Here is a 492,996-nt window from a genome sequence, read left to right on the forward strand (position 1 = left end):
ACTGCTGTATATCGCCTGTATTTTGAATATCTGTGCGGTTACTTATGTACTTCGAACTATACTGGACTGAGTCCAATACCGACAGATCTACGAATGTTTGTATTCTGATACTACTGTACTGCGATGTTATTTGTAATACTTGTTAAACTCTAATAAAAATTATATTGAAAAAAAAAGAATATTTCACTATCAACGCCACCCCAGACATGTCCCCTAGCGCTCTTTGGTTTTCCCACAAGGCAGTGTTAGGAGGCCGGCTCATTAGCATAGCATCAGGGAAAAACAAAAAACGTTGCCAACAAATCTACACGTTAACTACTGAACTAGACAAACTACACACAATTCAAATAGGGAACCCATCAAGATCTAATGAACACATGGTAGCTCAGAAAAGACTTGAGTTGGATACCCTGTTATCCGCCAAGACTGAAAAATCTCTTTGTTGGTCCAGGCCCAACTTTCTCCTACACAGCAACACTGCATCCTCTATATTTGCTTGTAAGTTGAATCAAACCCTGCACCCTCCACATATCTATAAACTCTGTAATTAATCAGGTAATGTAGTCTCCCACCCCAAGGAGGTCCTGCATATTTTTGAAGATTTTTACTCTAACTAAACTCCTTTCTCGCCCACCTCCATTTCCTTCCCAAACCTCTCAGGACTTGCTGTCCTCCCTTCCTCTACCCACTTTATCAACATCACACACAGACACTCTTAATGCACTCTTCACAGAGGAAGAACTGCTAGAAGAAATCGAATCTCTGAAACACTCTGTGGCCCCTGGCCCAGACGGTTTCACAGCTAGTTATTACAAACATTATGACCCCATTTTAATTCCACGTCTTACCACCATGTTTAACAAAATTCTTAAAGGAGACCAGTTCCCTACTGAAATGACCTTAGCCAACATGTCCCTTCTCCCCAAACCCCTTAAGGAGCAAAATCATAGATCGATATTGGTCATCAATAATGACCTCAAAATCTTTAGTCGAGCCCTGGCAGACAAATCTACGCAAGCAACAGGTCCTTTTTCTGAGCCTAGATATTAATAGGGCATTTGATAGTGTACTATGGCCTTATTTATTTGCTGTCATATAACGTATTGGTTTCAGGGATGAATTTTGAATGGGTGAGCAAGCCTTGTACCACTATCCAAAAATGAGACTTAGAATACCGGGTTGTAACTCTGGATTTTTCACACTGGGTAGGGGCACCCGTCAGGGATGCCCCCTATCACCCCTGTTATTTGCCCTAGCTTTAGAACCCCTTGCAATCGCTATCAGACAACACCCAGACATATCTGGTTACCCATTGGCATCCATCCCCTCTAAACTCTGCATGTATGCCGATGACGTCATGCTCTTTTTAACCCAACCCCAAATCTCCCTGCCCAATCTATTCACCTTGCTATGTAAATTTGCTTGTATTTCTGGACTTACAGTTAATATGACCAAATCCACTGCACTCCCCGTGAACATACCCCCTGCTCAGTGTGGGACCCTCCAGAGTTCCTTCCCTTTGCATTGGTCTACTGATAAAATACTCTATTTGGGCGTTTATATCACACCACATTGGTCCTCAGCGAACTACCCAGCATGCGTGTCCTGTCTGCGGAATATGCTTAAACTTTGGAGCACCTACCGCATTTCGTTCCTCGGGAGAGCCATGGCAATCAAAATGACTCTCCTACTTAAACTCCTGTATCTATTCAGAGCCCTACCCATCTTTGTTCCCAAAACCTTTATAGATAAGCTGCAACCAGATGTCAATGGGTTTATCTGGCAGAACAAACAGCCTAGATTTTCCAAACAGGTTCTGTATAATCCCCAAACAACTGGTGGTCTGGGCCTACCAAATCTCTGGCTTTATTTCCTGGCCGCTCGTTTCTCCCAGATAGCCCAATGGAATATTCCCGATTCCAAAGTACCCTGGGTCAAATTTGAATCGATATCTATCAAACCTTATTGGCTCTCTTCTATACTTTGATACCCCCCTAAATCTATATAAAAAATGACGTCCCTAAACACCTTAGTAGCGCACTCACTTATACTATGGAACCGTTATAAGGGTAAAGCCTTAAAGGTCAGCCTGGTATCGCCTGAACCCCCAGGCTCTTCCTTTCTAGGCAACCCCTCATTCACCATAGCTTTTAAACACCCAGGGGAACCACCATATAAAAGTAAGTGGGACTCAGATCTTAATGAACACTTTGACCTGAAGGACTGGGACAAAATGCTGGATAACTTATGCAAAGCCATAAAATCCTTAGCTGTTAGGGAAATGGCCTATAAAGTATTGACTAGATGGTATTGCACCCCATCCAGACTTCACTCCATCTTTCCTGGTACATCCAAATTATGTTTAGGGGTTGTCAGCTCCCTGGTAGCTTTAGGCACATATTTTGGGACTGTGGTCAGCTCATTCCGATTTGGAACGGAGTGATGGCCATAGCGACAGCAATATCTGGTATGCCTTTACAGCTCACATTCTCCATGTGCCTACTTGGAGCTTCGATTCCAGGTGTCTTCCGTAATGAAGAATGCCTTATTCACACTATTTGCTTAGCTACTCTGTGGGCCATATCTCTACACTGTTAATCCCCTACAGTTCCCCTATCCTCTGTTCTTAGCAGAATAGATTCCATTATGCTGATGGAAAGGCTTTTATATATGCTAGGTGATAAAAGGCACCTGTTCGATCGTAGATGGAATGCCTGGAAAACTCATAGGAATATCTTACTTTCTCAAGATTAAGCACCAGTATGGGTAACCAGACCTCACCAAATTTTTATACTCAGGTATACCCTCCCCCTAAGTCTAGCAGGATATGCTATGTCGGATATTAATGATCTGTATGTCAGTTTGCTTTTTCTTTGATGACTTCTTGTATGCTTCGAAAAATCTTGACTTCTATGAATGTACCTATAACATTCACTATATGCTGAATTCTGTCAAGTGACTATATTATTTGATTTACCTCAATAAAAAATGTTTGTAATAAAAAGAAAATTACCAAAAACGCACTTCCGGCCCTAGGAGGCCAAAAATGTGCCTCATGGACCAAAAACGCACTCCCGGCCCCCGGAAGTTGAAAATGGTAAAAAATTACCAAAAAACACACTCACGGCCCTGGGAAGCTGAAAATAGTCCAAAATCATCAAAAACGCACCCCTGGCCCTGAAAGGCTGAAAGTGGGCCTCGGGGATAAAAAAAAATATTCCAGGACCTGGGAGGCCAAAAATGGGCCTTGGGGACCAAAAATGCACTCCTGGCCCTAGGAGGCATAAAATGGGCCTTGGAGATCAAAAACGTACTTCTGGCCCTGGGAAGCAGAAAATGGTCCAAAATTACCAAAAAAGCACTCCTGGCCCTGGGAAACTGAAAGTGGTCAAAAATTACCAAAAAACGCATTCCCGACCCTGGGAAGCAGAAAATGGTCAAAAATGAACAAAAAACACACTCCCGGGCCTGGGAAGCTGAAAATGGGCCAAGGGAACCAAAAACGCACTCCCGGCCCTGGGGAGCCGAAAATGGTCCCAAATGACCATAAACGCACTCCCAGCCCTGGGGAGCCGAAAATGGTCCCAAATGACCATGAATGCACTCCAAGTCCTAGGAAGCCAAAAATGGGCCTCAGGGACCAAAAATGCACTTCCGTCCCTGGGAGGCTAAAAATGGTCAAACTGATCAAAAACTTACTCCTGGCCCTGGGAAGCCAAAAATCGAACTCGAAGCTCATTCCTAGTCCCAAGGCCCAACTCGGCTGTTCGATTGTTCGCCGAAGATCGAACATTATGGGCTGTTCGCGCTAAATTTGAGCCAACCTCCTCTCTGCCCTCCGACAGGGACACTTCACCCATGTTCCCTGTTTAGCTCACATCCTTAATTTGGTGGTGCAGCAGTTCTTGTGCAGGTACCCGGGCTTACAGAATCTCCTGAGGCAGGCCAGGAAAGTCTGTGTGCATTTCCACCGGTCATATAATGCCAGTGCTCAGCTAGCTGACCTCCAAAAGGAATGCAACCTGCCCAAGAACCGCCTGATCTGTGACATGCCCACCAGATGGAACTCAACGTTGACCATGCTGCATTGGCTGCACACGCAGCAGAGGGCAATCAATGAGTACCTGTGGGACAATGGCACCAGGACAGGGTCAGAGGAGCTTAGATTTTTTATGCCACGCCAGTGGCTCATGATCAAGGATGCATGCACTATCCTGTCACCATTGGAGGAAGCCACAAGGATGGTGAGCAGGTACAGTGCTTGCATTAGTGATAATGACCCTCTTGTCTACTTGTTGGAGCACACGCTGTGTGGAATAATGGACAGGGCACTTGAGGCAGAACAGAGGGAGGACTTCCTTACCTCTCAAGACCCCCTTTATCCAGACAGTGTTTCTGCGGGCCCGCCGATCACACAGGAAGAGGACAAGGAGGAGGATTGTATCAGCATGGAGGTGGAGCCTAGCACTCAACATCAGCAGCAGTCTTCAAGGGATCATTTACAGTCCAGAAACACTTGAACTTGTACGTGGCTGGGAGGAGGTGTCTGCGGATCAGGTCGTCCTTAGTGACCTAGAGGACTCCAGACCAAATGCCTCAGCAAACCTACGCTGCATGGCCTCCCTGATCCTGCAAAGCCTGCAAAAGGACCCAGGGAATCGAGGTATCAAGGAGAGGGATCATTACTGCCTGGCAACCCTCCTTGATCCATGTTACAACAGTATGGTTGCAAAACTTATCCAGTCATCGCAGAGAATGAAACATCTTCGGGAGGCCTTACAGAAAGGTTTTTTCAACACATTTCCAGAGCCTGGGAGGTTACAAATGCCTGGTCCTGGACAACTTGTCGCTGAGGCTTCGGTCAGTCACAGAAGGAACGGTGGTGAAGGTGGCCATCTGACAGATGCATTCAGACAATTTTTTAGTCCACAGCCCCAAGGTCTGATCGGTTCCAGCAACCATTGCCAGCGTCTGATTTACATGGTGCAGGAATACCTAGGGGCATGATCAGACTTGGAGACCTTTCCAACCAAAAATACTCTGGGTTACTGGGTCTTGAAGATGGATCATCAGAGTTTGCCTGTCTGTGACTCGGTTAATTCGCTCACCTTCATAAAAATGAATCAGTCTTGGATTACCAACTACCAAGCACCCGATGCTGATGTAACCAAATAATTTTTTTATGAATTTGAGATCCCTTCAAGACTGCCTATGCTGATTCTGAGTGACTATCCTGTTATGCTGACTGACTATCCTATTCCTCCTCAATGTTCATGTTGATAGCTTATAAAAACATTTTTGGTTCAGGGCACCACCATTAGTGGCTAATGTCCAATTTGTCTGTCCCTGTTTAACAGGGGCGTGTAATTACAATTTTTGATCTAATATTTCACAGCAGGGCCTGTTCCTGCTCCCACCAAGAGTAACTGTGAGGGCTAACAGTGTTCTGGTACCACCAACTCCTAAGGCACAAATTTCTGCAGAGTATATAGGGCAGGCCCCTACTTTCAAACATCCAAATTACAAACGACTCCTACTTACAAACAGAGGGAGACAACAGGAAGTGAGAGGAAATCTATCCCAAGGAATGGAAATTCTCTCCTGTAAGAGTTAATAAGGGGAAAAGATGTCTCTTCAACTGATGCTTTATCACCAATCCTTGTTTCTCTAAAAACCCCAAATTTTCAAAATCCAATTGTCATTGGGACAATTGAGGTGAAATCTTCTGAACAGGGGAACAGACAGAAAAACAAATGTTACAGGGGTGATAACTCTTCCCTATGTTTTCCAAAAAGCTTAAAAATAGATTTTTTGGCTGGAACTACATAAATTACGTGTTCCAATATTACAAACAGATTCAACTTAAGAACAAACCTACAGTCCCTGTCTTACTTGGGACCGCCTGCATACTGCTGTTCAGAGTATATAGGGCCTGGGGGCCCCACGCCTTTTATTTTTTTAATCTGGGTGTGGGGTTCCCCTTAATATCCATACAAAACCCAAAGGGCCTGGTAATGGGCTGGGGCGTCCCCGTGCCGTTTTTCTCAATTTTCATCAATATTGCCGGGACCCGACATTACATTACAGCCGCAAGCAGTTTTAAATTACTTTTATTCCTTTAGAATTTTGTGCAGGGACTGTTCTAAATACAGGAAACACGTGCCACTTTACAGGCATACTGAAAGAATATTATTAATATCTAAAATTCTTGTATCTCAGAGGCGTTTACGGATGAATAACATTGATTTAAGTCAGTTTGACTATCAAAGTGTGAGTTTATTTGTCACACAGTTGGCATCATAAATACAATGTAAAAAGTATAATAGTTCAATTCAGTGTAGGTAAAAATATATGAAATAGAATAGTTATAAAGCTGTAATAAGCTTATGAAAACATGAGTGTTTCAATGGCTGCTGCCTTATGTCCATGCTGTCTTGTGTGTCCTCCAAGTAGAAACAGGAAATTACGTTCTTAGACTTCTGGCAGAATTCAGCTGTCCCAAGTGATCAGTCTCTGTGTTAATATGTCAGTATCATCTTTCCAGTGGGTGTGTCTGTGTGTGTGCGTGAGTGGGAGTGTCCCTCTTCAATCTGGAAACATTGGCTTATATGTTACATGTGAACGTCATAACCTCACAAACTTAGAACCTTGTATGGCATACATTCATTTCTGCTAACTTCAGCAATATGCCATACAAAAATAGATACTAACTCAGAGAGTCATATGGAGCTTAATTCACAAGCCCACATGTAAAACTCCATACAAGTAATTTGCTGACCATGTAATGTCATATAACCATACATTTACATAATATGAACACATATTAGCAACTTTACATTAAGTAACTATATACTAATATGTATTAATATGACTGAGACTACTCTAAACTTATTTTAACAAGATATAATCCACAATGTATCATTGCTTTAGCTACGTAGATACATGTCTATTTTTGTCTTCTCATAACATTCTGTACCAAGATACCATATATGTCATACTCAAATTTCCTACATCAGAAACTTACTACTAACTCAGCTTTAGATGAGGATATGTTTCACTGAACACTTAATCAAGGTCATTCACACATACTATTTATTATGATTAATCATAAAACCAAATATGTTTTGCAAGCTTGCCATAAATATATTATAATACCTATAAGTGCCGAATTATAAATTTGGAATAATATTCTAACACATACTATAGTCAACCCCCAGGTACGATATTTAACCGCATCCTGACCAGCGCACAACGATGTACGTCGGCAGAAGGGCACGGACATGCGAATGGGCGTACAGGTACGTCCCTTTAAATTTGCCGCCGTGCCATTGCATGCACTCCGCCAGTGGCGCACAAGCGTGCCAGTCGGAACTCCCGTGAGTCCGATTGCGGATCCCACGATCGTCTCACAGGCGGAAGAATGGGGAGATGCCGATGAAAAAAGCATCTCCCCGTTCTGCCTAGCAACAAGTGACACTGATCTCTGCTCCCTGTGATTGAAGCAGAGATCAGTGATCTGTAAAACACAGTCACGCCCCCCACAGTTATAAACACGCCCTAGGTGTAAAAATATAGCTTGTAATGAATAAATATTTCAAAGTCTTAAGTATATATGGTGAGATCGATTGATCTTGTGAGACGAATTTCCTTAATTAGTTCTGAGTCAGCGTAATTCAAAAATGTGTATTTATTTGTACACATTTAAATAGAAAAGAATACTTACAAAAAATAGTACAATAATATCTTTCTTTCTTATTCAATATATCAAGTCATGTGTCATTTAAAATGGCCGAATAGCCCTTTGTCTGCTGGAAAGCTCTGTGTGCTGAAATGTGTCTTTCTTCTATGCTGCTGAATGTTCAAGAGCAACTAACTCCCAGTCTTACCATTATATTAACCAGGCTCTAATCTCCCGCCCGAAAGATAACTCCTCCTTTACAAAAGTGTGGGCTAATGAGTGGTTACTTATAATCAATGTAACATATGTTAACACTTAAAACACAATTCTACCTTCTGATGAAATGGCAGGAAATGAGGGGGGAAGGTAGAAGGTAGAATTTCAGCTCACTTACATAGGACTTCTTAATTACATACATGATATGGCAGGAAATGGGGAGGAGGGAGAATTTCAGACTCTTAAGCATAATATCTTAAGTGACTTTCTAAAAACATATATATAATGAACTGGAGGATTTAACATAAACAACATTTATCAAAATCCTGACAGGTTTTAAATGTTTACTTCTTCAATTATCGCAAGTCATAACATAGAATTTATTGTCTCAAAGTTTCTTTCACACAATATGGAGAATTATATTCTGAATAAAGTATAATAAAGCCAATTAAAATTTAGATATTAAGAATATAACACTAGGACACACTTAACCCCTACACTGCCACCTCCTGGTTAACCCCTTCCCTGCCAGTGTCATTTACACAGGAATCAGTAAGTATATAGAGCAAGAGAAAGCGCACGCCTACCCTAGTGTATTATTGTTTATTAAAAGATGAAAATGGTAACATATGAAGTTTGCACTCACTGACATCCAGTGTTTCATAGGCTGTATAGTGATAGGGAAATCCGAGAACTTAGGGGATTCCAATAACATGTTGACTGCTGAACCACATTCAAAAAGATGTATTTCATATTCAAGCCTATAGTTTTAGCCATAGGCAGGGGAGCAAGCGTATACAGTACACATGGTAAAGTAATTGCTCTCTGAGGCTGGGAGCCTAAAAACATGTATACAATTCTAAAGGGGGTGTGGGGGTACCTTGTGAGCCTCTTTGAAGGCATAATCAAGTTGTAATTGTATTTACATTCAAAAACAGATGGTCACTTGGCACCTAGACGTCACTTCCAGGTTCTCTGGGAAAATGCCTTTTCACAGCTAGAGGTGTGAATGGCACTTGGACACAATGAAGACAGTTGTTACATACATCCTGAACATTTGCAACAAATACATCTGCTTAATCAGAATACATGTTTTTGATAATCATGACAAAATTGTTTATAAATAAATGGCGATTTCATTTGCCCGCTCAATCTTTTGGTCAAATTAAAAATTGACCACATAACTAACAAAACATAAGATAACAGCACTATAACAAACAATTTATAGCCCTTGTACACACGGTCGGAGAATCTGTCGGGATGAGTCTTATCGGACCGTGTCGTCAGATAATCCGACTGTGTGTGGTAAGCATCAGACTGATTCCGTCCGAATCTCCGTCCGACCCAATTTTCCAACATGTTGGAAAGATTTCCAGAGCAACTGGGCCAGACGGACCTAATCCGATCATGTGTAGAGCATTTTCATCGGACCAAGTGCCACGCATGCTCACATTCAAATTCCGACACGGAAGCGCTCGTTCAGGTAAAACTACTGCTCGTAAGCGATATAGCACATTCGTCACGCTGCAATGTTAAAAAATCATTCATCAAGCGCATTCTCTTGTTCTTTACAATGCTGCAAGAACCAACTTCTTTTGATGCTCATAGTCACACACACTTCTCCCAAACGGATTTCATTACTCTTTTTTAACCATTTCAGCAATACAATTTTAGTTTAAGTCACATCTACACAATGTTTTTTTTATTTTTTTATTTTTTGGATGTTTTTTTGGGGGGGTATTCCCTAAAAATCTCCTTTAAAGACACTGCTCATTTCTCCTTTTTTTTACTTTTTATTTTTGTGTGTAAACTTACAACAACATTATTGTATTTTTTAGATTTTCTTTAGCTTTTTTAATCTACAAGAGGTTGTTTAGTGTTGGTACCCCTTGTTATTTATTTCACTTTGTATTTTGGAAATGTACCTGCCTGCTCACAAATAAACTCTACTTTTGAAGAAAAACACATTACACAAGTATTTCATCAAACAAAAATAAAATTTTAATTTTTTTGCTCGAAAATAAAACTAGGAACGCAGCACTGGAGAAACTTCTTAACTTTGGTGCAGCCTTTGGCCCCCAGGGCAGACATGACTAAATGAGATATAAAAAAATTGGTGGCCTGAGGAGTAGATATCTCAGGGAGAGAAGTCTGCTCCTGAAGTCCTAGAGAGCAGAAAATTCAGATGCCATTTCTGTCCCCAGGATGGTGATCTTCAAGAGGCTGCATCTTCTGGCACACCAGACTCATCCCAGGCCATCACTCTCTGGTCTTCCTTTGTGACTTCCCATCAGGCATCCTTCCAGGCTGTGGCTGGGCTCCTGTAGTTGGGACAGGAGGAGGAGGGCGTTGTTGGACCTCCTGGCTGCCACTTGCCACAGCCTCCCCACGACTGAGGTCTTCCTGTGTATGAAAAGGGGACATAGTTTTAGTTTTTTGATCATCAATCACAACATTTTGTGCTCCTGGCTTTTGCTATTTGACTGTTACCAAATAGAACAGACTATCATTCTGACACCAGCATTTTTATTTCCCGTCCTAATCATTTTTGGTCACTACTGTCTATTAAGATGTAAACCACTTTGAGAAATCTCAACTTACTGATCAATAAGAACATCTAGTTAACATCATTAAATGTAACACAAGAAATATGTTCAACAATGCCATACCTGTCTCAAGCTGGGCCCCACCACATGGTGCTGCCTGGAAGGCCCAGGTTGTACATCAGAAGCCTCAGCTGGGGGTGAAGGATGCCTTGGAGGAAGCCTGGCGAGTGGTGGCCTGGGTACCCCTTGGTCTACCAGAAAATGCAGCCTGTCAAAGTGCACCATCCTGGGGTAGTAAACAGCATCTGGATCTCCTGCTCTCAAGGACTCCAGGTGCTTATTTCTCTCCCTGAAATATGTAAGCTTCATGGCCACAATTTTGCGATTCAGATATGTCATGTCTGCCGTGGGGACCCTGATCTGCACCAAAGCAAGCAGTTTCTCCAGTGCTGCGTTCCTCTTTGATCTGTCATAATAAAACTTGTTGTGGAACTGCCACAGGCAGGGCATCTCCATGTAGAGCTCGAGGAAGAGCCCCATAAAGTTGGGATTGTTGAATGGGTCCATTTTGTCTGCAAGACACAACACAAGACAAACCCTCAAATATTAATAATGCAATTAAAATCCCTCCTAATCTTGCCCCAACAGCGGCCTGGATACAAGCAGTCTAGGCTAGTGAAGCACAAATTTAAAAATGTTACCTTCGTTTCGACGTTCGTCGCGTTCGAGACTCACACTCTCCTCCCAGAACGCACGGACGATACACGGACGATACACGGACGCTTCCCGCGCAGTGGGGAGAGCACATGGCGGAGAGAACGCAGGTGCGCAATAATAGTTCCACTAACGAGGAGGAGGGTGAGGAAAGCCCGGAGCCTGAAACGTCCCGATCCAGGAAGACAAGATTTAAGGCCTCAAATATGTCTTTTGGAGAGATGTTGGAGATGGTCGACACATTGAACAGGACCGACTATGATGGGAAGTATGGACCTTACCCAAACCCAAATATCAGAAAGGCCAAGATCATGAATAAAGTTGTGAAGAGTCTTCTGAAGAATTTTGGGGTACGCCGATCCAAGGATCAACTGAGAAAACGCTGGTCAGACCTGAAACTGAGGGAGCACGAGCAGTACCTAAGGATCAAGCGTGTTCTTAAAAAAAGTAAGTAGTTGTCGTGTGTTCATATCATTATTCTTGCTTGCATACATGCTCCATGTGCTTTGATTTCATGTTGTGCATTTTAAAATGGCCACTTTCAAGGTCATGGTTTCGTTCGTTCGTATGAAACATCGTTCTGCAGGGAAGTATTCCAGCTTAACAAAGTGGACCCAATAATGATCTCACCTTGTAACTCGGCCCAAAAAAACAATTGTACAACACTTCCAAGCAATGTTTCATATTCCTTTTTATGCCCTCTGTGTGCTAATTAATCTTTATTTACATTCTCATAGGGGAGAGAAGACTCGGCAAGTATGAGGACACCAGGGACCATGAGGACACCAGGGACCACACCCCTCCCAAAGAAGGGCAACTTCCAAAAGAAGAAACAGAGGAGCAGGAGGAGGAGGAAGAAGGAGAGATCGTGGAGGTTGGCCAAATTGTCACCACAACAGGTGAGTGTCGGAGAACACAGCTTCCGGTAAGCTCATCAATGTATATCACCATATTTGGATTACATGGTGTGTTTGTTTTTTTTTTTTCTAGGTGATGTGGAGGAAGATTCCCGTTTACCAGTGAAAGTGCCCAGATCTTGATCGGGGAGATAATGGGGTGCAATAGGGATTTGGAAACTGTACAACAAAACATCAATGATGTTAAAAATAAAATGAAGAACATCATTGATGTTTTGGGGAGAGTGTGAAAACGAAAAAACTAGATAGGGTTTTATTTTTATTTTTATTTTTTTTAAAAAGGTGTATTTTGCATAATTCCAAATTTGGAAGATGTACAGAGTGTGTAAACATGCGCTATCTCACATCATGGGTGATCAATGTACATGTTTTGTGGAAAGTGTCTGAGATAAAGGGGTTGCAGCCCCAAAGCATGTGCATTGATCCCCCATGATGGGAGATAGCACATGTTGACACACTGTGTGCATCTTCCAAATTTGTATTTTTCAGGGGTGACACCCCATGTGATGAAGGCAATATTAGCCCAGTTTGTACATACTCATGTCTGATATTGTCTTCACTTTTCCAAGTTGAACTTTGTAAGTTCCTGTGTTCTGTATTTTACGGTTTGATACAAGCCTGTTTACACAAAAAAACAAGTAAAAAATAAATATGATTAAACTTGGTTTTGGATACCCAAAATATCTTGGCTTGTTGTAAAAACCTTTACTAAACGCACATATGAATGTGCTTGTATTAAAAAGTTGAATTCTCAACAATGTGTGGCTTCCTTTTTCATTGGGCTTAAAATGTATTTGTAGTGAAATTTTAGTTTGTGCTGAGAAGGAGTGTGATTTACTAAAGGCAACTCCACTTTGCACTCCAAGTGCAGTTTCAGGTGTAATTTTGCAGTGCACTTGTAGTGCATAGTGGATGTGCCTTTAGTAAAAAGCACCCAGAGTGAGGTGTAAATTTGGACAATCATGCCATTTTCCTGCCATGGTGCTGAAAATGAGCATGATTTAGATCAGTAATGCACTACACATTAGTTAACAAAAAGAAGGTGTGTGTGTAGCAGACCCACAACATAATACGATTATCTGAAGAAGAGACTGTCCCCTCATCACACTCTGAACTTGGGTTTGCACTGTTGCTGAAAAAGGCACAACTTGACGAAAAATGGCAAAGTGGGAGGCCACAGTCTGCCATTCCTGTGGCGTTGAAGGACACTGTGTAGTGACACAAGAAAAAAAACTAGTAATTTTACAAATCGACATTGCATGCAGATTAGACACACACATTTTTAGACAAAATTAGTATAACATTTTTGAAAATTAGTATTTAAAGCCTAAAGTATAAGGTCCCCTTATGAGAGTCCTAACCCCCCCACCCCCCCATCTGACGGGCCCTTGATAAAAAATGAGGGGGATGTTTAGGAGAGGTAACCCTCTCCACTTGATTGAGAGCTGAATGCCTAAATAATGTGTGATACTTTGTGAAGCCCCTCCTTAGTTACACTATTGGCAGCCCACCGGACAGGTAAGAAGTGTCATAATAACAAAATGGAAGGACATTTTGACATTCTGCTATTACATAGCAAGAAAATTAAGGTGTTAAAAAAATAAAATTAGCATTTGAAAGTATTGAGGCCCTTACACTACATGCTTTGGTGAATTGTTCCATAAATGTGATCATGAAAAAGGTATTTAGAGTGTGTATTGGGTTGGGTCAAGTCATCAGATAGAAGATTGCTATCAGCTGAGGTAACAGTTGAGGTCACTTTGCATGAATTGAAGCACACACATCACATTTGTAGAGATTTTAGGGGGTGTTTAGGGGAAAACAATACTATGGTGCTGCCAAAAGACATTGTCAAGTGACTAGACTATAGTTTTAGGGGCCAAGAAGAGCATGGTGGGGAAGTTAGTGAGGCAAATATGCATGAGGACAAAGGGGCAGAGCATATGAATTAGAGCATATTGCAATGATGGTAATTAGGGAATGAGGAAAGAAATGCAAGACATTAGCAATCATGAAATACATAGAATGTGATGTTTAAGGTTAAAAATTAGCATAATATAGTCCTTCAGCAGGAGCTGAATGATGGCAGAACAGGTCTCTGGAATAATGATCCCCAGAGCCTGGGGGGAGATGCCTGTAGAGAATTTGAGGTCCTGAAGGTTCGTCTACGTACTCATTGTACAGTTTGTGCTGTGCAGGGGTTCTTACTTTGACTTTGACACAAGCCCTTTGGCTTGTGTCAAAGTCAAAGTAAGAACCCCTGCACAGCACAAACTGTACAATGAGTACGTAGATGAAACATGTTTGGAAAAAGGTCGGGTGGTCAGAAGGGACACCAGAAAGCAACGCTAAACAGCAAGGCCTGAAAGGACGACCTGAATAGCAGAAGCAAGCAGACAATAAAAAATGCCTTTCAAAGCGTACTATAACAAGATAGAGTCCACAATGAGAAGCAAATACTTAATGACTGCACGCACTGATTATCAGATACACAAAGACAAGCCGAAACTGAAGAGCAGTAGCGATCTGAATCACTAATCTGAAAAGCGTGAATCGTCTTTCACCAAACTTCTACTAAAACACGAGATCAGCAGAAGGAGCCCAAAGGGTATCGGACGTTGTGTGAACTTCCTTTTTCTAGTCCCGCCGTACACGGCTCACATCACCGCGTTCTTGGAAACCGCGAAATCAGAGAACTTGGCCCGACCGTGTGTATGCAACAGTTTCGGACACAATCCGTCGGACTAAATCCGACGGATTTGGTTGCCAAAATCTCCGACCGTGTGTACGTGGGCATACACTGGTTGTGGACAGTTGGGTTCTTGACTATTCAGTGTAGAGATTCTTTTGGTGACAGTTAAAGCTGTGTAGGGCCTAACTAGATGTGAATATTAATTGTCAAGATAATGGGGAAGATGGAAAAAATGAAGTCTCATAACACATACAAAACCTAACACAAATGGCATTTTAAAGAAAAGCAGATACAATTACAATTCCTATCAATCGCTCCAACATCTCTCTAACTGCCTAATCTTAGTTGAAATATCTATTTTTCTAGTTCATATTCCTCCTAATTTATGTACGCAATTTACTTCGCCAGAAAGACCTCATTTTGCTTTTTGAAGGCTAAACAAAAATGTAAAAGTACAAAAATGACTAAAATAAAAATTACACGTTGATCTAACAATGTATGAAGAACGCCAAGTCTTTCTTTGATTCCTCCACTGTAACTTTGACAGCTAGTCTATAAGACTCCACTGCAAAACCTTAAGAACGCATACAATGTTCATACATAATCTTGTTTTCTTCAGGACTATCGCAGTCCACATGACAAGAAACTTCCGGTAGGTGTGCAGATCTTTTTGAGTTTTGATTTTCTTTTTAGACAGCTGACATGATAAGCACCAAAGTTCTTCAGACATCTACAAAGCTTTTGAAAGCACTCTTTTCCATCAGTGCTGTTTGTGGCTGATGTCATAAAGCCACGAAATCAGGGAGGAAATTTTTGAAGATGGCTTCACTCAGATTGTTAGTCCAACATTTGATCATTAACAAAAATACCCATAAAGCCGTTGAGTTTTTACTGCTGAAGTAAATCTATGTTCTAGAGGCAATACGATCTATAAGAAAAGAAAAACGTCTTAATACAAGGAGAAACCATTCTCATTCAGTATAAAATACTATTCAACTGTCATTTATACTAAATGATCTAGACTATCCTGAATTCAATGAAACATTTATCATGAACAATAGACTTCTCAGAAGGGGGGTGGGGGGGGTTTATCATATATATCTTGGATCAGTGATTCTACAGGAACATATACAAGAGAGCACAGAATACAGGATTTACAAGAATGACAGGAGTATAGTGCAGTACTGGGGTTCAGGTACGCAAGATACAGTTGATGTGTACAAGGGAAAGGCAGCATGTCCGCACATGCAACAATGGTGAGGGCCCTTGAAAGGGCCGAGGCGCAGAGTCTAAGGAACTGCCTTGTCTTCTCCAGAGCTCTTGATGGTAGAGATGGGTTGTGCTGCAAACAGTTCCCCGGTTGCGGCCCTCTCACTCACCCAGGCAGGCAGATACCTAGAACTAAGGGCCAATGGACAAATGAGAATCCCTTGCAGAGGTGCTGGGATCACTAAACAGTAAGGAGTAATTACCTAAACTCCTCCCCGTCCATCTTGCAACCCTGAATTCAGCCATATCACCTGACGAACTTGAAGCAGTAATCACACAACTCCCCAGCCAAAAAGCCCCGGGCCCCGACGGGTTACCCTATTCCTATTACAAAACGTTCCTACCTGTCCTGAGTCCCCACATGATCTCGCTCTATACTTCCCTACTTAAAGGCTCCACTCCACACGCCCAATTCCTACACGCTCATGTTTCGGTCATACCAAAACCTGGTAAAGATCCCTCCTTACCTGACAATTATAGGCCTATAGCGCTATTAAACTCAGACTATAAAATTTTTACAAAGATCCTGGCTAATAGGCTGACCCATATAATCCCTACACTCATCCATAGAGATCAAGTTGGCTTTGTACGCACTCGTCACGCAGGTGATAATACCAGACGCACAATAGACCTGATTGATTTATTGAACAAAACCTCCCGTCCAGCCCTTATACTTAGTCTAGATGCTCAGAAGGCCTTCGACAGGCTTAGCTGGCCGTATATGTTTGCTACTCTTACAAGATATGGTTTCACAGGCCCTTTTGTTTCAGCTCTTGAAGCCCTTTACTCCTGCCCCTCTTCCCAGGTCAAATTGGCATCCTACCTATCGTCCTCCTTCCCTTTGAGCAACGGCACGAGACAGGGTTGCCCCCTGTCGCCTCTTCTTTTTATCCTCTGCCTCGAACCCTTGGCGGAGGCCATCCGCGTTCACCCAGACATTAGAGGGATATGCCTATGCCACAGGGAATATAAAATGTCCCTATTTGCAGACGACATCCTCCTGACATTGACCAATCCCCATATCTCACTTCCGAACCTGTTGTCCTTGCTGAAAGATTTTAGCTCGATATCAGGGTACAAGATTAACACCAGTAAAACTGAAGCTTTACCTATACACATTCACTCTTCTGCTCTCACAATACTGCAAGACAACTATTCCTTTCACTGGTGCACAGACTCCATTAAATACCTGGGGATTAACATTACTCCCTCCTATTCGACCTTATACTTGGCTAACTACCCCCCACTTTTTCGTGACATTGCTAGGCTTTTGAAGCAATGGGATTCGCTTCCCCTCTCACTTTTGGGTCGTATCAATGTCCTAAAAATGTCAGTGATGCCTAGACTCCTCTATCTTTTTGATACTCTTCCAATCCCAATCCCTATGTCCCAACTTAAGGCTGTCCAAAGAGCTTTTCTTAACTTCATTTGGCATTATCGAGCGCATAGGGTTGCAGGTCCGGTGATGTTGGCTCCTAAATGGCGTGGAGGTCTGGGAGCCCCAGATCTGATCAAATATTACTATGCTACACACCTTAAACCAGTTATTACCTGGTCATCCCGGAAAGCCCCTACAGTGTGGGCAGAAATTGAGATGAGCATCACCGGGCCTGCACACATCTGTGCCATGCTTTGGGTAGACCTTAAAACCTCCATGGGTCCACTTCGTAGCATTTGTCTGGCCCCGATGCTGTTTTCCTTGGAAATCTGGAGGAAATGCCTAAAGTTGTTTCCTCTGGCCTCCCAATGCCCTCCTTTGCTAAACATACTGTTTAATCCAGATATCCCAGACAGCCTAGCATATGATAGAGTGATTCCTTGGTCCGAAGCTGGTTTGTTTCAACTCCGCAATATAGTGCATCCGCTCACCAGGAGGCTTCTATCATTCGCGGAATTGCAGAAACAGCACCAAATTCCCAAACAACTCTTCCACTTTTATCTGCAAATCAGACACTACTTTGCTTCTAAATCCCCCACTCTCTGTCTTGATAAGCCAACTCCATTTGAATTTTTATGTGCTCAGGGCCCATACCAGGCCCATTTAATCTCTGACATTTATAGAATACTCCATGAATCGGTGCCCATTACGGAATCTTCTCATTCATGTATGCGTAAGTGGTCGCAAGTGTTAGAACATCCCATCCTACTCCCACAATGGCAGAGAATCTGGGAGGCCGTCTCTAAGACATCCCGCTGTGTGGAACAGAAGGAAACGGCTTACAAGATTCTGTTCTTTTGGTATAGAACGCCTGAAATTTTAAATAAATATGATCCCAAGACCCCTGCGATGTGCTGGAGATGTTGGGGAGATATAGGTTCCCATTTCCATATCTTCTGGGCATGCCCATTGATCCGCCCATTTTGGATTACAATACAATCCTTCGTCCAAGACTTGTTGGAGATTTCCCTCCCATTAGACCCTCTGTATTTCTTACTAGGGTTACCGATTCCTGGACTCTCTAGACATGCTCAGAAGCTCGCCACCTTTATTTTGTTAGCAGCTAAGAGAGCTATCCCTATACGGTGGCTATCACGTACCCCGCCCACTTTCCCCCAAGTCTTGCAGAACCTAGAACATATCGGCCGTATGGAAAAGCTTACAGCCATAGTCCATGACACTATGCCTCAGTTCTCTATGATTTGGGATCTGTGGTATCGCTCTAAACTATATACTGCTACTTAATATAGTCTTCTGATTTTGGACCTCCTACGCTGAGTTTAAGGCTCAAATTGAACGTTCACACTGTTCCATGCCCTTCTAAAGGAATGAAGTTTCCACATTTCCTGCTCACTGTCCTATGCCTATTTGATTGTGACGATTGCTGTTTTGTACCACAAATAATTGTTAATTTATGTGAGGATATACTGAATGTGCTGAAATATCCTGCCTTCCCCCCCCCCTCCCCTTTCTTCCCTCCCCTCTCCTCCCTCCCCCCCTCTCTGTTTCTGATTTGTCTTATATGATGGACTTACTGTTTACCTGTGCATTTATGCAAACACTTTGTCATTGTTATCTTTATATTTTCAATAAAAATACAATTTAAAAAAAAAAAACAGTAAGGAGTAAAATTCAAGCTGACAGGTTTGTGCCTGGACACACACACAGACATTGGGGACAGATACAGGGGCGGACTGACCAGTCGGTCACTCGGACGCCCCCCGAGGGCCCGCGGCCATTAGGGGCCCGGCCTCGGCATATGAGAGGCCACTTGCAGCGGTTGAATTACATGCCATGATGCAGATGCTAACTGTGCGCTGATCCCCGCCGGCCCCTCCTTCCCCCCGTCCATCCCAGGTGCTTGTACTGTATGCGTCGTGACATCACCTGGGACGGACGAGAAGAGTGGAGGGGCCGGCGGGGAGCAGCGCGCTGTTAGAAGTGTCTCAGGACTCAGGCTCAGTATCCGGTGACTCGTGAGTGAAGCCGAGACACCAGGGCCGCCACACGTGATGTGGGGGGGGGGGGTACAGACAGATGCATGGGCCCCGGGTCCCCCATCCCACAGTGTCCTCCTGGCTGTGTGCATGTCCCCCTGTGCTGTGTAAGTGTCCTGTGTGCATGTTCCCCTGTGTGCATGTTCCCCTGTGCTGTGTGCAAGTCCCCCTGTGCTGGGTGCATGTCCCCCTGTGCGCATGTCCCCCTGTGCTGTGTGCATGTCCCCCTATGTGCACGTCCCCCTGTGCTGTGTGCATGTCCCCCTGTGCTGTGTGCATGTCCCCCTGTGTGTATGTCCCCCTGTGTGCACGTCCCCCTGTGCTGTGTGCATGTCCCCCTATGTGCATGTCCCCCTATGTGCATGTCCCCCTGTGCGCATGTCCCCCTGTGCGCATATCCCCCTGTGCTGTGTGCATGTCCCCCTATGTGCACGTCCCCCTGTGCTGTGTGCATGTCCCCCTATGTGCACGTCCCCCTGTGCTGTGTGCATGTCCCCCTGTGCTGTGTGCATGTCCCCCTGTGTGCATGTCCTCCTGTGTGCATGTCCCCCTGTGCTGTGTGCATGTCCCCCTGTGCGCATGTCCCCCTGTCCCCCTGTGCTGTGTGCATGTCTCCCTATGCTGTGTGCATGTCCCCCTGTGCTGTGTGCATGTCCCCCTGTGTGCATGTCCTCCTGTGTGCATGTCCCCCTGTGCTGTGTGCATGTCCCCCTGTGTGCATGTCCCCCTGTGCTGTGTGCATGTCTCGGCATATGAGAGGCCACTTGCAGCGGCTGAATTACATGCCGTGATGCAGATGCTAACTGTGCGCTGATCCCCGCCGGCCCCTCCTTCCCCCCGTCCATCCCAGGTGCTTGTACTGTATGTGTCGTGACATCACCTGGGACGAGCGAGAAGAGTGGAGGGGCCGGCGGGGAGCAGCGCGCTGTTAGAAGTGTTTCAGGACTCAGGCTCAGTATCCGGTGACTCGGTGAGTGAAGCCGAGACACAAGGGCTGCCACACGTGATGTGGGGGGGGGGGGGGGGTACAGACAGATGCATGGGCCCCGGGTCCCCCCATCCCACAGTGTCCTCCTGGCTGTGTGCATGTCCCCCTGTGCTGTGTAAGTGTCCTGTGTGCATGTTCCCCTGTGTGCATGTTCCCCTGTGCTGTGTGCATGTCCCCCTGTGCTGTGTGCATGTCCCCCTATGTGCACGTCCCCCTGTGCTGTGTGCATGTCCCCCTGTGCGCATGTCCCCCTGTCCTGTGTGCATGTCCCCCTATGTGCACGTCCCCCTATGCTGTGTGCATGTCCCCCTGTGCTGCTGTGTGCATGTCCCCCTGTGTGCATGTCCCCCTGTGCTGTGTGCATGTCCCCCTATGTGCACGTCCCCCTGTGCTGTGTGCATGTCCCCCTATGTGCATGTCCCCCTGTGCGCATGTCCTTCTGTGCGCATGTCCCCCTGTGCGCATGTCCCCCTGTGCGCATGTCCCCCTGTGCTGTGTGCATGTCCCCCTGTGCTGTGTGCATGTCCCCCTGTGTGCATGTCCTCCTGTGTGCATGTCCCCCTGTGCTGTGTGCATGTCCTCCTGTGTGCATGTCCCCCTGTGCTGTGTGCATGCCCCCCTGTGCTGTGTGCATGTCCCCCTATATGCACGTCCCCCTGTGCTGTGTGCATGTCCCCCTATGTGCATGTCCCTCTGTGTGCATGTCCTTCTGTGCGCATGTCCCCCTGTGCGCATGTCCCCCTGTGCTGTGTGCATGTCCCCCTATGTGCACGTCCCCCTGTGCTGTGTGCATGTCCCCCCGTGCTGTGTGCATGTCCCCCTTTGCTGTGTGCATGTCCCCCTGTGTGCATGTCCCCCTGTGCTGTGTGCATGCCCCCCTGTGCTGTGTGCATGTCCCCCTGTGTGCATGTCCTCCTGTGCTGTGTGCATGTCCTCCTGTGCTGTGTGCATGTCCTCCTGTGCTGTGTGCCTGTCCCCCTGTGCTGTGTGCATGTCCTCCTGTGTGCATGTCCTCCTGTGTGCATGTCCTGCTGTGTGCATGTCCCCCTGTGTGTGTGTCCCCCTGTGTGCGTGTCCCCATGTGTGCGTGTCCCCCTGTGCTGTGTAAGTGTCCTGTGTGTATGTCCTCCTGTGCTGTGTGCATGTCCCCCTGTGTGCGTGTCCCTCCAGTGTGCGTGTCTCCCTGTGTGCATGTCCTCCTTTGCTGTGTGAGTGTCTCCCTGTGTGTGTGTGCCCCCGTGTGCATGTCCTCCTGTGCTGTGTTCATGTGTTCCCCTGTGTGAGTGTCCCCCGTGTGCATGTCCCCCTGTGCTGTGTGCGTTCCCCCTGTGCTGTGTGCGTGTCCCCTGTGCTGTGTGCGTGTCCCCTGTGCTGTGTGCATGTCCCCCTGTGTGCATGTGTCCCTCCTCTGTGCGTGTCTCCGTGTGCATGTCCTCCTGTGCTGTGTGAGTGTCCCCCTGTGTGCGTGCCCCCCGTGTGCATGTCCTCCTGTGCTGTGTGCATGTGTCCCCCTGTGTGCGTGTCCCCCTGTGTGCATGTCCTGTGTGTGCATTCTCCCTCCAGTGTCCAACTGTTTGTGTGTGTGTGTGTGTGTGTGTGTGTGTGTGCATTCTCCCTCCAGTGTCCCCCCATGTGTGCGTTCTCTCTCCAGTGTCCCCCTGTGTGTGTGTATGTGCTCTCTAGGGATGAGCTTCGTGTTCGAGTCGAACATACGTTCGACTCGAACATCGGCTGTTCGCCCGTTCGGCGAATTCGGAACGTTATGGATCGTTCGCGCCAAATTTGTGTGGCGCTCACGGCCCACAATGCACTGCGTCATCGCAGTGCATTGCTGGCTCATGATTGGCCAAGCATGCACTGTGACCCTGCATGCTTGGCCAATGACAGCGCCAGCAGTGAGGAGAGCCATGATTGGCCACAGGCAGGATGCCTGAGGCCAATCATAGCTCAGGCTGTGTAGTACACGCCCAACACTATATAAGGCCACCAGCGTGGCGGCCTAGTGTAGTGTGTTGGCGTCTGAAGCAGTTAGTGGGTGTTCTGTGTACCTTCAACACAGTACACACCGATCGTTATCGGCCGATTTTCGATCTTGCTCTTCTGTAGTGGTTGTTGTCTGTGTGCCCTGACCGCAGTATACACCGCTATATTCACCTCACCTATATAGCTAGTGATCTATCTTTTATAATAGAGTTTGCAGTCAGTAGTGTTAGGAGCTTGTGCGTGCTGTCTGCGTGCTCTGTACCCAATACACACCGCTATATCCACCTACATAGCTCTTCTCTATTTGAGCCCACTTGCCATCTGCAGGAGTTATTGGAAGTTGTGTGTGCCTCCAGCACAGCACAGTATACATCTGTATCTGTATACATCTCTGGTGTTCTATAATAAAGGCATCTGCAGGAGTTAGTGTTTTTTTGTGTCTCCAGCACAATATACACCTGTATCTACCCTTTATTGCTGTTCTCTAATAGAGGCATCTGCAGGGCTTAGTGGGTGTTGTGTGACTCAATTACAGTATACCCCTTTATCTCTGGTGTTCTATAATAAAGGCATCTGCAGGAGTTAGTGGGTGTTGTGTGACTCCAGCACAATATACACCTGTATCTACCGTTTATTGCTGTTCTCTAATAGAGCCATCTGCAGGGCTTAGTGGGTGTTGTGTGACTCCATTACACTGCTGTTTTACCCAACTCCCTTCAGGCCATTACCATGTCTGGAAGGCCAGCAAGGAGAGGCAGACAGGCGCGAGCTGATAAAAGAGGGCAAGCAGGCTCTGTGTCTAGAGACAACAGTGCTGGTCGTGGACGCGGTGCATGATCAACAGCACATGGCCATGGGACACGCTTGTCCTTCTTTTCGGCAGCTGGACATGTTGAACCGCAACATGCCAACAACTTGGTAGAGTGGATGACCAAGCCCTCTTCATCCTCCTCATCCTCTCTCACCCAGTCTCAGGGTACTAGCAAAGCAGCTGCCAACGCATCGTCTTCCCTCCTCTCAATGTCATCATCAGTGACTCCTTCCCTAGACCCAGGGCCGGTGCTACCACTAGGCGGACTAGGCAGCCGCCTAGGGCGCACTGCCGCCTAGGGCGCCCGGCCACTGGTGACCCTCTTCCCTCTCTCTGCAGCCAGTAACTAAGTCAGTCTCAACACAACAGGCAGCCGCTCCCGAGTCCCTCTGTACAGTGTCAGAGGCGCAGCGGCGGCGGAGAACTGTGTCATCCCCTGCGCCTCTGATCATCACAGTGCCAGACTGCTAGTAACCTGTCTGTCTGTGTTTCACTACAGCCAGCTCTGCCTCTCTCTCTGCCCAGTTCCCATATGCTGCATGGTCCGTTCTCCCCCCATAACTCCGCCTCTTCCCCTCTCCTCAGCCTCTCCAGCAATGTCTATTGTCCAGGGCTCCATGCTTTTAGCCTCTACTGTGCGGGCACTCTGCAGGATCAGAGCGCTCTCCCACCGACACAACACTGCCAACATCCCCTCTCCTGGTAAGAGACTTCATGATCTCTGCTGCTGTTTCTTCTCAGCTCTGTTTTCCTCCCAGTGAGGCTGTGGTCACATGTAGTGGAGCCTGGAGAACAGGCACATGTCTCGCATGATGCTGCAGCCCAGTTAGAAGAAGGTAGCTGAAAAATATGTCATCAGGCAAACCATGTGTACTGTACAGGGTCTGAGCCAGAAAACAGGACACCAGGGTGGCTGGGGAACTGCACATACAGAATCCTCACAGTGTGTAGTGGGATTGAGCAGAGCAGCAGACTATAGCTTTGGGAAGGATGTCCTGTCACTGCTTCAGCGCCCCAACAGGTATGCAGATGCACACAGGTTGGGTGAGACACAACCAGAGTGATGGTAATATTGCTCATAACATCATGTAATACTGACTGAACTGCACTCTACACATGTGTCAAATATAGTATTATGCCCTACACTGGTTGACAGACCTATGCTGCTTGCTGCCTCTTGTATTTATGTGTGCTTTAGGCTGGGTTCACACAGCTGCGGGTGGGAGACCCGGATGTGATTCGCACCGCACTGCAGTGCAAATCACATCCGATCTCTGTGCGATGCGAGTTCAGCCATACAGATAGTATACAGATAGTATGACTGAATTCGCATCGCACCTGCCCCAAACTCGCACAGGACCCTTTTTTTGGTCCGCAGCAGAATCGGATCGCATGGGTGTTCACACCATGCGATCCGATTCCTGTCCGAGTTTGCAGATCGCACTGCGATATGCGGACTGATCTGGGGGTGTCATTAAGATTTCACTGACACTCCCAGCAGTCCGCATAGGGCAGTGTGAACTGCCGGCGGGAGGCATGCGATGCGGGAAAACGCTGCGGATTCACGGCGTTCCCGCATCGCTCCAGTGTGAACCCAGCCTTACACTGCTTTCAACTTTGCTTTGTCCGTTTTGCTACCAAACACAGACAGATCATGGATCCACTGCATCCACTTAAAATTCCTTCCAGAAAGTATAAATAAAATTGGACATCCCAGTGATTGTAAGGTTAGGCTCGGTTCACACAGGGGGCGACACGAGGCGACACGACTTGCCGTGCCACGACCTGACAAGTCGCCCCCGTTCTGTACTACGGAACCGTTCTAAGAGGAGAGACTCGAGTCGTTCCGACTTAGAAAAAAGGTTCCTGTACTACTTTTGGGCAACCTCGGGCGACTTGCATTGACTTCTATACAGAAGTAATTTGCAAGTCGCCGCTGAGGTCGCGGCAGGTCGCGGCGCGGCAAGTCGTGTCGCCTCGTGTCGCCCCCTGTGTGAACCGAGCCTTAGGTGGGCAGTCTATACAGATGTGACTCCCCCAGCCTACATACAATAAGTGTGTTTTTTAGTGGCTGAGTGTGTGTTAAAACAACATTGTCTTGAGTGGCGGTGTAGAATATTTGATATTTAATATTTATTCTTTTTAGTCATTGTGCCACATTGCTTTTTAGATGGATTTTATTTAATGCTACATCTCACAAGGTAACTTATTTTATTAGCAGCAGCTATTCTTTATTGCTGCTAAATTTTTTGTATTTTGGAGGGGGAAATCCTCCATAAATGTACAAATCACTGTTCAGCCATCTCTGATCTGATCTATCATCCCTGATCACTGCCCAGGCCTGGAGTACACAAAGATGAGGTGTCCAGGGATCTGTCCTGTCAATACCACCTGGTGATTGCTGGCATATACAGAGCTGGCCCTCACACACCAGACTTTTAGCCCCAGTTCACGCTAGAACGCAGTGCAGGAAAACCACCATCCATGTGCATTTTCCACACCACATTCGGGGGGGGGGGGGGGGGGGGGGGGCGGCAAAATTAGGTTTCGCCTAGGGTGTCAAATATCCTTGCACCAGCCCTGCCTAGACCCACCACGTCCTCCTGAGGAGTCTCCTGAACTCTTTGAGCACAGTGTTGGGTACATGCTCCAGGAGGATGCCCAGTGTTTTGTGGGCTCTGATGATGACACTCAGCTAGAGGAAGGCAGTAGCGTGAGCGCAGAGAGAGGGGATGCTCAAGAAGGACCGCAATCTGGCAGTCGTGTTCCACAAGCTGCAGCATACTGCCAGGTTTGCTACAGCGATGAAGAGGGAGGGGATGATGAGGGCACTGACTCCACGTGGGTGCCTGGTAGGAGAGAGGAGGAGGAGGAGGAGGAGGAGGAGGCACATGTCCAACGAGGCAGGATGCCCTCCGGGGGCCAGCTTAGGGGCAGCACACCGACTGAAACACACCGCAGAGCTCCGCCTGTGCAGGGCGCTGCCTCTGCGCGTTATTCTAAAAGTTCTTTGGTGTGGGCCTTTTTTGAGACGAGTGCATCAGATCACACCGCTGCTATTTGCAACATATGTCTCAAGCGTATCTCGCGTGGCCAAAACATCAGCCGCTTGGGCACCACATGCTTGACCAGACATATGTTGACCTGCCATGCAACTCGTTGGCAAGCGTACCTCAAAGACCCACACCAAAGAACAAAGCGGACCTCTCCTTGCTCCTCATCAGCTGGCATCTCCAACCCCACTAGACCTTGAAGGTGTAGAATTAGGTGTGTCACAGCCAAGTGCTTCCGGGAACTCTGCTAGTGGTACACCCACGTCCGATTATAGCAGGCAAAGTCCCTGCCCCAGCTGCTGGACCGGCGAAAGAAGTTCACTCCCAGCCATCCACATGCCCAGCGATTGAATGCTAGCTTGGCTAAATTGCTAGCACTTCAACTGCTGCCTTTTCAGTTGGTAGACTGGGCCGCCTTCCGTGAGTTTGTACAATGTGCGGTTCCTCAGTGGCAGGTCCCCAAACGCCACTTTTTCTCACGGAAGGCGATTCCGGCTCTCTACTGGCATGTGGAAGGCAATGTCCTTGCCTCGCTGGACAGGGCGGTCAGCGGTAAGGTGCATATTACCGCTGACTCATGGTCCAGCAGGCATGGACAGGGACGTTACCTGTCTTTCACGGCCCATTGGGTCACTCTTCTGGCAGCTGGGAAGGATGCAGGACAAGGTGCAGTAGTGTTGGAGGTTGTTCCGCCACCACGCCTCCAAAATGCTACTATTGGTTGTGACACACCTCTCTCCTCCACCTCTTCTTCTTCCTCCATGGCCTCTTCCAGTGCTCTGTCCTCAGAACCAGCGGTGCTCCGTAGGCGTTCCAGGGGCTACGCAAGTAGCAGGCAAAACGATGCCATGCCGTGCTTGCACTGGTTTGTTTGGGGGACAGGAGCCACATTGGGGCGGATGTTTTGTCAGCTCTGCAGGGGCAGGCCGAGAGGTGGTTGACGCCACGTCAGCTTAAGCCAGGAATGGTGGTTTGTGACAATGGCACCAACCTCCTCTCCGCCCTCTGACAGGGACAACTGACCCATGTGCCCTGTGTAGTTCACGTCCTTAACCTGGTGGTGCAGCGGTTCTTGGGCAGGTACCCCGGCTTACAGGATGTACTGAAGCAGGCCAGGAAAGTCTGTGTGCATTTCCGCCGATCATTTAATGCCTGTGCTCGGCTGGCTGAGCTCCAAAAGGAGTTGAACCTGCCCAAGAACCGTATTATATGTGACATGCCCACCAGGTGGAACTCAACGTTGGCCATGCTGCAGCGGCTGCACACGCAGCAGAGGGCCATCAATGAGTACCTGTACGACTACGGCACCAGGACAGGGTCAGGGGAGCTCGGTTTCTTCTCACCACACCAGTGGGGCATGATCAGGGATGCATGCACTGTCCTGTCACCGTTTGAGGAGGCCACAAGGATGGTGAGCAGTGACAGTGAATGCATCAGTGACACTGTACCTCTTGTCCACCTCTTGGAGCATACGCTGCGTGGAATAATGGACAGGGCACTTGAGGCAGAACAGAGGCAGGAAGAGGAGGACTTCCTTGCCTCTCAAGGCCCCCTTTATCCAGACAGTGTTCCTGCTGTGCCACCCATCACACAGGAAGAGGATGAGGAAGAGGAAGAGGAGGAGGAGGATGATTGTGTCAGCATGGAGGTGGAGGCTGGCACTCAGCATCAGCAGCAGCAGCAGCAGCAGCAGTCTTGTATGGATGATTTACAGTCCCAAGAAACACGTGGACTTGTACGTGGCTGGGATGAGGTAGCTGCGGATCATGTTGCCCTTAGTGACCCAGAGGACTCCGGACCGAATGCCTCAGCTAACCTACGCTGCATGGCTTCCCTGATCCTGCAAAGCCTGTGGAAGGATCCTCGTATTCTTCGGATCAAGGAGAGAGACCATTACTGGCTGGCCACTCTCCTTGATCCACGGTACAAGGGTAAGGTTGCCGACCTTATCTTGCCACCGCAGAGGGAGCAGAGGATGAGACATCTCCGGGAGGCCTTGCAGAAAGGTCTGTGCAACACGTTCCCAGAGACGGGGAGGTTACAAACTCCTGGTCCTGGACAACGTGTTGCTGAGGCATCGGTCAGAAGGAGCGGTGGAGAAGGTGGCCGTCTGACTGATGGTTTCAGACAATTTTTTAGTCCGCAGCCCCAAGGTATGATCGGTTCCAGCAACCATCGCCAGCGTCTGATTTACATGGTGCAGGAATACCTAGGGGCAAGGTCAGACTTGGACACCTTTCCCACCGAAAATCCTCTGGCTTACTGGGTCTTGAGGATGGATCACTGGCCAGAGCTTGCACAGTATGCAATTGAGCTACTGGCTTGTCCTGCATCCAGCGTTCTTTCGGAACGCACCTTCAGTGCTGCTGGTGGCTTTGTTACCGATCACAGGGTGCGCCTGTCCAGCAAATCAGTTGATCGACTGACCTTCATCAAGATGAATCAGTCTTGGATCACCCACAGCTACCAAGCACCTGAAGCTGATGTAACCGAATAATTTTTTTTGAAATATCACATCCCTTCAAGACTGCCTATGCTGATGCTGAGTGACTGTCCTGTTATGTTGATTGTCTATCCTCTTCCTCCTCCACTGATATGTTGGAAGAACATTTCTGGTTCTGGGTGATGCCATCAGCCCAATTTTTCTGCCCCTGTTTAACAGGGGCGTTTAAGTACAATTTTTGATGCAATGCTTTGCAGCAGGGCCAATTCCTGCAATAAAACTAGAGTATATGGGAGAGGTTGCAGTGTCGTGGCACCAGCACCAGTGCCTAAGGCCCAATTTTTCTGCCCCTGTTTAACAGGGGCGTTTAAGTACAATTTTTGATGCAATGCTTTGCAGCAGGGCTAATTCCTGCAATAAAACTAGAGTATATGGGAGAGGTTGCAGTGTCGCGGCACCAGCACCAGTGCCTAAGGCCCAATTTTTCTGCCTCTGTTTAACAGGGACATGTAATTACAATTCTTGATATAATATTTCACAGGAGGGCCCATTCCTGTGCCCACCCAGAGTAACTGTGAGGACTTATAGTGTTGTGGCACCAGCACCACAACCATCAAAGGTCAATTTTTCTACCACTGTTCAACAATGGCATGTAATTACAATTCTTGATATAATCGTTCACAGCAGGGCGCTCCAGCGCCCAGCAAGAGTCACTTTGAGGGCTTACAATGTTGTGGCAAAACCAACACCTTGTTCCGCCATTTCTGCAGAGCATATAGGGCAGGCCCCTACTTTCAAACATCCAACTTACAAACATCTCCTACTTGCAAACGGAAGGAGACAACAGCAAGTGAGATGAAAAAAGATGGACGACAAAACAAATTATACAGGGGTGATAACCCTTCCCTATGTTTTCCAAAAAGCTTAACCACTTCAATACCAGGCACTTAAACACCTTCCTGCCCAGACCAATTTTGAGCTTTCAGCGCTGTCGCATTTTGAATGACAATTACGCGGTCATGCTACACTGTACCCAAATGAAATTTTTATCATTTTTTTCCCACAAATAGAGCTTTCTTTTGGTGGTATTTGATCACCTCTACGGTTTTTATTTTTTGCGCTACAAATAAAAAAATACCGAAAATTTTGAAAAAATATTTTTTTTTTTTGTTTCAGTTTCAAAACTTTGTAAATAAGTATGTTTTCTCCTTCACTGATGGGCACTGTTGGGGCTACACTGATGGGCACTGATAAGGCGGCACTGATGGGCACCAATGATGTGGCACCAATGAAGTGGCACTGATGAGGTGGCATTGATGGACACTGATAGGTGGCACTGATAGGCGGCACTGATAGGCGACACGGATGGGCGACACGGATGGGCGACACGGATGGACACTGATAGGTGGCACAAACTGGCACTGATAGCTGGCACTGATTGGCATGGATGGGCGGCACAGATGGGCATGGATAGGCGGCACAGATGGGCATGGATAGGCGGCACAGTTGGGCATGGGTGGGCACTGATAGGCGGCACAGGTGGGCACTCATAGGCGGCACAGGTGGGCACTCATAGACGGCACAGGTGGGCACTCATAGGCAGCATTGGTGTTATACTGTACTAATGGATGCCAATCAGTGCCAAACAATAATGCATGCCAATCAGTGATGCCCATTGTGGGCACTGATTGGCATCCATTATGGGCACTGATTGGCATCCATTGTGCTGACTGGCATCCCTGGTGGTCTAGGGAGGATTACCTTTTCCCTGGTGGTCTGGTGGTGTCCCTGGTGGTCCAGTGTGGGCATCCTCGGGGGGGGCTGTGCTGATAATCGATCAGCACAGACCCCCCCTGTCAGAGGAGCAGCCGATCGGCTCTCCTCTACTCGCGTCTGACAGACGCGAGTGAGGAAAAGCCGATCACCGGCTCTTCCCATTTACACTGTGATCAGCCGTGATTGGACACGGCTGATCACGTGGTAAAGAGTCTCCGTCGGAGACTCTTTACCGAGATCGTAGTTGCCGGGTGTCAGACTGACACCCCGCAACAACGATCGCCGCAATGCGCGCCCCCGGGGGTGCGCAGCGGCTCATAATCCTGATCACGTCATATGACGTCCGATCAGGATTATGAAACCACTTTGCCACCGTCAATTGCCTATAGGGCGGGGGCGGCAAGTGGTTAAAAATAGTTTTGTTGACTGGAGCTGCACTTTAAAAATGTACCAGTTGAAAATTACAAACAGATTCAACTTAACACAACAAACCTACACAGTCCCTGTCTTGTTTGTACCGCCTGTATACTGCTGTTCTGAGTATATAGGGCCTGGGGGCCACACGCATTTCCTTTTTTTAATATGGGCACAGGGTTCCCCTTGATATGCGTACAAGACCCAAAGGGGCTGGTAATGGGCAGGGAGGGCTACCCATGCCATTTTTCTTAATTTTTTTTTTACCATATTGCAGGAACCAGATATAACATTAAAACCGCAAGCAGTTTTGAATGATGTTATTTCTGTTTAATGTCATTTTGTGCAGGGACTGTTCTAAACACGGGAAACACGTGGCACTTCACAGGCATAGTACAGACACCCCCCAGGCACCATATTTAAAGGAATATTTCACTTTTTTTTTCACTTTAATCATCATTAAAATCAGTGCTCCCGCCAAAACGGCCATTTTTAAAAACATTTTAGGCATTGACCCATGTCCCCTGGGGCAGGAGCCAGGTCCCCAAACCCTTTTTAGGACAGTATCTTGCATATTAGCCATTAAAATGAGCACTTTTAATTTCGAACGTTTGAGTCCCATAGACTTCAATGGGGTTCTAAAGTTCGTTCGAATTTGGGGTCCGTTCGAAAGTTCTGGTGCGAACCGAACCGGGGGGTGTTCGGCTCATCCCTAGTGCTCTCCCTCCAGTGTACCCCTATGTGTGCTCTCCCTCTAGTGTCCCCCTGTGTGCATGTCCCCCTGTGCTGTGTGCGTGTCCCCCTGTGTGTGTGTCCCACATGTGTCCCCCTGTGTGCGTGTCCCCCTGTGTGCGTGTCCCCCTGTGTGCGTGTCCTCCTGTGTGCGCATTCTCCCTTCAGTGTCCCACTGTGTGTGTGCATTCTCCCTCCAGTGTCCCCCTGTGTGTGTGTGTGCGCTCTCCCTCCAGTGTCCCCCTCTGTGTGTGCCTCCAGTGTCCCCCTGTGTGTGTGCGCGTTCTCCCTCCAGTGTCCCCCTGTGTGTGTGCGTTCTCCCTCCAGTGTCCCCCTCTGTGTGTGCCTCCAGTGTCCCCCTGTGTGTGTGCGTTGTGCCTCCAGTGTCCCCCTGTGTGTGTGCGTTCTCCTTCCAGTGTCCCCCTGTGTGTGTGCGTTCTCCCTCCAGTGTCTCCCTGTGTGTGTGCGTTCTCCTGCCAGTGTCCCCCTGTGTGTGTGTGTGCGTTCTCCCTCCAGTGTCCCCCTGTGTGTGTGTTCTCCCTCCAGTGTCCCCCTCTGTGTGTGCCTCCAGTGTCCCCTTGTGTGTGTGCGTTCTCCCTCCAGTGTCCCCCTGTGTGTGTGTGCGTTCTCCCTCCAGTGTCCCCCTGTGTGTGCGTTCTCCCTCCAGTGTCCCCCCCTGTGGTGTGTATGTGTGCATTCTCCCTTCAGTGTCCCCTTGTATGTGTGCGCCTTCTCCCTCCAGTGTCCCCCTGTGTGTGTGCCTTCTCCCTCTAGTGTCCCCCTGTGTGTGTGCCTTCTCCCTCCAGTGTCCCCCTGTGTGTGTGCCTTCTTTCTCCAGTGTCCCCCTGTGTGTGTGCCTTCTCCCTCCAGTGTCCCCATGTGTGTGTGTGCATTCTCCCTCCAGTGTCCCCATGTGTGTGTGTGTGTTCTCCCTCCAGTGCCCCCCCTGTGTGTGTGTGTGTGTGTGTGTGTGTGTGTGTGTGTGTGTGTGTGTGTGTGTGTGTGTGCGTTCTCCCTCCAGTGCCCCCCCCTGTGTGTGTGTGTGTGGGCGTTCTCCCTCCAGTGTCCTCCAGTGTGTGTGTGTGTGTGTGTGTGTGTGCGTTCTCCCTCTGGTGTCCCCCTGTGTGTATGTTCTCTCTCCAGTGTCTCCCTGTGCAGGTTTGGCTTGAGTGTGGAGACCAAGGGGGCCCCATGATCTTCTATTGCCCGGGGGCCCCATGAGTTGTCAGTCCGCCCCTGGACAGATACACAAAGACACATAAGATGGCTAGAAATTAGTAGCCATGCAAACAGTCACACAGGAATCTATAATGGAAGTTGCATGGTGTCACCGTACAGGAAACTAGCTTAAAATAGACTTGGAGACACAAAGGCAGACTTGCTTGGGACATTATTATTCAAAGCCTAAGGCAATCTGTTTCAGCTTGAAAAGGCAGTACTGGCTGGGCAAGTAGCTAATTCAATTAGCAGGAGGTCTAATCTCAACCGCAGACCTTATAAGTTAAAGCATTGGAACTAAATGGCAATAGTAATACATCACACACATAGGTTGGACTTGATGGACTTTTTTTTCTCAACCTACTCTACTATGTAATACCAGCATACCTACTGATCTTTGGGAATATAGGGGAGAGATCTATAGAAAAGTAGAAGATCTGTGACAGGTCTGATTAAAAATCTTAATAATACCCAAGTAATGTTAACACTCAATGTAGTAATACTGACATGCATGTAGTAATAATACATTCATTACTTTTTTTTTTTTTTCATCATAGGTGTTTAAACTAGAGCAGCAATTGTTCAATTAAATTTTAATAAAGCTTTTCATCATAAAATAATATACAAAAACTATATAAGGCTCAGTTCCCACTATTGCGACTTAAAATCGCAGCAACTTTGAAAAGGTTCTTGCGCTACCTTGATGCGACCTTCAATGCAACTCTGATTTAGAGACTGTGAGGATGGACCAGAGTCACACTCCAGAGTCTCACAATCACGTAACCTTGGGGGTCATTATAGTAGAAATGTAGTCTAAAACTAGAGACGCTTACTTCTCTAGGGCAGGGGTGTCAAACTACTTTTCATCATGGGTTGCATCAGCATTATGATTGTCCTCAAAAGGGCCGGTTGTATCTGTACAATTAGATGTCCAACACATCCCTTCCCCTTACATTAGATGTCAAGAGCCACCCCACCATAAGAAGTTGAGTCCCCTATGGTCCCTAACATCACAGTGCACGCCCTTTCCTTATGCTGCTGCTGCTGGGAAGAAGCTGGATGCATTGCTTGAAAGCAGAAAGTACAGGGTCTGGAGGAGGACTAGAGTAGGGCTGGAGCTTTCCTGCAGCTGCAGGAGAGGTGCGAGGGCCACATGAAATGGCCTGGCGGGCCTTGTGTTTGACACCTATGATCTAGGGCATTGAAACTCATTAAATTTCAAAACTTATACATGTCAGATCATAACACAGCAAAAAAGATTTATCACTTCATACTGTAAATAGGAACCCAAAATCGCAGTACAGACTAATGCTTCATGCACACGAGACGCAGATGCAAACGCTGCTGGACACATGTTGAAACCGGCGTTTAGCCGCGATTTTTACCGCGATTTAGCGGCGTTTTACCGCGTTTGCCTCTAGAAGCGTTTAGTTAAGCTAACATCATAGACCCTCCCCAGCTCAAAAATTAACTATTTCAGCAATTTTGTGAGACCAGAGTGAGTAGCAGCAGCTGTGAGAGCTGCAGTGTACTTGTATTTAGCGTGTCACTTGCCACGGCACCTGCCACAAGTTGTGGATTGTCCACTTGCCACGTGACTTGCCACATCACCTGCCACGTCACCTGCCATGTCATCTGCCACAAGTTGTGGATTGTCCAACTGCCACGTCACCTGCCACAAGTTGTGGATTGTCCACTTGCCACGTGACTTGCCACATCACCTGCCACGTCACTTGCCACGTCACCTGCCACAAGTTTTGGATTGTCCACTTGCCACGTCACTTGCCACAAGTTGGGGATTGTCCACTTGCCACATCACCTGCCACGTCACCTGTCACAAGTTGTGGATTGTCCACTTGCCACATCACTTGCCACCTGCCATGTCACTTGCCACAAGCTGTGGATTGTCCACTTGCCACGTCACTTGCCACGTCACCTGCCACAAGTTTTGGATTGTCCACTTGCCACGTCACTTGCCACGTCAGCTGCCACGTCACTTGCCACAAGATGTGGATTGTCCACTTGTCACATCACCTGCCACATCACTTGCCACATCACCTGCCACGTCACCTGCCACAAGTTGTGGATTGTCCACTTGCCACGTCACTTGCCACATCACCTGCCACGTCACTTGCCACGAGATGTGGATTGTCCACTTGCCACGTCACTTGCCATGTCACCTGCCACGTCACTTGCCACGTCACCTGCCACAAGTTTTGGATTGTCCACTTGCCACGTCACTTGCCACGTCAGCTGCCACGTCACTTGCCACAAGATATGGATTGTCCACTTGTAACATCACCTGCCACATCACTTGCCACATCACCTGCCACGTCACCTGCCACAAGTTGTGGATTGTCCACTTGCCACGTCACTTGCCACATCACCTGCCACGTCACTTGTCACGAGATGTGGATTGTCCACTTGCCACGTCACTTGCCACGTCACCTGCCACGTCACTTGCCACGTCACCTGCCACAAGTTTTGGATTGTCCACTTGCCACGTCACTTGCCACGTCAGCTGCCACGTCACTTGCCACAAGATGTGGATTGTCCACTTGTCACATCACCTGCCACATCACTTGCCACATCACCTGCCACGTCACCTGCCACAAGTTGTGGATTGTCCACTTGCCACGTCACTTGCCACATCACCTGCCACGTCACTTGCCACAAGATGTGGATTGTCCACTTTCCACGTCACCTGCCATGCCACCTGCCACAAGTTGTGGATTGTCCACTTGCCACGTCACCAGCCACATCACCTGCCACAAGTTGTGGATTGTCCACTTGCCACACCACTTTCCACGTCACCTGCCACGTCACCTGCCACAAGATGTGGATTGTCCACTTGCCACGTCACCAGCCACATCACCTGCCACAAGTTGTGGATTGTCCACTTGCCACATCACTTTCCACGTCACCTGCCACGTCACCTGCCACAAGTTGTGGATTGTCCACTTGCCACGTCCCTTGCCACGTCCCCTGCCACGTCCCCTGCCACAAGTGGATTGTCCACTTGCCACATCACTTGCCACATAACCTGCCACAAGTTGTGGATTGTCCACTTGCCACGTCACCTGACACAAGTTGTGGATTGTCCACTCGCCACGTCACTTGCCACATCCCCTGCCACAAGTGGATTGTCCACTTGCCACGTCACTTGCCACGTCCCCTGCCACAAGTGGATTGTCCACTTGCCACGTCACCTGCCACAAGTTATGGATTGTCCACTTGCCACGTCACATGCCAGTCACCTGCCACAAGTTGTTGATTTTCCACTTGCCACGTCACCTGCCAGGTCACTTGCCGCGTCACCTGCCAGGTCACTTGCCACGTCACCTGCCACAAGTTGTGGATTGTCCACTTTCCACGTCACTTGCCACTTCACCTGCCACGTCACTTGCCACAAGTTGTGGATTGTCCACTTGCCACATCACTTGCCACTTCACCTGCCATGTCACTTGCCACAAGTTGTGGATTGTCCACTTTGCCACGTCACTTGCCACCTGCCATGTCACTTGCCACAAGTTGTGGATTGTCCACTTGCAATTGCAATTGTTTAAAATATTTTTCTAATGGTTTTTCCTTATTTTGCAATCATTTTTGAGATTTTTAAATGTAAAAAAAAAGGTCACCTTTAAAAACGCATATAAACGCAAACGCGGCTAAACGCGGTAGCAGTGTTTTGCCGCGTTTTGCGTCTGAAACGTGGAAATTTTTGCTTCTGAACGCATTTTTTTGCTTCTGTAAAAATGAGATTAAACGCAACTGCATAAAAACGGAAAAAAACGAGACTGTGTGCATGGATAACATTGAATGAGTTCAGGGGCAGTTGAAAAAACTGTCCAACTGCATCTGAACGCGCGTTTAACTGCGTCTCGTGTGCATGAGGCCTAAAATGGCTGCACCAATATTTAGCTAGTGGGGGGAGTGAAACCCATAAATGTTTACATATGAAAATGGAAACACTTTAGAACAATACTTCCCTTGGGGAATTGTCTTTGAAGGCTGTGGTCTCCCTCTGTTCTGAAGACCTTAAATAAATCAACTCAGGGCATAGAACTAATCTGAGGAATAAGCATCACAATTTTAGTAACAAAACACATTATATTTTCCTCCTAAAAATGAACCAAACATTAGCGATATTTAACATTTTCTTTCTTAGATGTTTTACCAGTGCACTTTTTCTAATACCAAAAATTGTTTGACGTCAAACTAAAATTACCACTTGGGTTTTATGTATGGTATACCATTACTATAAAAAAAAAAAACTATTATTCACCATGGTTGAAAATGAGCAGCTCAAAAAAAAAACGATTTTTTTTATAAGTTCCCCTTTGTCTTGCAAGACAGTTATACTTCACCATACTGAGCATATTGGAAAACCTCTTCAAAAACTGTTTCTTCTATGGAAACAAAGATTACCGTTAATACACACAAACATGTAAATATACATTATTAGGAGGTATTTTACTTTTTCTCTTTTTTTTTTATTTTTTTTTTACAGCTCACTCAGCTCACTCAAGTTGCATGACAATACAGCACACACACACACACACACACACACACACACACACACACACACACACACACACACACACACACACACACGCCATGCAATTTAACCTGTGTCAAAGAAAGGGGGGGGGGGTCTTATTTTTAAACTTTAATCATCAGTAAAAGGCTTTCTTTACATCACTAATCTTTTAACATTTCACTTTAATTATTTTTATCAATTTTATTAAGTGTATTGGGTGTGGCTCTCCAATGACCACATAATTAGCCACCCCAGCAAGTATTTTAATTAACAATGTTTAGCTCACAGTTTTTAGATTTACTTTTCTTTTAGAATAAGCAAATATAATATTTTTACATTTTCTTTTTCATATTAAATTTACCACAGTGCAAAATGACTACATAGTGCACATGATTTTACAATTTTAAGTCAATATTTACCCAAATTATATAGATCAAATTGTTAATGGTTTTAAGTCAGAAATTACATTTTTTTGTCTTTTTTTTTTTTTAAAGGTCACACTTTACAGACAAAATATTTTTCCTGACAGACTCCATGGCAGCAACGTGTGGGTTAAGTCCCGCCTCCACTACCCATAGGACACTACTCCCATAAATCTTTGCTCCCTGCCCCTGGCCGTGTTCTTTTTTTGTCCTCCTCCGAAGGACCCAGAAGTGGTCTTCCTACCTGAAGATTTATCATCCCCACGATCGAGGTCGGCCGGTCTGCGACTCTGGGTCTGGAAAGTCGCATTACTCCGCTAAGCCCTAGCTATTAGCAGGGTATGGAGTGGGCAGTGGAAGAGGCGCTGTGAAGAAGCCACATGTCCTGGCCACTGGCAGGCAGGCTGCGCATTGGTCGGATAGCCAGCTATTAGCAGGTGACCTGTTTTGCCCCCTGGAAAGTCCGGTGTCATCTTACCTTATCTTCGGCCGAGTGATCGATCGTGGTGGGAGTGGTGAGAGGTTCTAAAAGTTCTTTATGGCAGCAGTTTTTGTATCTTATTATTTGTCTTCGTTTGTTTCTGTTTGTTTGTATGTGCAGGCATGGCGGCTGGTTCTTCCGCGTTCCAGCCGCCGTTCTACTTCCGGGTTTGCGTTTTCGGCCGTACTGCGCATGCGCGAACGCGGTTGAGATCGAGGCTTGGTTTCGCGCATGCGCGATAGCGGCAAAATGCCGCTGTTTCGCGCATGCGCACAGGCACGGCGGTGACATCACAGGGGCGGGCTATTTAAATGTGGAATTTGTCTGCAAGCTTTGGGAATGCTTGCGGGCTGTTGCGGTGACTTCCCCCTGCCTCTGTGTTGCATCCACTGGTAAGTGGCATTCTGGGATAGGGAGGCTATCCCTTCCCTGTCCCTTGCACTGATCCCTTGTCATCTTTTCAGCGCGTATGGATATCGCTGAGGACATGGATTCCTTACCGCCTGCTTGTGGCCAGCCCTCTCATAAAAGGTATTTCTAATGATCACCTGAAGGTCTGGTGGGGGAGGGGTATGTATCTGTTAGCTCTGTCCTGATGTCTTGTATCTTGTGGTTTCTTGTCTTGTGTCTTTTTCAGCCCTTCCAGGTCAGAACAGCATCGCAACTCTCATAGAGGGAGCGACTCCTCCAAGTCGCATCACCGGCACTCCTCTTCCAAATCTAAACATTATGGTTCCTCCTCAAAATCAGGACACCGTAGTGAAGAAAGATCGCACTCCTCGAGGACTCAATCTAGTCACTCAGCTAGTGCTTGTTGGGGGTGCAGAGCTCTTGTACCGGCAGGAAAATCTTTATGCGATCCTTGCTATGCCAAGGCTTCTAATGAAAGGGGTGACGCGGATCAACAACTTAAAACCCTGGTGGAGAAAGTTGTTAAGGAGTCCCTCAGAAATATTGAGGGCCAGTCCTATGTTCCCCCGGCAGAGCTGCCACTTTCTCCAGGAAGGGAGACTCAGCTGCAGGATACTTGGGAATCCTCTGCGCATAGCCACCCCTCAGCTGCCATATCTGACAGTGACTCTGATAAAAGTGATCCCTGTGTGGGCTTTGATTTCGCTCTACTGCCTCCTCTGGTCAGAGCTGTTAAAGAGACACTGAACTGGGAAGATTCTGTGGCTGCTCCTTCCAAACAAAGAAAATTCTTTAAGCAATTAAAGAAGGAACGGATTAATTTTCCTTTTATTTCTGAGCTAGGTGAGATTATCACAGATGAATGGGGCAAGGTGGAGAAGAAAAATTCCATGCTATCAAAGGTTTCGAAACTCTATCCTTTCAATGAAGAAGAGGTGAAGCATTTGGAGTCAGCACCGTTGGTAGACGCAGCAGTCATGCGGCTGGTGAAACATGTCACACTTCCCTTAGAGGATACCGTGTCTTTTAAGGACATTCTGGACAGACGAATTGATGCTGATTTGAAGAGAGTGTATCTCACAGCAGGAATGGCCTGTAAGCCAGCGTTGGCTCTGGCCGCTATGTCCAAAGCAATGGAGATATGGACAGATAGTGTAGATGAGACACTTAGAAATATCTCTGAAGATACAGCTAAGAGCTCGCCTATCCAAGAGCTTAGGCTGGCCTCCGCCTTTCTTGGGGAGGCCTCTATCGACATTATACGCCTGGTGGCTCGGGTGATGCTTTCTTCTGTTACGGCTAAACGGGCTCTTTGGCTCCGCCCCTGGCTGGCAGACCCAGCCTCAAAACAAGTATGGTGCCGCATCCCCTTTGAAGGGTCCTCCCTTTTCGGCAATAAGTTGGATGAGGCTATTACCCGAGCCACTGGTGGAAAGTCGGGGTTCCTCCCCCAGGACCGGCGTTTGCAAGCCCAGAGAAGGTCTTTTCCAAAGAGACAGTACCAGGAACGAGCCAGGGAAGCTCGCAGTTACAGACCAGGCCGTGAATTTTCCAGGTCCTGGAAATCAAGACAATCCTCTTTTAAAAAATCTACAAAAAGTGATTTGAAGGGAGAGAGGGAACCAACTAAATCCTTTTGAGGTTGGGCCCGCTCAGACAGGGCAGGTGGGGGCTCGTCTTTTCCACTTTCGCCATGTCTGGGCGGCCTCGATCCAAGACTTCTGGACCATCAAGACAGTCTCCTCAGGTCATGTTTGGACCTTCAAGGAATCTCCCAGACTCAGATGGGTCCCCACCTCTCTCCCAGCCTCAGACGAAAAAAGGCTAATTCTTCTAGCCTACGTGGAATCTTTGTTGGCTCAAGGCGCCATTATCCATGTTCCAGTCATTCAGCGAGGCATGGGAATCTACTCTCCTTTGTTTATGGTCCGGAAAAAGAGCGGGGCCTGGAGGCCGGTCATAGATCTAACCCACTTGAACAGTTTTATCAAAAAAGAAAAATTCAAGATGGAGTCTTTATCCACAATTCAACAATCGGTCCAAGCAGGGGACTGGATGGTCTCCATAGACCTCAAGGACGCCTATTTTCATGTCCCAGTTGCAGAAAATTACCAGCAGTATCTCCGCTTCTCCGTGGGCGAAAGCCATTTTCAGTTTACTTGCCTTCCCTTCGGGCTATCAACTTCTCCTCGTGTATTTTCAAAAGTATTGTTGGCAGTGGTAGCTCTCCTGAGAACCAAAGGGATTCGTCTACATCACTACCTAGACGACCTTCTGTTGTTGGCTCAAGACAAGGATCAACTTCTGGTACACAGGAAGCAGGTCATCTCCACCCTACAGGAATTCGGGTGGATCTTGAACTTGGAGAAGAGCCAGCTGGTCCCATCTCAGCGGCTGGTGTTCTTAGGGGCCCTATTCAACACTGTCAGAGGCACCATCTCATTGCCAGAAGAGAAGTTGTCAGTGGTCAGGGACAGAATCCGTCCAGCCCTCTCTGCCTCTCATCTCCAGGCTCTCCAGTGCCTGAAAATTATAGGCACTATGGTAGCGACAATTCCGATGGTGAGGTGGTCACAGTGGAGGATGAGGCCCTTTCAGAGGGGTTTCCTTCTTCAATGGTCAGGCAGCAAAACCCAGCTGATTCGGATCACCTTATCCATGAGGAATTCCATTCTGTGGTGGCTCCAACGGGAAAATCTCTGCAACTGCCATTCCATTCTCTCCATCTCATGGGTCACCATAACAACAGATGCCAGCAACAGGGGTTGGGGCGCCCACTGTCTGGCGGAAATGGCTCAGGGCACCTGGATTCTCCCCTCCAGAGGGACGGTGTCGAACATCCTGGAGTTAAGGGCAGCCTTTCAAGCTCTGCTAGCCTTTCGGCATCTGATTTCAGGAGCCTCGGTCTCTCTCAGGCTAGACAATACCACAGCAGTGGCGTACATAAGAAGGCAAGGGGGTACCCGAAGTCTATCCCTTCTCCAGGAGGTGGAACCGATCATGACCTGGGCTCAGAGGAACTTGAAGGATCTGACAGCATCTTATGTCCCAGGGATTCAGAACGTTCAGGCAGACTTTCTTTCCCGGATACTTCTGGACAACAACGAGTGGTCTCTCCACGAGGAAGTGTTCAGCTGGATCCTGACAATGGGGTTCTCCCCAGAAGTCGACCTGTTTGCCTCCCCTTGCAACAAAAAACTAGAGAAGTATTATTCAAGGTACAGGGATCCTCAAGCCTACGGGGTGGATGCCTTGACGGAGAAATGGTGGTTCCACAAGGCCTATGCCTTTCCCCCAACTCCTATTATTCATCAGTCCCTGAGGAGACTCAGGTCAGAGACAGCAGAAGTGATAGCCATAATCCCTTATTGGCCCAACAGACTCTGGTTTCCGCTTCTGATGCTCCTCAGTGTCAGGGATCCAATTCCTTTACCATCCAGGCCAGACCTTCTGTCTCAAGGGTCGAGATTACATCCTTGCCCGGATCACCTGCGCCTAAAGGCTTGGTTTTTGAAAGGGGACGGTTGAAGGCTTTAGGCTGTCCTGAAGAAGTCATTCCCACTCTTCTTAGTGCTCGAAGAAGCAGTACTAACCGGGTATATGAGAGAATTTGGGCGAAGTTTGCAGATCACTTGTCTTCAAGATCCAGTTCCTGTAATACCCTGACAGTCCGGGACGTCTTAAGCTTCTTGCAATCGGGATTGGATATCTCCCTTTCGGTTAGTTCTCTCCGGGTCCAGGTTTCAGCAATTTCAGCCTTTTCCGGAGTCGCATGGGCCAATCATCCCTTGGTCCAACAATTCTTCAAAGGAGCAGTCAGGCTTAGGCCACAAAGGAAGCCTAGATTCCCCAAATGGGATCTTCCATTGGTTCTAGATTTCTTCTCTCAACTTGACAGAACGCTCTCAATCAGAGAATTAACCCTTAAAACCTATTTTCTGGTAGCCATAACCTCGGCGAAGAGAATCTCCGAAATTCAGTCTCTAGGTGCAAAGGAACCTTTTCTCACCTTCTTTCCAGATAGGGTGGTCCTAATTCCGATGTTGGGGACAAATCCCAAGGTGACCTCTGTTTTCCATGAAAACCAGGAAATCACTCTTCCTACCTTCAATTCTGCTGGAAGTCAAGATCCACATCCACTCGATTTGGGAGTTACTCTAAAACAATATCTGGATATTACAGCTTCTTTTCGTCAATCTGACTTCCTCTTCGTGCTATTTAACGGGAAAAGTAGAGGCGCCAAGGCCTCCGTTAGATCCATCGCTGCTTGGGTGGTTCAAGCAATTCAATGGGCTTATTTAGAGAAGGGCTTGGCTCCTCCTGAGGCGGTTACAGCTCACTCTACCAGAAGTCTCTCAACCTCATGGGCGGCTTCACGCCACGTTGCACCTGATGTAATCTGCAGAGCGGCCTCCTGGTCTTCTATTCATACTTTCATGTCTCACTATTGTGTTGAGCCAGCTTCTTTATCCTCTGTTGATTTTGGTTTGAAAGTCCTGTCGGCCGACAGTGTTAAATAAATCTTTTGTTCAGCATTTTTTGCCCACCCGGGTGTGTTTGGCGAGTTATTTCCCACACGTTGCTGCCATGGAGTCTGTCAGGAAAATGGAAAATTCCTATCAAAATACTTACCGTAATTTTCCTTTCCTGATGGACTCCATGGCAGCAGGAGTTCCCTCCCAAAATGGCTGGAGTAGGCTAGTTACCGAACACGGCCAGGGGCAGGGAGCAAAGATTTATGGGAGTAGTGTCCTATGGGTAGTGGAGGCGGGACTTAACCCACACGTTGCTGCCATGGAGTCCATCAGGAAAGGAAAATTACGGTAAGTATTTTGATAGGAATTTTCCATTTTCTTGCTTCTAAATGTTGCAGTGACCAACATGCCACTGACTTGTTACCTGGAATTGCCCCTGTGGCAATGTCCCATCACTTTAAAACATACATCACAAACATCAAAACAAATCATCATGCCACCCATATTCATACTGTGTTACTATTATTTCACATTTCATATTTTCATCAGTCCCTAACCTCAAGGAGTTTACAATCCTAAGGTCCTCAACTCACATTCATACATACACTAGGGACCATTTAGACAGGATCCAATTAACCTACCAGCATTTCCCTGGAGTATTGGAAGAGACTGGAATACCCGGAGGAAACCCATGCAGGCACAGGGAGAACACGCAAACTCCATGTAGGTAAAGTTGTGGTTTGGATCAACTGTTTTGCTGATAGAGCACTTTGGGCATGTTAATACAACTAACATGACATAACAATCCATAGATCTCACACACATATATACAACAAACATAACTCTCACATTTAGCCAACTACACCCTATAGACAAAAATATTATACACGACAATACGTTTCTTTCATTTCTTCTTTTTTTTTTTTTTTTCAACGCTTTTTTAGCCTTCTAGTGGTACAAAACCCCTGTGTGCTTTTGTTACATTCCTTGAGGGACTCGGCCACTCCTGTTCCCAAGGTGAATCTTTGGCAATCCAGGAGAAGCTCCCGGTGGGATCACACAGACCCAATCTGGGGTGTACTCGGTGGTACAATTCCCCATCTCATACGGTGGTGAGACTTCCTCAAGAATGAATCTATCATTAAACCCAATGGTCACACAGACACAATTTTACTTAATAATAGCAGGAACTGTATATCTGGCCCCCAATCCTGGCCAAGGATCTGTACCAGACTATACAATGTACTAATCAGCCACACTGACTGACAGGCACACAGAACAGTCACAGAAGCTGCTAAAAAAAAAGAAAAAAAAGAAAAGGAAACTCTGGATTTAAAATGTAAAAACACACTCCTTTCTAACTTTCTAAATAGAAACAGTCCGCTTATATGCAAAATACATGGCATCACATATGACAGGCACACAACTGAATGGGGTCACACAGACAGATTAAAACAGTTCAAGAATGTAAAAAGCACTTCTTTAGACAAGCCACTCATGCAGGACACACAGCATCACATATTCCAACAAATTGTGCAGTACAGTAAGGGCCGGTTCACACTGCGACGCGAGGCGAGGCGACACGGCTCGCCTCGCCTCGCTCCCGCAAGTCGCCCCCATTCAATGCTATGGAACCGTTCTGAGAGGAGCGACTCGAGTCGCTCCGACTCAGAAAAAAGGTTCCTGTACTACTTCGGGGCGACTTCGGGGGCGACTTGCATTGACTTCTATGCAGAAGTCCTCTGCAAGTCGCCGCTGAGGTCCGTGCAGGTCGCGGCGAGGCAAGTCGGAGACGCCTCGCCGCGCATCGCTGTGTGAACCGGCCCTAAACAAAACAATCTCAATAGGAGGAAGTTCTGGAGTATAGAATCTGACAGTTCTGTTTCCCTAAAGTCTTCCACATCAGCTTATAGGCACTGTGCAGAATAGGAGAGATAGTACTTCTGCTTATGGGGTAGTTTTATGGAGAACTACGCAGAAGAGAACCGGAAAATAGAATTTCACTCAAAACTGGTACTACGGTTTCAAGCGGTGCTGTTTTTTTAAGCAGGCCATCACTCTCAGCAATAAACCAGAGCCTCACCACACATAGTCTATAGTTTTAGCCATAGGCAGGGGAGCAAGCGTATACAGTACACATGGTGAAGTAATTGTTCTCTGAGGCTGGGAGCCTAAAAACATTTATACAATTCTAAAGGGGGTGGGGGTGCCTTGTGAGCCTCTTTGAAGGCCTAATCAAGTTGTAATTGTATTTACATTCAAAAACAGATGGTCACTTCGCACCTAGATGTCACTTCCAGGTTCTCTGGGAAAATGCCTTTTCACAGCTGGAGGTGTGAATGGCACTTGGACACAATGAAGACAGTTGTTACATACATCCTGAACATTTGCAACAAATACATCTGCTTAATCAGAATATATGTTTTTGATAATTATGACAAAATTGTGTATAAATGAATGGCAATTCCATTTACCCGCTCAATAGTTCACAACAGCCTCCTCTCCTGCTCCGTACCGAATGGTTGGCTCACTTGGGCTTGCAGCATAAGATCACATACAGCATGTCTAAGCCTCCTATTTGCCCACACCGCTCTCCGTTCTACAAACTCGCACGGATCCGCTGGCGCTTATGTGACGTCACCCAGTGGATATGTGGGAGAGCTGCAACACCCATAGTTGATTATATGCATCTGTTACTGATTACTGATGGAAGGAGAACAGTGGGGACAGCGCTAAAACTTGGTTTGTTTTATATAGTTACACAGGAATCAGTGCGGTCCCAAAAATGTGTCAAAAATGTCCGATGTGTCCGCCATAATGTCGCAGTCATAATAAAAATCGCTGATCGCCACCATTACTAGTAAAACATTTTTTTTTATAAAGATGCCATAAAACTATCCCCTATTTTGTAAACGCTATAACTTTTTTGCCAACCAATCAATAATCGCTTATTGCGATTTTTTTTACCAAAAATATGAAGAAGAATATGTCTCGGCCTAAACTGAGGAAAACAAAATTTTTTTATATATATTTTTTTGGGATATTTTTTATAGCAAAATGTAAAAAATAATGGGTTTTTTCAAAATTGACTGTCTTTTTTTGTTTATAGCGCAAAAAATAAGAACCGCAGAGGTGATCAAATACCACCAAAAGAAAGCTCTATCTGTGGGAAAAAAAGGACATCAATTTTGTTTGGGAGCCATGTTGCACGACTGAGCAATTGTCAGTTAAAGCGACGCAGTGCCGCATCGCAAAAAGTGCTCTGTTCTTAAGCCAGAAAATGGTCAGGGGCTTAAGTGGTTAAAGGAATATTTCACTTTTATTTTTTCACTTTAAGCATCATTAAAATCACTGCTCCTGAAAAAATTTCTGTTTTTCAAACTTTCTTTTGCATTGATACATGTCCCCTGGGGCAGGACCCGTGTCCCCAAACCCTTTTTAGGACAATAACTTGCATATTATCCTTGAACATGAGAAATCAAAATTTTATAGTCCCATCAGTCCATTCTCATATTCTGGGTGCAAACCAAACCGAGGTGTGTTTAGCTCATCCCTACTCGGGACCAAAAATACACTCCTGACTCTGGGAGGCTGAAAATGGTCCAAAATGACCAAAAACGCACTCTTGGCCCTGGGAGGCTCAAAATGGGCCTCGTGGACTAAAATCGCATTCCCGGCCCTGGGAAGCTGAAAATGGTCCAAAATGACCAAAAAACATGCCCGACCCTGGGAAGCCAAAAATGGTAAAAATAAGCAAAAAGGCACTCTTGGCCCTGGGAAGTCAAAAATGGTCCAAATTGACAAGAAACACACTCCCGTCCCTGGGAAGCTGAAAATGGTCTCAAATTACCAAAAACGCACTCCCAGTCCTAGGAGGCCAAAAATGGGCCTCGGGGACCAAAAATGCACTCCCGACCCTGGGAAGCCAAAAATGGTTCAAAATTAGGGATGGCTGAACTGTTCGCCTAGCGTTCGGTTCGTGGAGAATTTTGCGTGTTCGCGATTCGCCCGATCGGCGGACTACATATGTGTTTACAGTGTGAAAGAACTTTGACCCATGATGACACATCCATCATTGGGTACAGGACAGCCAATTGAGACATTTCAGCACATGGACAATTGGACATACACCCTACCTTATAAATAGACCTGATCTGGCGGCCATTTTACATTCTGTCTTATGTCAGTGTAGGGAGAGGTTGCTGTTGGAGCAGGTACAGACTGTGGTGACACAAATCGCTAGCTATTAGGTCCACAAAAGTCCTTTTAAGGACTGGTATAGGTGTAGTACAGTATATAGGGTTCAGTGCACTGCTGTGCTGGTGATTGCAGCAGCCTGTCTTTTGTCAGTGTAGGGACAGGACGCTGTGTGCAGCAGGAACAGTCAGTTTAATCACTAGCTAGCTATTACTATTAGGTCCACAAAGGTCCTTTTAAGGACTGGTATAGGTGTACAATATATAGGATGCTGGTACATTGCTGTGCTGCAGATTACTGCTCGTTTCTGCAGCTGTCTTTTATCAGTGTAGGGACTGAGGGACAGTTTGCAAATCACTAGCTACTAGGTCCACAAAGGTCCTTGTAAGGACTGGTATAGGTGTACAATATATAGGGTTGTGATTCACTGCTGCTGACTGCTGCCCTATTCTGCAGCAGTCTTTTATCAGTGTAGGGACTGAGGGACAGTCTGCAAATCACTAGCTACTAGGTCCACAAAGGTCCTTTTAAGGACTGGTATAGGTGTACAATATATAGGGTTGTGATTCACTGCTGCTGACTGCTGCCCTATTCTGCAGCAGTCTTTTATCAGTGTAGGGACTGAGGGACAGTCTGCAAATCACTAGCTACTAGGTCCACAAAGGTCCTTTTAAGGACTGGTATAGGTGTACAATATATAGGGTGCTGGTGTCAGTGCTCTATATCACAGTGCTGGTGTCAGTGCTCTCTATCTCGGTGCTGGTGTCAGTGCTCTCTATCTCGGTGCTGGTGTCAGTGCTCTCTATCTCGGTGCTGGTGTCAGTGCTCTCTATCTCGGTGCTGGTGTCAGTGCTCTATATCACGGTGCTGGTGTCAGTGCTCTATATCACGGTGCTGGTGTCAGTGCTCTATATCTCGGTGCTGGTGTCAGTGCTCTATATCTCGGTGCTGGTGTCAGTGCTCTATATCACGGTGCTGGTGTCAGTGCTCTATATCATGGTGCTGGTGATCATCTCCTGCACCCTCTTCATAGCCTACCCTGACCTTTCCTCTCCTCCATTGCCTTCATGCGCTCCTGAGTCCTGTATTGTCAAAATTTCACAGATAAAAAAAGAATGCTTGTAGTTGTCGATCCCAGATTTACTTCATACATGTGTTATGTCAGTGGCCATGTGGTGGGACTATGTGTGCACAGCTAGTAAGTATTTTGTGGCTGAAAATATGACCTGTAGGTTGTTAAGGTTTGCCTGCCATTGAAGTCAATGGGGCCCGCCGCAAACTTTGCGGTTCACAAAATTTTGGCCGTGTTCGCGAAACATCCCATCAGAAGTTCGTCCATCTCTATTCAAAATGACCAAAAAATGCATTCCTGGACCTGGGAAACGAAAAATGGTCCAAAATGACCAGAAATGCACTCCCGACCCTGGAGACCGAAAATAGTCCAAAATGACCAAAAATGCACTCCAGTCCCTAGGAGGCCAAAAATGGGCCACAGGGACCAAAAACACACTCCTGGCCCAGGGAAGCCAAAAATGGCCCTCTGGGACCAAAAACACACTCCCGGCCCTAGGAGGCCAAAAATGACCAAAAACGCATTCCCGAATCTGGGAAGCTGAAAATGGTCCAAAAGGACCAAAAATGCACTCCCGGCAAACAAATAGGGACCTCATGAATTAAGGATTGGCTATTAAGAGTTACTTTTCATGATATTGATTTACCTTGGAGATCATCAGGCCAGAAGGGCAAACAGGTTATCTAACTATGTGTCAGCTTCCCTGCTCCGGGGGGTCCTGGGGAAGGGGACCCCAAACGTCCCCAGTCTCTCCTGTACCTTTACATCCCACTGATGCTGCTTCCCTTCCCCATCATTCCCCCTCCCCCCCCTCCCTCTCTTTTTCTCTTTCTCCCCTCTTTTCTACTCCCACTCCCCTCTGCCCCTTCTCCTCCAACCCAGGCACACAGACATACCACTGTACTTCATGTCACAGACCCCCAACATGACGTCATTCCAGCCTTGATCCACAGCGTTTTCCAGGAACCTACAAGAAGCGACTTGGAAACCTATTACCTACCCTGCCCTACCATTTACCCATGGACACCTCTGAAACAGACCCAACCCCTCTTGCTTAGAGCTCCGACCCCATCCCCCAGATGGGCCCGCACACCTCACGGGACATATATCTCCTTAGCTCCCTGCTGCAGATCAAACCAAATTCCCCTTATACTCCTCCCCATCTCAACTCCCCCTTTTTTTCCCACTCTTAGTAGTTGCCTTATGCCTAGCAGTCTATACCCTCACATCCCACACCTTTTTGGTCCCTTTAATCCAAGAATGTTCTTGTATACAATCTTACTGAACTTGTTGTACGTTTAATTTGCAATTTTGTTAACATCTTACTCCCCCCGATTGTTGGGGATCTCACTGTATATCTGAACCTTTGTGCCTATTATCTCTTTTCAATAAAATCTATTTAAAAAAAAAAAAAAAAAAAAAAAAATGCACTCCCGACCATGGAAGACCAAAAATAGTCCAAAATCACCAAAAATGCACTTTTGGCCCTAAGAGGCTAAAAATGGGCCTCGGGGTCCAAGAACGCACTCCCAACCAAGGGAAGCCAAAAATGGTCCAAAATGACCAAAAATGCACTCCCGACCCGGGAGGCTGAAAATGGTCCAAAACTACCAAAAAACGCACTCCCGGCCCTGGGAGGCTGAAAATGGGCCTCGGGGACCTAAAATGCATGCCCAACCCTGGGAAGCCAAAAATGGTCCAAAATTACCAAAAACGCACTCCCAACCCTGGGAGGCTGAAAATGGTACAAAATGACCAAAAAACGCACTCCCTGCCCTGGGAGACTGAAAATGGGCCTCGGGGACCAAAAACACACTCCCGCCCCTGGGAAGCCAAAAATGGTCCCAAATGACCAAAAACGCACTCCCAGTCCTAGGAGGGATAAAATTGGCCTTGAGGACCAAAAATGCACTCCATACCCTGGGAAGTCGAAAATGGTCCAAATTGACCAAAAACGCACTCCCGCTCTGGGAAGCCAAAAATGGTCCAAAATGACCAAAAATGCACTCACGACCCTGGGAGGCTGAAAATGGTCTAAAAATCACCAAAAATGCACTCCCGCCCTGGGAAGCCGAAAATGGTCCAAAATCAGACCAGTGTAACACTATGTTGTGCCCTGGGCAAGTCCAACTACTTGAACCCACCCACCCCCCAAAAAACTCAACTTCAAAAAATTTGATACCATTATAATAACCACTTCCCACCTGCCATATAGCAATATGACGTACGCAAAGTGGTTCTGTTATCCTGACCGGACGTCATATGATATGATCAGGATAACCCGCGATTGCTCGCCCACAATCGTGGTCTGACACACCGCATCTCTGATCTGGGTAAAGAGCCTCTGACAGAGATTCTTTACCATGTGATCAGCCGTGTCCAATCACAGTGTAAACAGGAAGAGATGTTTATTGGCTTTTCCTCCACCTGTGTCTGACAGACGCGAGTAGAGGAGACCCGATTGGCTGCTCTCCTGACAGGGGGGTCTGTGCTGATTGATTATCAGTGCAGCCTACTGAGGATGCCCACCCAGGACAACTAGGGATGCCACCCAGGGCCACCAGGGATGCTGATAATGAATGCTCACCCAGGGCCACTAGGGATGCCACCCAGGACCACCAGGTATAAACTTTAAAGGTGCCAGTCAGTGCCCATTCTTGATGCCAATCAGTGTCCAGCAGTAAAGCCTGCCAGTGCCTTCTCATCAGTGCTGCCTATCAGAGCCATCTATCAATGCCCATCAGTGCCACCTATGAGTGCCCATCATGTGTCCTATGCCTGGACACTTTTAACCCTTCCCTCCCATCCTGGGCCCCAACCCTGGCCACTGGCAGGTTTACCACATACCAACTGGGGGGATAAAGAAGAACTGTGACTTGTACCCCCCCCCCCAGATTGTATATATGTGTATGTGTAGATATATATACATAGAGAGATATATAGAGATAAATATATATTTACTCTGCTGAACATGCCACCCAAATAAAAAAAATTTCCTCCAGCCTTGGTCTGTTTTGTCTGAAGGGTTATTGTCACTATAAAAATAGGGAACCCAATTATCCAGCATCTCCTTTGGGGGTAGAACTATCAAGATTTTCCATACATTTTTCACACATTAGGTTAGTAAGATTATTTGTGCTAGGCTCGTCACTATCAAATGTTTATCCAAAAGACAACAAGATAATGCAGTGCCTTGAAAAATTATTCGTACCCCTTGACATTTTTCAGATGTTTTCATGTTGCAACCAGAGATGTAAATGTATTTTATTTTGATTTTATGTGATAGTCCAACACAAAGTGGCACATAATTGTGAAGTGAAAGGAAAACGATAAATGGTTTTCACAATTTTTTACAAATAAACATGTGAAAAGTTTGGCATGCATTTGTATTCAGCCCCCTTTACTCCGATACCCGTAACTAAAATCTAGTGGAACTAATTGCCTTCAGAAGTCACCTAATTAGTAAATAGAGTCCACCTGTGTGTAATTTAATCTCAGTATAAATACAGCTGTTCTGCAATGCCCTCAGAGGTTTGTTAGAGAAACATAGTAAACAAACAGCATCATGAATGGCCAAGGAACACACCAGACAGGTCAGGGATAAAGTACTTTAAGAAGTTTAAAGCAGGGTTAGGTTATAAAAAAAAATATCCCAAGCTTCGAACATCTCACAGAGAACTGTTCAAACTGACAGGCTGGGCAAGGAGAGCATTAATCAGAGAAGCAGCCAACAGGCCCTTTGCAGCTCCTCCAGAGTTACCGAGATCTCTAGACAGAAGGTCCATAAAGACATGGATGAGTGGGTTTTGGGGTGGAGGAACTTGACTAGCCTGCACAGAGTCCTGACCTAAACCCGACAGAACATCTTTGGGATGAATTAGAGCTCAGACTACGAGCCAGGCCTTCTCTTCAACATCAGTGCCTAACCCCACAAATGCTCTTTTGGAAGAATGTTCATTCATTCCCATAGACACACTCCTAAACCTTGTGGACAGCCTTCCCAGAAGGGTTGAAGCTGTTATAGCTGCAAAGAGTGGGCTAACTCAATATTGAACCTTTCGGACTAAGACTGGGATGTCATTAATGTTCATGTACGTGTTAGACCCCTTTCACACCACACCGCACCTTGCATCGGCGGTAAAAAATTTTGCGGCGTTTTACCGCCGGATTTGCAGCGCATTTCGGCCGCTAGCGGGGCGCTTTTACCCCCGCTAGTGGCCGCAAAAGGGTTAAAACCGCCAGCAATACGCCGCAATAGCGGCGTTTTGCCGGCGGCATTACAGCGCTGCCCCATTGATTTCAATGGGCAGCAGCGGTGGAGGAGCGGTAAACACACTGCTCCTTCACCGCTCCAAAGAAGCTGCTGGCAGGACTTTTTTCTGACGTCCTGCCAGCGCACCGCTGTAGTGTGAAAGCCCTCGGGGCTTTCACACTACACACAATGGTGCAGCTTCTTTAGGGCGTTTTGCAGGCGCTATTTCTAACGCTATAGCGCCTGCAAAATGCCCTGGTGTGAAAGGGGTCTTAAGGTAGGCATCCCAATACTTTTGGTAATATAGTGTACATAAACAAACTTGCAGCTGTAATTCTAGAGAAAGGTGGTTCTACAAAGTATTGGCTCAGGGGGGCTGAATACAAATGCACTCCACGCTTTTCAGATATTTGTAAAAACTTTTGAAAACCATTTATCATTTTTCCCTCCACTTCACAATTATGTGCCACTTTGTGTTGGTCTATCACATAAAATCCCAATAAAATACATTTAAGTTTGTGGTTGTAACATGACAAAATGCAGAAAATTTCAAGGGGTGTGAGTACTTTTTTAAAACACTGTCATTTCAAGCAAAGAGCAAAAGGCAGCATGCCAACACAGGTAAGATTTGTATTAATGTTAAATGACGTGTTAAGATTTTTGGTAGTTTCAATTGCACATGGCATACTTTACAAACTCTATACAAAGTTGTTATGAGTACTTCCTGAAATCATTGTCACTAGGAGACCTAAAGATAATATGAGAAGCTGGTATAGCTGCATGCTCGGGACTCTGAAGAAAAAACACTTCCTGATACTTACATTTGGATCTAGACTTAGAACACACCAAGCAGCAAAAGCGTGAGTATAAATGTAATGTGTTTGTTTATATGGCACTGTTGTCTATATCCAGCAATTGGCAACGTTTTTATACTTCCTCCAATGTACATGGACACTTTGAATCAAGCATATAACTAGAGTGGGTCAGTAGTATTCATCAATTCTAAGACGGGCACTATATGACTATCGCTCCTGACCTTAAAGGAAATCATAAGAGAATCAGGGAGGCTATTATTGCTATTATATAGGCTATTATTGCTGATCATTCCTTCTGAAAATGCCAGTTCTCTGGCTGTCATACTGGCACATTGTTTGTGTGAACCTGTAGATTGGAGATGTTGGATTCAAGCACTACGTTGTTTTTTTCTTAGATGAAGAGAACATGGGGTATGCTATACCCAAATTAATGAAGCACCACACTATGTGTTATGAATCCAATATAATTTGTTTCCTCATATCACATATCACTACACATTTAATAGTAATAAAGACACACAAGGACCTGTAACTCAAAATAACTTATAGAGAGTGCTCAGTAAAATACCTTCTATTAATACTGGATTAATATAAGAATAAAAAAGCAGCGTGTGTCAATATTGGTGAGGGAAAAATTGTACATTGTAGCATTCTTGGTCAGTGTTCATGGTTGCATTGTGTGCAGTGTAAGGAAGCCGGTGACCATTGTCAATGTAAAATGGTTTGTCTCAATCTACTAATTGCCATAGAAAATAAAGGAAAAATGTTTAAGAGAAAACAAATGCAGCCATCACATCTAGGATTTTGTAAAAGCAATACAATACATTTTTGTTTTTTGGATTTAATACCACTTTAACAGATACTGGGTAATAATCTACTGGGCTATGTAAAAACAACTACCGGGCACTGCGATCTTACAACTGGACACACAGCTGGGCAATGTGAAATCCCTGTTAGGCACTATAATGCCATTTCTGGCACTGGAATAATGACTACTCGGTACAGAGCTACTGGGCACTGTTATAAGAATACTGGACATTGTAATATCAAATGCTGGGCACTTTGAGAAGACTTGTGGGCAAGCAATAACACTGCTGGACACTGGGATAACGATCTACTGGGCACTGCAAAAACTGCTTGGTTCATCTTGTAACTGCTGGGTACTGTTGTAGCTGCTGGGCACTGAGAGAAGCCCTGTTTACTGTGAGAATAGCAGGGCATGGCCAGAACTGTTAGGCTCTGTAAAAAGGATGGTCTAGGGTCTCATGTTTAGATCAGCAAAAAAAAAGAAAGGTTTGCAATATGACAGTATACCAACATTTTGAGTATCCTCATCAGGTTAGTGGTGAACATGCCACACATTGAACATCCCGCTCCATGTATATGTTCCTTGAGCAGCTATTCAAGGGTGAGCAAGTTGTTCATTTAGAAGCCCATATTCTAGATCTAAATAAACAACTTGCAACATTGTGGAGCATTAACAACTTGGAGAGGAGTCTGAGCCTTACCCATCAGTTGCAGTTTGAGGACAGTATAGAGGAGGGTATAAATATGAAGGTACAGGAGCCAAGGGTAAGTAGCTGGGTTATGGTCAGAAGGCAGGGTAGATCAGGGTGGAGGATAAAGTGTTAGGGAGGCTAGTCCTGATTTGGTAAGTATACCCCAATAAATATGCCCGGTTGTATGATGTTGAGGATATCAGCTCAGAGGTACCTTTACTGCAGCAGAATAAGTCCACTAGCTGCCAGGGGAGTTACTTTTCTATGGACAGGAGTTGATAGACAAAGATAAAGAAGTACTGGTGGTAGGGGATTCCAGAGTAATCTGTCAAAAAGACTTTGATTGCCAAACAGTATGTTGTTTACCAAGCAATCAAGTTCAACACATCGCAAGACAGTAGAACAGTTTTTGGGTGGGGTTGAGAGGACCAAGCTATTATGGCACAGTGTGGTACTAATGACAAAGTCTGAAGATGAAAATGAAAACAAGGTACTAAGCTAAAATGACCTCAAGGTAGTGTTTTTAGAAATACTCCCTGTGCCATGACCTACACCAGAGAGGTCTGCTGGAGCTAAGAGAATTGAAAAAATGGCTGAGGAACTGGTGTAAGAAGGAAAGTTTGGAGTTCATTAAGAGCTGGGCTCACTTTTACTGGCTCTACAGTAGGGATAAACAGCACATAAATGAGAAGGGTGTAGCTCTATTGGGATAATAAATAGTTAAAAGTTTGGAGGTTTTTTTTTAAACTTGGCCCTGGGGTAAGAGAAAATAATCTGCCATTCTCAATGCAGGAAGTTTGGCTGATGCCAACTGTAATCCAAGAGTAAGCAGCAATAAATTACTAAAGTAAAAAAGTAAAAGGTATACGCAAATGCAAGTCTGGCTAACAAGATGGAAAAAGTTAGAACTGCTATTTGAGAAGAATTCTGACATCATGGGAGTATCAGAAACCTGGTTAGACAACACAAATGACTGGGCTGTAAATATCCAACAGTACACACTGTTTCAGAAGGACCGGGTAGATAGGAAAGAGGAGGGACATGCCTGTATATCAAGAAAAATCTAAAAGTGTGAGAGATGATATTATTAATTAGACCTGTGAGGATGCGGAATTGTTATGTCTGGAGCATCACATGAATGAAAAATGTGTTAAATTACTGATGGATGTTTGATATAAGCCCCTTAATATAAAGGGAAATGTGATTGCTCTCAGAGATTGAAATGTCAGAAAGTTATTATAGGATAATTTACATATCCTGATATTGATTGTACAAACAGAACTTCACACTAATGCCTGGTACACACGATGAGAGTATCGGACAAACAATCATCCATTTCTTTTCGCATTTTAATATCAAATGGAATCTAAACTAAAGTCACAAAATTTGAGTACGACAGAATAAAAATTCGTAAATGATGTAATGCCCATACAGGGCTCAGGCCGATGGATTACATAATGATGCAATACTGTGTGACTTTTATGAATGAACAATCAGCGATATTGGGCCATTGTCATGTAAGACACAGCTCGGCTGTATTGCTTGGACCCAGGGCCGTCGTTAATATAGATTGGACCCTGTGCAACATTTTTCTTGGGGCCCCCCCATGCAATTTCACTCTCCACCTGCTCTGAGAAATACAATAAATAGCAGCTAGACTTAAAATCAGTTTACTGTATCAGATCAGGCAGCAATTGTGATTGGTTGCCAGCAGTTACAGCATATCATTACTGCTTACTGACTGGTTGCTAGAGGTTACAGCACACATTACGGCTCACTGATTAGTTGCTAGAGGTTACAGCACATCATCTCCTCACAGCAGGGGATCATGATATACATATGAATGTCGCCTTTATTTACATATCAATGGCGTCGGCCGCAGCTATTTACTTACTTAGTACATATGAATGTCGGTAATTTACATGTAAACACAGGGTCTGCAGGTGAGTCATCTGCACACAACAATAGGGCAGAGCTGGGCAGCATTAGAGCCAGCACTTTACACTGAGATATTGGGACACAGCACAGGACTAAAACTTCAAGGGACAAGGGAATTTAAACCTGGATAGTTGGCAAGTATGAGAAAGCTGTTTTGGGCCCCACAACAATGACAGGGCCCAGAGCAGCTGCCCCCTTTTGCCCTGACTTAAAAACGGCCCTGCTTGGACCAAGAAGGAGGGAGCACCCTGAAAGAAAATGAAGTAGTTCACATCATTGTGGTATTGGTGAGTGCAAAAGTGCAAATTGTTGCAATGTTTATGAGTGCAGAAAAGTATATAATTGCAGTGTTAGCAAATTTAGGTGTGGAGTAGGATTGTATACAAAGTTGTGGATTTGGCTATTGCAGAAATGAAGGTGCGTTGTCAGTGAATGCAAAAGTATTTGGAGGAACACTGTCAGTTAATTCAAGTACCTATTTTCTGTGAGTTCAATCTATCATTTACACATTCTCTAGGGGTCATGTCATCACACAATCTGGGCTCATAGTACTCCAGGACTGGGTGGTGCTCACATGTCATTATGTGAGTGCTGCTCAGTTCTAGAAGAATGATTATCCCCCTGATGTTGTCAGAGGAAGGATAAGACAAAGGACATAAGCATGCTTAAAGAAAGAGGTGTATACTATATATGAGTTAAAAAATACTGGGGGGTGTGTTTTAATGGTTGGGGAAATGGAGAATCCTGGAGTTCCACGTTAAGCAAAGTAGTTCAGTTTCCATTTGGCTAGAAGCACACTGTAAAAACCCCTAAAGCCAACCCTACATTGAGGAGAATGTTCTCTGGCAGGAAAATAATGAGAGGTGAAGAAGGACATGCTGTGGGTGGAACATGCAAAGGAGGCCTGGTGGTGGGCTGTGAATGTACAGTATCTCCAGTTCACTACAGTGTACATCAAGTGTTAATATATTACTCTTCTGCATGCTTCTTGTGGACAAGTACAGGTGAAAATGTGCCACCATTGTTGAACCCTATGGAACCCATACAGTACATCTGCTCAAGCCTGGGCTAAACACTTGTGACTTTGACTGTTATAGGATAGCTGAAAGTCACAAAGCCCCACTGTGCAATCTGCTAATGCCTAAGACAAGGTTTCTCAACTAGAATTCCTCCAAAGATTACTAGGGGTTTCTTTAGCAATAAGCAATTTCTGACCCTCAGATAAATTCCCACTGACACCATTGAACTTTTTAGCTATCTATTATCGGGTCATTTTTCCCAATGACCACACCTCTAATGTAAGGAGCATTCTTCCCATTGACCATCACTCTAATGTATCATAAGTTGTAGATATAGTAATTTTTTTAGCAGAGGTTCCCTGAGACCGCAAATCTATTTTAAGGGTTCCTCTGTGTTAAAAAGGTTGAAAAAGGCTGGCCTAGGAGGTGAAAGGTAAAGCAGAACTTGCTGTCCTTTTCACTTTCTGGGTTTTTATTTTAAAACATAGAATTACAATAGCTGTTGGAGTATTATTTCATAGAAAACAGAAATGCTGTTTCCAGTTATTAAGTTATCATGAGCCCTCACTTGCCTATTTCCCTTCAACAACTATTAAAGCCCTGATGAAAGCCCCTGAAATGCTTCTAGTTTGTTCTCCTTCATTGCTGGCAGGTCCATGCTTGCTCTCATCCCTGTTAACTACAATGTATCTTCTCCAGTAAATCCAAAGTCATCTGCACAAAGGGCTGCCTGTATTGGGTTTATAACATAGACTTACAAACTCAGACTCATACTTACAAACTGAGGGAAACAACAGGAAGTAAGAGGAAATCCACCCCTAGGAAGGGAAATTCACTCATGTAAGGAGTGAAGCCAAAAACAGCAGCTGTAAAAACGTCCAGATGTTTTTTTCAGCAGCCAATAAACTCTTCAGCATGTTATCCAGGCTGTCCATGCACACATAGGCTGTTACCAGCAGTTTTTGGAAGGGGCGTTTTCAGGCTGGAAAAACCCCCCAGAAACGAGTGGGTTTTCAGAGGAGTTTTTCAGCCTTAAAAATGCTCTAGCTCTAAAAAAAAAAAAGCTGAAAACAGGTACAAATGCCAAAAAATGCTGCTGTTCGGCGTTTATCATCATTTTTGAGCCATGAGCTTTAATGGGAGTATAGTTTTGCTAAAAAAAAAAAAAAAAAACTAAGAAACGCCAAACCACTCCAAAAAACTCACTCTACAGCTTTCTACAGCTAACATTACTGGCTTTTTTATAACGTCCAGTGTGCATGAGGTCTAGTGCCGCGTACACATGATCGGAAATTCGGCCAGCAAAAGACCAATGAGAGCTTTTGGTCGGAAAATGTGACCATGTGTATGCTCCATCGGACTTTTGCTGTCCGAATTCCAGCCAGCAAAAGATTGAGATCAGGTTCTCAATTTTTCAGTCAGAAAGAGTTCTGATCGGAAATTCCATTCATCTGTAGTAACTTCGAGTGTACATGGCATAAGAGTTACAATGGGAAAAAGCTTTATCACCAATCCTTGTTTCCACACCCCAATTTTTTCAAAATCCAATTGTCACAGGGACAGAAAGTGAGATGAAATCTTCTGAACAGGGGGACAGACAGCAAAACAAACATTACAGGGGTGTTAAAGTGGAAGTAAACTCCCCTATCGTTTTTTATCCACGAAAGCTGCCATCTTTGCCTCTGTTTAATCTTCAGCTGCCACGGTGCTGCACATGTGATCCGTTATGACACCAGCCATTGGGTAGTTTGACAGTTTGGTTGAGAGCACAGCCAATGTGCAGTTCGCATTCCTGGCATGCCGTTTTTTAAACTGTTTAAATCGATGGGTTTACTTCCACTTTAACCCTTACCTGTGCTATCTAAAAAAATAAAAAAACATTTTTGGCTGGAGTTACTCTTAAAAAAAATTACCTGTGCCAACTTACATACAAAATCAACTTAAGAACAAACCTACAGAACCTTGGTTTATAACCTGGGGACTACCTGTAGTTCGACCTATAAAACTTTTTATTAAATTAAAGGAAGCAGCAGTGACTTAAAGCATAAAATCCTCCTAAAAAACAATTCAAGCTATAAAACAGGCTCTTTTTTTGAAGCCTATAGTACTTCAGTTGCAAATATGGCTGCCACCATGTACCTATACATGTACCTATACAATTATGATACTATCAAGGTTTTTAAAACATTTTTGTGCATTGGTAAGTTTATCTGTGTAATGCTGGTTCTTTAAAATATATATCTTAAAAAAAAAGGCAAAAGCTTCCCTTTAAGGGTCATGACTCATAAAGGTTAAATCGAGATACATGTAAAATAATGCATGAAATGCCAAGCTTCTGCTAACAAAGCAAACAGAATATTGGCATGCATTAAAAAAACAGATTAACTCCAGGGATAAAGAGATAATTCTCCCGCTCTACAAGATTCTGGTCTGGCCGCACCCAGAGTATGCTGTCCAGTTCTGGGCACCAGTCTTCAGGAAGGATTAATGGAAATGGAGCGAGTACAAACAAGGGCAACAAAGCTAATAAAAGGGACTGGAGGATATTAGTTATGAGGAAAGGTTACAAGCACTGAACGTATTCTCTCTGGAGAAGAGACACTTGAGGGGGGATGTGACTTCAATTTACAAATACCGTACTGGTGACTAGGGATGAGCTCGATGTTCCAGTCAAACATAAGTTCGACTTGAACATAGGGTGTTCGCTTGTTTGCCGAAGAAGGAACATTATGGGGCATGCGTGGGAAATTTGAGCGCCCGCAGAACGCTGTTGTGCAGCCGTATTGCAGTTGCTACTACTTTTCTAGTGGTGTACACAGTACAATGCATCCGTAGTGCAGTTGCTACTGCTGGTCTGGTGGTGTACACAGTACACAATACAGTGCAGCCATAGTACAGTTGCTACTACTTTTCTAGTGGTGTACACAGTACACAATACAGCACAGCCGTAATACAGTTGCTACTACCTCTCTGGTGGTATACACAATATAGTGCAGCCTTAGTACAGTTGCTACTACGCTTCTGGTGGTGTACACAGTACACAATACAGGGCAACCATAGTGCAGTTGCTACTATTGTTCTGGTGGTGTACACAGTACACAATACAGTGCAGCCATATTGCAGTTGCTACTACTTTTCTGGTAGTGTACACAGTACACAATACAGTGCAACCGTAGTGAAGTTGCTACTACTTTTATGGTGGTGTAAGCAATACAGTGCAGCCGTAGTGCAGTTGCTACTACTTTTCTGGTGCAGTACACAATACAGTGCAGTTGCTACTCCTTTTCTGGTGTTGTACACAATACAGTGCAACTGTAATGCAATTGCTACTACTTTTCTGGTGGTGTACACAATACAGTGCAACCATATTGCAATTTCTACTATTTTTCTGGTAGTGTACACAACACAGTGCAGCTATAGTGCAGTTGCTACTACTTTCCTGGTGCATGACACAGTACACAATACAGTGAAGCTGTAGTGCAATTGCTACTTCCTTTCTGGTGGTGTACACAGCACACAATATAGTGCGGCCGTAGTATAGTTGCTACTACTGTTCTGGTGGTGTACATAGTAGCAACTGCACTATGGCTACAGTGTAATATGTACACCACCAGAACAGTAGTAGCAACTGTAATATGGCTGCACTATATTGTGTACTGTGTACATCACCAGAAAGTATTGTATTACTTTTCCGGTGGTGTACACAGTGCAGCCTTAGTGCAGTTGTGTCAGAAACCATGAACCAGACCTAGACAGAAGTACATTAATAGTTTATTAATAAAAATAAAAAGGTAAATAAATAGAGTAAGCATAGTCAAAGCATAGCCAGAGTCCAGTAACTGAATGGGGTAGTCAGCCAAGCCAGAGTTCAGTAACCAGATCGGGTAATCAGCCAAGCCAGAGTCTAGTAAACAGATTGGGTAATCAGCCAGGCCAGAAGTCTGGGATCCAAATAGAGGAACAGCAAGCAGGATAAGGAGCCAGAAGGGATGTCAGCAAACCCAGTCTTTAAACAGGAACGCAGGAGATGGTTTCTTGTGATGTGATGAAGGCAAAGGCAGGAATGAAGTCAGTTGCAGATCTTTAAGTAGGTGGGACTGACGAGCAGATCCACAACAGCTGCTAAACTGTGGAGAGAGATGAAAGCTGGAAATTAGCTGACATCTGAGCGGCCAGCTCAGAGAAGGAAGGACTGACCAGCCCTGAAAAGTTGCTACTAATTTTCTGGTGGTGTACATAAAACAGTGCAGCCGTAGTGCAGTTGCTACTACTTGACTAAGGAATGTGCATATACGTGAGGCTCCCTAACTGACAACCTGTTCCCTACTATATGTTATTTAGCAATTGATCAGACGACACATTCTTTTTGGATTCGAATGGCCATAGCAGCCTTTTTTTATTACAAACATATGAAATACAAGAAATTCTCTGAAACATAACTTAATGCAAAAATTTTTTTTTTTTTTACAAAAAACATTATCAACCAAAATACACATCAGCATTAAACCTTCCTGATCTAGGGGTCTTTGAAGGTAAATTATAATTTCCAACCAACTAGTTGTATTGGTACACCCATAAAAAGCCCCCCGCCGTGTATTACGCAAGCTCAGGGACAACCCAGCAACTTCCTTCCAGATACAACCTTTTCCACACCATTGTCACCATTTAAGGACACCCATACCTCCATATGTGCCCAACCCCCCTAAACCTCCATTATTTCTCATCACCACCTGTAAAAGACCCCATAGACCTAGCGCCACAGCACACACGTGATACCTTCCACATCCTAAATGCCTGTTGCACGCCATCCTGCAAACCTAGCTGCCACAGGTCAATCCCAATAGCATTCAGGTGCATGCCATCCGAACGCAAAAAACGTTTCCTCCTCCAAATCCTGGTGATGAACCACCAAACCCCCATTTCTCACAAAAAACGTTGCCACCGCTTTGTTAACTTTTACCCTGGCTCTGTTCAGACCTGCGACAGAGAGAGCTAAACGCCAAGCCGTCCTGGCCACAATATAGGACCAGATAAAAATTATATCAGGGAAAAAGGATTGCAACTGTAACAGGGTCAAATTTGATGTCCCTGGTCAATTCCCTTGTACACCGCAAACCCAGGTCATTAACCCCCACATGTAATAGAACCATATCAGGGGGGTCTAATCGAGCATACCTGTGCATTTCAGGTACTAACCTAGACCATAACATTCCCGGGACTCCAAGCCAACGTACTATGTCCTCAGGAACACCCCAAAATCCCCCCCTGCACCAACACATCAGAAACATCCAAACCGCCACCCCCTTTTTGATCTTACTCACCATCTTTCCCACCCAGAAAACTCCAAAAAAGGCCAGCACAAAAACGGCCGAAACAAGATCCTCTCAAACTGGGAAATGCAAACATTTTCCAACTGTTCCACCACTTCCCCCAAAACGTGAAAAGCAACTGGGCATCTTGTGTCAGCTGCCGCATGACCAGCGCGATATCCACGCATAGCACACCGAACCATGAAAGCCTTAGTAGCCTCCTGTTGACCAGCCAACTGGAACATAAAGGCCAGCCCCACCAACTTTCAGGATATATATGAAGCAGACACCCCACCCTCAAAGTTCCTACCAATAAAGTAAAGCAGCAAATTAACTCTACCCTCATCGTGAGTGCATTCCCCTACTTCCCGCACCAAGGCACCCAATTCCAACCAAACCTTGCTGTATGTTTTCCAAATAGCTGCAGAAACTGATCTACGGATCAACAGCTGGGCAGTGGCAATGCAATGCTCTATAACCGCTTGGGGAAAGGAATCCCATGCACCTCTGCGCCAGTTGACAAAATCTGTCCCACTGGAAACGAGACAATGCATCAGGCACAGAATTATCAATCCCCGGAACATGCACAGCAGTCACAAAATAGTTAATACATAAACACTTCAGAACCAGATGCCACAATAAGTGCACAACTGGGGAGAAGACGCAGTGTTATTATTCATGACCTGTACAACCCCCAGATTATCACAAGGAAAACGCATGCGGTGGTTCCTAAATTCCTCATCCCATAGCTCAACTGCCAGCACTATGGGGAACAATTCCAACGCCACTAAATTGCGAGTTAAACCAGCCTTCCTCCAGGCCACCTGCCACACCCCGACACTCCACTTTCCCTGGTAAAAAGCCTCAAAACTGCCGGAGAGAGAGCGGCCATTATAGGTGGACAAAAAAAAAAAGAGTCCTGCACCTTCAGATCTGCTTTGTGATCCAGCCCCAGATGAATAAGATGATGCGGAGCTCGAATGTCTGCTGTGGCCGCTGCCAGTCATCTACAAAAAACATGCCCCATCGGCTTGATGCGGCAAGCAACATTTAATTTGCCCAGAAGGGATTGCAGGGCTCAAAGCTGAATCTTCTTCATCTGTAAAGCCCCAGCCACCTCCTGCTTCAAACCCTCCAATTTGTCTAAAGGCAGACAGCACTCCATCGCCACGGTATCAATAACTAAAAAAAAAAAAACTGTGTTTTTTGGGGATTGTAGTTGCTACCACTTTTCTGGTGGTGTACACAATACAGTGCAGTCGTAGTACAGTTGCTACTACTGTTCTGGTGGTATACACAATAGACAATACAGTGCAGTCATAGTGCAGTTGCTACTACTTTTTTGGTGCAGTGCACAGTATACAATACAGTACAGCCATAGAGCAGTTGTTACTACTTTCACTGCTAAGAAAAATAGGCTCATTTATGACCTACTAATAAACCAATACCTTGCCCCCCAAAAAGACACAGAAGCTGATTAAGTTTAAATAGGGCAAGGCCACAGTTTTATTGAACGTTTCAAAAGTACAACTTTCCAAATGTACCAAACAATGGCAGTCACATTATACCATGAGCACCCATAAATATAAACTCACATAGTTTAAGAGGCATGCCCTTACTATCAGTGCCAGACAGACATTAGACTGATCACAGAATTTAACTTGAGGGCATAGCCCATAAAGCAACATCAATTGCTGGCAAGGTCAAAACCACCACACGCAAGTAAGTGGTACACTGACGAGCACCCTACCGCAGCCAGCACCTGCTCGACACCAAATTGTAGGCAGAGGTGAACATATTTAGGCAAATCATTTAAATTAATCCCATCAGGTCTTATTAAATACTGTTATCTCCCTAATGACCCCAGCTGCAGACAACAATTCCACCAATCCTGTGGACAAAAACTAGGCATTCACCTTGCGACGAAACAAATCCAAACAAGAACTAGAAACAAGAACAAAGTATGTGATGTCCCAAAACCAGAAAAGGGGGACTAATGTTGGACCAAACGATAGATAGGTAAAACTGGCACAACACAGAGCAATACCATGCCTAATAGAGGAGGTGGAATCTACAGGCCGGTAATGCCTTACATTGTTACCCCGTACATGAATGATAAGAAAGAAGGGGCCTAAAACGAATTGTTTCTGGTAATACCAGCAGCCAGTGTAGGCCATGAAAACTGCGACAACAAATTCTGCCAACTGCAAAGGAAAATTCTCCCCACAGTATCAAAATGCAACTGTCAGGGCTGGCTTAGCCCTTCCTCCTCTGGGCTGACCGCTCAGCTGTCGGCTAATTGCCAGCTCTCTTCTCTTTCCACAGTTACCAGCTGTTCCCGATGATGCTCGTCTAACCTGCCTATTTAAAGCCTTCCTGCTCACTTTTTCATTTTCCTTCGCGTTGGTCAGATCACAGGGAACCATCTCCTGCTGTTTGTTTCAAGACTGGCTTGCTGACATCCCACCTGGCTTCTTATCCTGCTTGCGGTTGCTCTCCTTGGATCCCTGACTTATGGCCTGGCTGATTAACCGATCTGGTTAATGAACTTTGGACTGTACTTTGGATTGTACTTCTGTCTCAGTCTGTTTCATGGTTTCTGACAACGACATGGCAAGAGGCCCAATAAACAAAGGAGTCAACAATGATCCAAAGTACATCTGGGGAGAGACATGAAATCAGAACAAAAGGTGCACCAATGGAAAAAGAGTATGTGGGAAAAATCATGAGGAGGCAAGACAAGCTGGGAGAAGGAAAAGGTGCAAGACCCGAAAAAATTCTAATTCATTGAGGTTGGAAGAATAAGTGAGAGATAAAAACAAAGGATTCTGTGATCAGCACATCCTCTGAGTTCCCATAAACTGGGAGTTTGGCACCTTTTAGGATTAGTGAACTTACTGCCGAGGACAAAGTATACCCAAGAAAGGGCAACTTGAAACAAGAGAGCCCTAAATGTAAAAACAGACAGAGGGCAAAATGGAGAGGATGTCGGCTAAGTTGTGCACAGAAAACAGGTGCCGAGAATAAGGGAAGCAAGTCAGATGTTTCCAACCATTTTCCTTCAAAATCCTTTAAATAAGAAAACTTTGGAGATTTCCTCCCAGCTAAATAGACTGAACCAAACAATACAGCAGAGGGAGCAGTACACACTGTCAAACCAGCCACAGCTATATCCTGCAGGTAGAGGAGGTAGGAGAAAAGAACCAGGTGCCCGACTCCCAGAGGTAAAGGTAGATATCATCACAGGTGGAGGCATCAATTCATCTGAAATTTGCCAACAGGTTACCTGGGATGTCTGGGAGGGGAGGCATGGAGGGGAAGCAACAGGAGTCAGAAACGAGACTACTTGACCATAATAGGTAAGGGCTCTAAAAGCATGATGTTACACAAAAAATAGTTGGGCCAATGAGGCTGACAAGGTTGAGCAGACCAGTCATCCTGGAATAAAATGCCAAAGCTACAGGAGCTGAATGCAGACCTGTAAAAAACTCCAGCTGTGTGTTCGACAATTCTTTCATTCATCAAAGAAAGACCATCAGAGGAGTGCAAGAAGGACAACCGCGCTTCCAAGTCATCACGCATAGGAGCTGATAATTGGTACACAGTGACGTGTATCTGATATACATATCATAGATGCCCACAGAAGGCACTGCCCATCAGAGGTATTTGGATTATGAAAACAAGATGGCCCAAAAAAGTTGAAGCTGCTACAGCCATAGCTTCCTAGAGTCCCTTGGGAATTTAACCAAGGAAAGAGGCTAACCCCAGGAAGTCAGCAGACCATCCCCACAATGTCAATCTCAGTGCCCAAAAGGACAGTAGATGGGCAGAACCTTCCATGTTGTTGGGATGAAACAGTCGCAGTATACAGGAAGGAAGCGAAAGGCAGATTCGATGTCAGCCTTCAATAGAAGGGTAGAAGCACCAGAGAACTTAGCAAAGAAAGTACTGTATCAAAAGTGGAGTATTGGTCCCAAGAATTCTCCTGATCAATACCACCATTAACTGATGAGCCTGCAGGGAAAGAAAGTTGTATAAGCTGATATTGATATATATATATATATATATATATATATATATATATATATATATATATATAGTAAAGTTTGGGGATACTACCTCCACGGGACCAAGTGCATAAACCGGTAAAAGGTGAAACCAAAATACTTTTATTTATAATTAAATCAAAAATAAGGCTTTCTTCAGCACACAAATAAAACGTAAATTGGGGGCGTGTCCAGACCAGAAGCAGGGAAGACGTGCGGTGGCTGAGCTCCGTGTGGGCCAGGAGTAATCCACCGCCATCCACCCCTTAAAACCTGGGATAACAGGATACCTGGCCTGTGCTGAGCCCGGGGACCGCGGATCTGTCCCCGGGAGACCGTCGGACGGGGCACATATAACCCTAGCGGCATACCCATACCGGCTGCATCGCGGAGCACCCGGCGCCATATTGCGGCCTACAGGTTCGCCGGCCCACGCCAGCCTCTGCCGCTGCGCCACTGGAGTAAGGAGGCAGCGCGCTCGGCGGACGAACACCGCCGCTCACCCGGAGACATCGCGGGGCACAACGGGACACAACGTCCGGCGGACTCCCGGAGCGACCATCCAGGCCCTGGAACCAGCCTACACCATCCCCAGGCCGCAGTGAGTACAAACGCGGCACACCCCCCTCACGGCGGACTTGTTTTAATATATTTAGTGGGCGCAAACACTCAATACTGATCTGGGGAGCAGACACTGGGGGCATAGGACTCAAACAAAGTGGAGCACAGCTACACGGCCACCAGAATAAGGAAAGCCTGAGGCTCCAGCCTATTCACTAGAGACGGCGGCCATCTTGCTACTCCAAGTACACCCTGCATCTCTCCAATTAGCTCTGCTTGGTCTATATTCATTTAATTCTACCCCAGTACAACCCCAGCACTGGTGCATACCCCACTAGTAATACAGTTCTCCTACCCGAGAACTGGCAAACTCTATCACAGGGGCAGTGGCCTGGTGAACAACACACATGACTGTAATGTAGAAAAAACCTGGTGACCAGGGGGGCCTGTGCACTGAAAACAGACCTGATAGACGAATATGTCCACGCAATCAAGGAGAAGCACGCACAGCCATATTCTCCGCTCTTTGGGAACACCCCAGAAGAAAAAAAGAACTCGCCAGCAAACCTTAGCAAGTTCAAATATTGTGGAGGGAGTAAAAGCTCCAAAATGGCACTGACACAGAGAAACAGTGTTGTTGAGGATACGGAAGACGACGAAGTCTCCCTACCAGCATCTGAAGATTCAGCCGCAGGCAAAGGTAAAAACGACCAACTTCTTACCTACGCAGATATGACAGACATTGCCGCTGATATTAAAAGCTCTTTTGCTGCAGCAATCACAGATATTAAAATCGAGCTAATGAGACTAACTGAGCAAATGGCAATCTCAGACAGAGCTGGGAAAAGGAGGGACAGAGCACTGGTCAGGCTGGACGATATTACGAATTCGCACTCCCAACATTTGATCGATATGAATAGGCAGATTGAAGACCTGGACAACCGTGGTAGACGGAACAATATCAGGATCAGAGGAGTGCCTGAAACAGTATCCCCAGACCAAATTAGACCAGCCCTAACCGCTATCTTCAATACTCTAATCGAACGGCCGGAACAATCCCCCATCGAATTTGACAGGGCACACAGGGCTCTCAGACCCAGAGCGCAGGACGGTATCCCCCCAAGAGACATCATCTGCTGCCTATCTAACTTCAGCTTGAAGGAAGACATTCTCCAAAAAGCACGGATGAAGGAAAGGATAGTGCATGAAGAGGCCACGATTCAACTTTTTCAAGACCTTTCACCCATCACACTTAAAAATAGAAGAGCACTACGTCCACTTCTAGAAGTACTGAAGCAAAGAGGAATTAACTACAGATGGAAATTCCCATTCGCGCTACAAGCAAACTTCCTGGGGAAACAACATATGCTAAAAGTCCCTGAAGACCTCTAAAAATTCTGTGAGGAGCTACAAATTCCACCACTGGAACTTCCGGACTGGTATGCTGAATTCCTCACACCACCGGCAATTAACAACCCACAATTCTCAGTGGGACCTCCTCACGCACAATCGCCCTATCAGCTAGGCAAGCACCGCAGAAGCACTGACAGACACAACTTCGAGTCCCCAGCATCCTCTAAAAGTGCCAGGAGCCCGAGAGCAAGAGAGCCAAGGGGCTACTGAAGTGGCCACAATTCCTACAATACATATCTCGGCTTGAAGCGAGCTATTACCCGGTTTCCTGGTATAACACTTTGATATGGCGCAACCCACCTTGTTTTGTTCTATTTTTTGAGCGTCTCGCCCGTTCTCCCACCTGGCGACTGTGACTATTTTTCTGCAACAGGGGAGCCCACAACCCTAAGAGCTAAAAGTTCACAATCCAAGGCTGCTCTCTGAGATCCACATTTGCAAATGTTACGAACTGTCTATCTGTAGCCCTCCCCCTCCCCCCCCTTTTTTTTTTTCCTTTCCCTAAATACGGTTTAATCTACATACTCTGCGGAGAGACTATAATATCCTGCAGCAACGACATCCACTTCTATTTTTATTATGCTTTAACTTTTATCTTTTATTTAGGTTCTGAAATTGGCAAAAGCGTCAAGCGTCTTGCATGTCGCCACTTGCATGCGTGGTTTTCCCCCACATCCCCCGAGATGGTGCCTCTCTTATGACTGCAGAACCGTGAGTAACATTGCACGAGTCGCCGCTTCACATTCCCCTCCCCCAACATAACAAGGGGGAAAGTATACCTTAGCGACTCATGGCAGGCAGCAGCAATCGGTTGACTCTAAGGACACTATTTACTATATATTGTCTGCACCTTCTTTATGCATAACCCAGGCAACCATCAGCGAAGTTCCTCCTCCCTAACCCGCTTAGACTTATCTTGCTTTGGGACTGTAAGAATGGATTGGACCTATATGGGGCGGAAACCAAGCTGTGCCTTACTGTAGAAATGGACACACCTGTTATGGATCTTGTGGCTCCCCTACTTGATGTGGGAAACCCACCGTCCTTGCACGGGGATTACGGTGCCCCCGGGGTACACGGGGGCATCTGGTCCTCAATATGCAATTAGGAGAGGTGTAAGTCAAATGCTCAGGATTTGGGTTAAAAGTTTGAAGTTTTTTAAGCCAGTAATTGTTATACAGCCTGGCGCCTAGGTCGTCATTTTTCTTTTAAATGGTTTATACTGTGTTTATAATGTTAATCTCTTCTGCACACTGGTTAATGGCAACCCGTACATCCCCCTTCCCCTCTCTCCCCCCATTACTCAAGTCTACTGTAGCTTATATTAGTTGCTAATAAATGGTCTCAGATACCTTACCTACGGATAACCTCTGGATGAGGCTTAGAACTGGAAGCTGTGACGGGCCCCTCCACTGGTCACCTTCATCACTACTACAGAGCAGTCCAAAGAAACAGTCGTTGTTAGACTGCCTACTGATCACCTCCCACTCTCCCCCAAAGGGAAAGTACTACCACATACGCACGTTAGTTAAATCCCAAACTGACCCACCACCAACTGGTGGCTGGTGGGCACTCCTCATTTTATACCCTAACCACCTACGTCTTTTATCCTCCCCCCCTCACCTTACTCCCCTTCCTCCCTACTCCCACCCCCCCTTCTTACCCCCACGCACGTTCGCAATCTCCTTCTCAGACCCAAAGCATCGTATCCTAACACTCTCTGTGTCACTAACCTCTTCTGTGAAAACCACTCACAGACGCAGCTTCTCCAGAACCCACCCATCCTAGATTAAAGGCCAGGATGGCATATGCTTTTGTAGGGAAAACACCAACTCTTATCTCACATAATGTAAATGGTCTGAATACTCCTGAAAAACGATCTAAATTGTCTAGAGAACTTAAAAAAGTACGCCCCTTAGTGGTATTCCTACAAGAAACCCACTTCAAAGATAAGAGTATTCCTAAACTCACTGACAACGTATACACAAAAGTTTACCACTCTACCAACCCCCATGCTAAAACAAAAGGAGTGTCCATCCTTGTGAACAAAGATGCGCCCTTTGACCTGAAACAACAACTTATTGATCCTGAGGGAAGATATCTGTTTCTGAAGGGCACTTGGGAGGGATCCCCTATAACACTTGCTAATGTTTACTTCCCGAATACTTCCCATGTGCCATTCTGTAGCAAAATAATTGAAGAACTTAAATGGTTTGCGGAGGGGTGTGTTCTTCTGGGCGGGGACTTCAACATTCCTCTTTCCCCCCTCAGGGACACCTCCTCTGGACACACCCACGTCAGTTACAGACTTCTCAAACGAATGAAATCACTACTGCAGTCTCTGACTCTGGTTGATGCATGGAGATCCGTCCATCTATCAGAGAAGGACTTTACCTTTTTTTCCGCACCTCACAAACGATATTCAAGAATTGACATGATCTTCATCTCACAAAGAGACCTGGGCAGTTTACATGCAGCCGAGATAGGCATTATTGCCCTTTCTGACCATGCACCCACGGCTATCTCCATAGAACTGGGTGCACACCACAAACCTGCATTTAATTGGAGACTCAACCCTACACTCCTCACTGACCAAATAGTGAAATATTGACAATATTGACAATGATACAAACCCGCTAAACAACTGGGAAGCCCACAAATCAGTGGTGAGGGGTGAACTGATAAAATGGGGCGCCAGGAAGAAAAGGGAAAGAGAGGGAGAAATTACAAAACTATCCCAGCAAATCGCTAACTTGGAATTACAACATAAGCAATCTCACTCTCTCCGGGTAGAAGAGCAACTGACCGAATGCAGAAAGGCACTACGCCTTTTACTAGATCTCAAAATTAAAAGATCCCTGTTTTTCAAAAAAAATATTTTCTACGAACAAGGGGACAAAAGTGGGAAACAACTAGCCAAGGCCCTGAAAGAAGCAACATTATCAAGTCATATACATGCCATTAGGGACAAAGAGGGGACTCTAAAGAAATGCCAGACCTGTTTCACAATTATTATGCCAAATTATACGACCTGCCGGCCCAACACAAACCACCCCACATAACTCAGACAAAACAAGAAGCAATCAAAGACTTTTTGGGACAAAGTAATTTACCTTCCCAGGCAAGCGAGGACGCACACAGACTGGATGACCCTATAACTATATCAGAAATCTCTGACGCAATATTAGATTTAAAAGCAGGAAAGAGCCCTGGCCCTGATGGTTTTACATCACAATACTATAAGACATACACAATCTCCCTCTTGAAACCTCTCCAATCTGCTTTTAACTTTCTAGCAAAATACAGAAACAACTCCAATTCATTCCTAATGGCACACATAGCTGTGATCCCCAAACCTAACAAGGACCACTCCGAATGCGCAAACTTCAGACCCATCTCACTCCTAAATGTCAATCTCAAGATCCTGGCCAAAATACTTGCTAATAGATTAAAACCCCTTCTGGCGAAGATCATTGGCCCGGAACAAGTGGGATTCATGCCAGGTAGGGAAGCTCATGACAACACCAGGAAGGCACTGAATCTAATCCACTTTGCTCAAACCTCTAAAACAGCTGGAATATTGCTTTCCACTGACGCAGAAAAGGCTTTCGATAGAGTCTCCTGGGATTACATGATGGACACCTGTGCCCATATTGGACTAAAGGAATCATGGATCTCGGCCCTCTATCGAAATCCCCAGGCTCAAATTAAAGTAAATAATATACTCTCTGACCCCATATCGATCCACAATGGAACACGCCAAGGATGTCCTCTATCACCACTCCTCTTCATCATCACCTTAGAACCCCTAATAAGAACAATCAATTTACATAGAGATATTCAGGGCTTCATAGTAAACGAAAGAGAATACAAAATAGCCGCATACGCGGATGACCTTTTACTCTTCATCATCAACCCACATATATCCTTGCCAAACCTTCAAAAAGTGTTTCAAACCTTCGGGTTTATTTCTAATTTTAAAGTGAATCAATTGAAATCTGAAGCACTCAACCTTACCCTCCCACCTGATCAACTTAAGAGACTGAAAGACAACTACCCTTATAAATGGGAACAGTCTGCACTCAAATACTTAGAAATAAACTTAACTAGCAACCTCGATGCTTTATACAACTCCAACTTTAAGCCTCTATTGTCCACAATAACGAAAGACCTGCGGAGGTGGCAACCGAAAAAATTCTCATGGTTTGGTAGGGCGACTATTTTGAAGATGACGATACTGCCTAGACTATTGTACCTATTTAATGCTCTACCCATAAAAATTCCGGAAACCTTTTTTAGCACTCTTCTTAAAGCACAGAGAAGCTTCCTCTGGGCAGACAGAAAACCCAGAATCAACTTCACTTTACTAACGCTTCCCAAAAGTAGGGGGGGTATGGGCCTTCCTGATTTTAAGAAATACTTTCAGGCTGCACACATCACCAGACTCATAGACTGGCACTGCCACGGCACAAATAAAGATTGGGTCCAATTAGAAAGCAACCTAACCTTACATAAAACGCTATACTATCCATGGTCCATACACTCCAAAAAGGATAAGCAGATAGGACACCCACTGATCGAAAACACAATCAATGTCTGGCACAAAATAGCGAGTCTATACAAAATCGCATCCATCCCGGGCCCACTGACACCGCTTGCCAATAACCCTGATTTCCCGCCGGGTATACACCACAAACTGCCACGTGACCTTCTCATTCACCACTGCATGACAAACTCGAAAATTAAAACATTTGACGCACTTAGCTCCGAGGTGGGTGGGACATTTCCTGGCATTTGGTTTTACATGCAATTACGGGACTTTGTGGTAAACAGTAAGCACAAATCTAAATTTAAACTCCCGTTGACGCAACTGGAATCTATATGCCTAAAAAGATCACCAGTAGCTCACACCACGTCCCTTGCCTACTCATGGCTGAATTGTACGCCACACACGGATAACAATAGGCACAAACAGAAGTGGGAACGTGACCTTAAAATGAAAATCTCAGAAAAACAATGGGAAAAGGTGTGTATTTTGACACACAAATGCTCGTTAAGCTCCAAATACCAAGAGATTTCCTATAAGGTCCTCACTCGGTGGTATATGTCACCACAAAATGCTGGGAGATGGTCTCATCCCACCTCGGATAAATGTTGGAGATGTAAAACTTGTATAGGCTCATTTATACATATTTGGTGGGAATGTCCTCTCATCAGCACCTACTGGGATGAAATTAAGACATATAACGGAAACTAATCTCGAACTAAATGCAGCCGCATGCCTGATCAATTTAGTCCCAACTACCTTAAGTAGGTACAAAAAAATCGCTCTCTAGACACCTACTTGTTGCTGCGAAAACACTCATACCTATCTACTGGAAATCCCCCACAGTCCCAGGAGTTAAGGACTGGTTACACAGAGTGCAATACATTTTCAAGATGGAGGAAATAGTGGCAATGAAAAAAGAGAACAGCACATCCTTTAACAAAACCTGGCAGCCCTGGCTGGCTTTTACCCTCTCTTCCGATTACCAATTACTTATGGGTTGAATTTCCCTTCCCCATTACTCTATGGAGGAAAAGGAGACAGAAAGGAGAAAACACACTGAATGAGTTATATATACCCCTATTAGACACACACCTCACCTAAAGAAATGAACCCTAGTGCGATGGTATCCCCCCTTGGTTTCTAACCCCCTTTACCCTATACCCTCTTTCACCCTTCCCCAAATACATAACCTATCCTGTGGTTTCACTAGTTTCTATCTTATCTATTTGATTTGGTTTTATCTTCTGTTCTAATTGAGATAAATGGTTACAACATACATGCTACCTAATTATATCAATGCTTGTATACATACCATTGTTGACAACATTTATAATTTCATGCTAATTGTAAACCTGAATATATTTTCAATAAAATCTTTTTATTTGATTGTGAAAAAAATAAATAAAAAAAAACGTAAATTAAAGTCCGCTTATCTTCAGCATACAAAAATAAGAAAAGAAAGCACCTACAGTTCTGTAGTCGGGTCTTCACCCCAAAAGTTTTCAGAGTCCTTACATAGCTCTTTTGCAGCCTCCAAAACAGCAAAAACAGCAAGACAGGTCCTCAGACAGGTGCTAATCTCCTACTTCTCCTCACCACCACCTCTCTACTACTTCCTGTCTTATGAGCTGTCTTCTTGGAGGCATTTAACCCCCTGTGTGCCGAATCCCTGTGGTCAGGGAGGGAGGCTCTTTCCCACCCAAATGTCACTTCAGAGCCCCACAAATTCCGGGTCCCAACTATCTCTCTTAATATAGAGAGGACCGCGAGTCAGTCCTCTCCTAAAAACTATCCCAGGAATTTCTCACCCATTTTTGGGTGACCCCCTGAAGCCTACCGGGATTCCCTTAAAGGGACCACAACCCGAATATAGGTGCTACATAGCACCCGTCCAGGACCCAACCTTGGCGTCCTGTACAATATATATATATATATATATATATATATATATATATATATATATATATATATATATATATATACACACAGTATATATATAGTGGCCACAACCTTTGCTGCACGGCCTGTTACCTTCTCCTGGCCTGCTTTTCCACGTCTAGGGGTTCCCAGGGTTGATACCCAACGACTTGTACACTGACACAGATAAAGTCCTTTCAAAGGATTTTATTTTGCAGTAGAACTTCCGCAACCCAGTCTCTTTGGGAACAGAGGGCACGGGTGAAGAACTCAGGTACCTTGAACTACAGGCTTGGCAAAGTCTCTATTTCCACCCAGAGAGTAGCCACTCGCAGCTGGGTACTTCAAAGCTGAACAGACCTCTAGCCAGAGGTCATGGCAGTCAGCGCATTGGCTCAACTTGAACAAATAACTGAAGATGAACAGGAACCTTTTTTCCAACTGTACCTGGAACGTTTCCCGCTTCCTTTGAGGTACTGGAAAAATGTGGACTCATCAATGTCCTTCCCAACTCAGGAACCAGGCACTTCTCAGGATGCCTCTTGCTGGCCCTCCTCCGAAGAGTCCTCCCCCGGATTACTCGCACGAGCTGTGGTGCCCCTCCAAGCCGAGAGCACACCGGACACTCTGAATCCTCCCTCAGTTACTGCGCCTTGGACCAGCCTGTTCCGAGTCTTGGGAACAGACGGACCCCTAACCCAGGCCAGCCCAGTCTATCAGGGGCCACTGACAGGAACATGTTTATTTATTTAACCCCCGAAAACCCGACTGTAAGATCCAAGTCTCCCTACTGAGAGGGTACTGGTCTAGCCAGTGCAACATTCTTGAGACTTTCACTGGCACCCTTCATCTTAGGAGGGTTGAACTTGGAACCTGGTTTAGTAGGTAGTGTATTCTCCATTCAGAAAGTCGACTGCTGTGTGGGCACTACTGCCAAGGGAAAAGTTGTGCGCACACAGTGGCTCTCATTGAACAGTCAGCAGTTGCCTATTTGTATACCACTGACGATCTGTGCATGTGACTGTGAAAGAAGTTGGCCTGTTCTGGCACATGAGTAATAACCATAAAACCATAAAAGTCAGTGCTAGAGTGAATAAAGTTGTCAGAATAAAGTTGGCAGCTACCAACGCAGGTCAATAAAGTTGGCAGCTACCAACGCAGGTCAATATACATATACCATAGACTAACATTTTGGCAAAACTTAGTTATTTCTAGGCAAATTTTTAGGCAAAATTAAACAGCACAGCCCTCCATATATTTTGTAGACCTCCCAATTGAGATATAAAAAACTGAATATGGAAGAAGGGACTAATTCTGTATTATTTTTTTAGAGCAACACATAGGCACAAAAACCCTGCAGCCAGTTCCCAAGAATACCAGGAAGCTGCTTAGATTTTCACCCTCAGTATTAACAACAATATCTTTCTATATGTCAACTGTCTGTGTATCAAAAAGTACCAGCGTGAGCACATCAATGAACTCACAGTGCCATTTTTAAAATGCATTTATTCGATCCCCTGTAGTAAGTGCCAATCGACAGGGGAAAATCGATTATAGAGGGCCACCCAAGTGAGAACCAGACCCTGGAGATTGGATGGGAGCCACAGCTGGCATGACAGCCAATAAGGTAAACATAAGATTTGATTGGACTGCTGCACAAATGCATCAGTGACCCTAAAACAGCTACACTTGACTTATTTCAGACCACCCCATAATTTTAGAGTAAGAAGACTGATGATTACTAGAAAGAGCTGGAAGGAGACTCTGGATTCCAGGAGTTGACCCTATGCATCAGAGGTTGTGCTGGGACATGCAGGGTTAATAAGAAGGAGCCTCCTGCCTCAAGTGACACAGAAGCCCTGTTAGAGAATCTGAGACATGGCATGTCACTGAAGAGGACAGCTGGCTGGCATGCAGGCTGAGGCAGGGATGCAAAGAGTTAACAGGTGTCTCCTACATTATGAAACCTGATCTCTCACACAGACAATGAGAGGAGCTGAGCATATTGGAGGGGATGAGAGCTGACAGTATACATCAATTCCTGTCCTATAGAGCACAGGGAATTTAGGAGGTTATTTACTAAAGGAAAATCTACTTTACACTGAAAGTGCACTTGGAAGAAAAATCGCTGTATATTAAGGTGACCAGATTTTTAAAATGAAATCCGGGGACATATTCTTTTTTTACTAGTAATAGCAGAAATCAGTGACATAGCGGGACTGCGATATAACGGTGGACAAATTGGACACTAATGCTGCGTACACATGACCGGTATTCCCGTCTGAAATGAACTCTTTTCCGACGGAGTTCCTCTGAAACTGTCTTGCCTACACACGATCACACCAAAGTCCGACTGTCTAGAACGCAGTGACGTACAACACGTATGACGGGACTAGAAAAAGGAAGTTCAATACCCAGTAGCCAATAGCTGCTGTCTCGTACTCTATTCAGAGCATGCGTTGTTTTTGGTCCATCTGAACAGCATACGCAAGCAGTTTTCCCGATAGGAATTGGTTCCGTTGGAGATATTTAAAACATGTTCTATTTCTAGGTCCATCAGAATTTTAGAAAAAAAAAAGTCAGATGAGGCACACACACAATAGGAATATCCAATGAAAATACTTTTTCTGTCGGACATTCCGCTCATGTTTACGTAGGATTAGTGAAACTTTGTGGGAACCAGTGACACTAATACAGTGATCAGTGCTAAAAATATGCACTGTCACTGTACTAATGACACTGGCTGGGAAGGGGATAACATCTAGATCAATCATTGGGTTGAATGTGTGCCTAACAAGTGTTTTATCACTGTGGGGGAGGTACTTTTACTAAGGGAAGACATGGATCCCTGTACCTGCTTTGCTCTGATACCCAGAAATGCAGAATCATGTATAAGTGATCCTGCGCAGCACGACTGCCCTGTAGCAGTAAATCTGCTATCAGGCGATCGTAAACTGGTTAAGATCATCAGCATTATGATAACTCACAGGCAGCAGGCACTCTATCATGGATCTGGCTGGCTCTGTCATAGTGCGTCACATAACATGGCTGCTGGGTGCTGATTTTGTTAACTTATGACCAATAAGTGCCCCCCGCTGCCTGTGAGTTCTGATACCATCCATTATGTCAAAGAGACAGACACAGTGCAATGTAGTCTATTCACAGACACCCCCAAAGCACCCCTGTGTTGAAGCCTTGAAGGCACTGGCAGTGGCAGCCCCACGATTGGTTCTCTTCCCTTCTGTTTCTGCTGCTGGACAACGTCAGCTGAGCTCAGCTGCATCTCTCTGCCCATCGCCGCTGCCGCCCCCTGCCTCACAGCCTCATAGGTCTCTCTCTCCCAGCCCCTGGAGAAAAATGACTCTGCCAGGGAAGGCAAGGAGAAAGCAGGCAGGTGGCTGGCAGGGATTTGAGCCAAGGCAGAAGAACATGTGAGCGGAGCTGAATGGGTATGTGCTGAAAACTGAAAAATAGTCCATCTGCTCTGACCAGCACATCATCATCAGAAAGGGACACAGATAATGGAAAATATATACCCCCCTAAGCTAGTAGGAGCGGGAGGGTGTAATTCTGATTTTTATTTTTTTTTTATTCTGCACTGATTGTCTTTGAAAATTGCCCCAGCACCTGTTGATGTCAAAACTGGGGATTTGGTCTGGGGACAGTGTCCTCAATCCGGGGACTGTCCCCTGAAACCGGGGACATCTGGTCACCCTACTGTATATCGGAGGGGGACATGCAAGGAAAATAAAAAACAGCATTTTAGCTTGCACATGATTGGATGATAGAAATCAGCAGAGCTTCCACTCATTTCAGATCTACTCCTTAGATTTAGAGCTGCACTTCCAAATGCACTTGCAGTGCAAGGTGGATTTGCCTTTCTTAAATAACCCCCTTAGTTTCTCTGACAGAATCCAGAGAGGGAGATGCTGCAGCTCGCCAAGGTCTGAGGTCCATTCACATGAGATGGCAGTGCTCTTGGAATCCTATTATAGGGAAGGTGGTGTCCATTAATAGAGGCAGATGCTGTATTAAAAGTCTTCACAGGTTGTGGGCAGAGGAGTGAGTGGTGAAAGTAGGAGAGGAGCCAGCACCATCAGTGCCAGTAGCTGTGGTGAAGGGCCCCATCCCATGCAGAAATGAGCATAGGGGAAGGCTGCTGGGTGTAGAGGAGAGACACCTTCTGGTCAGAGCAGCAGTTTTCAAGGGATGTGAGGGACACACCCTGGTATGGGTAGCAACAGGGGCCCATTAATTATAGGAGAGGTCAGGGCACATAAATGATCCTGTAGAGCTGTGGGCAGAGTAGGGATTGTAGGAGTGGAACCAGCAAATTCATTGCCAGTGGCTCCAGTACTAATCCAATGCCTGACTGAATTACTGAGGACCCTCCAGGGGCTGGGGATCAGTCAGTATGGTGGACCAGAGCACCTGTGAGATTTTTTTAGTGATGGGCCTGGGAACAGAGGTGGGATACTCACCTAATAACTCTTGTGACAGCTGAATCTCCTCAGAGCAGTTGGATGTGCCTCAGCATAGCCTTTTCTTAGAGTTCAGGCTTCACCCAGTCACCTCAGGTCTTGTAGCCAATCCTAATAGAGCTTCTTTTTTTTTTAGTTCAATAGTTTTTATTCAATAAATTTTCATAGTTTAACAACAACATAGGGTTACAGATTGGTTGTTACATATTACATAGAAAAAGATAAAAAAAAAAGAAAACAAAAGCGCAATTGACAATCTTGATGACAAAAGAGGACAATGCCAATTGTAGAGACAATGCATATCCAGACCATATACAGTGTTAGTTCCTGCCGTTGCTGAGTGAATGACCTTATTTGCTAACACTCTTAGCTCTCCCGCCCCATGGGCGCCCCAACTGGGAACTAGCTGCACCCAAGAGGCAAGAAGGCCCGGTCTCCGGTCAACCATAAGTCAGAAGGCCAAAGTGGGCAACATCTAGATATAGACTGCCTAGTAGTACCAGAAACGAGAGTCATTCAATAATGCAGTAACCCAAAGTAAAAACAAATATAAGTAACGGGGGAGGGGAAAGGAATAGGGGTTTGGAGCTGTGAAAGGGCTCGGGGAGAAGGGGAGTCTGTCCTATGAGAGAGACTTTTTAGAAAATGCATGCATAGACTGTTCTTACAACAACTTGTGAGATTTGTACCAATCTACCCAAGGTTGCCAATCTTTCAAGAATGCTGCCCTTTTCCCCGAGTTAGTTGCCAATGCTAGCTCATATGTGTAGTGAATAGACAGGGTTCGCAGAGCCTCCCGCAGATCCGGTGGCTCTGGCGATTTCAAAACTCTAAGAATAGTTAGTTTGGCTGCTAAAAACAAATGGGTTGCGAATTGCCTAAACGGTGGTGGAATGTCCTCAATGCCTACATTCAATAACACAAGGGAGGGGGGGGGGGGGTGTGGTAATGACATGCCAGTTACCTGATGGAATATCTTAAGAGCCTCTGTCCAAAACCCAGCCAACTTACTACATTCCCATAAAACATGGATCAAAGTACCACTTTGGGAGCACTGTCTCCAACAGAGGGGAGAAACAGAGGGGCTAAACTTAGCAATACGATGTGGGGTTAGGTACCATCTATGTATGATTTTGTGCGAAAGGTCCCATAGGGAGGTGCATTTTGTAGCTGAGTGTGTATATTGGATAGCTTTGCTCCATTGTGGATTGGAAATGGGGATACTTAAGTCTCTTTCCCATGCTAGCATAGATTTGTTTTTTTGGAATACTGTTTTATCCTGTAAGCTATTGTAAAATAAAGAGATGCCGCCTCTACACCTTTCATTAGTAGTTAGATATTTCTTGACTTTCCAATGTAATTCATAAGGTGAAATGGTGGTACTATTGAGGAGCGATTTGACTCGTGCATATGAGAGGAATTCCATGTGTGGTAATCCGTACTCCTCTTGCATAGCTACAAAAGACTTAATCGTACTGCTGCTGTATAAGTCACGTATCCACAGGATTCCTGATTTGAACCATCTATCCAAGGACAAATCTGGAATTAAAAGTGTTAGAACCCGGAGAGGGACATGCATAACCGAGGTTGGACCTTCTATTGGTTTGTGCAACGTTAAATATTTCCAAGCCTGTAGGGAGGCAACCACAGGGAATGGGACATCCCTTGGGGCCTGTGACATATATGGGTAAGCCATAACGTAGTTTGAAAGATTTCCACCCGATACAATTGTCTGCTCTACTTCACCCCACAGCGAGGAGTGATGGACAACCATCCACTCCTTGATCTGTGCTAGGACAGCCGACCTGTAATAGTCTGCTATCACTCGCAGTCTCATACCTCCCGCTTTTCTAGACCTAGTCAAGTTACCGAATGCGCACCTTGCCCTTCTACCTTCCCAAAGAAATTTCAATAATAGTGATTGTAGTCTCGCAAAGAAGGATTTGTTGGCTGGGATTGGGACAGTGCGAAATATGTAAAGCAATTGCGGTAGGATTTGCATTTTAAACGCCGCCAGGCGACCCGACCATGAGAGAAAGTGCTTTTTTAAGGTTTGAAATCCTAACAGCAGTTTATTTTCAAGTGGTAGATAATTGGCTTTGAAGAGATGGTCAGGACAGGAGGTAAGTGTAATCCCTAGATAAGAGATCCCAGAGTCCTGCCATATAAAAGGATAAGTATTTTGTATATGGTGTTTCTCTTGTGGAGATGTGCCTAAGGCCGCGTACACACGCGGGGACTGTTCGCCCAACTTTGTCCGTCAAACAGTTTCGGCAAACAGTCCGCTCAAAATTAGCATGGACGGACATGGCCACACACGACGAACGAACAGTTTGCTGAAACCGTGCGCGATGACGTGAACGGCACGTACGACGGGACGAAAAATACGACGTCCTATACACTGCATTATAACTTTCGGCGTGTAAATCCTTTCTGAGCATGCGCGGAACTTAGTTTGACGAACAAGCCTACACACGAGGGGACTATTCGCTGAAACAAAGTTTCAGCGGACAGTTTTTCGTAAATTCCGAAAACCTTGTTCAGCGGACTGTTCGCTGAAACTGTCCGCTGAAAGCCCACACACGAGCGGACTGTCCGCCGAAACACTGTTCAGCGGACAAAGTTGGGCGAACAGTCCCGGCGTGTGTACGCGGCCTTAGTCTAGGATATAGGATTTAGTGTTATTGACTTTGTAGTATGAGATCTTGCTATATTGAGTCAGAAGAGCCGTTGCATGGAGTAGGGAGTTCTTTGGGTGTGTAAGCATAAGTATCACGTCATCAGCGAACAAACTGATAACGTGCTTACGGCCTCTTACATTAAATCCCTGTATATTGGGGTCTTGCCTGAATTTCGCTACCAGGGGTTCCATAAGCATATTAAAAATTAAAGGGGACATTGGACATCCTTGTCGGGTGCCGTTCGTAATGTTAAAGGGCTTTGATAATATTCCTGAGGTATATACTCTAGCTGAAGGTGAAGTGTAGAGTGCAAGTATAGATGTGAGGATGTGGCCTCTAAAGCCAAACTTCTCCAATACCTTGGCCAAGTAGACCCAGTGGACCCTATCAAACACCTTCTCTGCATCCAGCGCCAGGAGCAGAGAAGGCGTTCGCTGTCTTTTTGCTAGACTAATGATGTCAATGACTCGCCTGGTGGCATCTGAGGTCTGTCTGCCCTTTGTAAACCCTGACTGATCTGGATCTATTAAGGTAGGCAAAATTGACATCAGTCGTAAAGCTAACATTTTGGCATACAATTTCAAATCATTATTCAATAACAATATAGGCCTAAAGTTCTGAGGCACGTCAGGAGCTTTACCAGGCTTAGGCAGAGTTACTATAATTGCCTCCAGCATTTCTGAAGGGAAGAGAGACGAGGCAGCGGCACCTTGGAAGACCTCAAGCAAATGGGGTCCCAGGATAGGCATAAATGCTTTGTAGTATTCCCCAGTTAGCCCGTCGGGACCAGGGGATTTGTTATTCGGTAAAGATGTGATAGCTTTAAATATTTCGTCTACTGTAAAGGGCAGGTTTAGCTCATCCAACTGAGAAGGACTTAGTTTAGGTATGTTCGCTGTCGCCAAAAAATTATCAATATCAAACCCAGAAGGCTGCGGGGTAGACCCGTCATTGGCCAGGTTATATAAGGACGCATAATAATCGCTAAAGGAGTCTGCAATTTTCTGGGGATCCTGCTCTTTAGCGTTAGATGTTGGATCAATCAAATAGGGAATTTTGAATATGAAGCGCTGTCCCCGCAGTCTACGGGCCAAGGCTTTACCTGCCCTGTTACCAGTAGAGTAGAAGGACAACTTCAGTCTTTTTTCCTTTTGTTCAAATTTTTGTAATAAGAAAAGTCTAAGATCATGACATAAGTTAGTAAGGTTAAAATGAAGATCAGGGGAAGGATGTGTTTTGTGTAAGCCCTCTAGGGCTTCGATATTTTTCAAAAGCTCGTCTAATTTCCGCTGCCTCTGCCTCTTCGCTCTAGCCTCTAATTGAATAAAAATGCCACGAATATATGCCTTGTGAGTGTTCCACACCGTGGACGGTGTGACGTCAGGAGTGGCGTTGAGGCGAAAAAATTCGGAGAGGTGGCTTTCCAGTACGGACTTAGTGTGAGGATCTTGAATTATGTGAGAATTCGCTCTCCACAAATAAGTGGTGGATGCGAGGTTGTTATCTGTGACCTGGACCAGAACTGAAGCGTGATCTGACCATGATATCGCATTAATTTTGGTCTTGGAGATTTTTTGCAGAAGCCACCTGTCCGACAAAAACAAGTCAATTCTACTGTAGGAACGATGCCTGTGAGAGTAGAAGGAGTAGTCCCTCTCACAGGCATGTCTACAACGCCAAACATCATACAGTTCATTAGATCTCAAGAAATTAGCTAAAGATAACATTCTTTTGGAGGAAGTGGCAGTAGAATCCACCTTTGGGTCCGGGGTAATATTAAAGTCCCCACATAAGAGCAATGCTCCTTCCTTCACTTTACGTATTTTCTTCATAAGATTATTTAGAAAATGTATCTTGCGAGCATTGGGAACATATACATTAACGAATGTGTAGCGATGATTATTAATGTCACAAATCAATATGAGAAACCGACCATTAGGGTCCATGATTTGCTGATACAACTGGAAGGAAATCGAGTCCCTGATTGCAATCATGACCCCTCTCTTCTTCTCCTGTGCATTTGCATAATAATAGTGTTGAAATCCTTTGGACGTACATTTGGGAGGTGCGTCTTTGGGAAAGTGCGTCTCTTGAACACATAGAATGTCGCAGTGTGACGACTGGGCTTCAGACCAAAGAGAGAACCTCTTAGCTGGATGATTGAGCCTGTAGGCGTTAACCGATAAAATGGTGACTGGCATGATCTTCAGAAATGTTAAAGCTCAGAAGTAAGACTCGTGTGTACTCACTTATATCGGCGGCCTGAAGCCTTCTCAATGATGGATAGAGACATGGAATATCCCAGTAGCAACGTTCTTCCGGTGATTCCTTAGCCAGGGAGAGGACAGGATATAGGACAATGAGGTCTCTGGAAGGTAATAAGTGCATTGACAGCTCCTGAAACAAGAAAGGGAAGGGAAGGGAAAACAAAACCAACAGTGTTGAACAAACAGTTAAAAGGAGGGTCATCATAACCCGTGTGCAGAATGTATCCGCTGAAGATAACGGGGTAATTGGACCAGCAAGAGGCTCCTGTGTGCGGGGCCCACTAGGTAGGCTGCGCCTTGCAGTGTCCAGGTCGCTGGGAAAGAAATAGGTAGCTGCTGCCAGGTGTGCATCATTCATGAGGTAAATTCTTTGGCATGTCAGGCATAGGTGAGTTTAACGAATCTTCCATAAGTATCTTCCATGACTTGAGGAGTTGAAGGCCTTTGGTAGGCGAGGAAATTATATAGTTAGTCCCCTACTTGTGCACAATCAGTTTGGTAGGGAACCCCCATTTGTAGCTAATGCGGTGGTTTCGCAATACTTTAGTGATGTTGTTTACATTTTTGCGAAGTTGCACGGTATGCTGCGAAAGATCAGCATAAAACTAGAGACCTGAAAAGTCTGTATTATGGTGTTCCCCCTTTCTCGTCATCTGCATTAAACGATCCTTCGTTTGATAAAAATGCATGCAAAGCAAAACGTCTCTGGGCACATGAGCTGGTATAAATGTAGGCTTTGGGATGCGGTGTATACGATCAATAGATATCTCAATGGGTGTGAGATCTGGCATGAGAGTGGATAGCAGTTTTGTGACATAGGGACGCAGATCAGCTTCAGCTATTGACTCGGGGATACCCCTCAGTTTAACATTGTTCCTTCTGGCCCTGTCTTCTAAGTCTGCTAATTTTGCTTTTACCAAGCTTTGCTCTTCTTCCACTGTATCATGTGCATCGATCAAATCATTGATCGTGGAGGCATATTCCCCCATTTTAGTCTCTATATGGTCCACCCTTTGTCCCATATCTTTTAGATCAGTGCCAAAACTTCTCATGCAGGCCATCATATCAGTATGTAAAGAGCTGCGCAGAGAAATGAGCATGTCTTTGAGAGTTGTATCAAGGACAGGTTGATTAGTGGTTGGAAAAGTCATAATGGAGTCAGGGAGTTCCCTGGTATCTTCCTGTGAATCAATGGGAGAGCTCACCTCGGCATGTTGCGCTGTCTCCACGCCTTCCCTTCTGCTCCTTGCCTTGGCCGGGCTTCCACTCGATGTGGTGGATGCCTGAGAGTCTGGGTACCGCCGTTCAGGGCCTAGTATCAGCCTGCCACTGCGCTCTGGAGATGCGGAGAGATGGCGCGGAGTGGAGGACGCACCGGCGCCATCTTGGGCCTGCCGGCCTGGCGGCTGTGAAAAGTAAGCCGTCAGTTTTCTGGGCTTTTTGTCCGCTCGTTTTCACCTGGACATAGTTGGTGGGTGTCCCCGACCTAGAACGCCGCTCAGGGGATAGGTAATACCGCCTCTGAGCTCCGTGAGCCGCTCCGTTGTCCTGCTGTGTGCCGGAGCTCCCGAGCTACACGTCCATCTTGGCTGAGATCAAGCCACGCCCCCCTAAGAGAGCTTCTTAACTTCCCTCTTAGGTTCACACTCATAGTGATGATCAGAGATGTAAGTAACGGAGTTAAAGTAAATGGCTTTACTTAACGCCGTTACTTTAGAGGGTAATGAGTAACCAATTACTCTTCCCCTCATGGTAACGCCGTTCCCCTTACTTGGGCGGTGTTACCGCAATTACATCTATCGGGGGGGGGGGGGGGGGTAGATGTAATTTCCGTAACGCCGCAATTACATCTACCACCACTAGGGGGCGCAACGGATTGTCACGCGCCGCGCTCTGGAGCGCTCCGCGGCCTCGGCCTTAGGAAAGGCCGCGGCTTCAGCCTAGCTCCGGAGCGGTGGCCATCTTGGTGTACCCGTCGGCCGTTTACAATGTGATTGTCAAATGACGGAGGGATCACTCCCCTCTGTGTACAGATCTGTACAGTGGAGGGGAGAAATCAGATGGCAGCAGTGCTGTGGGCGGGATCTGTAGTGCCCACAGCGTTGCTCTGTGACAGCCATCCCTCCATACCCTGCCAATACTCTGCCATTCCCTGCCAATGCTCTGCAATACCCTGCAATACTCTGCAGTACCCTGCCAATACTCTGCAGTACCCTGCCAATACTCTGCAGTACCCCGCCAATACTCTGCAATTACCAGCCAATACTCTGCAATTCACTGCCAATACTGTGCAATTCACTCCCAATACTCTGCAATTCACTGCCAATACCCTGCAATACCCTGCCACTACTCTGCAATACCCTGACAATACTCTGCAATACCCTGCCAATACTCTGCCATACCCAGCCAATACTCTGCCATACCCAGTCAATACTCTGCCATACCCAGCCATACTCTGCCATACTGTAATCTAGGATGCAAAAGAACCTGGGGGTCCTAGTAGATGATAGGCTTAGCAATGGCATGCAATGCCAAGCTGCTTCTAACAAAGCAAACAGAATATTGGCATGCATTAAAAAACAGATTAACTCCAAGGATAAAGCAATAATTCTCCTGCTTTACAAGATTCTGGTCTGGCCGCACCCAGAGGATGCTGTCCAGTTCTGGGCACCGGTCCTCAGGAAGCATGTAATTGAAATGGGGAGAATACAAAGAAGGGCAACAAATCTAATAAAAGGGACTGGTGGATATTAGTTATGAGGAAAGGTTACAAGCACTGAACTTATTCTCTCTGGAGAAGAGACGCTTGAGAGGGGATGTGATTTCAATTTAAAAATACTGTACTGGTGACTAGGGATGTGCTTGATGTTCGGGTCGAACATAAGTTTGAACATCAGGGGTTCACACGTTCACTGAAGAACAAACATTATGGAGCATTCACGGGAAATTTGAGTGCCCGCGGAATGCCGTTGTGCAGTTGCTGCTACTTTTCTGGTGGTGTACACAGTACACAATACAGTGTAGTGTAGTGTTGCAAAACAAAATATACATCATGTCTGGAAGGCCACCAAGGAGAGGCTGATGCTCACAGGCCACTAAAAGAGGGCAAGCAGCCTCTGTGTCTACAGTAAACAGTGTTGGTCATTGAGATGCAGGTGGCCGTGGGGCAAGCATGTCCTTTTTTTTCAACTGCTGGCCATGTTATTGAGCCAGAACATGCAGAAGAGTTGGTGGAGTGGATAACAAAGCCATTCCCATCCTCCTCATTCTCTGTCACCCAGGCTCAGAGTAGTTTGCCTTCCAATGCAGCTGCCAAACAACCTATTCCACTGCCTCCTTGCCCACAGTCACTCCTTCCGTAGCCCCACCATTATGCACGGAGGAGTCCCTCAAACTATTCGACCAGTGTCGGGTACATTCTGCTGGAGGATGCGCAGCGATTGGAAGGCTCTGATGTTGGTTCCCAGGTTGAGGAAAGGAATAACGTGAGCCTAGAGAGCGGGGGTGCCCAAGAAGGGCAAGAAACTTGCAGTCATGTTTGCCCAGCTGCCAAGTTTGCTCCAGTGACAAGGATGGAGGGAATGATGAGGTCACTGACTCTACTTGGGTGCCTGATAGAAGAGAGGAGGAGGAGCAGGAGGCAGCGCAACTCCAACAAGGCAGGATTTCCCCTAGGGGGCAGCTTAAGGGCAGCCACCCTACTGTATCACACCGCTCAGCTCCGCAGGTGCAGGGCGCTGCTGACTCCTTGCTGATTTTGAAAAGTTCCTTGGTGTGGACCTTTTTTGACATGTGTACTGCAGATTGAACCATTGCTCTTGGCAACTTGTGTCTGAAGCGGATCAAGCGTGACCAGGACAGCAGCCCCTTGGTCAAGCAAGTGGTGCCAAGACATATGACGAGCTCCCATGCAGTCCATTGGAAACAGCACTTGAAAGACCCACATCAAAGAAAAAGGCAGACTTCTCCTTGCTCCACATCAGGGATCTCCAACCCCACTATACCTCCAGTCCTATCCAAAATCTGCACTGAGAGGAATGAAGGTATAGCAATAGGTGTCCCAAGTACTTGCAGCCATTCTGCTATCAGTACACCTCCATCTGATTTTAGCAGGCAAATTTCCCTACCCCAGTTGCTAAACCGTAAAAAGAAATTCAGTCCCAGCCACCCACATGCTCAGCATCTGAATTCTAGTGAAATGGATATTTTGTAGATAGGCAACTCCTATCCTCATATTGATTAGTGGTTCCAAATTAATAACTACTGCAGTAGGGAACTAACACAAAAGATACGCTCAGCATCTTTCCAAATAACCATTCTCCTTTATTATGACGCATTTGAAGGTTTTTATACACATGATTACATAGGTATCACATTAATATTACAATTGTATGTTTATGGTAACAAGGGGCGTTACATAGGCAGGCTAATTCTAATCAGGACTCGAAAGAATGCAAAACATGTACTGAAAACATTATTAGTGCCGTGTGCACAGTGAGGGCATTGTGCAATACATATAAAATAGAATACAATTATATACAGAACCTACACATTTCCGTTACAGTCTCCTCTCTTTTGATCACTAACCATACCTGCTATCACCTTTAACCTAGAACCTCTACATGCTTAGGTGGAGGTAGTCCCAGCCAAAGAGGCAAAAACTCCATTGTGGAGAAAATAATAGCTGAGCAGCTTTTTTCATTACAAAATGACTTTTCATTGTGAAAAACAAATGATTGATAAGACATATTTACAGAATACTGGCTGTACACTCCTGTGGCCAGAATGGCCTTCTAGCTTAATTGTTGGTATGCTGACTTATCAGCATATGTAAACACAGACAATTCTACATACAATGGAAGAGATACAAAAGACAAAAATATGACTTCAACATGGCTAAACTACTTTTCAAATATATATATCCCTTACAATTAAAGTAATTTAATCAAAAATTACCCTAGACTATGCTTGCAAGAGGGAAACAAATCAAACACGAAGATTTCTTTAATTTAGTCATTTTTTGCAGTGTCTGGTGTGGATCCAGGTGACTTTTCCTTCAAGATTTGCAAAACTGTACATGAAATAGATGCTGTATTGAGTCTCCAAACATTTCCTTATATATAAATGTCTCTTAACAATCCACAAGTCACCTGGCCTTAGTTTTAGATCCTTCCAAACTTTTAGGATCTGGTATTGAGGAGAAAACACATAAATGAGTTTGTCAAAAACCTTAAAAGATCAGCAACATTCTCTGTGAGATCCGAATGGAGGACTTCAGCTTCTGAGACAAAATATAAGCAAGTGAGTAACACACTCCCAAACCAATTTCCATAGGGAAAGAGTCCAACATCCCCTTAGGGGCTTGATAAAATATAATAAAACATTCAGGCAAAAGTTTTCTAGTTTCTTACTCTACTTTGTCCGGTACATTGTAGACAGTAGGGGGTGTAAAAATAAAACTTCTAGTAAGGACTCCTATAAAAATTATTTCCTCTGTTACTCTCTGTAGATTCTACACTCTGTACTTACAAACTACTTCTGATACCACTTTTTTTACTGTGGCCTTTGCAGTAGCATTTGCCACTGGACATCCAGAAAACATGTCCATACAAACAAAATACATACTCGTAAGATCCTGACTTTGGCATCTGTTTATATCTTTTTGTTATCTCTGGAAGGGATGTTCAGCTTTTGGTAACACCTTTGGTAACAGGTAAAACAAGAAGTGGTATGTTATAAAAACAAACTGTGGTGAACCCCGGCTCTATCCCATGCTCATTTACTAAGGCAGCCATAACTGCTTGTGACTGATGACACGGTCCATGTGTCAAGCTGGAGAGAAAAGAGTGTCTGGCAGACATAAATGATCACCTTTTCCAAAGTCTTGTTTTGTAAGAAGTTGCCCTCTGTGGACCACTTGTTCTCGTTCTGGGGTCCTTAAAGTTGAGTTATTAATCCCAGCTATACTGGGCCAGAACTAGGGTGGAATCTGTGAGTTACACAGACCCATCAAGTGTCTGGGGCTGTAAATGCAGCATCCTTAGTCACCTGGTCTGTTTCCATGTGTGAGTTTTACTGTTAGTATGGCTACCTCAGCAAGAACCTGGAAGGCTGAAAACAGACGATCAAATTAACTTAGCATGCTTGATTGGTTTACCTGCCGAAGTAAAAGCAAACTTCTAGCCCTTCAAATGGAACCAAAAGCTCTCTATATCTCGACTATCTATATAAATATATACTATTTTTATAGCTCACAGGCTTTGCTAAAACATGGAGCTTTGCTTCTGGAGCTGGGGGAAAGGATCCAATGACTCTGAATACAGAGAATCCTTCTGGGTGATAAACTGCATACTCAGTATGGGTATTGCCATCCTCAGTATAAAACCAGGAAATAACACTACAAAAAAGTAAATACTCGGGTCTTCAGGGAGTGTGTCCTGCATTAGGCTCACAGCAGCTGATTCCTACGTCATCAATTTAACACATTTGTTTTTTTCTTTATCTCCAGCCTCCTCCAATAGAGGCAATAAGGTGGCTGGATTCAAATGTACGCATTTTCATTGTTAGATTTGTACATAAACAAACAAAACAAACTCATATTTTGAACCTTTCATTAGACAAGTATTTAGTTAGCTGTATATTTGCTGTGCAGAATGTCGGACCATTAAAAATTAAATATTCAACCAAAATAATGTCTGTAACTTTGTCTAATAGCAACTTTGCATAAAGGTACAGCTCTGATATATCGGGGTGAACCCTTCATTACTGGGTCCAGCTTGCATAAATATAACAATGGCTTGTTTTCTATCATGCTGTTTGTGTAAGAACTCCAATTTCATGTTTTCAAAAAGACAACTTTTTCCTGACAATATTATAATAAATGATAAGAATACCCTGCAGTCATGCAGAGATGTCCATAAATCCTAAGTATTCTTCTACTTATACCCACTGCACTTACAAGGAAAAGGGGCACATCGTTTCACAATCCACACATTCTGCTTTGGATTTCAAAAATAAAAATACATAAAAACAAAGTGCTCAGCCACATCAAAAACTATAAACCAACTGGCTGCAGGCAGCATCTATCCTAACAGGGTGGGTGGACTTGATGTGATGGGTCTGTTATATTTACATTTTATTAATTATTACTCTCACATCATGGACCGCACATCAAGTTATTATCAGACTTTAACCACTTCCCACCCGGCCAATGCACATATACGGCCGGGTGGGAGCCGTCTACTTCTGATAGGACGTTCAGGAATGTCCTTCAGAAGGAGCGGGATCACGCGTGCGCGTGCCCGCGCTGCAGCGCAATCCCGATGTGCTCGTGTTACTCGGACATGGCGCATCTCAGATCGGCAGGAGGGCTCTGTGATTGGCCCTCCTGATCACATGATGGCCATGTCCAATCACGGCCGTCATGTGATGTAAACATACAGCCGGTTGCTAGGCAATCGGCTCCTCCTCTCCTCACACAGAAGTCATCGCTGAGGAGAGGAGAGCAGATCGCTGCAGCCGGCTGATGATCAATGAGTATGAGCTGTTTTTTACTCACTGATCGTCAGTCTAGTGTAAACACACAACACACCACACACAACACAGTATAAACACAATGTCCCCACATATGTCCCCAAAACACACATGTCCCCAAAACATACATGTCCCCAAATAATAAAAACACATGTCCCTAATAATAAAAACATTTCCCCCACATATGTCCCACTAAAATCACATGTCCCAATGATTATCTGCACATATATGTACGTGATGACCTGCACACATATGTACATGATCATTTGCGTACATATGTCCGTGATCACAGAAAACCAATTATTATACACTTAACAGATTTTTTTTTTACCAAAAACATGTAGCAGAATACATTTTGGCTTAAATTTATGCCAAATTTTGATTTTATTGGATTTCTTTTAAAATAGAAAAAAGAAAATATTGTTTTTTTTTTCAAATTTCCGCTTTTTTTGCGCTTATATCGCAAAAAATAAAAAACAGAGCCATGAATAAATAACACCAAAATAAAGCTCTATTTGTGCAAGCAAAATGATAAAAATTTATTTTGGGTACAGCGTAGCACGACCGCACAATTGTCACTGAAAGCGTTAGAGCGATGAAAGCTGAAAATTGGGCTGGGAAGGAAGGGGGCGAAAGTGCCCTGTATTGAAATGGTTAAGATTTCATTTCTGTAGAAAAACTTTTTATGTATCCCATCCATCTTGGCTTTGTTTAACATTATTGCAGCTGTATTCAAATTAACAACCTCAACTTAATCTTTTTTTCTTTCCACTCAATAAATGTAAAATTACAAAATTGTTATCTTAATCTAAACTAATCCAATTTTTACCAATTTCCCCATTAACCTGGATTTCATTTCCAACCAAAGGTTGTCTAAACTAGTTTCAATATATCTATATTTATTAATACAATTGTTAAACTCATATTAGAAATGAATACTCATATGATAATTTCAATATCACACACTAATATATATGCACAGATAAATGTCCTTAAAGGGGGACATATTACTTAATTTTACTCAATGTCTCTCTTTTTTTTTTTAATGCACTGTTTCCACTATCAAAGGATATTCAATTTGTGTAAGACACAGTTAAATGTAACCTTCATTTTACCATGTTTGGAAAACAGATTCAAAAATAATTGTGATCACATTGTTAATCATTAGATTCGTTAACCCGGCACATTTTGTTATAAATGTTTTGTCTAAAAAACTGAAATTGGCATGGTGTCCTTCCAGCTTATCACCAACCTCTCATTCCAGCTACATTTTTTCAGGTGAACACAAAGGAGGGGGCCACATCTGCGTACATGACACATACAAGCGATAGAACTAAAGGTTCCAGAATTCACACACATACACCAATATCTCTGTCACTTTCTTTTAACCTTTTTAATACTTCCTTGCTTAAACTTCTGCTTTCTTTATTTTGCTCTGATATCCTTTGCATCCAATGTATTGTAATACCATACTTCACATACTGTACCTTCTATGATCAGACGGGCAGCCATAGTGCGTGCTCATCCCATCTTCCCTCTCTGACAACATAAAAAGCATTCTGCTTTAACTCTCATTTCTCTGTTTCTTGACTTTACTAGTTGTAGTGCCTGACCCCAAATTCATCCCACAACTTACATGAAAATGTCCCTTTCTGTCTCGTGTTAATGTCACTCTTGATCCATCCTGCTCACATAGATAACTGTTTCTCTAGCTGTATACTCTGCATGATTCTTTGTCCCTGTGGACTTTGGTGGTAACCCAGTTACCCATTGTGGATCCCTGTCCACTTTAACCATTAATCTAGGGGTTCAGTATAGGCGGAACCGCACCTTTGGTTCATATATAGCGCTCCTGTTGCGCTGGGCATTTTTTAGGGTCTCTTACCCTTCATTCCCTTACTTAATTGAATGCCCATAATGACTGGCCAGTCTTTTCTACGTGTGCCTATACCCTCTTGCCTCTAAACTACTTTATCTAGCAGATGTACTACATATACCTGTGAACAGCACTATTCTTCCCTTTCTTATCTCTAACACTCTGATGGACAGTAGACAGTGACAACATAACATATAACCACCAATCAATACAGTTCGATTAAGGGGAGTAAAATAGGTAGCCTTTGTCCTGAAAATGCCTTACTGATCAAGGAAGTCTGATAACTCAAATGTGAGCAAAAGGCTTACCTCAGCCGGCTGATTATCAGAAATTCCCGGATCGTCTGCAGCTCCTCCTTTCAGATACTCAGGGTCACCTGGTAACCCCTCCTGGCTGGCTCGCCACCTGAAATGGATATTTTGTAGATAGGCAACTCCTATCCTCATATTGATTAGTGGTTCCAAATTAATAACTACTGCAGTAGGGAACAGACACAAAAGATACGCTCAGCATCTTTCCAAATAACCATTCTCCTTTATTATGACGCATTTGAAGGTTTTTATACACGTGATTACGTAGGTATCACATTAATATTACAATTGTATGTTTATGGTAACAAGGGGCGTTACATAGGCAGGCTAATTCTAATCAGGACTCGAAAGAATGAAAAACATGTACTGAAAACATTATTAGTGCTGTGTGCACAGTGAGGGCATTGTGCAATACATATAAAATAGAATACACTTATATACAGAACCTACAAATTTCCATTACACTAGCTTGGCCAAATTACCTCAGTGTTAGATTCCAAAACACCATTTCTTTTCACGGATGGCCATTCTGGCTCTCTACCACCATGTGGAAGGCAATGTTTTGGCCTCGTTGGACAGGGCAGTAAGCAGTAAGGTGCATACTACTGCTGACTCATGGTCCAGCAGGCATGGGCAGGGACATTACCTTTCCTTCACGACGCACTGAGTAACTCTGTTGGCAGCTGGGAAGGATGCAGGACAGGGTTCAGTATTATTGGAGCCTGTTCTGCCACCAGGCTTCCAAAATGCTTGTGGCGATTCTGCCACAGCTCTCTCCTCCACCCCCCTCTTTTTCTTCCTCTATGGCCTCTTCTGCAGATTTGTCCTCTGAACCAGTGGTGCTCCATAAGCATTCAAGGGCCTATGCAAGCACTCAGAATCTCTGCCCCAGTGTGGCTACTGTCCCCTAAGCAGACCAACTCAAGCACCGCATGGCATCTTTTTGCCTGTCAGCTCTGCCGGGGCAGGGGCAGAGGTGGATGATGCCACCATTTGAGGAGGCCAAGAGGATGGTGAGCAGCGACAATGCATGCATCATTGATACTGTCCCTCTTGTCTTCCTGTTTGAGCACACACTTTGTGGAATAATAGACAGGGCACTTGAGGCAGAACAGTGGGAGGAGGAGGAGGTCTTCCTTCCCTTTCAAGGCCCCCTTTATCCAGATAGTATTCCTGTGGGCCCACCAAACACACAGGAAGAAGAGGAGGATTGTGTCAGCATTGACCTGGAGGATAACACTAAGCAATAGTCTTCAAGGGATGGTTTTTAGTCCCCAGAAACCCAAATAGTTGTACGTGGCTAGGAGGAGGTTGTTACGGATCATGTGAGCCTTAGTGACCCTGAGGACTCAGAATTGAATGCCTCTGAAAACTTAAGCTGCATGGCCTCCCTGATTCTGCAAAGCCTGCGAAAGGACCCTAGGATTCGTGGTATCAAAGAGAGGGATCATTACTGGCTGGCAACCCTTCTTGAACCATGTTACAAGGGTAAGGTTGCAGAACTCATCCTGCCTTTGCAGAGGGAGCAGAGGATGAAACATCTTCAGGAGGCCTTGAAGAAAGGTTTGTGCAATGCATTTCCAGACCCTGGGAGGTTACAATTTTTCTGGTGCTGGACAACGTGTTGCTGAGGCTTCGTTCAGTCAGAGGAAGCGCGTGGAGAAGGTGGCCGGCTGACCGATGCCTTTGGACAATTTTTCAGTCCTCAGCGACAAGGTCTGCTCAGTTCAAGCAACCATCACCAGCGTCTGTATTACATTGTGTAGGAATATCTAGGGGCAAGAGCAGACTTGGAGACCTTTCTAACAGAGCATCTACTGGGTTACTGGGTCTTGAGGATGGACCACTGGCCAGAACTTTCTCAATATGCAATTGCGCTACTAGCCAGTCCTGCACCCACCGTTATTTCTGAATGCACATTCAGTGCTGCTGGAGGGTTTGTAATGGATCATAGAGTATGCCTGTCCACAGACTTTGTTGATAGGTGTTTGATAGCTGCTGCTTATCCAAGACTGATTCATTTTTATGAATGTGAGCCTGATGCTGATGTAACTGATTGTTTTTTTTATGGATGTGGGATCCCTTGAAGACTGCCTATGCTGAGTGACTATCCTATTCCTCAATCATGATGCTAGCTTCCAACAATATTTTTGGTTTAGGGCACCAACACCACTGCCTAAGGCCCAATTTTTCTGCCTCTGTTTAGCATGGGGCATATAGTTACAATGTTTGATATAATATTTCACAGCAGGGCCTGTTCCTGCGCCCACCAAGAGTAACTGTAAGGGGTTACAGTGTTGTGGCACCACCACCACTCAAGGCACAATTTTTCTGCCCCTGTGTAACAGGGGCATGTAATTAACATTTTTGATATGATATTTCAAAGCAGGGCTCATTCCTGTGCCCACCAAGAGTAACTGGTGTTGCCACACCACTGTAAGCCCTCACAGTTACTCTTGGTGGGCATAGGAACAAGCCCTGCTGTGACATAATATATAAAAAATTGTAATTACATAGAGCATATAGTGCCTGGGGGCCCCCCACACCATTTTTTTATTTGAGTTCGGGGTTCCCCTTAATATCCATACCAAACCCAAAGAGACTGGTAACGGGCTGGGGGGGAACAATGCAATTTTTCTCAACGATTTTCATTTATATTGCCGGGACCCGACAATACATTACAGCCGCAAGCAGTTTTAAATTACTTTTTTCCTTTAGAAATGTCATGTTGCTGTGGTATTGTTCTAAACATGGGAAAATTACGCCACTTTACAGGGATACAATAGACACTCCCCAGACACGATATTTAAAGGAATATTTCATTTTTATTGTTTCACTATAAGAATTCTTAAAATCCCTGCTCCTGAAAACATGGCCTTTTTTTTAAACTTTTTTTTTTTGCATTGATACATGTCCCTTGGGGCAGGATCTGTGTCCCCAAACACTTTTTATGGCAATAACTTGCTTTAAATTGAGCACTTTTGATTGTGTGTGCTCGTGTCCAATAGACTTTAACGGTGTTCGCACGTTCTGCTGTGAACCGAACCGGGGGTGTGTTCGGCTCATCCCTACTGGTGACCCCACAAATGACACGTGGCCACTCATTAAAGTTAGAAAAAAAGAGGTTTAACCTTAAACTGCGTAGAGAGTTCTTTACTGTAAGAGTTGCCAGGGTGTGGAATTCCCTTCCAGAGGCTGTGGTCTCAGCGGGGGGCATCGATAGTTTAAAAAAACTATTAGATAAGCACCTGAACAACCACAACATATGGGGATATATAATGTAATACTGACATAAAATCACACACATAGGTTGAACTTGATGGACTTATGTCTTTTTTCAGCCTCACCAACTTGTAACTATGTATAACCAAAGCACAAAAAGTAGCCGGTTTAACCTGCCAGAGCATGTAAGAATTATAATTAGTGTTAAACGATGTTTACTATAGGCTTTAGCTGCTTTGCATACTTTCCCCACCTTGGCTCGGTCTACATCCTGGAACCATTGACACTAAAGGTATTATGAGAAGATGCTATACAGTATCTCACAAAAGTGAGTACACCTCTTACATTTTTGTAAATATTTTAATAGAACTTTTTATGCAACAACACTGAAGAAATTGCACTTTGCTACAAGTAAAGTAGTGCTACAAGTAAAGTAGTGAGTGTACAGCTTGTATAACAGTGTAAATTTGCTGTCCCCTCAAAATAACTCATCACACAGCCATTAATGTCTAAACCACTGGCAACAAAAGTGAGTACACCCCTAAGTGAAAATGTCCAAATTGGGCCCGATTAGCTATTTTCCCTCACCGGTGTCATGTGACTCATTAGTGTTACAAGGTTTCAGCAGTGAATGGGGCGCAGGTGTGTTAAATTTGGTGTTATCGCTCTTACTCTCTCATACTGGTCACTGGAAGTTCTATATGGCATTTCATGGCAAAGAACTCTCTGAGGATCTGAAAAAAAGAATTGTTGCTCTACATAAAGATGGCCTAGGCTATAAGAAGATTGCCAAGACCCTGAAACTTTGCTGCAGCACGACGGCTAGGACCATAAAGCAGTTTAACAGGACAGGTTCCACTCAGAACAGGCCTCACCATGATCAAACAAAGAAGTTGAGTGCGTGTGTTCAGCATCATATTGAGAGGTTGTCTTTGGGAAATAGAGGTATGAATGCTGCCAGCATTGCTGCAGAGGTTGAAGGGGTGGGGGGGTCAGCCTGTCAGTGCTCAGACCATGCGCCACACACTGTTGGTCACATCAGTCCACATCAGATTGGTCTGCATGGCTGTCGTCCCAGTAGGAAGTCTCTTCTAAAAAGGATGCATAAGAAAGCCTGCAAACAGTTTGCTGAAGACAAGCAGACATAAGGACATGGATTACTGGAACCATGTTCTGTTATCTGATGAGACCAAGATAAACGCATTTGGTTTGGATGGTGTCAAGCGTGTGTTATGGCAACCAAGTGAGGAGTACAAAGACAAGTGTGTCTTGCCTGCAGTCAAGCATAGTGGTGGGAGTGTCATGGTCTGTGGCTGCATGAGTGCGGTAGGCACTGGGGATTGAGCATATGTGGGGCATCCTCAAACAGAAGGTCTTTAACATCCACCAGCTTTGTGATGTTGTTACAGAGGAGTGGAAGAGAACTCCCGTGGCAACATGTGAAGCTCTAATGAACTCCATGCCCAAGAGGGTTAAGGCAGTGCTGGAAAATAATGGGGGCCACACAAAATATTGACACTTTTATCCCAATTTGGACATTTTCACTTTTTGAGGGGACAGCAAATATACACTGTTACACAAGCTGTACACTCACTACTTTGTACATTGTAGCAAAGTGTAATTTCTTCAGTGTTGTCACATAAAAAAAAATATAATGAAATGCTACTTTATTTTTGTAAATATTTTAATTTATGTATAGGCTGTCTTGATTATTCCGGTCAGAGTTGACTTTAATGAGAATTAAGATGGCCATAGATTTTTCAAACCTCGGCCAGTTCAGCAGGAAGTGGCTGTATTTGTGATCAGTGTGTGGCCCTCCCTTCTCAAAGTAAGTCAATTGTTTGATAGACTTATGTTAAAGGGATATGTCAGGGCATTGGACATATGAGCACATTGGATTGCTGGCATCTATTGCAGTTCTTCTGAGTCTGGTGTCATGACATACGTATTGACTGACACTTCCTGATATCCAACCTTACCCCAAACCCCCCTCCAAACCCACCCCCCCATTAACAAATGACCAGACTATGTTTGGAGTAAATGACCAACAGGCCTTGATTTATTAACCAAAATATATATATATATCAATATAAACTTTCCATAAATAACTTTTATTAAAACGTAAACAACTTTCCATTTGTACTGTATCATGGGTCATTAGCATACCCATGAACCTACTGGTCACTGCACACTACATCAGTCATTTCTTTAACCTCTTGACCTCCAGACGGTATCCCCTGTCTCGGAGGCTATACCCAAACCAGTGCAGTGACCTACCCCTTTTACCCTTCCCGGTTAACCCCATGTAACCGGGAAGCACAGATCCAACCACCCCATCACCATGGATGGTTACAACATATTCTCCACCTGCACCACTTAACCTTTTCAACTGACCCCAAAAAACTGCCACAGCTTGAAAGGTGGTAAAGCCTTACCCTTTCGAGCATCGCCACACACACAGCCCATGCTGAATCCCCTCCTGGAGGCCCAACGCCCACAGGTCCGTCCCAACATCATTTAAATGGACCCCATCACTCCTCAAATACCTCCAAGTCTCAATCTCCAACTCCCGATGCCGAATAGCCAAGCCCCCATTTCTGATAAAAAATCTACTCACCTCCTTATTAACCTTTACCCTGGCCCTGTCCACCTTTTTTCCGACAGCTCCACGACGTCCTGCTGACCATATCCGACCACACCAATACCATCCCCGGGTAGGAAGCTTTTAACTGAAGATAATCGTAGTTTATGTCCCTGATGAGGTCCCTCATGGACCTCACCCCCATGTCATTGCCCCCCACATGTAGAACCAAGACGTCTGGCGGCCGGTCCAGGCGAGCAAATCTATGCACCTCGCCCAAAACCCTGTTCCACCGCATACCAGGGACCCCAATCCACCAAATCTGCGCCTCATGCCTGGGTATCCGAAGTTGTGTGCCGTTCGGCCGAATGTCAGCTCTCTTAGAACCCCAAAAGATGTGTGAATGGCCCAGAATCCATACCAAGCCAGCTTCATAACCTGCAAACAAGATAAATTAAATACACGGAAACAACCTGACGTCCGCACGAACAATAGACTCCAACCATTTAAAACCACCAACCCTCATGCCAACAGTTGCGGACGAACATACAGCCTAAATCTCTCGGAATCCCACCTCCCAATTCTCCTAACCACCTCTGCACTCAGCCTAGACGCCTCAGTAGCCGCACCAATGCGGAAAGAGTGGGATAAAAAATTCGCCGGTCGATCCCCACCCCTAACACCACATGCTTCTTAAGGACTGCACTGAACTGGAATTTGGACAGAAAAGAACCACCCGCGTGCATGAAAAAGGGGCCCATGACCCGCGGCCTCAGGTGCGAAAAAAGCCTCCACCACCCTTACCGGGCAGATACCTCTCTCGGCAATTCTTCCCACCTCCACAAGCACCCCTTTTGCCTCCTGTTCTGTTTTGAACTGTCGTAACCAAATCCTAACCATGTCTTGGCCCGGCTCGACATCGCCCACCTCCAGACCCCCATGCTTATACCTGGCTGGGCAAAACAGCTCGTTAATCCTGAAAGCCCCAAAAAAGTTAAGGAAAAAGCCATCCGAAAAAGGACCTGCTCGTAAATAGAACTACAGACTGTCCCTACCACTCGACACAGGCCGCAGAGCACATTAAAGGAAACCGGTCGACTCCCATCCCCCTGCCTATGTGCCTACTGGTAGCCTTTTGCCGCCTGCCTCAACCAGAACTCTTTTTTATAGTCCCGTCCTTAAACAGAAAGGCCAACCCCGTAAGCTTTCTGTCAATAGAGGCTGCCGAAATCCCCCATTCCATAGCCTTGCTAAGGAAGTAGAACACAGCTTGAGCCATGCCCGCATCACCCGGGGCCATGTCGATCGCCACTAGGCATTCGACCATTCCTGCCATACCCTCGAATAGGCCTTCCAGGTAGCCCTACTCACGGACAATTCGATGAACCTTGTTGCGACTTCAATGCTATGCTCCAAATCCACGCCGGGCAGCTGATCCCGTGACGCTCTGCCTCTGGTGCCAGTCCCCGGAATCTGTCCCACTGCAAACGAGACAGAGTGTCAGCCAACATGTTGTCAAACCCTGGCAGGTGCACAGCATAGATAAAAGCATTCACCTGTAAGCAACGCAAAACCAAATGGCGTAAAAGCCAGACCACTTGCACCACCCTTAAGTTGTCACAATTGAAGTGCACCTTCAGGTTCCGAAAGGACTCTCTCCAGATTTCCATGGCCACCACAATGGGAAATAGTTCCAAAAGAACCAAGTTCTTCAAGAACCCGGCCTCAGCCCACTCTGAGGGCCAATGTTCCGCGCACCATTGTCCTTTAAAGTAGGCCCCGAAGCCCGTGGACCCTGCGGCATCTGTAAACAATTCCAGGTCCCAATTACTGATTGGACCAGACATCCATATGGCCCGCCCATTAAACAATGCCAGGAACTCCTGCCACACCCTCAGGTCATCCCTATGGTCCTGCTTCAGGGTCCCATAATGGGTAGGGGCCCGGACATCCGCGGTAGCCAAGGCCAGCCGGCGGCAGAAAATTCACCCCATCGGAATAATCCGACACGCGAAAGTGAGCTTACCTAACAAAGATTGAAACGGACGTAGTTGCAACTTACGAACCCCGACGGTCCCCCGGATTTCCTCTTGCAGCATTTCCAATTTGTCCAAGGGCAGCCTGCATTCCATTTTCTCTGAATCAATCACAATCCCCAAGAAAGTGATGCAGGTCGTGGGCCCTTCCGTCTTACCCGGTGCCAGCGGGACACCAAAGCACTCCACCAGGTGTTGCAGCGATCCCAATAGGACTGCGCAAACATTCGTGCCCACCGGGCCAACACATAAAAAGTCATCCACGTAGTGAATGACCGAGTTGATGCCCAACACATCCCTAACTGCCCACTCCAAAAAGGAACTGAATTGTTCAAAGAGAGCACATGAAATCGAACAACCCATGGGCAGGCAGCGGTCCACATAAAACCCCCCTTCCCAGGTGCACCCGAAGAGCCGAAAGCTATCCGGGTGCACTGGTAAGAGTTGGAAAGCCAATTCGATGTCCAACTTTGCCATCAGCGTCCCCTGGCCATAACGCCGGACCCACGACATCGCTGCGGTGAAAGAAGTGTATGTAACTGCACACTCCTCCAGCACAATGGCATCGTTAACAGAGCCCCCTTTTGGGAAAGACAGGTGATGGATCAACCTGAACTTGTTGGGCTCTTTTTTCGGGACAATGCCGTGCGGAGAGACCACCAAGTTAGGGAGGGGGTCCTCCCGAAAAAGGTCAGCCATGCGTCCCAACGCGACCTCCTTGCCCAACTTCTCAGTCACCACCGCCGAATACTGCAGTGCCGACTTCACATTTTTGGCCAAGGGTCATCAACTTCATCCACAAGCTAATGTCCTTGTGGTCCCAGCGAAGCGAAGGTCAGACCGCCATCCGCTGACAAAATTGCTCATTGTATCTCAGCCACGCCGTACCGCCGCATGTCCTGTGCGCCTCACTAATGGCCTCTAGATACACGAACAATGCCGAGCAATGTTCCGGCGTCTTTTCTCCCACGACGCTTGCCAAAATGGCAAACGCCTGCAGCCAATTGAAGAAGGTACGAGGGATTAACCTGTACCTCCGCTTCTCCTCATCTTCCTTTTCCTCTAATCTGGCTTCACCCTATCCAGGTTGAATCTCTCCAGCGGTAGCAGGGTGAAAATCTCGATATACTCACCCTTCCAAATCTCCTCCTTCACCTCCGACTTCAAGTGGGCTCCCAGTGGGCCCTCGAAGCATATGTATACCTTGCTTCTCGCCAAATCCGCTAACCACACCAGGTCCGCTCCCTGCTCGCCAGCCTTCTCCGAAGTCCCCGCAGCCGCGGGCAGCCGATTTCATCGGCGTCTCCCCCCTGCTACCTACACACCAGGAGCCACTGAGGGCGATGGTACCCCACTTGTTGCTCCTGCTGTGGCAGTAGCCGAGGCAGTCGCCTGTGTCCATGCCGGGGCTGGCCCACTCGCCGCCCCCACCTCAAACCTCTGCACCAGCTCCTTGAGGCCCAGTAACAGCCCCACTAGGCCCTCCTGCCCCCTCCTCACCTCTGTTGCCCCCGAAGGCGGGGGTTGGCCTGCCAACCCTGCAGTTACGACCCCCCCACCCACAGCCGGCATCCCCTGCGAACTACTCCAACCCAACAGATCATGCAACAAGGAAGAAATGGTAAGAGAAGAGTTACACTCATCAGGCTGCCCTGGCCCGGACCTTGTAGCCGCCTCCCATTGACCCACCGCCGCCTCCAATCATCTCCTCCGTCCGACTCAGACAATTCACCCTCCGATTGTACGCTGTCACCAGCCAGCTGAGTTCCAGAAGAGGAATGCCCGGATGGGCCAGCTGCAACGCCCAAGGGCCTGTGGTGCTGAGCTTTAGAGTCCCAGCCCACCCTTGCTTCTGGGAGAAGGGCTCCTGCGCCTCCTGTCTCGCCGACTCCTCACCTCCCTTGCCCCCACAGTGACCAATCCAGGGTCCTGGCCGTCTGCCTGACCACCGCTAGAGCTTCTGGGACTGGCGGCCACCACCTGGTCAAGGTACTGATGCCGTGCAGGGGGCGCCGACCCCTGAGATGTTCCTGCCCCCCCCCGCAACTGTCCTCTGCCGTCTTCTCCTGGCCCCACTCCTGGCAGCATACCTGCTTCTCCATTCCCCCAATGTGGCGGAGGCTGGGGTCTTCATCAGATGCATCATCTGTGCTGTACTGGCTTTCTGTTGGGGCCTGGTGTGCGCCGTCCGTGGGGGCCCCCTGCAGCCTGCATCAGGGCTGAACCGCTCGGGCGGCCTGGATCGCCGTGCCGGAGGTGTCACTGCCGCCCCCCCTCTCGCCGCCGACTCACGCTCAGCCTCAATGGCTGCTTTCTGGGCCTGGAGCCATGTAGCACCTTCCTGCTCCAATGCTGCCCTGAGCTGGGCCATCAAACCGGCGGATGTCATGAGATGCAAGGCGAGGGATCCGTCCAATCTCATCCTCCTCCGCTCTCTGACTGCCCTGGCTTTCACTCGGCTTCCCGTTGAAACTACAGGCTCCGCCCACAGCCCCGCCTGCCGGTCCTCTCTTAAAGTGGCCTATTATTCTAATTAAAACGGCGACAGTGCAGTTATAGCAACTGTCATGCCGTCCCTCCGCCCACAGCCTGCGGCTGTAGCTCCGTGGACTTTCTTTTCTCTTCGCTCATTGGGGGCACTGAAGATATAACTCCTGATCATGCACACATGAGTTACATTATCCAGGCACCCAGCTCCATTGTTGCCATCTTACAGATGCCAGGAATTGTCTGGGAGTGTACCCTGTACTCCACATGTACCTCAAGAGGTCTACACAATATGAAAAATTCATAGGAGCAAGAAGAGAGATTTTTTATTTTTTTTTTGGCAGAAGGGACACTTAAAGTTCTACTGTAGTATCTACAGTATTTTTTTTACTGACTTTAATTTCATATTAAAGTGGTTCTAAAGCCTAAACATTTTTTACCTTTATGCATTCTTTGCATTAAGGTAAAAAAAAAGTTTGGACATTGGTTTAACTCCCTCAACCCCCTTTTACTTACCTGAACCCTTATTTGATCAAGCTCTGTGCACATCTGCAGCTCTTCTCTCCCCTCATTTCCGGGTCTCACTGACTTTGCTGGGGCGCTACCAGCATGTGGAAGGCAATGTTTTGGCCTTGTTGGACAGGGCAGTAAGCAGTAAGGTGCATACTACTGCTGACTCATGGTCCAGCAGGCATGGGCAGGGACATTACCTTTCCTTCACGACGCACTGTGTAACTGTTGGCAGCTGGGAAGGATGCAGGACAGGGTTCAGTATTATTGGAGCCTGTTCTGCCACCAGGCTTCCAAAATGCTTGTGGTGATTCTGCTACAGCTCTCTCCTCCACCCCCCCTCTTTTTCTTCCTCTTTGGCCTCTTCTGCAGATTTGTCCTCTGAACCAGTGGTGCTCCATAAGCAGTCAAGGGCCTATGCAAGCACTCAGAATCTCTGCCCCAGTGTGGCTCCTGTCCCCTAAGCAGACCAACTCAAGCACCGCATGGCATCTTTTTGTCTGTCAGCTCTGCCGGGGCAGGGGCAGAGGTGGATGATGCCACCATTTGAGGAGGCCAAGAGGATAGTGAACAATGACAATGCATGCATCATTGATACTGTCCCTCTTGTCTTCCTGTTTGAGCACACACTTTGTGGAATAATAGACAGAGCACTTGAGGCAGAACAGTGGGAGGAGGAGGAGGTCTTCCTTCCCTTTCAAGGCCCCCTTTATCCAGATAGTATTCCTGTGGGCCCACCAAACACACAGGAAGAAGAGGAGGATTATGTCAGCATTGACCTGGAGGATAACACTAAGCAATAGTCTTCAAGGGATGGTTTTCAGTCCCCAGAAACCCAAATAGTTGTACGTGGCTAGGAGGTGGTTGTTACGGATCATGTGAGCCTTAGTGACCCTGAGGACTCAGAATTGAATGCCTCTGAAAACTTACGCTGCATGGCCTCCCTGATTCTGCAAAGCCTGCGAAAGGACCCTAGGATTCGTGGTATCAAAGAGAGGGATCATTACTGGCTGGCAACCCTTCTTGAACCATGTTACAAGGGTAAGGTTGCAGAACTCATCCTGCCTTTGCAGAGGGAGCAGAGAATGAAACATCTTCAGGAGGCCTTGAAGAAAGGTTTGTGCAATGCATTTCCAGACCCTGGGAGGTTACAATTTTTCTGGTGCTGGACAACGTGTTGCTGAGGCTTCGTTCAGTCAGAAGAAGCGCGGTGGAGAAGGTGGCCGGCTAACCGATGCCTTTAGACAATTTTTCAGTCCTCAGCGACAAGGTCTGCTCAGTTCAAGCAACCATCACCAGCGTCTGTATTACATTGTGTAGGAATATCTAGGGGCAAGAGCAGACTTGGAGACCTTTCCAACAGAGCATCTACTGGGTTACTGGGTCTTGAGGATGGACCACTGGCTAGAACTTTCTTAATATGCAATTGAGCTACTGGCCTGTCCTGCACCCACCATTATTTCTGAATGCACATTCGGTGCTGCTGGAGGGTTTGTAATGGATCATAGAGTATGCCTGTCCACAGACTTTGTTGATAGGTGTTTGATAGCTGCTGCTGATCCAAGACTGATTCATTTTTATGAATGTGAGCCTGATGCTGATGTAACTGATTGATTTTTGTATGGATGTGGGATCCCTTGAAGACTGCCTATGCTGAGTGACTATCCTATTCCTCAATCATTATGCTAGCTTCCAACAATATTTTTGGTTTAGGGCACCAACACCACTGCCTAAGGCCCAATTTTTCTGCCTCTGTTTAGCATGGGGCATATAGTTACAATATTTGATATAATATGTTCCTGCGCCCACCAAGAGTAACTGTAAGGGGTTACAGTGTTGTGGCACCACCACCCAACAGGGGCATGTAATTAACATTTTTGATATGATATTTCACAGCAGGGCTCATTCCTGTGCCCACCAAGAGTAACTGGTGTTGCCACACCACTGTAAGCCCTCACAGTTACTCTTGGTGGGCATAGGAGCAAGCCCTGCTGTGACATACTATATCAAAAATTTTAATTACATGCCCCTGTTACAGTGTTGTGGCACCACCACCACCCAAGGCCCAATATTTCTGCCTCTGTTTAATAGGGGCATGTAATTACAATTTTTGAAATAGTATTTCACAGAAGGCCCGTTCCTGCACTCACTGTAACAGGGAGGGCTTACAGTACCACTAACACCTAAAGCCCAATTTTCTGCAGAGTATATAGGGCAGGCCATAAAGTATATATATATATAAAAATATATAAAGGTGCATACAAAACTAGTGCTAAAAATATAATTAACTAATTAGTTGCACGTGGCGCTGTTACCTGTGTGCCTTTCAGTCAACACTCCCTAATCTTCTAGAAAATCATATCCCACATCATACAAAATGTGATAAATAATAAACACTTAGGTAAATACCCAAATTTACATTTAGATTAAGTGTACAGTGACATAAATGAACAAACGTGAATATAGTCCATCCGCCAAATACCAAAAAAAAATCTAAAATGTATAGAAAAATATATTATCTATAAAAATAAACCAAAAAAAAATTATATATAATATCCAAATAATAGAGAGTCTTTTTATAAAAGCGTGAGCAAATCTCCAGTGTTTAAGTCTCCTTATACACGTGACTCCTTCACCACACCATCCGTGCTTAATGACCCCCCTTCGTGAAAAAACTCACCAAATGCTAAGCCTTACACTCTCGTGTGAGGCAAAAGGGCTTGCAACAGATCTCTCAAGATGTAATTTGGATATCAGCACATCCGATTTTATCTTCTCCAATTGCGTACTTCAATGTGTATATATGAATACCTCAAAGAAAAATCACAGAGGGAGACCCCAATAGTGTAATACTGCAATCACTCTTTAATGTAAAAAATCGCACTCTTTATGCACTCACATGAACTTAAAAGGGTAAAATCACTTCAAAAGGATAAAGAAACTTGCTTCACAAATCCACTCCACAACAGCATTCTGAATACGTCGGGGCATTGGTGGTCACAGCGGACTTATTAGATACGGTACTGGATCACTTAATCTCACCCCTCCTCGTGCGTCCCGCCTGGTCCCACACAGCAGGTCCGTTCGAAAAAGGCGCCTTCAGATCAGATGATTCAGTTCACTTAGTCCTGTACCTCCTTCCCAGCTCCGTATATGTCAGCTCAATGTTCACCAGATAGCCACGCCACTGATCTATTTACTTGAATAGTGTATGGTCCAAATGTTTGAGATGCTCCTCCACCTGTTTGGCAGTTCCCCACGTCCACTCCTATCAACCTGTGATAGGAGTGGACGTGGGGAACTGCCAAACAGGTGGAGGAGCATCTCAAACATTTGGACCATACACTATTCAAGTAAATAGATCAGTGGCGTGGCTATCTGGTGAACATTGAGCTGACATACACGGAGCTGGGAAGGAGGTACAGGACTAAGTGAACTGAATCATCTGATCTGAAGGCGCCTTTTTCGAACGGACCTGCTGTGTGGGACCAGGCGGGACGCACGAGGAGGGGTGAGATTAAGTGATCCAGTACCGTATCTAATAAGTCCGCTGTGACCACCAATGCCCCGACGTATTCAGAATGCTGTTGTGGAGTGGATTTGTGAAGCAAGTTTCTTTATCCTTTTGAAGTGATTTTACCCTTTTAAGTTCATGTGAGTGCATAAAGAGTGCGATTTTTTACATTAAAGAGTGATTGCAGTATTACACTATTGGGGTCTCCCTCTGTGATTTTTCTTTGAGGTATTCATATATACACATTGAAGTACGCAATTGGAGAAGATAAAATCGGATGTGCTGATATCCAAATTACATCTTGAGAGATCTGTTGCAAGCCCTTTTGCCTCACACGAGAGTGTAAGGCTTAGCATTTGGTGAGTTTTTTCACGAAGGGGGGTCATTAAGCACGGATGGTGTGGTGAAGGAGTCACGTGTATAAGGAGACTTAAACACTGGAGATTTGCTCACGCTTTTATAAAAAGACTCTCTATTATTTGGATATTATATATAATTTTTTTTTGGTTTATTTTTATAGATAATATATTTTTCTATACATTTTAGATTTTTTTTTGGTATTTGGCGGATGGACTATATTCACGTTTGTTCATTTATGTCACTGTACACTTAATCTAAATGTAAATTTGGGTATTTACCTAAGTGTTTATTATTTATCACATTTTGTATGATGTGGGATATGATTTTCTAGAAGATTAGGGAGTGTTGACTGAAAGGCACACAGGTAACAGCGCCACGTGCAACTAATTAGTTAATTATATTTTTAGCACTAGTTTTGTATGCACCTTTATATATTTTGACAGTTTGTAACAAGTGGCAGCTAAGGTGTAGAATTTGTGTCATTTAAGCGCTGTGGTGATACACTAGGTAAAGGGTTCGGTGTGTGTGTATCTTTAATAATTTATATATATATATATATATATATATATATATATATATATATATATATATATATATATATATATATATATATATATATATATATATATATATATATATACCACATATATATATATATATATATATATAGCATATAGTGCCTGGGGGCCCCCACACCATTTTTTTATTTGAGTTCGGGGTTCCCCTTAATATCCATACCAAACCCAAAGAGCCTGGTAATGGGCTGGGGGGGGGGGGAACAATGCTGTTTTTCTCAACGATTTTCATTTATATTGCCGGGACCTGACAATACATTACAGCCGCAAGCAGTTTTAAATTACTCTTTTTCCTTTAGAAATGTCATTTTGCTGTGGTATTGTTCTAAACATGGGAAAACTGCGCCACTTTACAGGGATACTATAGACACTCCCCAGACACGATATTTAAAGGAATATTTCATTTTTATTGTTTCACTATAAGCATTCTTAAAATCCCTGCTCCTGAAAACATGGCCTTTTTTAAAACTTTTTTTTTTGCATTGATACATGTCCCCTGGGGCAGGACCTGTGTCCCCAAACACTTTTTATGGCAATAACTTGCTTTAAATTGAGCACTTTTAATTGTGTGTACTCGTGTCCAATAGACTTTACCAGTGTTCACATGTTCTGCTGTGAACCGAACCGGGGGTGTGTTCGGCTCATCCCTACTGGTGACCCCACAAATGACACGTGGCCACTCATTAAAGTTAGAAAAAAAGAGGTTTAACCTTAAACTGCATAGAGAGTTCTTTACTGTAAGAGTTGCCAGGGTGTGGAATTCCCTTCCAGAGGCTGTGGTCTCAGCGGGGGGCATCGATAGTTTAAAAAAACTATTAGATAAGCACCTGAACAACCACAACATATGGGGATATATAATGTAATACTGACATAAAATCACACACATAGGTTGAACTTGATGGACTTATGTCTTTTTTCAGCCTCACCAACTTGTAACTATGTATAACCAAAGCACAAAAAGTAGCCGGTTTAACCTGCCAGAGCATGTAAGAATTATAATTAGTGTTAAACGATGTTTACTATAGGCTTTAGCTGCTTTGCATACTTTCCCCACCTTGGCTCGGTCTACATCCTGGAACCATTGACACTAAAGGTATTATGAGAAGATGCTATACAGTATCTCACAAAAGTGAGTACACCTCTTACATTTTTGTAAATATTTTAATAGAACTTTTTATGCAACAACACTGAAGAAATTGCACTTTGCTACAAGTAAAGTAGTGAGTGTACAGCTTGTATAACAGTGTAAATTTGCTGTCCCCTCAAAATAACTCATCACACAGCCATTAATGTCTAAACCACTGGCAACAAAAGTGAGTACACCCCTAAGTGAAAATGTCCAAATTGGGCCCGATTAGCTATTTTCCCTCACCGGTGTCATGTGACTCATTAGTGTTACAAGGTCTCAGCAGTGAATGGGGCGCAGGTGTGTTAAATTTGGTGTTATCGCTCTTACTCTCTCATACTGGTCACTGGAAGTTCTATATGGCATTTCATGGCAAAGAACTCTCTGAGGATCTGAAAAAAAGAATTGTTGCTCTACATAAAGATGGCCTAGGCTATAAGAAGATTGCCAAGACCCTGAAACTTTGCTGCAGCATGGTTGCTAGGACCATAAAGCAGTTTAACAGGACAGGTTCCACTCAGAACAGGCCTCACCATGATCAAACAAAGAAGTTGAGTGCGTGTGTTCAGCATCATATTGAGAGGTTGTCTTTGGGAAATAGAGGTATGAATGCTGCCAGCATTGCTGCAGAGGTTGAAGGGGTGGGGGGGTCAGCCTGTCAGTGCTCAGACCATGCGCCACACACTGTTGGTCACATCAGTCCACATCAGATTGGTCTGCATGGCTGTCGTCCCAGTAGGAAGTCTCTTCTAAAAAGGATGCATAAGAAAGCCTGCAAACAGTTTGCTGAAGACAAGCAGACATAAGGACATGGATTACTGGAACCATGTTCTGTTATCTGATGAGACCAAGATAAACGCATTTGGTTTGGATGGTGTCAAGCGTGTGTTGTGGCAACCAAGTGAGGAGTACAAAGACAAGTGTGTCTTGCCTGCAGTCAAGCATGGTGGTGGGAGTGTCATGGTCTGTGGCTGCATGAGTGCTGTAGGCACTGGGGATTGAGCATATGTGGGGCATCCTCAAACAGAAGGTCTTTAACATCCACCAGCTTTGTGATGTTGTCACGGAGGAGTGGAAGAGAACTCCCGTGGCAACTTGTGAAGCTCTGATGAACTCCATGCCCAAGAGGGTTAAGGCAGTGCTGGAAAATAATGGGGGCCACACAAAATATTGACACTTTTATCCCAATTTGGACATTTTCACTTTTTGAGGGGACAGCAAATATACACTGTTACACAAGCTGTACACTCACTACTTTGTACATTGTAGCAAAGTGTAATTTCTTCAGTGTTGTCACATGAAAAAATATAATGAAATGCTACTTTATTTTTGTAAATATTTTAATTTATGTATAGGCTGTCTTGATTATTCCGGTCAGAGTTGACTTTAATGAGAATTAAGATGGCCATAGATTTTTCAAACCTCGGCCAGTTCAGCAGGAAGTGGCTGAATTTTTGATCAGTGTGTGGCCCTCCCTTCTCAAAGTAAGTCAATTGTTTGATAGACTTATGTTAAAGGGATATGTCAGGGCATTGGACATATGAGCACATTGGAGTGTGCTTCATTGCAAAATATGGTTGCTGGCATCTATTGCAGTTCTTCTGAGTCTGGTGTCATGACATATGTATTGACTGACACTTCCTGATATCCAACCTTACCCCAAACCCCCCTCCAAACCCATCCCCCCATTAACAAATGACCAGACTATCTTTGGAGTAAATGACCAACAGGCCTTGATTTATTAACCAAAATCTTTATATATATCAAATATAAACTTTCCATAAATAACTTTTATTAAAACGTAAACAACTTTCCATTTGTACTGTATCATGGGTCATTAGCATACGCAAGAACCTACTGGTCACTGCACACTACATCAGTCATTTCTTTAACCTCTTGACCTCCAGACGGAATCCCCTGTCTCGGAGGCTATACCCAAACCAGTGCAGTGACCTACCCCTTTTACCCTTCCCGGTTAACCCCATGTAACCGGGAAGCACAGATCCAACCACCCCATCACCATGGATGGGTACAACATATTCTCGACCTGCACCACTTAACCTTTTCAACTGACCCCAAAAAACTGCCACAGCTGGAAAGGTGGTAAAGCCTTACCCTTTCGAACATCGCCACACACACAGCCCATGCTGAATCCCCTCCTAGAGGCCCAACGCTCCCACAGGTCTGTCCCAACATCATTTAAATGGACCCCATCACTCCTCAAATACCTCCAAGTCTCAATCTCCAACTCCCGATGCCGAATAGCCAAGCCCCCATTTCTGATAAAAAAATCTACTCACCTCCTTATTAACCTTTACCCTGGCCATGTCCACCTTTTTTCCGACAGCACCCACCTCCTGCTGACCATATCCGACCACACCAATACCATCCCCGGGTAGGAAGCTTTTAACCGAAGATAATCGCACTTTATGTCCCTGATGAGGTCCCTCATGGACCTCACCCCCATGTCATTGCCCCCCACATGTAAGACTTCTGGCGGCCGGTCCAGGCGAGCAAATCTATGCACCTTGCCCAAAACCCTGTTCCACTGCATACCAGAGACCCCAATCCACCAAATCTGCGCCTCATGCCTGGGTATCCGAAGTTGTCTGCCGTTCGGCCGAATGTCAGCTCTCTTCGAACCCCAAAAGATGTGTGAATGGCCCAGAATCCATACCAAGCCAGCTTCATAACCTGCAAACAAGAAAAATTAAATACACGGAAACAACCTGATGTCCGCATGAACAATAGACTCCAACCATTTCAAACCACCAACCCTCATGCCAACAGTCGAACATACAGCCTAAATCTCTCGGAATCCCACCTTCCAATTCTCCTAAGCACATCTGCACTCAGCCTAGATGCCTCAGTAGCCGCACCAATGCGGAAAGAGTGGGATAAAAAATTCCGCGGGTCGAACCCCGCTGCCACCACACGCTTCTTAAGGACTGCACTGAACTGGAATTTGGACAGAAAAGAACCATCCGCGTGCACGAAAAAGGGGCCCATGACCCGCGGCCTCAGGTGCGAAAAAAGCCTCCACCACCCTTTACCGGGAAGATACCTCTCTCGGCAATTCTTCCCACCTCCACAAGCACCCCTTTTGCCTTCTGTTCCGTTTTGAACTGTCGTAACCAAATCCTAACCATGTCTTGGCCCGGCTCGACATCGCCCACCTCCAGACCCCCATGCTTATACCTGGCTGGGCAAAACAGCTCGTTAATCCTGAAAGCCCCAAAAAAGTTAAGGAAAAAGCCACCCGAAAAATGACCAGAACTCTTTTGTATAGTCCCGTCCTTAAACAGAAAGGCCAACCCCGTAAGCTTTCTGTCAATAGAGGCTGCCGAAACCCCCCCCCATTCCATAGCCTTGCTAAGGAAGTAGAACACAGCTTGAGCCATGCCCGCATCACCCAGGGCCATGCCGATTGCCACTAGGCATTCGACCATTCCTGCCATACCCTCGAATAGGCCTTCCAGGTAGCCCTACTCACGGACAATTCGATGAACCTTGTTGCGACTTCAATGCTATGCTCCAAATCCACGCCGGGCAGCTGATCCCGTGAAGCTCTGCCTCCGGTGCCAGTCCCCGGAATCTGTCCCACTGCAAACGAGACAGAGCGTCAGCCAACATGTTGTCAACCCCTGGCAGGTGCACAGCATAGATAAAAGCATTCACCTGTAAGCAACGCAAAACCAAATGGCGTAAAAGCCAGACTACTTGCACCACCCTTAAGTTGTCACAATTGAAGCGCACCTTCAGGTTCCGAAAGGACTCTCCCCAGATTTCCATGGCCACCACAATGGGAAATAGTTCCAAAAGAACCAAGTTCTGCAAGAACCTGGCCTCAGCCCACTCTGAGGGCCAATGTTCCGCGCACCATTGTCCTTTAAAGTAGGACCGAAGCCCGTGGACCCTGCGGCATCTGTAAACAATTCCAGGTCCCAATTACTGATTGGACCAGACATCCATATGGCCTGCCCATTAAACAATGCCAGGAACTCCTGCCACACCGTCAGGTCGTCCCTATGGTCCTGCTTCAGGGTCACATAATGGGTAGGGGCCCGGACATCCGCAGTAGCCGAGGCCAGCCGGCGGCAGAAAATTCATCCCATCGGAATAATCCGACATGCAAAAGTGAGCTTACCTAACAAAGATTGAAACGGACGTAGTTGCAACTTACGAACCCCGATGGTCTCCCGGATTTCCTCTTGCAGCATTTCCAATTTGTCCAAGGGCAGCCTGCATACCATTTTCTCCGAATCAATCACAATCCCCAAGAAAGTGATGCAGGTCGTGGGCCCTTCCATCTTACCCGGTGCCAACGGGACACCAAAGTGATCCACCAGGTGTTGCAGCGCTCCCAATAGGACTGCGCAAACATTCATGCCCGCCGGGCCAACACATAAAAGTCATCCAGGTAGTGAATGACCGAGTTGATGCCCAACACATCCCTAACTGCCCACTCCAAAAAGGAACTGAATTGTTCAAAGAGAGCACATGAAATCGAACAACCCATGGGCAGGCAGCGGTCCACATAAAACCCCCCTTCCCAGGTGCACCCGAAGAGCCGAAAGCTATCCGGGTGCACTGGTAAGAGTTGGAAAGCCAATTCGATGTCCAACTTTGCCATCAGCGTCCCCTGGCCATAACGCCGGACCCACGACATCGCTGCGGTGAAAGAAGTGTATGTAACTGCACACTCCTCTAGCGCAATGACATCGTTAACAGAGCCCCCTTTTGGGAAAGACAGGTGATGGATCAACCTGAACTTGTTGGGCTCTTTTTTCGGGACAACGCCCAGCGGAGAGACCACCAAGTTAGGGAGGGGGGCCTCCCGAAAAAGGCCAGCCATGCGTCCCAACGCAACCTCCTTGCCCAACTTCTCAGTCACCACCGCCGAATACTGCAGTGCCGACTTCACATTTTTGGCCAAGGGTCATCAACTTCATCCACAAGCTAATGTCCTTGTGGTCCCAGCGAAGCAAGGGTCAGACCGCCATCCGCTGACAAAATTGCTCATTGTATCTCAGCCACGCCGTACCGCCGTATGTCCTGTGCGCCTCACTAATGGCCTCTAGATACATGAACAACACCAAGCAATGTTCCGGCGTCTTTTCTCCCATGACGCTTGCCAAAATGGCAAACGCCTGCAGCCAATTGAAGAAGGTACGAGGGATTAACCTGTACCTCCGCTTCTCCTCATCTTCCTTTTCCTCTAATCTGGCTTCACCCTATCCAGGTTGAATCTTTCCAGCGGTAGCAGGGTGAAAATTTCGATATACTCACCCTTCCAAATCTTCTCCTTCACCTCCGACTTCAAGTGGGCTCCCAGTGGGCCCTCGAAGCATATGTATACCTTGCTCCTTGCCGAATCCGCTAACCACACCAGGCCCGCGCCCTGCTCGCCAGCCTTCTCCGCAGTCCCCGGAGCCGCGGACAGCCGATTTCATCGGCGTCTCCCCCCTGCTACCTGCACACCAGGAGCCACCGAGGGCGATGATACCCCACTAGTCGCTCCTGCTGTGGCAGTAGCCGAGACAGTCGCCTGTGTCCATGCCTGGGCTGGCCCACTCGCCGCCCCCACCTCAAACCTCTGCACCAGCTCCTTGAGGCCCAGTAACAGCCCCCCTAGGCCCTCCTGCCCCCTCCTCACCTCTGTGGCCCCCGAAGGTGGGGGTTGGCCTGCCAACCCTGCAGTTCCGACCCCCCCACCCACAGCCGGCATCCCCTGCAAACTACTCCGACCCAACAGATCATGCAACAAGGAAGAAATGGTAAGAGAAGAGTTACACTCATCGGGCTGCCCTGGACCGGACCTCGTAGCCGCCTCCCATGGACCCACCACCACCTCCAATCATCTCCTCCGTCGGACTCCGACAATTCACCCTCCGATCGTACGCTGTCACCAGCCAGCTGAGTTCCAGAAGTGGGATGCCGGGATGGGCCAGCTGGAACGCCCAAGGGCCTGTGGTGCTGAGCTCTAGAGTCCCAGCCCGCCCTCGCTTCTAGGAGAGGGGCTCCTGCGCCTCCTGTCTCGCCGACTCCTCACCTCCCATGCCCCCACAGCGACCCCTCCAGGGTCCTGGCCGTCTGCCTGACCACCTGGGACTGGCGGCCACCCCGATGGGCTTGACCCCCACCTGCGGGATCACCAACCCCTGCTGTTCGTCATCCACCGCTCCCTCTGCTGCCACCACCTGGTCAAGGCACTGACGCCGTGTAGGGGGCGCCGACCCCTGAGATGTTCCTGGCCCCCCGCAACTGCCCCCTGACCTCTTCTCCTGGCCCCACTCCTGGCAGCGTACCTGCTTCTCCCTTCCCCCGATGTGGCGGAGGCTGGGGTCTTCATCAGATGCATCATCTGTGCTGTACTGGCTTTCTGTTGGGGACTGGTGTGCGCCGTCCGTGGGGGCCCCCTGCAGCCTGCATCAGGGCTGAACCGCTCGGGCGGCCTGGATCGCCGTGCCCGAGGTGTCACTACCGCCCCCCCTCTCGCTGCCGACTCTCGCTCAGCCTCAATGGCTGCTTTCTGGGCCTGGAGCCATGTGGCACCTTCCTGCTCCAATGCTGCCCTGAGCTGGGCCATCAAACCGGCGGATGTCATGAGATGCAAGGCGAGGGATCCGTCCAATCTCATCCTCCTCCGCTCTCTGACTGCCCTGGCTTCCACTCGGCTTCCCGTCGAAACTACAGGCTCTGCCCACAGCCCCGCCTACCGGTCCTCTCTTAAAGTGGCCTATTATTCTAATTAAAACGGCGACAGTGCAGTCATAGCAACTGTCATGCCGTCCCTCCACCCACAGCCTGCGGCTGTAGCTCCGTGGACTTTCTTTTCTCTTCGCTCATTTGGGGCACTGAAGATATAACTCCTGATCATGCACACATGAGTTACATTATCCAGACACCCAGCTCCATTTTTGCCATCTTACAAATGCCAGGAATTATCTGGGAGTGTACCCTGTACTCCACATGTACCTCAAGAGGTCTACACAATATGAAAAATTCATAGGAGCAAGAAGAGAGATTTTTTTTTTTTTGGCAGAAGGGACACTTAAAGTTCTACTGTAGTATCTACAGTATTTTTTTTACTGACTTTAATTTCATATTAAAGTGGTTCTAAAGCCTAAACATTTTTTACCTTTATGCATTCTTTGCATTAAGGTAAAAAAAAAGTTTGGGCATTGGTTTAACTCCCTCAACCCCCTTTTACTTACCTGATCCCTTATTTGATCAAGCTCTGTGCACATCTGCAGCTCTTCTCTCCCCTCATTTCCGGTCTTACTGACTTTGCTGGGGCGATGGGAGCCTTTGACACTGGAAGAGGGGGATGGGGTTTAGTCCCGCTGTCTGTGTTAATGGATGCAGCAGTGGGGTTTGGGAGTGAGAATGCACAAATGCCCTCATGGAATGCAATTTCCCATGGGGCACTGGACAGGTAGGAGAGGCCTGGAGCATCGGCGGGGGACCCGAAAAGAGGAGGTTCCTGGCTGCTAAGAAGGTAAGTAAAGACATGTGTTATTATTTTTTAAATAAAAAATGTCCCTTTATAATCACTTTAAGACCTTGTTCAGATGTGCACAATGTGGTATTTTTTGGCATGACACCATAGGACAGTCTATTCACTTGATTGAGCTGCCCTACATGTGACAAATGAACCATATAAGCTCCTGCACCTTCTTCAGGTGCAGAGCTTGGTTTATTTTTCTACTGCATGTTTTGGCATATTTTTCACAGCTTGTGTTGAGTGCCAAAAATGCGTGTCACATTTTAGATGCCATCAAGAATTAATGGCACTGCAAGCGTGATGCGTATTTTGGCATGTTTTTTGCATGTTCCAATACGTACATGTTTAAACATTCCGGAATGCTCAGGTGTGAATGGAACCTTAGCACAGATTCGTTTTGAGTCAATTTTCTTTCTTTTAATGTTTCCTCTTTTTTTTCTATTAAACTTAAACTTGAACTCTGGCCCACAGTGCAAGGTATAAATGCTCATGACCAGTGTAGTTCAGAGGTACCCAACCTGCCTCATACTGCTATACCACTTGTACTCCAACACTCCCATTTTCTTACCCTTCTAAAATGATGAGACCACACCTTATATTTGGAGTATAAATGGTCATAGCAGCCTATTTATTATTCACACCATATAAATAACTCCAATATCAAATATATACCAAAATATTACCTCCGTAACAACTTTTTTAACTCCAGTCTGTTGGTCTTTGACGGCACCCCCGAACTCCAACACATATTCCACCAATACACTGCGGGACCTTTTTCCACACAATAGGCCTCCAGCGGATAATCTGCTCGGAGACAACCCCCTTCCCGCAGTGCAACCATTACAGTATTCCAGCTAACCTTTTGCTGGAATACATCGGAGGGGCACATACTACCGATGAGCCCCCCACCTCTTTCCTGCCACCGTCAAAGACCAACAAAACACTGCCAATCCACAGCTGCCATGACGACCATCTGCCATGCACCTGAAAGAAAGAAAACACATAAACCAACAAACACAGACAACATATAGGGAGGGCGGGTGGGAAAAACTGCCTCCTCCTTTCTTTCTCCACAACTTTCTGTTCCCCTGCCCTGTCCCACCTCCTCCTTATATATTACCACTCCCCCTTGGACTTTACTCACTGTCTCCTCCCCTCTTATCTCTTCATATTAACCCATGCATTGTCTCCCCTAAACACACTGTCATGCCCGGCCCTGCACTACTTTCCTTTTCTGTCTTTTCCACTCCGGGCCTCACTTGACCAGTGTAGTTCAGAGGTACGCAACCTGCCTCTTACTGCTATACCACTTGTACTCCAACATCCCCATTTCTTACCCTTATAAAATGATGAGACCATACCTTTATTTTGGAGTATAAATGGCCATAGCAGCCTATTTATTATTCACACCATATAAATAACTCCAATATCAAATATATACCAAAATATCACCTCCGTAACAACTTGTTTAACTCCAGTCTGTTGGTCTTTGACGGCACCCCCAAACTCCAACACATATTCCACCAATACACTGCAGGACCTTTTTCCACACGATAGGCCTCCAGCGGATAATCAGCTCGGAGACAACCCCCTTCCCGCAGTGCAACCATTACAGTATTCCAGCTAACCTTTCGCTGGAATACACCGGAGGGGCACATACTACCGATGAGCTTCCCACCCCTGTCCATCACATATGTTTACTGCCACCGTCAAAGACCAACAAAACACCACCACCAGCCTGCAAGGATGACGCCTTACCCCTAAGGGCTCCCCCACACCCCCGGGGCCCGCTGGATCCCATCTTGCAGCCCCAGAGCCCAGAAAACAATCCCCACTACCTAGAGGTGTATTCCAACACCCTCAATTACACGCCCCCCATTCTGAGCCACAACCTCCCCACCACCTGAGTGTTAGACAACCGTACAACCGTCGTAAAATATCTGACTTAATGTCCGAGATCAGCTCCCTGATCATTCGAACCCAAAAGCATTACCTCTTGCATGCATAACCCAAACGACCTGTGGTTTATCCCACCCCGCCTAACGTTCCACTTCCCATATCACCTTGCTCCACCTCAACCCCCCATACCCCTAGCCAGTGAACATATGTCTCCCTCCTCTAACTACCCAACTGTCTGCCAACCGATCTCGCATCTGCTCTCCTGGCCCCCCAAGAAACATACAGATAACAAAGAAAATCCAGACAAGGCGTATAAGTCCTCCATCTGGTTGAAAAAAACGCTAAACAAAGGCAGCACCAACTTTAAAGTAAACCAATGTACCCCACACCACAAACAACACAGCTTGTATGTACAGCCTACTCCCCCACTATTTTTTTTATTTTTTATTATTTATTCTTCCACCACATGAAGGCATAGGTAAGTGCATAATCTCTTTGCTTCCCAGCTACCATTCCTCCTTACCGCCGCCTCATCCAACCCACATCTGGCAGCTTCTACAGCTGCCCCGATGCGGAAGGAGTATGAAGCGTATTCTGCACCATCCAACCTTGCGTCCCAGTGGCATTTTCAGAACACCCACCAGAACTGGAAGCTCGACCAAGCCTTGTGCCACATGAACTTCCCCCCATGCCATCTGTTCCAAACCCTAGAAACTCCCTAACCGTTTTGTCCTTTTTTTTTTATTATTGCCCTGAAGCCTGGTAACACAAACAGCAGCACCTCCACCCCTCTAACCCTTTGATCATTTTTTTTTTAATTGTCCAACCCAAACTCCTTTTTTCAATCCGGCCGCAAACTCTGCATGCACAGCAACCATTACCTCCCAGCCTCGATCCGCTCACCTGGTTATCCATAAAGAACCTCATCCGAGTGACATCTCAGCCATGTTGGAGGAGAAGAGAAAAAAACTGCCTCCTCCTTTCTCCACAACTTTCTTTTCCCCAGCCCAGTCCTGCCTCCTTCTTATATATTACCACTCCCCCTAAACTTTACTCACTGTCCCCTCCCCTCTTATCGCTTCATATTAACCCATGAATTGTCTCCCCTAAACACACTGTCATGCCCAGCCCTGCACTGCTTTTCTTATCTGTCTTTTCCGTTCCGGGCCTCACTGGAGATCCCACTGCAAGGGTGTATGGTTTCTGGTGCTGGTGCCCAGAATTGGAGTTTGCCTTAGAAATACACACTTCATATACAACACACTATAGAAAACCCGTAATGTTCTGAGGATCTTGAGTACACAGAATAAGCAGTTTATTTTCAAATGGTCTGATAGGACCTTTGCATATAGCCATCTTAACAGAGCAGGAATCATTCTTCTGACACATTTAGCTTTGTGTTAGATTGTCAGTTTTCTAGAGAAGAATATCAGCCTTACAATTTTGACTAGGTTGCCGCCTAGCTGGCAATAATGGGGGTTGTCCCAATGCTATTAACAAGCATAAGATTGTAAGTAATTTGGAGCTTAAGCTATTGAAGTCTGTAAACAACACATTTTTGGCATAGTAGGTAAGAATCTAGTCTGGCAAACCTGAGAGAGTTTTCAGCGCACCACCTGCTGACTGAAAATGAGAATACAAAATGTTTATTTGACATTTCAGTGTAAATGAAGAAAATGTTTCCTGGTGCCTCCATGGCAGCATACCTGTGATAGAGCTCCGCCTCCACTCCGCCTTCAGGACTAGTGAACAGCATAAATTAAAGGGCATTGTCCCTCCCCCAACATTCTACTTTTTTTCCTCATACCTCTGGAACTGGTGAAAAGTAGCAGTGTGTCCATACCTCTGCAGTCGGCAACGTCCATCGGGTTAAGCCTCTCCCATGCGCAGTCCCTGTTCTTGGGCCACTATTAGCACTGATAAATGGGAACCCCTTCTGTGGATCTTTTGGGTTTTGCAGAGTTTCTTCATAGCAAAGCAGTCTGCTGAATTTCCAAAAAAACAAATGCTGGTGATGACGGCAAGAGGATCAGCTTCTCTTCCTTCTTGGTCAGGTCAGGTTTTCCTTTTTTGCTTCCATGACTGTATTATATTTGACCCCTGGTGATTAAATTTTACAAGTTACAAAAAAAAAATTTTTTGGCCCCTTTAAGACATTTATTCCCGGTCCGCGTATGCGCGGAATGAATGTTTTATTTGCCTTTTGTTTGCCTTTTCTCATGCATTTTCTAACATCATGTATTTCTCTATCCTTGTGTCCTTTCTTACCATGGCCTCAGTTCCCAGTTTTCTCCCTCTCCAGTTCGACGTTCTGGCGGGGGAGAGAGAGAGACTGGCAGAGCTGAACAGCGGAGGGGAGGCGGTGTCTTCCTCCTTGTACGCAGCGGCTCAGTGCGCCTGCGCGGCTGCTATGGATGTAGCTGGAGACTGTATCTGCAATTGCCTCCTCCAACCACTAGTGCGCATGCATGGGTGCACGTTCATTGGGCGGTGAGGCTACGGTGGCCATCTTGGTATAAGAAAAACAGCTTAGATTATGTATTTTTGCCAGTAATAGGGAAAGTCCATTCAATTTACTTCCCCTCCCTTTTTACATTAAACATTGGCTCCAAATTGGGCTCAGGGCTGCTCTGCATAGCAAGTGTGTGCACTGCAGTCCAAATTAATTCAGTTTTACAGGTATGTCTATACTTTATTCACACTCCTATTGCAGTGACTTCAGTTATAATGTTTTACAAATAGACTCTATTTCTTTTTGTTTTCTTACTTCGCCTTTCTACAGCTGATCCTCCTGCCCATAAATTCACCATGAGCTATGACGATAGTCCTGAGCAGAGGTCACGCTCTTCTCACTGTAAATCTTTTAGAAGATAAGGATCTCATGGACATCGTCATTCGCCTTCGCCTCCACTGCGGGTGTCAAGGAAAAAATGCTGGGCCTGTGGCGCGGTTCCACTCCCTGAGAAACTTGTCTGCAGAGACTGTCTCAGGGACTATGCAGCTAACCAGGAATTAGAAGGCCAACAGGTGGTTGACCAATTTAAACAAACCATGAAAGACTCTCTTTCTGAATTGATGGTCATGATTCCCGCTCACCGGGTTTCACAAGCTGCACAAGTATTGGATTTGGACCCTGACATTCCGGGTCCATCAGCTGTTAGTACTCCTTTGCCTCCATCAGGAAAAACAGCTAAACAAACTCCACCGGTAGACTAATCCAAGGAGTCCTCAGATGATACTGAACCATCTTGTCTCAATTTCTCCCTGGTTCAACCCTTTGTACAAGCAGTAAGGAGAGCCATTGCCTGGCACCATGTAAATCAGACGCTGGCGATGGTTGCTGGAACTGATCATACCTTGGGGCTGCGGACTAAAAAATTGTCTGAATGCATCGGTCAGACGGCCACCTTCTCCACCGCTTCTTCTGACCGATGCCCCAGCAACACGTTGTCGAGGACCAGGAGTTTGTAACCTCCCAGTCTCTTTCTGCGAGGCCTCCCGGAGATGTCTCATCCTCTGCTCCCTCTGCGATGGCAAGATAAGGTCGGCAACCTTACCCTTTTACCGTGGATCAAGGAGAGTGGCCAGCCAGTACCTCTCCTTGATCTGAAGAATACGAGGATCCTTCCGCAGGCTTTGCAGGATCAGGGAGGCCATGTAGCATAGGTTAGCTGAGGCATTCGGTCCAGAGTCCTCTGGGTCACAAAGGACAATATGATCCGCAGCCACCTCCTCCCAGCCACGTACAAGTCCACGGGTTTCTTGGGACTGTAAATCATCCCTAAAAGACTGTTGCTGCTGATGCAGAGTGCCAGGCTCCACCTCCATGCTAACACAATCCTCCTCCTCCTCTTCCTGTGTGATGGGTGGGACAGCAGGAACACTGTCTGGATAAGGGGGGCCTTAAAAGGCAAGGAAATCCTCCTCTTCCTGCCTCTGTTCTGTCTCAAGTGTCCTGTCCATTATTCCACGCAGCATATGCTCCAACAGATGGACTAGAGGTACAGTATCACTGATGCATGCACTGTCACTGTTCACCATCCTCGTAGCCTCCTGAAATGGTGCCAGGACAGTGCATGCATCCCTGATCATGCCACACTGGTGTGGTGAAAAAAAACCGAGCTCCCCTGACCTTGTCCTGGTGCCGTAGTCGCACAGGTACTCATTGATCGACCTCTGCTGCGTGTGCAGCTGCTGCAGCATGGCCAACGTTGAGTTCCACCTGGTGGGCATGTCACATATAAGGTGGTTCTTGGGCAGCTTCAACTTCTTTTGGAGCTCAGCCAGCCGAGCACTGGCATTAAATGATCGGCGGAAATGCACAAAGACATTCCTGGCCTGCCTCAGGACATCCTGTAAGCCTGGGTACCTGCCCAAGAACCGCTGCACCGCCAGGTTAAGGATGTGAGCCACGCAGGGCACATGGGCATCATTTTGCCTGCGCACTTGCGTTGCCACTTGAACGCCTATGGAGCACCACTGGTTCCGAAGACAAAGCACAGTAAGAGGCCATGGAGGAAGAAGAACAGGAGGGGGTGGAGGAGAGAGGTGTGTAGCAACCAGTAGTAGCATTTTGGAGGCGTGGTGGTGGAATAACCTCCAACACTACTACACCTTGTCCTTCCCAGATGCCAGAAGAGAGACCCAATGGGCCATGAAAGATAGGTAACATCCCTGTCCATGCCTACTGAACCATGAGTCAGCGGTAATATGCACCTTACCGCTGACCGCCCTGTCCAGAGAGGCATGGACTTTGCCTTCCACATGCCGGTAGAGAGCCAGACTCACCTTCCGTGAGAAAAAGTGACGTTTGGGAACCTGCCACTGAGGAACCGCACATTGCACAAACTCGGGGGCCAAGTCTACCGACTGAAAAGGCAGGAGTTGAAGTGTTAGCAATTTAGCCAAGCTAGCATTCAACCACTGGGCATGTGGATGGCTTGGAGTGAACTTCTTTCCATGGTCTAGCAGCTGGGGCAGGGAAATTTGCCTGCTACAATTGGACGTTGGTGTACTGCTAGCAGAGTGCCCGCAAGCACTTGGCTGTGACACACCTTCATTCTACACCTTCATTCCTCTCAGTGCAGGTTTCAGAAAGGACTGAAGGTATAGTGGGGTTGGAGATCCCAGCTGATGAGGAGCAAGGAAAGGTCCGCTTTGTTCTTTGGTGTGGGTCTTTAAGGAAAGCTTGCCAACGAGCAGCATGGCAGGTCAACATATGTCTGGCCAAGCATGTGGTGCCTAAGTGGCTGATGTTTTGGCCATGTGAGATACGCTTGAGACATATGTTGCAAATAGCAGCTGTGCGATCTGATGCACTGGTCTCAAAAAAGGCCCACACCAAAGAACTTTTTTTAATAACGTACAGAGGCAATGCCCTGCACATGCAGAGCTCTGTGGTGTGATGCAGTCAGTGTTCTGCCCTTAAGCTGGCCCCTGGAGGGCATCCTGCCTCGTTGGAGATGTGCCTCCTCCTCCTATCAGGCACCCACATGAAGTCACTAACCTCATCATCCCCTCCCTCCTCATCACTGGAGCAAACCTGGCAGTATGCTGCATCAGGGGGAACATGACTGCAAGATTGCTGTCCTTCTTGGACACCCCTCTCTCTAGGCTCATGTAACTGCCTTCCTCTAGCTGGATACCCTCATCAGAGCCTTCAAAATGCTGGGCACCCTCCTGGAGCACGTACCATGGTGGGGTTGGGAAGGAATGACTGATGCCATTGAGCCGAGGGAAGAGGCCCCGTTGGCAGCTGATTTGCCAACGTACCCTGAACCTGGGTGAGAGAGGATGAGGAGGATGAGGATGGCTTGGTCATCCACTCTACCAAGTCTTTGGCATGTTGCGGCTGAACACGGCCAGCTGCCGAAAAAAGGACAATCGTGTCCCGTGGCCATGTGCTGATGATGATGCACCATGTCCACGACCAGCACTGTTGCCAGCACTAGACACAGAGCCTGCTTGCCCTCTTTTATTGGCTCGTGACTGCCTGTCTCTCCTTGTTGGCCTTCCAGACATACTAATGGCCTGCAGGGAGATGTAGCTGCACAAAGCTGGGATGTATATACTGATTATACTGCAGATAGCAGAATCAACTGCCTGCCTGTAGTATTATTAGTATGAGAACACCAGCAATTGGGGTAGCTTTATGTGCACACTGTGCAGAGTACACAGTACACCAACTGTAATTACTGCAGCTGCCTGCTTGTGGTATAGGATCAGAAGAACACCAGCAATTGGGGTAGTTTTAAGTGCACACTGTGCCGAGTACACAGTACACCAACTTCAATTACTGCAGCAGCCTGTGGTATAGGATCAGAAGAACATTAGCAATTGGGGTAGCTTTAAGTGCACACTGTGCAGAGTACACAGTACACCAACTGTAATTACTGCAGCTGCCTGGGGTATAGGATAAGAACAACACCAGCAATTGGGGTAGCTTTAGATGCACACTGTGCAGAGGACACAGTACACAGGAATTAATCTAGCTAAACTGAATACAGTGTATATACACATATATACACACACACACACACACACAACACCTTGGATGCATATATATATACAAAATACACTCACTGCAGCTAACTGACTCGCCTCCTGCCTGCTCTATCTAACTCAAATGAAATGAAATGACACTGCCTATCTCTCTCTCTATCAGCACGCCAGAACACACTGGACAAGGCCGACTTCCAGGCGGCCTTATATAGTGTGGGGCATGTAACGCAGTGAATTATGGGCCATGTCACGCCACTCGAATTTGGCGCGAGCGGCCCATAGCGGTTGGAATTAGACTCGGACATCGCCTGTTTGCCCGTTCAGTGAACACGAAGCTGATCCCTAGACTTTACCTTACACATTAGCCATGTGTGGGGAACTGTATTGAAAGCATTTGCAAAATCCAAATATACCACGTCAACAGTCACCCCTCTGTCCAAGGTTTTACTTACTTACCCCTCATAAAAAGAAATCAGATTTGTCTGACAACTTCCGTCTTTCAGGGAATCTATACTGTCTGTTGCTTAAAATATTTTTTTTCGAGCAAGAACTTATCTATGTGGTCTTTTATTAAACTTTTCAGTATTTTCCTAACTAAGAGGTCTATAGTTACTTCCCCTTTTAAATATAGACACCACATTGGCCCTACACAAACCCAATGGTTCTATTCCTGTCATTAATGATAAAATTAGATACAATGGATTTGCAATAAATGATTTTGAAACCTTGTGTTGTGTTTTATTTACATTTTTTTTCATGAGGTGAATTGGTAGGGGTACATTTTACCCCATACTCATTCACATAGGATAAGGGGCCTGTATCTGGGGCCCCCTTATTAAAGGGGGCTCCCGGATTCCGATAAGTCCCCCGCCCGCAGACCCCGGCAACCAACAGCCAGGTGCTTTGGGGTGGGGGGGCCCCTTCCACAAAGCACCCCCCATGTTGAGGGCATGCGGCCTAGTACGGCTCAGGAGGGGGGCCGCTCGCTCGTCCCCACCCCCTTACCTAACGGGCCGGGTTGCGTGCTCAGATAAGGGTCTTATATGGACCTTGGGGGGGACCCTATGTTGTTTTTGTGGTGTAGGGCTTCCCCTTTAAGTCCATACCAGGTGATGGGACCAGCGATGTGTCAATCTCGCCGAAGGCTGTGACATTGACCTCCTGCGCTAGTCCTGGGTACCTGGAGCCGCGTTCAAAATAAACTGACTTTCCTCCGTGTGGGGGCAAGTCCGTTCATTTTCAAAAGTACATCTGTTTGTGTGTGGGCAGGTCCGCTTGTTCAGAAAGTCCGGCGGACTTTCCGGCGGTTTGTCCGCCAGACTAAGTCCCCCGGATAGTCTGATTGTGTGTACGCGGCATTATTGTTTATAGCTTTTTTAACTTTGGCTGTGAGCCACATAGGTTTTATTTTTAGCCTTTTAAATGTATTGCCCATGGGAATATACTTTGCAGTGAGTTCACAAACAGAACAGAAATGGGAATTCTTCAGAAAGACTGTGTCTAGAAGGGGCGGGGTGACCAAGCTCTAAGATGGAGACCTGAGTAAGGAGCTCCGCTCATCCACCGGAGAGATCTGAGAACATCCAAGCTCACCGACAGCACCCGTGCACACAAACATCCCAGGCGGCTTGTTACACACCGCATGGATGTCACGGCACAGAAAGAACACGCCACAGCTGCAGAAAATGCCCAATTTCTTCATGCTGAAGTCCCGCAGGCTTCCACAAGATGACGGCACAAGCACACATCGGTCGAAAGACAAGGCCGCATGTGATAGCTCAGTGACTCAGTGACGGCCGTGGAGAACACAGCACGCCATCTGGACAGAACCACACGCTCATCATCTAGCGCATCTAGCCCCTCCACACGGACAAATCCAAACCAAGGATGAACTCCCCGGTCAGAAGGCAGGACTCCCAAGATATGGAGGTAAGCGGACAGCAGGTGAACAACACCGCACAGGCCTCGCATATACCTACATATACGTAGGAATGGTAAATATAGGGAGAGGATATCGCATGGCTGAAGTACAAGGTCGCAGACCATGGGGACAGGTCCAGATGTAATAATATAAAGCTGAGGGGTATCCCAGAATCTGTCTCCACACTGGTCCTTGCATTAACCGCACAGAACCTAATAGTGGACAGGATCTACAAAATTCCTAAGCCATCCTTCCTTCCAGAAGGGACCCTGAGAGACATACTACTAAGAATCCACATCTTCCACGTGAAAGAACAAATAATCCAAGCAGCATGCAGACCCGACAACATAACTCCACAGTATGCTGACATACAACTTCTGCAAGACCTCTCTAGGCATACACTGCAGAGAAGACGCAACCTGGCGACCGTCACAAAAGCCTTAAGAAACCACAGAATTCCTCACAAGTGGAAGTACCCTGCCATGCTTGTCATCACGTATAATGGAACTACAAAAGCCATTACAACATTGGAGGAAGGCATTGCAGTCCTACAGTACATCACTGGGGGATCCTTCAGGACCAAGCAGCACAACCCAACCAAACGCCACAACTACAACCGCTCCACAAAGAATGGCAGGTGGTATCACATAAGCGTACCAACAAAAAACAAGCTGATGACAGCTCATAATAATACCACAACTCTTCCCACATATCTCTCTGGCAGCAGGAGTCTACAGTTAGTTTCATACTACCCCGTTAACAAGTTTAGCAGCCATGTCTGCAGACAGATCAGTTGTAAGATCCCTTTTTACAAACTAATAGTTAACTCATTATGTTATTTGTCTCCTTTGTTCTGCTACTTGTTTGTTACAAACAGTGACTATTTTCTGGAATGGCCGCCCAATGAGGAAGAGACCCCAGCAACCACTGATCTACTAGTGGAGATATCCAAAATGACCAAACATGGACACAGTGAGTACTTAACCCATAATACCAGCCAATATACCCCTAAACACTACAGATGACCATTAAGTGCTTGTCATTAAACGGTAGGGGTTTAAACCACCCAGGTTAAAGGTTTTCGGCATGGAAGGAGGCCCGTAAACATGAGGCGGATATACTCTGCATAAAGGAAACCCACTTCCAGAAACAAAAAGTGTATGAATAAAGAATACCCACACATATTCTTGGCATGCACACCAAATAGCAAAAAAGGCGGAGTGATGCTAGCCTTAAGGAATACCCTTTCCTTCCAACTCAAAGAGGCATTTATAGATGAGGGAGGCAGATAAACCATAATAACAGGGGACATCCACTCCAAACCATATACACTTGTCATATTGTACGCACCAAATACTCACCAAATACGCTTCATAATGAAGGAGCTCAAAAAGGTTAACTCCGTGTTGTATGGGCACATCATCATCAGAGGTGACTTTAACCTAATTGCAGATCCCAAATTGGATACCAAAATGGACAAACCACAGAGGACGGCACTCCTACATGCTCTTTTACATACACAATAGCTGTTCGATGCGTGGAGCTGCCTCCCCGCCAGCAAGAGGAACTATACTTTTTTCTCCACCAGTCATTGCTCGTATTCATGAATAGATAAGTTTTTGAATAAGTGGCTTCTGCAGCGTGTTCACACCACACAGATTCATGATATCACGTGGTCTGATCACGCTGCGATAATAATGCCTATTGCTGAACAGGGTGTTCCCCTCCTCATCCCCCATCTGGCGCTGTAATGTTAGGATTCTACAAGAACCCAAAATACTCCCAGTGGTCTCTCAGCATCTTAGGGATTTCTTCCACAACAACTGCACACCTACAGTGGACACATTCAATCTTTGGAATTCTCACAAAGCATTCATGAGTGACATTCTGATACAAAAAACTCTGTCATACTGTTGTGTGAGAAGTTCTCTCAAACATCTAATGCCGTGTACACACGATCGGACTGTCCGGCGGACCAGAGTCCGCCAGACAATCCGACTGTGTGTGGGCCTGTGTGTGGTCCCGTCTGTGTGCTAGTACGCCGGACTTTTGAAATGAACGGACTTGCCCACACAAGGAGAAAAGTCCGTTCATTTTGAAGATGGCTCCAGATAGACGGGACTATCGTGGGAAGTGAATGTCGCCGCCTCCATCGGCGAGATTGACACCTCGCGAGCCCCGTCACCTGGAATGGATTTAAAGGGGAACCCCGACACCGAAAAAACGGCGTGAAGATCCCCCCAAAGTCCATAGCAGGCCCCCCTTCCCCAAAGCACCCCCCCATGTTGAGGGCATGTGGTCTGGCTCACTCGTCCCCACCCCCTTTCCTGACCGGCCGGGCTGCGTGCTCTGATGAATGATTATTGATCAGTGTCATTTGCAGCTTGCCCATCGCCATTTGCAGCCTTGCCTACATTTAAATTTCCCGCCACCAAGACAGACCGAGCAAGCACCGGCGAAAAATACAGAGCGCCACCGAAAAAGACCGCCCCCCTGCTCCCGCCCCCCTGCTGTTTCTGGAGCTCGGTCTTTTTCGGCAGCGCTCGCTCCAGAAACAGTAGGGAGGTGGGACTGTGAGCGGAGCCGAGCAGTCGACTATGTCTTTTTTTCGTCGGCACTCTGTATTTTTTGGCGGCGCTCTGTATTTTTCGGGGCGCTCAATATTTTTTGGCGCTGCTCACTATTTTCGGCTCACAGACAGTGGGAATCGGCGTATAACAGGCACCCGCGACTTTCACCCTATTTTAAGGGGGAAAAAGTGCGTGTTATACGCCGATAAGTATGAAGTGATCACACTAGTCAATAAAACCCATAACTTCGAGCGTCTATTGGCTATCAACTTTTTAAATTGATGACAATTCGATAGTGCCTGGAAAGTGTGTCATGACAAATACAAAAATCCCTAATATCCGTCATACTAAACAGTGTCTTTCTTGTCATGACCTTGAATTTATGATGTGAATATAGCAAACTATTGGGAAACTAGAACATGATTCTACGCACTGTGTGTAACTGTTTATCTGTTTTATTAAACATGTGAAAACTCAATAAAAAAAATATTGATATAAAAAAAAAGACTGTCACTGTCTATTGATGGCAATATTCCCTCCTAGTCTAAGCCCTTGTACACACGGTCGGACATTCCGACAACAAAATCCGTCTGATTTTGTCCGAAACTTGTGTTGCATACACACTTTTGGACAAAGTTGTTGGAAAATCCAATCATTCAGAACGTGATGATGTTATTTCGTTACGACGGGACTACGTTCAGGCTAGTAGCCAATAGTTTTGGTCTAGGAATTTGATCTGAGCATGCGTGGCACTTTGATCGGAATTCTCTACACACAATCGGACAAAGTCCAATCGGATCATATTGTCGGAAAGTTTTATAGCCCATCTCTAAAACTTTGTCCTTCGGATATTCCGACAGAAACAGTCCGATGGAGCCCACACACAGTCGGATTATCTGACAACACGGTCCGATTGGACATTTTCCGTCGGAATGTCCGACCGTGTGTACAAGGGCTAAGATCTGGATAGCAGCCCTCATTCTTGGAAAATTTGCTCTCATAAAGTTAAGTGTTTTTATCTTTCCCGTATGGCGTATGTGTTTTTTTGCTTACAGCTAACATCAAATGAAATCATGTTATGTCCACTGCTACCCAGATATTCCATTATATGAAGATTAGTAATAAGCTCAGCATGGTTTGAGATTACCAGGTCCAACAAAGCATCATCCCTAGTTGGAGCCTCAATAAACTGGACCATAAAATTTTCCTGCAATAGGTTTCTAAATTTTTGCTCTTTAACTGTTTCAGCAGTGCCATTACATCAGTGTCCCAGCCCTTGCAGCCATTTCCATCTGTGCAAGGAGCTTAGTCTCCATCTCCTCATTAACATTGGGTGGTCTATAACAAACTCCAATGATTAACTTTGAACTACACACATCTATATGCAGCTCCACCCATAATGCTTCAGCCACATCACACTCAACCATCAATTAGGTCCTCATTCACACTTGCTACTGGTAACCTGAAGACAGCCTTTGTTCAACCAGCCTGAAACATAGCTTCTCACATGCAGAAATGGTTGTGTGGCACTGGGAATCAGAATCAGCCTATCAACTATATACTTTTGTCCCTAGTAGTTTCAAATCTGTAATGCAACCCAAGTTGCCTTCAGATGCCCAACCTGGCTCTAGCCTATACTAGTTATTGAGCCCTGAAAAAAATAGCTAAAGAATCTAAGGAGAAAGGGGACAGGGTTAACTAGACTAACAGGAGCCGTTTATAAACTCTAACTCTAACGGTATAATAAACAGGTTCACCCTATAATACATTAGAAAGTGACCACTACACACATACAGTAGCATAGACCTAACTATATGGCACTGTGCATGTGCGATAATAACAATAAGGCACCCAAAAAGCTATGGGCAGCTTTGGTTAAACTATTAGAACATAGCAATACCTGCCTAATAGTCTCTACTTACGGTCTAAGTAAAAATACAGCAGCAGCCCATCGTGACTCAATTCTCGCTTTGTTTCTCTCCCCACTTTCTCCATATGAGGTTTCTAAAGTTAGCCCCCAGAGACAGGAATTGTACATGAATAATCTCTGTGAAAATTAGGCAGTAGAGCCACTTACAGTCTGTACAAGGCAGCAGATCCTTACAAAATGTTAACAGAACTGCATTAATTTGTGTATTTCATATCAGCTTGGAGTTCAACTTTAAAACATATATAAACTAGTAAACTGCAATATATAAGTTTTTATTTTTAAGTCCTTATATGTAGTGGGTGCATTAAGTTCCTTTTTAAAGGCTCTTTCTTAACCTTTTGTTTAGCTGGTGATCCCAAATCTGATAACATTGTTTGAGATTTAACTTAGAGGTTCTAAACATTCTTAAACATGTATTTTTATATTAGGATTCACAGTGGTAAAGTAAAATATTGTCTCACTGTTTTCTTTTTTTTTTTTGCAAAAGCATACAAAATCCTAGTTTTAATTTTTTTTACATTTTTTCTATTTTAGATTTCATGATGTCAGATCCTGCGAGTAAATATGTATCTCCTCACTATGAGACTACATTGAGCAGCACTCCATCTGCAGTCCCATCTGCGGTCCCAGCATCAAATGTGCCTGTGACATCTTTTTTTCAGAATGTCAGTCCTCTGCCCCCCACATTCTACATCCCTCCTTCAAACCAAGCCCTGAGTGTCCCTACTATGGCACCACAATGGCAGCTGTCTGCTATCATACCCCAAAATATGGACCCATCTTTACCATTTTTCCAAACATTTCTAAAGGGTAAACCAAAGGCACTGGGAGTAAGTATTAAAGCTGACCATACACCACACAGTTTATACAGGAAGCAAAGGAAATGATAAAAGTGTACTTGTCTTTTTTCAATAGACAATATGATGCATGGGGGGAGTAGAGATGGAGATACAGGTATGTAGCGTAGACCCCTAATGGATTCTGCAGATTTGTCTCAGGATCTATGCTCAATGGGGTGCTACACAGCAGGTCCCACAGTCTCACAATGCATTGACCAGGCAGTGTGTATTTTTTTAGGGTTTTAAGCTGGTTGAACTTGGTTCAACCAGACAGACTGGCTGAAGCACTGTATGGCATCTTTTAGTCTGACTCGTTGGATGGCCCCTTGAGTGCGTAGGGGATACTAGTGGTTCATAGGACAATCCAGCAAAGGAGGGCAAGGAGGAGGAGGAGGGGTGGAGCTGACAGATCTCACATCATTACCACCAGCTGTGTGGAGATGTGGTGGCAAAACAAGCTCCAGCACTGAGCCCTGTTCTGCATCCTTTTCTATTTGCAAGCAGAGTTACCCAGTGTGCTGTGAACAAAATATATTGTCCCTGACCATACTTGCTGGACCATGTGTCAGCAGTAATGTGGACCTTGTAGCTGACAGTCTTGCCCAACGATGCCTTCTACATGATGGTACAGAGCTAGAATGGCCTTACGTGCAAATAAATATCAACTGGGAACCCACCATTGTGGTACAGCACATTCTGCAAATCCACAGAAGGGGGCAGAATCCACCAGACAGAAAGGCAGGAGTTGTAAAGCCAGCAATTTGGACAAGCTGGAATTTAGATGCTGGGCATGTGGATGGCAGGGAATGTATTTTTTTTTCTTCCGATGCAGCAGCTGGGGCAGAGAAATTTGCCTGCTATACTCTACAACTGGTGGTGTACTACTGGCAGACGTGTTGCAAGGACGTGTGACACCCTTTGCTATACCATCATCCCTGTCAGTGGAGGCTGCTGAGAAGTCATGAGATATAGCCGGTGTTGCAGAGGTAGGCATGAAAGGAGAGGAGGAGAAGAATTGTGTCCCTTTTGTGTGGCTTACAGGTGCTCTTGCCAATGGGCTGAGTGGTGGGGGTTAATTAACTTGTGAAGCATGTGGTACCCAAATGGATGGTGTTTTTGCCATGCTTGATCTGCTTGTGGCAGAGATTGCAAAATTGCAAAAGTGCAATCGGCTGCATATGTGTTAAAAAAGGGCCACACAGCTGAGCTGCGGGAAGTGGCATCATGCTTCATTGGGTGTTGTTTCTCCCCCTCACTTTCCTCCTCTGCTCTATCCGGCATTTAAGTCATGTCGGTGACCTCATCATCATCACCCCCTCTATCCTCATCATCAATAGAGCCAACTTGACTGCATGAAGGTAAAAAAGCTTTATGCCATTAAAACTACTTTAACTGGAGTTATGTTCAAGAGAAGTACTTCCCTTTTGTTCTGTCTTTTAAAGGAGAAGTCATATCTGGCACCAGTGGATTGTGGGTGCCATCCTGGGGGAGCCTGTGTCTGATTGGACACAGAGTTCTGTTGAGATTGGGGTGGATTTTGGCATCTTTCACTGTCCTCCCCTCCTGTTAAGTACTGGTTGGTTTAGTTCTACCTAGAGCCTCCCCACTTTTTCTATGTTCTTCTATCTTCTATATTGCAATTAGAATTCTGTACTGCAAAAGAATGAGAAAATGTTCTTTGGGGAACTTGAATTTGCCTTCAAAGAATCCCCATCTGGGTTCAATCTTCAGTTGGGCAAATATATTCATTTACCTCTAGCAGGCCATTAGGTATCAATAGCACTTAGAGCATTGTTCAAAGCTGCATAAAACTAATTAAACCTTGTCCTTTCTCTCTTCAGATCCTGGTCATTGTGGCAGCCATATTGGAGATTGGCCTTGGCATTGCAATGTGCTTCATCAGGCTTAGAATCGTGTTACTAAGTGGTATTTTTTTTGGGGCCCAGTGTTTGTAAGTACCTTTAAAATTTGCTGTTTGTGATTGTAATAACTGGTTGCAGAAAAGCATCGGCCTGCAGTACCACCTATTGGCTAATCATAGATTAACTTTCACCAATGTAAAAGGGGAGGTTTTGAAACAATGTGAGATGTTATTGCCTGTGTCCCCATTGGAGAGTTTCCTCACATTTCCTGTCCTGGTGACCACTTTCATTTGATCACTGGGACAAGAAATGGGGTTTAACCTTCCCCAAAAAGAAGAAAGACAAAAAGAGTAACCTGAAAAAGTTATATCTCTTCCTTATGCTATCCAAAGAGAAATATGATTGGATGGTCATAAGTGAGGGGGTCAGTGCAAATACCCCTTACATTGGTGGCCAATGGGAAGAATACCTCCCTTACAGATAGCTAAAAAATTACCACTGACCAGCACACATCATTAAATGGGAGGTCAATCGGCTAAAGGGACATCAATCAATCTCTGGAGGAACCCTAGGCTTCCAAGGAACCCTGGTTGAGAATGGCTGGTCTAGCGAGTTTATTTCAAGGGTTAGTTTAGGTTAGTTTCCATTTAAATGGGTTTAAATTCAGTTACAGGGTTACAGTAAGTCTACAATTTCACTAATTGAGGGAAAAGTGGCAAATCCTTTTTAAAGCCCATCTCTTCTAATACCACTATTTACCTTTCCTGCTAAATCCCTAGGTACAGTTGTACTCAAAAGTTTGCATACCCCTGGAGAATTGGTAATATACAGAGTGTAACATTTTTAAAGTAAACATGAGGGAGCAGGCAAACATTTCTTTTATTCCCCATGGGATTCATATTCTGGTACAATCATTTTTATTGAAAAAATATAACATCTTGACAAATTTTTACCCACACAGGGACGTAGTTCAATGAACATAATCTTATAACATGAATAGGAAATAACTATTAACTGAGGACCTTATGGGGAACCCCATAGGTCCAAATAAATCACCAGGGCATAAGGAACAACTAATTAGGGTCCAAGATGCAGGTGCACTAGATCACAGAAGAGGAAAATGCCTATATTGGTCCAATGAAAATCCCACAGTGCTCTTCACCATAGCAAATGGAACAGAGCGCCTCTTCTAAGCTCTGGCTATAACCAGTTTGGCTGCAATAAACAAATAAGTTGCCGGTTTCTGTTGGTAAGAAAACAAGTTCTGGATTGGGCATGTGCAACAAAGATAATTTTGCATCTCTGTGAATGGGTATATGAAATAAGGAATGCAGGTGGCCAAACACTCTGCACCAAAACCCTATGAGGCGAGGACAGGACCACCGAGTGTGTGTTACATCGCCCCACTGACCACACCCTCTAAAGCACCAGTCTTTATAGGATGAGTTTGCGCTTGCTATCCAGGCCGGGGCAAGTGCATAGCGTTTAGAGAAGAGTAGATTTTGGAGATAGCTCCTGGGGCCCAATGGAAATGAAAGCAAAGGAGTTAAAAAAAGTTTTTTGGAAAGGATAAAATGGAATTGCGTCTTAACGAAGAGACCCAGTGGCTTAGTTGAGTATGGTGATAGAATTGCGATGAGGGCGCTTCATGGGTGTTCTGGAAGGAAGACCAGGAGGGAAGGAAGGAGACGCGTTGAGAGAAAATGTCCGACCCCAATGAAGCCATGGAAGGACCCTCCAAGAGAAAAAGCTTGTTTGAGCAAGACCCAGCGGGAGCAGGGGGTTATTAAAGAGGGAGAGGAGTGGTAGAAAGGGGATATGAGGTTAGCCTAGAAGCAAACAGAGTCCCAGAGTTTAAGGCTATGATGCATAAGTGGGCTGAGCGGGGGAGGGGGGGGGGGTTAAGCTTGTAAGGAAGCCAAAGTAGGGCCGAAAGCCATGGGATTCAGTCAATTGTAGGCTATAACAAAATGGTACAATGATAAAACAAATTATGGCAACAAGTAAACAAAGTAAATGACCCCTTTTTTTATAGTGTGCATCTATGAGGCCCTGAATTCTTAAAGGCCGTTCCCATTCATCTTGGCAAAATACCTCCAGGTCATGCTTCATGTTTGAGATCTTCAGAGTGGCTCAGTGACAATAAGGTTATGAGACTGTGATGGCCACTCCAGAACCTTCATCTTTTTCTGCTGTAACCACTGGAGGGTCAACTTGGAATATCCAGCACGACAATGACCCCAAGCACAAGGCCAAGAGTGTCCCATGCTCAGCTTTCATGCAGGAGAATTGTCTGCCAGCAATTTCTGATAACATGCTGCATTCATCTTGCCAATTTTCACAAAAATCCCTATGCCATTAGAGCTCACACACCCCAGTGAGCCACCCCAGTGCTTCACAGTTTGGATTGTATACTTGTTGCTATAGGCCTTGTTGACCCCTTTCCACACATAAAGCTCTATTTTGGTCTTGTCACTCCAGATTACAATGTGCCAGAAGCTGTGAGGCGTGTCAAGGTGTTGTCAGGCATATTGTACCCATGTTTTTCTGTTGCATTGGTACAGTAAAGGCTTTTTCATGTCAACTCGGCCATGCAGCTCATTTTTCTTAAAGTATCACATATTGTGCACCTTGAAACAAACACACTATCTTTTCCAGTGCAGCCTGTATTTCTCCTAAGGTTACCTGTGGAATTTTCTTTGTATCCCGAACAATTCTACTGGTAATTGTGGCTGCAATCTTTCTTGGTCTGCCTGATCTTGGCTTGGTATCAAGAGATCCCCAAGTTTTCCACCTCTTAATAAGTGATTGAACAGCAGTGACTGGCATATTCAAATCTTTTGATATCTTTTTATATATTTTACCATCTTTATAAAGTTATATTACCTTGTTACGCAGGTCTATTGACAGTTTTGTTTCTGCTCCCCATGGCTCAGTGCATCAATGTGAGCGATAACAAACTGATTGACATACACTATTTGCAATTTAAAAAGCCACAAGATGTGAGAAATTCACCTTCAATGCCTCATACACACGATCACACATTCCGACAACAAAATCCATGTTTTTTTTCCCCAACGGATGTTGGCTCAAACTTGTCTTGCATACATGTGGTCACACAAATTTGGTTGTAATATGCAAATGTCAAGAACGCAGTGACGTACGACACCACTAAGAAAGGGAAAGTTCAATACCAAGTGCAACACCCTTTGGGCTCCTTCCACTAATCTCCTGTTAGTAGAAGTTTGGTGACAGAAGATTTGCGCTTTTCAGCTTCCTGCTTTTCCGTTCATTACTGCTCTTCAGTTTGTGCTTGTGGGTTTGTATTTCTATTACGTATTTGATTTTCAGTGTGTTCTTTTTGTCGCTCGTATCAGATTTTCAGCTCCAGCCTTTGTTCATCAGTGCTTTCTGTTAGTTTGTTCTGAAGCCATGAGGACCCTCAACCCGGACCAGAGGGTTTATAACTACTGTCTGGCCAGGATGCTTTTGGGATAATGGCCAGCTGGTTCCACCTATTCCTTACCTCAATCAACATGGGGGAATATAAACGTAACCATATAATCCTTGCATGCTGCATTCTACACAACTATTTAAGGAGAAATTTCATGAACTATGTGTCCTCATTTGGGCCTGAGGCCGAACTTCAATAAGAAACTCTGACGGTGCTTGAAGCTGGCCGTCCTGGCTTGCCCCCTCAAAGCACCTGCAAAGTAAGACAGAAGTATGTTGAGTACTTTACGGGTGTGGGGGGGGGGGGCATTGATATGCCAGAAACTAAGTTAAAAAATTTAGGATAAAATGTTTTTTAAACAAACTGAAAGAAGATTTTCTTTGATTTACTGCCTGGGTTTCTTTTAGCTGTCTCCTAGGTTCTTCAATGGTCTTTTCTTTTTGGACATTTTCTTCAGTAGTGCAAATGTAAATTAATTTGATATATGAGGTGACAATCTCTTCTTCAGCGAACTATTATTATGTTGTGGGTCTGCTACACACACCTTGTTTTTGTTGTTAATGTATGTATGGCATTACTGACAAAAATATTCATAATTTTCAGCACTATAAATGAATTTTATGGAGTCATGAAAATGGAGTGATTGTGGCAAATTAGAAAGCATTGTGGGATTTATTTACTAAAGGAAAATCCACTTTGCACTCCAAGTGCACTTAAAAGTGCGCATAAAACTGCACTTGTAGTGAAAAGTGGATGTGCCTTTAGTAATTAACCCCCATTCTCACTGTAAACACCAACTTACTACAAAAATTGCTATTGAGCATTGAAAGAAGAAGAAGCCACACATTGTTGAGTAGAAAACATTTTACTCAAAGCACATTCACATGTGCATTAGAAAAAGGTTTGACACACTATGTGCATCTTCAAAATTTGGCTATTAAAATACTTTTAAAAAATTGTTTTAATTCAAAAATACCCAAGAAAACTCTCCAATTTTTGTGTGTTTTAGATTCTGCCTAAAACATCAATGGATTTTTTTTTTTTTTTTTTTTAACATAATTGATGTTCTTCTTTATATTTTCATTTTCTAAATCATGATTGCACTCCATTCTCTCCCCGATGAGGATCTGGGCACTTTCACTGGGGAAATTAGATTCTTCTTCCACAACATCCACATCACCTAAAATAAAAATAAAAACACACCATGTATTATAAATATGCAGGAATAGATCTCTTACCTGAAGCTGTGGTCTCAGACACTCACCTGTTGTGGTGACAATTTTTCCCACTTCATCAACCTCTCCCTCCTCATCCTCTGCTTGTGATGTGGGGATTTCCCCATGTTTTGGAGGTGGGGGGGTCCCTGGTGTCCTCAGATCTCCAGAGTCTTTCTCCCCTTTGTGAATAAAAAAAAAATAGGTATACTTAGCACACAGACATTGGAGGGCAGAAATAGGAATATGAAACATTGCTTGGAAGTGTCGTACAATTGTCTGTTTTGGCAGAGTTCCAAGCTGAAGAACATTTTATTTCCTTTCTAAAGCTAGAATACTTCCCTTTTTTGTTAAAGTATCACACAAATAGACACCCCTATAGTATCCACTGGAGCACCTGTGTGGGACACCCTAAAAAGTTTGATTCTGGTGGCCCACACTAGTGCTCCTACATCCAGATGTAGAAACAGCTGCTGAGTGTCCGCTCATTACACTGAATCAAGTCTGCATTTCCTTCTAGTTACAAACCCATCTAGACAACAAACTTATTTGAATACAAATAGGCATAAACAAATGTAGTTAACCTGTGTCTGCCAAAAGCATCTTATAAGTGGGTGAATAAACAATGTTTCCTATGACCGATTACTGTGCCCATGAACATGAAAGTTGCCATTTTAAAATGTACAACAGTAAAGAAAAGCACATGGAGCAGCACAAACTTTAAGAAGAAGAATAGGAACACAGGACAAAATACTTACTTTTTTGCAGCACTCTCTTGATTCTTCTGTACTGATCGTGCTCCCTCAATTTGAGGTCTGAGCATAGTTTCCTCAGTTGATCCTTCCATCGCTGTGCCCCAAAATTCCTGTGCAGACTCTTCACAACTTTAGGCATGATCTTGGCCTCTCACATTTGGCTTTGGGTATGGTCCATACTTCCCATCATAGTCGGCCCTCTTGAACATGTCCACCGTCTCCACCATCTCTATAAAAAGGACATAATTGAGGCCTTCAATCTCCTCCGGGATTGGGAGGTTCGGGGCTCCAGCCTTTTGTTTTTGCACCTGTTGTCTCTCCATGTGCTCTACCACTGCGCTGAAAGACAAGGGGCAGGGAATAGATGAGAAAGAATGTCAGGGGCGGGCAGAGTTTCACGCATGCGCAGTGTATATAAAACGACACATGCGTGTTCTGTATGTATGATCTGTGAGCGGAGGATGAAGTAACGGAATCGATGATCATTATAACGAAGGTACAATTTTAACTTGGGGCATCAACGGCCTATACTGCTTATAGATTGAGGCCTATATTGGGTCAAGATTAGGAGAGTTTCGCCTGACATTAGGGTTTGTCTTTTGTTGTGTTTTGCAGAGAAAAATGGATCTATTCAATGATGACTTTATCCCCATATTCATTGATATGTACAAGGAGCTGCCCTGTCTGTGGCAAGTAAACCATCCCTTTTATAACAATAAACCAAAGAGGAAGGCACTGCTGGATCAATTGCTGAAATTTGTGAAGATGGTGATCCCCACGGCAGACATCTCCTATTTTAAGACCCTAATTGGTGGCATGAGGAGCACTTATAATTGGTAGCGCAACAAGGTATAGGATTCCCAGAGATCAGGAGCAGCAGCAGATGACATTTATGTCCCCAGGCTGTGGTACTATGGAGAGTACTGGCCTGGGTTCAGTCTGGCCTGCCAGAGAATACAGTCTGTCAGTCTTCCTTCAAGGCTCCCCCCCCCCCCCCAGCCGAGGCTTCGATAACCAACCTGGGCCTTCCAGGCAGCAACATGTGGAGGAGCCCAGCTTGAGTCAGGTATAGCATTCTGCAAAATATTTCTGTTTGTCAAATAATGATGTTAAATATATGTTAGTTTGGATAACTAATTTCTGATTTCACAAAGTGTTTTAGATATCAATAGACAGTAGTGGTCACAAATGATTGTGACAGGAATGAAAAATGCTGGGATCAGAATGATAGTCTTTTCTATTTATTAACATTTAATTTGCAACAGTCATGAGCTGAAAATTATGTGCGATTTATGAACCAAAAACTAAAACTATGTCCCTTTTTCAGATGCAGGAAAGCCTCAGGCAAGCCGTGGAAAGTAGCAGCCAGGACGTGGCCAGGCCTAGTAGCCTGCCCGAATCCCAGGTCCCTCCCCTCGGCCTTCCACAAAAAAGTGCCAGGAAGAGGAGTAACCTGAAGAAGACAGGAATTGGCATATTTCTGAAGGCTACTGCAGCCCTCAGAACCCCCCCCCCCCCAGTCTTCAAGAAGACTATGCCTACATGACAGCCTGCAAAATGCTGGAAATGGAGGAGGGCCAATGCCTCTTATGTGAGGAAGATATATGTTACAAGCCCTAAATAGGGGGTTGAGTGGCTAAAGCCATGTTTATGAGTTGAACCATGGTCGTCCTCCTCCTCCAGGTACTCCTCCACCTCCTGCCACAACTACAACACCAGAGCCACAGCCTGGAAGGAAATGTGTAAGGAAGACAAGAGAGTGATGGCCTGGGTTCAGTCTGGTCTGGCAAAAGATGCAGACTGTGGTATGACAACAGCCTGGGGACATACATGTCATCTGCTTCTGTTCCTGATCTCTTCTAGTCCTGGACCGGATTGTGCTCACTATTATATGTACTCCGCAGGCCTACAATTTTGACTGTAAAATAATGGAGGTGTGCCCTGGGGTACAAAGGCTTCGCAAATTTCACCAGTTGCTCCAGCATTGTCTTCCTCTTTATTTTGTTACGACCCAGAATAAATGGCTATTTCTTTTTCACAAATACTTGTTTTAGTTCAAAAAGGACAGGTTGTGAGTAGACACTAACCTACCTCCTTGAAGTTAAAAAATAGATAATAATGGTGTTGTGGTAACGTGACACACAAAAACGAGAAAAAAATATTATGGAGGAGAGCACTAGAAAAAAAAAGCAGATCTTAAAAAAAAAAAAAAAAAAAAAAACCCAAACACATTATAGAGATCTGATGAAAAACCAAAATTAATATTATTCATGAGATCACGAGAAATAAATAAATCAGTTTGCGAGAACTCTGTGTGAATATGAGCAGTAAAACAACTTCATTCTTCCAGCATTCTAAAGAAGAGATTGCGCTGCATTAAACTATTTAAAAAGTTGCAGCGTGATGAAGTGCCATCTCCATTATGAACCCTAGTTTTACCTAGAGGTCGACCGATATATCGGCTGATATTTGGCGTTTTTAATTAATCGGCATTGGCCGATTGTGCTGATAAAAAAGGCTGATTATATCTTCAGCGTGACTTTCAAAAGACTTCTGTAATAGATGTCAATGCAAGTTGCCTGAAGTGTTCTGTGGAGCGACTTGTCTCCTCTCTGGGCAGTCTGCCAAGAAAAGATCAAAGAGATACAATTTTTCTTCTTCAATGAACTGAGCTCTGTGTGTAGGAGTTCTCAGTTTAACCATTTAACCACTTAAGGACCGCCACTTAAATACCAATAGACGGGAAATTATGGGATATCGCAATAGCACTTTGTGGTAAAAGTGGATATCCCAATGTAATTACTTAAAAAAAAGGGGGTGCCATCGTCCGTAATGGATACAAAGAACGAAGACTAAAGGGACTTATGGACTTTATAGGCACCAGTATAAACAAAAAAATTGTTTTACGTTAAATAATTTTTATTATTTTATTCAAAAGATATACAAAAAAAATATATAATAATTAAAAACCACAAATAGAGGGTACATTCATACGCCAAGACCTTAATCAGAAAGTAACATCATATTGCAACACATATGATACTTGAATATAAGATAGCTAACAATAAGCCGTTGAGGATAAACATTTAGATATATATTCACTAAGATGATGTGCTGATATAGGGTCCCATGCATGCTCTAAGAGATTGTAATTCATTCACATCCTCCCTCTGGTCTGTTCGACACCGGCGTTTTGTACCTCGTTCGAATAGACATTAGCCCCCCCTTTGTGGTCTGCTTTATCGGATGTACCTGCGGGCTGGCTTACATTTGATGACTAGAGATGTGTTACCATTACCATCCATATTTGATTACTTTGAAATCAATGCAGTGATTACTAGATATTGAGCTTTACTGCGCCCCAGAAGAAGCGTCTTTGGGACGCGAAACATGTCGGGCATAAGCACGGGACCCTATATCAGCACATCATCTTAGTGAATATATATCTAAATGTTTATCCTCAACGGCTTATTGTTAGCTATCATATATTCAAGTATCATATGTGTTGCAATATGATGTTACTTGCTGATTAAGGTCTTGGCGAATCAATGCACCCTCTATGTGTGGTTTTTAATGATTAATTATTATTTTTTTTGTATATCTTTTGAATAAAATAATAAAAATTATTTAACATAAAAAAATTTTTGTTTATACTGGTGCCTATAAAGTCTATAAGTCCCTTTAGTCTTCGTTCTTTGCATGTAAAAATATACGTCGACAGAATGGCACGGACAGGCACAAGCACGTACCCGATCGGACCCCTCCCGCTGGCTGCGGCGGCCCGTTTTGCTTCAGGAGAAATCCGGGATGAGGGGATGGCCATTGGTTCCTGGCGAATGAGAAGCTTCCCCTGCCTGTGTAGTGTAAACACAGGCAGGAGGAAGTGATGTCACTCTCCTCTGGGCCGTCTTTTTGACCGGACGGCGAGGAGAGAAGACATTGTAAGTGTGCACCAACACTACACTGACATGTAGGTACACATAGGCACACTGTCACCCCCGATCACCCCCCCTCCCAGTCACAGTGTCACTGATTGCAGTGATCATTTATTTACTGATCACTGCATTTCGTGTCAGTTGTAACTGTAAAAACTGTCAGGGCAGTTAGTGTTAGGTCCAGGGTAGCCCCCTACCCCCCCTAATAAAGGTTTAACCCCCTGATTGCCCCTAGAGTTAACCCTTTCACCAGCGATGACTGTATAAGTGTCACTGGTGACGCTTGTTAGCCAGTTAGTTATTTCGTTATTTAGGTTCCCCGTCAGGTTTTTATATAGCGTCAGGGACTAGACATTTGCATTCGTTTTTGTCCAAATGCATTTTCGGCCAAATTTCAGGTATTTTCATTTTGACAAACGATAACGAAAGCACAGAATCCTAAAAACAAAAGATCCGATTTTCGTTGTTACAACAGTTCGATATAGAATAGGAGATTCGACGTGACTCTGACAATAACTGTGTCTATAGAACCTGTGGTCAAATGTGCCTAACCTTACCTCTATTAGACCAAGATTATATAGAGAAAATATTCGACAGAGAAAAAAGATTTGACAGAGAGAAACGATTCTGCAAGTTACTGTCCTAAAAAGTGTTTGGGGACCTGGGTCCTGCCCCAGGGGACATGTATCAATGCAAAAAAAGTTTTAAAAATTGATGTTTTTTCGGGAGCAGTGATTTTAATAATGATTAAACTGAAACAATAAAACTGTAATATTCCTTTAAATTTCGTACCTGGGGGGTGTCTATAGTATGCCTGTGAAGGGGCGCATGTTTCTGGTGCTTAGAACTGTCCCTGCACAAAGTGTCATTTATGCAAGAAAAAAAGTCCTTTAAAATCACTCGCAGCTATTATGAATTGTTGGCTCCCGTAATACAAAGAAAGAGGTCTGGGTACTGCCTCTTGATATAACACAACTCCATCCCTGTAATTCATATATAGAAACAGATTCACCCATGGGACTTTAAATGAGTTGGTCATATAGGTCATCTCAAATAGGTATAAAAATATTTTTATTCAGATTCCAAGAAAGATATGGTTAAATGAACATAAACATAATAATGTCATCAGGCATGGTTTAACCATTGACATGTTATTTACAGTAGTGGAATAAATCATATACAACTTAATACTCGACGCGTTTTGTGAGCTCGGCTCTGCGTCACCCCAGGCACCGCTAGGTTAGTGCCAGTACCGCTAACACCCACGCGCAAAGCATACACCTCCCGTAGTGGTATAGTATCTGAACAGATCAATATCTGATCTGATCAAATCTATACTAGCGTCCCCAGCAGTTTAGGGTTCCAAAAAAATGCATTATTAGCGGGATCAGCCCAGATACCTGCTAGCACCTGCGTTTTGCCCTTCTGCCCAGTCCACCCAAGTGCAGTATCAATCGATCACGGTCACTTACAGAACACTAAACACATAACTGCAGCGATCGCAGAGTCAGGCCTGATCCCTGCGATCGCTAACAGTTTTTTTGGTAGCATTTTATATTTAAATCCGGAAGGCAGTGCTTGGTTTTCGGGGTCCCGTACGTGGCTAGGCTCCCAAAAAGTCCCCTACATGTGGTACCCCCGTACTCGGGAGAAGCAGCAGAATTTATTTTGGGGTGTAATTTGACTTATGTCCATAGCATGTGTAAGGAATATATCATTTAGTGACAACTTTGTGCAAAAAAAAAGTTTGTAATATTCCCGCAACTTGTGGCAAAACATAAAATATTCCATGGACTCAACATGCCTCTCAGTAAATAGCTTGGGGTGTCTACTTTCCAAAATGGGGTCATTTGGTGGGGTTTTATGCTATTTTGGCATTTTATGGCCTTCAAAACTGTGATAGGTAGTGAGGAGTGAAATCAAAAAATTTGCACCCTTAGAAATCCTGAAGGCGGTGATTGGTTTTCGGGGTGCCGTACATGGCTAGACTCCCAAAAAGTCCCACACATGTTGTATCCGTGTACTCAGGAGAAGCAGCAGAATACATTTTGGGGTGCAATTCCACATATAACTATGGCATGTGTGAGCAATACATCATTTAGTGACAACTTTTTGTAAACTTTTTTTTGTCATTATTCAATCACTTGGGACAAAAAAAAATATTCAATGGGTTCAACATGCCACTCAGCAATTTCCTTGGGGTGTCTACTTTGCAAAATGGGGTCATTTGGGGGGGGGGGGGTTGTACTGCTCAGCCCTTTTAGCACCTCAAGAAATGAGATAGGCAGTCATAAATTAAGAGCTGTGTAAATTCAAGAAAATTTACTCTAGTTGGTAGACACTATAACCAATAAATAATAATAAATAAATAAACGCAAACCAATAAATATACGCTTGACATATTTTTTTACTAAAGACATGTGGCTGAATACATTTTGGCCTAAATGTATGACTAAAATTGAGTTTATTCAATTTTTCTTATAACAAAAATTAGAAAATATCTTTTATTTTTTTCAAAATTTTCAGTCTTTCCTTTTATATCGTAAAAAATAAAAAATCGCAGAGGCAATCAAATACCATCAAAAGAAAGCTCTATTTGTGGGAAGAAAAGGACGCAAATTTCGTTTGGGTACAACATTGCATGACCGCGCAATTACCAGTTAAAACAGTGCAGTGCGAAATTGTAAAAAGACCTCTGGTCCTTAGGCTGACAATTGATCCGGGGCTTAAGTGGTTAAAGACTAAATCTTTTGTGACACTTGTTGCTTACAAGTAAAAATCCTATATTTTCTGCTAGAAAATCCCTTAGAACCCCCAAAAATTATATATATTTTTTTTAGCAGAGACCCTAGGTAATAAAATAGTGGTTGTTGCAATATTTTATATCACACAGCGGTCTTTCAAACGCAATTTATTTTTTTTAAATACACTGATTTAAAAAAAAAAAAAAAAAAACAGGAAAAAACTGTAAAGTTAGCCCTTTTTTTCATCCAAAAGTTTTTGTGTATTTAATATATAGCTTTTTTTTTTTTTTTATTATACATACAAGTGAACTGATTGGAGGCTTGTTTTGTTTAATAAATGTTTAAATGCAAGACATGTTCTGTATCACTTAATACTTAAGGCTGCTTTCACATTGGAGCAGTCAGGCTTTGACCGTAAAATGCTGCTAGTTTTAGCATCGCTTTACCGTCATTTTAGCGGCGATATTCAGCTGCTAGCGGGGCACTTATAACCCAGCTAGTGGCCGAGGAAGGGGTTAAATGCGCCCGTGAAGCACCGCTGCCAAATTACATTACAGGCGCTTCGTCAGCGGTGCCAATTCATTTCAATGGGCAGGAGTGGTGGAGGAGCGGTGTTCACCGCTCCAAAGATGCTGCTTGCAGGACTTTTTTTTTTTAACGTTCTGCCAGCGCATCGCCTCAGCATGAAAGCACTCGGGCTTTCACACAGACTGCAGGGGAGCCGTTTTGCAGGCACTTTACAGGCACTATTTTTAGCCCAAAAGCGTCTGAAAAATGCCCGAGTGTCAAAGGTGTCTAACTGTTAGATTTTATGAGATGAAGAAAAAAAAAAAAAAACAACCCGGCAACATAGATCTTCCATTGGCCGCCGCGATTTCTAAATAAATATCGGCAACGGAATCAGCCAGAGAAAAACCCATATTGGTCGACCTCTAGTTTTACCAGACCGAGCACTTCTGTCTCGTAAATTTATTCTGAGCATGCATGGCACTGTGTGTCAGAATTTACGTGAACAGATTTGTTGTCGGAAAATTTGAGAGCCAGATCTCAAATTTTGTGCGACGGAAATTCCGATGGAAACTGTCCGATGGAGACTACACACGGTCAGAATTTTGCAACAAAAGGCTCCCATCAAACATTTTCTGTTGGAAAATCCAACCATGTGTACGAGGCATTGTCATTTTAACCCGTGTGTCACCTTGTTTCTGTACCAAGGTCAAACATTCCAGGGTATGGAAACATTTGATCAGGAACATTTGAGGAATTTCTGTTATTATGATTTAAAAAGGAGCTCAACTATGAGATTATAAATGACTTCATATGATCACCATCCTTAAATAAAATATTTTTTTTTGGCATGATCAGTCATACTGTCAATATCAAATAACATTTTTATTTTATTTTACAGTACATCATTGCCGCATCTCTGACACTTGCCGCTCAGAAAAAACCCAATATCTGCTTGGTGAGTTTTTTTTTTCCTTTTCATTTTCTAAGCAGTCAGAAAGTAACATTGGAGAAAGATTAAACTCACCTTGTTCTGCCCTCACAATGTGTTCAAAGTACAAGGCTTGGCAGGCAGCTAACAGTTTCCCAATAAACACTCAGGAGGAAGGGCTGATAGTTATCTTTACTGAGAATAATTTTTTTGTAAAACTGCAAAACACAAATTATAAAAATATGCATTAGCATTTAACATTACATTACAAATGCAAATAGTAACAGGCATGCTATGTTACTGTTAAGGCACTAGCTTGCAAAAATGTGGCCTAGCTGAGTGAACTTCCTGACAGAAACATCCCAAACATATAAGATGTAGTTGCATTAGTAGAACATATACTAATTGAAAACTAATGACTGCTTACTTACAGACTTATGCTTCAAGGCCAGTATTAAGAAATAGTGGAGGTCTTTAGCATGCTTCCTTCACTGTAGAAAGATTATCTATGTAGCACTAATCCCCGATGGAGCAGCGGGTTATTTTCGGGCTTACCATTACCTTCCACTTCTCCTTGTTGCACGTCTAGGGGATGTCCCGTGGTAGATGGCCCAGTATCTTGAGACTGACCACAGATCCAGTTGAATGGATTTTATTTTCAAACTTCACCCCCTGAACAGTCTTTTAACTTGGAATCATAGGGTTGGAAAGGAGGAGTTAAGGTACTCTCAATGTCAAAGTCTATAAACTTTAAGGAACTTGCTTACTTTGACTGCATCCAGAGAATAGCCATTCGCAGCTGGATGAGCACGCAGGTTGGACAGTCCCTCTCTCACACAAGGCTTAGCAGCCAACAAGGTGCTTACTCAGGAACAAAGTCTGTATCACCGACGTTGTTGCAGAACATGTAGGGAAACTAAGCTGTAAAACACTTGTAGGATAACGGGATCTTTCAGCCCACTTGGCGATATCCACAAGTCCGGATTCTCTCGGTTACTTCAGCCCTTCAAGGCTCTTGTTAAGAAGACAAACCCGTATGTGGTATTCTTCTAAAGAGTCCTCCCCTGGAATGCTCGAAGTTCAATGGGTCTCTCCCGAACCCAGAGACAGCGCCCATCCACCTTGGAATCCTCCTTTAGTTCCCTTAACTTGGGCTAGCCAGCCACGAGGCATTAAAGTCAGCTGGATCCGCACCCCAGGACATAACCTTCCCGGAGGCTGGTCAGGAGGACCAGGACCACGTAATCAACACTTCATACTGGACTGAAACCCCAAACTACGTGACGTCCCCATCTTAAATACTATCTCCCAGAGGGCACAGCGAGATGGCCACTCCCACTGACCCGACTCCGCGAGAGAGCAAATTAAGCGCCTAACCAGACCATAGTTCCCCGTCTACCACCAGAGGCAGTGCCCCCCTGTGGCCAGGCTGAACATCTCACAGCCCAGTCAGACTGACACAGAAGTCAAATTTAAGTAAATAGACCCAAACCAAACTGTAGTTTGGGTAAAGTTAAATTTTGAAAATGCATAGCGCGTGCTCTTCAGTAGCCCACTGCTACATCTAATAGGACTGCTGGGCAGGAAGTGGGCAAAATATACTACAGTTCCTGTTAGTAATGGATGCCAATTTAAAGCAACAGTACAATCAGTAAATATATATCTTATAGCTAACGTTGAAAAAAAAAATCTATTTATAGCTGGGAGTGTTGGGCCGAACTCCCCATGGTTCAGTTCGCACCAGAACTCCTGAGAATGGAAAAAAAGTTCAGACCTGAAGGGCAAACCCTATTAAAGACTATGAGACCCGAACTTAAAAAATCAAAAGTCCCCATTTTGAAGGCTTATATGAAGGTTATTGATACCCAACAAAGTGTGTGGGGGCTGGGGTACTGCCCTGCGGGACATGTATCAATGCAAATGTTTTTTTTTTAAATATAATTTTTAAATGAAACGCGATTTTAATGATGCTTAAAAGTGAAGTAAAAATGAAAAAATCCTTTAAATATAGTTCTGGGTGGACCTTCTTAGCCCTTGTACACACTGTCGGACATTGCAACAATCAAATCCGTCGGATTTTGTCCGAAACGGTTGTATACACACGGTCAAACGAAGTTGTCGGAAAATCCGATCGTTTAGAACGTGATGACGTTATTTTGTTACGACGGGACTAGTAGCCAATAGCTTTGATGTAGGAATTTGATCTGAGCATGCGTGGCACTTTGTCCGATCGGAATTCTCTACACATGATCGGAGTATGTCCGATCGGAGCATTTTGTCAAAAAATTTTTACCAACAAGTTGGAAAACTTGGTCCGTCGCAGGGCTCAAGTCCTGCGGGAACGCATGGGAACAGAGTTCCTGTACTTTTTCCACAACAGGAACTCAGTTCCCATTAGCAGCCGTGTCCTGCAAGACTTTGAAGTATGTGAGCTGTGTGTCAGGTGCTACACCAGAAGGTGCCAACACAGCTCGCAATAGTAAGTGCCGCACACCTGACCATTAAGGCATTGCCAGTATGACAGGTAGATCAGGTCCCTGCTGCTAAGAGATTGTATTTAGTCAGACCTCTTGTGATGCGCTCCTCCCCGCCGGCCCCTCCTGATTTTCTGTCTCCTCATCTCCCCCCCCCCAGTCTCCTGCATACTTGCTCTGTGTGTCCCGCTGAATCCCCCCCTCCTCTATCTTCAGTGCCATATGATGAGAGAACCCAGAGGAGGAGCACAGCTATTCTGCTCACAGGACATGCAGGGAGAGAGGTGAGCTGAGGGAGGAACATCAGTTTGGGGTGGTAAGCTGAGCACAATGCCTGACAAAGTTTAATGCCAGGAGGGAAGTTTATGTGGAAATATGTGAAGGGTTAGAATATCAGCGAGTGTGTGTTGGAGCCCTGCAGAGTTTGCAGCCCCACAAGCTAACATACATCTCCTAAGCAGGAACACATCACTATCTCCCCAAGCATTCTGTCCAGATAATGTGCAGTTCATGTATGACCTTTCCATTTAACCCTGTGTTATCCAAACTCTGTTCAATGAAAAGTGTAAACTCACCACATAAACACGCTATATACAAAATAAAATTCCCCAATAAAGATCAGAACATGGGGAAAAAGGCATAAGCACAAAAAAACTCCCAAAAGTTTAAATGTGCCGTGCCGATATATGGAAGGACTATCTCGATACCATGAGTAAAATTTAAGTTTTATTACATAGCATTTGCTATGTAATAAAACTTAAATTTTACTCATGGTATCGAGACAGTCCTTCCATATAGCAGCACGGCACATTTAAACTTTTGGGAGTTTTTTGTGCTTATGCCCTTTTCCCCAAATTTTGCGCATAATAAGGATGAGGATACCTACCCCTAATATTCGATACAGATCTTACTAATATAAGCACCTCAACATAATTTACTAAAGATCAGAACATGATGTTCACATTTGCATGGAAGCACAATTGAATGAATGCTGATTCATCCGAGAATTACCGTATTTATGTTTATTGAGGATAGTTTTTTTAATGTACTAACAGTTAAGCTTCATACACACAATATAAAAATTGGATGAAAAATACCACTTTTGAAGCGTTCGTGCATATGAGCGTATCATTTATTTTAATTTTTTTGGGTGGGGAAGTGGATCTTGGGTTGGAGTTCCCACACTTTTTTCCCCAGGACTTGACCCCTGGTCCGTCGGATACTCCGACGTAAACAATCCGATGGAGACCACACACAGTCGGAATATCCGACAAAACGGTCTGATTGGACACATCCAGTCGGAATCTCCAACCATGTGTACAAGTCTGCCTGTAAAGTGACACATCTGTACCATGTATAGAACCTGCCTTAGCAAAACTGACATATATAAAAGAAAAAGAAAAAAAAAACACTTAAATTGATTTTCCCAGCTGTAAGCTTTTTTGGGAAAAGGAAAAAAAATAAAATCATATGTTTGGTATCTATTTAATCAGCGTAACATCATCTTTCGCAGTATACCATTTTTTTTTTTTTGGAGGTTCCAAGTAATTTTCTAGCAAAAAAATACAGATTTTAACTTGTAAGCAACAAATGTCAGAAATAGGTATGAAATGGATAAGCATCAAATAGACAGTCAAAGCACAAATGTCAAAAAATATCATAAAATTGAAAATAAGGAAGGAAGATTGTTGACTGCCTGTTTAAAAACAAGGTAATTAACAAATCTGTAAAGCAAAAGTACATTTCAATGGGTCTGGAGAACAACCCTGTGAGTGCCACATAAAACTGATAAAAAGGGAAAGGATCATGAAAAAGGAGTAAGAGAATAGAAGTAAAGAAAAGGGAAGAAATACAGCGGGAGTAAAGGGTAAGTTTGATAGAGGTAGTGAAGCTTCAACCGAATAAAGGGTGATGAAAGGGTAAATGAAGTATTATTACCATGACAATAGTAAAGTGGCATCAAAGTTTGGAGGTAAACAATGTTTAACCCAAGGTAACCAACGTTTTTGAGATTTGCAGATCTGATTATTGGTTCTGTGAATGGTTTTGGTTACAATCTGATTTTGAGTTTTCCATTAGCTATGGTTTGTTTTTGTGATTCCGTGCAATTCCATCTGGTTTTAGATTCAAAAGAGCTAAAGCAGTATTAGGTTGTATGCAGGGGCGTACTAAGTGGGGGGGCGGGGGGGCGTGCCGCCCCGTGTGCCACACACTGGGGGGGGGTGTCAGGCCAGCGCCCCCCCGCAACTGAAGTGTCAGACAGCGCCGTGCCTCGGGTTCGCAGCCCACACAGAGAGATCCCGAGGCACTGGCAGTGGGCGGCATTGCAGGGGGGGGGGGGGTGACATCAGCTGGCTCAGTGACCCGGCACAATAATCCCCTTCTCTCTGTGGTCGCGTCGCGCGGCCGTTCTGATCAGTCTCGGGCAGCGGCTGTCACTCACAGCCGAGCAGAGTAAAGCCGCCTCCCCCTCCTCTATGCACAGCACTGTGTAGACAAGGAGGGGGAGGCGGCTTCACTCTGCTCAGCTGTGAGTGACAGCCGCTGCCCGAGACTGATCAGAACGGCGCGACGTGAGTCACGCGACCACAGAGAGAAGGGGATTATTGCGCCGGGTCCCGGATCACTGAGCCGACAGGTGACAATTCACTTGGGTGCTGCCCACACCTCCCCCCTGCAATGCCGCTGCCTTGGGCTCGAGGTACACTATGGGTCCTTAGGGGAGGCTGTGCACTGTAGGGGGGTTCTTTACTGTGGTGGGTCCTGCACTGTAGGGGGGTCTGCACTGTAGGGGGTCCTGCACTGTAGGGGGGGTCCTGCACTGTAGGGGGGGTCCTGCACTGTAGAAGGGGTCCTGCACTGTAGAAGGGGTCCTGCACTGTAGGGGAAGATTCGGCACTGTAGGGGGGTCTGTAGGGGAGTCTGTGCTGTGGGGGAGGGGTCTGTACTGTAGGAGGGTCTGCACTGTAGGGGAGGGGTCTGCGCTATAGGGTGGAGGGGTCTGTACTGTAGGAGGGTCTGCACTGTAGGGGAGGATTCTGCACTGTAGGGGATCTGTGTAACATGCAGAGGGTCCAGAGCTGTGAGGGGCTGTGTAATGTAAAGGGGTGCAGAGGTGCAGGGTGCTGTGTAATGTAAAGGGGTCCAGAGGTACAAGGGCTGTGTAATGTAAAGGGGTCCAGAGGTTCAGGGTGCTGTGTAATGTAAAGAGATCCATAGGTACAAGGGCTGTGTAATGTAAAGGGGTCAGGAGGTTCAGGGTGCTATGTTATGTAAAGGGGTTCAGAGGTACAAGAGCTGTGTAATGTAAAGGGGTCCAGAGGTGCAGGCTTTTGTGTAATGTAAAGAGGTCCTTAGGTGCAAGGTCCTGTGTAATGTAAAGGGGTCCAGAGGTACAGGGGGCTGTGTAATGTAAAGGGGTCCAGAGGTGCAGGGCGCTGTGTAATGTAAAGGGGTCCAGAGGTGTAGGGCGCTGTGTAATGTAAAGGGGTCCAGAGGTGTAGGCTGCTGTGTAATGTAAAGGGGTCAGGAGGTTCAGGGTGCTATGTTATGTAAAGGGGTCCTGAGGTACAAGAGCTGTGTAATGTAAAGGGGTCCAGAGGTGCAGGCTGCTGTGTAATGTAAAGGGGTCCAGAGGTGCAGGCTGCTGTGTAATGTAAAGGGGTCCAGAGGTGCAGGCTGCTGTGTAATGTAAAGGGGTCCAGAGGTGTAGGCTGCTGTGTAATGTAAAGGGGTCCAGAGGTGTAGGCTGCTGTGCAATGTAAAGAGGTCCTTAGGTGCAAGGTCCTGTGTAATGTAAAGGGGTCCAGAGGTGCAGGGTGCTGTGTAATTTAAAGGGGTCCAGAGGTGTAGTTGTGGAGACACAGTAGTGACAAAAAGATATTGAAGGATGCAGAGGTATGCAGGGGACACGGTGGGTGTTTTTACTTTTTTATGGTGGGGGGGGGGGGTTGCCAGATATAGGATCCGCCCCGGGTGCCAAATGCTCTAGGTACGCCCCTGGTTGTATGAAAGTTTTGAACACTTTAGAAGCTAAATCAAAAACTGCCTTCCAAAGTGTTTGGACTATTGGACAATCCCACCATATACTGAGTTGGGTGCTAGGATCTGAACAAAAAAAAGCCACAGGGTAATCAGGAGCATATTTCACTATCCTAGCAGGAACTAAATATCAATGAGAAAGCACCTTTAATGTTGTTGCTGTGGAAACAAATTATGAGCAAACAGATTTAGAGGCTTACCATATACTGGACAATTCAATATCATCGGATGAGCGGTTTAGCTCTTGTTCCCATTTAGAAACATAGGGAGGGGGCTAGTATCAAAACTAGCTAGAATGTGTTTATAAAGAACTGAAACAAGCCCTCTGATATGTAGAACAAAATTACATACAGTATCTCACAAAAGTGAGTACACCCCTCATTTTTGTAAATATTTTATTATATCTTTATATGTGACAACACTGAAGAAATTACACCTTGTTATACAAGCTGTACACTCACTATTTTACATGGTAGCATTGTAAATTTGCTGTCCCCTCAAAATAACTCAACACTCAGCCATTAATGTCTAAATCGCTGGCAACAAAAGTGAGCACACCCCTAAGTGAAAATGTCCAAATTGGGCCAAATTTGCTATTTTCCTTTCCCTGTGTCATGTGATGCATTAGTGTTACAAGGTCTCAGGTGTGAATGGGGAGCAGGTGTGCTAAATTTGTTGTCATCACTCTCACTCTCTCATACTGGTCACTGGAAGTTCAACATGGCACCTCATGGCAAAGAACATGGCAAAATAATTGTTGCTCTACATGAAGATGGCCTAGGCCAGTGATGGCGCACCTTTTTGAGCCACAGTGCCCAAAAAGCGACACAAAACCAACGTATTTATTTCAAAATGCCAACATGGAATTAAACCTACCAGTGGCTCTGTACAGAGGATGGGACTCATCATCCCTCTGAATGAGCCCTAATGGACTAAAACGTACGATTCTGCCCAGAAAAAAACGTTTGTGCTTTTTCAAAGGAGTTTGTTACGCTCAGAATACTGGGATCAGAGATGGTTGCATGCAGTGCCGGGACAAGGTCATCCAGAGCCCAGGGCAAACATGCCAAACTGCACCTTACGCCCCCAAGGTGTGTGAACATTATGCGTCATCAAAAATCCCCCCCCCCCAAAAAAAAACTGAGCACTAATATTTTTCACCCTCCTAAGCATAAATTCCCTCTCCTCCCAGTGCAAATCTGTTCCCCTGCTGCGATCCCCCTTCCCAGCACAAATCTTACCTCCCAATTCAAGTGCCCACCCAAAAGAAGAAAAAAAAATAAATCACTCCTCCTAGCCCAAATTATCTACCCCTAAGATTACTCCTCCCAATAACCCCACTGCAAATCCCCACTTCCAGCACAAATCTTCTTCCCCCATTCCTTATCCCCCTAAATTTTAGCATACCCCCAAATTCCCCCCCCCCCCCCCCAGAACAATACTTACGCCCTGCTGCCCCCCAAATCCCCCTTTCCAACACAAATCCCCTCCCGCCTAATTCCTTGTGGTGCCCCCCCCCCACTGCCCATGATACCACAGTGCCCAGGGCAGCCACCCCTCCTGCCCACCCCTTGTCCTGGCCCTGGTTGCATGTGCTCAGAATACAAGGATCAGAGATGGATGCATGTGCACAGAAAACAGGGATCAGAGATGGATGCATGTGCACAGAAAACAGGGATCAGAGAAATGGATGCATGTGCTCAGAATACAAGGATCAGAGAGATGGATGTGCATGCTCAGAATACAGGAATCAGAGATATGGATGCACATGCTCAGAATACAGGGATTAGAGATATGGATGCACATGCTCAAAATACAGGGATCAGAGATGCATGTGTAGCGCAGATATATTTGCCTACTAATATAACGCAATGTTAGTTTATGAGCAGTACTTTAATTTGGTATATAGCACCATCTAGTGGTTTATAAGGGAAATGGACTTCAGTTATTTTTTATTACAAGGACATTGGAGATGTTACAGGAAATTACTGTTTGTTTACATTCACAAGTGACCTACCTACCCACAATGCCAAGTGACCTACCCATGGACACTCAGGAGTGGAACTGCATTCTGGGTAGGTATAAAAAGCACACACACAGCCATTTTCATTCTCTTCGGGATGCGTGGCCTGCCAGTAAGGACCTGTGAGGAGGCCTTCCGGAGAGCACAGCCTCCGGCCTTTGAGGAGAAAAACAACCAGTGACTCTGCTTTAGATCTGGGTGTGGAAGCTGTGGTGAGACGGGATTGAGAGGGATCTAGAGATGCCTGACGGAGCCATCTGAGAGTCCGGGTCTTCTTGTGGAAGAGAAACAGTGTGATGACGCTTGCTTAAAGCAGGATCTATACGGCCAGAGTGAAGGGTTCCTATTCTTCCAGGCCTGGAGCTGGTGAGAGGGCTGCTGCCCACAATCTAAAACGCATGTTACACACATATGCCTCGTACACACGATCGGACTATCCGGCGGACAACCCCCCGGACTTTGAAGCAGAGGTCTGCCGGACTTTTCCGAGAAAAAAAAGAAGAAAAAGGAAGAAGACCGGGCCAACGCTAATAAAAGAGCTATAAGAAGATAGCGGAGGCCTGGCAGAAGAACCAAAGAGGGGGACAAGACCCCCGAAGTCAAAAGAAGACCCACGGATGGTGGCGAAGAAGAAAGCCGGGCTCCTCCGCTAGTGAGCAGAAGATAGCGGGGGAGTCTGGCGAGAAGTCCCCCCCGAAGACGGAAGACCACGCGAGCGGTCTAATAAAATTATTTTAAAAACTTGTGTTGTGTTTTTTTAATTTACACTTTTTTTCACCAGGTGAATGGGTAGGGGTACATCGTAACCCATACTCATTCACATAGGGTGGGGGTCCGGTATCTGGGGGCCCCCTTATTAAAAGGAGGCTGCTGGATTCCGATCAGCCCCCCGCCCGCAGACCCCGACAACCAACGACCAGGGTTGTCGGGAAGAGGCCCTTATCCTGATCAACATGGGGACAAGGTGCTTTGGGGTGTGGGGGCCACAGGGCCCCCCTTCCCAAAAGCATCCCCCCCATGTTGAGGGCACATGGCCTGGTACGGCTCAGGAGGGGGGCGCTCGCTCATCCCCACCCCCTTTCCTGACCGGCCAGGCTACGTGCTCGGATAGGGGTCTGATATGGACTTTGGGGGGGACCCCCCACGCCGTTTTTTCAGAGTAGGGCTTCCCCTTTAAGTCCATACCAGGTGACGGGGCCAGTAAGATATCATCAGCAAAAAAGGCAGACATTGTGATGATGTTACGTACCTGCTGGATGAGCCTGACGTGCAGTGAGAAGGCTCATAGAACCCCGGCTCAAGGGCCACCGATGTTGTAACAGTGGCCGCAAGAGCCTGGTTCGTCTTTGGTCTTGTCAGTTCAGCTGGTGCAACAGGAAACAGGAAGCAGGTCAGTAAGACACTGAAGACGTAGTCAGACAAGCCGGGTTTGGTAACAGATTATCAAATGTAGATATAGACGACAGGCAGAGAATGGTCAGGATACAGGCAAAGTTCGGCAACAGGCTATCAAGCAGTGTAGAGTAGAGCATGATTACAAGGCAGGCCAGGGTCAGGATAGCAGAGATCAAATCGTAGTCAAACAAGCCGGGTCAAACACAGGAAACACATCAGATCACAGGAACAGGACGTCACGGGAACAGGTATGAGCTGCAGGCCAGACAGCAAAGACACAGTGCTGCTGAGGTGTTTAAATAAGGCAGCCTGTTACCAGTCACTGAAATTAGTCTGCACTATTTTAACCCCTAGGTGGCAGATCCATGACAGATGATATCTGCCTAATCCAATACCTTCAGCCCCCGTTCACACCTATGCAAATTAGTTGTGTGTTTCCCCACATCTAATTCACATACTAGGAGAATGTGACTGGCTCCCTATGGAGCCGGTTCACTTATCTCCGGGGAGGCTGCGGAGCATACTGCAGAAAAAGCACGTACATCTTTGGCTCAGTTTCAGGGCCAAACTCAGTCATAGAATCGGCCCTGATTTGTCCCTGAAATGGTGAACAAGGACGCACAGCGCTCCTGTGCGTTCCGCGGCGGGTTATAGTGTGAACCCGGGCTTAATGTTTGGATTTGATCGAATCGATTTGCCAATCTGCTCGATGATGAGAGCAAAAAGAAGTGGGGAAGTAGACATGTGCACACTGAAATATTTTGCTTTGGAATTTCTTTAGTTACTACCGAAATTCATTTTTATTTATTTTGTTTCGTTAAAAAAATGCATTCCTCCAAAAATCCAAAATAATTAAGGTCGAATCTGTCATTGAAGGCTTATGGTCTCTGTCAAATGTTCTAAGAAGATTCGACGGAGCAGCTAAACTGTACGACGCCGCAATCGTACATTTCTGGTCGAATGTTCCGCCTACAAGCTATTAGTAGAATTCTAATGTATGACACTAGTAATAATTATATTTATTAATTATTATTACTAGTCAACCAACATTAGAATTTTTCTATAGCCTATGGGCAGAGCATTTGACCAGAAGTGACCACTCGATGTGACCGCTTCGTCGAATCTTCATGTCGAATCATCTGATTAATAGAGCTAAGGTTAGGCACATTCGACCATAGGTTCAATGGATACAGATTGCCATTGTCAGCATCATGTCGAATTTCCTATCTATATCGAACTGTTGTCACAACGAAAATAAAGCATTTGTTTATGTCAGATCTTTCGGTTTTCGGATTCTGCACGGTCGTTATCATTTGTTAAAACAATTACGAAAATAAATGCACATCTACTTGACAGGGTCCACTTCCAATAGGGAATAGGTCAGATTTAAAACCGGCATATTTGATATGCTTTTGGTTTATTGTATAGGGATGAAATCCACTTTTCAAAAATGGGGATTTGGACCCCATTTCTTAGGCCGCGTACACACGGGCGGATTGTCTGGCCAACTAAGTTCGTCAGACAATCCGACAGACAGTCTGTCCTACTTTTGAATGAACGGACTTGACCACACACGATGAACAGACAGTCCACTGAAAGCTTGCGCGATGACGTGTACAGCACGTACGACGGGACTAGAAATACGATGTCCAATACACTGCAATGCAACCTTCGGCCGTGTAAATCCTTTCTGAGCATGCGCCATACTTAGTCCGTCCAACTTGCCTACTCACAAGCGGACTGTCCGCTGAAACCAAGTTTGGACGGACTGTATTACGGAAATTCCGAAAGACTTAGTCCGCCAGACTGTCCGCTGAAAAAGTCAGCTGAAGCCCACACACGAGCGGATTGTCCGCTGAAACACGTTTCAGCGGACTAAGTTGGACAGACAGTCCGCCCGTGTGTACGCGGCCTTAGAGTGTACTGAAAATAGAAAAGCTTTTGACACAGTCTCATGGTCCTAATATTGAGAAAAAGAAAACATTCTGGTAAACATCTAGATTTGGTTGCATGAGCAAGTAGCGATGATCTGTGAACATTGTCACCTGCTTGGCGTAGGGGGATAAATCCAACTTGACCACTGTGAATAAGTTCACCTATCACCTAATTTAAATGAGTTGCTAGTATTTGGGCTAAACGTTTTATGTCAAGATTAAGGAGTGAAATAGGATAATTTGTCTAGGAGGTTGTATCAGATTTAGGTTTAGATAACAGAGATTATAGCCATTAAAGATTCTGAATGAAAAGAGCATCCCTTCAGCAATTAAGACTAAAGACTTCAGTCAGAATAGGAGTTAAAATATCAGAAAATTTCTCGTAATAAGAAACTGAAAACCCATCTGGGCCAGGACACTTTTTAGGTTTTGATGCTTTGATAGCCATACTAAACTTTCACTACAGAAATTGGGCACTCAAGTCGTTTACAATGAGTATGGGAAAGTGTTAGAAGTGTGATATGGGAAGAAAGGGCATCAGCAACTGTGTGATCAAATATATAGTTTGAAGAGTATAATTTGAGCGAAAGGTGTGTAAAATTTTAACAGAATTACTTAATCACTTTGCGCCGGTAGGACGTCCAGGGACGACCTCGGCTTTCGGGTGGTTATATCTGAATGATGCCTGAGGCCACAGACATCATTCAGATATCGGCATTTTCAGCCCGCGATTCCCTGCACCATAAGAATGATCATAGCAGCTGTTCCCCCCTCCCGCCGCCCTCCGGTGCTTCTACCGACTCTGTGGTGAGTCGGTCACAGGATCCGCCAGCCCCCGGATGATACCATAGAGATTTTCAGTGAACCAGATGGTCCTCGGAGTCTCTTTGATCGTTCGGAGGCCGGGCACGATGTTATGACGTCACGCCCTGCCTCTGCATTCAAAATAACGGCGCCGATTTGGCAAGGAAGCCGTGATCGTTTTTTTAAAAAATTATTTTAGGCTTCCCAGCCTAGAGGTGAGATATGGGGTCTTATAGACCCCATATCTCACTGTAAATAGGTCCGATTGTGCCATATTCCTATTACAAAGGATGTTTACATTCCTTGTAATAGGCATAAAAGTAATAAAAAAATAAATAAATTAAGTGTCAAACAAAAAAAATAAAAGTAAAATTAACAATAAAAAATAAAAATAAAAATTAAAGCTCCCCTGTCCCCATGAGCTCGTATGCAGAAGCGAACGCATACGTAAGTCCCGCCCACATATGAAAACGGTGTGCAAACCACACATGTGAGGTATCGCCACGAACGTTAGAGCTAGAGCAATAATTCTAGCACTAGACCTCCTCTGTAACGCAAAACATGTAACCAGTAAAAAAATTTAAAGTGTCGCCTATGGGGATTTTTAAATGACAGCCAGCCGTTGGCAAGCAGTTAAGTTACTGTTGCCTTTCTACCATCTGGAACCAGTCTGCTCATTCTCCTCTGATATCAAAAAGGCATTTTCGTCCACACAACCGTCACACACTGGATATTTTCTCTTTTTCAGACCATTCTCTGTAAACCCTAGAGATGGTTGTGTGTGAAAATCCTAGTAGCAGTTTTTGAAATACTAAGACCAGCCCGTCTGGCACCAACAACCATGCTATGTTCAAAGTCACTTAAACCCCCTTTCTTCCCCATTCTGATCCTCAGTTTGAACTTCACCATGTCTAGATACCAAAATGCATTGAGTTGCTTCCATGTGATTGGCTGATTAGCAATTTGCATTACCAAGCAATTGAACAGGTGTACCTAATAAAGTGGTCCGGGATTGTAAATGCAAACATAACTAAATATCATTTATAAATAAGTCCACTATGATGCATATGGATGGAACAATTGTTTATTTCCATCACTATTCATGTGAACTTCCTTCACCAAAGATCCCCAACCAGACCGGTGTGATGTCTCGTTCTTGCATCGAGGTCCAGGTACCATCCTATGGCCTCAGTGGCGAGGATGGATCCAATTGTGGAGGTTTCTTTAAATCCAGCATGGATACCTCCTGGAGCTCCTTAGAGCACATCTTCACTCGTGACCAACACCTTAGACACTGGTGAAAAAACTGAGTGCTCCTGGAAGGAGGAGGGGTTATATGGGGGAGCCAACTTCCTGTATTGGTTATATCAGTGTCAACACCTGAAGGTAGGCCTATAACCCACCAAGTAATTACTTGAGACTCTGTGTCCTATGATGTACGATAAAGAAAATGCATTGATTACTGTATAAATGTGACTGACAGGGAAGGGGTTAACACCAGGGGGGGATCAAGGGGTTAATTATGCTTCCTAAGGAGTAATTCTAACTGTGGGGGGGGCCTCACAAGGGGAGGAGACCCATCAGCGTTGCTCTGTAACAGGAACACACCATCGGTCTCCTCTCCTCTGACAGGACATGGATCTGTGTGTGTACGGTCCTACTGTGTTACTGGGCAATCTCGTGTGCCCGGCAGACATCGTGGCTGCCAGGCACACGCATCAGGTCCTCAGTGACACAGCGGGCTCGCGCATGCGCCCCCTGGTGTGATGGGAAGGCCAGGGCGTGATAGGACAGCCAGCGGTTGGCAAGCGGTTAAGTTACTGTTGCCTTTCTACCATCTGGAACCAGTCTGCTCATTCTCCTCTGACATCAAAAGGGCATTTTCGTCCACACAACCGTCACACACTGGATATTTTCTCTTTTTCAGACAATTCTCTGTAAACCCTAGAGATGGTTGTGTGTGAAAATCCCAGTAGCAGTTTTTGAAATACTAAGACCAGCCCGTCTGGCACCAACAACCATGCTATGTTCAAAGTCACTTAAACCCCCTTTCTTCCCCATTCTGATCCTCAGTTTGAACTTCACCATGTCTAGATGCCAAAATGCATTGAGTTGCTTCCATGTGATTGGCTGATTAGCAATTTGCATTACCAAGCAATTGAGCAGGTGTACCCAATAAAGTGGTCCCCAACCCGACTGGTGTGATGTCACGCTATATGCTCTGCTCAACGCCTTTCCAACACCTGCTCATCCTCAGGGACCTCCCAGACGGGCAATGCTGCTGTCCAAATGTGTCTGTTCCTTCATCCAGAGTTTAGAAACTCTAAAATAGAAAGCATGCTTCTGGCTAGATCAACAGGTGAAAAATGACAAAAAAGAAAAAAGAAAGAAAAACAAATGCAGCCACCACATCTAATGATTTGTAAACTGCAATATATTACATATTTGGTTTTGGGTTTAATACCGCTTTAACACTTTGCAAATGTTATAAATAAGACTGTTTATGGTAATGTTGTATCATTGATTTATTCTTCCTGACTTTACTTTACAGATCAAAGGTTCTCTGTCTCTGAACATCATTAGCTCAATTTTCAGCATGGTAGCTGTAATCTTAAATATTATTCATTTGGCAACCCTGCAGTGCTACAGATACAATTACTATTACTCTAATGGGTACTATTATAATGATAACTATGAAGCTCAGAGGCAATGCCAACAGGAACTTGTAAGTCTTATTCTGGTCATTATATAAATAGAATGTCAAGTGATATTATTTTATTTTTATATATATATATATATATATATATATATTATTTTTTTTTTTTATTTCTTTAATACATCACTAAAAATATGTATACCGATTCAAATACTAGACATGTGCACTGACAAAAAATTTGCTCATTCTCGTTTAATTTTTTTTTTCTGCTTCTTTCGGAAAATGTGAAAATCCGATTTTTGGAATTCAAAGATTTGAAAGTCCAAAAATTAAAAAAAAAAAAAAGGAAGGAAAATCTGTTTAACCGGTTCCCGCCCAGCTCACGCCGATGTACGTCAGCAGAATGGCACGGGCAGGCATATTGGCGTACAGGTACGTCCAATCTTCAATGCCGCCCTGCATCGCGAGCGCGCCGCCCGCAGCGCACTCGCGCGATGGTCGGGACCCCCGTGAGTCCGGTCGCGGGTCCCGCAGACTCAATCGTCACGGGCATACCCGTGATCGTCTCACGGGACGGCTGAATAGAGAAATGCCGTTGTAAACAGCATTTGTCCATTCTGCCTAGCAACTAGTGACATTGATCTCTGTTCCATGTGATTGGAGCAGAGATCAGTGTTCACTAAATGAAAGCCCAACCCCCCACAGTTAGTAACACACCCCTAGGAACACTTAACCTCTACACTGCCACCCACTGGTTAACCCCTTCACTGCCAGTGTCATTTACACAGGAATCACTGCATTTATAAATCAGTGATTGCTGTATAATTGACAATGGTCCCAAAAAAAGTCAAAAATGTCCGATGTGTCCGCCATAATGTCGCAGTCACAATAAAAAATAAATAAATAAATAAAAAAAAAAAAAAAAATCGCTGATCGCCACCATTACTAGTAAAATAAATAAATAAATAAATAAAAATTATTAATAAAAATGCCATAAAACTATCCCTATTTTTTAAACGCTATAACTTTTGCGCAAACCAATCAATAATCGCTTATTGCGATTTTTTTTACCAAAAATATGTAGAAGAACACATATCAGCCTAAACTGAGGGAAAAAAACTGTGTTTCTGGGAAGTCTTCCAGGACGGCCCCTGAGAGATGACTGGTCCACCTGACAGGAAACACAATCAAAGAGGTTAAAAGCCCCCGCCCCTTCCCGTGCTCCTCAGTTGTGACAAAGTATTGACCTACACCAGTGCACGAAAGTGAAGAAAACCACACCACCACACTCTATACCTTAAATTATACCTAAAGAGAATGGGTGGGAAGTAGGCCTGCCGTCCTGGAAAACTTCCCAGAAACACAGTTACTGGTAAGTGTAACTGGTCATTTTCTCAAGTCGTCTTCCAGGACGGCCCCTGAGAGAGGAGCAAGTAGCTCAGGCCTACCTTAGGGCGGGACAACCGCTTGCAGGACCTTCCTGCCAAACGCCAGATCCTGAGGGGACAGTAACTCCACCCTGTAATGCCTCAGGAAGGTGTTCTGGCTTGTCCATGTAGCGGCTCTACATATCTGCTCCACCGAAGCTCCGGCCCTTTCTGCCCAAGAGGTTGCCAGAGATTGTGTGGAATGAGCTTTCAGGTCCCTAGGAACTGCATTACCTGACTGCTCATAGGCTAAAGCAATGGCATGCTTAATCCATCTAGCTATGGATGCTTTGTAGGCTTGTTGGCACTTCTTTTGGCCAGAAAAATTAACTAAAAGATGGCTGGACCTTCGAAACTCCTTAATTTTTTCTAAGTAGGATAATAAACAACGTCTGAAGTCTAGACAATGAAAAGAAACTTCCCTCTCATTTTAGGGATTATTACAAAAGGAAGGTAGCACTACTTCTTGAGTCCTATGGAACCTAGATGCTACCTTGTGGAGGTACAGGGGGTCCTGCCTAAGTATAACCCTGTCCTGGAATAAACGGAAGTATGGTTCCTTGACTGAAAAAGCCTGAATATCGCCTACTCTCCTGGCTGATGTAATACCAAGCAGAAAGGCCAACTTAAAGGTGAGGATCCTGAGGGGGATCTGGTCTATTGGTTCAAAGGGGGACCTTGTTAACCCCTCTAACACCAAGGTAAGATCCCATGGTGGGAACCTAGACACCTGGACAGGGGACAACCTCTCTCTGACCAAAAGGAACCTCTTGATCAGAGGGTCTAGTGCCAAGCGTCTCTCCAAAAAACAGGATAAGGCTGTGACCTGTGCCTTAAGTGTCTTGGTTGCCAACCCCTGCTCTGCTCCATCCTGGAGAAACTCCAGAATGGCCAGGATCTCTTGCTGTGAAGTCCCTCTCGCCTGACACCAGCGAGAAAAAATCCCCCAGGTCTTAGCGTAAATACGCCTTGTGACCGGCTTTCTACTAAGGAGGAGAGTATCCACTATTCTGTCCGACAGGCCCTTCTCCCGCAGGTTCTGTCTTTCAAGAGCCAGGCCATCAGCCTGAAGAAGCTGGGGTCTGGATGGCAAACTGGACCCTGAAGGAGAAGGTCGCGCCGAACAGGAAGGTGTAGAGGCGGGGCTATGGACCAACCCTGCAGGGTTGGAAACAAAGCTCTCTTGGGCCACCAAGGGGCTATTAGAATCAGGGCGCCTTCCGAGAGAAACAGCTTTTGAAGAACCCTCAGAATTAGCCCGGGGGGGGGGGGCATAGGCCAACCGGAAGTCCCAAACCTGGGCCAAGGCATCTGTCCCCTCTGAGCCCCCCTCTCGGGCAAGGGAAAATAATCCCTTTACCCTTCTGTTCTTTCTGCGGCGAACAGATCTATCTCTGGATTGCCGAACTGCAGACATACCAGGGAGAATACCTCTGGATTCAACTCCCATTCTCCCTGAAGAATCGGCTGACGACTGAGATAGTCCACCTCTACATTCAGGGATCCCTTTATGTGAACTGTGGAAATGGAGATAATCCGATGCTCCACCTAGCCCATGATCTCTAAGGATAGGGCCAGTAGAATTGGAGATCTGGTGCCCGCCTGATGATTGACAAATGCCACTGCCGTGGCGTTGTCTGATAGGACCTGAACTTCCTGGTCCTTGATCCTCCTTTCGAAAGCCTTTAATGCCTCCCCGATGGACAAAAGTTCTCGAAAATTGGAGGATGCCTTTCTCTGACTCATGTCCCAGGATCCCTGGGCTGTTAGATCCTCCAGGTTGGCCCCCCACCCCCAGGAACTTGCGTCTGTTGTTATCCAGAGCAGCTGAAGCTGACTCCAAAGGAGACCCCCCTGAAGCCTCTGAAGGAGAAGCCACCAGCGAAGAGAATCCTTTACCTCGATCGGAATGGCCACTTCTACATCTAGAGAAACTCTTTTCCTGTCCCGAGAGGAAAGGAGGAAGTGCTGGAGGGTCCTGGAGTGCAGCTGTGCCCAAGGAACTGCTGGGATAGCTTCCGTCATCAGGCCCAGCACCCTCATAATCCGTCTGTATGGAGATGTCTTTGCCTCCAACAGAGAAAGGACCGCTGAAGTTATATCCTCTACCTTGCTCTGGGGTAGAACTAACTTCTGTTGCGCGGAATCCACCAGGAATCCCAGATACATTTTCGTCTGGGTCGGAATCAGTGAGGATTTTTTCTTGCTGATGATCCATCCCAGGGATTCTAAGGTCTCCACTACCCTGGCTAGATCCAAAAGGAGCGGATCCCAAATCTGATTGTAAATCAGAATGTCGTCTAAATAGGGAATCAGCGCTACTTCCTGGAGATGCAGGAAGGCCACTACTTCTGCCAGGATCTTCGTAAAAACCCTTGGACTGGATGCCAGCCCGAAGGGGAGGGCCGCAAACTGCCAATGCTGAACTCCTTCTGGAGAGGCAATTGCAAATCTTAGGAATACCTGATGGTTCTGAAATATAGGGACGTGAAGGTAGGCGTCCTTTAAATCCAAGGTTACCATAAACACGTCCCTGAGGAGGTGTCTCCTGAGAGAATAAACACTCTCCATGCGGAACTTCTTGTACCGCAGGAAGACATTGAGGTGCCTTAGATTTATGCTGAGGCGATATCTTCCTGAGGGCTTTGATACCACAAATATGTGGGAGTAGAACCCCTGACCCTGCTGGCCCCCTGGAACAGGCACTATGACCTCCTGCCCAGCCAGTTCTTCTATATTCTGTAGGATTCCTGCTGCCTTGCCGGGATCCCTGGGAAGGTGGGTCAAGAAGAGAAATTTGGTGGGAGGTGGGGAAAGAAATTCTAATCTGTAACCCTCTTTTATGATCTGTAGAATATGGGGGCTCTGAGTGACCCTTTCCCACTGAGGGACAAAGTGGGAAAGTCTTCCCCCCAATGGAATGTAATTTGGGGGTCTTGTCGCCCGACTTCTGGCTGGAAAAGAGAATGCCCAACTTCTGCTTGTCCTTCCCAGCCCCCCAACGTCTATTAGGGGAGACCTTTTTCTCCGAGAAGCGGTTCTTTGCCTGGGGGCCACGAAAAAACCTCTTCATATCCCTCCTCGGTTTAGTAGGGAATTTTTTCCCCTTTTCGGTCGACCTAGCAAGGGCTTGGTCTAGGCCAGCTCCAAAAAGGAGGGACACCTCAAAAGGGAGGCCACATAGACGGGTCTTAGATGAGCCATCCCTGTCCCAAGTTTTAACCCATAGGGCTCGCAGAGCCGAGTTTAGTAAGGCACCGGACTTGCCGGTTGTGCGCACCGTCTCCACGGCTGCATCCGCTAGGTATGCAACAGCGCTGCCTATGACCTCCAATGAATCAAAGACCTCCTTAGACTTGGAAGTCTGGGAGATGTGGTCTATCAGCTTAGAGATCCACATGTCCGCATTTCTAGCGATGCAGGCTGAGGCCAACGCGGGGCTCATAGCAGCCACGTTAGCCTCCCAGGCCCTGCGTAAAATAGTTTCTGCCCTCCGATCCATTTGATCCTTGATGTTCCCAGTGTCTTCAAAGGAAAGATTGGATTGTTTAGAAACTTGTGCCAGGGTGGCGTCTAGCCTAGGAGTCTTGAAAAACTTCTCCTCATCCTCCTCAGTAAAAGGACATCTACGCTTCCATGTTTTGTACTTTAGGAGCCTCTTCTCCGGATCCTTCCACTCCCTTAAGATAATATCTTTGAGTGCAGGATGTACCGGAAGAACCCTGGTCTTCGGTTTAATTTAGCCCCTATACATTTTGTCTTGGGCAGAGACCTGTGCCGTGGGCTCCTGAATCTCTTCGGAAGCGTAAACCGCCCTCAGTAGTCCCTCCATGTCATCGGCTGAAAAGATATGCCTGCTAGACCTGGAGTCCTCCCCCTCATCCTCCTCCTGGCTGTCCAACACACCCTCGTCCGAGAATCCCTGCCCATGGGATTCGGACTCATCCTCCTCCTCTGAATCCTGAGACCGGAGATACCTTGGGTTGTCTGCCCACCGTCTAGACCCCCTAGAGGGAGCGGAGCCCTCCTGGGAGGAGGCGTCCTTGCTGGTGTGAGCCTCTGAATCTCTAGACTTAAGGGAGGACTGAAAGGCTTTCAGACTGGACAGCATCTCAGTTTGTACTGTGAGAAACTTCTCCATTATCTGAGATGTTTCCTTCCCTGTCAGCTTCTGTATACATTTAAAGCAGAAGGGTTTAGGATGATCTGGGGGTAATCTAGCATTACAGTTTCCACAACGCTTGGAGCGGGGGGAAGATTTCACGGGACGGCTGGCAACCCCAAGGGCAGTGGCATCGTCCCCTGAAACAAAAACATACAGGCATTACAATACAGCACTGTACCACCCAGAGGAGAAGAGTTGGGGTACCCTCCCCCATCTAAAGCTCCGGCGGCCGGTCAGACTCACCCCCTGTGGTCTCCTCCATGGCCATGGACCCTGCTGGTCTCTCCTCACGTTCCATGTCGCTGGCGCCAGTGAGCTTCTACGGACAGCTAACACAGGCGAAGGCAGCCGGTCTGTGGGAGAAGTGGGCGCCTGCTCCTCCTGGATTTATGTCCCCGATTTAGCAAATCAGCTGTGAGGCTGAGGCTGTGGTTACCTCCATGCTGATACTGCCACCATTTTGCTGTAGACAGGAAATGACCCGAACTCTAAGCTCACTTCCTGTTCTGTGGAGGAAGTGATGTCATTCCTCCACCAAGCTCCAGGAAGATGGTGCCAAACCTCCCCAGAAAGCTGAGCACCTCTGCTGCAAAGGGGAGATACTGCCTCCAGGTGCACCAAGGACCCTCTGGATTACTAGATCTGGAGTCTTCAGAGAGATACCCTGAGCCAAAAGGGACACCAGGCTCCTTTTCTGCACGGCCACCGCACAGGTAAGGAGAGGAGAGGAAAATTGGCCCCTGAAGTTCTGGGTACACCACTGTACCCAGGGTCCTTCAGCACTCAGGGGGGCTCTTCCAGTTTCTGCTGCCCCCCCTGAGGAAAATATAGGGGAACCCCCCAGGAAGGATGAGAACATCCTGCCGGACCCAGAGGCTTCCCAGGCATTTGGTCTGGCTCCCAGGGGGAGACCACCAGCCCCAGGCTTCGGGTCTAGGAAAAAATAACAAACGGTTTTGCTGTGGGGAAACACAATCAAAACTGAGGAGCACGGGGAGGGGCGGGGGCTTTTAACCTCTTTGATTGATTGTGTTTCTTGTCAGGTGGACCAGTCATCTCTCAGGGGCCGTCCTGGAAGACGACTTGAGAAAAAATGTTTTTTTATATATTTTTGGGGGATATTATAACAAAAAGTAAAAAATAATGCGTTTTTTTCAAAATTGTCGCTCTATTTTTGTTTATAGCGCAAAAAAAAAAAACGCAGGGGTGATTAAATACCACCAAAAGAAAGCTCTATTTGTGGGGGAAAAAAAAAGGACGTCAATTTGGTTTGGGAGCCACGTCGCATGACCCCGCAATTGTCAGTTATAGCGACGCAGTGCCGAATCGCAAAAAGTGGTCTGGTCTTTGACCAGCAAAATGGTCCGGTCTGTAAGTGGTTAATAACTATTAAATTAACGAGTACGAATTTATCCGAAGTTACTTATTATCTGAAATAAGGAATGCCGCATCTAAACAAAATAGAAAGAGAACAAATCAATAATTAATAATAAAAAAAGGTTGTTATTAGATTGTTGCGTTCCATTTGGTTAGATGTGGCATTCGTTATTTCAGATAATAAGTAACTTCGGATAAATTTGTACTAGTTACGTTCACTAACAGACAAATTTGAAAGGGAATTCCAATACCTATAATTTAATAGTTGGTTATTATTTAGAATTAAACAGATTCTTTTTTTTTTCTGTTTTTAGAATTTCAGAATTTCCGAAAATTCAGAAAGCCGAAATTCGGAATTTCGCTAATTTTGAAATTCGCAAACTGAAAAATTTGGAATTAACGAATTTGTTAAAATTCGTTAAAAAAACAAATTCAGAACTAAACAAATTGCACATGTCTATACTATAAAAAGAGGCAAGGTTGGATATCATACGGATAATATAAAACCTTAATGCAGTTTATTCGTTTCTGTTATGACATTTTGCCAAGCTATATTCGGCTACATTTCTTTGGTGAAAATAACCCAAATCAGTGTCTATTATTTAGCCTGTAGGAAAGTTATAGAGACTATAAGCTGTGGTATAAACTGTATTTCTGAAAATCGATCAATCCTGATGCACTGACTCATTTCTTGAGGCCCGAAAATGCCAGGAAAGTACAAATATCGCCAAAATGACCCATTTTTGCAAATTAGACAGCCCAGGGTATTTAATAAGATGCATGGGGAGTTTTTTTGAAGTTATTTTTTGTCACAATTTTTTGGATAATGAAGATTTTTTTTTTTTTTTTTTTTTACTGTCAGCAGTGCAGTACAGCATCATCATAAAACTGGTGTGGCTGTGATCATGGACACTGACTGGGGACAGTATAATAATAAAAAAAAAATCTTCTTTTAAAAGAATACAGTGACCAGAGCAATAGAGTGTTACCATAGTAACACGGTACTACTACTCTGGGGAGGTGATCAGGATTTTTTTTTTTTTTTTTTACACACACACACACACAATCCTGTCATTATGTACAATGTGATCTGATGTGATTGGCCACAGTGATCCCATGGTACCGGCAGCAGGCCAAAACACTGATCTGTCACTGGACACAGCGGGTGACAGATCATGCCAGAGCATGGCCTGTGGGGCTCACATGAGGTGCGATAATGGGAGGACATCATACAATAGTAGGCCAGATGAGAAGAGATTAAATGTTAGGCATCATCTCCATACAGCATATAAAGGAAAGAACACAACAAAATACCAGCAATAAAACCGTGGAAACAGTCTAAATATGGGGAAAAAAAAAAATTAATTGATGAGGGTCTATACCCCATGGAGCTGGAGAAAAACTATAACTGGTAGAAATGGATCAGACAGTAGAAAACAGAAAAAACAGTGCTTAAAAAAAAGTTTATTCTAAATAATGGATAATAAGAAAAATCAGTCTTATTCACTTGCAGTAAGATAAGAAAAGAGGGGTGGCTTACATCTCCCGTAGTCCACTGAGCAACGAGGAGTTGTAATGAGAAGCTCTCAATCTGTTAACCCACAACAGAGGGGTAGAGAGGGATCAGTAGCTGGAAGATGAATCAGCCTTTTGTATTGCTACTGGGTTCGGGGGTAATCCCAGGAGAGCCTGCTCACCCATGTGATGCCGACGATCCAGCGACGGAATGATACAGAGGAGCTCCGTCTCATGAGTGTTAGGCCGCGTACACACGGGCGGACTGTTGGCTCAACTTTGTCCGCTGAACAGTGTTTCAGCGGACAGTCCGCTCGTGTGTGGGGCTTCAGCGGACAGTTTCAGCGGACAGTTTGACGAACAAAGTTTTTCGGAAATTCCGAAAAACTGTCCGCTGAAACTTGGTTTGAGCGAACAGTCCGCCCGTGTGTAGGCCACTTTCGAAATGAGCAAACTGTTCCCGCTCGGAGGGAAGTCTGCTCATTTCGAGCGCGTGTGCAGGTAGGCGGGGCCGCCTGGAATGGACTTAAAGGGGAACCCCAACGCCGAAAAAAATCGGCGTGGGGTCCCGTGCCCTCAACATGGGGGGTGCCTTGGGGAAGGGGGGGCCACGCGGCCCCCCCACCCCAAAGCACCTTGTCCCCATGTTGATGAGGACAAGGGCCTCTTCCCGACAACCCTGGCCGTTGGTTGTCGGGGTCTGCGGGCGGGGGGCTTATCGGAATCGGGGAGCCCCCTTTAATAAGGGGGCCCCCGGATACCGGCCCCCCACCCTATGTGAATGAGTATGGGGTACAATGTACCCCTACCCATTCACCTGTAAAATAAAAGTACCCAAAAAAAAACACAACACACGAGATAAAATATTTTATTGCACAGCTCCGGGGGTCTTCCGTCTTCGGGGGTCTTCTCGCCGGACTCCTCCGCTATCTTCTTGTAGCTCTTTTGCTAGCGGAGGAGTCCGGCTTTCTTCCTCCCCGCCGCCGGCCTCTTCTCCCGACTTCGGGGGTCTTGTCCCCCTCTTCGGTTCTTCTGCCGGGCCACCGCGCCTTCTTATAGCTCTTTTGCAGGCGGTGGCCCGGTCTTCTGTCGCCGCTGTCGCCGCCGCCTTCCGTTCTTCTTCTTCTTGTTCTTCTTGTTCTTCTCCAGGAGATGTTGACACGTCGCTCTCTCCGGCCGGAATGCCAGAGCCGCGCTGTGCGGCCACTTATATAGTGACAATGGGGCGGTGTCACATGGTATATGTCACATGGGTTGGTCACATGGGTTGATGTCACATGGGGACTATGACATCGTAAGGGGGCGGGGTCACCATGTGACCAACCCATGTGACATATACCATGTGACACCGCCCCATTGTCACTATATAAGTGGCCGCTCAGCGCGGCTCTGGCATTCCGGCCGGAGAGAGCGACGTGTCAACATCTCCTGGAGAAGAACAAGAAGAACAAGAAGAAGAAGAAGAACGGAAGGCGGCGGCGACAGCGGCGACAGCGGCGACAGAAGACCGGGCCACCGCCTGCAAAAGAGCTATAAGAAGGCGCGGTGGCCCGGCAGAAGAACCGAAGAGGGGGACAAGACCCCCGAAGTCGGGAGAAGAGGCCGGCGGCGGGGAGGAAGAAAGCCGGACTCCTCCGCTAGCAAAAGAGCTACAAGAAGATAGCGGAGGAGTCCGGCGAGAAGACCCCCGAAGACGGAAGACCCCCGGAGCTGTGCAATAAAATATTTTATCTCGTGTGTTGTGTTTTTTTTTGGGTACTTTTATTTTACAGGTGAATGGGTAGGGGTACATTGTACCCCATACTCATTCACATAGGGTGGGGGGCCGGTATCCGGGGGCCCCCCTTATTAAAGGGGGCTCCCGGATTCCGATAAGCCCCCCCGCCCGCAGACCCCGACAACCAACGGCCAGGGTTGTCGGGAAGAGGCCCTTGTCCTCATCAACATGGGGACAAGGTGCTTTGGGGTGGGGGGGTGCGGCCCCCCCTTCCCCAAGGCACCCCCCATGTTGAGGGCACGCGGCCTGGTACGGCTCAGGAGGGGGGGCGCGCTCGCTCACCCCCCTTTCCTGGCCGGCCGGGTAGCGTGCTCGGACAAGGGTCTGTTGTGGACTTTGGGGGGACCCCCACGCCAATTTTTTTTCGGCGTTGGGGTTCCCCTTTAAGTCCATTCCAGGCGGCGGAGCCCGTGACGTCTCCGTCGCGGGCCCCGCCTACCTGCACACGCGCTCGAAATGAGCGGACTGTTGCCTCGTGTGTGGGCGAGTCCGCTCATTTCAAAAGTTGCGCGGACTTAGTACGACGAACAAAGTTTGCCGTATTTGTCCGCTCAAAAAGTGCCGTGTGTCGGCGTGTTCGTTCATTCAAAAGTTTGAGCGGACTGTTTGACGAACTTAGTTTCGGCAGACAGTCCCCGCGTGTGTACGCCGTCTTAGTGATGTCAGCCCAGCTGATTTTGAGATCCCAACTTTGGATACCATCAGTGCTTTTTTCAGAGTTTGTTAGGTCCTGAGGAGGGACCACACACACAGGCGAGCGACTATGCTCCACAGAACTATCACCAAGCTCCACCTCACCCGTTGTCCAATGCTCCATGGGCGCCTGTCCTAACAAATGCCACTGACCCAAGCACAACTCATTCCTTACTGTGATAATACCAACTAGTGCACACATTACAGTGCTACTGCAAGCAATACCTTCAGCACTTTCTCCCACAGCGTCTACGGGTACTTTAACCTGTATCTCTTGGCCAGTGACAGAAAGCATCTCCACTACTGCCACATCCAGTCTGGGCCCTTCCTTTTCATAAAGTCTAGCAGGTGAGACAGTATCTGTGCCCTCTACTGACCACTGCTCAGCGGCACCTTGGACCGCACCAGAAGATGTCTTCAGTCACCGCACCAGGTAGAGAGACCTCTGATATCTCCAAAGCCGCGTACACACGTAGCCGTCTGTCCGACGTACTTAGTCTGGCGGACTTCCCGCCAGACTGTCTGTCGGACTTTCCGAACAGGCTACTTGCCCACACACGGCACTTTTTCAGCGGACTAATACGGCGTACTAAGTCCGCCGTACTATCCGCCCTACTTTTGAAATGAACGGACTCGCCCACACACACGGAGGAAAGTCCGCTCATTTCGAGCGCATCTCCAGGTAGGCGGGGCCCGCGAAGGAGACGTCGCTGGCCCCGCCGCCTGGTATGGACTTAAAGGGGAACCTCAACACCGAAAAAAATCGGCGTGGGGGTACCCCCAAAGTCCACAACAGACCCTTGTCCGAGTACGCTACCCCGGCCGGCCAGGAAAGGAGGGGCGAACGAGCGCCCCCCCCCTCCTGAGCCGTACCAGGCCGCGTGCCCTCAACATGGGGGGTGCCTTGGGGAAGGGGGGGTGCACGCCCCCCCCCCCCCCAAGGCACCTTGTCCCCATGTTGATGAGGACAAGGGCCTCTTCCCGACAACCCTGGCCATTGGTTGTCGGGGTCTGCGGGCGGGGGGCTTATCGGAATCCGGAAACCCCCTTTAATAAGGGGGCCCCCGGATACCGGCCCCCCACCCTATGTGAATGAGTATGGGGTACAATGTACCCCTACCCATTCACCTGTAAAATAAAGTACAAAAAAAACACAACACACAAGATAAAATAATTTATTGCACAGCTCCGAGGGTCTTCCATCTTTGGGGGTCTTCTCGCCGGACTCCTCCGCTATCTTCTTGTAGCTCTTTTACTAGCGGAGGAGCCCGGCATTCTTCTTCGTCGCCGCGGCCTCTTCTTCCGACTTCGGGGGTCTTGTCCCCCTCTTCAGTTCTTCTGCTGGGCCACCGCGCCTTCTTATAGCTCTTTTACAGGCGGTGGCCTGGTCTTCTGTCGCCGCCGCCGCCTTCCGTTCTTCTTCTTCTTCTTCTCCTGGAGATGTTGACTTGACGTTCTCTCCGGCCGCAATGCCAGGGACGCGCTGCGACTTATATAGGGACAAGGGGCGGTGTCACATGGGTTGATGTCACATGGGTTGATGTCACATGGCGACAGTCCCAGCATCCTCCGGGACTGTGACATCGTAAGGGGGTGGGGTCACCATGTGACACCAACCCATGTGACACCGCCCCTTGTCCCTATACAAGTCACAGCGCGTCCCTGGCAAAGAGGAAGAAGAGGAAGAAGAGGAAGAAAAGGAAGAAGAAGAAGAAGGCGACAGAAGACCGGGCCACCGCCTGTAAAAGAGCTATAAGAAGACGCGGTGGCCCGGTAGAAGAACCGAAGTGGGGGACAAGACCCCCGAAGTCGGAAGAAGAGGCCCTGGCGACGAAGAAGAATGTCGGGCTCCTCCGCTAGTAAAAGAGCTACAAGAAGATAGCGGAGGAGTCCGGCGAGAAGACCCCCGAAGACGGAAGACCCCCGGACCTGTGCAATAAATTATTTTATCTTGTGTGTTGTGTTTTTTTTTGTACTTTATTTTACAGGTGAATGGGTAGGGGTACATTGTACCCCATACTCATTCACATAGGGTGGGGGGCCGGTATCCGGGGGCCCCCTTATTAAAGGTGGAGACATCTTCTCCGGCCAAGCTGAGCTCACTTCCTCTTTAACATGAACTTCTTGTGTTTTGACTGCCTCATCCTTGCAATCACATGCACAGCAGATTGTTACACAGTTCACAGCAGAAAAAATAAATAAAAATTCTCATAGGTGCACTACCTGTACACAATGCAACACAGTCCGTCAATTGAACTCATGCGCAATGCAGTTTGCCTGGCTGCCACACACAGCTAGCAGCAGTTCCTGAAATGACTCACTACTGGTGCAGAGACCCAGATTTCACTGTCTGTATGCCCGCATTCAAACACCACTTGTAACATCGGGGGTTGCCTTAGCTTAAGAGTCCACACCAGAAATGCCATTAAGGGCTTGTAGGCCCACTTTTATTAAAGAAAGAAAATGTCCGATAACAGAAGAGTTGCTCACACAGGGGTTTAAGCTTTCCACAGCAACAATGTAAGTAAAACCAAAAATACCAAGCCACCTGGCTTTCTTTAGCAGCACTTTGGCTCAGACTTATACTTCAGCCATCTCAGCTCTTTAACAGAGTTCCTGTACACCCAGGACCTCAGCACTCTTTTCCAGCCCACAGGCTTGGACCCTCTGTCTGCTCTGACAGACCACCATGCAGCCATGCACACTTCTCCCTTGCTTGCCTGGACTCCTCGTGAGGGTGGAGCCCAGAACCATGGTCAGGTGTCTACAAATAGCCCAGCACACACCTGACCAGTCAGTATGCTGGTGGATCTCAAAACCTGGACCCAGGACTTTCATCCCACCCGGATCCCTATGAAATCCCCAGGCTCCAGATCCCAAAACAGATTTTAGTAAACAATGAGGAAACTGAAAAGCCAGTTTCCTTCCAAATAAGCAAATAAACTGGAGCCACTCAACCTACCTGGTTGAGAATCCTCTGTGCAAACACTGGTGGGGTACCTCACTACCACAACATGTAAACAAAAAACATAAAAACAGCTGTGGCTGTGAAAGGACTAAAAGGACCAAAACCCAAATAACAGGGAAAGTGAACCTAACATCCAAGACACATCCCGCCATCCTGTATAATATACAAATACTGCATATATTAAACTAAAATAATTCCCTATAAGGCCGCGTACACACGGGCGGACTGTTCGCCCAACTTTGTCCGCTGAACAGTGTTTGGGCGGACAGTCCGCTCGTGTGTGGGCTTTCAGCGGACAGTTTCAGCGGACAGTTTGACGAACAAGGTTTTTCGGAAATTCCGTAAAACTGTCCGCTGAAACCTTGTTTCAGCGAACAGTCCGCTCGTGTGTAGGCTTGTTCGTCAAACAAAGTTGCGCGCATGCTCAGAAAGGATTTTCACGCCGAAAGTTATAATGCAGTGTATAGGACGTCGTATTTTTCGTCCCGTCGTACGTGCCGTTCACGTCATCGCGCACGGTTTCAGCAAACTGTTCGTTCGTCGTGTGTGGCCATGTCCGTCCATGCTAATTTTGAGCGGACTGTTTGCCGAAACTGTTTGACGAACAAGGTTGGGCGAACAGTCCGCGCGTGTGTACGCGGCCTAAGAATCAACTGCTGACTTTTTTTTTTTTTTTTTTTTTACAGAATGCTGGTTATACTGTTATTTGTCTACTACTTGTGATAAATTTGCTGCTCTTCTGTGTCACCGTTTCCACCTCTGCTTTTGAATGCCGGTCTCTCTCAAAAGTACAAAGTGTCACCCAGGTAAGAGACGTATGGGCTTACTGTAAAAAAATATCAAGTCAAGGAACCAGCAAAGTCTATCACCTATTAGCTTTGGAAAACCCCTTTACTTTGAGATCCTTGTCCCAGCTCTCCCTTGTGGCTTTAACTAAGATTGTGTTTAACCATCACCATACTTGAGGCAGAGGTCTGTTTGCAGTGTGGCAAAAAGGATCCTCCATCACAGTACTGCTAACAAAAATGACATATTTACCTGAATGGGGCCATACCATAACCACAAGCCAAGCACTAGCCATTCAGGTCTCAGGAAAAGAAACCGGAAATTCAGGAGGTGACAGTGTTCCCTCCTGAATGCCTTTCAGTTGCAACTGCATCACTTTGAAAGGGACCCATCATGGGTCTCTCTTTAAAGACTGACACAGGTGTAAACGAGCTCTGAGAATGGTTTTCTTCTCACTTTGGAAAGATTTCCTCCTACTTCCTATCAGTGGCGGCCCGTAATGCAGGGGTGCAGCCCCCCCATCCATGTGTCCGGCCCCCTAATCTACATGCAGGGTGCTGGATGCATGGATTCCAATTTTTTTTTTTTGAAGCACATGATTAGAGCCAGAGCGGCTCTAATAGGCTTAAAAAACGAGGGGGCTCTGAGCCCACCCAGTTGTGACCATAGGGAATGAATATTCGCTACTGTCATACTGATTCTCCTCCCGGCCAATCAGAAAGCGGGTCTTGAGGACTGTGACCCGAACTGAGAGGTGATCTGATCATCTACCTAGGAGGAGGAGGGAGCAGACACACGGCACAGGGAGGAGATGCATAGCATGATGCAGGGAAGGAGGAGATGCAGAAGAAGCTGTCACCTGGAGCAGCGCTGTCTGTGACCTAAATGGGGTAAGTGCTAGGCATTTGACTGGGGGGGTGGGGCCCCCTAAAAAAATATACCACCAGCCGCCACTGCTTCCTATTGCATCTGCAGGAAGTGAAGTAAAATCTCCCCACTAGGCCACGCAATAAGTGAAAAATAACCTGACAAGGGTTTAAGGCTTCTCTACTCTATTCAAAACATTAAAAAGTTTGGGCTATACTTACACTGTAAGGGTGGACCTGTATTTAAAGTGTAACCAGAGATTACTTTTTCTTTTTTGTTTTTTTTTTAAATCTGTATAGAGTGCTGAGGGATTTCATCCAATATCAGATTTTTATTGCAAAATTTTTAGTTGCTACCAGAACAGGAATATAGGAGAAATCTTCCAATGATGCCACTTGCTCCCATGACAGCTGTCTAAGAGAGGATTTCCCTCACATTGGAATGATATCCTTTCACTTTCTACTGAGTCTACAGGAAGTGAAGGAAAATCTCCTGAGACACAGATGATTAAAAAAAAACTGGCAGTGGTTTTAACCCTTACTCTACATACTTTTTCGAATATGATTTTTTTTAAACTTTAAATACTCTATACATCAATCGTACACACCGCTAAACAAGAAACGGGATGGTTTTGTGCCGCTTGACTCCACCTCGATCTCCTCTATAGTTTTAAGAATGAGTTTGCTAACCTGCCCCCAAAACTGTCATATCAGCCAGGACCGGCCGAGATTTGATTTATTAATGGGCAGGCTGACGGTACCCAAGTCTGTCCTTCAACTGACCAGGGTACAAGCAGCCTGTTGGATTTTTTTATGCAGCACTCTCTAGTGCAAGAATAGGTGTAGGAAAATGTACTTGACTCATAGTAGTTGCATGAGTCTGTTAATTGGGTCAGGGTTTAAATTCAGGTCAGGCTGGAAGACTCTACAGACCAGGCCTCTATCACCTCCCCCTGGTTCTGGAGGTTTTAAGGAAGCTATGCATACCTCCCAAGTTTCCCTGATTTTTAGAGATTGTCCTTTATTTAAAACAAAGTTTATCTGTCCCTCTTTCCTCCTCTATTGTCCCTCATTTTGGTCTGATCTATATAACTGTATATAAAAGGCACTACTTATCTATTGAAAAGTGTTTCCCAGTGCTAAACCTTTCATCTAATTTCTAAATCACTGCATTTGTAAATTCTAAAAGCCAATATAAAGGAATAGTTTGGTTAAACCCATAAGTGCTTTTTCTTAACACATCATTTTTTTGTATAATGCTCCTTTAAGAGGGGGCGTGACACAGGGTGTGTCCTATACCTACATACTTTTGCTAATAGGTGTCCTTCATTCCCAGGCAGAGATCTGAATATTTATGGGAGTCGGAATCCACAGGCTGGAGGCTTGGCGGGGAGGTCACACAAGCTCATAAATGTTGAGGCCAAACAAATGGCCACTGCCCCCACCTATAACTGGCCTTCACAGCAAGGAGCACATGGAAAGCCCAAAAAAATTCCCAGCTTTCCAACCAGTCTACAACCAAATGAATTATTCTGTCTACCAGTTTGCATTAAAAACAGGGATTTAGTTTGCAAACATTTGCAAATACATACGTAAACTGCAGAGAAACATCACGGTACTCCAATATTATCTGCAATCTTAATTCTATAAATTTGTAAGAGCCTCCATAGTAGAAGCATGTGTACTATGGCTGCAGAAACCGGATTCTCAGACCTTAGCCATACAGAAACTTGAGGACTTGTCCAGCGAGCTAAAACATAATTCAGGGCTCACCAATCCCTGGGATCAGTATTTCACCTTTTTTTAACTCTTGCAGTTTCGTTTCACATGAAGGGAGAAGCTGGCAGACATCTTAATTATGATTAAATGAGTATGATTAAGGTTGATAACTGATAATGAAAGATAAGCACTTATATCTATAAGAGTACCAGAAATAGGCATTTCACTTATAACACTCATGATCACATCCATTACATGTGTAATAATGGATAGATAGAGGGCAGGTAAGCCCCTCCTTAACCACTTCAATGCACTTTTACCCCCTTCCTGTCCAGGCCAATCTTCAACCTTCAGCGCTGTTACACTTTGATTGGCAATTGTGTGGCCATACAACACTGTACCCATAAGGAATTTTTATAATTTTTATCACACAGAGCTTTCTTAAATATTTACTCAGATATTTAATCATCACTGGATTTTTATTTTTTGCTAAATAAACAAAAAAAGACCAGACACTTAGAAACAAAGAAAACACTTTTTTTTTTTCAGTTATAACATTTTGCAAATAAATAAAGTTTCTTCATAAATTTAGGCCAAAAAATGTATTCTGCTACATTTCCTTGGTGAAAATAACCCAAATCGTTGTTTATTATTTTAGGAAAGTCCATAAACGATGGTATATATGTGAAAATCATTCAATCCTGATGTATTGATGGCCTATCTCATTCCTTGAGGCCTGAAAATGCCAGAAAAGTACAATTGTCCTCTCAAATGCCCCCTTTTTGGAAAATAGACAGTCCAAGGGCTTTTACTTTATTTTTACATACTATTACCAGCGCCATTTGAGAGGACATCATATGATGTCCACTCAGAAGGATGAAAGGCTTGGGCAGCCATCAATCTGCTATAGGCCGGATGGGAACGTTATAAAGGCACAGAAGCATACTGGACAAACAGCATATAGCACAATGGCAGCAATGGTGTCCAGTGCATCACCTCACCTGTATTTTAACAGTACAACCAGCCTGTGCTATATGCTGGCTGTCCAGTGTGCCCCTCTGCCTTTAAGTAGGGGCGAGTCCCTCCAGGTTTACCTGCCCTTTATCTATCTATTATTATACATGTGCTTCTACTATGGAGGTTCTCTCAAATTGGGACTGCAGATAATACTGAGGTGCCATGAAGTGGCAAATGTGTGCAAACTAAACTCCCGTTTTAAACACAAACTGTTAGACAGGATAATTTGGTTGTTTTCAGGCTGGTTGGTAAATTGAGCTGGGAATTCTTTTGATTTTATTTGTCATAAGTATTGAGGAGCCTGCCCAGTAAGGGGAGTCAGGTGGAAAATGGAGTGAGGAAGCTGTGCCATTTAGCCTGGGAGGGGACCCCAGGGCGGAGGGGCTCTGCCTCTAGGCTGGGAGCTGAGAAGGACAGAGGGAACAGCAATACCCTGCTCACTTTGTTGTTCTTCGAGTCAAGTTGGGCATCCCATAATCCCTTATCCCTATCCAAGTTTACCATCCCTAATAAATACTACAAACCATGTCAATGGACTGTTTCTTGTCTCTGCCTGAAAGTAAGAAAATACATGTCACCTGGCTGTGCAGGCTATAGGGGGACCCAATACATAGTGGCTCCTAAGGGGGTAGCGCTACATCTACATGCAATTACTGCTGGCGACTATAGGCTTCTTTTGTTTGTAACGCATGCTGTAAAACCAGTCAAACTTGAGCTCCAAAAGCTGTAATGGGCAAATACAGCCCCAGCTGTTTAAATTGTATATGCACCAATGTCCATGCTGTGCTACACCGCATAATGATGAAGAGGTTGAAGAACTGTGGAAGATGCTGTGGACCGTGTATATTGTGAATTCATCAATTCAACCAAAAATCTCATTAATACAATCTTTCCATAGCCCATAAAACATGGATTATGTGAATAAACTTGTTTCTGTGCATAAATCTTGTGCATAAATGTCACCAAGTAATCCACTACAAATATGTGACAGATTGAAAACATTCAGAAAATGTATGCCATGATGATATTCATACTTCAGCCCAACAAAAAGTCTCCTTTGAGTTGATTCACTCTCTGCAAAAAATAGTCTTCCATATCTCTTGTCCCATAGAGGACAACGGTGAAATATAAGCTTTGCCTACACAAGGAGATGTGGCAGAGAAAAATACTGCTAGCTGATGGCTGGTATGGCTTCAATGCTTGTATGGCAACTTTCTCAAGCTGATTCGAATGTGTACATGTGGATTAAAATGGAGCCATACAAGGGGTGTTGTCATGAGCCACATGTGAAGGCACAATGCACATAACACTGCAACGCACAATGACGTCAAGACATATGCACTACATGTAGCCACATAATACATACAAGACAAAAGGAAGAAGGCCAAACAAAAGCCAACTAAGTTGTCATGGTACAGTCATTGGAATTGTACTAATAAACAAAAAACAATATAGAAATGACTGAAAACAAATTGGCACTTTTTCCACTAAAAAAGGAAAACCACAAATAAGCCCTCTCCCTCCTTATTCCAAAATTTCAGGGGCAAATCTAATGCCCCGTACACACGAGCGGACTTAAATCCGAAGGAGTTTCCGCCGGAGTTCCGCCGGAGTTCCGCCGGAGTTCCGACAGAGTTCCGACGCAACGGACTTGCCTACACACGATCCCACTAAAGTCCGCCCGTCTGGTCCGCTGTGACGTACACCAGGTCCGACGAGACTATAAAACGGAAGTTCAATACCAAGTGCGCCACCCTTTGGGCTCCTTCTGCTAATTTCGTGTTTATCTCGTGTTAGTAGAAGTTTGGTGAGAGACGATTCGCGTTTTTCAGACTCGTATTTTTCAGAAGGTTTTTCACTGCTTTTCAGTTTGTGCTTGTGAGGTTTGTATCTGTTTTTTAGTGCGTGTAGTCAGTTCGTGTCTGTATTTTGCAGTGCGATCTAACTGCGCTCGCTGACTTTCAGCTCGCTCTTCACAGGCCTTGCTGTTCTTCAGTGACGTCTGTTAAGTCCGCTCTGACAATCCGACCGTTTTGAAGCCATGTTGCGTGTACGTACTCGTCGTCGAGTTCGTGCTTTGCTTGCGCTTGGTGTTGTAGTTCATTCTGCAACCCAAGAACAGTCCTTGGACGGGGTGTTGAGGAGTTCATGGACGAAGAATTGGTTGCTCCAGCGTGACCAGTTCTCGCACATGCCTTTGCTTCGTGAGATCCGGGAGAATAATCCTGATGATTTCAGGAATTATCTCCGGATGACGGACCCCGTTTTTCACCGTCTGCTGGCTTTGCTGACCCCTTATATCAGCAGGCAGGATACCTGCATGCGGCAAGCCATCACTCCGGAGCAGAGGCTCGTCGCCACGTTGCGCTACTTGGCGACAGGGAGAAGCCTTCAGGACTTGAAGTTCTCGACAGGCATCTCCCCCCAGGCTCTGGGGATCATTATCCCAGAGACCTGTTCTGCCATTATACAGGTCCTGCAGGAGGACTATATTAAGGTAAGATTTAGCATTTAACATCACATTTTATTGTCTTTAATGTTTGCTAATGCCTTGTATTTCTTTCCTCAATCTCTAATTACCATGATTGCAATATGCTGTGAATGTCCCCTTTGTCCTCATGCATGCTGCAATCTTTTAATGCTCCTTTTTTGTTTTTCATGCATATTTGCCTTCATTAAACCTCACCAACATGCTATGGTAGGCCCATATCCACCTAGTCTAGTCACTTAAAATGTCTTTTGTCAGCTCCATTCTATTGCTTTATCCTAAAACCAAACATTTTAAAGCTTATTCCAAATGGTCTGTGTCCCCTTAACTGAATCCCCCCCCCCCCCTTAATAGTATCCCAAATGGTCTGTGTGTCCTTTAACTGGATCCCCCCCCCCCCCCCCACACACACACACTTAATATAATTCCAACGAGTCTGTGTGTCCTTAAATTAATGTTGAATTATATATTGTATTTTTAACACACTTCAACCCTGGAATGATTTTCCCCCCTTCCTGACCTTCATCACTTTTTTGGGTGATTTGGCAGTGCGTTGTTTGAATTGACAATTGTGTGTCCTTGTAACATGGCTCCTCCTAGTAAATTATCTTCATTTTATTAGCACAAAGCGATTTTGTATTTGGTTGTCTTTGATCACCTCTGCTTTTTTAGTTTTGGTGATTAACCACCAACAAACCCAAAATGCATTTTTCTAAATATGCATTTTTTTCTCTCTTTTCGCTCTAAAGAAAGATAGGCACAAAAATATATCACCATGATTTTTTGGGACATCATTTGATGCTGATGCGTAGTCTTTTAGTAAACAAAAATGTGTTAAAATGAATCACAATTTAAGCGTTTCTTGATTGTTTTGGTTAAAAGTTCAATCGTTTCGTAAATATGGTCTATTTTGCTGGCATTTGTAAAATCTTGCCATTTTTGAAAATAGTAATGGCGTTGCTAACCGTTTTTTTTTTTTTTTTTGTTTTTTGTTTTTCTGGTGACTGCCACATTATGGCGGACACATTGGCCAATTTCCAAACATTTTTGTGACCATTGTCATTAATACAGTGATCAATGCTGTCAAAAATTGTCTTGATTACTGTAAAAATGTCACATGCAGTGAAGGTGTTTTATTAAGCACAAGGGGGCCAAGGAATGGTTTAAAGTGTGTTCTGGGTGAGTGTTTTTCTTAACTGTCTGGGGGATGGGCTAGCAGTGACATGACCCTGATCACTGCTCCCAATGACAGGGAGCAGACGATCGGTGTCATGTGACTAGGCAGAAGCGTGAAATAAAGTTTGTGTTGTAATGTACAATGTTTAATGTGCAAAAGTACTTATTTTGTTTTTTTTCTTCTTTTTGCCTCCCCAGTTTCCTTCATCGCCACAGGAATGGCAGACTGTGGCATCCCATTTTGCCACCCGGTGGGACTTTCCTAACTGCGGTGGTGCCATAGATGGGAAGCACGTCCACATTGTGCCACCACCCCATTCGGGGTCATACTTTTTTAATTACAAGGGGTTTCACAGTATTGTGTTAATGGCGGTGGTGTCGGCACAGTATGAATTTCTCTATGTGGACGTGGGGAAGAATGGCCGCATGTCGGATGGAGGAGTCTTCGCCCAGACCGAGTTCTACCGCCGTCTACAGACAGGTGGCCTGGGCTTGCCACCTGATTCGGAGAATGTGGAGGAACTACCCTTCGTATTCATCGCAGATGAGGCTTTTGCTCTTGACAACCACATAATGCGGCCATTCCCCCAAAGAGCCCTCACCCCGGAGAGGAGGGTTTTCAACTACCGGCTGGCCAGAGCGAGAAGAGTGGTGGAAAATGCTTTTGGAATAATGGCCAGCCAGTTCCGTGTATTTCTGACGGCTCTAAACCTAGCGGAATACAAACTGAACTATGTCATCCTTACGTGCTGCATTTTGCACAACTTTTTGCACAAATACTCCAATACTTACTTATCAGGAATAATGCCGGAGGCTGGAGTTGGTCCAGAATCCATGACAGGCCTGGATACTGGCCGTACTGGCTTGGCCCCCCAAAGTGCACGTGAAGTGCGCGAAAGATATGTGACTTATTTTAACGGTAGGGGGGCCATTGCAATGCCACCCAATCTTTAATTTTTAAAAAGAGGAAAATAATAAAATAACCTCAAATCTGAAATGTGTTGTCTTGCTTGCTTTTGGTTTGTGCTGTCTCCTATGTTATCCTAGTGCACCTGTAGTGCCAAGTGTATTTTCATTAAATTCAATAAGGCCCATTGTCACTGGATACACAAAATCCCTTTTCCCAAACTGGTATTAAGCATTGAAAGAATACGCCACACATTGTTGATTATTCAAAATTTTAATTTGGCCACATTCACATGTGCCATTGAATATTTAGTGATCTAAATTTTTTTTTTGGGTTTATTTAACTTTCTTTGCCAAACATTTTTTGGTTTGCTTTTTTTTCAATTTTTTAAAAACTTTTTTTTTTTTTTTTTTTTTGTGCTTTTTATTTTTCTATAAAAAATATGAAAAATGTATAAAACAACAATCAGCCACAATCGTAAAAATTGGTGAAGTAACAATCTTTGAACTAAAACAAGGGAAATGAAGAACATGATCGATATTATGGAGAAACGGATTATATTCTCCCCAAAATATCGATCATGTTCTTCATTTCCAGCTGCATATTGTCAATCTGAGTCTTCATGAGATCCAGGCTAGTTCGCATGTCATCTAGTTCCCCATTCCAGCCCATTATCTGGCCAATCAGCCTTTGTGCGCTGTCACTGGAAAATGGGGCCCTTTCCACAAACAGAACATCACCTACAATAGATGGGAAAAATTGGGTCAAAAATTATGCAGTCATACATGGATTTCAACAAGCTGGGGTGTCAGACACTCACCTGGTGGGGTGCCCAGCTCCCCTACTTCCTCCACCTCTCCTTCCTCAACCTCTCCTTCCTCGACATCCTCGGGGGGGGCACTGGTGCTTGGAAATGTGTCGCTTTCCACAACCACAACATCACCTAAAATAGATGTAAAAAAATGTGTTTGGAAATATGCAGGTATACATCGATTACCTGAAGCTGTGGTGTCAGACACTCACCTGGTGGGGTGCCCATCTCCTCTCCTTCTTCCACCTCTCCTTCCTCCACATGCACATCCACGGGGGGGATGGGGCTAACCTCACATTCCTGCTGGCAAGGGTGGCGGTCCCTGGGATCCTGCTTTGTGAGGCTTTTCTCCCCTATGAGAAATTAACAAACAAAAAGGTATACTTTAGCACACAGATATTTAAGGCCAGAACTAGGAAGATGAAACCTTGATTAGAAGTGTTGTACAATTGTCGGTTTATGAAGAGATGCAAAATGTGAAGACATGAGAAATCAATTCACTTTGACAAAAAAGCAAATAATTTGCTTTTTGTGCGAAGGTTCACACATGCCCAACCCCCCCCCCCCCCAAGTATACCAGGGAACCCCGTGTGGCGTGTGGTTTACCCTAATAAATGTTCTCTGGTGTCCCACACCTTTGCTCATGAGTGCAGATGTGTTTTTACCCAGCTGCCAAGTGTCCTCTCCTTCAATTACACTGAATGTTCTTTTCTAGTCATTGTATTTTGAAACACATCTAAACCACAATGTCCTAATCATTTGTTGTGTCCTAAAAATTACACACCCAAAAAATGCTGTTCAAACCCTGTATCATAAACGAGGTTTGCCACGAACAATTTACGAGGGTTTGTTAAAACGATACGATTCTTTTACTGTATACAACATGAAAGCAGCAATTTTTTACATTGTACAAAGGTAAAGCATATGGATCTGTATGCAATAATCATAAAATAGGAACACACGACAAGTACTTACTTTTTTTCAGAACTTTCTTGATCCTTCTGTATTGATCCGGCTCCCTCAATTTCAGGTCGGACCACCGTTTCCTCAATTGGTCTTTTGACCGTCGTACCCCAAAACGATTATGCAGGGTCTTAACTACTTTGGCCATGATTCTGGCCTTGCGCAAGTTCGGATGGGTGTATGGTCCATGCTTGCCATCGTAATCCTTACTTCGCAAGATTCCCACCATCTCCACCATCTCTTGAAATGCCATATTTGAGGCCTTAAATCTCCTCTTTCCGGATCGGGACGTTTGTGGCTCCGGGGATTCCTGACTACTGGAGTCGTTCATATCAAGCACCTGTTGTGTTTCCGCCATGTTTCTCCTACTGCGCACCGTAGAGAAAAGGGGGCGGGAAATATTCTTGTAAAAGAACGTCATGGGCGGGCAAAGCAGGCGTAGTTCTACGTGTACGCACTGGATCTTACGACAAAATCACACGTCGTACGTACGTTAAGTGCGCAGAAAGGGCGGGAAACCATGAACTTGACTAAAAGAACGTCAGGGGCGGGCAACGCAGGCGTAGTTCTACGCGTACGCACTGGATCGTACGACAAAATCACACGTCGTACGTACGTTAAGTGCGCAGAAAGGGCGGGAAACCATGAACTTGACTAAAAGAACGTCAGGGGCGGGCAACGCAGGCGTAGTTCTACGCGTACGCACTGGATCTTACGACAAAATCACACGTCGTACGTACGTTAAGTGCGCAGAAAGGGCGGGAAACCATGAACTTGACTAAAAGAACGTCAGGGGCGGGCAACGCAGGCGTAGTTCTACGCGTACGCACTGGATCTTACGCCAAAATCACACGTCGTACGTACGTTAAGTGCGCAGAAAGGGCGGGAAACCATGAACTTGACTAAAAGAACGTCAGGGGCGGGCAACGCAGGCGTAGTTCTACGCGTACGCACTGGATCTTACGCCAAAATCACACGTCGTACGTACGTTAAGTGCGCAGAAAGGGCGGGAAACCATGAACTTGACTAAAAGAACGTCAGGGGCGGGCAACGCAGGCGTAGTTCTACGCGTACGCACTGGATCTTACGACAAAATCACACGTCGTACGTACGTTAAGTGCGCAGAAAGGGCGGGAAACCATGAACTTGACTAAAAGAACGTCAGGGGCGGGCAACGCAGGCGTAGTTCTACGCGTACGCACTGGATCTTAAGCCAAAATGCACATGTCGTACGTACGTTAAGTGCGCAGAAAGGGGCGGGAAAACATGAACTTGACTAAAAGAACGTCAGGGGCGGGCAACGCAGGCGTAGTTCTACGCGTATGCACTGGATCTTAAGCCAAAATGCACATGTCGTACGTACGTTAAGTGCGCAGAAAGGGGCGGGAAAACATGAACTTGACTAAAAGAACGTCAGGGGCGGGCAACGCAGGCGTAGTTCTACGCGTACGCACTGTATATAACGACAAAAATCACATGTCGTATGTTCGTTTGCGAAAATAGGAACAGAAGTTGGGAGCAAGAAAAACGAAGGTAAGTTTAAACCATTTCCCCAAATAAGTGGCAGATCCTGGAGTCTATCTTGGGCTAAGATTAGGAGAGTCTGAGCTAACATTATGTTTTTTGGCTTGTGTATTGTCTTGCAGAAAAATGAATAAAAAATTCAGGGATCCAGAATTTTTAAGTCTGTTTATCGACAAGTATAAAGAGATGTCAAATCTGTGGCATACCAAGCACAAGGATTATTTTAATAAACAAGTAAGGAGGGCAACACTGGAGAGATTTGTGACATTTGTGCAGACTTGGATCCCAGAGGCAGACGTGGACTTTGTGGATAAGAAAATTCAAATATTGCAAAATATGTTCCGAAAGGAAAAGAGGAAAATCGCTCAATCCCAAACATCAGGAGCAGCACCAGGTGATGTGTATGTACCCAGGCTGTGGTACTTTGAAAAGCTACGGTTCCTGGACGACCGGTGTAGACCCAGGGAGTCGCTTTCTACTCTTCCCTCCACCCTTCCCTCCACCCTTCCCTGCAGCATTCCCTCCACCTCAGCAGAGGCTGATGAGCCTTCCATCCTGGAAGAAGCGGATGCACCCAGCTGGAGCCAGGTATTTTTTTACCAAAAATAGTGATATTCATAATATTAATGATGTTAACTAGATGTTATTCGAATTTGTACGCTATTATTGATGTTAAAAAATAGTTAAAATTTAGACATATCAATTTACAGTAGTGGCCACAAATGTTTGTCACCAGCAGAAACAAGAAATAGTGGTGTCATAATGATACTCTTTTATATGTATTAACAGAATTTTGAAGTCAGGAGCTGAAAAATGTTTAGGATTGATGAACAAAAAACTAAAACAATGTCCCTTTTTTATACACAGGAGGAGCTCAGCCAGGAGGAAGGTGGGGAAAGTGGCAGGCAGGAGGAGGCTATGCCCACTCTCAGCCAGGAGGAGTCCATGCCCTCTGTCAGGCAGGAGGTGGCCGGGCCTAGTAGAAGCATGACAACATCTCAAGTGCCTCCCCTCCGTCTTCCATCCAAAAGGGCCAAAAAAAATACGCAGGCACAAGAGGAATCCCTGCGACTAATTAGAGAGGCTACTAATGTTTTAAACAGCCCCCCTGACGCAGAAGAGGCCTATGGCTGCTACATCGCCAGCCGGCTCCAGCAACTAGAGATGGGCCAACGTCTCCACTGTGAAAGGCTCATTTTCCTGGCGTTACAGAAGGGGTTCAGTGGAGAATTATCTGCCAACAGTAATATTGTGGAGCAAGTTCCCCCTGTTCCTCCTCCTCCTCCTCCTCCTCCTCCTCCTGCCACGAGTCCACCACCGGAGACACAGCCTCCCAGGAAGGCTACAGGGAAGTCTGCAGGGAAGGGTGCAGTGAAGGGTGGAGCGAAGAGAAGAAGGTGATGACCTGGCTTCACTCTGGTCCGACCAACCACAGCCTGGGGACATATATACCATCTGATGCTGCTCTTGATGTCTGGGATTCTGGGACCATATTGGATTTTGTAATATTTGAATTTTCTTGTCCACATAGTTTCACGTTTGCCCTGGGGCCAAAAGGCTACACAAATGTCACAATTTTCTCCAGTGTTGCCTTCATTTTTTTGTTTGTAGAACCAGAATAAATGGATATTTTTGTTTGAAAATATAATTGCCTATGTGTTTTTTGGTCAAATACCTTTCTATAAAAGACAATGTGAAATTAACAAGGGACACTAACCTCCTTGAGGTTATAAACAAAATAAAAATGTTATTGTGGTAACTTGTCACCAGAATAAAAATAAAAAGGTTATTGTGGTAATGAAAAAAAAATAAAATAAAATAAAGTTTTTGGTTTTAACTTGACGGAACAATTAAATATGGAGATCACAATAAAAAAAAAATGGTAAAGAATTGTACCAAAAATATGTAGGCCAAAAATTAGTCACCAACATTTTTTCTTGTTTTTTTTTATTTTTTTGGAGTAATTTTTTCATCAATATTTTTGGGTGAAATCATGAACATTTTTATTCTTGTGATCTCCATATTTAATTATTCGGTCAAGTTAACAACTTTTTTTTTTTTTTTTGGTTTTAATTGACAGAATAATTAAATATGGAGATCACAAGAAAAACATGGTAAAGAATTGTACCAAAAATATGGAGTAAAAAAAATTATTAAAAAAAAAATAAAAATAAAAAATATTGAGATGGGGCTTTAAAATAAAAACAAGATCATTCATGAGATGAGGAGAAATAAAACAGAAATGTGTTTGGTGAGAACTCTGTGAGTGAATATGAGCAGCAAAGCAACTTCGTTCTTCTAGCATTATAAATAAAAAGGCTTCGTTCTTCTAGCATTATAAAGAAGATGCGCTATACATTTAAACGAGCACAGAATTTGCAGCATGACGAATGTGCTACTTCCAATACGAACTGGAGTTTTACAAGACCGAGCACTTCCGTCTCGTACTTGCTTCAGAGCATGCGTCGTTTTAGGACTGTCGGAACAGCATACAGACGAGCGGACTTCTACATCGGACCTGGGTCCGGCGGAGTTCCGTCGGGAAAATTTGAAGCATGCTTCATTTCTAAAGTCCGTCAGACTTTTGCGAAGCTAAAGTCCGTTGCAGCCCACACACGAGCGGATAGTCCGCCGGACTCAGTCCGTCGGAGTTTGGATGTCGAAAAGTCCGCTCGTGTGTACGGGGCATTAGAATGCAAAATACAGGAAAAATTATTAGAATTATTTAGGCCCAGAAAAAAATTAGGCCCCTAATTTATAGATCTACCTGCTCTTCAATCTCAAAAGATATTCAAAAAGTTCACACCTTTCACTCCTATGGTTCCACACAGAAAAGGGGGATTCCATGTTATCATTATGATTGTATAAAGCATGGTGGGCTATAGGTGATTGGATAGTTTCTTAACATATGGCTGGGATATGGATTGAAATGGACATTTTGATAAATAACTCCCTCTGCACAATCAGCAAAATATTTAGCAGTCAAAGTTTTTCCATTAAATACATCAATTCATTTGTCAGTGTATACACATTTTCAAGTTGAACAAGCCCCATCCCTATAGGTACCCTTAGTTCGGCAGCATAATTGGTGATTGATACAAAAGTGACTCTAGACTAATTGATCCCCTATTAAGTGTGGGTATATATGTAATAGGTGGTAAGATAAAGGTGTCGCAAGGTCAGATATGTACTAAATGGATCAGAAGATTGGTGCACCACAATAAAACGTTGAAGTCCAAAAAAGAAATTTCATTCCAAGCATGTAGTAAACTTAATAGCCAATACATTTTAGGGCCTCGTTGTGCTCCTGTCAGAAATCATGAATCAGACCGAGACAGAAGTACAGTTAATCACACTTGTTTAATAATAATAAAAAGGTAAACATAGTCAATACATATGCAGAGTTCAGTAACCAGATTTGGTAGTCAGCCAAGCAAATGTCAGAGAGCCAAAGATCAACGTAGTAGTACAGCAAGCAGGATCAGGAGCCAGTAAGGATGTCAGCCGAGCAAGTCTTCAACAGGAACGCAGGAGAAAAGTCTCTGAGATGTGACCAAAGGCAAAGGCAGAGATTAAGTGAGCTGGACAGCTTTAAGTAGGCAGGACTAACGAGCAGATCAATAAAAGCTGAGTCACTGTGGAGAGAAAGGAGCTGGCAATCAGCTGAGCAGTCAGCTCAGAGAAGGAAGGGCTGAGCCCAGCCCTGACAGCTCCCTTCATCAGGACTTTAAAGAAAGACTGCAGATAAAATCTAAAAATGTTGTATATTAAAGAGTCTCGGTCCCCTTCAGCAGCTGGTACATGGTGCAGCCCATGATTCAACTATTACTTTACATCCCAGAGTGGAACGGGTCTTCAGTGTACAAAAGCAGCCCACATATCTCCTAGATGCCCCATTAAGACGGTAACAATATAGTTTTGATAAAACCAATCATAGGTACCAACTATCGTCCACCTAAAGTTCCAGCAACAAGAAATTGTTTAGATAAACAGTAACTGGAACTTCAGTTGCATAGCTACAGGGGTTTCAGTGGCAACCCCACTCCGGCTTTGGAAGCCTGTGTGGCTCATACAAAGAGGATCTCAGATCTCCTCACCAATTCACCGACCAAGGGCATTAGCTTCTTCTCATCGGTCGACTTGTGGTCTCCTCTGGTCACCTTGCGGTCCAGCCCCCGCCTGCATGCTGGGGCTGCAGTCCACTGCCCATCCAGTGTAGTAGGGTCGCTCTTCTTTAAGACTACATATGCCATGGTGATCCTCTCCAGCTCCTCTCTAATTGGTTTATTCTCCCTGCCAATGGGAAAACAGGGGAAAGGAGCAGAACAGTTGGCTGCCCTTGCTGCGCCACCCACACCGGCATGGCAGCACAGAGAAGAGAGGGGGAAATGCCCAGCAGCTGCTGCAGTTCTGTGTGTGTCAGTGCTGCTGCCTGTGTGTCCAGTGGCAGCAGTGGCTGGCTGGATGAGCAGGGGAATCTGCATGTGCTTGTGTGATTGTGTTTGAGTGTGATTGTGTGAGATTGTGATTGTTCCTAACAATCACAAAAATAAATATCACTCACACAAAGAACATGAAGGAAAAATGGGTATGCTTTAAGAGCATATTAAATAAGGTCAATAGCCAGTGCATCCCAATGAGAAATACATTTAAAAGAGCTAATAAAAGTCCTGGGTGGCTTAGCAAAGGAGAAGGCCTTAAAAAAATACAAGCCTGAGAGATCATCATCAGCATTGCACCATTACCCTGATTGTACCCTTACATTTCTTGTTGTATTCTTTGTGAGATAGAACACGAAAGGCATATAGTCTAGGAGGGTAAAAAAAAGAAAATAAATTACATGAATACATAAATAGTAAGAAAGGGAGGTCAGATCATATTGGTCCCATAAAGAATGATGAACGGAATCTGATTACTAAGGATAGAGAGATGGCAAAGGTATTGAATTTATTCTCCTCAGTCTTCACGAGGGAATCGGTAACCAAAACTGCAATGTTTATTCTCATGACATGTCACAGAAAGCACCCTCATGGCTAATAGAGCACAGAATTAGAAATAGAATTGAAAAACCTAACATTAATAGTCACCGGACCCAGATTGCATGGGTCCTTAAGGATCTTAGTCAAGTAATTGCAAGACCATTGTTCCTAATTTTTACAAACAGTCTACTGACTGGAATGGTACCAGATTATTGGAGAAAAGCCAATGCAGCACCAATATTTAAAAAAGGGCCAAGATACAGCCCTGGGAATTACAGACCAGTTAGCCCAACATTGATTGTATGCAAGCTCATGGAGGGGATGATAAGGAACTATATACAAGATTATAGTAATGACAATGGTTTCATTAGCAGTAAACAGCATGGATTCAAAATGAATCATTTTGCAAAACCAATCTATTAACCTTCTTTGAGGAGATGAGCTGCCATCTAGATAAAGGAAGGCCCGAAGACATGGTGTATTTTGATTTTGCAAAGAACTTTGACACAGTTCCCCATAAATATTTACTGTACAAAGTAAGGTCCGTTGGCATGGACCATAGGGCGAGTGCATGGATTGAAAAGTGGCTACAGGGGCGAGTTCAGAGAGTAGTGATAAAAGAGTACTCCAGGTCCGGGTGGAAAGTGGAGTCCCCCAGGGTTCTGTCCTGGAACCAATCCTATTTAATTTATTTATGAATGACCTGGAGGAAGGGATAAACAGCTCAATCTATGTATTTGCGGATGATACTAAGCAGGGCAATAACTTCTCCACAGGATGTAGAAACCTTGCAAGAATATTTGAACAAATGAATGGGGTGGGCAACTACATCGAAAATGAGGTTTAATGTAGAAAAATGTAAAATAATGCATTTGGGTGGCAAAAATATGAATGCAATCTACTCACTAGGGGAGAAACTCTGGGGGAAACTAGGATGGAAAATGACCTGGGGGTCCTAGTAGATGAAAGGCTCAGCAATGGCATGTAATGCCAAGCTGCTGCAAGCAAAGCAAACTGAATATTGGCATGCATTAAAAAGGGGATCAAGAAAGAGGGGGAATGGACGTGTAGGGAGAGAGCTCCTTCCGAGCCAGGTGATGAACCGCAACTGCTTCTAATATTACATTCCTCGTGTGCTTCTCCTGAGAGACACTGAGACTGTGTGAGTGAGGGTTCGGTCTCGTCTCGTCTCACCGTGCCTGTGAATGAATGGGACATACTTGGCGGTGGACTAAAGAGTAGTCTCTGGCCTCTGTCTATGGCCACCTGAGAGACTAGCTGGAACTAACCAATGGGAAGAGAGACGTGGCAAATGGTCCGGTCCGATCGGCGATGGGAGCTCCGTGGCTGAGAGCACAGGGAGAGAACTGTCAAAGCGGAGTGCTGAACCTTCCCGTCGGAACTGCGGAGAGCTTCCGAGCTCTGCCGGACACCTCCGAGGACTTGCTGCATTGTGCAGCCGGGGATTTGCAGAGGACTGGCAGGACATAGCGGGAATAGCTGGAGGTAGCTGAGCTCTACCAAGTCCTGCGGAACACGCAGGGGAGAGGAGGCGGCCGAGACAACCTGCACTGCTTCTGACACACTGTTCTCTATAAATTAGTGCTGGGTTGGTAAGAAATATAAAAAAAGACGGTGAGTGTCAGTCTGTGCCTGATGTAAAAGCAGAAAGACACTATATAGGAAAAGCTAAGGAGGAATACTGCTTGCATAGACTGTGTGGATTATTGATAAATTTGATAAATTCCGACAATATATATTAAATGGCGGCAATACTAATACCCGAAGGAAAGACGAGCCAGACTGTGATACACAAAATAGTGTTGATATTGATAAGCATAATCACAAATAAGCAGAAAATATAATGCCACTAAAAAGCACCCATAGTCAGAAAACAAAAAGGGGTTCTACGAGGGGAGTAGGGAAAATTCCCCCCAAACCCCAATCGGCACAGAAATCAGATATTAAAGGGTTCTTTAAAAATTTAAAAATCCGCAATCACCATTACAACAAGAAGTCAGGATACTGACAGAGCTAAGCTTTGCATCTCCTAATAAAGATCTAGAGCCTAAAGCCGCGTACACACGGGCGGACTGTATGGCCAACTTAGTCCGTCAGACAATCCGACGGACAGTCCGTCCTACTTTCGAATGAACGGACTTGACCACACACGATGAACAAACAGTCCGTTGAAAGCTTGCGCGATGACGTGTACAGCACGTACGACGGGACTAGAAATAGGATGTCCAATACACAGCAATGCAACCTTCCGCCGTGTAAATCCTTTCTGAGCATGCGCCATACTTAGTCCGTCCAACTAGCCTACTCACGAGCGGACTGTCCACTGAAACCAAAGTTGGACGGACAATATTACGGAAATTTCGAAATACTTAGTCCGCCAGACTGCACGCTGAAAAAGTCCGCTGAAGCCCACACACGAGCGGACTGTCCGCTGAAATGTGTTTTTCGGCGGACTAAGTTGGACAGACAGTCCGCCCGTGTGTACGCGGCTTTAGATAAAGAGTAGTCCCTCAAGAAATATACAGAACCCCGCAGAAGACATGGCAAAGGGAGAAATTAGCCCTAGCTGGGATATGCAGGCATATATAAAATCACTGCCGACTAGAGAAGACATGGATAAATATGTATACAGATTGGAAACTACGTATAAAGGTGAAATAAAGGCTTTGAAAACATCACTAATAGAAACCCAAAATAAAGTGGATCTTATAGATGCAAAAATGATGGCTCTGGAAGAGAAAACTCAGGAACAAGAGTGCTATTTGAAGTATATATTTGGTGCAACAGATGAACTCGAAAATAGAAGTAGACGTAATAATATAAAAATAAGAGGATTGCCAAAAACAAGAGGCGCAGAGAATCTGAAACAGACACTTCAGGATATATTTAACACCCTGCTAAAGCAACCAGAACTGACAGAGATAGAAATTAGATCGGGCACACAGAATACAAAGATATAGCGATCGAGATCAGACAAAGCCAAGAGATATAATTTTCAGAATACATTTTTTTCATATTAAAGAAAAGATTAGGGCAGCAGCCCGGATGCAAAAGGATTTTGAGTTTAAGGGATCCCAGATTATATTCTTACAGGATTTGTCACGATACACATTAAATCGTAGGAGAGCTGTGAAACCCCTATTGGAAGTATTGAGAGACAAGGGGATTTTTTATAAATGGGGGTTTCCTTTTCAGATAATGGTATATCAGAATGGACACAAAATAGTGTTTTGTGACATTAAAGATTTGCCGGATTTTTTAGGTCATCTTGGATTACCCTTGATAGAGCTGCCAATGTGGACACTAACACATCAGTTTCCTGGGGGGCAGTATAGGAGGGGATAGTTGAGAGGGAGGTGAGGGACGGAGAGGGGAGGGCAACAAAAGAGTGAGGTCTATATTTTTATTTTTTTCTTCACTTAAATGGATAATTTGTAACAAGTAGTGGAACATGAATATTAGTTACAGAAGAGATTCACAGGATTAGAGGGTTAAACACATGGATGAGTATCAATAGGGAAGTGGAAGGGGAAGTGGAAGGGGAGAGAAGGAAAAGGGAAGGAAGGAAAGAGAAAAGATTTTTTTTTTCCTTTTTGTGATAAAATGTTTAAATGTATAGATTGATGGAGGTTATTGTACTTAAGGGGAAAAGAAGTAACATACTACAGAAAATATAGGGATAAGGAATGATTTGAGAGATGTTAAATGAGTATTATATGATGTTATATGTTCTTACAGATCGTTATATTTTACGGTATCTTTAAAAAAGATAGGGGTTTTTTTTTTTTTTTTTTGTTTTTTTGTCGTGTGATAAAATGTTTAAGGTGTGTGAAATATACGTTTTATAGAATGGTCATATTTGTGAATATGGGTCTACATGTTATGGTACCTTGGGAAGGAAGGGGATGAGAAAGGTAATTTTTTTGTATTTTCCTCTTGCTTACTCTCTCCTTTACTCCCCTATATGTGGTTAAGCAAAATAGAAGAGAAAACGATGATGGTATTAGAATCAAGTACCGTATATACTCGAGTATAAGCCGAGATTTTCAGCCTCTTTTTTGAGACTGAAAGTGCCCCCCTCGGCTTATACTCGAGTCATCGCTGTCTGCCCGCTCGATCAGCGTGTCGAGCAGACAGACAGCGGCCATTCTATAATTCAAAAGCCGCGCCTCCGGCTCCGCCTTCGCCTGTGATAGGCGGAACACTGAATTTCCCAGCAGCCTGTGTTCCGCCTATCACGGACATCGTATCATCCTCGTACTACGACGAGGATGATACGATGTCCGTGATAGGCGGAACACAGGCTGCTGGGAAATTCAGTGTTCCGCCTATCACAGGCGAAGGCGGAGGCTTTTGAATTTTACAATGGCCGCCGAGGCGCCGACGAAGAGGGCACGGGACGGAGGCAAGGCAAGGCAAGGCACGGCACGGGACGGGACGGAGGCAAGGCAAGGCACGACACGGGACGGAGGCAAGGCACGGCGGCAAGGCACGGCACGGGACGGAGGCAAGGAGGCAAGGCACGGGACGGAGGCTCGGGACAAAGGCTCGGGACACAGGTAGGCTGGACACACACACACACACACACACACACACACACACACACACACACACACACACACACACACACACACACACACACACACGGATGGATGGATACACACACACACAGGGATGGATGGATGGATGGAGACCCACACACACAGGGATGGATGGATGGAGACACACACACACAGGGATGGATGGATGGATGGATGGAGACACACACACACAGGGATGGATGGATGGATGGACACACACACACACACAGGGATGGATGGACGGACACACAGGGATGGACGGACACACAGGGATGGACGGACACACAGGGATGGATGGACACACACACAGGGATGGACAGGCATGTCTCACCCTCGGCTTATACACGAGTCAATAAGTTTGCCAGTTTTTTTGGGGGTAAATTGGGGGCCTCGGCTTATATTCGGGTCGGCCTATACTCGAGTATATACGGTACATAAAGGGTGTTTTAGGAGGGAAATCACTGATTTTATAAGATAAATGTATAGATTGATGGTGGTTGTTATATTTAAAGGAAAATAAAGTAACACATCACGGAAAATATGGGGATAAGGAATGATTTGAGTGAGGTCAAATTAGTATTACATGATGGTTATATGTTCTTATAGACGGCTATATCTCACGGTATCGTTAAAAAAAAAAAAGATAGTAGGATTTTTTGGAGAAGCTTTATCCATGAAAAATTAACAAACTTGCAATGGAAGCATGTCCTGCCCTTGCATAGTCCCTATATTCCCCTTATATAGGGAAGTTACTAAGTAAGGGTAGACTCTAGTAGTTAGTCAAGTAAAAGAGTGATTGTGATAGAGTGTGGGTGAATGAGGGGAGGGTGGGGATATTAAGGTGATGTGTAATAGGATTTAATTCAAAGGAGGGGTTTTTTTTCTCCTCTTCTTCTCTCTCTTTCTCATTTTTGCTCCTTATATATGCTTAGTATCAAGATATGCTCTTTCAATGTTAGAGGTTTAAACAATGCTACAAAAAGATCACAAATCTTGTATTCATTACATAGACAGGAAGTGGGAATAATGTTTCTCCAGGAGACGCATTATCGGTCCGATCATATACCAAGAATCCAAAAAAGGAATTACCCAATATGGTTTCATGATACTTACCCCTACTCAAAATCTAGAGGGGTTTCCATAGTAATTCACAAATCAATACCTCATCAAGTAATAGAAAGATGGACGAATCAGGATGGTAGAGCAATATTACTGAAGATAATAATATATGGTAAGAAATATACATTTATTAATATATATTTACCCAATGTAGACCAGATCAAGGTGGGTACTCGATTGGTGAAGGAATTAATGGAGAAAGCAGAGGGGATGACAGTAACCGGGGGGGACTTTAATTTTTTCTTCGATAGAGAAGTAGACACAACAGCAATACCAAGAACCCAGAGGAATACGGAAAAAAAAAAGATTTAAGGAAGTTTTAGATAAATACCAATTAGTGGACATATGGAGAACACTGCACCCGGGGAGAAAGATTATACATTTCATTCAAAAGTCCATGATACATATCACAGGTTAGATTACTTTTTGATAAACTCAGGGCAGATAGCTACAATTTCCTCCTCAAAGATAGGTAGTTTTCTCTGGTCAGATCATGCCCCCATTTTTTTGGAGATCGATATAATGAAACGTAATGCACCTAGAGGTGTATGGAAACTAAATGATAATTTGTTACAGGATGAGCTATGTGTAGCGGAGACACGGTCAGCTATTTTGAATTTTACACAGGATCATCTGAATGATAATACATCACTTCCCATTTAATGGGAAACTATAAAATATGTAGTGAGGGGCCTACTAATAAAACATGGAGCCAGGTTAAAGAAAGCTAAATAAAATAAAATAATGTTACTTCAACAAGAAATTACACAATTAGAAAAGCAACACAAACAAAAGGCAGAACAGGAAATATTAATGATATTAACAAAGAATCGATTAGAATTACGTAAATTATGGAATGAGCAAACATTAAAGATAAGGGATAGAAATAGTATATTATATCACCAGCAAGGAAACAAACCTGGTAAATTATTAGCTAACAGCAAATAAATACTACAGATATAGTTAAGATTAAAAAAACAACAGGGAGATGATATATGATCCAAAAGATATTTTGAAAGAGTTTCAAGGTTTTTTTTTCAGAGCTATATAACATTCCAAATCTAATAGAAATACAGGACTCCGAAGAATACCGACAGAGAATAAAGAAATATATAAATGATACCGCTATACCATCTTTGACCTTAAGAGAAACAGAACAACTGGAAAACAAATTTTCTGAGTTAAAGATACTGAAAGTAATTGATACAATTAAAATAGGTAAAAGTCGGGGGCGTGGCCTGCAGCGGAAGCCGAATGGAAGCTTGATTCCAGAGCTCCTGCTTCCCCGCGGATAAAATGGTGACAAGCGGCTATCTAGACCCTGTTTTTTTACACCTGCACCTGGCGTCTCGAGTGGGGCACACTTACAGAGCATGATGGGCAAACGAAAGGGATCGTCGAAGCCAAAACGGCTAATGGATTACTTCCTACAGCCGCGACATGGAGGTAGGCAAGATGGCACTGAACCTCCACCCTCACTGATCCCTAAGAGCCAGCTGAAACAGCTTACCAGTGCCTCATTCCCTAGAAATAATGACTCTTACAGTGACCAGACCTCCCCCAGCATCCGGGAGCCCAGCTAAAGCAAAACTAAAGCTGGATGGCATCGGATGCAGCCCTGCGCTGAGCCCAGTGGTAGACTCTGAGGATGACACCAGGGAACTCCATGACTCTATAACTAACTATCCCACTACGAATCAGCCTGTGCTGGACACAGTTCTCAAAGATATGTTAGTATCACTGAGAAGCACGCTTCAAGCGGATATGATGAGCTGTATGAATAGACTTAGCGGGGAAGTCAAAGTAGTGGAAGATAGAGTGGATCACATAGAAGGCAAGATGGGGGAATTTGCATCCACCATAAATGACCTAGTGGACGCCCACGAGGAACAGGAGGGAGAATCAACCTGGGTGAGAGATAAACTGGCAGACATTGAAGACAGGTCCAGGAGGAACAACCTCAAGATTAGAGGAATTCCTGAGTCAGTTCAAGCTTCAGACCTACGCTCCTTTGCTACTGACCTCTTTACCTCCCTACTGCCTGATCTCTCCGCCATTGAATTAACCATAGATAGGATACACCGTCTGCCAAAACCGACGCACCTCCCAGAAAAAATCCCTAGAGATGTGATTCTCCGCATGCACTTTTACCATGCGAAAGAGCAGCTGATGCAATGCGTCTGCAAACAAGAACAACTCCCACCTCAACACCAACATTTGCAGTTCTATGCTGACTTGTCGCAGCATATGTTGCAAAAACTGAGAAACTTGAATACGATAACAAAAGTTTTAAGAAATCATCAAATCCCCTACCGTTGGGGATACCCCACCAAAATTACAATTGCCTACAAGGAATGACCATTTGTAGTGGATTCCTTGGAAAAAGGCATCGCCCTGCTGAAAGAATGGGGGATTCTTCCTGACGCTAGAGATAACAATGCGGACTCCTCCAACCTTCGACCACCCAGCCCGGACTGGAAGAGAGTGACACCAAAAAACGCCAGTTCACACACTTAATTGTAGCACAGACGGAGTCATCATATATCCTTAACTGGGAAGCGGGACACTCGCTAGGCCTGAACTCTTACCCCGAATTACTTGAGCAGCACTTAGTTGCATACAGGCCACCCCTAATCCTTTACGGGGTGACTTAGCCCTATATTGGGCTTTCCCATGTTCACTTGTTCTCTTTTTCTAAGTTATGTTTGTAATACCTGGACTTTCTTTTTTTTTCTCTTTCCTCGATTTTTGTTTTTCTTTTCGGAGCCGTACCAGCATTCTCCTGCTCTGCAGCTTACATCAGTTGTGCACAATCATCGCACGGATAGAAGTTGCCACGAGCAACCTGAAGAGCGATACCTTCAACAAATTCTACCCCGGCCTAAATGTGAGTACCTTTATTATGGTTTAGCCACTTCACTTCCCTTGGGATTTTCAGGGGGGTGTTCTGGCTCTTTCTCCATGTACAAAGTAACCAAAACCATCTTCACCACCAACCCTCTTCATGGCAATACATTTTTTGTCTATTAATACTAAAGGGCTTAACCATCCCATGAAGAGGAAATCTATGTGGAAGGAATTTTTGCGAATGCTAACTCTAAAACAAAAGGCGTAATGACAGCGGTCAAGGACTCTGTAGCATTCACTCTACATAGGGAGATTGCAGACTCTCAGGGTCGCTATCTGATCCTGATTTGTGATATCAATCAAGTGACATACACCATTGTGAATGTTTATGCCCCTAACTCCCAGCAACTCTGCTTCTTTCACAAAATTCTGAAAAAGGTTGGAAAATGCAAAAGAGGCTCTCTAGTGTTATATGGCGACTTCAACGTAACACCCGATCCGTCCATCGACACCACGTCCAAACCAAAACATCTGACTACTTCTCTGTGTAGAACATTGCATAAAGAAGGTATATTTGATGTATGGAGATGTCTACATGCGGCGGAGAGGGACTATACGTTTTTTTCTGCCCCCCACCGCACGTATACGAGGATAGACTTATTTTTGGTCGATCAACAAACCCTATCTAAAGCAGTGTCTGCTTCTATGAACACTATTACATGGTCAGACCACGCGTCAATCACGCTATCTTTGAGAGACTCATCCATGTTTGACTCTATCCCCCTTTGGAGGGCGAACTCCTAACTTATGCAACTACCAGAAAACAAGACACTGCTCGAGGATCACTTGAAGGATTTTTTTTCCATTAATGAGCCCTCGATGCATAATAGATTTGTACTTTGTAATGCCCACAAGGCATACATTAGAGGTATTTTCGTCAAAATAGAGGCCAGGGCGAGGAGGCAGCGGCAACAGAAAATACGCAAAATTACAGACGAAATATGTGACTTAGAAGCTAAAAATAAACAACACACTTCCCAACCTCTAACTGACAAACTGTATAGACTGAGACATTATCTGAGACTCCTCTTAATGGAATCATTTGAGAAACAGACAAGAAGACTTAATATATCATATTACACGCAGGGTAACAGGGCTGGGAAACTACTCGCACACCAAATATAAGGTCATAGACAAAAATCCAAAATACAGTACATCCTTCATCCCGTAGACAAAAGAAAATTGCAACACCCTCAGGACATTGCCAACACATTTAGTGCTTACTATAGCCTCCTCCTCCTTCCCACCTGAAATGCTGAGCGCTGTCATAGTGACTTTGCCGAAGCCAGGGAAAACACCGGATACCCCAGCTAATTTTCGTCCCATATCTTTATTAAACACAGATGTGAAGTTTTATGCTAAGTTGATAGCAAACCGGCTAATAGACATTCTTCCTTGCTTGATACATCCCGACCAAACTGGCTTTACGAAGGGACGTCAAACCTCGGATGCTACGAGGAGACTGACGAACATCATCCATTTGGCTGGAGCCGGACAAAGGCCTTCTCTGCTCCTAGCTCTGGATGCAGAGAAGGCCTTTGACAGAGTTCACTGGGGATATTTAAGTAAAGTTCTGAACAAATTTGGTTTCTCCGGTACGATTCTAACGGCCATAATGGCTTTATATTCAAACCCCTCAGCCAGGGTATACACCTCGGGTGTGCTCTCCAACCTCTTCCAAATAACTAATGGGACACGTCAGGGGTGTCCTCTATCCCCACTAATTTTTAACTTAATATTAGAACCCCTGGCAGCATGTATCAGGTCCCACCCACATATTGCTGGGTTTAAGGCCCAAAACTCTAAACATGTGATTAGTTTGTTCGCAGATGACATTATTTTAATGCTCACAAACCCGGAAATATCCCTGGCTTCGGTACATGAAACTCTAAGAATGTTTAATTGCTTATTATAAAGTTAATGAGAGTAAATCTTATATACTGGGGATGGGAGTGGATAGAGGTATGCAGACGAGAATCAGTACACGGTTTCCATATAAATGGAGTAAGGACGGCATAAGTTACCTGGGGATCACCCTGACCTCCACAACTAAAGGTTTATACGCTGGCAATTATATTCCTTTTTTAAAATCTTTACCGTCGAACTACAAGATCTAGGTAAAACGGAACTTCAGGTCGATTAGCAGCAATAAAAATGATGATACTGCCACAATTTCTCTACCTATTTAGGTCTCTGCCCATCCCTGCCCCCAAACACTATTTCAACAAGGTGCAAGCTATCATTAACAACTTCCTATGGAAAGGGAAAAAAGCTAGGTGGGCCTTTAAAAATTCAATAGCATCAAGAACAGCAGGGGGGGGTGGGAAATGTTCAGATTTATGATTACTATATAGCCTCAATCCTAGCACAATTAAGGGCATGGTTCCCTGAATCACCTATAACGAGATGGCGGGAACTTGAATAAAGCCAAATCCTCAACAACAATCTATATGACCATGGATGAGGATGCCCCGAATGGTGGAGTATACTCCTCGGGTATGAATCACTGATAGAACGTACTTGATACCTCGGAGATCTTGGAGTCAGGCATTTGATGTTTGATATAAAAGGACAGGTCTGCCTCCAGGGACCCCTTGGACCCCATTCCTTATTTTGTTTCCCCTCCCTCCCCCCCTTATATACCTTATACCCCATCTATCCTTGTGTTTAATTTTCTAGCTATTTCTTGTTTCTCTCTTTAACACTTTTTGGTTTCTTTTTTTTGTTTAAGGGTTTGGGCCTGGAGGGAACGTTTCCTCCACGTCCAAAACATCTTCTTTATATATAATTTTGAAAACTGGGTGGGATTTATGGTGCTGATTAGTGCTTTTGGATCAATCTTGGTAAGGGTATTTGGTCTTTACAATATGAACTGGGGTTGCCATGTTGGGATAGGCTCTTTACGGTGGAGTTATGGAAGGAGTGGCTAAGAAAGGCCCGAGAGGTTAGATGCTTTTGTTTTTCTGTTCCGTAGATTGAAGTCCCATATGCGCATGTTGTAGGGACCATTTGTTATTGCATTGATTTATTTTGTACGCCTATTGGTTCATCGTATTACCTACATGTTCTGTTTTGCTCCATATTTTCCTACCCTTCGAATAAAACATAAAATTTGTATATGACCATGGGCGTCCGCAGAACTTTTTCCAAGGGGGGGCATCATTTCAAGGCCACTCATGCTCCGCCCCTTTTCGACAATCTCATGAAAATCTTTACACTGGTAATACATATGTGTTATATAACAGATAATTCATCTTCACTTTGTATTGGAAGTTACTCTGACTGTGTTCCATGCCCATATAGCCTAGAGAATGTACATCTTTTTACATTGCAATACATCTGTTGTGGCCATATTTTGATCTCATACTGTCACTGTATAGACTGTTTTCATCAAGATAAAAATATGGCAACAACAGATGTATTGCAATGTAAAAAGATGTACATTCTCTAGGCTATATGGGCATGGTACGCAGCCACCTGAGTAACCTTGCGGACGCCCATGCTTTCAAAAACCAGCCCTGGAAAAAATGTCATACCAGCCTCACAGCATTATTATACCAGCCCAACAGCATTATTATACCAGCCCAACAGCATAACGTCATTATTTTCTGGTTCATGAAAGGGAAAAACCATACATTTTAAAGCACCTTTGATGAAGAGAGTATTAGATATAGATATGAAATCACATAGGGCTATATATATATATATATATATATATATATATATTCAAATTCCAGTTAATAGTGGTAAGTGATCAATCATCAAGGGGGACCCCAGAAACTCAGAACGTGGGGGGAACCACCTTCTTCAGAAAGAATACTCTAAGGTAAGGGGGGTGGGTTACTAATATAAGGAGGAAACCCTTTATATCAGTGCCCCTTACATTATCGTATTCACTCCCCCCTTACATCAGTGACCCCCGACTGGCCTGGCGGTGCTTTCACTGACCTCCTCTCAGGTGCACTGTGCAGGGCTCAGTCAGTCGGCTCCAGCTTGGAGGTTTTATCCTATAGTCTCCTATCCACAGTCCACACAAGTCTGACTTCTCCCATGACCCCCATCCCGGCGGTGCTCCCACTTTTGACTACTCTCCAGACTCCCTCAGAGACTTCAGACATGCTACAGGAGATGGACAGAGACTGCAGACTTGATGCAAGAGCTCAATGCAGCCTCACCAGTGCCCATCAAATTCAGCCTCACTGTACCCACCAATGCAGCCTCACTGTGCCAACCAAATGCAGCCTCACTGTGCCCATCAAATGCAGCCTCACTGTGCCCACCAAATGCAGCCTCACTGTGCCCTTCAAATGCAGTCTCACTGTGCCCTTCAAATGCAGCCTCACTGTGTCCATCAAATTCAGCCTCACTGTGTCCATCAAATGCAGCTTTACTGTGCCGTGAATGCAGTCTCACTGTGCACATCATTGCAGCCCCTCCTGTGCCCCATGTCCCAGTCTGCAGTCCCTGTCTGTGGGAAGGTGTGTTGTTTATGCTCGGTACAGTACCTTGCATGCCAGCAGGATATCCATGACGGCCAGCAGCAGGCAGGGTCTGTTCTCGTTTTGGATGGGGACGGTGCTCCTTCCAGAGGATTTGTCTGCTGTGAGATGGAGTGGTCCCTGGCCACCTGCACCTTCAGCCGTCCTCATTTTCTGGCCCCAGTCAGCCTGCCCTCTGGTCCTGGGGAAGTGGAGAGCACTGAGTGGGAGTTGGAGAGAAGGGGGAGTAAAGAGTACTAGCGGGGTTGGAGAACACATGGGTGGGGGCAAAGAGTGAGGGGGAGTGGAGATCACAGGGGTGGGGAGCGGAGAGCACTTGGGGGGAACTTGAGAGCACTGGGGGGGGCCAACAAGAACAGGGGTAGAGAGCACGGTAGGCTGAGAGCACTGGGGGGGCTAAGAGTGTGGGGTGGTGAAGAGCACTGGGGGGGGCAGAAAAACAGGGGTGGAGAGCACGGGGGCTGGAGAGTACTGGGGGGGGGTACAAAGAGCAGGGGGGAGTGGAGAGCAATGGGGGGAGCTTGAGAGCACCAGTAGGGGCCAGAAAGAACAGGGGTGGAAAGCATGGGGGACTGGAGAGCACTATGGGGGGTGGAGAGCACTGGTAGGGTTGGAGAGCACATGGGTGGGGGCAAAATGCAGGGGGAGTGGAGAGTACAGGGGGTGGGGAGTGGAGAGTGCTGGGGGGAGCCAAAAAGAACAGGGGTGGAGACCACGAAGGGTAGAGAGCACTGGGGGGCTGGAGAACAGGGGTGGGGAGATTGGGGGGGCTGGAGAGCACTGGAATTGGGGCTGGCGAGTGATAGGGAGAGCTGAAGAGCACTGGGGGGAGAAAGAACAGGGGGGAGAGCACTGAGTGGGAGTTGGAGAGAAGGGGGAGTAAAGAGTACTAGCGGGGTTGGAGAACACATGGGTGGGGGCAAAGAGTGAGGGGGAGTGGAGATCACAGGGGTGGGGAGCGGAGAGCACTTGGGGGGAACTTGAGAGCACTGGGGGGGCCAACAAGAACAGGGGTAGAGAGCACGGTAGGCTGAGAGCACTGGGGGGGCTAAGAGTGTGGGGTGGTGAAGAGCACTGGGGGGGGCACAAAGAGCAGGGGTGAGTGGAGAGCAATGGGGGGGGAGTTTGAGAGCACCAGTGGGGGCCAGAAAGAACAGGGGTGGAAAGCACGGGGGACTGGAGAGCACTATGGGGGGTGGAGAGCACATGGGTGGGCGCAAAATGCAGGGGGAGAGGAGAGTACAGGGGTGGGGAGTGGAGGGTGCTAAGGGGGAGCCAAAAAGAACAGGGGTGGAGAGCACGGAGGGTAGAGAGCACTGGGGGGGGCTGGAGAGCACCAGGGGGGCAGATAGAACAGGGGTGGGTAGTAAGGAGGGCTGGAGAGCACTGGGGTGGGGGCTAGAGAGTGATGGGGAGAGCTGAAGAGCACTGGGGGGGGGAAGAACAGGGGGGAGCATTGGGGGGAGGGGAGAGCACTGAGGGGAGAGCACTGGAGGGGAAAGAACAGGGGGAGAGAGCAGAGCACTGGGGGAGAGCACTGGGGGGAGTGGAGGGCACGGGGGGGGGGGGAGAGCACTGGGGGGAACAGGGGCGGAGAGCACTGGGGGGGAAAGCACTGGGATGGTGGCTAGAGAAGGATGGGGAGAGCTGGAGAGCAGCAAGAACAGGGGAGGAGAAAACTGGGGGGGGGGCAGGAGAGTGTGGTGGTGGTGGTGGAGGAGAGCACTGTGGGGGGGGGGCAGGAGAGTGTGGTGGCGGAGGAGAGCACTGGAGGGGGTGGCAGGAGAGTGTGGTGGTGATGGAGACCACTGGGGGGCAGGAGAGTGTGGCGGTGGAGAAGAGCCCTGGAGGGGGTGGCAGGAGAGTGTGGTGGTGGAGGAGAGCACTGGAGGGGGTGGCAGGAGAGTGTGGTGGTGGAGGAGAGCACTAGAGGGGGTGGCAGGAGAGTGTGGTGGTAGAGGAGACCACTGGGGGGGCAGGAGAGTGTGGTGGTGGAGGAGAGCACAGTGCTGGAAGAGAGCATGGGGGGCAGGAGAGTGCGGTGGTGGAGGAGAGCACTGGGGGGGGGGGGGGGGCAGGAGAGTGCGGTGGTGGATGAGAGCATTGGGGGGGCAGGAGAGTGCGGTGGTGGAAGAGAAGAGCACTGGGGGGGGCAGGAGAGTGCGGTGGTGGAGGAGAGCATGGGGGGGCAGGAGAGTGCAGTGGTGGAGGAGAGCACTGGGGGGGCAGGAGAGTGTGGTGGTGGAGGAGATCACTGGGGGGGGGGGCAGGAGAGTGCAGTGGTGGAAGAGAGCACTTGGGGGGGCAGGAGAGTGCAGTGGTGGAAGAGAGCACTGGGGGGGGGGGGGGGTCAGGAGAGTGTGGTGGTGGAGGAGAGCACTGGGGGGGGCAGGAGATTGCAGTGGTGGAAGAGAGCACTGGGGGGGCAGGAAAGTGCAGTGGTGGAAGAGAGCACTGGGGGGGTCAGGAGAGTGCGGTGGTGGAGGAGAGCACTGGGGGGGGCAGGAGAGTGCAGTGGTGGAAGAGAGCACTGGGGGGGGTCAGGAGAGTGCAGTGGTGGAAGAGAGCACTGGGGGGGGCAGGAGAGTGCGGTGGTGGAAGAGAGCACGGGGGGGGGCAGGAAAGTGCAGTGGTGGAAGAGAGCACTGGGGGGGTCAGGAGAGAGCGGTGGTGGAGGAGAGCACTGGGGGGGGGCAGGAGAGTGCAGTGGTGGAAGAGAGCACTGGGGGGGTCAGGAGAGTGCAGTGGTGGAAGAGAGCACTGGGGGGGGGGGGGCAGGAGAGTGCGGTGGTGGAAGAGAGCACGGGGGGGGGCAGGAGAGTGTGGTGGTGGAGGAGAGCACTGGGGGGGGGGGCAGGAGAGTGCGGTGGTGGAAGAGAGCACGGGGGGGGGGGGGGGCAGGAGAGTGTGGTGGTGGAGGAGAGCACGGGGGGCAGGAGAGTGCGGTGGTGGAGGAGAGCACGGGGGCAGGAGAGTGCGGTGGTGGAGGAGAGCACGGGGGCAGGAGAGTGCGGTGGTGGAGGAGAGGAGCACTGGGGGGGGGGGGGCAGGAGAGTGCGGTGGTGGAGGAGAGCACTGGGGGGGGCAGGAGAGTGCGGTGGTGGAGGAGAGCACTGGGGGGGCAGGAGAGTGCGGTGGTGGAGGAGAGCACTGGGGGGGGGGCAGGAGAGTGCAGTGGTGGAGGAGAGCACTGGGGGGGCAGGAGAGTGCAGTGGTGGAAGAGAGCACTGGGGGGGGGTCAGGAGAGTGCGGTGGTGGAGGAGAGCACTGGGGGGGGCAGGAGAGTGCAGTGGTGGAAGAGAGCACTGGGGGGGGCAGGAGAGTGCGTGGTGGAGGAGAGCACTGGGGGGGCAGGAGAGTGCAGTGGTGGAAGAGAGCACGGGGGGGCAGGAGAGTGCGGTGGTGGAAGAGAGCACGGGGGGGCAGGAGAGTGCGGTGGTGGAGGAGAGCACTGGGGGGGCAGGAGAGTGTGGTGGTGGAGGAGAGCACTGGGGGGGCAGGAGAGTGCAGTGGTGGAAGAGAGCACGGGGGGGCAGGAGAGTGCGGTGGTGGAAGAGAGCACGGGGGGGCAGGAGAGTGCGGTGGTGGAGGAGAGCACTGGGGGGGGGCAGGAGAGTGCGGTGGTGGAGGAGAGCACTGGGGGGGCAGGAGAGTGCGTGGTGGAGGAGAGCACTGGGGGGGGCAGGAGAGTGCGGTGGTGGAGGAGAGCACTGGGGGGGGGGTCAGGAGAGTGTGGTGGTGGAGGAGAGCACGGGGGTCAGGAGAGTGCGGTGGTGGAAGAGAAGAGCAGGGGGGGGGGGGGCAGGAGAGTGCGGTGGTGGAGGAGAGCACTGCAGCCTCCCTCCCCCCTCGATCCTCCTATCCAGGCACTGTAGCATGGATGGGCATCTACTCCTGTGTATCACAGCGCTGGATGGCTGTGTTCGGCGGCCGCTCTGTAACACAGTCCCGCCCCCCCCAGACCGGCTCATGTGATAGGCGGAGCGTTGATTCTCTCTACTATCACACGAGATGGTCTGGGGGGGGCGGGACTGTGTTACAGAGCGGCCGCCGAACACAGCCATCCAGCGCTGTGATAGACAGGAGAGAGCGGACTCAGAAATAAAAATAGTGTAGCATGGCGGCGGCGGCGGCAGTGGCAACACCTTGGGGATTCCAGGGGGGGGCACTTGACCCCCCTTGCCCCCTGCTGCGGACGCCCATGTATATGGCACCAAATCCCTAGGTCCTTCTATAATAGCATCTCTACGGGCTTGGAAGATACTTCTTAATCAACCCTTCACAACTCCTACCTCTCAAATAAAAATTCCTATTACCAGTCTTGTTGGGCTCATCCCCAACTTGCACACGTCTCATTGGCTAGAGAAGGGCATAACTTACATAGATGATATTAGGATAGGACCGGCAATAAAGACATTCTGAACATTACAAATTGAATATGGCATAGAGGAGTCTGATAAGTATAGATATATTCAAATTAAGCATCTTCACCATTCTAATAACCTTTCAGATATACAGCTCCCCTGGAGGATTGTTTTATATCTTACTAAACCCTCTACCACCATAAAGGGGATCTCCTTATTCGATAATACCCTTGAAGATAAATTAACATTCCACAAGACCCCTACTATTAATGCATGGGAAAAGGACTTAGGCAACACTTTCACGGTAGATCAATGGCAAACGGCACTGCAAACTACCTACACCTCCACCAAATGTATTAATTTATGGGAATTGACACAGAAAATACTAAGGCGTTGGTACCTTACCCCGTACAGGGTATGCAAATTTGCTCCCAATACCTCCCCACTCTGCTGGAGACAATGTGACCATACTGGCACCTTGTACCATATTTTCTGGGAATGTCCGAAAATACGAACACTATGGGACAAAGTATTTCATATATGCTCACAAATAACAAAGACCTACAACCCGGAACTGGCCATTTTATCCTTAAACATAAATTTGATTCCATAACCTACTAGAACGATTGTATCCCACCTACTTCTAAGCACCAGACTGGCTATCACACAACACTGGAAGGATCATAATACACCAACGTTAAAGGAAGTCAGTCATTATAACTACTGATACCCATGCCATGTATGAAACCATGTTTACTTCAACCCAGGGTAAATTTCTTATAGCTCAAACAAACTGGAAACCGTGGACTGACTGGTTTAATCACAAAACTGATATGATTCTACACTGATAATGACCTAGACTTGCATGACAGTTTAGGCGATGCTGGGATATGGCTCCCTTTTTTTCTTTTTTCTTTTTTTCTTTTTTCTTTTTCTCTCTTTTTCTCTTTTTAATTTATTACATATTATTTCATTTCACTTTGGGTTATAATTTTTATTTATTAACCTTCTTTTATGTTAAACATCCATTATTCTCCTTCATTTATTGTATATATTTTTTTTCTTGCTTATATTGCGTCTTCCACGCTGACTGTTATAGTTTACATGAATGAGCAATAATACGTTGACATAGCTTTGCTGATTTGAGATACAACACCTGCATTGTAGATGTACATAAAATATGCATCAATAACCTGACATCCGCTTTAGAGTCTCATAGATAGGATGCTGATGCTTAGCATTGTGAGATAGAAATTACCGAACTAGCGGAGGTAGGGGGTATTCCCTCACCAGGCACAGCGAGTACCCTCTAGGGGTGCCGGAGGGGAGGCCTCCTCTTCCTAATGGTGAGCTTGTTAAGTTAACGGACTGTCTCCATAAATCCTTGAACAACCAAGCCTATTGGGTGTTGTACTGAGGAATAATCTTTTCTGTTTATTTTTTATTTTTTCTATAATACATATAGGTTGACCCATGTTATTATACACCACAAACAGAAACGATGTATATGTGTATGTATATGAATATCTTCATATAAAACTTCAATAAAAATCTATTGCAATTAAAATAGGTAAAAGTCCAGGCCCAGATGGTTTTACTCTACGATTCTATAAAATATTTAAAGATCAATTAGTTCCAATTATGAAAAGGACTTTTAACTCAGTATCTCTAACTCAACCATTCGCCCCACAGAGTATGCAGGCATATATCTCACTTATTCCTAAGGCAGAGAAAGATAATACACTCTGCGGGAATTATCGACTAATTTCACTAACAAATGTTGATCTCAGAATATACTCAAAAATTATAGCCAATAGACTCTCACCAAAATTACCGAAAGCTATTCATTCAGATCAGGTGGGTTTTATAGCGGGTCGAGAAGTGAGAGATAATACCTTGAAGACTCTGACCCTGATTGAACACGCCCAGAGACACGCCATCCCATCCTGCCTTTTGGCAATTGATGCCGAGAAGGTGTTCGACAGGGTGGGATGGCGATTCTTTGAGGAGGCACTGAGACAATGGGGAGTGGGACCAGTACTTTTGGAAAAAATCCTATATCAAAAACCCACCGCCAGGATAAGAGCAAATGGGGAAATATCTGAAACAGTGATTATAACAAATGGTACGCGGCAGGGATGCCCTATGTCCCCATTGTTATATGTTTTGGCAGTGGAGCATCTGATGGTAGCAATTAGGAATAATATGGATATACAGGGGATTAAGGTAAAAATTAAAGAATATAAAATATCTGCATATGTAGATGATCTGTTAATTTATATCACATACCCAATAATGACAATACCAAATTTAATTAGGGAATTTAAAAGTTTTGCGGAATTAAATAATTTTAAGGTCAATTATAATAAAACCGAAGCCCTGAATATAACACTCCTCGTGAAAAAATGTGGAGCACCCGAAGAAGAATTTATTTTTTAAATGGCAACATGAGGTAATTAAGTACATGGTTGTATATATACCCAGAGAACCGGAGAAACTCCGGGAATATAATTTTCTCCCAATAACCCATAAAATTACTAAGCTGCTACAACAGTATGATAGGAGATGCGTTTCATGGACAGGACGTATAAATATCATAAAAATGGATATACTTCCGAAAATATTATAGATTTTTCAGACAATCCCGATTTTCCCTTTAAAAAATGTTTTGAATTCTCTAAAGAAAGTAATCAGAAGCTTTATATGGGCAACTAAGCCAGCTAGGATAAGTAGGGAGACCTTAGTTAGGTCAAAAGGCGATGGGGCCTTGGCCCTTCCAAACTTATCAATATATTTAAAAGCAGTATTAGTAGCTAGGATAGTGGACTGGTTTCACAACATGGAAGGTAAACAATAGGTGAAGCTGGAGGAGGAAATTTTAGGCATTAAACTGAAGGCATTGCCATGGATAAAGAAAGAGAATAGACCCCCAAAAGAAGAGATGCCATCATTGGTCTGGTCAACATTGCAAGTATGGGATGTTTTGATGAGAGGTGGAGTGGGACCCACTTACGTGGGTCGCATGACACCCCTGTTTGGCAACCCGGAATTTCCACCAGCCAGAAAAGCCATGAATTTTTTGAAATGGCAAAGAGGGGAAGATATCAGGATTATTCAGACAATGGAAGGGGGGATACTCCCCCAGCTGGAAGCCATGGGAAGTGAATATAAAAAGAAATGGATGCAGTATAGGCAACTTCAAGAATATATTATTGCCCTTAGGAAGAGGGGGATATTAGATAGAGCACCTACCCCACTGGAAAATCTTTTTCTCCAGGAACAAAAGCCAACACATAATTTATCCAATGTATATAAATATCTGATATCAAATAATAGGGAGATAGCACCGAATTTTGTTAAAAAATGGGAAAGAGAATAAGGGAAGGAAATTACTAAAGAAAAATGGGAAAAGGCATTTATACTAACACATAAGATGTCAATATCCAGCAAGCATCATGAGAGAAATTATAAACTTTTAATGAGATGGTACAGATGTCCAGTAGTGCATGTAATAAATCCAAGGAATGACGACACATGTTGGAGGTGTCATTGAGAGGTTGGCACAATGTCACATATTTGGTACTTTTGTCCAGAGATTCAGAAATTATGGGAAAAAAATCTATAAAATATATAATGAGGTGACCGGAATCAAAATACAGTTAGATATATTTGTTTCTATATTATCGATGATTCCGGGATCGGTGAAAAAAATAAAGAAAGGAATATTGAAATACTTCCTAACAGCAGCAAGAACGGTTATAGCAAGAAAGTGGAAAAAGGAGATAGCGCCTTCGATAGAGGATTGGATAGTAGAGATGAACGAGATGCGTTTCCTGGAGGAAGGAATAGTAAATGAAAAAGGAACGGGAGAACAAATTAAGATCATATGGCAAAAATGGGAAGAATACAAAAATACACCAGCACTATTAATGGCAATTTAAAAAGAAAGTTTCAATAGTAATGGATCATGGGGGGCGAGGGGAGGAGGAAGGGGAGGAGGAAGCGGAGGAGGAAGGGGAGGAGGGTGGGGCATTCTTTACTTTTTTTTTTTTCCATGTGTATATGGGGGATGGAAGGGTGTGTGAGTAAAAAGGGTTACTGATGTTGAAATGGAATATTAAATAAGATGAAAATAAGGCTATTGTATGTGTAAAATAAAGTTAAGTTAAAGTATGTAACCCAAATATAAGAATATAGAGTATGGAACGGTAAATGTTGGTTATGTAAGATGTAAAAAATGGTTTGATAAATAAAGATTATATTAAAAATAAATAAAAGGGGGATCAACTCCAGAGATAAAACGATTATTCTCCCACTTTACAAGACTCTGGTCTGGCCGCACCTGGATTATGCTGTCCAGTTCTGGGCACCAGTCCAGAGGAAGGATGTGCTGGAACTGGAGAGAGTCCAGAGAAGGGCAACAAAACTATTAAAGGGACTGGAGGATATTAGTTATGAGTAAAGGTTACTAGCACTGAACTTATCCTCTCTGATATCATATCCTCTCTCGAGCGTCTCCCCTCCAATGTACAAATGCCATACTGGTGACCCCACAATAGGGATAAAACTTTTCTGTGAAAGGGAATTTAATAAGATACGTGGCCATTCACTAAAATTAGAAGAAAACCGGTTTAACCTTAAACTGCCTGGAGGGTTCTTTACTGTAAGAGCAGTTAGGATGTAGAATTCTCTTCCACCGGCAGTGGTTTCAGCGGGGAATATTGATAATTTAAAACAAGCAGCTGAAGGACCACAACATACAGGGATATACAATGTAATACTGACATAAACACACACAAAGGTTGGACTTGATGGACTTTTTCAACCTCGCCTACTATGTAACTGTATAACTATTGTGTGATTGTGTGAGTGTGTGTTTTTATATCTGTTTGTATGTGTGTAAATGTGTACAGAGCATTCCACCCATCACATAACACACTTCAGAGTATTACACCCATCCCATGACACACTGCAGAGCATTTAACCTATCCCATGACACACTACAAAGCATTCTACCAATCACATTGCTTACTGCAGAGCATTCCACCCAACCCTTGACACTTCAGAGCATTCCACCCATCCCATGATACACTGCAGAGCATTAAAACTATCCCATGATACACTGCAGAACATTACATCTATCACATAATATACTGCAGTGCATTGCACCCATTCCATGACACTGCAGAGTATTTCACCCCATGGCAAAACTACCAGGGCCTCAAAGGTCGCACTTGTGACTGGGCCCTGGCGTTTCATTTGTGACTGGGCCAAGGTGGCAGTAAGGGGGCAGCTGTAGAAAATGTGAAAGGGTACCAATGCGGGGGTCATGCTGTTTCTGGCAAAATTACGTATTACAGATCGGGATGGAGTTCAGTTTTTTGATACACCAGATGCAGTTAATACATGGCTGGATAGGAGGCAGGAGTAGTTTGGGCATGATGGTCAAAGAGTGGAGAAGAGGAGTCGGGGTGTTAGGGGGATTCTTACCTCCGGAGCCTACCTGTAGCTTTTTTTTCAGTTTTTTTTCTTTCCCATGGAGGGAGGGGTATTATTCCTCCTCCCCTAACTGGGCAGATATATGGTATGGATGTAACGTTGGAAAAGGCTACAGTGGGCCCCCTGTATGGGTCCTGTGTGCAGGGGCAGACTGACAACTCATGGGGCCCCTGGGTAATAGGAGATTATAGGGCACCCAGGCAATAGGAGATGATGGGGCCCCCAGGCAATAGATTATGGGGCCACACAGTATACACACACACACATATACAGTATAAACACACAGACACATAATATGCACACACAGTATACACACACAGAATACACATAGTGAAAAGGTACTGGAGAGGCAGGGCAGCTATAATATTGTTTTTTTTTTTTAAAACACAGATTTTTGCATACTGTCCCTGGTTTTATTGAGGCTGGCAACCATGATGGGGCCCCTTAGTGGCATGGGGACCTCAAACAGTGCCCAAATGGTCAGTCCGCCCCTGCCCGTGTGGACAAGAAGTATGTTGTAGCTTATCCCTCCCCCCCATTGGGGAGGGACTTTCAGCTCAGAATGGTAGTGTCCAGATACAGATTGAAGTGAGATGGGAGGGGGGAAGGGGGAAGGGGGAAGGGGGGATGGAAGTAGTAGGATTTTATGTAGTGAAGGAGGTTGGGGGAGGGGGTGGTTACAAGGGTGGGTGGTGTGTGTGGGTGGCTCTTTTTTTGTCTCTCCCTCTCTCTCTTTTCTCCCATCTCCTCCTCATCTGTCTCTCTTGGCCCCTCTCTCTCACCTCTCCTACCCTTTGGGGATCTCTGCTATGCCCCAAAAATTCTTATTCTTTATTTTTATTCTTGTGTTCTTTTGATGCAAGATGACAAGTGAAATTAAAGTGATGCCATGGAATGTCAGAGGATTGGGGGATAATAGAAATAGATGTGTGGTAAAAGAACTAATTTAATTATAATAATATAATCCCACAATAGTCTGCCTGCAGAAGAAACATAAGGGCAATGAGGATGACAAAATGTTTTGTACATTCAAATATAAATATGAATTTTATGCTATATATTCTACATACTCCAATGGAGTGAGTATTTTGATCTCGAACTCTATTAGGTTTACATGTAAGCTGTGTAATAAAGATCCGGCTGGTCGATTTTTGATGCTACTATGCTCCATAAATGATAGAATAATCTTCTTGGTGAATGTGTATATCCCCCATCCATATAAAGATGATGTATTAAAAAAGGTTTTTGAAAAAATGTCACAATGGCCTGATGTTCCAACAGTGATAATTGGGGACTAGTGATGGACGAACTTCCGACAGGATGTTTTGCGAACGTGAACTGCGAACGCGGCCAAAAGGCCTTGTGGTTTGCGGCGGACCCCATTGATTTAATGGCAGGCAAACCTTAACAACCTCCAGGGCATATTTTCAGCCACAAAATACTTAATAGCTGTGCACAGTCCCATCACATGGACACTGACATAACAAAAGTATTAAGTGAATCTGGGATCAACAACGACAAGCATTCTTTTTTTATCTGTGAAATTTTGACAATTCAGGAGTGCATGAAGGCCATGGAGGAGAGGCAAGGACAGGCCAGGCTATGAAGGGGGTGCAGAAGATGATCAGTGCCACAGTCAGAGCAGCGCGATCCTGTGCCAGTGTCCCAGTGTGCCAACCCGTGCTTGAGCCCCTCCCTCTGTCCGGCCCTTATCCCCACCTATGCACGGCTCCACTGCGGTGGTCCGGAGGTGCCAGTCCAGTGCTGATCCTCAGGCATAGTGCTGGCACTGCCTGCTGATTGGCTTCTCCGCTGCTATCTCCCTCACTGTCTGAAACCAGCACCGCAATAGAGATTGAGCACTGACACCAGCACCGTGATAGAGAGCACTGACACCAGCACCGAGATAGAGAGCACTGACACCAGTACCGAGATAGAGAGCACTGACACCAGCACCGAGATAGAGAGCAATGACACCAGCAGTCCCTACACTGATAAAAGGCAGCTGCAGAATCGGTCAGCACTCAGCAGCACAGCAGTCAGCAGTGCACCATAATATACTTTCTATATTTGAAAGAAAGTATATTATACGTGTACAACCCTATATACTGTACACCTATACCAGTCCTTAAAAGGACCTTTGTGCACCTAATAGTAATAGCTAGTGATTAAACTGACTGTGTCTGCTCCACACATGTCCTTTCCCTACACTGACAAAAGACAGCTGCAGAATCGGTCAGCAGCACAGCAGTGCACTAGAATATACTTTGTATATTTGAAAGAAAGTATATTCTAAGTTTATTACAACCCTATATACTGTACATCTATACAAGTCCTTGAAAGGGACTTCTGTGGACCTAATAGTAATAGCTAGTGATTAAACTGACTGTCCCTGCTCCACACAGCGTCCTGTCTCTACACTGACAAAAGATAGAATGTAAAATGGCCACCAGATCAGGTCTATTTATAAGGTAAGGGGTATGTCCAATTGTCCATGTGCTGAAATGTCTCAATTGGCTGTTCTGTACCCCATGATGGATGTGTCATCATGGGTCAAAGTTCTTCACAATGTAAACGCATACAGCGCCAGAAGTCCACCGGTTTGGCGTATCGCGAATGAGCAAAATTTGCTGCGAACCGACCGCTGGGCGAACCACAAGGCCATCCCTATTGGGGACTTTAATAACGTACTAAATGAAGAGTTGGACAGGCAAAGCAACAAAAAGAGTAATGGGAGGGGAAAGGCCACAAGATGGACCAGCCAGATACAAGAGATGGGTCTATCAGATGGTTGGAGATTAAGATTCCCAGTTAGTAAAAAATACTCATGCTACTCAAGTACATATGGATCATTAAAGGAAATATACAAAAATTAGGTCTTAAAGGTATTGTAAAGTTATTTATTTATTTTTTTAAATAACAAAAATGTTATACTTACCTCCACTGTGCAGCTCGTTTTGCACAGAGTGGCCCCGAACCTGCTCTTCTGGGGTCCCTCGGCGGCTGTCTCTGCTTCCTCCCGCAGGTGCTTCTCACGTTCATGCGAGCTCCCTCCCATGGGGGCGCAGGCACTGTCAGATGTTTTTTCACCTTAATGCATAGAATGCATTAAGGTGAAAAAACATTTGCCTTTACAAAAGAGTCCACTTTTCATTACAGCAGCGCATTGTCACTTTCCTCTAAGTGAAAAACTTAATTTCTTTCTGTGTTTTCAGAAGTGGTGCTCAATAGTGATTAAACAGTTCTTATTGTGGTTGATAGAAAAACAGCTTCCACCAAACAATTCACCACTCGTGGTTCAGGGGTCCCCCTTTGGGAATGCACTCACCAAAACGCCAGAAAAAATGAGTCTTCAGTATAACATCATTCATATGTGAACTCCTCCTTAGCCACTAGATGTCTCTGTTATTGGAATGGGGCTCCAGTGTACCATATAGAAGGAACAGAATATAAAGCCATAGCGTAATTCTGCTTTACACCTTTTATTATTAAAATGGCCCTCCAATATAAAATAAGCGTACCAGAAATTAAGTATCAAAACAGCATTAAAAAACTTGTACTGTGCCTTTTTCTTGATCCCAGTTGCCGAAAGACTAGCAGGCGCTCGCTGTGTACACCAGCGGGTCACTTCCTGCTTCTCAGGCTCAAACGGGGAAGACTCCGAGATTTAGAGATGAACACTATACACAGACATTCCATAGTACAAATTCAGAGGCTAAGACAAGGGGGGGGGGGGGGAATTCTGCTTGCAAGTTCGGTGCCATGGTCTTTTCTTGAACAGATGAGCGATCCGGGGGGGGGGGGGGGGGGGGCGGAGGTAATCTATTTGTTAAGGGTGATCTAGCGGGTTACATTGGTTTCCCTTTACTTACCGAATAGAGCCCAGCTAAGCTGTTTGTAAAGAGTTGAGCATACTCTCTAAAGTTTTATGGAAGGAGGGGTAATAGTGGGTGTGGATCTTAATGTGGCCCTTGAACCACTATTGGATGTCTCAAAATCAGTTTCATATCTTTCATAGCGTTACCTTAAACAGATTAAAAAAGCTCTTCAAACTGTGTGTCTGGTAGACATCTGGAGAATTCAACACTGCGCTGAGCGCGATTATACTTTTTATTCATCGTTACACGATGGGTATTCCCATATTGATTATATATTGGTTTCTCAATCTTTATTACCTACTGTACTCAATTCTTCAATTGGTGTACAAACTGTTTTGGATCATGCACCAGTGTCTATTGATTTGCAGCTAGCCAAAAGGACTAATAGACCATGGTCATGGAAACTTGATGAATCATTAATTTAGGAAGGCCAACTACGAAATGATTTTTCGAGTGAATTGACCTGAATCTTTCAGGAAAATGATTCAAATGAAATATCCCCACTGACTTTATGGGAAACACATAAATGTGTTATGCAGTGTTGCCCATTATGATGTCACAGTCCCAGCATCCTCTGGGACTTTGACATCATAATGGGTGGGGACATCATCCGCGGATGTCCCTATATAAGTCACCGCATGCCGCGTGCCTGTCATTGTGGCCAGAGACAGCGACGAGGCAACAGCTCAAGAAGAGAAGAACAGAAGGCGGCGGTGACAGAAGACTGGGCCACCGCTTGTAAAAGAGCTAGAAGAAGGCGCAGAGGCCCTGCAAGAAGAACCAAAGAGGGGGACAAGACCCCCGAAGAGGAGGACAAGACCGCCGAAGTCGGAAGAAGAGGGCGGCGATGAAGAAGAAAGCCGGGCTCCTCTGCTAGTAAAAGAGCTAGCAAAAGAGCAGAAGATAGCGGAGGAGTCCGGCGAGAAGACCCCTGAAGATGGAAGAAGACCCCCGGAGCTGTGCAATAAACTGTTAACCCTTGTGTGTTATGTTTTTTTACATTTTTTTCACAGGTGAATGGGTAGGGGTACATTGTACCCCATACTCATTCAGATAGGATGTTGGGCCGGGATCCGGGGGCCCACTTATTAAAGGGGGCTCACAGATTCCGATAAGCCCCTGCCCGCAGACCTCGACAACCAACAGCCAGGGTTGTCGGGAAGAGGCCCTTGTCCTCATCAACATGGGGGCAAGGTGCTTTGGGGTGGGGGGCCACGCGGCTCAGGAGGGGGGGGGGGGCGCTCGCTCATCCCCAATCCCTTTCCTGACCGGCCGGGTTGCGTGCTCGGATAAGGGTCTGATATGGACCTAGGGGGGACCCTCACGCCGTTTTTTCCTTTAACTCCATACCAGGTGACGGGGCCAGCGACACTTCCTACGCTAGTTCCGGCTACCTGGAGCCGCACTCAAAATGAACGGACTTTCCTCCGTGTGTGTGGGCAAGTCCGTTCATTTCAAAAGTACGGCGGGTAATCCGGCAGACTAAGTACGCTGGACATAGTCCACCGGAAAAGTCACGTGTGTGGGCAGGTCCGCTCATTCGGACAGTTCCGGCGGTTTGTCCGCCAGACTAAGTCCGCCGGATAGTCTTACCATGTGTACGTGGCATTAGAGACAAAAACCTTTTAAAAAGATATGAAATTCATGACAGGCGAGCTATTCAATAAGGTATGGCTAGCAATAAAAACTAGTATTACAGGTTATACTTCCTATACACCAATATGGAATAATGCAAATTATAAGGAAGTGCAGAGATTGGAGGGATTTGGGCAACTGTTTTGGAATGATAATATAAAATCATTTGCACAAATATCTGAGGAATTCAGGATTCCAAGACAGAGATTCTTTCAGTATCTTCAGCTTAGACATGCCTTTCACGTCCAGGCCCATACACCTGTATTTAAGCTTAATGTCTCTAAAATAACAACATTGTTAAAGAAAAGGGATCAAAAGAAGGGACTTATCACTAAAATATATGAGAGATTGCAGAGTAAATTTAAGGAAGCGGTAGCGGTGCTGGCCAGGGCGCAGTGGGAACGAGACCTGGGAGCACTGACTGACGCTCAGTGGTCGGAGGTCTTGTCTACAATCCCAAAAGGTATCAGTGTCAGCTATTCAAAAATGAACACAACTTTTTATTATACATAGATCATACTATACCCCTGAAAAACTATTTAAGTGGAAACACAGGGAATCTCCTTTATGCCCCCGGTTTAGTGGTGCACCGGCTAATCTAATACACATGTTGTGGAAATGCCCCAAACTCCATCGATATTGGCAGGATATAATTAAATACATAAATAGTGTGTTATAGATATAGAAATGTCACTAGACCCAAATTTATGTTTATTAAATATAGTGGCATGATATAGCATGAAAACTAATCGCCCAGAAATGGATATCTATATACCCCCTGTGACGGAACCGATCCCACACTCCGATTGAGTGCTTCTGTCTATATACCGCTTCCTATGTCCTGGAACACAAGTCCAATGGATCTGGCTATAGAAACCCCCAAGAACTAGACGACACCAGGAATGACCTTTATTTGAGATCTCACACAAAATATATATATACAGCGGGGTGACTAAAACCTAACCTAATTAGCATGAGCTAATTATCTAATCAACACTCAGACTAGTTTGACTGAAGGAATAAGACATTTCGGCTCCTAGCTCACAATTCAATAAACATTACTATAAACATAAACAAAGGATTAATTAGCACAAACAACAACTTTTGGAATGTCCTTACAAGCCAGGCTAGACTCATTTACACAAGAGACAGGTGTCTGGAGTTAATGACATTAGCATCTGACAGTGTGTGTCCCAACAACATGAGACAACACACATTATATATACATATGTGCAGCATTGAATCTGACTAGCACAGATTATAGTTGGGTTCTCATTCACCCTGTGCCCCTTAAAATACAGGGCCCATAATCGATCGGCAAAAAGCCTGTGTCCCAGCTAGGTCTGTCACCACCCATTCCCCCCCACCGGCCCCCCGATGGTCGAACAATGGAGAACACAAATAAAATAAACTATAATAAAGAAGGAATTTATTTATACACATAGAGTGATCCGAGACAAATTTAATGCTATCTGGAAAAGCTGAATCAATATGGGAGAGGGTTAATATTGGGAGACGATGGGAGGATGGGGGAGAGGGCTTTGGGGTTTGAGGGGGGGAGAGATACAGTAGGGGGAGAACATTTTTTGTTGTTGGGTTTTAAGATTATGTATCTGTAATAAAATGTATGTATAAATGTATAACTTGTATTGTTATGAAAATAATAAAAAAAAGTACTGAATCAAAAAAAATGTGAGGTCATGATAAAGGGCCTGACGACAGAAGTAAAGGGGCCCGGGATTGGAGGGAAGTGTCTTAGGACCAGTGAGTCAGTGGGGCCCTTCATGTTTTTTTGCACCGGGGCCCTGAAGGTTCTAGTTAAGCCTCTGCGGATCTTCCTGGAACCAATGCCAGAGATCTTTTTTTACCTAGAGGATTGTTAAAAAAAAACCTAGTAATAAAACAAACAGGCATGAACATAATCCACAATAAAGATTGAGGCCGCGTACACACGGGCGGACTGTTCGCCCAACCTTGTCCGCTGAACAGTGTTTGGGCGGACAGTCCGCCCGTGTGTGGGCTTTCAGCGGACAGTTTCAGCGGACAGTTGGACGGACAAAGTCTTTCGGAAATTCCGAAAAACTGTCCGCTGAAACTGTGTTTGAGCGAACAGTCCGCCCGTGTGTAGGCTACTTTCGAAATGAGCAAACTGTTCCCGCTCGGAAAGTCCACCCATTTCGAGCGCGTGTACAGGTAGGTGGGGCCCGCGAAGGAGACGTCGCGGGCTCCGCCGCCTGGAATGGGCTTAAAGGGGAACCCAACGCCGAAAAAAATCGGCGTGGGGGTTCCCCCAAAGTCCACACCAGACCCTTGTCCGAGCACGCTACCCGGCCGGCCAGGAAAGGGGGCGAGCGAGCGCGCCCCCCCTCCTGAGCCGTACCAGGCCGCGTGCCCTCAACATGGGGGGTGCCTTGGGGAAGGGGGGCCGCGCGGCCCCCCCACCCCAAAGCACCTTGTCCCCATGTTGATGAGGACAAGGGCCTCTTCCCGACAACCCTGGCCGTTGGTTGTCGGGGTCTGCGGGCGGGGGGCTTATCGGAATCCGGGAGCCCCCTTTAAGAAGGGGGCCCCCGGATACCGGCCCCCCACCCTATGTGAATGAGTATGGGGTACAATGTACCCCTACCCATTCACCTGTGAAATAAAGTACAAAAAAAAACACAACACAGGGAAAAAATATTTTATTGCACAGCTCCGGGGGTCTTCCGTCTTCGGGGGTCTTCTCGCCGGACTCCTCCGCTATCTGTGTGTAGCTCTTTTGCTAGCGGAGGAGTCCGGCTTTCTTCCTCCCCGCCGCCGGCCTCTTCTCCCGACTTCGGGGGTCTTGTCCCCCTCTTCGGTTCTTCTGCCGGGCCACCGCGCCTTCTTGTAGCTCTTTTGCAGGCGGTGGCCCGGTCTTCTGTCGCCGCTGCCTTCCGTTCTTCTGTCGCCGCCTTCGGTTCTTCTGCCGGGCCACCGCGCCTTCTTGTAGCTCTTTTACAGGCGGTGGCCCGGTCTTCTGTCGCCGCTGTCGTCGCCGCCGCCGCCTTCCGTTCTTGTTCTTCTTCTTGTTCTTCTTCTTCTCCTGGAGATGTTGACTCGACGAGCTCTCCGGCCGGAATGCCAGAGCCGCGCTGTGCGGTCACTTATATAGTGACAATGGGGCGGTGTCACATGGTATATGTCACATGGGTTGGTCACATGGGTTGATGTCACATGGGGACTATGACATCGTAAGGGGGCGGGGTCACCATGTGACCAACCCATGTGACATATACCATGTGACACCGCCCCATTGTCACTATATAAGTGGCAGCGGAGCGTGTCCCTGGCATTCCGGCCGGAGAGCTCGTCGAGTCAACATCTCCAGGAGAAGAAGAAGAAGAAGAAGAAGAAGAAGAACGGAAGGCGGCGACGGCGACAGCGACAGCGGCGACAGAAGACCGGGCCACCGCCTGTAAAAGAGCTACAAGAAGGCGCGGTGGCCCGGCAGAAGAACCGAAGGCGGCGACAGAAGAACGGAAGGCAGCGGCGACAGAAGACCGGGCCACCGCCTGCAAAAGAGCTACAAGAAGGCGCGGTGGCCCGGCAGAAGAACCGAAGAGGGGGACAAGACCCCCGAAGTCGGGAGAAGAGGCCGGCGGCGGGGAGGAAGAAAGCCGGACTCCTCCGCTAGCAAAAGAGCTACACACAGATAGCGGAGGAGTCCGGCGAGAAGACCCCCGAAGACGGAAGACCCCCGGAGCTGTGCAATAAAATATTTTTTCCCTGTGTTGTGTTTTTTTTTGTACTTTATTTCACAGGTGAATGGGTAGGGGTACATTGTACCCCATACTCATTCACATAGGGTGGGGGGCCGGTATCCGGGGGCCCCCTTCTTAAAGGGGGCTCCCGGATTCCGATAAGCCCCCCGCCCGCAGACCCAGACAACCAACGGCCAGGGTTGTCGGGAAGAGGCCCTTGTCCTCATCAACATGGGGACAAGGTGCTTTGGGGTGGGGGGGCCGCGCGGCCCCCCCTTCCCCAAGGCACCCCCCATGTTGAGGGCACGCGGCCTGGTACGGCTCAGGAGGGGGGGCGCGCTCGCTCGCCCCCTTTCCTGGCCGGCCGGGTAGCGTGCTCGGACAAGGGTCTGGTGTGGACTTTGGGGGAACCCCCACGCCGATTTTTTTCGCCGTTGGGGTTCCCCTTTAAGTCCATTCCAGGCGGCGGAGCCCGCGACGTCTCCTTCGCGGGCCCCGCCTACCTGTACACGCGCTCGAAATGGGCGGATTTGCCTCCTCCTTACGTGGGCGAGTCCGTTCATTTCAAAAGTTGAGCGAACTGTTTGGCAAACAGTTCGCTGAAACAGTCCGCTCGTGTGTGGGCAAGTCCGCTCATGCAAATTTTGAGCGGACTGTTTGCCGAAACTGTTTGACGAACAAGGTTGGGCAAACAGTCCGCGCGTGTGTACGCGGCCTTACAAACAAGATGAAGCTTCTAAGAGCTTTCCTTCTATGATTCGCATTTCTCAGAAATTTGTCCTCATACCCTCTAGCCTTAAACCTTGATCATAATATTTTGTCTTCCTCCTCAAAAATATTATCCTTTATCTAATTGTACTTTTATCTTTTGAAGGTGTTCGTGTTAAAGAATGATGTCGTCCTTGCCACGAATCCTGAGGCCGTTCCCATTCCCATTCCCTTTCCTGTAACCACAACATATGCTCAACCACCACCGCAGCCACCGGTATACAGTGAATGTAGTTAAAGCTTGACCAGACCATTAATAAAGAGCACCTGTCATGTACATATTTTATGGCTATGATCCGCTTTCTAATGGATTGTTTCCTAATTACTGGTATTACGAATTAATAATTTAGCAATATAACTAAATTCTTGGGTTGTTTTTCTAAAAGGGATTACTTGTGCCAAAAAGGGTTCCTTAAACCCCTTTCCTGTCAAGGGCATTTTTTATGGTACTTTGATTTAAAAGGCATAACTAGAACCTTCATGGCCCCAGTGCAAGAAACCATAAAGGGCCCCTCTGAACACCAGGGCCCTTTCCGTCGGTCCCGGGCCCTCTCATCTGGTCCTGGGGCCCTTCCCTCTGAGCCCTCGGCCCTTCCCTAAGGGAATCCTTCCCCTTATTACTCCCCAGAAAAAATACTCATTCCCCCAAATACCCCCCACCAGTACAAATCCTCTACATAATTCTATCACAAATCCTCTCACCCAAAAACCCCTCCCAGTACAAACTCTTCCCCCAACACACAAATCCTCTCCCCCCTTTTAATACAAATCTTTATCTCCTAACTGAACTGGTTTTGGAGAGACCTTCCAAAAATTTTAACAAAATACTGGTATCCTGTGAATCTGGGTTGAGTTCTGGCTTGCCTGGCAGGGGTGCAATAGTGTAGGCACCTAGGACATCTCTTGCAGGGTGCCCAGCATCACAGATGTTGCGAATGCCCCATCTGTGGCAAGCTGCATCTCCTTGACTTGGGGGGGTATGTGCTGGGGGGGTGGGGGGTGTTGGGAGAAGAGAGGACTTATGCTAGAAGGTGGGGTAGAATCAGACACACAAATTCCCCCTTCTAGTACAAATCAAGATCACTCAACTGCCCCAGTTTTGGAGGGACCTTCCTGAGATTTTTACAAATTCTTGATGTCCTGTGAATTTGGGCTGAATCCTGGAGCCCAGTGGCAAAACAAGTTCTGGCACTGGGCTCCAGTAACTTGCCTGACAGGGGCGTGCCAGAGTGGGCACCTGGGGCCTAGCCTTGAATGCTTTACAGGGTGCCAGATATCCCAGAGACAACAACTGCCCCCTTTGTGGTGGGTGGCATCTTGATTTGGGGGAGAGGTAAGAGGATATGTGCTGGGGGCTTATTTGGGAGGGCAGCCAACATGTGCTAGAAGGCGAGGTGGGGGGATTTCAAATCTGACCCCCCCCCCCCCCCCAGCGCAAGTCGTCTCCCCTCCCAAAGCACCCCTAGCACATATCCTCTTACCATTCCATCACTCCTACAGGTGTATATTATTGCTACCGGCCCCTCCCCCTCGGCACTGGGCTCTGGGATTCAACAGAGATGTTTATGCTGGCTCCAAACCTTGGACTCCCCCACAGTGGCGGAACTCCAGGGCCTGGTCGGAAGTGCGACCTTTGTGACCCTGGTAGTTCGGCCACTGTTTTAACTAAGAATTACTTGGGCATGGAATATGTACCCAAATTTAATAGAATTTTTGGGACAGATAGAGCATTCCTTTTAGTGGTACTTAATCATCTCTGGGTTTTTAATTTTTTTACTATATTAAGGAAAAAATGACCGAAAATTAAAAAACAAATTAAAAAAAAATCTGTTTCTAGGTAAATTTTCTTCATTAATTTAAGCCAAAATGTATTCTGCTAATTTTCTTTGGTAATAACTCTAATCATTGTATAATATTTAGTCTGTGTTAAAGTTATAGCCTCTACGAACTATGGTATATATATATTTGAAATGTATCAACCCTGATGTTCTCATTTTCTGAGGCCCTAAAATGGTAGAACAGTACAACTACCCCCCTCCCCCCATGGTCCCTTTTTGGATAGTAGACAGTCCAAGGTATTTAGCAAGAGGCATGGTGGGCTTTTGGAAGTTGTAATTTTTTGTCATACATTTTTGGAAAATGAAGAAAGTAAATAAAAATTAGTTTTTTGTTTTTTTTCAACAGTTGTCATTTCAACAAGTTATTACACATATATACAGTTACACACCAAAACACATTCTGCTATTACTCCCAAGTATGGGGATACAAAATGTTCTTCCCCTTAAAAGCTCAAAGGTGCTTCTTTGATTTAGGGCCCATCTATGCATCTCAGCAGCAAAAAAATATTCACACATGTGGTATCTGATTTCCTACCTACCTATCACATTTCTTGCGGTCCCGAAGAGCCACAGGAGAAACACCCAACGAACAATCCCAGTTTTCAAAGTAGACCCCTCCCAGTGTATCCAATTAGAGACATGTTAATGTAGCACATCCCCCGTAGGAGCTGCTGATGAATGGGATCCCTCACCCTGCACAGCCAAGCACACCAAATTCCATGAGCACACTAGAATTAGGAAACAGTCCAGCAGGTTTTTTTGTATTTTTTTGGAGGGGTATTACATTTAGCTTGGGATGGGATGATTATCCCTTTCATGACTAAGCCTATTTTTGGAATTTGGTGTTTACAAGTTAAAATCCATATTTTCTACTAGAAAATTACTTGGAACCCCCAAACATTATATATATTTTTTTAACAGGGACTCTAGAGAATAAAACGGCGATTGTTGCAATATTTTATGTCACACGGTATTTGCGCAGCGGTGTTTTAAATGCAACTTTTTGGGAAAAGGGACACTTTCATGAATAAAAAAAAAACCAAAACAGTAAAATGATGCCATTTTTTTTGCATAATGTGAAAGATAATGTTACGCCGAGTAAATAGATACCAAACATGTCACACTTTATAATTGCGCGCACTTGTGGATTGACGACAAAGTACGGTACCTAAAAATCTCAATAGGCGACGCTTTAAACATTTTTTACGGTTACCAGGTTAGCGTTACAGAGGAGGTCTAGTGCTAGAATTATTGCTCTCGCTCTGACGATCGCGGCGATACCTCACATGTGTGATTTGAACACCGTTTACATACGCGGGCGCGACTTCCGTATGCGTTTTCTTTGCTTTGCGAGCTCGCGGGGACGGCGGGTGCTTTAAAAAAAAATTTTTATTTTTTAATTTATTTTATTTATTTTAAAATGACTAAATTGTTTAAAATAAAAAAAAAAAAATTTGATCACTTTTATTGCTGTCACAAGGAATGTAAACATCCCTTGTGACAGTAATAGGCGGTGACAGGTACTCTTTATGGAGGGATCGGGGGTCTAAAAGACCCCCCACCCCTCCTTTACACTTCAGTGTATTCAGATCGCCGAAAACGGCGATTCTGAATACCGGATATTTTTTTAAAACCGGCGCCATTGGCAGCCGAGTAAACGGGAAGTGACGTCATGACGTCGCTTCCGTGTTTACTATGAGGAGACTGGAACGAAGCCGATTACGGCTTCGTTCCAGTTCCTCCCCAGCGGCCGGAGGCAGCGCAAGTTGAATCGGTGCTCCCGATCGAACGGGAGCACCGGTAACAGCGGCGGGAGGCGGCGGGAGGGGGGGACGTCCCCTCCCGCTCCTCCGGCATAACAGCCGAGCGGCTTTTAGCCGCATCGGTTGTTATGGCTGGATAGCCAATCGCCCGCTGAACAAAACGGTACCGGGATGATGCCTGCAGGTGCGGGCATCATCCCGGTATACCCCCCGGAAGCCGAGTACGCAGATCTGCGTACGCTCGGCGGGAAGGGGTTATGGTCCCACTAGACATGTGTACTGCTGAAAAATTTGTTTGTTTTAGTTTCATTTGTTTTTTGTTTTTTCAAAAATTCAGAAATCCAGAAATTTGAAAATTTGAAATAACAACTAACAATAACTAACTATCAAAATGATAGGTATTGGAATTTATTTTACATTTTTTCTGTTAGTGAACCTAACGAATATGAATTTATCCAAAGTTATGAATTATCCATACTAAGGGCCGGTTCACACAGCGAGGCGAGGCGAGGCGACACGGCTCGCCTCGCCTCGCTCCCGCAAGTCGCCCCCATTCAGTACTATGGAACCGTTCTGAGAGGAGCGACTCGAGTCGCTCCGACTCAGAAAAAAGGTTCCTGTACTACTTCGGGGCGACTTCGGGGGCGACTTGCATTGACTTCTATACAGAAGTCCTCTGCAAGTCGCCGCTGAGCTCCCCGCAGGTCGCGGCGAGGCAAGTCGGAGACGCCTCGCCGCGCCTCGCTGTGTGAACCGGCCCTAACGAATGCTGTATCGAAATGAATGGAATGTAACAAAATAATAATACATAATAATACATTTTATTATTGTATATATATAAAAAGGTGCTGCGCTATCTTAATAAAGTGAACAATACATATGTAATAATGAGTATATAAAGTGACAATAGTAAAATACACTAATAATAAATCTCGTGAATCAAAACAAGATGATTAAATTAAAGTCCATTTCAAACATAATATAATCATATCATGATAATCCAAACATAAAATTAATAAATAAAGTAACAAATGGTGAAGTAAAGTGCTATAGTGTGTGAGTTTAATACACTGACAGTAAATCTCATGAATTTATACCTATTCTTTAATACTTAGTAATAGTTATGTTATTAGTTATTTATTTCAGATTTTCAAATTTTCGTGTTTTCAAATTTTCGTTCTTGTTTTGGGATTTTTGTTCTTGTTTTTGGATTTTTGTTCTTTTGAATTTTCATTCTTATTTTTGGATTTCCAAATTTATGAATATTCGGAAAAATTTGAAGATTCGAACATTTAGATATTTCTGAATTAACAAATTTGTCAAAATTTGTTAAAAAACGAATTCAGAACTAGTGATGGCCGAACGGTTCGCCCGGCGGTCGTTTTGCGGCGAATTTCGGCTGTTCGCAGTCCGCCCGTTCGGCGGAATATTAGCGACGTTCGCCAGGCGGACTTCCGCGTTTACTGTGTAAAAGAATTTTGACCTATGATGACACATCCATCATGAGGTACAGGACAGCCAATTGAGACATTACAGCACATGGACACTTGGACATTCCCCCTAACTTATAAATACACCCGATCCGGCAGCCATTTTACATTATTTCTTCTGTCACTATAGGGAGAGGTTGCTGTGTGGAGCAGGGAGAGATTACAGTGACCCAAATCGCTAGCTATTTGGTACACAAAAGTTCTTTTCAGGACTGGTATAGGTGTTAGGTGTAGTTCAGGATAGGCAGTGCTGTGCTAGTGATTGTTGCAGCAGCCTAAGTGTCTTTTGTCAGTTTAGAGAAAGGGACAGGACGGTGTGTGCTGCAGGGACAGCCAGTTTAGTCATTAGCTGTTACTATCAGGTCCACAAAAGTGCTATTTCAATTATTGTTCCAGTAGCCTCTGTTTTGTCAGTTTATAGGCAGGAAGCAGTGTGTGAGGCAGTGAGGGTCAGTTTAATCAGTAGCTGTTACTATTAGTTCCACAAAGGTTCTTTTCAGGACTGGTATCAGTGATATGGTAATAGGCTTGTACACGCATAATATTCTTTCTTCCAAATATAGAAAGAATATTATACTTGACTGCTGCCCTTCTGCTGCAGTCTGCTAATCATTCACAACCCACTTGTTCCACAAAGCTCCTTATAAGGACTGGTAACTTGGTCTGTCTAGGGTGCTACAGTACATAGGGTTGAGTGAGGTACAGTCTGCCATTCTATAAGGACTGGTATCGGTCCACAATACATAGGGTTGAGGTGCACTACTGCTGACTGCTGCCCTATACTGCAGCAGTCCTTCATCGGTATAGGGACTGACGTACAGTCTGCTAATCACTCAAACACAACCTACTTGGTCCACAAAAGTCCTTATAAGGACTGGTAAGGTATAGGGTACTACAGTACATAGGGTTGAGTGAGGTACAGTCTGCCATTCTATAAGGACTGGTATCGGTCCACAATACATAGGGTTGAGGTGCACTACTGCTGACCGCTGCCCTATACTGCAGCAGTCCTTCATCGATATAGGGACTGACGTACAGTCTGCTAATCACTCACACACAACCTACTTGTTCCACAAAGGTCCTTATAAGGACTGGTAAGTTATAGGGTACTACAGTACATAGGGTTGAGTGAGGTACAGTCTGCTATTCTATAAGGACTGGTATAGGTCGACAATACATAGGGTTGAGGTGCACTACTGCTGACCGCTGCCCTATACTGCAGCAGTCCTTCATCGGTATAGGGACTGAAAGTTTTGTCACAGGGTCATTTAAAAAATGACAGGCAGAGGAAGATGCAGGCCCTTCCGCAGGGGTGGTAGGGGTAGGGCAGGAGCAACAGGCTTGAGCCAAAGTGGGAAGTTGCAGAAGGTGCGTTCAATTACTTTAAAGGATGCACCAGAATTGGTTGAGTGGCTCGCTCAGCCTTACTCTTCTGCACCCTCCTCATCCTCTCGATCTGCACCCTCTTCTTCACTCTCTGCTATGTGCACCTCCAAAGACACTACCACCAACAACAACACCACCACCACCACCACATACCTTCCGCTTCAGTCACAGGAATTATTTTCCGATCCATATCAAGATATTTCTGATGCACAGCCACTCTTGGTATTGGATCAGGAAGAAGAGGCAGCAACAACCGCTACTCAGCAGTCTGACGACAGTACCCAGATCAGCCCAAGGAGGAGGTTGGTCCCTGGTGTTGCTGCCTACTCCGAGATCTCTACTTATAGCCGTGGGGAAGGTGACGTTGATGATGACGTGTCTAGTGATGTCACGTGGGTGCCCACAAGAGAGGAAGAGGAGGTGAGTTCAGAGGGAGATATGGACCAGCAGATAGGGAGGAGAAGCAGGAATAACTTACATTGCACAGGAGGGACAAAGCAGACTGCAAATGTATCAGGAGCGAGTCATCGACCATGTATGGTCACATCTGGCACTCCCAGGACACCGGCACATGGCTCCGCAGTGTGGGCTCTTTTTTTAACGTGTCCGCTGCTGACAATAGTGTTGCCATCTGCAATCTTTGCAGTCAACGCATTAGTCGCGGTAAGCCCAACACTCACCTAGGGACGACCGCCTTAAGAAGGCACATGAGCAGCCATCACCGAGCCGAGTGGGAGCAATGGAACACACAAAGTCACACTGCAGGCTCTCAACGTCCAGCCTCGTCTTCTACTTCTCCTTCTCCTCTCTCCTCACAATTGTCCTCCACTCCACCTTCCATCACGCCAAGCTCACGTTTTTCTGCAAAAAGGCAGGCTTCCGTGGGCCTAATGTTCGAGCGTAAAAAAATGATGACGCCGGATAACCCTCTTGCCCAACGGTTGACGGCTGGCTTGTCAGAACTCATAGCCCGCCAACTACTGCCATATAAACTGGTGGACTCGGAGGCCTTTTGCAAATTTGTGCCCATTGGAACACCACAATGGAAGGTCCCAGGAAGGAAGTTTTTCTCAGAGAAGGGCATCCCAGAGCTATATGGCCATGTTCAGCGGCAAGTGAATGTATCTCTGTCACACAGTGCCGGTGCCAAGATACATCTGACACCAGACACGTGGTCTAGCAAACACGGGCAGGGAAGGTATATCACTTTTACTGCCCACTGGGTGAACCTTCTGATGGCTGTCAAGCATGTAACCCATGGCACCCGTGTAGATTTGGTTTTACCGCCATGGATTGCATGCAGGGCTGACTCTTCTTCTCCTCCTCCTCCTACTCCATCCTCCTCCCTCTCCTCCTCAGCTGACTCCTCTTTTTCCGCTGCTAGCGTCTCTTCCGCTGCGCCGCCCAAGCTCCCCAGAACCTATTCGACATGCCAGGTGAGACGTTGCCATGTCGTGCTGCGTCTGTTGTGCTTGGAAGCCAAGAGCCACACTGGCCGGCACTCCTTTCAGCTTTGCGTTCACAGGCAGATCAGTGGCTAACACCGCTCAATTTGACAGTTGGTAAAGTGGTGTGTGACAACGGTGCCAATCTGCTTACCGCTTTTGAAACAGGGCAAAATCACGCACGTGCCATGCATGGCACACGTCTTAAACTTGGTTGTGCAGCCATTCCTTGTCAAATACCCTGGGGTCCAGGACATCTTGCGGCAGGCAAGGAAAATCTCGGCCCATTTCAGAAGATCTTACACGGCCATGGCTCGCCTTGCTGACATTAAGCGGCGACACAATCTGCTGGTCAGACGTCTTATTTGCGATTGCCCGACGCGATGGAACTCAACCTTCTATATGCTTGATAGGCTGCTCCAGCAGAAACGTGCAGTTAACGTCTACCTGTATGAACTCTGCGGCAGAACCGGTTCTGGGGAGCTGGTTTTTTTTTCACCGCACCAGTGGCTGCTCATGTGCGACGCATGCAGACTTCTGCGCCCATTTGAGGAGATCACCAAACTGGTCAGTTGCAGCCATCGCGCCATCAGTGACATGGTACCTTATGCCTTCTTTATGGAGCGTGCATTGCGTCGTGTCATTGATCAAGCTGTGGAGGAGCGGGAAGATGAGGAAGTCGCAATGCTGGATGAATTCCCGGGGGTGGGCTACTCTATCTGAGACAAGTCAACAACAGGAGTCTGAAGAGGAATCAGAGGAGGATGGTGCCGGGGCGGATGAGGAGGAGCAAGAAGAGCATGCTTTAAACCTTTCTGGGACCCCTGTTGTTGTGCGTGGATGGGGAGAGGAGAATGAAGAGGATGACACTATCCTGGATGATGAGCAGGATCCAGGCCACCACATCACTTCCACTTTAGTGCAAATGGGGGCCTTCATGCTCCAGTGTTTTAATAGGGACCCCCGTATAAAAAGCATAAGGGTCAAGGACCAGTACTGGGTGGCAACGTACTTAGACCCCCGGTACAAACACAAAATGGCGGAAATGTTACCGCCGTCACAGAGGGCTGTCAGAATGCAGCACTTCCAGGCCTTGCTTCGAGAAATGCTGCATTCTGCTTTTGCGTGCGCTGGCAGAGGAGCAATTCCCACTCCCAGAGAAGGAGTTGCGGGTACCAATCCAACAGTGCCTGCAAGAAGAGGCCGGTTTGAAGATGTGTTGGTGACTTCGGATATGAGGTAATTCTTTCAGCCGACCCATCGACAGGTGTCATCCGGATCCAGCATCAGGGAATGCCTAGACTGTCAGGTGTCTGACTACATTGGGTTAACGGCCGATATGGACGCTCTGAGGAGTGATGAACCCCTGGACTACTGGGTGGGCAGGCTTGACCTCTGGCCAGAGCTTGCCCAATTTGCAATCAAACTGTTGGCTTGCCCCTCATCCAGTGTCCTGTCCGAAAGGACGTTCAGCGCAGCAGGGGGGATCGTGACCGATAAGCGTACTCGCCTAGCTCACGACAGTGTTAACTACCTCACATTTCTAAAAATGAATGAGGCATGGATCTCGGAGGAATTCAACACATGTGACCAGTAGACCATGTATATGTCTATAAACAATTTTTTTAATCGAGCACAGAGACCTTCCTTCTTCATTTGGCTCACTTCCTTGTCCAAAAAAAGCACACTGTACTATATGCTCATACCCTCCTCTTTGAAGAGGTTGAGCGGTGTCATATTTCTACTGGGGCTGCTTATTATGAGGGGCTCCCACCATCCCTGTGCTGTGCTGACATCCTCCTGGGGCTGTACCTCTGCTGTGCATATTATGAGGGGCTCCCACCATCCCTGTGCTGTGCTGACTTCCTCCTGGGGCTGTACCTCTGCTGTGCATATTTTGAGGTGCTCCCACCATCCCTGTGCTATGCTCATTATGAGGGGCTCCCACCATCCCTGTGCTGTGCTGACTTACTCCTGGGGCTGCTTATTATGAGGGGCTCCCACCATCCCTGTGCTATGCTCATTATGAGGGGCTCCCACCATCCCTGTGCTATGCTCATTATGAGGGGCTCCCACCATCCCTGTGCTATGCTGACTTACGGGGCAGGTGTCAGTGCTGTATATCACGGTGCTGATGTCAGTGCTCTCTATCACGGTGCTGATGTCAGTGCTCTCTATCACGGTGCTGATGTCAGTGCTGTATATCACGGTGCTGGTGTGAGTGCTTTATGTCACGCTGCTGATGTCAGTGCTCTCTATCACGGTGCTGCTGTCAGTGCTTTATGTCATGCTGCTGATGTCAGTGCTCTCTATCACGGTGCTGCTGTCAGTGCTGTATAACACGGTCAGTGCTGTATAACAGTGCTGTATAACACGGTGCTGGTGTGAGTGCTTTATGTCACGCTGCTGATGTCAGTGCTCTCTATCACGGTGCTGCTGTCAGTGCTGTATATCACGGTGCTGGTGTGAGTGCTTTATGTCACGCTGCTGATGTCAGTGCTCTCTATCACGGTGCTGGTGTGAGTGCTTTATGTCACGCTGCTGATGTCAGTGCTCTCTATCACAGTGCTGCTGTCAGTGCTTTATGTCACGCTGCTGATGTCAGTGCTCTCTATCACAGTGCTGCTGTCAGTGCTGTATATCACGGTGCTGTTGTCAGATCACTCTATCACGGTGCAGGTGTCATTGCTGAATGTCACGCTGCTGATGTCAGTGCTCTCTATCACGGTGCTGCTGTCAGATGACTCTATCACGGTGCAGGTGTCATTGCTGTATGTCACGCTGCTGGTGATCATCTCCTGCACCCTCTTCTTTGCCTACCCTGGTCCCTGACCTTCCCTCTCCTCCACTGCCTTCATGCGCTCCACAGTCCTGAATTGTCACAACAATTTCCCATATAAAAAAAATGCTTGTAGTTGTCGATCCCAGATTCACCTCATACATGTGTTATGTCATTGGCCATGTGGTGGGACTATGTTTGCACAGCTATTAATTATTTTGTGGCTGCAAATTTGACCTGTAAGTTTGCAAAGTTCACCTCCCATTGAACTCAATGGGGCCTGCCGCAAACGTTCCGGTTCGCGAACTATCAGCCACGTTCGCGGTCCGCGTTCGCGGTCCTCGTTCGCGAAACGTCCCGTCGGAAGTTCGTCCATCACTATTCAGAACTAAATAAATTGCACATGTCTAATGCCCACTTTACTGGAACAAAGTCTCTTCAGGGACACTAAACTATATGCACTCTCTATGTACACTTCTCCTCCTCCAGCACATCACTTACTTGCAGAAATACTCAGGCCCAGCTGGAACACTGTTTAGGGGATCTGGCAAGGCACTTTTCACTAACCCTCCTGGCTAATCTTCTACAGTCCTCTCACACTGTCTCACTCACCAGCCACCCAGCTGTCTTCTTCCTGGAGATCTCCTGGATGCGTTCTCTGGCTCCTGATGTCCTCACACCTGCTCCCATGCCTCTGGACAGAACTTTTGTGTCTTGTAGAGGATCCCTCCAGCACCCGAGCTCCAGGCCTGAGGTCACTCCCCTTAGACTAGGGGGCTACCCTCAAGGGCCTCCGACAGCCTCCTCAACACTCCATCTCCAGCTTCCACCCAAACTCCACACTGCCCCGCTGGGCTGACTCTGAGTATTTAAAGGTGCCTGCCCCCTGTTAGCCCATTTGATCGCGGATTGGTTGAGGCTCTCGTCAATACTCCAGGCAGCTCCTCCTAACCCCCTCCCCCCCCCATTATTCTGGAAATTTTTCCAAGGGAGAGATTGTGCCTTTATTGTAGCCAGGCAGGTCATTTTTGGAGTCTTGTCCTACCCCTCCAGTGAATGTCATGTCATAGACAGACCTTAGGTGGCGTTGTTTCATCCCCAAGTTATCCAGAAGAATAAGCCCCTGGTTTCGGTCACCCTTTCTTGGGCTGAGTCATCTGTTGAGATACATGCTCTAATCGACTCTGGGGCTTCAGGCCAGTTCATTGATGCTGCCTTTGTATCGAAGCACTTGATTCCACTGCAGCTGCGTGACACTCCACTTGCCATTGAGGCTCATGATGGGAGACCTCTACAGCCTGCCCATGTGATTCATGAGACGGTTCCGTTGTCCATGGCCGTAGGGGCTCTTCACCATGAGATAACCCAATTCCAAGTTATTTCCTCACCTAAGTTTCTGCTGGTTATTGGTTAGAGGCACAAACCCTCTTTTGATTGGCTCCATGCTGAGGTTCTCTCCTGGTCACCACAATGCAGTGAGACATGCTTTCAGAAGATAGCCATGGTCCTGTGCACCTGTTCACTCTCCTCCCTGCTGGAGGAGTACCTGGATTTTAGCAATGTCTTTGACAAAGGTCAAGCCAGTAGTTTGCCTCCACACCGGCCATATGATTGCGCAATTGACCTTCAACCTGGTGCCATACCCCCTCATGGCCGGGTTTACCCTTCATCGGTCTTGGAGGATAAGGCCATAGAGGAGTAGATTGCAGATGCACTTTCAAAGGTTTCATCCACAAATACTTGTCTCCTGCTGGTGCTGGTTTCTTCTTTGTGAAGAAGAAGAGTTGTGGACTGAAACCTTGTATTGATTATAGGGGTCTCAATCGTTTCACGATTAAGAAGGCCTATCCAATTCCATTGATTACAGAGTTATTTGACTGCCTCAAGGGAGCAACGGTTTTCACGAAGCTTGATTTGAGAGGGGCATACAATCTCATGAGAATTAAGTAGGGCAACAAGTGGAAAACTGCATTTAATACCAGAACAGGCCATTATGAGTACCTCATAATGCCTTTTGGCCTTTGTAACGCCCTGGCAGTTTTCCAGGAATTTATTACCGATGTTCTTCGAGGTTTGTTGCAGTTATGTCTGGTGGCTTATCTCGGAAAAATATGACGATATCATCAAGTCCCTGGAGAGCCACCACAAAAAATGTCTGTCGTGTGCTTCAGAAACTAAAAACTAAGAGAGAACAATCTTTATTGTAAACTGGAGAAGTGCGCGTTCCATCGTGAAAAGGTTCCTGGGTTATGTCATTTCCACTGCTGATTTTTCGATGGACCCAGAGAAACTTTCAGAAGTCCTACAGTGGCCCCTACCATGGGTTTACATCCTCTGTGTCACAGATCAGCTGTGGAGCTGATCTGTGTCTAACCTTTACTGCTGTAGGTCGGCTGGCACCTGTTGTTCCACTAGCTGGTGTTCGGCTCTGTGCACGCTGCAGCTATGGGTGTCACCGGCCCTCATCTGTTGCGTAATATATGATTCCTTCCTGCTACTTCCTGTCCAGCCCCTCATGTGCTTCTCTATTTAAATCCCTTTCAAACCAGCTATTGATTGCTTGAGCAACATTTGTTTCTGAGCTCACTTCGTGTAACCTGTTTTACCTGACCTCTCATGAACTGATCTCTTGTGTAGGGACCAGACTTGTTCTGATTACGTTGTCTGCAGCCTGCTCTAACCTTGGCTCACTATTCAGCTCTCCTTTGCTTTATCCATCCATCCTTGTCTAACTGTGTCTTCTGGTACCTCCATAGCGAGCAGGGTGAACCCAAACCCGGGGGTCAGCACGCAGCTAAGCTCAAACCCTCGTGAGTGGGTCCCTGGCGAAATACCGGCTGGCCCTTAGAATCCATGCCCTGGAGGATCCCATGTCACCTGCTCGCCTGTGGGCTCACTGTAAGTATTACCGTGACACTCTGCAGCTTTTTCTCGGATTTGCCAACTATTATCAGAAGTTTATCATAACTTCTCGTCTCTGGTCAAGCCCCTGACTGATATGACCAGAAAGAACGGTAACTCACTGAGTTGGTCTCCAAAGTCCGTTAAGGCCTTTGAGTCTCAAGGCTGCCTTTGTTTCTGCTCCTGTGTTGGCATATCCTGATCCTACGTTATCTTCTATCCTTGAGGTTCATGCTTCTAGTGTTGGCACCCTTCTGTCTCAGCGTTCTACCTCTGAGAGCACTATGCATCCTTCTGGCTACTTTTCCAGAAAATTGTCACCTGCGGAGTGCAATTACGAGGTGACAGAGAGCTGTTGGTGATCATTTTAGCCCTGAAAGAATGGAGACATCTCCTCAAAGGTGTGTTGGTTCTCATTCCTCCTGACCATAAGAATCTCATATTCTTGTCTGAGGCTAAACGCCTCTCTCCTGGAAGGATGCTATTCTTGTCAATTTTCAATTACATTGTCTCATTCTTAGCTGGTATTAAGAATGTAAGGGCTGATGCTTTGTCACGACAATTTTCCTCCACTTCCAAGATGGCGTCGGTTCTGGTTCCTGTGATTTCTCCTGATCGTATTCTGGCTACGGTTCACACCAGTCTCACTTCTCCTTTGGCTGAAAAAATTCTTGCTGCTCAGGCCCATGCTCCTTCTGAGAAACCTTGCAACCGCTGCTTTTTCCAGAGAGTCTCTGTACTGCCGTGCTCCAAACTTACCATTCTCCAACCGGTTCTGTCCTCCACTCCCTTGATCTTGCTGATTGTGGGGCTGGGGGCCTGTATTCGCTGCACGTCTATGCCAAGCCTCATACACTCCCACACAGCTGACGTCAGTATGGCGCCGCGTGTTGCTGTGGGTATTTGACTATCTGCATGCAGTATTGGCGGAAGTTTAGGTGCCTACATATAGGCGTGTAGTCGCCTGTGTGTGGTCACCGCCTCTCTCAGTGCATGGCACAGCGTGACGTTGGTGGGTCACCGCTGGCAGGCAGGCTGGTTTTCTTTACAGCATCCAGGAACTTCATATTTATGCCCCTGGTGGCACCTCCACTCCACTTTCTTTCACATACCTTCATCAAGCCTCAGGTATTCACTGTTTAATGCGTTACTATTGGGGTTTCTGGTGGTTTTGGCACTTTTGTATTTTTATTGCTTTATTTGAATTCCTCTCTGCACCCCGGTGTTGTCTATGAGCTCCTTCACCCTTTCACACACTTACTCTTCACCATTCCACTCTCTCTTCCTATAGTTCCTGTATAATACCCACCAGCTTATTACATATATCATTATTTATTTTAGCATCCAGTTGGGGTTCTCACTGACTATTACAGCGTATATATGCACTTCTGCACTTTTTTGTTCCCTAGTTGTCTCTGCTCTGCTGCTGCTGTGTCACCACCTCAGCTCCCGGGTGGATGATTTTCTCATCCCCTGGTGCCTCTCATCATCAACAGTTTTACTATCTATGTTCCTCTACAAATGTATTTTATACCCACAGGTAAGAGTGCTAGGGCTGTAGTTGCTGTTCCCTCTCTTCCTGTGTTAATTAATGAACATTATTTATTATTCATTTTAGGCATCCCCAGTTAGCTGCTCCTGATGAGTGGATACAAATCCACGAAACGCGTAGAGCTTTTATATTTGATGTCATGTCACAGCAACCATGTCTATACCATGGGTTTTATTTGGATGAGTCATCAATGTATTTAATACAATATGTTTATGTCGTTCTGTGACTATTCTGGATGTACTGCTGATATTAATTTTATCATATGATACATTGTCTACTATGTTATTAATTCTATTATGATATGCTGTATTAATCATGCTTTACTAATTTGTATCATATGTATTGATTTAATTAAACGTATATCAATCACTGTATTAGGTCCATTATCGTCACCAATTAATATCCTATATATCATATTGCATGTCCCGAGTGGTGTGTTTCATATAAAGTCCCAATTATTTCCCCTGCCCCAATCTCCCTTTATATTTCACATTATTGGGGATGGAGACCTAGGTACTGGATAGTCCTGGTCTCATATAACGTCCCAACCACTATTTCTCTTTATACACCATTCTCCTAAGGCTGCTGGCCACCCTGGGAAGAATCAACTCTTTTGGTCCATTTCCCAACAATTCTGGTGGCCTAGTCTTTGTGCTGATGTAATCGCCTTCATAGCTGCCTGTTCCCGGTGTGCTCAGAGTAAGACTCCACAACATCTTCTAGTGGGCCTCCTACAACCCATACCCAATGGAGAGAGGCTCTGGACCCACCTGTCTATGGATTTCATTGTGGCGTTACCCGACTCCCAGGGCAACACAGTTATTCATATGGTGGTTGACCAGTTCTCAAAATTGTCTCATTGTATTCCACTTACAGTAAGAAGTTGCCCACTTCTAAGGAACTGGCTTCCATTTTTGCTTGGGAGATCTTTCGTTTATATGGGCCACCCAAGGTGCTTGTCTCGGACAGGGGCAGTCAGTTTGTGTCCCGGGTTCTGGTGTGTACAGTTGGGAATTCAGCTTGCCTTTTCTTCTGCGTATCAATCAGTCCTAGGAGCAATTCCTGCGTGACTATATTTCTGACCATCATAACAACTAGTCAGAACTATTACCATGGTTAGAGTTTGCTCACAATAGTTCCTTGAATTCTGCTTCCCAATTGTTCCGTTTTATGACGTACTATGGTTTCCAACCTTCCATGTTGGCTGACTTATTTGTTCCGCAGAGTATTCCTGCGTTAGAGGAGAATCTCCATGGTCTTCCTTCCACTGGGGCACAAATCCAGGTGGTTTGCGACATGCTAATGATAGCTCCAGACTCCATGCTGACCGCAGACGCCTGCCTGCACCTTCCTACCAGGTCAGGGACAGGGTCTGGCTGTCATCTTGCAACTTCTGCCTTTCTGTTCCCTCACTGAATTTCACACATTGGTTTATTGGGCTTTTTGGTATTCTTCGCAGGAATAACCCAATGGCTTACGCATTCGACCTTCCTTCTAATGTGCGTATTTCAAATGTGTTTCATGTCTCCTTATTAAAACCTTTGGTCTGCAACCACTTTACCACCTCTGTGCCACGTCCTCAACCTGTACAGGTTGAGAACAATCAGGAGTATGAAGTACAGTCCATTGTTAATTCCCATAGGGTCCGTGGGCGCATACAGTACCTGGTGCATTGGAAGAGGTATGGTCCGGAGGAACACTCTCATCTTCAGACATATATGTCCCTGTCCTCCTCCGTGATTTCCATAGACATTTCCTACTCAAGCTGGGGAGGGGTAGTTGAGGAAAGGGTACTGTCAGCCCTACCTTCACAGAGCTGGCCGCTCAGCTGTCGGCTAATTGCCAGCTCCTATCTCTTCACAGTTACTCAGCTGTTGACGATATCCTGCTCGTCAGTCCTGCCTACTTAAGCCGTTCAGCCCAGTGGATCTCTGCCTTCGCCTTGGTCAACATCACAGAGACACCTCCTGCATTCCTATTTAAAGGCTTGCTTTGCTGACATCCTTTCTGGCTCCATATCTTGCTTGATGTTCCACTACATTGATCCCTGACTTCTGGCTTGGCTGACTATCCGTTCCGGTTACTGAACTTTGGCTATATTTTGACAAAGTTTGTTCTTTTTACTTTTATTATTAAGCAAGTGTGATTTAACTGTACTTCTGTCTCGATCTGATTTCATGGTTTCTGACAAAGCCACAGGGAGAAGGCAGATATATTAAATATATTTTTTTCTTACGCTTATACAGGTGTAAAGGCTGTGTTTTATAATAAAAATGATAATGCTATCAGCATTAGTACTTAGTCCCATCCTGATTGGTGGCCCTGTTGTCCCCAAAATGCACCTATATATGCTGGCTATAGCTGCACCCATTTTGAAACCCAAATTATGGACAATTATGGGGGAGGCACAGCCCTGACTCCCTCTGTAAGCTGAGTGACCTATCTTTATTTTGAAGAAAAAATAAGCTTTGCTTGTTTATTCATAATAGTAAAAGGTTACTCAGAGCTGTGGCTCTCTGTAAATTATCTTGCAGTGCCCTAGATGTGTAAAAGCAGCTACAGAGTGTGTGAACATGTATTGTCAGTGAATGCAGACATGTTTGGAGGTACACTGTCAGTGATTTCAAAAGTACCTATTCTCGATGAGTTCAGTCTGTCATTTACACATTCTCTAGGGGTCACATCATCACACAGTCTGGGCTCACAGTACTGCAGGACTGGGTGGTGATCACATGTCATTATTTAAGTGCTGCTCAGTTCTAGAAGAATGCTTAGCCCCCTGATGTTGTCAGAAGAAGGACAAGAAGCTGGAAATAACCATGTTTAAAGAAAAAGGTATCTAGTGTGTATGAGCTAAAAATACAGGTTAACCACTTAAGGACCGGTGTTTACTGTACATGTTTAAAAATAAAAATGTTTTGTTTGGTAGAAAATTACTTAGAACCTCCAAACATTTTATATTGTTTTTTTTCTAACACCCTAGAGAATAAAATGGCGGTCATTGCAATACTTTTTTTCACACCATATTTGCGCAGCGGTCTTACAAGTGCACTTTTTTTGGAAATTTTTTGAATAAAAAAAATAAGACAACAGGAAAATTAGCCCAATTTTTTTTTTTATATTGTGAAAGATAATGTTACGCCGAGTAAATTGATACCCAACATGTCACGCTTAAAAATTGCACCTACTTGTGGAATGGCGTCAAACTTTTAGCCTCAAAAATCTTCACAAGCAACATTTAAAAAATTCTACAGGTTTCATTTTTTGCAACCTAGGAGGTTTAGGTATAGAATTATTGCTCTTGCTCTAACCATCGCGGCGATACCTCACATGTGTGGTTTGACTACCATTTTCATATGCGGGCGCTACTCACGTATGTGCTCGCTTCTGCGCGCGAGCTCGTTGGGACGAGGTGTTTTTAAAAAACCTTTTTATTTTTTCTTAGTATTTTAATTGATTTTATTTATTTTTACACTGTTTTAAAAAAAATAAAAAATGGATCACTTTTATTCCTATTACAAGGAATGTAAACATCCCTTGTAATAGAAAATAGCGTGACAGGTCCTCTTAAATATGAGATCTGGTTGTCAAAAAGTCCTCAGATCTCATATTTGAACTTAAATGCAATAAAAAAAAAAACGGCATTTGAAAAAATGACATTGAAAAAATGTGCCTTTAAGAGGTATGGGTGGAAGTGACGTTTTGACGTCGCTTCCGCCCTCTTATGGTATAGAGACGAGTAGGGGCCATCTTAGCATCACCTGTCTCTATACCCAGCACAGGAAAGGACCCGATCGCCACCGATGGCTCCGGTAAGCGGCAGAGGGTGTGGGAGAGCGGCGGGAGGGGGGGGGGTGGCACCTCTCCCTCCGCCTACAGCCAAATAGTTCAGTGCTTTACTAAACAATATCCTCCCTGGCGGTATGATTATTTCTGCTTTTAGGTGCTGAAAGCGGTATGGAAATTTGCATGGAAATTTGGCGTTTTATATTGTAGGCCTGCAATTCTTAGGAATAACTCATCCCGGGCATGATAGTAGTTTGAAACACAAAATCATAAATTATAATATAATAAATAACTATAAATAATTATAACAAATAATAATACAAAATATTCAATAATGTAATCAAATCAAAAACACAGAAATTTGCTCAGTTGCAGAATTGTCGCTGTCATTAGATTTAGTGTTTGATGATGAATTTCCCCAGATATCTCTATCGCTCAATTCTACAAGTGATTATAATTTATTATCGCTGTTTTCTAGCTGGTCACTTTTGACATAAAGGGACACTTTTTGATTGCTATGGACAATCTCCAAATTCCAGGTAGAAAAAAACTGTATTTATAATATAAAACTACATGCAGGACACTGGACAGACCACTAGGGACTAGGGATGAGCCGAACACCCCCCCGGTTCGGTTCGCATCAGAACTTTCGAACGGACCGCAAATTCGTACGAACGTTAGAACCCCATTGAAGTCTATGGGACTCGAACGTTCGAAATAAAAAGTGCTAATTTTAATGGCTAATATGCAAGGACCCGGCTCCTGCCCCAGGGGACATGGGTCAATGCCTAAAATGTTTTTAAAAATATCTGTTTTGGCGGGAGCACTGATTTTAATGATGATTAAAGTGAAAAAAAAGTGAAATATTCCTTTAAATATCGTGCCTGGGGGGTGTCTATAGTATGCCTGTGAAGTGCCACGTGTTTTCCGTGTTTAGAACAGTCCCTGCACAAAATGACATTTAATGGAAAAAAGTCATTTCAAACGGCTTGCGTTTTTAATGTAATATCTGGTTCCGGCAATATGGATGAAATTCATTGAGAAAAATGGCATGGGTAGCCCCCCCTGCCCATTACCAGCCCCTTTGGGTCTTGCACAGATATTAAGAGGAACCCCGTACCCATATTAAAAAAAGTAAAGACGTGGGACCCCCAGGCCCTATATACTCAGAACAGCAGTATACAGGCGGTGCTAACAAGACAGGGACTGTGTAGATTTGTTGTGTTAAGTAGAATCTGTTTGTAATTTTGAACTGGTACATTTTTAAAGTGTAGCTCCAGTCAAAAAATATATTTTTAAGCTTTTTGGAAAACATAGGGAAGGGTTATCACCCTTGTATAATTTGTTTTGCCGCCCGTCTTTTTTCATCTCACTTCCTGTTGTCTCCTTCCGTTTGCAAGTAGGAGACGTTTGTAAGCTGGATGTTTGAAAGTAGGGGCCTGCCCTATATGCTCTGCAGAAATGGCGGAACAAGGTGTTGGTGTTGCCACAACATTGTAAGCCCTCAAAGTGACTCTTGGTGGGCGCTGGAGCGCCCTGCTGTGAACGATTATATCAAGAATTGTAATTACATGCCATTGTTGAACAGTGGTAGAAAAAATGGGCCTTTGGTGGTTGTGGTGCTGGTGCCACAACACTATAAGTCCTCACATTTACTCTTGGTGGGCACAGGAACGGGCCCTGCTGTGAAATATTATATCAAGAATTGTAATTACATGCCCCTGTTAAACAGGGGCTGAAAAATTGGGTTTCCACGACACTGCAACCTCTCCCATATACTCTAGTTGTAGTGCAGGAATGAGCCCGGCTGCAAAGCATTGCATCAAAAATTGTAATTAAATGCCCCTGTTAAACAGGGGCTGAAAAATTGGGCCTTAGGCACTGGTGCCACGACACTGCAACCTCTCCCATATACTCTAGTTGTAGTGCAGGAATGAGCCCTGCTGCAAAGCATTGCATCAAAAATTGTAATTAAATGCCCCTGTTAAACAGAGGCTGAAAAATTGGACCTTAGGCACTGGTGCTGGTGCCACGACACTGCAACCTCTCCCATATACTCTAGTTGTAGTGCAGGAATGAGCCCTGCTGCAAAGCATTGCATCAAAAATTGTAATTAAACACCCCTGTTAAACAGGGGCTGAAAAATTGGGCTGGTGGCATCACCCAGAACCAAAAATGTTCTTCCAACATATCAGCGGAGGAGGAAGAGGATAGACAATCAACATAAAAGGACAGTCACTCAGCATCAGCATAGGCAGTCTTGAAGGGATGTGATATTTAAAAAAAAAAATAGTCAGTTACATCAGCTTCAGGTGCTTGGTAGCTGTGGGTGTTCCAAGACTGATTCATCTTTATGAAGGTCAGTCGATCAACCGAGTTGATGGACAGGCGCACCGTGTGATCGGTAACAAAGCCACCAGCAGCACTGAAGGTGCGTTACGAAAGAATGCTGGATGCAGGACAGGCCAGTAGCTCAATTGTATACTGTGCAAGCTCTGGCCACTGATCCATCCTCAAGACCCAGTAAGCCAGAGGATTTTTGGTGGGAAAGGTGTCCAAGTCTGACCTTGCCCCTAGGTATTCCTGCACCATGTAAATCAGACGCTGGCGATGGTTGCTGGAACCGATCATACCTTGGGCCTGCGGACTAAAAAATTGTCTGAACGCAACAGTCAGGCGGCCACCTTCTCCACCACTCCTTCTGATGGATGCCTCAGCAACACGTTGTCCAGGACCAGGAGTTTATAACCTCCCAGTCTCTGGGAACGCGTTGCACGGACCTTTCAGCAAGGCCTCCCGGAGATGTCTCATCCTCTGATCCCTCTGCGACGACAAGATAAGGTCGGCAACCTTACCCTTGTACCGTGGATCAAGGAGAGTGGCCAGCCAGTAATCGTCCCTCTCCTTGATCCGAAGAATACGAGGATCCTTCCGCAGGCTTTGCAGGATCAGGGAGGCAGCGTAGGTTAGCTGAGGCATTCGGTCCGGAGTCCTCTGGGTCACTAAGGACAACATGATCCGCAGTTACCTCCTCCTAGCCACGTACAAGTCCACGGGTTTCTTGGGACTGTAAATCATCCCTACAAGTCTGCTGCTGATGCTGAGTGCCAGCCTCCACCTCCATGCTGACACAATCATCCTCCTCCTCCTCCTCCTCTTCCTCCTCCTCATCCTCTTCCTGTGTGATGGGTGGCACAGTGGGAACACTGTCTGGATAAAGGGGGCCTTGAGAGGCAAGGAAGTCCTCCTCTTCCTGCCTCTGTTCTGCCTCAAGTGCCCTGTCCATTATTCCACGCAGCGTATGCTCCAAGAGGTACAGTGTTACTGATGCATGCACTGTCAATGCTCACCATCCTTGTGGCCTCCTCAAACAGTGACAGGACAGTGCATGCACCACTGGCGTGGTGAGAAAAAACCGAGCTTCCCTGACCCTGTCCTGGTGCCGTAGTCGCACAGGTACACATTGATGGCCCTGTGCTGCATGTGCAGCCGCTGCAGCATGGCCAACATTGAGTTCCACCTGGTGGGCATGTCACATATAAGGCGGTTCTTGGGCAGGTTCAACTCCTTTTGGAGCTCAGCCAGCAGAGCACAGGCATTAAATGATCGGCGGAAATGCACACAGACTTTCCTGGCCTGCTTCAGGACATCCTGTAAGCCCCGTTACCTGCCCAAGAACCGCTGCACCACCAGATTAAGGACGTGAGCCACACAGGGTACATGGGTCAGTTTTCCCTGTCAGAGGGCGGAGATGAGGTTGGTGCCATTGTCGCAAACCACCAATCCTGGCTTAAGCTAGCGTGACGTCAACCACCTCTCGGCCTGCCCCTGCAGAGCTGACAAAATATCTGCCCCAGTGTGGCTCCTGTCCCCCAAACAAACCAGCGCACGCACGGCATGGCATCGTTTTGCCTGCGTACTTGCGTAGCCCCTTGAACGCCTACGGAGCACCGCTGGTTCTGAGGACAGAGCACTGGAAGAGGCCATGGAGGAAGAAGAAGAGGAGGGGGTGGAGGAGAGAGGTGTGTCACAACCAGTAGTAGCATTTTGGAGGCGTGGTGGCGGAACAACCTCCAACAAAACTGCACCTTGTCCTGCATCCTTCCCAGCTGCCAGAAAAGTGACCCAATGGGCAGTGAAAGACAGGTAACGTCCCTGTCCATGCCTGCTGGACCATGAGTCAGCGGTAATATGCACCTTACCGCTGACCGCCCTGTCCAGCGAGGCAAGGACATTGCCTTCCACATGCTGGTAGAGAGCCGGTATCGCCTTCCGTGAGAAAAAGTGGCGTTTGGGGACCTGCCACTGAGGAACCGCACATTGTACAAACTCACGGAAGGGGGCCGAGTCTACCAACTGAAAAGTCAGCAGTTGAAGTGCTAGCAATTTAGCCAAGCTAGCATTCAACCGCTGGGCATGTGGATGGCTGGGAGTGAACTTCTTTTGACGGTCCAGCAGCTGGGGCAGGGAAATTTGCCTGCTATAATCGGACGTGGGTGTACTGTTAGCAGAGTGCCTGGAAGCACTTGGCTGTGACACACCTAATTCTACACCTTAATTTCTCTCTGAGCAGGTTTCAGAGAGGACTGAAGGTCTAGTGGGGTTGGAGATCCCAGCTGATAAGGAGCAAGGAGAGGTCCGCTTTGTTCTTTGGTGTGAGTCTTTGAGATACACTTGCCAACGAGCTGCATGGCAGGTCAACATATGTCTAGTCAAGCATGTGGTCCCCAAGCGGCTGATGTTTTGGCCACGCGAGATACGCTTGAGACATATGTTGCAAATAGCAGCGGTGCGATCTGATGCACTCATCTCAAAAAAGGCCCACACCAAAGAACTTTTAGAATAACATGCAGAGGCAGCGCCAACAGACGTCAACACACTACACAAGGCCGCCGCGCTGGCGGCCTTATATAGCGTGGGGCGTGTACTGCCTGAGCTCTCCTTGCTGCCGGCACTGTGATTGGCCAAGCATGCGGGGTCACAGTGCATTCTTGGCCAATCATGAGCCAGCAATGCATTGCGATAGCGCAGTGCATTGTGGACCGCGAGCGCCACACAAATTTGGCGCGGACGGCCCATAACGTTCGGTAACAATGCGAACGTGTAAACAGCCGATGTTCGAGTCGAACGTATGTTCGACTCAAACACGACGCTCATCCCTACTAGGGACAAAGGGGGTTTGTAATTTTTTTATACAGTTCTGTAATCTGTAAGATTACAGTACTGTATGTGTATTGTGTGTTTTTACCTATTTGAAATTGGCACCGTTCTCCGCTCCCGTGCATCGTAACATCGCAGGAAACGGAGCTTAGTGGCACTCGGGCAATGTTTGAATTGAGCGGAGGACGGCTCACACACACAGCGGGAAGGACATCGTAGGATCCAGGGGACAAGGTAAGTAACTCTCCCTGTATCCTGCGATGCAATCCCACATGGGGTTACCGCTTGGGGTTACAGCTTATGGTACTGAAATTCCACCCCGAGCCAGACTCGGGAATACCGCCGGGGGGGGGTTAATGTCCATTGAGCCATTTGGACAGATGCTAACGGCCCCTCAAGCCAGGTGGAGTGCAAACTCATTCTCCCATACATTGAGGAGAAAACTGCAATGCATAGTAGCCTATTATGCTTTACCTTTGCCTATACCTTTCATGGCCTGCAACAAAGCATAAAGTCTGAATAAACAGCATGATCTGCAACTATAAAATAAGGAAGAAAAAAAAGGAAACAAGTACAGTATGTCCACAGTAGGAAGGTGGGAAAGAGAGATGGGTGAAAAACAAGGGATTGAGTGTGAAAAATGCCCAAGGCCAGCGTTCCAAAGCTGGACTATTATAATGAAGTGTAGCTCTGGACAGTGATGGATGGGCATACAGTATTGTATCCACAGGGTGCAAATTTGGTTGAATTTACTTTGCGGTGGGAGAAGCCTCTACCCTTTTGCCTAGGTCTAACCTGACCCAGGCCCCAAGCCTGATATTTCTGCCTGCTGCTAACTTACTGCCATCATGCCTCTGCCTGTCGCATGAACTGACCACACCTCTGCCTGCTTCCTGTACTATGGAAATATTTATCTGTAGCAAGAGGCAGTTTGTTTATGAACGGTTGGAGAGTAGTACAATAATGAGTTTCTGCAGGTAACATTCTTCCTTTGGCTGTTGCTGACCACATCTCTGCCTGCTGCCTAGACCAATGCTTTGGCTGTACTGACAATATCTCTGCCTGCTGCCTGGACTGACTATAGACAATATTCCTGCCTGCAGCCTGGACAATTACTTTAGTTGTCGCTGAGCATGTCTCTTCTAGGGATGGGCCGAACAGATCCCTGTTCGGTTCACACCAGAACTTCCAAGCACTGTGAAAGTTCGGACCCGAATAACGAACCCCATTAAAGTCAATGGGACTCGAACTTCAAAAATCAAAAGTGCTCATTTTGAAGGCTTGCTTACATGAAAGTAATTGGGCCTACAATGGTTATAGGGGTCCGGGTTCTACACTGGGGGACATGTATCAATAATTCATTTTTGTAAAAAACGTCATTTTTAAATGAGCAGTGATTTTTTGATTTTTAAAGTGAAAGCACAAAAATAAAAAAGTCCTTTCAATATAGTGCCTGGGGGGTTCCCTTAGTCTACCTGTAAAGTTACAGATCTGTACCATGTCTAGAATCTGCTGCAGCAATAATAGCATTTATAAAGCCCAAAAAAATAAAATTTTCCCTGCAAGCTGCCTTTATTTTGCTCAAAAACAGTTGGGAAGCCAGTGTGTATGATGAGGCCACAATGTAGCACACTGAGAACAAGAGTAGAGTTTTTTTGGATACATTCAGGTGTCACTTTGACTTTGGGTGGAAGTAACGGCTACATAAAAATTGCTGTTGGGTGTCGGTGGCGCCTTCACACCGTAACTCTATAGAACTAATCTTGATGAAAGCAAGAATTGGCTTTGCTGTAAAAAATTGCAATGATATGCATCTGTCAAAGAGGTGCAGCCTTGAATTCCTGCAGAGATTCCATATCCCAAAAAGACTTAATCAGTGACTTTCGGCATCAGGGGCTTCATAGCTGGTAATCCAGGACTGATTAATTTTTATAAAAGTCAAATGGTCCACGTAGTCTGTGGACCGGTGCATTCTATGATCAGTAATGAAACCTCCTGCAGCACTGAATGCCCGTTCTGAAAGCACGCTGGATGCAGGGCAGCCCAACAACTCAATAGCATACTGGGCAAGTTCTGGCCAGTGGTCTATTCTCATGACCCAGTAAGTCAGTGGAGCATCAGCTGGAAAGCTCTCCATCTTTGTTTTGGCCCCAAGGTAATCGTCCACCATGTGATGCAGACGCTGCCGATGGGATGTGGAAGCTGAGAGCCCTGGGTGGGTAGGACTAAAAAAATTCTGAAATGCTTCACTTAGGCAGACGCCTTCTCCCATGCTCCTGTCTTGACCAACAGAAGACTCAAAACAACTTTTTCTACCACACTGTAACCTACTGGAGTCTGGAAAAAAAATGTTCAATAAAATCCTCTAATGTATCCTCAAGAGATTTTATCTTCTGCACTCTCTGTGGGGACGAGATGAATTCTGAGACCTTCCACTTATAACGGTGGTTAAGGAGGGTTGCAAACCAGTAATCATGCTTCTCCTTTATGCCACATATTCTTGGGTCATGCTTTGAAGCATGAGGTTGCCCATGCACCTCAAATTTGCAGAGGCTTGAGAAGCAGGCTCCTCGGGGTCACTCAGGATAACAGCATCTAGAACTTCCTCCTCCCAGCCACGTACTACTCCCAAGGGTCCTGGGGTTGGAAAGCCATTGCTTATAGGTTGATTCATAGGCTTCGAAGAAGAGGAAGACATGCAAGTGCCAGAATCCTCCTCCTCATCCTCCTCCCCTCTCTCCTCCTGTGTGTTCTGTGACATAGGAATGATTGTATCTATATAAAGTGGACCTTGAGAGGAAAGAAAGTCCTCCTCTTCCTCCTGCTGCTCTGCCTCCAGTGCCCTGTCCATAATGCCACACAGAGTCTGCTCCAGCAGGAACACAACAGGGATTGCTGTGTCACGGCTCACCATCCTTGTGGCCTCTTCAGATGGTGACAATACAGTCCATGCATCCTTGTGTAACACCTCAATGCATGTTGACATTAAAACAGATGCCCTACATGTGTGTCATAAGATGTTGCCATTTATGTATGTAAAGCAAAAGGAAAACAACCAAATAAAAGGCAACAAAAACCAACTAAGTTGCCATGGTTCAGTCATTGGAATTCAAGGCAAAACAGAGACTGCATCATCATATTAATAAATAAAATACAATATAGAACTTACCGAAAACACATTTTATAAAACCCTTGTTCCATTGCCACTTATAGTAGGATTAGGTTCATGCCTTACTAATATGCAATATGCAGTATGCAATAAGACCTCACTCTGCAAAACTTGAGGGTAAAATCTAAGGCCCCTTTCACATCTGCCCGCAATCCCAAAGCGCTCTTCAAAACTGACAAATCGCACCATGCTTGTTCAAGTGTTATTCATTTTCAATGGCACCTAGATGCAGGTGCGATTCTGCTGTCATTGCCATGCACAACAATTGTGGTAAACCATAAAAGCCACTACAACCATGAAGGAAGAGATAAATAACTCCATCTTTGTTTTTAGTTAGCAAAATATCAAGCAGACATCTTTTAGAACAGACCTTATTTGACTAATGCCGCGTACACACGAGCGGACTGTATGGCATACTTAGTCCATCATACAATCCGACGGACAGTCCGTCATACTTTCGACTGAACGGACTTGACCACACACGGATGCACAAACAGTCCGTCAAAAGCTTGCGCGATGACGTGTACAGCACTTACCACGGGACTAGAAATAGGAAGTCCAATACACAGCAAAGCACCCTTCCGCCGTGTAAATCCTTTCTGGGCATGCGCCATTCTTAGTCCGTCGAACTAGCATACTGACGAGCGGATTGTCCGCTGAAACCAAAGTATGACGGACAGAATTTCGAAAAATCCGAAATACTTAGTACGCCAGACTGCACGCTTAAAAAGTCAGCTGAAGCCCACACACGAGCGGACTGTCCGCTGAAATGTGTTTCGACGGACTAAGTACGCCATACAGTCCGCCCGTGTGTACGCGGCATTATACTTTGGAGAAACCCAGCCATTTCAAGTCTTCCACCAGCTTCTCTGTGTACTTCTCCCCCACCCTGCTCCATGTCCCCCCCATCCCCCGCAGCCGGCTCCCCTCCTCTCCTTTCCCGCCAGCTGTGGGGGGAACTAGTAATAGGACACATTGAGCGAGATCACTCCTGTGTCCTGTGATTACTGAACAGAATAAACCATGTTTACTCTGCTCAGTTTATGAATGGACAGGAGCCTCTGTCTTCTGTTCATTCATCTTTAGTGCTGAGAAAGGGACTGGGGAATCTGTGTCCTCAGGCCCTTTGTCTGTCTCAAAGGGGAGATGTCAGGGGTCTGGTTAGCGCCCTGACATCTCAACAAAGCCCCCTCAGAAATAATTCAAAAAAATTTAAAAGTGCAAAAAAATAAAAAAAGCATTGTGAAAATGTTTTCAAAACAAATCAAAATGTAAAAAAAACAATTATTAAAAGTAAAAAAACTACTGACACCATCCACTGAAAGTAAAATGTTGCCTTCTTAAAAATGACAGTCAGACAAATCAGTGGGTTTTAGGTTGGTTTTGCCAGGACTAAATTTATTAAATGTCCAAAACCCTAAAAGCATTAGCAAGATATGTTTGGTTTACACTCCTTGTCCCGTGGAAGACACAAGAACACCTTTTTTATTTTTGTACAAAAGCTGTTTTTTAAATGTTATTTATTATTTTTTATTGGAATGAACCTTGATTGAAGTCATATTTTGAAGTGAAGCAGTTACCTTCCCCTAACCATCCCTGAAAAGCTAACATGAACCTTCTCTGTAACCTTACCCCCATTCACACGTTTCCCTACTCCTGACTATGCAGGATCCCATTCTTTCCAGATATGCTTTTTCACATTGGTACACTCTATGTCCTATGATCAAAAAAGCACATGTGCGTTTTTTAGCGTATTTAGGTGTTTTTGATCCCATAGATTTCCATGCTAGGGCACACAGAAAACAAAACACCAGTCACTCCACTAGTTTGGAACAGGATCTAATTCACCTGAAAAACGCCTGTAAAATGACTGTAAAGGACCTAAAAAAGCTTCAGAATCACCAGCAATACGTTTAGCTCAAATGTGAATGTAGCCTGACACTAACTCCCCCAATAACTCTAACAATAACCCTCCATGTAACCCTCATACTAACCCTCCCCGCAACTCTATGACTCCCTGAAGTAGACCGACCCCTCTGCATTGAAAGATATCAGTATTGGAATGCAAGCACTAGAGCCTACTCTTACTCTCACTACCTATCATTACTAAGTGCAAAAATACTGTACCCATGAATGTATGTTATACACTGATTCTTAACGTAAACCCATTAGGTTATAAACATACAAATAAACACTATATACAGTGGGGAAAATTATTTGATCCCTTGCAGATTTTGTAAGTTTGCCAACTTACAAACAAAGGGTCTATCATTTTGATCATAGGTCTATTTTAAATGATGATAGAGACAGAATATCACCCAAAAATCCAGAAAAACACATGATAAAAATGTTATAAATTGAGTTGCAGCTCAGTGAGTAAAATAAGTATTTGATCCCCAAGCAAAACATGACTTGGTGGAGGAACCCTTATTGGTAAGCATAAAGGTAAGACATTTCTTGTAGTTGGTAACCAGGTTTGCGCACATCTCAGGATGGATTTTGGCGCACTTTTCTTTACAGATCTTTTCTAAATCCTTAGGGTTTTTTGGCTGTCGATTGGCAACTCAAAATTTCAGCTCCCTCCATAAATTTTCTATAGGATTAAGGTCTGAAGACTGACTAAGCCACTCTTTGATCTTAATGTGCTTCTTCTTCAGCCATTCCCCCTTTCCTGACCCGCCAGGCTGCATGCTCAGATAAGGGTCTGGTATAGATTGTGGGGGGGACCCCATGCCATTAAAATAAACTTAATGCCATAAAAAATATTTCCATTGCATTTGTTAGGAAGGCTTCAGAGTGGCCAAGAAAGTCCAGCAAGTGCCGGATTGTTTCCTACAGTTGATTCAGTGGTGAGATCAGGGCACCACCAGTGCAGAGCTTGTTCAGGCATGGCAGCAGGCAGGTGAGAGTGCATCTGCCCGCATAGTTAGGCGAAGACTTTTGGAGGTTGTCCTGGTGTGAAGAAGGGCAGCAAAGAAGCCACTTCTCTCCAGGAAAAACATCTAGGAGAGACTAATATTCTGCCAAAGGTACAGAGATTGGACTGCTGAAGGACTGGGGTAAATTCATTTTCTCTGATGAATCCCCCTTCCGACTGTTTGAGGCATCTGACAAAAAAAACCTCGTCAAGAAAAAGGTGAGCACTACCATCAGTCCTGTATCATGCCAACAGTAAAGCATTCTAAGACCATTTATGTGTGGGGTTGCTTCTCAGCCAAGGGAATGGGCTCACTCACAATTTTACCTAATAACACAGCCGTGAATAAAGAATGGTACAAAAACATCCTCTGAAGACAACTTCTCCCAACCATCCAAGAACAGTTTGGTGATTAACGATGTCTTTCCCAGCATGACGGAGCACCTTGCTATAAGGCAAAAGTGATAAATAAGTGGCTTGGGGAACAAAACAACAACATTTTGTATCCATGGCCAGGAAATTCCCCAGACCTTTAAATCCATTGAGAACTTGTGGTCAATTCTCAAGACGGGTGAAAAAATAAAAATACAAATTCTGACAAATTCCAAACATTGACTATGCAAGAATGGGCTGCCATCAGTCAGGATGTGGCCCAGAAGTTGATTGACAGTAGGGATGAGCCGAACACTCCCCAGTTCAGTTCACACCAGAACCTACGAACGGACCGATATTTTGCGCAAACTTTCAAACCCCGTTAAAGTCTATGGGACTCGAACGTGAGAAATCAAAAGTGTGAATTTTAAAGGCTAATATGCAAGTTATTGTACTAAAACAGGTTTGGGGACCCGGGTCCTGCCCCAGGGTACATGTATTAATGCAAAGAAAAGTTTTAAAAACAGATGTTTTTTCATGACCGTGATTTTAATGATGCTTAAAGTGAAATATTCCTTTAAATATCATGCCTGGGGGTGTCTTTAGTATGTATGTAAAGTGGCACGTGTTTCGCGTGTTTAAAACTGTCCCTGCACAAAATGACATTTCTAAAGGAATAAAAGTAATTTAAAACTGCTTGGGGCATTAATGTAATGTCTGGTTCCGGCAATATGGATGAAAATCATGGTACCCCCCCAGCCCATTACCAGTCCCTTTGGGTCTTGTATGGGTATTAAGGGGAACTTCGCAACCAAATTTAAAAAATGAAAGGCGTGGGGCCCCCAGGCCCTATATACTCCGAACAGCAGTATACAGGCGGTCCAAACAAGACAAGTAATTTTGAACCGGTACATTTTTAAAGTGTAGCTCCGGCCAAAAAATCTATTTTTAAGCTTTTTGGAAAACATAGGGAAGGGTTATCACCCCTGTAACCTTTGCTTTGCTGTCTGTGTGCATCTGTTCAGAAGATTTCACCTCACTATCTGTCCCAATAACAACTGGATTTTGAAAAGTTGGGCTTTTTAGTGAAACAAGGAACTCTTACAGGAGATAATTTCCCTTCCTAGGGGTAGATTTCCTCTCTCTTCTTGTTGTCTCCTTCTGTTTGAAAGTAGGAGTCGTTTGTAAGTTGGATGTTTGAAAGTAGGGGCCTGCCCTATATACTCTGCAGAAATTTGGGCCTTAGGTGCTGGTGTTGCCACAACACTGTAAGGCCTTATAGTTACTCTTGGTGGGTGCAGGAACGGGCCCTGCTGTGAAATATTAGATCAAGAATTGTAACTACATGCCCCTGTTGAACAGGGACGGAAAAATTGGGCCTTTGGTGGTGAACGGTGTGGTGGTGTTTCCACAACACTGTAAGGCCTCACAGTTACTCTTGGTGGGCGCAGAAACGGGCCCTGCTGTGAAATATTTGATCAAGAATTGTAATTACATGCCCCTGTTAAACAGGGTCGGAAAAATTGGGCTTTTGGGGGTGGACGGTGTGGTGGTGTTTCCACAACACTGTAAGGCCTCACAGTTACTCTTGGTGGGCGCAGAAACTGGTCCTGCTGTGAAATATTAGATCAAGAATTGTAATTACATGCCCCTGTTGAACAGGGTCTTAAAAATTGGGCCTTTGGGGATGGACGCTGTGGTGATGCTACCACAACACTGTAAGGCCTCACAGTTACTCTTGGTTGGCGCAGGAATGGGCCCTGTTGTGAAATATTAGATCAAGAATTGAAATTGCATACCCCTGTTGAACGGGGCAGAAAAATTGAGCCTTAGGCACTGGTGCTGGTGCCACAACACTGAAACCCCTCACAGATACTCTAGTTGGAGCTCAGGAATGAGCCCTGCTGCAAAGTATTGCATCAAAAAAATTAATTATACGCCCCTGTTAAACAGGGGCAGAAAAATTGGGCCTTAGGCTCTGGTGCTGGTGCCACAACACTCTAGTTGGAACGCAGGAATGAGCCCTGCTGCAAAGGACAGGTGCACCCTGTGATCGGTTACAAAACCTCCAGCAGCACTGAATGCTGGATGCAGGACAGGCCAGTAGCTCAATTGCATACTGTGCAAGCTCAAAACTGTAAGGCCTCACATTTACTCTTGGTGGGTGCAGGAATGGGCCCTGCTGTGAAATATTAGGTCAAGAATTGGGGCCAGTAGCTCAATTGCATACTGTGCAAGCTTTGGCCGGTAATCCATCCTCAAGACCCAGTAACCCAGAGGATTTTCGCTGGAAAAGATGTCCAAGTCTGATCTTACCCCTAGGTATTCCTACACCATGTAAATCAGAGGCTGGCGATGGTTGCTGGAACCGATCATACCTTGGGGCTGCGGACTAGAAAATTGTCTGAACGCATCCGAAGCCTCAGCAGCACGTTGTCCAGGACCAGGAATTTGTAACCTCATAGGCTCTGGAAACGTGTTGCAAAAACTTTTCTGCAAGGCCTCCTGAAGATGTTTCATTCTCTGCTCCCTCTGCGATGGCAAGATAAGGTCTGCAACCTTACCCTTGTAATGTGGATCAAGGAGGGTTGCCAGTCAGTAATGATCCCTCTTCTTGATACCACAAATACGAGGATCATTCCGCAGGCTTTGCAGGATCAGGGAGGCCATGCAGCATAGGTTTGCTGAGGCATTCAGTCCAGAGTCCTCTGGGTCACTAAGGACGACATGATCTGCAGCCACCTCCTCCCAGCCACAAACAAGTCCATGGGTTTTTTGGAATTGCAAATGATCCCTTGAAAACTGCTGCTGATGCTGAGTGCTGGGCTCCACCTCCATGCTGACACAATCCTCCTCCTCCTCATCCTCTTCCTATGTGATCGGCGGGCCAGCAGGAACACTGTCTAGAAAAAGGGGGCCTTGAGAGGTAAGGAAGTCCTCCTCTTCCTGCCTCTGTTCTGCCTTAAGTTCCCTGTCCATTATTCTATGCAGCGTGTGCTCAAACAGGTGGACAAGAGGGACAGTGTCACTGAGGCATGCACTGTCACTGCTCATCATCCTTGTGGGCTCCTCAAATGGTGACAGGACAGTGCATGCATCCCTGATCAGTCCACTGGCGTGGGAAAAAAATAACAAGCACCCCTGACCCTGTCCTGGTGCCATAGTCGCACAGGTACTCATAAATTGCCATCTGCTGCATGTGCAGCCGCTGCAGCATGGCAAATGTTGAGTTCCACCTGGTGGGCATGTCACAGATTAGACGGTCCTTCTGCAGCTTAAATTCCTTTTGGAAGTCAGCCAGCCGAGACAGAAGTACAATCAAATCACACTGTTATTACGCGTTTATTAATAAAGCATAAAAAGGTAAATAGAGTAAGCGTAGTCAAAGCTAGGGATGAGCCGAACTTTTAACTGAAAAATAGTGATTTAAAACTGCTTGCGGTTTTAATGTCATGTCTGGTTCCGGCAATACGGATGAAAATCATTGAGAAAAAAATGGCACGGGTAGCCCGCCCTGCCCATTACCAGCCCCTTTGGGTCTCGTACGGATATTAAGGGGAACCTCGTACCTAAATTAAAAAACGAAAGGCGTGGGGCCCCCAGGCCCTATATACTCAGAACAGCAGTATACAGGTGGTGCAAACAAGACAGGGACTGTGTAGGTTTGTTGTGTTAAGTAGAATCTGTTTGTAATTTTGAACTGGTACATTTTTAAAGTGTAGCTCCAGTCAAAAAAATCTATTTTTAAGCTTTTTGGAAAACATAGGGAAGGGTTAGAACCCCTGTATAGTTTTTTTGCCCGTCCATCTTTTTTCATCTCACTTCCTGTTGTCTCCTTCCGTTTGCAAGTAGGAGATGTTTGTAAGTTGGATGTTTGAAAGTATGGGCCTGCCTTATATGCTCTGCAGAAATGGGGGCCTAAGGTGGTGGTGTTGCCACAACACTGTAAGCCCTCAAAGTGACTCTTGGTGGGCGCTGGAATGATTATATCAAGAATTGTAATTACATGCCATTGTTGAACAGTGGTAAAAAAATTGGGCCTTTGGTGGTTGTGGGGGTGGTGCTGGTGCCACAAAACTATAAGTCCTCACAGTTACTCTCGGTGGGCGCAGGAATGGGCCCTGCTATGAAATATATCAAGAAGTGCAATTACACACCCCTGTTAAACAGGGGCTGAAAAATTGGGTCTTAGGCACTGGCGATGGTGCCATAACACTGTAACCTCTCCCATATACTCTAGTTGGAGTGCAGGAATGAGCCCTGCTGCAAAGCATTGCATCAAAAATTGTAATTACACGTCCAATGTTAAACAGGGGCTGAAAAATTGGGCTGGTGGCATCACCCAGAACCAGAAATGTGACATTTCAAAAAAAATTATTCGGTTACATCAGTTTCAGGTGCTTGGTAGCTGGTGGTGGTCCAAGACTGATTCATCTTTATGAAGATCAGTCGATCAACCGAGTCAGTGGACAGGCGCACCCTGTGATCGACCTCCAGCAGCACTGAAGGTGCGTTCTGAAAGAACGCTGGATACAGGACAGGCCAGTAGCTCAATTGCATACTGTGCAAGCTCTGGCCAGTGATCCATCCTCAAGACCCAATAAGCCAGAGGATTTTCCGTGGGAAAGGTGTCCAAGTCTGACCTTGCACCTAGGTATTCCTGCACCATGTAAAGCAGGCGCTGGCGATGGTTGCTGGAACCGATCATACCTTGGGGTTGCGGAATAAAAAATTGTTTTAAAACTTTGTGAAACAAAAAAAAATAAAAAATTGTTTGAACACATCAGTCAGATGGCCACCTTCTCCACCGCTCCTTCTGTGACTGACCGAAGCCTCAGCAAAACGTTGTCCAGGACCAGGAGTTTGTAACCTCCCAGTCTCTGGGAATGCGTTGCATAGACCTTTCTGCAAGGCCTCCCGAAGATGCCTCATCCTCTGCTCCCTCTGCGACGGCAAGATAAGGTCTGCAACCTTACCCTTGTACCGTAGATCAAGGAGAGTGGCCAGCCAGTAATGGTCCCTCTCCTTAATCCGAAGAATACGTGGATCCTTCCGCAGGCTTTGCAGGATCAGGGAGGCCATGCAGCGTAGGTTAGCTGAGGCATTCGGTCCGGAGTCCTCTGGGTCACTAAAGACAACATGATCCGCAGCCACCTCCTCCCAGCCACGTAGAAGTCCACGGGTTTCTTGGGACTGTAAATAATCCCAAAAAGACTGCTGCTACTGATGCTGAGTGCCAGGCTCCACCTCCATGCTGACAAATCCATGCTGACTGAAGGTCTAGTGGGGTTGGAGATCCCAGCTGATGAGGAGCAAGGAGAGGTCCGCTTTGTTCTTTGGTGTGGGTCTTTAAGGTACACATTCCAACAAGCTGCATGGCAGGTCAACATATGTCTGGTCAAGCATGTGGTGCCCAAGCGGCTGATGTTTTGGCCACGCGAGATACACTTGAGACATATGTTGCAAATAGCAGCTGCAATCTGATGCATTCATCTCAAAAAAGGCCCACACCAAAGAACTGCACAGGCGGAGCTCTGCGGTGTGATTCAGTCGGTGTGCTGCCCCTAAGCTGGCCCCCGGAGGGCATCCTGCCTCATTGGAGATGTGCCTCCTCCTCCTCTCTCCTATCAGGAACCCTTGTGAAGTCAGTGACCTCATCATCCCCTCCCTCTTCATCACTGGAGCAAACCTGGCAGTATGCTGCAGCTGGTGGAACATGACTGCCAGATTGCTGTCCTTCTTGAGCATCCCCTCTCTCTGCGCTCACGCTACTGCCTTCCTCTAGCTGGCTATCATCATCAGATACTTCAAAACGCTGGGCATCCTCCTGGAGCATGTACCCAACACTGTGCTCAAACCGTTCGGGGGACTCCTCAGGAGGACATGGTTGGTCTAGGGAAGGAGTGACTGATGACATTGAGATGAAGGAACAGGACGCGTTGGCAGCTGCTTTGCTAGTACCCAGAGCCTGAGTGAGAGAGGATGAGGAGGAAGAAGAGGGCTTGGTCATCCAATCTACCAAATCTTCAGCATGATGCAGCTCAACACTGCCGAAAATAAGGACAAGCGTGTCCCATGGCCACGTGCTGATGACGATGCACCGCATCCACGACCAACGTGGTTCTCTCTAGACACAGAGCCTGCTTGCCCTCTTTTATTAACTTGTGACTGTCTACCTCTCCTTGTTGGCCTTCCAGACATAGTAATGGCCTACAGGGAGATGGGAAAAACAGCAATTGGGTAGCTTTAGGTGCACACTGACAGATGACACAGTACACCGACTGTAATTACTTCAGCTGCCTGCCTGTGTTACAGAAACAGAACAACACCAGCAATAAGGGGTAGCTTCAGGTGTATACTGTGCAGGAGGCACACAACATCCACTGTAAATGCTGCAGATGCCTGTATTACAGAACACCAGCAATAAAGGGTATCTTTAGGTGTATACTGTGCTGGAGGCACACAACACCCACTTTAACTCCTGCAGATGCCTGTATTACAGAACACCAGCAATAAAGGGTATCTTTAGGTGTATACTGTGCTGGAGGCACACAACACCCACTTTAACTCCTGCAGATGCCTGTATTACAGAACACCAGTGTTAGAAGTTTTTGAGTTAATTAATATTTTAAGTGATAAAAGTTTCTGAAAATATATGTAAGTTATATGTACGGTAATAAGTGATGGTCTCTGAAGGTCACAGAACAACACAGTACAGAGAGCAGTGGTTTTGCTGAGTGGGTACTTCTATTTTTGAGTTACTATGTCAGGACAATGGGTGGAGTTATGCTACTTATCTTTAGACTGAACCATATTAGGTATATATGCAAATATGGGTGTTATTAGGATATGCTGACATAACATTAAGAAATTTGATGACAGTCCCTTCCTTTCTTCTCATGCCATTACTATGCCATATGTTACCAGATGTCAGTCTTGTCTTTGCTTATCTTTCTGAAAAATAAACAACCTTTCTGGAAGTATTCTACTAAGAAACTGATTCTTAAAAGTAAGTTGGAAATAAGGCCTTGGATAAAGACATACAAATCTCCTCTACACACCCCCTCTAGGAGAGAGGACATTGACTGACACATTTATAAAGACTTTGCTAATTCATCCTGAAACGCCCCTGTGAGTATAGTAGAATACTAGAATAATATGTATTTTACTAGAATATGTAGAGCATGTAGTTTTTACTACTATCTACACTTTCTTTCAACCAGCAATAAAGGGTAGCTACAGGTGTATACTGTGCTGGAGACACACAACACCCATTTTAACTCCTGCAGATGCCTATATTAGAGAACACCAGCAATAAAGGGTAGCTACAGATGTATACTGTGCTGGAGGCACAAAACACCCACTTTAACTCCTGCAGATTCAAAAGAAAAGAACACACTGTTCCTGTCTATCCTTCTCTCCCTGCACTCTGGAACACACTACACAAGGCCTTATATAGCTTGGGGCGTGTACTAAACCCCCTGAGCTATAATTGCCCACAGGCTTCCTGCCTGTGGCCAATTATGGTTCTCCTCGCTGCCGGAGCTGTGATTGGCCAAGCATGCGGGGTCACGGTGCATGTTTGGCCAATCATGAGCCAGCAATGCACTGCGATGGAGCAGTGAATTGTGGGCCGTGAGTGCCACACGAATTTGGTACAACGGCCCATAACTTTCCGAATTCGCCGAAAGGGTGAAAAGGCCGGTGTTCGAGTTGAACATGCATTCGACTCCAACACCAAGCTCATCCCTAGTCAAAGCATAGTCAGAGTCCAGTAACCGGATTGAGTAGTCAGCCAGGCCAGAGTTCAGTAACCAAATTGGGTAATCAGCCAGACCAGAAGTCAGGGATCCAATTAGAGGAACAGCAAGCAGGATAAGGAGTCAGAAGGGATGTCAGCAAGCCAGTCTTTAAACAGGAACGCAGGATATGGTTTCTTGTGATGTGACCAAGGCGAAGGCAGAGAGGAAGTGAGCTGGACAGCTTTAAGTAGGCAGGTCAGACGAGCAGGATCAGGAACAGCTGGGTAACTGTGGAGAGAGATGAGAGCTGGCAATTAGCCGACAGCTGAGCAGCCAGCACAAAGAAGGAAGGGCTAAGCCAGCCCTGACAGTACCCCCTCCTCAATGACCCCTCTCCCTCGGAGGGCCACCGGCTTGAGGGGAAAACATCTATGGAAGTTACGGAGGAGGACATGGGCATGTACGTCCGAGGATAAAACCAAGGGGCGTTCCTCTGGACTGTACCCTTCCATTTCACCAGGTACTGTATGCGCCCACGGAACCTACGGGAGTCAACAATGGATAGTACCTCATACTCCTCATGGTTCTCAACCTGTATAGGATGATGACATGGCACAGAGATGATAAATCGGTTGCAGACCAACGGTTTCAATCAGGAGACATGAAACCCATTTGACATGTGCACACTAGGAGGAAGGTCCAACGTGTAAGCCACTGGGTTAATCCTGTAAAGGATATGGAAAGGCCCAATAAACCGAGGTGCAAACTTCAGTGAGGGAACACGAAGTCAGAGGTTGCGAGATGACAGCTAGACCCTTTCCCCAACCTCATAGGAAGGGGCAGGCAGGAGTCTGCGGTCAGCATGGAGTCTGTACCTTTCAGCATGATGCAAAGCCTCCTGGACTTGTACCCAAGTGCAACGAAGACCACAAAGATGCTCCTCTAATGCAGGAATACTCTGTGGAACAACCGTATCAGGCAACATGAAAGGTTGGTAACAATAATTCTGTCAGAAACCATGAATCAGACCGAGAGAGAAGTACAATTAAATCACACTTGTTTATTAAATAAAAATAAAAAGGTAAATAGAAAAAGTGTAGTCAAGCATAGCCAGAGTGCACTAACCAGATCGAGTAGTCAGCCAGGCCAGAGTTCAATAACCAGATCTGGTAATCAGCCAGGCCAGAAGTCAAGGATCCAAGTGGAGGAACAGCAAGCAGGATAAGGAGCCAGAAGGGATGCCAGCAAGCCAGTCTTTAACTAGATAGCAGGAGATGGTTTATTGTGATGTGACCAAGGCGAAAGCAGAGATGAAGTGAGCTGGACAGCTTTAAGTAGGCAGGTCAGACGAGCAGGATCAGGAACAGCTGGGTAACTGTGGGGAGAGATCAGAGCTGGCAATTAGCCGATAGCTGAGCAGCCAGACCAGAGAAGGAAGGGCTAAGCCAGCCCTGACAGCACCCCCTCCTCAATGACCCCTCTCCCTTGGAGGGCCACTGGGCTTGAGGGGAAAACATCTATGGAACTCACGGAGGAGGGAGGGGCATATACGTCCATCCAAGGATGAAACACAGGAGCGTTACTCCGGACCGTCCCCCTTCCAATACACCAGGTCCAGTCAACAATGGATTGTATCTCATACTCCTCATGGTTCTCAACCTGTATAGGGTGAGGACGTGTCACAGAGGTGTTAAATCAGTTGCAGACCAATGGTTTCAATAAGGAGACATGAAACACATTTGAGATGTGCATACTAGGGGGAAGGTCCAATGCGTAAGCCACTGGGTTAATCCTGCGAAGGATACGGAAAGGCCCAAAAAACCGAGGTGCAAACTTCAGTGAGGGAACACGAAGTTGGAGGTTGCGAGATGACAGCCAGACCCTATCCCCAACCTGGTAGGAAGGCACAGGCAGGCGCCTGCGCTCAGCTTGGAGTCTGTACCTATCATTAGCATGATGCAAAGCCTCCTGGACTTGTACCCAAGTGGAACGAAGACCACGGAGATGCTCCTCTAATGCAGGAATACTCTGCGGAACACACAAGTCAGGCAACATGGAAGGTTGGAAACCATAATTCTACATAAATGGAGACAATCGGAAGGCAGAATTTAAGCCACTATTGTGAGCAAACTCTGCCCATGGTAATAGGTCTGACCAGTTATTATGGTGGTCAGAAATATAGCAATGTAGGAATTGCTCCAAGGACTGATTGGCTCACTCTGCCGCCCCATTAGACTGCGGGTGATACGCAGAAGAGAAAGCCATCTGGATTCCCAATTGTGCACAAAAGGCTCGCCAGAACCGGGAGACAAACTGACTGCCCCTGTCCGAGACAATCACCTTGGGTAGCCCATGTAAGCGAAAGTTCTCCAGAGCAAAAATGGAAGCCAGTTCCTTAGAAGTAAGCAACTTCTTAAGTGGGATACAATGACACATCTTTGAGAACCGGTCAACCATAAGGATAACAGTGTTGCCTTGGGAGTTGGGCAACTCCACAATGAAATCCATTGACAAGTGGGTCCAGGGCCTCTCTCCATTGGGTATGGGTTGTAGAAGGCCTACTGGAAAGTGTTGTGAAGTTACTCTGAGCACACATGGAACAGGCAGCTACGAAGGCAGTAACATAAGACCATAGACTAGGCCACCAGAATTGTTGGCAAATGGCCCAAATTAGTTGATTCTTCCCAGGATGGCCAGCTTCCTTGGGAGAATGGTAAGTCTGGTGCACAGCAGTATGGAAACTCTCTGGAACAAAGCAGTGGTCACAAGGTTTCTCAGGAGGAGCATGGACCTGAGCAGCAAGAATTTTGTCACCCAAAGGAGAAGTAAGACTAGTATGATCCGTAGCCAAGATATGATCAGGAGGAATCACAGGAACCGGAACCGACTCCGACTTGGAAGTGGAGGAAAATTATCGTGACAAGGCATCAGCTCTTACATTGTTAGTACCAGGTAAGAATGAGACAATGTAATTAAAACTCAACAAGAAAGGGGCCCATCATGCCCTTCTGGGAAAGAGGCGCTTAGCCTCAGACAAGAATGTGAGATTCTTATGGTCAGTAAGAATAAGAAGCGGCACAGTGGTACCTTCAAGGAGATGTCTCCATTCTTTCAGGGCTAAAATGATCGCCAACAGCTCTCTGTCACCAATCTCATAATTGCACTCAGCAGGTGACAATTTCTTGGAAAAGTAGCCACACGGATGCATAGCGCTCTCAGAATTAGGACGTTGAGACAGAAGGACACTAACTCCAGTCTCAGAAGCATCAGCTTCTAGGATAAAAGGAGCAGAAACAAAGGAAGCCTTGAGAGTCTCATAGGCCTTAATGGACTCCGGAGACCAACTCTGTGGGTTACTGTTCTTTCTAGTCATATAAGTCAGGGGCTTGACCAGAAACGAGAAGTTACGAATAAACTTCCGATAATAGTTGGCAAAGCCCAGGAAATGCTGCAGAGGACATAAACCCACGACTCAAGGCCACTGTAGTTTTGCCGACAGTTTCTCTGGGTCCATCAAAAAACCAGCAGTGGAAATGACATAGCCCAGGAATGTAACCTGTTCACGATGGAACTCGCACTTCTCCAGTTTACAATAGAGATTGTTCTCTCTTAGTTTCTGAAGTACACAACAGACATCTGAGTGGTGGCTCTCCAGGGACTTGGAAAATATGAGGATATCATCGAGATAAACCACCACACACAATTGCAACAAATCTCGGAGGACATTATTAATAAATTCATGGAAAACTGCCGGGGCGTTACAAAGGCCAAAAGGCATTACCAGGTATTCATAATGGCCTGTTCTGGTATTAAACCCAGTTTTCCACTCGTCGCCCTCCTTTTTTTTTAACTTCTTTATTTTTATTAAATTTTTAACCACTTATATAACAAAAAAGATGTACATAGCACACTAACTAAACCATCATCTCAATCCAGATTAATAACATGAAAAAGAAAAAAGAAAAAGGAGCCATACACATCATTCAAGTTATTGCACCCCTACCCTTAAGCCAATCCAATACTCCCAACCTAACCCACCCCCCAGTACACACTGCTCGCGCCGAACACTCCAGCTAAGAAATACTTGACTGGTTAGGAGAGGAAGAGAGACGACTGGGACAAGAGGGGGGGGGGGCAACCGAAGATCAGCGGGGGGGAAGCAGGTCAATCCTCAACCCCCCTGCACCCCCTCCCACACCAACCGGGTAACCTATCTTGCTCAGCCAGGGACTCCATAACTCCCCAAATTTCCTTAAATTACCCTGCTTTATATACACCACTCTTTCACACCAAATTGTAGAGTCAATAGCATTGACCCATGATTCAAGTGCAGGGGCGTTCCTGGCCTGCCAGTTCATTGCTATCAGCCGCTTAGCCTGATACAAGCACCTTGATACTGCCGTTCTTGCCAGGGGGGGAACCCTACTCTCCTCCAGAATCCCTAAAAGACAGGTCCTAGCTTCTGGCTCCAAAGTAATCTTAAAGGTCCTATTTATTCTACGAACTATTTCTATCCAGTACCTTTACAACTTTGGACATTTCCACACCATATGAAGAAAGTCTTCATCTGCCTTGCATCTGGGGCATTCATCACTGGCTGACCTTCCTATCTTCCACATTTTATGGGCGGTATAATACACTCTATAAGTAAAGAACAAATGGGACACTCTCTGCAAAGGAGATATTGATACCAGGCACCCACGTTCTAATATCTTATCCCATTGTTCCTGGGTTATCGTCCCTACATCTCTAGCCCATCCCCTCCTACTCCTATCTGGTCCCTCTCCCTTCAAAAGCTTGTCCCTAAGTTTAGTATATAATTTGGAGATCACCCCTTTCTTTTGCATATGCTCAACCAGTCCCCGAAGCAAGGGAGTTTCAACCCTCTCTATAGTCAGCGATCCAAACTGGTCCCAATCATTTTAATTAAATTGCAGCGTCCCGCTACCGAGAGGGGAAGGCAACACCAAATACTCACTTTTTGTTTTAACTTTGCTAGTAATGGTACTAAGTTCTCACTAACATAGTAATTACATCTCCAGAGACCCAGATGCCTAAATATTTGAGCTTAGCTACCACGTCCAAACATGGAATCATTGGTAGCGGTTGGGCCCCCTGGTCTAGTGAGTGGCAAAAGTGCTGATTTACTCCAATTGATTCCCAAGCCCGACTGTTGTTCAAACTCGCCCATCATCTGCATCACGTTGTTTAAGGTAGGATTTATGTCCCCAATAAAAAAAAGGACATCATCCGCAAACAGAGCAATTTTTTTCTTCCCCTGACCTACGTCGGAAACCCTGGATGTCCAGGCACGATCTCGTCAGGACAGCCAGGGGTTCCATGGCCAGGACAAACAAGAGAGGAAACAGGGGACATCCCTGTCTCGTCCCTCTTTCCAACTGAAATGTCCTAGAGAGTGCGGTGCCCAGTTTAACTTTTGCCCTGGGTTCGCTATAGAGCAATTTAACCCACCTGATAAATAGTGGGCCAAATCCGAATCACTCCAACACTCCCCATAGATAATCCCATTCCAAGCTGTCAAAGGCTTTAATGGCGTCCAGAGCTAATATAGCGCTGGGAGCCTCATCATTTGGATATTTAAAAAAACTCTTCTAATGTTGGTACTGGTTGCTCTACCTGGAATAAACCCAGACTGATCTGGGTGTATCAATTTATAAATATATTTATTTAAGCGGGTCGCCAGGACTTTAGCTAGGATTTTAACATTGGAGCACAATAGAGAAATCGGGCGATATGAGGAGACTTCTTGATGGTCTTTCCCCTCTTTAAGAATTAAAGTGATATTGGCTTCCGAAGTAGGGAGCTTACCCTCATCCAATGCCCATTTAAGTGTTTCCAAAAGTTCCGGCAGGAGTACTTCCCCATAGCGCTTATAGATCTCTATTGGTAACCCATCTGGGCCTGGGGATTTATGGTTAGGCATTTCCATTACTGCATTTTTTAGCTCTTCAAATGTAAGAGGTGCATCAAGACTTGTTTTATCCTCTTCTGTTAGAACTGGGATTGTCGTTTGATGCAGAAAATCATTTACTATTCTGCCTCGACCCCTTATAGCCGATTTATATAGATTTTCATAGTAGTCAGCAAGTACATTCATGATCTCTGTTGGGCTAGAGACGAAGTCCTCATTTGGTGCTTTTATTACCTGGATCGAAACGGGAGAATTATTTGATTGAATCAAAAGAGAGAGGGTGCGTCCCACCCTCTCCCCTTCGCCAAAATAATGTTGGCGTTGAAATATTCGCCTGTTCTCAGCCCTTTTCATAAGCATCATTTTATGCACTTGCTGACTATCCAGCCATTCCTTCTGCCTTTCGAGCGTCGGATCATCGATGTATGCTTTTTCTGCTTGGATGACTCCCTTTTCCACTTCCCTGTCCTGTTCCCGGGATTCCCTCTTAATTTTTGCCACTTGCTGAATTAATATCCCTCTGAGATAAGCCTTTAATGAGTCCCAAACCACTCCTGGTGTTGCTGAGCCCCCATTAATTTAGAGGAATTCCCTAATCCTGTCTACCAAAGCACTTGGGCTACCAATCAGTTCCAGCCAGCTAGGATTTATCCTCCACTCCCCATGGGTAACTCCATCACCTGCCCTTACAGATATAGTCAGGGGGAGTGGTCTAAGATCCCTCTTACCCCATATTCGATATCTTGCACCAGCCCCGACGCCTCTCTGTTCCCCAAGACCATATCTATCCTCGAGAGGGTATGGTACGTGCTTGAAAAGCAGGAATACTGTCTTTCCTGTGGATGGCGTATGCACCATAGATCGCTTAATCCTGTTTCCGTTAGGTGTAGGGAATCTATCCAAGTTCCTATCTAATGTTTCGTTGAAGTCCCCCACTATTATTATTGGGGTCCCTGGTTTATCTAGACTAAACGCAAAAAGCTTATACATCACCTCCAACTTGAAAGGAGGGGGTATATAAACATTTGCCAAGATTTAGTTTTGTTTACCAATTAAGCAATGCAAGAAGACATACCTACCCTCCACATCAATGGAGGACTCCCTACAGAGAAAATCCGTCCCCCTCTTTACTAAAATACTCACTCCCCTTGAATAAGAGGAGTGAAAAGAATGATAATAGGTTTGAAAGTTACGACTGGTTAATTGAAAAGCTGTGTTAGGAGTTAGATGTGTCTCCTGCAAAAATAGCAGGCCAGGTCTAATCCCCTCCAACTTAGCCAGGACCACGCCTCTTTTATTTAAGTCACCCAGTCCCCTCACATTCCACGAGATAACATGTACCTTATTTGTTTGCATGAGTGATGTCTAGGTCAAGCAAAAACAGAGGTAAAAAAAAAAAAAAAGACGAGAAGTGGAGGGGAGGGAGAGCAACACCCCCATTGATGGCGGTGCAGCCCGTCCCCCCACCCCCCCCAAGCCCCGCAACATCCCAAACCGTCCCTGCGCGAGCAGTGTGCACTATCTTCCCCACCTAACTCTCCCAACCCTGCCCAATTGGGCCTCCCCTAGGGGTCCCTGCTGTGGCCCTCTTATTCTCTACCCTCCCTGATTCCAAGGCACCGTCCCGTCTCCCCCCCCCCCCCCCAACCATAAGCCCAACCTTCCTGGTATCAGAGAATCTATTAAGCATCGGGTTTCCTTATCCTGCCCCATTTAGAATTGATCCCACCTCCCCCACCCCCAGAAAAAAAGAAAAAAAGGGGAGGGGGTGGGGGGAGAGGAACAAACCCCGCCCCCCCCCAATAAACATATATGTAATATAACGTACTTTGTTAGATATAAAATTCCTCCTAATTCAAACCCCCCACCACCCCCCCCCCCCCTTCGTGATATATTTGCAATTAATAACATAACATAGCACCCCTCACCCCATCACTTTTAGTTCAATTAGTGTAACCAATATTATTAATTAACAAATTCTTCTAAGTACCATATTCCTTCACATCACGTGGAGAAAATAAATAAATAATAAAGATATTCTTTACCCCTTGTCAATACCGAATAAGAAGATAATCAATTCATAAAATTTTTTAAATAAGTAATTGTGATAAACATTATTTCCCCGTAAAAGAAAATTCCTCATGTATGTATCTCCCACCCGCCCCCCCACCCCCTTCATGATCATGACTAGACACCCCTCACCTGGTATTTTCACATCTACTAGTGAATCCAACTACATTAAACACAACTCTTATCTACTATTCACTGTTGGTTAATTAAAAAAAAAAAAAAGAAGAAGAAGGGGGGAGGAAGAAAGATTTCAATTTCCAAGGCATAATAGTCTTAAAGGTCCCCTTTATGTTCTTCCAACCATCTTTCAACCTCGATCGGGGTATTGAAAAGTAAGGTTGAACCCAGAGCGGTCAACCGCAATCGAGCCGGGTACAGCAAAGCATAAGTTATCTTATGTTTCTGAAGAATACGCTTGACAGGGATAAACTCTGCCCGCTTCTTCTGTAAGTCCGATGAGAAATGTGGGTAGAATGACACTCTAGTCCCCTTATAAAAGATATCCCTCATGTCTCTAATCTTCTGCAACAGAATCATCCGGTCATTATAGTTCACCAGTTTAAATAGCAATGCTCTAGTGCGTTCATCTGGCTGCCGAGACCTAGCAGGGACTCTATGTGCCCTTTCTATAGCAAAAAGTGGAGAGAAAGGGGTATCCCCTAGAAGCTCTTTAAGCCAACTTTCCAGGAAGGCTATAGGGTTAGAGCCCTCGCTGCCCTCTGGCAAACCGATCAGATGCACATTGTTCCTACGATTTCTATTGTCCATTTCATCAAGTTTAGATGCCTGCTTAGATATTTGATTCTGTAATACCATAACTTTTTGTTGTAATGGGGGTAGCTCATCCTCAACCATGCTTAATCTTCCTTCAAGTACGGTGGTTCTTTCTATGGTATTGCTCAGCAATTGACTCATAGATTGTAATTTAGAGTCTTTATATTCTTTAACTGCCTGGAATATGTCCCGCAATGTGGGTTCACCCTCCTCAATCCCGGGATGTTCTACTGGATTTACTACACTGTAAGCTGCCTTACCATCCCCTAAACCCGAATTGCTCGCATTTTTCCTAGTGCTTGGGGTGGTGGAGCTTGATGCTAATTGACCGGTGCTTCTCCTATCTGAAGTTGCACCCTGCATCTTTGTTTGCCCCGCTAGCTGATGGTGGCCTCCCTTTGGTGGTGAGGTTGCCTGGGCAAAACGTTCAAGTTTTGCGGCTACTGCCACCGCAGAGACCTGGTTCGCTTTCTCTTTAGCTGCCCGGGTTTTATAGCTCCCCTCGCCATGCAGCATATCTTCTGTGGACCTCTTGCTTAACATAATTGCAGACTTATATTACTGGACAATGAGACCCAAATGAAAGATCAGCCAAAGAGAGAGATCAGCCAATAATCGGCTAATACCGGACTAATACCCAGTCCCTCAAGAAAAAAAAAAGAAAAACCAGGGAAGGAGGGAGGCACAACCGCCACCTTATCCCCAATTACTCAACTTCCAGTCCGTCCTCTCTGCCATTAATATTTAATTACAATGTCCTTGGTCCGCTATTTTGGTTGTCTACCCATAGAAGAGTGGAGCCTTATAATACTGTAAAGGGAGGGAGGGGGGGATGAGCCACTTTACCGCTCTCAAGCCAGATGCCGCTGCGCTGTCGATGTCGCTGTCAGCAGTTAAAAAGCTCCCCCACTCGTCCCAGTGCAGGCTCCTCTAGCAAACACAGACAGGTCAGGTCCTCCACAGCATGCCGTTCTTCCCCTCTTGGCTGTGTCACACCAGGATCCTGCGATAGCTCGGCCAGTGACGAGATTCCCCAGCCTCCTCCGAGTGCAGCATTCCACTGCCCCGCTTGGAAGTCTCGCGAGAACCCGGGCAGCGGCGAGATCTCCCTCGGTTCACTTCGGGTGCATGAACGCTCCCCTGAGTCGCTGCTTGGCTCACAGTGCTCAATACACAGGGCTCAACGAGGAGGGGGACAGGCAAGCACCGTGAACAGCAAGGCATCAGGTGTTAGGTGCTTAACGTTCGTACTAGATTGCCATCAGAGAGAGCGACGGGAGGCAGGGACGGTGAGCCTGGATTCCCTCACTCACTCACTCGCTCGCACTCCTCCATCCGGCCACACGCATACACTCATCGCCCTCCTTAATGCGCACGAGATTGTATGACCCTCTCTGGTCAAGTGGTGGCTCTCCGGGGACTTGATGATATCGTCATATTTTTCCGAGATAAACCACCAGACATAACTGCAACAAACCTGAACATCGTTAATAAATTCCTGGAAAACTGCCAGGGCGTTACAAAGGCCAAAAGGCATTATGAGGTACTCATACTGGCCTGTTCTTGTATTAAACGCAGTTTTCCACTTGTTACCCTACTTAATTCTCATGAGATTGTATGCCTCTCTCAAATCAAGCTTCGTGAAAACCGTTGCTCCCTTGAGGCGGTCAAATAACTCTGTAATCAATGGAATCGGGTAGGCATTCTTAATCATGACACGATTGAGACCCCTATAATATATACAAGGTCTCAGTTCATCGCTCTTCTTATTCACAAAGAAGAAACCAGCACCAGCAGGAGACGAGGACTTGCGGATGAAACCTCAAAAAGGTTTGAGTGCGTCAGCAACATACTCCTCCATGGCCTATAGTAGTTGAAAAATGATTGAAAATTGAAAACGCTGCAGAGGACGTAAACCCACGGGTCGAGGCCACTGTAGGACTGCTGAAAGTTTCTCTGGGTCTGTGACAGACCTAGCTTGGACTGAGGCTCTTGGAGGGGACTGAATGCGAGCCTCTTGCCTTGTGATTATGGGCCCTCACATTTGGGAGAACTGTGCTCTTTGTGAGCAGTATGCCTGGGGACCCCTGAGTTGGTGTTACTTGGATTCAGGTCCGTGCCCCCCCCCCCCCAAGACACACCACACAGACTCTGGATATGTAAATGCCATGTTAGCAATAGACTGAATCACACTATTGGGACACAAACTCTTAGATGCTAATATCATCACCTCCAGCCACCTGTCTGTGTCTTGTATAATGTAAATGAGTCTAGTCTGGCTTGACACAGATTCTAAAGAGTATTTCACCTATTGTTGTTTTGTTGTTTGTGCTAATTAACCTGCAATTGAATGAAGGAGTCCAGTGTTGATTAGATAATTAGCTCATGCTAATTAGGTTAGGTTTTAGTCACCCCGCTGTATATATTTTGTGTGAGATCTCAAATAAAGGTAACTCCTGATGTCCTCCAAGACTGGTGTCGTCTAGTTCTTGGGGGTTCCTATAGCCATATCCATTGAACTTGTGTTCCAGGACTTAGGAAGTGGTATATAGATGGAAACACTCAGAGTATGGGGGACGTTCCGTCACATTGGTGGCAAGCAGTGGGTTGCTTCCTGCAGTCTGGGACATCCAAAGCTCCACTGGGATCCAAGATCAGGATAGCAGACTTAGGTCATCCCAACGTAGATATGGACCTGGCATCAGAGTTCCCGGGGCTGCTGCGGATCGTCCTTTCAGCATACACCAGGACTGTGTCTGAGGATGAATACCTGGAGCTCAGGCAGCGGATTCGGGTGGAGCTCCGGATTGGAGCCCTCCAGCTCGCTGGTATAAAACAGGGCAAGTGCTTTCCAACCCAAGAGCAGCGGGCCAGTGACCAACGGGCATTGCGGATGGCATTCCTGGGAGAGCGGCCCCAGGAGAAATGGGTGACTGATTTGGACAGGCTGGTCCAGCAGGAGATAGAGCTGGACAATCATTATCGAGCTCTGCAATGGCACGCAGAGCAGGGATATTTAGGGGAGACAACAGAATGCTCTCCGGAGGGATATGACTTTGGAGGTCCTGGATTGTTGTGGGAGAGCCTTACAGATCATTTTGTGTTTGGCGATGAAGAGGAGCCTACCCTTGAGGACCTGCCAGAATATAGAGAGGCTATGTTTGGTCTTGCAGGGGTCTCAGAGCTTAAACCTGATCTGGACTATTTGTTAAGGAAGGAACAGCATCTGGAAAGGGCATACAGGAAACTGCAAGAACACGTTCAGAAGCATGCCAGAGAATCGGCAGTGGAAACTCTGGAGATTGTCGTCCCCAAACCTGAAGTGCTGACAACAGGGCAGAGTTCTGCTAACTTCTGCCCAGCACCAACAGTGGCTTCAGCCTTCTTGAGAGAAGAGATAGTCGGCCTTTCTCCCACAACACTGACAGGGATATGTGATTTTCTGCCAGCAGCATCTATGGAGTTACAACATACTTCTCCAGCTGAGGATCTGGTAACTGAACAGAGGGTCCAAGGCCTCTGTCCCACACTTTTAGCAATTCCAGAGACTGGGGATGTAATAAACATTTCTGTAGAGGAGGAACCACCTAGCAAACCCCCAGATGAAGTGCTGGCAACCGGACAGAGGGTCCAAGACCTCTGTCCCAAACCTGCCGCAATTCGGGAGGTCCAGGCTGAGGAGGTGGCAGTCTGTCATGAGCTGCAGATCAGGATCCAAGAGAGAATGCAGTCGTCGCCTCACAACTACAGCTTGATCTGGTGTCGGTGGATGGGCCTGTGGTCTCCACTAACAGAAAACCAGCAGAAGTGCTGGCAACCGGGCAGAGTGCCAGCAACCTCTGCCCAGCACCGGCAACAACTGCGGAGTTCCAGGGAGCTGGGGCAGTCAGCCTCTCTCCCCAACAGTTAGCTGGAGCCGATAAGGTAGGGAAGCTCCTGCACCCAGCTGAACTGCTGGCAACGGAAGAAAGCGCTGCTGGCCTCTGCCCACAACAAACAGAGGCCAGATTTCCTGTAAAGATGGGACTTCACTCTCCACCTGTATACCCCAGGGATGCTGGGCAGTCGGCCCAGATCCCCAACAGCATGACGGACTGTGCCCAACCAACCTGTCTTTTCTCCTGTGGCTAAAGGGACTCCAGGGGGAAGGACCAGTCCACACCTCTCCCCAGCATTGGGCATGTTCTCTGAGAGAGGCAGAGGTTGGCTGGGTGAGGAATACTCTGGGACACTTTATTTGGGGTACTGTGTGGATACCAGCATTAGAGGATTGGAACCCCTGACCAACTTCGGAGTCAACCCATCTGGGTTCTCCTCCTGTGTTAGTCTCCTGCCGAAAGGGGAGAAATGTGACAGACCTAGCTTGGACCGAGGCTCTTGGAGGGGACTGAATGTGAGCCTCTTTCCTTGTGATTATGGGCCCTTGCATTTTGGGGAACGGTGCTCTTTGTGAGCTGTATGCCTGGGGACCCCTGAGGTGGTGTTACTTGGATTCAGGTCCGTGCCCCCCCCCCCAAGACAGACAGACTCTGGATATGTAAATGCCATGTTAGCAATAGACTGAATCACACTATTGGGACACAAACTCTTAGATGCTAATATCATCACCTCCAGCCACCTGTCTGTGTCTTGTATAATGTAAATGAGTCTAGTCTGGCTTGACACAGATTCTAAAGAGTATTTCACCTATTGTTGTTTTGTTGTTTGTGCTAATTAACCTGCAATTGAATGAAGGAGTCCAGTGTTGATTAGATAATTAGCTCATGCTAATTAGGTTAGGTTTTAGTCACCCCGCTGTATATATTTTGTGTGAGATCTCAGATAAAGGTCATTTCTGATGTCCTCCAAGACTGGTGTCATCTAGTTCTTGGGGGTTCCTATAGCCAGATCCATTGGACTTGTGTTCCAGGACTTAGGAAGCGGTATATAGATGGAAACACTCAATCGGAGTGTGGGGGACGTTCCGTCACAGGGTCCATCGAAAAACCAGCAGTGCAAATGACATAGCCCGGGAAAATAACCTGTTCACGATGGAACTCGCACTTCTGCAGTTTACAATACAGATTGTTCACTCTTAGTTTCTGAAGCACACGACAGACATCTGTGTGGTGGCTCTCCAGGGACTTGGAAAATATGAGGATATCATTGTGATAAACCACCACACATAACTGCAACAAATCTTGGAGGACATCGTTAATAAATTCCTGGAAAACTGCGGGGGCGTTACAAAGGCCAAAAGGCATTATGAGGTACTCATAATGGCCTGTTCTGGTATTAAACACAGTTTTCCACTCGTCGCCCTCCTTAATCCGCATGAGATTGTATGCCCCTTTCAAATCTAGCTTTGACCCCTTGGGAGGTCAAATTATTATTATTATTATTATAATTATTATTATTATTATTATACAGGTTTTATATAGCGCCAACAGTTTGCTCAGCGCTTTACAACATGAGGGCAGACATTACAGTTACATTACAATTTGGTACAAGAGGAATCAGAGGGCCCTGCTTGTTAGAGCTTACAATCTAAAAAGGAAGGAGCAATTGATACAAAAGGTAATAGCTGTGGGTGTATCAGGGAAGTAACTTGTATCAAACTCACCATCTCCCTGCGCAAAGACGCACACAAATTTGCCATGGATCGGCGATCTGGTGCGTGCACATTCATGGCCCTACTGAGAGGCGTCTGCGAGTGCGCACAAGCACACACATAACGTAAATTCCCTGACCAGCCTATAAAAGGAGTGTCATGGTTATGCAGTGATCTTCCTGTGTTTGCTTACCTTCCCCCATGTCTTCAGACTAAGAAGCCAGCCACTTCCACCTGGGGTTTTTTATAACCTCTCCTCTAAGCATGGCTCCACCCCAAGCCCTATCAGGGAGCCCTATATTAACCTGTGCACTGCAGGCCTCAGTGCTGATCATCCATTGTGTATCAGCTTCCTGTTTCCTGCCGTGTGCTCTGCTACTGGTTTCCGTTACCGACTTTGGTGTGTCTTGACTATCCCTGCTTGCCTGTGACCCTGACCTTTTGGCGTGTACCCGACTATCCTTGTCTGCTTGTGGCCCCGACCTTGGCTTTGTCCCTCACCATCCCTATCCTCCTGTTGCCTACTGTGGGTGTGAGCTGGGGGACCCTGGGGGTCGCGACCTGGAGCCAGTTGCAGCCAAGTCCATCCTCACCACTGGAGGCTCTGGTGAACACCTGCTGGCTCTTAGACTCCGCGCCCCAGGGAATCTCACGCTCTATCCCCAGTGGGATCTGTCCCCCATTTGCAGCAATCAGCCGTAGGGTCCACAACCTTGCGGTGCACTCTGGATCCCTACGGTGTGCACCTGTCACCTCGCCTCAAGGTGACCTGACAAGGAGCCTTAGCACACAGACAAGTTGCTGGTTTGTCTCAGCTCACCTGTGATCCTCTGCTTCCTGTTCCTGTTTGCCACTTCCTGTTGTGACCCGGATTGCCTGAAGACTATGCTGATTCTCTCCTGACCTGACCCCTGGCTTGTTTAACGGGCTTCCTGCTCTTAGCCTTGCTGCCTACCGGACTGGTACCTGCGTTTGACCCTTGGCCTGCCTCTGGATTAACCTTTCTCTGCTGCACTTAGCCTTGCTGGCTCTCGGAACTGATACCTGTGTTTAACCCTCGGCCTTCCTCTGGATTATCCTCTGCACTCAGCCTTGCTGGCTCCTGGACTGATTACTTGTGTTTGACGCTTGGCCTGTTTCTGCACTTTTCTTACCTGTTTTACAGACTTGCTTGCTACTTACCTTCTGGTCTGGTCCATCCTGCACAAGCCTTCTTCCAGACCTTCACACAAGTCAGATATCCCGCTGGAGGCTTGTGCCTCTTGGTGCAACCCACTGGCTGTATCACCTCCAGGTGTGGTGTGTGCTGAGTTGCAACAGCCACTTGCTCTCTGCATCTTGGCCTCGATGAGTACCTCTTTGCTGATAGGGTGGATGAGCTGATGGATGAAGTAAAACAGTGTTAGTTAGAAGCAGGATAGGCTTCTTTGAAGAGAAGGGTTTTCAGGGATCGTCTAAAGATGGATAGATTAGGGGACAGTCAGACAGATTGAGGTAGGGAGTTCCAAAGGATGGGAGAAGCTCTGGAGAAATCTTGGAGGCGAGCATGGGAGGAGGTGACAAGGGAGCTAGAAAGCAGGAGGTCTTGGGATGACCGAAGAGAGCGGCTTGGTTGGTATTTTGGGACTAGGTTAGTGATGTAACTAGGGGCAGAGTTATGGATGGCTTTGTAAATTATTGTTAGTACTTTGAATTTTATTCGTTGGGTGAGTGGAAGCCAGTACAGGAATTGGCAGAGAGGGGTGGAGGGCACTGAATGGCTGGTAAGGTGGATGAGTCTGGCAGCGGCATTCATTATGGACTGAAGGGGGGATAGTCTATGTAAATGTAATCCAATGAGGAGGGAGTTGCAGTAGTCGAGGCGAGAGATGACCAGGGAGTGAATTAGAAGCTTGGTGGTGTCATTAGTTAAAAAGGGGTGTATTCTGAAAATGTTGCGGAGGCTAAGGCGGCATGATTTGGACAGGGCTTGTATGTGGGCCATCCAGGCTGATATGTCTGTTAGTAGATCAGTGATGCATGAAGAGATTGATGGGGTGAGCTGAGGGGCAGAGAGATAGATTTGAGTGTAATCAGCATATAAATGGTAGTGAAAGCGATGGGAGGTTATCAGCTGACCCAGGGAGGACGTGTAGATCGAAAATAGTAGAGGTCCAAGGACAGAACCTCCTCTTCTCCAACGGAAAGGGGAGTTGGAGAAGAGGAAGTGGAGTTGTAAGTGACACTGAAGGTGCGATGAGATAGGTGAGATTCAAACCAACGGAGAGTGCAGCCATGGAGACCAAGCAAATTGAGTTAGTTTTTTGAGGAGGAGGGGGTGGTCAACTGTATCAAAGGCAGCAGAAAGGTCCAAGAGTAAGAGTATGGAATAATGACCATTGGTTTTGGCTGTTAGTAAGTCGTTAATGAGTTTTAGGAGGGTGGTTTCTGTGGAGTGCTGTGGGCGAAATCCAGACTGAAGAGGATCAAGAAGGTTATTTTCAATGAGGTGGTTGCTCAGTCGGTTGAGACTAAATGTTCAAGGAGTTTGGAGGCAAAAGGGAGTAAAGAGATGGGTCTTAAGTTGTTAAGATTGGTGGGGTCTGAGACCTTTTTTGGTATGGGAGTGACTAGTGCATGTTTTAGAGGGTTGGGGAAGATGCTAGTAGAGAGTGGTAAAGGTAGAAAAGAGTTGACGGGGACTGCGTGAGAGGGTGTTAATGAGAGTGATAAAGTAGGTCTGTTTGGCAGCATGCAGGTAGGAATGGTATTTTTGGAGGGCAGATTTATATTGGCTGAAATCTTGCTGTGACTTAGTTTTACGCCACAGACGCTCAAGAGCACGGCTACGTTTTTTGAGGCTTCTGGTATTGTCTGTCTGCCAGGGTTGTAGCGGTCGGGGCCTGATTCTGTGTGCAGTGAGGGGGACGAAGATATCCAGGGTGGATGACAGTGAACTGTTGTAGACAGAAGTAGCCAAGTTGGGGCCGGACAAGGATGAGATTTTGTCGTAGAGACAATCTGTAGCAGAGAAAAGAAGAGAAGGGTTAAAATGGCGAAGGTTTCTACGGGTAATAGTTTGGTAGTTGGAAGGCAAGGAGGAGGCAGACAAGGAGAGAGTGAAACTAATAAGGTGGTGATCAGATAGAGGCAAAGGAATATTGGAGAGGGTGTGCGGAGTGCATAGGTAGGAAAAGATGAGGTCAAGGCAGTTGCCAACAGAGTGAGTGGAAGCACTTGTTCATTGTTTTAGATCAAAAGAGGAGGTTAGGCTCAGCAGCTTAGAAGTAGCAGGAGTGTTAAGATTAACAGGGTTGTTGAAGTCACCAAGAATGATTGTTGGAATTTCAGAGGAGAGAAAGTAGGGTAGCCAGGCGGAGAAGTCATCAACGAAGTTTGATACCAGTCAAGGGTGCTGATAGATCACAGCAATTCTCAATGAAACTGGAGAAAATAAATGAATACAGTGAGCTTCAAATGAAGAGAGGGACAGAGAGGGGGGGGTGGATGAAGAACCTGAAAAGTGCTTTGAGGGGATAGGAGGATTCCAACACCACCTCCTTTCCGTCCACTAGGACTGGGAGAGTTAGTCCACAGGAGGCCACCATAGGAGAGAGAAGCAGGAGAAAGAAGGTCAGATTCTTGAATCCAGGTCTCAGTAATTGCAAGTAGGTTCAGGGAGTTAGTGATAAATAGGTCATGGATGGTGGTGAGTTTGTTACAAACAGAGCGGGCATTCCAAAGGGCACAAGAGAAGGGTGGGCTAGCTCTAGGTTTAAGAGGAATAGAAATGAGATTGTGTGGATTGCAGCTGCTCGCAGAGAATGGGTTGTGCTGGGTATGTTGGCTGAAGACATATCTCTTATAGAGATAATACTCAAGGCGGGTGCTTGCACAGAGACTGGCGCAGCAGCAGGGACGGCCTGCTACTCAGATTGTACCGGAGCACCAACAGTGGGGGATTCCAGGTGAGCCTGCGACTCAGGAGCATTTGTAACGCCATGGCAAACTGATCCAATGCGGTGATCTTGCTCATATAATCTGGAAAAAATATTACCAACAAGTGGATTGACTGTATCTTCTGAATTCATAGCCTTCACCTACTGTCAGAAACCATGAACCAGACCAAGACAGAAGTACTGTACAATTAAATCACACTTACCGTATATACTCGAGTATAAGCCGAGATTTTCAGCCTCTTTTTTGAGGCTGAAAGTGCCCCTCTCGGCTTATACTCGAGTCACCGCTGTCTGACTGCCCGAACAGCGTGTCGAGCAGACAGACAGCGGCCATTCTACCTTTCAAAAGCCGCGCCTCCGCCTCCGCCTGTGATAGGCGGAACACTCAATTTCCCAGCAGTCAGTGTTCCGCCTATCACGGACATCGGCTCATCCTCGGATGAGCCGATGTCCGTGATAGGCGGAACACTGACTGCTGGGAAATTGAGTGTTCCGCCTATCACAGGCGGAGGCGCGGCTTTTGAACAGGGGAATGGCCGCCAGGGCGCCGACGAAGAGCGGCGATCCTGGCATGGGACGACACGGAGGCTCGGGACGGGACGACACGGAGGCTCGGGACGGGACGACACGGAGGCTCGGGACGGGACGACACGGAGGCTCGGGACGGGACCGGACGGAGGCTCGGGACACAGGTAGGCTGGACACACAAGGCTGCACGGACACACACACACACACACACACACACACACACACACACACACACACACACAGGGATGGATGGATGGACACACACACACACACAGGGATGGATGGATGGATGGACACACACACACACACAGGGATGGATGGATGGATGGACACACACACACACACACACACACACACAGGGATGGATGGATGGATGGACGCACACACACACAGGGATGGATGGATGGACACACACACAGGGATGGATGGATGGACACACACACAGGGATGGATGGATGGACACACACACAGGGATGGACGGACACACAGGGATGGACGGACACAGAGGGATGGACGGACACACACAGGGATGGACAGGCATATCTCACCCTCGGCTTATACACGAGTCAATAGGTTTCCCAGTTTTTTGGGGGTAAATTGGGGGCCTCGGCTTATACTCGGGTCGGCCTATACTCGAGTATATACGGTATTTAGTCATAAAAAAATAAAAGGTAAATAAAGTAAGCGTGGTCAAAGCATAGCCAGAGTCCAGTAACCGCATCGAGTAGTCAGCCAGTCCAGAGTTAAATAATCAGATCGGGTAATCAGCCAGACCAGAAGTCAGGGATCCAAGTGGAGCAACAGCAAGAAGGATAAGGAGCCAGAAGGTATGTCAGTAGGGATGAGCCGAACACCCCCCAGTTCGGTTCGCACCAGAACTTTCGAACGGACCCCAAATTCGAACGAACTTTAGAACCCCATTGAAGTCTATGGGACTCGAACGTTCGAAATGAAAAGTGCTCATTTTAACAGCTAATATGCAAGATACTGTCCTAAAAAGGGTTTGGGGACCTGGCTCCTGCCCCAGTGGACATGGGTCAATGCCTAAAATGTTTTTAAAAATGGCAGTTTTGGCGGGAGCACTGATTTTAATGACGATTAAAGTGAAAAAAAAAGTGAAATATTCCTTTAAATATGGTGCCTGGGGGGTGTCTGTAGTATGCCTGTGAAGTGCCACATGTTTCCCGTGTTTAGAACAGTCCCTGCACAAAATGACATTAAACAGAAATAACACCATTTAAAACTGCTTGCGGTTTTAATGTTATATCTGGTTCCTGCAATATGGTTGAAAATCATTGAGAAAAATGGCATGGGTAGCCCTCCCTGCCCATTACCACCCTATTTGGGTCTTGTACGCATATTAAGGGGAACCCTGTACCCATATTAAAAAAAAGGAAATGCGTGTGGCCCCCAGGCCCTATATACTCAGAACAGCAGTATACAGGCAGTGCAAACAAGACAGGGACTGTGTAGGTTTGTTGTGTTAAGTTGAATCTGTTTGTAATTTTCAACTGGTACATTTTTAAAGTGTAGCACCAGTCAAAAAAACTATTTTTAAGCTTTTTGGAAAACATAGGGAAGGATTATCACCCCTGTATAATTTGTTTTGTCGTCCATCTTTTTTCATCTCACTTGCTGTTGTCTCCTTCCGTTTGCAAGTAGGAGATGTTTGTAAATTGGATGTTTGAAAGTAGGGGCCTGCCCTATATGCTCTGCAGAAATGGCGGAACAAGGTGTTGGTTTTGCCACAACATTGTAAGCCCTCAAAGTGACTCTTGGTGGGTGCTGGAGCGCCCTGCTGTGAACGATTATATCAAGAATTGTAATTACATGCCATTGTTGAACAGTGGTAGAAAAATTGACCTTTGGTGGTTGTGGTGCTGGTGCCACAACACTATAAGTCCTCACTGTTACTCTGGGTGGGCACAGGAAGGGGCCCTCCTGTGAAATATTATATCAAGAATTGTAATTACATGTCCCTGTTAAACAGAGGCGCTGCTGCTGGTGCCACCACACTGCAACCTCTTCCATATACTCTAGTTTTATTGCAGGAATTAGCCCTGCTGCAAAGCATTGCATCAAAAATTGTACTTAAACGCCCCTGTTAAACAGGGGCAGAAAAATTGGGCTGATGGCATCAACCAGAACCAGAAATGTTCTTCCAACATATCAGCGGAGGAGGAAGAGGATAGGCAATCAACATAACAGGACAGTCACTCAGCATCAGCATAGGCAGTCTTGAAGGGATGTGATATTTCAAAAAAAATTATTCTGTTACATCAGCTTCAGGTGCTTAGTAGCTGTGGGTGATCCAAGACTGATTCATCTTGATGAAGGTCAGTCGATCAACTGATTCGGTGGACAGGCGCACCCTGTGATCGGTAACAAAGCCACCAGCAGCACTGAAGGTGCGTTCCGAAAGAACGCTGGATGCAGGACAGGCCAGTAGCTCAATTGCATACTGTGCAAGCTCTGGCCAGTGATCCATCCTCAAGACCCAGTAAGCCAGAGGATTTTCGGTGGCAAAGGTGTCCAAGTCTGACCTTGCCCCTAGGTATTCCTGCACCATGTAAATCAGACGCTGGCGATGGGTGCTGGAACCGATCATACCTTGGGGCTGCGGACTAAAAAATTGTCTGAAAGCATCAGTCAGACGGCCACCTTCTCCACCGCTCCTTCTGACCGATGCCTCAGCAACACGTTGTCCAGGACCAGGAGTTTGTAACCTCCCAGTCTCTGGGAACGCGTTGCACAGACCTTTCTGCAAGGCCTCCCGGAGATGTCTCATCCTCTGCTCCCTCTGCGATGGCAAGATAAGGTCGGCAACCTTACCCTTGTACCGTGGATCAAGGAGAGTGGCCAGCCAGTAATGGTCCCTCTCCTTGATCCGAAGAATACCAGGATCCTTCCGCAGGCTTTGCAGGATCAGGGAGGCCATGCAGCGTAGGTTAGCTGAGGCATTCGGTCCGGAATCCTCTGGGTCACTAAGGACAACATGATCCGCAGCTACCTCCTCCCAGCCACGTACAAGTCCATGTGTTTCTTAGGACTGTAAATCATCCCTACAAGACTGCTGCTGCTGCTGCTGATGCTGAGTGCCAGCCTCCACCTCCATGCTGACACAATCATCCTCCTCCTCCTCTTCCTCCTCCTCATCCTCTTCCTGTGTGATGGGTGGCACAGCAGGAACACTGTCTGGATAAAGGGGGCCTTGAGAGGCAAGGAAGTCCTCCTCTTCCTGCCTCTGTTCTGCCTCAAGTGCCCTGTCCATTATTCCACGCAGCGTATGCTCCAAGAGGTGGACAAGAGGTACAGTGTCACTGATGCATGCACTGTCACTGCTCACCATCCTTGTGGCCTCCTCAAACGGTGACAGGACAGTGCATGCATCCCTGATCATGCCCCACTGGCGTGGTGAGAAAAAACCGAGCTCCCCTGACCCTGTCCTGGTGCCGTAGTCGCACAGGTACTCATTGATGGCCCTCTGCTGCGTGTGCAGCCGCTGCAGCATGGCCAATGTTGAGTTCCATCTGGTGGGCATGTCACATATAAAGCGGTTCTTGGGCAGGTTCAACTCCTTTTGGAGCTCAGCCAGCCGAGCACAGGCATTAAATGATCGGCGGAAATGCACACAGACTTTCCTGGCCTGCTTCAGGACATCCTGTAAGCCGGGGTACCTGCCCAAGAACCGCTGCACCACCAGGTTAAGGACGTGAGCTACACAGGGCACATGGGTCAGTTGTCCCTGTCGGAGGGCGGAGAGGAGGTTGGTGCTATTGTCGCAAACCACCATTCCTGGCTTAAGCTGGCGTGGCATCAACCACCTCTCGGCCTGCCCCTGCAGAGCTGACAAAACATCCGCCCCAGTGTGGCTCCTGTCCCCCAAACAAACCAGCGCAAGCACGGCATGGCATAATTTTGCCTGCGTACTTGCGTAGCCCCTGGAACGCCTACGGAGCACCGCTGGTTCTGAGGACAGAGCACTGGAAGTGGCCATGGAGGAAGAAGAAGAGGAGGGGGTGGAGGAGAGAGGTGTGTCACAAACAATAGTAGCATTTTGGAGGCGTGGTGGCGGAACAACCTCCAACACTACTGCACCTTGTCCTGCATCCTTCCCAGCTGCCAGAAGAGTGACCCAATGGACCGTGAAAGACAGGTAACGACCCTGTCCATGCCTGCTGGACCATGAGTCAGTGGTAATATGCACCTTACAGCTGACCGCCCTGTCCAGCGAGACAAGGACATTGCCTTCCACATGCCGGTAGAGAGCCGGAATCGCCTTCCGTGAGAAAAAGTGGCGTTTGGGGACCTGCCACTGAGGAACCGCACATTGTACAAACTCACGGGAGGGGGCCGAGTCTATCAACTGAAAAGGCAGCAGTTGAAGTGCTAGCAATTTAGCCAAGCTAGCATTCAACCGCTGGGCATGTGGATGGCTGGGAGTGAACTTCTTTCGCCGGTCCAGCAGCTGGGGCAGGGACATTTGCCTGCTATAATCGGACGTGTGTGTACCGCTAGCAGAGTGCCCGGAAGCACTTGGCTGTGACACACCTAATTCTACACCTTCATTCCTCTCAGAGCAGGTTTCAGAGAGGACTGAAGGTCTAGTGGGGTTGGAGAAGCCAGCTGATGAGGAGCAAGGAGAGGTCCGTTTTGTTCTTTGGTGTGGGTCTTTGAGGTACGCTTGCCAACGAGCTGCATGGCAGGTCAACATATGTCTGGTTAAGCATGTGGTGCCCAAGCGGCTGATGTTTTGGCCACGTGAGATATGCTTGAGACATATGTTGCAAATAGCAGCGGTGCGATCTGATGCACTCGTCTCAAAAAAGGCCCAAACCAAAGAACTTTTAGAATAACGCGCAGAGGCAGCGCTCTGCACAGGCGGAGCTCTGCGGTGTGATTCAGTCGGTGTGCTGCCCCTAAGCTGGCCCCCGGAGGGCATCCTGCCTCGTTGGACATGTGCCTCCTCCTCCTCCTCTCTCCTTCCAGGCACCCACGTGGAGTCAGTGCCCTCATCATCCCCTCCCTCTTCATCGCTGTAGCAAACCTGGCAGTATGCTGCAGCTTGTGGAACATGACTGCCAGTTTGCTGTCCTTCTTGAGCATCCCCTCTCTCTGCGCTCACGCTATTACCTTCCTCTAGCTGAGTGTCATCATCAGAGCCCACAAAACACTGGGCATCCTCCTGGAGCATGTACCCAACACTGTGCTTAAAGAGTTCAGGAGACTCCTCAGGAGGAAGTGGTGGGTCTAGGGAAGGAGTCACTGATGATGACATTGAGAGGAGGGAAGACGATGCGTTGGCAGCTGCTTTGCTAGTACCCTGAGACTGGGTGAGAGAGGATGAGGAGGATGAAGAGGGCTTGGTCATCCACTCTACCAAGTCGTTGGCATGTTGCAGTTCAACATGTCCAGCTGCCGAAAAGAAGGACAAGCGTGTCCCATGGCCACGTGCTGATGACAATGCACCGCGTCCACGACCAGCACTGTTGTCTCTAGACACAGAGCCTGCTTGCCCTCTTTTATCGGCTCGCGCCTGTCTGCCTCTCCTTGCTGGCCTTCCAGACATGGTAATGGCCTGAAAGGAGTCGGGTAAAAAAGCAGTTGGGTAGTGTATATTGTGCTAGAGGCACACAACACCCACTAACTCCTGCAGATGCCTTTATTATAGAACACCAGAGATAAAGGGGTATATACAGATGTATACTGTGCTGTGCTGGAGGCACACACAACTTCCAATAACTCCTGCAGATGGCAAGTGGTCTCAAATAGAGAAGAGCTATGTAGGTGGATATAGCGGTATGTACTGGGTACAGAGCACGCAGACAGCACGCACTATCTCCTAACACTACTGACTGCAAGCTCTATTATAAAAGATAGATCACTAGCTATATAGGTGAGGTGAATATAGCGGTGTATACTGCGGTATGGGCATGCAGACAACAACCACTACACAACAGCAAGATCAAAAATCGTCCGAAAACGATCGGTGTGTACTGTGTTGAAGGTACACAGAACACCCACTAACTCCTGCAGATGCCTTTATTATAGAACACCAGAGATAAAGGGGTATATACAGATGTATACTGTGCTGTGCTGGAAGCACACACAACTTCCAATAACTCCTGCAGATGGCAAGTGGGCTCAAATAGAGAACAGCTATGTAGGTGGATATAGCGGTATGTACTGGGTACAGAGCACGCAGACAGCACGCACTATCTCCTAACACTACTGACTGCAAGCTCTATTATAAAAGATAGATCACTAGCTATATAGGTGAGGTGAATATAGCGGTGTATACTGCGGTCAGGGCACGCAGACAACAACCACTACACAACAGCAAGATCAAAAATCATCCGAAAACGATCGGTGTGTACTGTGTTGAAGGTACACAGAACACCCACTAACTCCTGCAGATTCAAAAGAAAAGAACACACTGTTCCTGTCTATCCTTCTCTTCCTGCACTCCGGAACACACTACACAAGGCCTTATATAGCTTGGGGCGTGTACTAAACCCCCTGAGCTATAATTGCCCACAGGCATCCTGCCTGTGGCCAATCATGGCTCTCCTCGCTGCAGGCGCTGCGATTGGCCAAGCATGCGGGGTCACAGTGCATGCTTGGCCAATCATGAGCCAGCAATGCACTGCGCCATCGCAGTGCATTGTGGGCCGTGAGCGCCACACGAATTTGACGCGAACGGACCAAAATGTTCGGACTTCGCCGAACGGACGAACAGCCAATGTTCAAGTCGAACGTATGTTCGACTCGAACACGAAGCTCATCCCTAGATGTCAGCAAGCCAGTCTTTAAACAGAACCACAGGAGATGGTTTATAGTGATGTGACCAAGGTGAAGGCAGAGATGAAGTAAGCTGGACAGCTTTAAGTAGGCAGGTCAGACGAGCAAGATGAGGAACAGCTGGGTGACTGTGGAGAGAGATGAGAGCTGGCAATTAGCTGACAGCTGAGCAGCCAGCCCAGAGAAAGAAGGGCTAAGCCAGCCCTGACATACCCACAGCCTCATCAGCTGTGATAACAGTCTTATCTATCTTCTCCATGCTCTTGAACCCCAGAACAGTCTTACCAGAACCGCTGGGCGATCTTGTAACCCTAGACACACTGAAGTGGGGCGTAGACGGGTTCACAAAGTCCTCAGTAGCACTGTACCTCTCCACTAGGTCCACCAATTGGGCTGCAGTTTTGGGGTCCCCCAGATACAAGTCCATTACCACATGCTCCATGATCTGAGGGCCTGTCAAGTGACTGCAACCACTTCCTGGTGAGGTGGACCAGGTTGAACATTTGAGAACGGGGTGGCTTGTTGCTGGAGTAGGCCAACGATTCACGCACTGGGCCCGGACTGCCATGGTGATGCCCAAGCATGCAACTATCTCTGTCTTCAGAGTCTCATAATCCTGGAAAACAATAAATGGGCAGCGCTAAAAAAAAAAAAAATAATGAAAATCAAAAAAAGTCCAAAGCAAGAAAAATTATTGTAATGAAATTTGTCCAATAATCAATAATGAAATATAACTGACAGTTGGTGAAAAATATTGAAGTGCTGATAAACCACCTTGTAACGACTGTACCACCACCACATAAAAATATATATATGCGCTTACCAGAGGCAAGCTATAGGGGAGTCTGCGGCTAATACCCAGCCAGGGCCTTTTCCTCAAAGAAGCTGAAGTACACGAAAAGGATGCCTGACCATGTGTCAATGACTTGGAATATGAATAACGGTCACCAGCAGTTAGAAAGGATATTTCCCAGAAAATAAAAAGACAAGAAGAACTCCATAGTGTAGACTGAACCACAGCGGATTTAATAAGAAAAAAGTAGCACACTTACATTGACGATGGTAAAAACAGACATAAAAATGAACGGCCAGCCAGCAAGCGAATGCCTGCCACTGAGATGCTCGATGACATCAGTACATCCACCTCCCTACGCACGTTTCGTCATCAAAAGATATCGTCCTGGGCCTTATCCGGTTCCAGGTCAAAATAGACTTTTTGGGGTTCTCCCATCAGAAATGGGGCACACAGACCCACCCACTGTCCTTTTGGTCATCCTTCACGGACAGCAACTCTCTCAAAAGTCGCAAGGTATGCCTCAACATCATCGGCAGGTGTCATCTTCTGCAGGTGGTAGGAGGCATGCACCATCTTTGGATCCAGTGGCACAGGAGATTTGAACCCCTTTTTCAATTCCAGCAGAGCCTCTGTATCTCCTGCTGGGCCGCCTCTGCGTCTTGGTGGTTGGTTTCCGCTGAGCTGCATTGGCCTGTAGCAGGGCATTTAAAATTTCCTCCATCTTTAGAAACTGCCCACTGAGTCCACCACGTGTGAGCGATTAGCTCGTGGGGATCACCTTTTCTCAAAATGAAGGCCAGAGTGCAGGCAGTTTTTTAAAATCTGGCAGGTTGCCAGCTTTATTTACAAGTGGTTTGCAAAGTCATAAAAATAAATAAAAATAGTAAAGTAAGTCCTTGCCGTCTGGCACTAAACTAAACAATAGACTGCTCTCTAGACGGTGCAGGGCTGGTCCCCATCACCCACAAAACATGAGATAAAGCAAACCTTCTTTTTCAATCCAAACACAGAGCTTCTCTCTCTCAGATTCCCTTCTGAGACTCAAGCCAGAGCCCTGCTGTGCTCTCTTCCTGATCATTTAAAGTGACCAGGGAGCATGGACTCAAGTGGACCACAACACCCGGACCGGAACCAGCCTGCCACAGAGGCTGGAAAAACCCGGGCCGGATTCCGGTTCAGTCTTTTACAATAGAATGAATGCGAGGTGAAATATACTGATTATCGATGACCTCACCTCACATACCATCACAATATCTATACAGCATTGAGCTTCATTCCTCTTGTCATAATTCATCTAATCATTATATCTATTATTGCTTTTTTATTAATCAAATAAACTTACTTGACCACAAAAAAGAAGGGCCAACATTGCAAATATTGACTCTTTGCATAAACTTAATGTAATTGTCAATAAAAGCCTTTTACACTTATGAAATGCTTCAATGGGAAAAAAAAGAAAAAACACTGAAGCAGCAAACTTTATGAAAATAAATATTTGTGTCATTCTCAAAGCTTTTGGCCACAGCTGTACTATTAACAATGTGCCTAAAAAAATCTTTGTTTCTTTGTATGGTTTGCAATTTTATATGTACGTGAGGACAGCTGATCTGCTAATTAAATATGCAGCTTCGATGTGCTGCTTTGCAGTGCTACTTACTAGAGTTTTGTGATATACCTAAGACCCCTTTCACACTGGAGCCTTTTTTCAGGCGCTACAGCGCTAAATATAGCGCCTACACAGCGCCTGAAAAAAGCCTCAGCTGCAAACCCAGTGTGAGAGTCCAAGTGCTGCAGTGGCATTTTGCAGGCGGATTTAACCCTTTTTCGGGCCGCTAGCAGGGGTTAAAAACTGGTACAGGTAAGTATACAGATGTTTCTTACATGTTAGTTAGTATAAAACCTTTGAAAAACAGCGCTGGTCTAAACAAAGTGCTAGACAAATATATATGAAAAAATCAAGTGTAAATAAAACAAAAACTTGATATAAGTGTTAATACTGACAGTAATAAGTTCTTGCTGCAACCCAATGCGAGACACACACAATATACAACAATCAAAAAATATAGCTGCGCTAAAACTTATAAAACAAAATTATAAAGTGACATAATTTTTCTAATTTACAAAAAATCCCAAAAACATGCAAAAATAGTGCCAAAATAATGATTTCCAGGCATATAAGCAGTCCAAAGAAAAGGAAAGATGGATAGGATGCTGAATCTTAGTCCATTTTCGGTGACTCTCAAAAACCACCCTTTACACACGTAGCAGGTGCACCCAGAGTAGAAAGAGATTATCCACCACCAAATTAGAGGAGGCTTACCAGCTGTCAAGATCTCTTTTTAGGGAGATCATACGGGCTTGTAAAATGTTACGTTCCTGGTCCCCACACTGGGCTCTGTTGGTAACACCAATCTATCTGCTCCCTCTTTATGGTATATCTCGTTCCACCACATTCATTTAGTACGGCAAAGAGAGAAGAAAAAAAGCTCCCATAGCATAATTCCGTAAAGATTTATTAAAATATAAAAGGTAAAATAACAACTCACGAATTCCCAGCAGAGTATAAGCGTATAGCGTATAAAAAACGAGCCGGCCGGCTCTCTCTTGTTTGCACTGCCCGCCCTTCCGGATTAACGTGGAAATGCGGTGACGTCAGCACGCCGCTAACCCTACGTCGTTTCGTCAAAAGTGACTTCTTCCTGGGGTACGAGCGGCATGCTGACCCACCGCCATAAGTACTCACTGGTGATTGTAACCGCCCACTTCCGAGCTCCTGGTCACAGTTCCCAATTCGCCATCTTAGAATAGGGCAATCTGCCCATACTAGATCATCACCTGTTCCAAAGGGAAAGGAACCCTTTGTTTCCCAAACAAAAATAGCAAGTTTACACCTACATAGGAACAATATACCTAAGGAACCAATTTGTTTATTTCATTCATCAACAGAGGTGTCTGTATCCGAACGCGCAAATTCCCTATGCGCAAGTTATTTAACAATCACATACTTCCTAACTAAATAAGGGGTATGTATTAAGACCAGTAATTAAATTGTTACACCAGTCCATACAACCAATAAAATGGATAAAAATCCACAACCTATATTAAAAAACGTTCCTCATCTAGGGGTATAATCAAAAACATACCACTATCGGGAACTTATTAAAAATGAATGAACCAAAATAAAGATGAATTCTTGTCTTAAACTGTATAATCAATGGATATATTAATAACCATATATATAATAAATAAGAGGAGTCAGAACTCCTCTTATTTATTATATATATGGTTATTAATATATCCATTGATTATACAGTTTAAGACAAGAATTCATCTTTATTTTGGTTCATTCATTTTTAATAAGTTCCCGATAGTGGTATGTTTTTGATTATACCCCTAGATGAGGAACGTTTTTTAATATAGGTTGTGGATTTTTATCCATTTTATTGGTTGTATGGACTGGTGTAACAATTTAATTACTGGTCTTAATACATACCCCTTATTTAGTTAGGAAGTATGTGATTGTTAAATAACTTGCGCATAGGGAATTTGCGCGTTCGGATACAGACACCTCTGTTGATGAATGAAATAAACAAATTGGTTCCTTAGGTATATTGTTCCTATGTAGGTGTAAACTTGCTATTTTTGTTTGGGAAACAAAGGGTTCCTTTCCCTTTGGAACAGGTGATGATCTAGTATGGGCAGATTGCCCTATTCTAAGATGGCGAATTGGGAACTGTGACCAGGAGCTCGGAAGTGGGCGGTTACAATCACCAGTGAGTACTTATGGCGGTGGGTCAGCATGCCGCTCGTACCCCAGGAAGAAGTCACTTTTGACGAAACGACGTAGGGTTAGCGGCGTGCTGACGTCACCGCATTTCCACGTTAATCCGGAAGGGCGGGCAGTGCAAACAAGAGAGAGCCGGCCGGCTCGTTTTTTATACGCTATACGCTTATACTCTGCTGGGAATTCGTGAGTTGTTATTTTACCTTTTATATTTTAATAAATCTTTACGGAATTATGCTATGGGAGCTTTTTTTCTTCTCTCTTTGCCGTACTAAATGAATGTGGTGGAACGAGATATACCATAAAGAGGGAGCAGATAGATTGGTGTTACCAACAGAGCCCAGTGTGGGGACCAGGAACGTAACATTTTACAAGCCCGTATGATCTCCCTAAAAAGAGATCTTGACAGCTGGTAAGCCTCCTCTAATTTGGTGGTGGATAATCTCTTTCTACTCTGGGTGCACCTGCTACGTGTGTAAAGGGTGGTTTTTGAGAGTCACCGAAAATGGACTAAGATTCAGCATCCTATCCATCTTTCCTTTTCTTTGGACTGCTTATATGCCTGGAAATCATTATTTTGGCACTATTTTTGCATGTTTTTGGGATTTTTTGTAAATTAGAAAAATTATGTCACTTTATAATTTTGTTTTATAAGTTTTAGCGCAGCTATATTTTTTGAATGTTAGTTAGTATAGGTGTTAAGAGGGGTCAGGGAGCAGTTTTAAATTAGTTACAGTGGATATAAAAATTCTACACACCCCTGTTAAAATGTCAGGTTTCTGTGATGTAAAAAAAAATGAGACCAAGATTATTTCAGAAATGCTTCCTTTTTTACCATGAATTTTATTGAAAGGATTGTAACATACATAGAATATATATCAGATGTATAACAATTTTCGAAAAAAGATAATTGTTGTATTATATGAGCAGTCATATAACACATCATAAAATTGCAGATTTACAAAGTATGGAGATCTGATCATTTTGATAAAGTAGGGAAAACAGTAATGCCCCGTACACATGATCGGAGATTCAGCCAGCAAAAGACTGATGAGAGCTTTCGGAAAATGCGACCGTGCGTATGCTCCATCGGACTTTTGCTGGCAGAATTCCTGCCAGCAAAAGATTGAGAGCAGGTTCTCTATTTTTCGGTTGGAAAAAGTTCCTATCCGAAAATGCATTTGTCTGTATGCTCAGAAACAATTTGACGCATGCTCGGAAACATTGAACTTAATTGCCATGGCTCGTCGTAGTGTTGTACGTCACTGCGTTCTTGACGGTCGAAAGTTCTGAGAACTTTTGTGTGAATGTGTGTATGCAAGCCAAGCTTGAGCGGAATTCCGTCGGAAAAACCATCCAAGATTTTTCAGATGGAAATTCCGCTCATGTGTATGGGGCAGAATAGGTAGTAAGGGATTCACATCTTCTATGCAATATAAAATTCACAAGACCGCATATCAGAAATGGTATGGATAATCTTGGGGTTGGGGAAAGGGATTGTTGGGTAATGAAAGGGATAATAGGGATGGACAAGAAAGATAGAAAGAAAAGGGAGGGAGGAAGAGGGAAAGGAAAGGAAGGGGTGCCTGTAACCACTCTCTCCCCACACTTGAGGCAGCATATGAGGTAGCGTTGCTTTATATATTTAGCTTACTGTTATTCTTTTCTCTTTTTTTTTCTCTTTTCTTCATTGATGTATTATATGTTTCTGTTTTGGGTTTTGTTCCCATATAGGGCTGAAATAAGGAAACATTAAAGAATGTCTATAATAGGCTAATGGGTGAATGCTTTGTGTTTATATAGGATTCATCCTTTGTCTAGATAAGCATGCGTTGTCTTAAAGCGCTGCCAGCAGTACCAGGTTTGCGTGAATTTAGAGATTTTTTCTTGCAAGATACTGATGTATTCTGCTAGTTTTCCATATTATTGAGTCTATGAGCCCATTTCTCTTTTGTTGGGGTGGTCTCTGAGCACCAATGGCAGGGTATACAGTGTCTAGCAGAATTTACCATGAACATCACCATTGATTTGAGATAATGTTTCTTTGGAATAGATGTATGATGGAGCAGGTATTGAGCAGGTGAAAACTCAACATTTTCTGAAGTGACATCTAAGATAATGCCGTGAATGGATTTCCAAAAAGACTGTATTTTGGGGCATGATCACCATATGTGGAGCATTGACCCGTCTGGTATATTACAGCATCAACATTTGTTTGGGATCAAGTTTGAAAATTTATGAAGGAGAGTAGAGGTCCTCAACCATCTTGTGAGAATTTTAAACCCGCACTCTTGTGTAGCGACGTTTAGGGAACCCTTATGTACACAGGAACAGATGTTTAACCATTCAAGGTCCATGAATTTTATATCTAAATCTTGTTCCCAGGTTGTGAATTGGGTAGCAGAAAAGGTTAAACACAAAGAGAGGGGCGCCTCTGGGTGCAGATTTGTTTAAACGTGCAATTTTATTTAAAACTGTTTAAAAACAGACTCACATTTTCCATGAACAATTAGAGCGTTAAAATCCATCCAAAACATTTCGATCGGTCATCACGTCCGTATCTTTTACAGTCTGACTGGCCGCCTATGTGTCCACCGTTAGGTTGTAGAGCTGCCGGCCACAGTGGACACAATGTATGTCAGAGGAGAACGAGGCTTGAGGCGCTGCTGCAAGCGGGACACGGGGAGATGACGTCATTACTCGGCGGCGCGTTTCCTGAGCGTATGGGTCATGATGGAGAGGTGACCGTGCTCCTTCTTCAAAGCTGATGATGGATATCAGTAGGGGCATTAAATGGGGATGGAAAGGGGGGAGTGGCCGAAATGCTCCATTAAAAAAAAAGTAATGATAAAAGGAGGAAAAAAAAGGAGAGGGAAGGAAGAAGGAAAAATGAATTATAAAAACGATCTGCCCACTTGCAACAGTGCACAAGCACAGTCCTCATAAACCCAGATCACATGAGCAAAAATTACATATATCTGGGTGTTGCTTTCCATTTAGTAAAATATATATAAAAAAAAAAAAAATTTGAAATGATTTAATCTGCTTTTCTACATGTGTAGTTTATATGGTTATACATTCACCAGGATGGTAGCGATCTCAATGCATTCATTAATACCTCCTGGTGAGAGAGCGTCCTCATCAGGAGGTATTAACAAATGCATTGAGATTGCTACCATCCTGTAGTGTTACGTCCTGATGCAATTAGATTATCTATCACCTTTGTTGTGTGGAGTCTTATCCTTAGTTTTTGGTCATATTGAGGCTACCATATTTTGTAGCTCTCACATTTTTAATATCAAACTGTAATATAGGAATTCTGAACATTTATAGAAGAATTCTCTAACAATTTCTCAAATTTTTCCCTCTTTTAAAGAAATACTCTTAAAAAATAGTGGTTGATTCCCTCTTAGGGTATATAGTTGTTGTATACGTGTACGCATGAGTGCGTTTATTTGCGCACGTGTACATGGAGACATATATTTTTGTATTTTTATGTTCATATTTTATAGTCTACTTACATGTCTGCAGCTACATGTACACGTGTGAAGTTTTGTATCTTTACTACTATAACTCATATATTTATATATGTGTATGTATAACCATATAAACAACACGTGTAGAAAAGCAGATTAAATAATTTCTAATTCTTTTTATTTTTATTAAATTTTTTTATATATTTTACTAAATGGAAAGCAATGCCCAGATATTATGTATATCATTTTTGCTCATGTGATCTGGGTTTATGAGGACTGTGCTTGTGCGCTTTTGCAAGTGGGCAGATCGTTTTTATAATTAATCTCTCCCCCCCCCCCTCCTTTCCCCTTCATTATTACTTTTTTTCCAATGTGGGCAGATCATTTTTATAATTAATTTTCCCTTCTTCCTTCCCCCTCCTTTTTTCCTTCTTTTATCATTACTTTTTTTTTTTTAAATGGAGCATTTCGGCCACTCCCCCCTTTCCATCCCCATTTAACGGCCCTACAGATATCCATCACCAGCTTTGAAGAAGGAGCGCGGTCGCCTCTCTATCGCGACCCGTACGCTCAGGAAACGCGTTGCAGAGTAGTGACATCATCTCCCTGCGTCCCGCTTGCAGCAGCGCCTCAAGCCTCGTTCTCATCTGTAGTGATGGCCGAACGGTTCGCCCGGCGGTAGTTTCGCTGCGAATTTCGGCTGTTCGCGGTCCGCCCAATCGGCGGACTATTGCCGCCATTCGCCCGGCGGACTTCCGTGTTTTCTGTGTAAAAGAACTTTGTCCTATGATGACACATTGTCAGGTCACCCTGAGGCGAGGTGACAGGTGCACACCGTAGGGATCAGGAGTGCACTGCAAGGTTGTGGACCCTACGGCTGACTGCTGCAGACGGGGGACAGATCCCACTCGGGTTAGAGCGTAAGATTCCCTGGGGCGCGGAGTCTAAGAGCCAGCAGGTGTTCACCAGAGCCTCCAGTGTTGAGGATGGACTTGGCTGCAACTGGCTCCAGGTTGCGACCCCCAGGGTCCCCCAGCTCACACCCACAGTAGGCAACAGGAGGATAGGGATGGTGAGGAACAAAGCCAAAGTCGGGGCCACAAGCAGACAAGAATAGTCGGGTATACGCCAAAAGGTCAGGATCACAGGCAAACAAGGATAGTCAAGACACGCCAAAGTTGGTAACGGAAAACAGTAGCAGAGCACACGGCAGGAAACAGGAAGCTAACACACAAAGGAATACACAATGGTTGATCAGCACTGAGGCCTGCAGTGCACAGGTTAATATAGGGCTCCCTGATAGGGCCTGGGGTGGAGCCATGCTTAGAGGAGAGGTTATAAAAACCACCAGGTGGAAGTGGCTGGCTTCTTAGTCTGAAGACATGAGGGAAGGTAAGCAAACACAGGAAGATCACTGCATAACCATGACAATACCGTCCCTCTTACGAGGCCCCCCCTTCCCTGCCTGGGTCCAGGCTTAAAGGGAAACTCCAGATGGAACCTCCTTAACAGACAGGGAGCAAAGACCTCAGATGCAGTGATCCAAGACCTCTCCTCAGGACCCAACCCTTTCCAAAGTACGAGGTACTGAAGAATGCCTTTACGGAGCCGGGAATCCAAAACTTGACTAACCTCGTATTTTAGATTATCCTCAGAAACCAAAGCAGAGGTAGGTAGAGGACGAGAGGATTTGAGGACTAAAGGCTTTTTAGGAATGGGTAAGGGCATGAGAAGATCAGGAGTCTGAGCAGGGACCCCCACACCCTTAAAGTTGAGTTGGGCATCCATAACAGGACCACCAGACTGGGCAGAGGTCAGTGGATCCCTGAGGTCAGGTTGGTTAGAGGGTGACATGTCGCAAGAGTCAAGCTGGATAGCTGAAACACAAACAGAACCCTGAGAAAAAGATCGAAAACCCCTCCTGGCCGAATGAGGTATTCTATCCAAAGGATGGATTGAGCCTCTTAAACGGGTTTGAACGGACATAGTAGCAGTATGGTGAGGACAGGTCACCGAAGGTGCTAAATAAGAAGCAGGAAGCTCATTGGGCATAAGCTGGACTGGCATAACTGGTGCAGGGGTCGACTGAATAGTATTGTCAGGTGTAGCGACCATCTCAATCGCATCACAGGGCATAGCAACTGTGGAACTTGCAGACAAGTTAGTCTGGCTGTGCATCCAAGGGAGATTAGGGACAGGCAAAGGTAAATGGTTATGCGAACTGGAGTGAATGATCGACTCAGATTCATAGGTGGACCCCTCATCCAGAGTACCACATGACCTAGAGAGTGCATCAGTCCGACTATTGCAGGACGCATCCCAGAGATCGCTATATACAGCGGGAAGAGCAGAAGATACTGGGATGGTGGTAACAGGAAATTTCTCCTTTGGGGTACCCTTGAGTAGGCAGGAAGAGGAACAGGAGGAACCCCAAACCAGGACCTGACCGGCAGACCAGTCAACGTGTGGAGAATGAAGCCGTAACCAAGGAAGACCTAATATGATAAGCCTTAGGTAAGACAAGGAAGGATATCCACTCCTGGTGGAGTGTCCCTACTGACATCTTAACAGGAAGAGTCTGGAAGCGGACAGGGCCCCCTGGGAGAACAGTACCATCAATCGCCAAGACCACCAATGGCGTTGTAAGGGGCAAAAGGGTAAGTCTCATGGAGGATGCAGTTTCCCAATCCATGAAATTGGCAGCGGCTCCGGAATCCAGATGTGCTGAGACCGAACGAGAGGAAGCAACGACATGAAGCAAGACGGAAAGGAGAAGACGAGAAGGTGAAGGTGATATTTCAGGGTCTAATACTCCACCTTCCAGATGTATTAGCCCTGAGGGTTTTCCGGACGAAGAGAACAAGTATCACGGAAATGACCTTTGTCCCCACAATAGAGGCATAGAGCTCCTAGCGCGTTCTTCGGGAGATAACTTTGTCCGGCCCAACTGCATAGGTTCCTCAGCAGGCAGAGGGTGCTCCTCGGATCGAAGAGAAGGGACTGGGGGCTCAGGCTGCTTAAAGAACGGGGAGTGCTGGCGTCTTTTTTCCAGGGCCCTCTCCTGAAAGCGAATATCGATCTGATTACACAAGGTGATGACACTGTCCAGATCAGCAGGAAGGGATCTTCCTGCTAATTCATCCTTCACTCTATCAGAGAGGCCATGTAAAAAGGTTGCAACTAGGGCCTCATTATTCCAGCTCAATTCAGCTGTGAGGATACGGAACTGAAGAGCATACTGTCCCACAGACGCAGACTCTTGACGGAGACGTAAAAGAGCGCTAGCCGCTGAGGAAACACGACCCGGTTCCTCGAAGATATTCCGAAAAAGTTTCAAGAAATCAGACAGGCTAGAAACCACTGGATCATTCAGTTCCCACTAGGGATGAGCTTCGAGTTCGAGTCGAACTCATGTTCTACTCGAACATTGCCTGTTCGCCTGTTCAGCGAACAGTGAACAATTTGGGCTGTTTGCAGCAAATTCGAAAAGCCGGAACACCCTATACAAGTCTATGGGAGAAATCTAAAGTGCTCATTTTAAAGGGTAATATGCAGGTTACTGTCCTAAAAAGTGTTTGGGGACCTGGGTCCTGCCCCAGGGGACATGGATCAATGCAAAAAAAAGTTTTAAAAACGGCCGTTTTTTTAGGAGCAGTGATTTTAATAATGATTAAAGTGAAACAATAAAAGTGTAATATTCCTTTAAATTTCGTAGCTGGGGGGTATCTATAGTATGCCTGTGAAGGGGCGCATGTTTCTGGTGCTTAGAACTGTCGCTGCACAAAGTGTCATTTGTGCAGGAAAAAAAGTCTTTTAAAATCACTTGCGGCTAAATTGTCGGGTCTCCGTAATACAGAGAACACTCAATGAGTGTTCTCTGTATTAGCCAACAATTCATTCATTCATTGATAAAAAAAAAAAAAAAAAAAAAGCGTGGGGGTTCCCCTAAATTCAATCAAAAGGCCCTTCAGGTCTGACATGGATATTAAGGGGAACCCCGTGTCAAATTAAAAAAAAAAATTGACGTGGGGGTCCCCCCAAATATCCATACCAGACCCTTCAGGTCTGATATGGATATTAAGGGGAACCCCGCATCAAATTTAAAAAAAAAATTGACGTGGGGGTCCCCCTAAATATCCATACCAGACCCTTTATCCGAGCACGCAACCTGGCAGGCCGCAGGAAAAGAGGGGGGGACGAGAGAGCGGCCCCCCCCCTCCCTCCTGAACCGTACCAGGCCACATACCCTCAACATTGGGAGGATGCTTTGGGGGTCTGTGACCCCTCAAAGCACCTTGTCCCCATGTTGATAAGGACAAGGGCCTCATCCTCACAACCCTGGCCGTTGGTTGTGAGGATCTGCGGGCGGGGGGCTTATCAGAATCTGGAAGCCCCCTTTAACAAGGGGACCCCCAGATCCCGGCCCCCCCCTGTTTGAAATGGTAAGGGGGTACAAAAGTACCCCTACCATTTCACAAAGAAAGTGTCAAAATGGTTAAATAAGACAAACACACTTTTGAAAAATTCCTTTATTAAAAAAAAAAAAAAAAAAAAAAAAATTCCAGCGGTGCTAATCCACTCTTGCTATCCAGCGACGGGTCTCCGGGGTCCAGCGATGGATGATCATATCCAGCGACGGGGGATCTCTCAGTCCAGCGCTGTCCATACCTCCTTCTTCTGTCTCCACTGCGGAGACACTGCAGAGAGCCGAGCGCTGACATTTCTTATATTGGGAGGGCGGGGCCACCCGTCACCTGACCCCGCCCCTCTGACGCAGGAGAGGGAAGCCAGGGGTTCCCCAGTGACGTGTGGGTGACCCCGCCCCCTCTGATGTAACGGAAACCTGCGTTACATCAGAGGGGGCGGGGTCACCCACACGTCACTGGGGAACCCCTGGCTTCCCTCTCCTGCGTCAGAGGGGCGGGGTCAGGTGACGGGTGGCCCCGCCCTCCCAATATAAGAAATGTCAGCGCTCGGCTCTCTGCAGTGTCTCCGCAGTGGAGACAGAAGAAGGAGGTATGGACAGTGCTGGACTGAGAGATCCCCCGTCGCTGGATATGATCATCCATCGCTGGACCCCGGAGACCCGTCGCTGGATAGCAAGAGTGGATTAGCACCGCTGGAATTTTTTTTTTATTTTTTTTATTTTTAATAAAGGAATTTTTCAAAAGTGTGTTTGTCTTATTTAACCATTTTGACACTTTCTTTGTGAAATGGTAGGGGTACTTTTGTACCCCCTTACCATTTCAAACAGGGGGGGGCGGGATCTGGGGGTCCCCTTGTTAAAGGGGGCTTCCAGATTCTGATAAGCCCCCCGCCCGCAGACCCTCACAACCAACGGCCAGGGTTGTGAGGATGAGGCCCTTGTCCTTATCAACATGGGGACAAGGTGCTTTGAGGGGTCACAGACCCCCAAAGCATCCTCCCAATGTTGAGGGTATGTGGCCTGGTACGGTTCAGGAGGGAGGGGGGGCCGCTCTCTCGTCCCCCCCTCTTTTCCTGCGGCCTGCCAGGTTGCGTGCTCGGATAAAGGGTCTGGTATGGATATTTAGGGGGACCCCCACGTCAATTTTTTTTTTTAAATTTGATGCGGGGTTCCCCTTAATATCCATATCAGACCTGAAGGGTCTGGTATGGATATTTGGGGGGACCCCCACGTCAATTTTTTTTTTAAATTTGACACGGGGTTCCCCTTAATATCCATGTCAGACCTGAAGGGCCTTTTGATTGAATTTAGGGGAACCCCCACGCTTTTTTTTTTTTTTTTAATCAATGAATGGATGAATTGTCGGCTAATACAGAGAACACTCATTGAGTGTTCTCTGTATTACGGAGACCCGACAATTTAGCCGCAAGTGATTTTAAAAGACTTTTTTTCCTGCACAAATGACACTTTGTGCAGCAACAGTTCTAAGCACCAGAAACATGGCATACTATAGATACCCCCCAGCTACGAAATTTAAAGGAATATTACACTTTTATTGTTTCACTTTAATCATTATTAAAATCACTGCTCCTGAAAAAACAGCCGTTTTTAAAACTTTTTTTTGCATTGATCCATGTCCCCTGGGGCAGGACCCAGGTCCCCAAACACTTTTTAGGACAGTAACTTTCATATTACCCTTTAAAATGAGCACTTTAGATTGTGAACGTTCGAGTCCCATAGACTTTAATAGGGTTCTAAAGTTCACACGAAGTTTAGGTCTGTTCGCAGGTTCTGGTGCGAACCGAACAGGGGGGTGTTCGGCTCATCCCTAGTTCCCACAGAGGGGCGGCCCAAGCTAACGCCTCGCCGGACAGGAGGGATATGATATATGCGACTTTTGCCCGATCGGACAGGAAGTTTTGGGGCAGAAGTTCAAAATGAATTGTGCACTGGCTAAGGAACCCCCTGCAAGCCTTGGAGTCCCCAGAGAAACGGACCGGAGCTGGTAGTTGTAATGAATGTGTGGCTGCGACTGATGCGATAGATGCAGCGGCAAATAGCGGTTGAGGTTGTTGAACCGGGGGTCCTAATGAGGCCTGAACCTGTTCAACACGGGATGCCAAATCCTGAAGGAATTGCATCACCTGGGTCTGATGCGATTCTTGGGTCTCAAGTCGCCGAACTAAGCTCTGCAATGGATCATCTGCAGGAAGCGGCACGTCAGCCGGGTCCATGGCTGATCAAACTGTCAGGTCACCTTGAGGCGAGGTGACAGGTGCACACCGTAGGGATCAGGAGTGCACCGCAAGGTTGTGGACCCTACGGCTGACTGCTGCAGACGGGGGACAGATCCCACTCGGGTTAGAGCGTAAGATTCCCTGGGGTGCGGAGTCTAAGAGCCAGCAGGTGTTCACCAGAGCCTCCAGTGTTGAGGATGGACTTGGCTGCAACTGGCTCCAGGTCGCGACCCCCAGGGTCCCCCAGCTCCCACCCACAGTAGGCAACAGGAGGATAGGGATGGTGAGGGACAAAGCCAAGGTCGGGGCCACAAGCAGACAAGAATAGTCGGGTACACGCCAAAAGGTCAGGATCACAGGCAAACAAGGATAGTCAAGACACGCCAAAGTCGGTAACGGAAAACAGTAGCAGAGCACATGGCAGGAAACAGGAAGCTAACACACAAAGGAATACACAATGGTTGATCAGCACTGAGGCCTGCAGTGCACAGGTTAATATAGGGCTCCCTGATAGGGCCTGGGGTGGAGCCATGCTTAGAGGAGAGGTTATAAAAACAACCAGGTGGAAGTGGCTGGCTTCTTAGTCTGAAGACATGAGGGAAGGTAAGCAAACACAGGAAGATCACTGCATAACCATGACACACATCCATCATGGGGTACAGGACAGCCAATTGAGACATTACAGCACATGGACATTTGGACATTCCCCCTAACTTATAAATACTCCCGATCCGGCGGCCATTTTACATTCTTTCTTCTGTCACTATAGGGAGAGGTTGCTGTGTGGAGCAGGGAGAGATTGCAGTGACCCAAATCGCTAGCTATTTGGTACACAAAAGTTATTTTCACGACTGGTATAGGTGTTAGGTGTAGTTCAGGATATAGGTTTGAGGCAGTGCTGTGCTAGTGATTGTTGCAACAGCCTGAGTGTCTTTTGTCAGTTTAGAGAAAGGGACAGGATGGTGTGTGCTGCAGGGACAGTCAGTTTAGTCATTAGCTGTTACTATCAGGTCCACAAAAGTGCTATTCCAGTTATTGTTCCAGCAGCCTCTGTTTTGTCAGTTTATATAGGGACAGGCAGGAAGCTGTGTGTGAGGCAGTGAGGGTCAGTTTAATCAGTAGCTGTTACTATATTAGGTCCACAAAGGTTCTTTTCAGGACTGGTATCAGTGGTATGGTAATAGGCTTGTACACGTATAATATTCTTTCTTCCAAATATAGAAAGAATATTATACTTGACTGCTGCCCTTCTGCTGCAGTCTGCTAATCAGTCACAACCTTCTTGTTCCACAAAGGTCCTTATAAGGACTGGTAACCTGGTGTAGGGTGCTACAGTACATAGGGTTGAGTGAGGTACAGTCTGCTATTCCGTAAGGACTGGTATAGGTCCACAATACATAGGGTTGAGGTGCACTACTGCTGACCGCAGCCCTATACTGCAGCAGTCCTTCATCAGTATAGGGACTGACGTACAGTCTGCTAATCAGTCACACACAACCTACTTGTTCCACAAAGGTCCTTATAAGGGCTGGTAACCTGGTGTAGGGTGCTACAGTACATAGGGTTGAGTGAGGTACAGTCTGCTATTCTGTAAGGACTGGTATAGGTCCACAATACATAGGGTTGAGGTGCACTACTGCTGACCGCTGCCCTATACTGCAGCAGTCCTTCATCAGTATAGGGACTGACGTACAGTCTGCTAATCAGTCACACACAACCTACTTGTTCCACAAAGGTCCTTATAAGGACTGGTAACCTGGTGTAGGGTGCTACAGTACATAGGGTTGAGTGAGGTACAGTCTGCTATTCTGTAAGGACTGGTATAGGTCCACAATACATAGGGTTGAGGTGCACTACTGCTGACCGCTGCCCTATACTGCAGCAGTCCTTCATCAGTATAGGGACTGGCGTTCAGTCTGCTAATCAGTCACACACAACCTACTTGTTCCACAAAGGTCCTTATAAGGACTGGTAACCTGGTGTAGGGTGCTACAGTACATAGGGTTGAGTGAGGTACAGTCTGCTATTCTGTAAGGACTGGTATAGGTCCACAATACATAGGGTTGAGGTGCACTACTGCTGACTGCTGCCCTATACTGCAGCAGTACTTCATCAGTATAGGGACTGACGTACAGTCTGCTAATCAGTCACACACACTCCCAGAGATGGAGTTGCGGGTACCAATCCAACAGCACCTGCAAGAAGAGGCCGGTTTGAAGATGTGTTGGTGACTTCGGATATGAGGTCATTCTGTCAGCCGACCTATCGACAAGTGTCATCCGGATCCAGCATCAGGGAACGCCTAGACCGTCAGGTGTCCGACTACGTCGGGTTAACGGCCGATGTGGACGCTCTGGGGAGTGATGAACCCCTGGACTACTGGGTGGGCAGGCTTGACCTCTGGCCAGAGCTTGCCCAATTTGCAATCGAACTGTTGGCTTGGCCCTCGTCCAGTGTCCTGTCCGATAGGACGTTCAGCGCAGCAGGGGGAATCGTGACCGATAAGCGTACTCGCCTAGCTCACGACAGTGTTAACTACCTCACATTTCTAAAAATGAATGAGGCATGGATCTCGGAGGAATTCAACACATGTGACCAGTAGACCATGTATATGTCTAGAAACAATTTTTTTAATCAAGCACACAGACCTTCTTTCTTCATTTGGCTCACTTCCTCATCCAAAAAAAGCACACCGTACTATATGCCCGTACCCTCCTCTTTGAAGAGGTTGAGCGGTGTCATATTTCTACTGGGGCTGCTTATTATGAGGGGCTCCCACCATCCCTGTGCTGTGCTGACTTCCTCCTGGGGCTGCTTATTATGAGGGGCTCCCACCATCCCTGTGCTGTGCTGACTTCCTCCTGGGGCTGTAACATCTCGTTACCGCGGTTTGTTTAAATTTTAGTGATCGGCTGTGATCCTTACACAGCCGATCACGTGGGTAAACAGCCGGCCAATGGCTGTTTACCAGCGTCGGTGACGAGCAGTGTTCCCAGGGAACACGCCGCCACCGACGTGCTCGTGCGCATGCGCCGTGCACAGCCGGGGTGTGACCATCTGTGATCGGCCGTGACTTCATCACGGCCGATCACGTGGTAAACAGCCATAAGCAATGGCTGTTCACCCCCTTCGGTGGCGAGCGGTGTCTCCGTGACACGCCACCACCGAAGAAACAGGGATGCGCACGCCCAATCGTGCGCATTCCCTGTTTAAACGGGAGGCCGTCATAAGTTAAAGTTCTTTTGCTATTGTGTTTATTGTTTCAGTTAAATAGCGCCTTTACTTATCACTTGGCAGAAAAGGTTGAACTTTTTCCAAAGAGAGAGGAATATAGATCTGAAATAAGGTGTCTTTGGGGGGCTTTTTTAGTGCAAAGCATTTCTATCGTTATGAGTGGCCTTGTCCAAATGTGGGTGTTATCTCTTTTAGAAAGAAAATGTTTTAACTGCATGCATGTCCATGAAGGAACAGAATGCGGTGTCACTTTGTCATTCAGGACTTCTATAGACATGAGCGAACCTCTATGAAAGAAGTGGTGAGCCAAGACATCCCTATGGGCCCAAATTCTGGAAAGGAAGTTATCGTTTGTTCTGGGGGAAAGTCTGGATTGACCTGCAATGGGGATAGAGGACTTAGCCAAGGGGTTGAGTTTATTGGTTTAGATGAATGTCTGAAGACTTCTAGAGTGGGACCAATGAGAGGGTGTAGTTTGGCTTGAGAAGGGATATGTTGTGGATGTATCCAGGGTAAAGATCTCAGACAATGGGGAATCATTTTGTGTTCCATTGTGACCCATTCTTTGACTGAGTGGTGAATATTCCAATTGACTATACATGCAAGATGAGTTGCCCAGTAATAGTGACGGAGGTCAGGAATGGCCTCTCCATATGAAGGAGGAACATGCTTGTCATAAGGAGTCAAATAAAGAGGATTGTATTTTAATAGGAATAGTCTACATTATGTACAGGAAGTGTGGGAGGATGGTCCTTTTAGGTAGGGAAGCTCTGCCGAACCATGAAACATTGAGAGAGTTCCAGTGTTTTAGATCCTCCAATGTTTCATTTAAGATTGGTGTATAATTGCATTGAAAGAGTTCTGATAAAGATGTTGGTATTTTAATTCCCAGGTTACGTTATTGACTTCTTTGCCTAAGTGAAGGAAACGTTTTTTTGGCAAGATGTAACTGTATTTGAAGGTAGGGATATATTGAGGGCATTTGATTTTGAATTATTACTTTTTAAATTAGAAAGCATGTGGAATTGTTCTAGGTCCTTGAGGAGGTTTGGCAGGGATGTGTGTGGTTCTTTTAGAAAAAGGAGGTTGTCAGCTAAAGCCGCTAGTTTGAATGTTTGGTTGTTAATTGAAATACCTCTACCTCTGTCAGGATGAGTGTATTTTAGTGTAAGGCTGACCACAGGTTAAGCCTGTATTTGTAGGAGGAGTCAGGCTGCATAAAGCCTGCCCTCCTCTGCCTCCTCCTCGCGGACATTGGGTCTTGTGTGCGGACGTCACTTCCGGCGAGTTAGAGGAGGACATTCTGGTGCTCGTGGATGGGGTTGCTTTTGGCCCCCGCCGGCGTAGTTTATGGGCATCTGTCAGCTTCCACATGGAGGAGGGGGGTTCACCCGCCAGCAGCTTCTGTCTGCACGGGGAGCCTTTCTCTCTCCCGCCTCCTTCTCCGGCTGCCTCTGCTGGAGGGGAGGGGGGAGGGAGGTTTCTGTCACAGGCTTCCCCCGTGTGGTTCTGCCGGGGGGGTTCGTCCACAGCGCTTGTCTCCACGGGGGAGCCTGACGCCCGCCCGCCTCCTTCTCCCGCTGTCACTGCCGGAGGGGAGGGGGGTGCCAGCCGCAGGCTTCCCCCGTATGGTGCTGCTGGGGGAGGGGGGGGGGGTTTGCCGGCGGCTCCTGTCTGTGGGGGAGCTCTTCTCCCGCCCGCCTCCTTCTCCGGCTGCCTCTTCTGGAGGGGAGAGGGGGCGGGAGGTTTGTTTTCTGTCACAGGTACAAGCATAGTTCTTAATGGAACCCACTTGTGACCATAACTCACCGTGTGCACTAGGGTACAATGCCAATTGTTCAGGGCCCATCAGGTCATGATTCTTTGGCATATACTGCACTACTGGTCGGGTTTAAGAATTTGGATACCGCTAGTGTCGGATGAAGAGAATACAGATGTCTACTATATATATAGTTGCCTGTATTTAGCATGTTATTTATGCAGCATCGTAGAGCATAAATAAATATTATAAATTAAATAATATATATTTGGGTTAAACAGTAGGGGAGACGAGATAGCCAGACCGAGGTCATTCCCTGATCTGACCACAAATAGCCAGATCGTGGAAAAAGTTCTCTGCATGCCTGGGTACCCCAGGTTTTGTAGGACCAAAGCAATGCCCATGCTCAGACAGCAATTGAAAAAAAAAACCTGACAAATGGTTCTATCCACGTGGCGGTCCCCCCCTGCCTGAGCTCCACGTGGCGGCCCCCCGCCTGAGCTCCACGTGGCGGTCCCCCCCCTGCCTGAGCTCCTCGTGGCGGTCCTCCCCCACCCCCTGCCTGAGCTCCTCGTGGCGGTCCTCCCCCCCGCCTGAGCTCCACGTGGCGGTCCTCCCCCCCTGCCTGAGCTCCACGTGGCGGTCCTCCCCCCCTGCCTGAGCTCCACGTGGCGGTCCTCCCCCCCTGCCTGAGCTCCACGTGGCGGTCCTCCCCCCCTGCCTGAGCTCCACGTGGCGGTCCCCCCCTGCCTGAGCTCCACGTGGCGGTCCCCCCCTGCCTGAGCTCCACGTGGCGGCCCCCCCCTGCCTGAGCTCCACGTGGCGCCCCCCCGCCTGAGTTCCACGTGGCGGTCCTCCCCCCCTGCCTGAGCTCCACGTGGCGGTCCTCCCCCCGCCTGAGCTCCACGTGGGGCGGGCCTCCCCCCCCGCCTGAGCTCCACGTGGCGGTCCTGCAATACGGTTCTTACAATTTTGTGTGTCTCATTTAGTTGACGGTTCATGCAACTACGGTTTCTCGTGCATTTTATGGTTTCATGCAATTTACGGTTCTTACGCATTTACAGTTTTCTGCATTTTACGGTTTCTTACGCAGGTTACAGTTTCTGCAATTTGCGTTTCTCATGCAATGTGCATTGCTCATGCGTTTGGCATTGCTCATGCATTTTGATTTTCTCAGACAGTTGAAGTTTTTTACACGTTTTACGGTTCTTATATGGTTTCATGGAATTTTTGGTTTCTCAGGTTTTACCTTTTCACATGCAATTTGCGTGTCTGATGGATTGTACGTATCTGATACAATTTACGTGTCTGTTGTGTTTACGTGTGTGATGCAATTTATGTGTCTGTTGTATTTGTGTCTGATGTGATTTTACCTGTCTCAGGCAACTTTTATGTTTTTGTTTTCTTACGTTTCCTGTGTTTTCTTAAGTTTCCCGTGTTTTCTTAAGTTTCCTGCGTTTTCTTACGTTTCCCGTGTTTTCTTACGTTTCCCATGTCTCTTATGTGTTTTTTCCCATGTTTCTTTTGTTTTTTATGTTTTCCTTGTGTCTCACGTTTCATGTTATTGCCCTTCGTTCGCTGCATTTCCGTTAGCTGACACTTACATTCAGGATCTGTCACGTCTACAGGTCCATACGGGCTGAGGTTTCGTTGTTAATTGATTGTCGTCCCACAATCTTCTCGCCTGTAGTCCACACATCATATGTTTACATTCACCATTACACCTTTTACTACTACCCACCACGGTCTGTGGGTACCATAGCCCTGAGTGTTCGTTTAATTACCTGTCTTGGCACCGCAGGTTACTCGGGCTTACTTCTGCATTCATTAGGGTGGTGTCATCAGTTTCACATTCATGCGCTGTTGGTCCTGTCATTTTGGCATCCATGTCCTTACACTTTAGGTCCTACGTCCTTTACTTATCAGGTACCAGGGGGTTTGTGGTGTCACAGGCAGGTTGTTGTTAAGTTTTCTGGTTGTTACACACAGTTGGGTTGTCCGTGTTCCTCCACCACGGGTTACCCATCACGCCTATGGGTTCGACAGATTGAGGTGATCGTTTTTAATTGGCTTGGTCGGTGACAAGTCTTCTCATCTTTTCTTACACCACTCACTTTTTGTTCTTACTCACATTTCTCAGGCAGTTTAGTTCTCATACACTTTGTCCTCATGCAACTTACGTTTCTCATGCAACTTACGTTTCTCATACAATTTACGTTTCTCATGTAGCTTACATTTTCATGCAATTCACGTTTCTCATGTAACTTATGTTTCTCATGTAACTTACGTTTCTCATGTAACTTATGTTTCTCATGCAACTTACGTTTCTCATGCAACTTACGTTTCTCATGCAATTTACGTTTCTCATGCAATTTACGTTTTCTCATGCAATGTCACGTTTCTCTCCCTTTCCAGGTTTCTCTCCCTTTCCAGGTTTCTCTCGCTTTCCAGGTTTCTCTCGCTTTCCAGGTTTCTCTCGCTTTCCAGGTTTTCTCTCATTTGCCTGGGTTTTTCTCTTGTGTACCCCCCAGGGTTTTCTCTTGTGTACCCCTCAGGGTTTTCTCTTGTGTTTTCGTCGATTTTGCGTTTCTCGTGCAACCTGCATTTCCTAGGCAGGTCGTGTTTTCTAGCAGCCTCGGTTCTCATGCCGCTCACGATGATCAGATTACGCTACTCATGTTTTCGTTCAGTCACGTTTCCTTATCTCAGGTTTCGTTCTTGTCGCAGGTATTCTTTGTCTGATCACGGTTCTCTCGCTAGTTGTGTTCCTGATCAGTTGGGTGCCATTCCTCACTATCTTTAAATTTCCTAGCTGCGTCCAGCCAGGAGTTGTGCTGGGGTATAGAACGATTGGTTAGTCAGCCTTTCGCTGATCCGCAGCTTCTACTGGTTTAGGGGCTTTCGTGGATCCCGGGGCCCTCTCGGGGCCCGGGCCAGTATCTGTAGGCTCGGGTCTCAGAAGCAGGTTCCAGTGTTGCACTTTCTTTTCAGTTCCAGTTGTGGTAGATTGGTTTTCCATTTGGCTGGCACTGCAGCCTTGATCATTGGGTTTTGTTTTAAATTTCAGGAAGGCCCATGACACTGCTTGGCATGTTTCCAGGTTAGGTTTCCAGTCCTGATGGTTAAACATCTAGTTCCTTTTTGCTTTTCTGTTTTTGTTTTGTTTTTTGTTTCCTTTTTTGCCTCCTCCAGCTTGTATCAGCCCTCAGCACTTCCTGGGCGTATCGAGTTAAGTCTCAGCATTTCATGCTGAATGATCCGTCAGGTTGTTTTATTTTTCTGCACTTTCATTTGAAGTCATCCAGGGTTCCAGCGGTGTGGACTCCCTGCTGTGCTCAGCTGACTTTCCACTGTGGGTTTTATTTTTATGATGTTCAGGTACTCTCAGGTCTCCTTTTGCGTTGGTCACCGGGTTGGGGCTCAAGGGGGTGCTATAGCTGGCTTTGTGGTTCCTGAAGCCAGGGGAGTGGTGCTTCTGGCCCAGGGTCTCACTCACTTTAGCCAATCTACTAGTTGTCACCCCAGCCTTTTCTGTTACATCTGCATGCTCGCGGGACATGGCTTTCGGAGCGGCACTGTTGTCAGGTCCCTGGAGCCTGGCTAGGTGTGGTGCTTAGTGTTGGGTAAAGCAAGCGTGTGTGTGTTACATTTGTCTAACGCTGGGTTGGTCCTCTACTGCCTTTTCTAGTGCTTCCTTCTCTACGGCTAATACATAACTCATTTGCCACCACCCCAGGTTAGACATTATTCACTGTGTCATCTGGTTGTTGAGCTTTCTTCCTACTGTGTTATTTTTTGCCCCCTTTTAGGCATACTGGCCACGTGACCCTGGCACACTTCAGGTCTTTGTTTCCTTGTTGCTCTTTGTTCCTTTCCTCGCTATCCACAGAGTGACTCTGAGTACAAGTGTAAGGCTGACCACAGGTTAAGCCTGTATTTGTAGGAGGAGTCAGGCTGCATAAAGCCTGCCCTCCTCTGCCTCCTCCTCGTGGACGTTGGGTCTCGTGTCCCACCCACGCATTCCCTTTTTCTTTTAATTTCTTTCATTATATTTCATACTTGGGTATGCCCCCTTTTAGGCATACTGACCACGTGACCCTGGCACACTTCAGGTCTTTGTTTCCTTGTTGCTCTTTGTTCCTTTCCTCACTACCCACAGAGTGACTCTGAGTACAAATTAGTAAAGGCTTGAGGGTAAGGACAAATAGTAGTGGGGAAAGGAGGCATCCCTGTCTGGGTACCATTGTGGAGATTAAAGGCATTCAACAGGTGTCCATTCACATGGACTCTAGCCATAGCGGCTGAATAAAGTGCTCTTATGTATGCCTGTATAGAATCCTAATGTATGAAAGTACTGCGTCCATGTAGTCCCATACACCCTGTCAAATGCCTTTTCTGCATCTAGGGAAAGGAAGAAGCTCCGTTTTGCTTTGGAGGTCAGCCAATGATGAAGATGTAGTGCTTTAATTATCAATCAAGTCCTTGTTATAAAATTCTTTGTACAAATAAAGAGGGATAATAACTAAAAATAACAGGGAAATGGGGGAGAAAATGGAAGAAAAAAGACCTGTGTATTATTAGCAACAAGTCCATACATCAGGGCAAGCCTTTAGGGGGAAGTTTAGAGCAGACTCTAGAACATGCAAAAAAAAAACAGAAGAGGCGCCTCCAGGTTAGAACCATTTGCATTTAATATATTACAGGTGCATAAATCCACTTACATAGAAGAAAAGAGACTTCCGGCACATGTCCTCTCTAGTGTGGTGTCCGCCCAGCGCTTTTTAGCCTGATAGCAGCTTATACATGTGAAGGGAGTCCTGTCCAGCAGGATTTCCGGATGATTAGGAGAGCTGGGATCGAGGCTTGGTGAAGGCTCTGGTCAGCGGTGGAACGCAGGCATCGGGCGCGGTGACATCACAGGTAGTCACAATGATGTTTCGGAGCATGCGCTCTGACTAGACAAACAGGCGTGCTTCTTTTTCAAGCATAGGGGATATAGGCTGTGAACAGCCTTTTATGTCTAGTGGATGCAGTGAAGAACATCTACAGCACTAACATCCTACAGAAAATAATGTAATAAAATAAGAAGGAAGGATGGAAATACGGAAACAGGAGGACATGGGGGGGGGGGGGGGGATAGATATACACAATATTTAATAAGAAATAAAAACTTATAATATTATAATTAATAAAATCATGTATGGACAATACACATTTAAAATATATTATAAATCATGAATTAATTAAATAAATAAGGTATAATAAAATTCTATGTGCATCTAATTAAAAAATTGATTGACCAAAAAACTGTTTAGAATTAGAGATGGATACATGCATGTATGGATGAATTAATAATATCAATCTAAAATATACTGATAATTTATAAAGATAATAAATTAAATACAATTAATTATTATGTATCACTTACTAGGATGTATGGTATCTGACTCAATGTGTGAGGGCATAAACAGTTTGGGAAGAAAAATCGTATGCAATGAATATAATAAAGCCTTGCTTAGGTGTTCAACACCCCAAGACAAGGGCAAACAAAAAGGAGATGGAAGGTAGGAGGGGGGTAGGAGGGGGGTAGGGGGGAGAAGAGGTAAAAAATTAACTATATCACAGGTATCCAGAGGATAAACATATAACTCAAGTAGTATAGAGACTAAGTGAAAAGAAAAAAAATATATAATTTTTTAATTAATTAAAAATTTGAGAATTATGGCCTAATTAAACCCACATACTGTGTACTATACTTACTAAAGGCCGATACGCCCACCACCCCAAGGGATTTATTATTATGATAACCATCATGATAAGAATAATACTGAGGATAAAAGAAAAATAACAGAATTCTAAATATGATTATAGAATCGTGGAAATCTCCAAAGCCTCATTAATACCCCCAGGTGACAAGGCATCAAGAGAATAAATCCAGAATGTTTCACGTTCACAAAGCCTGAAAAGTTGCAGTAGGCAGATACACCCTGTACAGATCGGCCATAGCATGCAGTGTGGAGGGGGTGGTCAGGGGGCTTTGGGGAGGCAACTTAGATCTGGGAGGGCAAAGCCATGTGACACAAAATCTGGAGCCTGAAGCCCTTCAAGGGCCCCCAGAGGAGGTAATAAGGGATTTGCCTTAGCAATTTCTGAAGATTTCTCTGTCAGTGTCAGCAGGTGTTGGGGGAAGGTCACCTCCTGGAGGTGTGTGTCTTTTCCCCAGTTGTCAGGGAAGTTTGGTAAGTAGACATCCCTGGGTGGGGGAGTACAGAGAATCCCAGCTGGTGCCTAGGAGACACTGAGCAGTGTCATACCTCACCAGTGACATTGGTCCCTTAGTGGCTACAGGACGGTACTCTCCTCCTCTGGCCTCGCTGAGTTTGGTCACCATTTCATGTTGCCAGCACACAGCACAGACACATCCCCATCCTGGGCTGTTCTCACTCATGCTCCCCTCCATTCAGTAAATGGCTCACAGCTTCTCCCCAGCCAATGGCAACAGAGGGGTGTGGACTGTGGAAGGCAAAGTAGAAGCCCAGTAGTGGAGCGTGAGCTGGATTTTGTGGAGGATATCATAATATAACAGGGAGGCTGCAGGGGCCCCATGGAGCTTGGGGCAGGGTTGCGATTGTGACCCCTGCAACCCCCTATGCAATGCCCATGAATGCAACTGGTTCTAACCTGGAGGCGCCTCTTCTGTTCTTTTTGCAGGTGGGGGAATCTGTCTACAGAACAATTATTAGTCGTACACTCCACAAATCTGGCCTTTTTGGAAGAGGGACAAGAAGAAAGCCATTGTTGAAGAAAGCCATAAGAAGTTCCGTTTGCAGTTTGCGAGAAGCCAAGTGAGGGACACAGCAAACATGTGGAAAAAGGTGTTCTGGTCAGATGAGACCAAAATGTAACTTTTTGGCCTAAAAGAAAAACACTGTTTGGTAAAAAAATAACACTGCACATCACCCTAAACACACCATCCCCACCGTAAAACATGGTGGTGGGGGCATCATGTTGTGGGGATGCTTTTATTCAGCAGGAACAGGGAAGCTGGTCAGAGTTGATGGGAAGAATTTTAGTAGTTTCAAATGGCAAATTTTGACATGTACATTAGCTGCTTTGCATACTTTACAAACTCTATACAAAGGTATGAGTACTTCCTGAAACCACTGTCACCAATATAGGAGACCTAAAGGTAATATGAGAAGCTGGTATAGCTGCATGCTTAGGACTCTGAAGAAAAAACACTTCCTTTTTTTTATTTTTATTTTTTTATTCTTTATTTAAATTTTCCAACCATTTTAATACATTTTAATACATAACAGATCGGAGAAAAAAAAAAAAAAAAAGATCCAAAAAGCATCTGTACCATTCATATTTCCCATTATCTATTATTTATTTAACCTCCCCTTCTCCTCAAGTCAACCCCCCCACGGCCCCATTACCTCGCTATAGTTCTTAGTTAATTTGAATTTTTTCCAGCACTCCCATTTCCTATGAGACCCTCTGTTTCCCCTCTCGTCCTCTACTCCAAGGGATTCTATTTTATATATTTCTTCTATTTTTTCTAACCACTCTCTTATTTTAGGCACTTCTATTTCCTTCCATTTTCTTGGGATGAAGCTCTTTGCCGAATTTATCAAGGAACTTATGAGGGGATTTCTATACTCTTTGATTGGGTATTCTATTCCATGGAAGAGACATGTCCATGGGTTTTCTGGTATCTGGATTTTAGTTATTTCTTCAATGTATCTTATTATTTCTTTCTAGAACTCTTTGATCCCAGGGCAATACCACCATATATGTGCCCTATTCCCCGTTTGTCCACACCCCCTACAGCATTTCCCAGATTGTCCCTCCTGATATTTTGCCATTATATCTGGTGTCCTATACCACCCGACTAATAATTTGTAGTTTATTTCTATCATCTTAATATTTTCCGTGGGTCTATGTACCATCTTCAATATTTTTTCTATATTCTGTTGTTCACCCCGTGGTCCTATTTCTTCTTCCCATTTTTTTATGAATGTTGGTACCTCTACTCCACATTCCTGTCTCAGTACCCTATAGACCTGGGCAATGCCTGTCCGTGATGTTCTCCCCTCACATATCCGCTCGAGAGCAGTTAATTTTTCTCCATCTCTCAGCGGTTGTGGTAACCCTGAGACAAAATGTCTGAGCTGTAGGTACCGCCACTCATTTAACTCCATCCAATCTTTTTCTTTCTGTAGTGTTTCTAGTGTTTTTATTTTCCCCTCTTTTATTATGTGTTGCAATTGTATATTTTCTTTTTTTAACCACTCCTATAGTGCTTTTTCCTGGAGGAAAAAAATCATTATATTTTAAATATATTAGTGGGGAATTATGTTTCCATTTATTGTGTTTGTGTACTCCATCCCACACTCTAAACACATTTTTTGTAAGTAAAGGTGTTGTCTCCCCTAGTGATCGATATTTTAAAGGTGTCCAAACTTCCTTTCCTAAATTTGTGCCTGATAAACTGTGTTCTACCTTTCCCCATCTTTTTTTACTTTCTAATTTTGTCCATTCCACCACCCGTGTTAGCACTGCTGCTTCATAATACATTTTAAAATCTGGTACATTTAATCCTCCCTGGATCTTTTTCCATTTGCAAAATCTTTAGTGAGATTCTAGGTTTCTTATTCTTCCAAATTAACTTAATAATTAGAGATTTAATAATTCTAAAATATACTGGAGGGATGTATATCAGGACCATCTGGAATTTATACAATATTTTAGGCTGTATAACCATTTTTAGGGCATTAATTCTTCTCATTCAGGACAAGGGTTTTGTTCCAATTCTCCTTATTTCTTCTCTTAACCACTTCCCGACCAGCGCACGACGATGTACGTCGACAGAATGGCACAGGCAGGCATATTGGCGTACAGGTACGTCCAATATTCAATGCCGCCCTGCCATCCGGCGCGCTCCCGCGCTGGTCGGGACCCCCGTGAGTCCGGTCGCGGGACCCGCGGACTCGATCGCCGCGGGCATCCCCGCGATCGTCTCACGGAGCGGCCGAATGGAGGAAATGCAGAGTAAACAGCATTTCTCCATTCTGCCTAGCAACTAGTGACGCTGATCTCTGCTCCATGTGATTGGAGCAGAGATCAGTGTTCACTAAATGAAAGCCCAACCCCCCCACAGTTAGTAACACACCCCTAGGAACACTTAACCCCTACACTGCCACCCACTGGTTAACCCCTTCACTGCCAGTGTCATTTACACAGGACTCACTGCATTTATATAGCAGTGATTACTGTATAAATGACAATGGTCCCAAAAATGTGTCAAAAATGTCCGATGGGTCCCCCACAATGTCGCAGTCACAATAAAAATCGCTGATCGCCGCCATTACTAGTAAAAAAAAAATAATAAAAAATGATTAATAAAAATGCTATAAAACTATCCCTATTTTGTAAACGCTATAACTTTTGCGCAAACCAATCAATAATCGCTTATTGCGATTTTTTTTTCCAAAAATATGTAGAAGAATACATATCGGCCCAAACTGAGGGAAAAAAATGTTTTTTTATATATTTTTGGGGGATATTTATTATAACAAAAAGTAAAAAATAATGCGTTTTTTTCAAAATTGTCGCTCTATTTTTGTTTATAGCGCAAAAAATAAAAACCGCAGAGGTGATCAAATACCACTAAAAGAAAGCTCTATTTGTGGGAAAGAAAGGACGTCAATTTTGTTTGGGAGCCACGTCGCACGACCGCGCAATTGTCAGTTAAAGCGACGCAGTGCCGAATCGCAAAAAGTGGTCTGGTCTTTGACCAGCAAATTGGTCCGGTCTGAAAGTGGTTAACTCCTGCAAGAGGGGGATATTGTTTATTTGATGGATTTTCTCTATTGATGGGGTCAATTTTATCCCTAAATATTTAATTTCCTTCTTCCATAGGAATGGAAATTCCCTCTGTATACTCAGTTCTTTTTTTGAATTAATATTCACATTTAGGATTTCTGACTTCTTTGGATTCATTTTAAAGTTGGATAATTCCCCGTACACCTGAATGGCCTTTATCAAGTTTGGCATGGATATTCGTGGATTAGACACATAAAATAGAACATCATCCGCAAATGCGGCTACCTGCGTGTAAGGGCAGGCAACCAAATACTTTTGGTAATATAGTGTACGTAAAAAGGCTTGCAGCTGTAATTGCAGTGAAAGGTGGTTCTACAAAGTATAGGGGGGCTGAATACAAATGCATGCCTTACCTTTCAGATATTTATTTGTAAAAACTTTTGAAAACCATTTATAATTTTCCCTCCAATACACAATTATAAAATAAATTTACGTTTTTGGTTGTAACATGACAAAGCATGGGAAATTTAAAGGGGTGTGAGTACTTTTTTAAGACACTGTTGGCATGCTGCCTTTTGCTCTTTGCTTGAAATGACAAAGGTAAGATGTTATACAACGTAAGATGCTTCCGAGCATGCGTTAAATTGATTCTGAGCATGCATAGGAATTTAGAGTCGGAAATTGTACTTGAACTTTTTCCAACCAAAAAAAAGCAAACATGCTCTCAATCTTTTGCCTGCTGGAATTCCACCAGCAAAAGTCTGATGGAGTATACACATGGTCGCATTTTCCGACCAAAAGCTCTCATCAGAGTTTTGCTGGCGGAAGTTCCATTCGGGTGTATGGGGCATTAGAATTGATGAATACTACTGACTGACTCTAGTTATATACTTGATTCAAAGGCGGGCACTATATGACTATTGCTCCTGACCTTAAAGGAAATCATAAGTGAATCAGGGAGGCTAATATTGCTAATCATTCCTTCTGAAAATGCCAGTTCTCTGGCTGTCATACTTACACATTGTATGTGTGAACCTGTAGATTGGAGATGTTGGATTCAAGCATTGTGTTATACTATACCTAAATTCATGAAGTACCACACTATGTGTTATGAATCCAATATAATTTGTTTCCTCATATCACATATCACTACACATTTAATAGTAATAAAGGCACACAAGGACTTGTAACTCAAAATAACTTAATAGAAGGAATTTTACTGAGAACTCTCTATAATAATGGACTAGTACAGGAATGATAAAGCAGTGTGTGTTGGTGTTAGGGAAAAATTGTACATTGTAGCATTCTTTGTCAATGTTCATAGTTGCCTAGGCCTGTACACACGATCGGCCCTTTTGAAAACAAACATGCAAATTAGTTGTTTTAAGGCAACATCTGACCGTGTGTACGCTCCATTGGACAACATTTTTTTCGGTTTTCATTGGACAAATGTTGGCTGTGCGAACAGACAAACTTTTTGACAACATAAGTCCGATGGAGCAAAGTCCGATCGTGTGTAAGAAAACCATCGGACTTTACAAACACGCATGCTCAGAACCAATGCAAAAGATCAGACAATACAGAAGTTGACCAAAGGTGGCGGTAAAGAGCAGAAAAAAACACATGATTTGGTGAAAGTTGGCTCAAAAAGTCAAATCGTGTGAATGCTTAACAAGTTCAGGGGCAAGTCTCTGTACAGAAATCCACGGGAAAGTTTGTATAAAGTCCGATCGTGTGTATGAGGCTTAAGGGAGTGACGATTGTCAATGTAAAAAGGTTTGTCTCAAACCACTAACTTCCATAGAAAATAAAGGAAAAATGTTTAAAAGAAAGCAAATGCAGCCATCACATCTAGGAATTTGTAAAAGCAATATAATACATTTTTATTTTTTGGATTTAATACCACTTTAACAGCTACCGGGTAATAATCTACTGGGCAATGTAAAAACAACTACCGGGCACTACAATCTTACTACTGGACACTGTAATTAACAACAGCTGGGCTCTGTGAAAACCCTGTTAGGCACTATAATAACATTGCTGGCACTGGAATAACAACTACTGGGTACAGAGCTACTGGACACTGTGATAACAATACTGGGCATTGTAATATCAAGTGCTGGGCACTGTGAGAACACTTGTGGGCACTGCAATAACATAGCTGGGCACTGTGATAACAATCTGCTTGGGCACTGCGAAAACTGCTTGGTTCATCTTGTAACTGCTGGGTACTGTTGTAGCCCCTGGGCACTGAGAGAAGCTCTGTGTATTGTGAGAATATCAGGGAACTGCTAGGCTCTTGGGATGGTCTAGGGTCTCATGTATAGATCAGCAAAAAAAAAAGGTTTGCAATATGACAGCATACCAACATTTTGAGTATCCTTATTAGATTAGTGGTATGAGGACAAGTGACACATTGAACATACTGCTCCATGTATATGAGCAGCTAGCTATTCAAGGGTGAGCAAGTTGGTTATTTAGCTTCAATACATTTTTATTGTTTTCAGAACATGTTTAAACAGAAAAGAAAAAACAAGAAAAAGACCAGGTACCCAACAATAGGCTTTCTGGTATATCAGTTACAAGTCATGCAATAAGTAGTACATTCTACGTCTTTTATGTATATATTCTGAGTGAAAGTCATTGTGGTAGGATTTCAGACATTGTATGGACAATAATATATCTGTGATTTCCTGTGGGCTGGGCACCCCATTGGGAGCCTGCTCGCCCAGAGACCAAGGAGATCAATATATCTGAACAAAACTTGAAAGATTTATCTGTACAAAAGTGCTGGTGTATATCAGGTCTCAAGACCGATTTAAGTGCTTATATTTTAGGACTAGAGTACGTATAATTTCGGGGTATGGCTATATGCAGCCAGGGGGGAGTAGGTTGGAGGAGAGTTGAAAGGAAAAAGACAGGGTGGAAGGATAGCGTGAGGGGAAGAAAAGGGGAAGGCAGAGGTAAGGAGGGGAAGGAAGGCAGGGAAGGGAGGCAGTGAGCCTCTAACCATTAAGGTGTTGCCAATTTGTGGCACCGAGACCCCGTTTTGGGGGTGAGTCGACTGCTCAAGGGGTAGTTGGTGTTGAGGGTCTATGTTTTAGTTTATCTGAGTTAGAGTAATTCCTCCAGATAAAAGATAATTTTGCATTTTTATGTAAGGATTTGGCTTGCATCTCCTCCATAAGCATAATTTTCAGTTTTCCAGTGTCTAGGAATTGTCTACCTGCACTGAGGAAAATTTTCAGGAGTCGTGTTTTGGGGATTTGACAGTACCAGGCAGTATGGAGAGGAGGGCAATGGAAGGGGAGGGAGTAAGGGGTTTGTCATATATTTCGGTGTAGATTTGGAAGATCTGAGTCCAAAATGGTCGGATCCTGTCACAATCCCACCAGATGTGTTTGTACGTACCTTTTTCAGAGTTATATCTCCAGCAGATGTCAGTGACTGAGGGAAACATGATCCTGAGATTAGTTGGCACTCGATACCATCTTGATATCAGCTTGTAATTTTTCTCCTGAGTGTAGCTCGAGATAGATGATTTGTGGGTAAAGAGAAAGGCTTTACTCCACTCTACCTCTGATATGTCTCTCCCCAGCCCCTCTGACCAGGTTTCCGTGTAGTTCGGTAGGGTACCGTGAGTGTGGTCTAGTATCATTTTGTAGATCAGTGAAAGGTTGTGTCTGGGGGTTTCTGGGAGTGTGCATAAATGTTCGAAGCTCGTTAGAGGTCTATGGATCTGTTTGGAATTATGAAGTTTCTTGCAGTAGGAGGACAGATGTAAACGGGTAAGCCATGTTATATTGGAGGTTGTAGTGGTTTGGTCTGTTACATAGGTACCCGATGTACTATGGACAAATTGCTGTGCTGTGGGCCAGGAGGTTCTATTGTAGTTATCTAGGGTTTGTGTCAACCTACCTTCCGGGAGGCCTGGGTTTTCAAATAGCGGGGTGAGTGGGCTTGGATCATTGAATGCATAGCCCTCCTTTCTGTGATACCAAATTGTTAGTACATCTTTAGTGAGGGGGGATAATGTTGGAAGGGATTTGTGGGTCCGCTCATGGCCCCAGAGAAGTGCTCAGAGGTCGACCGAAGACAGATCTTGTTCCACCAAAGTGGAGGCTTTGGTTAAAGGACGGGGGAACCATTCCAGAATTTGGGAGACCAGTGTTGATGTATGATAGAGTTCAAAATCTGGAAGGCCTGTCCCCCCTTTAGAGGTATGGGAATATAGGAGTTTGTGTTTCAGTCTTGGGTGATTGCCCTTCCAAACAAATCTGATGGCCATGGAGCGTAGCGTATGAAAGAAGGCGGATGGGAGGGCAATTGGTAAGGTTTGAAATAAATATAATAGTTTGGGAAGTATATCCATTTTTAGTGCGTTCATGTGGCCAAACCATGATATTGGACTTTCCATTCTGCTTTCCGTGAGGCGTCTAAGTTTCGTGAGTAATGGGCTGAAGTTAAGTGCATATATATCTGTGGTATGCTTTGGGATGGCTGTACCTAAGTATGATATGGATTTTGCTTGCCATTGAAAGGACAAGTTGGCTTTAAGGGAGGCGAGGGTGGATTTTGGTGAAGAGAGATTTAGTGCTTCTGTTTTGGAGATGTTTAACTTATAGTTGCTAAAGCAGCCAAACCTGTGTATCTCTGTAAGTATGGATGGAATGCTGATATGGGGTTGGGTCACATAGAGGAGGAGATCATCCGCGTAGAGAGAGAGTTTACACTGAGAGGAGGGGGTTTGTATACCATGTATATTTGGGTTGGCTCTGATGGCTTGGGCTAGGTGCTCAATTACCAAGGCAAACAACAGTGGGGAAAGGGGGCAGCCCTGCCTGGTGCCATTGGAAATCACAAGCTTTTCTGATTGAGTTCCGTTCACTAGGACCATGGCTGAGGGTTTGGAGTAGAGGGACATGATGCGTGAGTGCATGTTCAGGCCTAGTCCTATCTGCGAGAGGGTGGTTTGGAGAAAGGGCCAACTGACCCTATCAAAGGCCTTCTCTGCGTTGCAGAAGAGAAGGCAGGTCGGTATGTGTTTTTTTTTTGTGCGTAGGCTATAATGTATATAGTCTTGGTGGTATTGTCCCTGGCTTTGTGTCCAGTGACAAAGCCCACCTGGTCTCTGTGTATTATCTCGGGTAGTAGTGGTGAAAGGCGATTAGCTAAGATTTTGGCGAATAGTTTCAAGTCAATGTTTAGGAGGGATATCGGTCTGTAATTGGAGCATAGAGAAGGATCCTTACCAGGCTTTGGGATAACTACTATTTGGGTGGGTGTAGGGCAGGAGAGGGGGTGATGGTGTCGTCTATGGCACTTTGCCAGAAGGGGGGCCAGCAGCAGTGGGAACATCTTGTAAAAACTTGGGGAGAACCCATCTTGGCCAAGGGCCCTTGCTGTTTTTCAGGGTTTTTAGGGCCAGTTGAAATTCAGCTTCGGAAAGGGGGGAGTCTAAATCCCCCACGTCCGAGGCCGGAATGGTTGGTAAAGCAGTTTCCTGAATGTATGCAAGTAGGTCTTTTGTTGGTTTGATCGTACGGGGTATGGTTGGTGTTACCTGGGGGTTTAGGTTGTAAAGTGTGGAATAATATTGACGAAATTCTTCGGCAATATCTTTGTCGGTCTATATTTTCCTTTTTGTGAGGGAATTGATAAGGGGGATGTGTTTCCTTGATTGTCGAGGTTGGAGAGTGCTTGCAAGGTGTCTGCCACATTTGTTGGCTTGAGAATAGTGGGCGAATCGCCCCTTATCTCTCGCCATCAGGGAGCGTTCTGCGAAAATTTGTAGGAGATCTCTTCTAGCGGTGGTCAGTTCTAGCAGTATATTGGGGTCAGGGGTACGTTTGTGGGACTCTTCCAGGGAGGCTATAGTGTCAAGAAGGAGTGATATGTCTGCTGTTCGTGCCCGTTTAAGATGGGAGCCATGTTGTATAAATTTGCCTCTGAGAACACATTTAAGTGCCTCCCATTTTGTGAGTGGGTTGATGTTATCATGTGCGTGATCCTTTATAAAGTTCCTGATTGACTGTATGATGTCTTGGGTACAAACTGAGTCATAAAGCAGGTTGTCATTCCGTCTCCATGATGATCTCTTCTTGTGTGTGGGTATGTTTCCCAAACTCACATGTATGGGGGCATGATCGGACCAAAGGGTGAGGCCTATGGATGCTGTGGTGGAGTATTCCAATAAGGATTGAGGGATGAAGATGTAATCTAACCTACTGTACATGGAGTGTGCAGGAGAGTAATATGTGTAATCCTTAGTTGTGGGGTGTAGTGTTCTCCACACATCAACTAGGGATAAGTCGGTGAGTAATGAGCGGATTTTGGTCAGAGATGCTGGGGAAATTGAGGACTTACCTGTCGAGGTGTCCAGACGTGGTATCAGAGCGGCATCTAGGTCACCTCCCAGGATCATGTTGGTTGTGCCAAAGTGCTTCAGGCGTGAGGTCACCGAGGAGAGGAACTGCAGTTGGCCCTAGTTTGGAGAATATATATATAATGATTATTGTGTATATCATAGTCATGTATGACAATTTAAGAAAGACAAATCTCCCTTGTGGGTCAATATCAGAGTCAAGGGCATCTGGTGTGAACGAGACATGAAAGGCGATGGAGACCCCTTTGGATTTTGCTGAGGGGTTGGTACTATGGAACCAGGTAGGGTATTGCCTATGAAGGGATCATGTCGGATCTAAAGCAAGTTTCCTGGAGGAGAAGGATTTGGGTGCAGAGTTTATGAAAGTGGTATAGTATTTGCCTTCTCTTCTCGGGAGTGTTGAGGCCTCTACAATAAAGAGAGGAAACTCTCGGGGAGGCTTGGGTAGCCATGGGGGGAGTATTTTGGGGGTTAGGAGGACAGTATTATTGGAGAGGGTCGCTGTCTCCGGAAAGGGGAGAGTGGGGGGTGGCGAGGGAAAGGAGCAGTTCTGATATTTCCTGCTTGTATGAGTGTTCAAGTCTCTGTACACAGGCTTCAAAATCATGTTTGGTCGGCAGGACCTTAATGTGTGCCTCCAAGTCCCAGCTACTGAAGGAGCGGTGTGATTCTGGGGAATGGCAGGCAGAGCGGGTGGATCCATTTTCGGTATCTGCTAGAGACCTAGCGCGCTGCCTGGTTCTCTTCTTTTCAAATATTTTATTGAATATAATGCAATAAAAAGAGTCATACAATAGATTTATAGTTAGGTAGAATGTATAAAAGTGTGAAATGAGGCTTCTCAGTATATTAACAGGAGGTAAATACTATAATAATAATCATGTAATTTGGGATATATTAGTTAACACATTTTAGCTAAAGATAAACATGTATAACATTTAATAACTGGATTAGATACATAGTAAAAATTGTAGTTTCAAAGTTTAGGGTTGGAGGAGATTTGGTATAATATAGGGTAAAAGAAAGGTTGTTACCAGGAAGGTATAGAGAGGTAAGTAGATAATTCAGGGCCAAGATCCAACCATGTGGTTATTCCCTGAATAAAAGATACTTAATTAAACCATCCCTAAAATCTATTCTACAGTAATAACATTAGGAAATATATAACTGATTAATTTAGCTTGTACATCTATATATAGTAAAAGGAGAGGGTGTGGAGAAAGCAAGGGTGGGGGGAGCATATATAAGGGTTGTGGAGGGAGGAGACCACTCCGAAAGAAAATGGAATGTTAATAAATTCTACATGTAACATAGGGGGTAAGATATATGTTTGATTAGTTGTTTCATGAGAATATAAGAGATTGGTCTAGACCAGTGATGGCGAACCTTGGCACTCCAGATGTTTTGGAACTACATTTCCCATGATGCTCATGCACTCTGCAGTGTAGTGAAGCATCATGGGAAATGTAGTTCCAAAACATCTGGGGTGCCAAGGTTCGCCATCACTGGTCTAGACCATGTGGTAAGTAGTGTTCAATCCAAGGAAGCCATAATGTTTCGAACATGGAAACTTTATCTAGTACGGTTGCCTCTATTTTAGCGTGAATCATGGCTTGCGTTACTCTATGTTTGAATGATACCATGCATAAAGTGGGTGTTTTCCAGGCTTTTGCAATATTTTGTTTGGCAGCCGTGGTTATCGATAATAGAAGTTTAAATTGGCGGTGAGTTAAAGTTTGAGGTTTATTATTCAGGAGTGCTACCGTAGGGTCTGGTTCTACTGTGGTTTTGAAAATGATAGAAATAATTTTGAATATTTCTGACCAAAAAGCTCTGATTATGGGACAATCCCACCAAATGCTGCCTGGTTCTCATGTATGGTGTGGAATGCTGAGAAGCAGCCCCTTGTAAGGCTGCATGAGAGCCTGTGGAGTGGGACGGCGCCATCTTGGATGTGGGGGGGGGGCACGATGATTCGGCCCTAACCGGGTGAAAAAATTGTCTATTTCACCATCCTTATGTGGATCGGGGGTCTGGTAGCCCTTTCCCCCACCTCTCCTCCTCATTGCCTTCTAAATGAACAACTTGTAGGTACGGGAGTCCAGGGTAAGTATCCTCCACCCTGATCTACTCTGTCTTCAGACCATAACTCAACGAAAGTTTTATGCCCCATATGCACGAGTAGACTTTCCGTCTGAAAAAAATTGGATGGTTTTTCCAATGGAATTCTGCTAAAGCTTGGCTTGCATACACATGGTCACACAAAAGTTCTATGAAGTACAGCACTACGACGAGATGAGAAAATGAAGTTCAATGCTTCAGAGCATGCGTCAAACTGTTTTCGAAAATGCGTAGGAATTTTATGCAACGGAATTTGTACAGACAATCGGAATTTCTGATCTGAACTTTTTCCGACCGAAAAATAGAGAACATGTTCTCAATCTCAATTAGTCCAATGAAGCATACACATGGTCGGAATTTCTGACCAAAAGCTCTCATTGGACTTTTGCTGGCGGAATTTCCAATTGTGTGTACAGGGCATTAGAGAGGCTAGTCTTGATTTGGTAACTATACCCCAATAAATATTCCCCGTTGTATGATGTTGAGGATATCAGCTCAGGGGTACCATTACTGGAGCAGAATAAGTCCACTAGCTGCCAGGGGAGTTTGTCTATAAACTCTTGTCTATAGAAAAGAAAGATAAAGAAATACTGCTGGTAGGGGATTCCAGCGTAATCTGTCAAAAAGACTGTGATTGCCAAACAGTATGTCATTTACCAAGCAATCAAGTTCAACACATCGCAAGTCAGTAGAACAGTTTGTTGGGTGGGGCTGAGAGGACCAAGCTATTATGGCACAATGTGGTACTAATGACAAAGTTTGAAGATGAAAACAAATAAAGGGACTTAGGTACGAAGCTAAAATGATCTCAAGGTAGTGTTTTTAGAAAGACTCCCTGTGCCATGATCTACACCAGAGAGGTCTGCTGGAGCTTTGAGAATTGAAAAAATAGAACTGGTGTAAGAAGGAAAGTTTGGAGTTCATTGAGAGCTGGGCTGGGCTCACTTTTCAGTCACTTACTGAGTTACTGGCTCTACAGTAGGGATAAACGGCACATAAATGAGAAGGGTGCCACTCTGTTGGGAGACTAAATAGTTAAGTTTGGAGGGGTTTTTTAAACTAGGCCCTGAGGAAAGAGTCAGAAAGGAATCTAGCATGCTCAGTGCAGGAGGTTTGCCTGATGCTAACTGTAATCCAGTAAGTAAGCAGCAATAAATTACTAAACACAAGTAAAGTAAAATGTATGTACACATATGCTAGTCTGGCTAACAAAATGGAAAAGCTAGAACAACTGCTATTTGAGAAGGATTCTGACATCACGGGAGTATCAGAAACTTGGTTAGACAGCTCACATGACTGGGCTGTAAATATCCAACAGTACACACTGTTTTGGAAGGACCGGTTAGGTGGGAAAGAGGAGGGCCATGCCTGTATGTCAAGAACAATCTGAAGTATGAGAGATGATATCATTAATAAGACTTGTGAGGGTGCGGAATTGTTATGTCTGGAGCGTCACATGAATGAAAAAATTGTTAAATTACTGATGGATGTTTGATATAAGCCCCTTAATATAAAGGGAAATGTGATTGCTCTCAGAGATTGAAATGTCCAGAAGTTATTATTATCCTGATATTGATTGGATAAACAGAACTTCACACTAATGCCTGGCACACACGATGAGATTATCGGATGAACAATCATCCGTTTTTTTTTTTCCATGCTAATCTCAGATTGAATCTGATGAGTTTACTAAAGTCACAAAAATTTGCATACGAAGTGATGTCATGTGTTGTAATGCATTTGTATTGCATTTTTCGAATGATGGCTGTAGTGATTAAACGAAAATCGTATGATCTGGCATCGTACAAAGAACATTTTTGTGCATGTCCAATCAATTAATATCGGATGAACTGTCCTGATTGGTTCTCGAAAAACTCTGTGCTAATGATCAGATTATCATACGATCGCTCCAAAAGCCAAAAATCTACCAGGCATAAGGCTCAACATTTCTTGAATATATTCCAGCAATTTTTTGTTGGATCAAAAGGTAGAAGCCACAACTAGAAAAAATGCTCTCTTGAGCCTACTAATTTCAAATAACACATAGCTGCTTGCAGATGGGGACATTAGAGACAACTTGCGGCAACAGTGATCATAGAATAGTCTATGAGGTTAATTACAGGAAAGACAGACATTTGTAGAAAAAAAAAAACATTCCCCTCTGGGTGATTTATGTACATTGCAACAAAGTTTGTTAAAACACCTGCAGTTTCCTATCTTTTGTTATTCTGAAGAAATCACTGTTTGTTCCTCTGTGCCCCTGTGCTCACTGGGTCTGATAATTATGAAACCACTCCCATTAATCAGCTGCAACAGCTGCAAGGCACTAATGAGGAAAGCTACTAGGTCTGCATCCCTTTAAATGTGATTTTTCTTTGGAAGTATTGTAAAAAAAAAAATGTTTGTTGCAGGGGATGCCTGAAATCAAACTTGTATCTTAGTGCAGACCAGCCCCAGACTGGGACAAAAAATAGGCCCGGGCATTTTGGATTGATCAGCCCATAACATGTTAACCAGCCCCTTACCCACTCTCCACCCTGACGGATCCCTGACGGATGGAGAGCACAGGGGGCAGCAGAGAGCATGGGGGGATGTGGAGAGTACAGGGTGGGTGGCAGAGATAAAGGGGGAATGTGGAGAGAAGTAGGATAGGAGAAGCAGTGGGGGTGGCTGCATATAGAATAATCATTCTCCAAGCCGGGGAAGGATCCCACGGTTTGTGCTAGCTATCGCCCCATTTCCCTACTCAATTTAGACTTAAAAATTCTGTCTAAAATTATCGCAAACCGTCTACGACACTTCTTGCCTCAACTAATCGGCCCAGATCAGGCAGGATTTATGCCGGGGAGGGAATTTAGGGACAATGTGACGAAGGCTTTGAATCTAATTCACCATTGTCAGGGTACTCGGTTTGGGGGCCTTCTCCTGTCCACTGACGCAGAGAAGGCCTTTGATAGAGTTGCATGGGACTTTTTATTTGCCACATGTACTCATGTAGGCTTGCGTTCTCACATGCTATCCTGGATTTCCTCCCTATATTAAAATCCGACTGCTCAACTTAAAATTAATGGGACCCTATCGGAACCAGTGCAGATAAAAAAACGGGACGAGGCAAGGATGTCCTCTCTCCCCGCTCCTGTTCATCCTTACTCTAGAGCCGTTCATCCGCACTGTCAACAACACACCCTCTATTAAAGGTTTCTCTGTGGGGCAGAGGATCTGCAAAGTTGCTGCTTACACAGACGATTTGTTATTTTTTCTGACCCACCCACACACATCGATTCCATATCTATTGCAGGCTTTCTCGATTTACGGTTACATCTCAAATCTCAAGATCAATTATGCTAAATCAGAGGCAATGAACTTAACGCTCCCCCCGATACATTGACACAGGCGCAATCGAATAACTCATTCAAATGGGTATCGGACTCCTTGACATATCTGGGTATTAAGCTTACCCCGCGGTTAGGCAATATCTTCCTTCACAATTTTAAGCCCATGTTGAAACAGATAGAACTGGACCTGCCGAAATGGTCTCGGGGCCTTTTCTCATGGTTTGGAAGGGCCGCTCTCATTAAGATGATAACACTACCGCAACTTCTTTATCTTTTTCACACCTTAGCTATTGAGCTCCCGGTCACCTTTTTTAAACAACTGCAATCCTCACTTTGGAAATTCCTGTGGGCACAAAAGCGACCGCGCATTGGTTTAAATTTGTTGACAAAACCGAAGGAGGCTGGAGGGATGGGGTTCCCGAATTTCAAATTGCATTATTATGCCCCCCACTTAGCTAGAAACGTTGATTGGAATTGCCACGCGGACAGAAAGGATTGGGTCTCAGTAAAAGAACACCCCCTTATTGGGACCTCCTTGAGGATCTTCCATATTCTGGCCTCCCGCTACAACTTTACTTCCTCCCCCGGCCCTCCCACACCTCTCCTAGGTAATCCAGATTTTCCGCTGGGAATGTCCACAAACAACTTCTCACGAGCTGCAAACTCCCCCCTACTGGCCTCACACCTGGTACGACACAGAAAGATTCTCCCCTTTGATGACCTATTAAGTACCCTATCTCATGGAACGTTGTCATTTTGGAACTACAGGCAGGTGTGTCATTATCTTCTGGTGCCTGCAAGGAAAGAGGCAGTACTTAGGGACCCTACACCCTTTGAGTCGATCTGCCTTCAGGGCGCTCCCGTGGAGAAAACGACCTCTTTTATGTATGCATGTCTCCAGCGGCTGGTCCACACGGAGTCGGACAGATGTAGGGCACTGTGGGAGAAGGCTCTCCAAACCCGCTTTACGGACGCACAATGGCACAATGCTTGCATCTTAGCCCACAAAGGTACTATCAGCACCAGGCTACAAGAAAATGCATACAAATTACTATCACAATGGTACGCTACCCCGACCAAAGTAAAGAGGTGGTACCCGACGTCCTCGGACCTCTGCTGGCACTGTGGGGGGGACTGCGGGAGACATGCTGCATATTTGATGGAGCTGCCCACGGATAGCTAGTTTCTGGGGTGAAATTTGCAAACTAATATTGCGTATTACCAACACCACACTAAACCTTTCACCGGAGTGTTGTCTCTTGCATATATCAGACATGCCGCTGGGCAGATATAATAGATCTCTGTCTAAGTACCTGTTAATAGCGGCTAAATCCTTGATTCCCAGATACTGGAAACTCACTACGGTGCCCTCAGTTAGGGAATGGGTGCATTCAGTTAACTACATTTTCACTTTGGAAGAGATGCTTGCCACTGCAAAAGATACGGCTGATAAATTCCACAAGACTTGGTCCCCTTGGGTCCAGTTTAAGTATTCTGACGCCTTTCGTGGTTTGTCCACAGGATGAGTTTTTGGTTGCAGAGATTAAGACATACTCTAAAGCACAGGACTCAGCCCATGGAAGGCCTAGAAATGGGGTGTCCTTCGGTGCCGCAGGGTGGTAAACTCTGTAAACTCTGTCCACTTTTTGCTACCCTTCCTTATGCTCACTTGTTTTTTTATTTTCCCTTTTATATCTCCTTTCTTTTCTTCTTTACTTTGTTTCTACTACCTTCTCCTCCCCTCCAACCCCCACCAACCCCCCAAACTTTAAAAACCTACATAAGGTCTGTGGTATTATTGATTTACCTCAGTTGTGGCGCCACGAAAGACCTTTCCTTAGAAGGTCTTAGCCGCATACCGCGAACAAGCCACATTTATCGAGGCTTTAGTTTGCTTTAGCCTTTGAGTTCAGTTATCGACTACTTTGTAAACAATCTTGGCCAATTATAGCTCTGTATACTGAATATGCTTTTGTATTTTCTGAACTTGCTCAATAAAATTCTATTGTTAAAAAAAATAAAAAATAAAATAATAATAATTATTCTCTCCATCTTCCTCCTGCACTCTCGAAATGCCTGCTTCTCCTCTACCTCTCGCAGGTATTCAGAGACTGCAGGAGGAAGGTGAAAAGAATGATTGTTGTATATACAGCCACCCCCACCGCTACTTCTATCCAGGTACAGGGGGCTGCACTCACGTTTTCTCTTACCACTCAGCTTCATGGTTTCTGCTCTAGCTGCTCCCCCCTTTGCAGCCACGCCCCCTTTGCAGTCAAGCTCCCCGCCACAACGGCTGATCTATACGGGCGAGGCTGTAGATGTCTCATCTAGCTCCTCCCCCTTCATGTTTCTGTCTCCCCAGCACCGATGGCTGAGCTTATCTGGCAGCAGCAGAGAAGCTAGGTGAGCAGCGCAGGCTCAAAGAGCAACCCAGCTCCCTTGGGCCCCGCAGGGACTAGCGACTCCGGCCCACCAGGAAAGTGCCGGTTTGCCCTATGGCCAATCCGGGCCTGGTGCAGACTTCTGGGAAAATCAGTGAGCCAATCACATAAGAGGGAAATGATGTTTCTAGCGGGGCATTCTGTATACAGAACACCTCCAGGTAGCCATTATGCATTGCATTTTCGAAAATTACAGAGCTGCAGATTCAATGTTAATAAAAATGACCCTTCTTTCAATTACAACATGACTTATGTAGCAATTGTATAAACTATATATTTTTTTTTATTTTGCTAGTTTCTTCCCAACAAAAGTGGAGTTACCCTTTAATAAGCTGTGTTACTGTGAGGCTGGGTTCACACTGCAGCACGGAGTGGCCCACAGCAGGGGTCTGGTACATCCCCGTTCACAGTTTCAGGTCCGATTTCAGCCCACATTTTTGGCTAAATTTGAACCAAAAGATGCACAGGACTCCTGTGCAACTCGCACTGAAGCCGCTTCTGACATGCAAATTGGATGCGGGGGAACCCGCATCCAAGTCACAATAGTGTGAACCCAGCCTGATACTGAACAGGACTACATTTTTTAAGAACACCAAGGACATATGTGAGCATTTCAAACAAAGGCATTCGCTGGTGCATTCTATTGTGTAACAAATATAAAAGAACAAAAATAAGGCTAATATCTAGGGTAAAAATACATAACTGGTTGCCGACCACTGGCTGTTAAATGACGGCCAGGTCGCGTGGCTCTTGTGGCGGGAGGGCATCATATGATGTCCTCCCATTTAAACAGGGAATGCGCGCATCCCTGTTCCTTCGGTGGCGGCGTGTCACAGAGACACCACTCGCTAACCGAGGGGAGTGAACAGCCATTGGGTATGGCTATTTACAACATGATCAGCCGTGATGAAGTCACAGCCGATCACAGATAGTTTCACCCCCAGTGTGCACGGCGCATGCGCGCGATATTATAAATGTACAATTAGCACTGCCTGCTTATTCGTAATAGTAAAAGGTTACTCTAAAAGGTAAATCTATCTGCGGCTGCTTTTACACATCCAGGGGACTGCCAGATAAGTTACACAGAGCCACAGCTTTAACTAAACTTTTACTATTATAAATAAAAAACAGAGCTGATAGCTTAGAGAGAGAGTCAGGGATTGTGTGCCACTGTGCCTTTCCGCACAAGAATGCCCATAATTTGGGCTTTAAAATTGAGTGCAGCTACATCCAGGTGCGCTTAGAGGACAACGGGGCTACTAATCAGTATGGGACTAAGCCCTAATGCTATTAGCATTATCATTTTTTTTTTAGACCCATCTTTTTCATCTGTATAAGTGGAAGTGTATAATATATTTAATATATCTGCCTTCTCCCTGTCACTTGTAACCAACTTTCCCTGCTCATCCTTGATGTGGCTTGTCCTTACCTTTTAACTATGAATATAGTTATATAAGAATAAGAAAACAAGAATTGTTGCTATTTCTGTAGCAGTATGCTTTTGATTTTTTTTTTTTAGCTGCCTTGATTGCGTTCTTGTATTTTCTGTTGCATTCCTTGTAGTTTTGAAATGCCAATAGTGACCCTTTTGTCCTAAATTTTTAAATCACATTTTCTCTCCTTAACCACCTCAATACAGTGCACTTCAAGTCCAAACCAATTTTCAGCTTTCAGCGCTCTCACAGTTTGAATGACAATTACTCATTCATGCAACACTGTACCCATATGAAACGTGTGTCCTTTTTTTCCCACACAAATAGAGCTTTCTTTTAGTGGTATTTATTTTAATTTTTTATTTTTTGTGCTATGAATAAAAAAAAAGTAAATTTTGTGAAAAAAAATGCCTTTTTTCTTTGTTTCTGTCATAAAATGTTTATAATTAATTTTTCTTCATAAATTTTGGCCGAAATTTATACTGCTACATATCTTTGGTAAACATAACCCAAATTAGTGTATATTATTTGGTCTTTGTGAAAGTTATAGAGTTTATAAACTATGGTGCCAATCACTGAAAAATTTTCACATCTGATCAGGCCTTCAGTACATCAGGTGTATCTCATTTCTTGAGACACTAACAAGTTAGGAAAGTACAAATACCCCCAAATGACCCCTTTTTAGAAATTAGACATTCCAATGTATTAAGTAAGTAGCATGGTGAGTTTTTTTAAGTTATAATTTTTTCCCACAATTATTTTCAAAATAACATTTTTATTTATTTATTTATTTTTTACAAAATTGTCATATTATCGGGTTATTTCTCACACACAGCATATGCATACAACAAATTACACCCCAAAATACATTCTGCTACTCTTCTCGAGTATGGCGATACCACATGTGTGAGACTTTTACACAGCCTGGCCACATACAGAGCACCAAAATTGAAGTAGCATCTTCAGGCGTTCTACGAGCAATGACACATCTCATTTCACAACCATCTATTACACTTTTGAAGGACCTGGAGCACCAGGACAATAGAATTGCCCACAAAATTATCCTATTTTGGAAAGCAAACACTCCAAAGTAAAACACATTTTTTTTTACACAAAGTTGGCCATCTATAAGATATTTCTAACACATAGCATGTATATAGCAAAAATTACACACCAAAACACATTTTGCTACTCTTCCCAAATATGGCAATACCACATGTGTGAGGCTTTTACACAGCCTGGCCACATAGAGAGTCATTTCATTCCTACCTATCACATTTTTGAACGTCCCGGAGCACCAAGACAGTGGAATTACCCACAAAATACCCACAAAATAACCTCATTTTGGAAAGCAAACACCCCAATGTATATTCTATGAGGCATGGGCTGCAAATAGGTACTCGGGTACTCTGATGGGCTGCAGATAGGTACTCGGTACTCTGATGGGCTGGTGACAGGTACTCAGGTACTCTGATGGGCTGGTGACAGGTACTCGGGTACTCTGATGGACTGTGACAGGTACTCAGGTACTCTGATGGCCTGGTGACTGGTATTCGGGTACTCTGAAGGGCGGTGATAGGTACTCAGGTACTCATATGGACTGTGACAGGTACTCGGGTACTCAGATGAACTGTGACAGGTACTCATATGGACTTTGACAGGTATTCTGATGAACTGTGACATGGACTCTTGTACTCAGATGTACTATAGGGATATAGGCGCCTCTTGAATAGCCGCATCTCCAGCAGACATCTAAAACTATAAGAAAAATATGGTGCAAGGAAGCAGGATCTGTGTACCATCTAGTAAGAAATTTTTTTCTTGGTTTGTAACAAGACCGATGATTTAAATGTGAGAACGAAAGCTTTATGCCTTTCTTCAGGTGTGACCTCACATCCTGAATCCTCATTCCATGCTGCTATAAAGAAATAAGAGACAGTTTTTTGGCGCAAGGTCAGTAGCTGAATAAGCATAATAACAGTGCCATAATGAATGGCACAGATAGTAAATAGTTCATGTGTAATCTTTATCAGTTCATCAGTTGTTGATAAAAGTTCATAAGACTAAAGGTGGCAGCTGTCCTCGGAGTTAAGCCAGCTCTGTGATAAAACAAGAAGGGAGAGAAAAGGAAGCGACACCTAAGATTAAAGTTACAGGATGTAAGTTGGTAACATGCTCAGCAATTAAATGGGGAGAGGGGGGCTGTCCCAGTCTGTATTTTGGGTGTTGCACCATCCACAGGGCCTGTAGAAGGAGCTGAAGCTTCGAGCGCATAGCCTGCCTGTCTCCCTGGCTGTTCTTGCCCATTTGGTGACGTCATCTCCGCCCACGTTCCACGGTGGTTCACTTCCTGGTGGCCACCCAGAGGACCTGCATCTGATCTCCACAACCCTTTGGACGATGCAACACCTGGAAGATGGACTGGAGCAGCCCCCCTGCCCGCTTCATTGCTGAGCCTATTACCAACTTAGATTCTGTAAGTGTTTTTAATCCTTGCGTAACAAATTACCTTTTTAACTCTACACTTAGGTGGCACTTCCACTTTTCTTCCTTCATGCTGCTATAAAGGAAAGAGAATGGGTGGTGCAACTTGGTTGTAATGTTTTGTAAATTGTGGAGAGCTTGGGTTGCTCCAAGAAAAAGCATAGTTTTTCAAAGTCTGTCAGGTTATGCTGGGGTGACCCAGTTAAATAGAGCTTTTTTTAAAACATGAAGAATTGGTATTGAGAGAGCAGTCTATGGAGGAAATCAAGGTATGTGGACGAAATCACGATAAGAATGGTAATCTGAGGAAGAATGAAGTGCCTCTTCTTGATATAATAGTTAACAGCAGGGCGCTCCAGCGCCCACCAAGAGTCACTTTGAGGGCTTACAGTGTTGTGGCAACACCAACACCTTAGGCCCAAATTTCTGCAGAACATATAAGGCAGGCCCCTACTTTCAAACATCCAACTTAGAAACGTCCCCTACTTGCAAACGGAAGGAGACAGTGGTGTAACTAGAACCTTCAGGGCCCCGATGCAGGAAACCATAGTGCCCCCCCCCCCCCGACCTCTGGACAGGGCTCTTTTCTCCGAGCCCGATGGTGGAACACCAGGGCCCAGTCCCAAGTGGGTGGCTGCATATAAAGGAACCGATTTAAAAAACATCAATTACAGCCACTGTGCCCATCAAATGCCACCACTGTACCATCAAATGTCACTACTGTGCCCATCAAACTCTGTCGCTGTGCCCATCAAGCTCTGCCGCTGTGCCCATCAAGCTCTGCCGCTGTGCCCATCAAATGCCACCGCTGTGCTAATCAAATGCCGCCAGTGTACCCATCAAATGCTGCCACTGTGCCCATCAAATGCTGCTACTGTGCACATCAAATGCTGTTGGTGTGCCCATCAAATGCTGCCACCGTGAATCCCCACCGCCCACTCACTGTCTGCCCGCCACTTACCCTGTCTTGGTGGGGCAGCGGGTAACTCCATGCAGCTACTGCCATCCTCATCTCCCGTCCTCTCCTCCTGATGGGCGTCCAATAGCTGTGTCTATCGTTTCAGCCAATCGGGTGATGGGTAAAAGACCCGCACACCTGATTGGTGGAGAGGCGGTTCAGTGTTAGGAAAGTGAATATTAATTCACTTTTCTAACACACCTGGGTAGACTGTGAGCGTCAAGCATGGCACTTGCAGTTCACCTATTTTGAAGCCTATTATAGCCCATGGCTCTAATCAGGTGCTGCAAAAACACCCCTCGCCGCTGTAATTCAGGCACCCGGCACCCCAAAAGGGACCAGACACCTAAATATGGCGGTGGCCATGGATAGATTCATGCTATGCTATGCATGAATCTATCCATTGGTCATAGAGGGGGTGGAACCTGTGCACCCTTTTGGATGCACCGCCACTGATAAACACATGCACACACACATGCATACATACACATACATATATGAACACACACACACATACATGCATGCTCTCTTACACACACACACACACACACACACACACACACACACACATACATACAAGCATGCTCACACACGCTCACACACATACAAGCATACACACACACACACACACACACACACACACACATACATTAATGCTCTCACACACACACATGCATGCATGCTAACACACATACAAGCATGCTCACACACATACAAGCATGCTCACACACACACACACACATTAATGCTCACACACACACATATATATATGCATGCTCACACACATACAAGCATGCTCACACACACACACATACAAGCATACACACACACACACACACACACACACACACACACACACACACACACACACACACACATGCATGCTCACACACACACATACAAGCATGCTCACACACATACAAGCATGCTCACACACATACAAGCATGCTCACACACAAGCACACACATACAAGCATGCTCACACACACATACATGCATGCTCACACACACACACACATACATGCATGCTCACACACACACGCACATACACACATGCATGCTCACACACACGCACACACATGCATGCTCACACACACACACACACACACACACACACACACACACATACAAGCATGCTCACACACACACGCACATACAAGCATGCTCACACGCACGCACATACAAGCATGCTCACACACACACACATACAAGCATGCTCACACACACACACATGCACACACAAGCATGCTCACACACACGCACATACAAGCATGCTCACACACACAAGCATGCTCACACACATGCACATACAAGCATGCTCACACACACATACAAGCATGCTCACACACACACACATACAAGCATGTTCAAACACACACACACACATACAAGCATGTTCACTCATACAAGCATGCTCACACACACACATAAAAACACAAATACAGTAGATCGTCTTAGTAAAAAAAACGGCAGACATTTACCTTGGCTCTTCCTGCCGGGTACTGCACTCTAGGGGGAGACAAAGAGCACACACTGCTTTCACTAAGCCTAATGTGAGGAGCTCCCGCACAGTGCCGATTTCAGTTCGACTGATGATCGTGAGCTCCTCTCAGCCTTCCCTCCTATCGAAGAGTACAGGGGGCCCTCGGCCCCCTGCAGCCAGGGGCCCGGTTTCCAAGGCGATCTTGGCGACCCCTATAATTCCGCCACTGGAAGGAGAACACAGGAAATGAAATTTACCCCTAGGAAGGGAAATTCTCCCCTTTAAGAGTTGATATGGTTAAAAACTTGTCTCCTCTCCACTGAGGAGGGGGGGGGGGGGGGGCTACCTATGCCATTTTCTCAATGATTTTCATCCATATTGCCGGAACCAGACATTACATTAAAACCGCAAGCAGTTTTAAATGACTTTTTTTCTGTTAGAAATGTCATTTGCAGGGACTGTTCTAAACACAGGAAACACGTGCCACTTCACAGGCATACTATAGACACCCCCAAGCACGATATTTAAAGGAATATTTCACTTTTCTTTTCACTTTAGGCATCATTAAAATCAGTGCTTCCGAAAAAAACGTCAATTTTTAAAACTTTTTTTTGCATTGATCCATGTCCCCTGGGGCAGGGGCTGGGTCCCTAAACCCTTTTTAGGACAATAACTTACATATTAGCCTTTAAAATTAGCACTTTTTATTTCAAACGTTCGAGTCCCATAGACTTTAATGGGGTTCAAAATTTTGCGCAAAATTTTCAGTCCATTCGCAGGTTTTGGTGCGAACCGAACCGGGGGGTGTTCGGCTTATCCCTAGTGTAAACACACTGTTTCCGGTTCTCTGAGGGGAGAACAGACAGACCATCTGTTCATACACAGTATGAACAGCGATCTGTCATCTCTCCTACACAGTCCTCTCCCCTTTCAGTTAGAATAACCTCCCAGGGAACACAATTAACCCCTTGATCGCCCCCTAGTGTTAACCCCATCCTTGCCAGTGACATCATTACAGTAATTAATGCATTTTTATAACACTGATCGCTGTATAAATGACAATGGTTCCAAAAATGTGTCAAAATTGTCCGATGTGTACTCCATAATGTCGCAGTCCCGATAAAAATCGCAGATTGCCACCATTACTAGTAAAAATGTATAAAAATACCATAAATCTATACCATATTTTGAAGACGCTATAACATTTGTGCAAACCAATCAATATACGCTTATTGCGATTTTTTTTTTTTACCAAAAATATGTAGAAGAATACATATCAGCCTAAACTAAGGAAAATAAATAAATAAATAAATAATATATATATATATTTTTTTTTTTTTGGGGGGGGTGGTATTTATTATAGTTAAAAGTAAAAAATATTGTGTTTTTTTTAATGTATTATTTCTGTATCACAGATGTGTGTATTGGCAATTGTTTACTTATGCACCTTTGCACTTAGTGTTATAAGTTATATATTTGTTATTGAAGTACCGGGTATACACATTATACTCACTTACATACTCACTATCCTCAAAAAGTGGCTGCAAAAGGTCAAGTGTGATGAGTTTACTCGTAGAGTGAATGCAAATAAGGTTACAAGTGAAAGACATTGGAGGGAATATCCAAGGTGGTCTGCTATACTCTTTGTTAATCTTGTCTAAAAAGAGACAGCCATCAAAACAAATCTTTGGGGGTCCCAAATTGGGTTGATGCTATTACTTTTCTATTGTTAATACAAAAACTGAGCACTACAAAGCAGCCCAATGCCAGCCACTGACAGGTTTCAGGTTTACCACTGGCCAGTCGAAGGATAATGAGAAACTGTGCCTTTTAGCGCCACCCCATCCCCCGAGTGTATACAGTATATTTCATATTTAGGGCAGGGCTGTAGAGGTGCAGTAGACATTTGCATAATAAAATAATTTGTTTTGTTTGGGTTCCTTATTTACATAAAGTTGTTTAGTTTCTTTCCATTCTATTCTATTGTTTTTTCTGTTCTATTGTTTTTTTTTTTTTTTTTATATTCTATTATTTTCTATTAAAATTAATTCTATTTGAAATTAGAATTTCAGAAACTGATTATATTGTTATAATATTTCTATTTTATTCTATTATTTTCTATTGTTTATTTTATTCTGGGAATGTCCCCTAATTTTAGTTTTTTGGGAAAAGATTATGCAATTATACACAACAGTTACTGTGGAGGTAATCCCAAATATACCACAAATCACCCTTCTCGCTATGTTACCAAGAACATATAAAAACATTAAAAAGAATCTTCTCAGATACTGGTTGACGGCAGCAAGAACTGTGATACCGCGGCACTGGCGATCAACCCAGTCTCCTTCGATAAACGAATGGGCCCTAGAAATGGATAACATAGAGAGAATGGAGATACTTTTAGCACAAGAATTAGATATACGTATGAAAGGTGCCTCCTGGTTTGGACTCCCTGGAGACAGCATAGGAAATTGGTAAAAAATTGAGGAAGAAGGAGGGAAGAAAGGGGAAGGAAGGATTCGCGGAGGGGAGAGGAGAGAAGGAAGGGAGAGAGAAATGGGGGGGGGGGGGGGGGGGAGGGGTTGGATGTGTATTTCTTCCTCTTTTTTTTTTATGTTAAAATATTCAGGATATGTTTGGGAGGGGGGGGGAAGAGGAAATAAAATAATAAATGTGATTATTATGTATGTAAGTAATATATATGTTTGAAATTGTTTAATTATGTGTAATACTTTATAATAATTAAAAATAAATACAGAATTGGATATTTTATTCTATTATTTTTATTTCTATTCAAATTTGAATTTATTCTATTCAAAATTTGAATTTCAGAAGATGGTTATATTCTCTCTATTTTATTCTATTCTATTGTTTATTCTATTCTGTTCTGTTTTACTCTATTCTTTTATTTTCTATTCTGTCCCTCTTTTTCTATTCAATTTTTTTCTACTCTTTTTTTTCTATTCTGCTCTGTTATACTCTTCTAATCAAATTTGAATTTCTGAAGAGAATAAGAATTTCTGAAAAGTACAGAACAATCTTGCATTGTAGGGATAATTTGTTCCAGAAACATGCTTGTAATCCAAAGCACTTGTTTTTTAAAGCAAATTTCCCCATACGAAATAATGGAAACTCAAATGTTTCATTCCACAACCATTTATTCATAGGTCCTTCAGTTTATAGTCCATATAAAAAGATTACAGCAATGTGACCAGGTTGGGTAACCATAAAATGTCCATCTACAAATGGAGGCCTCCACAAGGCGATTAGAAGCAAAATCCATCAGAAGCTACTGATTATAAAAGAGAAGAGAGGCGCCTCTAAGTGTAGCAATATGGTTACATTTAATGAAGGTACAACTTTTAGCAAATCACATGGTTGATGATTAAAATAGGCACATCTAAGAATGCAGGCCTCTTGGGTAAAGACCATCCCCGTACCACTGACTCTCACCTCTGTCTGCAATCAGGAAGACTACCCTGCAGTAGAATGATCTGAAAGTGAGGCTTGAAGCCCTCATGGAGCACAGCATGGAAGAGATGACGTCGATGGCGGTAAGGAGGATGGTCTATGTGGACAGCTGTACCCCAGATGCCTGCATACTTATGGAGATGCAGCCTGTGCTTATATTCATTTTTTTGTTGAGTTTTTATTGAGCTTGGAGAACTGTTAAAAAATAACAAAATACAAAAATAAAAATCTCAGGGCTGACTTTAAAGTTGATACAAAGAAAATATGTTTAGAAATCGAGAAATAGAAATTGGTACTGTATTGGCACCATACTACAAGTAGATATTTTAAAAATATTTATTTTTTGAAAAATTGTTTTAAATACAGATATAGAAATATCTATATACATCTCATACTTTAAACAATACAAAGGAATAGAGCTAATATCATCATTGACCCTTAATATATAGGTAGAGAGTAAGGATGAGCTGAACACCCCCCCGGTTCGGTTCGCACCAGAACCTGCGAACAGACCTAAACTTCGTGTGAACTTTAGAATCCTATTAAAGTCTATGGGACTCGAAAGTTCAAAATCTAAAGTGCTAATTTTAAAGGCTAATATGCAAGTTGTTGTCCTAAAAAGGGTTTGGGGACCCCAATCCTGCCCCAGGGGACATGGATCAATGCAAAAAAAAAGTTTTAAAAACTTCAGTTTTTTTCGGGAGCAGTGATTTTAATAATGCTTAACGTGAAACAATAAAAGTGTAATACTCCTTTAAATTTCATACCTGGGGGGTGTCTATAGTGTGCCTGTGAAGGGGCGCATGTTTCCCGTGCTTAGAACTGTCCCTGCACAAAGTGGAATTTCTGGTAAAAAATTGAGGAAGAAGGAGGGAAGAAAGGGGAAGGAAGGATTCGCGGAGGGGAGAGGAGAGAAGGAAGGGAGAGAGAAATGGGGGGGGGGGGGGGGGAGGGGTTGGATGTGTATTTCTTCCTCTTTTTTTTTTATGTTAAAATATTCAGGATATGTTTGGGAGGGGGGGGGAAGAGGAAATAAAATAATAAATGTGATTATTATGTATGTAAGTAATATATATGTTTGAAATTGTTTAATTATGTGTAATACTTTATAATAATTAAAAATAAATACAGAATTGGATATTTTATTCTATTATTTTTATTTCTATTCAAATTTGAATTTATTCTATTCAAAATTTGAATTTCAGAAGATGGTTATATTCTCTCTATTTTATTCTATTCTATTGTTTATTCTATTCTGTTCTGTTTTACTCTATTCTTTTATTTTCTATTCTGTCCCTCTTTTTCTATTCAATTTTTTTCTACTCTTTTTTTTCTATTCTGCTCTGTTATACTCTTCTAATCAAATTTGAATTTCTGAAGAGAATAAGAATTTCTGAAAAGTACAGAACAATCTTGCATTGTAGGGATAATTTGTTCCAGAAACATGCTTGTAATCCAAAGCACTTGTTTTTTAAAGCAAATTTCCCCATACGAAATAATGGAAACTCAAATGTTTCATTCCACAACCATTTATTCATAGGTCCTTCAGTTTATAGTCCATATAAAAAGATTACAGCAATGTGACCAGGTTGGGTAACCATAAAATGTCCATCTACAAATGGAGGCCTCCACAAGGCGATTAGAAGCAAAATCCATCAGAAGCTACTGATTATAAAAGAGAAGAGAGGCGCCTCTAAGTGTAGCAATATGGTTACATTTAATGAAGGTACAACTTTTAGCAAATCACATGGTTGATGATTAAAATAGGCACATCTAAGAATGCAGGCCTCTTGGGTAAAGACCATCCCCGTACCACTGACTCTCACCTCTGTCTGCAATCAGGAAGACTACCCTGCAGTAGAATGATCTGAAAGTGAGGCTTGAAGCCCTCATGGAGCACAGCATGGAAGAGATGACGTCGATGGCGGTAAGGAGGATGGTCTATGTGGACAGCTGTACCCCAGATGCCTGCATACTTATGGAGATGCAGCCTGTGCTTATATTCATTTTTTTGTTGAGTTTTTATTGAGCTTGGAGAACTGTTAAAAAATAACAAAATACAAAAATAAAAATCTCAGGGCTGACTTTAAAGTTGATACAAAGAAAATATGTTTAGAAATCGAGAAATAGAAATTGGTACTGTATTGGCACCATACTACAAGTAGATATTTTAAAAATATTTATTTTTTGAAAAATTGTTTTAAATACAGATATAGAAATATCTATATACATCTCATACTTTAAACAATACAAAGGAATAGAGCTAATATCATCATTGACCCTTAATATATAGGTAGAGAGTAAGGATGAGCTGAACACCCCCCCGGTTCGGTTCGCACCAGAACCTGCGAACAGACCTAAACTTCGTGTGAACTTTAGAATCCTATTAAAGTCTATGGGACTCGAAAGTTCAAAATCTAAAGTGCTAATTTTAAAGGCTAATATGCAAGTTGTTGTCCTAAAAAGGGTTTGGGGACCCCAATCCTGCCCCAGGGGACATGGATCAATGCAAAAAAAAAGTTTTAAAAACTTCAGTTTTTTTCGGGAGCAGTGATTTTAATAATGCTTAACGTGAAACAATAAAAGTGTAATACTCCTTTAAATTTCATACCTGGGGGGTGTCTATAGTGTGCCTGTGAAGGGGCGCATGTTTCCCGTGCTTAGAACTGTCCCTGCACAAAGTGGAATTTCTGCAGGAAAAAAAGTCATTTAAAATCGCTTGCGGCTATAATGAATTGTCGGCTCCCGTAATACAGAGAACAGCCATTGAAAGTCATTGATAAAAAAAAAAAAGCGTGGGGTTCCCCCTAAATACCCTGCTTCAAATTTTTTTTTTAAATGATGTGGGGTTCCCCCTAAATATCCATAGCAGACCCTTCAGGTCTGGTATGGATTTTAAGGAGAACTCCAGGCCAAATTTAAAAAAAAATGGCATGGAGTTCCCCCTAAAAATCCATACCAGACCCTTTATCCGAGCACGCAACCTGGCAGGCCGCAGGAAAAGAGGGGAGCGAGAGAGCGCCCCCCCCTCCTGAACCATACCAGGCCACATGCCCTCAACATTGGGAGGATGCTTTGGGGGTCTGTGACCCCTCAAAGCACCTTGTCCCCATGTTGATCAGGACAAGAGCCTCATCCCCACAACCCAGACCGGTGGTTGTGGGGGTCTGCAGGCGAGAGGCTTATCAGAATCTGGAAGCCCCCTTTAACAAGGGGACCCCCAGATCCCGGCCCCCTGGTGTGAAATGGTAAGGGGGTACAAAAGTACCCCTACTATTTCACAAAGAAAGTGTAAAAGAATGTTAAAAAAGACAAACACACTTTTGAAAAAGTTGTTTATTAAAAAAAAAAAAAAAAGATTCCAGCGGTGGTAATCCACTCTTGCTATCCAGCGACGGATGATCATCTCTCTAGGGTCCAGCGATGGCTGATCTGATCCAGCGAAGGGTGATCTCTCAGTCCAGCGCAGCGCAGTCAATCCATCCTCTGTCTCCACTGGTGGAGACACTGCGGGGATCCCGGCAGCCTGACATTTCTTATGAGGAGCCTGGCTTCCCCAATGACGTGTGGGTGACCCCACCCCCCTCTGATGTAACGGAAACCTGCAAAGGTCAAAGACAAAGGTCTTTGAGATCCTCAACTCTCTCTTCCATGGTGAAAGCTTACATGACTTGTTTGCTGTTAGAGGCTTTCTTATGTAATCGCAAATTTAACTCTGCCAGCATTTGTTTTGCTTTGTTGGGAATGTTGATTGCCCCCTCAGGTGTGTTAGCCAAAGCAAGTCCATCATCTACATAGAAATGTCTCATCACAAGGTGTTTGGCATTTTGACCATAATGTTCTGCACCTTTCTGGGCAGCTTTGCGCATGCAGTATATGGCAACAGTAGGAGAAGGGCTGTTACCAAAAACATGCACCCTCATTCTATATTCTGCCACCTCTTTATCTCTGTCATTATCCTTGTACCACAGCAAACACAGGTAATCATGATGGTCCTCTCACACTAGAAAACAATAAAACACCTGTTGCACATCCCCTGTGAAAGCAATAAGCTCATTCCTGAAGTTTAAGTGGACACCCAGAAGTGTGTTGTTTAGATCTGGGCCACTCAGCAGAACATCATTTAATGAAACAACTTCATGTTGAACACTGGAATCAAACACAATTCTTATTTGGTCTGGCTTGTGTGAATGGTAAACGCCAAACATTGGCAGATACCAGTGTTCTTTACCTTCATCCAGTGATGGTGCTACTTCAGCATGATTGTTGCCAAGCATCATTTTGATGAATTCTGTAAAGTCTTTTTTCACAGGTTTTCTTTGTAAAGTTTTACGTAGTGCGTTCAGGCACTTCATGGCTTGCTCTCTGTTACTAGGTAAATAACACCTGGGTGTGCGAATAGGTAAAGGAGCTACCCAATTGTTGTTTTCATCTTGGAAAGTCTCTTTATCCATGATATTGAGAAAGTCTTGATCATCTATGGACATTGCTTGTTTGCCATCATCTTTTGTTCTCTGGAACACTGAGTTCCCTAAAGTGTCAGTCTTCATGACACTAATAATGTCTCTATTGCAATTAGAAGGAGAGTCACAGTATGGTTTTAGCCCGGGTTCACACCAGTGCTGTGCGAATTCCAGCTACATTTTCTCTGTGAAGAGAAAAGGCAGCTGTTCAGCGGTGCCGCTCCATTCTCTCTGCGCGTCAGCTGATCAGGGAGAGGGGGGAGAGGAGGGGGAGGTGTAGTGAGAAGAAGGAAAGATTTGTTGTTCAGAACGCAATGCATCTGCGAATTAGATGCGTTCCCATAGAGGATAATGTGCTTGTAATTCGCACCGCAATGCCCAGAAAACACACACTTTTTTTGTGTAATGCGCAGTGCAAATGCAACGCACATATGTGAACAAGATACATTCATTTGAATGTATTTTTAAATTTCCTGCGAATTGGATGCGGTGTAAGCCACATATAATTCACATAGGTGTGAACGGGGGCTTAAGGTTTCTTTAACAACAAAGCTGTTATGACATGGACTAAGAAGGGACGTGCGCCCATTCACTAGCACAGATGTCTTTGAAGTGTTGACACTGTCGGGCTGATGTGTTGCTCCTAGACACACTTCTCCTAATATAACCCACCCTAGGTCAAGTTGTTGAGCATAGGGGGCATTAAAAGGCCCATTAATTTGTTCGGCGTACCTTATGTACTTGTAGAATGTCTCTTACAAGAAGTAGAAGAATAGAGGCATCTTTCTGGATAGCTGGAATAAGGTGAGATATTGAATTGAGATGAGGAAAATGAAGGGCCACTTCTGGTGAAGAGAATCTCCGCTTTATCATCTGGTAACATATCACACTCTATCAAAGTGGGAAGTGAGAGATGGACTCTTGTCAAAAGACTCAATAGTAAAATCAGTAGCTCTTCTTCCTGACTTTTCTATCACTCCTGCACATGCCTTTAGGGTGTATTGAACTGCACTCGATGTAATGTTGCTCTGTAATGACCTGTTACTCTGTTCATCCAGAACCACATACATGTTAAAGCGGAGGTCCACCCTAAAGTGGACCTTCCGCTCATCGGAACCCTCCCCCCCTCCGGCGCCACAATTGGCACCTTTCAGGGGGGAGGGGGGGTGCAGATACCTGTACAGTACAGGTATTCTGCACCCACTTCCGGGATAGCTCTCTGCGGAAAGGGGCGTAGATTACGCCCCTTACCGCAAGTGCCCGCCCCTTTCCGCAAGTGCCCCGCTGCCTGCTGGGAAACACACAGATCCCAGAGGCAGCGGGGACCGTCCTTATTGCGCAGTGCGTCTCACGCATGCGCAGTAGGGAACCGGGAAATGAAGCCGAAAGGCTCCATTTCCTGATCCCCATACCCAAGATGGCGGCGGCAGCACCCGACAGACGATCTAGAGATCGGCTTCGGGTGCCGACATCGTGGGCGCGCTGGACAGGTAAGTGTCACTATTTTAAAAGTCAGCAGCTGCAGTATTTGTAGCTGCTGGCTTTTAAAAAAAAAAAAATGCGGAGTCCCGGCGGACTCCCGCTTTAACTGCTGTTTGCTTTTCCCCTGTGGGGTACACTGTTGCTAGGCAGATCTTGGAACATGAACGTGGATTTATACTGTCACCACAGATTTAAGTGCATTTGGACATTACTGGGGTAAATGAATTATCTTTTTGCTCCCTGCCCCCATCTTTCGGGGGGGTTCAGTGACCTCTAATGGTCAATGCAAAGTATCAGGGTGTAAAGCTGTGATGTGTCTGTTACTGCCACATTCGGAGTAATCCACTTGTATTTCGCAGTCTTTGGCTACATGTTTAGTGGATCCACAACAATTGAAGCAGGTGCCGTTTTGTCTAAGAACGACTATCCTTTCCTTGATAGGTTTACCTTTCGCCCAATTCATAAAAAAGCCCCACTCCCTAAGTGCAAAGGGTTCAAAGTCTGTCAGGGCTTTCAAAGGTACCTTGTAGCTGCTTAGACAGTCTGGGTCCTCAGAGGGTACAGTTGTCTTTTGGGCGATCGCTGAAGTCCTATTGTAGGCTCTAGGTGGCTTTTCTGCTTTTTGCAGTTGACTGTTGGTGATGAAGGAAAAGCTGGGATCACATCTGATCTTAGCTTGCTGCTGCACAAACCTAGAAAACACAAAGAATGGAGGAAAGGAGACATCATGATCTTCTTTGTATTTGGCTCCAACACTTAACCATTTTTCTCGTAGGTTGTGAGGTAATTTCTCCACTATAGTCTTAGTACCGCTGGCAGTATCTAAATGTGCAAGTCTTCTTATGCCGCGTACACACGTAGCAGACTATCCGGCGGACTTCCCGCCGGACTGTCCGCCGGACTTTCTGAACGGGCTACTTGCCCACACACGGCACTTTTTCAGCAGACTAATTTGCATACTAAGTCTGCCGGACTATCCGCCGTACTTTTGAAATGAATGGACTCGCCCCCACACGCGGAGGAAAGTCCGCTCATTTTGAGCGCGTCTCCAGGTAGGCGGGGCCCGCGAAGGAGACGTTGCTGGCCCCGCCACCTGGGATGGACTTAAAGGGAAACCCCAACGCTGAAAAAATCAGCGTGGGGGTCTCCCCCAGGTCCACATCAGACCCTTGTCCGAGAACGCTATCCGGCCGGCCAGGAAAGGGGGGCGAGAGAGCGCCCCCCCTCCTGAGCCGTACCAGGCAACGTGCCCTCAACATGGGGGGGTGCACAGAGGACACGGGAGGCTGTATTCCCGCGCTAGCCAGCTGAGAGGGGTGGGGCCGGGAGCTCCACTGACGCTTTGACCCCACCCCGTGCAGCCTGTATGCTCAGAACAGAGCGGCTGTATTGAGAGCCAGTGTTCGGAGTGGGAGCATCAGTGGAGCTCCCAGCCCCGCCCCCTCTATACTGGCTGGGGAATACAGAGGTCCGGGGGCGGGGCCCGGAGCTCCACCGACGCTCCCACTCCGATCACTGGCTCTCACTACAGCCGCTCTGTTACGAGCATGCAGGCTGCACGAGGGCGGGGTCAGAGCGTCAGTGGAGCTCCCGGCCCCGCCCCTTCTCAGCTGGCTAGCACGGGAATACAGCCTCCCGTGTCCTCTGTGCACTCTGCAAAACCTTCATTTGCGGGTAGCAGCGCGGGCCTCCCTACAAACATTGGGCCCAGGGCAGGTGCCCCGTTTGCCCTGCGCGAAAGACAGCCCTGGTAGTAAGGATTCACTTGGCCTGTTCCTATATGACTCTAATGGTTCATCTTTAATTGTTCTGGCACTGCTGACTTCATGGGTTTGTTTTCGTACACTCAGGGGTTCTGCTAGTTCTGGTTTAAATTCAGCTGACTCTGGATTGGGAAACTGTTTTGATGCATTGCTGTTTGAAAGCTCTTGGACATACTGTTTTGTACTTTCTACTGAAGAACAGGGTTTTTCAAGCACATATGGGCCTTCATGGATAGGCCCACTTCCAGACCGCTCAATATCAGCATAAGCTGCAGCCCTTGCTGCTGCAGCGGCGGCTGCACACTGACGCTGAAGTATATGCAACTTTGCTTCCTGTTCTGATTTTTCTTTCATAATGGCAGCCTCTTTCTCAGCAAATTCTAACTGAACATGACCTGTCTCTGCTTTGGCGTAAACTCTGACTAAAAGGGCACTTGCTGATGAAATCTGACTGGACCTTGTTGATTTAGATGAGTGTGAGCGTGTTTCGCCTTGCTGGACACTTGGCATGCTCTCCCTGCCTTGATGTATCCCGGGTAGCTGATCTTCAGCCTTATACTGACTTCCTGATCTTAGTCTCTGCACAGACAGAATGAGTCTAATATCTCCAGGCTTGTTGTGCTACAACTTTTCACTGTTCTGCTCTCAAAACACTGACTATGTGTGGTTATAAACGGACAGCTAAACACTTGTTAGAGACTCCAGTAAATGGAAGCTCAATGCTTGATTTGTCTACCGAAGTAATTCAACTTTAGTTTACTTCTTTTTTGAAAAGGTAATCATGTCTCAAGCCCCTTGGGAGAGAAGCAGACATGCTTCATCCACATAAAATGATAATCTTAAAATGGTTGAAGAACTTCCTAAACCAAGGGTCACTTCCTGTCTGAGAAATTTATATAACTAGAGATAAAACTGCAACAGACTTTGGCCACTAGATGGCAGTGGTAAACTACACATTCCATATAAGTAACTATAACTAAATTAGCCTGTAAAGGCAGCACAGGGTGTAATGCAAGGTAGATTAATGGGCACCAGACACTTCTTGAATGCAAAGAGATTTATTACTCCCTCTACAATCACTTCTGGTAGATCTTCGCTCAACCTGTGCCCCCAGTCTCTCTCACTAGACTTGCTGATCCACTGCCACTGGACACCCTGAGCTCTTCCAATCTTCACAGTCAGTATCTTTCTCAAACATCAACCCCACTTCCCTGCTGCGTCCCCAGCTTGGCACTCCAGATATACCTCAAGCATCACCCAACTGGCCTACTTGGTCCTTGGCTTGGCACACAAGGCTGCTCTGCAAGCATCGCCTCCACTGGCTGGGTCCCTGGCTTGACACCTGCTGAAGTTTCCCAATTCTTCACCATCCTCGGTTGGTCAGAATACTGCTCTGGTACTTGCTTCAGCTACTTACTGTGGTCCCTGGTAAATAAGGTGCTTGGTCCCTTAGTGGTGCCAGCTTTCCCTCTACCTCTGACCATGTCAGGTTCTCCACCAGCAGAACCATCACTTCTGGTTGGACTGCAAGCTGCAATCCACACTCTACGCTGCTCTCTTGCTTCTGGATAGGCCCTCCGACAGCCTAGCAGCCTAACGTCCACCCAGACAGCCGTCCAGGTGACACAGAACACGGATCCTGACTCCACCCAAATATATAAGATTTAAGAAAACCCCTGCCCATTGGCAGAGATACCCCCTATGCACCTAATTTGTCCTTGCAGTGCCCTTGTCTTATCTAATCTCACTAGGAACCCAGCCACCTAGTGGCAGAAGAGAAATGTGCAGCAATTCCAGACTTGAGGTGAACTCATTTGATCCCTAACAATTGGCCAAGACAAATCCACCTGGCAGGAAAGTTAGGAGCAACCCTGCCTAAACATTGGGGTGATATATATATATATATATATATACATATATATATATATATATATATATATATATATATATATATATATATATATATATATATATATATTTTTTTTTTTTTTTTTTTATTCCCTAGGGAACAACAAAAATTATGATTATTGGTGGCAAGGGGTTAATTACCATAAGTAATATACAAATAATTATTATACTGTATATTGTTTTAAGGTAATTGACTATATTTTCAAAAACTGTACTCAAGCAGGTGGCTTAATGGACAAATTACTGAAGTTTGAAGTTATAACTTCAAAGCAGTAAATTCACAGTAAATAGATAAATAATAAATGATTATTTTATTAAATATAGCATAATAATATATGATTTAGCTTGATTCAAACAGTACCTTTTCAGGAGTCAGCAAATTCTCATTCTCCCTCTTAACTACAAGGAAATGCATGGGTTTATGGGTATAAGATTTACCCACAATCCCATGTTTTTCTCACACAGTTAAGAGGGCTGGGCTGGAAGGGAGCAATTGTCTTTTAGATACATTCCCCCTTCTATGACACTGCAGTAAAAGGTATGCCTCCACTACAGCATTTTTATTGGACAGCTGGGGTCAATCGTACTTTACCATTGGTTCAAGGCTCCAAAGCTGTTCATTGAGCTCAGTGACTCTGAGAAGAAGTGAGGAGAGGCACTGTGTGCTCATCCTCTCAGTGTGCTGCAAACAGAGTGTGCCAGCTTGTTTTTAACCACTTCAGCCCCAGAACATTTGGCTGCTCCATGGTCAGGCCATTTTTTGCGATATGGCACTGCATCGTTTTAACTGAAAATTGCACAGTTGTGCAGCGTTGTACCCAAACAAAATTTATGTAATTTTTTTCCCACAAATAGAACTTTCTTTTGGGGGTATTTTAACATCTCTTCGGTTTTTATTTTTTGCACTATAAACAAAAGAAAACAGACAATTTTGAAAAAAAAAACACAATATTTTGTACTTTTTGCTATAATAAATATCCCCATTTTTTTTTAAAAAAAAGCAATTTTTTTCCTCAGTTTAGGCTGATATATATTCTACATATTTTTGATAATAAAAATCACAATAAGTGTATATTGATTGGTTTGCGCATTAGCTATAGTTATAGCGTCTACAAAATAGGGGAAAGATTTATGGCATTTTTATTATTATTTGTTTTATTAGTAATGGCGGCGATCTGTGATTTTTTTTATCAGGACTGCAACATTATGGCAGACACTTTTGACACATTTTTGGGACCATTGACATTTATACAACAATCAGTCCTATAAAAATGCACTGATTACTGTGTAAATATCACTGGCAGGGAAGGGGCTAACAATAGGGGCGATCAAGGGGTTAACTGTGTTACCTAAGGAGTGATTATAACTGTGGGGGATGGGACTGCCTGGGTGATGAGACCGATCATTGTTCATACTTAGTATGAGAGCCCCCTGACTCACCCCTGACAGCAACAGATCTGTCTGTTTACATTGACAGATCTCTGTTCTGCCTCTGTGTGGAGCGATTGTGGCCACTGGACATGCACATTGGCATCACAGGCGCGTGTGTGCACGCCCCCTAGGGGTTACAAGGCGAACCGACCTACAGCTATGATGGTTCGCCCAAGGAGGCCAACCTGTCGCAGTATAACTGCGGCTGCTTGTCGTGAAGGGCTTAAGTGACTCTCTGTGACCTCGAGTCGCCGAGCTACGACCCTCAAAGCTCAATTTTTCTTTTTTTTTAATGTTTGAAAAAATGTATTTGTTGAAACACGTGAGACCTGATCACTTTTGAGAAGTAGGCTGACACTGGTAAATCAGTTCTTTTGCATAAAAAAGTTTAATATTTCATATGTGGTCTATGCCAAAAAAGTTTAAATTTTTTGCTATTTAATAAAACAAATGTTTGATTTATAATGTGTGTAGATGTACCTCTAAAAACTTCCATGGGTAGTTTTAGCTCCTTTGAGCTCCCAACCAGATACACTTCAAAAAGATTGAGAACAGCAATGAGGAAAAACAACAAAAGATAAAAGAACTTTCAGAGTGAAAACACAGAAGTGACGTCTAGGATCCAGAAACATGAAAATCCAGTTTAGCTGATGACACATCAATTGTTTGCAGTATGCATACAGAAAAATAATGCATTTTCCTTTCTTTAGAATGTCACATACAACTCCTAAATGTAAATCTGTAGTTACAGTATGACACATTGTATTTTCCATATAGGAATGTCATTGATATTTATACAGTATATAGCTACTGAAATTACCATTATATATAATATAGTATTATGAATAATATAGTATAATATAGTATTATGAATATAGACATATCATTATGAATATAGACATATCATATCATATATAGACATATGAAGTAGGAGGTTGAGGTGGCGGTGGATGTGGCGATGTAGGGGGAAGCAGCGGTGAAGGAGGACGAGGTAGCCAACACCGTTTTTAATTATTATTATTTTTTTTTTAAAAGGGTACACCCCAGAAGAGAAAGATCAAAAATACAACAATGGCTGGGTAAGGCTGGTATACATGTCTATTCTGCACAAGGTACAGACCAGTCCTGTGGGATCCATGCCTGGTTCATTTTAATGAATGTGAGCTTGTCCACATTGGCTCTGGACAGGCAGCTGCGCTTGTCTGTGATAACACCCCCAGCCATGATAAATACACATTCAGATAATACACTGGCTGCAGGGAAGGCCAGCACCTCCAAGGCATAAAGGGCAAGCTCAGGCCATGTGCCCAATTTGGAGACCCAGAAGTTGAAGGGAGCAGACCCGTCATTCAGTACGTGTAGCCATGTGCACACATACTGCTCCACCATGTTGGTGAAATACTGCCTCCTGCTAAGACATTCCATATCAGCTGGTGGTGCTGGTTCTTGTGGCGTGCTGACAAAGCTTTTCCACATTTTCGGCCATGCTAACCCTGCCTTCTCAGGTGGGAATGCCACCAGCTGTGCGTCTACTAGCGGGTGCTTGTACTCACGCATCTTACGATCATGCTCCAGTGAGGGAATTAAGGACGGCACGTTGTCCTTGTAAGGGGGATCCAGCAGCGTGGCTACCCAGTAATCATCACCAGTTAGAATGAGGGCAACTCGACGGTCATAACGGAGACACTGCATCATGTAATCGCTCATGTGTGACAGGCTGCCCCAAGGTAACAAAAAGCCTCTGTCCTCTATGGGAGGTGTATCGTCTGTGTCCTCTGTATCCCCCCAGCCACGCACCAGTGATGGCCATGAGCTGATCTGGGTGCCACCCTGCTGTGAACATGGTTCCTCCTCCTCATCCTCTACCTCGTTATCCTCCAGAACTGTGCCCTTGTTGGACAATTGTGTACCTGGCGTTTGTTGGTGCAGGAACCCTCCCTCGGAGCCACTTGTGAATGACTGCCCTAAAAGACTTGGAAATTATCCCTCTTCCTCCTCCTCCTGTGCCACATCCTCTTCCATCATTGCCCGAAGAGTTTTTTCAAGGAGGCATAGAACTGGGATAGTAAAGCTGAGAATGGTGTCATCGGCACTGCCCATGTTGGTGGAGTACTCAAAACAGCGCAACAAGGCACACAGGTCTCGCATGGAGGCCCAGTTATTGGTGGTGAAGTGGTGCTGTTCCACAGAGCGACTCACGCTTGCATGCTGCAGCTGAAACTTCACTATCACCTGCTGCTGCTCGCACAGTCTGGCCAGCATGTGCAAGGTGGAGTTCCACCTTGTGGGCACATCACATATGTGCTGGTGAGCGGAAAGGCCAAAGTTACGCTGCAGCGTTGACAGGTGAGCAGCAGCAGGGTGAGAACGCTGAAAGTGCGCACAGACGGCCCGCACTTTCTGCAGAAGCTCTAGCCTATTGGGGTCATTTTTAAGGAACCTCTGCACAACCAAATTCAGCACATGTGCCATGCAAGGGATGTGCGTCAAACTGGCTAAGCCCAGAGCTGCTACGAGATTTCGCCCATTATCGCACACCACCAGGCCAGGCTTTAGGCTCACTGCCACCAACCTCTCATCGGTCTGTTGTTCCATGTCTCTCCACAACTCCTGCGCGGTGTGGGTTTTTTCCCCCAAACAGGAACGTTTTAAAACTGCCTGCTGTCGTTTACCCATGGCTGTAATGAAGGTGTTACGCTGACTGGATGAAGAAGCTGAGTAGGAGGAGTTAGCAACAGGAGGCAAACTGAAGCGCCCTGCAATCCTCGGTGGTGGAAGGACATGTGCCAAACTGCTATCCGCCTCAGGCCCATCCGCCACTGCATTTACCCAGTGTGCTGTTAGGGAGATATAACGTCCCTGACCGTGCTTACTGGTCCACGTATCCATAGGTAGGTGGGCCTTGCCACAGATGGCGTTGCGCAGTGCACACCTGATTTTGTCCCCCACTTGGTTGTGCAGGGAAGGGATTGGTTTGCCTGGAAAAGTAGTGGCGGCTGGGCACGACGTACTGTGGGACAGCCAATGCCATCACGCTTTTAAAACTCTGCATCTCCACCAGACGGAATGACAGCATTTCAAAGGCCAGGAATTTTGAAATGCTGGCATTCAGGGCCAGGGATCGCGGGTGGGTAGGGGAGTACTTCCTCTTCCGCTCCAGTGTTTGGGAGATAGAGAGCTGAACACTTCCATGGGGCATTGTGAAGATGGTTGGTGACCCAGGTGGTAGTGTTGCTGGCAGATCCTCTGGTTGCGGGGTGGCAGGTGCCACTGTCACTACAGAGGTGGATGAAGAGGCTGAGACTGCAGCAGATGAGGACGTTTTTGAGGTGTCTACTCCACTGCAGCTCGTGCTTTGCACTTAGATGCCTGGTCATGCAGGTTGTGCTCAGGTTGAGAACGTTTATGCCTCACTTCAGGCTCTGATTGCACAGCATGCAAACCACTCGTGTCTTGTCATCAGCACATTGTCTGAAGAACTGCCACGCTAGGGAACTCCTTGGACCTGGCTTTGGTGTGCTCGGTCCCTTGCTTCATTGGGCAGTAGCAGCAAGCGCACTGTCTATGGGATGGAAGCGCCGCTTTTTTACCCTGCTCCCTTTTCTGCTGTGCTGGTGGCTCTGTGCGACCACCGCCTCTTCCTTCAAACTACCTAGGTCACCTGCATGAAGTTGATTCCATGTGGGGTTGAGGACCTCATCGTCCTTTACATCATCTTCCACCCAGTCTTCACCCCTTCCCTCCTTGTCGGTCTGCACAATTGCGAAAGCAGCAGCAGTTGGCACCTGTGTTTCGTCATCAACCGAAACGTGCTGCGATGGTCCTCCCATTTACTCATCATGAAACATAAGTGGTTGGGCATCGGTGCACTCAATATCTTCCACTTCTGGTGCAGGGCTAGGTGAATGGCCCTGGGAAACCCTGCTAACAGAGACATCAAAAAGCAGAAGAGACTGCTGCATGATTTGGGGCTCAGACTGCTTGGCTGATTTGCAAGGGGGTGAGGTAAAAGACTGATGGACATCAGCTGCAGGTGCCAACTCTGATCTTTCAGCAGGAGACTGGGTGGGAGACAATGTGAAGGAACTCGAGGTACTGTCAGCAACCCAATCTACTATCGCCTGTACTTGTCCTGGCCTCAACATTCGTAGAGCCGCATTAGGCCTGACCAAATACCGCTGCAGGCTCTGTCGCCTACTCGCACCTGAGTAAGGTGTTTCACTTGTGCGTGTACCTGGCACAGATTGACCACATCCTCTTCCTGCAACAGGAGCTCCACCAGCATCACAATGACCGGGGCCACGTCCCTTATATATCCTCATATTTCTCAAATTTAGGATCTTGCCCTAAATGGGTGTTTTTTGAATAGGAGAATATAACAACAGTATCTAAAGGGTGTATCTCAAACATACAGATACAGACTAGGCCGCAATTTAAGATTTTTCACCTAAATGTTTTTTTTTGAATAGCAAAATAGAGCAACGGTATCTAAAGTGTGTATCTCACACATACAGATATGCAGGAAATGCTGCAAATTTTTTTTTTTTTGCCCTAAATGTGTTTTTTTTAATACCAGAATAGAGCAACAATATCTAAAGGGTGTGCCTCACATGTACAGTTACAGACTAGGCCGCAATTTAAGATTGTTCCCCTAAATGGGTGTTTTTAGAATAGCAGAATAGAGCAACAGTATCTAAAGGGTATATCTCACGTACAGATATGCAGAAAACGCACCAAAAATTTTTTTTTTGCCCTAAATTATTATTATTTAAATAGCAGAATAGAAGAACAATATCTAAAGTGTGTATCTCACACATGCAGATATGCAGCAAACCCTGCAAAAATATTTTTTGGGCCCTAAATGGGTGTTTTTAGAATATCAGAATAGAGTAATGCCCCGTACACACGAGCGGACTTTTCGACATCCAAACTCCGACGGACTGAGTCCGGCGGACTATCCGCTCGTGTGTGGGCTGCAACGGACTTTAGCTTCGCAAAAGTCTGACGGACTTTAGAAATGAAGCATGCTTCAAATTTTCCCGACGGAACTCCGCCGGACCCAGGTCCGATGTAGAAGTCCGCTCGTCTGTATGCTGTTCCGACAGTCCTAAAACGACGCATGCTCTGAAGCAAGTACGAGACGGAAGTGCTCGGTCTTGTAAAACTCCAGTTCGTATTGGAAGTAGCACATTCGTCATGCTGCAAATTCTGTGCTCGTTTAAATGTATAGCGCATCTTCTTTATAATGCTAGAAGAACGAAGCCTTTTTATTTATAATGCTAGAAGAACGAAGTTGCTTTGCTGCTCATATTCACTCACAGAGTTCTCACCAAACACATTTCTGTTTTATTTCTCCTCATCTCATGAATGATCTTGTTTTTATTTTAAAGCCCCATCTCAATATTTTTTATTTTTATTTTTTTTTTAATAATTTTTTTTACTCCATATTTTTGGTACAATTCTTTACCATGTTTTTCTTGTGATCTCCATATTTAATTATTCTGTCAATTAAAACCAAAAAAAAAAAAAAAAGTTGTTAACTTGACCGAATAATTAAATATGGAGATCACAAGAATAAAAATGTTCATGATTTCACCCAAAAATATTGATGAAAAAATTACTCCAAAAAAATAAAAAAAAACAAGAAAAAATGTTGGTGACTAATTTTTGGCCTACATATTTTTGGTACAATTCTTTACCATTTTTTTTTTATTGTGATCTCCATATTTAATTGTTCCGTCAAGTTAAAACCAAAAACTTTATTTTATTTTATTTTTTTTTCATTACCACAATAACCTTTTTATTTTTATTCTGGTGACAAGTTACCACAATAACATTTTTATTTTGTTTATAACCTCAAGGAGGTTAGTGTCCCTTGTTAATTTCACATTGTCTTTTATAGAAAGGTATTTGACCAAAAAACACATAGGCAATTATATTTTCAAACAAAAATATCCATTTATTCTGGTTCTACAAACAAAAAAATGAAGGCAACACTGGAGAAAATTGTGACATTTGTGTAGCCTTTTGGCCCCAGGGCAAACGTGAAACTATGTGGACAAGAAAATTCAAATATTACAAAATCCAATATGGTCCCAGAATCCCAGACATCAAGAGCAGCATCAGATGGTATATATGTCCCCAGGCTGTGGTTGGTCGGACCAGAGTGAAGCCAGGTCATCACCTTCTTCTCTTCGCTCCACCCTTCACTGCACCCTTCCCTGCAGACTTCCCTGTAGCCTTCCTGGGAGGCTGTGTCTCCGGTGGTGGACTCGTGGCAGGAGGAGGAGGAGGAGGAGGAACAGGAGGAACTTGCTCCACAATATTACTGTTGGCCGATAATTCTCCACTGAACCCCTTCTGTAACGCCAGGAAAATGAGCCTTTCACAGTGGAGACGTTGGCCCATCTCTAGTTGCTGGAGCCGGCTGGCTATGTAGCAGCCATAGGCCTCTTCTGCGTCAGGGGGGCTGTTTAAAACATTAGTAGCCTCTCTAATTAGTCGCAGGGATTCCTCTTGTGCCTGCGTATTTTTTTTGGCCCTTTTGGATGGAAGACGGAGGGGAGGCACTTGAGATGTTGTGAGGCTTCTACTAGGCCCGGCCACCTCCTGCCTGACAGAGGGCATGGACTCCTCCTGGCTGAGAGTGGGCATAGCCTCCTCCTGCCTGCCACTTTCCCCACCTTCCTCCTGGCTGAGCTCCTCCTGTGTATAAAAAAGGGACATTGTTTTAGTTTTTTGTTCATCAATCCTAAACATTTTTCAGCTCCTGACTTCAAAATTCTGTTAATACATATAAAAGAGTATCATTATGACACCACTATTTCTTGTTTCTGCTGGTGACAAACATTTGTGGCCACTACTGTAAATTGATATGTCCAAATTTTAACTATTTTTTAACATCAATAATAGCGTACAAATTCGAATAACATCTAGTTAACATCATTAATATTCTGAATATCACTATTTTTGGTAAAAAAATACCTGGCTCCAGCTGGGTGCATCCGCTTCTTCCAGGATGGAAGGCTCATCAGCCTCTGCTGAGGTGGAGGGAATGCTGCAGGGAAGGGTGGAGGGAAGGGTGGAGGGAAGAGTAGAAAGCGACTCCCTGGGTCTACACCGGTCGTCCAGGAACCGTAGCTTTTCAAAGTACCACAGCCTGGGTACATATACATCACCTGGTGCTGCTCCTGATGTTTGGGATTGAGCGATTTTCCTCTTTTCCTTTCGGAACATATTTTGCAATATTTGAATTTTCTTATCCACAAAGTCCACGTCTGCCTCTGGGATCCAAGTCTGCACAAATGTCACAAATCTCTCCAGTGTTGCCCTCCTTACTTGTTTATTAAAATAATCCTTGTGCTTGGTATGCCACAGATTTGACATTTCTTTATACTTGTCGATAAACAGACTTAAAAATTCTGGATCCCTGAATTTTTTATTCATTTTTCTGCAAGACAATACACAAGCCAAAAAACATAATGTTAGCTCAGACTCTCCTAATCTTAGCCCAAGATAGACTCCAGGATCTGCCACTTATTTGGGGAAATGGTTTAAACTTACCTTCGTTTTTCTTGCTCCCAACTTCTGTTCCTATTTTCGCAAACGAACATACGACATGTGATTTTTGTCGTTATATACAGTGCGTACGCGTAGAACTACGCCTGCGTTGCCCGCCCCTGACGTTCTTTTAGTCAAGTTCATGTTTTCCCGCCCCTTTCTGCGCACTTAACGTACGTACGACGTGTGATTTTGTCGTAAGATCCAGTGCGTACGCGTAGAACTACGCCTGCGTTGCCCGCCCCTGACGTTCTTTTAGTCAAGTTCATGTTTTCCCGCCCCTTTCTGCGCACTTAACGTACGTACGACATGTGCATTTTGGCTTAGGATCCAGTGCGTACGCGTAGAACTACGCCTGCGTTGCCCGCCCCTGACGTTCTTTTAGTCAAGTTCATGTTTTCCCGCCCCTTTCTGCGCACTTAACGTACGTACGACGTGTGATTTTGTCGTAAGATCCAGTGCGTACGCGTAGAACTACGCCTGCGTTGCCCGCCCCTGACGTTCTTTTAGTCAAGTTCATGTTTTCCCGCCCCTTTCTGCGCACTTAACGTACGTACGACATGTGCATTTTGGCTTAAGATCCAGTGCGTACGCGTAGAACTACGCCTGCGTTGCCCGCCCCTGACGTTCTTTTAGTCAAGTTCATGTTTTCCCGCCCCTTTCTGCGCACTTAACGTACGTACGACGTGTGATTTTGTCGTAAGATCCAGTGCGTACGCGTAGAACTACGCCTGCGTTGCCCGCCCCTGACGTTCTTTTAGTCAAGTTCATGTTTTCCCGCCCCTTTCTGCGCACTTAACGTACGTACGACATGTGCATTTTGGCTTAAGATCCAGTGCGTACGCGTAGAACTACGCCTGCGTTGCCCGCCCCTGACGTTCTTTTAGTCAAGTTCATGTTTTCCCGCCCCTTTCTGCGCACTTAACGTACGTACGACGTGTGATTTTGTCGTAAGATCCAGTGCGTACGCGTAGAACTACGCCTGCGTTGCCCGCCCCTGACGTTCTTTTAGTCAAGTTCATGGTTTCCCGCCCTTTCTGCGCACTTAACGTACGTACGACGTGTGATTTTGGCGTAAGATCCAGTGCGTACGCGTAGAACTACGCCTGCTTTGCCCGCCCATGACGTTCTTTTACAAGAATATTTCCCGCCCCCTTTTCTCTACGGTGCGCAGTAGGAGAAACATGGCGGAAACACAACAGGTGCTTGATATGAACGACTCCAGTAGTCAGGAATCCCCGGAGCCACAAACGTCCCGATCCGGAAAGAGGAGATTTAAGGCCTCAAATATGGCATTTCAAGAGATGGTGGAGATGGTGGGAATCTTGCGAAGTAAGGATTATGATGGCAAGCATGGACCATACACCCATCCGAACTTGCGTAAGGCCAGAATCATGGCCAAAGTAGTTAAGACTCTGCATAATCGTTTTGGGGTACGACGGTCAAAAGACCAATTGAGGAAACGGTGGTCCGACCTGAAATTGAGGGAGCCGGATCAATACAGAAGGATCAAGAAAGTTCTGAAAAAAAGTAAGTACTTGTCGTGTGTTCCTATTTTATGATTATTGCATACAGATCCATATGCTTTACCTTTGTACAATGTAAAAAATTGCTGCTTTCATGTTGTATACAGTAAAAGAATCGTATCGTTTTTTACAAACCCTCGTAAATTGTTCGTGGCAAACCTCGTTTATGATACAGGGTTTGAACAGCATTTTTTGGGTGTGTAATTTTTAGGACACAACAAATGATTAGGACATTGTGGTTTAGATGTGTTTCAAAATACAATGACTAGAAAAGAACATTCAGTGTAATTGAAGGAGAGGACACTTGGCAGCTGGGTAAAAACACATCTGCACTCATGAGCAAAGGTGTGGGACACCAGAGAACATTTATTAGGGTAAACCACACGCCACACGGGGTTCCCTGGTATACTTGGGGGGGGGGGGGGTTGGGCATGTGTGAACCTTCGCACAAAAAGCAAATTATTTGCTTTTTTGTCAAAGTGAATTGATTTCTCATGTCTTCACATTTTGCATCTCTTCATAAACCGACAATTGTACAACACTTCTAATCAAGGTTTCATCTTCCTAGTTCTGGCCTTAAATATCTGTGTGCTAAAGTATACCTTTTTGTTTGTTAATTTCTCATAGGGGAGAAAAGCCTCACAAAGCAGGATCCCAGGGACCGCCACCCTTGCCAGCAGGAATGTGAGGTTAGCCCCATCCCCCCCGTGGATGTGCATGTGGAGGAAGGAGAGGTGGAAGAAGGAGAGGAGATGGGCACCCCACCAGGTGAGTGTCTGACACCACAGCTTCAGGTAATCGATGTATACCTGCATATTTCCAAACACATTTTTTTACATCTATTTTAGGTGATGTTGTGGTTGTGGAAAGCGACACATTTCCAAGCACCAGTGCCCCCCCCGAGGATGTCGAGGAAGGAGAGGTTGAGGAAGGAGAGGTGGAGGAAGTAGGGGAGCTGGGCACCCCACCAGGTGAGTGTCTGACACCCCAGCTTGTTGAAATCCATGTATGACTGCATAATTTTTGACCCAATTTTTCCCATCTATTGTAGGTGATGTTCTGTTTGTGGAAAGGGCCCCATTTTCCAGTGACAGCGCACAAAGGCTGATTGGCCAGATAATGGGCTGGAATGGGGAACTAGATGACATGCGAACTAGCCTGGATCTCATGAAGACTCAGATTGACAATATGCAGCTGGAAATGAAGAACATGATCGATATTTTGGGGAGAATATAATCCGTTTCTCCATAATATCGATCATGTTCTTCATTTCCCTTGTTTTAGTTCAAAGATTGTTACTTCACCAATTTTTACGATTGTGGCTGATTGTTGTTTTATACATTTTTCATATTTTTTATAGAAAAATAAAAAGCACAAAAAAAAAAAAAAAAAAAAGTTTTTAAAAAATTGAAAAAAAAGCAAACCAAAAAATGTTTGGCAAAGAAAGTTAAATAAACCCAAAAAAAAAATTTAGATCACTAAATATTCAATGGCACATGTGAATGTGGCCAAATTAAAATTTTGAATAATCAACAATGTGTGGCGTATTCTTTCAATGCTTAATACCAGTTTGGGAAAAGGGATTTTGTGTATCCAGTGACAATGGGCCTTATTGAATTTAATGAAAATACACTTGGCACTACAAGTGCACTAGGATAACATAGGAGACAGCACAAACCAAAAGCAAGCAAGAAAACACATTTCAGATTTGAGGTTATTTTATTATTTTCCTCTTTTTAAAAATTAAATATTGGGTGGCATTGCAATGGCCCCCCTACCGTTAAAATAAGTCACATATCTTTCGCGCACTTCACGTGCACTTTGGGGGGCCAAGCCAGTACGGCCAGTATCCAGGCCTGTCATGGATTCTGGACCAACTCCAGCCTCCGGCATTATTCCTGATAAGTAAGTATTGGAGTATTTGTGCAAAAAGTTGTGCAAAATGCAGCACGTAAGGATGACATAGTTCAGTTTGTATTCCGCTAGGTTTAGAGCCGTCAGAAATACACGGAACCGGCTGGCCATTATTCCAAAAGCATTTTCCACCACTCTTCTCGCTCTGGCCAGCCGGTAGTTGAAAACCCTCCTCTCCGGGGTGAGGGCTCTTTGGGGGAATGGCCGCATTATGTGGTTGTCAAGAGCAAAAGCCTCATCCGCGATGAATACGAAGGGTAGTTCCTCCACATTCTCCGAATCAGGTGGCAAGCCAAGGCCACCTGTCTGTAGACGGCGGTAGAACTCCGTCTGGGCGAAGACTCCTCCATCCGACATGCGGCCATTCTTCCCCACGTCCACATAGAGAAATTCATACTGTGCCGACACCACCGCCATTAACACAATACTGTGAAACCCCTTGTAATTAAAAAAGTATGACCCCGAATGGGGTGGTGGCACAATGTGGACGTGCTTCCCATCTATGGCACCACCGCAGTTAGGAAAGTCCCACCGGGTGGCAAAATGGGATGCCACAGTCTGCCATTCCTGTGGCGATGAAGGAAACTGGGGAGGCAAAAAGAAGAAAAAAAACAAAATAAGTACTTTTGCACATTAAACATTGTACATTACAACACAAACTTTATTTCACGCTTCTGCCTAGTCACATGACACCGATCGTCTGCTCCCTGTCATTGGGAGCAGTGATCAGGGTCATGTCACTGCTAGCCCATCCCCCAGACAGTTAAGAAAAACACTCACCCAGAACACACTTTAAACCATTCCTTGGCCCCCTTGTGCTTAATAAAACACCTTCACTGCATGTGACATTTTTACAGTAATCAAGACAATTTTTGACAGCATTGATCACTGTATTAATGACAATGGTCACAAAAATGTTTGGAATTGGCCAATGTGTCCGCCATAATGTGGCAGTCACCAGAAAAAAAAAAAAAAAAAAAAAAAAAAAAACGGTTAGCAACGCCATTACTATTTTCAAAAATGGCAAGATTTTACAAATGCCAGCAAAATAGACCATATTTACGAAACGATTGAACTTTTAACCAAAACAATCAAGAAACGCTTAAATTGTGATTCATTTTAACACATTTTTGTTTACTAAAAGACTACGTATCAGCATCAAATGAGGTCCCAAAAAATCATGGTGATATATTTTTGTGCCTATCTTTCTTTAGAGCGAAAAGAGAGAAAAAAATGCATATTTAGAAAAATGCATTTTGGGTTTGTTGGTGGTTAATCACCAAAACTAAAAAAGCAGAGGTGATCAAAGACAACCAAATACAAAATCGCTTTGTGCTAATAAAATGAAGATAATTTACTAGGAGGAGCCATGTTACAAGGACGCACAATTGTCAATTCAAACAACGCACTGCCAAATCACCCAAAAAAGTGATGAAGGTCAGGAAGGGGGGAAAATCATTCCAGGGTTGAAGTGTGTTAAAAATACAATATATAATTCAACATTAATTTAAGGACACACAGACTCGTTGGAATTATATTAAGTGTGTGTGGGGGGGGGGGGGGGGGGGATCCAGTTAAAGGACACACAGACCATTTGGGATACTATTAAGGGGGGGGGGGGGGATTCAGTTAAGGGGACACAGACCATTTGGAATAAGCTTTAAAATGTTTGGTTTTAGGATAAAGCAATAGAATGGAGCTGACAAAAGACATTTTAAGTGACTAGACTAGGTGGATATGGGCCTACCATAGCATGTTGGTGAGGTTTAATGAAGGCAAATATGCATGAAAAACAAAAAAGGAGCATTAAAAGATTGCAGCATGCATGAGGACAAAGGGGACATTCACAGCATATTGCAATCATGGTAATTAGAGATTGAGGAAAGAAATACAAGGCATTAGCAAACATTAAAGACAATAAAATGTGATGTTAAATGCTAAATCTTACCTTAATATAGTCCTCCTGCAGGACCTGTATAATGGCAGAACAGGTCTCTGGGATAATGATCCCCAGAGCCTGGGGGGAGATGCCTGTCGAGAACTTCAAGTCCTGAAGGCTTCTCCCTGTCGCCAAGTAGCACAACGTGGCGACGAGCCTCTGCTCCGGAGTGATGGCTTGCCGCATGCAGGTATCCTGCCTGCTGATATAAGGGGTCAGCAAAGCCAGCAGACGGTGAAAAACGGGGTCCGTCATCCGGAGATAATTCCTGAAATCATCAGGATTATTCTCCCGGATCTCACGAAGCAAAGGCATGTGCGAGAACTGGTCACGCTGGAGCAACCAATTCTTCGTCCATGAACTCCTCAACACCCCGTCCAAGGACTGTTCTTGGGTTGCAGAATGAACTACAACACCAAGCGCAAGCAAAGCACGAACTCGACGACGAGTACGTACACGCAACATGGCTTCAAAACGGTCGGATTGTCAGAGCGGACTTAACAGACGTCACTGAAGAACAGCAAGGCCTGTGAAGAGCGAGCTGAAAGTCAGCGAGCGCAGTTAGATCGCACTGCAAAATACAGACACGAACTGACTACACGCACTAAAAAACAGATACAAACCTCACAAGCACAAACTGAAAAGCAGTGAAAAACGTTCTGAAAAATACGAGTCTGAAAAACGCGAATCGTCTCTCACCAAACTTCTACTAACACGAGATAAACACGAAATTAGCAGAAGGAGCCCAAAGGGTGGCGCACTTGGTATTGAACTTCCGTTTTATAGTCTCGTCGGACCTGGTGTACGTCACCGCGGACCAGATGGGCGGACTTTAGTGTAGGCAAGTCCGTTGCGTCGGAACTCTGTCGGAACTCCGGCGGAACTCCGGCGGAAACTCCTTCGGATTTAAGTCCGCTCGTGTGTACGGGGCATTACAGTATCTAAAGGGTGAATATCACATGTACAGATATGCAGAAAATGCACCAAAAATTTTTTTTTTTTAATAGCAGAATAGAAGAACAGAGTCTAAAGTGTGTATCTCACATGTACAGATATGCAGAAAACGTTGCCAACATTTTTTTTTGCCCTAATTTTTTTTTTTTTGGGGAATAGCAGAATAACACAACAGTATCTAAAGTGTGTATCTCACTAAATACAGATATGCAGGAAATGCAGCAAAATATATATTTTTTACCCTAAATGGGTGTTCTTAGAATAGCAGAATAGACCAACAGTATCTAAAGGGTGTATCTCACAGTAACAGCTGGTGCACTGAGCTTGCATAAAATGCCCGCCGATGCCAACCTAACTAACAGACAGATAACAGTTATCTTTTCTCTGGCACTGGGCTCTGGGCAGGGTAAAAAGATTGTTCACTGCACCCACACAACAAAATCAAGGTAGATCGAGTAATTTGAGTTCTGAATCAGGACTCCTATCTAATTCTCTCCCTCAAAGCAGCAGCAGAAACCTTTCCCTACACTACCTAATGCAGAGTGACGTGCTGTGCTATGTGCCTCTAGCTTATATAGAGGCTGGGTCACATGCTGCACTGGCCAATCACAGCCATGCCATTAGTAGGCATGGCTGTGATGGCTTCTAAGGGCACACGAGTTAAACAAATGTTGATTGGCTGCCCTGCAGCTTATTAAAATGCACCATTACATTGCCGAACACCGAACTCGAACCCGAACATACAGTAAATTGTTCGGGTTCAGGTCCGGGTACCAAAAACCCAAAAGTCCACTACGAACCCGAACTTTACAGTTCGGTTTCACTCAACCCTATTTAGGAACAAAGGACATGGAGGAGAGATGGGTTTGCTTTAAGAGCATATTAAATAAGGGTATTAGCCAATGCATCCCATTGGGTAACACATTTAAAAGAGTGAACAAAAGTCATGGATGGCTTAACTCCAATGTAAAAATGCATATAAAAGCAAAGGAGAAGGCCTTCAAAAATACAAGGTTGCAGGATCATCATCAGCATTCAGACTTTATAAAGACTGCAACAAGAAATGTAAGGGTGCAATAAGAATAGCTAAGATAGAACATGAAATATACATAGCAGAGGAGAGCAAAAAAATCCCCGGAAATTCTTTAAGTATGTAAACAGTAAAAAACGGAGGACAGATGATATTGGCCCCATAAAGAATGAGGAAGGACATTTGGTTACAAAGGATGAGGAGATGGCGAAGGTATTGAATTTATTCTTCTCCTCAGTCTTCACGAGGGAATCGAGAGGCTTCAGTAACCAAAACTGCAGTGTTTATCCTCATGACACATCACAGGTTGCACCTCCATGGTTAACAGAGGACAGAATTAAAATTAGACTTGGGAAACTTAACATTAAGAAATCACTGGGACCAGGAAGTTGCACAGATGGAGGGGAAACTGACCTGATTATTTTTACTTGCGTATGTAAATTTAAAGAGGGATTCCACCTACAAAAAAAATATTAAAAGCCAGCAGCTATAAATACTACAGCTGCTGACTTTTAATAAATGGACACTCACCTGTCCCGGGTTCCAGCGATGCCGGCAGCCGAGGCCGATCGATCGTTCGGCTCTCGGCTGCTGCCGCCACCATTCTAGGTGAGGGAATCAGGAAGTGAAGCGAATCGGCTTCACTTCCCGGTTCCCTACTGCGCATGCGCGAGTCGCGCAGCGCAATAGGAATTTCCGTGCTGTCTCTGGGACCCGTGTGTGTCCCAGCAGACAGCGCAGCAGGACAGGAAGAGGCATAGACTCCCACGGGAGTCTATGCCTGGAAGTGGGTGTAAATACCTGTCTTTGACAGGCATCTCCACCCCCCTCCCCCCTGAAAGGTGCCAATTGTGACACCGGAGGGGGGGAGGGTTTCGATCAGCGGAAGTTCCACTTTAGGGTGGAACGCCGATTTAAGCATGAGCTATTGAGCAACAACAGTCTTTCAGTTTTTACTTTACTTTCTGCTGAACAAAGTGAAAATAACCGGAATCACTAAAACAATTGTTAGGGGATTTCACAAAAGAAAAAGGCTTGTGGTGCCGTAAAACCTTCTCATAGGGCTGGTGTCACCACAATAACTACTAATACTAAGGAAAGAAATTTGTGAAAAGCAACAGAATCTTAAAGTTACCCGATCCTTTATTGAAAATAAAACACAAAATGACAAAATTATAAAAAAAAATGCCCTAAAAGTAAAAAAAATATAAGCACAGAACCCCACCAGTCCCCTGATGCAATACACAGTCTTCTTGTTATACTTACCTGCTCTGTGCAAGGTTTTTGCACAGAGCAGCCCAGATCGTCCTCTTCTGGGGTGCCCCTGCCACTCCTGGCTCCTCCCCTTCACCGGGTGCCCCCACAGAAAGCCACTTTCCATAGCAGCAACCATGCGGGTGTGCTCCTGAGTCCCACTGCTGCATCCATTAACACAGACAGTGGGACTTGGTTACACCCCCACACCCGTGTCACTTTATTCGATTGACAGCAGTGTCCAATGAGGAGAGAGACAGTGGCTGGAGCTGCTGGGCTCTTGCACATTGCTGGATCGTATAGGGCTCGGGTAAGAAAAAGGGGGGTCTGGAGGCAACTGCAGCAAAGAAGGTTTTTCACCTTAATGCAGAGAGGTGAAAAATCTTGAAACTTTAGAGTGATCTTGACTTCAGGGGATTTTTTATTTTATTTTTTTAATGCTGTGGTTTACTACAACTTTAAGTAATGTGAGTACTCCAATATGAATGTCCACAGCTGCTCTACAGCACTCCTGCCGTGTCCCAGACTCTCATCCTCACCAGCTGGCATCTTTCAATAGGTGATGATCTCACCTGCAGCTTGCATAAATAAACTGAAATAAAATTCCTGCTTAATTAAACAAGCTAAAGTTAGAAGCTGATTGGATACCATGCACGGCTGCACCAGATTTTGCACTCTCCAGCTTTTGTAAAACAACCCCACTGTGTGAAGGTCGACTCACTACTGATGCTGAACACACCCGAAGGTTCAAAGCAGGATGTGGTCCAGGCATGCAGGGGAGGACTGATGTGGCGGAGGACCCCATGTGTCAACATGTTTCGTTCCACATTGTTCGGACTTCTGCAGGTCGTAAACAGGGTCACTTGCAGTGGGCTATGTATTTTGTTACCATACTCACTGATATCCATCCACTCAAAAGCTACAGGTGCCTAACATATCCACACATTTGTTAACATTTAAAACTGTGCTTAGTGTCAATTAAATTCTCACAATTCAGAGATCACAACTGCACTCAAAAAGCATGAAAATACAAATGCTTAATACATAAACTGATTTATATGATTAACACAGCACAAATATTTTGAGTTTATCAAAAATCTTTAAAAAGTGAAAGATAAAATCAATCACACATATTGGGTCTCCAAATCACCACCTATTTAAGTGGAACCTAAGTATTCTCCACAAAGGGTGCTATAAGTGTCCAAGAAATATCTCTCAAATCTGTGATTTCCTCAAAACTTGACAATCAAGTAGCCAGTGACCCCACCACCGCCAAACACATAGCCTCTTACCGGATCACTAGACCCCAAATTATAGGTGGTCTAATATAGCATGATGCTGCTTGAGTCTTGCTCCATGAATTTCCTAGCATAGAGGACAGTAGTCAATTTACTCTCTAGCAGAGAGGAGACCTGCTACACATCTCCAGTGAACTCCGCTTGCATCTCTCCCTTCCTGCTCTGCTGTGAGGCCGGGCCGAAAAGATGAGACTCCATATAGTTTAATACCGCCAAGTATTTTAATATATAAATTTAAATCTACTTACAAACATCTACAGATGTGAGCATGTAACTTTAAAAATGCCACTGGTACCAGCTCCAGACAGGCGTGGGTGACATCTGCACAAGCCTTGCCCTGACCCTTTTGGGCACATCTAACTCCCCTTGTGGAGTATGTTAGGTTTGTGATGGTGGTGATTTTTTGGAGACACAATATTTGTGATTGATTTTATGTTTCACTTTTTATAGATTTTTGATAGACCGATTTGTATGATTTTTTTTTATTATTCTTTATTTAAATTTTTAAATTTTCCATATTACAAAAGACATATAAACAATTACATTCAATCTTTAATCAAAGAAAAACCCTCTTTTTCCTCCCTCCCCCCCTCCTCACCTCCCCATCTCCCCCACCCCCCCCCTGTGCACCATATCACAAACCTATATATATCCATCGGACCTCTCTCTTCCCTGTGATTTTATTTTTTATTTTTATTACCTCTATTCCCCCTCCTCTCCACCGGTCCCTCCAATCAATTTTCTAATTTCCTTGTGTTATCTCCCACATATATCTCCAAGAGTTTTTAAAACTGTCCCACTCTTTCCATTTATCCTGCCGCTCCACCTCTACTTCCTGTTCCTCCTCCCTTTCTTGCTCCCGTTATAGTTTTTGTATATTATTAACTCCAAATATCCAATCACGCGTCGTGGGGCTTTCTATTTTCTGCCATTTTTTAGGGATTAATCCCTTTGCCACATTGAGTAGGATTGGGATTATCGAGGCTTTATATTGTCTCACCGGTCTGCTCGTTCCATGGAACAAACAGATCCATGGATCCAGTGGGATAGTTTCATTTGTTATTTTCTTTATATGTTCAATGATTTCTGTCCAATATTTTTTTATGATGGGACATTCCCACCATATATGGAACATTGTACCTCTTGTTTTACAACCTCTCCAACACTCTGGAGAGCTCTCTGGTTGGAAACTACTCACTCTGTCCGGAGTGAGGTACCATCTTGCTAGGCATTTATAGTTTGTTTCCGCCATCTTAGAATCTACTGCTGATTCGTGTGTCAATTTCCATATTTTCTCTAACCTGTGCTTAGTACAGCTCATACCTATATCCTTTTCCCAATTCTTGACATATGGAGGGACCTCCCATCCCTCTTCCTCTAAAAGAATTTTATATACTTGGGCAATGCTGTTCTTTGAAATTCCCTTCATCATAAGCATTTCCATCTTTGTATAGTCTTCTTCAGATCTAATTGGGTTTGGTAGACACCCCACAACATTTTTCAACTTGATGTACTTCCATATGTAAATTTTCCACCGTTCTGTGTCTACCTGCAATTCTTGTATGGTGCAAATTCTACCTTTGTCTATTATATCTTTCACGTGAATGTCTTTTTTTATCCAGTTCCCCTCCCACCTCCCTCTTCCCAGGTTCAAAAAAATAATTTTCCTTAAAATAAATCAACAGAGAATTATATTTCCATTTATTTTGTACGTGTACTCTGTCCAAAATTCCAAAATTCCAAAATGTTGTGCGGGTGATATCATGTGTCTCCTGTCCGAATTTCCTATATTGTGGTGGATTTCATATCATGTGACCTAAATGTATATTGCTCATAGTGAATTTGATATTTCTCCATCTTTTATCACTGTTCTCTTTTGTCCATTCAACTAAACGTGATAGTGCAACCGCATAATAGTATTTTCTATAGTCCGGCACCGCAAGGCCTCCCTGTTTTTTTCCTTGATATAATACTATGGCTGAGATGCGGGGTCTTTTGTTATGCCATATAAAGCTCGAGATGATACATTTTAAGGTTCTAAAAAACACCTGTGGGATTGATAGTAGTAGCATTTGAAATTTATATACCGTATATACTCGAGTATAGGCCGACCCGTATATAAGCCGAGGCCCCCAATTTACCCCCAAAAAAACTGGCAAACTTATTGACTCGTGTATAAGCCGAGGGTGAGACATGCCTGTCCATCCCTGTGTGTGTGTCCGTCCATCCCTGTGTGTCCGTCCATCCCTGTGTGTCCGTCCATCCCTGTGTGTCCGTCCATCCATCCCTGTGTGTGTGTGTGTGTCCATCCATCCATCCATCCCTGTGTGTGTGTGTCTCCATCCATCCATCCATCCATCCCTGTGTGTGTGTGTCTCCATCCATCCATCCCTGTGTGTGTGTGTCTCCATCCATCCATCCATCCCTGTGTGTGTGTGTGTATCCATCCATCCCTGTGTGTGTGTGTGTCTCCATCCATCCGTGTGTGTGTGTGTGTGTGTGTGTGTGTGTGTGTGTGTGTGTGTGTGTGTCCAGCCTACCTGTGTCCCGAGCCTTTGTCCCGAGCCTCCGTCCCGTGCCTTGCCTCCTTGCCTCCGTCCCGTGCCGTGCCTTGCCTCCGTCCCGTGTCGTGCCTTGCCTTGCCTCCGTCCCGTCCCGTCCCGTGCCGTGCCTTGCCTTGCCTCCGTCCCGTGCCCTCTTCGTCGGCGCCTCGGCGGGCATTGTAAAATTCAAAAGCCGTGCCTCCGCCTTCGCCTGTGATAGGCGGAACACTGAATTTCCCAGCAGCCTGTGTTCCGCCTATCACGGACATCGTATCATCCTCGTCCGTAGTACGAGGATGAGACGATGTCCGTGATAGGCGGAACACAGGCTGCTGGGAAATTCAGTGTTCCGCCTATCACAGGCGAAGGCGGAGCCGGAGGCGCGGCTTTTGAATTATAGAATGGCCGCTGTCTGTCTGCTCGACACGCTGATCGAGCGGGCAGACAGCGATGACTCGAGTATAAGCCGAGGGGGGCACTTTCAGCCTCAAAAAAGAGGCTGAAAATCTCGGCTTATACTCGAGTATATACGGTAGGTATTTGGGGGAAATCATCATTTTTACCGCATTAATACACCCAAACCATGATAAGGGACTCATTGCCATTTTTTTGTTTCCCTTCTTATCTCATCTAATAGAGGTATATAATTTATAAGGTAGGTTTTCCTCGTAGTGTCTCCGTTAATCTAATTCCTAAGTACTTAATATCTTTTCTCCATGAGAAATGGAATTCTTTTGCAAGCCATCCTTCCTCCAATTTATTTATGTTAATATTTAATATTTCCGACTTATTGGGGTTTATTTTAAGGTTAGACAATTCTCCATATTTTTTCAAAACACTTAACAGGTTAGGGATCATTATCCTAGGGTTCGATATGAAAAAAAGAACATCGTCAGTGAATGTTACTATCTTATGCTCCTTCTCTCCCACCCTTATCCTCCTAATATCCACACTGTTCCTAATGTAAGCCAACAGGGGCTCCAATTAGGGATGGCCGAAACTGTTCGCCCAGCGGTCAGTTCGTGGCGAATTTGGTGTGTTCGCGATTCACCCGATTGGCGGACTATTGCCGATGTTCGCTCGGTTGACATAGGTGTTTACAATGTGAAAGAACTTTGACCCATGATGACACATCCATCATGGGATACAGGACAGCCAATTGAGACATTTCAGGACATGGACAATTGGACATTCCCCCTACCTTATAAATAGACCTGATCTGGCGGCCATTTTACATTGTTTTATGTCAGTTTAGGGACAGGACGCTGGGTGGAGCAAGGAGAGACTGTAGTGACACAAATTGCTAGCTATTAGGTCCACAAAAGTCCTTTTAAGGGCTGGTATAAGTGTAGTACAGTTCAGTGCACTGCTGTGCTGGTGAATGCAGCAGCCTGTCTTTTGTCAGAGTAGGGAGGGACAGGACACTGTGTGCAGCAGGGACAGTCAGTTTAATCACTAGCTAGCTATTACTATTAGGTCCACAAAGGTCCTTTTAAGGACTGGTATAGGTGTACAGTATATAGGGTTCTGGTGCAGTGCTGTTCTGGTGATTGCTGAGTGCACTGCTGACTGATTCCACAGCTGTCTTTTGTCAGTGTAGGGATAGGACGCTGTGTGGAGCAGGGACAGTCAGTTTAATCACTAGCTATTACTATTAGGTCCACAAAGGTCCTTTTAAGGACTGGTATAGATGTACAGTATATAGGGTTGTACACGTATAATATACTTTCTTCCAAATATAGAAAGAATATTATACTTGACTGCTGCCCGATTCTGCAGCTGTCTTTTATCAGTGTTGGGACTGAAGGACAGTCTGCAAATCACTAGCTACTAGGTCCACAAAGGTCCTTGTAAGGACTGGTATAGGTGTACAATATATAGGGTTTTGGTGCACTGCTGCTGACTGCTTCCCTATTCTGCAGCAGTCTTTTATCAGTGTAGGGACTGAGGGACAGTCTGCAAATCACTAGCTACTAGGTCCACAAAGGTCCTTTTAAGGACTGGTATAGATGTACAATATATAGAGTGCTGGTGCAGGGATGTGCTGCAGATTACTGCCCTATTCTGCAGCAGTCCTTTATCAGTTCAGTGACTGAGGGACAGTCTGCAAATCACTAGCTACTAGGTCCACAAAGGTTTTTGTACACCTATACCAGTCCTTACAAGGACCTTTGTGGACCTAGTAGCTAGTGATTTGCAGACTGTCCCTCAGTCCCTACACTGATAAAAGACTGCTGCAGAATAGGGCAGCAGTCAGCAGCAGTGCACCACAACCCTATATATTGTAGACCTATACCAGTCCTTACAATATATAGGGTTGTGGTGCACTGCTGCTGACTGCTGCCCTATTCTGCAGCAGTCTTTTATCAGTGTAAGTACTGAGGGACAGTCTGCAAATCACTAGCTACTAGGTTCACAAAGGTCCTTTTAAGGACTGGTATTGGTGTACTATTTGGTGTGCAGTGTATAGGTGTGTAATACACGTATAAAATACTTGCACATATAGAAAGCATAGTATAGTGCGTTTCCACTGTGCAGCATTGTAACTGCTGAGCGGTTCTGCAGCGATACTACAAAGAGTGACAAATGCAATTAAAAAAATTATTATAACTGGTGTGATAGACCAGTGGCCCCCAAAAACGACAGATTGAAGCGGGGTGTTATATACCTTCTTCCACATACATACTGCACTTCTCTATAGACATTTGTCACAGGGTCATTTAAAAAATGACAGGCAGAGGAGGAGGCAGGCCCTTTCGCAGGGGTGGTAGGGGTAGGGCAGGAGCAACAGGCTTGAGCCAAAGTGGCAAATTGCAGAAGGTGCGTGCGATTACGTCAAAGGACGCACCAGACTTGGTTGAGTGGCTCATTCAGCCTTACTCTTCTGCACCCTCCTCATCCTCTCAATCTGCACCCTCTTCTTCACTCTCTGCTGTGTGCACCCCCAAAGACACTACCACCAACACCACCACCACCACCATATACCTTCCGCTTGAGTCAGAGGAATTATTTTCCCATCCATATCAAGACATTTCCGATGCGCAGCCACTCTTGGCATTGGATCAGGAAGAGGAGGTAGCAACAATCGCCACTCAGCAGTCTGAGGACAGTACCCAGATCAGCCCAAGGAGGAGGTTGGTCCCTGCTGTTGCTGCCTACTCCGAGATCTCTAATTATAGTGGTGGGGAAGGTGACGTCAATGATGACGTGTCTAATGATGTCACGTGGGTGCCCACAAGAGAGGAAGAGGAGGGGAGTTCAGAGGGAGATATGGACCAGCAGATAGGGAGGAGAAGCAGGAAGAACTTAGATTGCACAGGAGGGACAAAGCAGACTGCGAATGTATCAGGAGCGAGGCATCAACCATGTACAGTTACATCTGGTGCTCCTAGGATGCCGGCACATGGCTCCACAGTGTGGGCTTTTTTTAACGTGTCTGCTGCTGACAATAGTGTTGTCATTTGCAATCTTTGCAGTCAACGAATAAGTCGCGGTAAGCCCAACACTCACCTAGGGACGACCGCCTTAAGAAGGCACATGAGCTGCCATCACCGAGCCCAGTGGGGGCTACTCTATCTGAGACAAGTCAACAACAGAATTCTGAAGAGGAGTCAAAGGAGGATGGTGCCGGGGCGGATGAGGAGGAGCAAGAAGAGCATGCTTTAAACCTTTCTGGGATCCCTGTTGTTGTGTGTGGATAGGAAGAGGAGAACGAGGAGGACGACATTATCCTTGATGATGAGCAGGAGCCAGGCCACCACACCGTTTCCTGTTTAGTGCAAATGGGGGCCTTCATGCTCCAGTGTTTTAACAGGGACCCCCGTATAAAAAGCATGAGGGTCAAGGACCAGTCCTGGGTGGCAACGTACTTAGACCCCCGGTACACACACAAAATGGTGGAAATGTTACCACCATCACAGAGGGCTGTCAGAAAGGAGCACTTCCAGGCCTTGCTTCGAGAAATGCTGCATTCTGCTTTTGTGTGCGCTGGCAGAGGAGGAATTCCCACTCCCAGAGAAAGAGTTGCGGGTACCAATCCAACAGCGCCTGCAAGAAGAGGACGGTTTGAAGATGTGTTGGTGACTTCTGATATGAGGTCATTCTTTCAGCTGACCCATCGACAGGTGTCATCCGGATCCAGCATCAGAGAACGCCTAGACCGACAGGTGTCTGACTACATCAGGTTAACGGCAGATGTGGATGCTCTAAGGAGTGATGAACCCCTGGACTACTGGGTGGGCAGGCTTGACCTCTGGCCAGAGCTTGCCCAATTTACAATGGAACTGTTGGCTTGCCCCTCGTCCAGTGTCCTGTCCGAAAGGACGTTCAGCGCAGCAGGGGGGATCGTGACTGATAAGCGCACTCGCCTAGCTCACAACAGTGTTGACTACCTCACATTTCTAAAAATGAAAGAGGCATGGATCTCGGAGGAATTCAACACATGTGACCAGTAGACCATGTATATCTCTATAAACGATTTATTTAATTGAGCACACAGAACTTTTTTCTACATTTGGCTCACTTCCTTGTCCAAAAAAAGCACACCGTACTATATGCCTGTTCCCTCCTGTTTGAAGAGGTTGAGCGGTGTCATATTTTTGGGGCCCAGCAGCGAGTTGCTGGTATCAGTGCTGGTGTCAGTGCTCTCTATCTCGATGCTGGTGTCAGTGCTCTCTATCACGGTGCTGGTGTCAGTGCACTCTATCACGGTGCTGGTGTCAGTGCACTCTATATCACGGTGCTGGTGTCAGTGCTCTATTTCACGGTGCTGGTGTCAGTGCACTCTATCACGGTGCTGGTGTCAGTGCTCTATATCACGGTGCTGGTGTCAGTGCACACTATCACGGTGCTGGTGTCAGTGCACTCTATCACGGTGCTGGTGTCAGTGCTCTATATCACGGTGCTGGTGTCAGTGCACTCTATCACGGTGCTGGTGTCAGTGCTCTATATCACGGTGCTGGTGTCAGTGCTCTATATCACGGTGCTGGTGTCAGTGCTCTATATCACGGTGCTGGTGATCATCTCCTACACCCTCTTCATAGCCTACCCTGACCTTTCCTCTCCTCCATTGCATTCATGCGCTCCTGAGTCCTGAATTGTCAAAATTTCACAGATAAAAAAAGAATGCTTGTAGTTGTCAATCCCAGATTCACTTCATACATGTGTTATGTCAGTGGCCATGTGGTGGGACTATGTGTGCACAGCTAGTAAGTATTTGTGTGGCTGGAAATATGACCTGTAGGTTTTTAAAGTTAGCCTGCCATTGAAGTCAATGGGGCCCGCTGCAAACTTTGAGGTTCGCAAACTTTTGGTCGCGTTCACGGTTCGCATTCGTGAAACGTCCCGTCGGAATTTCGTCCATCTCTAGCTCCAATGACAATATGAACAATGGGGGGGGGGGGGGCAGTGGGCATCCCTGCCTATTTCCGTTTCTCATTAGAAAGGGGCGAGATGAAAATCCATTCACCTTAACCGATGTTTGGGGATCCTTGTATAATGCCTTAATCCAGCTGATCATCCTGGGACCTATCCCCATACTTTCCAGGGATTTGAACATGTAACCCCAGTTTACCCTGCCGAAGGCATTCCTTTTTCACTCCTGACGGCTGATGGATGTGACACGCCGGAGGTAGAGGGGAGGGGCCAGGCGATGTCGGCATCTTGAGCGCACGAGTGAGGTGAGCAGAGGGGAGAGGAGATGCTCCGAAGAACCAGCAGAGGAGGCCGAATGGGGTGAGAGACCGTGAGAGCCCCTCCGGATGCGTGCCCTGCTCGCCTGCTAAAAAGACCCCAGAAGCGTTGTATCTATGATCCGACCCGGGGAGGCTCCCGGCGGCAATTCAGGGAGATACGAAGAAGCCTAGTACACAGTTCAGCTGGGAGATAGGTGTACCTGCATACCCTAAGAAGGAGGAAGTGGAGAGAGCCGCTGAGCCCGTCCATCCCGAGCAATCCACTCACCCTGGTTGGGTAAGAAGCCCTGTGTACAGGGCTGCAGTAATATTGACTCTCTCTAATGATTTTTCAAACAAGGGGTGCTCTTACTTGTTTTTTCTCAGCTGGAGTTTTTAAAGGGACCTAAAAAGACTGTTAAGCCAAGAAGGTTGGTTCCTGGGAACGATCCCTAATCATTTAATGATCATTACAGACTTGATTGAGGCTCTGGAAAGAGAGAAGGAATGCCTGAATGAGAATGCAAAGTATTTGGGCAGATTAGTGGCTGCAGTTTGAGAAATTGTTCTCATTGGAACTGTCAGGGCTGGCTTAGCCCTTCCTCCTCTGGGCTGGCCCCTCAGCTGTCGGCTAATTGCCAGTTCTCTTCTCTTTCCACAGTTACCATCTGTTCCCGATGATGCTCGTCTGACCTGAATATTTAAAGCCTTCCTGCTCACTCTTTCCTTTGACTTTGCGTTGGTCACATCACAAGAAACCATCTCCTGCTGTTTGTTTCAAGACTGGCTTGCTGACATTCCTCCTGGCTACTTATCCTGCTTTCAGTTGCTCTCCTTGGATCCCTGACTTCAGGCCTGGCTGATTACCCGATCTGGTTAATGAACTTTGGACTGGCTGACTACCCGATCTGGCTACTGTACTCTGGCTATGCTTGACTACGCTTTTTTCTATTTACCTTTTTATTTTTATTAATAAACAAGTGTGATTTGATTGTATTTCTGTCTCAGTCTGTTTCATGGTTTCTGACAGGAACTATGTATGGATATCTGCCCTTTCAGGGAAGATATCCATACATAGATCTACATAGATATTTATGTTATAGATGTTATACATAGATGTTATACGTAGATGTTAGAAGATCTACATAGATGTTATACTGATACTTTTTTCTCTGCCTTTTTTTCCATCAGCAATAATTGGAAGATTTTATACGAGACAACTTATGAGATGATTTAATGGGTTGTTGGACTATAGAGACCAGCATACCCTACCCTTCTACGGTATATGATAGATGGGACTATGAAATTTGTATATTCCTTACCATATGTTTTGAGGGTGGACTATATTTGTTAATTATCTAAGGCCACTGGGAAGGGCCAATAAGATATCCCTCTTGTGGAAGGGGGCAGGGAGAGGAAATGGCAGTGACTTCCAGTATAAAGAAGAGTGGAAATAACTATGAAGGGATGCACCCAGAGAGGGACAGATTCTAAGCCCTTGTACACACGGTCGGAGATTTCCGACGGAATGTGTCCGATTGGACAATTGTGTCAGATATTCCGACTGTGTGCGGTCTACATCGGACTGTTTCCGTCGGAATATCTGACGGACCAAGTTTTCCAACTTGTTGGTAAAATTTTCTGACAAAATGCTACGATCGGACATACTCCGATCATGTGTAGAGAATTCTGATTGGACAAAGTGCCACGCATGCTCAGATCAAATTCCTACACCAAAGCTATTGGCTACTAGCGTGAATGTAGTCCCGTCGTAACGAAATAACGTCATCACGTCGGATTTTCCAACAACTTTGTCCGACCGTGTGTATGCAACAGTTTCGGACAAAATCCATCGGACAAAATCCGACGGACAAAATCCAACGGATTTGGTTGTCGGAATCTCCGACCGTGTGTACAAGGGCTAAGAGTGCAAGGGAGAGCTAAACACCAGCTCTATCCAGAAGTATCTAAAGGATTGTAACTAAAAGAGCCCAGAAATGGAAAAAAAACAAGTTACAGCTAAGGAAAAAAAGAAGGAGCTGGAGAAACAAAGGGCAGAACAGGAAAACAAATCCAGGGAGGAAACAGGTCTGGAAGGGGCAGGAGTACTAAACGAGATGGCAGTTCAAGGAGAGCTAGGAGATATGACACTAATTCCCACAAAAGTGGAAATGTTGGAAATGTTCAGTAACCTTGAAGCCTCAATTAAATTATAAATTAATAATGTAAGGATGCATATGCCCCACCTATTAAAGAAGGGTAGAGGAAGTGGAGGAGACCTCTGAAAAGCAAGTGCAGGAAATAGTGGGATTAAAATCTAAAGTGGAGGCCTTGCAGATTAAACAAAGGCATGTCTTATTTAAGTTGGAGATGCAGGAAAACCAAAGCAGACGTCAAAACCTACATGTTTGATCCCTCCCAGAACAGCAAGGGGAGGACCTGACGGAAAAAATGAAAAAGATTTTTCACCCCCTTTTAGTGGAGGATTTAAAAATAGATTGTGTTTACAGAATCAGGAAACCGGTGGGATTTAAAGAGGAGAACCCACGAGAGGTCATCGTTAGGTTTCATGCTTATGACGACAGAAACAAGATATGGAATAAACTTAGAGGAATACCTCCCCTACAATTCGAAGGAACTGAGATCCAGGTGTTCTCCGACCTGTAAGCAGGGACACTTGCACAGAGAAGAAAACTGAAACCTCTTTTAGACTTATTGAGGGCAGCAAACCTGAAATATTGCTGGGGTATCCGCCAGTGTTAGTGGTCTATAAAGAAGGGAGGTCGGTTAGATTGAAGTGTATGGATGAGCTCCAAGAGTTTTGTAGAAATCTGAACATTCCGGTTCCTAATATCCTCGGATAATGAGAGGAAATAGGTTATGAGGAGGGGGAGAGAGCAGAGGATATCCTATGGTTGTGTGGTAAAAATCAATGTTACAACGCAGGGTGAAACCCCATTGGGAGTGGGTAATTAATTTGTTCTCCCTCTGCCACCCAGATTATCTTGGGGATGGGATTGGGAGAAATAAGGAGAGAGTATTGGGTGGGGGATTGGCAAAGGATAGAGACGTTTGGGGTAAGATCTGTTGTGCTCAATCTGACCCCCCTGGCCCCCCTCTGTTGGTAGGGTGGCCAGGGGGGCTGGATTCATTTCGGCACGGCCTGAGAACCACCCTCAGGAGTAAGTGCCCACGCTGGGATCAATGAAGAAGCCCTGCGGTGGACACTGGACCGAATCAAGTTATTTACTAAAGGAAAATCCACTTTGCACTACAAGTGCAGTTTTTTTTTTTTTATTAGTTTTTATTGAGTTTTTATCAAACATAGAAAGACAAGAAGTGTATACATTACACTGCATGTGCAATAGCAGTACATAAAGTAGGGTAAGATGTAAATTTCTAGCATAGCAAATTTGCGTACATACATGTAAGTCTTATCGCTGTATGGATAATATAATCTATCGCACAGAAAGCGAAAAGAAAAAGGGAAAGGGAAATATAAAGGAAAAATAAGGGTAACATTTGGAAAAACAAAAGCAAGAAAAATACAGGGAACTCGGACCAATGGAGATACAGGCAAGGAGGCTAGTAATGCGGTTCAATACCTTGAAAATTTCTGTTAAGCGAGAAGTAGCAAGGATATACTCGTAATCAAGAGCAACAAAGGACATCTGGACATCAATGATTCAATTCAAACCAGTCAACCCAAATTTTCCATTTACTGTCAAGGTTCTTTCGAGTCCCAGTTCTACTGGCTATCAATGACTCGAAGATGTGATTCTGTCTAGTTATATCTAGTACATCAGAGAGATTGGGAGCTTTACTGGACTTCCAGTTTCTGGCAATCAATAATCTAGCAGCTAATAGGACATGTGTGATAACCGTGCGGCAGCTATGGGGGAAACGCTGAATGCCCAGGTTTAAAACTGCAAGTTCCGGGTTTGGTGGTGTTAATATCCCTGTAATGCGTGAGATGCAACGGAACACAGTATTCCAGAAACTGGTAAGGTGTTTGCAGAACCAAAACATGTGCGAGATGGTGCCCATTTCTCCACATCCCCTCCAACACAGAGGGGAGTTGGACGATGAGAATTTTGCTATAAGAAATGGTGTCCAGTACCATCTCAAGGTTATTTTTTGTGAAAGTTCCCAGTGGTTCACGCACTTGGACGCTTTATGGATAGTTTGAATTGCGACCTGCCAGTCTTGCGGGGCAAAATGTTTATTAATGTCTGATGACCACTTAGCGAAAGGGCCAGAGTTAGTGAACGTGAGTTTGTGTTGAAAAACATAGTAAAAAAGGGATATCCCCTTGGGGGAAGGCAGGGACTTAGTATAAAATTGCCATATTTTATCTGGAATAGGAACGTAGGGGGAACTTAACGTTTTGAGAAGGTGTGTTGTTTGTAAATAGCGGTAATATTCCGTAGGAGGTAAATCAAATTCTACTCTAAGTGTGCCGAATAGTTTAGGAGAGTCGCCTTGATATAGATTCTCAATGAGGGAGATACCCTGGGCTTTCTACCTCGAGAAATCTGTATGTGGAATCATGTGATCCAAAATTTCTACAGATACAGGGATATTCGTAACTGAGGATGACGTGTCAGCTAGGCTACACACATCTCTCCAAGCCATCAAAGAGGCCTGAAGAGTCGGAGGAAGGCATCGTAAGGAGAGGGGTCTCCATGCGTCCAGGACTAAAAGCAGACGCAAATCCTTTGTTGGACTGAGAGTTTGTTCTATTCCACACCAGAGAATATCTGGCGAGGGAGAGAACCAGTATTTAAGTGAGGTAAGTATGGCTGCTCTATAGTAGTCTTTAAGATCTATCATACTCGTTCCTCCTACCGACCTATGTTTAATTAGAAGAGTTCGGGGGGATCTAGGTCGTTTACCCCCCCAGATGTATTGTCGGAAAATACGGTTAAGTGCTTTCAAATGGCTATTTTTAAGGGGTATGGGCAACGTACGGAACACGTATAATATCTGAGGTAGTAAGAGCATCTTGAAAGACGCTAGTCTACCTGACCAGGTAAGTTCTGTTTTTGTGAGCCTGTTCGCCTCTTTTTCTATCTTGGAAATTAGTGGAATATAGTTGGCATCAGCCAATTTTGATGAGTCAGATGTTATCTGTAAGCCTAGATAAGTAATACTTGTTTCTGCCCATGAGTAGGGGAAATTCTTTTTTAAACTGAGTTGTAGTGGAGGTGGGAGATTAAGGCCTAGGATGAGGGATTTTGTAAAATTGACTTTATAATATGATATACAACTAAAATCATTGAGAATGGAGTGGGTACTGGGCAAAGAAGTAGATGGGGAGGAGAGGAATAGGATGATGTCGTCTGCAAAGAGGCTTATAGTATGGGATTTATCAGAGAACTTGAATCCTGATATATCAGGGTGAGTTCTAATTTTTTCAGCAAGGGGCTCTATCAGCAAGTTAAAAATGGAGGGGGACAGGGGACAGCCCTGCCTAGTGCCATTTGAGATGGAAAATGGGGAAGATAACATGTTGGAGGTATATACCTGGGCACAGGGGGAAGAATACAAAGCTAAAATTGCCGACAGTATGGGACCCGAAAACCCAAACCTACCCAGAGTCTGAGTCATATATCCCCAGTGGATCCTGTCGAACGCCTTCTCCGCATCTAAGGATAACAGCAGAGAAGGCATCCGACAGGATCCAGCATGGTAAACTACATCCACCACCCTCCTAGTGGCATCCGATGCCTGTCGACCCTTTGTGAAACCAGTTTGCTCCGGTCCAATCAGGGATGGCAGAATAGGAAGGAGCCTATGAGACAGGATTTTGGCGTATAACTTCACGTCAGTGTTTAATAGTGATATCGGCCTGAAGTTAGCTGGGGTAATAGGCTCCTTCCCAGGTTTCGGGATAGTAACAATAAATGCGTTAAGCATTTCAGGGGGGAATGAGGCAGAGGACACAGCGGCTGAAAAGACCGCTTCTAGAGCTGGGGACAAAATTTCCGAGAAGTTCTTGTAGTAACAGTTCGGGAGTCCATCAGGTCCCGGGGACTTTCCGTGAGGAAGAGTCCTTATAACCCGTCGGATCTCAGGCTCCGTGATCGGCGAATTAAGGGATTCCAACTGTTCCTGTGATAGAGTGGGAAGGGAAAGGTCGGCAAAGAATTTTTGAATGTCAGCTGTAGTAGGTTGTGGTGTGGCTGAATCATTCTTAAGGTTATACAAAGAGGAGTAGTATTCTGCGAAAGAATTTGCTATGTCTAGAGGATTGTATATTTTACCATTATCAGAAGTGCGAATTAAAAATGGGATAGTGGTTTTGATTTTACGATCTTTCAATCTCCGAGCCAATAGTTTACCGGCTCGGTTGCCAGATGCATAATGAGATACCTTTAGAGAGTGGACATGTTTATCATATTGTGCTAATAGGAGGAGCCTGAGATCCGAACGTAGTTTGGATAATTGTAGCATTACAGTGGTATTTGAATTGTTTGAAGTTTTGTTTTGGGCCTCTAATTGTTTGATTTCAGAGAGAATGGAATCTAATTTTTGTGTCCTCTGCCTCCTTGCCCGCGAGCTGAGCTGAATAAGGATACCTCTAATGAAAGCCTTATGGGCACACCATACAGTAAACGGGCTAGTTACAGATGTAGTATTAAAAGAGAAATATTCTTTCAGTTGTTCAGAAATAAAGGCAACTTGCTGCGGTTGTTGAAGGATCTGAGGATTGGCACGCCAGACACTAGCAGGTGTCTGATCACACCCCCCATCCACCGTAATGGACACGGGGGCGTGATCCGACCAAGTAATGTCGTGGATAGTTGAAGATGAGATTTTCTGAAGCAAAAGTTTGTCAGTTAAAAACAAGTCAATACGGGAATATGAGTTGTGCCTGGAAGAATGGAAGGAGTAATCCCGTTCAGTGGAGTGTTGGCATCTCCATACATCATATAGGGCTTCAGCATATAGCAAAGGTTGCAGAGTAGGTAGAGGACGCTGCGCTTTAGAAGTTGTGTCTATTTCGAAGTTAGGCGTAATATTAAAGTCTCCGCAGACTAACAGTTTGCCTCGTTTTAGTAATGCTACTTTGTGCAAAAGCTTTTTCAAAAAGCAAGGAGGCTAGTAATGCGGTTCAATACCTTGAAAATTTCTGTTAAGCGAGAAGTAGCAAGGATATACTCGTAATCAAGAGCAACAAAGGACATCTGGACATCAATGATTCAATTCAAACCAGTCAACCCAAATTTTCCATTTACTGTCAAGGTTCTTTCGAGTCCCATTTCTACTGGCTATCAATGACTCGAAGATGTGATTCTGTCTAGTTATATCTAGTACATCAGAGAGATTGGGAGCTTTACTGGACTTCCAGTTTCTGGCAATCAATAATCTAGCAGCTAATAGGACATGTGTGATAACCGTGCGGCAGCTATGGGGGAAACGCTGAATGCCCAGGTTTAAAACTGCAAGTTCCGGGTTTGGTGGTGTTAATATCCCTGTAATGCGTGAGATGCAACGGAACACAGTATTCCAGAAACTGGTAAGGTGTTTGCAGAACCAAAACATGTGCGAGATGGTGCCCATTTCTCCACATCCCCTCCAACACAGAGGGGAGTTGGACGATGAGAATTTTGCTATAAGAAATGGTGTCCAGTACCATCTCAAGGTTATTTTTTGTGAAAGTTCCCAGTGGTTCACGCACTTGGACGCTTTATGGATAGTTTGAATTGCGACCTGCCAGTCTTGCGGGGCAAAATGTTTATTAATGTCTGATGACCACTTAGCGAAAGGGCCAGAGTTAGTGAACGTGAGTTTGTGTTGAAAAACATAGTAAAAAAGGGATATCCCCTTGGGGGAAGGCAGGGACTTAGTATAAAATTGCCATATTTTATCTGGAATAGGAACGTAGGGGGAACTTAACGTTTTGAGAAGGTGTGTTGTTTGTAAATAGCGGTAATATTCCGTAGGAGGTAAATCAAATTCTACTCTAAGTGTGCCGAATAGTTTAGGAGAGTCGCCTTGATATAGATTCTCAATGAGGGAGATACCCTGGGCTTTCTACCTCGAGAAATCTGTATGTGGAATCATGTGATCCAAAATTTCTACAGATACAGGGATATTCGTAACTGAGGATGACGTGTCAGCTAGGCTACACACATCTCTCCAAGCCATCAAAGAGGCCTGAAGAGTCGGAGGAAGGCATCGTAAGGAGAGGGGTCTCCATGCGTCCAGGACTAAAAGCAGACGCAAATCCTTTGTTGGACTGAGAGTTTGTTCTATTCCACACCAGAGAATATCCGGCGAGGGAGAGAACCAGTATTTAAGTGAGGTAAGTATGGCTGCTCTATAGTAGTCTTTAAGATCTATCATACTCGTTCCTCCTACCGACCTATGTTTAATTAGAAGAGTTCGGGGGGATCTAGGTCGTTTACCCCCCCAGATGTATTGTCGGAAAATACGGTTAAGTGCTTTCAAATGGCTATTTTTAAGGGGTATGGGCAACGTACGGAACACGTATAATATCTGAGGTAGTAAGAGCATCTTGAAAGACGCTAGTCTACCTGACCAGGTAAGTTCTGTTTTTGTGAGCCTGTTCGCCTCTTTTTCTATCTTGGAAATTAGTGGAATATAGTTGGCATCAGCCAATTTTGATGAGTCAGATGTTATCTGTAAGCCTAGATAAGTAATACTTGTTTCTGCCCATGAGTAGGGGAAATTCTTTTTTAAACTGAGTTGTAGTGGAGGTGGGAGATTAAGGCCTAGGATGAGGGATTTTGTAAAATTGACTTTATAATATGATATACAACTAAAATCATTGAGAATGGAATGGGCACTGGGCAAAGAAGTAGATGGGGAGGAGAGGAATAGGATGATGTCGTCTGCAAAGAGGCTTATAGTATGGGATTTATCAGAGAACTTGAATCCTGATATATCAGGGTGAGTTCTAATTTTTTCAGCAAGGGGCTCTATCAGCAAGTTAAAAATGGAGGGGGACAGGGGACAGCCCTGCCTAGTGCCATTTGAGATGGAAAATGGGGAAGATAACATGTTGGAGGTATATACCTGGGCACAGGGGGAAGAATACAAAGCTAAAATTGCCGACAGTATGGGACCCAAAAACCCAAACCTACCCAGAGTCTGAGTCATATATCCCCAGTGGATCCTGTCGAACGCCTTCTCCGCATCCAAGGATAACAGCAGAGAAGGCATCCGACAGGATCCAGCATGGTAAACTACATCCACCACCCTCCTAGTGGCATCCGATGCCTGTCGACCCTTTGTGAAACCAGTTTGCTCCGGTCCAATCAGGGATGGCAGAATAGGAAGGAGCCTATGAGACAGGATTTTGGCGTATAACTTCACGTCAGTGTTTAATAGTGATATCGGCCTGAAGTTAGCTGGGGTAATAGGCTCCTTCCCAGGTTTCGGGATAGTAACAATAAATGCGTTAAGCATTTCAGGGGGGAATGAGGCAGAGGACACAGCGGCTGAAAAGACCGCTTCTAGAGCTGGGGACAAAATTTCCGAGAAGTTCTTGTAGTAACAGTTCGGGAGTCCATCAGGTCCCGGGGACTTTCCGTGAGGAAGAGTCCTTATAACCCGTCGGATCTCAGGCTCCGTGATCGGCGAATTAAGGGATTCCAACTGTTCCTGTGATAGAGTGGGAAGGGAAAGGTCGGCAAAGAATTTTTGAATGTCAGCTGTAGTAGGTTGTGGTGTGGCTGAATCATTCTTAAGGTTATACAAAGAGGAGTAGTATTCTGCGAAAGAATTTGCTATGTCTAGAGGATTGTATATTTTACCATTATCAGAAGTGCGAATTAAAAATGGGATAGTGGTTTTGATTTTACGATCTTTCAATCTCCGAGCCAATAGTTTACCGGCTCGGTTGCCAGATGCATAATGAGATACCTTTAGAGAGTGGACATGTTTATCATATTGTGCTAATAGGAGGAGCCTGAGATCCGAACGTAGTTTGGATAATTGTAGCATTACAGTGGTATTTGAATTGTTTGAAGTTTTGTTTTGGGCCTCTAATTGTTTGATTTCAGAGAGAATGGAATCTAATTTTTGTGTCCTCTGCCTCCTTGCCCGCGAGCTGAGCTGAATAAGGATACCTCTAATGAAAGCCTTATGGGCACACCATACAGTAAACGGGCTAGTTACAGATGTAGTATTAAAAGAGAAATATTCTTTCAGTTGTTCAGAAATAAAGGCAACTTGCTGCGGTTGTTGAAGGATCTGAGGATTGGCACGCCAGACACTAGCAGGTGCCTGATCACACCCCCCATCCACCGTAATGGACACGGGGGCGTGATCCGACCAAGTAATGTCGTGGATAGTTGAAGATGAGATTTTCTGAAGCAAAAGTTTGTCAGTTAAAAACAAGTCAATACGGGAATATGAGTTGTGCCTGGAAGAATGGAAGGAGTAATCCCGTTCAGTGGAGTGTTGGCATCTCCATACATCATATAGGGCTTCAGCATATAGCAAAGGTTGCAGAGTAGGTAGAGGACGCTGCGCTTTAGAAGTTGTGTCTATTTCGAAGTTAGGCGTAATATTAAAGTCTCCACAGACTAACAGTTTGCCTCGTTTTAGTAATTCTACTTTGTGCAAAAGCTTTTTCAAAAAGCGTAGCTGATGAGTATTGGGTGCGTATAGATTGACCAAGGTGACAAGTTTGTTGTCGAAGTTGCCAACTAGTACAATGTACCTTCCCTCAGGGTCGATGAGAGAATCCTGAAGAGTGAAAGCAAGTGATTCTTTTATAGCAATGAGAACTCCTCTTTTTTTAGCAGGGGCAGAGGCTCTGAAAATATGTGGGAATCTGTTATGTTTAAAAGTAGGTTCACTGGAAGATGACCAATGTGTTTCCTGAACACACAGGATTTCCGATCCTAGCTTTAGGGCTTCCTTCCACAGTGAGGCACGCTTGGCGGGGTGATTTAAACCCCGAACATTAAAAGAGGTTACCTTGAATTATAAATTGTAAGTGTGAAGAAGTGCTATAGAAAGTACCTTGGTGACTAAATTAGTCTCTTGGAAGTCCGGTTTAGAGGGCCAATGGTGAGGATGTCGAAGAAGTCATCTCCTTGTGCGGTCCGACATGTCCATGTCCGAGTTTTGGGGAGAAGAAAAAAAAGGGATAAACATATAACAAAAAAGCAACAGTCAAGTAAAGACAGAACATCAACTTGTGAAGAGGTAAAAAGTTAGATTCCTTTAGGAATCCGGTGGCAGAGAAACTGCACATAATAGAAACTGGGGAGAAATACGGGCTGAGAGCTCCAGAGCGCCAGGGATCTTGTCGGTCTAGTAACCATCCGGCCGGAGTGTTCACTTGTCAGACCTCTTACTATGTCTCTTGCGGGACACCACTTGCCATTCATCACTTATGGTCGGCGGTGAGGTAGTTGCTTGGTTGTCAGAGACCTGGGCTGGTAAAATATCCCACGAACGAAGCATGGCCAAGCCTTCATCCAGGTCAGAGATTATGAATGTCTTACCGTCCCGAGTGACAATAAGTTTGGTCGGGTACCCCCATCTGTACATGCCATTGTGGTTCCTCAATGCTTTGGTGACTGATAGAAGGGACCTACGCTTTTGCATAGTGTATTGTGAGAGGTCCGCATATAGTTGTAGATTTGAATATTGTTCCGGGGGATTAGAGTTCTTACGGTAGGCAGCCATAAGGTGTTCCTTCACATGGTAGAAGTGCACCCTCATCAACACGTCTCGGGGTATGTTGTCTGAGAGGTGTGACGGCTTAGGGAGGCGGTGTATCCGGTCTATGACCAGTTCAGTGGTTGGGAGTGAGGGTAGGAATGCCAATACAAGGTCTTTGGCGTATTGGTGCAGATGCGTAGGGAGAACGGTCTCAGGCACCCCACGCAGTTTAATATTGTTACGGCGGGACCTATCCTCGAGGTCCGCCAGCTTAGCCTTAAGCCAGGCCACTTCATCCGCCTGGTCGTTATGAGAGTCTACTAGTGTGTTGTATGATGTGGCATATTCCCCCATTTTTTTCTCAACATGATCAACTCTGCATCCCAATTCAGTCACTTCCGATTTAAAATTCCTCATACACTCCATCATATCTGAATGTAGTGAGCCCCGCAGGGAAATCAGCATGTTTTTTAGGGTGGTATCAGATATAGGCTGATTCGTAGTAGGGAAAGAGTTGATGGTGTCAGCTAACTCTCTAGTGTCATCCAGAGATCCCATCTGCGTACTAACCTCTGCTCCCGGTGGGTCTGCCGTCAGGCGAGGTTTTGATTTAACCGGACTGCAGGACAGTGGCGTCGAGACAGCCGGAGAGCGCCGCTGCGATTCCCTGTCCGATCCCGGACTCGGCGTCGCTGATAGGGATGGAGAGAGGGGTCCGGCCGATGGGGAAGAGGAGCCGCCTCCGGCGCCATCTTGGGCCTCGCGGCCTTTAGGAGTGAAGAAGTCCCGGAGTTTTTTCGGCTGGGAGGTATTGCTCCGACATCTCCGGTGGGTGAGTATGTGTTCAGGATCGATCCGGTGTAGTTAGAGTGGAGATTCACCGCCTCGGTCTGCTTTAGATCCCGTCGCTGGAGCGGAGCTCTCCTACTACACATCCATGCCGCTGCGCGCTAGCCACGCCCCCCCCCCCCCCCCCCCCCAAGTGCAGTTTTAAGTGTACTTTTGCAGTGCACTTGGAGTGCAAAGTGGATTTGCCTTTAGTAAATAAACCCCATTGTCACTGTAAAAAATAACTTACTACAAAAATTGCATAACATACACAACACAGGAACTTACAAAGTTCAACTTTGATAAATTGAAGGCAATATCAGACATTAGTATGTCCAAACTGTGTTGATATTGCCTTCATCAGATGGGGTGATGTCACCCCTATAAAAGCCAAATTTTGAATATGCACACAAATTGGGGATTTCCCTCCTGATCCCATGCCTAATGTCAACATGTGCTAGCTCCCATCATGGGAGAACAATGGACATGTTTTGGGGGTGCAAACCCTTCCTCTCACCTAATTGAGTTGCGAGGAAGGGGTTGTACCCACAAAACACATACATTGATATCCCGTGATGGCTGATAGCACATGTTGACACACCGTGTGCATCTTCAAAATTTGGCTTTCAAAAAAATGTAAATCTTTTTTTAAAAGCAAAAATACACAAGAAAACGGTACAGTTGTTGTGTGTTTTATATTCTGCCTAAAACATCAATGATGTTCTTTATTTTTTGTTGAACATCATTGATGTTTTCCTTTATATTTTCTAAATCACGATTGCACATCATTCTCTCCTCTCCTCAAAATTACCACTCACCTGTTGTGGTGACTATATTGCCCACTTCATAAACGTCTCCCTCCTCATCCTCTGCTTGTGGTTTGGGATTTGGGGATTTCCCCTTCTTTAGGAGGTGGGGGGTTTGTGGTGTCTTTAGATGTCTTGAGTCTTTTCTCCCCTACATGTAGAGACCCCTAGTATCTACTGTAGCACCTGTGTGGGACATCCTAAAAAGTTTGATTATGGTGTCCCACACTAGTGCTCCTGCGTCCAAATGTGTAAACAGCTGCTGAGTGTCCTCTCCTTACACTGAATCAAGTTTGCATTTCATTCTAGTTACAAACCCATCTAGACAACAAACTTATTTTAATACAAATAGACCTGAACAAATGTAGTTAACCTGTATCTGCCAAAAACATCTTATAAGTGGGCAAACAAACAATGTTTCCTACGACTGATTACTGTGCCCATGAACAAGAAAGTTGACATTTTAAACTGTACAACAGTAAGAAAAGAACATGGAGCAGCATGCAAGTAATAATAATAATATTATAGGAACACACGACAATACTTACTGTTAGAAGCAGTTTCCTGATCCTACTGTACTGATTGTGCTCCCTCAATTTGAGGTCTGACCATCGTTTCCTCAGTTGATACTTGGACCCCAAAATTCCTGTGCAGACTCTTCACAACTTTAGCCATGATCTTGGCCTTTCTCACATTTGGGTTTGGGTAAGGTCCATACTTCCCATTATAGTCGGCCCTCTTGAAGATGTCCACCGTCTCCACCATCTCTATAAAGGCCATAATTGAGGCCTTCAATCTCCTCCGGGATCAGATGGTTGTGGCTCCGGTCTTTTGTTGTTGCTGCTCTCCTGTTGTCTCTCCGCCATGTGCTCTCCCACTGCACCAAAAGAGAAACGGCAGGGAATGTACTAGAAAGAACGTCAGGGGCGGGCGGAGTTTCACGCATTTGCAGTGTCTATAAAGTGGAACATGCGTGCGTTGTACATACGATCTGTGAGCGGAGGAAGAAGTAACAGAAGCGACAATCATTATAACGAAGGTACAATTTTAACTTGGTGCATCAGTGGCCTATACTGCTTATAGATTGAGGCCTATATTGGGTCAAGATTAGGAGAGTTTCGCCTGACATTAGGGTTTGTCTTGCGTTGTGTCTTGCAGAGAAAATGGATCCCTTCAATGATAGGGAATTTCTAGGAATATTCATTGATATGTTCAGGGAGCTGCCCTGTCTGTGTCAGATGAACCACCTGTTTTATAGTAATCAAACAAAGAGGCAGGCAGTGCTGGAGAAACTGCTTGAATTTGTGAAGCCGAGGATCCCCACGGCAGACATCAAGTATTTAATGTCCAAAATTGGTGGCATGAGGAGCACTTATAATAGGGAGCGCAAGAAGGTCCAGGATTCCCAGAGATCAGGAGCTACAGCAGATGACATTTATTTACCCAGGCTATGGTACTATGACAGACTCCATTTTCTGGCAGGCCAGACTGAACCCAGGCCAGCACTCTGCAGTCTTCCTTCAAGGCTTCCTTCCCCCCCAGGTGAGGCTTCTGACAACCAACCTGGGCCTTCCAGGCAGCAACATGTGGAGGAGCCCAGCTTGAGTCAGGTATAGCATTCTTAAAAATATTTCTGGTTGCCAAATTAATGATGTTAAATGTGTGTTAGTTTTGATAACTCATTTCTGATTTCACAAATTGGCGGCACAGTAGTGTAGTGGTTACCACTCTCACCTAGCAGTAAAAAAGGGTCGCTGGTTCGAATCCCAACCAGGACACTACCAGCCTGGAGTTTGCATGTTCCCCCTGTGCCTGTGTGGGTTTCCTCCGGGTACTCCGGTTTCCTCCCACACTCCAAAGACATGCAGGTAGGTTAATTGGCTTCTGTCCAAAATTGGCCCTAGTATATGAATGGGGACTTTGGATTGTGGGCTCCTTGAGGGTAGGGACCAATGTGAGTGTGCAATGTACAGGGATAGGGGTAGACACTCACTCAGGTTGAACTGGATGGACTGGTGTCTTTATTCAACCTAACTAACTATGAAACTGTTTTGGCCCCGAACTGGAAACAGCTCGGTACCTTGTTTCTGTCCCCCTGGCCAAATGAATCCTTAATATAAAGTGTGCACACTTGAAGTCAAACACTGACACACACGTAGTTCAGTATTCAGATACTTCTGCTTTTTATTTCCTGAAACTCCGGCTGATATACAGTGAGCCGTATATCTTACTATCAAATCAAAAATTAGATGAAAGACAGCGTGTACAAACCACAAATTATACATATACATTATTGTGACGGAGTATAAGCTTTTTAGCTGGGTTATGTCTAAAAAAGGGAAACGTTTTCAGCCCCTTCTTCCTCTTGGGTGTAGTCTCATGTTGACGAAAACAGGCGCAATCTTTTTTTTGACGTTGCTCTTTTTAACCCTTGCAGTTTCGTTCCACATGAAGGGAGAAGCTGGCAGACATCTTAACCACTTGAGATCCGCGCTATAGTAAAATGACGTGTATAGCGCGGATCTCAATTTTCAGGACTACGTCTATTGACGTCGTCCCCTTTAAGAGTTCCCCGCGCGCTCCCGGGAGCGCGCATCGGGGAAAATCTGTGTTGGCCGTGTCCGCTGGACACAGCCAATCACAGATCGCTGTAAACGGCCAATCACAGCGGCCGTTTACAGCGCGATCGCCTCCTCCAATGGGTGATGATCTCAAATGTAAACAAATGAGATCATCACCCATTGCCAAACGTGTCTCCTCACACAGCGATAGCGTGTGAGGAGACCGAATGTGTCTTGTGAGTGTAAAAGTGTCAGTAAACGGATAAAAACCCCACCTGTGCCCAGATCTACCCTGCCAGTGCCCTGCCAGTGCCCAGATCTACCCTGCCAGTGCCCTGCCAGTGCCCAGATCTACCCTGCCAGTGCCCACCTGTGCCCACCTGTGCCCACCTGTGCCCGCCTGTGCCCGCCTGTGCCCGCCTGTGCCCACCTGTGCCCACCTGTGCCCACCTGTGCACCGCCAGTGCTCCATCTGTGCACCGCCAGTGCCCGCCAGTGCCCCGCCAGTGCCCGCCAGTGCCCGCCAGTGCCAGCCAGTGCCAGCCAGTGCCAATCGGTGCCCATCTGTACCAATCGGTGCCCATCTGTGCCTCAGCAGTGCCCATCTGTGCCGCCTAAGCAGTGCCCATCTGTGCCGCCTCAGCAGTGCCCATCTGTGCCGCCTAAGCAGTGCCCATCTGTGCCGCCTAAGCAGTGCCCATCTGTGCCCATCTGCTGCCTTATCAGTGCACATCCGTGCAATAAATCAGTGCACATCTGTGCCGACCTATCAGTGCCCATCTGCCGACTTAGCAGTGCCCATCTGTGCCGACTCAGCAGTGCCCATCTCTGCCGCCTCAGCAGTGCCCATCTGCCGCCTCAGCAGTGCCCATCTGCCGCCTCAGCAGTGCCCATCTGCCACCTCAGCAGTGCACATCCGTGCAATAAATCAGTGCACATCCGTGCAATAAATCAGTGCACATCTGTGCCGACCCATCAACTTCTGGAAAAAAATGAACCATTGAAAAGACTCATTATGCCTCATAGATTATACGTTGGGGTGTTAGCTTTCCAAAATGGGGTCATTTTCTGGACGTTTCCATTGCCCTGGTGTTCCAGGGCCTTCAAAACTGTAATAGGTGGTTGAGAAATGAAATGTGTAATTTATGCTCCTAGAATGCCTGAAGGTGCTACTTCAAAATTAGGCCTCTGTATGTGGTCAGGCTGTGTAAAAGTCTCACACATGTGGTATCGTTATACTCAGGAGGAGTAGAAGAATGTATTTTGGGGTGTTATTTGTGGTATGCACATTCCGTGTGGGAGAAATAAGCTATTACAATGAAAATTTTGTGAAAAAAAAAAAAAAAAAAAAAAATCGTCATTTTGCAAAGAATTATGGGAAAAAATGACAACTTAAAATAACTAACCATGCCTCTTACTAAATACATTGGAATGTCTACTTTCCAAAAAGGGGTCATTTGGGGGGCATTTGTACTTTCCTGGCTTGTTAGGGTCTCAAGAATGGAGATAGGCCTTAGTACATCAGATGTGATCTTTTTTTGCAAATCTTTATGATTTGCACCATAGCTTGTAGACTCTATAAATTTCACACAGATCATATAATATGCAAAAATTTGGGTTATTTTTACCAAAGATGTGTAGTAGTATAAATTGTGGCCAAAATTTATGAAGAAAAATTGCTAATTTGCTAAATTTTGTCACAGAAACGAAGAAAAATTCATTTTTTTTCAAAATTTTCGGTCTTTTTTCATTTATAGCGCAGAAAATAAAAAACCGAGAGGTGATCAAATACCACCAAAAGAAAGCTCTATTGGTATGAAGAAAAGGACAAAAAAATCATTTGGTTACAGTGTTGCATGACTGAGTAATTGTCATTCAAAATGTGAGAGCACTGAAAGCTGAAAATTGGTCTGGGACTGAGGGGGGTTTAAGTGCCCAGTAAGCAAGTGGTTAATTATGATTAAATGTGTATGATTAAGGTTGATAACTGATAATGAAAGATAAGCACTCCTAGTACCAGAAATAGGCATTTCACTTATAACACTCATGATCACATCCATTACAAAACTATGAAACTATGAAACAAAGTATTTTACATATCAATAGACAGTAGTGGCCACAAATGATTGGGAAAATAATTAAATATGCTGGGGTAAGAATGGTAGTCTTTTCTATTTATTAACATTCAATTTGCAACAGTCATGAGCTGAAAATTGTGTGTGATTGATGAACCAAAAACTAAAACGATGTCCCTTTTTCATACACAGGAAAGCCTCAGCCAGGCCATAGAAAGTGGCAGCCAGGAGGTGGCTGGGCTCAGTCGCCTGCCCCGAATCCCAGGTCCCTCCCCTCGGATTTCCACAAAAAAGTGCTAGGAAGAGGAATAACCTGGAGGAGGCAGCCTATTTATGAAGGCTACTCCCCCAGTCTTCAGGGGACTATGCCTGCATGACAGCCTGCAAAATGCTGGGAATGGAGGAGGGCCAATGGCTCTTATATGAAGAAGTTATCTTACAAGCCCTAAATAATGGGTTGAGGGGCGAACTCACAAGCCAAAGCCATGTTTGTGAGTTGAACCATGGTCCTCCTCCTCCACCTCCTGCCACAACTCCAACACCAGAGCCTCAGCCTGGAAGGAAGTGTGTAAGGAAGACAAGAGAATGATGGCCTGAGTTCAGTCTGGTCTGACAAAAGATGCAGACCACAGCCTGGGGACATATATGTCATCTGCTGCTGTTCCTGATCTCTTGTAGTCCTGGACCGGATTGTGCTCACTAGTATATGGACTCCTCAGGCCACCAATTTTGACTGTAAAATAATTGATGTGTGCCTGGGGTACAAAGGCTTCCCAAATTTCAGCAGTTTCTCTAGCGTTGCCTTCCTCTTTATTTTGTTAGGACCCAGAATAAATGGCTATTTCTTTTTCAGAAATACTTGGCTATGTGTTTTACTTCACAAAGGCCAGTTTGTTTGTGAGTAGGCAGGTACATTTAAAAAATACAAGATCAAATTAAAGCGGAAGATTACACAAAAATGGAACCTCCAATTTTCGGAACCCTCCCCCGCTCCGGGGTCACATTTGGCACCTTTCGGGGGGAGAGGGGTGCAGATACCTGTATAATACAGGTATTTCCCATGGGAGTCTATTCCCAGAAGTGGGTGGAATCACGCTCCTCCCCACCCCCTCTGTCTCCTGGGAAACACACAGGTACCAGGAGATAACGGGGACCAGTTAGGACACGCAGCGCGACTCGTGCATGCGCAGCAGGGAAGTAAAGCCGCAATGCTTCACTTCCTGATCCCCTCACTGAGGATGGCGTCCGCAGCTGCCGAGAGCCGAGGGACATCGCTGGACCCTGGGACAGGTAAGTGCCCATTTATTAAAAGTCAGCAGCTGCAGTATTTGTAGCTGCTGGCTTTTAATACATTTTTTTTAGATGGACCTCCTCTTTAACAAGAGACACCAACACCAACCAACCTCCTTGAGGTTAAAAAATACAGGATAATAATGGTGTTGTGGTAACTTGACACACAAAATGAGAAATAATATTATGGAGAGTACTAGAAAAAAAATGCAGATCTTGATAAAAAAAGAAAAAAAAAAGAAAAAAAATAGTAACATAATTAGGGACGAAAAACAAAATGAATATTATTCATGAGATCACGAGAAATAATAAAGAAATCAGTTTGTCAGAACTCTGTGTGAATATCAGCAGCAAAAAAAGTAATTATTCTAGCATTATAAAGAAGAAGAGAATGTGCTGCATTAAACTATTTTAAAAAATTGCAACGTTACGAATGTGATATCACCATTATGAACAGTAGTTTTACCAGACCGAGCGATTCGGTCTCGTAATTTATTCTGAGCATGCGTGGCGTCAGAATTCCGTACATACGATCAGAATTCATGCAAACTGATTTTGTTGTCGGAAAATTTGAGAACCAGATCTCAAATTTTGTGTGACGGAAATTCCGATGGAAAATGTCCGCTGGAGCCTACACATGTTCGGAATTTCTGACAAAAGGCTCCCATTAAACATTTTCCATCGGAAAATCCGACCGTGTGTACAGGGCAAAACTCTATAATAAACAGGTTCACCTTCTAATACATTGGAAGGTGACCACTACACACATACAGTAGCACAGACCTAACTATCTGACACTGTGCATGTGAGGTAATAACAATAAGTCAAAGATTAGGCACCCAAAAAGCTATGGGCAGCTTTGGTTAAACTATTAGAACATAGCAATACTTGCCTAATAGTCTCTACTTCCGATCTGGGTAAAAATACAGCAGCAGTAGCAGCCCACCGTGGCTCAATTCTCGCTCTGTATCTCTTCACTTCCTCTATATGGGGTTTCTAAAGTCAGGCCCCAGAGACAGGAACTGTACATGAATAATCTCTGTGAACATTAGGCCCCAGAGCAACTTACAGACTGTACAGGGTAGCAGATCCCTACAGAATTTTAACAGAACTGCATTCATTTGTTTATTTACTATCAGCTTGGAGTTCAACTTTAAAAAATATCTAAACTCGCAAACTGCAATATATAATTTTTTTTATTTTTAAGTCCTTAGATGTGGTGGATGCAATAGGTTCCTTTTTAACCACTTTCAGACCGGACCATTTTGCTGGTAAATGACCAGAGGTCTTTTTACACTTTGGCACTGCGCTGCTTTAACTGGTAATTGCGCGGTCATGCAATGTTGTACCCAAACAAAATTTGCGTCCTTTTCTTCCCACAAATAGAGCTTTCTTTTGATGGTATTTGATTGCCTCTGCGATTTTTATTTTTTGCGATATAAACGTAAAAAGACCGCAAATTTTGAAAAAAATGATATTTTCTACTTTTTGTTATTAGAAAAATCCAATAAACTCAATTTTAGTCATACATTTAGGCCAAAATGTATTCAGCCACATGTCTTTGGTAAAAAAAAAGTCAATAATTGTATATTTATTGGTTTGCGCAAAAGTTGTCACATCTACAAACTAAGGTACGTTTTCTGGAATTTACACAGCTTTTAGTTTACGACTGCCTATCTCATTTCTTGAGGTGCTAAATTGGCAGGGCAGTACAAAACCCCCCCAAATGACCCCATTTTGGAAAGTAGACCCCCTAAGGAAATTGATAAGAGGCATGTTGAGCCCATTGAATATTTTATTTTTTTGCCTCAAGCGATTGAATAATGACAAAAAAAAAATTTTTTTTTTTTTTTACACAAAGTTGTCACTAAATGATATATTGCTCACACATGCTATGGGCATATGTGAAATGACACCCCAAAATAAATTCTGCTGCTTCTCCTGAGTACGGGGATACCACATATGTGGGACTTTTTGGGAGCCTAGCCGCGTACGGGGCCCCGAAAACCAAGCACCGCCTTCAGGCTTTCTAAGGGCGTAAATTTTTGAGTTCACTTCTCACTACCTATTACAGTTTTGAAGGCCATAAAATGCCAAGATGGCACAAAACCCCCACAAATGACCCCATTTTAGAAAGTAGACACCCCAAGCTATTTGCTGAGAGGCATGTTGAGTTCATGGAATATTTTATATTTTGCCACAAGTTGCGGGAATATTACAAACTTTTTTTTTTTTTTTTTTTTTTTCACAAAGTTGTCACTAAATGATATATTGCTCATGCATGCCATGGGCATATGTGAAATGACACCCCAAAATAAATTCTGCTGCTTCTCCTGAGTACGGGGATACCACATATGTGGGACTTTTTGGGAGCCTAGCCGCGTACGGGGCCCCGAAAACCAAGCACCGCCTTCAGGCTTTCTAAGGGCGTTACAGTTTTGAAGGCCATAAAATGCCAAGATGGCACAAACCCCCCCCAAATGACCCCATTTTGGAAAGTAGACACCCCTAAATTTAGGGGTACACTAGTGAGACTAGGTAATAAATGGCGGGTGCCCTGAAACTATAAAAAAATAACTAACCAACCAGCGTCACCTGTAACAGTTATATGGTGATCACTGGTGAAAGGGTTAACTAGGGGGCAATCGGGGGGCTTTATGCGGTAGTATATGGGGGTCCCTGGCGCTATAAAAAGCTGCGGCGAACCTAAATACCTACCTGCCTAACTAGCGTCACCTGTGACACTAATACAGCGATCAGAAAAACGATCGCTTATTAGGCTGGGTTCACACTGGAGCGATGCGGGAACGCCACGAATGCGCGGCGGGTTCCCGCATCGCATGCCTCCCGGCGGCAGTTCACACTGCCCTATGCGAACTGCTGGGAGTGTCAGTGAAATGTTAATGACACCCCCAGATCAGTTCGCATATCGCAGTGCGATCTGCAAACTTGGATCGCATGGTGTGAACACCCATGCGATCCGATTCTGCTGCGGACCAAAAAAAGGGTCCCGTGCGAGTTTGCGGCGGGTGCGGCGGGTGCGACATGAATTCAGCCATACTATCTGTATAGCTGAACTCGAATCGCACAGAGATCGGATGTGATTTGCACTGCAGTGCGGTGCGAATCACATCCGTTCTCATAAACTGCTGCAATGTGAACCCAGCCTTAGTGACACTGGCGACGGGGGGTGATCACGGGGTTAAACCTTTATTGGGGGGGTTAGGGGGGTACCTTAGAACTAAAGGGGGCTAACCCTAACTGCCCTAACAGTTATTAGTCACAAATGACACCCGCCGGGTGATCAGGGGGTTAAACCTTTATTAGGTAATAAATGGCGGGTGCCCTGAAACTATAAAAAAATAACTAACCAACCAGCGTCACCTGTAACAGTTATATGGTGATCACTGGTGAAAGGGTTAACTAGGGGGCAATCAGGGGGCTTTATGCGGTAGTATATGGGGGTCCCTGGCGCTATAAAAAGCTGCGGCGAACCTAAATACCTACCTGCCTAACTAGCGTCACCTGTGACACTAATACGGCGATCAGAAAAATGATCGCTTATTAGGCTGGGTTCACACTGGAGCGATGCGGAAACGCCGCGAATCCGCGGCGGGTTCCCGCATCGCATGCCTCCCGGCGGCAGTTCACACTGCCCTATGCGGACTGCTGGGAGTGTCAGTGAAATGTTACTGACACCCCCAGATCAGTTCGCATATCGCAGTGCGATCTGCAAACTCGGATCGCATGGTGTGAACACCCATGCGATCCGATTCTGCTGCGGGCCAAAAAAAGGGTCCCGTGCGAATTTGCGGCGGGTGCGGCGGGTGTGGCGGGTGCGGCGAATGGCTGAACTCGAATCGCACAGAGATCGGATGTGATTTGCACTGCAGTGCGGTGCGAATCACATTCGTTCTCATAAACCGCTGCAATATGAACCCAGCCTTAGTGACACTGGCGACGGGGGGTGATCACGGGGTTAAACCTTTATTGGGGGGGTTAGGGGGGTACATTAGAACTAAAGGGGGCTAACCCTAACTGCCCTAACAGTTATTACAGTCACAAATGACACCAATGCAAAAAAAAAAAAAAAAAAAAAAAATGACATTGGTGTCACTGTGACTGGGGGGCAGGGGTAATTGGGGGGGTGATCGGGGGGGTGTGAGTGTGCCTGGCATGTTCTACTGTGTGTGTAGAGTGTTGGTGCAACTCACCGATCCGCTCTCCTCCGTGTCGGAACGAAAAATACCGACACGGAGGAGAGAATACATCACTTCCTCTCCTGTGTTTACATTACAGGAGAGGAAGTGATGTCACGGGGGATTCCTATTCGTCGGGAGCGATCGCGTGGGGGTGGCCATGAATGAATGGCTGCCCCCTCGTCCCGGATCGCTCCCGGACGAAAACCGACCGCCGCAGGCACCGGGCGGGGGCCCGATCGGGCCCCCGACCCGCGGGAGGCAAGGGACGTACATGTACGCCAATATGCCTGCCCGTGCCATGCTGTCGACGTACATCGTCGTGCGGCGGTCGGCAACTGGTTAAAGGCTCTTTTAACTTTTTTTTTAGCTGGTGATCCCATAGCTTGGAAATCTGTTAACATTGTTTAAGATGTAATCTACAGAGATTCTAAACGTTATTAAACATGTATTTTTATATTAGGATGCCTCTCCTAATACAGTGTTTAAGTAAAATATTGTCTCACTGTTTTTTGTTTTGTTTTTTAGGAAAAGCATACAAAATCCTGGCTTTAACTTTTTAAACATTTTTTTTCTTTCTATTTTAGATTTCATGATGTCAGATCCTGCAAGCAAATGTGTACCTCCTCACTATAACACTCTAATGAGCAGCACTCCATCTGCAGTCCCATCTGTGGTCCCAGCGTCGAATGTGCCTATGGCATCTTTCTTTCAGAATGTCAGTCCTCCGCCCCCCACATTCTACATTCCTTCTTCAACCCAGGCCTTGAGTGTGCCCACTGTGGCACCACAATGGCGGCTGTCCACCATCATACCCCAAAATATGGACCCATCTTCACCATTTTTCCAATCATTTCTTAAGGGTAAACCAAAGGCTCTGGGAGTAAGTATTAAAGGTGACCATACAGCACACAATTTATACAGGGGGCCTAGGAAATTATGGGAACCACATCTAAAAGTGTACATGTTATTTTGCAATAGACAATATGATGCATGGGGGGAGAAGAGATGGAGCTACAGGTATGTAGCATAGACCCCTAATGAGTCCCGCTGATTTGTCTCAGGATCTATGCTCAATCGGGTGCTACGCAGTCAGGCTCAAAGCAGCTCCCACAGTCTCACAATGCATTGACCAGGCAGTGTGTATCTTTTAAGGGTTTTAAGCTGGTTGAACTTGGTTCAACAAGACAGAACGGCTGAAGCACTGCATGACATCTTTTAGCCTGACTCATTGAATGGCCCCTTAAGTGCATAGGGGGTACTGGTGGTTCATAGGACAATCCAGCAGAGGAGGGCATGGAGGAGGAGGAGGGGGTGGAGCTGACAGATCTCACATCATCACCACCAGCTGTATGGAGATGTGGTGGCACAACAAGCTCCAGCAATGAGCCTTGTTCTGCATCCTTTTCTATTTGCAAGCAGAGTTACCCAGTGTGCTATAAACAAAATATATTGTCCCTGACCATTAGGGATGGCGAATACCGAATGTTATTGCCCGTTCGCTGCAAATTCGTGTGGCGCTCATGGCCAACAATCACCAGTGCATTGCTGGCTCATGATTGGCCAAGCATGCACTGTGACCCCGCATGCTTGGCCAATCACAGCGCCGGCAGCGAGGAGAGCCATGATTGGCCACAGGCAGGATGCCTGTGGCCAATCATAGCTCAGGTTGTGTAGTACACGCCCCACACTATATAAGGCCGCCAGCGCGGCGGCCTTGTGTAGTGTGTTGGCGTCTGTAGGAGTTAGTGGGTGTTCTGTGTACCTTCAAAACAGTATACACCGTTCGTTATCGCCCGATTTTGCGTTCTTGCTCTTCTGTAGTGGTTGTTGTCTGCGTGCCCTGACCACAGTATACACCATTATATCCACCTACATAGCTAGCTATCTTGCTCTTTTTTAATAGAGCTTGCAGTCAGTTGTAGGAGATTATGTGTGCTGTCTGCGTGCCCTGACCGCAGTATACACTATTATATCCACCTATATAGCTAGCTATATTGCTTTTTTTTAATAGAGCTTGCAGTCAGTTGTAGGAGATTGTGAGTGCTGTCTGCGTGCCCTGACCGCAGTATACACCGTTATATCCACCTATATAGCTAGCTATCTTGCTCTTTTTAAATAAAGCTTGCAGTCAGTTGTAGGAGATTGTGCATGCTGTCTGCGTGCCCTGACCGCAGTATACACTATTATATCCACCTATATAGCTAGCTATATTGCTCTTTTTTAATAGAGCTTGCAGTCAGTTGTAGGAGATTGTGTGTGCTGTCTGCGTGCCCTGACTGCAGTATACACCGTTATATCCACCTATATAGCTAGCTATCTTGCTCTTTTTAAATAAAGCTTGCAGTCAGTTGTAGGAGATTGTGCATGCTGTCTGCGTGCCCTGACCGCAGTATACACCGCTATATCCACCTATATAGCTAGCTATCTTGCTCTTTTTTAATAGAGCTTGCAGTCAGTTGTAGGAGATTGTGCGTGCTGTCTGCCTGCCCTGACCGCAGTATACACTGCTATATCCACCTATATAGCTAGCTATTGAGAGGGGATGCTCAAGAAGGACAGCAATCTGGCAGTCATGTTTCACAAGCTGCAGCATACTGCCAGGTTTGCTCCAGCGATGAAGAGGGAGGGGATGATGAGGGCACTGACTCCACATGGGTGCCTGGTAGGAGAGAGGAGGAGGAGGAGGAGGCACATGTCCAACGAGGCAAGATGCCCTCCAGGGGCCAGCTTAGGGGCAGCACACCGACTGAATCACACCACAGAGCTCCGCCTGTGCAGGGCGCTGCCTCTGCGCGTTATTCTAAAAGTTCTTTGGTGTGGGCCTTTTTTGAGACGAGTGCATCAGATCGCATGGCTGCTATTTGCAACATATGTCTCAAGCGTATCTCGCGTGGCCAAAACATCCGCCGCTTGGACACCACATGCTTGACCAGACATATGTTGGCCCTCCATGCAGCTCGTTGGCAAGCCTACCTCAAAGACCCACACCAAAGAACAAAGCGGACCTCTCCTTGCTCCTCATCAGCTGGGATCTCCAACCCCACTAGACCTTCAGTCCTCTCTGAAACCTGCTCTGAGAGGAATGAAGGTGTAGAATTAGGTGTGTCACAGCCAAGTGCTTCCGGGCACTCTGCTAGCAGTACACCCACGTCCGATTATAGCAGGCAAATGTCCCTGCTCCAGCTGCTGGACCGTCGAAAGAAGTTCACTCCTAGCCATCCACATGCCCAGCGGTTGAATGCTAGCTTGGCTAAATTGCTAGAACTTCAACTGCTGCCTTTTCAGTTGGTAGACTCGGCCCCCTTCCATGAGTTTGTACAACGTGTGGTTCCTCAGTGGCAGGTCCCCAAACGCCACTTTTTCTCACGGAAGCTGATTCCGGCTCTCTACCGGCATGTGGAAGGCAATGTCCTTGCCTCGCTGGACAGGGCGGTCAGCGGTAAGATGCATATTACCCCTGACTCATGGTCCAGCAGGCATGGACAGGGACGTTACCTGTCTTTCACGGCCCATTGGGTCACTCTTCTGACAGCTGGGAAGGATGCAGGACAAGGTGCAGTAGTGTTGGAGGTTGTTCCACCACCACGCCTCCAAAATGCTACTATTGGTTGTGACACACCTCTCTCCTCCACCCCCGCCTCTTCTTCCTCCATGGCCTCTTCCAGTGCTCTGTCCTCAGAACCAGTGGTGCTCCATAGGCGTTCCAGGGGCTACGCAAGTACGCAGGCAAAACGATGCCATGCCGTGCTTGCGCTGGTTGGTTTGGGGGACAGGAGCCACACTGGGGCAGATATTTTGTCAGCTCTGCAGGGGCAGGCCGAGAGGTGGTTGACGCCAAGCCAGCTTAAGCCAGGAATGGTGGTTTGCGACAATAGCACCAACCTCCTCTCCGCCCTCCGACAGGGACAACTGACCCATGTGCCCTGTGTGGCTTACATCCTTAACCTGGTGGTGCAGCGGTTCTTGGGCAGGTTCCCGGGCTTACAGGATGTCCTGAAGCAGGCCAGAAAAGTCTCTGTGCATTTTCGCCGATCATTTAATGCCTGTGCTCGGCTGGCTGAGCTCCAAAAGGAGTTGAACCTGCCCAAGAACCGCCTTATATGTGACATGCCCACCAGGTGGAACTCAACGTTGGCCATGCTGCAGCGGCTGCACATGCAGCAGAGGGCCATCAATGAGTACCTGTGCGACTACGGCACCAGGACAGGGTCAGGGGAGCTTGGTTTTTTCTCACCACGCCAGTGGGGCATGATCAGGGATGCATGCACTGTCCTGTCATCATTTGAGGAGGCCATAAGGATGGTGAGCAGTGACAGTGCATGCATCATTAGCACTGTACCTCTTGTCCACCTCTTGGAGCATACGCTGCGTGGACTATTGGACAGGGCACTTGAGGCAGAACAGAGGCAGGAAGAGGAGGACTTCCTTGCCTCTCAAGGCCCCTTTATCCAGACAGTGTTCCTGTGGTGCCACCCATCACACAGGAAGAGTATGAGGAGGAGGAGGAGGATGATTGTGTCAGCATGGAGGTGGAGGCTGGCACTCAGCATCAACAGCAGCAGCAGTCTTGTAGGGATGATTTACAGTCCCAAGAAACCCGTGGACATGTACGTGGCTGGGAGGAGGTAGCTGCGGATCATGTTGTCCTTAGTGACCGAATGCCTCAGCTAACCTACGCTGCATGGCCTCCCTGATCCTGCAATGCCTGCGGAAGGATCCTCGTATTCTTCGGATCAAGGAGAGGGACCATTACTGGCTGGCCACTCTCCTTGATCCACGGTACAAGGGTAAGGTTGCCGACCTTATCTTGCCATCGCAGAGGGAGCAGAGGATGAGACATCTCCGGGAGGCCTTGCAGAAAGGTCCGTGCAATGCGTTCCCAGAGGCTGGGAGGTTACAAACTCCTGGTCCTGGACAACGTGTTCCTGAGGCATCGGTCAGAAGGAGTGGTGGAGAAGGTGGCCGTCTGACCGATGCTTTCAGACAATTTTTTAGTCTGCAGCCCCAAGGTATGATCAGTTCCAGCAACCATCGCCAGCGTCTGATTTACATGGTGCAGGAATACCTAGGGGCAAGGTCAGACTTGGACACCTTTCCCACCGAAAATCCTCTGGCTTACTGGGTCTTGAGGATGGATCACTGGCCAGAGCTTGCACAGTATGCAATTGAGCTACTGGCCTGTCCTGCATCCAGCGTTCTTTTGGAATGCACCTTCAGTGCTGCTGGTGGCTTTGTTACCGATCATAGGGTGCGCCTGTCCACCGACTCAGTTGATCGACTGACCTTCATCAAGATGAATCAGTCTTGGATCACCCACAGCTACCAAGCACCTGAAGCTGATGTAACCGAATAATTTTTTTAAAATATCACATCCCTTCAAGACAGCCTATGCTGATGCTGAGTGACTGTCCTGTTATGTTGATTGTCTATCCTCTTCCTCCTCCGCTGATTTGTTGGAAGAACATTTTTGGTTCTGGGTGATACCACCAGCCCAATTTTTCAGCCTCTGTTTAACAGGGGCGTTTAATTACAATTTTTGATGCAATGCTTTGCAGCAGGGCTCATTCCTGCACCTTAAGTAGAGTATATGGGAGAGGTTGCAGTGTCGTGGCACCAGCACCAGTGCCAGCAGCCCAATTTTTCAGCCCCTGTTTAACAGGGGCGTTTAATTAAAATTTTTAAAGCAATGCTTTGCAGCAGGGCTCATTCCTGCACCACAGCTAGAGTATATGGGAGAGGTTGCAGTGTCATGGCACCAGCAGCCCAATTTTTCAGCCCCTGTTTAACAGGGGCGTTTAATTACAATTTTTGATGCAATGCTTTGCAGCAGGACTCATTCCTGCACCACAACTGGAGTATATGGGAGAGATTGCAGTGTCGTGGCACCAGCCCCAGTGCCAGAAGCCCAATTTTTCAGCCCCTGTTCAACAGGGGCATGTAATTACAATTCTTGATATAATAGTTCACAGGAGGGACCATTCCTGTGCCCACCCAGAGTAACTGTGAAGACTTATAGTGTTGTGGCACCAGCACCACAACCACCAAAGGTCAATTTTTCTACCACTGTTCAACAACGACATGTAATTACAATTCTTGATATAATTGTTCACAGCAGGGCGCTCCAGCGCCCACCAAGAGTCACTTTGAGGGCTTACAATGTTGTGGCAACACCAACACCTTGTTCCACCATTTCTGCAGAGCATATGGGGCAGGCCCCTACTTTCAAACATCCAACTTACAAACGTCTCCTACTTGTAAACAGAAGGAGACAACAGGAAGTGAGATGAAAAACGACGGATGACAAAACAAATTATACAGGGGTGATAACCCTTCCCTATGTTTTCCAAAAAGCTTAAAAATAGATTTTTTGACTGGAGCTACACTTTAAAAATGTACCAGTTCAAAATTACACACAGATTCTATTTAACACAACAAATCTACACAGTCCCTGTCTTGTTTGCACCGCCTGTTTACTGCTGTTCTGAGTATATAGGGCCTGGGGGCCCCACGTCTTTCCTTTTTTTAATGTGGGTACGGGGTTCCCCTTAATATCCGTACAGGACCCAAAGGGACTGGTAATGGACAGGGGGGGCTACACATGCCATTTTTCTCAATGATTTTTATCCATTTTGCCGGAACTAGATATTACATTAAAAACGCAAGCAGTTTGAAATGACTTTTTTTCCGTTAAATGTAATTTTGTGCAGGGACTGTTCTAAACACGGGAAACATGTGCCACTTCACAGGCATACTATAGACACCCCAGGCATGATATTTAAAGGAATATTTCACTTTTTTTCACTTTAATCGTCATTAAAATCAGTGCTCCCACCAAAACGGACATTTTTAAAAACATTTTAGGCATTGACCCATGTCCCTTGGGGCAGGAGCCAGGTCCCCAAACCCTTTTTAGGACAGTATCTTGCATATTAGCCGTTAAAATTAGCACTTTTTATTTTGAACGTTCGAGTCCCATAGACTTCAATGGGGTTCTAACATTCGTACGAATTTGCGGTCCGTTCGAAAGTTCTGATGCGAACCGAACTAGGGGGTGTTCGGCTCATCCCTACTGACCATACTTGCTGAACCATATGTCAGCATTAATGTGGACCTCGTAGCTGACTGCCTTGCCCAATGATGCCAAAACATTGCCTTCTATGTGATGGTACAGAGCTAGAATGGCCTTACATGCAAATAAATAGCAACTGAGAACTTGCCATTGTGGTACAGCACATTCTGCAAATTCATGAAAGGGAGCAGAATCCACCAGACAGAAAGGCAGGAGTTGTAAAGCCAGCAATTTGGAAAAGCTAAAATTTAGATGCTGGGCATGTGGGTAGCAGGGAGTGTATTTTTTATATTTTTCGATGCAGCAGCTGGGGCAGAGAAATTTGCCTGCTATACTCTGCCAGCAGCACGCCACCAGCTGTAGACGTGTTGCAAGGACCTGTGACAGCCTTTGCTATACCATCATCCCTGTTACTGAAGGCTGCTGGGAAGTCATGAGATATAGCGGGTGTAATGTTGCGGGGGTAGGCATGAAAGATGAGGACTAAGGAGGAGAAGAATTGTGTCCCTTTTGTGTGGCTCTCTGGTGCTCTTGCCAATGGCTGAGTGGTGGGGTTAATTAGCTTGTGAAGCATGTGGTACCCAAATGGCTGGTGTTTTTGCCACGCTTGATCTGCTTGCGGTAGAGATTGAAAAATTGCAACAGTGCGATTGGCTGCACATGTGTTAAAAAAGGCCCACACAGCTGAGCTATGGGAAGTGGGCCGGGAGATAACAACTGCACAATCTGATGGAATAGGGTAGCTGCTCTTTACTCTTCCCTGATGGCTGCCTCTGGAGGACATCCTGCTTCATTGGGTGTTGTTTCTCCCCCTCACTTTCCTCCTCTGCTCTATCTAGCACTCAGGTCGTGTCAGTGACCTCATCATCATCATCCCCTCTATCCTCATCATCACTAGAGACACCTTGAATCCATGGAAGTAAAAAAAAAGCCTTATGCCATTAGAACCACTTTAACTGGAGTCATGTTCCCAGAGAAGTACTTTTGTTCTGTCTTTTAAAGGGGAATTCAAACCTGGCACCAGTGGATCGGGAGTGCCATCCTGCAGGAGCCTGTGTCTGATTGGACACAGAGTCTTGTTGATATTGGGGGGAATTTTGGTATCTTCCTCTGTCCTCCCTTCCTGTTAAGTACTGGTTTGGTTTAGTTCTACCTAGAGCCTCCTCACTTCTTCTATGTTCTTCTATCTACTGTACTGCAATTAGAACTCTGTACTGCAAAAGAATGAGAAAATGTTATATGGGGAACTTGAATTTGCCTTGAAAGAATCCCCATCTGGGTTCAATCATCAGTTGGGCAAATATATTCATTTATCTCTAGGGGACCATAAGGTATCAATAGCACTTAGCAGAGTATTGATCAAAGCTGCATCAAACTAGTTAAACCTTGTTCTTTCTCTCTTCAGATTCTGGTCATTGTGGCAGCCATATTGGAGATTGGCCTTGGCATTGCATTGGCCTTCACTGAGATTAATATCACGTTACCAAGTGGCATTCCTTTTTGGGGCCCAGTATTTGTAAGTACCTTTACAATTTGCTGTTTGTGATTATAATAACTATTGGCTAATCATAGATTAACTTTCACCAATATAAAAGGGGAGGGTTTGAATCAATGTGAGATGTTATTGCCGGTGTCCCCATTGGAGAATTGCCCCACACTTCCTGTCCTGGGGACCACTCTCATTTGTTCACTGGGACAGGAAATAGGGTTTAATCTTCCCCAATAAGAACAAAGACAAGAAGAGTAACCTGAAAATGTATAACTCTTTCTTATGCTATCCAAAGAGAAATATGATTGGATAAATTAATCATAACTGAAAAATTGCCATTTAAATATGCACAAGTGTTTCAACAGATTAAGCCCCTGTTGTGTGATTAAGGTCAATAGAGAGGCCAAGCCATCTAACATGGATTGATAGCTTTTATCACTTACAGTTGTATATCGGTGTGTTTCTGGACAGAGCTGTTGGCAAAACGTTGAGCAGTTGGTTAATCATCTGCTACACAATGACTGCAGTATAAAGGAGGTTATAGTGCAGCATTTCTCAACATTTTAACCCCTGAGGTATCCTTTAAATAACTTTCAGGTTTTGTGGAGCCCCTGATAAAACCATTGGGGGTCAGTGCAAATACCCCTTACATTGGTGGCCAATGGGAAGAATGCCTCCCTTACAGATACAGATAGCTAAAAAAAACGATTGGTGTCATACCACTGATTCTGCTTGGAACTAAGCACACATTATCAGATGGGAAGACAATCAGTTTAATGGACCTCAAGCACTCTCTCAAGCAGAACCCTAGGGTTCCAAGGAACTGTGGTTAAGGATGGCTGGTCTAGTGTTATGTCAAGGGTTAGTTTAGGTTAGTTTGCATTTAAAAGGGTTTAAATTCAGGTACAGGGTTTTAATGAGTCTACAATTTCACTAATTGAGGGAAAAGTGACAAATCCTTTTAAAAACCCATCTCTTCTACTACCAATACTTACCTTTCCTGCTAAATCCCTAGGTACAGTTGTGCTTAAAAGTTTGCATACCCTTGGAGAATTGGTAATATACAGAATGTAACATTTTTTAAGTAAGCATAAGGGAGCAGACAAACAAATTTCTTTTATTTCCAATGGGATTCATATTCTGGTAAAATCATTTTTACTGAAAAAATATAACATCTTGACAAATGTTCACCCACGCAGGGGCGTAGTTCAATGAACATAACGATCTTATAACATGAATAGGAAATAACTAACTATTACAATATGAATAGGAATTAACTATCAACTGGGGACCTTATGGGGCACCCCATAGGTCCATATAAATCACCAGGGCATAAGGGCCAACTAATTAGACCCCTTTCACACCAGGGCGTTTTGCAGGCGCTATAGCGTTAGAAACAGCGCCTGCAAAACGCCCTAAAGAAGCTGCACCATTGTTTGTAGGTGCCCTTGGGGCTTTCACACTACAGCGGTGCGCTGGCAGGACGTCAGAAAAAAGTCCTGCCAGCAGCTTCTTTGGAGCGGTGAAGGAGCGGTGTGTTTACCGCTCCTCCACCGCTGCTCCCCATTGAAATCAATGGGGCAGTGCTGTAATCCCACTGGCAAAACACCGCAATTGCGGCGTATTGCCGGCGGTTTTAACCCTTTCGCGGCTGCAAGCGGGGGGTAAAAGTGCCCCGCTAGCGGCCGAAATGCTCCGCAAAACCGCCGCAAATCCGGCGGTAAAACGCCGCTAAAAATAGCTGCGTTTTACCGCCCACGCTATCAGCGGTGTGGTGTGAAAGGGGTCTTAGGGTTCAAGATGCAGGTGCACTAGATCACAGCAGAGGGAAATGAGTATATTGGTCCAATGAAAATCCCTGTCACAGACCGGGATGAACATTCTGCAGAAAGATACAAAATTAAAAAAGATTGAAAATATAGCGAAGGTGGCCATTTACCAACATGAGGTGGGCCCAAATTCAAGGATCCAGGACCACCCAAGACTGCTCAGGTGTAAAGTGGGAAGAGCATAGGTCCACCAAGGAGACCATACTTAAAATACATTTGGAGTGGAAGTAATTTAAAATACTCAACATTTTTCATTGATCATGAGATCAGTTAGAGTGCTCTTCACCATAGCAAATGGAACAGAGGGTCTCTTCCAAGCTCTGGCTATAAACTGTGTGGCCGCAATAAACAAATAAGTTGCCAGTTTCTGTTGGTAAAAAAACAAGCCCTGGATCGGGCAGTGCAACAAAGAAAATTTTGCATCTCTGTGAATGGGTATATGAAATAAGGAATGCAGGTGGCCAAACACCCTGGACCAAAACCCTATGAGGTGAGGCCAGGACCACCAAGTGTGTATTACATCACCTTGCTGACCACATCCTCTAAAGCACCAGTCATTATAGGATGGGACTTTGTATGCAGCTTCTAAAGTAGCCGTGTTGAAGGAACATTTGGCCACAGAGGACCAAGCCTTGTTCCAGTCCTCTGGTTCGATAGAGGTCTCCAAGTCCGGTTCCCATTGCAACTTAGAGGATGCGGCCCTGGGCACATCCATAGTGTTTAGAGAAGAGTATATTTTGGAGATAACTCCTGGGGCCCCATGGAACTGAAAGCAAAGGAGTTAAAAAAATGTTTTTTGGAAAGGATAAATTGCGTCTCAATAAAGAGACCCAGGGGCTTAGTTGAGTATGGTGATACAATTGTGACGAGGGTGCCTCATGGGTGTCCTGGCAGGAAGACCAAGAGGGAAGGATACGCGTTGAGAGAAAATGTCGGACCTCTGTGAAGCCATGAAAGGACCGGCAAAAGAAAAAGCTTGGTTGATCAAGGCCCAGCGGGAACATGTGGTTATCAACTACTTGACCACTGGGTACTTAAACACCCTTGATAACCAGACCAATTTTCAGATTTCGGTGCTCTCACATTTTGAATGATAATGCAATAGTCATGCAATATTGTACCCATATGAAATTTCTGTCCTTTTTTTTAACACAAATAGAGCTTTCTTTTGGTGGTATTTGATCACCGTTGGGTTTTTTATTTTTTGTGCTATAAAAGAAAAAAGACAGAAAATCCGGTAAAAAAAAGAATTTTTCTTTGTTTCTGTTATAAAATTTAGCAGATTAGTAATTTTTCTTCATAAATTTTGGCCAACATTTATACCACTACATATCTTTGGTAAAATGAAGTACAAATTGGTAGATATTATTTGGTCTTTGTGAAAGTTCACAAGCTATGGTGCCAATATGTGAAAATTGATAACACCTGAAGTACTGACGGCCTATATCATTTCTTGAGACCCTAACATGCCAGAAAGGTACAAATACCCCCCAAATTACCCCTTTTTGGAAAGAAGACATTCCAATGTATTTAGCAAAAGGCTTGATGAGTTTTTTGAAGTTGTCATTTTTTCCCACAATTCTTTGCAAAATCAAGATTTGTTTTCCCTTTTTTTTTTTTTCTTCACAAAATTGTCATATTATCAGGTTATTTCTCACACGCAACATATGCATACCACAAATTACACCCCAAAACACATTCTGCTATTACTCCTGAGTATGGCGATAACCCATGTGTGAGACTTTTACACAGTGTGGCCACATACAGAGGCTCAACATGCAGAGTGCACCATCAGGCGTTCTGGAGCACCCAGGCCAATTCTGACATTTCTCTCCTACATGTAAAAATCATCATTTATTTGCTAGAAAATTACATAGAACCCCAAAATATTATATGTGTTTTTTTAGCAAAGACCCTAGAGAATACAATGGTGGTCGTTGCAACGGTATTTGCGCAACAATTATTCTAACACTTTTTTTTGGAAAAAAAACTTTTTTTTTTAAGCACAAAACAAACAGTAAAGTTAGCCCAATGTTTTTGCATAATGTGAAAGATGATGTTACGCTGAGTAAATAGATACCCAACATGTCACCCTTCAAAATTGCACACGCTCGTGGAATGGCGCCAAACGGCACTACTTAAAAATCCCCATAGGCGACGTTTTAATTTTTTTTACTGGTTACATGTTTTGAGTTACAGAGGAGGTCTAGGGCCAAAATTATTGCTCTCGCTCTAACGTTTGCAGCGATACCTCACATGTGTTTGAACACCATTTTCATATGTGGGCGGGACTTACGTATGCGTTCGCTTCTGCATGTGAGCACATGGGGACAGGGACGCTTTAAAAAAAAAAATTATTGTTCATTTTACTTTATTTTAGTTTGGCATTTTTTTCCCTAAAAATAAATTTTTTGATCACTTTTATTCCTATTACAATGAATGTAAACATCCCTTGTAATAGGAATATGGCATGACAGGTCTTCTTTACAGTGAGATATGGCGTCAGCAAGACCCCACATCTCACCACTAGGCTGGAAAGCCTGAAATAAAAAATAAAAAAATGATTCTGGCTTTGATCGTATTGGCGAGACGTTAGAAGCACCGGAGGGCGGCAGGAGGGGGGGACGTCCCCTCTCGCCTCCTGTAAGAACGATCAAGCAGCAGAACAGCCACTATGATTTTTCATATGGTGTAGGGAATCGCTGGCTGAAAAAGCTGATATCTGAATGATGCCTGTAGCTACACCTATAATTCAGATATACCCACACAAAGTCAAGGATATCATATGACATCATATGATGGCCGGCAGGCGGGAAGTGGTTAAAATGCTTTTTTTTTTAACACAAAGTTGTCCATTTATACAATATTTCTAACACATAGCATGTACAGCCGAGCATGGCTGGGTATCACCGAGTATGGCTGGGTATTGTAGGGTATGGCTGGGTATTGCAGGGTATCACCGAGTATGACTGAGCATGGCCGAATATGGCTGGGTATTTCAGGGTATCAGAGTATGGCTGAGCATGGCAGAGTATGGCTGGGTATTGCAGGGTATTGCAGAGTATGGCTGAGCATGGCCGAGTATGGCTGAGTATTGCAGAGTATCACCGGGTATGGCTGGGTATTGCAGAGTATCACCGAGTATGGCTGGGTAGTGCAGGGTATCACCGGCTATGGCTGGGTATTGCAGGGTATCACTAAGTATGGCTGGGTATTGCAGGGTATCACTAAGTATGGCTGGGTATCACCGAGTATGGCTGGGTATGGCAATATATGGCAGAGTATTGGCAGGGTATTGCAGGCTATTGCAGAGTATTGCTGGGTATTGCAGATTATTGCTGGGTATTGCAGAGTATTGGCAGGGCATTGCTGGGCATTTCAGAGTATTGGCAGGGCAATGCTGGGTATTTCAGCGTATTAGCAGGGTATAGCAGAGTATTGGTAGGGTATTGCAGAGTATTGGCAGGGCATTGCTGGGTATTGCAGAGTATTGGCAGGGCATTGCAGAGTATTAGCAGGGCATTGCTGGGTATTGCAGAGTATTGGCAGGGAATTGCAGAGTATTGGCAGGGCATTGCTGGGTATTACCCAGCAATGCCCTGCCGATACTCTGCAATACCCAGCAATGCCCTGCCAATACTCTGCAATGCCCTGTCAATACTCTGCAATACTCTGCAATACCCATCAATGCCCTGCCAATACTCTGCAATACCCAGCAATGCCCTGCCAATACTCTGCAATGCCCTGCCAATACTCTGAAATGCAGAGTATTGGCAGGGTATTGCAGAGTATTGGCAGGGCATTGCTGGGTATTGCAGAGTATTGCAGAGTATTGCAGAGTATTGCAGAGTACTGGCAGGGCATTGCAGAGTATTGCAGAGTATTGGCAGGGCATTGCTGGGTATTGCAGAGTATTGGCAGAGCATTGCTGGGTATTGCAGACTATTGGCAGGGCATTGCTGGGTATTGCAGAGTATTGGCCATGCATTGCTGGGTATTGCAGAATATTGGCAGGGCATTGTTGGGTATTGCAGAGTATTGGCAGGGCATTGCAGAGTATTGGCAGGGCATTGCTGGGTATTGCTTAGTATTGGCAGGGAATAGAGGGGTTAATTGTCGGTGAGCAGCGCTGTGGGCACTGCAGATCCAGCCCACAGTGCTGCTGACACCGTTCTGTCCCCCTCCGCTGTACGGATCGGTACAGAGAGGGGAGAGAGGAACTGGTGTCATAACAAGCCCCAGGGTGTGCGCGAGAGCGGAATTCTGGGAGGCTGTCATATGACAGCCTCCCTGAGTTAAGCAATCGCCCTGTAGCTGTTATTCGACTATAGGCCGGTTGTTAAGTGGTCAAAGAGGGGGGAATGGTAGAAAGGGAGACATGAGGTTACCCGAGAAGTGAACAGAGTCCCAGAGTTTAAGGCTATGACGCATAAGCGTGCTGAGCGGGGGGGTCGAAAGCCATGGAATTGATATTCAATTGTAGGCTATAACAGAATGGTACAATGATAAAACAAATTATGGCAACAAGTAAACAAATTAAATTAACTCTTTTTTTGTGCATCTATGAGGCCCCGAATTCTTAAAGGGGGTTCCCATTCATCTTGGCAAAATACCTCCAGGTCACGCTGTATGTTTGAGATCTCGGTGACATTAAGGTTATGAGACTGTGATGGCCACTCCAGAATCTTCACCTTTTTCTGCTGTAACCACTGGAGGGTCAACTTGGCCTTGTGTTTAGGGTTATTGTTGTGCTGCATATTCCAAAAAGTGTCCCATGCTCAGCTTTCATGCAGGAGAATTGTTTGCCAGTAATTTCTGGTAACATGCTGCATTCACCTTGCCATCAATTTTCACAACAATCTCCATGCCTTTTGAGCTCACACCCCCCAAAAACTTAATTGAGCCATTACCATGCTTTACAGTTCGGATTGTATTCTTGTCGCTATAGGCCTTGTTGACCCCTTTCCACACATAGTGCTTATAGTTGCGACCATAAAGCTCTATTTTAGTCTCATCACTCTAGATTACAATGTGGCAGAAGCTGAGAGGCGTGTCAAGGTGTTGCTGAACATATTGTACCCAGGCTTTTTTGTGGCATTGGTACAGTAAAGGCTTTTTCCTGTCAACTCGACCATGCAGCTCATTTTTGTTAAAATATCATCATCGTGTTGTGCACCTTGAAACAACCGCCCTATCGTTTTCCAGAGCAGCCTGTATTTCTCCTGAGGTTACCTGTGGGATTTTCTTTGTATCCCAAACAATTATTTTGGTAATTGTGGCTGCAATCTTTCTTGGGCTGCCTAATCTTGACTTGGTATCAAGAGATCCCCAAGTTTTCCACTTCTTAATAAGTGATTAAACAGTATTAACTGGCATATTCAAAGCTTTGGATATCTTTATAAAGATGGAAAAATATATAAAAAGTTCCATTACCTTGTTACAAAGGTCTTTGATGGTTCTTTCCTGTTCCCCATGGCTCAGTGCATCAATGTGAGCGCTAACAAACTGATTGGCTATTCATCACTATTTGCAATTTAAAAAGCCACAAGTTGTGAGAAATGTACCTTTAATTGTCATTTTAATCTGTGTGTGTCACCAAGACCAAACATTCCAGAGTATGGAAACATTTTATCAGGGCCATTTGGGGGTTTCTGTTATCATTATGATTTAAAAAAGAGCCAAACTATGTGATTATAAATGGCTTCATATGATCACCATCCTTAACCACTTGCTTACTGGGCACTTAAACCCCCCTCCTGCCCAGACCAATTTTAAGCTTTCAGCGCTGTCACACTTTGAATAACAATTGCGCGGTCATACAACACTGTACCCAAGTGATATTTTTATAATTTTTTTTTACACAAATAGAGCTTTCTTTGGTGGTATTTAATCACAGCTGTGGGTTTTATTTTTTGCTAAACAAACAAAAAAAGATGGACAGTTTTGAAAAAAAAAAAAATCATGTTTCATAGTTTGTTATAAAAGTTTGCAAACAGGTAATTTTTCTCCTTCATTGATATGCGCTGATAAGGCGGCATTGATGGACACTGATAAGCTGCACTGGTGTGCACTGATAGGCTGCACTGATGGGCACTGATAGTCACAAATAGGGTGTCACAGATAGGCAGATAGGGCAGCACTAATGGGGACAGATAAGGCAGTACTGATGGGCACAGATAAGGTGCCACTGATGGGGCCTGATGGGTGGCACTGATAGTTGCCACTGGTAGGCAGCACCGTTGTGCACTGGTAGGTGGCACAGATGACCTGGCAGGAGCTCTCCTTGATCGGGACCGATGTACCTCTGAGAGCTGCTGGTGATCAGCTTTTTTTTTCTCCTCACGTTGTCAGTGCAAGGAGAAAAAATAGCCCATTACCAGCTCTGTTTACATCACATGATCAGCTGTCATTGGCTGACAGTTGATCATTTGGTAAAGGGTTGAGATCGACCCCTTACTCTGATCTGCGATCAGCCGAATCTCATAGAGAGGTGGCACGCAGCCTACTCAGGCATGGGAGGAGGTCTATTAACGTACTCCCGGCAAAGTAGGTCCGTGATGTAGTCATCATTCAGCTATAGCGCAGATCTGAAGGAGTTAACCACTTGCCGCCCGCCCTATAGGCAAATGATGGCTGCAAAGTGATTTAAAAATCCGGACTGGGCATCATATGACGTCCTCATTTTGAGCCGCTGCACGCCGGCGGGGGTGCGCATCGCGGCGATCGTTGTTGCGGCGTGTCAGTCTGACACCCCGTAACTACGATCTTGGTAAAGAGTCTTCGACGGAGACTCTGGACATGGCTGATCACAAGATAAAATCATGGCTGATCACAGTGTAAATAGGAAGAGCCGGTGATCGGCTTTTCCTCACTCACGTCTGTCAGGCGCGAGTAGAGCAGAGCCTATCGGCTGCTCCTCTGACAGGGGGGTGTCTGTGCTGATCGATTATCAGCACAGCCCCCCCCGAGGATGCCCATTCTGGACCACCAGGGACGCCACCAGACAACCAGGGATGCCCAGCACCAGGTATGCCACCCTAGACCACCAGGGATGCCAGTCAGTGCCCACAATGGATGCCAATCAGTGCCCACAATGGATGCTAATCAGTGCCCACAATGTGCATCACTGATTGGCACGCATTATTGTTTGGCACTGATTGGCATCCATCAGTACAAAACAATACACTACAATGCCGCCTATCAGTGCCCATCCGTGCCACCTATCAGTGACCATCCATGCCACCTATCAGTTCCCATCCATGCCCATCTGTGCCGCCTATCCATGCCCATCTTTGCCGCCTATCCATGCCCATTCATGCTGCCTATCCATGCCAATCCGTGATAGCTATCAGCGCCAATTTGTGCCACCTATCAGTGTCCATCCGTGTCGCCCATCAGTGCCACCTATCAGTGCCCATCAATACCACCTCATCAGTGCCACTTCATTGGTGCCACCTCATCAGTGCCCATCAGTGCCGCCTTATTGGTGCCCCTCAGTGCAGCCCCATCAGTACCCATCAGTGAAGGAGAAAACTTACTTATTTACAAAGTTTTGAAACTGAAACAAAAAAGAAACATATTTTTCAAAATTTTCTGTCTTTTTTTATTTGTTTAGCAAAAATTTATTTGGGTACAGTGTAGCATGACCGTGCAATTGTAATTCAAATTGCGACAGCGCTGAAAGCTCACAATTGGTCTGGGCAGGAAGGTATTTAAGTGCCCAGTATTGAAGTGGTTAAATCAAATTATTTTTTGGCATGATCAGTCATACTGTCAATATCGATGCCAAAATGTCATGATTTCTGCCAGGTTATGCAAACATTGTCAGCCTGTGTTGGAGCTGGCGTCGGGTTTGGACATTCTCCCTATTCCTGTGTAACAAAGGAGACTGGCATTTGGCAGGTGAGGTGCCAGGAACTATATCACAGTAGGAATAACAGAGGTTTGCATGCTAACCCGTATCTCTGGAGACTGAGACAATGGGGGACTGACTGTATGGAAGACACACATCTACAAAGGCCTGAATGTGCAAAGTGTCAAAGTTACTTTAACCTCCATAGCGGTAATCCCGAGTCTGGCTCGGGTTGGGATTTTAGCAACATAAGTGGTAACCCCGAGCCAGACTCGGGATCACATCGCTGGATACAGGGAGGACACAGGGAGAAGTTACTTACCTTGTCCACTGGATCCAGCGATGTCCTCCGCGCTGTGTGATTGAGCTGTCCTCTGCTCGATTCACACAGTGCCCGAGTGCCGCCGAGCTCCGTTCCCTGCGACGTTACGGCGTACGGGAGCGGAGATCGGTGCCAAATTAAAAAAAAATAAAAATACACAACACACACAGTACTGTAATCTTACAGATTACAGTACTGTATAAAAAAAGTACACACGCCCTTTGTCCCTAGTGGTCTGTGCAGTGCCCTGCATGCACTTTTATATTATAAATACTGTTTTTTCTGCCTGGAATTTGGAGATTGTCCATAGCAACCAAAAAGTGTCCTTTTTTCAGTGTTTTTGGATTTGATTACATTATTGAATAATTTTTATTATTAATTATTATATTATAAACTTTATCATACCCGGGATGTCTGCTAGACTCTGGTTTGAACAGATTTAAGAGAGTTATTCCTAAGAATTACAGGACTACAATATAAAACGCCAAATTTCCATGCAAAACAATGGTACCGCTTTTAGCACCTAAAACCAGAATTAATCATACCGCCAGGGAGGTTAAGGTTGGGGTCTGCTTTACCAGGGTTAGTTCAATCTGAAAGTTTTTTTTTTTTTTTTAGCATTGGATAGAGTGGAGAGGTATTAGAACACCTGTCAGATCCAACATATATAATGCTAAATAGTATACAAATGACCTTCATAGTCAACTATATTGCAAATGTGCACGTCTGACTTAGATATTAAGCTGGTAAACAGGGCATAGTGACATGACAGACTGTGATTTATTTATTTTTTTAACAAGAACTTTATATGGAAGTAAGAACAAATAAATCATTACAATGATATAATATAATTTTCTGAGGAGACAAGTCCCTAGGTAAAGGAAGATGAGGAAAACATACATCATATATAAACAAAAGAGCACTTCATCTAAGGTAGTAAACATGAATGATCACCAATCATCCTAGAATCATACAAACTAAAGGTGAGAATTAGTCCCGTGATTGGGTAGAATAAAAGGTTATTGACTTTGTAGCCTATCCATCCATCACATGAGACTGATCCGCACAATATGTGTGGCAATACACGGGCTGATCGCATACCATTGAAAATTCCCATCAGTACCTCTAGCCAGGGGTCATGTCCTAGGGAAAAAAGTGTGGGAACTCCCACCCAAGATCCACTCCCCCACCAAAAAAAAAAAAAAAAAATAGGACATCGGGGCACATCAAGGAACATTATGGCACATTAAGGTGCACATAGCACATCAGGGCATATTATGGGGCACATAGCACATCAGGGCACATAGCACATCAGGGCACGGGGCATATCAGGGCATGGGACACATCAGGCCACATGGCACATCAGGGCACATTATGGCACATCAGGGCACATTATGGGGCACATCAGGACACATTATGGGGCACATCAGGGCACATTATGGGGCACATAGCACATCAGGGCACGGGGCACATCAGGGCACGGGGGCACATAGCACATCAGGGCATGGGGCACATTATGGGGCACATCAGGGCACATTATGTGGCACATTGGGGCACATAGCACATCAGGGCACATTATGGGGCACATAGCACATAAGGGCATGGGGCACATCAGGGTATGGGACACATCAGGCCACATGGCACATGAGGGTATGGGGGAAATGTTGGCACATTATGGCACATCAGGGCACATTATGGGGCACATAGCACATCAGGGCACATAGCACATAAGGGTGCGGGGCACATCAGGCCACATGGCACATCAGGGCACAGGGCACATCAGGGAACATTATGGCACATTAAGGGGCACATAGCACATCAGGGCATATTATGGGGCACATAGCACATAAGGGCACGGGGCACATCGGGGCATGGGACACATCAGGCCACATGGCACATCAGGGCATGGGAAATGTTGCCACATGGGGGCACATTATGGGTCACATAGCACATCAGGGCACATTATAGCACATCAGGGCACATTATGGGGCACATAGCACATCAGGGCACATTATGGCACATCAGGGCACATTATGGGGCACATAGCACATCAAGGCACATAGCACATAAGGGCACGGGGCACATCAGGCCACATGGCACATCAGGGCATTGGCACATCAGGGCACATTATGGGGCACAGTGGGGCACATAGGACATTAGGGCAGGGGGCACATTACGGTATGGGGCACATAATGGGGCACATAGGACATCAGGGCAGGGGGCACATTATGGCATGGGGCACATAATGGGGCACAGTGGGGCACATATGACATCAGGGCAGGGGGCACATTACGGCATGGGACACATAATGGGGCACAGTGGGGCACATAGGACATCAGGGCAGGGGGCACATTACGGCATGGGGCACATCAGGGCACATAATGGGGCACAGTGGAGCACATAGGACATCAGGGCAGGGGGCACATTACAGCATGGGGCACATCAGGGCACATAATGGGGCACATAGCACACCAGGGCACATAGCACATAAGGGCATGGGGCACATCAGGCCACATGGCACATCAGGATATGGGTGAAACGTTGGCACATTATGGCACATCAGGCCACATTATGGCACATTATGGGGCACATAGCACATCAGGGCACATAGCACATAAGGGTGCGGGGGGACATCAGGCCACATGGCACATCAGGGCATGGGGCACATCAGGGAACATTATGGCACATTATGGGGCACATAGCACATCAGGGCATATTATGGGGCACATAGCACATCAGGGCACATAGCACATAAGGGCATGGGGCACATCGGGGCATGGGGCACATCGGGCCACATGGCACATCAGGGCATGGGGAAACGTTGGCACATGGGGGCACATTATGGCACATATGGGAATATTATGGGTCACATAGCACATCAGGGCACATTATGGCACATCAGGGCACATTATGGGTCACATAGCACATCAGGGCACATTATGGGACATCAGGGCTAATTATGGGGCACAAAGCACATCAGGGCACATAGCACATAAGGGCACGGGGCACATCAGGCCACATGGCACATCAGGGCATATGGCACATCAGGGCATGGGGCACATCAGGGCACATTATGGGGCACATAGCACATAAGGGCACGGGGCACATCAGGCCACATGGCACATAGGACATCAGGGCAGGGGGCACATTACGGCATGGGGCACATAATGGGGCACATAGGACATCAGGGCATGGGGCACATAATGGGGCACAGTGGGGCACATAGGACATCAGGGCAGGGGGCACATTACAGCATGGGGCACATCAGGGAACACAATGGGGCACAGTGGGGCACATAGGACATCCAGGCAGGGGGCACATTACGGCATTGGGCACATCTGGGTACATAATGGGGCACAGTGGGGCACATAGGACATCAGGGCAGTGGGCACATTACGGCATGGGGCACATAGGAAATCAGGGCAGGGGGGCACATTAGGGCATGGGGCACATAGCACACCAGGGGGCACATTATAGGGCACATTGTCATCTTACTAGGCAGTATGCAGAGTGGCACAGGAAGCGTTTGGCTGTAGTAAGTTCTCCCTTACTTCACACTAGTAATGTCCAGTTCATGAACGAATCGTTCTTTTGAATCGATTCTTTTCAGTGAACTGGATGAATTGATTCATCTGAGTGAACTGATTCGTTTGAAACAGTTCACTCTGCATTCAGTACATAGCAGAGCAGGCCTGGTGATATGATCCTAGATGAGAGAGCTCCGCCCCTCCCTGCAACCAATCAGCTGACTCAAAGCACAGTGACACTCAGGAACTGGATACAAACTTAAAACAAGAGTCAGGAGCACACAGTACACCGAGATAAAGAATCATACAAGTTACCGAGTTAAAGAATCATACAAGTTACCGAGTTAAAGAATCATATCAGTTTTTAGAACCCAGTACACTGAAAGAACCATGAGTCCCCACCAGTAAAACAATACACTAAACCAATGAGGTAGCAGCAGTGATAAGGTGGTATGGACAGCCGAGCCGGTTCACACAGGGGCGACTCAGATCCGACTTGAGGTCGCCCCTAGTCGCCTCAGGTCGGACATTTAAAAATCATTGTAAGTGAATGAGAGCCGTCTTAATGCACGCTACTGAAGTCGGTCCGACTTCAGAAGAGGTTACTGTACTACTTCAATCGGACTTGTAGGCGACTGGTACCCATTGATTTCAATGGAGTTCGCCTCCAAGTCGGATCTCCGTCTATACGGAGGCGACTCTGACAGAATTATTAGCTCTGAAGGGGGAACTCCACACCAAATTTATGAAAAAAATTTGGCGTGGGTTCCCCCTCCGAGAGCATACCAGGCCCTTAGGTCTGGTATGGATTCTAAGGGGAACCCCCTACGCTGAAAAAACGGCACGGAGGTCCCCCCCCCAGATCCATACCAGACCCTTATCCGAGCACGCTACCCGGCCGGCCAGGAAAGGGGGTGGGGACGAGCAAGCGCCCCCCCCGGTCCTTAGCCGTACCAGGCCACGAGCCCTCAACATGGGGGGGGTGCCTTGTCCCCATGTTGATGAGGACAAGGGCCTCTTACCGACAACCTGCGGGTGGGGGGCTTAAAACACAGGGTTAAAATAGTTTATTGCACAGCTCTTCCGTCTTCGGGGGTCTTCTCGCCGGACTCCTCCGCTATCTTCTGCTAGCTCTTTTACTAGCGGAGGAGCCCGGCTTTCTTCTTTATCGCCGCCCTCTTCTTCCGACTTTGCGGGTCTTGTCCCCCTCTTCGGTTCTTCTTGCCGGGCCACCGCTTCTTCTTCCAGCTCTTTTACTAGCGGTGGCCCGGTCTTCTGTCGCCGCCGCCTTCCGTTCTTCTTCTTCTTCTGGAGATGTTGACTTGACGCTCTCTCCGGCCTCAATGTGTAAATAAAAAAAATGTAAAAAACTTTAGTGCAATATATATATGCAAATATAAATATATATAAACAAGTGAACCAAGTGACTGGTGCTTTATATAATAAATAAGGTGACTTGTGCTCAAAAGTGTCCCGTTATCAAACAGTTTTCTCAGGAAAAAAATTCTTCTCATATAAATGGTGCTCAGATGCTGTGATCCTTAACCGTGCTCCTGTTGCCAATGCACTCTCCAGAGCGCTTCACCCCTCTGGGGGTATTTCGCATTCACAGTATGTGCCACTGTGTAGCAATCTGTGGCACTTGGACTCCTGCATGATGGTGTTTTTTATTGTTGTTAAATTTGGTCACCATATGAGAAAAAGAAGGGGATGCCCATAGTGTAAAACTGTTTTAAAATTTTGAATTTATTAAATATTAGTACTCACATTTAAAAGAACAAATGCAGGCGAAAAAAGAACATAAACACACTGTATTGTCAGACCGGAAGTGACGCAATGCCGTTCTACACGTTTCGTCATCAGACGTCGACTGGAACGTCCATATTGCTAGACTTTCTGTGTTTACATAGTGTGCGAAGGCTCCACTTGCACTTGCGCAGAAGGAACTACGGCGTCCATTTTGTTAGTGATTATGGAGACTGGAGACTGGATCTCTATATACATTTAACTTATCTTGGTTTCAGTTTGTCATCCTTATTAACCCAAAGGGGGCAATTTAGAACCTCATCCTTTAAAAATAGAGGGAAGTCGGGGGGCGCATGCGCGAGGCTCGGCATGGCAGACGTGCTTCCATAGAGCTCCGCACTCCCCACCGCATTACCGGATCATATCTGCGGATATAAAACGCAATCTTGTTGCAAACAGACCGGGATCGCCTCCTGATACTCCGCTGCATCTAGCGGTATGGTTCTCACGGGACCTAAGGGCAAGAACAAGCCAAAACCCATTAAAGAAGCTCTGGCCCGGGCTTCCTCTAAAATGGCGGCGAAAGTTCTAGCTAAACAGCACGCGGAATCTCCGGCGGCCTCGGATAGTGGAGAAGAGGAGGACACAGACTCTAATCTTGGCGGCTCCCCACCCCTACCCTCCACAGGTATGTCGCAAACCGCATTCCTGAAACACATGGAATCCATGCTTCAGAAAGCTCTCAAGAACACTTCAGAGCAAATAACAGACAGGCTCTCACGTGAAATTCGTGAGATAGGCCAACGCACCGCTGACTTAGAGACGAGGGTGGACGACATGGAGCTTACCCTCCAAGAACATTCCCAGGACTTCTCTGTGCTCAGGGAGGAGAATGCCACATTGTTATCCCGCTTAGAGGATGCCGAAAACCGATCCCGTAGGTCCAACTTGCGCCTACGTGGCATTCCTGAATCAATTGACGATATTCAATCCTTTACGACCGCTCTGATTCAGGAGCTTTCACCCTCCATTCCCATCGAACGCCTCGAATTTGACAGAATTCACCGAGCCCTCACACGCCGCCAACCCGACGGTCCTCCTCGAGACATCATTATTAAGTTGCACTTCTTTCGTACGAAAGAACAACTGCTTAACGCCGCTCGCCAGAAGGAGGAACTGACTTTCCAAACCCACAAATTCCAGCTCTTCTCCGATCTGGCTCCTTTGACTATCTCAAAACGCCGTGCTATGAAACCCCAGTTGCAAGTTTTACTACAACACCAAATCAAATATACCTGGAGGTTTCCCTTTGCTCTGCAATTTACCCACCTGGGCCAGCAGCACGCCTGCTCTTCCCCTGAAGCCCTTCAACACCTTCTGGAATCGCTTCGTTTGACCCCATCGGCATAACCTTCGGAGACAGCCTTGCCTCGGACCCCCGCCCGGTCCACGGCTCATCCATATACGGCTACGCCTAAACGCGCATCACTGGACCCGGCGTCGGTCCGCAAAGGGACTCCATCACGTCGGCATGAAGACCCGTTTCTCAGTCCGAAGTCTCGGATCCCACGTTGATCTGGTTCCGTGAACACTGTTGTCTTTCTTTCTTCCACCTTCCTCATCCGTTCGAGAAGCTCGGTGTGTTTCCCCTGTGTCCGAAGGTTCCAGTAATGTTTAACCGTCTTGTAACCGTTGGTCATGACACTGGACCCTATCTGCCTTGATCTCTCATTTTTCAGTTTTTTTTTACTTTACTTACTTACATTTAATTTTCTTAATTGCCTTTTTTGCTATTGTTTTTGTCTGTTTTCAGCAGAAAACTCAGGGGCCCACACCGATGTCTGGTCATAGTACCCGGATTGAGGCGACCCGAACGAATGGCACGCCCCTTTGGGGCCCTCGTTTTAGGTCCAGTCCTTCTTGGTTTGTTTGTATTTTGTTTATTAATTCTCCTAAACAAGTTCGTTACATGCATAACAGTTTTAAACTTCGTTCCTGCAATAGATAAGCACACTCAGCGAGCAACGTTTGCTTTACTTTGTGGCTTCGTCCAGATGCCTCGGACGGCTTGTCCGTTCGTTCATAATCCAATGTGTTTAGATACTTGCTGTTTTTTCAATGGGGGCCCTATGCATCACAGTCTTAGCTTATGTGTTCATGGCAACCCATCTTAGTTCACCTGTTTTAGTTTTAATGTGACGACTCATGTGTTTGATCCGTCTGCGGTGGGGAGCTGTCACTGCTCCCCCACCTTACAGCGTTCTTCCTCTGTGGCCGTTTTTTGTTGGCTGCAGGGTTGGCACGCTATTTAGTCGGGCTATATAGTAGTCCTGCTATATTTCTTCATTGTAATGTTATGACCTACGCCTATTCTTCTCTACTTATTCCTCTCTCTTTCTGTCCCCTCTTCTTCTTCTCTTCTTCTTACTGCCTTCTTACTTTCTTCCCCTGGTCGGGTTGTCCACCACTATCTCCCACTATATTTCGATAAGTTCCTCATGCCGTCCCAATGGCCCCCTTAAACATTCTCTCCCTTAATGTTAAGGGACTAAATTCTCCAAATAAAAGAGTCAAGGCCTTCCGCACCTTCGTCTCACTGAAAGCCGATATTGTGGCTCTACAGGAGACTCACTTCTCCATCAATAATACCCCTAAATTTTTCAGTTTCCGTTACCCCCAAGTGTACACTGCCTCTGCTGACTCTAAGCACAGAGGGGTCTTGCTGGCCTTCCACTCTTCCTTGCCCTTTAAAGTGACCACTGAAATCAAAGATCCAGCCGGCCGCTATATTATATTGGTTGGCTTCCTACAGGATGTGGAGACGACCTTGGTTTCCTATTACGCCCCCAATACTAACCCTCTCCCGTTTTTTTCGCATCTACTGCAGGTTATTAGAACACACGTCAAGGGTACGCTTTTCATGTGTGGTGATTCTAATCTAGCTCTCCACCCACATCTGGATAGATCCCCATACTCTCCAGACCATTACTCCCCCTCATCACAACTACGTAAACTCTTTCAACAATTTTCTCTTTTGGATACGTGGAGGGAATGTAATCCTCTAAAGAAAAACTACACTTATTACTCTTACCCACATAACTCCTTCTCCAGAATTGACCATATCCTTGTCCCGGTCTCATCCGCTCCAATCCTTCAACGCTCAATTATACACCCCATCACGTGGTCAGACCATTGTGCTGTGATCACCACGGTCTCCTCACTATTATCTCGCCCTACCACGAACACATGGTGCATGAATGAATCACATCTAACCAATCAGTCCTATTGTCTCGATATTCAATCCGCTCTTGATGACTATTTACTACACAATGTCACCCCTGATATTTCACCAACCTTGCTTTGGGAAGCGCATAAACCGGTAATCAGAGGCACTTGCATCTCTGTTGCCACCCACATTAAACGTATTAAAAACTCTAAAATACATCAATTAGAATCGGATTTTCATCACTATTTTTTATTGTTTCAGAAATCTCCCTCAGCCACTAATAGGAAACTTCTAGAGAAGACCAAGCTGGAGTTGGACCTGCTCTTGGCCGAATCGGCGGACAAATCCATCCGCCGGTCCAGCCACAGGATCTACACCAAGGCCAACAAGCCTGATACTTTCCTGGCTCTTCGCCTAAGTAGACCAGATGATCATGCCCTTTGGTCCAATTATAGGCCAATCTCTCTTTTAAATTTGGACGTGAAAATCTTAGCTAAAATTCTTGCCCTTAGGCTCAACCCAATTATTGGGGGTTTGATTCATAACGACCAAGTAGGTTTTATTCCCCGTAGACAGGCCAGTGATAATATTCGTAGGATTATCCTCTTGCAACACATAGCAAAATCCCGTAAGATCCCTATGCACCTTTTATCACTAGACATCAGAAAAGCCTTTGACACTGTCTCATGGCCTTATCTCCACTACATCCTGGCTCGCTGGGGCTTCGGCCCCAATTTTCTACAATGGGTGAGCGCCCTGTATACCCATCCACAAGCCTATGTGAAGTATTCTGGCTATAGTTCAGCGTGCTTCCCCATCCGAAGAGGTACAAGGCAGGGCTGCCCCTTATCCCCATTAATATTCGCTTTAGTAATAGAACCTCTCGCAGCCCTAATTAGATCTAATCCAGACATTCATGGTCTAGACATAGCCTCCACTTCCCACAAACTTTGCCCATTTGCCGACGACGCTCTTTTATTTGTTACTTCCCCACATATTTCCCTACCTAATCTTCATCTACTCTTAACAAAGTTCGCTAGGATCTCAGGATTGGAGGTTAACCAGGCGAAGTCCAAAGCCCTTAATGTATCTCTTTCTATTGATGAATTGAAACGCATACAGAGCAACTTTCCCTTTCAATGGTCCCCTTTATCAATCCCATATTTGGGCATCAAACTAACTAGTGATCCCACCCAGCTGTTTCAATCCAACTATCTGCCTATGTTAAAGCACTTGTCCTCCTTGCTTAATAACTGGTTACCCCTCCACGTCTCCTGGTTGGGACGAATTGCTGCTGTGAAGATGTCCCTGTTACCCAAGCTCCTGTATCTTTACAGAGTCCTTCCTGTTACAGTACCTTCCTATTTCCACAGGGCGATCCAGAGTCGGGTGTATAAATATATATGGGGCACCAAGACCCCCCGTATCTCTAGAACCACTTTACTTCGCAGTACACTTAATGGGGGATTGGGAGTTCCCAACTTTCTCCAATACTATCACTCTGCCCAACTGGCACAACTTACCTTGTATCATGCGAAGACGGAAATCCCACTCTGGGTCGCCTTGGAGGCTATAGATTTGCACCCTATCTCCATTGCCAACGTCCTGTGGCTCCCTGCTTCGGCTAGGGGCATGGTCACTAACCCCCTAACCCAACATTCTTTACGCATCTGGGATAAGTTATGTAAGTCCTTTAAGTTACTCACGCCTTACCTGCCCTTACTCTCGTTGATAGGTCAACCGTTATTTTATCCGGCCTTCTCTCACCCAGTTTCCTTTCAGGCCTGGACTCAGGCCGGCCTGATTCGAATACGTGATTTTATTTCTAATGGCGCCATCACACCTTTCCCAGTTCTACAGACGCAGACCCACATCCCTTCACGGGAGTGTTTTAGATACCTCCAAATATCCCATTTTATTCAAACAATTCTGGGCTCTCATAGGGTAGTGAGCAACCTTTCCATATTCGAGAATATCTGTGACTCGGATCCTCATGCGCCGGGTATCATCTCTACCCTCTATATGCACCTTATTTCTTCCCCCTCCCCGCTACCATCCTATGCCGCTGCTTGGTCTAGAGATTTATCTAAGGATTGGGACTCGGGGGACTGGACAGAGATATGGTCAACTACTAAAATGTCATCGCAGAATGTGGTGGCATTAGAAGCCAGTTACAAAGTCCTTATGAGGTGGTACCTGGTTCCCGTAAGGATTGCTAAATACACTCCAACCTCGTCTCCCAACTGTTTTCGCGGATGTGATGCAGGGGGTACCCACCTTCACATATGGTGGACATGCCCTGCGATAGAACGCTTTTGGGCACGTATTTTCCAAATGGCCTCCACCTTGTTTAATATAACCCTTGTTCCGGATCCCGCTCATGCATTGCTTAATCTCCCCCCACACGACCTCACTAGGGCACAGTTGCGTCTTTTTCTTCAGCTCACCACTGCCGCCAAACAGACTATTGCGAAGGCTTGGAAGTCCCCTTTCGTGAATATTGTGGAAGTTAAAAACAGAGTCACTTTGGCTATGATACACAGTAAAATCGAAGCTACCACTTTAGATAAGATCCCCCGACACCTTAAAATTTGGCGCCCCTGGGCAGATCACTTTCTTCCTCCAGATTTTGATAGCCGTCTCCTAGAGCCTTGACCCTATTTCTTTTTTTTTCTTTTTCTTTTTTGGAGCGGAGGGCTGCTCTCTTTTTTTTTTTTTTTTTTTTGTTGTTTTTTCTCAGTTTTTTCCCTTTTTTTTCCATTTTTCGTGGAGATGGTGGACGGCCTGGCCAGCTCTATTTCTTTCCCAACTATGCTTGTTCTCTCTTTTTCTTTCTCCTCTCTCTTTTTCTCTCCCTTTAGTCTTTATTCCTCTTTTATTTTTAGTCCCCTCTTCACTCTTTCCCCTGTCCTTTCCCCCAACCTACTATGCCCTCCTCTTTCACTAACTGTTCTGCTTATGATGGCATGTAATACACATTATGTACCCATTACTGTTGCCCGGATTGCTTGGGCAGAGTATCCCTGCTTTGTGTATTGGTTATAGCTTTCAAATTCACAATCATTTCCCTCCCCCATGGATGCTATCGGTTGATTTTTGTCTCATTTTAAGGGGGAGTCAAAGGTACAACTTATACTTCAATACTTGACCGTGTCTTTTTTATTACTCTAATGCTCTGCTGGGATGTACTTTTATGTCTATAATATCTGTAACTGTGCCTGTTACTTATTCTTGATTATTGTCAATAAAATATTTGAAAAGAAAAATAGAGGGAAGTCACTAGCAGGAAACCCATGTGTAGCAGTTAAGCACAGGCTGGGGCTCAAACACACATAAATACATAATACAGTTTAAAGTACATCTTACTTCGCCGTGGGGCAAATTAGGGACATATATTCCCAGCTTCATTGGGTTTAGCCAAGAAAACATTTGTACCCTCTTCTATAGATATAACCTGCAGAGGGTATAACATGACATTATTGGTCTATAAGAGCAGTGCCATACCTACCGTAACATTTTCTTTCCAAACGAATGCTCTGTGCACGGATCTTGTAGCCTTCATTCTGGGACCCCCTGTTATGTGTAACTGCCAAGTGCTATCAGTTTTAGGTGGATTAATGTCGGAAGCATTTGTGCAAGCAAAATGTCACCGTATTTTTTCTAAGAGATAAGTTTCTGTATCATCAGCTCCATCTAGTGGCAAAATGCAGCATTGTTTTCTGTTTGAGGTATTTCAGAAAACTATACTGCATTTTGGCCACTAGATGGAGCCGACAGTACAGGAATGTCTCCAGTTAAATACAGTACAATGAAATTTTGTTCAGTTTGCACAAATGCTTCTGACATTTGTGCGTAGAATGTTTTAGAACGTGTAGACGTGATCTTTTTTTAATATTTTTATTTTTATTTTACAGTACATCATTGCCGCATCTCTGACACTTGCCGCTCAGAAAAAACCCAATATCTGCTTGGTGAGTTTTTTTTTCTTTTCATTTTCTAAGCAGTCGGAAAGTAACATTGCTATAAGATGAGTATAAACTTTCTCCAAACGTTGAAAAAAATCTATTTATAGTTGGTAGTGTTGCGCTGAACACCCCCTGGTTCAATTCGCACCAGAACTCCCAAAAATGGAAAAAGTTTGGATCTGAACAGCGAACCATATTAAAGTCTATGGGACCCAAACTTGAAAAATCAAAAGTATCCATTTTGAAGGCTTATCTGCAAGTTATTGATACCCATAAAAATAGTGTGGGGGGTGGGGTACTGCCCTGGGGATCAATGCAAAAATGTTTTAAAAAAATATATAATTTTTAAATGAGCAGTGGTTTTAATGTTGCTTAAAGTGAAACAATAAAAATTAAAAATTCCTTTAAATATAGTGCTGGGGGGATCCCCTTAGTCTGCCTGTAAAGTGACACATCTGTGCCATGTATAGAACCTACTGTAGCAAAACTGATATATAAAGAAAAAAAATAAAGTTTAAATAGATTTTCCCGACTGCAAGCTTTCTTGAAAAAAAAAAACATTGCCGATAATACACAAAGTGTCGATAATACACAAAGCGCCCCCCCCCAAAAAAAAATGTATACCAGACCCTTAGGTCTCGTATGGAGTTTTTTTTTTTAAACGTGCCCCCCCCCCCCCCCCCCAATGTCCATACCAGACCCTTATCTGAGCATGCAGCACTCCCCCCCCCACCCTCCTGAACCATACCAGGCCACATGCACTCAACATAGGAGACTGGATCGAACAGGTCCCCCCACCCCAAAGCAATCCCTCCTATGTGTAAACACTGAAGCAACATCAGAACATCACGTCCGGTTTAGTTGGCTGCCAATGGCGGCGATTAAAAAAAAAAAATGACAGTATTAACAATCACCGTTTTTGACGATCTAAATACTTTAAAGTGCAAAAAGTTAAAGTGAAAATCAGCAGCTGAACACCATAACCAAGATACTAGGCACAAAAAAAATGAAAGAAAAAAGTGCAGCGCCTAATCTATGAATATTACTATGACCATTGAGCAAAAAAAAGTGCAAAAAAAATGTGCCAAAAAACCTGTGAAAGTATCTGCACAAATATTATTAAAGATAAACCAAACATAAAAAATTATATAAAAAAAAATATTGCAAAAATATATATATAAATTGTCCAGTGTATGTGTAGTGATATCTGAGACTTGATCGTTCAATCAAATTAAATTTGACCACATGGACCCATCACCTCTAAAAACACCGCTTATAGATGGAGGCTTACCAGATCCCCAGTGACCCCCCTGCTAGGGGAGGTCAAACTGCACGAATTGGATCACAGATCCCACCATAGACGTCCAGATATTCGGATGCCAGAGATTGTCCCAATCTGTTCGGATGTTACACAATCTTCGGATGCCAGAGATTGTCCCGATCTGTTCGGATGTTACACAATCTTCGGATGCCAGAGATTGTCCCGATCTGTTCGGATGTTACAGAATCTTCGGATTCACACAGCTGCTCTCAGCAAGCCTACAAACGAAGTATCACCATGAAAAAAAAAGTGAGCCAAATCGTGTGATATGGTTTTAACGAAAAATTTATTAGAGCCAAATGCTCAAGCACACTTGAAACGACTCCAGCGAGTCACAGGAAAAACACACAAGTGCCGTTTAAAAACAAACAAAAATGCTAGCAAAATAAAAATAAAAAACTCAACAAGAGTTTAAAATGCGATCGCATATGCGCAATAGGTATGAGCATGGCTTTTTGCTCAATGGTCATAGTAATATTTATAGAATTCTAGCACTAAACCTTCTCTGTAACTCTAACCTGGTAACCATAAAAAGTTTTACAGCGTCTATGGAGATATGTAGGTACTGTAGTTTGTCTCCATTCCTTGAATGTGCGCAATGTCAAAGCATGATATGTTTGGTATCTTTTTACTCGCCGTAACATCATCTTTCACATTCTACCAAAAAATTGGGCTAACTTTACTGTTTTCATTTTTTTAATACATGAAACTGTCTTTTTTTCCCCAAAAATTGCGTTTGAAATGACATAAAATATTGCAACGATCGCCATTCTAGGGTCTCTGTTAAAAAAAAAAAATAATATATATATATATATATATATATATATATATATATATATAATGTTTGGAGGTTCTAAGTAATTTTCTAGAAAAAAGTATGGATTTTAACTCGTAAGCAACAAATGTCAGAAATAAACTTAGGCATGAAAGGGAAAAGCTTCAAATAGACCATCAAAGTCAAATGTCAAAAATGTCATATAATTGAAAAGAAAAAGTAAGGTAGATTGTTGACTGCCTGTCTAAATAAAAATAGGTAATTAACAAATCAGTAAAGCAAAAGTACATTTCAATGGGTCTGGAGCACAACCCTGTAAGTACCACATAAGAACTGATAAAAGGGAAAGGGTCATGAAAAAGGAGTAAGAAAATAGAAGACGTAAAGAAAAGGGAAGAAATACAGCGGGAGTAAAGGGTAAGTTTGATAGAGGTAGTGAAGCTTCAACCGAATGAAGGGTGATGAAAGGGTAAATGAAGTATTATTACCATTGCAATAGTAAAGTGGCATCAAAGTTTGGAGGTAAACAATGTTTAACCAAAGTTTTTCAAATTTGCAGATCCGATTATTGGTTCTGTGAATGGTTTTGGCTACAATCAGATTTTGAGTTTTCCATGCCTTATGCCGCGTACACACGGTCAAACTGTATGACGTACTTAGTCTGGCAGAAAAGTATGCCAGACTGTCCGTCGGAATTTCCGAACGGGCTACTTGCCCACACACGGCACTTTTTGAGCGGACTAATATGGCGTACTAAGTCCGCCGTACTATCCGCCCTACTTTTGAAATGAACGGACTCGCCCACACACGTCCGCTCATTTCGAGTGCGTCTCCAGGTAGGCGGGGCCCGCGTAGGAGACGTCGCTGGCCCTGCCGCATGGTATGGACTTAAAGGGGAACCCCAATGCCGAAAAAAAATCGGCGTTGGGGTTCCCCCCAAGTCCACAGCAGACCCTTGTCCGAGCACGCTACCCTGCTGGCCAGGAAAGGGGGGCGAGCGAGCGCCCCCCCCTCCTTAGCCGTACCAGGCCGCGTGCCCTCAACATGGGGGGGGTGCCTTGGGGAAGGGGGGGCCGCGCGGCCCCCCCACCCCAAAGCACCTTGTCCCCATGTTGATGAGGACAAGGGCCTCTTCCCGACAACCCTGGCCGTTGGTTGTCGGGGTCTGCGGGCGGGGGGCTTATCGGAATCCGGGAGCCCCCTTTAATAAGGGGGCCCCGAATACCAGCCCCCCACCCTATGTGAATGAGTATGGGGTACAATGTACCCCTACCCATTCACCTGTAAAAAAAAAGTACAAAAAAAACACAACACACGAGATAAAATACTTTATTGCACAGCTCCGGGGGTCTTCTGTCTTCGGGGGTCTTCTCGCCGGACTCCTCCGCTATCTTCTTGTAGCTCTTTTGCTAGCGGAGGAGTCCGGCTTTCTTCCTCGCCGCCGGCCTCTTCTCCCGACTTCAGGGGTCTTGTCCCCCTCTTCGGTTCTTCATGGCTTTATGTCACATGGGTTGGTCACATGGGTTGATGTCACATGGGGACTGTGACATCGTAAGGGGCGGGGTCACCATGTGACACCAACCCATGTGACATAAAGCCATGTGACACCGCCCCTTGTCCCTATATAAGTGGCCGCGCAGTGCGTCCCTGGCATTGTGGCCGGAGAGAGCGTCGAGTCAACATCTCCTGGAGAAGAAGAAGAAGAAGAAGAACGGAAGGCGGCGGCGATGACGACAGAAGACCGGGCCACCGCCTGTAAAAGAGCTATAAGAAGGCGCGGTGGCCCGGCAGAAGAACCGAAGAGGGGGACAAGACCCCCGAAGTCGGGAGAAGAGGCCGGCGGCGAGGAAGAAAGCCGGACTCCTCCGCTAGTAAAAGAGCTACAAGAAGATAGCGGAGGAGTCCGGCGAGAAGACCCCCGAAGACGGAAGACCCCCGGAGCTGTGCAATAAAGTATTTTATCTCGCGTGTTGTGGTTTTTTTTGTACTTTTTTTTTACAGGTGAATGGGTAGGGGTACATTGTACCCCATACTCATTCACATAGGGTGGGGGGCCGGTATCCGGGGGCCCCCTTATTAAAGGGGGATCCCGGATTCCGATAAGCCCCCCGACCACAGACCCCGACAACCAATGGCCAGGGTTGTCGGGAAGAGGCCCTTGTCCTCATCAACATGGGGACAAGGTGCTTTGGGGTGGGGGGGCCGCGCGCCCCCCCCCTTCCCCAAGGCACCCCCCCATGTTGAGCGCACGCGGCCTGGTACGGCTCAGAAGGGGGGGGGCGCTCGCTCACCCCCCTTTCCTGGTCGGCCGGGTAGCGTGCTCGGACAAGGGTCTGTTGTGGACTTGGGGGGGACCCCACGCCGATTTTTTTCGACGTTGGGGTTCCCCTTTAAGTCCATACCAGGCGGCGGGGCCCGCGACGTCTCCTTCGCGGGCCCCGCCTACCTGGAGACCTGCTCGAAATGAGCGGACTTTTCTCCGGGCGGGAAAAGTCCGCTCATTTCAAAAGTACGGCGGACTGGCATACACACGGCCGGATTGTCCGCCGAAATGCGAGTACGACGGACAGAATTTCGAAAAAACAAAATTCTTAGTACGCCGGACTGCACGCTGAAAAAGTCCGCTGAAGCCCACACACCAGCGGATTGTCCGCTGAAATGTGTTTCAACGGACTAAGTATGCCATACAGTCCACTCGTGTGTACGCGGCATTAGCTATGGTTTGTTTTGCGGCTGTTAAGAGCTGTAAAAGAAGGCAAAATTAGCAGTGCATTGGTCCAATTCTCTGATTTCCCTAGTCATATTGTCTGTAATATGATCTGAAGTCTGTTTAAAGTGGTTGTAAACTCACAATAAGAAAAAAACCTGCATACGGCATAATGAGCTAGTATGCATAGCATACTAGCTCATTATGAATTACTTACCTTAGATTGAAGCCCCCGCATCGGTCCTCGTACACCGCTCCGGCCGGCGACATCGCTCCCGGAGTTACTTCCAGTTATCGTGGGCGATTACATCACTCCCGCGCATGCTGGCAACAGCACATTCACTAAAGCAAGGGCACGTACATACCATTGCTTCAATGCGCATGTGCCGATGATGTCGGCACATGCAGATACAGCGGATATCTCCTAAACCATGCAGGTTTAGGAGATATTCGGGGTAGCTACAGGTAAGCCTTATTATAGGCTTACCTGTAGCAAAAAGTGGTTGTAAAGGGTTTACAACCACTTTAAGGGCTTTGTGAAGCATTTTCTCAAATTACCTCAGTCCAGTAGAATGAGCAGGGTCAGTAGAAGATGTAAATTATGGTGCTCCATCAACTCTACACATTAACGTAGTTGATTCATATATATTCTCACATATACCACATAAAAATTACAAAAACACATGAACAAGAGTAAGTGAAATCGATCAATCGCTGTTGCTAGAAATTAATCAAACAATTCCTATGCTCAAAGCAAAGCAGAAGCTGAGAAGGTAAACTAGTCCATAAAAGGGCCGTAGTGGGTGACTAAAGTGGGTATAGATGGAAAATAAGTGCACTTCACACAAACTCCTCCACACTCCCACAGGGGGTTAAACTCACCAGAGATTCAAATATAATGAGCCTTACTCCAACTGTCAGCACAGTCGCTTCTGATTTACATTTCGGTCCTCCAGTAATAAACAGAAGATAGTGTTGAACCCACACTTTCACTCCAAATTTATACCTCCGTTAGTCAGCAATAGCAGCAGCACATAGAAAAAAATAAGCTCCACATCGAGTAGATCCTTTATATTTCAATTTATTCTGCAGTAGGCACTTAACATAGCCAATGAATCGTTACACAGTTAAAAATGCCAAGCACAGCGGATCCCACAGCAGATCACACAGCCAGGTAGCATACGGTAATGTCCGCCAGCCCTACTCCATTTGAGTTATTTATTGCACTAATCCAGCAAATACCTGAACTGATATTTAGCTCGCAGCAGGGTTTCTATTCCATAGCTGTGTTTGTCCGGGTCTCAGCGTGCAAAGGAAGCCAATCCCTGACTGGTTTAGTCACTACAACTTTGTCAAAGGGACGTGGCTTAACGGCGTGGCGTTCCGGGTTAAAATGTCAATTAATCCCACCCTCTAGCTAGCACCTAACCAATCACTCCTCCCAAACCCTCCAACCTATCGGATACAAGGGTGGGCGGAGACAGTTCCAGCCGTCAGGCTGTGGATCTTCTGCACAGAGAAAACATCCGCTCCCCATGCAGTTTAAATATACAACACATGTTTTAATATACAGTGTTTCTTTCATTTCTTTGAATGGTGATAAGAGCCATCTAAAAAACATCAGCAATCACAGTAGTGAAACTATAATATAATTAAATAAATAAATAATACCGGCGTATAATCACCTCAGGTGAAAGGCAACCAGAAAGGGGAAATATTCATAAGGGCAGCTACATAATGAAGCATCATACCATACTACGCTTTATATGTAATATACTGCTTATTAATTTTTAGTATTTTATTTTTGATAAGCAGTATATTACATATAAAGCGTAGTATGGTATGATGCAGGTTGGGCAGCAGTATATTCGCTTCAATGGTGACTGTGACAGGCAGGAGGTGGACAAGGTACAGCTTAATTGCGGTCGGATTTGTGGTCATTTCAAGACTGCTTCATTATGTAGCTGCCCTTATGAATATTTCCCCTTTCTGGTTGCCTTTCACCTGAGGTGATTATACGCCGGTATTATTTATTTATTTAATTATATTACTTATATTAAATATAGTTAATTATATATATATATATATATATATATATACTGCGATTGCTGATGTTTTTTTAGATGGCTCTTATCATCATTCAAAGAAATGAAAGAAACACTGTATATTAAAACATGTGTTGTATATTTAAACTGCATGGGGAGCGGATGTTTTCTCTGTGCAGAAGATCCACATCCTGACGGCTGGCACTATCCCCTTGTATCCGATAGGTTGGAGGGTTTGGGAGGAGTGATTGGTTAGGTGCTAGCTAGAGGGCGGGATTAATTGATGTTTTAACCCAGGACGCCACGCCATTAAGCCATGCCCCTTTGATAAAGTCGTAGTGACGAAACCGGTCAGGGATTGGCTTCACGGCGACCGGAAGTGACGCCTTTGCACGCTGAGACCCGGACAAACACAGCTATGGAATAGAAGCCCTGCTGCGAGCTAAATATCGGTTCAGGTATTTGCTGGATTAGTGCAATAAATAACTCAAATGGAGAAGGGCTGGCGGACATTACCGTATGCTACCTGGCTGTGCGATCTGCTGTGGGATCCGCTGTTCTTGGTATTTTTAACTGTGTAACGATTCATTGGCTATGTTAAGTGCCTACTGCATTTGCCAAATAAGAAACTGTTTTGAATGAGAATAAATTGAAATATAAAGGATCTACTCGATGTGGAGCTTATTTATTTATTTATTTTTCTTATGTGCTGCTGCTATTACTGACTAACGGAGGTATAAATTTGGAGTGGAAGCGTGGGTTCAACACCATCTTCTGTTTATTACTGGAGGATGGAAATGCAAATCAGATGCGACTGTGCTGACAGTTGGAGTAAGGCTCATTATATTTGAATCTCTGGTGAGTTTAACCCCCTGTGGGAGTGTGGAGCACCGTGTGGAGGAGTTTGTGTGAAGTGCACTTATTTTCCATCTATACCCACTTTAGTCACCCACTACGGCCCTTTTATGGACTAGTTTACCTTCTCAGCTTCTGCTTTGCTTTGAGCATAGGAATTGTTTGATTAATTTCTAGCAACAGCGATTGGTCGATTTCACTTACTCTTGTTCATGTGTTTTTGGCATTTTTATGTGATATACGTTACTGTATATTCCTTTGCTGAACGAATTGGGTCGGGTAATGTTTCCACAAATTTTTTCACCTGGTTATACCTCCATGCATCAAGTTTCCACGGTTCTGTGTCACCTAATAGATTCTGAAAAGTGCAGATTTTTCCTTTTTCTACTATATCCTTTACTTGTACCTCTTTTTTTATCCAGTTTCCCCCAACCTCCCTCATCCCGGGTGCAAAAAACATTATCCTTTAAATAAATTAGTGGGGAATTATATTTCCATTTTTTTTGTGCATGTATCCTATCCCATATATTCAATGCAGTATAGGTGATTTCATGTGTGTCCGGTCCTAATTCCCTAAAATTTTCCATACTATGTGACCCAAATGTGTCCTACTCATACTAAAATCTATACCCCTCAATCTTTTTTCGCTATTCTTTCTTGTCCATTCTACTAAACGTGACACTACTACCGCAAAATAATATTTTTTTAAAGTCGGGGGCAGCCAGGCCTCCTTTTTTTTATTTAAACACAAAACGGCACTTGAAATGTGTGGTCTTTTATTCTGCCATCTATATCTAGAGATGATACCTTTTAAAGTTGTAAAAAAAGATTGTGGCATCTTTAATGGGAGCATTTGAAATTTATAGAGGATTTTGGGAGCTATCATCATTTTTATCGCATTTATACGGCCAAACCACGAGAGTGTGGATAATGACATTTTTTTTTTTTTTTCCAAAATTTTTTTTTATTTTCAGTATAACAAGATACAGAGAATTACAACTTCATTACATGGATGCTTCTTAAAAAGAAAAAGAAGGTGGATAGTCAGCAAGTTGTTTCTCAAGTAACAGACAATTCAGATGCAACATAGGACATATAACTGAGACAATGGGATTCATCTGATATAAAATAAAGAACATTTACATTTACGAACCGCATATAAATCTAACTAAGACCGAATCTTGAGCTTTAGTAACCTATATGGTAATATCGATATCTCAGTTTACTGAAGTGGATATAGGCCATGTGGAACCTGGCTGTGTGGGAGATATGGAAGGGGGAGGGGCCATAAAGAGATAAAGGGAGTGGAGTAGGGGATGGGACAGGGATACGGATAAATGCTATAACACTCGTCTCACAATATTGATCAACAGATTGTATTATTATGGTTATCAGCTTGTTAAAGCTTGAAATGTATCAGAGGTTATGAATACCTGCCAAGGAGTCCACTTAGAACCAAATTTAGCCGGCGCATGACATTTTTTTAACTTCTCTTCTAATCTCATCTAAGAGCGGGATATCATTTATTAAATACATTTTGCTCAGAGTATCTGTTAATCTAATCCCCAAGTACTTTATGTCCTATTTCCAAATAAAGTGGAATTCTTTCCCTAATCTCTCTTTTTCTATCTTATTTATATTAATATTCAGTATTTCCGACTTCATGGGGTTTATTTTAAGATTTGAGAGATCTCCATATTTTTCCAAAACTTGGGGAGCGATGTCCTAGGATGCGAAATGAAGAATAACACATCATCGGCAAAAGCTGCCAATTTATGTTCTTCTTGATCCACTCTTCTTATTCCCCTTATGTTCACACTATTCCTTATATGGGCCAATAAAGGTTCAAGTGTCAATATGAACAATAAGGGGGACAAGGGGCAACCCTGCCTTGTTCCATTTCTCATCCTGAACGGAGAGGATAAGTGCCCGTTCACCTTCACCCTTGTTTGGGGACACCTATACAATACTTTGATCCAACTTATCATCCTGGGTCCTATCCCCATCTCCTCCAGTACTTTCCACATAAAGCCCCAGTCTACCCTGTCGAAAGCTTTTTCAGCATCAATTGACAGGAATAGACTGGGGCTTCCTTCATTCTTGGCTGCCTGTATTAGCATCAAGGCCCAGACTCCATTGTCCCGGCCCTCCCTACCTGATACAAAACCTACCTGGTCTGGGTGAACCAATGCATTAATCCTCTCTTTCAATCTATTTGCTAATACACTGGCAAAGAGTTTAGTGTCTGCATTTAATAATGCAATAGGCCTATAGCTAGAGCACAAACTATCATCTTTCCCATTCTTTAATATTAATGTTATTGAGGCAAGCAACGCCTCTGTCCCCATGTCGCATTCTTTGCCTACTTGGTTCCAGAATTTACATAACCTGGGGAACAGGATGTCTTTAAACTTTTTTAAATATAGAGTTGCATACCCATCTGGACCCGGGCTTTTGCCCGGGGGGGATTTTTTCAACACATGATATATTTCTTCCTCGGTTATTGGCCTATCCATAAACTCCCTATCAAACTGTGCTCAATAAACTCCCGTATCTTTGCATCCCCATTCCATCCTTCCACGTTCTGTCTTTCCTGACTTCCCTTCTTTATAGTATACAGGGCCTCATAATAGTTCCTAAACTCTTGTGCTATCTCTTTAGTAGTATATATAAAGTCCCCAACCCTATTCTGAATCTTCTCTTTTCTGCTTCACCGTCCTAGCGAGCTTCTTACCAGACTTATTTCCCCATAGATATTGATTCCGCGGTATCCTATATATCTCTTTCCTGGCCATATTTTCCATGTCTTTTAATTCCTCTCTTTTACCGACGAAAGCCTGGAAGATTACCTGTGAGCCCCCCCCCCCCCCCCCCCCTGCTTTTTATGTTGTATTTCTAACCCACGGATTTCTTCCATAAGAATTTTAATATTCATTTCACTTCCCCTTTTTTTCCTGGCCCCTATGGAGATAAGGATCCCCCTTATATACGCCTTATGCGCTTCCCAGAGGAGATAAGCTGTCACTTCACTATTATCACTATTCATAAAATAAACTTCTATCTCCTTCCGTATTTCGGCTTCTACCTCTGCATCTAATAATAAACTTTCATTCAGTCGCCACGTAAACAGTGTCCTATGGATCCCCGGAATCCTCATCTCCATAGTGACTGGAGCATGGTCAGATACAGACATTATTTCAAATTAACCGCCCCTAACTCCTCCAGTATTTTATGATCTACAAAAAAATAGTCCAGCCTTGAGTACATCCCATGCACCGGGGAAAAGAAGGTATAATCCCTATCTCCATCATGTTTAACCCTCCATGCATCCATTAATTGGATTTGATGCAATTTATCTTTTATCCTTTTTATTTGTTCCTTACTCATCCCCTGTGCACGTGACGTACTGTCCAGCTTAGGGTCTAATCCAAAATTTAAATCTCCTGCCATGATGACCCTCCCTACCCTAAATTCCTTCAATATAGTCAACATTCTATTTAGAAAACGGGCAGGGTTCTTATTTGGACTGTATACATTAACCAGTGTAAATAGCGCATCTCCCAATTGACCATTAATGAACATATAGCGTCCTTCTGGATCAATCTTTCTAACTAAGACCTTAAATTTAATCCTTTCTGAGAACCCAATTGCCACCCCCTTTGCACCTCTTATTGTGAAGTGGCTGTAGAACCAAGTGGGGTACTCTTTTGAATATATTTTAATATTTGTATAGTGAGTTAAGTGAGTCTCTTGTAAAAATATTACATCTACAGATCGCTGTTTGATTTCTTTAAGGATTTTAAGTCTCTTCCCATACGATCCTAGGCCCCTCACGTTGTCATAAATTTTATTTCCATTTTATACCTGGTTCCACAGTGAGTCCCACTCTTAACCAATTGGGATCCCCATCCACTCCTATCCAACCTCTCAATCCACATAATAATCTGGGTTACGTGCATGTCCCCCCCTCCCCCGCCTCCCACCCCACCATTCCCCCCACCTCCCACCCCCCCATCTCGACCTTACCGGTCCTATATTTCACGTTAGGCATGTTATCTAATGCCGACAGAGATACCTACCCCAGAGGGTGGGGCTCGGACCATACCGACTTGTAATTCAGGCTCTGCTGGACTCACCCTATAAAACAGAAGGAGTCCATAAGTGCATCACTGTCTTTTCTTTTCTTTTTTCTTTTCCTTTCCTTCTCTTGGACATTTCTTCCACCTCCCACTTATCCTTCAATAATCTCCATGTTTTCAGCCCACATCTCCCCCCTCCTCCAAAAAAAACCACAAGGAGGGGAGGGAGGGGGAGACTGGCCCACATGAATGAACATCTCCCGCCTACACACTCACCCACCTTATAAGATTTCAAAAATTTACTTTTTATTATTCCCTCTCCCTACTCCCCACCCAGCACACTAGGGACCGTGATTTCCAGATTTCTGCAAAACTCATCTAGCTCATCCATAGGTTTCAACCTGAACAACCTCCCTTCTTTAAATACCACTAAGGCTGACGGAAATCCCCAACTGTACAGTGGTGTGAAAAAGTGTTTGCCCCCTTCCTCATTTTCCTGTTCCTTTGCATGTTTGTCACACTTAAGTGTTTCAGAACATCAAACCAATTTTAACAATAGTCAAGGACAACACAAATAAACACAAAATGCAATTTGTAAATGAAGGTGTGTATTATTAAAGGTGAAAAAAAATCCAAACCATCATGGCCCTGTGTGAAAAAGTGATTGCCCCCCTTGTTAAAACATACTATAATTGTGGTTGTCCACACCTGAGTTTAATTTCTCTAGCCACACCCAGGCCTGATTATTGCCACACCTGTTCACAATCAAGGCATCACTTAAATAGGAGCTGCTTGACACAGTAAGGTCCACCAGAAGATCCTTAAAAGCTACACATCATGCCGAGACCCAAAGAAATTCAGGAACAATTGAGAAAGAAAGTAATTGAGATCTGTCAGTCTGGAAAGGGTTATAAAGCCATTTCCAAAGCTTTGGGAATCCAGCGAACCACAGTGAGAGCCATTATCCACAAATGGCGAAGACATGGAACAGTGGTGAACCTTCCCAGGAGTGGCCGGCCGCCCAAAATTACCCCAAGAGCGCAGCGACGACTCATCCAAGAGGTCACAAAAGACCCCACAACAACGTCCAAGGAACTGCAGGCCTCACTTGCCTCAGTTAAGGTCAGCGTTCATGCCTCCACCACCAGGAAAAGACTGGGCAAAAATGGCCTGCATGGCAGAGTTCCAAGGAGAAAACCACTGCTGAGCAAAAAGAACATCAAAGCTCGTCTCAATTTCTCCACAACACATCTTGATGATCCCCAAGACTTTTGGGACAACATTCTGTGGACCGATGAGACAAAAGTGGAACTCTTTGGAAGGTGTGTGTCCAAGTATATCTGGCGTAGAAGGAACACTGCATTTCATAAAAAGAACATTATACCAACAGTAAAATATGGTGGTGGTAGTGTGATGGTCTGGGGCTGTTTTGCTGCTTCAGGACCTGGAAGACTTGCCGTGATAAAAGGAACTATGAATTCTGCTGTCTACCAAGAGATCCTGAAGGAGAATGTCCGACCATCTGTTCGTGTACTCAAGCTGAAACGAACTTAGGTTCTGCAGCAGGACAATGATCCTAAACACACCAGCAAGTCCAGCACCGAATGGCTGAAGAAAAACAAAATGAAGACTTTGGAGTGGCCTAGCCAAAGTCCTGACCTGAATCCTATTGAGATGTTGTGGTATGACCTTAAAAAGGCAGTTCATGCTCGAAAACCCTCTAATGTAACTGAATTAGGACAATCCTGCAAAGATGAGTGGGCCAAAATTCCTCCAGGACGCTGTAAAAGCCTCATTGCACGTTATCGCAAACGCTTGGTTGCAGTTGTTGCTGCTAAGGGTGGCCCAACCAGTTATTAGGTTTAGGGGGCAATCACTTTTTCACACAGGGCCATGATGGTTTGGATTTTTTTCACCTTTAATAATAAACACCTTCATTTACAAATTGCATTTTGTGTTTACTTGTGTTGTCCTTGACTATTGTTTAAATTGGTTTGATGTTCCGAAAGACTTAAGTGTGACAAACATGCAAAGGAACAGGAAATGAGGAAGGGGGCAAACACTTTTTCACACCACTGTATTTCAAATTGGCAGTCCTCAATTGCCCAAAAAGGGGCTTTAATCTCCTTCTCCATGACAAAGTTTCTGCCGATAAGTCCGAAAAGACTTGTATTTTAGTTCCATCATATTGTAAAGATGTGACCCCTCTAAGTTTGGTACAGATTTTATGTTTATCTTCAAATGTGTGGAACTTCACTATAACGTCCCGGGGTATGTCCTCTCTCAATCCAGGGGGTTTCCTAATTCTATGGGCTCGGTCTATTCTTAAATCCTCTCCATCCCCCCTCCCCATTAGTGGCTGGAAAATCCTTTTTATTTTCCTCATCAGATCTTCTCCCTGCTGTTCTGGGATTGATCTAATATGCAAATTTTGGTGCCTACTATGGTTTTCCTGTCCCTCCAATGTATATAGAATGTCCTTTTTGCTTTCTCTGTAACACCTCCACTTGGTTTTTCTTATGCTTGTATTTCTGACTTTTCCTCTATTTCTTCCACTCTCCTTAGCAGGTGGGACATGTCGCTTCTGACGTTATTGATTTCCAGCTTAATAGCGGCTTCTAAATTGCTGAACATTTTCAACATTTCTGACTTTGTCGGTAGCTGTGCCATCTTCCTCTTTTCTCCTATATCCTCTGGCTCTACCCGAGCTCCCGCATCCTCCATCTCAAATTCTTCCCGGGCTTGATTTTCCTGCTCTATCCTTTGTTTCTCTAACTCTCTCTTTTTTTCTTTTGTGGTTAGTTTTTTTTTTCCATCCCTGGGCTCCTTGAGTTGCCCTCCTTGAGGTATTTCTGGATTGAACTCGTGTTTAAGGTTTCACGCTGATTCTTGGAGTCCGTCCCCCTCTGTGCTCGGCCCTTCATATTGATTTATTACTCCTGATACTGTTTATATTTATTCCATTGACCTTTCACCCGCCTACCCATTTCTAGGGGTGGAACATCTTTAGTTCAATCTGAACCCCCTCTTTAGTAATAATGAGGAAAGCCACTCGCAATATAATACAGTAATTAATAAGCTGTGATTTACTCGCAGGCTAAACACCAGATGGTACTTTAGGACAGGTATCACCGATCTTCAAATTTCATCGTTACCATTTCAGCTATATTTTTTAACAGCACTTTTATACCTTTCAGCGCCCACACTTTCTTAGTTGGAGTACTGCATCAGTTCAAAATCACTCAAGGTACCCTCCCATAACCTGCTGTTTTTCTCTCTGATGTAGAAGTAAATATACCTCTCGAGTATTACTGTTTACAGTCCAACTGATTTTCTATCTCTTCACAGCATGCAATAAAAATGCAGGTATAAATAGTCTCTCATAAGTATCAGGGTGTTACTCATCCCCTGTTCACTTTATACATATTTACCACAGAAACATCACAGTTCAATTCAACCACCTATGTCCTTTTTTTTTTTTTTAAAGACAGAACTTTGGAAAGGTGAAATCGCATAGGTAGGATGGGATAAAAAGGGGTAGGATGGCAAGGCTGGCCTCACTTGTTAAATTTACAATTAAACAGTCTCTAAATGCCCACACATATTATTATTTTTTATAATCACCACTCCTCCTGAGGCCAGCGAGCACAACAAGACAACCAGACAGTCAATTCACAGCCACCTTAAATTCCAGGTCTCCAAATCTCTTACCCACCCAGGATATATGGATGAAGAGGACAGCAGACTCCGCTGCTTGGATGGATGGATGGATGAATGGATGGAAGGGTTGCGCTGGATGAACTGCCTCTTCTACAGCTTTTCAGTTGCTCAGACGCCTACTTTGTTGCTGCACATCGCATGCAGGGGCAGGGGCACACCATACTCAGCTCCCAGACCCATCATACGCCCAGATCAGCAGGGAAGGAAGGCAGGGGGGGGTCTGCATGGCGGTCGAGGGGGGGTTAAAGGCGATCAGCGATCCGGCGGTCAGTGGTAACACGTGGGGACTACCCAGGCAGAGAATAAGTCAGTGCTTTCCAGGCTCTCAACCCGCTCAGCCGCTTCTCCAGCATGCCGCTCGCCTCCGCCTGTCAGCTCTCTCCACACAGCCCTCTTGCTCTCCCAGAGCCACACTCACTCGGCTTGTTCGGCATCGCCTGGCCCTTCCCCTCTATCTCAGAGCGGCGTGTCACGTCCGCACACCGCCCTGCATTTCTCTGTTGTTGTGCAGATTCCTGTTCTTAGCTGATAGGAGTGGCACTCGGTGTGGTCTTCTGCTGCTGTAGCCCATCTGCTTCAAGGTTTGATGTGTTGTGCGTTCAGAGACAGTATTCTGCATACCTTGGTTGTAACAAGTGGTTATTTAAGTTACTGTTGCCTTTCTGTCATCTGGAACCAGTCTGCTCATTCTCCTCTGACATCCAAAAGGCATTCTCGTCCACACAACTGCAGCTCACTGGATATTTTCTCTTTTTCGGACCATTCTCTGTAAACCCTACAGATGGTTGTGTGTGAAAAGTAGATCAGCAGTTTTTGAAACACTAAGACCAGCCCGTCTGGCACCAACAAACATGCCACCTTCAAAGGTATGGTACTTAAATCCCTTTTCTTCCCCATTCTGATCCTCAGTTTGAACTTCACCATATCTAGATGCCAAAATGTATTGAGTTGCTTCCATGTGATTGGCTGATTAGCAATTTGTGTTACCGAAGCAATTGAACAGGTGTACCTAATAAAGTGGTCCGGGAGTGTATATGTAAATATAACCAAATATAATTTATGAATAGGTATAATAAATAAGTTCACTATGATGAATAGTGATGAAAATAAACAATTGTTCCATCCATTAGTATGTGAACATCCTTCACCAAAGATTCAAAGGTTTACACCAACAATCGTGCACTTTCTTCCACCAAAAGTGAGACTACGCACACATCGCATGAAGGTGCTGCCAAAGAATGAAGTAGCAATACAAGCACAATCTGAGATCCCCACATCAATCCACTCAGTGGGTCTGGCAACTTTTAAATCCTCTTCTCTCATTGGGGGCAGTATATGCACTCACAAGACCCATAAAAACACTGCCACTGACCCGACCAGTGTGGGGGCGTGGCGGCGTGGCGTCACCCTCTATGCTCCGCCCAACGCTTTTCCGGCACCTGCTCATCCTCAGGGACCTCCCAGACTGACAATGCTGCTGTCCAAAGGTATTGCTTCATCCAGAGTGTAGGCACTCTAAAATATAAAATGTGTTCCTGGCTAGATCATCAGGTGAAAACACAGGGGGAAAATGACAAAAAAAAAGAAAACAAATGCAGCCACCACATCTAATGATTTGTAAACTGTGATATATTACATTTTTGGTTTTGGGTTTAATACCGCTTTAACACTTTGCAAATGTTATAAATAAGACTGTTTATGGTATTGTTGTATCATTGATTTATTCTTCCTGATTTCACTTTACAGATCAAAGGTTCTCTGTCTCTGAACATCATTAGCTCCATTTTCAGCATGGTAGCTGTGATATTAAATATTGTCGATTTGGCAACCCTGCGGTGCTACAGATACAATTACTATTACTCTAATGGATACTATCATAATGACTATGAAGCTCAGAGGCAATGCGAAAATAAACTTGTAAGTCTTATTCTGGTCATTATATAAATAGAATATCAAGTGTTTTATATATGTTTAATTTCTTTAATACATTAATCACTAAAAATATGTATACTGTCTCAAATAATATCATACTATACTATAAAAAGGGGCAAGGTTGGATATCATACGAATAATATAAAATCTTAATGCAGTTTTTCTTTGTTTCTGTTATGAAATTTTTCCAAGCTATATTCTGCTACATTTCTTTGGTGAAAATAACCCAAATCAGTGTATATTATTTAGCCTGTAGGAAAGTTATACGGTATATACCATAGCTTATAGACTCTATATCTGAAAATTGATCAATCCCGATGTACTGATTCATTTCTTGAGGCCCGAAAATGCCAGGAAAGTACAAATATCCCTCAAATGGCTCCTTTTTGGAAAGTAGACCGCCCAAGGTATTTAACCACTTCAATACAGGGCACTTAAACACCTTCCTGCCCAGACCAATTTTGAGCTTTCAGCGCTGTCGCACTTTGAATGACAATTGCGCGGTCATGCTACACTGTACCCAAATGAAATTTTTATCATTTTTTTCCCACAAATAGAGCTTTCTTTTGGTGGTATTTGATCACCTCTACGGTTTTTATTTTTTGCGCTACAAATAAAAGAATACCGAAAATTTTGAAAAAAAAAATGTTTTTTTTTGTTTCAGTTTCAAAACTTTGTAAATAAGTACGTTTTCTCCTTCACTGATGGGCACTGATGGGGCTACACTGATGGGCACTGAAAAGGCGGCACTGATGGGCACTGATGTGGCACCAATGTAGTGGCACTGATAGGTGGCACTGATGGGCGACACGGACGGACACTGATAGGTGGCACAAATTGGCACTGATAGCTGGTACGGATGGGCGGCATGGATGGGCGGCACAGATGGGCATAGATAGGCGGCACAGATGGGCATGGATGGGCATGGATAGGCGGCACAGGTGGGCACTGATAGGCGGCACAGGTGGGCACTGATAGGTGGCACAGGTGGGCACACATAGGCGGCACAGGTGAGCACACATAGGCGGCATTGGTGCTATATCCTATAGTAATGGATGCCAATCAGTGCCAAACAATAATGCATGCCAAGAAGTGATGCCCATTGTGGGCACTGATTGGCATCCATTATGGGCACTGATTGGCACCCATTGTACTGACTGGCATCCCTGGTGGTCTAGGGAGGATTACCTTTTCCCTGGTGGTCTGGTGGCGTCCCTGGTGGTCCAGTGTGGGCTGTGCTGATAATCGATCAGCACAGACCCCCCCTGTCAGAGGAGCAGCCGATCGGCTCTCCTCTACTCGCGTCTGACAGACGCGAGTGAGGGAAAGCCGATCACCGGCTCTTCCCATTTACACTGTGATCAGCCGTGATTGGACACGGCTGATCACGTGGTAAAGAGTCTCCGTCGGAGACTCTTTACCGAGATCGTAGTTGGCGGGTGTCAGACTGACACCCCGCAACAACGATCGCCGCGATGCGTGCCCCCCGGGGGCGCGCAGCGGCTCATAATCCTGATCACGTCATATGACGTCCGGTCAGGATTATGAAACCACTTTGCTGCCGTCAATTGCCTATAGGGCGGGCGGCAAGTGGTTAATAAGAATCATGGGAAGTTTTTTTGAAGTTGTATTTTTAATTTTTTTTGTCGCAATTTTTTGGATAATGAAGAAATTTCATTTTTTTTATTGTCAGCAGTGCAGTACAGCATGATCATAAAACTGGTGGGGTCGTGATCAGGGACACTGACTGGGGACAGTATAAGTAAAAAAGATATATATTATATATTTTTTATTTTTAAAAAATATTTTCTTCTTTTTTATTCCATTCCTTTTTTTTTTTAAATACAGTGACCAGAGCAATTTAGACACACTATGATTGCATATAACTATGAATTTTACAGTTATAATCAACCATTTTTTCAGTTCAAACTATTCATTCAGTGTTTACTATTGTGATTAGCTGTAATTGGCCACAGCTAATCCCATGGTACAGGTGGGCTGTGACTGCCCCTGCTTGTACCATTTGATCACTGTGACCAATCACGGAGCTCATCACAATAGTACACACAAATCAAAGCCTGTCATTGAGTACAATGGGATATGTTGTGATTGGCCACAGGGATCCCATGGTACCGGCAGCAGGCCAATACACTGATCTGTCATCTGCTGTGTCTGGACACAGCGGGTGACAGATCGTGCCAGAGCGTGGCCTGTGGGGCTCACATGAGGTGCGATCATGGGAGGACATCACATGATGTCCTCCCAGGATAATAGGGATCCCAAAAAAAATATAAAAAAGTAAAAAGAAAGAACTCCGTGCTATGAGTGAAACTTAAAAAATATAACAAAAAGCTGCTCCCCTCAAAGTGCTTGGTGAGCAGACTTTGAGCTTGTGGGGGGTGTATAAAAATAAGGGGTCGCTAATAGTTGATGAGTGTAACAGTAAAATATCAGTGATCAATATTTCATGATCATTATAAACAATACTGTAAAAATAAGTCAAACCACACGTTGACTAATAGTGTGAGTGTAGCAGACCAGATAGTCTCACATTATTAGTCAATGTGTGGTTTGACTTATTTGCAGGCAGGTGTTTCATATATCTGAATATCTGCTATGAGCACAATACTGGCTGTTTACTGATGCACAGTTTATTATATTCACTATATGTAGTGATTTAATATGATTTATTTTGTACAGAATTGTTTATAATGACCATGAAATATTGATGACTGGTATTTTACTGTCACACTCATCAACTATTAGCGCCCCCTTATTTTTATACACCCCCCATAATAGGGATCCTGCCTGGCCATCATATTACAGTAGGCCGGATGGGAAGGGATTAAATGTTATGCATTTATACCTTACAGCGTATAAAGGAATTAGAGGAAGCCTCCAATAGTGTAGTATATTTAATTAAACATGCCAACCACAATAGAAAACACACTCACATGGATTATCTGAGTCACAGACTCATTTCCAGCATTGTTAGCTGAAGAATTACGGCATAAGGCTCCGGACAGCTCTTGGCTTCACCCTATGTGCTACGCCACTAGCCGACATGGCTTTGTTGGGGAAAGAAAACAGTAGTCATATTCATTGTCTATACACTCAAAACACACCATAAAAGATTCCATAAGCTTTTTATGGATAAACTTCAAACTTACCCCAGAGAATCCCTAATCTTATGCAGGCATTTCAATGAAGTTATTAATACCACATTTGCAGAAAAAGGACTACCACTCTCTCTTCCTTACTTCATTCTGCAGGTGTTTCTGATCTTTGCCAGTGCCTACATGTTACAGAAACAGACTATATAGTCTATTTGAGGACAGGTGAGATATTAGGGGTCTTCTAAGCTCCTGATTACTCATTAAAGAGAACAAATCTAACCTTCAGGCCTAAAATAATTTTTTATACATGCAAACAAAAAACATAAAAACAGCTGTGGCTGTGAAAGGGCTAAAAGGACCAAAACCCAAATAACAGGGAAAGCGAACCTAACATCCAGGACGCATCCCGACATCCTGTATAATAGACATATACTGCATATATTAAACTAAAACATTCCCCATAAGAATCAACCACTGACTTAATTTTTTTTTTTTTTTTTTTTTTTACAGAATGCTGGTTATGCTGTTATTGCTCTACTACTTGTGATAAATTTGCTGCTCTTCTGTGTCACCGTTTCCACCTCTGCTTTTGAATGCCGGTCTCTCTCAAAAGTACAAAGTGTCACCCAGGTAAGAGACGTATGGGATTTCTATAAAACAAATGTCAAGTCAAGGGCGCATAAGGTGGTAGTGCTACATCTACATGCAATTACTGCTGGCGACTATAGCCTTCCATTACTGTCTGGAACGCATGCTGTAAAACCAGTCAAAGTTGAGCACCAAAAGCTGTAATGGGCAAATACAGCCCCAGCTGTTTGAATTCACCAATGTCCATGCTGTGCTACACCGCATAATGATGAAGAGGTTGAGGAACTATGGAAGCCGCTGTGGACTGTGTATATTGTGATTTCATCAAATCAACCAAAAATCTCATTATTACAATCCTTTCATAGCCCATAAAACATGGATTATGTGAATAAACTTGTTTATGTGCATTAATCTTGTGCATAAACATCACCAAGTAAAAGTATGTGAAAGATCAAAAATATTCAGAAAATGTATGCCATGATGATATTCATACTTCACCCCAACAAAAAGTCTCCTTTGAGTTAATCTACTCTGTACAAAAAAAGTCGTCCTCTATGGATCAAGAGATATGGAAAACGGTGAAATATAAGCCTTGCACATGCAAGGAGATGTGGCGGAGAACAATACTGCTAGCTGCTGGCATGACTGGTATGGCTTCAACGCTTGTATGGCGACTTTCTCAAACGGATTCAAAAGCATTTGTACATGTGGATTAAAATGGAGCCATACAAGGGGTATTGTCATGAACATAACATTGTGGCACAATGCACATAACACTGCAACACACATTGACGTAATGACATATGCACTACATTTGGCCAGATAATATATACAAAACCAAATATAAGGCCAAACAAAAGCCAACTAAGTTGTCATGGTACAGTCATTGGAATTGTACTAATAAACAAAAAACAATATAGAAATGACTGAAAACAAATTGGTACTTTTTCCACCAAAAAGGAAAATGACAAATAAGCCCTCTCCCTCCTTATTCTAAAATTATAGGGGCAAATCTAAAGCCGCGTACACACGGGCGGACTGTCTGGCCTACTTAGTCCGCCGAAACACATTTCAGCGGACAGTCCGCTCTTGTGTGGGCTTCAGCAGACTTTTTCAGCGTGCAGTCTGGCGGACTAAGTATTTCGGAATTTCCGTAATACTGTCCGTCGTACTCGCATTTCGGCGGACAATCCGCCCGTGTGTGTGCCAGTCCGCCGTACTTTTGAAATGAGCGGACTTTTCCCGCCCGGAGAAAAGTCCGCTCATTTCGAGTGGGTATCCAGGTAGGCGGGGCCCGCGAAGGAGACGTCGCTGGCCCCGCCGCCTGGTATGGACTTAAAGGGGACCCCCAACGCCGAAGAAAAAATCGGCGTGTGGGTCCCCCCCAAGTCCACAACAGACCCTTGTCCGAGCACGCTACCCGGCCGGCCAGGAAAGGGGGGCGAGCGAGCGCCCCCCCCCTCCTGAGCTGTACCAGGCCGCGTGCCCTCAACATGGGGGGTGCCATGTGACATAAAGCCATGTGACACCGCCCCTTGTCCCTATATAAGTGGCCGCGCAGTGCGTCCCTGGCATTCCGGCCGGAGAGATCGTCGAGGCAACATCTCCTGGAGAAGAAGAAGAAGAAGAAGAAGAAGAACGGAAGGCGGCGGCGACGGCGGCGACAGAATACCGGGCCACCGCCTGTAAAAGAGCTATAAGAAGGCACGGTGGCCCGGCAGAAGAACCGAAGAGGGGGACAAGACCCCCGAAGTCGGGAGAAGAGGCCGGCGGCGAGGAAGAAAGCCGGACTCCTCCGCTAGTAAAAGAGCTACAAGAAGATAGCGGAGGAGTCCGGCGAGAAGACCCCCGAAGACGGAAGACCCCCGGAGCTGTGCAATAAAGTATTTTATCTCGTGTGTTGTTTTTTTTTGTACTTTTATTTTACAGGTGAATGGGTAGGGGTACATTGTACCCCATACTCATTCACATAGGGTGGGGGGCCGGTATCCGGGGGCCCCCTTATTAAAGGGGGCTCCCGGATTCCGATAAGCCCCCCGCCCACAGACCCCGACAACCAACGGCCAGGGTTGTCAGGAAGAGGCCCTTGTCCTCATCAACATGGGGACAAGGTGCTTTGGGATGGGGGGGTCGCGCGGCCCCCCCTTCCCCAAGGCACCCCCCCATGTTGAGGGCACGCGGCCTGGTACGGCTCAGGAGGGGGGGGCGCTCGCTCGCCCCCCTTTCCTGGCCGGCCGGGTAGCGTGCTCGGACGAGGGTCTGTTGTGGACTTGGGCAGGACCCCCACGCCGATTTTTTTCGGCGTTGGGGTTCCCCTTTAAGTCCATACCAGGCGGCGGGGTCAGCAACGTCTCCTTCGCGTGCCCCGCCTACCTGGAGACGCGCTCGAAATGAGCGGACTTTCCTCCGCGTGTGTGGGCGAGTCCGTTCATTTCAAAAGTAGGGCGGATAGTATGGCGGACTTAGTACGCCGTATTAGTCCGCTCAAAAAGTGGTGTGTGTGGTCAAGTCCGTTCATTCGAAAGTATGACGGACTGTCCGTCGGATTGTCTGACGGACTAAGTTGACCAGACAGTCCGCCCGTGTGTACGCGGCTTAAGAATTCAAAATACAGGCAAAATTATTTCAATTATTTAGGCCCTGAAAATTATGGGCACTTAATTTATAGATCCACCTGCTCTCCAATCTCAAAAGATATTTAACAAATTCACACCTTTCACTCCTATGGTTCCACCCAGAAGCCAGAAAAGGGGTATTTCATGTTATAATTATGATTGTATAAAGCATGGTGGGCTATAGGTGATTGGATATTTTCTTAACATATTTCTGGGATGTGGTCAGAAATTCTGAATTAAAATGGACATTTTGTTTTTCTGCTAAAATGGCCTTCACAACAACGAAGGAGGAGTTAAATAATTCCTTCTGTGTTGCAATTAGCAATATGTCTAGCAATACATCAATCCATTTGTCAGTGTATACATATTTGCAAGTTGAAAAACCCCATGCCTATAGGTGCCCTTATTCTAGAGTCACTTTTGTAGCAATCACCAATTATGCTGTCAAACTAACTGATCCCCTTTTAAGTGTGGATACATACTGTATGTAATAGATGGTAAGATAAAGGTTCACAAGATCAGATATGTACTAAATGGAGCAGAAGATTGGCACAAAATGTCAAAATCCAAAAAAGTTTTATTCCAAGAATGTATAGCAAACACATTTTAGGGGCCCTGTTGTGCTCCCTTCATCAGGACTTAAAATAATTGCAGATAAAATCTAAAAATGTTGTATATTAAAAAGTCTCAGTCCTCTTCAGCAACTGGTACATGTTGCAGTCCATGTTCCAACTATTACTTTACATCCCAAAGTGGAAGGGTCTTCAGCAGGGATGAGCTTTATGTTCGAGTCAAACTCATGTTTGACTCGAACATTGGCTGTTCGCCAGTTCACTGAACAGCGAACAATTTTGGGTGTTCGCGGCAAATTTGAAAGCCGTGGAACACCCTTTAAAAGTCTATGGGAGGAACCACAAGTGCTCATTTTAAAGGCTTATATGCATGGTATTGTCATAAAAAGTGTTTGGGGACCTGGGTCCTGCCCCAGGGGACATGTATCAATGCAAAAATACGTTTTAAAAACTGACATTTTTTCGGGAGCAGTGATTTTAATAATGCTTAAAGTGAAACAATAAAAGTGTAGTATTCCTTTAAATTTTGTACCTGAGGGCTGTCTATAGCATGCCTGTAAAGGGGCACATGTTTCTCGTGTTTAGAACACTCTGGTAGCAAAATGACATTTCTAAAGGAAAAAAATCATTTAAAACTACTCGCAGCGGGGGCGTGGCCGGCGCGTGACTGAAATGGCTGCCTGAGCTCACAGCTCTCCACATCCACGGCGACTTACAGCGGCTACGAGCGGACCCCAGCCTTTTTAACTACTTCGTTCGGCAGTGCGAACACGCGCTGTACCCCGGGATCATGTCGTTGAAACGAAAGGAGACCAGGCTTCCCCGCAAACTGACGGCCTTTATGTATCAGCCGTCCGCGTGGCGAGGCCAAGATGGCGCCGCGGCGGGCGAACGTGTTACCACAGCGGAACATCCCAGTCGTCTTCAAGGGAGAAACGACCGCTCTAATACAAACGACACGCGGGTAAGTCCCTGCGCATCAGGGAACGATTTACGTTCTCCTCCCGGGTCTCCTTCCTCACACAGCCCTGCTAAAAGTAAAATGAGGATGGATGCCTCAGAAACAAACCAGAAAGGAGACAATAGAACAGGGCTGTCCTATGGCCTACCATTACAGAGCCCTCAAACGGATGCCATTGCTTCCTTTCCCACAGTAGGCCAGGCTGTTATGGACACTACCCTCAAGGAAATGCTTATGTCCCTCCACAGCTTCTTACAGTCAGACATAATGTCGGTCATGCAGGGTTTTGGCAATAATCTGGCAATACTGGATAACAGAGTCACCCATTTAGAATCTAATGCTGACGCCATGACTGCCACCATAAACGACATAATTGATTCACAAGAAGCACAGGCCCAGGAAACAAAATGGTTAACTGATAAACTGGCAAATTTGGAGGACAGAGCCCGCCGCAATAATTTTAAACTCCGTGGGGTCCCGGAATCAGTACAAAATACTGAACTTCCTGCCTTTGCGAAAGGCCTAATCAAATCGGTACTCCCAGAAGCTAAAAATATGGAACTACTTGTGGACCGTATTCATAGATTACCAAAACCTGCTTTTTTGCCTGATACCACTCCCAGAGATGTCATTCTCAGAGTGCACTTTTTTCATATTAAGGAGCAATTTATGCAGAAAGTGAGGGCTATGCCAACGTTACCTGAACCTTATACTCACCTCCAAATCTTCGCCGACCTCTCCCAGCACACCCTGAGCAGACGTAGGCAACTGAACAACATTACTAAAACCTTACGGAACAACCAAATCCAATACCAATGGATTGCTCCTGCCAAAATATCCATCAATCATGCTGGATCAAAGCATGTGGTCTCCTCAGTCGAACAAGGGCTGCATATGTTGCGAGCGTGGGCCATTATCCCATCCAATACTGATCTGGTTTCAATGGATCAAAGCAACACAGGTTCCATAATAACCCATCCTCTTCCACAGAGAGGAAATAGGAGCGCACTGCCTCATTAATTGGCTGCGGTACCATATCTTATTAGGGCCGATTGGATGTGACTCCTGATCACACTCGGTCGTATTAGACTGTTACCCCCCTCCAGGGTCTTTTTTTTTTCCGGACACCGGAGTGTCGTTCCAGTACCCTGAGAACTGTTTTTTGTTCTAATCTCACCTTTTTATACCCCAAGTATCACTCTCTCCCTGTTGCTCTAATAACCAACCCCTGGGGAGCTCCTCAGTCTCGTTCCCTATTTTTTTCTTTGTTTCTCTCTTTTTTGTTTGCTTTTCTTCTCCCTCATCCCCTACAGGTATTCAAGTTCATAAGAATGGAAGAACCGCGCTATTCACCACCAGGAGTAGATAAACCCAAGCCTTAGCCAGATAGATATAAATCCTCTATATGTCTAGTATACCTGTATGTAAAACTCTATATAGGCTGCTGCCCCCCGAAGAAAAGGAATCCCCTAATAGGGGTTCTTTTAAGAATGAAAATAATATAGCAACCGGGGTAAAATGGCGCTACCTAAAACCAGGCTCTCATTCCATCTGGACTCATAAAGGGTAGATGTAGGTGAAAACCAGGGTTTTTAACCAAAGAACCCAATAGCCTCCCTAAACCTTATACTAATGAACCCAGGAATAAATGCAGAAAAACACAGCTTCACCCAGAAAATGTTATATCAAACAATATGTGTAATATGTCTCCAAACCAGCAGGAATACTGGTTTCAAGAACTGAAATTCTAATATCAGGGACTAATAATCAAACAAATTAAATAATATGTCTCCAAACCAACGGAGATTCTGATGTCAAAAACTGATAATGCTAACTGTGATTCATCACAGAAACATATCAGTGCTGAAATAGGCCAAAAAACTCCCCACTGAGTATAATGCAACAACCTCAATCCCAAAAAAACTCCAAATTTTAACCAAAAAATCGTAAGATCCCACGTGTACCAAACTCCATGTATGACCCACTGCGATTATAACTCAAGTCGCATATATGCAAACATATATATAAAATGTGTCATTCAATAGTAAACCTATTAACCTAAAATCCCATAAGTACACTATACCAGTGTTTAGTGACAAAGTGTATATATAATGTATCAGTCAATAATAAACCTAAAAACCTGAAATCACATAAGTACACTATATCAGTGTTTGGTGACAAAAATCTATACCCAATAACTAAATGTGAAAAAATGTGCAAACACTCAGAAACCAAAAAACATGACAAACCCAAAATAAAAAATGTGTATATCTATACACACAGGGGGTAATATGAAACTTGATAATATAGCACGACCCCTAGTGATGAAAACCCAAAGAGATGCTCTAAAACATAAAAAACTTATAAATATGTGAAAAATACAAAATACAAATAGAAATAAAAATAAAAATAAAAATAAAAAATGTATTCATAATAAAGTGCAGAAAAATGTATAAAAATATATGGTAAATAATATTTTTATACATTTTTCTGCACTTTATTATGAATAAATTTTTTATTTTTATTTTTATTTTTATTTCTATTTGTATTTTGTATTTTTCACATATTTATAAGTTTTTTATGTTTTAGAGCATCTCTTTGGGTTTTCATCACTAGGGGTCGTGCTATATTATCAAGTTTCATATTACCCCCTGTGTGTATAGATATACACATTTTTTATTTTGGGTTTGTCATGTTTTTTGGTTTCTGAGTGTTTGCACATTTTTTCACATTTAGTTATTGGGTATAGATTTTTGTCACCAAACACTGATATAGTGTACTTATGTGATTTCAGGTTTTTAGGTTTATTATTGACTGATACATTATATATACACTTTGTCACTAAACACTGGTATAGTGTACTTATGGGATTTTAGGTTAATAGGTTTACTATTGAATGACACATTTTATATATATGTTTGCATATATGCGACTTGAGTTATAATCGCAGTGGGTCATACATGGAGTTTGGTACACGTGGGATCTTACGATTTTTTGGTTAAATTTTGGAGTTTTTTTGGGATTGAGGTTGTTGCATTATACTCAGTGGGGAGTTTTTTGGCCTATTTCAGCACTGATATGTTTCTGTGATGAATCACAGTTAGCATTATCAGTTTTTGACATCAGAATCTCCGTTGGTTTGGAGACATATTATTTAATTTGTTTGATTATTAGTCCCTGATATTAGAATTTCAGTTCTTGAAACCAATATTCCTGCTGGTTTGGAGACATATTACACATATTGTTTGATATAACATTTTCTGGGTGAAGCTGTGTTTTTCTGCATTTATTCCTGGGTTCATTAGTATAAGGTTTAGGGAGGCTATTGGGTTCTTTGGTTAAAAACCCTGGTTTTCACCTACATCTACCCTGTATGAGTCCAGATGGAATGAGAGCCTGGTTTTAGGTAGCACCATTTTACCCCGGTTGCTATATTATTTTCAGGTATTCAAGTTCCACTGCTGGTTTCTCATCCTAAGGACTACCTCTGCAACCCTTCTTGGAACCGCACACGCAGATTGATAGACGATCTCTCCTCAACGACATATATTGACGAGTTTCTTGCGCACGAAGCGGACATCGTCCTCATCTCTGAAGTAAGCGACGGTATTCCTACTTTCAGTTACAACAGCTATCCCTCAAGCTCACACCATGACAATAACCATTGTTACAATTAATGCTAAGGGTCTGAACCATCCCGCCAAAAGAGCCTCCTTATGGGCTCTAGCTAAACAAACCAAATGCGACATATTATGTGCACAAGAGACACACTTCCTAGCCAGTAACCCCCCCTCCTGCACCAACAGAAACTTTGCTACCATCTACACAGCCAACGCGGATCAAAAAAAAAAAGGGAGTGCTCATAGCCATTAACAACTCCTTGACTTTCCGACAAGACCAATGTTTTCTTGACTCAGGAGGACGGTATATTATTCTGAAATGTTATATTAATGATGCCCCTTACACTATAGTCAATGTATATGTCCCCAATACACATCAATCTCGTTTCCTACGAAAGTTACATAAAAAAGTTAAGGAAATTCAACATGGCGCTATTGTATGGTGTGGTGACTTCAACTGCACCCCTGACCCTATCCTAGATGCATCATCTCACACCACAAGGAAACGTCCTGAACTAAACTCGCTTCTACATGAACTGGAACTCTATGATGCATGGCCATGTATCCACGCAGACGAAAAAGACTTCACATTTTTCTCTCCTTGTCACAATTCATATTCCCGTATAGACCTTTTTCTCACAGATCAATGGACTCTGCAGAAAATATCTGCTTCAAATATACATCTGACCACCTGGTCTGACCACTCCCCTGTAAGCTTGACCATTGAGGATACCACTAAATGTAATCCAACTTATTTATGGAGATTGAACACCAGGATACTGCAATCCCCACAACATGCACAGGTTCTACAGGACAATCTAATGTCATTCTTTGAAAACAACACTGGCTCAGTGACTGACCCTCATATTCTTTGGTTAGCGCATAAAGCATATATGCGCGGTCTTTTTATTCAACTAGGGGGTAGAGATAAGAGGCAAAGGAGGCAGCGAATGAACACCCTATTGACAGACATCCAAACTACTGATCTCCTTAACAAGCACACTCCCACACAAGCACTTAAGGCTAAACTCATTGCCCTCAGATTAGAACTCAGGGCCTTATTGATCGAAACCCATGACAAACACCAAAAACGATTAAAAATGAGATTTTATGCGGAAAGTAATCAGCCAGGCAAACTGCTCTCCCATCAAATTAAGGGATACTCCACTAAGTTCCGTATTCCTTACGTCCATCACCCACATACCAATGTCAAACTGACTGATCCACAAGCCATCGCAAACGCCTTTAGCACCTATTATAGTGCTCTCTATAACTTGAAAGATAACCAAGACCAACCCCAACCAACATCCCTACAAATCAAAGCATTTTTAGATACAACTTGTTTGCCTAGCCTATCTCCCTCCCAACTATCTGAACTAAATGCACCCTTCACGGTAGCAGAAATTACTCATGCCATCCAATCCTTACCTAACAACAAAGCACCCGGGCCTGATGGCTTTGTGGGTGAATATTTTAAACAATTTCATCATATTCTCACCAAACATATTACTCCAATGTTTAATTCGGCTGCCTCCTCGGCCTCTCTTCCACATGAAATGTTGAAAGCTTTAATCATAACAATTCCGAAGCCAGGGAAGGAACCCACCTCCACACAAAATTTTCGTCCTATATCCCTACTAAACCATGATGTAAAACTCTTTGCTAAAGTAATAGCTAATAGATTGAATGATATTATGCCACAACTGATACACCCTGACCAGTCAGGATTTATTAAAGGCCGCCAAACATCTGACGCAACCCGACGTATGGTCAACATAATCCATCATGCGGTGGCCCATCGGATGCCTTCTCTGCTTCTATCCTTGGATGCGGAGAAGGCATTCGATCGGGTCCACTGGCAATACCTAAAACAAGCATTGGAAAAATTTGGTTTCCAGGGTCATATATTAATGGCTATTTTGGCCTTGTATTCTACCCCCTCAGCACAAGTTTATTGCTCATCCATGTTATCCACTGAGTTTAACATATCCAATGGTACCCGTCAAGGATGCCCCCTTTCGCCACTAATCTTCGATCTGTTAATTGAACCCCTCGCGGCTAAAGTGCGATCCCACACACTTATATCGGGAGTTCCAATTGCCGATAAAGAACACAAGATTAGCCTCTTTGCTGATGACGTGATCTTCACGTTGACTAATCCCTCTTCTTCCCTGGCTTCTGTGCAAAGCTTACTGGATGATTTTAGTTGTGTATCGTATTATAAGGTGAACGTGACAAAGTCTTTCATATTACCTTTAGCCTTGCCTCAACCAATCCAACAACACTTGCGCAACAAATATCAATATGCATGGTCATCAAACTCCCTCACCTATCTGGGCACTGCCCTTACGTCCAACCCTACTGCCTTATATAAAGCAAATTTTGTTCCATTCTTAACTAAACTTCCCGCAGACCTTGCCAATATTTCTAAGCTCACCCTCTCCGCATCAGGCAGACTCGCAGCATTTAAGATGCTCAAACTCCCCCAACTACTTTATTTATTCCGAGCTCTACCCATACCTCTACCATCCTCCTTTTTCACACAAATACAATCCTTGCTCCGTAAATATGTTTGGCAAGATAAAAAACCTCGAATAGCACGACATCTTCTTACAAAACACAGAAGGATAGGGGGCATGGGTTACATAGATATTAAACATTACTATTACGCAGCAATTTTAGCTCAACTTAAAGCTTGGTTCATCTCTGACCCAAACAATCACTGGAGCAATATGGAAGCTTCTCAAATCCTGGGCAAACACTTAGGAAATTGGCTTTTATCCGCACCTAAAATTAGGAAGACAGATCACCGTCTATCCCCAACCATTAAGGCATCCTTGGCAGCATTTAATTATCTATTCGATCACTTACCTACCACAGCCCCTACCTGCGAAATTCCTCTCCCCATAGAGACGCTACACTTACTGATAGCGGATTTACAGACCTCCACTTGGCGGGACAAAGGTATATCCCACATCTCAGACTTATACGACACTGATAACGGATATTTACTACCATTCACCTCCTTACAAGAAAAATTCTCATTGCCAACCACGGACTATTTCAAATATGTCCAAATATCACATTGCCTCCTGAATACTCCCTCTCTCCGACGTACCCTACCGACAGTGGCTTGGCACTACCTATCAAAACAATCCACATCCACCAAAGGTATCTCTCTCTTTTATGCTCTTCTGGATGATAAAAATAGCTTTGAGAAACTACCCCCTATGCTAAATTGGGAAAAAGATCTAAACTCCACATACTCTACACAACAATGGCACCACGCTCTACGCGCTACCTTCATAGCGACTAAATCAGCTAACCTTTGGGATCTCTCCCTCAAATGTAATCTTCGGTGGTACCTCACCCCTACACAAATTCACAGATTTAGTCCTTCCACCGATCCTAACTGCTGGAGACTCTGCGGTTCCCTAGGTACCTTATACCACATCTTGTGGGAATGCCCTAAATTGACTCAATTCTGGACAAACACTTTCCACCTCATATCAGATATCACACACATCGCCTCCCCCCCAACTCCTGAATTGGCACTCCTTAACAAAGGAATTGATAAATACCCACGTAACCTTCAAACCATAATCACTCATATATGCCTGGCAGCAAGACTGATCATTGTACGTAACTGGAAATCCCCTGAACATTTATCTCACACAGAAGTCATCAAACTAACACATATACACGGCATGTATGAACGCATGTATGCAGCGGCAGAAGGTTTCTTATCTAAACTGACACACAGATGGACAGTCTGGCTAGAATGGTATAACAGAACCAAGCCTTTACTTCACTGAGAGGCTCATCTTACTCAGATCCTTGCTTACCTGTACATTCCCTCCTCCCCCCCTCTCGTTTTTTTTTTTTTTCCTTTCTTCTCTCTTCTCTTTCTCTTCCTTTCTTCCCCACTATGTAATCTACTCATTACTATTGATTACTGCCAACAGGTTACCTCGAGTTATTTCCTAAGTTAATATTACTATTACTGTTCTGGATATTCCTTGGTTGAATCTATTTTATACTTACAGTTAGTAAAGATTACTGAAGCAACGTTCAAGGAAAATGTTTGTATTGCACATTGACCTTCACATCGAAACTTTGATCGAGGTAGCGGATCCTCGCTCTTGGGCACAGTGTGATCCCATATGGGGTGCCGGGAACGAAGTCTTTGTACTGTTATAGACCTACCCTTTCTCCACCAGTTTGTATTCCCTTTGTTATATATGTATTCTGATTATATCAGTATTGTATTATCTATTGTCAACGACTCATTGTCAAGTATAATTCCTTACCTTGTATGCTACATACTTCTTGCTTAATAAAAATATATTGAAATAAAACTACTCGCAGCTACAATGAATTGTCGGTCCACAATACACATAAAAATTCATTGATAAAAATGGCATGGGGATTTCCCCACAGGAGAAAATGCATGGGGGGTCCCCCTAAATTCCATACCAGGCCTTTCAGGTCTGGTATGGATATTAAAGGGAACCCCACGCCAAAATAAAAAAAATGGCGTGAGGGTCCCCCTCAAAATCCATACCAGACCCTTCAGGTCTGGTATGGATTTTAAGGGGAACCCCACACCATTTTTTTTTAAATGGCGTGGGGTCCCACTAAAAATCCTTACGAGACCGTACCCGAGCAGGCAACCTGTAGGCCACAGGAAAAGAGGGGGACAAGAGAGTGCCCCCCTCCTGAACCATACCAGGCCACATGCCCTCAACATTGGGAGGGTGCTTTGAGGTAGCCTCTCAAAGCACTTTGTCCCCATGTTGATGGGGAGAAGGGCCTCATCCCCACAACCCTTGCCCAGTGGTTGTGGGGGTCTGCGGGTGGGGGATTTGTCGGAATCTGGAAGCCCCCTTTAACAAGGGGACCCCCAGATCCCGGCCCCCCCTGTGTGAATTGGTACAAATGTACCCCCTACCATTTCACAAAAAAGTGACAAAAAGGCTAAAAAAGACAAGATATGGTTTTTGACAAGTCCTTTATTAATTTCTTCTTCTTGTCGCTTCTTCTTTCATCATCTTTTTTATAGTCTCCCTTTGGTGTTCTTGTTCCTCCAACTTCTTTTTCTCCATCTTCATCTTCCACCGCTCTTCTCATCCCGCATCTTGCTCCGGCTTCTTCTCCACACCGTCTGCACGATCCGCTTCTGTGGGAGTCTTCAGCCGTGTGACGCTTCAATTCTTCTGGCGATTCTTTTTTCCTTGAAAAGTCATTTCGCTATGTTACTGTTTTAAACATGGGAAAAATGCACCACTTTACAGGCATACTATAGACACCCCCCAGGCACAATATTTAAATGAATATTTCATTTTTATTTTTTCACTTTAGGCATTAAAAAAAAATCACTGCTTCTGAAAAAAACTGACATTTAAAAAAAAAAAAAAAAAAAAAATGCATTGATACATGTCCCCTGGGGCAGGACCCAGATCTCCAAACCATAACAATAAGCCTTTAAAATTAGCACTTTTGATTATTCATGTTCGTGTCCCATAGACTTTAACGGTGTTTGTGTGTTCTGACAAACTTTTTGCCTGTTCGCATTTTCTGCTGCAACTGAACAGGAGGTTGTTCGGCTCATCCCTAATGACAACGGTATGATTAGTAGTGATGGACGAACTTCCGACGGGACGTTTCGCGAACGCGGACCGCGAACGAGGCCGACCGTTCGCAAAACCGAACGTTCGCGGCGGGCCCTATTGACTTAAATGGGAGGCGAACTTCGCAAACCTTTAGGTCAAATTTGCAGCCACAAGATAATTATTAGCTGGGCAAACATAGTCCCACCACATGGCCAATGACATAACACATGTATGAGGTGAATTTGGGATCGATAACTACAAGCATTCTTTTTTTATATGGGAAATTGTTCTGACAATTCAGGACTGTGGAGCGCATGAAGGCAATGGAGGAGAGGAAAGGTCAGGGACCAGGGTAGGCAAAGAAGAGGGTGCAGGAGATGATCACCAGCAGCGTGACATACAGCAATGACACATGCACCGTTATAGAGGCATCTGACAACAGCACCGTGATAGAGGGCACTGACATCAGCAGCGTGACATAAAGCATTAACACCAGCACCGTGACATACAGCATTGACAGCAACACCGTGATAGAAAGCACTGACATTAGCAGCGTGACATAAATCACTCACATCAGCACCGTGATATACAGCACTGACAGCAGCACCGTGATAGAGAGCACTGACATCAGAAGCGTGACATACAGCAATGACACCTGCACCGTGATAGAGTCTTCTGACAACAGCACCGCGATAGAGGGCACTGACATCAGCAGCGTGACATAAAGCATTAACACCAGCACTGTGACATACAGCATTGACAGCAACACCGTGATAGAGAGCACTGACATCAGAAGCGTGACATACAGCACTGACATCAGCACCGTGATATACAGCACTGACAGCAGCACAGTGATAGAGAGCACTGACATCAGAAGCGTGACATACAGCACTGACATCAGCACCGTGATATACAGCACTGACAGCAGCACCGTGATAGAGAGCACTGACATCAGAAGCGTGACATACAGCACTGACATCAGCACCGTGATATACAGCACTGACAGCAGCACCGTGACAGAGAGCACTGACATCAGCAGCGTGACATTAAGCACTCACACCAGCACCGTGATATACAGCATTGACAGCAGCACCGTAAGCAGCCCCAGGAGGAAGTCAGCACAGCACAGGGATGGTGTGATCCCCTCATAATAAGAACCCCCAGGAGGAAGTCAGCACAGCACAGGGATGGTGTGATCCCCTCATAATAAGAACCCCCAGGAGGAAGTCAGCACAGCACAGGGATGGTGTGATCCCCTCATAATAAGAACCCCCAGGAGGAAGTCAGCACAGCACAGGGATGGTGTGATCCCCTCATAATAAGCAGGCCCAGGAGAAACTCAGCACAGGACAGGGATGGTGTGATACCCTCATAATAAGAACCCCCAGGATGAAGTCAGCACAGCACAGGGATGGTGTGATCCCCTCATAATAAGCAGGCCCAGGAGAAAGTCAGCACAGCACAGGGATGGTGTGATTCCCTCATAAGCAGCCCCAGTAGAAATATGACACCGCTCAACCTCTTCAAAGAGGAGGGTAGGGGCATATAGTACGGTGTGCTTTTTTGGGACAAGGAAGTGAGCCAAATGAAGAAAGAAGGTCTGTGTGCTTGATTAAAAAAATTGTTTATAGACATATACATGGTCTACTGGTCACATGTGTTGAATTCCTCCGAGATCCATGCCTCATTCATTTTTAGAAATGTGAGGTAGTTAACACTGTCGTGAGCTAGGTGAGTACGCTTATCGGTCACGATCCCCCCTGCTGCGCTGAACGTCCTTTCGGACAGGACACTGGATGAGGGGCAAGCCAACAGTTCGATTGCAAATTGGGCAAGCTCTGGCCAGAGGTCAAGCCTGCCCACCCAGTAGTCCAGGGGTTCATCACTCCTCAGAGCGTCCACATCGGCCGTTAACCCAATGTAGTAGGACACCTGATGGTCTAGGCGTTCCCTGATGCTGGATCCGGATGACACCTGTCGATGGGTCGGCTGAAAGAATGACCTCATATCCGAAGTCACCAACACATCTTCAAACCGGCCTCTTCTTGCAGGCGCTGTTGGATTGGTACCCGCAACTCCTTCTCTGGGAGTGGGAATTGCTCCTCTGCCAGGGCACGCAAAAGCAGAATGCAGCATTTCTCGAAGCAAGGCCTGGAAGTGCTGCATTCTGACAGCCCTCTGCGACGGCGGTAACATTTCCGCCATTTTGTGTTTGTACTGGGGGTCTAAGTACGTTGCCACCCAGTACTGGTCCTTGACCCTTATGCTTTTTATACGGGGGTCCCTATTAAAACACTGGAGCATGAAGGCCCCCATTTGCACTAAAGTGGAAGCGGTGTGGTGGCCTGGCTCCTGCTCATCATCCAGGATAATGTCGTCCTCTTCATTCTCCTCTCCCCATCCACGCACAACAGGGATCCCAGAAAGGTTTAAAGCATGCTCTTCTTGCTCCTCCTCATCCGCCCCGGCACCATCCTCCTCTGACTCCTGATCAGACTCCTGTTGTTGACTTGTCTCAGATAGAGTAGCCCCCCCTGGGAATTCATCCAGCATTGCGACTTTCTCATCTTCCCGCTCCTGCTCCTCCACAGCTTGATCAATGACACGACGCAATGCACGCTCCATAAAGAAGGCATAAGGTACCATGTCACTGATGGCGCCATGGCTGCGACTGACCAGTTTGGTGATCTCCTCAAATGGCCGCAGAAGTCTACATGCGTCGCGCATGAGCAGCCACTGGCGCGGTGAAAAAAACCCCAGCTCCCCAGAACCGTTTCTTTCGCAGAGTTCATACAGGTAGATGTTAACTGCACGTTTCTGCTGGAGCAGCCTATCAAGTATATAGAAGGTTGAGTTCCATCGCGTCGGGCAATCGCAAATAAGACGTCTGACCGGCAGATGGTGTCGCCGCTGAATGTCAGCAAGGCGAGCCATGGCCGTGTAAGATCTTCTGAAATGGGCCGAGATTTTCCTTGCCTGCCGCAAGATGTCCTGGACCCCAGGGTATTTGACAAGGAATCGCTGCACGACCAAGTTTAAGACGTGTGCCATGCATGGCACGTGCGTGATTTTGCCCTGTTTCAATGCGCTAAGCAGATTGGCACCGTTGTCACACACCACCTTACCAACTGTCAAATTGAGCGGTGTTAGCCACTGATCTGCCTGTGAACGCAAAGCTGAAAGGAGTGCCGGGCCAGTGTGGCTCTTGGCTTCCAGGCACAACAGACGCAGCACGGCATGGCAATGTCTCACCTGGCATGTGGAATAGGTTCTGGGGAGCTTGGGCGGTGCAGCGGAAGAGACGCTAGCAGCGGAAAAGGAGGAGGCAGCTGAGGAGGAGAGGGAGGAGGATGGAGTAGGAGGAGAAGGAGAAGAAGAGTCAGGCCTGCATGCAATCCGTGGCGGTAAAACCAAATCTACGCGGGTGCCACGGGTTACATGCTTAACCACTTGCTTACTGGGCACTTAAACCCCCCTCAGTCCCAGACCAATTTTCAGCTTTCAGCGCTGATGCACTTTGAGTGACAATTGCGCGGTCATACAACACTGTACCCAAATGAAATTTTTATCATTTTTTTCCCACAAATAGAGCTTTCTTTTGGTGGTATTTAGTTACAGCTCGGAGTTTTATTTTTTGCTAAACAAACAAAAAAAGATGCAAAAAAAAAAAAAAAAAAATCATGTTTTAATAGTTTGTTATAAAATTTTGCAAACGGGTCATTTTTCTCCTTCATTGAAGTGCGCTGATTAGGCGGCACTGATAGGCTGCATTGGTGGGCACTGATGGGCTGCATTGGTGGGCACTGATGGGCTGCATTGGTGGGCACTGATAGGCTGCACTGGTGGGCACTGATAGGCATAGTTAAGGCGGCACTAATAGGCACAGATAAGGCGGCACCGATGGGCACAGATAAGGCGGCACTGATGGGCAAAGATGGGCACAGATAAGATGGCACGGATGGGTGGCACGGATGGGCACTGATAGGTACCACAGATAGATGGGACTGATGGGCACTGATAGGTGGCACTGATAGGTGGCTCTGATAGGTGGCACTGCTGGGCACTGATGGGCGGCACTGCTGGGCACTGATGGGCGGCACTGCTGGGCACTGATGGGCGGCACTGGGGTGCAGCACCTTTGAGGCAGATTTTGGGTGGCACTGTGGGTGGCACTGCTGGGTGGCACTGTGGGTGGCACTGTGGGCACTGCTGGGTGGCACTGTGGGCACTGCTGGGTGGCACTGTGGGCACTATGGGCACTGCTGGGTGGCACTGACAGGGGGGCACTTACTTTATTTCAGGATGGCACTGCGGGTGGCAGGTGGGCACTGGCAGGGGGCAGGTGTCCGCTTGAATTGTTGGCCGTGATCGGGACTGATGTCCCGAACACGGCCGCCGGCGATCGGCTTTTTTTTTTTCTCCTCGCGCTGTCAGCGCGAGGAGGAATACTAGCCGATTACCGGCTCCGTTTTATCACATGATCAGCTGTCATTGGCTGACAGCTGATCACGTGATAAGGGGTCGGGATCGACCCCTTACACGGATCGGTGATCAGGCGAGTCTCACGGACTCGCCGATCACAGAGCGCGCCGCGCGCGCCCCTCAGGGGGCGCGCAGGCCGCTCGTAACCGGGACGACGTCAATAGACGTAGTCCCGGCAATCTAGGTCCGCGCTAATGCCGTCATTCGGCAATAGCGCGGATCCCAAGTGGTTAACGGCCGTCAGAAGGTTCACCCAGTGGGCAGTAAAAGTGATATACCTTCCCTGCCCGTGTTTGCTAGACCACGTGTCTGTGGTCAGATGTATCTTGGCACCGACACTGTGTGCCAGAGATACATTCACTTGCCGCTGAACATGGCCATATAGCTCTGGGATGCCCTTCTCTGAGAAATACTTCCTTTCTGGGACCTTCCATTGTGGAGTTCCAATGGCCACAAATTTGCGAAAGGCCTCCGAGTCCACCGTCAATCGTTGGGCAAGAGGGTTATCCGGCGTCATCATTTTTTTACGCTCGAACATTAGGCCCACGGAAGCCTGCCTTTTTGCAGGAAAATTTGAACTTGGCGTGATGGAAGGTGGAGTGGAGGACAATTGTGAGGAGAGAGGAGAAGGAGAAGTAGAAGACAAGGCTGGACGGTGAGAGCCTGCAGTGTGGCTTTGTGTGTTCCGTTGCTCCCACTCGGCTCGGTGATGGCTGCCCATGTGCCTTCTTAACCACTTGCCGACCGCCGCACGACGATGTACGTCGACAGAATGGCACGGGCAGGCATATGGGCGTACCTGTACGTCCCTGCCTTCCCGCGGGTGGGGGGCCCGATCGGGCCCCCCCCCAGTGCCAGCGGAGGTCGGTATCCGTGCAGGAGCGATCCGGGATGAGGGGGCGGCCATTCATTCATGGCCACCCCCTCGCGATCGCTCCTGACGAATGGGAGTGAAGCATTGCATCACTTCCTCTCCTGTAATGTAAACACAGGAGAGGAAGTGATGTAATCTCTCCTCCGTGTCGGTATTTTTCGTTCCGGCACCGAGGAGAGAGGATCGGTGAGTTGCACCAACACAACACTTCACAGTAGAACATGCCAGGCACACTCACACCCCCCCTTTACCCCCCGATCACCCCCCAATTACCCCTGCCCCCCCAGTCACAGTGACACCAATTGCATTTTATTTTTATTTTTGCATTGGTGTCATTTGTGACTGTAATAACTGTTAAGGCAGTTAGGGTTAGCCCCCTTTAGTTCTAATGTACCCCCCCTAACCCCCCCAATAAAAGTTTAACCCCGTGATCACCCCCCGTCGCCAGTGTCACTAAGGCTGGGTTCACATTGCAGCGGTTTATGAGAACGGATGTGATTCGCACCACACTGCAGTGCAAATCACATCCGATCTCTGTGCGATTCGAGTTCAGCCATACAGATAGTATGGCTGAATTTGCGTCGCACCCGCCGCACCCGCCGCAAATTCGCACGGGACCCTTTTTTTGGTCCGCAGCAGAATCGGATCGCATGGGTGTTCACACCATGCGATCCGAGTTTGCAGATCGCACTGCGATATGCGAACTGATCTGGGGGTGTCATTAACATTTCACTGACACTCCCAGCAGTTCGCATAGGGCAGTGTGAACTGCCACCGGGAGGCATGCGATGCGGGAACCCGCCGCGGATTCATGGCGTTCCCGCATCGCTCCAGTGTGAACCCAGCCTAATAAGCGATCGTTTTTCTGATCGCTGTATTAGTGTCACAGGTGACGCTAGTTAGGCAGGTAGGTATTTAGGTTCGCCGCAGCTTTTTATAGCGCCAGGGACCCCCATATACTACCGCATAAAGCCCCCTGATTGCCCCCTAGTTAACCCTTTCACCAGTGATCACCATATAACTGTTACAGGTGACGCTGGTTGGTTAGTTATTTTTTTATAGTTTCAGGGCACCCGCCATTTATTACCTAGTCTCACTAGTGTACCCCTATATTTAGGGGTGTCTAATTTCCAAAATGGGGTCATTTGGGGGGGGGGTTTGTGCCATCTTGGCATTTTATGGCCTTCAAAACTGTAACGCCCTTAGAAAGCCTGAAGGCGGTGCTTGGTTTTCGGGGCCCCGTACGCGGCTAGGCTCTCAAAAAGTCCCACATATGTGGTATCCCCGTACTCAGGAGAAGCAGCAGAATTTATTTTGGGGTGTCATTTCACATATGCCCATAGCATGTGTGCGCAATATATCATTTAGTGACAACTTTGTGTAAAAAAAAAAAGTTTGTAAATTTCCCGCAACTTGTGGCAAAATATAAAATATTCCATGGACTCAACATGCCTCTCAGCAAATAGCTTGGGGTGTTTACTTTCTAAAATGGGGTCATTTGTGGGGGTTTTGTGCCATCTTGGCATTTTATGGCCTTCAAAACTGTAATAGGTAGTGAGAAGTGAAATCAAAAATTTACGCCCTTAGAAAGCCTGAAGGCGGTGCTTGGTTTTCGGGGCCCCGTACGCGGCTAGGCTCCCAAAAAGTACCACATATGTGGTATCCCCGTACTCAGAAGAAGCAGCAGAATTTATTTTGGGGTGTCATTTCACATATGCCCATAGTATGTGTGAGCAATATATCATTTAGTGACAACTTTGTGTAAAAAAAAAAAAAAAAAAAAAAAATTTTGTCACTATTCAATCGCTTGAGGCAAAAAAATAAAATATTCAATGGGCTCAACATGCCACTTATCAATTTCCTTAGGGGGTCTACTTTCCAAAATGGGGTCATTTGGGGGGTTTTGTACTGCCCTGCCATTTTAGCACCTCAAGAAATGAGATAGGCAGTCGTAAACTAAAAGCTGCGTAAATTCCAGAAAACGTACCTTAGTTTGTAGATGTGACAACTTTTGCGCAAACCAATAAATATACAGTTATTGACTTTTTTTTTACCAAAGACATGCGGCTGAATACATTTTGGCCTAAATGTATGACTAAAATTGGGTTTATTGGATTTTTCTAATAACAAAAAGTAGAAAATATCATTTTTTTTCAAAATTTGAGGTCTTTTTACGTTTATATCGCAAAAAATAAAAATCGCAGAGGCAATCAAATACCATCAAAAGAAAGCTCTATTTGTGGGAAGAAAAGGGCGCAAATTTTGTTTGGGTACAACATTGCATGACCGCGCAATTACCAGTTAAAGCAGCGCAGTGCCAAATTGTAAAAAGACCTCTGGTCATTGACCAGCAAAATGGTCCTGTCTGAAAGTGGTTAAGGCGGTCGTCCCTAGGTGAGTGTTGGGCTTACCGCGACTAATGCGTTGACTGCAAAGATTGCAGATGGCAACGCTATTGTCAGCAGCGGACACGTTAAAAAAAGCCCACACTGCGGAGCCATGTGCCGGTGTCCTGGGAGCGCCAGATGTGACCGTACATGGTCGATGACTCGCTCCTGATACATTTGCAGTCTGCTTTGTCCCTCCTGTGCAATGTAAGTTAGTCCTGCTTCTCCTCCCTATCTGCTGGTCCATATCTCCCTCTGAACTCCCCTCCTCTTCCTCTCTTGTGGGCACCCACGTGACATCACTAGACACGTCATCATCAACGTCACCTTCCCCACCGCTATAAGTAGAGATCTCGGAGTAGGCAGCAACACCGGGGACCAACCTCCTCCTTGGCCTGATCTGGGTACTGTCGTCAGACTGCTCAGTAGCGGTTGTTGCTACCTCCTCTTCCTCATCCAATACCAAGAGTGGCTGCGCATCAGAAATGTCCTCTTGATATGGATCGGAAAATAATTCCTGTGACTCAAGCGGAAGGTATGTGGTGGTGGTGGTGGGGGTGTTGTTGGTGGTAGTGTCTTTGGGGGTGCACATAGCAGAGAGTGAAGAAGAGGGTGCAGATCAAGAGGATGAGGAGGGTGCAGAAGAGTAAGGCTGAGTGAGCCACTCAACCAAGTCTGGTGCGTCCTTTAAAGTAATTGAACGCACCTTCTGCAACTTCCCACTTTGGCTCAAGGCTGGTGCTCCTGCCCTACCCCTACCACCCCTGCGGAAGGGCCTGCCTCTTCCTCTGCCTGTCATTTTTTAAATCACCCTGTGACAAAACTCTTAGTCCCTATACCGATGAAGGACTGCTGCAGTATAGGGCAGCGGTCAGCAGTGGTGCACTTCAACCCTATGTATTGTGGACCGATAGCGGTCCTTACAGCAGACTGTACCGCACTCAACCCTATGTACTGTAGCACCCTACACCAGGTTACCAGTCCTTATAAGGACCTTTGTGGACCAAGTAGGTTGTGTGTGACTGATTAGCAGACTGTACGTCAGTCCCTATACTGCTGAAGGACTGCTTCAGTATAGGGCAGCGGTCAGCAGTGGTGCACCTCAACCCTATGTATTGTGGACCGATAGCGGTCCTTACAGAACAGCAGACTGTACCGCACTCAACCCTATGTACTGTAGCACCCTACACAGACCAAGTTACCAGTCCTGATAAAGAGCTTTGTGGAACAAGTGAGTTGTGAATGATTAGCAGACTGCAGCAGAAGGGCAGCAGTCAAGTATAATATTCTTTCTATATTTGGAAGAAATAATATTATACGTGTACAAGCCTATTACTGTACCACTGATACCAGTCCTGAAAAGAACCTTTGTGGAACTAATAGTAACAGCAACTCTTTAAACTGACCCTCACTGCCTGACACACTGCTTCCTTCCTGTCCCTATACAAACTGGCAAAACAGAGGAGACTGGAACAATTACTGGTCACTCGAATAGCTCTTTTGTGGACCTGATAGTAACAGCTAATGATGATGATGACTAATCTGGCTGTCCCTAAAATAGCAGCAGACACAGCGCTCTGTCCCTTTCTCTAAACTGACAAAAGACACTCAGGCTGCTGCAAGAATCAGTAGCACAGCAAACCTATATACACCTAACACCTATACCAGTCCTGAAAAGAACTTTTGTGTACCAAATAGATAGCGTTTTATCTGTCCCTGCTCCAAACAGCAACCTTTCCCTATAGTGACAGAAGAAAGAATGTAAAATGGCCGCCGGATCGGGTGTATTTATAAGTTAGGGGGAATGTCCAAGTGTCCATGTGCTGTCATGTCTCAATTGGCTGTCCTGTACCCCATGATGGATGTGTCATCATAGGTCAAAGTTCTTTTACACATTAAACACGTAAGTCCGCCAGGGCGAACAACGCCAATAGTCGAGCGAACAAGCGGACCGCGAACGACCGAAATTCGCCGTGAAACGACCGCCGGGTGAACCGTTCGGCCATCACTAATCATTAGTAGTAATCAGCATGGATTCATGGAGAATCGTTCTTGCCAAACCAATCTGTATTAACCTTCTATGAGGGGGTGAGCTGCCATCTAGATAAAGGAAGGCCCATAGACGGGGTGTATCTGGATTTTGCAAAAGCATTTGACACAGTTCCCCTATAAACGTTTACTGTACAAAATAAGGTATGTTGGCATGGACCATAGGGTGAGTTCATGGATTGAAAAGTTGCTACAGGGGCGAGTTCAGAGGGTAGTGATAAAAAAAATGCTCACAATGGTCCGGGGTGGAAAGTGGGGTCCCTCAGGGTTCTGTCCTGGAACCAATCCTATTTAATTTATTTATGAACGACCTGGAGGATGGGGTAAACAGTTCAATTTCTGTATTTGGGGACGATACTAAGCTAAGCAGGGCAATAACTTCTCCACAGGATGTGGAAACCTTTCAAGAAGATTGAACAAATTAATGGGGTGGGCAACTACATGGCAAATGAGGTTTAATGTAAAAAAAATGTATAATAATGCATTTGGGTGGCATAAATATGAATGCAATCTACTCACTAGGGGGAGAACCTCTGGGGGAATCTAGGATGGAAAAGGACCTGGGGGTCCTAGTAGATGATAGGCTCAGCAATGGCATGCTAAGCCAAGCTGCTGCAAGCAAAGCAAACAGAATATTGGCATGCATTAAAATGGGGATCAACTCCAGAGATAAAATGATAATTCTCCCGCTCTACAAGACTCTGGTCTGGCTGCATTTAGAGTATGTCATCCAGTTCTGGGAACCAGTCCTCAGGAAGGATGTGCTAGAACTAGAGAGAGTCCAGAGAAGAGCAACATATAAAGGGACTGGAGGACCTTAGTTATGAAGACGAGCACTGAACTTATTGTCTCTGGAGAAGAGACCCTTGAGAGGGGATATGATTTCAATTTACAAATACCATACTGGTGACCCCACAATAGGAATAAAACTTTTCTGTGAAAGGGAATTTAATAAGACACGTGGCCATTCACTAAATTTAGAAGGAAAGCAGTTGAACCTTAAACTGCGTAGAAGGTTCTTTACAATAACAGCGGTTATGATGTGGAAATCCCTTCCACAGGCGGTGGTTTCAAACGTGAGCATTGGTAATTTAAAAAAACTATTAGATAAGCACATGAACAACCATAACATACAGGGATATACAAGTTAATACTGACATATAATCACACACATAGGTTGGACTTGATGGACTTGTGTCTTTTTTCAAACTCGTCTACTATGTAACTGAGTGGAGAGTTGAGCTGCATCTTGATATAGTGCGGTTCTTTACCCTGAAGGGTCCCAATGTGCTAACAAACACATATACACATACTAGGGCCAATTTTAGAGACAGGATCTGATTAACCTACCAGCATGTCTACCAACTATGTAACTATTTTGTGAGTGTGTGTTTTTATATCTGTTTGTATATGTGTACAGAGCATTCCACCTATCACATGACACACTGCAGGGCATGTCACCCATCCCATGACACACTGCAAAGCATTCTACCAATCACATTGCTCACTGCAGAGCATTGCATCCAACCCCTGATACACTGCAGAGCATTCCACCCATCCCATGATACACCGCAGAGCATTATAACTATTCCATGATACACTGCAGAGCATTATAACAATCACATAATATACTGCAGAGCATTTCACCACTCTCCTGACACTGCAGAGCATGCCACTCATCCAAAGATACACCGCAGAGCATTACAACTATCACATAATATACTGCAGAGCATTGCACCCATTCCATTACACTGCAGAGTATTTTCCAATGGCAGAACTACCAGGGTCTCAAAGGTCGCACTTGTGACTGGGCCCTGGCGTTTCGCCACTGTGGGGGGCTCCAAGGTGGCAATAAGTGGGCGGCTCAAGAAAATATGAAAGGGTACCACTGTGGGGTCATAATAAAGGGCCCAATGACGGGAGTAAAGGGGCCCAGGCTCAGAGGGAAGTGTCTCAGGACCAGTGGGTCAGGGGGAGCCCTTCATGTTTTTTGCACCAGGCCCTGAAGATCTAGCTGCAGATGTTCCTGGAACCAATGGCAAAGATCTTTTTTTACCTAGCAGATTGTTCTAAAAACCTAGTAATAAAACAAACAGAAGCTTCATCTTGTTTGTAATTCTTTATTGTGGATTATGTTCATGTCTAAGAGCTTTCCTTCTATGATTTGCATTTCTCAGAAATGTGTTCTAATACCCTCTAGCCTTAAACCTTGGTCATAGTATTTTGTCTTCCTCCTCAAAAATATTATCTTTTATCTTATTGTACTTTTATCTTTTGAAGGTGTTCGTGTTACAGAATGATGTCGTCCTTGCCATGAATCCTGGTGCTGTTCCCGTTCCCATTCCCTTTCCTGTGACCACCACATATGCTCAACCAACACCACAGCCACCAGCATATACAGTCAATGTAGTTAAAGCTTGACCAGACCATTAATAAAGAGCACCTGTCATATACATATTTTATGGCTATGATTAGCTTTCTAATGGATTGTTTCCTAATTATTACGAATCAGTAATTTAGTAAGATTACTAAACTCTTGGGTGATTACTTGTACCAAAAAAAGGTTCCTTAATGTGTTGGAGTGACCAGGAGGTGGGACTCGTCTGTTTCACCTCTACTAATACCATTTGTCTGCTCTCTATGGTTAGTCCTTCATTTCATTATATTATCTTCTATGTATTAAATCTTTCTCCCCTTCCTTATATATGACTATTGTTTGCTCATAGCTATAGGCTGCACTTTTTGTGAAGCATGGCTAGGTTAATTTGGGGGCACATCCAAAAATATACATATACTATATGTATTTTCTATGTACTACATTGTTGCTATCTGTATACTATAATATATTTCTCTAACTTTGAATTTTAGTGTGCTGACTTATTTACCGGTGCTATAGTTTTATTTATAGTTCTCTGGCACCTTTTAGCATAGAGGGGGACCCCCACGCAATTATTTTTTTCCATGTCAGACCTGAAGGGTCTGGTATGGATTTTGAGGGGGATCCCTGTGGCATTTTTTTGGCGCGGGGTTCCCCTTAATATCCATGCAAGACCTGAAGGGCCTGGTATGGATTTTGAGGGGGACCCCGCTCCATTTTCTTTGGTGCGGGGTTCCCCTTAATATCCATACCCGACCTGAAGGGCCTGGTATGCTCTTGGAGGGGAACCCATGCCGTTTTTTTTTTATTAAAGTCACCTGGCCTGGGGCGACTTAAAGTCATGTTGTTGATTCACACTCAAGTCGTGTCCAAGTTGCCTCCCAAAGTCGTGCTGGAAGTCATGTTACCCCTGTGTGAATGCACTGTTAAGGATACGGCGCTCGCTACTATGAATTGCGCCGGCATATTCTGTGTTGCGCTTATGCATGAGCCGGTTCATACGCTCACTTGAAAATTTACCTGCCTGCACAAATGGAGGTATGAACCAGCGCAGCGCATTCATGTTAGTAAATCAGCCCCTATGTCTTTCACACGTGTACAGATAGAGAGTTAAGGGTCAGAGGAAGTTGGAGGGTAAGAGAAAGTTAGAGGGTCAGAGGAATTAGGAAGGTCAGAGGAAGTTAGAGGGTCAGAGGAATTAGGGAGGTCAGAGGAAGTTGGAGGGTCAGAGGAAGTTGGAGGGTCAGAGGAAGTTGAAGGGTCAGAGGAAGTTGGAGGGTCAGAGGAAGTTGGAGGGACAGAGGAAGTTGGAGGGACAGAGGAAGTTGGAGGGACAGAGGAAGTTGGGAGGTCAGAGGAAGTTGGAAGGTCAGAGGAAGTTGGAGGGGTCAGAGGAAGTTGGAGGGGTCAGAGGAAGTTGGAGGGGTCAGAGGATGTTGGAGCTCATTATGGAAATTGAAAAAGTAAAGTTCAATACTCTTGATGAATTTTATTCTCTGTTTCCAACAAACTTTTTTTGTCTAACTTCCCCTTATCCAGGCCATAAGGGCAAATTCCTTTGTAGAAAGTTTTTAAAATTAGAAGATTTAATCTCCTCCGCCAATCAACACTGGTGGGATGGATTAATTTTGGAGCCATATCTTTTACACAAAATTACACCCAAAGTCAGGGCCGTCTTTAAGGCAGGGCAAAAGGGGCAGCTGTCCTGGGCCCTGTCATTGTTGTGGGGCCAAAGCAGCTGCCTCATACTTGCCAACTATCCCAGTTTAAATTTTCTTGTCCCTTGAAGTTTTTGCCCTGTTGTTGTGTACAGATGACTCACCTGCAGACCCTGTTTTTACATGTAAATAACTGGCATTCATATGTAAATAGCAGCGGCATTACTAAGCAAATAGCTGCGGCCATCTGCATTGATATGTAAATAAAGGTAGCATTCATATGTATATCATGCTTCCCTGCAGTGAGAAGATGATGCGCTGTAACCTCAAGCAATCAGTGAGCAGTATTATTGTACAGTAATCTCGAGCATCTAATTAACAAGCAGAAATCATTTGCTGTAACCTCTAGCAACTAATCAGTTAGCCGTAATGTGTGCTGTAACTTCTAGCAACCAGTCAGTAAGCAGTAATGATATGCTGTAACCTCTGGCAACCAATCACAATTGCTGCCTGATCTGATACAGTAAACGGATTTTAAGTCCAGCTTCTATTTATTGTATGTTTCAGAGCAGGTGGAGAGTGAAATTGCATAAGAGGGGGCCCCCAAAAAATGTTTTGCCCGGGGCCCAATCAATATTAAAGACGGCCCTGCCCAGAGGCCTAAGGGTTCTCAAACAATGCTCTTTTTTAGACTCAGACCTATCCAAAGAATGGACTTTGTATCTGAATTCTGCATAGAAAAATGGATAAAAATTATTAATGCACAAAGAAAAAGGAAATATGAAACCCTAGCAGTTGAAATTAGGGAACTTTGCAATGATATTTTACAATATATTGCACAGCTTCCCCTTACATGCTTTAGGACCTTAAAAATGAACATCATCAGGCAAGAAAATGATCTTATTGCTAATAAATTGGGGAAATTCAGAAGGGAGATTAGTGACTACACCAATAATAAAATCTTCTGCTGGAAGAAATCACATGTTGCTCCCCCACATCAGGGACCTATGACAAGGCCACTTTTAGAAGGCCTATCCTCGACAGCACCCATCCAGCACACCCAAAGTAACTCAACACTAAGGATGAGCCGAACACCTCCTGGTTCGGTTCGCACCAGAACCTGCGAACAGTAGACATGTGCATTCGTTTTCGTCCGAATGCATTTTCGTCTGAATTTCAGCTATTTTCGTTTTCGTTTTGACAAACGATAACGAAAGCACAAAATCCGAAAAACGAAATATCCGACATAAATAAATGCTTTATTTTCGTTTTCATTGTTACAACAGTTCGATATAGAATAGGAGATTCAACGTGACTCTGACAATAACAATCTGTCTATAGAACCTATGGTCGAATGTGCCTAACCGTACCTCTATTAGTCCAAGATTATATAGAGAAAATATTCGACAGAGAAAAAAGATTTGACAGAGAGAAAAGATTCTGCAAGTTACTGTCCTAAAAAGTGTTTGGGGACCCGGGTCCTGCCCCAGGGGACATGTATCAATGCAAAAAAAAGTTTTAAAAACGGCCGTTTTTTCGGGAGCAGTGATTTTAATAATGATTAAAGTGAAACAATAAAAGTGTAATATTCCTTTAAATTTCGTAGGGGGGGGGGTTGTCTATAGTATGCCTGTGAAGGGGCTCATGTTTCTGGTGCTTAGAACTGTCCCTGCACAAAGTGTCATTTATGCAGGAAAAAAAGTCCTTTAAAATCACTCGCAGCTATTATGAATTGTCGGCTCCGTAATACAGAGAACACTCATTGAAATTCATTGACAAATAAATAAATAAATAAATAAATAAAAAAAAAAGCGTGGGGGTCCCCCAAATTCAATTACCAGGCCCTTCAGGTCTGGTATGGATATTAAGGGGAACCCCGCGTCAAATTTAAAAAAAAATTGACGTGGGGTTCCCCCTAAAAATCCATACCAGACCCTTTATCCGAGCACGCAACCTGGCAGGCCGCAGGAAAAGAGGGGGGGACGAGAGAGCGGCCCCCCCTCCCTCCTGAACCGTACCAGGCCACATGCCCTCAACATTGGGAGGATGCTTTGGGGGTCTGTGACCCCTCAAAGCACCTTGTCCCCATGTTGATGAGGACAAGGGCCTCATCCCCACAACCGTGGCCGGTGGTTGTGGAGGTCTGCGGGCGGGGGGCTTATCAGAATCTGGAAGCCCCCTTTAACAAGGGGACCCCCAGATCCCGGCCCCCCCCTGTTTGAAATGGTAAGGCGGTACAAAAGTACCCCTACCATTTCACAAAGAAAGTGTAAAAAATGGTTAAATAAAACAAACACACTTTTGAAAAATTCCTTTATTAAAAATAAAAAAATAAAAAAAAGATTCCAGCGGCGGTAATCCACTCTTGCTATCCAGCGACGGACGGTCATCTCTCCAGCGATGGCTCATCTCATCCAGCGCAGCGAATCTATCCTTCTTCTGTCTCCGTGGAGGAGACACTGCAGGCATTCGGGCGGCTTGACGTTTCTTATATACGGAGGGCGGGGCCACCCGTCACCTGACCCCGCCCCCCTCTGACGCCAGGGGAAACCCGGGGTTCCCTGTGACGTATGGGTGACCCCGCACCCCTCTGATGTAACACAGGCAGGTTTCCGTTACATCAGAGGGGGGCGGGGTCACCCATACGTCACGGGGAACCCCGGGTTTCCCCTTGCGTCAGAGGGGGGCGGGGTCAGGTGACGGGTGGCCCCGCCCTCCGTATATAAGAAACGTCAAGCCACCGGAATGCCTGCAGTGTCTCCTCCACGGAGACAGAAGAAGGATGGATTTGCTGCGCTGGATGAGATGAGCCATCGCTGGAGAGATGACCGTCCGTCGCTGGATAGCAAGAGTGGATTACCGCCGCTGGAATCTTTTTTTTATTTTTTTATTTTTAATAAAGGAATTTTTCAAAAGTGTGTTTGTTTTATTTAACCACTTTTTACACTTTCTTTGTGAAATGGTAGGGGTACTTTTGTACCCCCTTACCATTTCAAACGGGGGGGCCGGGATCTGGGGGTCCCCTTGTTAAAGGGGGCTTCCAGATTCTGATAAGCCCCCCGCCCGCAGACCTCCACAACCACCGGCCACGGTTGTGGGGATGAGGCCCTTGTTTTTTGCATTGATACATGTCCCCTGGGGCAGGACCCGGGACCCCAAACACTTTTTAGGACAGTAACTTGCAAATTAGCCTTTAAAATTAGCACTTTAGATTTTGAATGTTGGAGTCCCATAGACTTTAATAGGGTTCTAAAGTATGCTATATACTAGCTCCGTCGAATCTTCTTTATACATTCGACAGACACCATAAGCCTTCAAAGACAGATTCGACCGTAATTCATGTGGATTTTCGGACGAATTCAATTTTTGAACGAAAAACGAAATAAATAAAAACGTATTTCGGGAGTAACTAAATAAATTAAGTTTTCGGACGAAAACGAAATTCCGAAACGAAATATTTTACTCTGCACATGTCTAGCGAACAGACCTAAACTTCGTGTGAACTTTAGAACCCTATTAAAGTCTATGGGACTTGAACGTTCAAAATCTAAAGTGCTAATTTTAAAGGTTAATATGCAAGTTACTGTCCTAAAAAGTGTTTGGGGACCTGGGTCCTGCTCCAGTGGACATGTATTGATGCAAAAAAAGTTTTAGAAACTGCAATTTTTTTGGGAGCAATGATTTTAATAATGATTAAAGTGAAACAATAAAAGTGTAATATTCCTTTAAATTTCGTACCTGGGGGGTGTCTATAGTATGCTGGTGAAGGGGCGCATGTTTCCCGTGCTTAGAACTGTCATTTAAAATCACTCGGGACTATAATGAATTGTCGGCTCCCGTAATACAGAGAACAGTCATTGAAAGTCATTGATGAACAACAGCGTGCTGAAGCAGAAGCAGAATCAGATTACAGGCCGGGTCGTCAACAGGCTGGCAGCGGAGTGGCAGAAGGAGCAGGTAGGTGCGGAGTGGGGGACAAGCCGGGGTCGGATGCAGACAGGAAACAGGAACGTCAGGAAGCATGGAAACTGGCTGAGTTTAAATAGCCTGTTTGGGCAGCAAAAGCTGAAACATGGTGTGTGCACACCAATGGCATCCTGACAGGGGCAGAGGTAATAGATCATCTTCTTCTGCAGCCATCTTGGGTGCTGGCATGCCCTTCCTGACACTGCCCCTCCCCAAAGGGCAGCCTCTGGATGCCCAACTTGGCCCACTTGTCAGGATGGGAGTTCTTAAAAGCCTGAACCAAATCGTCTGCCAGATGTACAGAAAGTATCTGAGCCTTGGGTAGTAGAGGAATGTGATGTTTGGCAGCAAAAGCTAAATCTATGAAACAGCTGCAAGCTCCAGAGTCAATTATAGCGGGAGTCTGGATAACTCCTCCTGGGAGCTGCAACAAAATGGAAAGAGCAAGATGAGTAGAGTCATTGGGTAGAGATGGAGGAGAAGCGGATGTAACTGAGAGGCACTTACGGATTTTGACTGGGCAAGACCTCACATAATGTCCTGATTCTCCACAGTACAGGCAAAGATTTATCTGGCGTCTGCGCCGGCGTCCTTCCGTAGTCAAAGAAGGGCGGAGGAGACCAAGCTGCATGGGTTCAGATGCATCTGAAGCGGATGTGGCAGGAGCAGGTGAAGCGGGACTGAAAGAACTCTTGGAAGCATCCATACTGGGCGTGACTGGTCGGCGGCTCGTTCCAACCTACGTTCCCCTAGGCGACGGTCAATCTGGATTGCCAAATTTATAAGTGTCTCCAAGGTTGAAGGGACACCTGTTCATGCTAGCTCGTCCTTGAGCTGATCAGAAAGGCCCATGCGGAACTGGTAACGCAGGGCAGCATCGTTCCAGCTGGTATCCGAACTCCATTGCCTAAATTCAGAAACATAGTCCTCCACGGCCCTGCAACCCTGCCGAAGCGTGTGAAGAGCAGCTTCCACAGTAGCGGCTTGCTGGGGGTCTTCATATAACTGAGTCATGGCTCCAAAAAAAGAGGCTAAGTCCGTCAGAGATGTGGCCTTTTGCTCAAGGAGCCGGTGGGCCCAGGCCTGCGGTTGCCCCTGTAGCAATGAAATGACAAACCTGACCTTGGTGGCTTCCAGGGAGAAGGTGCCTGGTTGTAGCGAAAAATAGAGTTTGCATGCGTTGCGAAAGGCTCTGAACTTGTTGCGTTCTCCTTGGAACTTTTCAGGAATTGGAACTCTGGGTTCAGGAGGTAGCATAACAACTGCGGGGGTTGCTGGCATCCCAGAAGTGGTAGGTGCTTGAGCAGGAGCAGAGGCAGACAAGGTCTGTATTTGGCCTTCCAGCTGGGTATAACCCTGTTGTAAGTCTTTTACGGCTTGGGTTAATCCGGCTAGGTGTTGGCAGAGTTCCTCCACAGGAGAGGGTCCTCGCACAGGTTTGGACATGGCTGTCTGCTACTGTCACGTACCTGGTGATGGAGCCTGATATGCAGAGGAGGGCCTCTCTTACAACTCTGACTTGGAGCCCCTGATAGAGCTGACAGGAAGCACCGAGATGCAGAGTCGCACGAGTGCCTGGCAGGATCGCTGAACCTGGAGCTGGCTCGGAGCACTCGGCCGGGCTGTAGAGGTGTCTGTAGAAATTCCAGAGCAGTGGTAGGCAGGTAGCTGGAACAAGTAGACAACTGGTCCCCACAGGCAGGAGTGCAGATGCAGCAGAAGGGATGGTGGCACCCTCAAGGCTGAAGAGAAGGCAAGTATAGGCAGGCCGGGTCATACACAACGGGCACGTCAGGAACAGGGGCTGAAGCAGAAGCAGAATCAGATTACAGGCCGAGTCATCAACAGGCTGGCAGTGGAGTGGCAGAAGGAGCAGGCAGGTGCGGAGTGGGGGATAAGCCGGGGTCGGATGCAGGCAGGAAACAGGAACGTCAGGAAGCAAGCTGGGTCACAACAGGAACAGAAGTTAGGTAGCTAATTGCAGGTTACACATGGAACGCTGTAGAGCAGACAGCACTGAGCATGGAAACTGGCTGAGTTTAAATAGCCTGTTTGGGCGGCAGAAGCTGTCACATGGTGTGTGCACACCAATGGCACCCTGACAGGAGCAGATGTAATAGATCATCTTCTTCTGCAGCCATCTTGGGTGCTGGAATGCCCTTCCTGACATGAAGAGGTAACCGGTCGTCTTCTTCGGCAGCCATCTTGGGTGCTGGCATGCCCTTCCTGACATAACGTCTACCTGTATGAACTCTGCGGCAGAACAGGTTCTGGGGAGCTGTTTTTTTTTCAGTGCGCCATTGGCTGCTCATACGCGACGCATGCAGACTTCTGCGGCCATTTGAGGAGATCACCAAACTGGTCAGTCGCAGCCATGGCGCCATCAGTGACATGGTACCTTATGCCTTCTTTATGGAGCGTGCATTGCGTCGTGTCATTGATCAAGCCGTGGAGGAGAAGGAGCGGGAAGATGAGGAAGTCGCAATGCTGGATGAATTCCAAGGGGGGGCTACTCTATCTC

General features: G+C 45.4%; 1 protein-coding gene and 1 long non-coding RNA gene across 2 annotated transcripts; one reads left to right on the top strand and one right to left on the bottom strand.

Moving 5' to 3' along the window:
* The first annotated feature begins 53,475 nt into the window (after positions 1-53,475).
* On the top strand, positions 53,476-485,336 carry LOC143930356 (membrane-spanning 4-domains subfamily A member 4A-like). Its single transcript, XM_077454620.1, has 7 exons — positions 53,476-53,595; positions 407,724-408,019; positions 415,614-415,724; positions 438,114-438,170; positions 455,413-455,583; positions 459,225-459,344; positions 484,755-485,336. Exons 2-7 carry the CDS (start codon positions 407,729-407,731, stop codon positions 484,893-484,895), a joined length of 891 nt encoding a protein of 296 aa, XP_077310746.1. The 5' UTR covers positions 53,476-53,595; positions 407,724-407,728; the 3' UTR covers positions 484,896-485,336.
* On the bottom strand, positions 430,219-444,049 carry LOC143930357 (uncharacterized). Its single transcript, XR_013262764.1, has 3 exons — positions 443,850-444,049; positions 439,456-439,703; positions 430,219-430,566 (listed from the first exon to the last, which is right to left on the bottom strand). It is a non-coding gene; the product is annotated as an uncharacterized LOC143930357 (long non-coding RNA).
* Positions 485,337-492,996: the final 7,660 nt, after the last annotated feature.

This window comes from Lithobates pipiens, unplaced genomic scaffold, assembly GCF_037356315.1.
Source record: "Lithobates pipiens isolate NorthernLeopardFrog02 unplaced genomic scaffold, aLitPip1_a1.2 Scaffold_25, whole genome shotgun sequence".
Lineage (NCBI taxonomy): Eukaryota > Metazoa > Chordata > Amphibia > Anura > Ranidae > Lithobates > Lithobates pipiens.

Excerpts from the sequence above, each read along its gene's own strand:
- LOC143930356 (XM_077454620.1), top strand. The coding sequence starts at position 407,729 with ATGATGTCAGATCCTGCAAGCAAATGTGTACCTCCTCACTATAACACT. Across the intron at positions 408,020-415,613 it reads GTAAACCAAAGGCTCTGGGA|ATTCTGGTCATTGTGGCAGC; the intron begins GTAAGTATTAAA and ends TTCTCTCTTCAG. Across the intron at positions 459,345-484,754 it reads AAGTACAAAGTGTCACCCAG|GTGTTCGTGTTACAGAATGA; the intron begins GTAAGAGACGTA and ends TATCTTTTGAAG.